This window comes from Sciurus vulgaris (genome assembly GCF_902686455.1).
Source record: "Sciurus vulgaris genome assembly, chromosome: X".
Classification (NCBI taxonomy): Eukaryota; Metazoa; Chordata; class Mammalia; order Rodentia; family Sciuridae; genus Sciurus; species Sciurus vulgaris.
The window spans coordinates 131,348,428-131,925,143 of record NC_136471.1 but is presented as its reverse complement, the minus strand read 5'-3'; the positions used below and the strand labels follow the sequence as shown (position 1 = coordinate 131,925,143).

General features: G+C 38.1%; 3 protein-coding genes, 2 long non-coding RNA genes and 1 pseudogene across 13 annotated transcripts in view; 4 read left to right on the top strand and 2 right to left on the bottom strand.

Annotated features, from left to right (window-relative positions):
- The window catches only part of CLCN4 (chloride voltage-gated channel 4), a gene marked incomplete at its 3' end in the record, with an annotated part of 70,958 nt that extends 67,698 nt beyond the window's left edge, over positions 1 to 3,260 (top strand). For all 3 annotated transcript variants that reach the window (XM_079123148.1, XM_079123147.1, XM_079123146.1), the window contains one exon: positions 1 to 3,260. This exon is cut by the window's left edge and continues 1,027 nt beyond it.
- Positions 1 to 30,268, bottom strand: part of LOC306650885 — a 461,164-nt gene extending 430,896 nt beyond the window's left edge. Inside the window, exon 1 of the long non-coding RNA XR_013761056.1 lies at positions 30,136 to 30,268. This is a non-coding gene — a long non-coding RNA (uncharacterized lncRNA). The remainder of the gene's footprint in view (positions 1 to 30,135) is intronic.
- Positions 11,906 to 14,461, top strand: LOC306650600. Its single transcript, XR_013760967.1, has 4 exons — positions 11,906 to 12,041; positions 12,753 to 12,790; positions 12,891 to 13,019; positions 13,586 to 14,461. It is a non-coding gene; the product is annotated as an uncharacterized lncRNA (long non-coding RNA).
- Positions 30,269 to 36,733: 6,465 nt separating the features above from the next.
- On the top strand, positions 36,734 to 40,888 carry LOC306651163 (RNA 3'-terminal phosphate cyclase-like protein; annotated as a pseudogene). The gene is made up of 2 exons: positions 36,734 to 36,862; positions 40,039 to 40,888. The product of its transcript is annotated as an RNA 3'-terminal phosphate cyclase-like protein (transcript).
- Positions 40,889 to 194,254: 153,366 nt separating this feature from the next.
- MID1 (midline 1) lies at positions 194,255 to 554,133 on the bottom strand. Of its 6 annotated transcripts, none has more exons than XM_079123171.1 (10): positions 553,829 to 554,133; positions 298,989 to 299,587; positions 259,186 to 259,281; positions 236,489 to 236,596; positions 226,799 to 226,947; positions 220,409 to 220,536; positions 215,556 to 215,699; positions 206,475 to 206,636; positions 200,664 to 200,871; positions 194,255 to 195,050 (listed from the first exon to the last, which is right to left on the bottom strand). In XM_079123171.1, the coding sequence occupies exons 2-10, from the start codon at positions 299,532 to 299,534 to the stop codon at positions 194,702 to 194,704; spliced, it is 1,890 nt and encodes a 629-aa protein (XP_078979297.1). In that variant the 5' UTR covers positions 299,535 to 299,587; positions 553,829 to 554,133; the 3' UTR covers positions 194,255 to 194,701. The 6 variants fall into 6 exon arrangements, with proteins under 6 accessions (XP_078979297.1, XP_078979292.1, XP_078979296.1 ...); XM_079123166.1 differs by having other exon boundaries at positions 298,875 to 299,587; positions 553,829 to 554,132; XM_079123170.1 differs by lacking the exon at positions 553,829 to 554,133 and adding an exon at positions 416,305 to 418,002 and having other exon boundaries at positions 298,875 to 299,587.
- Positions 236,965 to 238,399, top strand: LOC306650900 (geranylgeranyl pyrophosphate synthase-like). Its single transcript, XM_079123314.1, is given in 3 exon segments — positions 236,965 to 237,290; positions 237,293 to 237,951; positions 237,953 to 238,399. Coding segments are annotated over 3 exon segments (945 nt in total). The 5' UTR covers positions 236,965 to 237,178; the 3' UTR covers positions 238,127 to 238,399.
- Positions 554,134 to 576,716: the final 22,583 nt, after the last annotated feature.

Below are 576,716 nucleotides of genomic sequence, written 5' to 3'. Positions count from 1 at the left end.
GCATATGCAATAGTCAAAATGGGCTACTGAGTATTACTACTAATTTTTCCTCTCAGGTCTTTTTGGATATGGCTGTGAAGAGGGTGAAGCACATGAATTCTCAGTGGGAACTCCACCAAATAGATTGCAAGAGAAATACTAAATTGATTCTAAATCTGTTCTATTCTCTTCTCTGTGGGATGCAAAATGTCCAGTTTTAATGTCTAAGCATGCACTTTCATACTAGCAATCATAGCACAGAAGGACAGAGTTCAATTTTATATAGCCAATTTAAGCATTGGGCATCTTTGTATTTGAATTTAATGACACATTTATTCGTTTAGTCAGGACGTCTGTCTTTTCTGTGAGAATGAATTAAGCTGTGTTTTAGATCCCCACTGTATGATCTGTATAAGATTTCTCTCACTTGTCCCCTCACTTTAACCATTGTTCTTCCCTTTTCACTGAGTCCTCCTCATCCTTTTCAATCTCATTGTCATTGGATCTTGATGTATGGAGTAGGTGTGCTCTTGACTGCAAATAACAGAAAATTCAACAAACAGCGAAGAACTGAATTAAGAAACCTGGGAGATGTGCACCCCAGGACCGTCTGTATCATATCACCAAGGATCAATCCTTTGGTAGTTTCTACCACCTTATCCTCTGTCCTTTGGTTTATTGCCTCATAATTGTAAGGTGGTTGCTGAATCATCAGGTATCATGTCTGTTTTCTAAGTGAGAAGAGGGAGGAAGAGGCAAGTAACAAGGTGCAATGTCTATATCCAGAGAGCAAAGCTTTCCAGAGATGCTCAGCATACACCCATTGACTGGAATTCTGTCACTTGGCTCCCCCTAGTGCATGAGAGTCTGGGAAGGAAAAAATGAGCTAGGCACACTGCTCTCTGAATGACATTTATATTCTCTTTCTCTTTTGTTGTTTGGTTTGGTTTTGATGTTTTGGTTTTTTTTTTTTTTTTTTCAGTGCAAGGAATGGAACCCAGGGCTTCATGCATGCTAAGCAAGTGCTCTACCTGAGCCACTTTCTCAACCCTAGAGTCTCTTAATGAGGAAGGGGGATTAGGTTTTGGGAGGGGATTGTCTCTGCCACAGTTTCCTCATGTCCCTATCATTGCCCTTCATGTTTTCTTTACTCTCTCATTCTTGACAAACCCCTCCAAACATTCTTTTAACCTTGCTTCCTACTCCTTTTCTTAGATTTGATGTAGAATTCCTAACCAGAATCCATCATTTCTTATCCTCAGTAAGAATTTTTATTTTGGATAAAAACCTAGCTACAAATGGGTTTCTAAGAAATGTTTCATTGTTATAAGAAGATACATCTTCTGTGGATTAAAATTTTCAAGTCAGATCATGCTGACAACTATGGAAAATTTGTTTCTGCCATTAATTGCCCCCCCCTTCCAAAATAACATCTAATAGCCACTTCAGTGTGGAAATATCCAGCTAATAGCAGAGAATTTAGACTGTGGTCTTAGAATGAAATGCATTGTCTCATTCACAGCATGTAAATATTAAGAGCAGATCCTAATCTTGGTGTTGTTATTGGGATTTCCACAGAACATTTGCAAGTGAAGCTGGCTTCTCCTGGACTTTAAATCCAGAATTCTTTAAGATTGCTTCATCTAGTTCCCCTCTTATTCCCTGTGGCTCCACTCAGAGCTTTCCTATAATGGGAAAGAGTATTGGCCATATTCAGGAGGCCTTTCTAGCTGAAACAGGTAGGTTCAAAAAGAATATGAATGAGTGGAAAGAGAGCTAAAGGTCAGTGAGACCACAGAATTGCTTTCCAACCCAGCTGAGACTGTGGATGGCCTGAGGGCATGGTTTACACTTGGCCTGAGGGCCAAGGTTATAAAGAGGGAACTTGAGTTGTCTCCTTCTCCCAGTGCTTAGCACAGAGATGTTGGTGATTCGTGGAAACTGTTGGAAGAGTTACTTGATTGAAATAGCCTAGGTTTCTTTTCCTTTACAAGTTGACCCTCCAATCTGTTGTGGGGTTCAGGATTCCTTAACAGAAAGTCAGGGTCAGAGAGGCAGGTTAAGATCAAGGGTGAGGAGTGTGTAGTGGGGTTGACCACAGCAAATGACCTTCCTCCCAGGGAGCCCACTTCAGCCATGTGGTCCATTTGCCCACTGGCCAAGGTCTCACACAAGCTCTGTGGGGACCATACTGTCCTGCTCTTTGTCACTTTTTCTTATAAAAGTACCCAGCAAGGGACTCTGAGGGTATTCACCATATCCCAATGCAGAACTTCAATCTACTTATCTGGTTATCTGACATGGAGGTGAAATATACATCTTTCAGAATAATGTCTTTTTTTTTTCTTTTCTAAAACCAAAGGCTTTAGGAATTTGCAGAACTTTCTGGATCAAATTTTAAGGTAAAAACCATAAATGCATGATAGAAAAGGATTTTTCTCATGAGGCATATCACCTACTTCTTGCTCTCCCTTCCAATTACTAAGGGAATGGGTTGTAGGACACCAAAATAAAGGGAATCCCGAAAATGATATGTGAATTTTTTTCTAAGTGTTTTTCAGTGCATCCCTTGGGAATGCTGATGTTCCTGTGGCTTTTAGGAAAAGGTAAAATGTGGTAGAAGTAAAGCATTCAAAATTAAGTGCTTGCTGATACTCAGACATGTAGTCTCAAAGTTCTCTATTCAGTAATTCCCAAAGACCCTGTAACAAAGAAGACTTGCAAATATACATTTTGAGCCCTAATAAGTCACAGACACCAAAAATTTTAGATCAGTTTGTTTCATTTAGGTGAGAACTGATTACTTTAAATTATTAACATGTGCAAATTCTGCTTGGAATTCATCATCAGGTGCTGAGCTGGAAAAGATGAGAAACCCAAGAAGAGAACTATTGAATTTCCATGTAATTGTAATATTATGCTTTCATTTTAATTTTGTGTGGGCAGTGTATTATCAAACTTGGCTTTTAACCTTTGAAATGATTTGCATGAGGAGGGAGCCTGTATATCTGACCTGGGAAACATTAACCAGATCCCATTTTCACCGGTGCAGAAATAACTATTTATTTGCCATTGTAGTTGTGCTGGGAATGAGTCTATGTGTGACTTTTATGAGATATATTCACATTTGGTGTCAGAATAACCACATGGCAATATGTTGACTTTTTTTTAATTGTAACACTCTGCATAAATGTTGGCACCTTATTACAAATGAAATGTTTGAACTCTATTTTTAAAAATAAAACAAGCACAGAGTCCTCAAAAAACCTGTTGTAAATGAAGAGATACTGATTTCATAGTATGTTTCTATCCAATAGATCCTCTCAAAACCTGGTCCTGCTGACATTGGTAACACATCCAGCAGAGTTAAAGACCCGACCTTAAGATCATCAACTGATTGTGACACAATTTGGTTGGCTTTACAATCCCTTTTCCTTAGCTGCATGGGTAAGGACCAAATAAAAATTCTGACTGGTGCCGGGCAACAGAGGTGGGTGCCTGTAATCTCAACTACTTGGGAGGTGGAAGCAAGAATATTGCAAGTTCAAGGCCAGTCTGGACAACTTTGCAAAACCCACTTGCAAAAACAACAACAACAACAAAATAACTCAGACTGTGGCTTTAATTTTTTAAGGATGGAACAGGACCACTGTCCTTAGGTCATTTGTGTATTTGTGTGTCTGCTCTGTGTTGGAGGCTGGGGAGTACAACTGAGTCTAACATTCATTCGTTCTTTTACTCTTGAAACAAAACTTTTCCTACCAATTACCTTGGGAATCACAAGGATTTGAATTATGTCCCTCCCCACCAGTTTTTTATTTTGAAAACTTTCAACTTTAAGGAAAATTTGAAAAAGAAAAAGCAGAAAGGAAGGAAGGAAGAAAGAAAAAGAAAGGCAAAAGGGAAAAAAGACTACATACCCTTCACCTTGCCTCATATGGGCAGTTAGAAAAGTGTCCCGCAATAGGGAGGGAACCAGCTGTGGGGACAGCTAGATGAAGGATAGCCTTAGCAGAGGGGACAGCACTTGTGAATAAACTGAGCTGCAAATGGGTCTATGCTTCACCAAAGGTGAATGGCTATATGGGGGTGGGCTCTGAAAGGGAGTGGGGCATTTGAAGTCAGTTTTGTTTTCCCTTTGGGAGGAGAGCAGACACAAGCAGAATCCTTAGGATCTTGAAGAGCCACATAAAGACCTGGACTCACAAGGCTTTCTGGCAGTTAGACAGTAAGTTTGGAAGCCAGGAGTCTAGTAAGGAGACTGTTGCAGATAGATGAGAAATAGGGAGACTTGCTCCAGAGAAGTTCTTGAATTCTGTGTATATTTCCAAGGAACAACCAACAGATTTGCTGGTGTATTGGAGATAAAATGGTACAGCCAAGTTGACATTTACTGAGATGATCTAGGTGAAGCAAGGACCTCCATTTTGGACATGCTGCATGATGGATGTCTAACTGACACCTGTCCCCAGAGTTCAGGGGAATCAAGTGTTGGAGGTAGAAATCAAGCCATTGACATTGGTTGCATTAAAAGTCATTCCTAGTAACTTCTTAGGTCTAATGTTATCCTAAAAGCAAACAAAACCAAAATTCTAAAAAGAATTTCAATATTGAGTTTTCAGGAAGTTACACCAATGTTAGATGCCAGAAGGACAGCTAATAGAATTACAGCTCTGTTGAGTCTTGATTGTTTGACCTTGTCAGACCTCTCTGAGCCTGGGTTTCCCCATCTCTGTGGAGTGGGCTACTGCCCTTGACCCAGCAGCATTGCTGTGAGAATTAAACCAGATCATCACTGTAAAGTGCTTGGCATGGAATATGATCATACAAATGGTAGATTTTATCATTTTCTCCCACTATGAAGCCCTCTCATTACCTTTAATTGGGAATTATTTTGTGTTGTTAAAGGACACATAAAACTTTAATTATAAGAGCCCCAAAATAAACACAGATTGGGTTAGCCAATGCCTCTCTTCTTAACTCCTGCAGTAACTTTTCCAAAACACAAAACAAAACACACACACACACACACACACACTGAACTCAGATCTCTTAAGGGTTGTGAAAAAATTTGCCGACTCCAAATTAATGGGAAGTTATACAAACCATTTGGAAGAAAATTCCATTTTTCTGTAACTTCATATTGTCTCAGAGAGAAGAAAAGAGTAAATAAGCATGGACAAGGCACTAGCCATTGATTAGTTTAAAATTTGGAGCAAGAGTTCATAAAATACAAAAATGTGCATAAGTTGCTCATTTTTAGACAACATAAAACCCAATACTCACCCTCTACACTTTCAGACAGACAAAAAAAAATCTCTCCAGCATGGTTTTCATGTAGAAATGAGTCTGTTAGTAAAACCCATGGAAAAACAACCGTTGTGGGCCTTGGATATTTCCCTTTAACATGATACAGCTAAGAGCCAAAGGGGGATAATGATCAAACAGGATTTGTCCCAAAGGTGACAACCCATCAGTCTTAATTCTTGGGACTTAGCTAAAGCTAGCCAGAATGGTCATGGAAACAAAAGTCTGGGTCATGCACAGGCTTCCCTGGCTTTTGTGGGTTGAGGCAGGACCAGGAACTTCCATCTCTGCCTGAGGCTGTGTGTGCGGGATGCGCACAGGCGCCTGGCGTGCTGTGATTACAGCTCTTCCTCAGTTCATTGGTAGTTAATTGGCTAGAAAGAAGCTACCATATGTGAAAGCAGATAGGGAGCATCTATTTTTGGCAGTTCCTCAACATCGCATTTCATTAAAGAAATGGTTTTTTTCTTTCCGAATGAGCAATAAGCAAAGAGCACCTTGTGGGGATTTCCAAACCCCTTTAGTCAGGGTTTGGCTCACAGAACGAAGGGAGCAATTTATATGTGATTCCAGCGTTTGTTATGGAACACATATTTCAAAGATTAAACAGCCGTCCTCAATCCAAACAGATTCTGTCAGAGAAATTGAAAACACATCCATAAATTCTCGGCCCACAGGCTGCCTGACAGGTTGGGTCCAGAGGATGCTTGCTGGTAGAATATTCCTTCCTTCTACCAGGCTCCGTGTTCATTTCACACACTCACACTCTCAGGGCTTCCACCTGTTTCCAGCTAATACAAACCCAAGCGGAAATTGGAGCTAGCTCCCTTTTGATGAACGGGTTTCCTTTTCTGCCATTTCTCAAACTTCAGCCTGTTCCCAAAAAGACATTTCCAGGAATGGATGCTGGGTGGTTTACATAATCAACAAGGAACTTTCTCCAGGGAGTTGCCAAGCCCGAGTTACTGCCTGGGGCAGGAGTTTCCACCGGGTATTGGAGAGCTGGGCAGAAAGGGCAGGGCTGCTTGCATTGGAGATGCCCCACTGCTCATGGCTCCTGCAGGATACTACTGTTTGTGCTGGATGCTTTCAGGTGCCAGAAGACTAATGGGTTGTGTGGTTCACTAATTTCTGGCAGGTATATGAGAGTCCAGGCAGTCTCTTTTTTATTTCCAACTGAACCTGAGAAGTTAGTTTATTTTAGTGAACACAACCTGTCATCCGTAGGGCAGGGATGCAGGACCTTTCCTTATACTCCATCACCAGAAAGCAACTAGGGCCCACCCTGGCCTGCAGTACTGTAGAGGATGTACCAATCTGAAATGCAGAACCCCAGCCCCATCAAGGTCTGTAGGGGCTGAATTTACATCTTAAGCACCCCAGGTGATTTGTGTGCAGAGTGAAGTCTGAGAAGACCTGCCTTAAGTGACAGGGGTTCGCATGAGATCACCTTCTAAGTTCACGTCCCTCTCTAAGATCCAATGTTCTCCAAGATTCTCTGACTTCCAAAGGAAGAAAGAGGGAGTGATGGCGGCAGTCATCAGGCCAATGAAAGAGCCTAAGAAACAAGTGGAGAGAAACTTGGTAGGCCATCTTGAAGTCCCATTTCTCAGCTCCCAAACTTTCCCCACCACAACAGCCCTCCTGCATGAAGCTGTCTTGGGGATTCTCAACCTGAGCTCTACTGACATCGGGAGCCAGGTGAGTCTTCATGGAGGGGACTTATGCACTGTAGGATGTTGAGTAATTTCCCTGGCCTCTACCTACCAGATGCCAGTAGCTGTTCCCCCAGTTGTGACAACTCAAAATGTCTCCAGACATCACTGAGTATCCTGGTGGGGTGGTTACAAATTCCCCTTTCCTTGCTCTAATTGCACAGAAGGAATACTGTGGTTTACAAAGCGGGGAAAAGGGAACACTCTTTTTGTTGTTTTGGTGGACTTTTTGTAAAACTAGGTGAAAATCCCTAGTGTCAAGCAAAGACTGAGAACTCCTTGCCTGCTGTGGTGCATCTGCATGGCTGTAGAGGAAATTTCTCCTTAGCTTTTAAGCAGAAAGCCACACTCTAAGAAAAGCAGGTGCATTTGCTTCTTTCTGAGTACCCAATGGTAAACCCAAGATTTTCTGTGGGCTTCAGTCTCACGCCAATTAATGATTTTGATACAAATGATTTCATTTTCTCAGGTCTGGGTGATCATCCTCATCTTCCTTCTTCAGTTGCCCCACTCCTCCGCATACATGCAAGCAGAGAGAGAAATCACTCTTGTCATTAGAAAGAATACCAACTAATAGCCAGGCACAGTGGTGCATGCCTGTAATCCTGAAGACTCGGGAGGCTGAGACAGGAGGATTGAAAGTTCAAGGCCAGCCTCAGCAACTTAGCAAGACCCTGTCTCAAAATGAGCAATAAAAAGGGCTGGGGATGTAGCTAAGTGGTAAAGCACCCCTGTGTTAAATTTCTGGTACAAACAAACAAACAAACAAACAAAAACCACAATTACTTCCTTGAATCAACTTTGAAAAATGTTGTGTCTTTATTGGGAGCTTAGAGGTAAACAAATCATAGTACATGGCTAAATTCATCCCACCACTTGTTTTTGTAGGTAAAGTTTTTTTTGGAAAACAGCCACACCTGTTTATGTTTCATCTGTGACTATTTGTTTGATTTTGTCTATGGCTGCTTTTGCACTACAATGGCACAGGTAAGTAATTGCAACAGACATCTGTCCTGCAAAGCCTAAAATATTTACTATCAGGCCCTTTAAGGAAAGTTTGCTGGCCCCTTAGAGTAAATTAGGGTCACTTAGACCATTGGATAGCCACCAAGAGTAATTTAACTTTCTTATAACCAGTGGAAAATATGAAGAAATGTTTTAAAAACAGAATCAAGGAGAAACATGTATGTCTAATAAGATGGATTTGTTAAAATGCTTTTTTATCCTCCAAGTATGCAAGAAATATCAGTCTGACTTAGATATTAATAGTGGTATGAATGGCCTCTGTTAAATTTAAATGTATTCTGTGAGGGAAAATGGACCTAACATTTGAGTAGCTCTGTGTCATTTACAAAGATTTTAGCATTTACTTATATTTATTAGTCTCAATGATCCTGTGAAGAAAATTTATTATTCCCATTATTTGGAAAGTGATACTGAGACTCAGAGAGGTTAAAGCACAGGATAATCATCTATCTATGGAGATTTTACAAAACACTGAGTCCTGGAGCCATGCCCTGAGATTTTGATTAAGTCACTCTTAGGTGAGGTCTGCTATCAACTTTATAAAAGGTGGATGTGTGATTCTGACGTGGGTCAAGACTGAGAAGCTCTGGACTCCATGAACTTGCCCAGGTTGATATAGGTAGGAAGTAGTCTGCTGGGGGGGAACTCAAGGCTCTTGGTAACTTCGAGTTCAGGAACATTTTCCTTTCACATGTCAACCCACCTGAGCTCTAACCTTCTCAATACAAGTGGTTGGTCTAACCTTGTGGTTCTCAAAGCATGATCCTTGGACTAGCAACATCAGGATCGCTGGGAATTGATTAGAAATACAAATTCTCTACCCTGATCTGGGCTGAGTCAGAAAGTGCAGGGGCTGGGCCTATCCATCTGTGTTTTAACAAGCCCTCCAGCTGATTCTGAGGCAGCTGCAGTTTGAGACCCACAGGCCTATGGAAGTGGGATAGGGAATAGATGAGTTTTCATGGTGATAAGGTGCTAAAACCAGCACACACGCACATGCATACACATGCACATATGCTGTGTGCACGCCTGGAAAAGACCCTGCCTTTGGAAAATTAGCACTAGGTGTGGAGGGGCAGAATGAGTGTGAGAAGTGATGGGAAAAGGAAGAGTCCATAGGCATCTGGGGAAGTATGAAGAAGCCAGGGTGGCACAGGACCTCACCAGCATCCCAATATGAGCATCTGCAAACTTAATTTGCCTGTGGGCAGCCTAGAAGGTGTTAGTGAAAATTTGTGCATTCCTTCACTGTGCTGGCAAGTTAGAGGATTTTGTTGTTTGTTTTGCTGTTTCATTTTTTGCTTTTTAAAGTTCCTTTTCCTGATTCAAGCACTTTGTAGAGATGAACATTCTTGTGTGATTAAATGAGCCCCCTTCTGCTTAGAGCCAGAGTCACATTCTTTGCTTCGATTTGATCCCAGGTGCTCCTTTTTAATTGCATTTCGTATTCAACTGTGTAGCCATCCCCTTCCAGGAGAGGGCTGGCCCCTAATCACCACAGTTCTTTTGCCCCTGCAGCTGGGACTTCAAAGGCCCCAGAAGTCATATTGTAATGTGAGCTCCAAATTGTCCCTGAGAAGGAACCCAGACAGACATCCTCAGTCAAGACTCATCAAGGGGAAGGGATACCTTAGTGTGGCATGGGGTGAAAGAATGCGGCCTTATCCTCAGTCTCTCTCAGAGCCACTTCCCTCCCCCAAAGCACCGCCATTCCCAATCTGAAAACCACAGCAAGACATACATAATTCAAGGCTATCCAACGGTCTCCCAGAGAGAGGGGACAGACATGTATGCCCAGAAAAGAATGTTTGTTTCAAGCAAATGTTCACAGCGCCAGCTGCCAATGGGAGAAGAAAAGCAGAGAGGAGGACTCCCACAGGCCGACATGGGAAAGTATAAACAACCATTCCAGGCTCCACAGAAGGGCGCAGGGTAGGTGAGATCACATCGTCTGATTTGGCTTTTGTTTTTATAATCACTGGACCTACAGAATGTAACTGCAAAGCACATGCTGTTTCCAGAATGGGTGGGACCATGTGAGCTCATGACAGTTTCAAGTCGGCACTTTGACATTCAAGTTGGACTCCAAGAGTTAACAAGAGCAGGCCTTGCTTTAAATAGTAGTTTAATTTTAACTTCCAAAGCACGGTCCCTGGAAGCAGATGGGGTAACTTGTGCTTCTATTTTCTTTCTTCAGCACGGAGCTAATATAGAATATTGATTCCTAATGTGGGAATTCAGTGGGTGAAAAACTGGGGTTGACTTTCTTGGTCAAATCCACAAATTTCTCAAGGTCTGGGAGCTATAGCTCCATTATCTTTCTTCAGTGTCAGTTCTAGTTTTGTGAATATTGAGGACAATCAATGTATATTTTGGAGAATAGATCAATGCTGAAAGCCTATTTCTCTTTTAGAGAAAATCATGAAAATCACCCTGACAGAGTTTTCTGGAGATGTAGAGTATTTCCCTCCCAAAGGCCCATCTGCCATTGTGTAAAATGTCACATAAAACACTAGGTGTCAAAAGAAAATGGCAATCGGCTTGGGGCTGCATGGCCTGAGAGGGGCTGCTTAGTTGAGAAACCCTGAACTTCCAGAGTGAATATGAAAGTGGAGTCTGAAGACCATCCATGCCCTGGCATATCTTTGATCAAACTGAACCTGCAAAGAAGCGTGGCAGGCTCTAAATGCCACAGAGACTAACTGCTTAGAAAATCCACGCCAGTGACTTCACTGAACATGTCACATCAAAGGAGAAAAATGCCCCACTGGCTGGAAAGTTCTTTTGGTGTTCAATGTCAAGAGAGAATAGAAATGAGATTAAATTTCGGTATTTCTGGATTTGGTTAATAGATTCTCTCTCTTTCAAATAAAAGAACTTTAAGTGATTCTGTTGCTTTAGTAGAAAAAGATCCAGAAGGTGTATCTGACGAGGTCTGAAGGGGAATAAAAATATAGCTGTAGATAGAGAGAGCATCATAATTTTAGAGAATTGGTTTAAGAAATTATTTTCAGCCACCACATGGAAGATAGCTACAATTCAGTGCAGATACTTCCAAAGGTAGACTCCAGGTTTGTAGGAAAATACTAGGATACTCTTTGCAATGTGACTGAAGGACTTAAGGCCACCTCAAAATATGCTGCTCTGGAATAATGGCTATTTTTAATTAAAGGCACTTAATAAACAGCAGGTGCAGGCTGGGGATGTGGTTCAGTGGTAGAACACTTGCCCTAGCATGTGCAAGACTCTGGGTTCCATCCCCAGTCCCCCCTGACACATATACAAACATACACACAAATACCCCCAATCCCAGTACGTGCAGGGGTGCAGAAAGATCACATTGATCTTCATTCTGTTTCTTAAAAGCAGGAGGTAAAATTCCCATGTGAAAAATGTCCTTCTTATATGAAATGGAATAACCTTATTATCATCAAAGTTGTGAGGTTGAAACTGAGAGAACGCTGTACAGAACTTGTTAAAGTAGCTCTAATCTTTCAAGCCTCCCTACATAATTTAGTTGATTCTCACAACTCACTATTCTTTGTCCAATTCCATATATATGAGATTGACTCTAACTGCTTTTCTTTATGAGGTTCTTCATTCTTTATGAGGGCTCACGTGTCTCATAAAACTTGTATTAGATAAATTTGTATGCTTTTCTCCTCTTAAGATATCTTACATAAATTTAATTCTCAGGCCCAACCAGAAACATAAGAAAATGGAGGTGAGTTTTGCTACTTCAACAGCTTCTTTCTTTAGGATGCAAGGAGTCTAAAGAGAATGTTGGAGAATAATATTGGATGAATAAAAATACTAATTCATATTTTATTTAAAGAAAGAATATTATGTATTTTGAGTATTTCATGTCATTAAAGAATCACTTATCCCCCACTTTGCAGTTGCTAATGCAGAGCTTCCTTGGTGGATATCAGCTCTGGTACCCTACAACGGCCATGAAAACTCATGGCATCATGTACCCAGAAGATTCCATAGTTAAGGTCCAAGAAGTCGAAGGTAGTGCAAACATTTCATTTATGTTTCCTTTAGTTGCCCTGGGTCAAAAGGTCAAAAGGTCAAGCCGACTTCTTTTTCCTCCTTTTCTCTCACATTCATTCCAAGTGTCTGGCTCCATCCCACTGCCCCTCCTATGCTTGAGATAAAAAATGCCATTTCTCTTTAGCTTGTGCCAGCCAAAGTGTCCCCAGCCACCTTGGAGTCTTTTGTGTTTTGGAGGGAAGCAACCACAAGTTAAATAAGTCTCTACTCACTTAAATCTATCACTTTTCACAATCATGGTTGACAGATTTTTATTTGCTAAAACTCAACTTCACCCCACTTGGAACTAAAGGTCTGAAAAAGCCAGATTGGGAACCAGGTGTTGCCAAAGCAGAACCACTTTAACTGGGATCTGATTTAGGATCATATTATTCTGACCATCATCTTTATATAGGCAAGGCCAGATGAAGCTTCCCTGTTGAAGAGCTTTGCCTTTGGCATAGAATGGACATGATTTTGAGTCTAGGCTCTGCTGCTTCCTAGCGGTGTAAACTTCAGCAAATTACTTGACCTAAGATTTAGTTTTCCCATCTATAAAAGATGTTAATTAATCTATCTATATGTACTTGTTGAGCATGGTAGCTGGCATACATAGCATAAATGCTCACAAACATGATTGTGACAGAGAAAGATGATGCTCACCAAATCCATGTTCTCCCTCTTTTCTAGGCTCACAGCTAGACCACATTTTCCAACTTCCCTTCCAGGTAGGTGTGGTCATGTACTGGTTCAGCCAATGGAATGTGAGTAGAAAGGAGGTTCATAAACCCCAGGTGTGATCTTCTTTCTTCCTCTCTGCTGGATTAGAATGGAGATGGCCCAGGGTGACCATGGAAGCCATGTGTTGGAGATGGCAGCTCTGCTGTCAGCCTGAGCCTCTGAAGGACTGTGGAGGAGGACTTGCCAGTGGCCTGTTTACCTGCCTAGTACTATCATGTGAGTAAGGGATCAAACTCTGTGGCACTGAGTCATTTTCCATTTCGGGGTCAGTTTGATAAAGCAAATAGTCTACCCAGGCTCAGCAGTTATTACCATTATAAATTTCTATAAGGCTACAGTTTTATGAAGTCAGCTTGTAGCAGCTCACAAGAGCTAATGGGTAAATTTGCAGGAGTTTCATGAACCATTGATGTCGTACTCCTAGCTTAAAATCAGCCATGATGGGAATGGTTACACCACAGATATTGGCAGATACTATAAACCAGACCCCCTTTTCCCCACTGGAATATTTACCAGAATACCACTTACAGGAAATAGATCATTTTCCTCTTTGTCTTGTCCCAATCCTTTATAACCTAGTGCATTTTATATATGTATGACCCAAAAAGTGTTTGTGGCTGTGAACCAGGATAAAACTTAAACAGATTACGAGAGGAAACATAAAAGAATGAAAGCTAATACTTAGGGTTAGATGAAACATGTAAAGAAGGGGTAATCTTTACCCTTCTAAAATAAGGATATCTGGGGCTAGGGATATATTTTGATGTCTTGATTCTCTTTAGAAATTTCAGGTCTTCAACCTCCTTTACCTCCCCTACCTTGACTGGTTGTCACTGGTCTCTCCGCAAGTGAGGGTCTTCTGAAGCACATGGATTCTCTCCTCACTCCCAAGCACTCCATAATGACAAGCACTGGTAAGGTGTCTTCATGCTCCTACAAAAGAGGCTGAAGCCAGCACAGAGGGGGCTGCCTCAGTCTGGGCTCCCCAGACAGTAGACCTTGGGACAAAGAGTCAAATACAACATATTTATCTGGAATGTGATGCCAGGAAATGGCCTAAGGGAGTAGGGAAGAAGGGAAGCAGGGAAGGGGAGGCAGTCAACAAAGGGGATGTTATCTAGCTGTGGGCAGCTGGAGGAACTGGCAAGCAATATAGAATATGCATTTCAGAGTTCTTGTTCCAAAATGGGACAAGAGGCCTGGGCTCTATTAGCTCTCTTTCAGTCACTGGTCAGTGTGGTGCCATATGCCTAGGATTCCCAAAGCCACTTCAGACAACCAGATGGTCTGTTCTTTCACAACCTAACCCTGAGACTCTCTTTACTCTGCCACGTCTTCCTTATGTGTGAGGCCATACTTATCAGAAGTGAGCTAACTCCTTTATTCTGGATTTCACATGTATTCTCTTAGCAGCCCTCAGTTGTGACTACAATCACATACCACCCAGACTTCTGTATGTACTTAATTCCCTTTGGTACATTCTTGTACACGAACAATTTAAATCACAATGTCAAAACTTAAATGAGGATCCTTCTGTTATAGTATAACATGATTATGGTCACCTTGAGTTAAATATATGTTTTATTGGAATTTCTGCACTGTGATAGACACAAAAACTGCCCCCAGTGAATATTTTGTCCTACATGGCAAAATGGACTTTGTAGATGTGATTAAAGATTTTCCTGGTTTATCCAGATGGGCCCAAAGTGATCATAAGAGTTCTCATAAGAGGGAAGTAGAATGGTCAGGGTCAGAGAAGGAGGTATAACCACAGAAGCAGATCTAAGTAATGCAGAACCATGAGAAAAAACATGGGCACCTTCTAAAAGTTGGAAAAGGCAAAGGTTATCCCCTAAATCCTGCAGAAAGAATGCAGCTGTACCAACCCCTTTATATCAGCCCGTAAGGTCCATTCAGGCTTCTGCCTTCTAGAACTGTGAAAGAGTATATGTGCGTTGTTTTAAGCCACCAAGTTTGTGGTAATTTGTTGTGACAGCAATATGAAACTAATATGTGTTCAAGTTTTTAAAGTTATCTATTTTTTAATTGCTTTTTGGGGATCCAGCAAAATTGTGATTTTGGCTGTCTTTTTTCAGCTCGTTTCAGGAATCAACTTTGTGGATTAACCGAAACCAAATCAAGGTCTGGGTTGTCTACTCTCTGAGGTCCACTTTCATTACTGCCTGGTGGCTTCTCAGGTCAGAAACCCTGGCCTCACACATAGGTAGGCTACATGGTGGGCTATTGCCCCAGGGAAATTGGCTGCCAATGGCACCTGCAGATTGTTGTTCAATTATTCTGGATTAACTGCTGCCTTTGATTACCTGCACATTTTTTTTTTTTTTTTGGTGTGGCTAATCCTTCATCCAGATAATTAAAACTTCTCCTCCAGAACATGCTATGTTCTGGGGCACTTGAAATCCTATGGTTTTGCTCCTCTGTTTCTTGGGGAGTGCCTTTAAAGCACCAATAAATTATGTGCTTGCCAAATCACTTGACTATTCCATGAATGTGCTTCATTCTGGTTAATAAAAGAAAATGTTTCCTGAACACTTCACTGTGCCAAACTCTAGGCTGAACACTTTTTATGTTCGTTGCACTTTTGAATACTCACTCTGAGCTGAGTGCACTATGGCTCCTCACATTTTACAGATGAGCACATGAGGGTTGGAGAGGTTTTGTAGTTTGTGGATACTCCCATGCCTCATGCATGGCAGAGTTCTACTCTGAAGCCAAGTAACTCAATTCTCAAACCCACACTTCTAATCAGCAATGATATTACTACACCGTTTTTGGAAATGACCTAAGTTTTTTTCCCAGAATTAGAGCTGAAGTTAGCATCTTGCTTTAACTGGGAGTAAAAATTCCAAGAGTCAGGAGGCCAAAATCACCCCTGTGTTAACTATGCATTTTCTCCGGGACACATGCTTGTCTGATGCATGAGAGGGACTGTATGTGTGGTGGTCCCGTGCTCCTTTTTATTTCAGAATACCGGACTTCACCTCCACCATGCAAAGAAGTGAAGACTAGAAGTCTTTTAATGTTTAGTGATCAAAATGGATTAAAAAGGTTTCCTGTTTGTGTCCATTGGTGTCTCGGAGAGAGGCCTAATTAACAAAGACAGTTAGTGGTTATTTCTGCATTTCAGCTGCCACAGTTCAGTTTTATTTCCCATCTGCTTTGCCTGTTGATGGCCCTACCCTGCTGTTCAGTTGATCTGATGGCTAACTCAAATACTTGAGAGTTCCTTTCTTTTATATTAGAGGCAAAAATACCAACACAGGGCTTCTTGATAAGGGGTGATTTTTCTCCTCAGGGGACATTTGGCAATATCTGTAGACATTGGGGGAGGATGCTACTGGTATCTAGTGGATTGTATTAGTTTCCTGATATTGGTGTACACATCAAAATGCCACAAACTTGGTGGCCTAAATGAACAGATATTTATCCTCTCACGCTTCTGGAGGTCAGAAGTCTGAAATGGAGGTGCCAGCAGGGTTGGTCCCTCTAGAGGCTCCAAGGGAGAAACCTTTCCATGCCTCTCCTAGATTCTGGAGACTGCAGCTATTGTTGGTATTTCATGGCTTGTGGCTGCATCACTCTGGTCTCTGCCTCAGACTTTCTATGGCATTCTTCTCTGTCTTGCATCTCAAATCACCCTTTCCTCTCTCTTATAAGGGCACCTGTCATTGGATTTAGGGCCTGTCCTGAAATCGGGCGAGCTCATTTTGAGATCCTTAACTTGATTACATCTGCAAAGACAAATGCTATTTCCAAATAAGGTCACATTCACAGATGCTGCAGGTTAGGACTTGGGAATATCTTTGGGGGAGATGCTACTTAACTTGCTACATGAATAGAGGTCAGGGAGGCTAATCAACTCTACAATGCCCAGGACAGCCTTAAAACAAACAGGTTGAGAAACACTGCTCTGCCCCAAGTGAAAAAAATTTTCTAAAGCAGAGAACACCTCTCCTCATGTTTCAAGCCTTCAACCAGCCATGACACACAGTGCCACCCAATGCAGGCAATGGGGCCAGATGCCAACTAGCACCTCCATGTTCTGCAGTGTGAACCATCATTTCCAATATGTGGAGGCCACTTGTGCCCAGTAGGTGGCATTCAAATACCCCATATAACTGAGCCTGGTGAGCAGATAACAAAAAGGGTAAGAAATTAATGCAACGTGCTGAAATGTGTAGATTCAGGTATATAAATCTATAATTTGCATTTCTCTCTTAAATGCAACTTAAGAATATCTGATTTCCTAACATAGGTTCTCAAGATTTCTGCCTTCTCTATCCCCCTTGTGTACCTTAATGATTAATCTATTTGGAAAAAGTGAGAATTTATACCAGAGTATCCCAAAGTTTTCTATATGGGACTAGATAATAAACATTATGGGCTTTGCAGACCAAGAGTTAAAACTGAGGATATCATGTGGGTACTGATATAATAAGGGAGATAAATCCTGCTACACCCTGTCCCATTTGCCTGGAGTGGCTGGTCCTGGGGCTTGGGTGATTTTGTGCCCAGTTACTACTTGCTGTAGACTTTCTCATGAGGAAGAGTGACTGACTCTAGTGTTGAAGCCTGGTTTCAGGGGTGGGGGAGGGCATGTGGTAAGTGGGACTGGGGGAGGCTTGTTACCTTGATAAGTTTTACTCTTCACCTTGGTGATACCCAGGTCCTGGTATACCCTTATGTACTCCTGGAGATCTAGGCCATTTGACTTGGTTTCTGGCCAGAAGGTTCCTAGACTGCTGTATGCCTAGCAGTTGTCAACAGCAAAGGCTGTTGCATCTCAATGTGTAGATGCTGGCCAGTATACTCCCTGAGCAGTAGCTACTGACCTGGGAGGCAGGCTCTAGGAGCAGAGGCAGAAATAGGACTGGAGGAAGATGCCCTGGCTGGTATCCCAGCTCATCATGTCAGTCTGTTCCTGTCATGTCTTCTGGCTATACAGACACAGGCTGTGGGCTGGATTTGGCCCACTGGCCATAGTTGCCAGACCCCTGCTTGACCATATGACAAATACTCAATTAGTCCTTTTTGGCTTGTCAAACTGCATGCTTCCTTTGTGAAAGCATAATGTTGAAAGCAGTGGGAACCATCTGATTCCCTTTTGTTAAGCCAGACCCTGGGTTTTTATAGATTATACATCAAGGTTTAAAAAAATGAGTGCTGCAAAGCTTCCCTTTGCAAATTAGTAGGCAGGCCAAAAGGTGCAAAGGAATAAGATGCTGAAAGAGATGTTTTTGCCCTTTGTGTTTTAAAGTTTAGTTCCTTTCCTTGTAAACTCCCAGTCATCCTATTGGAGTGCATAATCCTGAAAAAATTCAGGCACTAGAGATCAGATCCTATTTATTCTTGTGATATATGTTTAGTTTTGGCAAACTAATGTTTTGGGAATGGTGATCAATGAACTTATCTTGTCTTTTATCATATAATCCTCAAAGACAAATATTGGAAGCAGTGTGTTTGGAAAGAATAAAAGAGCAGTGAACTCCAACATCCAAAGTTTTAAATGTCATGAACTGCACGCTGCATGAGTCAACCATCTGGCATTTGCAATGTGGATGCATTGGGTAAGACAAAATGCCTTCATAGTCAAACCCCAGAAAATTGTCTGCTATCACAGTAGCGACTGCTGTCTGCCAGCAAGTGTTCATCCCTCGCTTAGAAACATCATCAAAATGTGTTCTGGGAAGTGAGATGCCACCTCCCATTTTATTTCTCTGACCTCATACTATATCCTTCTTTGGATGTGAACTTCCCAATCTTCTCTAAGCAGGTTAAGATGAGGTTGGTGGGATGTCAGCTCTTGCACTCCTTCTTTTTGAGCTTGATCAAAAAGCCTGGGGCCCTTTCCAGTATCCTTAATTGTGCACAAATTCATAGCTAACTAAAATTCTGGCCCGTCACTGTGCCATGGAAGTGATCAACAATCACCAGAAACAGAGGTATAGGAAAGAGGGCAGAAATTGGTTTCAGACTTCCCAAACTGTATTCCAGTCTCAGTGAATAATTGGATTTAGTGATCTGATTGGCACTGACAAGGAAAATATCTTGGAGAGCTTGATGTTCAGAGACATGGCCAAAGATGGTAGAATGGCTCACTTGTGTCCCCAGACTCAAATCCTTGCCAATGCCCAGACAGATGGAGTCTGTGTGAGGAAAGAGGCACTGGAGGGGGGTCTGCCTGCCTCCTGGGTCCTTCTTCACCTTCTGTGGCACCTGCTATTTCTCTACTGGGGTTTTTACTGGGCCTGTGCAACATGTCTATAACTTTTGAGAAGAGTAACAGTAATCGATATTCTCCTTCCAGCCTTAAATATCAGGCCCACAGTGTTTCAGCTATGGCATGCTCGTCTGTACAATCTCTTTCAATGACCTTATCTAGGCTCTTGGTTTTGACCCTCTCTACCCAATCCCTGACTTGGGTCTGTCTCCAAAACTCAAGACTGTCTTCTCTAACTTCCAGTTTGGATGCAGCTGCAGGCCCCCAGGGGCACTCAGACTCAATGTATGTCTACAAGACACACCCTTTACACTGAAAGACACCAATAGAGTGAAAGATTTGGTATTTCTAAGGAGATTTGGCATTTACCAAAGATTGGCATCCCCACATATGTGGGAGGAGGCAGATGGGGAGGAGTCAGTGAGGACACTTCATCTTACTGGAGCTGACTGGGAGAACAAAGAGATGGTGAGAGATGGACATAGTAGCGACTGTGATGGGGGTGACAATAATGAGCAACTTTGAAGAGGAAAATGGGGTATGTTATTTTTTGGTTGCAAATTAGAAAGATACAACTCGAACTACTTTAAACACATATGCACAATTAGAAAAAAAGAAAAAAAAAAGAGATTTTATACTTTTACTGGCTCAAGGAACTAGGATGTTGTTTTAGGAATAGTTGGAGCCAGGTATTCCTATGATTCCACCTGTTACAGACTGAGTTCCTTCATAAAGGAGGCCAAGGCAAAAGCTTGTGTGTAGTAGTTTATTTGAGAGCAGCATTAGAAAGGGGATGCAGGAGAGCTGAGAAGGATGCAAATGAGTTAGCTGGCACTGTGGGAAACCAGAGCTTAATAATGTGGCCTCTTCAGGAGAGCTTTGTAGAATGCATTTCTGGAATGACCTTCCAGGAGACAGAAGTGGGAAACATTTATTTATAAGCACTGTGCCCCACTCATCAAGTGTGGCCCCGTGGGTGTTGATGCCCCCACATTTAGAGGTTATACGTTTGAATGCTGAATAGTCTCTACAGGTGCCTCACAAGGAAGCCTCAGGGTACAAAGTGAATACATCGAAGCCTCAGAGAAGTCTAAGGAGGAGAACACTGCCAGGTTGCACCTGCAGAAGGCCATCAAAGCCAGCATGGGATTGATCTCAGCAGCAGTGGGTGGAGTAAGGGCAGAGGCCAAGAGGATTTGAAGTGGAGCATAAATGTTTCTTATCCATCATCAATGTAGATCATCTCCCTGGCTCTTGGTGTATCTTTGGACTCTGTTTGCCTCTGCCTGACTCTCAGGGTTATCCATGTGGTGACAAGATATCTCCAGGAAGCTCCAAACTTATGTGGTCCTTAGAGTTAATTATTGCAGAGAAAGAGACAGACCTGGCTAGTCCATGCATAATGTTCAAAACAGATTCTGATTCTACTTGAAGCATGTGCTCAGTCCTATGACCAGGAAAGCAAAAGGCTTCAAGTCTGCTCTGCTTGGATCACTTGGAGTTGGGGGTAGGCCATTTCCCAATGGAAAGTGGCTGGTTGTGGTGCATGGAATATTACTTGGATCCTCCTTCAAGCTTAAAGAGAAAAATTGCTGCCCAAAAGTTGAGAAGAATGTGTGGCTGCCTGCCTCAGCTTTAGAGTCAAGGTCATGATCTTCTTAGGGCAATTCCTGGCCAAGGACCAAATGAAGCAATGCTATAGAGACCCTGGTTATTTGTAACTAACACAAGACTCCTCTAAGGGCAATCTTTGCTCTGGTACTTCCAGAGCATGGGTTGATGGAAAAATGATCAGGTCAACATTATAGTCTAGAAGCTTCCTGTGCCAAATGCTGCTTCCTCCCTTTCCTTTCTCAGGTATTAGTCTCTAATCAACCTGTTGCATTCCTAACCTATCTCAGTGCCTGCTTCCTATTGAATCTAGCTGACACATAGGAAAATAAACAAGCAGCTGATGTTTTCAGAGGACTTGAAAAATGAAGGAAGAAAGGGAAAAGAAGAAAATGCTAGCTACACTTTGGGGAAAAGCATAACTGCAGCCAGGCCTCTCCTCATGGTGGCTTTGACTCTGCGCAGACCCTCATGTAGAACTACATGAATTTCAGAGATGACCTCCAACACCAGTTGCCTTTTGCCAACTGACATGCTAGGGAAGGGGATGAAGCTCCTTTATGCAGGGGTTGGTCTTGCTAACTGGAAATCCAGGGACCAAGGAAGTACAAGGAACCATGTTATTAACCTAGACTTGAGTGTTCTCATTTTTCTGAGACTACTCTGTCTAATGTGTCTCCAAACACCTGGTTTGTGCATCATTGGTCTTAGGTTTACAAATTGGGAGTGAATTTTATGAGAAGGTGGCACATAAAATTATGGGTCTATAAATGGCCATCGTAAGCCAGCCAAGTTAAAGGCATAAATTCCAAGTCATGTGATATGAAGAAACAGAACTAAAATTGCTATTATTTTCACTGGCAGGCAAACAAAAATGAACAAAATCCTTATTCTTCTGAGTGTAGAGGAATCAGAATGCATTCTCATTGTGCCCCACATGCAGGGAAGCAACACAGAAGTTATAGTTCATCAATCTGACTTCTAAACTTGGATTTGATGTGAATACCAATAATCATAGTTTTCTGTGTTATCTTCATCCTGGAAGCCCAATGTGTATCACTAGCAGTGTCATAAAGCTTTTTCTGTGTCACTGAGGGGCAAATTCAAGACAAACACTATTTCAATCATGTTTGTAGCTGGATAAAGTTAACAAGCACAGGGTTATACAATTGCTACCTTGTTATCTCAACAATTGAGCTCTTTTTGTATCTATTCCTGTTAAATCACAAACTCCAAGAAAGGTGAGTGACTTTAACTGGTAAAATAACTGTACTGATCTTGTTAAGATCCAGAATTATGGCATCATCTTAGAGAGTTAGGTCTAGAAAGCAAGCACAAACTATTCCATAGTTACATTTTTCCTAAAGAAAGGTCATTTTTTTTTTCTTTAGAAATAGAAATACTCTCCACATGACTGTGAGGGAGTGTAGGGACATCCAGGGCAGAAATATTTCCTGGTGCAGTTAGAGAGCTGCAAGAACTGACATGACATGGTGGGATAATAGTATAGGCACTGCAGGGCTGTTGCCAGGTTTGGGGTTTACGAGAACAGAAAGCCAGTTTTATAAAAGACCCAGAGTATGTTGAGTTCTTGGGATCATTTCCTGGATTTTTGGTTATCATGTGGAGCTCTTGGAAACTGACTCAGGCTGGTCAAACACCTAAAAGATTGAGGAATAACCCAGAGCACAAATGCAAGCGCTAACTTTGTACAGGCCTGTAGTATTCTGTCAGCCACCCTGAAACTTTCTGTCCTGATCTCCAGACATTGGGGAATTTGCTTAGAAATGGGAAGACTTGGGTGGATTATAGAAAATTAGAATTGAGGCTGGTGGATGAGTCTACTCCATCCAGATCCTGATGACTCTGATAAATCACACAGCTTGAAGGAGTAAGAGTACAGTGCTTGTGTTTATCAGACTCAGTGCCTGCCTCTTTCCTAGATAAACATCAACATAGTTTACCTCTGTTACATGCATTTTCTAGTCTATAGGTAGATCATCATCATCACTTATTGAAAAAGCCTGTTGTGAGAAAGAATGTAACACAATGGGATAATTTACAATCACTTTCTAAACCTGCCTCTCTCAGATGATGCTGGTGTAATTCTGGATCTTGCAAAGATCAGGATGACTTCCTCTTCTTGATGGTACCAATTATTTCATTGACTTTTGAAAGTTTTGGGATGGATATATCAAAATACCAAGAGGCAGGAAAAATAGTTTTTCTATGGTTTCTTTGTTCTCTTCATGATGGTATCAAGTAATAATCACATATTGATCACAGTAGATTTTTTTAACCCTCTATTGGTGATTTTTCCCCTAGTTTTCAAATGTTGGAGCTAGGAGTACCCATTTCAAGATGGAGGGCTGGGCAAATGGAGGCATGTCCACATTCAAGCTTGACCATCATGACCTAGTCACTTTTGTGTCATCTAAGGCAAAAATGATGTGAATTGGTGATATCAGCTTATGATATTACTTTTCTTGGAATTACAAAAGGGCAGGTTTTCTCCCCCTTTTTTCTAATAACATAATTAAGATACCAAGTCATAATTTTGGAACAAAGGAAGCTTCATCTCAGTGATTTTATACTTTTATTTCCAGTTTTCTTATTTTTCTGAAGCCTGTATAAATTAAACTTTGGTTAAAATAAAAGTGTCTTGTAACACCTTGCAACAATGATGAAAGTGTCAGTTTAAGAATCCCTTCTTGAACCGGATGTGGTGGTGCAAGCCTGTAATCCCAGTGGCTTTGGAGGCTGAGGCAAGAGGATGGCAAGTTCAAAGCCAGCCTCAGCAAAAGTGAGGTGCTAAGCAATTTGGTGAGGTCCTGTCTCTAAATAAAATACAAAATAGTGCTGGGGATGTGGCTCAGTGGTTAAGTGCTCCTGCATTCAATTTCTGGTACTAAAAACAAACAGGCAAACAAAACAAAATAAAAGAATCTCTTCTTTCCCAGGAAGAAGAAAGATGGATGCACTGCTAGGGACCTAAGCCTCCATGCCTGTTAATCTCTATGTTGGTCAGTGATTTTACAGAGCAGCACTGTGTTCATAGAGTTTTGGATATCTCCCAAACTCTTTCATTACCCACTACATGCACATCCTTCTAACTTCTTAATTTCATCCATGATATATGAATGTTGCTTATTTAGCTTTCTGTGAATAATCTTATTTTGCTTATAAGGCAAGGTGGTTCATATTCATTAAACTTACACTATGATCCTATATTTCCCAATTTCCTTTGCAGTTAAGTTTAGGCAATCTGACCACTTGGAGTGAATGAATTGTGTGTGGAAATGGCATATATTACTTATGGGCCAAGGAAGTGAAGAGCTGGTGTGCCTCTTCCATTCTTCTCCTTGCCAACCATGGTAACCTGAGAATTCATCTATTAAAATTTCAGCATCAACAGACAGAAGAAACTTGGATCCTTGAGTCACCAGTTGGAGATGAACTCTAGCCAACTTCCGTTGAACTTCATGTAAGTGAGAAGTAAATTATTCTTAAGCCTTAGAGACTTGTTACTGCAGCATAGCTAATGCTATACTCAGTATCCTTATTTCCATGTTATTGTAAAATGTACATTGTTTTCTCTATTAACTGATCACAGATATATTACAGATATGGAGATTCCAGACTCAAATATGTTAAGTATTGGAACAGTGGAGAAATATTCTAGTTAGCCTCCTCTAGGACTAAGTTTTCTGCTCAAATAGCATCTTCTTCCAAACTACCCAGGATTTCAGAAGTTATATAGTTTGTCAATGCAGAACTGAGGAATAATCTCTCTTCAGAAATACTATTTACAAGATGGGTCAGAGATATCCTGAATGTAATGTTGAGGAGTATCTTTAGTGGGTTGAGAATGAAAGGTGTATAGAAAATTGTGCCTTTGCAAAAGTTTTCTATATCCTTATCCTTCATCTTCTGTCATTCATTTTTTAGGTCCTAGCCTAGACTTGATTTTGTAACAGACTGTGTATACACACAACACACACACACACACACACACACACACAATCATTTTTGGGGGAAGGAATATATTTTGAAAAAAAAATCAAGGGGGAAATCAGAAATTTGTTCAACTTCCTTACCTTTTGTTTGTTCTTAGCTCAATTTTTAAAAAAATTTAGATAGATGTTGAGCAAGGAGGCTGGATGTGGGTGAAGTTTATGTTATATCTTTCAGAGATTAGGGCCTCTAAATTTCTTCATAGAACTCTACTCAGATATTTCTTCAACATTGTATCTTGTATCCAGTTCCTCTCAAATGGTTGCTAACAGGCATTAAACAGACATTAAGCCTTTTGATAATGAGGGTGTTTACATTTTAGAAAGGTAAGGATGGGTAAGAATTTGTGACAGAATTGAACTAGTTGATCCCCAAACCATTTTGCTTTCTTTCTAGGGCATATAGCTTAACTACACGTGCCAAATTTCCTACAGTTAAGTAGGGAATGTGTTGTATACTGTTTCTAGGTCTGACTCATCTATAGTCTCCATGTGAGGGATGACCTGATGTAGAACATCAAATGGAGTAGGCCACTTAGATGGAAGGAGCCTGGGTCCTTGAATGACTGCATAGAGCAGAGCCTACCAGATGGCCTGCATTGAACTGTGATATGTATGAGAAATAAACCTTTAATGTGTGAGACCACTAAGATTTGGGAGTTTTTTGCTGCATTAGTTAACCTGCCCTGACTAATATAGTCAAGTTCATCATAGTTTATTCATTAAGAAATTTGCACTGTATGAAGCAGTTCTTTAGGTGTCCTAAGCACTTCTGTTAAAGCACAAGGGTTTCAGGTTTACCATGAAAAATTTCTGGTTGTATCCTCCCAAAAGTAATATTGATGATTTCCTCTTTTCTGACAACATGGTAACAAACTTTTACCTCTGTCATGTAACCTGTCGCAGAGTTTTGAAATTATTAGTGGTATAATTTGACAACTTAAGCAAAGAGGGGAATTTATTCCATGTTAGGAAGTGGGTTGATAGTTTCTAAAGATGATCACCATCAATTCCTATCTTCCATGTTGCTCCACTCATCAAGGGGTGAATTTGATTTCTTCTCTGATATTTGGACTGATCTTGTGACTTGCTTTGAGTAATAGATGGCAGAGAATATGACATTCTAGGAATTTTGGCTGTAGTCATTAAGAGGAATGACTGCTTTGACATCCTCCTTCTTAAGAATTCTGGCTATCCTGAGATCACCATGCTGAGAGAAAGCCCAAAAACCATATGCAGAAACCATGTGGAAAAATATTGAGGCACCAGATGTGATGAAGCCTTCTTGAACCTTCTCATCCAGCCCAGATGCCAGCTGACTACAGTTAAGAAGGTGACTCCAGTCAATGCAAAATGGATCAGAAGAATCATCAAGCTGAGTCAACTCACAGAATCATGAAAAAATTGTTGGTTTAAGTCATTAAGTTTTGGAGTAGTTTGTTACACAGCAGTAGGTAACTGAAACAGGAAGGATTCTAGGTGTGAAGTTCTGATTGGTTAAGGAAAAGAATTGTAAAGTCTTGCTTGGGATTATTCACTGTTGTTTTTTAAATCATGAAGGTAGACACATGGCTTTCAAAGAGGTCTGAGAAAAGCCATTATGCTCAGGAGCACACAGTGACCACTTTCCCACTTGGGCCTTGGCAAATATTGATTTGAAGTTTTTTGAATGAAAGTAATAACTCACTTACTGCTCTGTTCTTTATTTCAGGCCATGAGCTCTTTAGAGGAGCAATCATGCATTTCCTGGGCATAGAAGAGTACCTCAATAAAGTAGCAGGCTTTAAAGATTTATTGACTGAATTAATCCTTAGCATGGTGGGGGGTGGTGGGGATCTCATCCTTTGAGGGAATGAGTAAGCTATGAGGAGGAGCCCTTGTCTTACCCCTAATATCTCACCTAAAGATCAAAGGTGACTAAATGAAGAAAGTTTCTGTGCATCTTAATGATTCAGTAGATCAATAGACATATCATCAAATATAGCAAAGGAGAATTTAGTTATCACTGAAGAGAAAAAGGAAGAAATCTTTATCATTAGGTTAGAAACCACTATATGAGGATAAAGATCAATCAAATTGCATTTAAAACACTCTTTGTATTCTTGCAAAGTGTAGCAAAGGAGAATTTAGTTATCACTCAATAGAAAAAGGAATAAATCTTTATCATTAGGTTAGAAACCACTGAGGACAAAGATCAATCAAATTGCATTTGAAACACTCTTTGTGTTCTTGCAAAGTGTTCTTTCCTTGAGAAATGATTTAGCACTCACTATAGACAGTGTGTTGATCACGAGGTGTAAACAGCAGAGATGGTCCTGCACAGGAAAGGTAAAATCTGGACGGCAATAAACCTGGTGGAGAGAAAATATGCAAGGATGCTTCTTACCCGTTTTACTTTTACTCTGGTTATAGCTATTTTTATTTCAATAGCCAGGTAGAGATCATTAAATTTACATTTCAATTTATAACATAGCCAGAGGGATTATTTAACCTATGTTAAATTTTTGTAAAGTAAGGATATGAAAGGATTAGCTGAGAAAAGTTGAACCATATTATGGAAAGAGAACTTTATCCATTTTAATATTGAGTTGAATAAATATCACAACTTCTAGTTACTCCTATTTAAGGAGCTAGTAAGAACTTTTAATTTGATTCACTAAGAGACCCAGGGTGTTGAACTGAGGCTTTATTATTTATCTATCCATCCATCCATCCATCCATCCATCCATCCATCCATCCATCCATCCATCTCTGGAGCTATTTATGTAGCACTTGCTATTTGCCTGGTTCTGTGCATGCCACTGGGGATATTAACTAACATGTGATATTAACAAATGGTTTTCATGTGGGAGTTCATGGTAGCATCACTCTGATACTCTTCTGACTGAGACCTAAACTGTTTTTGACCCTTTCCATTTTGTACTTTGAAATGAATTCTTTCTTGTTTGAAGACCTAGTCTATTATTTGTAGAATCCTATTTTTCACTTTCTCAGTTGACCAAAGTTTTCTTGAAGCATGAAATCTTTATCACTATATTGTTAAGGTTTTTTGATCTCTCTAATTTGCTCAAATGCTTACAGCCTGCTTCTCTTCTTAATCTAGTGAACATGACATTGAATAAGATGTTTCTTGTTTTTTTGTTTCAGCTGAGGTTTCAACACTGAGAATGTGGCAAGCCCTACATTCCAGAAAGAATACTTCATGTCTATAAGAATGTGTTAGTCGGTTCTCTGCCAGTATAACAAAATAACTGAAGTAATTAACTTATAAAGAGAAAAGGTTTATTTTGGCTCACAGTTTGGGAGGTTCCAGTCCAAAATAAGGTGCATCCATTACTTTGGTCCTCTGATGAACATGCTGGATGGCCATGGCAGAGAGTGTGTCATAGACCAAACTGCTCACCTCATGTCCAGGAAGCAAAAGAGTATGAGAAAGAGACCAGTGTTTCATGATCCCCCTCTTCAAGGGCACACTCCCAATGACCTGAAAACTTCCACTAAGACTTACCTCCTAAGGGTTCCACCATTTCCCACTAGCACCACCCAGGGGTCCAAGCCTTTAACATGTGGATCTTTGGGGCACATTCAACATCCAAAGAATAGCAAAGTGATTGTGGTTTTTCCAGAATCTTTAGCTTTGCACTCAGCTGAAAGATGTGAGGGAGGCTGAGGGCTGATTGAAGAAACTGAAGAGGCTATGTGGTGGGTGGAGCTTAACTCTAATCCTTACTTCCTTCTGGATGCTTGTTGAGAGGTAGAAATGCATCATCCAGTTATAGTAACAAGAACAGAAGAGAGCTTGGAGTGAAAATGTATGGATAATCTTGGCAAATGATCCCCAGAGTTCAGAAGGTATACAGACTGCTATCTGACACCTGGATGAATCTGAAGTCTGGGCTCTGGTAATTTCTGGAAGGGCAGGGAAGAGAGAGAGAAAGCTGACATAAGGGATTACTTGAAAGTTGAACATTCATTTCAGTGAAGGGGTTGATTTCCTGTGAATCGACTCAGAAAGGGACCCTTCTCAAGAAGAATACCTGCCTAGGAGAGTGGTTCCAGGTAGAAGGAGTCTGAGGTGGGGGTGATTACCAGAAGAAGTGGTAGGAGGAGGCCTCTGCAGACTGCATATCTGCAGCAGGGGAGGGAAAAATGGAAAGTTCCTAAAGGAGGGTGGGTGCTATGGTCTGAATGTGTTCCCCAAAATTCATATATTGAAACAGAATTGGCAATATGATAGTATTAAGAGGTGGGGCCTTTAGGATGGCTTATAAAAGAGTTTGTGAAGGCTAATCTGTTCCTTCCATCTCTTCTGCCACATGAGGACACAGTGTTCCTACAGTCTGTAGGAAGCAGCATTCAAGGTGCCATCTTAGAAGCAAAGACTGGGCTGTTACCAGACACCAAACCTGCTAGCACGTTGATCTTACTATGAACTATGAGATATTATTTTGTTTGTAAATGACCAAGTCTCTGGTATTTTGTCATAGCAGCTTGATGGACCCAAAACACAGCAAAGAATTCAGTGAGAGAAAGAGCTGGTTACTATACACCTGCTTTACTACCAGATACTAAGTGAACAGGCAGGTAAGACATTTACCCCTTAACTTTACTCCTTTGCTCTTATCCATCTTGGAGTAACCAGAGGCAGCATAAGTAGGGGACTAGGAGTGGAAGGAAAAAGTGCAGAAAAAATCAAAGAAGCCCATGCTCCAACATTTCCTGTTAGCTTCCTAGTGTGAGTCTGGTGCATGCATCAGAGAGTGGGCATGTTTTGAATTAGATGAGTGATGGGTGGTTTGCTTTTAGGCCATAATGGGCTCTGGGATCTGCAGGTTCATCAGTAGAAATGAGTAAAGCCAAGACCACTAAGTGTGGTTCATTCAATATACTGGGTATATCAGACAATATGATTTATTGTCTTAGTCTGAAAATTTTGTAAGCCTCTGCCTGCTGGTCCTTTGCTGCAATTGGTATTTAATGTGGAGTAAACATGGGATATGTATACTAAATTACTTTCATTGCAGAGAGTTGACTGAATTCAGAGTTTAAAATGGATTGAACATGGGCACCATGATATATCCTGAAATACTTCTCTCATAAGGTAGGTGACAGTTTGCTTTCTTTTAACCATTTCATGGCCAATGTTTAGGAGGCTTCATAGACCTATAAGAAAGACCAGGTTGTCTGATTTAGAAATGGAAAGATTTCAAAGAAACTGAATTATTTGAGGACTTTCATAATGGAAATCATGGCGAAGGATGGCAAGGACTTGAACTAGGATTGTGGCAGGATGGACAAATGGGGATGGATTTTAAGGTAAAAATAGATAACGATATGAAAGGAAGACCAGTAGGAGGCAACCTTGTATCTCACTTTGTGTCAGTACTGTCCACCTACTAACCAAACCTATTTCCTTGGAACCATCCTAGACATTTTTTTTTGATAGGGAGGGCACCAGGGATTGAACTCAGGGGCACTCAACCACTGAGCCACACCCCCAGCCCTATTTTGTATTTTATTTAGAGACAGGGTCTCACTGAGTTGCTTAGTCACCTCGCTATTGCTGAGACTGGCTTTGAACTCTTGATCCTCTTTCCTCAGCCTCCTGAGCTGCTGGGATTACAGAAAAGTGCCACAGCACCTGGTCCATTATAGACTCTTTAATTACTTCTTATAACTTCATATTCTATTTTGTCAAAAGGGTCTGATCTATTCTTGAAATGCCTCTCAGGTCTGCCCCCTTATTTCTAGTTTCCACTGTTCCTCATGAACTTCACCACTACTTGAAGTTCTTTTTCAACTCATCTCCTAATTGAACATCCCACTTCCTGCCCTATTTTCTCCAGCTCACACTCTGCACGGAAGCTAGAGTAGTCCTAAAATCCTTCTAAAATGTCAGAGCTGAAGATTATGGCCTGAGCTATAGGATTCCTGCCTGCTTGACAAGTAGAACCCCCACCCCAATATCGATGCCCTAATCCCTGAAACCTGTTAGTATATTACATGACAAAAAGGACCTTGTAGATGTAATTAAGGTTATGGACCTTACATTAGGGAAATTAGTCTGGGTGATTCACTTGGTCCCAATCTTATCATTGACCCTTTAAGAACAGAGAACTTCCTCAGGCTAGGTGGAGGCAGAGAGATGGCAAAAAGACAGGGTATAGAAATTCAAAGTATTCTGAGAGGACTCAAGTCAGAGTGGCTACAGGAGGCCACAGGGAAAGCTTGGGGGGGGGCATGTGGGCAGCCTCTAGAAATTAAGGCTGGATTCTAAGCCAACAGCCAGCAACAGCCCCAGCACCATTCCCAACCTGAATAACTAAATTTGGCCTTCAGAAATCAATGAAACTTTGACTTTGGTCTTATGAGACCCTAGGCAGAGGATCTGTTGAGCCACATACTGCCAAGCTCCTGACCTACAGAACTGTAAGCTAATAACTGGGTGTTGTTGCAAACCAACAGATTTGTGGCTGTTTCTTACAGCAGCAATTGAAAGTGAATACACCCACCCATTCATCTCAGTCAAAAGGGATGAACAAGGAAGGACTGGGAAGGGAGGACTCTTCAGAGAAGGAACTATTTCACCCAAAATCTGAGAGCTATAAAGCATAACCTGCAAAACTGGTTTACAGATGAAAGAGAAGAAAGGTGCCACATCCCAGACTCTCTGGGCAGAGTAGCAGTGGAAAGGGGGGGCAAAATTGTCTCATAAACCTGAAATGACTTTTTGACTCAAATGGGCAGTAAGTGGGAAGAGGGAGCAGAGCAGGAAGTGGGGTTCAAATTGGAGGGGGGAGGAACTGAGCTGCACCCTTTCATCTCCACTTGGAGCAGCAGGTTGGGTAGTACCTCCATCTGGATACAACAATGAAAATCCTCTAAAGAAAGTAAGCCTGCCACTCACAATATCCACAGCTTATCCAATGGGTATTCACACAAGGATCATTAGAAGTGGCATTAAAGATAGGGTTCCACAGGTAGGGGAATGTGTATCTGAACAAAATGTTCATCTTTCGGAGTCAGAGGTCTATATGTACCACATCGAGTTGATTAGGCAACAGAAGAGGGATATACTTCATTTTCTTCTAGTCCTTCAATCTCCAGCCTAACTAGCCCTGGAGGTTAGAATTCCCAATTGGAATGTCTCCTTTCTGACTGTGTGTGTGTGTGTTGTGTGTATGGTACTGGGGATTGAAATGAGGGGTCCTCTACCACTGACTACACCCCTAGCTCTTTTTTCTTTTGATTTGAGACAGGGTCAGCTTCCCAGACTGGCCTCAAACTTGCCATCCTCCCGCCTCAGGCTTTCAAGTAGCTGGGATTACAGACATGTAGCACCCCACCCAGCCTTTCTGACATTTTTCTATGAGTTATTATGTAGAACTCTAGTGAGAAATGCCAGAGGAACTGAAAACAAGGGATTGCCTGTGAGACAGAGGCAGGGAAGGGGGTGGGTGGCAACAGGGCTAAAGCACTGCTTTTCATTTTACTAGTCCTTACTATTTGATTTTTCATCATTTTAAATCATTACATTGATGAAAAAGAACAAGATATAATAATCACAGAGCTGATCTGCATCATTTTCCTTTTGAAAATTCCATGGTGTCTCCCACCAACAATCTGGGGAGCTCTTTTAGAATTTGGTCTCATAGTTCTGTTACCTAGGAGGGTAATGACCTTTTTCTTCTGCTTCAGAAAACTGTGTAGGCCATGTCAACTGTCATCACCCCTGTGAAGGCCTCCATGACCCCTTGGGCTTTTTAATTACTTAAGTAGGGACTAGATCACATTATATGCAGTTTTCATGTACATTTCCATTGCCATTTTGTGAGTTTCTCAAAATATACTGCAGTGACTTTTTCATAACTGAATCCCCATCCTCTGGCATAGCACTGGGTGTTAGTAGACACAATAATCCTTTGCAAACAAATCATTGAATATTGCCCTTTGTGACTTTTCCCATCTCATGATGACTTATTGTATTTTAATCACAATTTTACCTTCTCTGATCCTGACATTTAAGCTCTGGTTTCTCTAGATCTGAAAGGGCTTTGAAGTTCATTTTAACCCGATTTTGCCTGAGGAAATATATTTCAATGATGGAGGACTCAGTTATCCCGTGTGCCTTGCCCCAAGCCCCTGAGCACTCTGGAGATAGTCCTAGTTCTTTGTGTACAGAAACAGAATTTTAATGCACATTTAACTGGAACTCTTTACCAATATTTCATCCTTTTACTTGTCCAGATAACAAAGCATTTACTGCATGAGATAATATTTTAAAAGCTGGCACAATTAAAAAATTGGTTGTGACTAGTCATAAACTCTTTTGCTAAAAAGTCTTTATTTCTGAATAGGATAAAAAATTACTGAATGTACATATTTAATTTTTTAATTCACCTACCTTATAGAAAAGTTTAGGCAGCCTGCAAGAAATGGAAGCTATCTCTGAAATGTTATTGTGACCAGTGTGAAAAAGAACAAGCAATAAATAGAGGATCATTGGCCATGAGCTTTATTGTTCATTCAATTCAAGTTGCTCATTCTCATTGCATATTTTAGTTATGCCTCCATACCTGGAAATTGATTTCACTCACAATTTGTCTAGACTCTTCCTATTGCATAAAGTAAGACACACCTGTAGATGATAAAAAGGGAACCAGACTCTCTTCAGCTGACCTGGCGATCAAAAACATGTTCAATGGAAACCACAAGAAAGGAAAAACCTGCTTTCTTTCTGGGTGGGAAAATAATGAGTCATCATATCCTTGTGATAAATAGAATTATCAATTCATAAATTCCAAGTGATAGGTTTTCACTTGTCAGGGACTAATGACCCATTATTTTACTGATGGGAATAGCACCTTCCAGTTCCTGATAGACACAGCTGCCAAATAAGATGTGTTGGCACCTGCTGGTCTTTGATCATGTCTAATAATGTATTCTGCTCATTCTGATGTTGCCTCTGAAATGGAAGAAATAGTAATACCTTAAACCAACTGCTGTGAAGGCTGATGCCTTCTTCAAGGGAAAAACGAACTTAGAAAACCTCTTTACAGCACAATTTGTACATGATAAGCTGCCAGACTGATACAGACTGTCTGACCTTCTCAAAATGGAAAAGGTCATTACAGCCTGGCTTTCCAAAAGCTGGTTTGGACATAGCCTATCACAATTGGAAAGGTCTTTTGTTTTCTCCATTCTCTCTGCAGGATGTGGACCATGTCCCAGGTTATATTTGTTTGGGGTCATAGCCTGAGAGATGAAAATATTTAATGCTGTTGAACCCCCTGATATCTCATGCAAGGAATTTACTTTGTCCTTATAGTACATGAAAATGTCATATGAACCAATTTCTTTTTAATTTTTTTTGCCTATAGTTGCCATAATAAGTGAATCATGAGGCAAATGTGACAACATAAAATGCAGGCACCTTGACATAAAGAAATCTATGTGCATAGATTCTTAGCTAATATTTGTTACAAATTGCTTTTTCTGTGTTTGTGTAACCTATAAGCTCATTCTTTCAGGGTCACTGTTTCGGTATTGATGAGTATCTTCAGCCTATGAATCACCCACATTTTTTCTACCTCCTGTTTCCTGTGTGTTATAGCCCTATACAGAGATTGGACAGACAGGCTCCAATCTCATCTCCAGGCTGGAAATTCCACTACTAACGTGGTGTGGGCGTTGGTGTGCTAGCTTTGTCTCTTAAACAGAGGCCTGGAAAATCTGTATAGAGGTCTGGTCACGAGCCTCAAGGACAGAATTGAGAGAAGTGATACACAGGGACACACTGGCAGGAGACCTGGGTTCTAATCATTCCTCTGGTAACTGTTCTCTTTGTGACCTTGGACAAGTCATATAAAACAATCTGGCCCCCACTTTTTCTTCTGTGAAACAAAGGGGCTGGTTCTTGAAGAGCTCATCATTCTATGATTCTGGTTTGTAGAGTTGCACCAGTCTGTAGTCACCTAAACTAAAAAGTCTACTTGTCTAGAACTTTGCAGTGGTAACATAAGGATCCTACCTCTGCATAGCACTATTTTTTATTTTGGAACACTTGAAAATTATGTATTTCCCAAGTATCAGTCATTCCTTACGAAATTCAGATATATGCCACATCCCACCTCTATTTTTATTTTTTTTTTAAATCTTTTCTTTGAATTGAATCATTTTTAAGTGTAAGTTTGTTTCAGGAAATATTGTACTATTTCATTAAGGGAATACATGGGTTAGTACAATTGTACCAGAAATAATTGCAATGAAAAAAATAACCCTTACCTAGGGGCAGAAACCCTGAATTACTGCTGTAAAGGTCCAGACAAGTGACCCTCTTGTCTGGGAAATTGACTGTAGGTGCAAACCTAGAAATTATTCCAGTGGCTCTATCCTTCAAAAAATTAAGGAGCAATATAAATGTCTTCAGTTCAACTGAGAGAATTCATTGCTATCAGACCTATACCCTAAGAAATGCTAACAGGAGTTCATTAGGCTGAAAGGAAATGACACCAGCTTACAACTTTGATTTTCAAGAAGGAATGAAGATCAGTTCCTGGTTTGTTACCTGCTTTCCTGTTATAAGGACCCTGGGGATGAGATTAGGATCACCTAGATAACCCAGGATCATCTCCCATCTCAAGATCCTTAAATAAGTCACACTTGCAAAATCTTTATTGTCATCCATATTAGGGTACTCCAGAGAAAGAGAACTAATGGAATATAGATGGATAGATAGGTAAAGAGGAGATTTATTATGGGAATTGGCTCACAAAATTATGGAGGCTGAGAAGTTCCACCATATGCAATCTGCAATTCTAAGAACCAGAAAAGCAGGTGGTATAATTCAAGACTGAGTCCAAAAGCCTGAGAACCAGGAACTATGAAGTCGAAGGGAAGAAGATGGACATCCCAGTTCAATAAGAGTTTGAGAGAATTTATCCATCCTCCACCATTTTTTCTATCTTGGCCCTCACAGATTGGATGATGCCCACCCACAGTGATGGGATCAGATCTCCTTTACTCAGTCTATGGATTAAAATGCTAATCTCCTAGAAACACTCTCATGGACACACCTGGAAATTATATTTCACCAACTATCTGGGCATCCCTTAACCCAGTCAAATTGATCATCACACCATTTAAAGTACTATCTTCACAGGTTCCAGGGATTAGGACATGCATATCTTTGGAGGTCATTACTATGCCTACTACAAAGTGGTCTGCATATAACAATCCATCTTGGAGTTCATTAACTCAGGACCTCAGGAACATGAAAGAAGGATGTGTGGAGCATAGTATAATGCAACTATCAAAGCTACTCCACAAAACCTCTTCACCAATGATCTTCACCAGAGCAGTTGTGAAAATGTCCTCCATTTTGGTCTGGTTTGGACTTCTCTCTCTCTCTCTCTTCTTCTGTGAGGTTCTCTTCTGACTGCTTAAGAAAGAGGATGCATGACTGAGATTGTGGCTCAGTGGTGGAGCACTTGCCTAGCATGGAAATAAAATAAAGTTATAAAAAATCTACTTTAAAAAAAAGAAAGGGGATGCATGTGTAGAAATAAGCAAGGATGCTGGATTATTCCATTTCTTTGCATTCTCTCATGCTCAGAGCCCAGAGGTACTTAATAAATTGGTATTGTTGGTAGTTTTATTCTTACTGCTTTTGTGACAAATATTGGTTAGGCTTCTCTTAAACCAAACTCTTAGATGCCCCAAGTGACTATACAATCCTTAGTCATCAGTGACTGACAACTGTCTTTTTAATCTCCCTGTAGCCTAAAAGGAAAGGGCATAACAGGAGGTATCAAGTTCTGTTGTTACTCTTGAGGACTGGAAACAGCATACAGAGTAGAGTACAAAACACAAGAGAGAATGAGCTACATCTAAGAGAAGGAGGAATATTTAGGTTAGGGTTCTTAACCAGGTAGCTTCATATTGGAATCCCCTGGGGAGATTTAAACAGTGCTTTTGCTCAGCCTGCACTACCAGAGGTTCTAATTTACTTTGTCTGGGCATTGGAATTTTAAAAGCTCTTCAGATGATTCTAATGTTCAGCCAGCATGGAGAAACACTGTGTAAGGAATAAGAACCAGGCTGTGTGGGGAGTTCCAGATGAATTATCCTCGTATTCACGGGAGCTACCTTACCAAGTCCTCACCAATTTTGCCTGGAGGTCCTGTTTGAAGCAGGTCAGAATGGGGCCTTTGATTTTGCAATTCTAGCAAGCTTCCAGATACTGCTGGTTCACAGACCACACTTTAAGTAGTGAGGATCTCCCAACCCAATTTTCAGAAAAACAAGGAAGGCCAAGGGAGCATGGGGTGATTTGCCTAAAGCTTGTGGTTGATTTGCAACCAGAGTCAAATTGTCCACCTCCCAGTCCAATGAACATCCCACATCACATGCTTCTCTCAGGTAAAAAGGAGTCAACTGTGTTAGCCATCAATGAAAAGAAAGTCTTGACATATTTATACAAAAATATCAAGATTTAGCAACCTGAAAAGAGAAAAATGATTGTGTGAATCAATTGTATTAATTCCTTATTAGCAAAATGAGCATGAGTTATGTATTTGCTAAAGGTGCCAAACTCTATGCATATTCAAGATATATATTTATCTAAATCTACATCTATATAAATGGTTCTTTCCTGACCTAGGATGGTTTCACTTATGATTTTCAACTTTATGATGGTGTCAAAGTGGTACACATTCATTAGAAATTGTACTTCAACTTCTAAATTTTGGTCTTTTTTCTGGGATATTGTTATGCTGACCACACATCCTTTCTCTCTGGTGATGCTAGAAAGTGGCAAAGTAGTAGCAAACCGCAACTCTTAGTCAGCCATGTGATCAAAAGGGGACCAACCCATACTATACAGTGTACAGTGTTGCTAAGATGGGATGTTTGGTAGGATAGGGCTGTTCAATGCATTTTTGACTTATGATACTTTCAGTTGACCATGGGTTTATTGGGATGTAACTCCACTTAAAGTAGAGGAGCAGCTGCATAAACTTGGCTCAAGGAATCAGATCAAATTTCTTCTAGCTGAAGATGGCCACTTAAAGCCAAGAGCACTCAGATGGATACTGGTGACTGCATTGCCGGGGGTTATCTCTGGTTGGTCTGTCACCACCAGCAACACATTTCTATCTCTTCTTTTTCAGTACTATGGATTGAACCTGTGGGTGCTCTATCACTGAGCTACATCTCCAGCCTTGTTTATTTTATATTTTGGATCTCCATAAGTTGCCTAGGCTGGCCTTGAACTTGTGATTCTCTTCCTCAACCTCTGGAGTCACTGGGATTACAGGTGTGTGCCATGGTGCCTGGCAACACGTTTCTTCCCATTTCTTTTCTCTTCCTTTCTTACTCTTCCTTCCTTTCCCCCAACTTCCTCCCTTTTCTCTCCTCTTCTTTTCCAAAGTCAATGTCACCAACTTTACCCATTTGTAACATGACTGAGTAGAAGAAGGTGGTCTCAGCCAAGAGTTCTACATCCTGGGAGTGTACTGGCCTCTCTACCCATAGCTCTTTGCCTTGCACCTTTATTAACTTGACTTTCCTGGCTGGTTAAAAGGGGGTAATAATATTATTTTTAAGTTGTTGTTAAAGATAATACAGGAAAAATTCTTGCTGAATGGTGCTGTTGTTATTGTTTGCCTTAGGCAAACTCTGATCAAGACACTCCTTAAAGACTGGGGAGACAAAGAGGTAAAATGACTCTATAAGAGAACAAACAAAGTGAAAGGAGGGCTGTGGCTTTGTTTTTTCATTATATCTGACCCCCTGGGAACACCAAGATGGCCTGGCAAGAGGGGATACTAGCACTGCCAGGCCCTTTCTAGCAAGTATAGGCCTGGTGTTTGTGAGCTGCAACTGGTCCCACACAGATGGCTGTTTGTCATCTGCTGTGACTGTGGGCACAGGCTTTTAGTGATGCACCCTGTCTGATCAGTCTTTGGAATACAATTTCTATTGCCGGTCTGTCTGTTTGGTACAATAAAACTTTATGAAAAGCAAAATGAAAACTCACATTGCTTGAAAAATCACCACCCAGGGACAGCATTTATTCTGACAAAATGGCTAGAAAAAGGTTGGTATTGAAGAGAAATAATGAATGTGAACAGGACCCCCAAACCCTGTCATGTCAGTGGCCACCATCCTGAATGGCAGTGACATCTGAGGAAGCTCTGCTGTTTGATATTTTTTTCTTCTAGCTTTTATTGACTTTAAAGGTCCTCTTTTATCTTAAAATACCAATGGCAAGACAACGTGACATTAGCTTGAGGATTACAAAATTAAATGCAGTTCATTTCAATGACATTCGGTAGGGTACACTTCTTGTGTGTGTGTGTGTGTGGTTTTTTTTTTTTAGTTGCCTTCTAAAAAGGTGAAATTTAGATGTAAAATAGAAGTGTGAGAAGACCCTTTGGTTTACAAGTGAGAATTATTCATGATATTGATTATGAATCTTCCTTCATAAGTGACAACTAGGCAAGCTCTGTGTATGATCATAGGTCACGTAGTTAAGAGCTGCTCATGGGGGAGTCTTATTAAAAGTGTGGATTCTAAAAGGAAAGAAGCCACATGGACACACAAGGGGTTGGGGGGAATGTAGGGCTGAGGGAGGCAGTCAAGGCCATTGTGCCACTGCACTGTTGCTAGGTCCTGATCCAGATGAATTATCCTCGTATTCTGTGGAGGGTGTGCATGTGGCAAACCAGGTGTACTCCCCCAGCTATGTAGGATGCAACTTCTTGTGCCAGTGTCTGGTGCTGTCCACCCTGAGTGGGCACCATGTCAAAACCTGAAAGATTCAACCCAGGCCTCTGAGATTCTGAAGCCAGCTTCATAAAGCTATAACTAATGGTTCTCTAATTGAAATGAATCAAACAGGAATGATCTGAATTTATCAGCTGGGTCTCCTGTACAGTGGATCTGTGGCATACAACTGAAGTGTCCTTTGCAGAACTGGCTATTTTTGGGGGTGTTTACTGGGATTGAACTCAGGGGCACTCGACCACTAAGCCACCTCCCCAGCCCTATTTTGTATTTTATTTAGAGATAGGGTCTCACTGAGTTGCTCAGTGCCTCACTTTTGCTGAGGCTGGCTTTGAACTCACGATCTTCCTGCCTCAGCCTCCCAAGCCTCTGGGATTATAGGCATGTGCCACCATACCTGGAGAATTGTATTTTGATTAATTAGTTAATTAATTTGGTAATGGGGATTTAACCTGGGGCACTTAACCACTGAGTCACATCCCCAGGCCTTTTATGTTTTTTATTTTGAGACAGAGTCTCACTAAATTGCTTAGAGCCTCACTAAGTTGCTGAGGCTGACTTTGAACTTGTAATCCTCCTCGAGGATATTCTGTGTTTGGCTCCATTTATGAAGCATCCATTAAAAATAGTTCTATGAGGAATGACCAATGACCAAGATGACCCTTCAATGGATGTTCTGAAGGAAGCAGCATTCCCTCTGTTGAAACAGTTTGGGATAGATGGTGAGTCTTTTGAGCTAAAGACTGTGATGAGGAAGTAATTTTCTCATGTCCTGTAAGGAAGGTCCTGAAGCTCATTCAGCACATGGATCCAGGACAAGTTAAATGTATCAGAGGAATGGTGTACTCCATGTGTGTATTGCCTCAGATGGCAAACTGAACTGTGGATTTTGTAAGGAATATCCTCAACAAATTCATACCCAAAATGTATGTTTACACAGACCACTCAAAAGGAGTTGATTCTGAAGTGTCTCAGACTTTGGATTATTACCAGTTTCTGAGACTGCCAATGGTACCTTCTTCAGTGCTGAACTGGTCTGCAACCAACAGGGTGGTGCAGCAACCATGCTTCTAGAGGCTCTGGGCAGGCACTCTGCCAGACCACTGCTGGAAGGAATCTACAGGGGTAGATGTGTGAACTCAACCAATAAAAGTCTGATGGCTGCTTATGACCCTTGGACAGTAGGACATTTCCAAAGTTATGCTAGAATTACTTTCTACTTGCACAACAGAATTTTTGCAGCACTGAAGAACTTTTTCCAGATTATTTTCAAAATGGAAACCAAGCCATGTGGTGACAAACTCAAGAATGGGAATAAAGAGCTGATGACCTGTATAGGCATTGGTTTCTCCAGTTATAGCAAGACCCTCAAGTGATACTGTCACAAGATAAAGCCCCACTGCCTGCAAACCAAGCAGAAGCTGCCAAGGATGCCAAATGCACCAGGTCCAGTTGTATTCATCCAGGACAGGATAACCCCTTAAGAACTTCCCTCATTTTCCACTTAAAATATCAACATACCAATTAAAGGTATCTCTCTGTCCTATCTTCTACCCATTTCTCAGTGACATTGACATTCCTCAGAGGCCCAGTCATGATATAGCTTCCTTGGCTCACCTAGAGGTAGAGTACCCTCAGGACATGGTCATGCTGCTAGAACAATATCACAGCACCATTTCTGTCTTCCTCAGCCCACCTTTCTGGGCTTCAGTGCTGTGATCATCTTCCAGACCTTTGAAGTCTGTTACCTTTCTTTCTGCAAAGATTTACCTCTTTGACTTCAGTTTCTATTGTAGGGATTAAATGTGACAATATGTGTAGGAGCTCTTTTTGTGTTGTGTGGTGCCATGCAAATGTCAGAAATTGGTGTATTAGACTATTTTATCTCTTCTGACTGGGTTGCTATCAAGGACACATACTGTTTCTCATCTGGTTCACTGTGTGTGTGAGGGATGGGTGGCAGGGAGGGTAGCTATTGGATGTCTTTATATGTTTTCCAGGTGCACATACTTTTCCTTATTTTATTCGTTCTTAAAATATGGAACTCTTCATGAATTTTCATGTCATCCTTACACAAGGGCCATACTAATATTCTCTGTATTGTTCCAGTTTTAGTACATGTGCTACCAAAGCAAGCACTCCTTATTTTGTTCTTATAACATCCCTATGATGTACATTTTATTGTCTCCAAAAGAAAATTCAAAAAGGGAAAAATAAAAGGGAGGTACTGGGGAATGAGATTGATCAAATTGTGTTTTTTTGTTTGTTCATTTGGTATTGAGAATTGAACCCAGGGGTGCTTTCCTACTGAACTACATCCCCAGTCCCTTATTTTGAATTTTGAGAAAAGGTGTAAGTTGCTTAGGGCCTCCCTAGGTTGCTGAAGCTGGGTTCAAACTTGAGATCCTCCTTTCTCAGCCTCCTGAGTCGCTGGAACTACAGACATGCAACACAGTACCCAGCTTGAGATTGATCAAATTGTCACATGCATGTACAAATACAGCATAAGCACCAATAACATTTTAAAATGTAGATTCTAGGGCTCTGTTCATGAGGGTTACAACTCATTTGGACTGTGTTTTCACCTGAAATTATATTTTTAAAGTTCCCTGGGGGCCAGGGGAGGCTTCAACAGTAAAGGTAGATTTAGCACATATTGGACCATACGGGGATGTGTGATCCTCTCAGAGTAAGCCGAATATCTTTGGCTAAATGTAATTGATTGACAATTAAATTGGATGAAGTGGGTAGGGAGTTTTTGGGAATAATTAGTGATTCCAGAGATTAAGTAGCTAGACATTCTTAAATACTTATCAGGTGTCCATCACTGGGCTAAGTACTTACAGAGATTAATCCTCAACATTTATTAACTTATTTATTTGGTTTTAGCAAATGAAGAAATGAAAGCTTAAACAGCTCAGGCAACTTACCCAAGGTCAAATAGTTGCAAGTGTTAGAGTGATGGTTGGACCCCCTGTCTGTGTAACTCCACAGTTCAAAGCCCAAAGAAGGAGAGAAGCTGCCTCTTTCCCACAAAAGACATACTTTTTCTTTGGAAGGAGTTAGATTTATTTACATTCAACTATTGCAAGGGTCTGAAAAAAGAACATAAAGTGAGTTTTAGTTGCTGTTGAAATTCTCATTATGTTATGGAGGATGGATCTTGTTCTGTGGTTCAAACAAATAAACTTACACTTAGGGAAAAATTATAATCAGATATTAAAGATCTGTGTTATTAATTTTGTTTGGTTGACATCAAAGTCCAGTGTATTTTCTGTGTATAGCCTTAAGTGTAACAAATCTATGTTTTAAATATAATATGAGCTGTACAATTTTATTCTGCTTTATTAGCTTACGTTAACCTAATAAAACCTGACAGTAGAACAAAAGACCCTCCTTGGAGTGATATTTTAATTGTCATAAAAATGTCCTACAGATTAACGGGCCAGCTGAGCCCTCATAGTTTCTCAGGGACTGGAGAAATCATGAAAAAAAGGCACAAGTTATTTCTGAGATAAAACACTGGCCATGATTCCCTCCATAATGTTCTTTTTATGTGAATTTGGCAAATACAAAGCCATGAATTATTCTAATTCCAACAAACCATCTTCCGAAAGCTTACATTTGGCTGCATCTCCTCCTGAGCTCTATCTCCTAGCAGACAGCTCCTCTCTCCATGTACGTGCTTCTGCCTGGACCTCATCTTGCTGGCTCCCACCTGGCTGCCCTGGCTCCTGAGCTCTGGCAATACCACCTCCCCACTTTGATCCTTCAGTCTTAAGAGGGTGAAGCCTTCTTACTGAAGCCTGGACTTATTTTCTGATTTTCCTTGTTCTAACCTCACCTCTGTAGTTTACATTTCCCAGATTTCCTTTCCAGTTAGTTTCAACCAATGGGAGGCCAGACTGGACACCGGAGGATGGGAGAGATGCTCCAGTATTTCTCCTTGCTCCACTGCTTTAGTTATGCTTTCTTGTCTCTACTGTGTAACCTCATCTACCAGCTGCCTCTGCAGGGTCCCTGATTTGATTTCCTGACTGCTTCCTTCCTTTAACCTCTAAAATCTTGAAAATGTTGATATTTGTCAGTTTTTCCTCTTCTCCAGCCGCTCTGCTGATTGACCTGCTTATTAAATGTTCCCTGAGCAAAATTTGTGCCAACTTCCTTGTAACTCAATTCTAGGATGTTTACTCATATTTCCAAAGTGTTCTGTAATGTCAACCATCATCACCTTTTAAAAATACCTCCTTTTTACTTCCCCTAATTCTTCTGTACCTGTGATAATTCCTCTGTGGGAGTGGCTGTTCAATCTTTTGGACTGTTTCTGGAGTGCTGGATACTTTATCTAAATGTTCCACACACATCTCACACTTGAATTCTTTAAAACAGAATCTACAAGTTCACAAAGATGGCTAATTGGTCGAACTTTGCTGAAACTCCAGTGCCAGAGAGGATGTTCAAAAATTTTTGTTGAATGAATTAATGAAATAATTATATATACATAAGATTATAAAACTCACATGCACTAAATGACATAAAATATGTAGCAAAATACCTGGCATATATCACATGATCAATAAATATTAGGAAAACCATGAGGTATGCAAGATGGAGAAGGAGCAGAAATTTGAACTAGAATATGGAGGTTAGCACCAGGCATGGTGGCACACACCTGTAATCCCAGCACCTCAGGAGGCTGAGGCAGGAGGATCATGTGTTCACAGCCAGCCTCAGCAATGGTGAGGTGCTAAGCAACTCAGATCCTGTCTCTAAATAAAAATTTAAAATAGGGCTGGGAGTGTGGCTCAGTGGTTGAGTGCCCCTGAGTTTAGTCACCAGTACCCCCTCAAAAAAAAAAAAAAAAAGAAAAAGAAAACATTAGATTAGTAATGGACATGAAAGATCTTACAAACAGGATGTATTAGTCCTATTTTTTTCACTGTAGCAATGCATGAGCTGGATAATTTGTGAATAAAAGAGGTTTATTTATCTCACAGTCCTGGAGATTCAAGCATGGCACAAGTATCTTCTTAGCTCTGGTGGGATCCCCTTGGTTGTGTCACAACGTGGCAGATGGCATCATGGTGGGAGGTAAAGTGAGAGGGAGAGATCATTTGACAAGACAGGAAGACACAGAGTGGGAGTGACCAAACCTGCTCTTTTGATAATAATTCAGTCTCATGAGAAGTCACCAGGGTCCCATAAGAACTGCACTGACCCCTTTAAAGGGCAGTGTCACCAGTGACATACCTCCACTGGGCACCATCTTTTAAGGTTTCCCACTACCTCACAACATGTTCATGGTGGAGACCATGCTCCCATCACAGGAACCACTGGGGACATGCTTACAGTAGACATAAACAATAGCACAGCTTGGCCATATAATTTGTTATAAAAGTAGAATTTTAAAAATCGACCAAGGTACTATTAGTAGTTATGCTCAAAGAAAGGTCATCACTGGGGCTGCAGTGGGCAAAGCAGGATATGAGGGCATCCTAGTGAGAGTAGCTTTGATGTTATTTTGTAGGTGCTGGGAGACTCCAAAGGGCTCACTGCAGTCTCTGGAGACGATTTTCATCATTAGTAGTTTGCTTTACACCATAATATCATACCTCTCTCTGTCATTTACTAAAAAATTCTCTAGAATCTTTTCCCAGCTCTTTTAAACTACACTTTTCCCACCCTTTATTAATTCATTCTCAACTCACCAAACTTCAAAAAGTATGGCCATGTACTCAATGCCTTCAGGTACAAGGCAGGTGACATAATGAGTGATGTCACTGGGGGAGAACTTTAAAGTATGATTGTATCATCAAATTTGCATTTAGAAGGGTCACTTTCGTGTTGCTATGGGGTATATATTGGTGTGCAGTCATAAGCAGAAATATCAGGGAGAATATTGAGAGTCAGTTAAAACAGGCATAAGGAGAATTTGAAGTGACAGCAGAGATGGAGAGGAGGCCACATATTTGGGAGATAGATAGCAGACAGAACCAGTGGATCTTAGTGACCAACTGAACAAGGAAAAGTCAATATTTGCTTCCAAGTTTCCAGCTTGGGTAGAAGAGACAAGACAAGAGGAAGAGCAGGTTTTGAGAAGGTGGAGGGGTCTAGTTATGAACAGGCACAGATTGATGGCCCTGTGAGTAAAGAGGTCCAGGAGAGACTGTTTCAGAATTGACAGTTCAGCCCTCAGGAGAAGGATCTGAGTGTGACCGAAGTTTTAGAGAAGAGTGTGGCCGACACCCTAGGAGTGTGTGAAATCACTTAGTGGGGTAGGTACCTTTAAGTCTCAACTCAAGAATCACCTCCTCCTGGAAGCCTTCCTTGGTTAGTCAGGCTAATTTAAGTAGCTTGTTTTTATGGTCTCCACACCACCTCAAGGCTGTCACTACTATGATATCCCCATCCTGCTGCAGCCATGGATGTTTGTGGATTTTCTCCTTCAGAAAATGGTGAGCTCATGGATTCGCCAAACACTGTTCATGTGGTGCCTGACATCCCATGGGTACCTAAAGATGTTGAATAAATGAAGAGAACAAAGGATTAGTTTGTACTGTGTCACTTGTATTGGGTTTTTCTGGACAACTTGATGCTGCATTTTACAGTACTCCTTATATCATTATTACTCTCTACTCTGGGTCCTGGGATCTATGGTTGTCATAGATAATACACCAGCCTTTTTCTTTGTGAATATGTCCCTCTAATTTGTTTCCGTCTGGTGGGCCTGTGTACCACAGACTGTCTCCATACCTACTATATGTCAGAAGTCGGGCAGGTCCTGTCTTGGCATTACTTGCAACAGTGTTCTTGGCTCTCCTATAGCTGTAACTCTGGAAATGGAATCACTTCCAAACCTGTCTTTTTTACAAACCACTGGCTATTGTACCCTCACCATCAGTTTATCCCAACCTCTGTCTGGATGAGCAAGGCAGATATTGTCACTTCAAGTCTACCACTTCTTTTTTTTTTTCTTGACCATTTCCTTAGCAATAGTGGGCTCAGCATAGAGAGATTAGAGTTCTGGGGTAAGTCCAGAGCTCGATCTGAGTGGGGAAAGCATTGTTCTAAAAACTTTTTTTGAAACAGGACCTCACTGAATTGCCCAAGGTGGCCTTGGACTTGTGATCCTCCTGCTTCGGGTTTCTGAGTAGCTGGGATTACAGGCATATGCCCCAATGCCCAGCTTATTCTAAATCTTATCCATTCATTCATTCATTCATTTTAAGTGGCTAGATATTAGTTATGACCTTCATATTCTGTCTTTCCAGGCTCTGTCTGGGTTCAGGATGAATGGCTACTGTGCTATTGTCAATTGGGTTGAATGGTTTCTATTTTGAAGCATGAGCAAAACACTATGCCAACACTTCATTCATGTGTCTGTTGTAGCTTCTCTGTCCATCCCATTCTTGTGACTTGTGGAGAACCATTGGCTCATAATCTATTGAAAGAGAAATGGCCCAGAGGAGGTGGCCACAGAATGTACGCCCTTAAGAATTTTAAAGTTAAAATCTGACAACTTCAATGATTAAGGCTTCTTTAACACTTAGGACATTAAAATAACAAAGTATTATTAAACATTTCCTATCAATGATTTGCTTAATTGATTGTGTGAAAGATTTAAACTCAGCAGGCTCTCTGCCAATTCTGCTTTCCTTCCATTAACCTACTTTTGGTTTCTAACATCTGCTCTCAGTGACTGATTCTCTCATCATGTGCCTACTAGCCTTTTCCTCACCACCTGGCCCCAACTATCTGCCCCATTATATGGCTTCTTGTCAAATATTGCTTATGCCCTGGAACTCTCAGTTGCACATGTGTGTACCTATATTTCAGACTCAGAACCTTCTGTTCAGAAGCCATGCATATGGGAGGCAGATATCCTTTTCAAGAGGATCAGGTTCAATGCCATTGTGCATGAAGTTCATTGGATGATACTATGGATCAAAGACTAGTTTTCCTGACCACTGATAGCAATCCCTCCATTCAACAGAATCATGCTCGGCTAACTTGGAATTCTCTTCAGTAGTTGGGGCCAAAGGGAATTAGGATAAAAATAATGCTCAGACAATAGAAATGAATAGTTGTACCCCATTTGTGTACAATGAATAAAAATGCATTCTGTAAAAATAAAATTTTTTAAAGTTCTTCAATTCCCATAACTTAAGCAGCAGAATAAATACTTTCACCAAATACTTAGCCTGGTGACTGATAGGTGGCTTGAGTAACAATTTGTATTGTGTTTGTCAATAATAATCATAATCATGACTAGTAATAATTAATATTGTTTAGTCTGAACATTCTGGAGGAAGGTCCTTGACCTGGATTATCTCATTAATTCATTCTTGGAAGTCATAATGTGGTCAAAGCAGTCATGTGAGGGAGAAGAAAGGGAAAAGCTGACTGAATCCCTCCTCCTCTCCTCTCCTCTCCTCTCTCTCTTTTAACATTTACCTTTTAAAAATACACTTCAATTTTATAACTTTTCAAATTTTGGAATAGGTTAAAACTTGTAAGAAGTCAGAAAATAGTGCATAGAGTTTCTGTGTACACTTCACTCAGCTCTCCCCAATGGTAATATCTTCTATGTAGATAAGTACATTGTCAAGATTAGAAATTGATCCTGGTACAACACTACTAGCAGCACTTTTAATGTATCCTTGTGTATGTGTGTATTTTTTGCAGTGCTGGGGATCAAATCCAGGGCCTCATACATGTTAGACATACCACTGAGCTACATTCGCAGTCCATGTGTGTGTGTTTTTAGGAAATTTCATCACATGTGTAGATTCCAATGACCATCAAAATCAAACTACAGAATTGTTCCATCATCACAAAAATATACCCTCATGTTACCTACCCCTTGATAGTTCCACCCTTCCCCCAACCCTCTAATGACTAATAATCTGCTTTCCCTCACTATAATTTTGTCACCTTGAGATAGTGATAGAAATGGACTCATACAGTTGTAACCCTTTGAGATTGTTCTTTTCACTCAGCATACTCTTGTGATCCATCCAAGTTGTGTGCATCAATAGTTATTACTTTTTTGTTCTTTTTAGTTATATATGACAGTAGAGTCTAGTTAGTTATTACCTTTATATCCTTTATTTAAAAGATAATTTCTTGAAGAGTGTTCTAACTGTAATGCTCTGATTCCCACCAACTTTTCTCATTTCTTTAGTATGAAATGAGCAGGGTCCTCTTTAGGCAAGGTCATCCATGGGGCAATCTGGGATTTGTTTTTGTAGAGATCCTTCTAGCTCCAATTAATCTCTCATTTCCCCCCAAGGTGCATGATCTTCTTTCAGTCTCACATCTTTTCTTACCCTTGGTATCCAGCTGTCTTTTGTTCTTAGCCTCAGAGAGTAGATTGTGATAAGAACTGAGGTGCAGTTTATTTTTTTTAATTTGAGAGGTGACTGCAGGAAGCAGGAGCGAAGAAGTCAGTAGGGAGAGGGAGAAAGTGAGTGGAAAACCTAGTAGTGCACTAATGGGTGGGTTACAGTTGAGGGCAACTCCAATGCCATCCCCCCCAGGGATTTCTAGGGAACTGTGCAGAATGTGCCTCATAATTGCTACTCAAAAATTTGGGAAGTGGAAGCATTTATCTACCAACTCCCATCTGTCCTTAGTTGAAGTTTGTTTCAAGTACATTGACCCCTTGTTCTTCTAGGTGGGGCCTGCACAGGTGGATATAGTGATCTCTGGGCTCTATGAAGGAAACCCTGAGAAAACCAAATGGAGAGACCTAGTATGGAACTGAGTTGAGATACCACACTTAGGAGCTGGCCACCACAGAGGTTCAAAAGTCAGTCAGGGCTGCGATGATGTATACATCTCCTTGCCATCCAATAGTCAGCTCTTTTGCTTTGTGTAAGAGTAGCTGGTCCTTATTTCTACATTCTCTGACAACGAGCCCAATATCCCACAAGAGACTCTCTTCTTGCTTACACTCTGACTCTTCTGCTTTTGAGAGTTGTACATGTAACTGACTTTGACATCTTTTAGTTATATTGGGAGGAATTTCATGTATGTAATTAACTAAGATGATTTTTAACTGTGTAGCTTCAAATAATTTAAATAATTATGTGTCTTAATAAGATCAATCCATCCTTAGAGTTGTGAGTTTCTCCTTTTTTATTAGAGAAATCCGAGTTGTCCTCCTTGGACTCTAGCTCATTCTTCTGCCTCCAAGAGTGATTACTATACTAAGCCCAATGTCTTACGTGTCTGGAGCCTCCATGCTCTTCCATTAGGACCCTTTCTCCCCCTGCCCCTCTCTCTTTCACACACACACACACACACACACACACACACACACACACACACACTTTTGATCTCTGTTTCTATGTCTGGTCTTCCTTAAAACATGATGGCAAGGCTTGGGGTACTTCCAATTGGGGTAGTCAGGCTTCTAACATGGTGACTGGTTTCTAGGTGGAAGGAAAACAGAAGCTGTTAGTATTTAGTCCTGAGCTCAAAGTCCCAGAAAGTATCTTCTATCATGTATATTGGTCAAAGCAAATCACGAGTCCAATCCAGATCCAAGGGAAGGAGAAAGAGTCATTTCATTCTCGGGGATTTGGCATGTACATATTGGGTTGGAAGAACAACTGGAAGCCCTCTCTGGAGACTAGTTGGCACACTCATAAAATTGGTCAAGTCACAAGGATGGGCTTGACCAAGGAAAGGTAATACTGGGCTGGCTAGGGAACTACAGTGTGACTTGATGAGACCTTTCGGATTCAAAAGGAGAGAGAGAGAGCGTGCATACTCAAGAGCTATAAACAGAGTTCTAAGGGAGAGGATTTGTGAGGAAGAGTAGAAGCCATGAAAATCCACCAATAATCTGGAGGCACAGATCAGGAGAAGGGAGATTCTGGGAGGACACAATGTGATGTGACTGAGAAGGGAGAGAAGATTCTAATCCCTGGTGCTGACCAGAGGCTTTTAAGATCCAGGGTTAGTTCCAGTCAGCCCATGTACCTGAAGAGATTCTCTGTTTTACCTGAGAGAACCTAGTGAATCTCTTTTCTTTCATTCCAACAAAATGATTCAAGAAATGAATTTGAATCCCAGATCTGCCACTGCCTGGTTTTGTGTTCTTGGGCAAGTTACTTATATAATTCAATTTTCTCAACTATGAATGAGAATAGTAATTATGGCCATGTTGTATGACTGTTATGATTATTAGATGGTTTACATTTTAAGGATTAATATACCTACAAGACCCTGGAACAATGCCTTATGTGTAGTAAGCACCATATTAAGTAATTGTTAAGTAAAAAAATAGCTAATGTTGGATTGAGAGAATACACGATGATTCTGCTTTGGAAAACAAATAAAACATTTTATTGGGCAAAATACATTATTTTCTTTAGCAATCAAGGCAGATCCATCCTACCATGCTGTTACTGCATGCCACTGAGCTAAAAACATATATCCTGAAAAACCTGGAGCCAAGTTGTCTACAAGGGTAGACAAAATTGTGGGTATAGTAAATCACATGAGCTGAGGCGTCTTGATCCTTATCAGGAATTTAAAGCTTCTTTGAGCTTGCTCTGTTCTTTTTTTCCATTCTTTTTCTTCTTGCTCACTTCTCCCCTTCCCCAGATAACCCAATTTATGGAATTGCCTCAATATGTGCTGGTTGGCGTGACATTCTGAGTAGAGAAGAATGCCAGAGAGACCCAGTTGTAACCTGTTGATTTATGGTCAGTCCGCTTCACTGTCACTTTCTGATTTAACTTCAAAAGCATGGCTTACGAATGCAATCACACTGGGCAAACAAATATACTGTTGCAAATGACTTTGCAGAATTTTTTTTTTATTCTGTCCACGTAGAAAATGAGCTAAAAGTGACTCTTGGTGCAATCATTCAAATACACTTGGCCCCTTGCACCATATGTTTCCTACGTTTTCTTTTATCACATGTGATTGTAGATTATAATACACAGTAATTCCAAAGGGGAACCAGATGGCTACATGTTTCCCAGTTCAGGATTCTCAGGCAGACAGGAAGAGGGAATCTGGGCTATATTTGGTTCTGATGAACGTGACAGGCCATCAGAGGTGATAATCAGAGGTATTTAAGTGGGGCTCACATTTACCATAAAGAGTTTAAGTGCTCAATCACGTCTGAATGTGTCGTTAATGGGCATATCTTTTAAAAACAGATTTAATGTATTCCTTTACCACTGCTCAATTTGAATATGTTGAGACAAGCAATATTTTAAACTAGTTTTTCTTTTGAAATATACATGTTTCCGAAAAGTCAAGTAATGGCTTGGAAAGACAGTCCAAAATACGGCAAATTTTCAACTCTTGCTTCCTTATTGGTTAGACTGCTAGAGAATAATTAGCTCAATAAAAAAAAAAAAAAAGGGAAGCCTACCCTGGAAAGTAAGGAGGGAGGTGATTCATTTCCTCAACACTATTGAAGGGTTCTTACGCAAGTTGCTATGTTCTGCCTTCAGCTTCATTTTGTCCTTACAATTGAGATAGGACAATCATAATTATATGTAGTTGGGTATGCAAATTCCACAATATTTCCTACTTGTGTTAGTTTCTTGCAACAGCATAAAAATAGCAAAAATTTCAAGCTTGAAATAAAAATAAGCAAACTCTACCAACACTTTGGAAAACTAAACTGCCTGCATGGCAATCAGGTTTATTTGCATTTCTAGACCCACCTGCTCAGGTTGACACTTCTAATGTTCTCAGTACTCTGGGGGTAAAATACAGGTGTGAAAAGACTGCTCATAACTTTTACAGAAAAAAATGTACAGATGGGAAGTGGAGGAGCTGGGCTTTGAACACTAGATGCTAACGATAGTGGCTGTTAACATGTGCTCTGTGCAGAGCACCTGCTGCACTCTTGCCATCCTCAAATGCCAACATTTGCTGGAATTCTCTTCAGTCTATTTTGTGTACCCCTTGGTCCCTCTCCCTTGAAGATCTCCACTGTACTCATGCTTCTTCTAGCACCTGGTGGTGTTCATGTTCTCTGTCCTAGGGCTCCCTCTGATGCTCCAAATTTAATCATACAGCCCCTTCTGGAAAGCTCCATCTTCATAAGCATATGACTCAAAATGACCCAACTGAACTCGGCATTGCCCGCCCTCTTCCCTTGCCTGCCCCACCCTTGAATTCCCTTCTTTCCTGATGATCTTATTACTTTTTCCATGCTTCAAGAATATTTTTTTTCTAAGACAGAATTCTAGTAATGGTGTTTCCTCAACCAGATCCTTCAGGAGAGTGCCGTGCTATATGAGTTTGAACCTCATTGCAGGACCTAGGAGACCCATCACCATCTCTCTCATGCTTGTTCTTCCTTTCTTCTTTCCATGGGGATCTCCTGTGCTAGTCTTATTTGATATCTTTGTAGTTTTTCAATTAGAGCTTGCACTTTCATATTGATTTTCATGCTTTCTCTGAGAGAGGAGTGCTTTTCTTTCTCCTTAGCTTTAGTCACTTGTTAAGAACGCCTCAGGTCCTGGCATTTCTCATGTGTGCTTCTCCTCTGGGTTGTGAGTTTTATGTCCAGTTGGCAGTGCCATTTGAGGTTTCAAAGAGGGAAACACACCCCTGAACAAAGAGCATACAGAGACTGTCCTGCTTTGCTGTCACTGGGGGAAGTGGGGGACCGGAGAGAGGAGAAGGGAGTGTTGGATCAGGAGGCAATGGAAAGAGTGACAAAGGTGGGGAAAGGGCCCGGGAGGGTGTGTACCTCTAGGTTTCATGGACACAGATGAGGAAGGAACAATGGGCAGGAAGTGCTCTATCCACTGCAGGGTTGTGACCACCCACACCATCTAGTCTATGACATTTCTAAGTGAACATTTGGCACAGGCTTTGATGTATCTAAACTGTAGCAATCACTTTCCTAGAATTGCTTCATTTAATCTTCACAGAAATTCTAAGAGTTAGGTAATTATATTAGCTACTTATTTATTTAGTTATTTTTGAAATATAATTCATGTTCTATAAAATCCATCACTTAAGGACTGGGGTTATGGCTCAGTGGTTGGAGTTCCTGCCTCACACATATGAGGTACTGGGTTCTGTCCCCAACACCACATAAAAATAAATAAATAAAGGTATTATGTCCATCTACAATTAAAGATATATTTTTTTAAATCCACCATTTAAAGTTTACAATTCAAGCTGGGTGCAGTGGATATGCCTGTAATCCCAGAGGCTCCGGAGGCTGAGACGGGAGGATCATAAGTCCAAAGTCAGACTCAGCAACTTAGAGAGACCCTGTCACAAAGTAAAAAATTAAGAAAAGGGCTGGTGATGTGACTCAGTGGTTAAGCACCCTGGGTTCAATCCCTGGTACCAAAAATAAATAAAGTATACAATTCAATATTTTAAAATATATTCACAAGATCATCCAAACATCACCACTACCTAATTTCAAAATATTTTTGTCATCTCTAAAAGAACTCCATATCTGTTAATAGTCACTTCCCTTTGTCCCCCATTCATAGCCTCTGATAGCCAACAATCTACTTTCTATCTCTATGATTCTAGGCATTTATATAAATGGAAATATAAATTTTTGGTCTTTTATGTTTGACTTCTTCCATGTAGCATAATGTTTTCAAGGTTCATGTGTACTATAGCATGTGTTGGCACTTCATTTCTTTTTAATGGCTGAATAATATTCCATTATATGGATAAAATGTTTTATTTAGGCATCCATCACTTGATTGACATTGAAAGTTATTTCTACCTTTTGGCTATTTGTGAGTAGATGTGTTATGGACCCCATTTTATAGGCAAAGAAACTGAAACTCAAAGAATGCCTTAGTCAGTTCGGGCTACTACAACAGAACAGCACAGACTGAGTAGTTTAAACAACAGAGATTTTTTTCCTCACAGTTCTGGGGTCCAGGAAATCCAAGATCAAGGTGCCCATAGATCCTGCATGTGATGAGGGCTTCCTGTTTTGCAGAAGACCTTCTTGTTGCATCCTCACATGGTGAAGAGCAGAGAGTGAAAGCAAGATCTCTCTCTTTTTTTTTGTTTTTGTTTTTTTTTTTATTTTATTGTAAACAAATGGGATACATGTTGTTTCTCTGTACATGGCGTAAAGGCATACCATTTGTGTAATCATAAATTTACATAGAGCAATGTTGTTTGATTCATTCTGTTATTTTTCCCTTCCCCCCACCCCTCCCATCCCTCTTTTCCCTCTATACAGTGTTTCCTTCCTCCATACTTGACCCCCTCCCTAACCCTAACTCTAACCCTAACACTAACCCTTCCCTCCCCCCCCATTTTGTGTCATCATCCACTTATTAGCGATATCATTTGTCCTTTGGCTTTTTGAGATTGGCTTATCTCACTTAGCATGATATTCTCCAATTTCATCCATTTGCCTGCAAATGCCATAATTTTATCACTTTATGGCTGAGTAATATTCCATTGTATATATATACCACAGTTTCTTTATCCACTCATCAATTGAAGGGCACCTAGGTTGGTTCCACAGTCTGGCTATTGTGAATTGAGCAGCTATGAACATTGATGTGGCTGTATCTCTGTAGTATGCTGATTTTAAGTCCTTTGGGTATAGGCCAAGGAGTGAGATAGCTGGGTCAAATGGAGGGTCCATTCCAAGTTTTCTAAGGAATCTCCACACTGCTTTCCAGAGTGGCTGCACTAATTTGCAGCCCCACCAGCAATGTATGAGTGTGCCTTTCTCCCCACATCCTCGCCAACACCTGTTGTTGCTCGTATTCTTGATAATCGCTATTCTAATTGGGGTGAGATGGAATCTTAGGGTGGTTTTGATTTGCATTTCTCTTATGACTAGAGATGTTGAACATTTTTCCATATGTTTGTTGATTGCTTGTAGATCTTCTTCTGTGAAGTGTCTATTCATTTCCTTAGCCCATTTGTCGACTGGATTATTTGAATTCTTGGAGTAGAGTTTTTTGAGTTCTTTATAGATTCTGGAGATTAGTGCTCTATCTGAAGTATGATTGGCAAAGATATTCTCCCACTCTGTAGGCTCTTTCTTCGCATTGCTGATAGTTTCCTTTGCTGAGAGAAAGCTTTTTAGTTTGAATCTATCCCAGTTATTGATTCTTGCTTTTATTTCTTGTGCTATGGGAGTCCTGTTAAGGAAGTCTGGTCCTAAGCCGACATGTTGAAGATCTGGACCTACTTTTTCTTCTATAATCTGCAGGGTCTCTGGTCTGATTCCGAGGTCCTTAATCCATTTTGAGTTTAGTTTCGTGCATGGTGAGAGATATGGGTTTAGTTTCATTCTGTTGCATATGGATTTCCAATTCTCCCAGCACCATTTGTTGAAGAGGCTATCTTTTCTCCATTGCATATTTTTGGCACCTTTGTCTAGTATGAGAAAATTGTATTTATTTGGGTTTGTGTCCGTGTCCTCTATTCTGTACCATTGATCTACCTTTCTATTTTGGTACCAATACCATGCCGTTTTTGTTACTATTGCTTTGTAGTAGAGTTGGAGATCTGGTATTGCAATACCCCCTGTTTCACTCTTCCTGCTAAGGATTGCTTTAGCTATTCTGGGTTTCTTATTCTTCCAGATGAATTTCATAATTGCTTGCTCTATTTCTGTAAGGTACATTGTTGGGATTTTTATTGGAATTGCATTGAATTTGTATAGCACTTTAGGTAGTATGGCCATTTTGGCAATATTATTCTTCCTATCCAAGAACATGGAAGATCTTTCCATCTTCTAAGGTGTTCTTTAATTTCTTTCTTTAGTGTTGTATAGTTCTCATTGTAGAGGTCTTTCACCTCTTTTGTGAGATTGATTCCCAAGTATTTTATTTTATTTTTTGAGGCTATTGTGAATGGGGTAGTTTTCCTAATTTCTCTTTCTGAAGATTCATCACTTATGTATAAAAATGCATTGGATTTATGAGCATTGATCTTGTAACCTGCTACTTTACTGAATTCACTTATAAGTTCTAAGAGTTTTCTGGTGGAATTTCCAGGTTCCTCTAAATATATAATCATGTCATCAGCGAACAGGGATAGTTTAAGTTCTTCTTTTCCAATTCGTATCCCTTTAATTTCTTTGGTTTGTCTAATTGCTCTGGCCAGAGTCTCAAGAACGATGTTGAATAGAAGTGGTGAAAGAGGGCATCCCTGCCTTGTTCCAGTTTTTAGGGAGAATGCTTTCAGTTTTTCACCATTTGGAATGATATTAGCCATGGGCTTAGCATAAATGGCCTTTACAATGTTAAGGAATGTTCCCACTATCCCTATTTTTTCTAGTGTTTTGAGCATTCAAAAAGATATTAATTACATTCACAAAGGCTTCACCCTCATCATTTCATCTAATCCCAATTACCTCCCAAAGACTCTACATCCTTATTTCACATCAGGGGATAGGGTTACAGAATACGAATTTTGGGAGACACAAATATTCAGTCCATAACAGAGAAGTTAATTAGCATACAATAATTGAAAGCATTGCTTTTGAAACAAACAGAGCTAGATTGAAAACTTAGCTTCCTTACTAATGAATGACTGGACAAGTCATTCATTCTTTTCAGTTTCCATAGTCAATACAAAGACAGTAATATCACCTGAGTATTCAGATCCATGTGAGGAGACCCCTGATAATTTATATAGAGTGTTTTACACATATCAGGACTTCCATGCACTTGGAAGAATAATGATGGGACCCCCTGCACTTATTAGGCTGGTGCCTAATAACTAATTTTCTATGAACAAATGAACAAAAAGAATATGATTTGAATCCTGATTTGGTCATTTACTGACTATGTGACCTTGAGTAAGGTATTTATCTGTAAAATTGGGAGATAATATCTGTTGCAGTTGTACTAAATGAGGTCAACCATGAGACCTAGCAGCATTCCCAGTGCATGTTAGGAACTCAGTAAGTGTCCATCATTTTTCTGAATGCCAGCTTAATATTTCCTCTTTTGTTACAATGCAACATACAACCTAACCCCAGGACAAAACTTCCAAGTTTGCACTTACAGTTGTCAATGTGTTTCATGTTTGACTTATCAGTATCAATAAAAATAATATTAATCAACTACATTTTTAGGGAAAGGAAAATAGAGCATTAAAAATAAAATCTGGAGGCTGGAGTTGTAGCTCAGTGATAGAGCATTTGCCTCGCACATGTGAGGCACTGGGTTCAATTCCCAGCACCACATAAAAATAAATAAATAGAATAAAGGTATTGTGTCCATCTAAAATTAAAAAAATAAAAATATTTTAAAGTATATATATATAATTTGGGAACTTCTTATTTGGACATAAAAACATTGGGATTATGAAACAGTATTTTGCTTTCATTGGGACCTTCATTTTTCAACTTTTTCATAAGGCAGACTTCTCTAAAATCAATAATATAAAAATTAAATGCATCAAAACATTCCACTTTTGCAGAAAGGCCTAAGTTCAAATTGATTATCTGTTGTGCTCAAGGTTTCCGCTTAGACAGGCCAAGTCTTAATGGAAAAGTCACTACGATGGGCCCCATTCATTTTGCAAGGAATGAACTAGAGGTCAGGGGTCAGGGCAGGGTGAAGGAAAATGTCTTTGAAAGAACTCATCGGATGTCACTCAGGGATTATTAATTTACTGAAACCTTTGCCTTTGGTCTGGAGATTTACTAAAGTTAGAATGTGCTAGACATTTCCTTTGAACTCTGCATCCAGGCATCCAGAGGAATGCTGGCTTGCTCCTAGCTGCGACCTCAGAGCTTGGCCTATGGTATCTGCCAGCTTGGGCCTGTTGCAGGTATTTTTTTCTGCACCTGATGCTGATGACATGATTCTGCTCAGACTCTTCAGTAATGTCAAGTTTCAAAGATGAGGAGAAAAGAAAGAAGAAAAGGGAAAAGATGATGGACTTGTAGTTTTTTGGTATTCTGCTGCTCTTCCAGATCATTAGAGCTCTTAAATTGAAGGAGACAAATGATACAAAGACCACTTACCACCTGGTGAGAAATGAGATGTGACAAGTGGGAAAAGGGAGAAGAAGGAAGAAGGTTTTAGGGCAGATTACTTAGCAACAATATCACTTAGTAGGATATTTTCATCAGCCTTCATCTATTCTCCTGCAAGTGGTTTATAGGTATATCTTTATGCTAGTTTAAAGTCTCAGTTGGTTTTGCATTTATCCACTTATGCACTCCAAGAAATTTTAGCAAATTCATAGAGACAGAAAGTAGGATGGTAGTTTCCTGGCACTGGGGCAGGGGGGAAAGGGAACTTACTGTTAATGGGGACAGAGTTCCAGTTTTGCAAGATGAAAAGATTTTTGGAGATGGATAATAATGGTTGCACAACAATGTGACTGTACCTACTGTTTCCAAATTGTATGTTTTAAGATAGTTAAGATGGTAAATTCTTGGCTATGTGGATTTCACCACAATTAAAGGTAATTTTTAAATTATGCTGCCAATCCTAAAGTGGTTTTAGGAAATTAAGTTCAGAAACACCAGTTTAGAAAGGAAGTCTCTCTCTCTCTCTCTCTCTCTCTCTCTCTCTCTCTCTCTCTCTCTCTCTATATATATATATATATATATATATATATATATGTATATATGCAATGGACCTTTATTTTATTTATTTATTTATATGTGCTGCTGAGAATTGAACCCAGTGCCTTGCATGTGCTAGGCAAGCACTCTGCCACTAAGCCACAACCCCAGCCCAGGAAGTGTGTCAGTTTGATACTGTTTATTACCATTGCTGCTACCTTGTATCATTTTAAAACACAAGTTACATAAGAATTCTATAGTTTTTTCCCAAAGATATAATTATACTTGCTTGAAAAGTGAATGTAAGATTTTTGCACTAATTCAAGAGTGGTAAAATTTTTCTTGAATATTCATTCAAGAAATCTGTATTTGATGTAACTAGCCATATATTTGTATGGGTTCCATGGGTGATGAATTCATCTGACCAACTGAAAATAAGTTCAGCAGAATGTGCTATGACATAGTGTTATTGCTGATGGCACAGCTAGTCACCTTTAAGCCCTACACATTTCAACAAGCACTTTAGAGGAGATCTAAGGTAAGTGGTTTTCAAAAGCATAGCCCTAAACCAGAGCATCTGCATCACCTGGGAACTTTTTGGAAATACAAATTCTGTGGTCCATTCTAGATCTTCTGATTGAGAAACTCTGGGGATGGAGTCTAGGAATCTGTGATTTAACAAATCTTCCAAATATTTCTGATGCATACTTAAGTTTGAGAACCAGTTATCTAAGCAAAGAATACAAAACATAGCAATCGAAAGTTTTTTTTTTTTTTTCTGGTGCTTTATGGTGAGATTAAAAGGACATCTTTACCAAGCTTGTAGAATGAGAGCTTGCATGTGCGAGGCAAGTGCTCTACCACTGAGCTGCCACAGAGAAAACACTCGAAATAACTAAGAAACCACCACCAATCCTTGAAATGATGCCATGGGATTGGACATAATAAATGATATCACCTTGTAGGAGCAACCTTACAATTCTTAATCTAGTGTGAGTCAGAAGAAAATATAATTGAGAATGTGAAAAAGATCTAGACTGAAATGCAAGTGAAGAAAAAAGTGGTATTTAAGTCTAGGAACAATTACATGTTATTATTGGTTAATTTAAAAAATAAATTTTAGAGCCTTCCAACACAGTTTTGAGAAGTATTTTTTGGGAATATTGCTTGGGTACAAATGTGATGCATACCACCCTTCTGAATGAGAGTTCGAAATAGTTTAGCTCTTTGGGTAGGACCCAACCCCAAATCAAAGACTGAATGATTGAGGTCTTTATTATAATTATGAAGGATTAAGGAGCACTGACTATACTCTTCTCTTGGATCCCCCTAGAAGGATGATAGAGGTTAAAGGGCATTTCCGATGGCACATCATTAAAATGAAACTCAAGACCCCAGAGTTTCCAACACTGCTAATGTGTACCATGTACTTAGACTTTCATTTTATTCTGTATAGTACCTTTTCTAGAAAGTTAGAGCAACACAAAATCATGTTTCCAGTCCTTCTTGGCCCTGGGTTAAATGGACCTCCTTGTCCCTTGGTTCCAGTTTTTCCCACATATGTGTTTGTCCTTGCATCTTAATGTCTTGCTGAGTTTCATTCATAAATATTAATGCCCCCATAAGAGACTTGATTTTTCAGTTGGTATTGAAAGACAATTGGATTCTGAGTGTTCTTGGATGGCAGTATTTAAATTGAGGATCTTTATGGCTATATAAGACTAATCTTAAAGTCATATATAGGGCTGGGGTTGTGACTCAGTGGTAGAGCACTTGCCTAGCATGTGTAAGGCACTGGGTTTGAGTCTTAGCACTACATATAAATAAATAAAAATAAAGGTTAATCAACAATGGAAAAATATTTTTAAAAGGTTATATATAACCTTAAAGATCCTCAATTTAAATACATATATATATAGGCACACACATATGAACACACACACACATACACACAAACCCTTTTTTGTCTCCTTTCTTCTTGTTCCCACACACTTCCTAAGGCCCAACTTCATTCTTCCCCTTGGTTCTATGAAACACCCTGTAAATGCACCTTCTACCTAAACCAACTCATTTGACTTTTGCCACATGCAACCAAGCACTATTAATCAATATACTGTCACCATAACTCATTTTTTCCTGAGATATTCCAACATTCATGAAATTTAAAAATCACTCCAGTAAATATTTGTATTAATTTGAATTGATTCCTATTTCCTTGGGTTTTAGCTATTTTGAAATGCTGACTTGGCCCCCTTCCATTGTTTGAAAAGCAAAGCAAAGCAAAAGGAATCATGAGCCACAAGCTGATGTGCACTCTTAAGCTCTGTGTATAAATTATGCCTTTGAAACACTTGGAATCTTCCTGGGAAACCATTTCTCAGCAGGGGAAGAAAAACTAACAAGTTTCAGAAGTAAACTGAAAATATTATTTATTGCTATGGAAAAGCACAGCTTTGAAATAACAAAAGAAAAGAAAACAAGCAAATTATCTTTATTGGCAGGATATATTATAGTCAAGAGTGGGGACTTGGGACCAGATGGCATGTTCATATGCCACAATCCCCCAACTGGAGGGCATGTATTATAAAACCAGCATCTGGGTTTTCTGTTTGCCCCCTCAGCTTCTAGCATAGGGTTTCACCTGAGAAGGTATTTCAGAGATGTTTGTTGACAACACACTAAAGGATAATGATGAAGTTGGATATCAGACTCAAAGGGCACTTGTCTGGTTCCAGCGTCCCTGTCTTCCTGGTCTTGGCTGTGTTACATTAATTGTTCATGTCTTGGCTTTCATAACTCTAAAATTGGGGGTTGTAGTAAAGTAGAGCTTCTTTATGGTGTTGATGTGAATATTAAATGAGTAAATTTGTGGAAAACATAGCTCAATGCCTGCCAAGGAGGTGGTAGGCAAGAAACATTCACTTTTTAGTAGTTATGTTAGAGAGTAACCTTTCAGTGTCACATTTCCCCTCCTTTTAAATTTTATGAAAGTGCTGGAAGGAAGAGTATTAGGTACATTTAATTTGACCTTTATAATAAAAGTATTAAAGAAACATATCCCTGTGTAAGATACATTAAAAATGTCTTTACTTGTTCCCAAGGGAGTGAAAATTCAAGGTATACTATCAATGTAGACATGATGTACAACAAAAATTTTAGACCTGAAAAATAGTTCAATTTAAAGTTCACAGGATGGACCAAATGAGGGGGAAGTTTTGGTGCTATATCGTATAATCCATTTCACTGCTAGAAGGTCTGGTTTGTCTTCTTGTCTCAAGAGGATAAGTCTGAGTTGGACTAGTTCTGGCAGATGTGGCAGGAGATATCATGGTGTCAGGTAGACTAGGTCCTCTCCCTGTGCCTCATTTTTGCAGAGCATTGTGCAAATTCAGGGAGCACTTTTTGCCTTTCCCCATGAGTTCCTGAATAATCTGCTAAGAAATACTGCTTTCCATGACTCTTTTCCCTACCCATTGAACAAATCCATCTTGAATTACTTTTAGCCCCTTTTGTTGGAAATATTTATGTGTTTGTGACTCCTGGGCATCTATTCATAGTCTCAGTGGAAATAGGCTCCTCTATCTCTGCCACAATTGCCCTTTCCCTCATATGTCATATTTTGAAGGTCTCTCTCAGGGTTCTGTTGGAATGAACATATGTGATGGCAGGGGGCTGAGGTTGACTGGAAAAATATCTGTATAATTATGGCTGTCTAACTTGGAAGCCTGACGCATTGGGACAATGTGCTGATAACAGTTAGACTGGAGGTTTAGAGGCCATATCAGCCAGATTGCTCTGCTTTATTCCACTTCCTCTTTTCCAAATGTCATACTTCCAGTGTCCGTGATATATTTTTAACTAATGGTAAGGTCAAGGGAGAGTGTAGATGAATCAGGGACAATTCTTCCCATCACCTGCACAGAGAATCAGACATGTCAACACCGTGTTCCATGCAAAGGATATGGCATTGTGATGACACAGGATTAATTCAGCATGGATGGTTAAGTGGTAAATTGGCATGTCCTAGCTATCCCATCTTGCTAAGAACTACAATTTCTAATCTCTCCTGTGTCTAGGATCTAGGTGTGTCTTGGGATGCACTAATCAGATGCATTCATGAGAAATTTAGATGGCGTGAGTGCTGTGGTGCTGACCTGGCAAAGTCAGTTGTGGACATGTTAGTGTTTGTTTTTACATTGCATATATCCCAGTGAGCAGGTTGGCAGCAGGGCACGGGATGTTCTTTTGGTTTTGCTTTGATTTGTTTTTGGTGAAGAATTACCATGTATGGAGCAGCTCTTGGAGCCAATATATCAGAAGTGGCTTTCTAATGTCCACCTTTCTGACAAAAAGTGGTTGTGCTCATGCTGATCCAGCTCTGCAGTGAATTCCACAGATAACTCCTGGAGGCCCAGATAGAGCATGCCTTTGTAGTGCAAAGAACTTCCTTAAGCTCTGTGGACACCGTATAGACAGAAGTTTATAGCACACAATAGTTTCTCAAGTAGTTTCTATATGAAAGAACATTAGTAAATGCTTAATTAATTCAATTGTTTTACTTACCATAATTAAGAATATGATTCTAAGAACAAAATCTTTATTTTCATTGAATATATTTGGGAAGACTATTTCTTCCACATTTTTTATTGGTGCATTTGTACATGATGGTGGGATTTGTTGCTACATGTTTATAGAAGCACATGATAAAACAATATAATTTGACAATATCATTCTCCAGTACTTCCCCTTTTCTTCCCTTCCTCCCTTCCCCTGGTCCTTTTCCTGTATTCTATTAGGAAGATTATTTCTTAAAGAAAGGTTTGGGCCAATGAATAATTTTGTCTGTTGAGACTAATGACACGTTAACTAACTCAGGCTGACTCCTTACTCCCTGGCGAGTGAGCAGGATCAAGGCCTCAAAAGCGGTTTCAATAGTTAATGACCATGAATTGGACCACCGTCAGGGATTGGTTAACAGTAGTTCCGCGAACGTGATCAGCTCGTGCTTGCCATATAGTCCTATGGGACTCTTGCCTGTGTGAACACCCCATGCCTTGCTGACCTTTAAGCTGATTGGCTCCCGCCTAGCCCCCACCCTACATAAAAGCTGTGTGACTTCCTCAATAAACGAGTTCCTGCTGTGACGGGTCTCCCTGACGCGTCTGATTGTCCTCTGCATAGAGGGCTGGGAGCGGGCGGTCAGTCGGCCTTACCTATCCCGGTCTGACCTTGTTGGGGAGTGTCCCCTTCCCTTGTTGCTGGTCGAGAAGAGCAGGGGGTCTTAAGACCCCAACATCTGGCGCCCAACGTCGGGCCCCTCAAGGCTGAACCGCAGCCAAAGCGAAGAGGCAGTTTCGAAACCGAAAGTACCGGCAGATGGGGCCAAGCGAGTTCCGAGGTAAGGCATCCCCGAAAAATGGGGCAAACACACACCACACATGGTGACCCTGCGCTCTCAGCTCCTAGACTCATGCTGAAGAGCAGGGGCCTTGAGTGGCCTGATACACAGGCGGAAAAAGCCTGGGACGCCTTTACTCGGGCGGCCTCTTGGCTTCCCGCCGCTAATCTTTTTGACTGGTCCACATGGGATCGTGTAAAATGACTTGTTAAGAAGAGGGAAATCAATTTAAGGGAGGGTCCCCCATTGGAAGTCTGCACTACATTATCCGCCCTTAAGGCCTGCTTCTCTCCAGGACCTCCCAAAGGGGGCTCCGAGTTTCTCCCCAAAGAGCCGCCACCTAAAGAACCCCCGGCTCCTCCCATTACATCTCCTCCCAGAAACTTGCCACATAGTAAACAAGGTTGGGAGACCTTTAATGAGGAGCCCAATCCATCTCCATCCGCTCCTCCCGAGGTTGAGGAACCACGAGGGCAGCCAGCCTCTACACATAGTGAGGGCCCACTTCTGCCCCAGGGAAGCTCATTGCCACCATCTTGTCCAGATGGCGGGAAATCTTCCCAGCAGCCATTTTATGATGCTGGGGGAGAACACACTGACTCTAACCTCCCCCCTCTGTGTATGGCCTTCCCGGTAAATGCTAATCCAGGGGGTAACTGGCCTGCTATATGGTACCCATGGGAGGCACAAGATTTAAAGGAACTAAAGAAAGCTGTTTCAGAGGATGGGCCCAATTCTCCTTGGGCTGAAACCATCCTCCAGGGCCTCGCCCACCACCTAACTAAAGCTGTCCTTCCTGGTCCTTTATATCTAAAGTGGTGTGCCTTTTTTAATGAAGAATGTCATGCTCAGGCTGAATGGAACCAGGCCGCTAACCCTCCCGTCCCGGTTACTTATGGGATGCTCTTGGGGTCCAGTGACCAATTCTCTACTGGCCTCTTACAGGCTGCCATCCCAGCCCCATATCAAGAACAAGTAAGAGCCCTAGGGTTGGCGGCATGGAAAAAGCTAGAGGAGGGCCCCGCAGAACCCCCCATCGCAGGAATTACCCAGAAGGCAACTGAAGACCTAGTAACCTTCATTGAAAGGGTAGAAAGAAGCCTTCAGAGAAAATTTCCTCCAGGGCCCCTAAGAGATCAATTTGTTAAAATGTTAGTTTGGGAAGGAATGACTACCGATCACAAATTGGCCTGTGCAGGGATGAAAGATCGCTCCATGGGAAGGTGGATAGTGGCTACCAAAGATATTGGCATGCAAGTGCATCAGTCCCAATCCTTGGTTGCAGCCCTACAGGCCCAAACTGCCTCACTTGCTGAGGCTCTCACGGCAGCCTTGTCACCAGTCGGGGCTAAGGGCAAAGGAGTATGTTATGGCTGCGGGCAACCAGGCCACTTCAAGAGGGATTGCCCCACTGGTTGGGTGTATTCTGAGGCTCTGCCCGGACGCTCTAGGGGTTCAGCTCAAAGTCTGGCCAGTTCAGCTCAAAGGCTGGCCACCCCCAAAACACCTTGCCCAAGATGCAGAAAGGGATTTCATTGGCAGAAGGATTGCAAATCTAAATTTGACATTGAGGGGAAATCTTTAAACTAATCAGGGGGCACCCTCCAGCCCCGTCACACAAAGGAGGTTTCTCCCCCAATAGCCACCCTCAGGCACATTGGACTGTTCCCATTGTCCCTGGGGTCAGGCCAAAAATGGACATTTTTATAGCAGGAAAGAAATTCCGCTGTCTCATCGACACTGGAGCAGATAGGACTGTGTTAAGAAAGGAGGAAGTTCCACCTCAATGGAGGTTGATTCCTGGCCCCCAGTTGCTTGGGGTAGGAGGTAATACTAAATCAGAAGAGACCAAAGATTGGCTCAAATGGCGGGATGTGGACGGTGCCCAGGGAGACATGTGCCCCCTCGTGGCTTCAGGTCTTACTGCAAATTTACTAGGACAGGATATCTTAGGGGAAGCAGAGGTCTATATAACAACTGATCACAAGGCAGTGTATGATGGCCTCCTTGAGCAAGAGGAATATGAACAACAATTTAATCTATCTGGCCCTTTTAGCAATTACAGAGGAGACCCTCTTTTTTAAAGAGGCATCTAGGCAGAAGGTCCCAGCCCCCCCGGGTAAAGCCTCACCCCCAATCCTAAGGGCCACTGTTCCAATAACGCCAGCCATCCAATGGCTCCCAGGTCCCCCAATATGGGTGGAACAGTGGCCATTACCCCACAGTAAGCTTCAACATTTAAGAAATATTGTACAAGAACAACTAACCTTAGGTCATAAAATCAGCCTTTAACTGCCTTCCAATGACATCTGGGTGCCCACTAGGAACCTCAAATACCATCAACCAGAACAATATAATTCACCCAAGAGCACACCCTCTTGAGGTATGTTTACCGTAAGTATTCTAAAATCCCCCCTCCTCCTCTAACTTTGACTCAGCTGTTTCTGCTTCCATTTCCCAGCCCAGCCCACCTAGTCCTCCAGCCATGAGGTCCCACATATACCAGTGTGGAGGGTGTAACCAGCCCAACTGTCAGTGGCATGTCCTAGTAAGGAGTATGATACAGTAGCCCCAGTCCCCACAAGTATTGGGAGATAATTGTTTCACAGTTTTCTACGTCCAAACCTGAATTGATTATTAACCAGGAATAAGGGTTAAAATGCCTTAGGCATCAAGTTTCTGCTGGAATATTTTGGCCCCTTTCAGATCCAAATCTCAGTCAAGGCTTACATTGAAATGTAAATAGAGAAAGCCTGAAGGTTCAGTAGGTGACCAGTCTCAAACCCAAAGGAAAAAAAAAAAAAAAAAAAAAAAAAAAAAAGAAAAAAGAGTCTTACCTGAACTCCAGGAAAAGTAAATTTTATGGTGCTTTACTAAAGTAATTAACAGCTGTATCATTTTTCCAGGACTCTTGTTTTTTTTTGAATTCTACATTTTTTTGAGCTCATGACTTTTTTGATCAGTTCTATTTTTTTATTCAACTAGAGTTTTTGAACATCTGTTACATTGCAATGGAGATTCACCTATAAAGTTACAAGGCCTTTGATTTTGTGTTATGTGTATGTCGTGCTGTCTGGTGTCATGTTTTGTCTGTATCAAAACTGAGCGCTCCTAAAATTAAAATTTAAAAATGGATCCAAATACTTTTAATTCACGTATTTAAAAAGGTTCAATTTAAATTGGGTAAACTAATAGAAGTAAAATGTCTTGAAAATAACTCGCAAGTCTCTAGGTGGTCAAACTAATAAAATGTTGATGTTAATAAAATGTCTAACATCAATTTTTCTAGGACTCTCCTCCAAAAAGAAAAAGATGGCAAATACTGTTCAGGACACTTGTCTGATATCTTGGTTTTTACAAAATAAGTGAATTAGAGTTGACATGCATGGGATTACTCAAATGTGTTTGTAGAGAAAATTGTTTTGTGTCATCATTAAACTAAAAACAAGGTTACTAAGAGTTATGTCCTAACAGGTATAATTCTATATACAAAGGGTTCTAAAAGTTTCAACTGTGTTTCAATTAGAGTACTATAAATAACAAAATGTTTAATTTTATTAAAATGGAGTAATTTATATAAATTAAGAAATTTCATAAGAATTGTTTCAGAATGTGAACAAAAAGGTCAACAGATAGAAAAGAAAAAAAATAAAAGGTTCTAGATATGGAAATATATTTAGTGAAAAACAAAATGTTTCTGGGTAAGAAAGTGCTTATGTGATAAAATACATGAGGGTCTAAATAAGTGCTAAGAAAGTCTGTAAAGGGCAAGTTTCAATAAGTTTGCATGTAACTAAGTTGGTTGTATGTATGTGACACAGTTAAAGGTATTTAAGGTTTTTTCCTAAGGTGAAATAAATATTAATGTTCTGATATAAACCGAAGTTTAATCTATATGGTAAAATGACAAGGATTTCTTAGAAACACTAATTTACTCTTAACTTCGTGTCTATTAAGTTTTATTCTTTAGAACAATTAGTCTTAAAAATTGGGGTTTATACAATTATGGTTAAGCAACTGTTAGAGTATTGTACTATGTTACAGAGTCTAAATTTTTCTTTAAAAACTAAATTTGGTAAGATAAAAATGTCAAGGTAATTGTGAAATGGTCACTCTTTGTCTATTAAATGTGTTCATATTTTCCAGGTATACAAGTTTTAAAGCAGGGAATTTATCAAGCTGCTATTCTCCAAACTAAACTTGTCTGTAATGGTAATTTTAAGCTTATAAAGAGTGAATTTTATTGGGGATTTATTTCTATCATTTAATGTTCTATTATAGGACCTGTCATCAATAGGGTATATGTAAAATTTGTTAAATGTATTTCTGGAGGTTATTGAGATCCTGATTTGTTTAAAGGTTAAACATAAAAACATTTAGACACTTCGTCACACAAAAGGAAAGTTAAAAGCTCTCTCAGCATTTCTTAAATTCATGTTTAGATACAATGTTAAACTGTGTTAACTAATGTTCATATAGACTCAGGATTCAATATATGTAAACTGCTTAAAATGACATTTAACAAAGAGTGTAATACGCAGTAGCAAAAATGGGACAGCAGTGATTGAGATTGGGGTCTCTGACCTCATGGCTTTGGACAGTGGACTTCCTTGAGAGCTACACAGAGCTCCTAACATTGCACTTTGCAGGTCTACCATCTTATATCTACAGGCTCAACTTGATTCTTTGGCCGCTGTAGTCCTGCAAGATCGTCGTGGTTTGGATCTGCTAATGGTGAAGGAAGGAACGTTTTGCCTTTTCCTTGGTGAGAAGTGCTGTTTCTACGCCAACCGCTCTGGCATTGTACAAGATAAAATCAAAAACCTACAAGAAGATCTGGAACATTGTAGGAATGAGCTCCACTCTAATTTCCTCTGGACTGGGTTACATGGGTGGCTCCCCTACCTCCTCCCGCTTAGGGGACCACTAATCACCATTATCCTTGTGTTCACCTTTGGTCCTTGCATAATCAATAAGCTTATCCATTTCCTGAAAAGTCAGGCTAAGTCTGTGCAGCTCATGGTGGTCTGACAGCATTATACGCCCTTCATAATGATGATTGGGAGCCCTATGGGATCATGGATCACTCGTATCAGGACACTGGGGTCTAAGTGTCTCTCCCTTAAGCCCTGCTCCTCCTGAGGGGCCCGCCTGAAGTGCTAAGGTGGTAGTCAATGATGGGTAAGATTCATGGGGAGCTCATACCGACCTAAGACAGGAAATGAGGGCTAGAGCCTCATTGTCCAAGGACGGGTAAGGATGTTGCTCTGCTGTGGACAACCTAAGACAGGCACACCTTCGAGTAAGGCGGACCCCCAAACTGCTAGGGTGATGGTCCATGATGGGTAAGACCCTTCCAGGGGCAACCTAAGACAGACACACCCTTAATATAAAACAAAAAAGGGGTATGTGTTGGGACTAATGACACGTTAACTAACTCAGGCTGATTCCTTACTCCCTGGCGAGTGAGCAAGATCAAGGCTCAAAGGCGGTTTCAATAGCTAATGAGGATGAATCGGACCACTGTCAGGGATTGGTTAACAATAGTTCCACGAACGTGATCAGCTCGTGCTTGCCATATAGTCTTATGGTACTCTTGCCTGTGTGAACACCCCATGCCTTGCTGACCTTTAAGCTGATTGGTTCCCGCCTAGCCCCCACCCTACATAAAAGCTGTGTGACTTCCTCAATAAACTAGTTCCTGCTGTGACTGGTCTCCCTGACGCGTTGTCTGATTGTCCTCCTCACGAGGGCTGGGAGCGGCGGTCAGTCGGCCCTACCTATCCCCGTCTGACCTTGTTGGGGAGTGTCCCCTTCCCTTGTTGCTGGTCAAGAAGAGCAAGGGGGCTTAAGACCCCAACATTTGTCAAAGTCAATCCGTTGGTTGTTTGGCAAATTAATCAGTTTGCAAATTGAGCTTTCAGTTAATTGACTGTAAACAAATCAGTCATTTGCTGAGTTGGGCATTTGACTGATTGGCCATCATGTCTTTCAAAATCTATTGATGACTGGGCACTCTGCATCTGTTAATCAGTTCATACACAGACATCAAAGCATGTGGTTGTGTTGCCTCCTTGTCTCCCAATGAGAAACCAATTGGTACAAAATTGGTAACTGACAAAGGGAATTAGCTTTAAAAAAATAATAATTAAAAATAATTAAATCTTTAAAAGGGGAAAAAGTACATCAACCTAAATAACAAAGAGAGTGGTCCTCCAAAAAATGAGTTTAGTTGGGAACAGAAAGGCTTTATAATTCAAAATTTACATGCCATTGCAACCTTGTACTCCTTCAGGGAAGTGAAGAGAGACAAGGGTTTTAAAGGATAAAATAAGGAGTTCATGTAAGTTGTTTAGAGACAAAGAGAACATTGGCTATAGGGACTGTATTGGGCAGTTTTCTGTTATGACAAAATATCCAAGACTGGGTAATAGGTAAAGGAGGTTTTTTGAGCTCATAGTTTTGCAAACTGATAGTCCAAACAACATGGCACCAGCACTTGCAAGGAATCCCTTGACTGTGTCACATCATAGCAGGTAGCACCATGGTGGCAGCACCTGTGAGAGCGAGAGATCACATGGTGAGACAGGAAGTCAGAAAGCAAGGATGGGTCAGACCTGATGTTTTTAAAACAACCCTTTCATGAGAACTAACCAGACTCCCAAATATATTAAGCCCTTTCAAAGACCGCATCTAATGACCTAAACACTTTCCATTGGGCCTCACTTCTTGATGAAGATTTCATACTTCCTCTCAACACTGCCACATTGGGACCAAACATTCAACATATATACCCTTGAGAGACACACTCAAACTGTATCTAAACCATAAAGAGGCCTATCGCAGGAGTTGACATCAGCTTATTATTGGAGACTGTATTAGGCAAGTGTTCTTACACATCTGGCTATCCTTGTGACATATAGCAAGTTGCAGTTTGAAAGTTCTTGATGAAAGTTCTCATTATAGACATATGCACAAAAATTCTTTGGAGAGTCTTTGTAATAGTTCTTATTATAGATATGGGTGCATGAAAGTTCCCCTTCTTAGCTTCTTGAATTTTTGTTTGGATTTGACATGTGACTCTATCTTGATATTGAGAACTTTCACAAAATGAAAAATGATAACATTGGAAGTGAAATTGGAATCAGACATAAATGGGATTATAAAAGAAAGAGTGAACTGTGGGAATATCAATGCTGCTACCAGTTGAGAGACTCTAGATCTGTAGTCAGAGGAACCTAGTGAAGGGGAACTTCTCCACAATAAATGAGAAGATGTCTCAGAAGAAGTGATACCTACAGCACCTCGCACTAAAGGATCTCATGGAGATAGGTAATGATGTTGAAGGTACCAAGGAAAAAAACATTGGAAGCTAATCTACATTTAGAAGAGTATGCCAAATTTCCAAGGCAACATACTCCATATTGAAAACTACATGATGGTGTTTTATAAACAAAACACTTTGATCAAGATTTCTAACATTTTAAATTACAGTATACTACATAAATATTAGCTTTACTGTTTTAATTTCCCTAAATGCTTATGATTGACAGTTAAAAGAAGTTTTAATATTTTGTCAAAAATTCTATAATTTGCAACTCAATTATAATTTCCCCCATTGATTATTATTATTACTTTGTCCAGTTTTAGCTTGCAAAGTTATTTTTATAGACCTGGACTACTGTGCAAAAGAAAACTTCCTACATTGAAAATTAGGAGGACAATAAAACCTAGGTTTATTGTTTAATTCCCCACTTAAGAAATACACAAATATTTTGCATTATAAGTTCTGACTTCTGGGAAATTGAAGAGCAGCAAATGGATGCCCTTCTTCTCCTCTCTCTGGTAGTTATTTCAAATGGTGAGGAACAGACCGTTGTACTCATGGAAGATGAGAGAATTTGATGGCATCTGAAGAATGTTACCTGATGTTGATGGTGGTTTTTCCCCTGTGTTTTATGATGACCTTGGTAGAGTGGAGTCATGCTCTTAATACTGTCAAAAACAATTTCCTTCTTGAGTGATCTTTTCCAAAAGGGTTCTCCCTGATTAATTATTTTTCATTATTATTAGAATTTAAGTCCCATTCTTAAGTCAGACTTCTACATTCTAGGATGTAACCTTTAGGCACCATTGTAAAACAGACAAAAGTGAAACTCTTATATGTCTGATTAAATGAAAGGAAACCATTTAATTTAGCTATTGTGAATTGAGCTGCTGTGAATGTTGATGTGGCTGCGGTCACTGTAGTATGCTGATTTTAAGTCCTTTGGGTATAAACTGAGGAGTGGGATAGCTGGGTCAAATGGTGGGTCCATTCCAAGTTTCCTGAGGAATCTCCACACTGCTTTCCAGAGTGGCCGCACCAATTTGAAACTCCACCAGCAATGTGTGAGTGTGCCTTTTCCCCCACATCCTCGCCAACACTTATTATTGCTTGTGTTCTTGATAATAGCCATTCTAATTGGAGTTAGATGAAATCTTAGTGTGGTTTTAATTTGCATTTCTCTAATTACTAGGGATGATGAGCACTTTTTCATACATTTGTTGTTCACCTATATATCTTCTTCTGTGAATTATCTGCCCAGTTCCTTAGCCCATTTATTGACTAGGTTCTGATGTAACCACATCAATGTTCATAGCAGCTCAATTCACAATACCTAGATTGTGGAACCAACTGAGATGCCCTTCAGTTGATGAATGGATAAAGAAACTGTGGTATATATTACTCAGCCATAAAGAAGAATAAAATTATGGCATTTGCTGGTAAATGGATGAAGTTAGAAAATATCATGCTAAGTGAAATAGGCCAAGCCCAAAATACCAAAGGCTGAATATATTCTCTGATAAGTGGATGATGATATATAAGAAGGGGGATGGTGGGGGAAAGAGAAGAATGAAGGAACTTTGGATGGTGCAGAGTAAAATGGGGTGGAAGGGGGTGGGGGACGGAAAGATAGTAGAATAAAACAGACAGTATTACCCTATGTATATTTATGATTACATGAATGGTGTGAATCTATATTGTGTACAACCATAGAAATGAAAAGTTGTACCCCATTTGTGTACAATGAATCAAAATGCAGTCTGTAAAAATAAAAAATATTTTAATAAACAAAAATAACTAAAGCAAAAAAAAATGAAAGGAAACCAGAAAAATATATTTATATGAAGACATTAATATGAGTGTTTGTGTGCACACTATATAACTCACTGAGTTGGTTCTACAATAGAATGTGTTAAAATTCCATATTAATTTTACAGTAATATCTCTATTAACTATATACATTTGTCTGTATTAACTACTTGAAAATCTGATAATTAACTATAAAATTGGACTGATTCTCAGGATTTTTCTCTAAACATCCCCCAGAGCTACCCTTTCTCTAATAAAGATCCCAACATCAGTATGCTTTTCACTTAAGGTGAAACTCTCTCAGAAGAGACGTGGTTTGAACTCCCGTCTAGGTAGATCTGACATGGTGACCCTGCTAATGAGCTTTCCCCCTGCAAACACACTCACTCTAGTTGAAAGTCATTGCTCTTAAGTGTGTAGGAGTTGCTGAAAGTCCAGCGTCCTTCAAATTTGAGAACTTGGAGTCCATGTTGCAGCTTACCTTTACTTCCCCTCTAATCCACATGTGAACTAGAACTCTATTTCCTCCTCTGAAGTGCCTCTGCCCTAGGTTTTCTTTGGGGGTAGAGGAGGCCCACTTACCTTATGGCCAGGAATCAATAGAGAGGAAAAGAAAGGGGGTAGAGTTCTAATATCACCTTCAAGGGTACACTCCCAATGACTGGAAGCCTACTCACTAAGCCCTGCCTCTTAAAGTTTCCACAACTTCCTAAATGCATTACATGTGGAGGGCCAATTGTGCACCACACCTTTAACATGTGGGCCTTCAGAGGACACTTATCTAAACCGCAACAAATGGGAAATAAAGTGCTGCATTTGTTGGTGTTTGTTTGTTTTGCATTGTGTTGGAGGCCAGGAACAGTAGGTAATTGGTGACCCTAATTATCTTTCTCTTTCTTATAAGTTATTAGGAAATCAACCATGTTAAATAGTTCATCCAAATAGCAAATGAGACTTTGCAAATAGACATCTAAAACTCCAGGTTGTGATTACATTCAATTCTTGTTTCAAGCTATCTTTATTTGCAAGTGTTATGACGGAGTAATGCTATATTGGTGTTTGCTAGGCAATTCCCCAATAAATCATCATAGTTTCCAAGCTGTCAAGGTACAGGCAGGTAACAAACTTCCCATCTTTATCTAAAAGGAAAAGCATGAGGCATGGCAATTTATGTTTCTAGGGCTTTCACTGAAAGATGCTGAATCACATCAGATTTCTGCAGTGTAAAAGTTTTCGAGGGAAGCTGTAACAAACTACCACAAACTTAGCACAAATTTGCTATATTATAGTTCTGGAGGCCAAAGGTCTAAAGTAGGTCCACAGGGCTGCATCTTCTAGAGATCCTAGAGGAAAATTTATTTCTTTGTCTTTTCCAACTTCTAGAGGCTGCTCACATTACTGGACTTTTGGTCCCTTCTTTCATCTTGAAAGTCATCAGGGTAGCCCTGCCCTTATCTTGGAAACTTGCCATTATATTGAGCTCACTTTAATAATCCAGGATAATCTCTTCATTTCAAGATCCTCAATTTAATCACTTTTGTAAAGTCTCTTTTACCATGAAAGATAGATCATAGGAATCAGGATGTGAACATCATTGGGGTCTTTATTCAGCCTACCATATGCAGTCTTTGTTTAAGAGCAACATGTTAAAATGTTAGGTATTTGAACATATTTAGCAATTTAAGCCTTATATATTAATATTCCAGATATTCTTTATAGCTTACTATAGCTGTTTAATGTCATTTGGTTCATAATTCTCCAGCTGAAAGGCATGGAATATGTAGTCTAGAAAACAGAGGTATTACCATATTTTCCTAATTTCTTGATCAATGATCTAGTAGCTAAGAGCTCCTCCTCAGTCCATTCTCTTCAATATGCCTACAGATGACCATATAAGCAAGCCCCTAAATAAACAACTGTTTAGTTTAAAGCAAAGCCTCATAAGAAGAAAAGAGCTAAAGTTTTTATATATTTGGAGTGCATTCCTAAAAAATGAAAATCAATAGATTAGTTCATGAAACAAATTTTATTTGGACTACAGCTTTAATTGTGGAACTATGTTGAATCTGTGTATATGCCATGTTACAACAGACATAGTTCCCAAAGGACTCCCAGTCTAAGGGAGTCATGCTAGTCAGTCTTCTGTTACTGTGACAAAATAACTGAGATAAATAACTTAAAAGGAGAATGTTTATTTTTACTCATAGTTTCAGAGATTTCAGTCCTTGATGTCTTAGCACTGTGGCTTTGGGCCTGTGGTGAAGCAAAACATCATAGCGGGGAGGAAAGCTTCTCATCTTATGGTGACCAGGAAGCAAAGAAAGAGGGGAAGCATCTGGGTTCCCAATGTCCCCTTAAAGGATCACCAGCAATGACCTAACTTCCTCCCACATGGCTCCATCTCCTAAAGGTTTCCACTACCTCCCAGTAGTGCCACAGGCTGATGGCACAAATAACACATGACCTTTGGGGTACATTAAAGATCCAAATCATACAGGATTTTGAGTTTGTGAGTATTAAGGATGAATGAGACATATACCTTGTCAAATACACAAAATTCTGAAGCTTGGTTCTGTGTAAATTGTAAAAGGAAAGTATGCTTTCTTGAGGAATCACAGGAAAGGCAACATGGCGGGGGTAGCATTTAATGAGGTCTTGAAAGATGGGCAGGGTTTTTATGATTGATGTTGAGAACTATGAGTGGTCTGCCTCATGCAAACAGAAGAGTTGCCTGGTGAGTAAATAGAGCAGCTGGGCTAGATCACTGGGCTTTTATTGGGGCATTCTGGAAGATAAAGAAAATAAATACAACAAATCAAAGTATGTTACTGAAGTGTTCTTGATGTGTGACCCACATCTAAACTAATTTCTATTGTCACTGTTCATATTTGTTATTATGAATTCAAAGTCCTTTAGAAAATGTGTACTGTAGATATAATGGACAGTGACAGCCATAGAATTTGAATGTCTGGCATATTTGTCTATCTTTTTTATGGTTCCTTTATGAATCTTCTCTCCTTTACATGGTCCTGATGGAGCCCTTTGTCACTTAAAGAGGAGGAAACATACACTAAGCTGGACCAATCATGGTACACTATACTAGACGTGGTGATTTGTTTGAAAATGAACAGAGGACCACTCTAGACCAGTCAAGAGGCATTTTTGACCAAAAGTTTTATGAATGATCAGTGTTTGCTCTGAAGTTTGCCAGAAAAGGGGAATGTAAATCTTGGCTGGCACGTGAGAAGTCACAAAGACGCTCTTCTTGACAAAATTTCAATTAGGCTCCTCTAAGCCCTCTTCTCTACTAAGCCTTGACCTTGATCTTTTGCATCTATCCTGTCCTGGCTGCACCTGCATAGCTCTGTCTTAGCAGGAATGTTGCTAAGTCAGTTTAGCAAGAGTGATATCAATCACTCTTGATATTTGATCAAATTCCTCATCCCCTCCACCATGTTAAGTTCTTAACCTGACTTGAGCAACAATTGTTAGGATGATTTAGTAAGAAACTCCTTAGCCTTCACGTCTCTTTTGAGTAGCTTTATATCCACTGACTCCTTCATACTGCTCTATGACTATAAATCTCCACTTGTCCCTGTCATATTCAGAATTGAGTCCAAACTCTCTTTATTATCACAATAGAATCAACTCCTATTATACAAATCTCGAATGAAATCTTCCTTACCCTTTTAACAAACATTGGGAAATTTTTTTTTTTAATTAACAGAGGCTAACAACTTAGAAGTTGGAGAGATGGGGAAGCAAAGAACTGATCACACATGAGAGTCTGCCTGAAGTCAGATGCATCCATGGACTTTATAGTTATGTAATTTAGTTATCTCCTTTTGATTTAATCTAAATACTGTTGGGTTTCTCTCACTTGTCATAGAAAAAGTTCCAATAAATACAAGTTTTTATCATTCTTAGGAAACCAGATATGAATTAGTTGTGTAAAATGGTATTACAGATAGAAGTCCAAGAATGTCCAGAGTTTCCTCCCAATGGCAATGGAACTAACAGTTGGTACTTATGAATATTTTATTCTATTCAAAGATTAACATTTTGGAAACATCTATTGGAAGGCAGATACTGTGCTAGATGGTTTTATGCAAGCTATTTTATTTAATCCTGCCACTCAAAAAAGGTTTTTATTATACCTAATATACAGTTAAGGCACTGAGGGCCAATGTGTTTTAATGAAATTTGGACTATCTTCAAATTGTACATTCATCCCTCCACATCTCTAAGTATTCTTTGACAAGGAATTCTTTAAGTTTTTTTCTTTTTTAAAAAATTGTGGTAAAAATTTATAATTGTAACCATCTTACATTGTTTCTTTGTTAGTTTCTTCAAACTCAGGCAAATGTGCAGAAAAGAATAAAACAATCTTAAATTTCTCATACTTAGATTCCATCTTTCTTTTAAGTAGAATGAAATGTATACCTTAACGTGAAGGGCAGCCTTGATGAACCAAGACATTAACCTCTACATGGAAAGCTCTATGATGCCAGTAGGATATTACTGCTTGATTGCATTGACATGGAAGCAGACCAAAATGTAGCTATTTGCACAGCACAGAGAGACATTACACAGACATTTTATGAAAACATTTTTAACTAACTTTTGAAGTGGATAAGCAAGATTTCTGTTCTGTGAAAATTTTCTTTAACTAAAAAGGTTTTGACTCATCTGGAGAGGAGATAAAAACCATTGTGAAGCCCCTAAATCCTAAAGGCACAATGAGTTTCACAACTGGATACCAAAATAATTTTTCCACTCAAACCAGAATAAAATTATTTACTTTTAATCTATTTGAATTTCTAGAAATATGAGTATTGAATTCTTCTTTAAACCAATATAGCTTTAAAAATACTTCTTTCTTATTTTTTTTTTCTGGAGGATAAAACTGCAGATTCATATTCTTTATTTTATAAGAAAGCAATACTCTGCCTTTTATAATTGAGCCCAAATTATAATCGCATAATTACTATGCAAAAAGTACACTCTAGCATTGTTATTAGCCTTTCCAGAGGGTTTGTTTAATTTGGAATTGTGAGTGAAACACAGTTTAGATGGAGGTATATAGCTTGTTAAGCCTCGAGGAGGTCTCAGTTCATTCTAAAAGGACTGAACACAGCATTTAGTGCAGGGCCTTACATATATTATGTGCTCAATAAGTGAACAAATAGAATCTAATCAATTGTGGGTTTGAATATTTCACTTTCACTAAGGGAAGGATAGAGAAAAAATGAGATAGACTTACATTACAATTTTAATCTTACAATACAATTTCAAGTACACAGTATCATAAAATCTGGTGATCATAAATTATGTCATTGAGTGAGTTGCTATTTACAATTGTTTCTCCTTTCTTGAAAAACAAAGCAATAAAAATCAAAACAATCCTCAACCATGGCAACATACATGAATATTTTCCAATAGTGATGTAGTGTTAAAGCTTTAAATCATGGAAATATATTATTCAAAATGGTTTACATCTCTCTTTCTCCCTCCCCTTCCACTCTACACATGTCCATCCTTTACAAAAATAAAAAAGTATAAAATCATGTTTTAAGCATGTTGTAGTATGTGTCAAATATAGAGACAAACCTAGGGCTTATCAATCACTCCAATGTGCAGTTCCAACATGACAAGAACCAAATCTCCTTCTCCTTTTTTTCACAAAGACTTAGTTCCTTTTATAGATTAGTTTTAGGTTCATAGTGGAATTTGAGTAGAAAGTGCAAAGATTTAGCATATACCTACTTCCCCTCACACCAGAGACTCCCCCATTATCAATATCACCTACCAGAGTGGGATGTTTATTGTAATGGATGAACCTATACTGACACATCATTATCACCAGTCTGTAGTTTACATTAGGATTCATCTTGGTGTTGTATATTCTATGATTTTGGACAAAAGTATAATGATGTGTATCCACCATGATGGTATCACACAGAGTAGTTTGACTGCCCTAAAAAATCTTTTGTGCTCCACCTACTTGTCCTCCCACATCCTGGTCCCTGGCAACCACTGTACTGTTTGCTGTCTCCATAGTTTTGCCTTTTCTAAAATGTCATATAGTCGAGCAAATTCACCTTTATAAAGTAGCTCAGACAATAGATATTAAATACAACTGTTTTATGAATACATGTGAAATCCCAACTCCTGTACATTAATCTGGTTACTAAATGTTGTAATCATACATTGGATAAGTTAACCACTTTTGGGAGAGGTAAATCTCAAAACCTCATTTCTGTTTCCAAAGTTGAGACATGATTGGTACAGAAGGAATGTCTAAAGAATGTAAGATTTTTTAATGAGAAAAAATATGAATAAATGTCATTAATTAAGAGGTTGGAGAAATATCATATAATTATATCAATAGATCCATAAAAGACATTTAATAAAATCCAGTATTTATTTATGATAAATACTTCGTAAACAAAGAATAAAAAACTCCCATAATGTTTTATAAAGAATATTTACAAAGAAATTATAACAAATTTCACACTTAATGGTGACATATTAAATATATATATTTTTAAAAATCATGTGTAAGAAAAGAATTACTGTCAGTAATTTCATTCATAATTGTATTGGATACTAGCCAGAAAATTTATATAGGAATTGGAAAGGGAAAAAAATCCCAAACTCTTATTAGTCATAGTTAATGACTATCTATGTAGAAAACTCCAGATCATATGTAGATACTTTTTTGCAATTGATGAATACAAAATAAGCACATGAAAATAACTGCATTTCTTTTCACCAGTAACCAACAGAAGATAAAATAGTACAATAGCATAGTAAATTTAAAGTATTTAGGAATTATTTTCACAGAGTTTTATGGAAATAACTACAAAACTTAATTTAATATCATTAATGAAGATTAATAAAATGGAGAGTTATATAGTATTCATGGATATGAATACTAGAACTTTCTCTTGCTACATAACAAATTAGCTCAAACTTAGTACTTCAAACAATAGACGCTTGTTTTCTCATAGTTTCTGCAGGCCAGGTATTCAAGGGAGGCTCAGCTATGTGGTTCAGGTCAAGATTGTTTTTTGCAAAGTTGCAATCAAGATATCAGAAGAAGATACCATGAGAAAAATTTCACTGGGGCTAGAGGATCTACTTCCAAGCTCACTTACAAGGCTACTCAAAAGAGGCTTTACTTTATCACTGGTTATTGACTGTAGCCATCATCAGTTCCTCCCCACATAGTTCTTTCCATATGGTAACCGTGATAGTTGACTTTCCCCAGATAGTGACAATGTCACTTCTGCTTTCTTCAATCTGTTAGAAACAAGTCACTAAGTTAAGCCCATACTCACAGGAAGGAGCATTAATCTCCATCATTTAAAGGAAATGCCAAAGAGTTTGGGGGCATATTTTAAACTACCTCAAGGCTCGATATTATATAGATATCAGCTATCCACCAGTTGACCAATAGATTCTATGCACTCCCAATAAAAACTCAAATGGATATGGTCTGGAACTTGACCAACTGATATTAAAACTTATATCATATATAAGTGAAAAGGCCTAGAATAGCCCAGATACTCTTGTTTGAGGAAGAACAAGGTGGGAGAATTTGCCCTCCTAGATTTTTAGTGTATTATAAAGCTCTAATAAGATTGTGAAATATTACTTAGAGATAAAGGAGTTGAACAATTAACATGAGAAAAGTCCCAGAAACAGAGCTACAGACAAGAAAATCTGATTTATTGAAGAGGTGGTATTGCAAACCAGTAGGGAAAGGATGCACTTTTCAATAAATGATTTGGTGATAATTTGTAATCCATATGAAAAAAAAGAGCAACAAGTTGCTTGAAATGGATTACAGATCAAAATGATAAAACTTTTAGAAGGTAATATAGAAGGATCTTTTTTAATTTGTGTCTTGTGGATATACATGATGGTGAGATTCACTGTGGTGTACCCATATATGTACATAGGAAAGTTAAATCAGATTGATTTCACTGTTCTTTGCTTATCCTATCCCTCCTCCCTCCCTGTCAACCCCCTTCATCTACTCCACTGCTCTTTCTTCTATTTTGATGAAATTTCCCTCCCCCCAACTTATTATGGACTAGTTTCTACATATCAGAGAAAACATTTGACCTTTTACTTTTGGGGTCTGGCTTATTTTACTCAGACTAATTGTCTCCAGTTCTATCCAATTACAGCCAATGCCATAATTTTATTCTTCTTTATGGCTGAGTAATACTCCATTGTGTATGTATACCATATTTTCTCCACTCATTCATCTGTTGGGGGCATCTAGGTTGGATCCATAGGTTGGCTATTGTGAATTGTGCTATTAAAAACATTGATGTGACTACATCCCTACAGTATGTGGATTTTAGAACTTTTGGATATATACTGAAGAGTGGGATAGCTGGGTCATAAGGTGGTTCCATCCCTTGTTTTTTCAAGTATCTCCATACTGCTTTCCAGTGGTTTGACTAATTAGCAGTTCCACCAACAATGTATAAATGTACCTTTTCCCCCACATGCTTGCCAATACTTATTATTATTTGTATTTTTTATAATTGCTATTCTGACTAGAGTGAAATGAAATATCAGTGCAGTTTTGAGTTGCATTTCCCTAATTGCTAGAAATGTTGAACATTTTCATATATTTATTGGCCATTTGTATTTCTTCTTTTGATAAGTATCTATTTCATTCTTTTGCCCAATTATTAATTTTTTTGGTGTTAAGTTTTCTGAGTTCTGGGTATTAATGCCCTGAGGAGCAGGTAGCAAAGATCTTCTCCCATTCTGTAGACTCTCTCTTCATGGTTTTAATTGTTTTTGTTGCTGTGCAGAGACTTTTTAATTTGATGCCATCTCACTTATTGACTCTTGGTTTTTATTTCTTACACTTCAGGGGGTCTTGTTAAGGAAGTTGATTCCTGTGTCAACATGTTGGAGTGTTGGGCCTACATTTTCTTCTAGCAGTTGCAGAGTTTCTGGTTTAATTCCTAGGTCTTTGATCCATTTAGAGTTGACTTTTGTGCAGGGTGACTGATAGGGATTAAATTTTATTCTACATATGGATATCCAATTTTCCCAGTACCATTTGTTAAAAAAGACTAACTTTTCTCCAATGTATGTTTTTGGTACATTTGTCAAGTATCAGATAATTGCATCTATGTGAATTTGTCTCTGTCTTCTATTCCATTTGTATTCATGTCTGTTTTGGTGCCAATACCATGCTGTTTTTGTTACTATACCTCTGTAGTATAATTTGAGGTCCAACATCACTCTTTTTGCTCAGGATTGCTTTGGTTATTCTAGGTCTCTTATTTTTCCCAGTGAATTTTAGATCTTCTTTTTCTAGTTCTGTTAAGAATGTTATTGGTATTTTGATGGGAATTGCATTGAATTTGTATAATGCTTTTGGTAGTATGGCGATTTTAACATTTTTAATTTTGCATATCCAAGAACATGGTAGGTCTTTCCATCTTCTCATGTCTTCCTCAATTTCTTTCTTCAGTGTTCCATAGTTTTCACTGTAGAAGTTCTAGGAGAAGAATTTCTTAAATAAGACATAAAAGTTCAAATTATCAAGAAGATTAATAAACATGGGTCCATTTAAAGTAAGAACTTTAATTTATCAAAAACACCATAGATTTTCACTTTACACTAGTATTGACTTGCCCTATCACCTTAAAAACTGGAAAATTGAATAAAATATGTAAGAACAATAATTTTATCCACTGGACAATAGGTATAAAGTAGTAACCAGTGGAAAGAAGAGAAGTAAATAAGGTGAAATCTGTAATTGTCCTGCTTTCTACCTGGAGGCACTTTCTGGAATGCCACATGGTATGGGGGGGACTCAAGTAGAATGTGATAGTTTCTATAAACTGAAGAGACAGAGATCAGAGTTCAGGGAGTTGAGATGGCTGAAATTTGCAGAGTGAAATAATGGAGAAGAGGAAACTATGCAGAGAAAGAGCTCCAGAAATCTTCATAGACTCTTTGAGACTTTAGATAACTATTGAACTCTATAAAACTTGGATGAGATTCCATAAGACTAAACAAAGAACAACTACTGGAGAGCTGTAAATTGAACAGTTCTCAGAGTTCACATGAGGCTGATCAAACACAGTGGATAGACCTCACTAAACACTTCAAAAAGGGGTCACTTTTTAGTAGTAGATAAAAACTGGCCTTAAGTAGAAAGCTATTCTAAACTCACCATAAGAAAATTTAAAAACAATCCTGAAAAGCACTGATTCTTAAGTAACTTCTCATTAAATCAAGATAACATTCTTTTAAAGAAGACAACAAAAGCCATGGAAAAATGTAAAATTCACAGTGTCCATCCTCCAATAAAAATTTTGAAGGAAATGTCAAGAACATTTAAGTATGACCCATAGTCAGGAGAAAACTCAATTCATAGAACCAAACCCTAAAATGATAAAGATTATGTAATAAGCAGGAGACAAGGACTTTAAAATAGAGTTACTATAGATATGTCTTGCAAGTTCATAATGAGGAGGGAAAGGGATGATACAAAACTAAGTAGTTTCCATTGATGAAAACTACAGTTTCTAAACTTCACTTGAAATGCTTAACAAATTAGACACTGTAGATGAAAAGATCAGAGAACATGAAGACATAGCAATGGAACAATTCAAACTAAAGCACAGAAGGAAAAAAATTCTTAAAAAAAGAAAAGAGAACCTTAGTGACCATGGGACAATAGTAAACAGTCTAGCATATGGACAATTGGAGTCCCAGGAGAGAGAGGTAGGAAAAATATTGAAGGAAATAATATATGTAGTTTCTAAATTTAATGAAAACTTTAAATCCAAAGAATCTCAACAAAATCTAAGCAGGATAATCACAAAGAAAGCCACACCAAGGCATATTATAATCAATTTTTTTAAAAAATAATAAAGAAAAATTGTAAGAAGTAGGCAGAGTAAAAAGACAGGCTATGTATGGGAAACAAAGTAAGAATAACTGCTGACTTCCCCAACAGAAACAATGCAAGCCAGATGAAAAGGCACATTTTATAGGACTGAAAGAAAAATTGCAATTCTTTATACAATTATGTGTCATATAATAATGGAATACGTTCTCAGAAATATATTGTTGGGTGATTTCATCATTGTGCAAACATTATATATTGTACTTACACAAACCTGGATGGTATATAACTAATTATATACATAGGCTATATGGCATAGATAGATAGATTATATTGGATTAGATTAGATTAGATTAGATTAGATCAGATCAATAGAAAAAAAGAGAAAAGTCTATTGTTCCCATGGCCACAATGAACAAAACAACATGAGATTGAATCAAGCAGAAGAAAAAATATTCATGCAATCAAGATATGCGATAAGCATGATATGTGTCAGGCTGCTGCTTAATATTAAAGTATTTTTATAAGAAGGAGCAGACTCTCAAATAATGATAAGATGTATAGTATAGAAATACATGAAATAGTAACATAGTCATTTATTATCATTATTAAGCATTATGCATTGTGTATAACAGCATGTGCTGTACTTTTATCTGACTAGCAGTGCAGTAGATTTGTTTATACCAGCATCACCACAAACTCATGAGTGAGGTGCTACCTTATGACATTACAGTGGCTATGAAGTCACTAGGTGATAGGAAATTTTCAGCTCCATTATAATCTTATGGAACCATTGTGTGTGTGGTCCCTCATTAACCAAAATGTCATTATCCAGTGTCTGACTGCAATAGAATATCTAGTATTTAGTATTCTAGAATATTCTACATTTAGTGGAAATATACTTCAAAAGCAAAAGCCAAATAATGACCTTTCTAGATCAACAAAACCTGAGAGAACTGGCCGCTAACAGGGCTGTTCTATAAAAAATGTAGAGGGGGCTGGGGATACAGCTCAGTTGGTAGAGAGCTTGCCTTGCAAACACAAGGCCCTGAGTTCAATCCCCAGTGCTGCAAAAAAAAAAAAAAAAAAATGTAGAGGACATTCTTCAGAAGAGAAAGATGATACCAGATGGAAATTTGGATCTACACAAAAGAATGAAGAGCACAGATGTGGCAAATATTTGGGCCAATATAAGGTATCCTTTTGTCATCTTTAAAAAATATTTCTTTAATAGATGATTGACTGCTTAAAGCAAAAAATAATGCCCTGTGTTGCAAATGTGTCTCACAGGTAAGAGTAAAACATGTGGTGGTATCAGCAGCACAAGAATGGGTTGGAGAGTTGGAAGTCTTCCATTTGAATGTTGGTATACTGTAAAGTGGGATGAGATTGTTTTAAAATGGACTGTGATAAATTGAAGATTCATCTTGCAAACCCTAGAGTCATCACAAAACAATAAAATTAGGAGGTGTGACTAGAAAATTGACTGTGGAGATAAAGTAAGGCAGGAAAATAAGAATAAAGATACAAATAACAGATGAAAAAAGTATAAAATAAATAGATATTTGGTAAATTTAAACCCAACCTTATTTATGATTTAAGTGAACTGGTGTGAATATTATAGCCAAAAGGCAGAGATCTTCAGACTAGATAGGAATGCAGGTGAAATGTAGACAGCTTTAATATGTAAGATGCAAAAATTGCCTTATAGATCATGTTATGACTTGCATGTGAGATGTCCCCCCAAAACTGTGTGTTAATGCAGGAGGTGAAATGGCTAGATTATGAGAGCTGTAACCTAATCAGTGATTAATCCATTTGCTGGATTAATAATATGAAAGGACTACTGTACTGGGTGGCAACTGTAGGCAGATGGGGCATGGCTGGAGGAAGAATATCTCTGGGGCCATATCCTTGGGATATACATTGTTCCCCTGGGTTTTCCCTCTCTCTCTCTCTCTCTCTCTCTCTCTCTCTCTCTCTCTCTCTCTCTCCCCCCCCCCCATCTCTCCACCCCCTTCCTGGTCTCATGAACTGAACAGTTTTCCTCCACCATACCCTTCTACCATGATGTTCTACCTTGCTGGTGACCCAGAGCAATGGAGTCAGCTGACCATGGACTGAGATCTCTGAAACCATGAGCCCAAATAAACTTTTCTTCCTCTAAGTTGTTTTTCTCAGGTAATTTGATCACAGAAATGAAAAGTCAATGAATACAGAATGTGAAATAAAATTTAAAAGTTGGGAAAAGATGTTTATTTACAACTCAAGTGATTGCAGAATTATTACTATGTGGCATATATAAATGTGCACAAATGAATAAGAAAAAGGTAAATAATCCAATAAAATTCAAAAAGAGATTTATGAAAGAACTTCACAGAAAAACAAACCAATATATGAAAATATGTCCCAACCTTATTATAATCAGTAAATACAAATTAGTCTAGTAAATCTAAAAGATTTTCAAAAATTAAAATGTGATTATATTAGCAAAGAAGTAGAGAAATAACTGCACTTTTGCCCTGTTGATGGGACTCTCAGTATCTTCTGTTGCTAAAACATGGTATAAGTTAGATTAGATGTATTTAAATGCATTTACAACTTCTGATATTTTCAACTTTTAATGAGTTTTGGGGGAACATGGCCCTATTGTATGTCCAGGAGCATCTGTACAGAGGGACTATGTATAAAAGATTATTCAGTTGACAAAAAAGAGACCCAGCAGGATGGTAAAACTGCTTCGAAGAGCATTTGAGGAAGAGAAATTCATGTACTAAGTCAGGAGGAGAATGCTGGAATGAATTTGCAAAGTTAGAAACAAAACTGATTACGTCCCACAGGGTAATAAGACTATATAACCTTTGGGGTTATCTTTCTACCCAGCAGAAATAATTTTCATCTTTACTGAACAAAATATACAAGTTATCATGTAACTTTCCAGAGTTTAGGCTTTGGTCAATAGTACATACTAAGTCAAATTAAATTATATTCTCCTGGAGAATTTAATACTTCATAGGTGGGCCTAGTGCATAATATTCTTGTATGATATTGAAAGAATAGGAGGTCAATTGTGAGTTATATGTGCATTTTTCTTAAATGATTAGGTTTATACAAATTTAAAAATTATGAAAAACAAACAATATTTATTCAAATATAAACAATTAAAAAGTATAACAAGACATGATAAATACAAAATCCAGAATAAGATTTACCTCTAGAGTAGTGGTTCTTACCAGTGATGATTTTGGCCCCTGTGGATATTAGGAAATGTCTGGAGGCATTTGGGGTTTTCATATCTGGGGAGATGCTATTGACATCTAGTGGGTAGAGGCCATAGATAATGATGGGCATTCTACAATGCACAGGACAGATCCCATAGCAAAAAGAATCTGACTCCAAATATTAATAGTGCTGAGATCAAGAAACCATGGGAAAGGTAGTGGGTTTGGGGTAGTGCACGTAAGACACAAAATAATGGTTATAGTCTTAAAGTTTTTTAAATTGACTCAGTCAGGATGCAAATAGAGGAATATATTTTATAATGATTTAATATATAGCATAAATATTCTTTTGCATCTATTTAATAATTAATAAACACAACAAAAAGATTTTGAATCAATAGAACGTTGCACTCATTAGACATGGAAGACTGAGGATGAACTTTCTGTTTTGAGCAATTGAATAAATAGTGGTACTGTTTAACAACACTTTTTCTTTTTCCTTAGAGAAAGCATGCCCAGACTATTTCTTTAGACTCTTAGCATTTTATTGAGATGGAAAACAGCTCTTCACAATTAATTGTGTTTCAAGGAGGACCCTAAATGCAGACCGTGTTTGCAAACTGTGTCAAAACTATTAACTTTGAGTTGTATAAGTTGATGTTCGTTGATTCAAATCCTTCTGGCCATGTGTCATTGCTTCACTGAGGGAAGGTAAAAGGAATAAATTCAGCAGTAAGACAGAGACATTTTATACTGGAAACATCAAGTGGGCAGAAGCCTCCAAGATGTCACAGCTCAGCACTCCATTAGCCAACTTCAGCGTCCTCCCAGAGCTAGCTGGCAGCATGAGTGAGCATCAACCAGAGAATTCCAGACAGGTGAAAGCAATTCACTTTAAGTCCAAAGCATAGGCCAATCAGATTCTCTAGGGGGTGGGATGAGGGTATCTCTAGATCATTCTAAACTCCCACATAAGTCCATGGTTACCCTGAGCTTTAAATGAATGAAAATCAAGTTTCCCTGATTAAAAACAAATGTTATGCTTAGTGCCACAGTCGCAGAAAGCTGATGATCTGCTGTGTGTATCTTATACTAGAATGAACTGGAGGAGACAGAATAAGAGATGAAATTTAGGAAAACATGTGATCTTTTTTACTTTTGGATTATGCTGTGACTTTCCCCTTAACCATGTTGTTGAATTTTCACACATGATAACAATATTTTTCATGCAGCAGATGGGGCCTTTTATGAAAGGGGTTTTGTACCTTATTTTTTCTTTCATATGTCTAAAAATTATACATAAAGACCCCAAATGTGAGCAATTCACCTAAACTCTGCCAACGCTTTGTGTTTTTAAGCAGTCAACCAGGAGGCAGAGGGGCTATTCAAGTCTTAAAAGTGTGTAATGACCCCATTACAGAAATCTGAAATGCTGTCCTATCTCAGAGAACCCAAATTTTCTTGGGGGAAAATCTGCCCAATACTAGTTTGGGGCACAGAAGTATGACATGCTGTGAGTCCAAAGGTGGAGCCCAAACCAGCTCAACAAAAGTGGACGTTAACTGAGTGTTAGTCCCATTTTAAATGTCTGCCACATTGAACATGTTTTAAAATGTGATTTTTACCTGAATAAATTCTTCTGAAAAAGGCAGCAGCTGTGGCCTTCATTTTATATAATTCTTCTCTGGGATTTCAGCAGAGTTTTGAAAATCTAAATACAGAAAAGATTGAAAACAGAGGGAAAGATTCCTTTCAAAAGTAGCCATAACGTGTGGGAAAATTCTTGGGTCAGAGAATGGTAGGGATTAAAGAGGTCTTTACTGCAAGTTTGAAGGCCAAAACTGTATGGAATGAAAGACTGGTGAGAATTCTGTACCCCCATTACACTCCCTGTGTTATCCCAAAACTTCTTCCCTCTTTCTCTTGGTCCAGTTTCCTGTTTTGTGAGATGAGAGTTTTAGGCCCCTAATCTCTAGGGTACCTTCCATCACTAACACTCTAACAGCTATTGAAGTTTCATCTGCTAGGGTATTTTTTCCTCCCATGTCTCTTGCATTTTAGGGTCCATATGAAACCATAAAATTGTATCTATAAAGCTTACTGTCTATAAATTGTGCTGTTAGCCCAATATGCATGAAATGACTCACGTAAGTTTGGGTACATTTTGGTGGGGATCATTGAGCCTCAAATATAGAAGTGGTGATGGAGATAGAAGAAATAAAGGGAGATTTAGTTCCTCTTTTGAGTTTCTTTAAAGACCAGTAGTGTACAAAGAAAATGTTGGGTGAATAAGACACATCTTTCCCAAGCTTCTCAGAGAAAGACAAGACTTAGCATGTACTTGGTACTGGGCATAGGACTGCAAAACCACCTCATAACCACCTTATGGCTCATGTTTAGCAGGCAGAGCTGAAATTTATCATTGCCCAATTGTATTATTTATCTATTTCTGTGTAATACTATTACAACAAATGTAGTAGCCTAAAACAAAGCACATTTATGTCCCATGGCACAACTTGACTGGGTTCTCAGTCAGGGTACAATCAGGGTATTGGCAGGGAGGTCACCTCATCAGAGTCACATGATCCTCTTCCCAGATCACTCACTTTCTTGGCAGCATTGGTTTTCTGACAGGTTGTCAGATGGAGGACTCTAGTTCCTTCCTGGCATCTGGCCACCTAGCCAAGTGGTTCTCTCCACAGGCAACTTGCAATATGGCAGTTTGCTCTTGTAGGAAAGATCAAACTTTCCCTCTGAAGGTTTGAATTGAGTTTGCTGAAATGAACTGACAATAGATAGATTAATGGGAAAAAAGCCATAACAAAATGTATTAATATACATAAACATGTACATCATACAAAACATGAATGAAACTCAAAAAAGGGCCAGATGGTTGAGACTTCAATAATAGCATCGTAGGGGAGAGGAAAATGGGAAGTATAGGCAATTTGCAGAAGTAAATGACTTTAAGGGAGATGAAAGGACCTAAGAGACAGAAATTAGCTTGTAAATTAATCCCTTTGGAACTGGAATAAACGGAGAGATAGACAATATCTTATGACAAAGTCCATGCAGGTGTGATTATATTGTTCAGTCTTTTTTCCCTTCAATAGATAATGAAATTTCAGGGTAGGGGGCATGGCAGGCAATTGTCTTCTCTTTGGTGGGTCTTGCCTTAAAGCAGATAAGGTAATATCAGAGTAAAGCCTCTTCCAGTATCTGCTGATCTTCAGGGGCCTTCAATTTAAAATAATCAGCATACCAGTGCCATATTCTGGGGGATCATTTTCTGAGCCCCAATACTTCTTCAAAGCCAGCAAGAAGACAGAAGGAGATTCCAATAAGATGGGTGCTCCGATTACAAAATCGTGTGCACATAATGTGACCTCCTGCCACTTTTGCCACATTGAATCTTAACCGCTCTTTTTTTTTGGGGGGGGAGGGTACCGGGGATTGAACTCAGGGGCACTCAACCACTGAGCCATATCCCTAGCCCTATTTTGTATTTTATTTAGAGACAGGGTCTCACTGAGTTGCTTAGTGCCTCGTTTTTCCTGAGGTGGGCTTTGAACTCTCAATCCTCCTGCCTCAGCCTCCCGAGCCACTGGAATTACAGGCATGCACCACCGTGCCCAGTCTAACCACTCGTAATTATAGGCAAATCACTAGCCCCATTCACATTCAACAAAAGAAGATTATGCAGGAGCATGAACACCAGGAATCATCCATCACTAGGAGCTGCCATAGAAAATGTCTGCCACACAAACTACTATCAAGATTTTCTCTGATAATTAATTAATGAAGTAATTAATTCATACTACATATGTCTACTGGGCATTTACCGTGGCTTGACCTGGTTCTGGATGCTGGAGCATGCATAGACAAGAGCCAGGGTCCCTGTCCAGAAGCACTCAGATGAGTTGGGGAGCCAGCTTCCTTCCCCAGTTCACTTGTGTTCTCCAGGGGATGGCTTCTTCCCCACAAGCACACTGTGGTGGAGGTGAGCTCATATTCCACACTCTCCTCCACCTAGGGCTGCTGGGCTGGCTAGGATCCCTTAGGCATTCAGAAGGTAGTCCCCACATGACTTCCAAAGCATTCTGTGCCTCCAGGTGGCCATCTGCAGTTGAATGGCTCCTGCTTTGTGCTGACTTGCTTCCTTGCAGCCAGAGGGCCCTCTCCGGAGTCCATTGGGGGCTTCATCAGTGTTCTTTTCCAGAATCTCTGCTGGGGCAATGGGTCAGGGTGGGAGGTGGGGGACAACACACTGTCCTGAGGTTTCTCTACCCCGATACATCCTCGTCTTGGGATAGGTTCCCAGAAGTGGAATCTGAGGATTCATGTGAAAGTGGTTTTGAGGGAAGATTTACAGGGCTAAGGAGACATGAACCTAGGATGGTGGGGGGACCTCGCTGGTGTGGTATCAAGCTAAACCCCATGGAGAGAAACTCTGGAGACAGTGTAAACCATACCCCAGAGGCCTTATGTTCAGGGCAAGGGTCTGGGTGGGGATCTTCTTCTATTCCTGTCCTCCTCAGGTCAGTTGTTGGTGAAGGACCCTATTTCTGCAAGTCAGTCAGGCTCTAGCAGATGCAGGGCAGTTTTGTGATGGAGATATGTAGGCATACTTGTGAGTAAAAGGACTTGGGAACTGGTGTACACAAAACATGATATGGAAATTACAGGGATATGAGCAGTGTGGATAGTCTTTTCCCAGTTAAAATCTCCTTATATTCCAGTATTTCAGTCAGTCCTCTTTTACCTCCCAAACCCTAACCAATATCTGCCTGAACAATGATCAGCCAACTTCATGTATCCCTCTAAAATTGTATTTATATCCCCCCATGTATGAGTGCTAACTTATTCTTTAGAATTGAGGTTGAGAATAGGTAGCTCTACCTCACACTATTGACATTTGAAGCTGAATCATTCTCTGTGATGGAAGTTGTCCTATGCATCATAGGACATTGAGCAGCATCACTGGCCTGTACTTACTAGATGCCTGTTATAACCCCTTTCTAGTTGTGACAACCCAAAATATTTCCAGATGTTGGCAAATGTCACATGGGGTTGGAATGACCCCGGTTGAGAATCACTGCTTTAGACTGCAAACCTGGCCAGACCTGGACTCTCTGTTGCTTTCATGACTCCCCAAGTGATTATGAAGGAGGCCGTATTATAGGTTTTGTATCTCACTATTAGGGTGGAAACTTCTTGGAGATATACCTTGTGTGTCTCAACCAATGCCCATACTTCTTTTTTGAAATTTTTACAGACTGCATTTTGATTCATTGTACACAAATGGGGTACATCATTTTGTTCCTATGCACAATGTACACTCATACCATTTGTGTAATCATACATGTACATAGGGTAATGATGTCTGTCTCATTCCACCATTTTTCATACACCCCTTCCCTCTCATTTTCTTCTATGTAATCTAAAGTTCCTTCATTCTTCTCTCACCCCCCACCCCCACCCCTATTATATATCATCATCCACTTATCAGGGGAAACATTCGGCCTTTGGTTTTTTGGGATTGGCTTATTTCACTTAGCATGATATTCTCCAATTCCATCCATATATCTGCAAATGCCATAATATTATTATTCTTTATGACTGAATAATATTCCATTGTGTATATGTACCACAGTTTCTTTATCCATTCCTCTGTTGAAGGGCATGTAGGTTGGTTCTACAATCTAGCTGTTGTGAATTGAGCTGCTATAAACCTAATTTTAAGTTCTTTGGGTATAAACTGAGGAATGGGATAACTGGGTCAAAAGGTGGGTCCATCTCAAGTTTTCTGAGGATTCTCCACACTGCTTTCCAGTGTGCACCAATTTGCAACTCCACTAGCAGTGTAAAAGTGTGCCTTTTCCCCCACATCCACGCCAACATCTATTATTGTTTGTGTTCTTGATAATAGCCATTCTAATTGGAGTAAGAGGAAATCTTAGAGTTGTTTTAATTTAAAGGACCCCTATCAAATGCAAGTTTAATCATAATAATCTATTCAACAATGTTACACAGATAGATGCCTTAGATATTTGTTAGTGAGCACAAGTTTCTGCAGCAAAAGGCGATAAGGCTCCACCCCATGCAATCTCCCTTGGTTACTAAAGGCAAAGATAGTTCACTGCCTGTCTTCAGAAATAGTGAATGATGGAGACCTGGAAGGAAGAAAATGAACTACCTTTATATTCAAAACCTGGAATACAATGAATTTAAGTATTAGGGTTTTCACTCCTCCCTCTTACCACCATTTACATCACCCCTACAAATAGTAAAAGGAGAGGTTGAAACTCAGAGACATTTTACCCTCATTGGACATATAAGATTGACCACTCCACCAAGAGAAAGTTGAAATTCATACCCCTATTTGACTAAATAGAGTAGAATGATAATTTTTATGTGCATTATGATCTTCCAAATTTTATAGTATCTTATTTTGACAGTAGAGATGTGTCTTAAATCAGTTTCAAAACTGTTTTCATAAATCACAGCAATTTCTTAAATGTATTTTCCTTAATAATTTCCACTTCCAACAACAGTGTTTCCTGTGATTAAAAGTGGTGAAATTTTTATTTCTATTCCCTTTTCTCCCTTCTCTTTCTGCTTGAGTCTGTCTCTCCCCCTAACTTCCTCCTTCTTTGGTTGTTTTTCTGAACAAGCTGTCTACATTTTGGCCCATAGAATGAAAAGATCACAGATGAATTCAGTAAAATAAAATGAAACTGTATCCATTGGATTAAGTTGGGGTGGTGGAGAGGAAGCCACCCTCAGTTAAGCACCTGTGTGATACAAATGACTTGGTTTTAGCCCAAACCAATGACCCTTTCTTAAGCATCCATATAGTGATGGGTTTTTATAGAAGCATTAGGATATGGTAGTGGAGATTCATTGAAGTTAACTCTTCATGGTAGTATCTTTTTAAATGCCTACCTGGATTTCAGATTGACTCTAAAAGAAAATAAAGCATGAAAGAGATAAAATGATTTTGGAGCCCTGTGTAGTCCTCCCAATAGCATCACTAGGCAAAAGGCATGCAGGCAACATGAAGAGAGGGCCAAATTTGCCTTTGATGGCCATCTGGCTCAGGCATCACCATGCCCAGGTACTCTAAGCACCCAGCTCCCCTTGGGGCACAGATCTGTGTTTCCTCTCCCCTGTTTCCCAAGTTGTGCTTCTTTTTGCACATCTTCAGTAGCCACCTATGGAAAAAGTGGTTGGTCAGGGAACTTCATTTACCTACTTCTCAAATCATTTCCAGCAAGGGCATCCTCTGCTTCCACCCCAGATATGGAGTTTGCTGAATTTTTTACTTTTCAAATTTGGTACTGTGGATTACAAACAGCTAATGTCACTTTGGTTTCTTTTACTGGAAAATAGAGAATTTCTTTCTATAGATGATGTTTACAAAATGTTTTAGAATTTTTGACTAAGAGTAACTAAAATGTGAAAAGATCAGTTTCCAAAGTGTTTCATTTGACATTGAATTATATATTGATGCATCATTTATTCATTCCTGCAAAAAGTCTGAAAACTTTTGCTTGAAAATTTATTAGAAAAAATGTATTGAGGTTCTGATGTAAGGTAGGCATCACACCCAGCATTGTGGGCTCAAAGACCCTGCTTTAGAGTGTTTTATCATCTAGTAGAGGAGTCCAGAAATAGAAATATCCTTTGGGACTATAAGGAGTTAGAGGGCAGGACCTAGTGCATAAGAAACCAAGCAGTGTCTGTTACATGTCATTAGAATGATCTTAAAAATCAGGCTTGAGTGGCCAAAATGGCCAAATATAAAGAAATTGACAAAATCATAGCATAAAGTTTAGAAAATAAGCCTTAATGAAACATAAAGGAGAAAAAAGACAAAAGGAAGATATTGAAAACTCTTAGATATTTATTTCATTGAGGCAGAGAATTAGATGTTAAGGACTATTCTAGTTCTCATGGAGATTCTGCTGGCATCCCTATTGGAAGGTCAAATTATCTGAATAATCACCTGACCACTTTCATTGATCAAAAGAACCACCAATTTTTCATTTGGAATGTCTGAGTAACCTGTAATGTGGATATCTGTAATGCTGTCAGCAGATTCACAGTGACTCAGCCAATGAATGCCCATGTGAGAGTCAGAAGGATTCATTTCCACACCACCTATCAATCTGCCTCATTTGTGATCCCAACCCTAAGTTAATTATCCTACTCATAAGACAAAATTCCCAGGTCTTCCCCTTGCTATTTGGGTATATATCCATAGTCTTTCATCACTTGGTGAAATTACTACAGTATTCATGGCCAGTATGCAGAAATTCACAGTTTTTGCAGTTCTCATTTCCAAAACCTTGTCATGCTTAGAACTTTAATGAGTTCCAGCGTTGGTATCTTTTTTAGCACATTCTTTCAGATTCACTCAGAGAAGTTAGAGCAGTGTATTCAAAAATTTGCATTTCTAATTTTCTAAGCAAATAAAAACCATTTTCTTAAAGTTCAAGAAAAGTGAGTCCCTTTTTGTTTCTTGGAGGGTACACCTTTGTAAATGACTTGGCCAGGTGTGCTTTAAATTAATAGCATACTGAGAAAAGTCTTTTCCATGGAAGAAAATTTCATCACCATCAAATAACTAAGAGTTTCTTTTCTTTTTTTCTAAAGTATGCATAAGTGAATTTGTAACGAGTTGGTTTTGGAGGTTCAGGGTTGTGTATGTTCCCCTTGGCATATACCTCAGCTGGCATTATAAAGGGGTCTGCCTCCTGGTGAGCTGGCACTGGAGAATTGAGGCTGGACATCCGGAAAAATGTGCATTTCCCTGTGCTGTGGTCTTAAGTTGATTCAGGATGGATGCATTTTACTTTATGTTCCAACTCCTTCAGTCTCATTCCTGGGCATCCAATTGTACTTGTCTCTTTCAGGTAATCTTTGAGGTAAACACCTGGTGTTTTATTTGAAGAGCTAGAACCTGAGCCTCTTAATTGGTCTCTGCATTTGGACTCAGCAGCTGGAAAGCATGTTCACTCACGTTGCACTTTACCATACAGGAAATCCTCTGGGGAATGTCGAGTACATGTGGTACCTTTGAAGTACCACAAGCAATTTTCTCTTTCCTATTTTTCCTCCGTGTTTTGTTACATTATTTTAATTGATGTATTTTGTCTGATGTACTGTATTAGGAGAGTCTGAAGGATGATGTGTTTAGCATACAATGTCTATTATGATTAACTTTCTTTGTGGAAACACAACACCTCTGTTATGAGTCTGCTCACTACCCTGGTGCTGGGTTGCAGTGACGCAAAACAGTGCTTTGCATAGGGGCAGGAAAAGCACTCAGACACCCATCTCTCATGTTACTGCCCCAGAGCTGGAAATTCATAGCTCAAATTTGTTTCACCTTTAAAACTCTAATATTTATGACATGTATTTCTTCCCTTTTGAGTCCTTTGTGTCTAGTGAAGCATTTGATGATAATTTCTATGCATATTCATATACAAATGTAGTTTGTGGGTAGAAACAGACCTATTTATTTTTAAATGACAGAAGGGCTCCGTAGCTCTGCTAAAATTGACCTAATTACCATGTAATTTAAGTCCAAGAAAGGTAAAGACACGCTGATGCTGCTAATCTGCATTTTTAGATTATTTTAAATTTCATTTAATGGTAATTTCTTGAAATGGACAAAGACACCTCTATTCCCCATTCTTCTTTACACTTTATCATGCCTGTGGAAAGAAGAACCATCCAGAAGCAAAAGTAAAATTCTTTCTGCTCCAGGGAAAAAAAATAGAAAACCCCCCCTTCCTTTGCCATAAATATTTAAGTTCAACCAGTTCACAGTCACTGGAAGGAATCCTAAGAATAAAAACACAATGCTTATTTAAAACCACTAGATTTTAATCTGAGAGAGAACAGTAAAGAGGTACAACCTCAAACACTATTTAAAAAGTAAAACCTGCAGAAGTGAATGAAAATGGTTTTGTATTTTCTGGCCATTTTGAATCTTTCTTTTGAAATTTCCACGAGTCACTTTTTTGCACAAATGAAATGATGTCCTTTAAAACATCCCCATTTGCTTTGTCCTCTTAATATTTAAATTGTGCTGAAATGAACCTAGAAACATGCATTCCTCAATGAAATCTTCAAATAATGAATTTATGATAATCTTCTCTCTGTTTAAGTGGTCAGGGAATCTCTGACCTTTGAAAAGGTGGAATAGCTTTTATTGTGTTAAGTGAAGCACAAACGAGAGGCCCAGGAAGCCGATTTATGTTTGATTCTATCTCAAGCATGTCAGAGTTGATTCATCCAACCCAGATTAGGGTGAGGGAGAGGCAGAGAATTGCTGAAATTGGAACAAATAAGATTTCTCAGTCTGAATAGTACACATACTCCATAAAGAAATCTTATATATATTTTCAGCTTGCAGAATGAAATTCAGGAATTTGGTGCCATAGGTTGACATGGAATATAGTCTTGACTGCATAGCATGATAGGCTCTAGAATTCATGAGATAAATGGACATGGATAGTTTTATGTTTCCTGAGCTTTAATGTGGCCATTCCTATCTGTATTCCAAGAATAAGTACAGCTGGATCCATCTTTTAGGGTTTTAAAACTATACACTTAATGGGAATACTAGTATGGTCAGAAAACTTAAAAAATTATTTGATATACAATAGAAATCTTCCACTGCATTATTTACAAGAAAACTTCAGCTCAATTAAAGCCTGATTATTCATTTGGTGCCTTTTGTAGAATTCACTAGAATCAAGTGTTTGGTTGGGGACCACTATAATTTGAACATGGTTTTTCCCCACCAAAACTCATTTGGAAGTTTGTTGCCAATGTAGAGCTGTTGGAAACTGGGGCCTTTATGAGGCATTGATATATTTATCACATGACTGAATCAGTTCTCACAGGAATAAATCAGTTATCATGAGAGTGGGTTGTTTTAAAGAGTCTGGCTCCCTCTGTCCCCTTCTGTCTTCTGCATGTGCCTTCTGCATTCTGCCATGAGACCCTCACTGGAAGCCAACCAAAAGTGACCACCCAATGTTGGACTTTTCAGTCTCAGAACCATGAGTCTGAATAAACATCTTTTCTTTATAAAGTACCCCATCTGAGGTATTCTGTTATAGCAACAGAAATGGACTGAGACAGGGACCCTTCTCAGCAGCCTAGAATTAATCATCTCTTGGACCTCACTGGCTCTCCCAGCTTCCCACCCCACTGCCGCCTAGCCTGTCCTTTTACTTAGTTGTCAGAAGTAGGACCATTCCGTGGGTGGCTGTGACCATTGACTGCCAAACTTTTTGTTGCAGGTCTGAGTATGTTCCAAGAGCTCTCACAAGAAAAAATAAGGAATATAATAGTCAGGATTACTGGTGGGAGGGAGCATGGAGGAAGGAAGCCAGTGTAGTAGTGTGTTTCATGTTGCCCCTGGTTGTGTTTTTGCTGGCAGTCCCTTTCTTCCTCTGCGTGCTGCTACTGTGTGACCCAGTCTGCTATGACTGAGGGATGGCACCACAGAGGGTCTCTGTTAATGAGTTTCCAAGTATGCTGATTATTTTTTCATCAAGCATGTTTGTCTCTGTCCAGAACTATTATAAAGGTAAGTGTTTTTGTTTTGTTGAAGAGATATAAACCCATTCTTGATTTCACCAGGGCAATTCAGTTCTTCAATGACTTTAATGAAACAGTTTATTAGATAAATGATTATTAAATAACTGGAAGAGATTATCTTTTATTATAAAAAAAATTCAGTCTGGTTTTCCAACCAACGTATTAGTCAAAATGTGGCAAAATTCTCTTATCTCCTTCTTCCAGGGAAATTCAGAGTCAAGAAAAGTTCTATTTCTGCAGGAATGTAATGGAGAAAATGCAAGGAATAATTGGTTCCATTCATTTTTAAATTCTTTATAATACCATGAGGAATTAATTCATATTCAAAGAGAACTGAACAAAGCCCCAGTGAAAGTCACTGTGTTTCACAGACTTTTTTCTTTGGGCAGAGGTAAGTTTTTAGCAGTGATATGTAGAATTTTCCATACAAAGTTTATTCATTAGAATTTCAGGTCACCCAGGAATCTCCAAGCCTGGAGAAAGGTTGCCTTCTCAGGACCCACATATTTTGTCTTATGAATGCAACCCATAAAAACCTACAGATATGTTTTTGAGTGTTTTGGTTCTCAATCATGATTGTGTATCAGAATTACTTCTGGGACTAAGTCCAAACATGATTGGTTATGCTGTAGTAACAAATGATCCCCAAGTTTCTTGGTTTACTACAACAAACATTTCTGACTCAAAAAATGCATTTACTGTGGTCACCTGTGACTCTCTTCCATCTTGTGTTCATTGTGACACCACGGTGACAGAATAGACTCCAGCTGAAATGTTGCTAGCTGTCATGGCAGACAACAAAGTGAGAGGCTGGCAATTTCATTTGCTGGGAAAGTCACATGATACAGCTTAATGGTGGATCTGAAGAGTGTGATTCTCCCCACTGAGCAACAGTGAATCTTTGTGAATTATGATATCACCGATGTATAAAATCAGAAAAATGAGAAATTACACTCCATTTATGTATGAAGAATCAAAATGTATAAATGCATTCTACTGTCATGGACAACTAATTAGAACAGATAAAATAAAATAAAAAAATTAAAAATATCATCTCCTGCAGGGATATTTAAGGGTTGTGAACGCCTTGATTGACTTTCTAAGTGAAAATCTTGGATTGAAACCTGAGGCACTATATGTTTAAACTTTTTCTAGCAAGTATGATGACTAGGCCAGGTTGAGGAACACTGGCTTATACAAAGTTTACCTTAGGTCACTACAGTGATCATTATCTGTTTTTACATTTGTTACAAAAATATCAGATTGATGCATATTTTATTTTTATACAGTTATTTACAATAAGGGAGAAGGGGGATTTAGAAGTTTTTTTAACATTTCAAATATCCTTTTCTGGTGAGACAATCTTAATTTATAAATATAAAACAGTCATCATTGATTTGCTTAATGGAACATCATGATTTATTAAAACATAAGAACCCTTTCTGATTATAAAGAATGAAAAAAATATGGGTAATGGATGAGATCAGCATTAAGCAAAAATATTTGAATCCATCAAGGTTCTACCTGAGTGGCCAGTGACCTTCCCTTCTAGAAGACTGTTTGTCTGGATTAGTGCTAACATTAGAGTGGTACTTGCATCATTTGTGTGGGTGAAGTAAAGCATGTGTACTTGCTTATAGGTTTGGAGACATCAGGGTGTTGGGTGTTGTAAGTGAATTATACACAGATTAACCCCACTGGAATTCTCAGTACAGGTACATAACCACATGAACCACACTAGCACAATGGAAAGAACACTGGATTCAAGTTAAAAATGTACTTTATGGTTCAGCCCTAAATACCCATAATACTTTGTTGTGATGTCTCTTATGACATCTTTTGCTCTGTATATTATATATGTATATGAGTATTGCACTGTCCAGTAAGTGTCATAGCAGACTTTCCAATACCTCTCCTATCCTTCTCTATCCTGTAGGAGTTATTCGGTTCGCAGCATTGACTCTACCCAAACTTCAGTGTGGGACTCTGGCTGGCATGTACCAATCCCAAACCCATGGTGTTAGTGATTTGCTTAGGGAACATATGCCTAAGCCAATCATATTATGGCAGTATCTAGCCATAGAGATTGATTCAGGAGTTGCCCTATCAGGACTTTTGCTGATAATCCAGGGGTTTGGACTATGTTTCTCTCTCTCTCTCTCTCTCTCTCATCTCTCTCTCTTTCTCAATAGTGTGGGTTACATTTATGAAACCTGGAATTCTTGAGTCATTTTCCCATCATGCTGGATATAAGCCTTAGAAGAAAGTTCACTCTTTAGAAAAGAAATTATTGAGACATACTGGAACTTATACTACCTCCGGACTTTACAAAATCATAAATTAATAAATCTCCTTCATTGTGTAAGCTAGTCTGATGTGCTTTTATTCTGTCACATGCCACCATAAGAAGCCTGAAGTCATATACATTATCTCTTTGAGCATAAGTTACATGGATTTTGATCCATTTTTCAGTTCTGTGCCTAACATGGACCTATCATGTGCCTTTGTATTCAGTAGGTGCTTATTGAAGAAATAAATCCAAAATCATGGTCTTATACAGCATTGAAGATTATTCCATTGTATACATAATTTGTGTAGAATTGCAAGTGCTCTGTACCACCCATCTGAATCCCATGTGCTTGGTTTGCTGTCCAGATGAGAACCAATAGCTTCCCAGTGACTCCAGTAGGAATAGATGGTTGTCTATTCTCTCTTGGTAGCCAACTCCTCTTTGAAGATAGTTTATTGAGTTCTGGTTTAAAGGAGCTGCTCAGTGATTCCAGGGAATCTCCCAAGAAGAAAGTATGGCCCATAGTATTGGCTTCATTGTTAGCCAACTTCTCTATGAAGATGTTTGTTGGGTTCTGGTGTAAATAAGCTTTCAACGTGTCCTGAAGCATGTTTGCCACACCTACTCTGGACTTACTGATTAGAGAGAATCAGAACCTTCTTTCACTACTTCACCAGCCTCAGAAACATTAGACTCATGCTTGTGGTTCCAAAGCAGGGAGGAAGATGCTCCATTGGTGTTCCCCTGCTGACTGCACATACCTGGAGTGACTTGGTTAGCTCATGGTCAGTTTTCTTCTCCTTTTGCTATAAGACAATAGGTGTGAGGAGCACTCTTTAGTCCTTGAATCACCTGCACCAGCCTATTGGTGGATATGCATCTTTTATGGGGGAAAATAGGGGACAATAGAGAGGAGGATTGGAAAAGAATTTAGACAATATTGACTCTGGTCCCTTAATCTGACAGAACCCCAAAATGACACTCACAGAGATGAAATGTTTTACCTCAAATGACTGTAGAGCTAATAATTCTAGAGCTTATGCTCACACATGGGCTCTGCTTCTTTAGCTAATCCCTTTAGGAAACGTCATATTCTAAGAGAGCTCTAGCCCAGGGCACCATTGTCCCTTATTTGTACTACAGCAGTGGCCTTCTCACCTCTGTCTCACTGTCTACTATATGGCCCCTGTTTTAAAACAGGAAACTTAAGGAATCTCATACTTCAACATTTATCTGATTCTCCTGCAGGAATTTTTTCTGGTGCCAGCATCCTGACAACTATAGCCAATGCAGGTAGCCCATACTGGTTCAATTCATTGATAAACCTTTCTTTTTTCCTCTGGGATCATACGGGTGCCACGTGTTCAAAGACTCAGATGGGGAGGTATGGTCTACCACTGTGTACTGTTTCTAATTTGTTCAGTCACCCCATTTATTGGCAAGGTAAATCTTTCTCAAATGATCACTTAGATTTCTAAGACCCAAGTTATTGAGGTTATTATAAACATCCTTATGAGATACCATAAATAGATATCTTGGACTGATGGAGCATATTGATTTTTGTAGACAAGATAATTGATACTTAGATAGCTCATGAAGAGTAAACAAAATGTGACTTTATCTAAGATTATATCTGTTTGGGAACATCCATGTTCCATGTAGTATAGGTAAGTAGTTTTCAATTTGGAATGATTCTGTTCCCTGGGGGATTGTTGGAGTCTGAAGACATATTTTCATTGTCACAACTATGTGGGAGGTGCTAGTGGTATCTAGTAGGCAGAAGCCAAAGATGCTGCTAAACATCTTATGATTACAGACAACTACCCACAACAATGAAATGTCTAGCTCAAAATGTCAGTAGTGCCAGGTTGATAAACCTTGGCATAAATCAAATAATTTCTGTGCTGGCAGACTATAGCAAAATATATAAGCAGTTACTTTATTTTCCTGATGTTGCCAAGTGAATAAATCAACTCTTTCCTTTCAACAATTTATTTGGCAGGAAATACAAGTCTACATGCTATCAGGAAGAGAGAGGCACAGAAAAAGAGCAGAGTGGAGAGGCATTTTCTAATTTATAGAAGACAAAATAATCATTAAATTATGGACCTTGCATCATCCTTTCCTTTATGGAAATTAAAACAGTTGCTTCAAGAAGCTGCTTGTGTGTGCATGTGTGGGGGAGGGTGGATAGAGAGAGAACACTGTCAATGGCATTGGGCTCATGATTTTCAGCTTCTCTGGAGCTGAAAATGGCCACAATCAAATGTGCCCTCAAAATCAATGAAAAAAAAATTGAGTCAAATGCAGCACAGCTGAAAAAAATAAGGGCATTATGCAGAAAAACATATCTGTGATATTTTCACTTTTGAATCCTCTATAAGATTTCCATATGCAACAATTATAACCTGTCTTTAAAGTCTTCCTGCAACACAGAAAGTCAAAGCTGCATTCTAGATGTTTCTGCCAGTACTTTGATGAGTTAAGAGAAAAAAACAGGGCTCCACACGGGCAAGCAGAAAGAACCCAAAAGATTGGGGGAATGAAATGGCGAGGGGGTGGGAAGATGGGTGGACGAAAAGAAACAGAGATGTTCTTGCTGGCCCCATGCAGAGGACAGAAGTGTCTGATCATCCCAGGACTCTAAGATGAGTCCCTGAAGGCAAGTAAGCAGCAGGGGGACACTGGGCAGGGGGGTGGGGTGGAGGCAATGAAGCAGACAGGAGGGAAGTGGGAGAGCCAGCAGTCAGGGAGGCATTTATCATCTTGGAGGACATTGAAGGGCTTCTGCCGCCTGTCTGGGCAACTGCAGGCATGCTATTGGCGCTGTTACAACTGAAGCCAATGTAGCTTTTTTAGCATCAGAAAGCATTTCTTTCAGGAGTTTCTGAAAGAAGGCACAGGAGAGTGGGAGGTGCCTGGTGGGGACAGGCTGGGGGCCCTGGCTCTCATGCAGGTCTTCAGAAGCACACAGTTGTGAATGCTATGAGCACAAGCCGCTGATCAGTTCACTACCACCTTCAGCAACACTTAGCCTTGGGGATTTTTGGTTTTTCTGTTTTTGCTATCAGTATTTCTTCATTGTGATATGATGCTCTTGGAGTAAAATATTGAAGGAACCTCATTTTAAAGCAATTTAAAAGTTGCCTTCTTAATGATAGTTTTTGAACGTTGCAACTTTATGCCTACCAGAGTTCTTTGGCACATGATAGGTGTCTGTTAATTGTTAAGGGAAAGTCCATTATTGTCCATTAACACCTTATCAGGAATTAATTCAGTGCTCTAGATCACATCTCTTAACCAGACTCGGAAGCTGTGGGATTAGAAATGGTATTCCTCCAGTGAATTCAGGTCAGGTACTGAGAGTCAGTTACTGAAGATAAAAAGATGAATCTGAGAGGTCTTTGCCCTCTAGAATCTATAGTACTCATAGATTGTAAACAATGTTTGCAGGGACAAGCTTGGTATTCAAAGACAGCATTCTCATTTTCTCCACTGGCCTCCAGAGAACTAAGACAGGCTGGCATTTCAAATTGTGTTGAAGTGCAAATGTAAACCAAACTTAAAATAAGGCTCGTGTGTGTGAACAGGCCTGGAGGCTTTGTTTTTCTTGTAGCATCTGCTGTAACTCTTGTGATGTGATAAAATATTTTGTGTATTCAAACAGCCCTTCACACCATGAATGAGCATATAAACTGAAACAGCCTTTAGAGAGGACAATTTGGCATAACTATCAGAAGATTTACAAGCATCATCATCATTTGAACCAATAATTGCTCATCTAAGAATTCAGGATAAAGAAACAAAGATGTGTGTCCACAAAGGTATCAGCAAGGAATGTCATTAAAGTATTAAAAATTTGGAAAAGCTGACCCAGTTGCCTAGGAAATTGGCTACATTGGATAAATAAATTATGGGCCTTCATTAGAGGAAATGCCAGGTCATAAAAACAGGCAGATAGGTTTTCAAAGACCATTTAATGATGTGGAGCACTTTTCATGATATTTTTTGTGAAGATGTAGCTTACAAAATAATAGACTCAATGAATTCTACTTTTCATGTAAAAATCAGAGGCCATGACATACACATAGATGAGCCATTATGTTGCTTCCCTCCAGGTGGTAGGAGAATGTTTCATTTTATATTTTGTACTCTTGGATATTCTACAATTTTAAAAAATTAAGATGAGTTAATTAGGTATTCAAAAAACATCATTCAAAATCCAACTTGGCCTCTTTGGTTTTAATTGTAAGACTTATACACTAGAAGAAGAGATTAGGCCATGGGATAAGGTACAAAATTCTTTGAGTACATCATTTATTGTCCCAACAACTCAATGGCATAAGCACTACCAATCTCTCTATTTTACAGAGGTGGGTGCTGAACTGAGAGAAATTAGGCAATTTTCCCATCACACATTGCATGCAAAGGGGCAAAGTTGGGACTCTGAGTTGGCCTCCAGAGCCTGGTATACAATACTGACCTCGTGTTCCACCTTATTACAAAGTGAGCTTTTAAATATGAACTTTCTAAACCCAACAAATATGGCATGGCATGTGTCTTAATAAAGGCAGCGAAGGGATATTAACCATGAAAACAAACCCTTGAATTTGAAGACAGGTCTTCACAAGTCAGTTAATCCAGCCCTGCAGTGAAACATGCGATCCATCCCACTGCCCCAAGCTATTTCCGTGCTATATGAAAAGTGCTTCGCTTGTCTGCTCCTCAGTATAGACTGGTTTCCTGCTTTGGTCCTGTCAATCTACCCAGGCTGGCAAAACATAGCCTTGGCCTTCTACCAACTAATATGACATTGACTAAATTTGTAGCTTAAAAAACCTTTATACTTCATCTCCTTGGGGCCCATTGTAACAAATGTCCTTTTATTACAAATTTGCAGAAAACACAGGCTTAGAAAATCACCAGTTTTGAGATTCCACAAAACAAAGGTTAAAATGGAATCTTTGAAAGCATTATAAAGCTGTTGCCTGATGTGCACATGTGGGGCAATTGTTATTTGTGAAATTTTAGAAAATAATAAATTAGAACAACAAAAAGGAAATGGTTACAAATAGTTATGCCAAAACTTAGGCTTAAAAACACCAATTGTTTTTTAAACTCAGCCATATAAGGTGATTTTTATATGCAAGTCACTAACCAATTACACTAGAAGATTTTCAGAATGGATAATAAAATTATGGCTTTCAAGGGAAAGCTTCCTGGCCTAGCAAACATTAACACTTTATTTATGGGATTTCAGGCCTTATCTTTAACAAGAATGAAACATAAAAGTATGTATTGTACCCTGTGAATAATATGCTTCTTTTTTATGTGGTTATGGATCAACTTTACAACTGGTGACAATTTCCCCCATTCCTCTGACCATTATCAGCATTGAATACATATAGGCAAGAGCCAGGGGGAGTCTAGTTGGGTTCATCTGGAAACAGACCCCGTGACAAGAGTTTGAGTGCTGATAGTTATTTGGGAGGAGGCACCAGGACACTGAATGGAGAGGTGGGAATAGAGACGGAGAAGGGAAGGCAGAGAATTGCTGAATACAGTGTTTGATGCCAAGTACATCATCACTGTGGCACACAGTGGCTTAATTGTACTGGGCACTATGAAAATCTGAATAAAACAAGTACATTAGAGTTATCCAATCTGAATAATAGGGAAGCCGAGGTGTTGATATGCCAACTCCCATCAGTTGCTGGTTGAGGGTGGTTCCCAAGGAATGAATCCAATTGCTATTGCTGCCCCGACAGCAGTACCATTTCTGGCAACCAGAGTGTTCTCAGGCAAAAACCAATGCAGCAGTTGAGAGCTGACTGTTTGGCTGAAATTTGTTGAGTAGGAAGGCTGAGGGGCTATGGGTGGGTGCTCACAGCTTCTGCTATGGATTCACTTACCAAATTAGTATTTAGATCCAAAATGAATTTTCTTCTGCTTCTCTTTGAAGCTAGGAAGCATACCTAGAAAATTTCTATCTAAAGGATGGTAAAGTGATAGGACCACATTTGAGAGTAGTTTGTTTTCTAGCAAGATTGAGGAGAGGTATATCCTATGATCTATCAATTCATTCCTAGCTTAAAGAAAGCATCTCACATGTGCATTCAGAGACAAGTACCAAATTTTTACTGCCACATTTTTGGTAATGGGAAAAAAATAGGAAAAAAAACAAAACAAAACATATGCCCTTTAATAGAAAAAGTTGAATGCAAGAATGAAGGTGTTGAATGATGGATCCAGAATATCATGTATATAATGTTTAAAACATGCAAAACAGTATTATATACTGTTTATGAATGCCTACACATGTTGTAAAATCATAAGGCACGCATGGGAACGATAAACGCCAAATTCTGAAAGGCAGTTTACCTCTCAGGAGGGTGGGAAACAGATGGGATGAAGGAGGAGGGACACAGGGTCCTTGAACTGCATCCAAAATTATTTTTTTGAGATCAATTATCTGGAGCAAATATGGCAAAAGTTTAAGATTTGACAGTTTTTTCATGGTTGCATGGACGTTCTTTAAAATATACTCCATACTTTTCTATATGTCTGAAATATTTTTTACTAAAACAGAAAAAAGTGAAAACACAAAGAAGATTAAGTTTTTTGTAGCATTTGCAATTTTGCCAAGTTTTGGAAACAACATTATATAACCAAGTGGTGGAATTTGTTTTTCTGCAATGGAATTTCAGTTTGAATTTTAAATTTTGTAGTTTCAATTTTGAATTTTCTAGTTTTAATTTTAAATTCTAATGTTGTACATGCTGTGTGATGGTATCCACTTAAAATCTATTTCCTTTCTTCTCTCAGGTTTTTGGGAAATGGAGTTCATTCTGTGAGCTATCTGGCACTATTATCTGGTAGTGTTTCCAGTCAAAGCTGTCGGTCAGTAGCACCAAACATAAAACACAGGGCCCAGGCAAGAGAAAGAGAGAATTGCTGCTTTTTAAAATTTCGATTCTGGAATTTTGTATGTTTAAGTGTGCACTGAATTCCTGTCAAAACACAACCATCTGTGACATTCCAAGTTTCTGGGTGAAAAGCAATAAAACAAAGAGCCGGTAGATGCATTATTAGTTACCTGACGAGGTCAGGAGGCAGATCATATGGCCGATAAATCAGCACTAGCTCACCCAGTCTGTTTTGGACAACCTGGCTTCCAGATTTCTCCACACTCCCTCTCTACTTGGAGTGAGAACGGCCTTAGGCAAAAACTAAGAAGAAAGCCAAATTTGTCTTCAGCACACCCACTTCAACACTTCCTGTGGAAAGCCAACCACAAGCTGACAAACCCTTTTAAAATAGACAATATACTCACATGGTATACAAATTCAAAAAGTACAGAAAAGTTTGCATTTATCAAGTCTCCCTAACACCTTCCTTCTCCAGGCACCCATATCCCCAACTTGGTGGAAGCCAACAATAAGAGATGTACTATTATTATGTACTATTCCAAAAATATGTTAGGGCTATACACACAAATATGTGAATATATATTTTTTAACAATCAGAGAATAATATGCACATGTTTCTACACCTTATGTTTTTCATTGAATTTATGTCTTGGGTATTGCATCATATCACTATATTAAAACTTTCTCATTTGTAAAAATATGTTATTGTATAGATGTAGTGTAAGTTATTTAAATAGTTCCCTTTTAGTAGGCATATAAGTTATTTCAAATAATTGGCTATTACAAGTAGTGCTGTGATGAATAATCTTCATATATACCGGTCTTTGTACAAAAAAAATCACAAAAGTAGAATTGCTGGGTCAAAAGGTAGATGTATTTATAATTATGACAAAGGAGGCTGGATTGTGCTCCATAAAGGTGGTACCAGTTTATACGTATGTATGACCCTACTTATTTTCTCAAACTTTCATTAACAGTCTGTTATCAAACATATTTTATATTTGCTGAATTAATACATGAGAAATGGTATCTCAATGTGCAATTAATTTGCATTTCTCTTATTACCTTTTAATTTGTTAAAAGTCATTTCTGACAAGGGAAGTTTGCTTTTCTAGGGAACCAGAAGATCTAAAATGTCTGTTGGAATAACACATCCAGATTCTGGATAAATTATGACATAATTTTTAATGCAATGCTGAGTCCCTAATAAAGGAAAGGAAAATTATTAATGTGAAATAGGATATTATTAGTAATAGAACAACAAGATGAATCAGACCAAGGCAGTGGGCAAAAAGAAAACAAGTTTTCGAGTTGTCTAAGGCGTGAATGCCATTATTTCATCGGAAAAGACTAGCTGAGGGGAAAATAGATTGGAAACCTTGGGTTTCTGGAAAATGAAGATGCTGACCCTGAAACTCTTGCATTAAGCCAGGGCTCTGAGAAGGAATTCTGGGTGAAAAATAACATCAGTGATAATGAAGATAATTATAAAGATGAATATCATGGTGTCTCTCTTGTCAATCTGCAGTCATAGATCAGATATCACTTAGATTCTGATGTTCACATTTATACTAATCCTGAATGTGAATAAATTAAAGTAGTTCCAGATTAGTCACTCCCAGACTCCATCATAAGTTAACCTAAATCTTTGTTAGAGGAAAAAACAATAAATATTTGCTCACCATTAAAAAATTTCTAGATACATGAGGAAACAACCAATATGGGTATTATGGTTTGGATGTGAGCTCACATGTGAGACAATACAAGAAGGTTCAGAGGAGAAATTATTAGGTTGTGAGAGTCTTAACCCAATCGGTGATTTGATCCCTGATAGGGATTAACTGAGTGGTAACTGAAGGCAGGTGGGGTATGGGTAGAGGAGGTAGGAATTGGGGTGTGGCTTTGGGGTATATATTTGTATCTGGCAAGTGGAGACTCTCTGCTTTCTGATCACCATGTGAGCTGCTTCCCTCTGCCACTCTCTTCCGCCATAATGTTCTGCCTCACCTTGAGCTGCAAGGAATGGAGCCTGTCTTTAGATTGAGACCTCTGAAACAGTGAGCCCTCAAATAAACTTTTCGTCCCTAAAATTGTTCTGATCAGATCTTTTAGTCACAGCAGCAAAAATGCTGACTAAAACAATGGGTATATCATCAAAACAGTGACTAAGAAATATTGACTCTCAGAATTTAAGATATGAGGATTAGCTGTGACTATATGTCTTGAAAATGCTAAAAGATGCAGTAACAATGAGCAAGGATCAGGAAATAATAAGAAACATCCAAGCAGATTTAAAAGAATCAAATTGAACCATAAAAAATAATTGAAATTATAACTCTTTATACATACATAGGTAATATAACTATAAAGAAAAGGAAGGAAGAATTTGCAGGATATGTTAGGGAAATGGTTCCTGTAGTGGGAAAGGAGAAGGAAGGTGATTGAACAGGGATATGTGGAGATTTCCAGAGTACTTGTCTTAATTGTTGACCTAGGTGGGGGGTTACATAAATGTTTGGTTTATGGTTACTTAAATTGTTAAATATTATGTTTTATAAAATAAAAATGATTAAACTACATATATTTTAAACAGCAGATTAGGCATGCCCAAAGAATGAAGCAATGAGTGACAAAAAGCTGCAAAATATGAAAGAGAAGGAAGAGACATGGGAGACAAAGCTTAATTTACATCTAATGGCAATTCCATAAGGAGAGAACAAAGAGAATGAGGAGAGGAAATACTTGAAAAGATAATGGCTAAGTCCAGAACAGATGAGAATCATGAACTCTCTCTCTCTCTCTCTCTCTCTCACACACACACACACACACACACACACCGCATACCCCACATACAATGTATATTCAGAATGGGAAATTAAAATCCACACCTAGATATATAGTTACAAAACTACAGCCATTTAGAAAAGATATTATCATCCTTAAAGTAATAAGATCTTTTAAATGTTGTCAGAAAACACGACTCAAACTAGGATTATGTTCTTAGCAAGACTATACTTATGGAACAATGGTGAATGATAGATACTTTTAAAACACTTATGTTAGGATGAAGGAAAATAAATTCAGAAGAAATGATTTAGAGGCAAGAATAAATGGTGACCATATGTAAATGTATAACAGCACACAGAAATACAAACAAACATTATATTTAATAATTAATAATATATCTATAATACTCCAGAAAAGTACTGTGTTGGGAGAGAAGGAGTAATTAAAGCATTCTAAGGTCTTTGAATTTTTTCAGAAAAAGAGTTAACATATGGATTAAATTTACACTTTGTTGAATATTCATGGTAAAGTTTTAAGACTTTAACTTCTAAGTCAATAGGAGGGAAAATGACATTTAAAAATATCAAACAAATTCTAAATTTATATACCCTTAGCAAAATATTTTGAGTTTTATTTCATACTTTGAAAAGTCTTTGACATTCTGAGACCTCAAAAATTACCCTGTTGTTTCTTGTACTACTTTTGATATTTTTAAATATATATGATATAAACATAAAAGTATATATGCATATATATTTCATTTATTTATTGGGTATTTATCCTCATATGATGGATTAGTTATGAAAACTTTTGTAGTTTTCTTTTCTTTGATTTTCAATCTATTATACCTTGTCTAATTGATGACTAATACATTTTTATCATTGATTTGAGATGGCAACTGTATCAGATACTGAAATTTTTACATGTATCTGGGTCTGGATATTTTATTCTGACTCACTGAATTTTTATATTTCCATACTCTACCCTATTGAAAGTGTTGGGGTTTTATAATGTGTTTTAATATATTTAGGGTTAGTCTTGTTTTATTATTTTTAAGAAACTTTCTATTTTTCCTTTTTTAGCTTTCCATATCAACCTTAGCTCTTTTATTAAGACTATTGACATTAATCCCCAGTATACCCCTATACAAGAATATCAGCATTTTTATTGAAACTCTATATTTTTGGCTTAATCCAGAGCAAACCTGACATCTTTAGGCATCCATTCAACAATGATTTATTGTGCATTTATTACATGTCTGTAGTGTTATGAGTGCAGGGGTGGGGCAGTGAACAAAACAGAAAAAAAATACTGTTCCTAAGGACATCACATTTTAGGTGGGAAAGAGGCAATGAACTAGAAGAATGGTATATAAATATATAGTATGCTAAGTGGTGATAGGAGCTAAGGAGAAAATTGAAACCAAGATAGTTTAGTAGGAGTGTGGAGAAGCGGGTTGTAATTTTGGGAAAGGTGGCCAGAAGTGGCTTCATGGTGAATATGCATTAAGGAAAATCCTGAAGCAACGAAGGAGCAGGCATATGGATATGTGAAAGGAGAATTCTAGGCAAAGGAAACAGCCAGTGCATGGGTCTGGAGTGTTCATGAAACATCCTTACATCTCTGGAGTGTTCATGAAACAAGGAAGCAGTATGGCTAGAGCAGAACCAAGGGCAAGAGTGTTGAGTATGATGCACTGAAAAAAGAGGGGCTGGAACTTCTAAATGTTTAACAATGAGCTGTCAAAAATATATCCTGGGTGGGGTTGTGGCTCAGTGCTAGAGTGCTTGCCAAGCCTGTGTGAGGCACTAGGTTTGATCCTGAGCACCACATATAAAAGGAAACAAATCAAATAAAGTTATTAAAAATTAGAATAAAAAATAAATCGATCCTAGTTTGTAGCATTTTCCAATTTCTGTGGTAAAAATACTTTCTCCATGGCAGCTTTCAAGCTACCGGTATTAAGTTCCTGAAGAGGAATTGGAGAGAGATGAACATTATTGGCTTGCATAAGCTCTACCACAACAGATGCTGTGGTTTGTATATGGCTTGAGCATGTCCCCCAAGGCCTCATGTCGAAATGCAATCCTTTTGTGAAATCAGAGGGTATAAATTCAATCAGACTATGGTGTTTAGAGGTGGGGCCTTTGGGAGGTGATAAGGATCTGATAATGTTATTAGGATAGGAAACCGCCCTCCATTGTATCTTGGTGGCTTTACAAGGGAGGGAAAGAGACCAGAAGAGACATATAGATACAAATGCACTCCTGTCTCCCCCATGTGATGCCCTGAACCTTCTCAGGATTCTGCCAGCAAGAAGTCAATGTCAAATGTGACTCTCATCCTTTGATTTCCAAAATCCTGAACCAAAATGTACTTTACATTAAAACTTACTGAGTCTGTGATCTTGTGTTCTTAGCAACAGAAAACAGACTAATGTCCAGGGAATTGGATAGTTTGTAGAATTTAGAGGACTACACAGTCAGGTTCAGTACATGGCAGCAAGGACCACAGATCCAATAATGTCCTGGCAGAAACTCCTTTATCATAGCTTGCTCCTCAGTGCCATGCTGCTAAGCAGCAAATGGAGCAACCTTCTTAGAAGTTGCCCAAGAAAAAACAAATGGTTCTATTGTACCATTCTTGTTTCCTGAACATGTCAACCAAATCATGTTACTTTTTGCAACCTTTCAAATCCTGGGTCAGTTGATCTGTTGACAGGATATTAGGTCCCATGCAAAACCCAAGCTGCAAAGGAATTTGAAAGTTTTCAGCTTTCCAGGCTTTTGTTACAGAAAGCCATCCTGAAAGATAAATGGAATGGGTGTTGGAGAGACAGTTTTTATTACCTACTCTAGATGGGAAAGGATGGAAGGAAGTAAATAAAAATAACAAAGGGAAAGCTAATGATAACAAGCTGGAAACTAGTCCAAGGTATTTGTGGTGGAGGAGTAGTAGAAGAAGTGGGGTGGTGATGTTTCAAATGTAAAGGCTGCTTTAAATCCAATTTAGCAATTGTCAGGTACAAATATATCCTGCAAAAGAAATGCAACGTAACCAGGAAAACTATTGACACTCTATACAAATAGTTATGCATGAATGGGAAGAAACTGATATGTGAGTTGGGGAAGGATGAGGAAAGTACAAAGAGAGATTGATTGGCTAATTCATCAGAAATAATGGGTCAATTGGCTAAGTGACCAATTTGAGTATGGGCGTAATTGCCTCAAATTTATATATTTTGTTAGTTTGTATTGTTATTACAGGGGATGTACATCACAGTTTTAACTACCCATCATCTTTTTAAGAGCTTTTCCACACTTGGAGAAAATCCAGAGGTTATGTGTCCACAGAACAGTGTGACCAATTGCACTTGTTTGCCTTGGACTGGAGGTTCCTGGGATGTAGGATTTTAATTGCTAAGACCAGGAAAGTCCTAGCCCAGTTGGGATGAGTTGGTAACTCTAAACTTTGCCCCCTACTTTGAGAATTAGAGTTCAAATTCCCAGCTCTTTGGAGGCTATCAAGGTTCTGTCATTTGGAATAAAAAGTACTCGGGACCTCCATTCAGAGATGAAGTAGGAAGGAAACAGTGAGCATCCATCTTGCGGGTGGGGTAACAGTCCAGTTCCCTGCCTTTCGGAGGTGGAGCAGTGGTTGCGATTTTGAGTACTAATGCAGAAGAGCCACAGGCTGGAAGCTCTATCATTTGCAATCCATCTGAGGTCTTGGCACCAGGTCTTGGTAGGGCAATAGTGGCATCTCCCCTCAAATCAGGCTGATTTGCAGCATGGTTTTGACATTTTTCTTGGAAGCAAGGCCTTGGATTTGTTTCTCCAGCACTCTCAAAGATTCTGGAGCTACTAAGTATCTCTCAATAAATCCCTTTCCTGCTTAAACTCACCAGAGAATGGATTCCATTGTTTGCCAGTCAGAATCCTGAGCAATAAAATAAAATTTGAGTATTTCATATATATAGGATGATGGATATAGCTCCCTTTAAGTACACATTCTTTTCAGTACCTATTCCTATTAAAACATTTTTTTCTGTCGCTCTTTGGAAGGAGAGGTGAGTCAAACTGCCTAAGGGAGATTCTGTCATAATTTCTTATTCATAACTTATTTATCAAATTTCTGGAACTATAATTATGATTCCTCATTCTTCCTTATTCTTTTTTTTTTCCTTTGGCTTTTTGACACTTGTGCCCCACTGAGTTTGCTATCTGCTGTTATGACAGGGTGAAAAATGTGACAAATACATAAAAGGTGTGTGCATTTCCATTACTCATTTTTTCCTTTTTAAATATATTTAGCTCTTTAATATTTGAAAATTTTTTCCTCATTTTCCAAAATTGAAAGCCTAACACTAATGCTAGAATCAAGTGAAAACTCAAAGTGACACTATCTTTCTTATAATGTGGATTTGCATCACTAAGTTATATATTCTCTTTGTATATGAATAATCTCTGAGAAAGTTTTTTATTTTAGAGTAGTTTTCAATTTACAAAGGGGCCAAGATAGAAGAAAGTGTTCTCACCTACCCTTTCACCCAAACTCTCCTAATAATCATGGCATTGCTCCCAATTTCCATTATACCCGAATCATAAATGGTGGACCTTGAAATATCACATACTATCAGTACCTGGAGAGCATCTTCTCACAAATAGAGGACATTTGGATTTGAACAGAAACAGCTTTTTTTATTCTTTGCACCTGATCTTGCTATTTATTTTGATGCTATTTATTCTGCTGCCTGAAGCCTTGGCTCCATGTAGATCTCATTCTGGCTTGCTGTTTCTCATTAGCACCAATATCCTTGGATGATGTGTGAAGATCATAATTGGAAAGTGAGAAGTCACTGGAGAATATAGTTTATCCTTAATGAACATAATCCTGGCATTTTGAGATCTTATTTACACAGAATGAGAAAAAGAGGAGTCCCTTGGCCACAAAAGCTAGATGTCCAATCCACATGGCATACAGTAGAGATTCTCTGGTGTTATGCATAAGAAAGGCTTCTATTCAAGTGCAGATTCTGATTCAGCAGGTCTTGGGCATTTAAGATTGTGCATTTCTAACAAGTTCTCAGTTCGTGTTGCTGGTCCATGGACTATACTTTGAGTAGCAAGACCATAAATACCGGGCTTCATTGGCCATGATGTAGCTGTTGTAGATGGTATTAAAGGAGGTATCTGTGCCATAGGTGGTACTAACACTAATGCTAGAATCAAGTGAAAACTCAAAGTGACACTATCTTTCTTATAATGTGGATTTGCATCACTAAGTTATATATTCTCTTTGTATATGAATAATCTCTGAGAAGAGTTAAATATTACCCCCAAATGTAACATTTCGATGAACAAACTATTATCACTTAAGTTCATCCTTTAAGAGCCTGGGGAGAAAAACAACTAAAAATTTATGGGGAATTTTCCATGGGACTCAGTACAGGGAAGATGTTAGAAACATTTATAGGCTTGTTGAATTTCAGAGTTGAAAATGCCTTCCACAAACACATACCTCATTAAGGGTAATACATAGAACAGAATGAATTATTTGGAATTAGAACCTACTCTGACATTTCATAGATTCCCTATAGTTTGAAAATACTCAGTGACCAATTATTAAAGGAGTCCATGACAGCAGAGCACAGAACAGGGTATTTTAGGAAATTTAAAAATTAAATCAGTTTTCAATGTGATAAAAAATAATTAATTTTACTACTGTTTTAGAATTTTCAAGCAAGCAAAAGTTTTCCTAAGAACAGCTCATGAAATTTGAAATAGAAGGTGCTACACATCATACAAAAACACAATTTAAATTTAGAAATAAAACAAAAATTTTCCATCAGAGCTACAGTAATTATTTGTGTGTTTATGTGAAATTTGTTCTAAGGGAAACAATTTTTGAATCTTCATGCAACATTTCTATTTCCTGGAGGCTATTAGTTTCAAACCAAGGCCACTAGAATTTGTAGAATAACTCAAATGCCACAAAATTCCCAAGGTTACCATTCTTTAGAATTCATACCTGGAGTTTCTCTACTATGTGGGAAAAGGACATTTTCAGACTATAAACTCCTTGAGTGCTATGAGAGTTGAGAGGTGTGCTTGAGGGGAACTTTAGTGCAGTAATTAATTGAGCTAGATAACCAGGCAGGAGTCTGTGTGGATTCGTGTTACTCAGAGAAAGGGTGGGCCTCTGACCACAGGCTGCCAGTGGGGGGGGCACCCCTCAGGTATTTCCCACTCTGCCAAGGAGACTTCTGAGCTGTGTAAATGTTATTTATATCACAGGAGCTGTGAAGTGGAAAAATCCAGCTTCTTTTCTCTACTCAATGTCAAAAACCTACAGAGGGCTTCTCTCTCTGAAAAGTACATACCCCAGATGCTAATGCATTCAAGAGTTAAGCTGATGCTTATAGTTATCAGAAGAGACTTCAGTAGTGGGGTATTGGTTTCCTATTGCTGCATAACAGTTCACCACAAAGTTGGTGGCTTAAAGCAACACAGATTGATTATCCCACAGTTTATTTAAGTCAGGGTCCTCTCTGCTCAGGGTCTTATGGGGCTGCACAATCAAGGTGTCAGCCAAGTTGAGGCATTCTTAAGAGAGGCTTGGCTGGAGAAGATTCTGCTTCCAAGCTCTATTAGCCAATTGGTGGAATTCATTCCCTTTTGGTTGTAGGAATGAGGTTTCTAGAATCTGCCTGGCTGTTGGCTGGAGGCTGCCCTAAGGTTTAAGAGGCCACTGGAAGTTCCCTGCCAAGTAGCTCTTTCCCTAAGTGCCTCTGAGTTTGCTTCTTCCAAGTGTCCCTCTCCAATTGGCTAAGATGGAGCTTTACGTAGTATAATCACAGGATTGATATCCTGGCACCTTTGCTATATTCCATCAGAAGCAAATCAAGGCTCCACCCACAAAAATGGAGAGAATTACTCCAGGATGTGACTCACTGCAAGTCTACCACCAACAGAGAGAAATGGTGGCAAAAGTTGGGACACTGCATTGCTATTTCTGTTTGAGTGCTCCTGCTTCATTCTTACTTTCCCTCTGTGCAGCGCTTTGTTCACCTTTAGGTGTCTGGCTCACAGCAAATGTGTAATGAGCTGAGGGACAGCAATCCTTTCAGAATGGGCTTTCTTTTACTTTCCTCTCTGAGAGGTAATGTTGGAGGCAAACACGAGGGACTGTAGGGAAGAAACTGTTCTTGTGCTATCTCTCAAAGAAACCCTGACAGATGACGATATCTTAAAAGGTACAGGAAAACTTCAAAATCATAAGAAAAATGTCAACTCCACTATTTTCATTACTTCAGTGATTGGAAGAATCATTCTATTAGTGTCTGAGGAGTTTTTAAAAGAAATTACTGTGTGACACAGAATATTTTTTCTACCAACTTCATTCAAGAACTCAGAGAACATGGTGGTGACTCTTCATGTTTTTCTAACACCTTTGAAAATCAGTTCATCAGTGTGGCTGTTAGATGCTACCACAGGCAGGGCATGGGAAGTAAGGCAGCCCAGCATACAGCTGTAGAAATTGTGCACTGTACAACCCCAGAGGTGCTGTTTACAAAGACCACCCTGTCTCTCGTGATTCCCAGTTTCAATATTATTCTAAATATGAATATTCTGCATACCAGTGGGTCTTTTCACATACAAATCCAACTGAGCTTTGGCACCACCTTTGGAAGTATTGGGGGCAGGTATATTATACTGACTCCATAGATGAGGAAACTGAGGCTGAGCATTTGCATAACTCACCCAGTATCTAGCAGCATTAAGAACAGGGACAGAGGAGGATAGGGAAGAATAGAATTACTGTATATTATGTAGAGGGGAGTGAAGGGAGGAGAAGGGGTGTGGGGAAAGGAATGATAGTAGAGTGAAACAGACATTATTATCTTATGTACATATATGACTCCATGACTGATGTGATACTGCAATGTGTATAATCAGAAAAATTAGGGATTAAAAAAAAAAAGAACAGGGCTAAGTCTAGAACCCAAGATGAGGGATTTTCCCCCAAAAGGCCCACTACACTCTATAGAGCTGAATTTTTTGTTTTGTTTAGTTTTTCCTGTTCTGTCCACAGCTCTTCTCCAAATAAATCAGGGTCATACACACAGTTTGTGAAGATGGTTCCCTCTGCAGGTGTTAGAATCTTTTACTGTGTTAGAATTTCTTCAACCACCTCTAATCCACAAAACAGGGCTGGGAAACTGTATCACTTTCTCCTGCAGTTTGCTTTACCTTTGTTCTTATATGTCCATTAAATGGCAACTCATGCACTTTTGAGTGTCTGGCATATGGGTGGACAATGATCTTTATGGAATGGCTTTCCTTTTGATCCCCTTTCAAAAGGACACTAACCTTGGAATTTGCCAGTTACCTGGCATCTTGAGCAGAATCCATGTGTTTTCAGGTCAACCAATACCATGTTTGGCACCATATTTCAGTTACCAAGCTAAGGAAAAGCTAAGCCAACGAAAGTTCTCTTAACTCCTGCCATCAGGGAATTTTAAGTTGTTTTTTCAATGTCCTAGGGTATGATGATATTATCCACAGACCTATAATGATTCCATGATAGATACATGATTAATTCTAGTGACAGGTTTCAATGTATCTCTAGGGAAGATATTTTTCTTTTTGTTTCTTTCCAGTTGAATGTGGTTAGAAAATCATTGATGGGAATTGAAGAGAGTTTTCTTTTAAAAACACATTTGGAGAGAAAAATATTTAGTCAGCTTTTCAAAGTGGAAATAACCATGGGAAAAAGTACAGCAGCAGGTATTTCCCTTGATTTAAAAAAATATTCATACTGCATGTGTTCTTTAGAAGTAGAACCAGAAAGGAAGTGTGGACGGAAATTCTTTTTCTAGGGCTTATCACATGAATATGAAAAGAATGACAAAAATCATCCATAGGCCGACTGGTGCTCTTTTGAAATGTGTGCAGTTTCTCATTTGATTACCATTATTGGCCTAATAGAATTGAATTGCATTTACTAGCTAGCCTGTCTGTGCTCAGTGTATTTACTCATTGTTCCAGTGGGGTATATAGGACTTTTGTTGAGCAAATATTCTCTCCACTTCTCTCCACCTGGATCCTATCATGTCTTTGGGATTATACTTCATTGGGCTTGGCCATGTGACCAGTTTGGTTCTGAGGCTAAGGCTAAGGCTTGAAAAGTTCAGCCCTTTGGGAGTTTCTGATTTCAGCCATGAGAATTATAAGCCCAGGTAGCTGCCACCTTTCCAGCCCAAATCCCAGAATAAGATGTATGGAGCACCCTTGGACTCAACCTGCCATCAGAAGCAGAGCTCCCCAGTCAGATTGCAGAAGCAGTGAGCAAGCCATGAGTGAGAAAGTATGATAGTTGTTTCATGCCCCTGAGATTTGGTGATAGCATATTTCATAGCTAATGTAATATACCTGGTGATAGCAGGATCACAAAAGTTTCACAACCACTGTGGTTAATCTTCTCCAGCAATTCTCAGCATTGAGCTCTCATTAGAGTCACCGGGAGGATTTGTGAAATGCAGATCCCTGAACCCCCATAGTCAGAGTCAATTGGTCTGAATTGGGACCTTAGATTTTGCATTCATCACAAGCTTCTCAGTGTTACTGGAGCTGCTGGTTGAAGGATCCACTTGGAGAACCTCTGCTATAAACTACTGAATACTAATTGGATTAACCATTTTCAAAGTTCATGCTGCACAGACAGAAATCAATGAGCTCTTCACATGTAGCCATTTTTGATGTGATATAAACTGGGAGCTGGACCAATTATCCAGAGAAAGCAGTTTGAGCAAAGAGAATACAAGTAATATTAGTGATGGGGTGGTCAGGTGGTGGGAGGGGAGAGCCTTATGAAAACGAATTTGACCTCTGAAAGATGAAGTACAAGGCCCTGAAGGCAATAGTCCAGAGGAGTAGCCCACACAAATCCAGGTACTAAGTGGCCAGACTGGGAGAAGTGGTACATAGACTAGCATTTCAGCCTTGTTAATAAATATTTGTGTGTCTTTTATCCTAATCTGAAGACATGAAAACTAGGATCAGAACACTTGGCTTTATTGGAACACTTTTAAAGTATACAATAAAGATTATGAACATAGGCATCTTCACATTAGGATAAAAAATGAATAACTTAAGGAATCATCTGGAAGTTTTCAAACATCTGCAGACTTGGCCTCATGTTGATTTGCCTGAATACAATAAGCATGTAATTTGGAAATGGGAAGAGACAAGTCTAAAACATTAGCTGTTGAGTCATCTTACACATTCTGCCTTCAATGTAGATGAGATCCCAGTGGCCTGATGCTGATGTATTTATTGATATAATGGGGGGGGTCAGAAGTTGGTCACAGCTTGGTCAGGCACAATTTTCAGGAAAAATGGCAATGAAATCAGATCACTTATTTGTAAAATGATTTAGCTTTGTGTTACATGGGTCCTCCTGATACCCCAAATTAGTTATATAATGTAGAACATGTTATTGAAATCATTTGATAGATCAATAGCCAATTTGAGTTTTAAATTAATATTAGCTTATTTATATTTGCAAATAATCTCTTTTGAAAATAGTAATTGTTGATCCAATTCTAACTCTCACCTCCTGAACTCTAGAACATGGCCTCTCAAACTTGCAGCATATTAGAATTTCCCAGGAAACTTTGAACATCTGGATGCCAGGCTGCACCCCAGACCAACTCTATCAGAATCTCTGGTGCTAGGATACAGGCATCAGGATATTTTTTCAACAACTCCAAGGGTATTTCAAAGAGCAGCTTTATTTGGGAGCCTGCGCTCACCTTTCTATTCAAACAGTGGCTTGTTCCAGTAGTATTGGCTTCTCTTGAGAATTGGCTCCACTCTGGACCTACTGACAGAATCTACTTTTTAAGTAGGTCTTAGGTGATTTACTTCAACATTCAGGTGTGGATGCAAGTCACACAGGACAGTGGCAAGTTTCCATCTGCCATGGGCTCCAGCTGTGCAGACTCTTTCCCAACTTCCAAGCAAAGCAGATCTTGCTGGTACCTCTGCACTTGGTCATGAATAGAGCACTGATTCCCTCACTTGTCTGATCTTCTCCCTTTGTTTACTGAAAGAAGATTGAAATGTTTCAAAGGGAGGGAAAGAAAGAGGGGAAGAAAAGGAGAAGACAGAGAGAATGAGAGGAATGGTCACCAATGCATATTTCTTATTCTAAATTCACAAAACTTGTCACATCAAGTCCTGGCCATCACAGATTAAAGGAAAATTCCTGTTCTTTTTACCATTTCAAGGACCAGAAAAATGTAACTTAGGGTATGCATTAGAGCAAGTTCTGAAAGATGGAGGTGTGGTTTCTTCTATCCCAGTGTCGGCGACCTTTTTCTATAAAGGGCCTGAAAGTAAATCTTTTGCTTATGTGGTTATAATCGCTATTAACACCACCAAACTCTGCTATTGTAGCACAAAAAAAGCCACAGACACATGTGAAAAATGGGCATGGATGTGTTCCAATTAAATTGATTTTTAAAAATAGGCATCTTAAAAAAATAGGCAGCTATTCCATTACCAGGTATATACTGAAAAAAAAAAAAACCCTGAAAACAAGTATTTGCCCAAATCCCTGTGCAGAAATATTCATAATAGCACTATTCATAATAGCTAAAGAGTGAAAACAATATAAATTTTCCTTAATGGATGAATAAATAAACTGTGGTCTATTCATACAATGGAATATTATTCAGCCATAAAAAGGAATGAAGTACAAATCAATGCTCCACTGTGAATGAACCTCTAAATCACTATAGTTAGTTGTAGAAGTCAGACATGCAATATCACATATTGTATGGATACATTTATATAAAATGTCCAGAATAGGTAAATCCATAGAGACAAAAAGCAGATCAGTGGTTGCTAAGGGCCGAAGGGTGGGGAATGAAGAGTAACAGCTTAATGGGTACTGGTTTTATTTTGGAGTAATTAAAATGTTTTTAGAGCTAGATAGAGGTAGTGACTGCACAACATTGCTAAAGTATTAAATGCCATTGAATTGTTCACTTTAAAATGGTTCATTTTATGTTATGTAAATTTTTATCTCAGTTGAAAAAGTTTAAAACAAAATCAAACCAGGCAGTTGTTAGATTTGGTTCATGGTCCATAGTTTGTTGACCTCTGAACTACTCCATTCAGAGTTGTCCCTGCTTTGATAGTTGATAGACTTTTCAACTGTGCCAAGAACCTGTTTCCAAGTTTTCTCTGTGAGTAAACATTGTAACCACATGGTTAAATTCTAGTTGGTCCCCCTCATTTTATCTCTACAGCTGTACATACTTTCTTGAGTCCTGGCCTGCCCCGGGCTCTTCTGACTGAGGAGAAGTTTCCATATCTTAAAGCATCTTCCACTGTGCACTGTGACTAGTTTTGCAGAAGCCTCCTTTCTCTCCATGGGCTCTTCATGCCTGATGCCTTTCCCTAGATAGTGTGGCTTGTCATCTCTCTTTGGTGAAACTCAGCATCTTCACCCCAACCAGCCTTTAAGCTTCCAATCTGCCAGCCTTAAGGGCAGATACAAAATAACTCAGTACACCCCAAGTCTCTTGGGGTCTGTGCTATCACAAAACAGACTTCCTAATTTTTCTTTATTACAAAGGAACCCTAACAAAGACTGCTTCTTTTCTAAGGAATTCTAATTCATAGGATGCTATCAATCTCTGTTGATTTGTTGATGCCTGGCCTACATTAAGCACAGCCAATTACCAAAAGATTTTCCAATGTGAGGTTAGGGAGTCTGCTGAAATAAAAGTTAGACTCAGTGTCAGCCCTGCCAATTCTACCTTTGTGGTCTTCGTGTATCACTTAACACTTAACCTTTTTCTTTTGTGTCTAAAGAGCATCTATTTCTTTCTTTGGTACCTAAATTAAATGAATTAATATGTATAATAGGGCTGGGGAGATAGCTCAGTTGGTAGAGTGCTTGCTTTGCAAGCACAAGCCCCTGGGTTCGATCCCCAGCACTGCAAAAAAAAAAAAAAAAAAAAATATATATATATATATATATATATATATATGTATAATAATGATATCAATGTTAAAACTCTATACTAATGTAAGGATCCCAGGAAAGCAATTTATGGTTTTATATTAAGATTTTATTCTACATGTAGTAATAATAGACATATTTCCCAAACTGAGAGAAGAGTCATTCTTCCCATGTTAGTTAGGATAATACTATATACTATACTAGGCAAGCCAATAAACTTTGAAATATTTGTGACTTGTAACATTTTATTTCTCACTTACATCGCAGACAATAAAAATTGGGACACTGACAAATAATGACTCAGGGATCTGAACTAGTTCCATCTTGTTGCTTTTTTTATCAGGAACATAGCCTCAGTCTTAAATTGTTGCACTAATGACTACCAAGTGAATTATGTCTCCTTGTAAATTCCCTCCCCTACCAAACTTTTCTAGTCTCCATACTGATTATTCCTGCTGGAATCATCTCTACCATGTGAAGAAGCCCTAGCTAGCCTACTGGAGGATAAGATCAGCTAGTGCCCTCTTGACCAGCCTACCCTTCAGTCAATCCCAGCTGAGTATTGCCACATGTGTGATCCCAAATATGTTCTACAAAAGAACTACCTGACTGAGCCCTTTTCAAAATGATGAACTATAGAATCATGAGCAAGTAGAAAAGTTGCTTATGTTATAAGCCACTAAGTTTTGGGGTAGTTGATTATGCAAAAAAGATGGGCTGATAGATATAGCCTCTAAGAATTTTTATATTCCTAACAAGGAAGAAAAGACTAAAGGGTTTTGTGAGATATTTTTAAGGACTAGGAAGAAAATTGCTTTTTACTAGATAATACTGGCCTAAACTTAGTCATATGGCCCCATTTAATTGCAGAGAAGACTGGGAAATGTAGTCTTCCTGTATACTCAGGAAAAGGATACAATGTAATGAAACCAGCTTTGCCTCTAATGTGTATCCATACCACTCACCGTAATTGTTGGTATCTCTCCTCCATAGCAAAGTATTATAACAGACTCCTATTTATAAAATAAGCAGAGAGAAGAGTGTGGCCACATTCAACTAATTTTAGGTTTATTTTTTGTTATGAGGCTGATAACCTGATTATCATGAAAGACAATGGTTTGAGGAGAGAAAGAAATTAGAAAATGCTGATGAGCCTGATATAAGTTCATCTCTATTGACTATATAATCTGTTTTCATATCCCTCCCCAACTGCATCACCGTAGAAATCCACATCTTGTCATAAGTTGAGGGGCTGTATCCATGAAGATGGAAGGAGTAAGCCTGCAAATGATAATTTAATCCTCAACTCAACAGTTAATGAAAGCTTTCTTTGGGCCTTTGGAAATGAGGTACGTGCAGTACATCCTCCTTATTAAAAATAGTCCCCCTAAAAGATTACTACTATCCTACAACTTGTCTTGGAGAATAAAATTTAGATCTATATATTTTCTAAGTACCAACTACCAAGAATATATACATTCTAAAAATTCTAACTCAGATATTTAAAAAAGTTCATGCTGAGCACAGAAAGTCAATAGAACCTTAAATGTAACAGGATGCAGGGTACTTTGGGGAGCAAAGTAACCATTGCAAGAAGAATAACTCAAAGAAACAAAAGGGGAGAGGAGTATATTTCAGATAATTTTGAAAATTTCACTCTCCTTTAGGGTGAGTGTCCCCAGTTCTAATTGATTGTCCTTGTTGCATCCTTACACTATTTCTCGACTTTTAATCCTCTTTCTAGTGTCCAAGTCAGGGACTAGAATAGGATTTTGAGAGAATCACCTAACTGGATCCTCAATGTTCCCATGATAGTCACATTACTCCTCACTAGGAGAACCTAGGAACCTGAGTAGAAATTGTTTTCCCTTTATAAACCTGGAGGAATATCACTAGTGCCTTTCTGGAATCTCTAGCCATCTCTAAGGATGTTGGCTTACTTCAGTGCAGAAATACTTGTTGGTTTGTTCCTCAGTCACTCAGCTGGCTCATGGTGAAAAGATCAGAGATCCACAGGGCTGGCAGGAACATTGTCCAATTTCTTAGCCAGGTGATCCTTTCTTCAAAGGAAATAGTACCCAGATGGTCTATGCAGGCCAGAGAAGGGCTCAGTTTGGTAAAGCATAGTTAGTGGTAGGCAGACCCTAGCCCATTTCCACCCTTCCACAATCCCAAAAAGACTCCAAGCAACACTATCCAGATTCTTGGCTCATCTGCCACCATCTTTGGAAATTGAGAGCCTCACCTTCCCTCTGCTTTCACATCCCCTAGAAATTTCTAGAAATCCCCAAAGAGGAGACTCATATATAACCATAAAGCACTCTGTCAGTGACAGCGCCCTTAGGGGTCTTCTTTGGTTCTGGATCTACCTTATTCATTCATTGTTTGCAAAGGTACTTGGATTTATTCAGACATGAAGAGAAAGGATAAAATTATAAATTGTTAAAGCCAAAACAGGTCACTATTCAACTAGATTTGCATTCATGAAATGTAGTAAAGTGCAGTAATACAGACTATTGGAAGATATAATCAGCAATATGGCCCTCAAGTTCCCCAGCATTAGTGCACCTGCCCCAGGGCCTGCCCTGCTGCTTGTCTGTAGATGGGTTTGCTGAGTTGTTCTCATTTGCTCTCTGGAGGGATGGAACATGATCTTGGTTCTCTTCCTATAAGAGGCATGGTGCAATAGTACTAAGGAATCACAATCTCTTTTATCTACTGAGACATCTTTCATTTATTAATTTCCAAACCTCATCAAGTCAGTGTCAAAAACTATCCAAATATTAGGGTTAATCCCAATTCAGATTTGACATTTTCCAATATTGGCATCAGGAAATAAAAAAAAGAGAGAGAGAATGCCATAAGAATTTCTCCTGACTCAAAAATCAAAGCTTCCACCTTAAAAATTAAAAGGAAAGACAGAAGATAGTGATAAAGTTGAATATATATTTAACTGGAGTCTCAAAACAGAGAAGAGAGGAAGAAACTAAAACTTTGAAAAGTTAACTTTTATCTTTCAGTATCTAAAGACAATGTTTTCAAGTGATCTCTAGTATATAGCAAATAGAATCACATATTCTGCTAAGTAGCTCTAAGCCAGGGCTCATGGGACCAATCTTTCCTTCCATCTGTTTTTATAACATTAATAAAGTTTTATTGGTACACAACCACACCCATTCATTCATATATTGTCTTCTATATCCATTTCTGTACTACAGTGGCAGAACTGAGTAGTCATCATAGAAACCACATGACTTGCAAAGCCTAAAATAGTTACTATCTGGTCTTTTTCAAAAAATGTTGGCCAGTCCCTCCTCTAAGAAAATGACAATTTCATGATAGTAGTCAAAGATAAATGCATCTTCATATTCAGCCTCATTATAAAGGAATATCTGGGGTAACTTAGTTCTCTTGGACTTTCTTATTTTCAAGGTAGAGATTTTTGAGTATGGAAAATTTCCTCATGTTCAGTGAATCCAGAAGTTCAACTTGACAACTTTGGATATAGTTTTTAATAAGCAAGCATTTTATAAATTTTCTACTTCTGCTTTGCTTGTTTGTTTACTGAGTTAAATCATTTCCAAAATTGAATTTGGTTAAGCAGCTTGATAAGTGTAAGCAAAAATAAAACTTTGCTATACAACAAGAACTTGGTCCCCTAAAAGGTCTGTTTGGTACAGGTTTCTCCAAAGAAAAGGTGTTATTTTCTCAACAAGGATTGATTGAAAACCAAAAGATATGTTTCCCTAAGGTTAGACCATAAGGAATCATAAAATCAATATTTCTAACATTTATGGATTTGCTCTCATTAGTTTTTGGCAATATATAATGTCTTCATTTTTGAAAGAGGCTTACAGAATCATGCAGAAAGCTTCTGGGATATGAATAAAATATATTTTTTATAATTTTAGTGTAAACAAATTCCAAACATATGGATTACATTTCCTTTTAAAAATAAAGGGTTTTAGCATTTAATGGGAAAAGCGATTTGCAAAATATGCTTTGGATTTTGCCAAAACCGAATCATTCAAAATGTGCAATTAACTCTAAACGAAACCAAATTCAACTGTCCCTGCTTTAAATGACTAAAAAAGACATCTCCCTTTGCTGTTCATGCCTTTCAGTTCCAAAATCGTGAAAGGGAGGTCAGAATGTGCTGTGTAATGTACGGCTCTCCCTAAAGTCAGGCAGCAAAACATAGTTGAGCAGGAGAGTGCTTCCCAGGGGAATCTGTGTGACCTTCTCAAGTGTAAATGTATTTTGACTAGTTATGATGTTTAAGAGGAATCACCAAGAGGAACTGACGTGGTTCCTGGTGTGGGATGGAGTTGTAAATTTCCGCCCACTATGAAATACTAAATTTTGCCCTGAGAGCTAACTAATCTGACAAAAACCTTCTACATTTTAATGACTTTTTAAGTATTTGTAATGAAATCAGTACAGTGGTGGAAAATGCACCATTAAAAATGTTAGTTTTTATTTTAAGGTTTTTCTCTTATATCACATGCACTTGCAGATCAAACACTGCTATTCTAGAATCAAGTGGGATTGATTAACTGCTAGGGTGCTGCACCCAAGACTGCTTTTCTACTTGCAATTTCCAGTTATTCCCAGTTGTAGCAATTGAGCTGATGGTGGCATAGGCACAAATCCAGACCAGGAGCCCAGAGCTCCCGAGGATTCTTGTAGCTACAAATCTCTGCTCTGCTCTTAAAATACAACATGGGCCTCCTTTGTGGAAATGTAAAATTATGAATTAGGGGTGGTTTTGGAATATGCATGTGATTCTCATGAGAATTTAAATTTTAAGTGGAAGTTATGGTAGGAAAAGATCTACAAGCCATTTGCAAAGAATTGAAGATGGTAATAAAATTGAGGAGTACGTTATAATGATGCAAATAAATTCTTAGTTCTGGACAGGGTGCTAAAAACAAAGGGACATTATTTAAATATTGAAATCTAGGAGCATAATTAGAGCAGATGCAACCCCACCATATACACAGAAGCATATACACAGAAGAATAAATAATATAAATTAATACTCATGTGAGTGAGAGGAGGAAAATGACAGGAAAATAAAAGGAGGGAAGTAATGGAGCACTCTGCTTGTTTCCTCCCAGCCCTGCATAGTGTATTAAGGCATTTATTTTATTGTCTCGCAAATTCTCTCGATTTTCATAGGCCTATTCAGGAAAGGGGAGAATTATATATTTTCACATACATTTCTCTAACTCTTTGATGCCACAAAAAGGGCACAATAGCAAAAGAAAATATTTAAATTTAGCATCTCAAAGGTCAGCTTCTTTCATGTTTTGATAAGATTCTTACCATATTGGCACTTTCAGAACTCAGTGTGACTAACAATTCTTCATACTGTATGTTGATTTTTTAATTGCATGTTTCTTAGAAACATCACTGAGCTCATTAATATTTAGGGTTTTATATTTTCACTTTTCAACAAAACTGATCCAAAGGCAGAGCCTACACTCTGTTGACAGAGGAGCAAGGCTGCAAGGGGCAATAATCACCACTGCTCCTTGTGAATCAAAAGCTTTTGCAGTTCAAGGGATTGGTCCTAGCAGTCACATCATTATTTCTTGAGTTGCCCATTATGTGGTTAAAATTTACATAAATATGAGGCATGCTCAGTCCCTTCCCTGTGGCTTTTCCAGAAGGACCACATTCCTGTATATTTTATAAGCCACTTTAAAGCTTCTTGTTGTTACAACTTGCAGAAAGGAGAAAGTCAGAAATATAAAGAAACCTTACATTCACAAAAATCAGTGCTGTACTCACAGAAGATTTTGTAAGTACATGCTGAGTTCTAGAAGGCAGTTGTGGTGAGAAAACCTTCTCCATTTCTCTTTCTGGAAAATATCGTGGGTTATCCCTCTCTCTGGTCATTATACACTTCTCCCCCTCTTTATTTTTAAGAGTCACTTTTCCTCCTGATGCTGTAGGACAGCTGATGCCTCTCCGCTTCCCATCTGAGCCCTCTACCTCTCTAGCTTTGTCTCTAACTTTTAACTTCCCTCTTGATTTTCCTGAATTTACATTTTATCGGGACTTGTTGCTTACTTCCTGTGTGACTTACTCTTCCATTTCTGCTGTTCATGGAGGCATCAGTGCAGGTTCATTAAACTATTACCTTTTCTTCCTGGGCCTTGGGAAGACCCTGGCATGGAGCAGGCCATGGATTGATTGATGTCTGCATGACAAGTTTAGAGCCATGATGCTGTTCACCTTGCAAGCATAGCCTCTTAAAAATCTGGAAGAATCTTCCACCTTCACACTCCCTTCATGTATTGACCCAGTTTGAGAGGATTCAGCAGCAGGGTTCAAGGTTCTTGAGGATTCTGAGGCTGTAAAGGTTGGTAGAACCATAAAATAGAACTGAGTTGAAATAAAGACTTGTGATGGAGACATCTGCATTCCATTCTGCTTCAACACAGAAACCTCTACTTTATTAAGCTACTAATATTTGGGGACTCTGTTACATCAGCTTGCCTGTGCTTATTATCACAGTCATCTCTTCCTGGCCTACAAGATTCACCTCAATCATCATCTCCTCTGTGGATGCTTCCTTCTTATGGACTTCTAGAACACTTTGGTTTACTATAAAGTCACACAATTTATCCAACCCTATGAGTTGCTCTTCTTTCTTAAAGACAGTAACTTTGTACTCTAATGCCTACTTCAGCACCTGGCACAGAGCAGAAAGATGCTGCCTCCTTGAAAAGAATATATCATACATAGGAGAAGTTCAGGCACTGTAGCCCTGTGGGAGGGAGTAGGGTTGGGTGATAATTGAAGGTGTGTGTGAGGAGTCAGCCAAGTGTCCCTCAACACTATCTTCTTCTCTGCTTTGTCATCACTTACTTCAGAGGGAGTATAAATAAAGGCAAGTTTATACAATATAATGACTGTTCTTTTATAATCATTCACTCAACAGGAAATCAGTCATCTTTGGCCAAGCACTGTTCTAGGTACTAGGGGAGAAAGAGGAGTGAAGATGACAGATCAGGTCCCTGCCTTCCAGGATAGGCTTCCTGAGCACACACTCCAATAGTGGAATCTTACTAAGATTATGAGGCTTTACTGAACATTCTTGTCCACCTCATTGGTTCCTCAGGTATGTTTTCCCACTCTTTGCTCCCAATTCCTTGGCTTCTCTCTCTGTAGGATGAGGATTCTTAACTGGGGGCAATGTTGCCCACCAGGGGACAGTTGGCAACGTCTGGAGATACTTTTGGTTGTCACAACTGGGGAGAAGGGATGCTACAGAAATCTAGTGGGTAGAGGCCAGAGATGCTGCTGCACTTCCAACAGTGGGAACATCCTCCACAATAATTTTCTGATCCAAAATGTCAATAATGCTAGGTTGAGAAAATCTGCCATTAAGGTATGCCCTTTTGGTGACCCAATCTGGCAGCTCTATTTTCTGTACATTCAGGGAAGCATCGGGACTGGGGATGTGGCACCATGGTTAAACACCCCTGGGTTTAAACCTTGGTACCAAAAAGAGAAAGAAATTGAATGTAAACATCTTACTCTTTTAATCTAACCTTGTCTTAAAAGTTATTTTTTTACAACAAATACAAGTAAAGAATGATCAAATTCTTCAGATAATTTCTTTATATACTAAACTTCCCTTAGACATTCAACATCTGATTTAATTTACTAATTGAATTATATAATTTTTCAAAAATAAAGACACAAAGGATGTGGGAGACATAAATATTGAAGAAAATATGGGAAAAAGAAATCTGGGACAAGTAAAAATTTTTCAGCAAAAAAAGTCTTGAGCAGTAAATGCCTCAAAGAAAACTTGGTACTTGAAAGGGATTATTTGTAAGAAATACAAAATGAATTTAGAGGAATCTGCAATGTTTTTCTTTCAAAGGAATGACATAAATAGATCATTGCATTCAATAAATGTTTGCTAAACTGAATTAAAGACTTTGTCCCCATCCTCATGGAGCTTTTAAATATTTAAAAGAAGAAAAACAACACAAGTGGAGAAGGTAAATTATAAGACATGTGTGAGCCCTATAATCAGATAGTAGTGTCCTTACAAATGAACAGTAGTTGATGTGATACCAGCAACATGGCAGAATGGCTGTGTCTTTTAATGGGCATAAGCAATAAGTAACAGAAGGAGAAAGACATTTTAGATGAGAAAGTCACATGTGCAAAAGGGCAAAAAAGAACTGTGCTGTAGTAGTTAGACTGGGTAAACTGTGACAGATGGTCTAGACAAGAGAACAGTTGAGTGAAATTCAGAGGTAAATAAGGGGCGGGTTGTGAAAGGACTGAATTCCAAGGCTAAGACTTAAGGCCACCGACTCTAGTGATGTGTCTATTTTAAGGGCATTGCTATGTTCCTATCATTTAAACACAGATTTAGATGGTCAGGCTGGAATGTTTGACACTTGCTAAAAAAACAATTTCTTAAAAATAAATCAACCCCGATAAGATGGAAAGAAGATGATATGGGCTTTGGGAAGACTGACATGAGGCAGAATTGGCTTGTGAATGGCAGCTGTTTCAACAATTAAGTTCAGCACAATGATTCAATTTAGTCACACAAAATCAGGTCTTACATTTCAGCTTTTTAATAGCTTCCACTCCTCTAGTGAACCAGGAGAGCTTGGTTTTGGTATAAGACACTGCCACTCTTGTTTAGTCAACATTAAGACAACAAATCAGAAGGAGAATGTCCTTTCTAGCACTCTTGATAAAATAATCAAATTGCTAATGACTTAATCCAAGCAACTGGGAGAAGGTGTGCACAGCTGACGCATCCACTGACATTTGTAATTTTTTTTATGTCAAAGTCTTATTTCTCATCTAGGTCCACAACTTTTGAAATGTCATTAAAGCAAGCAAATATATACAAAATCCTTCTTTCCATCAACTTCACGGCTTTGAAAGTTTATTTCATAAAAGGATATTTTATCGTACACATGCACTTTAGTCAGTAGATGCTTGTTTCAAACCAGAGGAATCTACTTCCCTCCATTGTCTCTTAGGGACAAAAAAGTGCTGCCAACACAGTGATCCATGGTACAGTGATGACTTAAAGCCTGCATTCTGTAGGCACAGGTGTTTTTATAGAGACAAGATCTTGGTCTAAAAGCATCTTTGTTTTGAGATTTACCTTCTGGATTTCTTTATAGAACACCAGTTTTATGAAACAAAGGAAACACAAAGGTAGAGGCAGATAAAAGTCCGAAACCATCTCCAGTGCCACAAAGTGACTGGAATAGGAAAAATAGGTATGCTATTCTGATTGTCACCAAAAGACTTGAGCTGTGGCTAAAAAATCTATCATCTACCTTTTTGGAGAAAGCTGAGGAAATCAAAGACCCCTGGTTCTTTTATTTCCACTGCTGTTTGAAATGTTCACATGCAAAAGACCATTCTCTCAGATTCTGCTGAATGTGTGGGAGAAAGAAAACACCCATGCATCTGGTATCAGAAGTGCTGAGTGACTGTATGAGAGTAGAGAATAGGAAAAGAACTGGTTTTTCCTGTATTACTATATTTAAAAACTTAATCAATTTCTCTTTTCAGAGTTGTAGTCCATTTTTTCTATTAAAAAAGAAAAAAATCCCAAGTTCTTAAAAAATAGTGATTTTTTTTGCTAACTAGAAGAAAATGATAATCAAAAAGAACATTACCACTGAATATGGTGAAATTTCTATTCTGGAATCTTCAAGACTAGGGCATAAAAAGCCTTGCCAGGCTGGGCACAGTGGCTACACCTATAATCCCAATGGCTTGGGAGGCTGAGGCAGGAGGATTGTGAGTTCAAAGCCAGCCTCAGCAATTTAGTGAGGCCCTTAGCAACTCAGTAAGACCCTATCTCTAGATAAAATATAAAAAGGGCTGGGGATGTGGCTCAGTGTTTAAGCGCCAATGGACTTGATCCTTGGTAGCCATGGGTTCAATTCCTTTGGTACACACACACACACACACACACACACACACACACACACACACACACAAAAGTCTTGCTAGGTTTCTTAGAACACTTGCTCTGAGGAAGGAATGCTACCATGCTGTGAAGAAGCTCAAGTTAACCTCATGGAGAAGCTGCTGAGAGAGAGAGATACCAAACCAACTCCAACAACCCCAGCCATCCCAGGAACCATATAAATGAGTGTAAAGACTTTGGATGATCCCCGTCCCAACTGCTACCTGACAACAACTACCTGAGACTCTAATCAAGACCCATTAGCTAAGCCTAGTCTATCCACAGAAGGACAGATAATAATACAGTTTTGAAAGCCACTAAGTAATAGGGTGGTTTCTTGTGCAGCAATAAGTAATTGGAATAGTCCCTGAAATTATCTTCAACACATGCATTTGGTGTTAGCCTGAGAAAGATGGTACAGAAGTCGCTGAGGGTCACAACTTTGTTTCCAGGTTACCTGTGTTTGACTTCATGGATTCATATCCAAGCACCATAACCTTGGGAAATTACTTTCCTTATGAAAATCTTGGCTTCCTGTGCATAAAATGTGTATGATGACAATAATAGTCTCTTTGAGTAGTGGTTGTGAGGTGCAAACAAATTCATGTCAAGTGGCTAACACTGCTTGTTAAAGGGTAAGAACTAAATGAAGCTCATCTGTTTTTATTATCAACTTAACTGGCCCATAGAAACTCAAGGGCCATGAAGAAAAAATAACTTGTTTACTTATTCAGATAGGTGGTTTTGATATTTGGACAATTTATTCTACTGTTTGCGATGGGCTGGCAGACCCAATGGAAAAGAATTGTATCTAAGAGTCAAAGCATTTAAATGGAGCAGGCACACTCAAAGACTGTTTCTGGGAAGTGAGGTGCTCTGCTTTACATGAGAGAAAAGTTTAATGTTTCTTCTAAAAACCAACCAACAGAAAAGCAAATACAAAAACGATTCCTAAGGTGTCTGTGGCAAAGTTAGCTCCACTGGGTACTGGGTAATGTACACTGTGCATTCCAGGAATGGTGCTGCCTTGGAAATTTATTATGTGTAACATTTAATAAAGGGAAGAGTTTAAGAAAACACCCTGGAGACCTGCATTCTAATTGAGTATCTGCTTTGATGTCTGACTTAGGGCAAGTCACTGGAGCTCTGTCTCTTATTTCCAACTACTATAAAACAGGATTACAAGCACATTTGTAGCACCCCCAGACAATAAAAAGTAAAGGGGGAGCAGAGCATCTGAAAACATGAAGGCATAAAAGAGAATGGCCAGAAGGTATGCATGATAATATTGTCAACAACAGGTCGGTCTAGAATCCCTCTGGGTTTCAGCAGGGGCACAATGGGGGAAGGAACATGATGATGTCCTAGAGATATGGATACCTTTCTATCCTGTTGCTTATTGAACCAGGATGTTCAGAGACTAGAAATGACTACCTTCTTATTTGTGGAATGAATCTGTGCATCATACCATATGATCCATATATCACATATTTGGTGTATACCATATGGTCCATATACCATTTTCAGGTATATGGAAATCAGAGTATCATTTAGAAAATGCCAATTGAAATCATACCCACCTGGCTTTGATCAAATCCAAGCCTTTAAAACCAGTAGAGCTTGTGGTTGGCACCCTCTATAGGTCTTTGAAAATTCACCCTATAAAAGTTAAGAGATTGGAGACTATTCCAATGGCTGGGAAGTGTATGTCTATTGGATATAATAATGAAAGGGTATCAACTGCAGAGAGCACTTATGTCATTGGGAAGGATCCCTTCTACTTTGGAAGAACTGATATTTTGAAGCAATTGTTCACAAATATTTAGATTCTATCTATCTATCTATCTATCTATCTATCTATCTATCTATCTATCTATCTATCTATCTATCTGGTCCCATTACTGATTATTGAATCCAGGAATGTTCTGCCATTGAGATACTTCTCCAGCCCTTTTCATTTTGTAAATTTTGAGACCAGCTCTCATTAAGTTGCCCAGGCCAAACTTGAACTTGTGATCCTCCTGCCATAATCTACCAAGTAGCTGGAATTACAGGTATGTGCCACCATACTGGGCTTCTGTATTTATATTTGGATTCCCATCTCCTATTTCTTGATTCATTGCTTAAGTCACCTTTATTAGCATTGTAATTCATTCCAAGTTTGGCACATTCTTTTGTAAACTTCTAAAAAGTACCTCTCTCCCAAAATCACATGTGAATTTAGAGGAACCCCAGATGAGCTTGTATAGAGCTGAACTAAATAACATCACTTCTATTTAAATATTTTATGAAAAGGTTTTTGTAATCTAAAATATCCCCTGAGACTATTAAATGACCCAGATACTGGAAGATCACTGAAGGCAGATCCAAGTGCTTTGGGCTGTTCACAGCAGAAATTCCAGCACCTAGGATAGTGCCCAGCATGCAGTAGGTGCTCCATAAACACATGTTGAAAGAATGGTGGCTTATGTTGGATATGGTGGCTCACACCTATCCTTCCAGCAACTCAGGAAGCTGAGGCACAAGGATTGAAAGTTCAAGGCCAGCCTTAGCAACTTAGCAAGACTGTGTCTCAATATTTCAAAAGTAGAAAGGGCTGGGAATATGATTCAATGGTTAAGTGCCCAGTTCATCCCCAAAATAACAACAACAAAAAGAATGGTGACTTAAATCAAGTAGTAGGCCAGAGAAGCAGCTGTTTGGTACAGGTGGAAATGTTAAGGATGTGTGAACTTTAAAAGTCCTTTGGAAGAAACAAATGACCACAGAGGAAAATATAGGAGTTCTCAGGGCCTCTCCCTGGGCCTTTAGGTTGAGAAAGGGAGACTTTAAGGCAGAGAAATTGTGTAGACAAACTCCTGGGAAACCTCCAAGTTAGGTTTCTGGTGTTTTGAGAAATAATTTCATCCTGGAGTCAAGAAATAAAAGAATCAGGTATGGTGGTGCACAGCTGTAATCCCAGCCATTCAGGAGGCTAAGGCTGGAGATAGCAAGTTTGAAGCCAACCTCAGCAATTTAGCAAGACTCTTGCCAACTTAGTAAGAATCTCTCTTAAAATAAAAAGTAAAAATAACTGGGGATGTAGCTCAGTGGTGACATACCCCTGGTTTCAATCCCCAGTATGAGAGAGAGAGAGAGAGAGAGAGAGAGAGAGAGAGAGAGAGAGAGAGAGAGAGAGGAAATAAAGGAAATAAAAGGTATTACTTCTGGAACATGAGCACATTGGGTGTGGGAGCCCATGACTACAGAGGCCTGAGCCCAGTGGAAAAGTGAGACTCATCCAAATTTCCCCTCAGCAGTAAAGAAGTCTTAGTATCCAAAAAGTGTTAGAGTAGAAGTTGGGGAGAGAAGGTACTAATAAGAGAAGAAAGTCAGGACCATAATCTTGGTTGGACCACCATCTTGGTAGGGTCAGCATCTTTGGTTGGATCACCAATACACTTGTGATTGTTGAAGAAGAAATGCATCATTTATCTATGTCAATAATAATAATAATAATAATAATAATAATCCCCTTGCTCTCTAGTGGTGCTAAAGGGACTCTTCTAGAATGATTGGTTCCATATTTAACCATTTTTTTCCTAAGTCCTCTGAGTTTATTTCTTTTTCTTTTGTCAAATCCTTTTATAAACATAATATTTGGAATTGCAGAACCTTACCATGAACTAAGTGTAAGATTTTTGTGGGATTTCAAAACACTTTCACACCATCACCACATCAGATGTTCAACAGATTTGTATGATCATATAAGTTAGTAACTTGGTGGTCTAATCCAAGAATTGGCAAACTTTTTCTGTAAAGGATCAGATTATGAATATTTCCAGGTTTGCAGGTTATAGTCTCTGTTGTGACCACTCAGTTTCATGCTGTAGCATGAAAGCAGCCATCGACAATGCAAACAAAAACAAATGAGGTTGTGTTCCAAAAAAACTTTATTTATAAAAAAACCTTTATTTATAGAAACAGACTTTTTGCTGACCTTTGGTCTATATTCTTGCTATTTGATACACACTCCGTGGACCAGTTGTATCAGCATCCCCTGGGGACTCCATAGAAAGATAGAATCCTAGTCCTAGACTTTGTCAATCTGAATCTGTATTTTAACAAGACCCTTGTTTGAGGAGCACTGAACTGAATGACAGAGTTTTGTAAGGAAGTGATCCTATTTTGCTACCAGATTCCTTTCATGTATAGACAGGTGGTAGGCAATGAGTACGGTCATAGGGTCAGTTTCAAATCTCTTAACAAATCTCGTGGTGAGTCCAGCATCATCTATTGTCTTCAGTTTCAGACCCAAGCCAGAGTTCCAGACAGGGAAAGTCCCATACAAGAGCTATTCAAAGAGGGTTAATTCCTGTTCCTTTATACACGAGAGAGCAGTCAAGTTAAGTGGCAGGCACAGAGTCAGTAGAACAGGGAAAATGAAAGACCTAAACCCTTGACTTCAAGATTGAACTGTTCCCTTCCCAAAATTTGTCCCACAATTTCTTTCAATCCAGTCCTTCCAATTGTTTAAGCCAGAGGTACAGTTAATTTTATTTCCACTAAGCAACTGCCATTACACCATCCTTCCACTTTTTATGGAGCAGAAGACCCAACAATGCTACAGTGATCAGATAAATAAGGAGAAAATTAATTTTCTTATCATTAAAGAAAATAATATTTTATTTTTAATGAATTTTTTACATATTTTCTGTGTCAAAGATCCAGGATAGAATTGATGGAGAAAAATGTTTATTCTGTGGATAAAAACAAAAACAAAAAGGTCTCTGAACAGAATACATGACATTCTTCCAGTTTTGTTTTTAAAATATACCCACATGTCCACAGAAATGCCTGAAATCATATATCATGTTTCCAGTTGTCGGTCTCTGAGGTGGTTTATGGGCACTTCTCTATTTCTATGTATTTCATGTTCTTCTGTAGTACTGAAGGTTTATTCCAATGTTTATGCTACTTTTAGAATACAAAGCAAAGCACCTATTTATTTTTACAAAATATAGAAAGGAGGGCTATTTCTCTGTTTTTAGCCTTTGTTACCATTCATTTTCCATTATCTGTAACTTCACGATCAACCTAGAAAAGGAGAGTGATAAACAGCTATGAGAATTTCAGCAACTTCTCTTACCTGGAATATGCAACCTAAGTCATGTGAAAAAAAAAAGCAACTGCAAATTTGATTTTCAGGGAAACACGTGATTTCAGGAGAAACTACCAAAATAATCCAAAAATGATCTCAGGGAGAAATGACTCTGCTTAGGTTAGGTAAATGTAGTATATGTGTTGATTCTGTGATGAGCAGGACCTTGGAATTGAAATCTTGTATGTATCAAATGAAGCCAGCAGGAGTATGACCCACTTTTACCTTGGATCTGCAGAGGTCGAGGTCGAGACTGAGAAATCTGTTGATTTCTCTTGCAGCATTTATATCTTTTTTCATTTATTTTTCTCTTCTTCTCTTCCTTCTCCTCCTCTTCCTCCTCCTCCTCCTCCTTCTCTTTCTCCTTCTCCTTCCCCCTCTTCCTCATTTTCTTCCTCTTCCCCTTATCCTCCTCCTCCTCTTTTTTTTTCAGCACTGGCGATTGAACCCAGGGCCTTGCACATGCTAAGCATGTGTTTGACCAGAGTTATTTATTTCTTGGTTTCCTGATGACCAGTTTGAGAACCATCAACTCAGTCCAAAGCCCATAAATTCACTTTGAATTGCCTTACTGAATAATTATAGGTGAGAGTCCAAGTTAGTCAGTCATAAACTTGAGATGATGGATGTTGGCAATGTTGAAGGGAAAGGACATCCATCTCATGACCAAATCTGAGTGCTCTTCTGCCTGTGTCTCCCTCCCCAACCTACATACCCTTCACTTGATCTTTATCCCAATTTGAGACAATCTAGCTCATCCTTCCTGCTAAAATATGCCTCTTCCACTCAGCTGCCATGTTAGCCCTACCCTTCCTACCCCAGTGGAGGAAGAGAAAGTAGTTCCTCCTTTATTTGATTCTTCACACTGTGGCTATTTATTTGCATCTTACCTCCCTTGGGATGTATATTTCTTGAACTTAGGAACTATGCATTTTTAAAATTTATTTTTGTTGTAAGCAAATGGGATACATCTTGTTTCTCTGTTTATACGTGAAGTAGAGGCATACCATTTGTGTAATCATACATTTACCTAGGGTAATAGTTTTTGATTCATTCTGTTATTTTTCCCTTCCCCCCACCCCTCCCACCCCTCTTTCCCTCTATACAGTCCCTCCTTCCTCTATTCTTGCCCCCCCCCATTATGTGTCATCATCCACTTATCAGTAAGATCATTCATCCTTGGTTTTTTGAGATTGGTTTATCTCACTTAGCATGATATTCTCCAATTTCATCCATTTGCCTGCAAATGCCATAATTTTATCATTCTTTATGGCTGACTAATATTCCATTATATATATAAATATCACAATTTCTTTATCCATTCATCAATTGAAGGACATCTAGGTTGGTTCCGCAATCTGTATTGTGAATTAAGCAGCTATGAACATTGATATGGCTGTATCTCTGTAGTATGCTGATTTTAAATCCTTTGGGTATAGGCCCAGGAGTGGGATAGCTGGGTCAAATGGTGATTCCATTCCACGTTTTATAAGGAATCTCCACACTGCTTTCCAGATTGGCTGCACTAATTTGTAGCCCCACCAGCAATGTATGAGTGTACCTTTCTCCCCACATCCTCGCCAACACCTATTGTTGCTTGTGTTCTTGATAATCACCATTCTAATTGGGGTGAGATGGAATCTTAGGGTAGTTTTGATTTGCATTACTCTTATTACTAAAGATGGTGAACATTTTTTCATATGTTTGTTGACTGCTTGTAGATCTTCTTCTGTGAATTGTCTGTTCATTTCCTTAGCCCATTTGTTGATTGGATTATTTGTATTCTTGGTGTAGAGTTTTTTGAGTTCTTTATATATTCTGGAAATTAGTGCTCTATCTGTAGTATGGTTGGCAAAGATATTCTCCCACTCTGTAGGCTCTTTCTTTGCATTACTGATAGTTTCCTTTGCTGAGAGAAAGCTTTTTAGTTTGAATCTATCCCAGTTGTTGATTCTTGCTTTTATTTCTTGTGCTATGGGAGTCCTGTTAAGGAAGTCTGATCCTAAGCCAACAAGTTGAAGATTTGGACCTACTTTTTCTTCTATACGACGAAGGATCTCTGGTCTGATTCCGAGTCCTTGATCCATTTTGAGTTGAGTTTTGTTTAGGGTGAGAGATAGGGGTTTAATTTCCTTCTGTTGCATATGGATTTCCAATTCTCCCAGCACCATTTGTTGAAGAGGCTATCTTTTCTCCATTGCATGTTTTTGGCACCTTTGTCTAGTATGAGAAAATTGTATTTATTTGGGTTTGTGTCCGTGTCCTCTATTCTGTACCATTGATCTACCTTTCTATTTTGGTACCAATACCATGCCGTTTTTGTTACTATTGCTTTGTAGTAGAGTTGGAGATCTGGTATTGCAATACTCCCTGTTTCACTCTTCCTGCTAAGGATTGCTTTAGCTATTCTGGGTTTCTTATTCTTCCAGATGAATTTCATAATTGCTTGCTCTATTTCTGTAAGGTACATCATTGGGATTTTAATTGGAATTGCATTGAATCTGTATAGCACTTTTGGTAGTATGGCCATTTTGACAATATTAATTCTGCCTATCCAAGAACATGGGAGATCTTTCCATCTTCTAAGGTTTTCTTTAATTTCTTTATTTAGTGTTCTGTAGTTCTAATTGTAGAGGTCTTTCACCACTTTTGTTAGATTGATTCCCAAGTATTTTATTTTTTTTGATGCTATTGTGAATGGGGTAGTTTTCCTAACTTCTCTTTTTGAAGATTCATCACTTATGTATAAAAGTGCATTGGATATATGAGCATTGATCTTGTAACCTGCTACTTTACTGAATTCACTTATGAGTTCTAAAAGTTTTCTGGTGGAATTTCTGGGTTCCTCTAAATATATAATCATATCATCAGCGAATAGGGATAGTTTGAGTTCTTCTTTTCCTATTTGTATCCCTTTAATTTCTTAGGTTTGTCTTATTGCTCTGGCTAGAGTTTCAAGGACGATGTTGAATAGAAGTGGTGAAAGAGGGCATCCCTGCCTTGTTCCAGTTTTTAGGGGGAATGCTTTCAGTTTTACACCATTTAGAATGATATTGGCCATGGGCTTAGTGTAGATGGCCTTTACAATGTTAAGGAAAGTTCCCACTATCCCTATTTTTTCCAGTGTTTTGAGCATGAAGAGATGCTTATCTTATCAAATGCTTTTTCTGCATCTATCGAAATAATCATGTGATTCTTAACTTTAAGTCTGTTGATATGGTGAATGACATTTATTGATCTCCTGATGTTGAACTAACCTTGCATCCCTGGGATAAAACCCACTTGATCATGGTGCACTATCTTTTTAATGTGTTTTTGTATGCAATTTGCTAAAATTTTGTTGAGAATTTTTGTGTTGATGTTCATTAAGGATATTGGTCTGAAATTTTCTTTCCTCGATGTGTCTCTGTCTGGTTTAGGTATCAGGGTGATATTGGCTTCATAGAATGAGTTTGGGAGGCTTCCCTCCTCTTCTATTTTATGGAATACTTTGAGAAGTATTGGAATGAGGTCTTCTTTAAAGTTTTGTAGAACTCGGCTGAGAACTCATCTGGTCCCGGACTTTTCTTTGTTGGTAGGCTTTTGATGACTTCTTCTATTTCATTACTTGAAATTGATCTATTTAAATTGTGTATGTCCTCCTGGTTCAGTTTAGGTAATTCATATGTCTCTAGAAACCTGTTAATGTCTTCGAGATTTTCTATTTTATTGGAGTAGAGATTTTCAAATTAGCTTCTAATTATGTTTTGTATTTCACTCATGTCTGTTGTGATATTTCCTTGTTCATTCCGAATTTTAGTAATTTGAGTTTTCTCTCTCCTTCTCTTTGTTAGGGACCTATGCATTATTAATTATTGGATTCCCCAAATCACTTAATCATGATCTGGTACAAAATATACAATCAACCACCTTTCTTTTGGAAGATAGCTATTATTTTTCCACAAGTTTTGTTGGCACACAATTTAAAAAGTTATATCGTTTCACAGGCTTGGTTGAAAAGCAGCACTCTCTTCTCTTCTCTCCCCCACTTTTATTTTCTACTCCCTCAACTGACTCTGAAATTCACCTTCATGCCTCTAGGTAGCAGGCTTATAGCACTATTTTTAAATTTTCCTCTTTGTGCATTATCCATTAGCTTTCCACTTTGGAGAATGATGATCAACTTCTCTTCATGTTACTGCTTCACTGTCCCCCCATTCATACATAAACACCCTATCCTCCATCCTGACACTGGCTCTTTCTGTAACTGGGGTCAGATTGTGATCCTGACTTTGCTTGATTCAAGATGGCAATGCTGACTTAGCTGTTTGTTCTCTCTGGAGATAGAAATGATCTTTTTGTTTTCTGGTTAGCTTAATTGTTTACATACACTTATGGTATGTTCTCAAATACTACCCTGGTTGCTTATCTCTCTTTACATTATATTCAAACACATCAGGACTTCTATCTGCTTTATGCTCTTGGGAAAATCTGTCCAAGTTTGTGCTTGCTTTGTCTCTCTACTACCCTGATATCTCCCTTCCTGAATACCTTGGGATTCCCTCCACCCCTTGCCTTGACTCTGATTCTTCTGTATTCTCCTTCTTTTTGATTTACTCCCTATTGAATGGAGTACATCCCCTGGGGGTTCCTGAGAACTGGTGCATGGAATGTAGATATTTCAAGACTCTGTATGGCAGAAGCTGTCTTTGCCCCTTATTGATAGCTTTGCCATTTTATGGAATTCCATGCTGAATGCCATTTCTCTCAGAAACTTTCTTTTATCTTTAATGTTGCTATTGGTAAGTCCAATGTCATTCTGGTTTCTGATCCTTTGAATGAAATCACTCCTCCTCCTCCAGCTGAATACTTTGTCCATCTCTTGGTGCTTACTGGTCCCACATGTCATGATAAGATGTCTTGGTATGCTTTTGTTCTGTCAAATGTTGTTCCCTTTGTACCTGACACACTGTGGGGAAGCCTTTCAAATTGGAAAATCACATCTCTCATTTCTAGAGAATTTTCTTGGATTATTTATTCAATAATTTCCAACTCCCCATTTTCAATAATCTCTGCTTTGCCACCCCGATATTCTGAATTTTGTATTTTGGGACCATCCGCTTACTCCTTTTAAATGTTTCCTCCATTTTTCTTGACTTTGTGTTTTAAGTTTCCTTCATGGCAGATTGGTCTCATGTTTCTTTTAACATGCCCAGTCTTTTATAGCTGCTATTTTATTTTTAATTTCTAATCACTGTTATTTTATTTGCCAAGTGTTCCTTTTCATAGCATCTGTCCTTGTTTCATGCACACAATAGTATCTGTTATTTCTCCAATGATATTATCATCTTTGAACTTTTCTTTTTCTTATATAACCTCTTTGTTCCCCAAGCTGTTTTTTAAAATGCTATCCTTTACATTGCATGCCTCCTCCCTCCAATGTTTGGCAATACTTAACTGTTGGTATATAAGAGTGGAGCACTAAGACTGACAGGATGCTCTGAGTACATGGTGGAGTTGTTTGCTGTGGGCTTCCCTCTAGAGAGATATGTGGCTGGCCTGTTTTATTGACAAGATTATTATGTCACTTTCTTTAGATATTTCACTCTAAGCTAGTAAGATTTCCCTGAGAAGACCCCCATCCTCCTATCTGACATTAGCAAGCTGAGGTCCCAGCATTGTGAGTATGGGAAGGTGGCTGAAGTTACAGTGTTAGTTGGCATCCCAGCATCTAAAAGATATGGTTATTAATTCCATTCTTTTTAACATGGAATTCTTGCCCTAACCTGGAGGTTCCCAACTTTGGCACTAAACCCATTTTGGGCAGAATGATTCTTTGTTGTAGGTGACTCTGCTGTGTATTATAGGAGGCTTAGCATCCTTGGCCTCTAACCTACCAGATGCCAATAGCATCCATTCCTCTGGTTGTGACAAGCAAAAATGTCTCCAGACATTGTTAAACGTCCATTGTAGGAAAAAAAAAATCACCCTGGGTTGAGAAACACTTCCCTAAATCTACCAGACTTGAGGTTTTCTTTCCCTTTCCTAAGAATGAACATCCGTTTTTTGTTCTGGGCTTAGTTAACATTAGATCCTGAGTTGCTCAGAGGATCTGGGGTTTTAACCATTTCTTAAATAAACATTCCACTAACCCTTCTATCATTAGCTCCACATTTGCACTTTTTGTTGCAATACCTGGGCCAATCAATTCCTGAGCCTTTGGGGGTCTCATAATACTGGGTTTTCCCTTAGTTTTTTCCATTGCTGATTTAGGTTCCCACTTTCTTGGGTCTGCTAAATCAATTAGCATATCCATCTGCTCACCAGCTGCTGAAATTCTGTTCCTATTATCTCCTCTCTTTTACTTTGTTGTCCTGAGTTTCTGCCTTTTATTTTGCAAATGTCTTTACAGTCATGAGAGTTAAGGAAGGGATTTCAGGAAGAGGAAGAGGACACATGTATAGTCTAGTGAACTGTCTTTAATGGGAAGCTGAGTCAATCAAGTTGTAGAAATGTAGTCTATAATATAATATTTTAGGGGGGAAGGGGACAGGGAGTCACAGCTAAGGACCACTGGAAGGAGCAGTGGCTACTATGTGTATTCTATCCACCATGTTTAAGTGTTAGAGCTCACTCAGTGGATGCTAACTTATTTAGGTACTCCCAAGACCATCTAACGTATCATTTTCCTACCAAATTATGTTGTCCACACTCAAAACACTAAAAAAGAGGTGGGAGCTATTACTTCGCTCCCACTTTAGCTCTATGATGTGATTCTTAGTGGATGAGTTGCTCTGTCCTTCGGAATTCGGCTTACCACAGTGAGGTACTAATCCCCTCTCATATTCCATGACTGGACTATAAGGATCTGTCAAAATCTTTCTTGTATGAGAAAAGCAGAGGAGACTTGAATCCCAGGGAAACATGAACATGATGGGCGTAACACATTAATTCCAGAGGCTATGGCTTAAGGCTTTTGCCACTTTTCACACCCTACCCCCCACCCACCCCTCCTGTCTGTTACAAGGGTGGATGCTTCTTCCTGGCCCCTCCCTTCCTTGGTTTACTTTCCCCTCAGTCTAGTCAGAGGAACAGGAGGAAGAAGGATGATGAGTCTATTGTGGCTCAGCTGCTTTATCTAGCCCAAAGAAACAAATTTGGTAATACAGAATAGTCTTCTGACTAGGGTATACTGACTAGTACAAAGTTATCACTGATATGGAATATACTCATTGCATGAATCCTAAATATTAGCTTGACTTAACCTCTCTTCTTCAAAAAAAGAAGATCAAAATACTATTTTGTAGGAAACTTCCTCTGCAGACTTTCATCTTTTGTGACAAGATAATACCAAATAGAACTTTAAGTATCCTTCTATTAATCTTTTTATGGAACATTTCTCCATGATTATAGCTTAAATAACACATATATTATAGAGGTTATTAAAGTCATCACAGATATTCTATTCTCATTTCTTTCCTGGCATGCCGTAGAATTTTCCTCCTGATTGTTCTAATGGTAGATGTGGACAGATGACTTGTATCCATTAAAAACCATGTGTAGAGAAGCTTTAAAAATGAGAGTGAGTATATATAGTATGGGGGTAGGAAGGATAGTGGAGTGAAACAGACATTATTACCTCATGCACATGTATGACTGCATGATCGATGTGATCTTGCAATATGTGCAATCAGAAAAATGAGAGATTACACTCCATTTATGTATAATATATTAAAATATATAAATGCATTCTACAGTCATGTATAACAAATTAGAACAAATAAAATTGTTTTAAAAAGTGAGTATATAATCTAACATTTATGCTTATCTGCCCATCTAAATGAATTTTCCATCAGCCTGATTTCTTGAGTGACTACAATGAAAAGAGATCCTTGAGCACTTGTTTTGGACATGTAATATGAAATGAGAATGGAATTTGGGGCAGCTGAAGAGCTGAGACTTGCGGGGAGCTGCTTGTTACTACACCATAATATGGTATCTACTGACTAATACAAATCTGATCCTTAGAGGACTTTGTATGATTCAGAAGTTTTCATATTTTAGAGGGAAGTGTGTGTGTGTGTGTGTGTGTGTGTGTTTGTGTGTGGTGTGTGTGTGTAAGACAGGTAGAAGCAAATCCTCTTTGTTTGAGTGTGATTTGGAATCTGAAAAGACCTGATTGGCCTCTCCTTTCCTCCTTGTGAATTCCTAAAACACCTTATTATACTCTTATCTAAAGACAATTTGAAAACCATTACCAAAAACCTCCAAAGTATTATCAATGTAGTTACATGATTAAGAGTGGGATGCTTCTTTTTTATACAGCAGCAATGTGAAAAATCTACTTCATAAACCCCAAATAATAAGCCCGAAATAATTACAATCAGGAAAAATGAAATAAAAACTAAAACAATGGGCATCTTTTCCCAGTGAGTGTATCATAATCACATACACATGGGCTTAGTATGAAGACAGGGTATGTGTTTTCATTTCCAAATGCAGCAAAACTTTGAGAATAGGACTAAACATCAGTAAGGGACCCAAGGGATACCATGTTAGTTTGTCTTACCCTGGGTCTGCTTTCATCTTCTCCTCACCTGATTTCTCAACTCTGTTGTCAGCTTAGTCAAAGCATGTTAGTCAAAGCAAAATGTCCCAATGCTTTTAAGCATTCATAAACAGTACAATATCCTTGTTCTTTGAGAATCTGAATTAAACCATGAACTCTATGGGAAAAATCATATCTATATATTTAAAAAGTGCATCAAATTGCAGGGATCTCAAGGCTTTCTTAAACCCCAGCTTAAGAAGTCCTGATCAAATAGTTCTCCAAATTTATCCAGAATGAATTCGACCTTTCAAATTGTTTGGATTTCTGCACACAATCCCACATATTGTTCATGCATTCATCCATCAATGGATAGTTGTGTAGCTCCCATCTTTTAGCTATTGCGAACAATGCTACTATGGATATGAAGTATATAAATATTTGTTTAGGTCCATAATTTGAATTCTTTTGAGTATGTACCCAGAAGTAGAGTAGCAGGAACATATAGTAATTCTGTTTTCATTTTTTTAAGGAAGTGCTGTACTGCTTTCCTTGACAGCTGCAAAATTTTACATTCCCACTAAAAGTACATCAGGGTTCCAACTTCTCCACATTCTTGCCAACACTTATTTTCCATTTCTTTTTTTATTTCTTCTTTTAAAAATGATAGCCTCACAACCTAATGGGTATGAGATGCTATCTTATTTTGGTTTTGATTTGCATTTACTGAATTATGTTGAGTCTCTTTTCATGTGCTTATTGGTCATTTGTATATATTTTTTGGAGATATATCTATTGAAGTTTATTGCTGTTTTTTTTTTAAAGTGGATCATTTGATGTTAGTTGTTGAGTTGTAGATGTTCTTTATATATCCTGGATATTAACCCTTATCTGATATGTGGCTTGCAAACATTTTCTCCCATTCATGGGTTGTCTTTTCACTTTGTTAACAGTGCCCTTTGATGTAGTCCAATTTTGTTGTTGTTGTTGTTGTCTATGCTTTCAATGTTGTATCTAAGAAATCATTGTCAAACTTAATGTTCTGGAGATTTCCCACTATTTCCTTCTAGGAATTTTATAGTTTTAGCTCTTGTGTTTATAGTTTGTGGATTCATTCTGATTTAATTTTTGAATATGGTATGAAGAGCCAACCTAATTCTTTTGCATATAGATAGGTAGTTTTCAAAAAAACATATGTAGAAAAAACACATGAATGATCTTGGCACCTTTGCTGGATATCATTTGACCATATATACAAAGGTTTATATCTGGGATCTTTATTCTGTTCTGCTCAATTGATGTACATGTCTGTCGTATGCCAATACCACACTATTTTTTTAATTGATGTTTTGTAATAAGTTTTGAAGCATGAGACTTCTAACTTTGTTTTCAAGATGATTTTGACTATTTAGTATTCTATGAGATTCCATATTGATTTTAGGAGAAATTTTTCTATTTCTGCAAAAAGCATTATTGGGATTTCAATAGTGTTAGTATTGAATATGTAGATCACTTTGGGTTGTATAGACATCTTAACAATACTAAGTGTTCCAATCCATGAACATAGGTATCTTTCCATGTATTTATAACTTCCTTAATTACTTCCAGCAATTTTTCATATTTTTTGATGTACAAGTCTTTCACCTCCTTGATTTAGTTAACTCATAAGTATTTTGTTCTTCTTGATTCTTTCAGAAATAGAAGTCTTTTAAATTTCTTTTTCATATTGTTAATCGTCAGTACATAGAAACCCAACTGTTTTGTGTGTAGATTACTGAACAATTTTGCTGAGTTTGTCTTATTAATGCTGTATTTTTTTAAAAATATTTTTTTAGTTGTAGATGTACACAATACCTTTATTTTATTTATCTTTATGCAATGCTGAGGATTGAACCCAAGGATTCACATATGCTAGGCTAGCACTCTACCACTGAGCCCCAGCCCCAGCCCAATGCTATGCTTTTTTCATTTTTTTTATTTTTATTTTTTTGTTGTTTTTAATTTTTTGTTGTGTGTGTGTGTGTGTGTGTGTGTGTGTGTGTGCATGCGCGCACATAATCTCTAAGGTTTCCTGCATATTAGATCATATAATCTATGAACAGAGATAAGTTTACCTTCTCTTTTCCAATTTGAATGCTTTTTATTTCTCTTTCTTGCCCAATTCCTTTGACTAGGACTTCTGGTACTATGTTAAATAGAAATATCATAATTGGGCATTGTTTCTGATCTTAGAAGAAAAGTTTTCAGTCTCTTGCCATTGAGAATGTTATTAGCTGTTGGATTTTCATATACAATCTTCATTATGTTGATATAGTTTCCTTTATTCCTGGTTTGTTGAACATTTTTATCATAAAAGTGTGTGGCAATTTGTCAAATGATTTTTCTGCATCAATGAGATAAGCATGTACATTTTTTCCTTCACTATTTTAACATGGTATGTTATATTGATTGTACATCTTTTTAAAGCATAGAGTTTAAAACATTTTCAAATAAAATTCAAACTAAAGGAATTTTTGATAGGTCATCTCATTGTTATCTGTGCACCTAGATAAGGGCTCTCCAATCTTTCTAAGAAACCCCCCAGATTTCGTATACTTATCTTTTCTCCTCACTTTTCTTGTGGTCACTTTCTTAAAATACATTTTTCAAGTATAAAATATTTTTCTCTTAAAACAGATGCAGATCTGCAACCCTAAAATCACAGATAGTTAAGACTGCAAATAGCTTTAGAGTTCATTTTGTCCACCTATACCAATGACAGAGAATTTGTTACTTGTTTTTTTAAAAAAAATGTGCTACTGAGTATATTTCAACAATCTAAGTTTCACTTCTCATTATGTATTTAAGGTTTAATATATACACATGAGCAATGAGAAACATGATTACATATAGGATTGGCTATTAGTAGATCTAAAACTATTCCACTACAACCAGAATATGTTTTCCTATTTTCACTTTTTTGAAAGCCTTGTGGCTAGTTTTATGCACTAGTATGCTATACAAAAAATGTAATTTACCAAAAAAAATTTCATTTACATGATCTCATTGAACCCATCAAATAACCAAGTGAAACAGACATTATAATTCTCAATAGACACAAACAGATCAAAAGAATGATTATAAAATGGTGGTCAAATAGATAAGTGAAAAATTCTAAGGAGAAGTGATGATCTGATTACAGTCTGAAAAAGGAGTTAGAAGTCTAAGTTGTAATACTGTACATTAAATAAACATTAAAATTTAGACGCAAATTTTGAAAAGGAATTTATTAGTTTTAGCATTAAAGTGGAAATAAACATATGAAGTCATATCCTTAAATAGAAAAATCTTTCCAGCTCCATCACTAAGGTGACCTGGAAGCCAACTGCTTATATACATACAGAAGTCTTTAATATGAACCCCAATGCCCAGATGTGGGTTTCTAATTCTATTGTCTATTAAAAGAGCATTTTTCTAACTGATTTTATATCTTGCTGGAGAGAAAAAAAAAAAAAACAGGTGGGTCTGAAACATTTGTTTTTACTAGAAATTTAAGTCTGTGGAAGGCAATGAGCCCATGATAAATACTATAAAGTAGAACAATTAATATAAAGTGTGCAAAATGAAGTCATAATAAAAACTAAGGATAACAAGAAATAGGAAATTCTCCATTGTATTTTATTATACAAGGGGGTGTTGATTTAAAAGTTTCTTCTACAGTTTTATTAAGCAAGTCCTTATTTATAAAGTATCATTTGTATCTACCCCCCCATCCCCCCAGTCTCTGGTAGAAAAGACTGGATATAGGTAACTAAACAAACCAAATGTTTCCAGTAAAACCTAGAGCTAGACCAAGAGAGATAGATGGATTAGCTCAGATAACCATACTCAGTAATCACATAAAGGGAGGATGGAAAAAAACAAAAACCATTGACAACCACTGGGTACTATAATGGTGGATGTGTCCTTAGGCACATTTGTCCAAAACCACAGAATATACAACACAAAGACTGAGTCCCAATGTACATTGTGGACTCTGGGTGATAATAATGTGTTAATCTATGTTGGTCAAGTGTAAAATATGTACCACTCTGATGGGGATGTTGATAATGAGGCAGGCTATGCATATGTGGGGGGCAGCAGATATTTTGAAAATCTCTGTGCCTTCCACTCAGTTTGCTGTGAATCTAATACTGCTCTAAAAATACAGTCTATGTTGAAGAAACACAAAACACAAAAATTTAGGCTCTAACACTGATGTCATCTTAATCGTATAAATTTTGATAAAATGAAATGGTTTGGAATATTTGAAACAGTAGGAAGTAATTTATTTTGCATTATCATTTACTACTGGTTAAAAGACACAGATGGGCAGTCTCATCATGCATAACTAAAAAGAACAAATAATAAAAAAGTGTCAGCTATTGGAATCAGCTGTTAAAGTTGAGACAAAAAGGCTGCAGGACAGGAAAGAGTTCATCCAGCATTCTGAACAAGATTAAGGAATGTAAAGCTCTGAAGGGAAAACCAATAAAAATTTAAAAAATAGAGAAGACTGGCAAATCCACAGAGATGAGTCATAAACGAGCAGCCAATAGGCTAGGGATTCCCTCAACTCTCATTCAGAAAATTAATATAAGCTGGGATTTTATTTATGGTGGCAAAATAGGATGATGTTTTTAGAATGGAGAAAGGATGGGCTATATGGAGATTGCCTATTAAAATTGTAAGGATTCTTCTTTAATGTCATCAATACTACTAGGGTATCATGTGACACCAGCCTGAAGATCAAGGCCTGGAGCTTGGGGCAAGCATGCCATCAAGTTATACGTACTGGAAAACTTGGTCTGAGCTGCAAATTGGGCTCTTTCTCTAAGTCAGAGATTCCTATTTTTCTTTGGAGGATGTCCACAGTACGCCGCCCTCCAAATCAACAAGGATCTCTGGCAGGGATCTTCAATGAAAACAGAAGAATCAGAATTCCCTTGGGGGCATACGTAAGAAAAGCTCCTCAAGGGATTCTAACCTCCCTCTTACTTGGGAAGGACAAGCTTTCTCTGTTGTGAATCACACTTCTCACTAACTTAATTACAAGGGTTTTACCTTTTGCAAAAGTTAAGATAATACTCTATGAAATGGCACAAAGTATCTGGGTTTTAAGGGGAACTTTTCATACAATTCAATGTGAAAGAATTTAAAACAGAAACATGATGATTTAAATTATTAAAGTGGATTAACTAAATCATCTTACAGACTACACAACAAAGTCCCTAGTTTTCTTGACATAGTTCAAATAATTCCACCAAATATGGGTACTGCATTAAGTAAAAAGTATGAAATGACAGTAAGTAAAAGCAGGAATCTTTTATTCTTTCCATAATGTGCCTAAGCTATCAATGAAAAATACACTTTCTATCTTGTGTCAAACAGTTGACATCCATAACTCCATTGGGTAGACATCCTCGCTCAGGGAAAGAGGGCTATCATCAAATTAAAGATGTCTGCCCTGGACACCAGCACACATTCCCACCCCATGCTAAGGGTTCCTTTTTATAAAGTGATTAGAAATTGCATTCCCTATGCTTGAGTAACTTCCAATCTGGTTTGGGAATTGAAACACAAAAAGGTGAGGAAATAGAACATTTCTCAGGCAATATGGACACTTCCATAAAGCTCTCCCATGGCCCTCTTGTGGGACTAATTGCCCCTTTCTTGTTACTTCCATTAGCATTTTATGAGCACTGTTACATGACTACTGCTTTTATTATTGTTCTTACAGGATTACTGCTCCCTTGTTAGTTTGCAATGCCCTTGAGGACAGTGGCTGCGCTCCATTGCTCCATGGACCTCAGAGCCCTCAGAGCTCTGTTCTGTGCATATGAAGAGGGTTAAAGGAAATCAGATAAATGGGGTGGAAATACCAGGCTTTGCTCTCAGCTCTCAGTGGACTGGCACCCATTGCTCCCTACCACCCCTAGGCCTATATCTGTAAGTTTCCCACAGAGTTCCTTTTCTCTTTAAGTTCCCCAGAGTTGTGTTTCAGTTGTTTGAAACCAAGCACCTTGCCTGGGACATTCCTTTACAAATATCTGGCTTTTTCCCCCTTTATTCCCTGACTCTCATCACCTACTTCCTCTCTGATGTGGCATGGCAGAAGTCACAAAAACTGATGAAATTTCCCAAAGCATGGGATTTCTAGTCCAATGACTCTGGGATCAAATTCCAGCTTTCCCACCCATTGTGTGGCCTTGGGTAAGTGAATTCTTCTTCTGGACATCCAGTTAGCTAGGAAGAAGTAGACACAATGACTACCTCAGGAAGTAGCCATGAGTGTCAAAATCATCACACAGCTCAGTGGATGCTGCTTCCCTAGCTTCCCTAGCCCCCTTACTCAACTAGAAATATTTGAGTCATTGTCATGTGAATCTAGTGTATTGTGACTATTTAAAGCCATTATTATTTATTTGATTATAAAACCAATACCTTATTTCCCTCACTGCATGGAAAAAACCTGAGCTCTTCACCCCTAGCCCACCCAGACTGATACTCCTAGCTACAGTAGGTTCTTGGCGAATGTATACATTGATTGTGTGACAGCTTGTGATACATATTCACAGCCACAGGGTGGCCTCATCTTGCTTTACTTCTTGACATTGTACTGTTTGCTGTCTGTGGTCTTGCTGACTGGTCAGATTTGCTGTCCAGCTCTTGAAGGGTCTTCTAGGGGTATCACTGGAGGATCAAGATGATTTCTGGATTTCCCTGGTACAGCTTTCTGCCTACTGATTCTGGACAGGGCAAATGCCCTCTAACCAAAGACACTTAAGAACTTATCTTTTGGTGAAGAAGTCGGATTTCTTAGTCTTTGCAGCAAGAAACACACACTTTGGGGAGCAGAGGAGTGTCTCAGGATGAGGGTGCTAGAAAAGACTTTCTGGATAGAAAAGAGCTACTATATAGCAAGTCAGAGACTGCTGTCCTTTCAAAAGCCTGCTACAAAGTTAGCCCTTGGCCTACATCAGGGAACTTGCGTTTTTGGAACGTTCCCAACATTTCCTAACTGATAAGAATAGCTCCTTGTGTTTAAACTGTGCAAATAATGTTGTTTATGTGGAGTACCTGCTTTCCTTCTGAGAATCAGGAATTTGGTCTGTGCTAGACAGAAGCTAGCTATGTGACTAGCTCCCAGTAAAACATTGGGCACTGCATCTCTAAGGAGCATTCCTGATGACAATATTTCACACTGTTGTCACAACTCAGTGCTGGAAAAATTAAGCACATTCTGTGTAACTCCACTGAGAGAACACTCTGGAAGCTTAGGCCTGTTTTCCTCTGTACTTTGCCCACACATCTTTTCCCTTTGCTGGCTTTCATGTATCCTTTCACTGTAATAAGTGTTAACTGTGAGAATCACTATATGCTTGAGTCTTGTAAATTTTTCTAGTACATCAGCAAACTTGGCAGTGGTCTTGGGGGTGTCTGACACAATTATGATAATATTAGAAGTTGCACAGGAGACTTTGGGGAAGATGTAAGGGAGTGGGACTTTGTTCTAAACCACATGATCTCAAGGAGCAGGAGCAACTGTGTATCTGGTATCTCAAGAAATCTTACTTAGGAGGAAAGATGAGAACACGGCTGAAGCTGGAATCGGTAAAGAAGCAGCTGTCACTTACATTAACAAGGACAGGGGATATTTTGTACTTTGTGTCTTAGACAATGTGTTTCCTGTGTTCAAATGTGGTTATGGAGGAGTCTGGGTTTTGTCTTATTCCATCACAGCCACAGAGTGGCCTTTAAAGTTGATTCTTGGTGAAATTGCTCTTGTTCAACAGGAAAGCACCCAGACCCAGCTGTGGGTGCTCACTAGCTCCAGGGTGTCACTGGTTGCTTTTCTCCTTTTTCTAAACAGTAATGCAATCTCAAATCTTTTCATCTTTAATGCCATAACTTTCATTTGTGTAGAAAATTTTCTTCATAATGGTTTAGGTTTCTTAGGCCTACACAATTATAGCAGGCCTCCAAAATCCCGTACCCTCTGAGTGAATATCCTTACTGATACAACCATGTTATTAGAGGAGTCCCACCCATAGGGCACAGACCAAAGGATACTACTCTTCGTAATAACTGCTAACTAGTGTCTTCTTTCCCCAGGAAAGTGGACTCTCCAAGTATCCAATTTAATCTAATTCCAGACTTTCATCACTTGCAGTTATTCCAATAGTCTCATGTTGGTTGAGAAGATACAGTTGTGTGCACTTTAAGGCATCTCTTTCCTGGTGTGTTCTCAGCTCTCCTTCCCTGTGGCTCAAGGTTAAGGCTGTGGCTCTAGAGACCACTGTAGGCAGCTCTTTACAAGCACTTTAAAAAATTTTAAATTAAGTTTATTATTAGCTGATACATAAAAACATAAAATTTGTACATATTTGGGATACCATGCAATGTATTTATACCTGGATACAGTATAAAATATTTAAATCAATTTAAACATGTATATCTCCTCAAGGATTTTTTATTTCTTTATGGTGAAAATACTCAAAATCCTTTCTTCTAACTTTTTGAAATATACAGTGCATAATTTTTATTTAGTCACTCTACTATGCAATAACAATACCAGAACTTCATCTATCTCACTGTAGCTTATACCCACTGATCAGCCTCTCCCCTTCCCTCCCTTCCCCTATTCTCCCCACCCTCTGGTAACCACCATTCTACCTCAACTTCTTTGTGATCAACTTTTTTTATTCCATAAATGAGTGTGGACATGCAGTACCTTCCTTTTTTTGCTCAGTTTATTGTACATAACATAGTATTCTATTGTATGTAACACAGTATTTGCAACATGTAATTGCAAATATCAGTATTTTGTTCTTTTTATGGCTGAATACTATTCCATTGTGTATATGTATCACATGTTCTTTTTCCAATCACCAGTTGATAGACATAGGGACCTGGGTTGTTTCCATTTCTTGGCTATTGTGAATAGTGCTGCAGTAAACATGGCAGTGCAGATGTCTCCTCCACATACTGATTTCATTTCCTTTGGCTATATACCCATTAGTGGGATTGCTGGGTCATATGGTAGATCTACTTTAAAATTTTTTGAGGACCTTCCATACTGATTTCTATAATGGCTGTTTTAATTTGCATTCCCACCAATAGTGAGCAAGGGTTCCTTTTTCCCACATTCTTATCAGTGTTTGTTATCTTTAGTCTTTTTGATTATAGCCATTCTTAATGGGGTGAGGTGATATTTCATTGTATTCTTGATTTGAATTTCCATGATCATTAGTAATGTTGAACATTTTTGCATGTACCCATTGGTCACATTTGTGTCTTCTTTTGAGAAATGTCTGTTTAGGTCTATTATCCATTTTTAATGAAGTTATTTATGTTTTGCTATTGAGTTTTTGGGGTTCTTTATATGTTCTGAATATTAATCCCTTATCAGAAGTATAGTTCACAAATATTTTCTACCTTTCTATAGATTGTCTCTTCACTTTGATGATCGTTGACTTTGTTGTCCTTTTTAGTTTCATGCAATGTCATTTGTCTATTTTTCCTTTTGTTTCCTATGCTTTCTGGGTCTTATACAATGCCCATTCCAATGTCCCAAAGCATTTCTCCTATGTATTCCCATAGTACTGTCATTGTTTCAGGTCTTATATTTCTGTCTTTAATCTAGTTTGATTTTTGTAACAGGTGAAAAGTAAGGGTCTACTTTCATTCTGCACATAGACATCAAATTTTCCATAAGCACTTTTTGACTCCAGTCTGCAGCTCCATGGTCATGCATACAATAGGCATACTTCTGTGCCCTTTGCTCTGGATAGACCTACAAATCTAATGCCAACCAATCTCCAGTAATACCAGCTCTGGGGCTGGCAGACACAGATGGAAAACCCATGAAGAGTTGTCACCTTTTTCTCTTTGTGTCCAAATATTTCACCTTTCCCCAAGACTCCTCTCTTCACTCCTGTAATCTGGGGTGGAGCTGAAGGTTCAGTAGCCAAGAAAGCATTCCACCATAGAATGTTCTCTTCTCTCAGATAGTGGCGAGAGATTTTGTAGGAAGCTCTCCCCCTTGGCTTTGGGGAAGAGTCTGGTCTAAAGGCCATGCCCCTTCCTGAAAGAGGACAAATATATTTAAACCTATATCCATCATAAAGGCCTCTTTGGCATCTTCTGGGATAGGAGTTGGAATGCTCAGTAGACAGGGCCCCTCAGGTGTGTTCCTCAGGGGAGTAGGTAGCTGCCAATAGTTGGTGGCCCTCTAAGCTTAGGATGTGGGAACCTCGTGAGTTTTCTTACAATGAGTCCTAACTTCCAGTTCTGGAGAAGGATCCCCACTCACCACCTCACACCAGTAATTCTAACTTTGTCAATCAGCAAAGTGGGAGACAAAGTCAACTTTAGGGAACCATTTATAACTGTGGCAAAACATCTAAATCTGCACAGTCCAAAGCAGTGGCCATTAGCCTTGTGACCACTGAGTACTTGAAATGTGATTAGTCACCACTAAGTTGTGCTGTAATTGTATAATATATACAGGAGGGCACTGAGGATGTAACTCAGTGGTAGAGTATTTGCCTAGCATGCAAAAGACCCTGAATTCAATCCCCCAGTATCAAAACACCAACCAAGAAACAAAAACCATCACCAACAACAAAAAACTACACACCAGTTGCCAAAGACATGGTATAAAGACATTAATAATTTTTATTGATTATGTATTCAAGTGGTAATATTTTTGATAAATTGGGTTAAATAAATGTTATCGAGATGAATTTTACCTGTTTCTTTTTAATGTTTTTTAAGCTGGCCACTAGAAAGTTTAGCTTTAACTATGTGTCTCACCATCATCTTTGTCTCAGACAAGGCTGTTTTAGACCAGGAGTTGGCAAACCATAGCCAACTCAGGCTGATTCATGGAGTGGACTATTTGTTAAAAAAATTTCTTGAAATAAAGCCATACCATTGGATTATGTATTATCTGCAGCAGCTTTTGTGTTACAGTGACTGAGTTGAATAATTGAGATAGAAATTGTATGGCCCACAAAGGACTAGCTGGTCCTTTACAAAGTTGTTCAACCTGTGTTCTAGCCTCTCAAATAGAATGCATTTTTTAACTTATGAAATCAATTGCATATTTTTTATTCAATATTAAATATGTACTGTTTTACATAGCAGAAAATTAATCTACTTAGGCTAATCTTATCTTAAGCTGGGTAGTTAGATAACCATAACACCCCACTGCCCCAATTAGTGGGTATGGGAGAATTTCTCTATTAGTTTTATCCTAACAGCATCCTTATGAGACTTTGTGCTGACTTCCTCACTGATTATTACCACCATCCAGTGAAATGATACATGCCCATGGGTTGGGACTGTATCATGGGACCTGGGGAAAATCCTGATTACCACTGTCATATAAGTCACTAGCAGGTCTCCATATCAAGATAAGTTTCAACAGTATGTGAGCAATATCCATGATGATGAAATGGAAATTCTGGTATCAGCCTCAAATCACAGGCTGCAAGGTACACATGGAAATTACAGTTACAAAGAAAGCAGTATCCTTTCAGAAGGGAGAATGGAATCTTCTGCATTATCAGAGAATCATATCTAACAACATGCGGTCTCCTTTCTTGAAATCGTGCAGTGGAGCCAATTGGCGCAAATGATTATACTCTTCATTTCCCTACTGACCTTTCATCTTTTTTATTCTTGTCAATTTTCCTTGTGAAGCGTTACCATTTTGATGGGGGTGTGTATGTCACGAAAGCACGTTCTGCATCACACTGAAAATTATGGCCCCAAAGCCTTCTTAAATTACACTCTAATAGTATTTTCTTGGAAGTCATTATGAATTTTGGTTCTTCCTAACCTTTGCCACTGGGGATCAAATAGCACAGCTCAACGTTTCCGTTGCTGCATTTTATAATGGCGGTAATGTAAGAATTTACTGGGGACTTTATATACAGAGACAAAAGCATGCCACTTTATGAAGCTATTAAACACCATGGATTTTCCCACATGAGAGATCAAGCTTATTGTATTTCCCAAGTTTCCCAGCAGTCACCCCCCAGCCCAGCTTCATTGTGTGAGATGCTGTGTTTGGCCCAGCCGTGCTCTAACCCAGGGTCGTTAGCATCATGACTGCAACCCAGCGATATCACCAAGGCATAACAGCAGAGACGACGCACCACTCCATCACCATGGGTTGTTACTGCGGGACACCTGGCCAATAAGCCGGAAAGATTATTATATTCCCTTTTGACAATAGAAGCTTTTCAAGGGCCAACAATGCAATTTTTTATAGCAGAGATTAAAGTTAAAAACATGACAAGCAGAGAGAGTCTGCTCTTGTGTGCAGACATCCAGACATTCTCAGCCAAAGCAGGCAGTAAGCCGCACCATCAAAATTCTAACTTGAAACTCCGAAGGTTCTCCAATTAGATGCTTATCTTTTCTTTTGTGGGTGAGGCTTTGTTTAAAGCAAAATTTCTTAACGGAGAAAATATGGTTTCACTACCAAAATGCATTTGCTATGGAAATGGAAGACTACTGAAACATAGGAAGAAAGTGATTAACATGAAAAATGATTAAATAATATACCTTTATGTTCGCAAGCTCTTAAAATGCAGAATGATATTCTTTCCATTTAGGGGGATCTGTGGTACTCATTAGGGCTCTCTTTGGGGTAATTTAGTTATTAAAATCAATTGTGTCTTATGGAAATCATGAAAACATTTCTTAGATTTGAAGGTTTGTGCTTTTTTAAAAAAATAAGAGTACTCTGAATCTGGAGGTATTTACTGTGTGGTTTTAGTCACTGATATAACTCTAAAAATATGTGAAGCTGCCTATGAGATATAAATCATCTGACAACCAAATGCCCTTGTTGCTTCTTCAGTTGGGAGAATAAGGAAGATTCTGTCTTATGGTCAGTTGGTGGACAGTGTTCACTGGGGCAACTTCAGGACATCCACTTGGAAACTGCAGCATGCTGTGGCAGCTAACAACATATAAAAAGTGAAATATTGGTTGTGTGGAGCTAAATCATGATTGGGCAGGGACTTCTGAACTACTGAATGGACAGCTCACCAAAAGCACGAAGATTGTGCTTCCAATTCCCCAAAGTTTACAAAGCACGAGAGTTTACCCAGTGACTGCTGATGCATCGTGTGCTTTTCATTTTGTTTCATAGTTCCCCAGAGACCTGGGCCCATTCCTCTGAGAACCCGTACGAAAAGCAATCACACACTGGGTATATGCAACAATTTAGATTTCATAAACCTCATCCACATAAATTTTCCTTGGGACTCCATGTTCACAGTCAAGTCTAATGGGGATATCTCTAATCTGGGGAAAGTGAACACCGCCCTGATAGTACTCAGATCTGAATGGAGTCATAGGACCTGCTGGGAAGAAATGGCTTCTATTGACTTATATTTGCTGACAGGATGCTGTCAGGGGAATGAAGGTGCTGTTGGAAGGACAGGCTTGGTGAGCGGGAAATACAAGACATTTTAAGGTCTGTCTCCTGAAAAAATAAACTCAAAAAAGAGTGAAATGACGGAGGACTTGACCCAATCCTCCAGCACTATTCAGGCTGCACATATTTTCAGCATCTGTCATAAAAGCTCACAGTGCTATGAGGGACTTGAAGTTTAATGGTGTGTAAATTTTTTTAACTCTCTTGTTGCCTCTTGGCTGCTGCCTATGAATGTGGAAAAGCATTTTTTTTTTTTTTGCATTTAGTTTTAGAAGCACAGAGAGGAAAATACAAAGCACTAAGTGCCTTGAGTTAAATATACTTACAATTCTGTGCTCAGGAACACATCCAAATGTCAACTCTACTTGGCTTTTGGAAATTTCCAGACTCCATGTTTCCAGAGCCCTGATGCAAATTTTCTTCTGTCTTACAAGACTTTCCTGCTTGCACCCACCTATAGTCATTTATGGCTCCGAATGACTGACTTTCTTGTCCTTCAGGCTCTCCAGGTATCTGGTCACTGGTGGAGGAAATCACGCCTGAATTCAGGCCTCCCTTGGTCATTTCATCATGCAACGATTTTGGGAATGTGTGGAATTGAATTCAAGGAGAAATGAGTAGAAAGTCATTTTTAATTTCAAAGGGAATCCCAGGTATCTCTACACTTGAATATATGAATACCATGCAATTTATGAGGTGCTGGGAAATATACTACATTACGTAGAAAGATCTAATGCAATCCATGGCACTCCAAATGCCCTTTGGAGTGTTTGAAGCCAACATTTACAAATACAATTTTAAATAGAGGATAAGTAAATGGGTGTTATTATTCTGTTCTAAGCCTACTAACGAATTCTAAAGTATGTAGCATGAATTGGTTGTCAAGGTAATGTCTGGGAAGGTGGCAGAAACTGTCACTGAGCCAAGTGGAAAAATTAAACCTTCTCTCCATCATATTCTAGCAATCCTAAAGTAAAAAGAAATTCCTAGACACCTCTCAGAGCCCTTTTGTATTCTCTTCTCTTTCATCCCTCAATCCTCTTTTCCATTTCCCCATAGATGTCCAAACAAAATAGAATGTTCCCCAAGAAAACTCATTTAGAGAAGTTGAGTTCAGGGTCAGTCGTTTTATTTTATTTCATTTTATTTTTCCATCTATGAGTCTTTCTTTTAGCTTATACCCTCTGGGCTGATTCAAATTAGAAGAGCATTTTGGATTCTACAGAGGACACATGGTGGAATACCCTAAATTGGAAATGCATGTTTCACGATAACAGACATTTCCACTCTTGCTGGGCATTTCCAATTGCTGTAAAGCACCTCTGTGACATGAACTAATCCACAGACCCTCTGGAGACTCAGCAGAGAAACTGAGGCCATGAAAGTGATTACAGGGCCATTAAGCATAAATGGTGGAAAAGAAATTACATTTGAATTTTTTTCATGTTCTGCTTTCATATAAATTACATAAGACAATGGAAAGAAAAGACCATCTGGGTTTGGATTTCATAAAACGAGACTCACATCTGCTTTGGTATGTCATATAAATATTCCCTCATTAGAGAGTTCAGTCTATGAAACACTTTTGGTCAAAAAAGCACTAAGAAAAAAGGGAAAGAGATTGCATTTCATGGATGCTGATTATGTTTAAATCCTCAGTTCTAAATATCAACCAGCAAACACCTCAGAGGATTGTATGTAACTTTATTTTTAGAAATTCAAGTATCTTAGGCTGTGTCGACTTTGGCCAAGTAATATGCATTGCTTTTTTATTTGTTAAACACGGAATTTGGCACTTTTCTTCATGAAAATTAAAGGACCTCTGTGTTTAGTTCAACTTTTAAAAAGGGCAGAGGATGGAAAGGTGCAAAATTATGGATAAATCCTTTGGCCTCATCAACATGAAATTAATGTTTCCAAACATACTGTATTATTTAGCTCTCTGGATTTCCTTTTGACTCTTCTTTTTCTCGCCTGCTATCTCTTGACTTAATCTACTTTGAGTTGGTTCCAGCTCAAACTTCGTGTGATAACAAGATGGTTACAGTAGGTCCAGGTTTTGCATTTTCTTAGGTTCAAGTTCAGGGGGAAGAAAGAGAGGCACCTTTTCAAAATCTTATTGATGCTGAATGGGTGACATGCATATCCTGGAACTAATCACCAATCAAAAAGCCTAGGGAAGATGTTATTCTGATTGACTGAGGCCTGATCACATGCCCCACTCCTGAATCAGGGATGTGAGACTTACCCAAAGCTTATGGGCCAAGAATGAAGGAGGCATGGTCACTGTAGTCAACAGTTTCTAAGATGGCCCCCAATGATCCAAGCTTCCTTGTGTTTATGCTTTGAGTTAATTACCTCCCTGTGAGTGTAGGTTGTATCTAGTGACTCACTTCTAACCAATAAAATATGGTAACAGTGATGGGATATCATTTACAAAACTAGGTTACTTAAGATAATGACTTCCATATTGCTGGCAGACTCTCACTATTGCCTTCCTGGCTGGCACACTGGGATGAAACAAGTTGCCATGTTAGAGGGACCCACATGGCTAAGAACCGAGGGTGACTTTTAGCAAATAGTCATCAAGGAATGGAGACTATCAGTCCAAACACCCTCAGCCTAACTTCATCTATTCTGTCCAAACTGAATTCTGGCAATAGCCACCTAAGTGAACTTGGAAGCAGACCCATCTCTAGCCAAGATTTCAGATGAGATCCCAGCCTTGGTTGGTTACTTGATTGAAGACCTATGACAGTTCATGAAGTAGGGAATCCAGCTAGACCATGTTCAAATTCCTAACTCAAAGAAACTGTGCAATAATAAATATATGTTGTTTTATGTTGCCAAGTTTGTGGTAGTTTGTCATGTAAGCCATAAATAGCTAATGTAGTGCACCATGTAAATTTGGGGCACAGGCACTGGAGAAGGGTAACTGAAGTGTGGATAATAAAAATAACTGCCCACAATAACACATTATAGCCATGATCTAATTAATCCTCCTAGAAAACCTATGAGGTGAGTAGCAATAGCTTCCCCCACTTTTTTTAAGATGAGAAGACTAAAGCTCAGAGAAATTAAACAACAGCTCAAGCCTGGTGTGGTGGCACACACCTGTAATCCCAGTGACTTGGGAGGCTGAGGCAAGAAGATTGCAAGTTTAAGATCAACCTCAGCAATTTTTCAAGGCCCTAAGAATTTACTGAGACCCTGTCTCAAAGTGAAACATAAAAAAGGACTCAGTGGTTAAGTGATCCTGGGTTTAATTCCTGGTACCCCCCAAAAAGTGGCTCAAAATTACATAGCCAAAAACAGTACTATTAAAATGAGAATGGAGAGAGTAGAATGTGCTATTGACAGAACAAATTTTGACCTTAAGTGGTGTGAAATACTATTGCTTCTTTGTCTCATCTTTGCATAGATTAAGTTAGGCTCAGAATTTTTCCCTCATTTTAGAGATTTTAAGAGTCACACTAAATAGGAGTCTTCCTTGGGTGAACTGCTAATCCTTCCAGGTAGCCACACAAAGGGTCTTAAGAATCGACTAAATATATTAGCCCAAAAGTAGCAAGAACAACAAGTCATTGTCATCTGTTGCCAACCTTGCCTTACTTCCCCAGCCTTGTTCTTTCCTGAAAGGTTTCTTGTCTTCTTGTCCATCCCTGAGTAGGACTGGAACTGTGATGGAATCTGGAACTGGTTTTTCTTTCCTTCACCCACAGCCTAAATGCCAGGGATTGGTCATTAACACAATGTAACTCTTCTGTCACAGCTGTCCTGGCCCCCTCTTCTCTTGGAATATTATTACTGTGCTTGCCTACCTGTGTTTGATTTCCCTGCCAAGAACTGCATTTTCCTGAATAAGTAGGGTTCTTGGAAGTTAGTGTGTCTGCAATGAATCAAGAGCTCCACATCTCAGGGATGCAATAAAGCAATCCAAACACAGGGACTGGGTTGGATCAGGTGGATTTTAAGGCCTCTTCCCATTATGAGAAGATGTAGTTCTATGATTGCTTGTCTTATTCTGTCTTATATTACAGTTTTCATTCTTATTTTAATTTCACCTGTAAATTGTACCTTTCTTGAGGTTTGTGACTTTATGTATTTTCCACATAAATGTTTTTAATTTTTAAAAAATGCATGATTGTTAGGGTTCGTATGTGAGGTGTCCCCCAAAACTCACGTGTGAGACAATGCAAGGTTTGGAGCAGAAATGATAGGGTTATAGCCTTAACCTAATCAATAAATTGATTAACTGAGTGGTAGCTGGAGGCAGGTGGGTGTGGCTGCATGAAGTGGTACATTGGGGTGTGACTATGGAGTACATATTGTGTATCTGGAGAGTAGAGTCTCTCTCTCTCTCTCTCTCTCTCTCTCTCTCTGCTTCCTGATCAACATGTGAACTGCTTCCCTCTGCAACATTCTTGTGCCATGATGTTCTGTCTCACCTCAAGCCCTGAGGAATGGAGCCAGCCTTCTATGAACTAAGATCTCTGAAACATGGACTCCTCAATAAACCTTTTCTCCTTTATAGTTGTTCTGTCAGATCTTTTAGTCACAGCAGAAAAAAGCTGAATAAAGCAATGATGCTTGGGCTGGGGATGTTGATCAGAGGTAGAGCACTAGCCTAGCATGTACAAGGCCCAAGTTTCAATGACCAGCCCTGCAAAAAATAATTATATATATATATATATATATATATATTATATATGCTATTATATATGTAATATATATAATGCCCATAGTCTCAAGTTCTTACTGTGGAGATGGGAAAAAGATTAAAGATTTAGGAAAAAAATACATTCTGAAGAAAAGTAATCTCAAATACAAATGTTTTTTTTTATTTTTAGAAATATGTTTCCCTTTTATATTGCTCTTTTATAGTCTTTCCTTTATGATTAACTCAAGAAGAACAGAATCATAATGGATTGTGCTGTAACTGATGATGACGGATATTTTGTTTCAGGTGAAAACAGAAGGCAATGTGTCCATTAATATTGTTGATTATTTGTAGCACATTCTGTATGTCCTAGCCAAGATTACACTGCTTAGTTTTATTTGTAATCTAATGACTGAAAATTTTCACCCTGCTTAGAAAGGAACAATCCCAGATATTATTTCATTTTAAAAAATGTTTTATTTGTTCTTTTTAGTTATACATGACAGTAGAGTATATTTTGGCATATTTATACAAGCATGGAGTATATCTTATTCTAATTAGGATCCCAGTCTTGTGGCTGTACATTATGTAGGAATTCACTGTGGTGTATTCATATATGAACATAGGAAAATTATGTCAGATTTATTCTGCTGTCTTTCCTATCCCTGTTCCCCCTCCCTTCCTTTCATTCCTCTTTGTCTAATCTACTACATAGAGGAGTTGATAAATTACAGCCCTTAAGAAAAATCTGACTCTCTGCTTGTATTTGTAAATAAAGTTTTATTGGAACACTACCACATCTGTTTGTTTACATATTGTCCATGGTTACTTTTGCACTATAATTGTAGCATTGAGTAATTGTGACAGAGAGAGACCTTATGACCAGCAAAGCCAAAAATATTTCTGTTTGAGATTTTACAGAAAGCATTTGCTGACCTTTGACATAGAGTTTAGGCATTGATTCTTAATTTGAAAGGACATTAATAATGTCTAAGTGTTGATTTGATTTGATGGTGATAATTTCCTTTTGAGCAATGAGCACTTGGTGTTCATTCAGTACATTTGTATGACACCTTCCTTTAAAGAATTTAAGTCTGTTTGCTTATAAATTTATACATCTGGTACAAGGTTCATAAGCTCTTTTTTCAAACTCAGAGTGGGTAGTTGTCCTTCACAAGTTGCATATATAGAGGGTAGTAGAAACCCAGAGGAGAAATGAGGTTCAAATTGCAAAGTCAGGCCCCTTATGATGATGATTTTTGTTTGCAGTGTGACTCCTGCATTGTACCAAAACCAATGTAAAATGAAGATATTTAGTTCATCACCTGATTGTCTACCAGTTATCCTGAATAATACCAATCCCAAAATCTGCATGAATGCCAATAATCCCACTTCCAAACAACACGTCTTTCCAGATGCCGTTTCATCTAGTCCATGATGCCTTTTCTAAGTGGCTAGGAATGCTACTTCTGCTTTGTGCTCCGGTGAATCTCCCCTAGTCCCAGGAGTCAGCCCTTATTCTGGGTCTCATGCTCTCAGGGTCCTCCTCTGTCCACACCTCTCCGGAAGCTCAGGATTCTGTTGGGCCAAGTGGATGTGAAACCCCTTTCCAGACCATGCCTCTGGTACCTGAGACCTAGGAATTTCCTTCCCAGGTATCCTATGCCTGCTTCTGACCCCACATGGATTCTTCCAAGTGTCCCTCATCTATCTAAGGGCAGGGTGCACTGTGCTGCTGGGTGCACTCTCAGGCCTCAGAGTTGCCCAAGGAAGTGGCTATTTGTAGAGCATTCAGATAGCAGTTGGATGCACAAGCTGGAGTATCCATTCTCATATGCATGAGGCCCCTTGTGGTTTATGGTGGAGCTAGGGACAAGACAGAGAAAGGGCTGTGCTCTGGATAGGTCCTGCAAACTCATCATGATTCTTAAAACCCATTCTTGATTTAACTGGTTTACAAGCAGTCTCTTTTGACTAAATTCCTGGAATGCAGAGGCTACCTCCTATATTTTCCCATCTATGGTACTTGTACAGTGGCTGAGACATTATGGGTGCTCAATAGATATTGGAGACTGAAAGCACCACACAATTGTGTTACTGAATTGACAACCCAATGAAAGTTAATATTCCTTTTTTTGTTTTATCTAACAAACCACACCAAACTTAATGCTGTAAAACCACCATTTTATTATGTTCACAGCTCAGTGGGGCAAGGATTTGGAGAGCACAGAAAGATGACTTGTCTCTGTTCCACAAAGTCTAAAAGATTCAAAGACTGGGGATGACTCAAAAACTGGGACTGGAATCATCTGGAGACCCACTCACATATCTGGCTGGGAACAGAATAATACACATAGCCTCTCTCTGTGGCTGCTTGGGCTTCCTTACAGCATGGTATCTAGATTTCAAGAATGATAAACCCCAAAATAACAGGCTTGGAAATTACCGCTGTCACAAACCCAGTAAGGTTCAAGATGAACGAACATGGGTTCCCACCTTTGACAAGAGAAATGTCTAAGATGTGTTTAAGAAGAGCATGTGGGACAGGAAATATAGTTGTGGTCCTATCCTCAGAAAACCAAAATGTGCTATAGATAAGTAGACATTCTTTTAGAAAAATTAACACATCTGCCTCCCAGACCTATGAAAAGAGAGAGCAAACTTTTTCAAATAAATTGAAACAGGGGAAAAAATCTGCTTTTACCATGCATTTGTTTAGATATATTGCAGTAAAAGGTATGGACTGCCTCTATGAGGTGAGAGGTCTAAAATGTGCTCCACTTAAAAAATAATGATTAGGGGCTTGCAATGGTTTCTTTCCCACTGAGCGGTTGATCGTTTCATTGCATTCACTATGTCCCTGTGGTATAGAGTTACTTCTATATGAAGTACTAAAATAGCTTTTCAAAAACAAGACAGGAAGTTTCATGCTCTAATGAACTAATATAGTAAAATGTCAATATCATTAACTGAAAAAAGTAGCAGGCAAATGTTTCAGTTAAACTCAGCTATGGAAGTTCTTTTCTTTGGGAAATTACTTGTATTGAATAATGCTTAATTAGACATTATCAAGAAACACAATCATAATTAATACAAAGAAAATGCTATAAGTAAAGATGCCATGAGTAAAAATGTTGTAAGTAAAGATTCTATAAATTTTTTGTCCAAATGGTTTGTTTGGGGCATATAAATGAAATACAATGATTATATGAAGTCTTCAGAAATTTCAAAATGCATGTATTTTGAAAATAACAAAGTGAGTTGAAAGAGAAGGAACAATCTGAATTAGTGGAGGTCGCTCTGACACACCATTGTAAATAGAGTAGCTTCCTACAGTTTCTTAAAGTTTTTAATTTACTTTGCTCTTTTAGGTTCCAATATATGCTTCTCTTAAAACAATGGAGACATATGCTTCCAAGACAGAGGCTGGAGAGATTTTGAATGGTGTCTCCCAGGATCTCCCATAAAATATACCTCACCCTTCTCCCAGATTAGCCCACTTAGCAGTTAATGAATAGGGGATACCTGATCCTATCATTTATTGAGTCTCAGAAGGAGACCTACTCTTAGGTCCAAAATGCCAATTCTCATCCAAGATAGCTTTCTACAAATGGAACTCCTGACAAATGCTGTCTTAACACTGGCCTGCCAGTTTCTCCAGGGTAAATAGGCAGAACAAGTTGATCTTGATATAAAAGGCACAGAAGGATAAATGCAGAAGGACCTTCCAGTTCTATAGCCCAGATGTTTCCAAATCCACTTCACAGAGTTAGTGCCCACAAGTGGCCAATGGAATTCTGTACATCCACCAATGTTGTAATCAAAATAGCTCTGGTTTTATCTATTTCATGGATGAGGTTTCCTTACCAGTTTTCATGTGAAAACATTTGAAAACTAGTAGCACCTCACTGTTGAAAGCTCATGTTCACATTCACCCCAGTTGTTCCTCATAAATATTGATGTTACAGAATGGATTCTGGGCGTCTCTAAATAATTTAGAGAGCTCACTTCTTTTCATCTTCCAATCATGGTTTAGCTTAGTTAAGCATTTTTTAACACCAAGAACTATTTTTTAACCAAAATATATTTATTGTTGGAGTCATGGGCAATGTTACAGTACCAAATGCTTCAGGTCTCCTGTCTTTGGTCCCTAGTTGAAGATTCTCAGGGTATGATCATTCTTCTATTATTTTAAATTGTTAGATCATTTAAGTATGAAAAATACACAGACCGATATACCTCAAGATGGTGACATATTTTAGCAGTGACTTTGCTCTGACTGAACCCTTAATACATTGCTTGTTTTATGAGGCAGTTTGGGAAAAGGAACAGAGAAGAATTGAAATGGTCACATTGAACCTCAAAGCTGCAATTGAAGAAGATCTCTCTCATCTGAATTAAAAATGTGCAGTGTGGCAGTCTAATTCTTTCCCTGGGACCCTGTTCTTTCATAGTACCTGTGACTTGTTTGAGGTAACTCTTTGATGATTCCTCTATGCAAAGCCAAGTGCTTTATCACAAAGGGGCGAGGGGAATTTCTATTGCATTATTGCAACTACTTGATCTTACTTTTTTGCTGGGCCGTCTCTAATATGGCTTCCAACGATCCTCGTTTCTTGATATTAATGTCTTTGTGTAATCCATCCTTTCTAGTGTGGACTGCCCTAGTGAGGTGCTTCTAACCAAAATTATGACAAAGTTTACAGGAAGTCACTTCCATGAGTAAGTACAAGAGATTCTAACGTTAACATGTTAGCCAGATAGGAAAGGCTGATAAATATATGTGTATGTCTCAGTCAGTTTGGACTGCTTTAACAGAATACCATAGACTGAATGGCTAAAAAAAAATACAGAAATTTATTTTTCACATTGTTGGAGTCCGGGAAATCCTAGATTGGGAGCCAGCATCGTGAGGTTCTGGTGAGGGCTCTATTCCTGGTTTATGGATGGTTGTCTTCTTGCTGTGTCCTCGTGTGGCCGAGAACAGAGAAAGAGAGGAAGTGACTTCTTTCCTGTCTCTTATAAGAGGACTAACCCTGCTATGAAGGCTCTATCTTCATGACATTATCACCTTCTAAAGGCCCCATATCCAAGTAGCATCATATTGGAGATAACGTTTTCAACATATAAATTGGCAGGGAACATGAACACCCAATCCATAGCAGTGTGGCCCACCAGATCATCCTAGACTATGTTATCTCATCTGGGGGCTCAGGTTTGTATTGGTTCAGGTAGACTAATTGCTGAAACAAAAGGCAACAAAATGTATATTGGATATAATGCAATAGAAGTTTATTTCTTGATCATGAAATAGTATTGGGCAAGTGCAAAGTTGGAAGGATATCTTTCCCTCCCTCATATAGTCATCTAGGGGTACAGGGTGTTAGAAACTCTGCCATCTTGAACATAAAACTTCCAAGGTTGCTCTGGGATGGAGGGAGGGGGTCATCTTTATTACAGCCAGCAGGAAGGGGAAGAGAACAGGGAAATTCATGTAGAAAACCTACAGGCCAGCCGTTCATGTGAGGTATGTCTCTTTTGCTCACATTTCATTAACCGTATCTAATATCTGACCATATCTCACTGCAAGGGAACCTGAGAAATGTAGTCTTTCAGCTGAATGGCTATTTCTTAGTGATAACTCCATACCAAGAATGGGGCCTAAGAAGTTTTGGTCACACATTCTACCACACTGCTTTGGGTAAATGGAATATTTGCCATGAGGTAACCAAATTAGTGTTCAAATGTGACATGAAAAGTGTAATGCTGTAGGCCCAATCAGTAAGGTTTGTTGCTTCCCAACCTTGCCACTAATCCCCTCATTCTTTTTTCTTCTACCTAAGAACAATCCAACCAGATCTTTAGCTACCAACTCTGAATTCATGTTGAAACCAATTCAGGCATCTGTCTTCTAGGAATAGTGGGAAACGTGATGTTGTTCTTGCTGTACATTGAAGGGTATCTTTTCTCTACCTCAGAACCACCTGCAATTGGGACTATAGCACTCAGTAATCTGCATCAAACCAGTGCTGCTGTATTTCTTATGTACCCACTCCTGAATTTTCCCTCATCATTAGAATTACTTCTTCATTCTCAAGTCATTTCTTCCTTTGGTTTCCTTGGATACCACCTTTTCTTCACTTCTCTATTCTCTCATTTTAGATGATCAGGGGTAAATTTCTCCTTAAAGATTCATAGTTTTAAATTTTCTATCTCTAGACTTAATGTCTAGTTTCAGCTAAAAACTGCCCACTTGACATTTCCAAGTCCATGTCAATGGGCTGCCCACATATGATATGTTCTCCTCCATGATGCCATTCCTGAGTACTGACTGACATTAACTAACTTCTCTCACTCCTCCTCAAAAATCCAGCTTTCTTTTCCTTGTAATTCTTATCCTTATCTGATGTCACTTGCCATTTACTTAGTTGTTTATCATCTGTTTTATATCTTTAAACTCCATGAGTGCTAAGTCTTTCTCTAGCTTGTGCAGAGCCTATCATAATGCCTGAACAATAGACAGTACCCCAGAGATATTTGTTGAATGAACACATGAAGAGCTCATTGTAGAGAACTCTCCTGGCAATCATAGGTGCAAGTCAAAGGACTAGAAGGTGGAAATAGCAGACATATTGGGTGGGCGTGTTAGGAATTACTTTCCCATTAAGACCACTGACAATGGAGGAGAGCTAATTGCCCATCAGGGTACTGGTCTGCCATCTGATTGGTGCACAGCAGTGAGGCAGGCAAAACCCAACAACAGATGTTCAGTAAAATTTGTAATTTTGCATAGGAAAAAAAATACAGTATTGTGTCTTTTCATCCCTAGATCAGGGTGGGCAAAGTTTTTCTGTAAAAGGCCAGAGAGTAAATATTTTAGGACTGGTAGACCATAACATCTCTTTTGCAGCTACTGAACTCTTCCCTTGTGTCAGGAGAGTAGCCATAAACAATATGTAAGTAAATAGGTGTGACTGTGTTCCAATAAAGGGTTCTTTATGGAAGCTGAAATTTGAATTTCATATGAATTTCACATACCACTAAATATAATTATTTTTATTTTTTCCAATCATTTAAAAATATAAAACTATTCTGAGCTCACAGGCCATAGAAACACAGGCAATGGACTGGATTTGTTCTGTGGTTCATGGTTTGCTGACCACTAACATAGATTGTCAGACAATTCAGTCTTATATATATTGAGCATGTTTTTCCAGCTTTCATGGCCACTTTATAAATAATGTTTCATAAAACACTTTCATGTAATCCTTGGACTTGAGTCTCTAGGGGTGTTCTGGGTTGGAGAAAGATAGTAGAAAGAGAGTATCCCAGCCCTAAATGGTTAACATTTATATTGCAACATAAATTATTCTGTGCTCCAGATTGCCTGTGGTATCCATGCAGAGTGATTAATGTCAAGATGATAAAATGATGCAGTCTCTTGAATTTGATTCCAGCTGTTCCCGTCTTTGATATGATTTGTGAATGACATTTGTATTTTTCACTGGTGATTAGTTAATGCTGGGAAGAACAGCCAGATGATAGCTGTCTAGAATCCTAAAGGTAAAGATTTACTTGGCTGAAAAACTGTTCAGTAGAATATCGTTAAAACATTTACCACAAATTCATTTAGCACTTGTCATTAGAAGGTGCTTAGCATCCAGAAAACAACCTGTAACTTGAAGAATTTCTTAGACCATTTGATTATACTGTGATTACAGAATGCTGGTAACCAAAAAAAAGACTTCATCCACATGATGCATTACTCTTGTTTAGAACTCAAGTGAACTCTTAAAGAAATGATTCCATTTTCTCCAGGAGCCCTTTATTAACTGATTCAGGACTAGAGGAAATCTCAGCTATGCATCACAGTTTGGAAATCAAGTGTCAAAAGATACTGGGTTTAGGTAATAATGATAACAGTGACCCATTTATTAGTCTATTCATAATGTTCCAGCTGCTAAACTATTACACACTCATTTTGTCTTCACACCAGTGCTTTGAAATATTATGCTTCCTTGTCAGACTATTCGCCTACCTACCAAGTCATGTGAAGGGCAGGTAGCTTCTGGTCTTCAGTTTTCTTTGAATCTATGTGACCATGTAGATTATGATTCTTGAGGAATACAGTGCAGTCAATATAACTCAATGCTCCTGACCCTCAGCATTATTGACATTTGGGTTCAGACCATTCTTTGTGTGGGTCTGTCCTGTGCATTGTAGTATGTTTAGTACACCCCTGGCCTCTACCCACTAGGTGCCAGCAGCACCACCATTGTACCAGTTATGACAAGCAAAAGTGTCTCTGGACCTCACAGATGTCCCTTAGGGAACAAAATCACCCCAAGTAGAGAACCTCTAGTTTGACTCAATCTACTCAGTACAGCATTTGAGCATGTCAAACTGTCCTTGGGATTTAGCCTGTCTTTTTACTTCCTAGGTGAGACCATCTTGTAATGAGCTTCTCTTTACTTCAGAAATTGGAATGTGAGCTGCATCTAATTTATCATGAATTCTACTTAATGAAAAATAGAGTTCATTATGATATTAGCCATAGTGACTGAATACTCTGGATCCAAATTACTATAAAGGAGGTATCAACTTTTTTTAAATAATAAAAAGAGTAGATTATGTAGGAATCTCCCTCTCTCCTCTCTCTCACTCTTTCTCTGTCTTCCCTCCCCTCTCATTTCTGTATAGATCAACATCTTCATAGCCTCACAATAAATAAACGAGTGTTTTCTCTGCATGTGTGTTCTTGGGCACTTATTTTGCTTTACTTTGTGCTATTCTTTATATTCAAAACTTTCTGAAATAAACATTTAACTTTTTTTCTTTTAAGTACTGAGGATTGAATCTGGGGGCACTTACCACTGAGTTACATACCCAATCCTTTTTATTTTTTATTTTGAGACAGGATCTCACTAAGTTGTTCAGAGTATCACTAAATTGCTGAGGCTGGTCTTAAACTTATAATCATCCTGCCTCAGCCTCCTGAATTGCTAGGATTACAGGTGAGTGCCACCATGCTCAGCCTTTCGTTTTTGATGAGACAAAAATTCCTTTTAAACATAGAGTTACTAACTCACGCTTAGCATTCTAGTTGATTTTAACAATTTATTTAGACTCTATGAGACAGCTTTCTTATCAGAACATGAATGCAATTGTATCTCCAGTTATAAAACTTCTTAGGGAGAACTTGAATGGTGGATATAGGAGAATAATATGTGTTACTTAATGAAGAAAATAAAATTAGAGCACTGTCCTAAAAATTTGAAATACCAGGGACCTGGAAGAATAAACATCCCATCTGCCAGTTTACATTATTTAATATTTTCATTAAAGAACCATGGAGGACAGGAGCAGCAGTTGCTTCAAATTACATGCTATTTGGAATCAGCAATAGTGGATTAACAAGGTTTTCCTACATTTCAGATGTTTGTCAATGATTGATTGTCGACATTCATATCTACATATGTTTGCCAGGCTCTGGGGGCACAAGGTCTTGAAATGGAGGCCAGGTCTTCTATTGATTCTGCACAAGAGCAGACCACACTGGAGAGGTCTAATGTGCTGGCAGAATATTCTGACCACTGATAACAATGTGCAGATAATTTAGCTTAGAATTTCAAGGCCAAGGTGGAAACAGCCTGGGAATGGTGCCTGCCAAGGCTTTTGATGACTGAAAAGCCCCAAGCAAGCACACAGCTTGCCCACTCAGCACAGGCACTTGGCTCCAGCCTGTCATTAAATTGTGGGCATGGACCCAGCCCTGGGCCAGGAAAGCAGCCCCTCCTGGTCCATGAGCAGGCTTCTGTGAGCAGGGTAGGAAGCCCTGACCATGGGTCCCCTGGAAGCTGGGAATGTCACTTCCTGAGTAGGTCTGATGCCAGCTCCCGTGTACAGAAGTGGGAGAAGTGATGGCTTTCAGGCTGAGGCCTGTCGAAGCAGAATGTCCCAGTTCCCAGCCAAAGAACTTAATCCTGAGGTGGAAAACAAATGTAATTCATATAAACCAAACCCAACAATTCCCTTTCCTTGTTGGAAAGGAAATGCTTGGGTAATGGTTTTGGATGAACACTACCCAGGGCCATGGTTCCTCTCCTTGTATCAGAGGCTGAGGAAACTGCTCGGACTAACAGGGTCCAGAAGTTTAAGATGTTGGTTCTTCTAATCCAGCAGCACCTCTATGGGGCTCCCTATGTTGTCATGGTAGATTTTGTTTGCTTCTTAATTTTTCTTTAGCTTCTGGTTCTCTGACTGATAGAAGCAATTGGATTTCTTAACCAGAATTAGATTGTTAAGTCTCTTATTGCACAAGGGAGGAAATATTCTCAAGTAATTTTCATTCAGATGAAATGGGGATAAACCAGTCTTGAAATAGTTAGAAGGAAAGAATTAAAATAGTAACTCTATTCCCAGGTATGTTTTTCTCCCGTAGGAAACAGTGGTTTAAAGTTTATGAAGCAGGTTAATGAGTTGGAGAGCCTTGCCTTTTGGCTCAGGTCCTAAAATAAGACTTTTAAACACACTTCAAAACTATATAGCACTTCTCATTAATGGCAAATAAAGAATTAGGTCCTGAATCAGGATGTAAAGGCAGAGTGATTCATATAGTATTAAGTAGCAGAAATGAGGTTTTATGAAAATGAAAAATTTCATTTATTAAATGATTCCTGGAACACCATGGGCATTTATTTCGCTTTGTTTTTTCCTATGAGCTCTTTGATATGTTTCAGAACTTTCTTCAATAAATATATATTACTAGAGAAAATGAGCTAAACTTGAGAGTTGAAAAAATGATGTGATATGAAGATGATGTTACATGAAGTGACAGTTGCCTTTGAAAGTCTGTAGAAAAGGAAAAAAATAAATGTTTGGCTTTGTTCAAAATTTTGGATTGAAGGACTTTTAAACCTATTTTTTTTAATTCTAATTTTGTTTATCTTTAATGGGTTCAAAGTAGAAATCTTTGTTCCCTTTTCTAAAATTTAAAGTTAATGGAAATGCGTATAACTTGAAACGCTGAGCATCTATCGACTTATTATTTTTGATTACCTTTTCATGATGTCAGTTTTCATTCACTTGTGTCTTTTGGACCACCTGAACCAGCACATTGATTCTTTCCCTTCTGCCTGAAATGCTTGATGTCAGAAGAGCTACTAATGGTAGAGCTACTAATATTTATATGACAAAAAGGGGAATTTTGGCTAAACTTCAACTGGGTAAATTTTTTAGAGTTTGGATCAAATCTGAATAGTGAAAAATGTAAATGTAACATTGATGTTCACCCTTCCTCCCTCCCTTCCCTTTTTCCTTTCTTCCTATCTTCTTCCCTCTCTCTCTCCTTTGTTTTTGTTCCTCCCACCTTCCCTCACTTCCCTACTTCCTTTTCAGTTATCATTAACTAAAGACATACAACAAAGTAGGGACTGCATTAGGCCTCCAAGATATTAAAAGGTGATAATTATGCATAATTCCTACCCTTAGGGCGCTTATGTTCTAATGGGGGAAAATCTCTCAGAGAAAGGTAACGATCTGCAGATTCTCCTGAACTGTGTAAGGGAGAAAAAGAATAAAGAAGGAAAGAAAGAAAGAAAGAAAGAAAGAAAGAAAGAAAGAAAGAAAGAAAGAAAGAAAGAAAGAAAGAAGGAAGGAAGGAAGGAAGGAAGGAAGGAAGGAAGGAAGGAAGGAAGGAAGGAAGAAGGAAGGAAGGAAGGAAGGAAGGAAGGAAAGAAAGAAAGAGGAAAGGAAAAGAGAAAAAAGAGGAAAAGAAAAGAAAGGAAAGGAAAGGGAGATATGAGAGCTGTGTTTTGGGGCTACTATATTCTTTCAAAAAAAGACACTCCCATCCCCCCACTCCACTGGTATTCTAGGAAGGATATGTCTCCAGTCATTAGCAAAAACAATTATTCTCTCAAGTTAGCCATGGGAAGTGAAGCTTCATAGCAATAACAATGCTGCTCTTAACAATAGTAATTGTCCTAAACACTATTAATAGTGTTGCCCTTAACAGCACAGCAATAGTACGGCAGAGGTGGCCGTGACCAGAAGCATCTCATATCCAGATCTAATATGTAAGGTGAACACACCAGTATTTCCTGTGCTGCAAGAAAGTTTAGAAATAATTCATTTTTGCAATGCAAAAATATTTTGAGAGCTTAGGTAAGCTCCTTTTAAGTACTTTTAAAACACACATTGTAACCTCAATTTCTCTCTTCTTACCTTAATAATAATTTAAAAAATATTACCAGCAAAAGATTCCTCCATCTAAATTGCACATATGTGAGAAATAGCCCTCTTGAGCATTAGCTCATTGGCAGCCTCCACATCTAGGGAGAACCTGGAGGTGTTTATTCTCCCCACATCCCTCCCTACCTTATGGGTATCAAATAGGTGGAATCCAGAGGAGCTGCTAAACATCCTGCAACACCCAGAACAGGACCTGCCACAAAGAACCATCCAGCCCCAAACGTCTGCTGAGATGGAGAAATCCTGCTCTAGAGAAAAGACTGAACAAGGAGGAAAAATGGTATCGGAAGACTGTCCCCAGAACCAGTGAGGTGAGGAAGGAAATGTATTTACATAAAATGTGCTCAACAGATACTGGCTTTCCTGTCCTGAAGTTCCATGAAGGTAGAAGATTGTACTTGGCAATTTCATTAGACCCAAAACACATAAGCAAACAAAGTCCGTAATATCCTGCCCAAATTGAAAATGAAAACTTGACACCCAGACTGTAATTAGCAAGAATGAACAACTTCCTCGTTTCCCCCCAATTCACCAGGGCATTTTAACACTCAGTCATCTCATTTCCTCTCAGAGCTGTAAAGGTGTCATGATTTCAATCTCTCTGCAGTGGAATTTTTCTGCAACACCCAGCCTGGCCCTTCCACTTTGGGGATGTTTATGACGGCTGTGTCCGACAGCATTAAGGAAAAATTGGTCACATTTGTGTCTCGGAAGCTGTCATGAGCTGTGTTGATTTTCCTCCAGTCAGAGCTGTCCCTGAGGGTTTCCTGGTTTTAAGGGCAAAACCCTCAGGAAGAACGGGCTGCCTTTGAAAGTCAGCCGAGCCGGTAGCTCTCTGAAGTCGGTTCAGACAAAGCCCACTCACAGTGCTGCTTGCAGGTTATGCAGCAGGGAACAGGAGGCCTATGGCGTTTCTCTCTGGGCTGTCCTTGGGACTGGGACACCTCCCATGATGCTACATACCAGGACAATTTTATCCCCATCCCTCCATCAACAAATGTTAGCCTTGTTCAAACAAGTTCATCAAGACAAGATTGATTGGCTTAGATTTTTTTTAAAACAAATACATGTATACCAGGACCTAGAAATGAAGCCCAGGAGGGAGCAGGCAACTGTATGCTTTGGACCCCAAGTCTGGCGGCATTGCTTAATGAGGAGTGCCTTCCCGATGGGATCAAGGCTTCAGCCTCTGCAGGCCGTTGGCCCTGTGAACTCTAGGGTCAAAGGGTCATGCCCTGGCACTTCTGCTTCCAGTCAGTCATTTGAAGGTTTCAAACATGACCCTAACAGCCACCTTCTCCATTTCAGGACGTCCTGAGTGCAGGGTCTGGAATGCAGAAAGGGAGCAAGAGGCAACCGATAACAGATGCTGGGATTTGGCTACCCGCCTCCTTTCTCTGACTACACCAATTCCCTAGGGTCCCAGGGTCAGAAGCTTTGATTAGGCTCATCGTTCCAAGCTGACAGCTGCACGTTTGTTCTTGTCTGAGTCTCTTGCTGCTTCTCAATCTGGCCTCCTGAAGATGGACTCATCCAAAGCCTGACATGGAAACTGGAACTAAGGATATTCATCTCTGTCATCGTCTACATTCACTTATTTATTGGGTGCTGACTACAGGCTCCAAGAAACAGTCGGCTCACTGATAGGCTATGTAGCCAACTCCATCTCGGCAGGCCTGCTCCAAATTTTCCAACTCAGGACTATTTTTCTCACCTGACCCTGTGTTCTCTCTTACTCGAATTATTTTGGGGGTAAAAAAATGGAAACACAAAGTAGGTAAAACCAAATATGATTTAGGTTGAAAAGCAATCAATTGAAAATTACAACATGCAGAACCATTGTCTTATTTAAATACATTTCCTATCTACATTTTAAAAATCGCTCATCAGAGTTTATATTCTACCACTCCAGGTGAAAGACCAGTAAGCCACACACCCTCAGCTCCAAGAAAAATTAAAATATTTTTATTTTCAATCAACATATAATAATGTACATATTTATGGAGTATATGGTGGCATTTCAAAACATGTGTATTATGTTTGATGATCAGATCAGGGCAATCAGCATATCTGTCAACTCAGACGTTTATCATTTCTTTATGTTGGGAACATTGAAAATCCTACAAGCTACTTTGAAACATCAAGTTCGTTGTGTTGACCCATAGTAGTTCTGCTGTGCTATAGAACCCTAGGAGTTATTCTTCCTATCCAAGTGCACCCTTGAATCATTAACCATCCTCTCTCCATTGTTCCTCCCAGGCTCTGGTAACTGTTTATCTGTTCTCTACTTTCACAACTTTTTAGCTTCCACATATGAGTAAGAAAATGCAGTGTTTGTACGTCCGACTTATTTCACTTAACATAATGTCATTCAGTTTCATCCATGTTGCTGCAAATGACAGAATTTTTAATGACTGAATAATATTTCATTATGTATGCATACCAAGTTTTCTTTTCCCATTTATTCATACATTTGTAGCTGTTTAAAATGTGATGACTTTCTTGATTTCTTTCTCAGCAATTTTGTTGTTAGTATATAAAAAAAGCTACTGATTGGTATGTTGATTTTGTATCTCTCCACTTTATTGAATTTGTTGATCAGGCCTCAGAATTTTTCAATAGCATTTTTTTGTTTTTTCCATAAATAAAATCGTGTCATCTGCAAATAGAAATAATTTGAATTCCTACTTTCCTATTTGGATATCCTTTATTTATTTCTCACTTTATTGCTCTGGCTAAGTCTTTCAATGCTTTATTGAATAAGAGTGATGAAAGTAGGCTTCCTTCTGGCAATATATGGATATTCATGTTTATAACAGCACAATTTACAAGAGCCAAGCTATGGAACCAGCCCAGGTGCTTGTCAACAGATGAATAGATAAAGAAAATGTGGTATATGTACACAATTATGTTTTACTCAGCCATAAAGAAGAATGAAATTATGTCATTTGGAGGAAAATGGATGGAACTAGAGGCATAATTTTGAGCAAGATAAATGAGACTCAAGACAGAAAAATATTATTATGTTTTCCCTCATATGTGGAAGATAAAGGGGAAAAAGACACACCACAAAAGTAGAAAGGTGACCATTAGTATACAGAAATGGAATCATGGGGGAAGAAGGGAGGGGTGGGGATATTGGCAAGCAAAATTGATCAAATTGTATTTTTATGTATGTGGGAATATGTCACGATGAAAACCACCATTCTGCATAATTGAGATGAAGCAATGAAAACTTAATAAATTTTAAATGTTTAAAGATGAAATAAAAAGAATAAAAATAAAACAGTCAAACTATTTAAAATGTGGGCATCCTATCTTTTTGTTTAATGTTAATTTTGAGACAGGGTCTTGTTAAGTTGCTGAAGCTGGTCTTGAAATTGAGATCCTCCTGCCTCAACCTCCTGAGTATCTGGTATTACAGGTGTTGGCCACCTTGGCAGGCAGCATCCTGGTCTTGTCCCTGATCTTAGAACAAGGTTTCAACTTTCCCCCATTTAGTATAATGTTGGCTATGAGTACCTCATATCTAGCCTTTGTTGCATTGAGGAACATTCTTTATATACCTATTTTTTAGGCTTTTATCATGAAGGGATATCAAATTTTATTGAATACATTTTCTGTATCTATTGAAATGATCATATGACTTTTATCCTTGATGCTGTTGATGTGATGTATTGTGTTTATTGATTTGCATATGTTGAGGCATCCTTGCATCCCTGGTGTAAATTCCACTTGATCATGATCTATAATCTTTTTGAAGTGTTGTTGGATTTGATTTGCTAGTATTTTGTTGAGAATGTTTACATCTATATTCATCAGGAATATTTTTCTGTAGCTTGCTTGTTTTCTTTCTCTTTTTTTCTAATTGCTGCTGTGTTCTTATATAGTTTTAGTATCAGAGTAATGCTCTGATACTAATAGTAATAGTAATGCTCTTTTTTTTTTTTTTTTTTGGTGGTGCTGGGGATTGAACCCAGGGCCTTATGCTTGCCTTGCAACTGAGCTATCTCCCCAGCCCCAATGCTGGTCTTATAAAATAAATTTGGAAGTGTTCCCTCCCTTTCAATTGGAATAGTTCGAGAAGAATTGGCATTAGTTTTTCTTTAAAGGTTTGGTAAAATTTAGTAGCAAAGCCATCCAATCCCAGGCTTTTCTTTGTTCAGAGTCTTTATTTCAGACTCAATTTCATTGCTTGTTATTAGTGTGTTCAGGTTTTCTATGTCTTCATGGTTCAATTTTTGTAGGTTATATGTGTCAAAAATGTATCGATGTCTCCTAGGTTTTCTAATTTAGTGGCTTATAATTGTTCATAATAGTCTTTAATAAATCTTATTCTTTCTGTAGTATCAGTTGTCGTGTCCTTTTCCTATTTTATTTATTTGGGTCTTCTTTTTTTTCTTGGATATTCTAGCTATAAGTTTGTTGATTTTGTTTATCTTTAAAAAAACAAGTCTTTTCATTGATCTTTTATATTCTTTAGTTTCTGTTTCATTTATTTCTGCTCTGATTTTGTTATTTCTTTTCTACTAATTTTGGATTTGATTTGTTTTTGCTTTTTTAATTCCTTATGTTGCATTGTTAAGTTGTTCATTTGAAAACTTTTTTTTAAAAATATAGACATTCGTTTCTATGAACTTCCCTCTTAGTACTGCTTTTGCTGTACTCCATAGGTTTTGGTATGCTGTGTTTTCATTTTCATTTGTTTCAAGAACTTTTTAAATTTCCCGTTTGATCTCTTCAGTGATTCATTGGCCATTCAGTAGAATGTTGTTTAATTCTTATGTGTTGTACAATATCTAAAGTTCCTCTTTTGATTTCTAGATTTATTCTACTAGAGTCAGAGAAGATACATGATTTTGATTTTTTTGAATTTGTTAAGTTTTGCTTTGTGGCCTGACATAGAGTCTATCCTGAAGAATTCTCCATGTGTTGGTAAGAAAAGTGTGTACTATGCATCTATTGGATGGACTGTGCTGTGAAGTTCTATTAAGCCCATTTGTTCTTTGGTGCAGTTTTACTTATAGTTTCACACATTTATTATCTCACAGCTTCTGTGTTTCAGGAATTCAAACATGGTTTAGTTGATCTTCTGCTTAAGGTCTCACAAAGCTTACCTCAATTGTTCAGGAGGGCTACATTCTCATCTGAGGCTTGACTTGGGGAGGTCTGCTTCCAGGTTCTTTCAGGTGGTTGGCAAATTTCATTTTCATGTGGCTGTAGAAATGCCGGTTTCTTTCTGGCTGTTGGCTAGAGGCTGCCTTCAGGTTCCAGAGTTTCATAATATGGCCACTTGCTCAAGCAAGTAGATACGAAGTAGATACCAAGATGAAAAGGCTGAGTTAGATACAATCTCTGTCTCAGTCAGTTACAGCCTAGGTGTAACAGAGAACTGGAAAAAATCTAACTTCACTTTGAGCGAACAAAACCATTTTTATATACATCAACCTCTACATTGTAAAAATGTATCAATGTGTCACATTGCACCTTATAAATATGTGTAATTTTTATGTCAATTTAATAATAATAATAATTTTAAAAATATAGCTACTTGTTTTAAAGTCAGCAATGAGACTCTCTCTAGAATATACTAGGAGATGAAGTTTTATATAAATACGGGATAATCCCAAGAATGAGATGAATCCCACTGTCTTCACCATATTATATTGGTTGCAAGCAAGACACAGGTCCTGCTCATGCTCAAGGGGAAGGGAGTATACAGGGTTGCGAATATCAGAGGGTCGGCATCATGGGACCATCCTAGGTTCTGCCCACTACAGCATTCCGGATGATTTTTGTGTACAAGAAGGGCTATCTGCAACACCATCTAGAGGATTCTTTGTCATTATTGTTTGCATTTTCATTCATGGCATCACAGCACTGATAATGCTCATTTTTATGACTTCTTAATAGCTGCATAAATATGTTGTGGTATGGATAAATGACAATGTACTCAACCTTTTCTCAGTCAATTTATATTCAGGTTGTTCCCAGGTGTTCTGCCACTGTGATTGGCATATATTTTGCATAAATCCTTACAAAGTGGTACTTTAATTTTTAGCAGGCATTGGGATACTACAGTCCAGGGACCAAATCTGGACAGTTGCTTGTTTTTGTAATCTGAGAGCTAAGAATGTTTTTTAATGTTCTTTTTAAAAAATACACGAAAAACACATGACAGAGACCATATGTGGCCCTCAGTGCCTAAAATAATTACTATTTTGCCCTTTATAGAAACTTGTCCAATTTATGTCTCATAGAATATATTCCTAAGGAGCTGGAATGTCATGCATTTTGTGAATTTATCATTGCCAGATTACTTCCCCAAAAGGTTGCATCAAGTCAGAATACCTCTGTATAGTGTTAGAGTGACAGAATCTTGATAAATGCTGGATAGTATTGTTCTTTTTTATTTCAGTTAATCAGTTGGAAGGCAGAGTACCTTAGCTTGCTGCCTCATTTTGAACTTCCATAACAATTTGAGAGAGAGAGAGGTTGAACATTTTCAAATATGTATTGGCTTTTGTGATTTTTTTTTGTTTTGAAGTATGTATACATCCCTACCCTTCTTTGCTCATTTCTTGGTTGTGTTAACTTCTCTACATTCCACACATATGTACTGAAGGTCAATAGAGGCTAAGCTCAGTGGTAGATGCACCAAATGAAGCAGTAAATGTACCCTGGGAGTTTTTTCACCAATTTGTAAGGACTCTTCAGACAGGATGGATTTTAGTTCATATATATTCCTTTATTATACTTGTATATAAAAGTAGTCAAACATGTCTGATCTTTTCTTGCTTAGGAAACTCTCCCCTACCCATTATTTATATAAATTTTCTGCTAAAGTTTCTCTTACTTTTTAAAATGATTTGACTGATTTATTTGACTATTCCTGTATTGCTACCCTAATATTTTCATTACAGGGTCTTTTCAGTACATTTTAATATATCATATGGCAAGTTCTTTCTCTCTCCCTCTCTCTCTCTCTCTCTCTCTCTCTCTCTCTCTCTCTCTCCTCTTTTTTGGAATGAGCAATCAAAGCCACACACACCCCTTTTTAAATTTTTTAGTTCTCAATGAACACAATACCTTTATTTTATTTATTTATTTGTATGTGGTGCAGTGGATTGAACCTAGTGCCTCACATGTGCTAGGTAAGCACTCTACCACTGAGCCACAACCTAGCCCCTCCTCTTCTCTTTTTTAATTATTGATTCTCCTCAGAAATTAAATTTTCTACATGGACTTGAAGATCATTTTTATCTACTTATTCCTGCCCATAAAGATAATTTTGCCCTTTGTTTTTCATCATTTCTTCTTTGTTCCATTGACAATAACCTAGAGAGAAATGCTGAAGTGTGGTGGAGGAACTGAGCATCTAATGTTAAAAGGATTACTTCAGGATAGTTTCACTTAAAATTATGCTTGCCTGTAATACCAGTGTCTCAGGAGGCTGAGGCAGAAGGATTGCCAGTTCAAAGCCAGCTTCAGGAAAAAAAGGTGCTAAGCAACTCAGTGAGACCCCGTCTCTAAATAAAATACAAAATAGTCTGGGGATGTGGCTCAGTGGTTGAGTGTCCCTGAATTCAATCCCCAGTACTAAAAAAGAAAATCATGCTTGTTGTAGGTTTGTAGACAAAAAAGGGGTTTTCTCTAGTTTTTTTCTATTCCTATTTAACTGAAAAATTTTATGGTTGCCTACTGAAATGTATTAGATTTATTTTTAAAGAATTTTTTTTTTTTTTTTTTTTTTTTTTTTTTGGTACAGGGAGTTGAACCCAGGACTACTACTGAACCACAGCCCCAGTCCTTTTTATCTTTTATTTTGAGACAGGATCTCACTAAGTTGATTAGGGCTTTGGAAAATTGTTGAGGCTGACCTTGAACTTTTAATTCTCCTGCCTCACCCTCCCAAGTGGCTGGGATTACATGCATGCACCACTGTGCCTGGCTTAAATAATCTATTGATATATTTGTATTTTTCCTTTTCTTTTTAAAGAAAGTAATGATGTTGATGGGTTTCCTACTGTTGGAACACTGTAGGGTTGATAGGTTTTTCTGGGTAATTGACCCCTTTATTATGTGATGTCCCTCTTTATTCCTGGAAATGTTCTTGTTCAGAAGTTGACTTTGTCTGCTCTTAATAGAATCACTCAGCTTTGTTTCTATCAGTGTTTACGTACTATATCTTTGGTTACCCTTTTACTCCTAACTTATCTATATCTTCATTATTTCTAGTGAGTTTCTTATAGACTACAAATAGTTATCAGGATAGGTAAGCTTAGAGTTGTCCTTGAGTCACTGTATCTTTGGGAAATGTGGCTGTGGACCAGTTCATTTAAAAGGGGTTGAAAGAAGACAGACCTGGGAAAATGAGAACTGGCTTTGAAGTGATAAAGAAACAAGAGAAATCAGCCAATGTAAAGAAGTAGGGCAGGTACATTGAGTTGGTGACCTGAGATGTTGAGCAAGCAAGCAACATAGGCATTAGATGGAATTCCAAGTACACAGCTGCTGCCATCCAGGAAATTCAAACTTTACAGTAGAGATCAAATAAGAAGGGTTCAAGACCAGAGAATACATCTACTGAGAACTGAAGGAAGCTGGACTCTGATGCTGCAGCATAGGTCATGGAGTCTGTATACCCCGGGGAACTGGGTGGAGCTCCTGAGGAGGTGGGACACCAAGGTCAAAGGGACCTGCTTCCAGATGGACTTACTAAAACCCTAAAGGACACTTTATTTGCACATGGGTTATTTTAGAGTGTGGGATGAGCTGATCCAGCAAATAGGAATTATATAAGTACAAGTCTGGACTTCAAATTCAGGGGCAGGGGCCAGGCAGAAGATGATAAGATTGATCAGCAGGTTTGCTTGCCCAAATTCAGGGTTTTGATTTTGCCTGGTGACCTGAAGATAAGAGAGATGGAAACTGCTAGAAGGTAGATGTTCTAGATTTTATTTTGATTTATTTTTAAAGAATATTTTTTATTTTGAAGTATATGTGGTTGCTGCCAATATGAAGCACTTTTTGAAAAAATCAAGTATTTTAAAAAAGAGCATGGTGGATGCTGTGAATTTAACAGAAAGTTATGTGTAAAACACATTCATGAGAAATGGGAATTGTGCTCTAAATGTTTATCGCCTACCTACTATATGGCAAACATTGGTCTATGCCAGTCCTGGTCTAAGGCTTCAGGGATTTTATAGTTTAGTGCTGGCTATGAGCAGAAAAGGTTAGCAAATGTTACACAAACAAACGTTAAACTGCAACTGTTACAAACATCATGAAGGAAGGCACAGATTCTTTTATTAATTAATGTGAGGGGAATTTGGCTCAGACAGAGGTCAAAGAAAACACCTCAGGAACTAATGGTTGAGAAACAATCTAAATATTACTGGTAGTTAAGAAAGTGAGAATAGAGTGGCCCAAGAAGAGATCTGTGCCTGATCAGAGCATGGTTACAACAGCCAGTGTGGCCAGAGTGCAGGAAATAAGGAGAGAATGGTCCACGATGATGCTGAGATATGCAGGCACAAATCCATTAGGAGTGCTTATAGGCACTATGACAAAAATTCATAGAAAGTAGGTGGGAAACTATGAGGCCTTTTTTAGTTAACATAAGAAAGTTGGGAGTGAGGATGGGAGTGGTGGAACTCATGTGGGTGTGTGTGACATGATCTAATTTGGATATGACCTTGGCTGTTCTGGGGATCAAATGAAGGAGAAAGTGTGATTGTAGATTACAAGTGGACTGGTTAGCAGGTTATTTCAGCGATAGAGGTGAGAGATGTGAAAGCTCAGACTTGCAGGTTGTATGCAGAGGCAGGAAGAAGTAGATCAGTAAAACATATTTAAGAGATAAAGTAAACAGCATTTGGTGATGGATTGGACATGAAGGATGAGAGGGACATCAAACATGAATCTTTAGCTTTTGGTTCATGCAACATGTTGGCTAGGAGGTGGTTTGGGGGAGAGGTCACGAGTGCAGTTCTGGACATACTGAACTTAAGATACCATTTAGGCATTTCTAAATTACCACCAAAAATTAGGTCAATGTGTAGGGCTGAGGTCAGTGAAGAAATTGGAGGTAGAGATTTGAATTTGGGAGGCTTCTGCACAGACTAGCGAATGAAGTAATGATATGGATGGCATTGCACAGAGAAGTATTAAGAAAGAACTAGGTGGTCAAGGTCTCAAAAAGCTGCTGTAGGACAAGATGAAGTCAAGTGAATGTCAGAATGTTCTGGTTTTATTGACATGGAAGCCATTTTTTTATGTCAGCAAGCACTGTTTGGTGGAACAAAAACACTGAACTTCCAATGGTATGTGGAGAGGTAACTTGACGGGTGAGGAATCAGAAGCAGCAGGTGTGAACAGCCTCTTGAGAAACTTGACAGACAAGAAGAGGTGAGGGAGGGCAGTAGTTGAAGGGAGAATATGATTAGTGAAGGGGAAGATCAGCATTATTATTTGAAATGCTTTAGTGAAATTGAATAGCTTTTAATGACCATAATCAAAATTGAGCTTTGAGAATAAATAGACTGTGCAAAAGAACCAATGTTCATTAAATCATTTTTCTGTGCCGCTCCTTAATTGGTAATTGGTTTTTGGCCCTGACATATTTGCTCGTTAATTGCTAGGCTTCCTATTTAATCATGCTTTAATAATTCTCTCAGGAGGACATGGCTGAAAAGGATCCAAAAAGAGACCTGAATTCCTTTCCATAAATTGTCTATGCTAAGATAGGACGACTACAAGAAAGGTTTTTATGTAAAACCTCAGCCCTATTTTAATTTTATGTTTTTAAATGTTCACCCTATAGTGAGAATGATACTCAAGGGAAAAGGGATTTTGCAAGTTCCATGTCTCCCTTTTTGTGCTTCTGTTATAATCACAAGAGACTATCTTTTAAAATATATTTTACTAGTATATTTTTAAAAATAGACAGAATGTGGGCTACCCTGTGGAGTGTATGACATGCCCTTCAAGTTAACTTTGAAAGGTGATTAATTATAGTGGTGTCTGTTCAGTTTCACAAGTTCAAATTAAATGTACTTCAAAACTCTTATCAAAGGGAATATATTTTACACACCTGTCACTTGTGAGAAGGGCTGATTTGAGTTGAAATTATGAAGGAGGTAAAGCTAATCACTAGAACCCTGGCACATCCCACTCTGGTATGTTGAATGAATATATCTTCTAATACCCATTGAGAAGCCCTATCTTAAACACCCCGTAACTAATTCTCCCCAAGTTCTGTGATTTCACTGAATTGATGTAATTCAATGTTGGAAAGGACTTTCAGAGTTTACCGAGGCATAAGGAACAAGGCTGAGTCCTGGGTGAGCAAAGGAATAGAGAATGCCTGAGGGCTTTGGGTGTCAGTCCACCATCCACTACAGCAGGGGTCAGCAAACTAGAGCCCACAGGCAAGACCAGCCCAATGCCTGTTCTTGTAAATAAAGTTTTATTAGAATGCAACCACGCCCATTCACTTGCCCATTCTTGGTGACTGCTTTCCTTCTACAGCGTCAGATATGAATAATTGCTGTAGAGACCATATGGCCCACAAACTTAAGTATTCACTATCTGACCCTTAAAGTGACCAGTTATATCACTGGCTGCCAATCCTTACTGCACTTTGGAAAGTTCTAGGTTGCTGGATCACACTCCTAACCTTCTCATCCCTGATCATTCAGGATGGAATTCAGGAATCGGCACGTGTAAAAAGGATTTTAATGGAAAATCAAGTGAATAATCATTGCATTACATCATGCTGCCTCTAAAGCACATTTTGCCTTGAAAATCCATTTCAGGTTGCAAGTGCCTCTTTTATATGGGCTGTGAGACTGAAAAACAAAAAACAAAAAACAAAAAACCCTCCAGAGCTGTGCCCTGCAAAATTTCCCTGGTATTAGAATCTCCTGCAGTGCAGGTTGAACTCATATTTCTGAGTCTCACCCCAAGATCTTCTGACCAGCAGGCCTGGGGTGAGGCAGAATGGGAGTTTTGAACAAGCTCACACTGGTCCTCACACTGTTGCTCAAAGGAGAGCATAGACCTAGACAAAAAGGGATTGCATTCTCCAAGATGCCAGAGTCAGGTCCCATGGATCCTGGGATGGGATTGGGCATGTATTTATGGACCACCTGCTCAAATTGTCCCAGACTACACTTGTAAAGACCACCACACCTCTGCTGATAGTCTTTGCTTTGCCCTTCTCCATCCCACCTCTGAGGCTCAACTTCAAGCCATCCTTGCTCTAGGTTTCCACTCCTTAATCAGTTTTATTTTTATTATTTTAAAATTCCCTGTGGGATATTTTTAATCTTTCAAAAAAAAATCAACAAAACTGTCTTTTGACTCAAGAGGGCGGAGGGCAGATATGAGACAGTTTCAGATATTAAAGAAAATGAACTCTCACAAAAATTGTATGGGAAATCAGAAGTCTGTGAAAATTGTAAGTGTGAACACACAACATGATGAAAAGGCAACAAAAATAGGCAGAGATTTGTTTCGGTGCCACAAAATTGATTTTATTTTGAATCAGGAAGCAACAGTAATCAAGAGAATAGTCTGGACTGAGGGCGTGGCAGCGTGATTCAAGTACCAAGGAGTGAATTTGTCCAGTGCAAGGTGGAATAAAGAAAAACAATTTTTCATTCCCAAACTAAGCTTCTCCAAATTATACTTATCAGTGATTCCCATTTACACAGACTTGGATTGTTTTACAGATTCCAGATTTTGTTGAATAGTTTATAAACATTTTTGAAGAAGGAGCCACTGCAGAGAACCTTCTGAATTGACGACATCCATGTTGGTTTTTTTTTTTTCTTTTTTTTTTTTTTTTTTGGTATATTAGGCACTGAATCAATTACAGAAATAGTAAAAGATATTATACATTAGAGTTTTGCATAAAAAGGTCAACCACCAAGAATGTCTGAACTTGGAAACAACTGACATTTTAGGGCAGATACTTCTTCGTGTGGGGGGCTGCAGGATGTTTAATGCCATCCCTGACCTCTACCCATTAGATGCTGGTATCATTGTGTCCCCCAAGTTGGTGACAAGCAAAACTGACTCCAGACATGGCCAAATGTCTCCTGGGGACATAATGGAGCACAGAACGAGGAGCACTGTTTTCAAAAACTCCCTCCAGCCGTCGTCATTGTCTTTGTGTGCTTTCTAGTATTTCGTGAAGGCAGACAAGATGTCAACTTCCCAACACCAAATACACATGTCTGTGGGCGCATAGGCACGTGTCTCTGCAGGCAGTTGCAAATGCACCTGGAGCTGAGATAGAATTCCACGTTGAATAGAGGGCACTAGTTCAGTTCCTCAGAAGTTTAAGGTCAATATATCAGTACCATGATAAAAAAGCCTGTCTGTTCAGGCTATCTCCTCTTCTCCAGCAGAAACCACCATCAATGCAGTCAGTTATTGAAGTCACTTTCTTTAAAGCTGGAAAGAAAATCTTCGCCTAGGCCCACCCTCATCTTAATCCACCATCTAGATTCCTATTTGAATAATATGGCCAGCAATTTTCCACTTTGGACCAAACTTATTTCTATCCACTAGGAAGAAAGGTACCATGTTTCTGAGTTCTGTTATCAGGACCAGCTACATAATTTGCAGGACCCAGTGCAAAGTGAAAATGCAGGCCCTTTGTTCAAAAATTAAGAATTTCATGACAGTGACAGAAGAGCATCAAACCAAGCTTAGGGCCTTTCTGAGCCCAGGGTTCTGGGAAACTGAGCTATTCACACACCTATAATGCCAGCCCTTTTAACTTTGGTTGGTGCCACATCAATTTTGTTATATTCATTTAATTGGCACTGCCATCTATTTTGCTCCTATATTGAAATGCTTCCTGTGAAGTGAAGACCTCAAAAAAGTAAAATAAAATACTGTGACCCCAATCCATTTAAAGAGAATGCATTATTATACTGCAGCAAATGTTTACAGCATATATTTTTTAGACTTTCAAAAAAATTCACATGGAAATCTTTTCTACATCATTACAGTAATCAAACACTGTGGCCTTTCACCATATACATATTTTCCTGTAAATGTGACAACCTGGAAATAGTAGCTGCTACATCCACAATGGTTTTAAGTTAGCCAAAAGTGAGACTTTCACAACAAAATTATAACATAATCTCTTATCCTTATAAAAATAGCCAAAACATACCCTAAACAGCTTGCAGTGAAAACTTGAGTAGTAACATCTTTATATTGAAAAACATTATATTCATGGAAATAGTGTCCTTCCAGTAAATGCTTTCTGTTAACATCATAAGGCAAATTGTAGCATTTATTGGTACCTGGAGACCATGATTTTAAAAACTCAGAAACTGAGTTTTAGACCCTTTTATTCAGAACCTGTAAGTGTACAAAGTGCATTAAAATATCCATTATCCAGTAACCCAAAGTATATGTAAAAATTACTGAGGAACCCTTTCTGTTTATTCAGGAAAGGCAAATACACATTTAAAAAAAAAAAAAAAAACAGTTGCCAGAAAATGATTTATTTTTTTCTATTGAGATGTCCATTTTTTACATGTGTAATTGTCTTATGTAGCTATCAAAATATTCATCTGGGTATAAATAATGTAGTAAATATATAGAATCTATCCATTAAGAAAAAGGACAGCATCTGCCGGGGAAGAGAGAGGACACTGGAAGCTGGGTTGATCTCCCTCAAAGTCCAGTTTGGCAATCACATAAGCCTTGGCCATGTGATGCTAAAACAATGGGTCTATTGGCTTACTTCAGGGAAACAATTGGTTGATCAGGTTAAAAGCAAAATTACTAAAAATGATGACTAAATCTACCAGTCTGTTTACTCAATGGCTGAACCAATAGCCCAGATAAATATTTTAGCCATTAAAAACCTTTCTAGAGATCACACCCTCCATCAAGGTAGAACCAATGCCAAACTTCCAATCCAAAGACTGCTCCAGAAAGCCTTAACTCAGGGACCATTACAATGTGTCAGAGCAGCATGCAAAGAATCCCATCTGACAGCCGATTAGCAGGTTCTATTTGCAGGTTCTTGCATGAAAATAGTGAGTTTGATATTTTTGTTTGTTTTTATCTTACAATTCTATGTCACTATACTAGAATATGGAGGGACTTCTAAATCTTTCAAGATGTGTTTAATAAATGTCTGTTTATAATAACTTTCGAGGCATATATTCTAGTGAACAGTGTTTTATGCAATGTCCCTTGCTATATTACTAACTCATAAATACTAAGTGTTTTTCAGTGACTTCCATTTGGACATGGTAGTTGTGATCAGGGCCATGTGCTGATGTCCTGGAGAACAAAATCAATTCAAAGTGTGTTGCCATTTGTGACAGAATGTGTTTCTTTCCTCAGCCCCAGAGAAAAAGGAAAAAATCAATTGGAGAAGGGGGAAATAGAACAACTATTAAATGTAGTGAAGACATTTCATAGGCCTAAAAAACTATTAAAAAGATAAAATAGTTTTATATCATCAAACAGAATCCTACTTCTGAGAAAACACAAATCAGCCTAAATTTCTGAATAATCTGTAGGATTCAAAGTGACTATCTTCAATTGCAATCTCATTCCTAATGTTAGCCCCAAATCCTTAGCCCTGTGAGAAGCAGGGTTATGTATGGACAAAGGTTTCAGAACCTTTCTTCCCAAAGTTATCCCATCAACCACCAGTGGGTAAAGATTGAGCCATGGCTAAGTCTGAGGTTCAAAGTCATTTTTTTCCCTTCTCCTTCTCACTCTATTCTAGCTGATCCAAGACAAGTTTCTGACATCACAGTTAAAACACTTCAAATTACACCATAGTAAGAAAGCCCATTTACTTCCCTACTAGGTTCAAAATGATTTGTATTTAAAATAGCTTCATATTCTGTTATGCACTGTCAAAGTGACAGGACCTACCATGGGCTCAGTATGAAATATTATGTGAGAAAGTGAATAAACATACAAATCTACAAAAGGTTTTTTTTTTCTTCTTTTTTTTTTTGCAAGCCCATAGACGGTGATGAAATAAAAGTTGTAAAGAGCTGGCAAACTTATGGGCCTCTTAATGTGCAAAACCAAGTCATTCCTAAGAGTTGTAATCCCAATTATGTTTCTTTTATAAATACTCTATAGATTTTCCTCTAAATACAAAAAAAAATTATTAAAGCCTGTACTTAATACAAAACACAGTAAAAGGAAAAGAAATCTCCCATTTTGAGCCCTATTTTAGCTGATTTCTGGACACTTTGGGGGGAGATTTAATCACACTCTTGAAGCCTGTGCTTTCCTAATCCCCTAAATAATGAATAATAGCCTCAAACTTTGTTATTCCCCGGAAAGCAGCTTCATGTGGCCAGATGCTCATGGCAGCTGCTCTGTACAGTCCAAATGGTCTGGGATGGGAAGACCAGTTATAATCGTCAAACACTTGTTCCACACGGTGAAGGTGGGGCACACAGGCTGTGCAAATGCCACATCAAAGGTGTAGAGGTGGATGGAGTTCAAAGCATCATAAAAAGCAATGGAACCATTATCATAGTCCAGCAGGATGCCGACACGCCGCAGGTGGGGGGCTGGCTCGATGGGGATCTCCTTGCTATTGTGTCTCACCACCCAGTTATTGTTGCAGCGGCAGAGGGCCCAGGAAGCAGAGTTCTTCCCAATCCATTCGTGCTTTGGGGCTGATTTGTAAGCAAGGCCAATGGCATACCTGCAGAGACAAAATAGCAACACAAAATTAATGAGCTGCATTGCATGTGTGTGCTTAACCTGTTCTATGGTCAAATTATTTTTCATGGGGTCATGAAAATGTGATCATCTGTTGTTTGTGTTCATTCTCTCTAAGGGAAAGATTGGCTAAGAACCCCAACACCTGTATTCCTCATCTGCTTCCCTCCTAAACATACTGTGGGCAGAAAGAGACCATTGTATTTACCCACAGTCCTGTTTTCAGTTCAAACACTGCAAAAGAATCTTAACCACATATTGTGTTGTTTTATTTTCTTCCATGAATTGCCAGTACTGACAGACAGAGCTTTCTGCAATGATTGAAGTGTTCTGTTCTATTCACTATGGTGGCCGGGAGCCACATGGGCTATTGGGTACTGAACTGTGGCTAGAGCAACTAAGGGACTCAACTATAAATTTATAGATGGTCTTGATGGTCCCACTTAAAGATTTTTCAACTTTACAATGGTGTGAAAGTCATGCATTTGGTAGAAACTCTCTTCAAAGTTTGAATTTGAATGTTTTCCTTTGCTAGCCAGAAAGGTATGATCTTATCTTGCTAAACCAGGGAGGGGCTGTGAGCCACAATTCCCAGGCAGTCACATGATCCTGAGGGGAAACAACGGCTCCTACACTATACCATGAAATATATTCAATAAATTGCACAGTTAATTATAAAATAGGTTTCGTGTTAGATCAATTTGCCCATCTGTAGGCTAATTTAAGTGTTTTGAGAACATTTAAAGTAGGCTAGGCTAATCTATAATGTTCAGTAGATTATGTGCAGTAAATGCATTTTTCACTTATAATATTTTTCCATTTACTATGGGGTTATCAGGACACATCCCCATCATAAGTGGAGGAGCATCTTAATTAATTTTAATTAAGTTAAGTTATTTAAATAGCCACATGTGGTTCATGGCTACAATATTGGACAGTGTAGCCCTAGACTTGTCCTTTTGACCTTCTTTAAAATTTTCAATTGACACCATGTCTGTCATTTTCCATGACTTTGAATGCACTTTGCCAAAGGCAAATGGTGAAAATGATTTCCATTTATGAGGATAAGTCCCTTGTCATCATTTAGTCTCAGTTTCTTAGCTATAACACTGGGACAATGATAGTCTCCATCTCCCAAGCTTATTTTAAGAGGTAAAAGAGAAAAAATATTTTAAATCCTGGGCCCAAGGCCTGACATGAAATATTCAGTAACTATTATTTCATTATAATTGTCTGAGGACACATTAACAGTAAGTACTGGAATCAGAATTTGAACCTAGGATGACTCAAAAGGACACAAACTTATATGACATTTTATAATGCCTTCCCTCACCAAAAATTGTGCAATTCATCAATGCCAAGAGCTCTCATGATCCTACTATTCTTAAATTTTAAAAATATCTTTGAGTAGAGAGATATCCAGTTATCCTAAATGCTCACTGTTCAACATTAAAAATGTTAAGAATTTTTTTCTACAATTTTCTAAGCTTCTTAATCTCTTTTAACCTCTCTGAGACAGCCCTGTAATATTCAAAGCATTTCACAGTTATTAAGATAAGCAAAACACATCACTCTTAATAAAGAGTGAACGACTCACAGTTCAACTTTTAATATGTTATAGCAGAAGCCAGTGTAATTGGATATTGACATATGGTACCTTACCCAGTGAAGAGGGGAAATATTCATTGGTCTTTGTTAAAATGACATTCTTTTTAAAATTACATGTTGAGTTAAAATACAGTCACTTTAAGAGTGGGGAGTTAAAAATGAAACCTAATAAAACATGCCATCATCCATTAAATCAGTGTGCCAGCCCATCTGTGATGTCAACCTCTCTTTCCTCGTGTCAGTCCTCTCCTACTCGCAGTGAGGATTCTTGGTTACGTTTCCCAGAATCCCCTTTCCTGTAGGAGTCCAGGTCACGTTTTGCTATTGCAATGTCCTTGCACAAGATGCAGAACCCTGTTCTGATGGTAGACAGTAGATATGAGGCTTGCCGAAGCTCCAGGTGAGCACCTGGCAACACCTGCTTCAGTAGTGGGCAGCCAGTCACAGTGACTCCAGCATAAAGTGGCACACCAGCTGATTTATACCCTCAGCTCCTCACAGTCCCATAAGTTTCTGACTCCCTTCCTCCATGGAGCACCTTGATTGACTTCTGTTAATCTGCCAAGTCCTAACCCATGTACTTTGGAAAGGGTTTCATTTTGTAATTTAAAATATCTTCCCCAATGATCTTCTTTATGCCTTCCAGACACTTTCTAATTTTCAGATAATGTGGGACCTAGATTCGCATCACAAAATAACCACATCTGTATTGTTTCCTTCTTGTTGCTACGTACCATATTAATTTTTTATTAAAGAATTTTGATGTTTATTTCCCATTTGAACTTTAACCAAATCCTATGAAGTAGCTGCAGCAGGGATGGCTGACTTCATTCAGCAAATAGGAAACATAGAGAAGGTTAAAATTAGGAGCAAACTCCAGAAATCATCTGCCCCTTTGACTTCTGGTCTAGTAATTGGGGCATGAACTCATTATTACAGGTTTAGTTAACACCATATCATAAAACACCCAGTGCACATTAACAGCATTAGAGAGTAAGAAAATAACCAAGTGCATAGTCCATTAAGCAAAGGAAAATACCATTATATTATCATTAATCTGCAAAACTATGTACATATTTCCATTGAGCTTGAAAGGGGCAAGCAGAATGTAATGTTCCATTAAGTTACGCAGTGAGACATGGAAAATTCAAAAAATATAAAAATTATGTTTCTCAGAGCAATGTTAACATGCCCCATTGCACAGATCATAACATACACATTAATTTAAAGTCAGGACTATATTTCATGAGAAAGTATATGTGTCATTAGCTATTGTAAGTCAAGGTGTCACAGGCATTTAATCGTAGGGGAACCCCTTCATTGCTAATTTCTCCCAGGAAATGTGAAACTATTCTCTACATGAGGATTTCTCTGAAATTGACACAAACAGGTATGTAAAGATCCAAAGTGCAGCAATTAATTGTAGAATTTCTTTCTCCCTCAAGAGTTAGTTTTGACATCTGGAGGGTGTTTTAAAGGTAATGCTGATCTGTGTTTATGGAACTGAAGTGGTCTGGTGGAATTTCCCGCATTATTCATCAATGGCAATGAGATCATAGTGATCAGATATCATTTATCATAAATAATTATTAATGGGGTTATAATCATTTAGACATTGGATTCCATCCCAGATTAATGTAGCACATTAATTAACTAGAAATGATTGCCTTTTTGCAAGTGCATTCATTGTATATTTTTTTGTGCTTTTCTCTTTCCCAATGCAGCTAAAAATTGCAAATGCCAACTTAGCCCAGAGCCTAGTAGGGTGAAGAACTTGTATTCCATCCTCAGACAGGATGTTGGAATAAGAAAATGTTCTAGGCAAAGAGAATCATGAGGATAATAATAAACGAAATTTATTCATTCCCCCAATAATGGTACCACTATTGGGAGAAATGGGACATCCAACTTGATTTGTGCTCACACTAGGAAAGATACACATTGCATTATTTTCATAGATTTGAATGGAAAGGACTTTTCTAAATAAGAGGTGTTTGATATGCTTCTACCAAAAGAAACACTGTTATAATACTCACCATCTTCAGGTTACACAGTTTTAAACATTCGTTGTATTTTTAAAGCAAAGATGAAGCTATCAGTTAAGTATATACTACTATAAGCTCTAAAGAGTAATTTAGTCCTTTCACAAATATGCTGTAAATAGCAGTAGAGCACCATGGTTAAGAGCACAGATCAACCAATTATAAGGTAGGGGGTCAACTCTGGTCCTCTGCCTGGTTTTATAAATGAAATTTTACTGGCACACAGCCATGCCCATTCACATATGTACTGTCTGTGGCTGCTTTCCCATCACAACAGCAGAGTTGAGGAATTGGAACAAAACTTGGCCCATAAAACCAGAATTTTGACTCATCTGGCTCTTTTACAGATGATATTTGTGGAGTCCTGGTTGAGAGTTTGACCCTGGATTGCAGATTCCTGCCTTTGCCATCTCTTGTGAGTTTCATGACCTTGGGTCTATGCCTCAGTCACTTCATCTGTGAAAATGGAATAGTATCAACACCTACTTTTGTGGGCTGTTAGGATTAATAAATGAGTAAACATCTGTGAAATGCTTAGATCAGTGTCTGACCTGGCACATAGTTGTGCCATATGAGGGCTTGTTAAATTAAAGCAAAATAGGCCCCTTTTGGTTCAATAGTCAGCCTGCATTTGTGAGACAGATGGCCAAGCCTAGGGATGCAGTTTGTGGCTATGGCTTAGGGAAGGCCAGCATTACAGTCTTAATTGACTCCAATGTACACTGCTCCCTGACTTTTGTACTTAGTTTTAGGGAACTCAGCAGGCTAATGTCTGTGGGCTGGACCTAACAGACCTCTTGAAATTATTCTCACCCTAGAATAACTGCTTCACCTTTACCCATCCAGCCCTTTACTATTTGCCTAATTTTCCAGTCTTGAATCAAAAAACATACAAGGAAACAAAAATTAGTTTTGTTAAAATGATGAAGAGTAATTTTTAAAGTAGGAATTGGCCTACTTTTTCTCTAAAAGGCCAGAAAGCAAATATTTTTTGTTTTGGGAACCGCATCATTGTCTTAACTATTGAACTCTGCCATTGTGACCCAAAGATTGCCACAAACAACATGTAAAGAAATGAATATGGGGGCTGGGGAGATAGCTCAGTTGGTAAAGTGCTTGCCTTGCAAGCATGAGGCCCTGGGTTCAATCCCCAGCACCGCAAAAAAAAAAAAAAAATAAATAAATAAATAAAATAAAATTTAAAAAAAGAAAAGAAATGGATATGACTGTGTCCCCATAATATATTTTTTTTAATTTATAAAAACAGGCTTTGGCCATATTTGCCCCAGGGACTATACTCTGCCAACCTGTATTTTAAGGCATCAAAGAACAGTTTTTAGATACCAGAGCTCCTTCATGAACTAGAATTCAATGATCTTGCCTCTAATTCCTGCCATAACTAAAAAAATACATATATATAGACTAATAACAGGTCTTTTTTTTCCTTATTGGCTGAACAGTGAGTTAGATGATTGCTTGACAAATATTCACTCCCTCCTCCTGCCTCTTGTGGGCTTTGGGATTGGCTGTATTGCTTTGGCCAATAAGAATTTAGCAGACATCATACAAGCAGAGGCTTAAAATGTGCTTGCTTTCTTGGATTGCTTGAGAAGACAAGATGTGGGTGGCCAACACGTCCAAGGAGGTTGAAAAGACACAGAACCAACCTAGTCCCAACCTACAGCTTAAAGCAAAGCCCAATTGAGATTAGCTCTGATTAGTTGATCCCCAGATGTGGGTGTTAGTTAATAACAATAACTGGTTATTGTTTGAAGTCACTGAATTTTGGGGTATTTGTTAAATAGCATTATTGTAGCAACAGCTGATGGATACAGCTTTTCTGCATTTGATTCTTCAGGACAGATACTGAACAAATTTGATACTCTAACAAAGAACAGAATGAGATATGCCTTTTGATAACCTGAAGAATAATATAAGTTGCCTACCATGTGCTTCCACTTATGACCACTTCCCAGTAATGCCGGCCACTATCAATGAACACATTTCCAGCCACTCCATAGCTCCCTTGGCTGGTGAAGCGTTCAGGTGTATGACTCTTTTTGGATGATGACTCATCACGTTCTACTGTCAAGTTATCATGGGACACCTTCAGTTTTCGATGAGCAGATTTGGGATCCAGTTTAAATGGTTGACCTAGAAACAAGTTAATAAAACAAAACAAAAGGAGGAAATGGAAAAACACTGTTTATTTGAACAAGACCAATAACATTTTCATAATCAGATTTACAAGACTGAAATAAGCCAGCTCTCCTTGAATAATGCCTTCTATCACAAAGAAATATCTTGTATTTTAAAAGTAATTTAAGCATTATAAATAACTTTTAACTTGGAATGAAGCCACCACTTGACCCAATTATCCCATTGGTAGGTTTAAACCCAAAGGACTTAAAATCAGCATACTACAGTGATGCAGGCACATTGATGTTTGTATCAGTGCAATTTACAATAGCTAAACTATGGAACCAATCTAGGTGCCCTTCAACAGATGAATGTATAAAGACATTGTGAGATACACACACACACACACACACACACACACACACAATGGAATATTACTCAGCCTTAAAGAATAATGAAATTATGGCATTTGCCAATAAATGGATGGAACTGGAAAATATTATACTAAGTGAAATAAGCCAATCCTAAAGAACCAAAGGCCAAATATTTTCTCTGATATGTGGATGCTAATTCACAATAAGCAGGGGGCAGGGAAGAATAGAGATAATTTGAATTAGAGGAAGTTGAAGGGAGGAGAGGGGACATGCGGGTAGGAAGGATTGTAGAATGAGTTGGACATTATTACGCTATGTACATATATGATTACACAACCTATGTAATTCTACAACATGTACAACCAGAAGAATGAGAAGTTATACTCCATTCAGGTATGGTGTGTCAAAATGCATTCTACTATCATGTATAACCAATTAGAACAAATTTTTTAAAAGAAAGTAAAAATAAATAAATAACATTTGCTTGATATTCAAAATATAATTAGAGAGCAGCAACTCTTTGTAAATTATAATGCTAGGCAAGGTAAGAATTAGAACATGGCCCTCAGTTCATAGGTTTTTAGTCCATTAGTTCTAAGATAGGGATCCTGTGATGCTATGCCAACTATTCAACAACAGCATGGGCAAGAATCAACCAGAACATGTGTTACGAGTTATTGTCAAGGATTCCCGCTGAATCCAAGCAGCACATGCACATACTGGTTGTATAGTATCCTCAAAAGAAAGATAAAGGGCTGGGGATATAGCTCAGTTGGTAAAGTGCTTGCCTTGCATGCACAAGGCCCTGGGTTCAATCCCTGGCACCTAAAAAAAAAAAAAGAAAGAAAGATAAAATGGAGACTTTTTAATTTCAACAAGTGTTATATTCAATTGGGCCTAAAACATATTTGTACTTAATAAACTTCAGAAACCAAAAAATCAAGATTTCATTTCTTACCACGTACAACCAGAGGAATGAGAAGTTGTGCTCCATTTGTATACAATGTGTCAAAATGCATTTTACTGTCATGTATAACCAATTAGAACAAATTTTAAAAAAAAGGAGAAATAAAATTTCATGTCTTAACATGTAGACTATTCTAAAAGCTTACATTATTCTGAGACTGTTAAAAATTAAAAACTATGAAATTATGCCATTTGCTAATAGATGAATGGAAATGGAGACTATCATGCTAAGTGAAATTAACCCAATTCAGAAACTCAAATTTCAAATGTTTTCTCTCATATGCGGAAGCGATAATAAAACAAAGGAAAGGGGGAAGGAAGGATAAGATTTCATAAAGAATCAATCAAATACAAATTAATAGAGGAGCAAAAGGAAATCTAGTAGAGGAGTCTAGTAGAGAGAGGGGATGAGGACTGGAGGGAAAGGGGGAGGTAAAAGGGGGACTCATGAACCCAAATTGATTTTCATGCATGTATGAGTTTGTTGGGATGAACCCAGCTACCATGTATAACCATTAATTTCTAATAAAACATTTAAAACTGCTCTTAGGAGTTTAGATAAGTATAAAATTGTAAAATTTTCAGGTCACAAAGTCAGGGAAAAATATGATCGCAACACTGAAGTTTTTTATGCCTGAGCTTATTCATATATATGATAAATAAGACCCTCTCTACTTCATTATTCACATTTGTATTTTTAAGATTTAATTATTAGAAAATATTGGCAGTTATACCTGGACATTTTGTCAGAGCTGTTATTACTCTGACAATTCAATATTGGTTTGGATTATTGCCTGTCATTCAACACCACATAGGGTATAAGGCATTTAAAGGCAGGAAATGAGTTACAACCTGATGCAAATACCATGGTGTCAAAACACCACCACCACTATTGCAGTTGGTGGCCCTTCTGCCCAACATGCAACTCCCAGACGATTGCAGGAAAAAGTTTGGTAAATCTGATTGGGGCAACATATGATGCTACCTGAGAAATTGACTCAGAAAGCATGGGCAATATGCATTTTGTCACATGGAGGTAAGCCAAAGGATTTCCAGTGGCTACTTGGATACAAACACAACATTAGTACCCAGCAGACATTTTCTGCAGTGGGCCAGATAGTAAATATTTTCAGCTATGCAGGCCGTGTGACTTCTTTGGTGACTATTTAACTTCATTATTGTAGTGAGAAAGCAGCTGTAGACAACAGATAAGTGAATGGGCATCACTATATGCCAATAAAACTTTATGTACAAAAATAGGTAGCCAGATTTGGTTCTTGAGCTGTGGTTTGCTGATTCATATTTTAGATTTATTACATATCAAAAACAACAACAGAAAAGCTTAAAGGGGGAGAGGGGGAGCTAAGGAGATGCTAAAGTACTGAGCAAGTAGTATGTATTATCACAGGTTGTAAGGACCTACTGGATTACATAGGTAGTTTAAATTTTGGCTTGTCTTGTTAAAAAAATGTCTTCAGGGGTTCTCATGCCAGCAACTTTTAGGGATAAAGTATGGACTAAGACAAAAAAAGTAAAAAGATAGCTTTTCTTCAAGTATTTTAATTTTTAAAGGTAAAAGATAAAAGTGAGTGAAACTGATTGGAAGGTAATTAGCAGAGCAGGAAGAAACTTCATCATGGTGCTCATCATTTATAAAGGCAAAGAACTAGCTACTTGACCTCCCGCCCTTGAGGAATATTAGAATGTTGTTGCCATCAGAAAGGTTGGGACTATAATGCTGAGAAACTTCCAGAAATATCCTGCTTGCTTCTGCTCCCATCTTGGCTATTCATATGCGGGTATGACCCCACCAATATCAGAGAAGCCCAGCCCCTGCATTCTCAGAGAGCAAAGGCTACCTGTGACTTAGAAGTCTTTCCCAAATCACCCACCACTCACTTTTCCCAAATGCCATGTTTTTACTTCAATAAGGACAAAAAAGTACAAGGAAGAAATTACTGGTTACTTCACTCAAGAGTTTACTTCATTAGAATATTTGTATAGGGCATGACCCCATTCTTGCCACTGTCATCTTGCTTACACAGCTCCTGAAATATCTCTTTACCCAACTGTCAGGATCCCTTCTTTGGAATCTACTCATCATCATCAAGATCATTAAGATCTTATATCATTGAGAAAAGAGAACTTTACATTATGGAAATGCTCATCCTGCTTCTCGGATTTAAACTCTTCAACCTCCCTGCCTCCTTACCAACCATCGCTCTCCAATGGCCCATGAGGGTTTCACAATCTGGTTCTTGTCTCCAGGCTCCTGGCTTGTCCATTCTCCCAAAGTATGCCACACTTTCACCACACTGATCTCTTTTCTGTTCCACAACATCATTTCCTTGTCTCTGGGCTTTTGCATCATTTCCCTCTCTGTGGAACACTTTCTCCTTCTCATACATCTTACCCACCTGGAAAAACCCTCAAGGCTATGCAGGGGTACCCCTCTCCCCTGCAAATCCAGCATGCGCATGGTTGCTTCTATCATATACTTCATGAACTAAATGGGAACTAAGCATTTACTTGCTTCATTCCCCCATATGCTGTGAATCCTTGAGAGAAGCACATCTTAAAGAGTTGAAGGCATTCACGGTATCCTCAGCATCTTACACTGTGTCTCAAATATACTATGTGCTCAAACATATTTTTGAAGGATTAAATACACATTCAAATGCAAATCAAACTGTCCAGCTGAGTGTGCACTAAATATTGTTCTATGCATCATGTGACCATAAAAACAGGTCATCATGTTATGGTTTCTTATGTACTCAGAATTGTTTATGAGTTTGTCTTTGTGACAATTTATAAATGAAACTAAAATTTTCTCATCTTAAAGGAAACACTAAATGCAACTGAGATCCCAGATTGGATGTGGGGACAGCAAAAGAACATTAGTTAAAACAATGGTAAAATCTGAATAGAGGCTACAGTTTAGGTAATAGTAATGTACCAATATAAATTTCTTGGTTGTAACAAATGTATCAAGGCTAGGTAAGATTTTACCATTAGGGGAAGCAGGTTGAAGGTAGAACACTGCAGTGTGTGCAGATTTTATGTGAATCTACAATTATATCATAATAAAAAGTTTATTTAAAAAAATTATGAAGAAACTAGTCACACAGCTGTATGAAAACCAAGTGCCAGAGTCTCAGTTTTCTTATCTTTAATGCTCTTTTACCATCCCTTGCTGTTCTTCTAAGATCCAAAACATGTTCTGCAATGCACTGAGAAATCAAATGAGGGGTCCTCTTGAAAGAAATTAATTGTTCCTATTGACTGGTTGGCATCATGTAGATAGAGCTGATTTGCTTTCTCTTGGGAGGTCCTATGCAAGGAAGTACTATGTTACTTTGCATTGCATTGTATTTCTAGATCAAACAGATGTAAAGAAAGAAAGAAGAGGATAAAACAAAACACATGCAGGCAGAGACAGGGAGATGGCAGTACCATGAGACAAAAGTATAGAGCAGATTATTCTTTGCATTGTGGGCTGTCCAATATATTGTGGAATGCTTACCATCATCCCCAGTCTCTACCTGCTAGATGCCAGAAGCTCCCTCCCCAGTTGTGACAACCAAAAATATCCCTTAGGATGGGGGTTGAAAGGGAAAAATTGTCCCTGATTGAAAATGACAGATCCAGACAGATATTTTGAATAGAAGAGAGAATTTGCTTTTTTGCTTTCTTTTTTTTGGTACTGGGGATTAAACCCAGGGGAGCTCTGCTACTCTCTACTACTGAGCTACAACCCTAGCCCTTTCTTTATTTTTTATTTTGAGACAGGGTCTTGTTACATAGCCCCAGCTGGCTTTGAACTTTCAACTCTTGCCTTGGCCTCCCAAGTAGCTCAGATTATAGGAATGCACTATCACACCCAGTTTAATTTGTTTTCCTGCTATAGAAAACAAAACCATCCACCATTTAGAGTTCCTACTCCACGTACTCTACTCTTTACATATAAATATTCTGTTTCTCACAAGAACTCCTCCTGAATGATTTCCTTAAAAGTGAAAAAAAATGAGAAGGCTGAAGTGCTGAGAGATTAATAGCCTCATGGCTTTGAAGGCCTTGAGTCAGTTTTGGAACCCAGAGGTAGCTGATGCAAATCCCACTGCTCCACAGTGGTTCTTTACTTGATTTTTTTGAGACTGTCACTGATGCCCAAGACAGAGGGAAGAAGAGAAAGAGAGAAGACAGACAGACAATCAGAGACAGTCAGCTGAAAGGCAAGCAAATGTGAAATGACGGCTCTGCTGAGTTCATGGCACTTACTGTTTGTCTTTAACTTTCCAGGCTCGCTGCTGCGGCTGCCTGCCTGGTTGATGGCCTTGACCATGAAGATGTACTTGGTGCCGCTTTGCAGACCATGCACTGTGTAGTGATTCTGCTTGATGTTGGGCACGATCATCCAGCTATCGGCAGAATTACACAGACCTGCAAAGTCAAACAGACAGGTGCAAGCATGGGCCATGTTTGCATAATTTTAGGATATTTGAAATTTAAGAATTGGTAAGTGAAGTGCTTTGTCACTTTTTCTAAGGGACATCCCAAAAATAAGTGTTCTGTGACCTATATATAGTGGGAGGGCAATCTGTTCTGTATTATATGTTCCTATTGTGTGCTCTGGATGGACGAGTCACTTAAAATTGCTGTGTTGCAAATTCTGTTCCATGTGAATGGAAGCAGCAAAGGTTATTCTGTTTGGAATCTTAAGTACTAAACATGAGCATGGTGTGTTTTTAGGTGCTGTGGGAATGAGGTGAAAGCAACAATTGATTTTTCCCACTTTACCCTCACCCCCAATATGCTGGTTGTCAAATTCTAAATCTCATTAATTCTGAGACTCACAGTGGGTGAGGAGACCTAAGTCATGGAGAAGCTGATTTCACTAATACAAATGTGGTAGATTACATTTTTGCCTCCAATTCTTCACCCTGCCCTATATCCAGCCCTATGTGACTTTGTAGTTGCTCCCTCCAGAGAGGTGGGAAATAGTTTTTTACTTCACCATATGCCATTGGATTTGGTCATATGACTTACTTTACCTAATATAAAAAATGACAACATACAAGACATTGCAAGGCCTTGAGGGTTTTTGTTGTCCCCTTGCACCTATGCCATTGCCATGGGGTCAACATTTTTTGGTACGGTGTGCTTATCCCAACAGATGAAGCACAAGGGTCACCCTTACCACCAGGCCAATGTAGGAGCAAGTCCAGCAGAGATCAGTCAACCCCTACCAATCTCCAATGTGGGAGCTAAGGGTAGTTTGTGATACTGCAATAATGTGAACTCAGGAATCACATTAGGAAGAGAACCCTGGAGCAGCTGTACCTACAGGGAGGCTCAGGTCCCAGTGCAGATCTGGGGAAAGTATCCACAGGGAATTTTGACCAGCTGCGTCCTTGAGATGGCTGGTTCCAGAATGGAGAAGACTGCTACTCTGGCTACATTCTGCAGGATGTGGGCTGAGGAGCAGGCCAAGGATTTATGACACTTGGAAAGAACATGTAGAAAAAAGGAAGCCAATTTTGTTTTGCAGCTGGCTGATGCTGGAAACATCTTTTGGTATCAGGCCCAACTCTCCTCTCTTCACCCATCAATCTCTACTCCAAAAGAACCTTTTCCCAGACCCCTGGTGACTGAGCTGTCATGAAGTTTCCTTTCTCTGTTGAATTTCCACCAACAATCCCTAGGAGAGGGTTGGACCTCTTTACTTCCTGAGGGCCTCCAGACTCACCTCCCCTCTTCTTCCCTTTTGGTTGATTTGCAAGTCAAAGGGTTAGTTCCTTTGATCTTGAGGCAACTTATACCTTAGCAGGCTCTCAAGGAGCTGTCCCTTAATCTTTTTCTCCCCCTTGGTCTTACCTCTGAGAATCTAATAAAACCTTTCTGAAAAAATAGATTCACAAATGCATATACACAATGAACCACAAATATTTGCATAGCAAGACAGGCACAGACTCCCTGAGGTGTCTTTGAGTCATACTAAATGCTTTTTCAAACTTTTGAATTAAAATTATTCCTGGTATTCTCACAGATGAGAACTTTGTATTTTGTCAGTTGTGAAAACTGATTTCATATGATTTGTACCTTGAGTGCAAAGTATTTTCAGGTATACTCCAATGAGTCTTTGAAAATATACATGGAGGGCTGGGGATATAGCTCAGTTGGTAGAGTCCTTGCCTCACAAGCATAAGGCCCTGGGTTCAATCCCCAGTACTGTGAAAATAAATAAATAAATAAAATAAAATTATATATATATATATATATAGAGAGAGAGATAGCTATCTATCTATAGCTATACAGGTATATATATAAGCCTTGTGAATTTTTGTCGCCTCCTTTTCATTTCTACCTGTGAACATTTTCACCAGCAGACTTCCGGATTTGAAAAAACAAGCATAATGGACACAAAGAGTTTGAGTGTGTGTGTTGTTTGTATGTTTGGAGATTTAGTAGAGCAACTATCGGTACCATCCACTCCTTTTTTCTAGTTTTCCCAAACTCAGCCCTATGTTCTCCTAAGAAGTCCCACTTATGTAAGACACTCCCCTAAAAAAAATAATACAGTAACATAGGAATCTCCCTATGATACATCCCCTCTGAATTTTCTCACTTTCCCTTTTCTTTGAATGTATCTACAATGAACTCTAATTCTGGATAGTACCACAGTGAAATATTAGATTTTGACCCAACCAAAGAAGGGTCATTTTGAAGTTGAGCCCCAACAGGCCTATAACTCACTTTAGTATTTAATATTATTATTATAATAGTAATAAAATAAAAAATTAGCTTTTCTGTTGCCTAGGATAATCCACTTAAATTCCTAGATCTTTGTTAATAGTAGTCAGGAATGAACAAAAACAATAACAGCATTAAGCAGATTCAAATGAGAATCCTATCAATGTCACTGCTTTTACAATGACATTGTTTAATTGCATTATATTACAATAAAATGACCATTGTGGTCAAAGAAAGCAAATGTAAAAATGTTTCAATAAACTTTAAATCACTGTACAACCCCAACGCTGGGTTTAATGTGGTGGGGGAATGCTTTCAGCAACATCATAAAGCAGATGTCTGAAATTGTTGCAAACTGTAGCTTGGCTTACAATCCAAAATCTTAACAAAGATTTAATGTCTCAGAAATCTTTTCCAAACTAAAAAGGGACTCTGACTATCCTGATTATTTTGAAGAGGTCACTAATTTTTTCCTTGAATATTAAAAGAACAAAATGTTTATGGAATAGTAAAATTTTATTGGATAGCCTTACACTGGGGCAATCTACTTTCATAAATACTAACAATTATTACTGTTTGGTCTTACCTTTATATTATTGTTATTGCCAGGACAATAATTGAGCAGTTGATTAAAAATGCCAAGAAAACAACATTGACAATTTTCTTTTGGAGGATTGCGGTAAGTGAGTGACTTAACATATGCCATTACTGCATTGCTAGTGTTGGTCTTAGGCCAGTACCATCTAACTTCTTGCATATGGTACTGGGTGCTGAGTTTGCTTAAGTGAGATGTCTCTGCCTTGACAACCCACTGTGTCAGGACTGGTGATCTACCAGGTTTTATTCATCTTTTTATGAAACACCCACCCAATCATCCTAAAACTTCACTTTGATCCAAACTCATTTTCTATCATCTTTGAGGGTGTTCCAATGCTCACCTCTTTTAATTCAGTTTGAAGTACTAAAACAACAATGGAACTTGGAAGATAATTAGTCCATAATGAAACCTAATTGAGTTTTTCAATTTTGTACGTTTTTCTTCATTCACAATGGGTCAGAAGCATTTCACTACGTAATGTATCTCATTCTAAAACCTTAATTACATTTGGGACTTCAGAGGCTTGAATGACAACTGTCATTTTCCCACAAAATATTATGTATAAAGCGTCATGAAATATGAACACACTTTGGAGAGGTTGTCTAACATCCTTTACCTTCTTTCTTATAAAAATAGTATGTGTTTAATAACTTTAATGAATGTTTTCCAAATGACTTAAAATAAATGTTTTCCAAATGACTACTTTGCCATGATGGCTTGAAGAAATGTAGCTTTATAAAATATGATATTATATATAGCTTTGGATAGCGTTGTAAAATTAAATACACATCTACATATTAATAAGCAATTCATTAACATCTTAATAAGCCACAATTCTTTCAATAAAAATAAAAAATTAATGTCATTAACTTTGCATTTGGATGTATACATTTCATTAGTGAGTCTTTCTGTGATTAAACAAGCTTCATCAATATTATCTAAATTTCCTTCACTGAAGCCAGTTGGAGGCAATTAACTACAACTTATTATGTCAAGTGAAGGAACCATGACATGGTGATAGTAAAAGATTTCCTAGTGACATGAGGAAAGCCAAGTTTTGAACATATCTTCTCACTTTCAGTAGAGTTTTACTGTTAGATTTTGTCATTCAGTACAGTATCTGCAAATGACACTTCTCCAACGATACTGTGTATGAACAAACAACATTCAAGAAAGGCCTTTCACATGCAGATTATCCCGGCAAATCACACCACTGAACTTTATCATATGACATAAAATATCAACCTTTCTTTTAAAATGTAATGATAGCTGAATGCAGTTTATATTTTTCTAGGAATACTAATTTTGAATACACATGTGTGACCACTGTGGCAAACACAGGGCTAAGGTCTTTACTGTTTATTATCTCAACCATGTGAAGCTAAAGCATTATCCTCTTAAGGATAAGGAAACAGATTTGTAGGGCATTAATTTGCCAAAGATTACAGAGCTAGTGAGGTTCAAAGTCAGGTATTGAATGGAGGGTTCCCTTGGTCACTATAAATGCATATGATATTTAAGAAAACAAATTTAAAAATGCTTGTATCTCAGAATTTATCTGAATTTATTCTCTTGTTGTTGCAAATTTATTTTGTAGGCATCAGGACTTCACTATCTTGGTTTTAATGGGCATAAATATATGAACAAACCTAGGAGAGTGTCCCAGTTTGATAATCACAACTAGCTTCGCTTTTTTTTTTTTTTAGTTATCTCTAGAGAATGGGTCTTTTTGGTAACTGCATTAAATAAGGCAGGTATATAGTCTTCATGAAGTCATTTGCATTCATTTTCTTGTAGTCACTCAACAAATACCTCCTCTGGAATCATTCACCATAAAGTTGTGAGTTCATTATGGTGAGTAGTTTTACTCTTGTTGAATTTCGTTAGGCATGGCCTTTTTGAGTCAACTATTCCATTTCTGCGTCATGGGTTGGTATTATTTTCCACACCAATAACACAAAGTCTAGTCATTCACAGTTTAGCCAACCGAGAAAGCCTACATTTTGAGCAATAAATATCTTTCACTTGAATGATGCAATGCAGCACCAGCATTGAGTTAAGGTTCTAAATCGAATTGCTTTCTCAACTCAATTCCTTCCTCCTCCCTGTATTCACACCTTTGACATGTACCTTTGCAAGCCCTCTCATTTTCAGTTGGGGTGGACTCAGAGGACTTGCTTTGGAGGCTTGAAATGTGTGTGTGCAATTGGGCCTGCCCTCACACCTTCACCTCTGCAATCCCTAGGAGAACAGATGGAACTGAATTGCAGGAGGATGAGACAGAAAGCAGCAGGTGAGCTTTCCCAGTGATTGAACTGCCATGTGCAACAGCCACGATCAATAGGACCTCCAGACACGTGAACAACAAACATTGTATTATTCTACTTAGGTTCTGGGGTTGATGGTTATTTAGTAAGAGCCAAGTGATAAAAGTTGTCTCAGGCCAAGACTATCTACTTCTGAAAGGCCCATGATAATCTGATTCAAGAAATTTGGGGAGAGACATAATCATATAATGTGGTACATGCCATCTAGTAGCCCACAGGATTCCCACTCCTTAATATTCATGACAAGATTCATGACCCACTTCAAAACTATAGAATATGGCCAATGGCAGTGGTCTGTCACCTGTATTACTCCTGTGATTATATTACATTACATGGAAAAGGTGAAGGGAGTTTGTAGATATAATTTAAGGTCCCTAATCAGTTTACTTTGAGCTAATCAATAGGAGGTTATTCTGGGTGGGTGACTCAATTGGGTGAGTCCTTTAAAGATGAGTTTAGAAGTGAGAGACTTGAAGTAGCAGACTCTCCCTTGCTGGCTTGAAGAAACATGCTGCCATAAATAAATAAATAATAAAACAAATTCTGCCAACAAACTCAGGAATCTAGGAAAGAAACTCTTCCTTTGTTGAGTTGCTAGATGAAAATGCAACTCAGACAACACCTTGGTTTCTTCCTCACAAAACCCTAAGAAGAGGAACCAGATCATATGTGCCCTGATTCCTGACCCATAGAAACTGAAATAATAAATGGCATTGTTTTAAGCAGCTAAGTTTTGAGAAATTTATTTCACGGCAGTAGAAACTGATATTGTTTTTCCTGAACCAAGAAAAATGATTTAAGAGAAAAATAATGTTCCTCACGGGGGCCAAGAACCACCTTTTTGGTATAAAATGACTAAATGTTTTTGTTTTCTGGTTATACTATTCACTTATCAGTCTATCATCTTTTGAATTTCATCTTCATTATGTTTGATACAATATCTGGTTTAGTTTACCTAATACACTAGTAATATTTGCCACACAACATAAGGGAAAAAATTCCTTAAATGAAAAAGACATTAATTCTACTTGCTTCTTTTGTTGTGTTTACTCTTCCATATGATATAGCAGTGAATGTGTTACAGTCTCCATATTGGTTAAGTTAGGTCTCAGATTTATTATGTAATTGTGTAGATGTTATATGTTCACCTTGCTTTAAATCAGATTTCTCCTGTTAAATTCATGGCATATGTGTCTAAGATTGGTGAAATACAAGCTCATGCAGCTGGGAAAATGCATTTAAAAATCATGTCGCCTCTCTGAAGGGCAATTTGGCAATGTCAACCAAAATTAAAATGCGAATAATTTCTTCCTAGCAAATGCACCTCAAGAGATTATATTAAAGATAGACTCCCCAATGTGTGAAAGAGAAATATTCAAGAATATTCATTGAGGCAATGTTTTTAAGGGCAAAAGATTGGAAACAAGGTAAGTATGCATCAATAGAAGATGGGATAAATTAGCACCCATCTTTATGATAGGAGACTACACTGCCTCAAAAAGTAATGAAGCCATTCTTTATTTGTGTAGAAATAGAATGATCTCTCAGACACTAATATTTAGTGAAAGATAATAAAAAACCATGGTGGAGAACTGTGTATTGTGTGCACATCCACAAAGGGATTTTAGAGAATTAGTACTTCATGATTTGCAGCAGTGCATATACACCTGGAGGTTAGGAATGATATTAGCATTCAAAATCTTAGAAGGAGAATAAAATGATGTTGAACTGTTGTCACAGCATTGCTTCTCAGATTTGCCTCAAAAAGCACTTCAAATATCTGGGGGCAGAATGATGTTTCCAGGGAAATGGGCCAGAATCAGAGAAGTCTTTCTGGAAGTACTAGTTCTGACTCAGTGCATTACTCCAAATGTCTAGTTGCTGTCTCTGCTTCTAGTTTTGCCTTATTCCACCACGCTCTCCACTGTGCTCCTGGGTCAGTTTCTAATTGTACACCTGAGCACACCACTGCCCTGCAAAACTCCCAAGCCCACAGAGGAAAACCAAAACATGGTGCAGCATGTTTTGGGGGACCCTCTTAATTGAGCTCTGCTTGTGAGTTAGGATTCAGTCACTGATGACTGAGAACATGTGCTTTCTGGAGCAGACTGATATGGATTTGAGTTCTGGCTCTAGTTCTCACTCTTTGTTTTCACTATCTCCCCTTCCTCACCAGGTAAGATCTCCCAGTGTGGCACCCCACTTTGTCTCTCTAGACTCTCTTCTCTGCAGATTCACCCCTCTCTGCCATACCCTTAGCTTGCTTCTGGGGAGTCACTCATTCCCCCAATACTTCTTTTAACCATAACTTCTCCTAAGATTCTCTTGTCCCACACAACACTTCTGCTTCCATTTCTTACCTACTTTGAGCTTGCCAAAGCTGTTGTTCACATGACATTTCATGGCTTTCCCCCTTCTACTCAAAGCTTACACATTCTTGGAAAATGAGAAGATTTTAATTGAAATTTCCAAGGCAGAACAATTAGGGGGAGGAAGGTGAGAGGGTGGGGGAAAGGAAAGGAAGCTGGGAAAAGTGGCTCTTGGGATGTAGGGGAAATCTCTAGATGATATGGGCACTTACACTTGAGTCACTTAGAAGCTGGGGTCTTTTTGCATCACTGTTTTAATTAATTCTAAATCTAATTTCTATTTTAAGCATCATGTGCCTCAGAATTACTTGTGCTAGCAAAGAACAGTGTAGTTAAGAGAGAAAAGGTTTATATAATAAAAGCATATTAAGTTGATATAAATTTATTCAAAACATTTCTTTGTGGAAAAGTGTCTACTATTCTATTCTATTCTATTCTATTCTACTTTGACATGTTCTATTTTTCATTGCTACAGAAGTTTCAAACATGCTCCCCTGCAAAACCATTTCTTCTGATCCTTTACCATTTCCTCAATTCAAGGTAAATAACTGTTGGGTGTAGGAGTGCTTCCTATATTTCATCTGAGTAGTTACTGCAATTTGAGATCTTCAAATTGTCCATGATGCCAAATATCACACAGGCTTCAATGAAACAGGGACCCCTCTGTATTGAAGGTAAGTAAGGTAAGAGATTCTTCCTAGGTAGTGCTGGTTAGTAATATTTGAAGTGATGGCACCAAATTAGCTCTGCACAGGACCAGGTATTTAGTGCTATTTATTTTATTAAAAACCTCTTTTTTTAAATTGTGAAATAACACCCAAATAAGTACATAAAACCAAATGTTTTAATGACTAAAGCATGTAATTATCACTCAGAAATTGCCATCAACCCCATGAACCACCATATGCTTATTCCCAGAGATGTCATTCTCTCTATCATACCTTGTTAAGTACAGTTTTAACACCTATGGATACATCTTTAATTGAAATAGTTTATTTTGACCTTAAGTTACAAATTGATAAATGGACTCATACTGCATGTATTCTTTTGTTTCCTGCTTCTTTCCTATAACAATATGTTTGTGAGATTCATCCATGTGGTTTGCTGGAGGTTATTAATTTTCATCAATATTTGGTCCACTATTTTTACTAGTGCGGTATAAGTGAGTGCTATCATGTCCTTGGTCAGGAAAGATGAGCCAATAAATATTGTGCATTCTTTCCTTCCTTGTCTACCTTTGATGTTGAATTTCAAAATACAATTCATCTGAACACAACCACAAAATAGAGAAGGAAATAGACCATGAGATACTCACTAACGACATTGGCTTGCCCAGTGAATATGGTGTACTGAAGCTCATAGGAGACCACGCTGAATTCATCATCAGAGGTCCAGTGGACAGTGATTGTGTCATATGAAGCTGTGCAGAGCTCTTCTCTGATTGTGGGAGGGTTGGGAGCTGTGGGGTCAAAAGTACTCATAAGTAAAGAACCAAACACCACTGGTTCATCTCCATTTTGGAGATGTTTGACTTAAAGCAAGCCTTTAAAAAATAAGCCCATCAGGATTACTATCCTTGACATGGAGACCTCAATCTAAAAACATTCAGTGGCTGGTTACTGCTCTTACTTTTAACAAGTAATATGGCAAAAGCCAGCCAGTATGGATTTGTCAGGTTATCATGGGAATATGTTTAGGAGATTAAACAGACAATACCTGGCATGAAGAAAACATGTTTAAAAGTAGACAAGATAAACTTTTGTAGTTTTATTCATTTGGGGCAGGGGGTTGACTGGCAATTTTTTTTTCAGTAAATGGCCCAATGGTAAATATTTTGGGCTTTATGGGTGAGATAGTTGCTATTCCAACTACTCAACTCTGCCATTGTGGCAAAAAGCAGCTGTAAATAATTTGTAAACAAATAAGCATGACCAGGTTCCAATAAAGCTTTATCTACAAAAGCAGGCAGGGGCTAGATTTGGTCTGTAACCTAAACTTTGGCAACTACTGATCTACTTGGTGCCAGATATTTTTATGTTTAGGCATTCAACAGGAAAAATGCTGATGTTTGTTATTCCACAACAAATCAGAGTGAAATAATTATATGTACATTTCTTTTATTAGATATCTTTATGTCCTCTTTTCAAAAAAGTTATTGGTACAGACATATTTTCTTTTCATTTCTCAATTTATAGGTGATATTTCAAAAGTAGAAGACCGTGATTAACAATCAATCATACCTAAGAATACATTTCCTTTCATAAGGAAAACGATTCCTTGGCATTTGGTTAACTTTATCACTGGGAAGGCTGCTGTTTTATTTCTTTAACACATTCTTGAGGAGAAAAGTCTAAATCCTACCAAAACTATGATTTTTAAATGACTTCCACTAGATTGATTTCAGTAACTGGTTTTATGAGAAGAGTATGTGAGCAAGAAAAAGACTGGGCAATGAGTGTTTTGAATTGGTCATAATATTTTAGAGAGGAGGTTGGCAAACTATGGTTGTGGGTCAAATTTGGCCCACTGCCTGTTTTTGTAAATAAAGTTTTATTGGAACACAGCCAGGCTCATTCAGTCATGTATTGTCTGTGGCTGCTTTCCCACAACAGCAAAGTTGAGTAGTTGTGATCATGTGGCTTGCAAGCCTAACACACCTACCATCTGGCCTATTACAGCCAAAGTTAACTGGGCTTTGCTTTAGAGAATTGATCCAGGGTCCTTATTTCTACTCTTCTGTGTACCAGAACCTATCAAATGGAGAAACATGTTCTCATTCTACAGATCAGGAGCAACCTTTGCTTACACTGTTGCAGAGTTCTTCGTGCTCTAAATTTTGATTAGAATTAATGAGTCCTAAACAAACCCAAAGAGTGAAGAAAATTAATGAAAATGGCAAATTTGAAGTCTGTTTCAGTAGTCTTCATTTTGCACCTGAAATATATCCAGGACAAGTGTAATGAGAAGCGAGGCTGGTGTATTAAGTCAATTAGCTTAGCTTTGCTTGGTGGCTGTTGAATTCCACAAACATTGTTGAGCATCTACAATGTGGCAGGTACTGCATGAGTTGTGTGTTAAGATGGCTCTATGTAACCCTTAAAGCATTCTTTCTGACACATGTATTTCTACACCTGTCTCCCAAAGTATCCACATGTGAAATTTAGTATCATGGGATGTGACTTGGATGTGCATGAATCAACAATACCAGTCAGGAGATGCATTCCATAGAAGCCCAGCTGCATTGTAAAATGTGCTTATTATCGTCTGTGTGGTCCTGTTGGTGTGGGATCACCCCTACATGGATCAGTGAAGAAATACATATACTTTCATAATTTAAACAGTTTGCTAAATTACTTCTCCATCAACCATTGTAGAAAGATTCTGTTCTTTCCATACTGTAATATGTGATTACATATAAAGAAAATGTTAGTCCAAAATAGGCAAGTAGCTGTGAGACACATGGCAGTAGCCACAATCAGGAAGGAAATGTCACCTCTACAGGTTATTAACTTGACATACCACTTAGAGGCATGTCATAGGGGAAAAAAAATCTTGTTTTCACAGCCAGGCAGGCTAACCCTGTTTTGATTGTAAACCCAATGGGTTTGTCTTGAAAAGTCAATACCCAATTTACTGTAAATGAGAACAGCAGCATGCTGCCAATTTCAATACTCACACAATCAGTACCAGAACTGTTATTTTCTTGCCTTCGTCACAAACACCACACAAGGAATGGTGGGCTAATACTCTACAAACACTTCACTTCCTGCTTATAAATGTCTGATAAACTATTTGGACTTGGCAATATCAGCCAAGCATCATATGTTATGACCAGGATTGATGTTATGTCTAGAAATGGCCTGAATTTGTACTCGGGGTTGACAGCTCTGAAGGCACAATACCAGGTACCCCATATGGCCTTTAGTTTGGCATAAACAGCTATAGGCATGATATACAGTGTGCATGTTACAATTTCACTCAGTTTCCCCTTTAACCAATACTTTTTGCATTCCTATAGAAATTAAAATGAACATACATTGTTGAAATATTATTAATTTTTGGGAAAGGAGCAAGATATATTCATCAATGGGACCCTGATCTGGGGCAACATGTCCGTGTGCCCAGGCAAATATTTAACTTTCCACTCTAACCTTGGGGATGAACTTGCAACTTGGATCTGGCCCAGGAAACATACTGAAAGTTTGCTAGGTGGGTCTTTTGAGCAAGATTTTGTTTATCTGATAAACAGAGAAACTTGGCTGGCAGAGCTTTTTGCTCACCAATCCCCCTACTGTCCCTGTCTTTTTGCTTAGAACTTCAGCATATTGATTGGAGGAAGTCACATGGCAGCCATGTGGCCAGAAAACAACAAAATGAAGACCCGAGAGCCAGAAAAGAGAAAAACCTGATACCTGAGGTCATCACCAAACCACTGTCCAATCCTGAACTGTATGCCTCTATTCTGTTTCTCTCCTCCTTGATGGCACTCCTTGATGGGTTCAGAAAAAGTCAGTTCGATTTTTTGTTGCTTGAGACCAAACTCATTCCCAAATGATATAAGAGAAAAAAGGGTATTTTGACCAGAATACCATGCTGAAAGCAGTTCAGTAGCCATGAGCTACACGTGGCAGCTTGAATTCTAATTGAATTCAACTAAAAAGTTGATAAAAGTAACAATTCTCTAGCTACATTTCAAATTTTCAATAGTCCCATGTGCCTAATGTCTAATATTTTGAATAGTACAGATATAGAACATTTCTACCATTGTTCTATTGGGTGGTGTGTGCTTAAATAAATCTCAGAGTTAAAACTAAACATGGAGGACACTGTATTCGTAAATACTTGAAACCAAGTTTGGTTCCTTATTGCAAATGTTCTTTTAAGTTGATTTCTTTCTTCTTTCATAGGAATGGTAGTTTGTAAGAGAATTACATAAAATAAAGGGATACTTGTGTGATGACTTGACTTCCTTGCAAATGCAGAAGAAAGGCTAAAAACAGCATCTTGGGTTTACACAAGGAAAAACTCTGATCTGCCAGGTATAATGCTCCTTGAATATAGAACTCCTAGCTTTCTACCCACAGTCTATAAAAACAAACACTATACAATGTTCCCTCTCTCCTTCTCCACCTTTCTAGACCACTTTCCCACAAACATGCACACACAGGATTGGAGTTAAGAAACTGACACCAGGCTCAGTTAGGGATGTGGTTTCTGGAAGGCCACATGTCCTAAGTGCAGTGCACATCTGGCTTCACTGTGTACATTGTGCTTTCCTGAAGGCATAGACCCTGGTGGCTTTGGCTAACACAAATAAGGTTGTCTGAATAGTCCATATTCTTTTCACCAGTGTTCTCTTAGTTTCTGTGTTAGAAGCACAATAGCAAAGAAAAGTTTAGATGTACTGCTAAGAATAGGAAAAGACTTAGTTTTTTTTTTTTTTTCCTTTAGTTGTTGTTTTCTAAGCTTGACCAAAAATTTGCCATGCAGACATTTGACAAGATGAAATTTGGTCTTTTTTGGGGGAAGGGGGATCTTTTCTTTTTCAGTGCTGGGGATTGAACTGAGGGCTTCATGCATGTGAGACAAAAGCTTTAACACTAACCTACATCCCAGCCCCTGAAATTCACTTACTATTTTACTGGAAAAAGCAAAGGTTTTAGGCATCTGTACAGACCTGAGCCAAACTGTAATTTTGCTACTCCCTCACTATCAGAGCTCCAGCAAGATGGCTGACTACCATGATGTCTAAAATGAGGATTATTTCACTTTACTTAAATTCAATATTGTGAAGATTAACATAAGGTGGCAAATACAAAAAGCTGGAACAGGGTGGATACCTAGTTAGTTATTTGCTAATTTTTTCACTGCTAACATCCCGGGAGAGTCAGATGCCTTCCTAACATGAAATAAAACATACTTATAAAAGAGTGAGGGAAATGGTGGTAAATATGCTTTTAATGGTTGAGATTCTCTTTTATCTCCTGACTTCAATTAAGTCTTGGGCTCTGTTGTTTTGGTTGTGAAACAGAGTGCACAGAAATTGTTCCTGGGAACAACACTCCTATGTCAAAAGCACATACCTCCAGTTTTCAGGGAATCACTGACCTTATGGCAAAGTGTATCACTGAAGGTACACAATATTAAAGAGAACACAAATGATAATACCTGTAAGGTAATCCAGACACTCCAGCAATTTCTTCTCTCGGGAAAAATCTAAGGCAAAGGTGTCAAATGTGTCATTGAGGTTGATTTCAGGAATTAGGACCTGAGAGGATGCAGTTGCCATGGAGACTCTGTAATTTAAACAAAACAACTTTTTAGAGATGTCAAGATGGCTTTCACCATCACTATGGAGGAGTTTTTCAAAATAAGAGGAAAAGAAAAACCATTCTTTTGAAAGTGACTTCAGAAGAATCTGGATGGCACAACACAGTAACACAAAGAAATTGAATGCAAGTTTAAAGAAAAAGCAAAGGAACTGGGAAACACAACAGAAAGGCTTCCACCTCTTCCTTTTTACTATCAGAAAAAAATTCCCCTGTGGAGGTGAAAGAATATTCATATTTCATGTTGCTGTGTATTTAACAGCCTGGCCCCATCACATCTAACCCTAGCAAGAAGCACATTGCTTCAGGCAGTTCTTCACACATCTGTCTGGGAAGCTGTTTGTTCCTTTCAGACGTGCCCCTGCTCTACTTCAAAGGGGAGTCTCCAAATTTTCAAACTGCATAAAAGGCAAAGTGAAGATTAAAAAAGAATGTTTCCAGATATTGGATTAGTTTAATCAATTACTAGCCTCTCTCTAAAATAAACACTAAAAAAAAAAGTTTTTGTCTGGCTCGTTTTCATTCTCCCTGTATTCATTTTTTTGCAACATATTCCCAGCAGATGCCATGGAAAATATTCATGAGTTTTCTCACAAATTCCCCCTGTGGATGCACTGTTTCTCCTTCTCACTTAGGCTTTCTGGTTAGAGTTCTTGTGTATGAACTATAGAGCAAGGAAGGAATTGCTGTGTATCAGTTGCCTATGTGCCCTGAAATTGATTTGGAAAGTTCAGATATTAATAGCAGAACATTTTGCCTGGTTCAAAATGCAAGTGATTCTCTTAAAACCAAGAAAATTGTGACCTGAAGTATACTACCTCTGAGCTATCAAACCAAGCTTGACTTGTGATTTTGCTGAGTTAGGTGTTTTGTTAAATTCTGTGAACATCAGTGATCTAGGAGTTTTTGTGCAGAGAAACAAATTTAAAATGATTTAGCTCTTAATCTAGTTACTTATTTTCAAATAAATATAATTGATGCTCATTTACACAAGGCCATGAAGCTAGCTCACAGCACCCAGGAAAAGTTTTGAGTCTGTATTCTTCCACTTAATCTAGAAATTTTTCAACCAAGTTACGCCAAGTGTTATGGCCTTGTGAGGAATACTGTTTGGTCTTAAAAATAGGAATGAAATGCTGACACATCTACAACATGGATCAACCTTAAAAACATTGTGCTTAAAAAAGCTTGACACAAAAGGTCACATACTGTATGATCTATTTGCATGAAATGTCCAGAATAGGCAGATCCATTAAATTGTATACTTTAAAATGGTTACTTTTACATAATGTGAATTTTATCTCAATAAACAGAATACACTTGTAAAATGCTCAATATTCTTGGAAATATAGTTTCTGCAGTTGCATCTCTGGCACATTTTCAGTGTTAAATAGGAAGGAGAGAGGTTAATCAGTAATATTGTAATTGGAATGTTATCGGAATCCATAGATGAACTAAGTCTGAAAAGGCATAAATGCTAGAAAGTTTCAAGTATATGAATGAAGGTGGAGAACCTAACTTCACTTCCTCATGGGGTCACCAAAGGCAATGAATAGCAGGGTTGTATGATTTTGATGACTAAATATTACACTTAAGGGAATTACGCTAATTATTGATACCAACAGCCGTTAATTTAGACTGGTGTGTATTGGGGTGCTTGTTAGTCGAATTACTTTCAATAAATAGTCAATGATCATTTATAATGCCCTTAAAATTTGTCCAAGAGTCCAAACTCTTTGCATCAATAAGAAAAGTTAAAAGATCTGCTATTATTCTATCGGTACTCCTCAAAAAGGTATTTCAAAGGAAAATTTCTAATTTATCCTGTTTTGTAACCTCTAATGGGGAAAACTGCACCGAGCTACCAGCAAACAAGCACTAAACTTCTGATTGCACTGCTTTACTGCTCCCCAATGGCACCATTTGTGCTAAACAGGTTTGAGATTGCTCTGAACACAGATAATCTGGCTTTGAGATTTTCCCTGCTCAATGGCTGAAGCCACTTGTTCAGGCTCATCCCAAATAGACTTCGTTCCCAAGTTTCTCCTGGTCCTATGGCCAACAAACAATTAAATAAAACATGTTTTTGTCCAGTGACATGCTTAGAACAGCTGTCATCTAGATGGTGGGAACCAAAAAGATAAAAGTGTCTAGCCTGGGAGGCAAAGACTGACAGCAAGAAGCTTTGGAGATCACTGCAGCTTCTAACACCTACATGTTTTTTTTTTTTTTTTTTTTTTTTTTTTTTGATGGAAGAAGGAAAGATACTTATCTTTGGCAACAATTTCAAATTTTTAATTGTAATGACAAAGAGGAAATCTGCCAAATTCAATATCGTAGGTCATGTTTTTATTTCTCAAATCCTTAATACCCATCTTCTGGCCTTTTAGATAAACTGCCAACATTCACTAGGGCCATTCAGGCTGTGCCACTTCCTCAGTTCTTTAAAGTCCTTAAAGTCCTAGCACATACACACATGTACACATGCATACGTAGGGTGTGTGTTAAGCTCTTCTTGATATTTTGGAGCAAAGGCCTTGTGTTCCATCATAATGCTTAGGAGGTGAGTTGCACATTAATTTCTATTTCTATTTCTGCTTTGATGTCCCTAATCTCCGTGACACTCAGTTGTTAGTAACCACATGGGGCCAGTTTTCCAGAGGTGGATGTGTCTAGAACTAAACAGTTCATAGGGCTTCTGCCTAACAATGCACATCACCATGGTAAAACCCAGTGAGGTCTCACAGTAAGACAATATGTTCTACTTTGGTCAGTTCAAGAATTCCCAAACACATTTGGCTCTATAACCTTGCTATTGTCATAATACCTCTCAACACCCTGCAAATACACTTCGAAGCCCACGCATGAGATATGCTCTAATTTTTAGAACTAAGCAAATTCTTTCCAGATTTGACAAATGGAGTCCTTATCTTTATATTCTGGAAAAGTCTGACAAATTCTTGAGCTGTCTGTGGCAGTAAGGAACTGAGTGATCACCTTGGTGTTGGAGAACTTCTATGTGTTCTGAAAAAACGATTCTGTTCAGAGGGAATTTTCTTTTCACCATCCTTTTGATACACATAATTTGTGATTTTAATTTTAGATTCTTTACAAACAGTAAATCAACTTTCTTATGCCTGGATTTAGCAAATAGTTTTGCTCATTTAGCATACTGTTAAAAGGTGCATGCACAATCACATCAAAGTCATATGTATTAGTGAATCTTGAGAATGTAGTATGTCATACATTCTATTTGCATTCATCTAGTGAGTGGGAGAAAGGGGATTAGCACTTATTGCATGTTCACTTTGTAATAGGAACTGGACTAATGCTTTTACCACGCTATTTCATTTTATGCTTACAGCGACTGTTTACACATCATTCTTTCATTCACTCATTCATTCACATGGGGCAGTTTGCAATGTGCTGGGGCTATAATAGCCAAAACAAGCTGGCTGGGATTCCTGACCACTTGGAACACATAAGCAAAATTAGACTCAGAAGTGTTAATGAGAGGCTGCAGTGCCATCCATAATTACTAAGCAATTAGCACAGTGCCAAATAGTTAATTCCAAAGCATATGCATCTCCTACAATGTAAAGCTTATGGCTCTCTTATGTTTTTTTAATGATTCTGAATTGAAAAACTTTGTAGTTTTGATTTAGCTTATAGGAGAACATCTACTTTAACTGAAGTAATGAGGTAGAAAAACCTCATATAAGTCTCATTTTAAGAATGCCTACAGGATTTAAAGCTTATTTTGGGTGCCATACTTGACAGAAGAATGAAGATGATTTGGAAGTATTTGCGAGGCAAAACCCAAGACAGACACAATAGGAGACAAAATCAGAAGTCATGTTGTAAAGAGGCATGTTAAACAGCAGGTTGAAGAATAGAGGCAGCTAGACAGAGTAGCATTGGAATAAAGACATACCAGGAGGGTTCAACTGACATCAAAATATGAAAGTATACATCCAGGTAGCATTGACGTAGTGTCTATGATGCTTAAGACATGTTCTGCTTAAGACTTCAACAACATTATCACAATAAGAATAGCTAATACGAACCATTTTCTAAGTACAAAAGGGCTCAAAGAACCACATTTAAACAGGGGCAGTACTAGGATTTGAACTCAGGATCCCCATTCTTTATCCAAGCCAAATACCCTTTTACCACATCACAGCTACTTCAAAGAAAAAGCCTTGGAAATTAATCAAGGACATTGATAAATGAGAGAGGGGAAGAGAGGAGATTGCAGAAACAGGGACAAGGGCTTCTAGCACATTTTTATAGGCACTGTGGACTCAAACTCTAGGGAAGCATATTCTTTGTAGAAAAAGAAATTAAAGTTATGTTTCCATTTCTGATGAGATGGGCTTGTTTACAATGGAGCTGAATGGAACCTGACATGTCCCACAAGAATGGAAGGCAATCAAATGTGGGCATTCGTGTACCCATTCATGTGCTTATGATAGGCTTCAAATGCTGGTCTTTCGGCATCACTGTTCCAGGGCCACTTCTCACCCAACTGGTAGGCCAGGTAAGAATTTGCTGAGGAATGCCGTTCAGAGTAGCCACATCATCTGTTCATCTCCCAGGTAGAGAAATGGACTTTTGGATCCCAGTTGGGAATCCTGACCTAAGTGTAAATGTTATCCATAATAGAGTGTCCTCGGTATACTGGAATTAGTGCCATTTAAAGTTTTTAACTTTAGGAAAAAGAATGAGCTGTTGGATATGGTTCAGATGACAGCAGTGCAAACAATTAAATACTTGGAACCTAGGAGTCAGAAACAAAAAACTGGGCTTGCACAGTGAGGAGGACAGAAAATGGATAATAGCCAGCTGTTATACATGTCCTTTAGAAGAGATACATATCTAACCAGCTGCAAAAAGAATTCTTCCCAAATATAAAAAATAACACAGTGAAGCTGGCTGACTAGTAGATCAGAGTTGTAAAAATACTGTTCTCTGATCTTAAAGAACAATGAAAATGGAAATGTCAATGCTTACCTCTAGATGATATTTTGAGAATTAGCACAATGCTCAACACATGCAAGCACTTAATAAATGTTAGCCTCCTTTCTCCTTTGAAGAAATCTAGTTGCAAAATGGTGAGCATGCTCCACCCCCCCCAAGCCATGGGCTGGCAAAACAGAACCTATAGCCTGTTTGGTAAATGGTTTTATTGGCACATAGCCATACCCATTTGTTTCTATACTATGTGTGGCTGTTATGGAGTTAAACTGGCAGGGTTTAGTAGTTGTAACTGAGACCTGCAAATCCAAAAATACCTATTCTCAGATCCTTTACAGAAAAAGTTTGCTAATCCCTGTTTTGGAAAAAACACCAGCATGAATAAGCTCTCTGGGTTATTTTAGTGACAGGATTCTATTTAAATTTTACATAAAGGGCAGTTACCTCTGAAAACAAGAATGGATGAAAAGTCAAGGGCATTTACATTGCTCAGAAATGTCATTACTTGGCATTGGTTGTAGCCAGTCCAGCCTAGAGCATTTCTGGATCCAACAGAATTACTAGAGGTGTTTGCTTGCCATCCATGGAGATGAGTAATTTTTATGATAATTGAGTAGGTGTACTAAAGGAATACTCCTCCTTGCTAGTTTCACCGCCTTGCTGACCATTGAGATAACATCACTTTAAAGTTCCCTCCCCTGGAATACAAGGGATTTGAAAAGAAGGCAGGATGAAGTTGACTGTTTGGCCCTTTCTCTTCTATATGAGTCAACCTTGACCTTTTCAGGTGAGGTCAAGTTTCTGAACCAAGTAAAAACAGGCCTCAAAGACTGCCACCTGTGCAAGGTTTTTTTTTAAGACAGATGATGAACAGTGCAATAGAAGATAAGATCCCCTTTTATGCTTCTCCCTTCCTTTTGTTTCTTTGTTACCAAGTGTACTATAAGATAGAGACTAAGATTCACAATAAATGCTGTTCATGTGCTATCATAAGCTCCCCCTCAAGAAGCAGGTTGATTTTATTCTTTCTAACTGGTGGACTCTTGTTTCAAAGACCTTGAACACTGAAAGGACTTTAATATGTCAAAGAGAAACATCTTTAGCTGGAGGAAACAGCTTGAAATCTCTATTGTCTCTGGTCCGCAACCTTGAAAATGAAAACAAAAGCACAGAGGAGTAACCCGAACCAATCACATTCCAGATACAAGGGACCAGCAGCCCAGGAACCTCCCACCGGCCCCCTGGAACTCACCTCTCAGTGATATTCTTAGCAGTCTGTAGAAAGCGGGCATGATCATTCTCCTTCAGAGAATGTTCTGCTTGGGAGATGAGAGATGCCGACCGCTCAATGCACTGTTTGCAGTTTGCAATCTGCTGAGCTAATTTACGAAGCCTCATCACCTTGAACGAAAGAGGCAAGGACACAGAGGGTTACATGGTGCACGCCTTCAGTGAAAAGGTACCGGGCTGGTCCACTGTAAAGTGTGTGCTCTGTTGTATGTAAGCCATCCTTCCATAAAAGTTCAAAAGTAAGCATAGAGACATCAAAATCGGGTAAAGCCCAGTCAGGGGACTCTTGTCAGAGATATACTTTCTCTTCTTGGAGAACTGTTCCTAATTCATTTTATGAGGAAACACTGAATTGCTAATTGCTTCCCTGTTGATGGGAAAAAAAGGTGTCACCCACTAGCAAATTACAAAGGGTCATCAGACCTCTTCCCTCCACTATTCCACACAATTACTCTAAGAACATAGGGAACTCAGGTTTTCATCTGTGCCATTAAGAAAACAAAACAACTCTATAGGTGCAAACTTGAGACTTTAGCAAAAATCATTTTCTAGACACTTCTTCATATTCATGTAATAAAATTGTGATGTAAATGCATTAGGTATTACTATTTCCTATTCTACCTCAAACTCGTGTATTAAATTAACAGAAAGGGAGCATTTTTCCCATTGATTAATATTTTTCCTGTTGAGCAGATGAGAGAAAGCCAAAAAAAGCACAGCTGGGCCATTTCCCCTCACTGGGAACGTCATTTCCAGGCACTTTGTGCTTACTTGATAACTAAGAACTATTTTGATAAGCATTTCCCAGTTGGGATAAAAATGCATATTTGCTTCACAACCTCCATTCCAATTCCTGATTCTGTCTTGTTTGAAAATGACTCTCAAACGTAATTGACCATAACCTCCCAGGCAGGCCAAGATAAGTCCAATGTAACCCACTTGACCGTCACTCTGGTGTTTGAAATGTGCTGTGAGATGAAGCCCTCTGGCCAGAAGCCAAGTTAAAATTAGACCACTAATTGGAATTGCCGTGTGCCTAGTGCCCCCATCTATACACTCGGGGACAGATTTTGGCTGGCTTTATGATAATTCCGGAATGGAAAATAGCCTTGGGTGAAAGGGTAGGGAGGAGGCCGGTTAATCTGTCTTACAGACAAGGCTGGCTCAGGCTCCCTCCAGAATTCCTGCTAACTCCAAGAAATTCCTTCTTTCTCCAAGTCATCATTATCATCCCCGGACAACTCTAATCGAAGAAAAGGAAGGAAAGAGATGTCAGAACTTGAGGCCTCTAAGGAACGTCCAATTCCAAGTATGGACTACAGCAAACAAAGGAAATTCATGCTGAATTGAGAGGCAGCAGGCACAAGATTTAGTCAAGGGTGAGAAAAATTCTTGAAAGTAAAGAATCAAAGATTGAAATATCAAAAGTTTGGGGCAAATAGTATGGGATCTTGAGCCTGGTAAAAGACATAACATTATGATTGTGCTTATTGTCCCCAGTAGATTATCTGTGTACTTAGATTGATTGAATAAATAAAATGACACTTATTTTATACCAAATAGAAATTTAGCTCTTGTCATCATTATATCCACAGGCAAAGCCAACAAAGCATCCACTTCAATTCAAGTTTTTAGAACACACCTATTAGAAACTGTCAAAAGTAAGAAAAATTCCAGGAAGAAAAATAACTTACAGTGGTTACAATAAACCAAGTGAATGGAATACTTAATTACACAACATACAGAATACTTTAAACTACATGGCAAAAGAGAAGATATTTAGTACAGATCTAACAAAGGAAAACAAAGTTGAAATGTTCCTCTAGAATAGTTTCATGCCAATCATTATTCACTTGATATGACTAGTAGATGACACAAATTACAAATGTGAATGACTGCACTGAAGTTTCATCTTTTGCTTCTTCTATCATGATACTGGAAATTAAAAATGACAAAAGAGGAAAAGGAAGAAAATGCTCAAAATCATGCACAAATGGAAACAAAACAAAAATAAGAGCCTCTTATGAAAATATCAGAATGTTCTACAGAGAACAAATTGGGGCTAACCTTAGTTATACATAAGTGCAGAATTCCATCTGATATATGTGGATCAGAGCTTCTCAAGCAGTGTGCAAAAGAAAGAGGTTTTCAAAGAAAAACTGTAGATGTTTAGGCACATCCTCCAATATTTTAGTTAAGGAATTGTAATTGGCAGAGGTGCAGGAATTCACATTTTAATAAACAATTAAGGTTTATTAATAAGCAGGAGATGAATCATTAGTATGGTCAGGACTAACATGAAAAAATAAAATAGAAGAGAAGAAAATAGCAGAGTACATTCCTGGTAGAAAAGGCAAGTTGCATTTTCCAAAATGTGTTTCGTGCACAATCGTGTGCACTAGATTGTGATGTCATCTGTATTTCTTGTTGTGGGTTACATTATAAAAATGAGAAATGGAAAACATTGTTCAGAGTTAGGTGTTCACAAATTGTGGTGTGTGGATCAAATCCAGCATCAAGACTGTATAAATAAAGTTTTATTGGCACACTATCACATTCTTTTGTCTAGGAATCATCTGTGACTGCTTTCATGTTACAACATTGCCAGAAGTGAGTTGTTGCAACACAGACTACATGGTAAGGCCAAAAGTATTTATTAGCCCTTCACAGAAAAAGTTGACGAACTCCTGGTGTAAATGATTCTGGTCAGATGGTCCTGACTCAAACCCATTTTGAAACCCTGTCCTATGTGCTACGGCACTTAAAATTCTAACATGGAACACTGAGCAAAATACTTAGTTTTTCATTAGACAATATTTTAAATATGCTATTTTAGAAATCTGACAAGATAAATAAAATCTGATAATAAAAGATACGTTAGACCATGACATATAAGATTCTACATATGTATGTATCAATGCCACAGGGAAAATTTTTTAGCTGACTCTGTTCCTTTTGCCTTTCAAATGTGACTTTCACATTGTAACTTCTGAATTTCTTTCTATACTCATCATGGAAATATTCTGCCTAATAGAATCTCCTTTTAGCAAACATAAGCCTGTTGATATCTTTCTAATTTTGGTTTATTATAACTTGCACATTCTTTTAAAAGCAGACTTATTTTGCTTTAAATGCATTTTAAGTTAATTTTGTATGTGCTTTTGTACATTGATAGGATACACACCCCAAAACAGTTATATGCAAACAGCAAGTCCTCTCAGTTAACAGGACTACCTGAATTGACCATGAGACCTAGGCTTAGCACATTTTTAAGGCCACAGACAGTATGACCATTTAGTCCAAGTTAATTCTCTTAAATTATGGAGAATTTGAGTATATAGAAGGGGCCTGTATTTGCATGTTGAAAGATGAACTCACTTCCTTGGGAGTTTGTTTTCAGATCCTTGTGTGTTGACAACAAATGTGTCCCCGACTGCTGAGTAGAAGTGGCAGCATTGTAGCTTTCTCAGGGAGTCATGTGGCTCTAGATTCTGCAGTGTATGCACCCATACAGGCTTTGGAGCTCTGTCTAAGAGCAAAAATCAGCAGTATGTACTTTGTGCTCCACCATCACCTGCTGGCAACTTCCTCCACCTTTCCATTTCCAAGTACTTGTCAGAGGGCCCCACTGTCCCTGCTCCTGACTCAGTGCCCAGACTGCCCTGCAACTGCCCTGGGCTGCAGGGACCCACCCCACAGAGGGCCCCAGGCCTACACATGCCCTCTCTGCCTGGCACCTCAGATTTCCAGGGTGTTGGCCTCCCCACCCTTCCTCTTAGAAACATGCTTATGATACAATATAAGCTGACCAGGGACTCAGGTCACTGTGTATCCCAGGCTTTGGAGTCAACTAGTCCTTGCTCATGCATCAAAGCCTTCCTCCTTTCCAGTAGCATCTGCCACATAGTACTGCCTGCTGAGATAATGGCCCCAAGCAAATGGATACTTTACTTTTCAAAAAGTGTACAATCTTAAACATGCAGAAAAATTTTGAAATAATATAATGAACTATCCTGTATGTACTACCAAATCTCAATATTTTCATCATACCAGCATCAAAGTTTTCAAGAGGAGGTAGTATCATAAATGGCACTAATGACCCCCTGTGTGGCCCTTTCTAACCTCATTCACATCTCTCCAAGAGAAAAGAGCTTCTGAATTCAGAGCTGCTCACCCAAGTACTCTCAGACACTTGTGCCTAAACAACATATAGAATTGGGGGTATGCTAATTCATATCACTCTAGTTCATTAATTTTAATTTTGAAGACTTTCATTTTATAATAAACAATTTGGGTCTTATAAACAACTTTATTTAGATAACTGACACAACACTGCACACATTTAAAGGGCAAATTTGAAAATTTTTTCAATATGTATATTTCCATGCAATAGTATGCTGGTACCTAACAAATTCCAGTACCTTTTTGGAGGTACCTAGTGTTATGAAGTTTTCTCTTGGACAGGTGATTTTTCCAATGTTTTTAGTCTTTGATTTATGATTTATTGATTAAATGTTTTGTCTCAGAAATCCTTCTTAGCCTAAGATTATATATATAGTTTCTATTAAAATGTAGTTAAAATAATGTCATTATTTTAGGCTTGAGAGACTACATACTGTATCATATATACATTTTTGTTTTTATTTTTGTAAGCAACCTTTTAAGAATGGGGGGAACTCATTTTTACTCACAGGTGTTTCAGAGGTAGGTTATGGGTTGTACTTAGCTGACTCCTTTTTTTGGGGGACGGCTGATTTTTTAATTTTAATGTTCTTTTCCTATGGTTTCATTCACTTTATTCAGTTGTGATTGTTCTAACTTGATTTGAAAGCTCATTTCTTTCAATATGTTTTCGTTGCCTTTTGTAAAGAATCGAAGGCAATCACTTTGCATTCAAATAACTTTTGGCTGCTTATTGTTTATGACATACGGCCTTTCACTGCAGTTCATTTCTGTGGTGCTAGAGGTTGAACCAAGGACCTCACGCATGCCAGGTAAGCACTCTACCACTGAACCACATCCCCAGCACTCATTGTGGTGGATTTCTAAAGTTTAAAAAGTTGTTTTGAAAATGTATTTATGAGTACATCATAAAGTCTCCAAACATTGTAAAAAAAAAAAACCATTATTTTCATTGCTGATGGTATCTAATTAGTTTCATTGTGTGGTCTTAGAGGAGGGGTTATTTGGTGTTTGGTCTTTAAAATTCACTTCCCTTCCAACCAAGTATGTGACATTAAAAGAAGAAATATAACCCTAGAAACTTGGGGGTCTGAGGCAGGAGGATTGCAAGTTTGAGGTCAGCCTCAGAAACTTAGCAAGGCCCTAAGCAACTTAGTGTGACTCTGTCTCAAAATTAAAAAAAAAAAAAAAAAAAAAAAAAAACAATAAAAAGGGATGGGGATGTGGCTAAGTGGTTGAGCACCTCTGGGTTCAACCCCAGCACAAAAAAAGAAAGAAAGAAGAAAGGAAGAAAGAAAGAAAGAGAGAAAGAGAAAATGTCAATGTCCCATGCGCTGGGCATGATGGTCTACGCTTGCAATCCCAGTGACTCAGGAGGCTAAGGCAGAAGGAATGCCAAGTTCAAGGTCAGCTTTAGCAACTCAGAGAGATCCTCAGCAGGCTAGTGAAACTCTGTCTCAAAATAAAACACCAAAAAGGTTGGGGATATAGCTCAGCGGTAAAGGTAAACCACCCCTGGGTTCAATTCCCAATACTCCCCACTGAAAAAAATGTCCCATGTGAAGCTTATATATTATATATACACCTTTCTAATTTTTTTTTTTTGCAGTGCTGGGGATCGAACCCAGGGCCTTGTGCTTGCAAGGCAAGCACTCTATCGACTGAGTTATTTCCCCAGCCCCAACCTTTCTAATTTTTGAGTCCAGAAACAATGGGTAACTGCCATGCTTTAATGCCACTCAGTTTCATTTGTTCCTTCCTATATTTATGGAATTTCCTAGGTGGATGCCAAAACTCAGTTTCCAATTTTTTTTGCAGCTGTTTTCTTTCTAATTTAAGTATCTATATATTTACTTTCAAAACTACTAGGTCACTGCTTTGATATTATTTTTTCTTATTTCATGGTTTCACTTTTTCTTTGCTTTTTTTCTTCTTTTATTTTTGTTTTCTTTTTCAGTTTTTTCTTCACTCTTTTAAAGCTCTTCCTTCATTTATCTCTTTCAAACACTTTAAAACTATTTGTTTTAAAGACTTTTTTGTATTCTTCAACAAAACTAATTTCCTCTGGAGTAAGATAATGTCTGATTTTCTTAGCTGTATTTTCAGAAATTTAACATTCCTGTATTTGCTTTGGAACTGAGCTTCAATTTTGAATGGGAGAAGTCATGTATGATCTTTGCTTTTTCATCCTCCTTGATCAGGCTGCCCTATCTTGACAGTTTCACAGTTGCTCTCTCCTGGCCCGCAGGACATTCAGGAATCTTATCTCTTTGTTTCTGAGGTTCCTGCTTTGTGGAATATCAGAAAGGCCATGACACAGGTCCCAACCCAGCAACTGACTTATTGCACAGTCCCAGACATGAAGTTTGTTAAAAGCTATGACACTAGGCAGAGGTTGGCAATGATCTTTTTCAGCTCCCTTTTAATGAACTGAGAAGCCTTAGATACCAGTGGCATTAAGCAATGAGCCTGACTTTAGTCCCAGTCCTATCTGGGGCACTTCTAGATCATCTTCCCCAAAGCATCAAGAATTACTTAGCAGGACTGCAGTTGTAGCTCAGTAGTAGAATGCTTGCTTAGCACGTGTGAGGCACTGGGTTTGATCCTCATCACCACATAAAACATAAATTTAAAAAAAGGCATTGTGTTCATGTACAACTAAAAAAAATATTTTAAAAAGAATGATTTAGCCATGGGAGTTGAAACTATACCTGCTTCAGCCTTTTCCAGAACAAATGACACTAGCCTATGTCAGCCACAGTCATGACTTTACACTTTTTGTCCCATTTCTACCCCATGAAGATGCTTATCTTACTTCAATCAGCTATTTCTCTTTGCTTTTCTATTTTATTATGTTCTCTACCAATGTCAAGGGGTTGGGGTGGGGAGAGGGCACAAAAGAATGCCCTGTGTGCACCACCATGGCTGAAACGGGGACATCCTTTACCACTGTGATCTAGTTCATGAGACAAACTGTCATTGTTTAAGCTATGTAAGGGAAAGGCAGGCATGCTGACTGGAAAGTCAAATTTCACTACAGGCTGAATACAGGATCCTCAAAGATGTGCACAGGAATCTTTGAATACATTACCTTACACAGCAAAAGGGACTTTGCGTATATTATTACATTAGGGATTTGAGATGGGAAGGTTGTCTTGGATTATGTAGGAGATTCCAATATAATCGCCAAGGTCTTTATAAGAGAAAAACAGGGAGGCCTGAGTCAGTGAAGAAGATGGAAGGAAGGAAGGAGAGGTCAGAGTGAATTATGGAGCCAAGGAATGAGAGTAGCCTGAATGAGCTCAGAAAAGGATTCTGCCTCAGAGCCCCCCAAAAGAAATAACACTGCCAAAACCATGACTTTAACCCAGTGAGACTGATTGTGGTCTTCTGAATTCTACAACACTAACATAATAAATCAGAATTGTTTCAAGCCACCAAGTTACAGTAATTTAGAAACTAATATGAGTAGAGTTCCAAGCCTCAACATTGACAGGAGTAATAAGCTTTGTTTGAGAGATATTGCTTAGCTTGGTGAACAGTAAATAATAATGTAGCATTCATTTCAAAAGTGCTAAAACATTAAATTTCAAATAGTCATACAACAAAACAATGAGTATGAGGTGATGGATATGTTAATTAACTTGATTTGATTATCCACATCATGCTCATCAGCCATAAACTCACCTTTACCCCACAATACATAGAGTGACAATTTACCAACTTACAATTAAAAATTGAAAAGAAACTAATATAAGTATTGAGATCTGATCCCTGAGAGCAGCCATGTATAGATAGCAAATTATCTTTCCCATGCATACTAATTATTATAAGTAGTTATGGCTATATCTCAGGCATCTAGGCATATCAGAACCTAGAAGGTGAAAGAAATTAAAAGATGTGTCCATGTGGTACACGATGATGACAGAGAGGGAAAAGGACCCTGTAAGGATTCCAGGTGGACACTCAGTGCTCATGACCACTGGACGGCCAGAAAGTTGGGAAAAGTAGCTTCCAGTCCCAATGAGACATCTTGGCCCAGGGAATATTTTCATGTCAATCTGTTAATTCACTGTAACAGCTGCAAGATCACTTAACTTGACTTTTATTTTTGATTACCATTATAATTTACATGTATACTTTTCAATATACATAGAACAATCTAAAACATTGCACAATATTGGAAGGTACTTGTTAAATTTTATAGGACACAGAGAAAAGTAACTACATTAGTCCTTGCAATCCCATTGTTTTATTTAAGACTTTCTAACTTGTTTTAAGCATATAGTTCAATAAAGCACATCTATAAGAAGTAATAATAGAAACTCGTGAATTTCTTAGACCATGAATGCTTCTATTTTTAAAATATTTAGAAAAATTATCCTTCAAATGTGGCAGAGAAATGGGTAAAATAAAAAGGATAAGTATTTCAATTAAATATGACTAGTTTAAAAATAGAACAAAGTGAAGAATTCTAAAATTAAGCAGTTTTTCAATCAATGTTGAATAAGTGGCCATAAAGATGAAACATAAATTGATAAATTTCTTTTTGAATATACTTTGCTATAAAACCAGAAAAATTAAAACACATAAACATTAGAAAAGAAGTATTACTAATATAAACACAAAGAAGTATATGATATAATGAAAGCATAGGTGTTTTTTTCCACTATGAAATTATACCTGTCTTAATTCCCTCAAGGACGTGGGAAAGTACTTCATAATTTCTATATATAAAGTTTGATTCATTTTTAATTTATTTAATGCTGTGCTGATTGCTAGGATATTTCAATTAATATGAAATGAACTCTGCCTCTATGGAACCCATAATAGCCAACCCCTAGAGTTGATTACAGGTGTGCACAGTAAACCATAATATAAACAAAAAGGGGAAGAAGAACAATTGCCAAGCAAAGGCTTTTGAACTAAGTATTAAAGACTGCTCTGGATTAAATATGGTTTGTCCCCAAACTCATATTGATCCCAACTGTAAAGGTTTTGAGTGGTGATAGGGCCTTTAAAAGGCATTTGGGATCACAGGGAATACTACTCTTGGAAGAGATTAATGGCCATCTCAAAGGAGTAGGTTAGATCTTGTGGGACTGGATTAATTATTACATGACTGAGCTGTTATAAAGGAACAACCCCCTCTCCCAAGCCATGTACTTTATATATGCCTTTTCCCCCTTCTGCTTCTTAATCATGTCATACCATCAGGGGATCTTTCCTAGATGTGGGTAACATGCAGTTTGGACTTTTTAGTGACCAAAATCATCAGTCAAATAAACCTGTTTTATTTATACACTATCCAATGTCAGGTATTTTGTTATAACACAAAATAGATTAATATAATGAGGTAAGAAGGAATTGTAGAAAGTATAGAAAAGGAGGGTGTTAGACATTTTCAAAGTCACTGCAATATATGGGAGTATATCTTCTCCAGGTAGAGGAGATGCCCTGGAAATCATACCTTCCCTTCTTTGATCTTGGTTCCAATAATTTGTCGTCTTTGCTGAATGATCTCAATGAGAAGATCACACTCCTCTGTCAATTTGGCTTCCTGACGAGATGCATTGACCTACAGGACAAATAAAATAGTCATTAATCTGGCCTTCATTTCTACTTAAGTAATATTTTTCATGTACACTAATGTGTTTCTAGTAATCTTTGCAAATATATTTTAAATGTTAACACTTTTCCTATCATGCAAGGGTGGCAAATACAGAACCTAATTGCCTACTCTCTATCTTGTATCCTTGGAAAACATTATTATCCAATGATAATAAAAATTTTTCTGCTAGGCCAGATGCAGCCTCAGAATCTTCTTAACATAACAGGTAAATATCCATAACCCACTGGTTGGAAATTGATTTGTGAAATGAAATATATTTGTAATTCCTGATTTTATAATTTGGAAAAATGTGTCAAACTTGTCCTGTTGGATGGCGCATTTTCTCGCTATGAGTAATGCGGAGTCGCTGGCGGCTGAGAAGGGCGGAGAGTTTTGTGGTGAAGTAGGAGGAGGGATTTATGAAGGCGCCGGGAGGAGCCTTGGTCGGAACTACGGAGTGGGAAGTTAATGTGAGGCACTGCTTCTCCTGACCGACGGCGTAAAATCGTGAGATCATCGTGGAACCTTCAGCCTTGAAATTTAAAAACAATGGAGAAGACTCAAGAAACTGTCCAAAGAATTCTTCTAGAACCCTACAAGTACTTACTTCAGTTACCAGACTTCTCACAGGAAGTGAAACTTTGTCCCTTTTGGATATGTGATGTAAACAAGTGAGAACCAAACTTTCACAGGCATTTAATCATTGGCTGAAAGTTCCAGAAGACAAATTACAGATTATCATTGAAGTGACAGAAATGTTGCATAACGCCAGTTTACTCATCGATGATATTGAAGACAACTCAAAACTCCGACGTGGCTTTCCAGTGGCACACAGCATCTATGGAATTCCATCTGTCATCAATTCTGCCAATTATGTATATTTCCTTGGCTTAGAGAAAGTCTTAACTCTCGAACATCCAGACGCAGTGAAACTTTTCACCCGCCAGCTCTTGGAACTCCATCAGGGACAAGGCCTGGATATTTACTGGAGGGATAATTACACTTGTCCTACTGAAGAAGAATACAAAGCGATGGTGCTACAAAAGACAGGTGGACTGTTTGGATTAGCAGTAGGTCTCATGCAGTTGTTCTCTGACTACAAAGAAGATTTAAAGTCATTACTTAATACACTTGGTCTCTTTTTTCAAATTAGAGATGATTATGCTAATCTGCACTCCAAAGAATATAGTGAAAACAAAAGTTTTTGTGAAGATCTAACAGAGGGAAAATTCTCATTCCCTACTATTCATGCTATTTGGTCAAGGCCTGAAAGCACTCAGGTGCAAAACATCTTGCGCCAACGAACAGAAAACATAGATATTAAAAAAATATTGTGTACATTATCTTGAGGATGTAGGTTCTTTTGAATACACTCGGAATACTCTTAAAGAGCTTGAATCTAAAGCCTATAAACAAATTGAGGCACGTGGTGGGAACCCTGAGCTAGTGGCTCTAATAAAGCACTTAAGTAAGATGTTCAAAGAAGAAAATGAATAATATTAAGCCATTCTTGATTGGGCTAGATAGCTTCTTTTAGTTAATTTGCTTTTCTTTTAGCCTGTCACCTTATCACAAATTTGGACCAAGCTTTAGTCTTCAAAAACTGAGTACATAGGGATGGTCTGAGTGGAACTGTTTTAATGTAGAAATCCCTCCATATATGTAATACAAAGCTGAAAGAATGGAAAAGAATCACATTTAAATAGGTCTAATTTGAATGTCAGAAGTTGTGGCAGAACATTGTGACCAGTCTGCCATACTACCATAAATGTTCTATTGATTATGTCAATAAAAAGGACTAGCTTCTAAAAAAAAAAAAAAAAAAAAAAAAAAAAAAAAAAAAAAAAAAAAAACTTGTCCTGTTAAACATGAGTAAATTTTTTAAAAATCTCATTTTTTTATGAAAGACAGATTACTATCAGAATCTTGTAGAGAAATTTTCCAAAAGCAAATGTATCCAGCTTACATAACATTTATTTTAACATTTTTCATTTAATGTGGATGTCAAATATGTAACCAGTGTGAAACATTGAAAAAATCCTCAAAAAGATGGTTGGACATTTTATTAATCTTAAGACACAATTTTAAGTTTCACTCTTGGTAAGCTAAAAAGCCAAGCTTCTACAATGGAAATGCACCATTCTTGTGAAAAGGTGGATCCTTGCAGAATGGTCAGCACTGGAAATTTTTGAGACTCATTGTATGCAAGGGAGAGTTACAATTAGCTCATTCTTGGCAACTGGACTTGGGAAATACTCAGTACATGCTATTTCCTCCACCTTATGACAATTCTGAAGGGCTTATTCACCAACAGAAATCCAGAAATCACAGCTGTGGGAGATGGAGAGAATGCACAAGTTTTATTATTTTAGCACAGCCACAAGAGAAGTTGTAATGTTACAAAAAATGACAATGGCACTGATTAGTCTAGCATATCTCAGGGAAGAGACAAGGCCCTGTTGTGAGGCCATTTGATTTGGAGATTTTTACTAGAGTAACTTCATTTCTTATGAATGAGATGCACTGGAAGTAGAGTCATGAGTTCAGGATAAAATCCACAGATCATGGCTCAGAAGAACTATGTCCTGTTTCCAGAGGCTCAAGATTCCATGAACTTCGTTCCTGGTCCTTATCAGACACAACATAAAGACTACCCAAGACATCTTATTGAGAATATGATGGTCAGCAGACTTTTGCAGGCAATCATGATATTATGTCCTACATTAGATTAGCACACAGAGGTATTTACCAAACATTCATTCAATTAACAGAGAAAACATGTAAATATTTATCGATAAGTGCAGAAGATGGAATTCATGCTAATACTTCAAGGAAGATAACCACTGGGCTCAATTTCCCGTGTATTTCTTTTATGTCATCTTTTATAGCACTCCTTGAGGTTTTATAAATAGGTTTAGCTGTCTATTGAAAGTTTTATTACAAAGTTACCCTCACAAAATTTCTTCTCTTTCCTTTTGACCTCATACTGAATTTAATAACTGATCACAGCTGAGCTATGATAAGGAAGGGACCATACTGATAATATGAGCATAGTCACGGAAGACTGAGACAGGAGGACTGCAAGTTCAAAACCAGCCTCGGCAACACACTGAAACCCTTCCTCAAAATAAAAAAAATAAAAGGACTGGGAATGTGGCTCCCTGGTGAAGCACCCCTGGGTTTAATCCCTGGTTGAAAAAAGAAAGCATGTTATGATGAAGAAAGTGAAATTTCTAGAAAATAGCACTGACAAAGACTCTTAGCTTGGCCAAACTTTAGTCAGGCTCCTGCATCTTGTCCTAGGCCCATTCATGCACTTCCTTATAAAATTCAGTTTTAGCAAGAAACTTGCTAACCTGGTTTCAGCAGAATTTTCCATTCTCCATGTCTGATGCTCATCCTTCCCCATACCCAAGGTGATGTCTGATCCCCCTGGCCTGCTTTAAGCAAGAATCCTGTTAGTTTGGTTTAGCCAGAACTAATCTTACTTAATAGGATTCATTTTGCTCTCAAAATCATTAGCATTTGAGTTATTTTATGTTAGGGGAAAAAAAGTATTTCAGTTGCCATTATAACATGAGGTTAAATTTAGTACAAATTCTGAATATTTGATTTTTTTAGGATGGATAGGTTGGCTTTACCAAAAAAGTACACTGCAATCTACTGTGTTGAGCAAATAACGTTTTGAGAAACCTGATCTCCAATCATCATCACCCCAAAATGTAATTCTCAGAACGTTGGGAACATGATCTATTCATCTTAGGCCAAATATTTTCTCAAGATCATTCAAAGAATACAGGCTGAATTTTTCTTTGAAACCAGGAAGGCTGAATCTCTTTTCCTACTTTGATGAAGTTCCAAATTTTTGTTAACTTTAGCATTCTTACGTTCCTCAAGGCACAATAAAATAAGTGGAATATTATCCTATTTCTAAAATTATTTCACGACAATGAGGTTTTCCACAGTTTGTTGTTTCATGTGTCATTTTAAAAAGTGTTAATGATTTGATTGGACTTCATTTCTCATCTGAGCCATTAATTCAAATATGGTAGGGTTTACAGGTTATTGCAACCTGTTTAGGTGTTTCTAATACTCAGGTTTGGTTTGGAAACCAGCAGCTCCCATCTATGTTAACTTTTATTTCAGATTCACACCAGTTGATTTAAAAAAAAAAATCACTGTGGCTGATGGAAAGTACTCTGAGTAGGGCCAATCTAAGGATGCAGTGGGGGAAAAATCCTTAAAACTCCTTTCCTCAACCTACACTTCCACTTTTGTGTCATTGGGTCTCTTCCTAGGTCCCTCAGTGCAAGTCAAGAGCGGGATGGAGATATAGTAATGCTGCCCAGTGGTAGGTGATTACTATGTCCCACCTTTATGTCACACTGGACATGGGGCACTGTTCCTTTAGAGCCCTTGACTTCTCAGGACAAAACATAACTTACAATTCAGTCTTCCTCCCATGACAACCTCTTCACTGCTATTTTTTTTTTTAACCTCAAGTACACTGATGAACAAATTTCACATCAGCCCTTCAAGTGAAGCTTGGCCATTTTTGCCTGGTCACTCATTTGGCCTCACTTATTTGCTCCGAGTGCACAGCTGGACATCTACGGTCACTTTCTCTTGAAAGGCATCATCTTTTCCCCATTTTCTTCTATTCTTTAGGACTAGCTTTATCTCTTTGTAACATACTATAGTTAATTCCTCTAAAGTTAAATCTGACCCCATCTCTTTTCCTATATTGAGTACTACCACCTCTTTTCATAGGCCCTGACTTTCTGAGGGCACAAGTGCCATAGCCAAAGTTGTGCCAGTTCAAGTCCTGACTACTTTTTAAAAACACTTGCAGTTGGGCACAGTGACACCTGCCTGTAATCCCAGTGGCTTGGGAGGCAGAAGCAGAAGAATCACAAGTTCAAAGTCAGTCTCAGCCACTTAGTGAGACCCTAAGCAACTTAGCAACACCCTGTCTCAAAAAAAACTACTTGGGATGTGGTTCAGTGGTTCAGTGCCCTGGGTTCAATCCCTGGTTTAAAAAAAAAACCAAAAAAACAAAAAAAAAAAACCAAAAAACTCTTGCAACGATTCCTTTGAAAAAGCCAGATTGACGTGTTCACTCACTCACTCATTCATTCAAAAAAGAGTTAATGAGTTCTTAACAGTATATCAGCACTCCATTGGCTGTGTATACAGTGGGTTACAAGAAAGACAATGTCTCTGTTATCAAAGAGTTCACATGAAGTGTAGAAAACAGGCTGAATGAGTAAACAAAAATTTCAGACTGATAGGTAGGGAAAGGAGGTTAAAGAGGGTAACGTGGTCAAGAATGGCCAAGAAGGGGTTCTTTTTATGAGTGGTCAGATAAGAATTCTCTGGTAAGTCCCTTGAGGGATGAAAAGGAGGCAGCCAGAAGATGTGGAAAGGGTGTTTGCAGATTTCCTGGCTGAGTCCAACAGGCTAACCTCCTTCTATGTCACACCCAGTTTATCTTCATTATTTGTCGATTCTGTATATATGATTTTTCCTACTATGTAATTAAAAAAAAAATTATTTGTAACAACCAAATAAATCCTTGGGTCTTTTGACCTCCATTTGTAGATGTATGCAGAGTATCAAAACTGAGTTGCCCTACATGCACCCAGCTGAGGCTGACCAGGGCAATGCTTTGTCTTATGGATCAGGTCTCATGTACAGGTAAGCACAGAATGAACACAATATGGAAGGCTCTATCTCAGGAGCCAGTTGACGGGTGAGAGTCCCAACTCTCGCACATGTTAGTAGGGTGGCCTTAGGCTAGTCACTTACTTCTGATCCTTCTTTGCTGTTTTATAAAATAAAGAAAATGGAATCTACCATGATGGATTGCTTTTAGAATTTAAGGTTATAATCCTGGTGTGATAGCCTATATATGTATATGTACTGATATATATGAATTTCGCCTAGCAGCAGTGGTTCAGCCTAGTATTCCATAATTCAGAACACATACTGACTTTATAGAATATAACTTCTGCAAATAACTAGCATTGGCTGTTACTCTCTGATGTGTCCATAATTGCCCTAAGTATTTTGGGAGCAGGGAGGGTAGAATGGGCAGGGAAATTACATAAGAAAAGCACAGTAGAAGAGTCTTGCCTGTAGGGACTTGCTGACCCACTTTCTACCATTCCTAGGATCATTTTCCCGATTCTCCAAGGATGACCTTTTGATCCTTTACAGTCTGATTGAAATTAGAAAGTTGAATAATGAAGTGAGTGCAGAAGGCACTTATTCCTGGCCCTCCTATATCCGAGATCAAACTCTGCTGCAATTTAATGCACATATCAGACACCAGTAATCAGTTAGCGTCCCATGTAAATTGTTACTGAATGCATGGTTTACCTTCCTTTTTTGAAATGCAATTACACATAATCATTTTCCAGATTAGTTAATGATAACATAAATGGGTTAGCTATTTTCTCCAGAGCACTCTGTTAACAAGGCCAGGTAAAGAGTCTCCCTGCTAAGTTTTATGGTGCAACAACTGTTACAAGATTTTATTAAAGTGGTAGGGTAAGGAAATGTTTTTTTCTTGTCAAATATGTATAAACATTAAAGTATTTAATTACATACACACACTAATAATTGGACTACATGTCTAATGCTCTTCAGCAGTCTGTACATAACTTCTAAGTATTACTTCTAAAAACTTGCTTTTCGACTTGTATTCAACTGCAAAATGAGGTGTTCGGTGCAGAGCATAAACATCATTAGATTTCAGACACATGTGGGCTTAAAATCTTTAGAAATATTTTATGGAATTCCCAAAAAAGAAAAATCAGTGGAGAGAACAAAAACTAGCTGGCCAGTTAAGGTGAAATTGAACATGCATTTGAAAATCCTCATTTTCTCATTTTGCCTTGTTGAAATGAGTTAGCCATCTACAGACTTTCAGAATAGAACCTTCTAATTCTTCCTGTGAAAAGGCTGCACTGACTTGATAGATCATTTCCTGTTTGTACACAGATGGGAACTCTGAAGTGAGCTTGGGACAAGATAAGCCCAATGTGTTGGAGACAGGAAACTTCACTTCCGAGTGTTGAGGAAAGAGAGGTGCTGTACTGCACAATTCACTTGGAGTTCTACAAGAATGGTGACCCCCACCCCCAGCCGTGCATTCCAGGAGTACTCTGCCACACTGGCCCAGGATTAATACATTCTTGAACTGGTCCTCAGAATAAAAGCAAAAGTTGTGTTATTCCAGTGATTTAAATTAAAGTGACCTTTCTCGAGGTCACCTTATGTTATGTTAATGCTATTATTGTTTAGATTAAAAAACACTTGTCTCTATTACTAAGAATATGTAACTGTCTGAGTCTCCATCCAAATTTAAAGGGGTTAGCGGTAGTATCCACTAATCATGGCATAGTCATCTCACTCAAAAAGAATGCTAAAGGAGTTCATTCCATTCTGGCCAGAGCTGCAGCAACTGAAACAACTGAAGTTTGGATAAGCTGATATTTGGGCAGTAAGACAAGGGTACAAGAAGAAACTGTGTGCACGTGGGCTCTGCATCCTGCTGCACACTGCTGACCAGGTGCAAAGAGAAATATGAGGATCTGAGGGTGCTGTGGGTTTTATTACCAAAGGCAGCTGTGATGAACATTCCAGACCTTGGGGCAGAAGTTAGACAGAGCTGCCAGAAGGAACAATGAAAAGGGTTCTAATACTTCAGTTTGTATATAAAACTGAGCCAAGGAGAACCGAGTAAGAGCAGACAGTATTACTGTAATTCATCTAATATGTTTATATATAATCTTCACCCTGAAACTTTCTCACACCAAAGTCAATTCTTGTGGACCTAGCTCAACTGCGTGGGAGAGAAAAGAATGGCCCAGTTCCCAATCTCTGTCATTGGAGAAGAAACAAGAGTACAGGTCAAAAAAATCTTAATGTTTAGTATACTAATTTAACATTTAACTTTTTTTCAGTGCAGGCAGGCACTTTACCTCTGAGCTACATCGCTAACACCTAATATTTAACATTTATAACTAAAGCTTTTTAAACTCCAAGAACAACTTTTCAAAAAAATAAAACATGGAATCCTTTTATGAAATGCTTTTTGTGGAAGTAATACTAATGGTATCATGGTTAGAAGCTATATGTAATCTGGCCTTTAGCAGAGAGTACCATGGGAGAAAGTAATTTGGCCCAAAGGAGATCAATTCTACATATTGATTAACTATCCAGATAGAAATTTGTTATATATCTGCTATGGGATTAAAAAAAGAGCTCCCAGGAACCTCATGATAAATCTTCTTTTCTTGAATTTCTGAGAGTATGAAACTTGAATGTTGGATAAGGAAGCGAGATGCCATTAAAAATGGCTACACACTGTGGTAAGCACAGTAATAAAATTCTCATAAATGAAATACAACTGCAACAAGACAATAAAACTGCCCAGAAACAAAGCCTCTGCTCATGACTAAAACTTTGAAACTTCGCACAAAGGAGTTTTACTCCCAAGTGTATCATTACAGAACATGCCCATCTAAGATGTTGTTGCTAATTTTTTAAGAAAGCAAAATCTTCAAAGGAGGTAAAATAATTTAGAGAGAACAAGGGCTAAAGAAGCAATGGTTCAGAGCTCAGGGACTTGAGAACATGCTTCTGTGATTGAAATGCCAGGTCTTTATTATTTACTGTATGTATTTAGACATTTACTTAAAGTATCCGTGTCACAAGTTCCCTATTACATAATAAGGAAAATGCCAATTCTTAGCTGGCAGAGCAAATGTGATGCTGCTAAACATCCTACAAAGCATAGGAGAGCCCATACGACAGAGAACTGGCCATCCTCAATGCCACTAGTGCCAAGGTTGAGAAACCCTGGGGTAGACTGGTGAGAAGTAATGAGTAAATACATGAGAAACCACAGAAACATGCCTGGCATACCGGGATTACTATATCTGTGTTGACTCACCATTGTTCACAATCTGTTCATCTAGAATGTCTAGGCAGAATTAAAAACTGCGGATTCTAGGATGAGTCAGCCTGTGCTGACTACCTGAGGACTTTCTAGCATGAATCAAGACTATAGTTTTCATAGAATCAATGCATTTGGAAGCTAGAACATGAGGAATAACTCTGGAATTTTTGAAGATACTGTTAAATTTCAAATGGACTCCATGAAGGCTGCTTCTTGATGCAACTGAATGGGAGAGTGGGGAGTGGAAGAACAGAGGAGCTGCTTCCAGGACATAGAGCAGGAGTTGGGAAACATTTCTTGCAAAGCACTAGACAGTAAATATTTTAGCCTTATAGGCCATATGGTCTCTGCACCAACTAACCAACTCTATTGTTGTAGTACAAAAAGCAGTCACAGACAAATAAGTGACTAAATGGGTGTGGCTGGGTTCCAATAAAACTTTATTTACCAAAACAGGTGACAATTTGATTTTGGCCTGGAAGTCAAAGTTTGCCAACTTCTAGTATAAAGAACAGCTCACAGACTTTAGAGTCAAAGAGCAGCAGGTGGGAAAAATGTGCTGAACTTCTCTGAGCACATTTCCTTATTTGCATGTTTTTGATGAAAATGCCTGTAAACAATTTGACACAAAGTAGGCACCCAATAAATACTGTCTTCCTTTCAGGCACAAATAGTCGCAATTATTGAATTAACAGAATTTCAATTTAAACGTGACAATGGACTTGCAGCGTGGTTTTTACTTTTGCCATAATATCCTGCTGACTTCTGCCATGCTTATAACAAATATTGCTTCTCCTGTGATGTTTTTCCTAGGGTTACTCAACTGACCCCAACTTACATTCTTGGCATTAATACCACAGACATCATTTTGTGTTTAATGGTAACTTTGTTAAAAGTTTGAAAATGAAGAAGCAAAATGGAAGGTGTTGCTCACAGTTCATTCAAAAACAATAATCTCCTCCCTTCCTTTCTTTTATTAATTGCACACTTTATAAAACAAATGTTCCACACCCTTCCGTTTGGGCTGAGCTCACAGAATGAAGAAAAATATATCTATTACCCTGTCATGGGCACTTATCTCTATCAAGTCGGTTATATAAAGTTTCTGAAAAGTGTTAACGCTCTATCAAGCAATTTGCAACACATGTATTCATCCAAAATAAGCCTTTTTTGAAGGTTAAAAAAATAACTTGCAGAAGATGCTCACTGGTTAGGTGCAAGGGAAATGTGGAGGTGATGTGGTTCAGAGAACGGAAGTTATTTCTAATGGAAAAGAGGAAACTTCTATTCCATGACCTTACATTAATCACTTTCAATCTTGCATGTCATTTCTCATTATGTGACATTCTTTTTAGTTGTGCCATGATTCCTGGATAGTGATGTACTGGAAAAATACAAAGTTCAACTGTATTTAGGTTTGAGTTACTTAAGTATAAGTGCCGTCTGCTCCCCTGCAAAGTTCTGGGGAGTGAGGATCAGATCCCTGCTCTTTGGGATCCCTTACAGGGAGTGAAAAATACTTGATTACGCCACTGAAACAACTTGAACTTGGAAGTATAACTGGAAATGTTAAGTTTTGTTCTTTATAATGTCCCCACAAGTAATATTTATGAGCCATCTTGGCTGGTTGTATGAGCAGAAGCTCACAGACTGATTATTAAGTATCTTTACTGGCCAATATTTAATATCCTTGTTGATACACATAAAATGAAAGAGGATGGGGTTTATAAAAAGTGAACATAAGAGCTATGGTCATGATCAAGAAAGGAACTTGTACTGTCGTTCCATTTTAGAAGTTGTCCACCATCCTGTTCTACCTAAAGAAGAGTATAAGACAAAGATGGAAGTATAGATTGTTTCCCCCAAACAGTAAGAGGTGGGGAAGTGACACAGGGAAAGGAATGAAGCTAATAAAGTGTGCTTTACCAAGAGCACTTAGGGCAATGGACAACTCTGGGAAAGAGCACAAAACATTCCAGTCCATGGGGAGAAAGTAAGGGACTTATTGAACCTTGTCCCATCAGGACTGGCTGGAGGCCGTGGTGGTGGGTGATCAGTAACTCCCCTATGTAATTTGCTAGTCCTGGGAGGCACAGAAAAATTCCCCAGGCCAAGGAACAGAGGACAAGTGAGTGCCATGTGGTCATGGCACTAACAGCTAGAGAAAAGAGAGCTAATCTGATTAGGCAACTACAAGAAGGACGTTTCTTAAGATGAGCTATAGCAGAGGTCAGAGGAAGGTGGTGTCACAGTCATCCAGCTTGTTCTGCAGCTCCAAAACCTTCTGACTAATTGTGAGGCTAAACTCAGCCTGCATCTGACAGTGCTTTCTCTACTAACCTTGGTCATTCCTGACTTCAGGGCCACAATCTACCTATAAGTATTTATTTGCAATAGACCATAATTGGTCTAAATTTGGGCAATAGCTGGTAGAGTTGCCTGGGAAAGAAAACATATGAAGTTTAAGAAGTCAGATTAAAATATATATTTCCTCATCTAGAGACCCCTTGCTTCCATCATTTCAACTCATTGTGAAATTAGTATTGATTTTCTAAAACAGTGGTTTCAAAGTTTTAGGCCTCTGAAGTAACATTGATTTTTTTAAAGCTCAAGTTAAGGTCTGCTTGAAGAAATCCTCCTCCTTTCTCTTTCTCCCTCTCCTTCCCCTCCTTTCTCTTCCCATTCCCCTGCTCCCATTATCTAAAAAGTCAACTCTATTTCTATATACAAGCCTGACAGATGTTGCCTTCTCACCTTCCTACCTGGGAACCAGAAGACTCTGATCAAGTGTGTCAGGATCAGGGTTGAGGTGGGGGCTGGGGAAGGCTTCCTGCCAGGTAATGGAAACACTGCCTGCTTTAATTTTATTGCCAAGAACAAAGCCTTCTTAATGTTTAATAGAACCCTTAAAGGCGGGCCTCATTGGCATAGTTCTAATTTTTTCAAAACCACAAATAAGGGGAATTCTTTAAGGCCATTTCATGAAAAACAGAAGTAAAAAATACTTTATTCTACAAAAATTAAAGCAATCCTTTGTTTCAGCAGCTGACCCCAGTTTAACATTTGTATGTGTCCTCTTTTCAGGAGCATCTTTTGACACTGTCTACCTGCATGTGCCCTCCTTCATTCAGACCAGCACATGAAAGAACTAACATATGAAAAAACTGGTCAGAAACTGTCTTCCTTTAGGATGTCATCTCTTTGGAATTATTAGCTTCAGATAGCATGCTTTAGAAGCAACAATTTGCACCAGAAACCAACAAGCCAACACTCTCTTCTTGTAAACCCTAATTATCAGCCTGGGAACCACTGTAACTTAATTCAGTGCATATTTTGATTCTGCCAGAAAACTAAACCTGCTCTGGAGTCCTTGGATTCTAAGCTGCAGGTCTTGCTTCCTTCTTTGCCTAAAGTATTCACCAAGAGATCTTTGCAACAGTCTTAGTAACCAAGGAATGAAAGTGAGAGGAAATGAGGTCACTCTAGTTTCTCCATGAATGAAGAGGATGCTATCAGTATACAAGAGACATTTTTTTTCTTTTTTGCAGTACTGGGGAACAAACCCAGGAATGCTCTACCACTGAGCTACATCCTCAGCCCTTTTTATTTTTTTATTTTGAGACAGGTTCTCACTAAGTTGTCCAGACTGACCTTGAATTTGCAAGGCCTCCAGCCTTAGCTTCCTAAGTAACTGGTATTACATGTGTGTACCACCTCATCCAGCACCAGTGATAAGGTATGAAACAAACCTCAGAAGTCCTTTGTGGCTGATTTGGAGGGTGTGTGTGTGTGTGTGTGTGTGTGTGTGTGTGTGTGTAAGAGAGAGACAGAGAGAGAGAGAGAGAGAATGAGAGTATGAGTATATGTATGTGTACATGTGTGTGTCTAGGGATCAAGACAATCTGATATGTACACATGACCCAATAAGTCATCTTCAGACCCTAGTTGACGAAGCCATTATACATGCAGCCATTGTTTTGTAAGTGTTTTCCCCAACTTGAGACAAAGTGGCTATTGGTTCATACTTTCTTTTACAAATCAGAACAGGCAGAGAGGGTATCCTACAGAATTAAAAGGTACAGGTTTATAAGGGAAAGACCCACCATGACCTCCCTTCAGGGTTCAGCAATGCCCCCACAGACAGTTCTCCCATGTTTAATTTCCTTCACCAACTCCATCCACTTAACCTTAGTCCAGTAGTAGAGCCCCCAAGCTCAGTGAGAGCTCCCCTGTGTTCATCCATTATCCTGCTACTGCTTCTAAGGAGTTGTGGCTACTGAAATGCCATCACAGAAACACTGTTCTTGTACACTCTTCTGAAGAAGGGTCCTCTCTGCCCTTTGGGGTGAGATCTATGCAAATGAGCTAGCACTGGAGGGAGGAAGCAGGTGAAATCTGGGAGCATCCATTCACTCACCAATAGTCAGTGCTGTATGCAACATTTGGGAGATCCTATGAAAACTGTCCCACCTTTCAAGGAGTCTGAACCACAAGGAGAGGGAATAGACATGTATTTACAGGGCATGGGAGTTTTTGTCCAAGGATGACATCTATACAAACCATTTACTATGTAGTTTTCCTTAACATTTAAATTCAAATTTAAATTTAAAATAAAATTGTGGGCTGGGGAGATAGCTCAGTCGGTAGAGTGCTTGCCTCGCATGCACAAGGCCCTAGGTTCAATCCCCAGCACCATGGGGGGTGTCTCTGAATCAATGTTCGATTAACTCAAGTTGAACAGACACAACTTCATTAGATAATCAATTCCATTTATAAATTAGCTAAATTCCTACACATATTTTTAAAAATTGAGGTCAAATTTACATACAAGGAAACATGTCAATCTTAAGGGACAGTGCAATGGAATTGAATAACCAATCTAACAGTTCAATCAAGATATAACACATTTGTATGATCCCAGAAAATGCCCTTGAGCCCTTATTCTAGTCAATCCTCACCCAACTCCCAGTGATCATTTTTCAGATTTTTAACACCAAATTATAACATTTTAAACTGCATTATAAATTTACCATGTTCAATTTACATTATGAGCACTTCAAATGTCTAACAGGATAAAATTAAAGCCAAGTTAATCCTTCCCTAGTCCTTAAGTAGCTCTTATAAATTGAATAAATTAAACTTACAAACACTGTATAGTGAAACTCAAGTTCTCTTGAACACTCCAATATTGTTTTGACTTCCATCTTAAGATCCTAGGTCTAATATAAATTACATGTCTCAAATTTGCAACTTCAAAGCAAATCTGTCTGATTTCTGTAAGATGCTGTGTTTTTTAAAATGCTACAGATTATAAACATCTAAAAATATTCACCTCTAAGTTTTAATATTGACTCTGTGGTATTGTTAAGGTCTTCATCTTTATATATAAGTCTCAAAGTTCCTTGGGGAGGAGGAAAAACAAAAGAATCTTATTATACTAAAAGAAGCAAATTTTTCTTTCAAAGAAGTTGCAGCTACCAGGTCTGTGATTAACAGCTAAAGATTTGAGAACAACCTGAAGATATCCTTGCTCTACTACTACCACAGATGTATACTCACTGAGCCCATATGATGGTGGGTTCAACATAATTCAGTAAGAATCCCCCTAGGGATTTAAATTCTTTCAGTCCTATCACTTGGTTCAGGTAGAAATTGAGTAGCCAATCCAGTTACCATATTTTATTAGTTGGTTGGATTCACCTCATTTCTTCACTGGTTGAATTTGGTTATATCTGGCTTCAGGTCACATTTATAGTCATTCAAATGACATTCACATCAAAAGGTTACTGAGATAATTAAATCAGGAAATGATTATAAGAGCTTGTCAAGTGGTCATAATTGTTTTTCTTGCACATTTGCATAGACCCTACCACTTTTGCTTTCCCACTCTCCAATATATACTTTGTTGTGGGACTGTAACATTTTTATATAGTTATCTTTTCCTTCTGATACCAGCAAGGACGAAGGAGACACCATCCTCCCAACATGATGAAAATGGACACAAGGCTTCCTCGAATAAACTTATCCTGCAGCCCAATGCCAATGTCTCCTAGTCAGGGAATTAAGTCCCTATGATAGTTTTTATTACTTCATACATGTGAACCTGATGTTCTCTATCTAGTGAAAACAGTTTTTCAAGTATAGTAAAAATTCTATCATAAATTCCCAGGCTGAGAAGTTACCTCACTTGGTTGTAAAAACCTTTATGTGTTGCTCCTCGCTGTGAGCCTTTTATATTCAGTGGTAGCCTCAGGCCTTTTACATAGCTGAATTTAAAATTTCATATTTCTGTTTCAAACAAAAATAACCAGTACTACAATTGCACTGTTGTTAATGGAAAATTTATATGCATGACTCAATTATTTTGCTGTGGAATTTCAAAATTAGAACAAAGCTCTTCGGTTTTTCCTACAACACTTGGCAATTAAACATATAAGTCAACTGAATGAAAGCAAAAGATGTGTCCTCTTTCTCTCATAATCTATACTTATTTTATATCCAGGCATAATTTTAACCTGATTCTCATAAAGAAGACAAATTTATATTCATTTATTGAAAAAAATAGATTTAACTAAATATTCAACCCACTGATTCAGTGATACCATGCTTGCTTCTGAATGAAATGAAATAGAGCCACAATGCAACCCAACATTCTACCTGAGAGCCACCTGCACACCTGCAGTCATCCTCTCTCACTTGGAACCACCAGCTAAGTAAGATCATCTCATGTTCAAGTTGAGTTAGAGCTAGCTATAATGGTTAGTTTTTTAACATGTGCAAAAACTGTTCCTATTATTCTTTATATCATGCCAGAAACGTTTCCACTGCTCTAGCTAGTTACATGTCACTATTTCATGACAAGGAAGTTGTGTGTGGAGTAGTATGAGGGAGATGTGATAAATAATCCTTGTATAGTGCAGAGAGACCACATTAAGATGCATCAGAAAAAAACATGCTTTTACTCTTCCTTTCTACTGCTCAACCACTAGTCACCCAATTAGGGCCTATTCCTCCACACCTGAGTGTTAACTTGGCAATCTGTGCTACATATTCAAACATATCTGAGGGAGTATCTTCAGAGGCACGTACAAGTGATCAAACTCCCATATGAGTCACCTGGTAGGATTCTGAATACAACATGATAGTACATTCCACCCGAACTAGAATGATTAACAGATGATGAAAAGTATGGATAATGTTTTAAGTTTCAAAGCTGAAACTGGGGGATATTATTCTAAAAGTAATACCAGAAAACTAAGCCTTATTTTCTTTCATTGATAAGATTAATCCCTTATGCCAAAATGGTGGAAGATTTTTCCTGATATCTTCTCATTATTCTTCATGAATATATCCAAGAAAATAATAGTTTACAATGCCTGTTTTGAATCAGTTTATTTTTAAGGAAATGGTGCTGAATCTAAGGGAGGAGATATTCAGGTTATATGTTTGATACTCCTTTTATAAACAATTAAATCTAATATTCATCAAGAGAAATTAAGTTTATTTCATAAGTTGTTATTTTAGTTAACTTGGTGGTGTAAACTAGATACATAAGCGTTATGTACAAGCAATAGCCAAAAATGATTTTTTTCTGAATTGATGAAATTCTATGTAGACTGACAGTTCCTTTTCTCCTTTGTCATGAAAATCCTAAAACCTGAACCTGAGAAATCAACTTTACCATGGTAGTTACCATAATCCAGTTTTTGAATGCAGCCATATTTGCCCTATCACATTATCATCATTTCAGAGTCATGTACATGGAAAATGATAACTGAATAGGGTATGTATGGTATGGTTTAATAAGACCCAGAATCTGACTCTAAATAATCTCTTAAAGCATCCTTCTAGGGAGTGAGATGAGGTAGGAATCTGATCCTTACCTGCAAGTGACAGTGGATTATAACTTTGGATATTTGAATTGGCCCCCAGCAGTACGTATTTCACATGTCTGTCTGACACACATGAGTTTGGACACTGGGCTTCATCCAGTGGTTCTGGATGAAGCATTTGCTAAGGTTTCCATTAAGACAGAATGCTTTGACATTATGAAATTGCACAACAAAATTGAATTAAACAAAAAAAGCTCATCTTTCTTTTCTAATCCAGTGATTTTTCACTATTTCAAAATTTACAAAGAAGTGCTTTCAGATCCTGGTTAATGAGTTTGAAAGTCTTCTACAAACTCTCATCTATTTTGCCAAGATATTTTTTTATAATTTCTTATAAGCTACACATCACGCAAGATAACTCATATCCCTCAAACCTCTCAATTTATAGAGCAGAAACATAATGAAATGGCACTTAATTCACCCACAAAAAGTTTTGTTGCTCTACACACCAAGAGCACTGGAGAAACTCAGACAAAGTTAATAAAAGAGCAAACCTCCCATTAAACAAAAGAAGAGAGTGTAAAGTTTTAGTAAGGAAAACAGTGGCAGAGAGTTTTTTTTTAAGTGATCACAAACCAAGCAAGACAACCCAGAGGGGCCAAGGCTAGCACTTTGACAGGATTCTGAATTAGAGCATGTCCTTCTAGGGTGACTCTGGGCAAGGACAGTGCACCCTGCTGGGCCTCTATCTTCCCAAAACAGCTATGACAGTTGTTCACTCTTTCCCAGTTGTTCTCTACCACTATTTCACTGTGGATTTATAGTCATGGTCACCTATAATTCCCAAAATGAACATCTAGTGTGTGTTAAGATGTTGTATTTGCTATGAGAGAATTGGATGAATACCAGTGACACTAATAAACTAGGTCTTCTGATTTTTCTAAGAAAATGGGAAGGGGAGATGGAATAATGAAGAGATATAGTCCATATGTGACCTAAAAAGGTAAATTCTGCAGCTGGTCCAAATTTTGATCATTTTGCATAAGCTTGTCCTACATTCCATATAACCTTATCTCCCAACTCACCTGAGGGAACTATATTTCTCTCCAGAAGAAAAAAAGCAGAGCAGCTAAAAACCCATTTGTTTTTAGAATCGCAGCCATCAAGTTACATGAACATTTCTTGGGGGAACCAAAGTTCCTCTTTCAAAGCCTCCACCTCCTCAGTCACAAGCTGTCTTGGCCTTCATACTCTCTGTCCTCTAGTTTGAAAACGATTTGGCAATTACACAATCAAAAAACCATTTTGGTTGCTTACTCTCATTTATAAAACAAGTACGAAAATAATGGGAATGGGAGAAAGGCCTTCAAATGCCTCCATTTTAAAGAAAAGCAAAGGTGAAAGCTCAGGAGGAGGGGTAGACTTATACTGGAAGTGGCATTTCCTCCCGAGTCCATGGGAAGGAATTCATTGATTTAATTTACAACAATTAGGACTTGCCTCAGTGCTGGGAGTTTTCTTTAGCTCTAGCTGGCATGGGAATTATTTTCCTGAGGAATGCTAAGACCCAAATACAAGGACACCTTCAGGAAGAGGAAAAGGAAGAAGTACAGTCTAGGAACCTAGAATGTGAATCAGGAAATTCTTTTCCAATGCACTGATTTAAAAGAATAGCATGCTAGTGCCTAACAAATTCCACTATCTTTTTAGAGTTTCCTAGTGCTGTGAAGTTTTTCCTTGCATGGGTGATTGTCTTGCATAAAGACATCCATGTTATTTTCCCAATAACCAAAAATATTATTTCCTGAAATAATTAGGGATTTCAATTGTAAGTGTGAAACTCACAGAGGTCTGTGTTCCTTCAACATATGTGAAACTTCAAGGGCAAAGTTCAAATTCAGATGGAATTATGAAAGACCTCCCACACAAAGCTGGTTCCTACCTATCCTTCCTTCTTACACATCTTCCATTTCTCCAGATAAAACCATTTGCTTTGTATGCATGCAGTGCTTGTTTCCTGTTCCCACGCCATTGCCACTGTCCGCCCTGCAAGCAGTGTTGCTTCTCTCTCTCGGTAAACCCAAACGGTGCCTTCCCTCCTCTTGAAGGAAGGTTAAGATCACATGTGCCCTCTCCCACCCGCTGCTGGAAGTAATTGTATATTACACACACCTTTTTCGTGGTAATTACAGTTTTCTACTTTTTATTGTACTGTCAGTAATCTTTTGTGTTTGTGAAGATAGCCTCCTGTGGGCAGGGTCCTCTGCAACTAGCACAGTGCAACATACAGGGTGGGAGCTCTAGTCACACTACTGGCATAAGCAAATCAATGGGAAGCTCTAACAAATTAAAGTGACTATAGGCAAAGTTTTACAAATTCCCCCAGAAAGTACCTATTTAGCAAGCATAGTCCAAAGACCAACAGTCTCCACAACAGAAAGTTCTCTTAAGCAAAGTTAATCAAAACATGGAAATAAGACAAAGAGAAGACTGTGTGCCTTCCAATGTCATACTAGTACATACTCCATGAACCATCTTTTATTGCCATGCTGGTTCCTTCGTTAATGAGACAAATAAATCTCTCACATGCACTCATTCAATTATATGAGAACTGATTGTTCAACTTTTTAACAATTATTCTTTGACAAAGTTAATAACTAGGAATAAAGAAATAAATGTAAAAGTAGGTACTGCCACGATCATCATTTTTCTACTCATAAATTTAATTTTTGTCTAGAATAAATGTCCTGAATTCCTTATTTACTCACCTGCAAACATTTGTTCCCATTCCAAAAGATTTATACAAAGCAACAGAGAAAAGAATGAATATTCTTTACTCCTAATCTAGAATAACTTCTAATGACGTGTATGTGTCTATTTGCAAGTCTGCTACAATTGACTCAGTAATAGCTTCATTTTAAAAGCCTATATCTCAACTAAAATATCTGATCTCTTGAAATAAAATTTCTTGAATTTATCTCTCACCTGAAATTATTGAACATGATAGAATGCAACTTGATATCATATTAGGATGAAAAGCATTTTGTAAATTCAACTAATATTAATACTGCATTAGGAACAAGGCATTTGTTCTGAACTCACTACCAGCCATAATGGAAACCAGACACTAATGCCTTTAAGTAGTAACTAGCAGAAATTGAACGAAATAATCACCCAATTCATAAAGCATTTATAAGATTTACCATAAAGTGCAGGTATTTTTAACCAATGAGAAATTATTCTTTCTTACTATCCCAAATACCAAATGACATCGCATCATAAAAATATGGCACATGAATCGTTCTATTTTGTTCATCCATTTATTCATGTGCTACATATTTATTTACCCTACATAATGTTCACTACTACCTCCAATGTTCTTTTATCAATAAGGCTCAACGTGTTCCCAGGGGAGATCGATGACACAAGTAAATCCCATGGAAGCAGAATAGAAAGGTCTGGGTTCCACAACACACTGTCACTGTTGCTGCTGCCTTCATACTCCCAACTTACATGCAACATGATTGAAAAGACTGCTTCTGTCTTGAGGATCACATAGTTCTTTAAGCCAAGGGCCTCTGACAAGAACCTCTGAGCTACTCTGGTCAGTTATAATCTACTCTCTCACCTCCATTTTGCTTTTATTGCTCCTCACTTTCCTTTTATATGTCTTTCCCTCCCCCGTCCATGACAGCCTGCTCATCAGCACAGAGTGAATGGCTCAGGTAGGGGAGGAGGACACATCTAATTCCTAACCCCTAGATATTATCACAGAAAAGCATAACAAATTATTAGTTCTAGCTCACATGTTTCTCAGTAATCATTTTAAAATTTTCAATCACAATGAGAGTACTTATAAGTACAAACTTTATGAACCTAAGTATCTGAAGCCTTCCATCAAAGCCCCAGTGTTTGCATAGTAGATTTGCTTTTAAGTTGAAAGTATCTGAAAGCAGCATTTACTAATTTTTACTGTGCTGAAGAATGTATCACTGCTAAACACCATTGTGTTGCACGAATAAGCTTATAACCAATCCTGGAGTATTTTTAAAAACAGCTTGTGTGAAATCTACTAAAGTCTCACTCCCCGCTACACTTTCAGCTAAGCTGTACTTTTTCTCTTTTAATTCCCCCTCCACATAACATACTCATCCAATCTAGAACCCTGGCAAATGTCTCACTCATATTTTGTTTTAGTAGGAATGGAAAAAAATGCTGACTATTTAACTGTGTCCCATCATTAACTTTTTGAAGTTGTAATCTAATTTTAGAGAAACTAGACTATGAAAAGGCAAGCATTTTAAAAAATGCAATACTCTACTAGCTTGCTCTCTGGCTACCATACTGTACTTTAATTGTGTTATTAGTGTTGAAATAGTCCATTTGCAGTCATTGTGCATATTTGTCCAAAACAAGGTGCCTGAGCTACTTTTGAATTTATTTTAACTGATACACAAAAACATTGAAATTGTACATATGTACGGACGCCTGAGCTTTGACTGTATAAAATCTACTATGCCAGAGTCTAAAATTCAAAGACGAATTATATTTGGTTCCTATTTTCAGATAATTCATATTCTAATTGGAAAAATGGAAGAATACATGAAATGGTGATTAAGTCACAAGATTACTGACAATAATGTTATGAGATTCAGAGAAAGGAGGGATGAGTCTAGTCCAGAGAACCAGAAATATTTACAACTAAAGTACTCCTCAACTCAGAACTTGGAGGACAGGCAGGAATGATTCAGATAAGTAGACACGGAGTGCGGGTGAGGCTACCGGGCAGGGGGATCTTCTGGGCTAACGGCCAGAAGGCTTGAAGGCGTGTGAATAGGCAATTGTTTCATTTCAGTGCATGGGGTGTGGTTAGTGGGAAAGCCAGGCTCAGTGAAGATGGAAAAGGCCTCTGAAAAATTGCCATGAAGTACTGGCATCCATCTTTCCCCTATGAAGTACAGCATCATTGCAGGTTGTACTGGTGCAATTCTGGTTGATTTGTGGAAATATCTGACAAATAAAAAGCATTTAATATATATGTGCAGTTGGTTAAATTGTGCCTTCCAAAGTATGTTCAAAGTGGCCAATGAACTGGGCCTTTTTTAGGAATAGGTATTTGCAGACAAGTTAAAATGAAATCATAATGGAGTAAGGTAGGCTTGAATCCAATTACTGATGTCATAGGAAGAAGGGAATTTGGACACAAACACAGAGACATATTGGAAAAATGTCACATGACAACAGAAGCCTAGATTCAAGTGCTATAGCTGCAAACCAAGGAAGTCCACCAAAAATATGGGAAGAGGCAGGAAGGATCCTCCCCCAGAGTCTTCAGACAGAATAGGGGCCTTGGCTGCACCTGGATCTCGGACTTCTGGCATCCAGAACTGTTGTTTTATGCTGCCCAAGCATGTGGTAATTTGTTACAGCAGCCCTAGTAAACTAACAGAACACCTTATAAATAGTGCTTTCTTTGGCTGTTCTTTGTAGAGGTGATTAAAATCTATACTACTAGGCATGCTATGTAATGCTGGATCAAGGAGAACTATAAATAAGAGAGGGGAAAGCAGTCCTGGATGGGGAAAGATTCACTGAGGTTCTAGTTCTTTCCAATTTCATCCATCTTATATATTTGGCTTCTACAAAAGATTCAATTTGAACAAAGATTCCTGTTTGAGATTAGAAAGCATGTGGATATAAAAATGCTGACCTAGCAGTTTTCACATGAAATATACCACACAGAGATAGACACTTACTTCAACATGTTGACAGGTTTGGATGAGCTTAGCCAAAAGGGTCTCCAGTTCTGTGTTCCTCTTAATAAGGTTGGTGAGGTTACTCTCTAAGTTTTGCTGTTCAAAAAAGAGAGGAAAAATGTTATTCTGCATACTTTTATATTTTACTATACAAAAAACTAATCATACTCAGAAAACTGATACATTTTTCAGAAACTGACGAAATGGATGCAATTTCAAGTATTTATAGATTCAAACTGGATTTTCAAAGGTTGCATTTCAAACAACTCTGTAGAAATACTCCAACTTCAACTTTTTTTGTTACTTCTTGTACTAAGATATTTAACTGAATAATTAATTATGGGTTACTGCTAGGTTGTAAACTAGGGAGAAAGGAAATAATTGGATTTTTATCCCTTTACCTGAATCTGAAATGGCGATAATATAAAGAACGTATTCCCACATCAAATCACCTACTTTTGAATTTTTAGGATTTATCATTTTATGGTCAGGCTGAGGAAACTCTCTTGAAAGGTTTGACTTGATCAGCTATTGCTGTCAATATACCCATTTACAGGCATTTATAAGATGTCCTCGTCACACACATTTACTCATACTGCATTTTATTGTACATGCTTCTATTCTTTGTCTATCAATGCCAGAAAAAAATCCCTTGAACATTCTACATTACTGTCCTGCTTAAGACTATAGAATTATTCCTTATTCCTTTATAGTTTCAAGTTCTAAAAAAATCCTTGGAATGAATATCTAATCATATTTTCACCCATAATAACCCTCTGTTCTGGGTAAGACTCATTTAAATTCCTTCTTATGCTACAAGTTCTTCATTTATAACATTCATTCATTTACTTATCTATTCACACAACAAGTACTTATTAAGCTTCTAGTATATGACAGACTCAGAGAGTTACTAGAAAAACAAAGATATAAGTATCTACTCCCTGTTCATGAGGAGATGGCTGTGCAACTGGGAGAGAGATGCTGTAAGTGAGAGGAGGGGGACAGTTGATGGCTATCTGGAGGTTTCCAAAAGGGCAAAGTCTTTTGTCTGAGGCTAGAAGGATGGGTGGGGATATTTTGTTGGTCCCAAGTGGTCATTTCTTAGGAAGATGATACAGGTGGAAATGAGTATGTGAAGATAGATCAATGTCATATAAGATCAGGGAAGTATAAGAGTGCAAAGGATTAGTGAAAATATATGCTTTAACCTATGAGTAGTTCCCCAAATACAGGAGATATGCAACAATGGGAAATTTTGTGGGAAAGATAATAGATCTCATATTTTTAATGCCATCAGGGGAAGATGGTTTGGATGTTGGAGGTGTACTTAGTGGTAGAATGCTTGCACAAGCCGTGTGTTCTATCCCTTGTGCACATACCCCCAAAACAAGATTTGCAAAGAGTGTAGGGATTTTGAAAACTAACATTTTCATACAGGTAATAACATTGTATTTTTGCTGTAGAATTTATGGAATTTTTAGCTTGTTCTACTTTCTGAAACTTTTTACTTAGAAAGGTGTATTGAGGTAAAGGATCACTTTTATCTAACACTTAAAATGAATATGTCAAAAGCAGAAATCTCTGGTTTTAATAAATTAAAATTATTAATCTGACACTGATTTTATTGTCTAGGATTTTTCTTTAATTTCAATGGCTGTATTTTCCTTTCCAGTAGGTTCTTATCACATCTCCCTTTTTTTGTTGAATTGCTTTCTGCTCCTTTTCCAAAGATGCAATTTCCTTCTTCATAATTTCAAGAAAACTAAACATACTTATTCTTAAGCCCTTTTGAGAAAGGGCAATTGCACATTTCCCTGTATTTGCTTAATGTTTCCCCAAGAATCTGATTTTATCTTGTGTCTTGTAAGTTTTGTCTGACAGTTCATCTGATGTAACCTTTCCTCCCTGTGCTGTGATTTGGGGATTGAGATATCCAGCAAGGTGAGGTGCACACTCTGAGGTTAGGACATAAGGTTTTTTCCCCAAAGAGAGCAATCCCCCCACAAGACACTATCAAAGCTCAGATTCTGGTTTGGCTCAGAGCCTCTATTTCCTTCCAAGAGAGTTCCCTGTCTGGCTTCAATTCCAGAGAAGGTGTGAGGGGTCCTTTGAGCCTGGTGTGTGCACGGGGAGTCTTTACTTCCAGTTGTATGGGGCTAATACCACAGGCAGTGGACACTGCCCCATGCATCCTCTGAAGTCCCCACTACCCCATCTCATTTCTACTTCTTGGGAGCAACCCAGCTTCAGTTTCCCCCTCCTCATTCTGCACTTTCTTTCATTTCTAGTTCCTGGAGATTTTCCACTTACATTTAAGCTTGGTTATGGATTCTTTTAGATACACTTTAAAATATTTTGTTCGTAATTTTCATGCATTTAGAATTCAGGGGGCGATTTGTGCCTATTTTAGCCAGAGCGGAATCCCAACAAGAAAACCAGTTTTGCCTTTGAAACACTGAAAACATTTCAAATATAACTATTTTAAAAGAGAAAAACAACTGTTTCTCATGTAGAGGACGGAATACAAAGAGAGGCCAGAGAGTCAAAGAGTGATTCAGGTACAACTTGATTTCATGTTTGCATCAAAGAAAAATTTGCTTTCAAAGTTCTTAACAACCACCCTTCCCCCTCCACCACCAAAAGCCTTAAATTTTTCTACTGTTTGGATTAAGTGAACTCCAACTGGTCATCACTTTATGGTCAGAGACCAGAAAATGATTCTGAGGTACTGCATTATTCAATGTCCTTGATTTAGATGTGAGTATTATAAGGTATATTAGTTTCTTTTTGTGTGTTAATCTTAGGGAATCCTTTCACTTTTCTGGTTGGCTGACCCTTCATAGCAGGAAATTTCTAAGGAAATACATCATCTATCTGTTTACAGTTCAATTGTCATAGGTATGACTTTTCTAAAGCTAGTCAGTAAGAGAGCCAAATAAATGCAATCCAACACATTAAGATTTTACAAACATCTGCTTGCACCCCCTCCCTTTATTAAGTATACATCATGTATAAAATCTGTTTTTAATCAACTAATACATAGACTAAAGCCTGTGGTTTAAACACTTTGACCTATCCAGATCCTTTGGGGTTATTCAAATTTAAATAGTACAAGTGTTACTGAAGTCCGCAAAGAATTATTGAGTTGGTTAGAAGTATAATAAAGGGAAATTATGCTGGGAGAGAGACTTGTTTCCAAGTAGTACCAAAGGCACTGACAACATTTTTGACTAGAATGTGGGTAGTGGGAAAGGAACAAAATCCACTCTTCACTCAGTCATGTGTCCACTTCCACTACAGGGACTTCTCTGGAACTGTTTTAGAAGTTAACTCTATTCGTTAACATCCTGTGTGGTGGTCAGTAGGTTCAATAACCTTTTGGTTTTGACTGTACTTTATTCAAAAGAGAACTTTTTTGGCATGGGAGTCTTAGGACTAGGTAGACATAACTATCATATAGAAGTCTAAAAACTTCCAGAGTACAAAAAAAATTAGTGTCCTGTTTTCACATTAAAAACATCAATATATTTACATCTCCTTATCCAGTCAAGCTTTATAGAAACCCAAGAAGTGAGAAATGAGTGATCATGTATGAGTGAAGAGACTCTCTTGGATAAATGACTGGACATGTCTTGGGCTCAGTTTTCCCATTCATAAAGAGCAGATAATGATCAATCTACCTATCTATGGTATTGTTAAGATCATATGAGAAAATGAACATTATATCAGGAAAGTACACATAAGCTTGCTAAAATTATGAATTTGAGGATAAAACAGTCCAATCTGGGTATCGGACACCAGAAAGGTCCATTCCTTTATCTCTGGCAAATATAATTTGCAAGCCTGCTGATGGCTTTTCTATAAGCGCCTATGCCTTTCTGTTCTAGGACTGTACTTGGCCTGAGGCAAGGCAGCCTACAGTACTAGAGAGAGTCAGGGGAGGCCAATGCATCCAAAGCAGCAGTCCACCAGAAACTGCTAGAATTGGTGAAGGAACAGCACAGTTTCCTCACCTTCTGGGTGGGACCACTCTGAGTCTTGGTCTATAAAATCTCATCCAGGGCCCCACTGGGAGGGGACATGGGTCCACTTTAAAACGACCTCTTTCCTCTTCCTTCCCTCCCATGTTTCTTCCCCTTCCAGGTGCTTCCTGGATCACTTCCCAAGTCAAATTCTCAGAGTCAGCTTCTGGGAGAACTCACCTAAGACCACTTCCATAGACAACCTAATATTCTCTTTTCAAGTATCTATGAGGAACTGCTATATTAAAAAATATCTTGGTGCAGCTGACTGCAGTGGCACATGCTGGTAATCCCAGCAACTTGGGAGGCTGAGGCAGGAGTATTGCCAAGTTCTATGTCAGCCTGGGCTACTTAGTGAGCCCCTAAGAAACTTAAGACCTATCCAAAATAAAAAATAAAAAGGCTGAGGATATGGCTCAGGGGTAAAGTACTCCTGGGTTAAATTCTCAGTACCTGCCACTCAAAATAAGATCTTGGTGCTGCAGAAGGATATTTGCAAATGCCCTCTCTCTGACTTTTCCTAGATGCCACATACCCTCAAAACCAGTGTTTAGACAAGCATCATCAACAGAAATCGAACATGAGTCACATTTAAAATTTTCTAGTAGTGACATTTTAAATGTAGCAATAAGTACAACTAATTTTAATATTACCATTTCAACATTTAATCAGTATACAAAAGTTGATGAGATGTTTCCCATTCTTTTCCTTTCTTTTTACCAAGTCTTGGAATCTGATATGTTACTTATAACACATCTCAATTCACACCAGTCACATTTCAAGCACTCAGCAGCCACATGTAGCTAGTGGTCACCATACTGGACAAAGCAACTCTAGAGTCTCGATCTGGGACCTACAAGCTTTTTATGCAGAGCTATGTAAAAAATATTTTTGGCTTTACTAGCTTTATACTCTCTGTCATGATGACTCAATTCTGTTGCTGTTTTAGCATAAAAATAACCATAGCTATTATGTAAATGAGTGGGCAGGGTTGTGTTCCAAAAAAGCTTTATTTGCAAACAATGAGAACAAAGATTTAACCCACAACTGTTGTTTGCCCAACTTTGGGCTAGAAGAGAAAAACCAAAATGCTGACATTCTCTGGGCTACTGGAATGCCCATACCTGTTCCTATCAAATACTAACCATTTTTTAAAAATATTTTTGTAGCTGTCGATGGACTTTTGTTTATTTATTAATACATGGTGCTGAGAATCGAACCCAGTGCCTCACATGTGCTAGGCAAGTGCTCTATCACTGAGCCACAACCCCAGCCCCTCAAATACTAACCTTTGTCCCCAAGCTTCTGTGTAAGTTTAAACTAGATGCCACTCTATGGGCCTCAGAAAGGATTTTTTTATGCAGGAAACTGAGAGAGCTTTTACTTATGTCTGGAAAGCTTAGCTTCACAAAATTCACAAAAATCTCAAGAAAATTAAACAGTATATGACATATAGACACATTAATCTGAGGAACATCATGCTTAAGCACACAAAGCCTGCATCCAGTCTGCTTGGGTTCAAATGCTAGCTCTAAGACCTTCAACAAGTTCTTAACCTCTTTGTGCCTCAGTTTCCTCATGGGGCTGCCAAGGTGATTAGAGGAGGAAACACATGCAAGTCCTTGGAAGAGTGCCTGGCATGTGGTGTGCTCTATCAGTGCTTGCTAAATGGAATAAAGAACTTGTGTTTTGAGTTTGAAAGTTATACTGATAAAAGCTTAATTTGTAATACTTACACCATCACTGTGATAGTTCAGATCTAGAAAGTTCCCCAAAGGCTCATGTGTTGAGGCTTGGTCCCCAGTTGGTGGTGGTATTGGGAGGTGGTAGAAGCTGAAGGATGTGGGGTCTTGTTGAGGCAGTGGGTCATCAGGGACTTGTCTTTGAAGATTTTACTTTGTCCGCACCCACCATTTTCTTCCAGCCATCATGTGAGCAGCTTTGTTCCACTAAGCATTCCCCACCATGCTGTTCCCCCTTACCAAAGCCCACAGCAATGAGGCCAAGAGATGATGGACTGAAACCTTTGAAACCAGGAGCCAAAATAAATCATTCCTCCTTTAAGTTGATTTTTCTTAGGTATTTTGTCACAGTGACAAAAAGCTGACAAAATCACCAAACTAAGAGCATGCCCAAACATTTCATAAATTTTTCCTTCAATAGATTTTCAGTTTAATAGCAGAGAGTTACAAGAATATATCCTCCCACTTATTTCCCCAAGACACTGAATCCAATTTGCTCAATAGTCTCATGATGTTATGATTACTGTCAGAATTTCCACTGAGACTGCTGGCTCCTATTTGAGACCCATGCATATATATATATATATATATTTTAGAAGTTCTAAATTTCAATGAATGCTAACATTACTATATGATATCATCTCATCTGTGAAGTCCTCATCATCACCTAATCCAATGGGTAATTCCTTTCCTTTAATGCTCTGTCTGGATGCCATGCTATGCTCCTGAGCCAGCTCTTCTGTGGAGTTAGACTTATTCCTAGGCCTGAGCATGGGCATATGCTCTTCACGATCTGCCTGGAATGCATCTGCATAATAGGAAATAACTCTACTATCAAAGAGAAAGCATAATGAAAGTACAGTATATATTGAGTACCTGCTGAATATCCATATAGTTTTATTCCCTTTCCACTACATACATTTAAATATTCATGTGGGAAAACTTAGCATGTAGAACTACATACTCATTGGACAAGCTTTCTGAAACCTAATGTAGTAAATAAACTAATGAGTTAGTTAATTTAACAATGCCTACAACCCTTTAGAGCTTTTATCATTGGTAGAGTCGAGTCTGAACCCAAGAGGGAGCACCTTGGTAGTTTAGAAGCCTTCTCAAGGAATGTTATGTAACTCAATCAAGATCAAAAGATATCTAGCAAATAAAGAAAAAAAATAGTTAAACAAACATAAAGAAGATACATGGGGGTACTAGGGGTATAGCTCAGCTGGTAGAGGGCTTGCCTTACATACACAAGGTCCTGGGTTCAATCCTCAGCACTACAAAAAAAAAATATCTGGGGAACTGGGGAAGACAAATGCGATATCATTGAACAGATTTTTATAAACACAGTGTTATACAAATAGGAATAGTCTAGCAATTTTCATTATCATTGATTGACATACCTATTCAAATCCTATCTAAAATGAAAGCCAAGTTGCTCCTTGCTTTAATTCATCACCTCTTCCCAGGGTGATTTTTGTCACAGTGCTTTCATTCTGTGAGAGTACTAACATTGTGCTAACAATGACGTAATTCATTACCTCTTCCCCCAGTGAGTTTTACCAGTGTTATTATGCTGTGAGGGCAAAGGATGTGCTAATAGTCATTGTTGTTAAAGTAAGTGCTATGGAGTGGGTGTGGATCAAATGTTCTTCAAGTGTTGACTGTGATTAAAAGTTTGGTCCCCGGGTGGCATTATTGGGAAGTGGTGGGGTCTAGTAAGAGGTCCTTGGGTCGCTGGGGTGTGTATGCTCTTGAAGGGGATATTGGGCTCCTTCCTGTCTCTCTTTGCTTTCCAGCTATGTGCTAAGCAGCCTGAGTATGACCCCATCAGCTCTCTCTCTCTGCTTCCTGGCTTAAGATGTGCTCACTCCCCCCAACATGCACTTCCACCATTGCCATCTACCATTTGCAACGAAGTCCTCACCAGAACTAAGCCAAGCAGGCACCATACCCTTGAACCTCTAGGGCTATGAACTAAATAAACTTTTTCTCTTCATAAAGTTATCTGTCTCCAGTATTTCATTAAAGTGACAGCAAGCTGACACACGCAATAAGGTTTAGTAAGTGTGCTACTATTTGATGGAATTCAATACTACCCTCCCACCATCACTACTGAAGTATTCAATATGGTTCTTTCGATGGTAACAATGTAAGTGGGCAGTTTTGGTTTTTTAATTTGAACCAAAAGATTGGGTACAGGTCAAAGTTGTGAAAGATGAAATTGTAAAACATGTTGCTAAAGAATGAGGATCCTCTACTTACCTTATGCAAAAAGAATGATTAATTTTCCTATCAGTTTTGTTTTTAATGCATATATTTCCATTGCATTCTTATGGTGCTCTAGTCAACCTCTTTTGTGTTCTGTATTTTTTAGCAAAATTTATTTGACTTGATAAACTGATCAACCCATGGTGGGACAGCTGATTTTACATCAACCTCAATATGGGCCTTTAGGCATGGATATGGACACAAGCAGAGAAGAGTAAATCCAACTTAACAGATGAGCTTTGTACTTGTATATACAGTGATACCCAATCAAATAGCAAAGTAAGCAGACAAATGCCCCTAATTTTAGCCTTTTGAGACCTGTACCTAAGAGTCATGTTGCTGGGAATTAATGACTTGACACTGAATACTACCATTAAAATGTATGCCTGAAATAGGAGATTTCAGTAATTCCTTTTGGGTTTGCCCAGGCCTTAAAGAATGTTTGCCCTTATTCCGAAGTCAGTACTTCAGAATGTCTTTAAAGTATAATATTAGGTCTGGATACCTTTCAAGGCAAACACAGATCTGGCTTGTTTCACTCCATAATGTCAGAGCGACATTCAGGAACTGTGTTCCTAGCCCTGACACCCAACACCACCACTCTAGCACCATCAGGATATAGACACATCGGGTGCCACAACCAGTGTATTTTCTTCTAGGGAACTTGAATCACAATCCTTAATATGAAAACACACTTGTATTAACACATGCCACCTGCATAAAAGCATAAATTCTTTATATGTAACTAAACTCTCAAGATGTTTTAATTACGTTGCCGGAGTCTGAGGCTATCTTCAGGTTCAACTCATAGCAGACTGCAAATACATGTGATTTATGTTGTTTTAATTTTTAATGCCCTTTTTCATTGGTTATGATAGTTACCATTTCCAAATGCCCTGGCAAGACAGGCTGCCCAGGGAACTTCAAAAACCTAGTAAAACACAATCTGCATACAAATTTAAGTCTAGTGTTCCATGGACTACAATTTAAGTCATTTTGATATATGATACTGTATTTACCTTGTCAGGTTTTATTTGAAATTTCTATATTAACACTGCAGAATCTCTTCATATATTTATAAATTCCATCATCAGGGGTCCAATGTTTATTTTTCTAACCTGCTAGTCAATAATATACAGAGCACAAACTTTAAATACTGTTTATGGTCTAGAAGAGGTTTTGGATTTTAAGAGGTAAATATATATCATTGTATAGTTATAATTTTAGCAGATGCAATGACGACTGGTTATTTCCAGGTATCAGAGATGTGAATGGCCTTTTTTGTTCACCCCTCATCCCTAGCCCCATTTCTGCCTTTAATAAGAGAGTTAAGTGATTAACCAATAAATGCATTTGTCAGTTTTGAGACGTGACATCAAATGAAGCTGTACTTCTATGAATCTTCGAAATTTTCTGACTTAAAAATAATGGTCCTAGTGGCAAATTTGTGCCTTGAGAGAAATGTTTCCAAGAATATGACTGTAACTTTTATTAGTGGAACATATAAGAAGCATTTTATAAGGTCACAACAAAGGTGTAAGAGCCATAGGCAGTCCAATTTGGCAGCTCTCCTGCCACTCTCTGTTCATTAGCCTCTGCTCAACTTCTGCATCCTTCTCAATACTATACTCTGGGCTTCCAATGGCATATTAAAACAGGCAATGTCAGTTAAGAATTAATATGCTGAAGAAAATATTGTAAAATAGACAAATAGTACTTAAGTTCATTACTTATGCTTAAGTCAAAAGCTTTCAAATGGGAATATATTTAATCTCTAAAACCAGAGATTGGCAAACTATAGTCCAGAGGCCATATCATATCTGCTGCCTGTTTTCTGTATGGCTTGCCAGCTAAGAATGATTTTTACTTACATTTTTAACCAGTTTTTTTATGAAAAAAAGAATAAAATTTTGTGACATGCAAAGCATAAAAAAAAAAATCATAGTTCTGTATCCATAAAGTTTCACAGGAACATAGTCATTCCCCTTTTCTGTCACATACTGTCTATTGCTACTTCTGTGCTATAATGGTGAAGTACTTGTATCAAGGAAGAAAAAATATTTGCTATCCAGCCATTTACTGAGAATTGCTCTCTATATTTTAAAAACAAACAAACTCCTTTGTTAAGAATCCCAGGACCTTTTATTTAGAATTTATTTCTCTGTTTGCCCAAGCCATTTAGAACTGTCAACATAATTCAATTCACTTAACATTTTCAATACCTACTATGAGAGATCAGGAATATGCCTCAAATTCCAATCCTTCAGGTATTTAAGATTCTAAAGGAGAAAAAATATTTTCATCTCTTTTTGTTTCTCCACCAAAATTATTTGTAACCTCATACCAGACCAAAGTCACTTTAAATCATGGGTAAAGTGCAATGACTGAAGAAATTCCTGTTTTATTTGTGTCTTTTGTTCAGAGAAGCAAAGATTCAGACAAAGGAAGAGTAAAAAATGATGATCTTAAATGTGATGAAGATTACTGCATCAAGAACATGATCCAGAGTGAGTAAGGAACACATGACACAGGATTAGTCCCTTCTTTCCATTCTGCGAGTAAGTACACAGTGCTGGGTGGCACATGCACACTGAATGTGGAATTACTCATCGATTGTTGTCTCCATCAATGCCATTTCCCTCAGTCTCTTTTCTTAACCAAGAAATACCTTTTTCAGGGGCCCTTAGCATGCTGGATAATTAATGTCTATAAAATCCCTGATATTGATGGATGTCATACATGTTGTTTATATATGTCACTTCAAGCTTTACTTCCTCCATCATTCAGGGTTGGGATAATGTTGATCTTATCCCGTCTTCCTTTGTAAGTACATGATGATATTGTCAGATACTCATTAATGAACATGTCCTGGCCTTCCTACTTAAACAGGGTTTTAACTGATACCATCAAACATTTTTACCAGACCTGAATGTCAAATTAGTCTCATAGTGGATGCTTATCCTTGGATAGATGAGTGCACATTTTCGTTTTGCAGATATTGGGGGAAGGTGTTTTAGGCCAGACCCTCACATTCTGCAGGTACTTTCTGTCTGTTGAATTGAATATACCAAGTATATTTCAAGCTAAAACAGTCAAAATAATTGATCTAATAATGTTCCAGAAGTAACTATGATTTACTTTGTTTCTACAACATTTTTTATCTTGCCAAATTTTTAGGTCTTGGAGGAAAATACCTTTTGGGGACCAGTTGACAAAAATGATTACTAAAATTCAACATATGGTCAACTTTGCTCATGAATTTCTATCATTCCCAAAAAGGGTCCATATTCACAATACTCATATCCCTACATGGGTAGTGCAAAAAAAGTATTTAAAGCCAATGGAAGTTACACTCTTTGGCTCAAAAACTAGATTAAAATTCCATTCCATTCAAAGCGGGTCTGGTCTGTTAAGAATTTACAAAAATCAATGTTATGTAAGAGAACTCCCCATCCGGGACATCCTGCAGAATCAAAAAAGAATATGAAAGCATGCCTTTGTTTTTCAGCCCTAAGTAACCTTCAAAGACAGACCCTTGCCTGCGGTTTACAAAGTTTGAATCTCAAATTTTTAAAATTCATTTCATCCTTTGTTGTCTGAACTTCACTACCTTCACTCAACTATTTCCACAACCTTTAGTAGGACTGGAGCTGACTTTGTCCATTCAACATGGTTTGTACTCAGTTGCAATTAATGTGGAAGTTATGAAAGGAAAGAAGATAATAACTGACCACTAGGTGCATGATTTTCTCCCTGACCTGTAGACTGCAGTAAGCTGGGGACCTGTGAAAATATGACACATGGTCTACATTCCCTTCTCATACAGAATCTGAATAATCTAGTCGGTGGAGTGTCCAAAGGGAGTGGGAGTTTTAAAAGCTCCACAGGAGATTCTAATATACAGCCAAGGTTGAGAAATAAATGAAGAAACAGGTTCTGTGGTAGAATGAACAAAAAATTATTTGTTCAATTGATTAATTTTGCACTTTAGGATTTACTCAGGCTAAAAATAATATTTTGTCATGCAGTTTATATGTTTACAACAGGTACAGAAATAAAAGTATAGATAAATGTATAGAGAAGTATGAATTTATCATGGGAAATCCCAGGAAATTTACTAAAACAATGTCCTGCAGGGAAACATAAATTGTTGCTATTAATAAGTTTAGAGGACCCTTTTTTACTTGAAAGTATAGAGGGATGCTTTGTAGAATCATTCAAGTATTTCTAATGCCTGAATGGTCACTTCTTTTTATACTTTGTAAAACAATTAGTATCATGTAACTTTGTCTGTTGCCATTAACAGTAATTATTTCACCAGAAGTGTAACAGAATATATTACAGATGTTATAATTCAGCATAGTGTTATACATTAAAGATTTAGAGAAAAAGAATTTTTAAAATTCTGATAACAAAAGCATAGGTTCACAGCCCTACCCAAATACTTTCAAAGGTCAACTCAGGTTACACACTGCCCTGAAAACTAAAAATCTTGGTAGCGTAAAATATTTGCAATGATGGAAGCCAAAGTGATAACAGCATTGTTTTTGGATGGATGGCCACTTGCCTGAAAAAAAAATTTCTGGAGAGTTATTTAACTTACAGTGCCTTACCGAAAAAAAAAAAAAGAAAAGAAAAAGAAAAAAAAGAAAAGAAAACTATTAAGCCACTTTCCCAATAGATTTCATTTGTGTATACAATACCAAAGACAATTTAAGGGTCATTGTATTTCAAAAACAAACTACTTCTCATTTCCCTGGAATATATTTTAGTTTACACACACACAATGTTTTGCTAATGAGTCAAAGTCACAGAATAAACGTTCCTTTTAAAAAAGTCATTTGCTGTTAAGCCAGTGAGAGAAAACAATATTCAGAGAACAAGAAGGAGACTTGCCAGTTATAACAATTACAAAGTCTCATCTTTCCCACAGGGCCTGGAAGGAAGACCAGAAGTTCTTAAAAGGTAGCTTGGACAGCGTGCAATTGGGGGAGCTGGTGAGAAATACAAATTGTTGGACCCCACCCTAGACCTACAGACTCCAACTCTGCAGGTGTGGCCCAAAAATCTGTGCTATAAAAAGCCCTCCCAAGGAATCCTGATTGGGGCCAAAGTTTGAGTACCACTTACCTGTAATGTAACGTCATTTTCTCTGTGTGTGGGAGGAGGTTAAAGTTTTTCTTAGTTTTACCAAAGGAAATTAGAGGAGAAGCTGGGGGTCAAGACATGGGTAAGTGATCCCTCTGCAGTTCTTTTCCCTTTTTCATGGACACTTTGTGATCCCATTACTTACTTGGCCTTTCTCAGGCTGGTCCCCAGATCCTTCAATCTCCATTGGGGAATAGGAAAACATAATGGAAGAGGAAGCTAGCTAAGGCAGAGGGAGAAAGACAGGGGGATAAGAGCTAATGTCCTATAATGTGGAGGGTTCAGGAGTGGATGTGTACCTTGATCACCCATGACTTTTCCTCCATCACCACTGGCAAACCTGGAATTTCTTTTTCTAATAAAAACATTGATAGAACTCAGATGTTCAGAATATATGTGTTTGGGGTGGGGGTATCTCTGTGAGGTTGCCCCAGTGTATTCTCAATTACTTATAAACGTTGTTTTTTTAAAAAGTTTTTAAGTGGTGTTGAAAGGTGGAGAGGGCATCCAGCCAGCAGAGGACCCAAACTCATCTGTTTATGATGAAAAAATAATGCCCCCCCCTCACTTGGTTGGAGTCAGTTCACCACTTCAAAATCTGTCTTGACACAAAACATACAAAGCTGAAAGAAAGCACATTAAACTTTGCTCTCAGGAATTTTTAGTGTAGCTTTTTATGATTTGATTTTCAAATGTATGTGGCCTTGGTCCTAACTATGATAGGGCAGTCTGGGGAAGCAGATGTTAACATGTAGCATCACAGACACAACTTAATTATTAAGACACAGCTTGATAATAACGGTGACTGTAAATCAGGTAGAGGACTTTGGTCTTCCACAAATCACTATCTGTCTCTAGAGTATAAAAGCGTCACTTATAGTATAGCTAATGAATAGATTTTCAAATCAAACACGTTTTATTATAATTAAAGGCATGCTTGTGTACCAATTTTGACTGAAGCAAGTTTTTCACAAATTATGTTAAAAAGTTATGTCAAATGTACATATCCCCTCAGAAAACAAATTCTCTTTCATGGCTTTATTCTTTCCTCTGTCCTGATAATACTCACACATTTTGGTCTCAGATTCTGGCTCTGGCCTAAACTTTGTTCACTTGTTCCCAGTTCCATACCAATTGTTAGCCCTGGTGCTGCCCTGACCCCCCTGCCCCAGTGCTGCAGATCAAACCCACAGCCTTGCACATGCTAGGCAAGTGCTCTACTACTGATTTCATCCCCAGTCCTTAAACTCAACTCCCTGAACTGCATCATCTGTCCCGTGACATATCTTGCCACCTAATAGATTTACAAAGGTTATCACTACTCCCCATATTAAAATTCTAACATATCCTTAGTCCTTAACCTCTCTTCCATGCCTTCTATCCAATCACTCTCTAAAGCTTTGTTTGGTTGTTTTTTTAAAGATGCACAATTTCAATCTTCTTGTTTCTTCATAAGGTTACCATCCTGTCCATCTTCTTCCAAGAAATGCTGGTTTTCATTTCTCTCATTTTTGCCCAACCAATCAGGTCTATCCAGGGCCACCAAAGTAATCTTCCCAGTGAGCTCATATTACTATACCTTCCTATTCTCAAAACTCCAAACTTTGTCCATTCTTAAAAGATCAAGTTCAAATTCCTGAATTGGTATGCAAACTATAGTAAGTTTTGAATTACCCCAGTAATAGCCAGCTATTATTACCACCACACTGCAAAATGAACATGGAACTTCAATGAAACCGTATTCTTTATTGGACAATAACTGCCCCATTTCTTGTCCCTCTGAGTTCTCAGATGTGTCTTTCCATCAACCTTGAAATTTTTGATCCCTCACAGTAGCTCAGCATGTCTGTGATCCCACATTTTAACATCTGCCTGAGGCCTAGTTATGCAAATAGAAGCTTCCTTAATAAAGGATTTCTTGACTATAACAGAGGTCACATAAAGCCAAATCTTAATTTCATTTTGAAATTGGATAGAATTAAATCATATGGTTCTAAAGACATCAATACATATTTGAAACATCAAGCCACAGTTCACTGTATTATAAAAACACTGATTAAATTAGTTTCAGAAATTGCTCTCTGGCCAAGGCACTATCTACTACACAATGGACCATGCAATAAATCTTAGACTACACGTGCTGACAGGTGTAAGATGATTTATTGAATCATGAAACAAGGGATTGTGAAGCATTACTGAGAAATACACACTCTCTTCCAATGCAACATTTGACTTAGCACAAGCAATTTAAGTGCAAACTGTGCCATTAAAATAATAGCAACCTCTTCCCATGCATGCACCTCTAATTCTATGCATTAAAAATATCCAGGAATAAAATCATTAGATGGTGCTACTGGCTGTAGATCAGACAGATGATTTAATAATGATCCATCTCCCTGTAACAAAGCTTATCTCTGTTAATAACCAGAGAATGTACACTACCCATGACCTTCAATATTGCTTCAATCACATGTTAGGACAGGGATTTTTTAATCTTTTCTTGCATTTTTTACAGTGTTATTCTGTTTTACATAATGGTAACTTAAAAAATTAAACCTCCATTATAAATTGAGATTCTTTTTTTGTTGTTTTTTGTTTGTTTGTTTGTTTTTTCCTTTGTATTGGAGATTGAACATAGGGTTGCTTAACCACTGAGCCATATCTCCAACCCTTTTTTATATTTTATTATAGACAGGATCTTGCTGAGTTGCCAAGTGCCTTGCTATGTTGCTGAGACTGTCTTTGAACTTGCAATCTTCCTGCCTTGGCCTCCCAAGCCTCTGTGATTACAGGTGTGCACCACTGTGCCCAGCTAAATTAAGATTCTTAAAATTGTCTTTGAACTCAAAACAACCAATACCACAAAAAAACCAAACAAAAAAAAAAATTGAGCCGCACATTTAATGGACTCTTCATTTTAAATTTGATTATAATGGTCTCCTGAATTCCATTTAATTAGCTTCCCCAAAACAAAAATCAACATTTTATGGCTATTGTTTCCTCAAGAGATCAACAATCAAAAGATTATAAATAAAATTGAAAATGTTGGTTTAATGAAAAAGAGCATCTTGGTGCCAGGACACAAAGGTAACCCACAGGCCCTGGGAAGAGGCTGATAGGATTATGCTATGATATATAGATGGAATGGCTTGGAGGTGTCCCAGTCAGAAAGGCACATTTGACTTTGTCAAGATATTACTAGAGAAACTGATATGGCTACTCTTGGTCTCTAGTTTCCAATGAGTATTCTAGTCCTACACAAAATGTTAGGTCTGGGAAAGAGCCTCTTAGAAGCTCTAGGACAGGATGTTAAAGAAATTTGATTCTGGTCATAGCTAGTCCTTGGGGTTGGAGAGAAGCTGAAAGACAGTGATAGGCAGGTTCCTGACTCCTCGGGGAATCCAGATTTGTCTTGCATGAATTCTAATGATCATTTAGTTCCTGAGGCTTTACAGAGCAAGTGAAGGCTAGAAGTTATTTGACATAGTAACCTCTCAAGTGGCTTGATTACTCTCCTATTGTATAGAAAACAGGATGATTGGGTCTCTGGACTTCACTGTGTACCATGGCTTTGCTTCTTTGTTTAGTGGGAATGAAGGTCACATAGAGGCAGACCCCTCGATACTGCCTGCAGGACTCTACAGAGATGTCTGAACCTTTTCACGTGTTCAAGTTTTGGGAAATTCTCAAATTCTTCATAGCACCAAGTACTTACAACAGCACTCCAAAGGGTTCTGCCCATGACCTCAGTCTGTACTGTGGTTTGGGTATGTGGTTTGAGTGTTCTTATGTTGAAATTCCATCCCCACTGGAGGTTATTAAGATATTGAATACTTAATGACTATAGTGTTTAGAAGTGGGGTTTTTGGGAGATGATTAGGTTGAGATAAGGTCATAAGGGTGGAGCACACATGATTGAATCCTGGTGGCTTTATAAGAGGAGAAGAGAGAGAAGCCATACTGACACACCCATGTGCTCACTGTATCTTGCCTTGTTATGCCCTGTGCCACCTCAGGATTCTGCAAGCAAGAAAGACATCACCAGTTTTGACTCCTAGATCATGCATCTCCAGAACCATGAGCCTAATCAAACCATTTTTCTTCATAAAGGCTGCCAAATTCTGGCAAAAGAGACTAATACAGTCTATTTCCTGCACTATTAGCTGTTGCCCGCAGAATGTTCTGAGGCTCATAGAAAAGTGCTCAGAGCTAAACTAGCTTAATTACAGAGTCTTATGCATTGCTTTAAAGTGACAGAGTCAGTCTGTCTTTGATCATCTGAGACCCAATATTTCATCCTGATGAGATAGATCAGGAGGGTCTATTGTTTCAATATAGATTGTTCCATCCAAGTTAAATGTGTAGCATTGTAAATGAGAATCCCAACCAAACAGTCATTTTGGTAAATACTAAATCCAATAGTGCCTATGTTCTCTGGTAACACATAATGAGACTCTCCTGGTCCCTTCTTAAGAGTTTGAAGAGTTCTGGCAGAAAAGACTCATGGATTCCCTTAAGAGGAAAGCATTGTTAGGACCTGGCACCCTAGTCCCAAATCCTGACAATAAATTTAAGGAGTAGAGAATGATCTCAAATTACAGAGCTAAACTGGTATTGCCTAGGAGTTGATGGTTTTTCCGGTTCTTCTAAATGGGTACTCTGATTCTTTTGAGATCTTTCTGGAAAGATCTAATTATTTGGCATTCTGACTCTCTATGGAAGGTACCAAATGCAAAAAGCCTATCTGTTTCTACCTCTGCTAAACCCCTAATTCTCTCCTGTACTTGAGCTGAGAAGAAAGGCCTCGTTTCTACTCTACACAGAAAGATGCCATTACATGTTAGCACATGAAGTTAGCAGATGCTTGTTTCTGGATTACAGACAACACAGAGTTCAGGTGCTGGTAATAGGGTCTCCCCATGTAACTCACAGCTGGTGACCACAACTTCTCAATCTCTGAAGTCTCTAACTTAAAAACTTGTTTCTGAAGAAAATACTCTTCAGCATACTCAGAGAGGCTATGTGTGCACCATCTGTTTCAATAACCAATTACACATACCAAAACTGAAAACAAAAAGTTTAAAATGTCCATTAACGAGAACTCTCTTTCCTCTATTCCTGAAGTATAATACAGTTTTTAAAAGTAGTTTTAAATTCTTTGCATCATGTAGTATAGTATTTTCTAAATACACAAACCTGGAAATGTAGTTCAGTATCCATTTTAAGCAACTCTCTAGACATGTTAAAGAAAATTACAAAAATGAGTTAAAATGACAAAACACAAAAATCCCAAGTGTCAATTTTCTGAGCATGTGTGGAATTAAGAGTTAGATAGAGGATTGTGGAGAGGAGTAGAGTTACAAGGGAGAAGCACTTTACGCAAAAGACTTGTGGGACATTCTTGGCTAGATATTTCCACTAGATTTCCGAAGACTGGCTTAATTATATCTAGGCAGACATTTTACCATACTTGAGTAAAATCGATCAGGGGAGTTTTATTCCCATTAATGGATCCTAGCATGGACAGCATTTTTATGGCAGAGGATGGAATTTGGCAAAAGCAATGGCCATTTAAAATGGTTAACAAACTTGGAACATATCAATTACATCCTTCATAGAATTTGAACCTAAATTAAACATTACCAATGTACAACTGGAAGGCATGTTAGAACAAAACAAAACAAAACAACTCCCAACTCTATACATTACAACTATTAATGTGTTTTGCAGATTTTTTAAAGGCTGGGATAAATCCAAATTGACCATGTGCATGCTGTCTTTGGCAATCATATGGTTTTCCAAAACAATTATAAAAATAAAGGAAACATTTGCTCATTGCTACTAGTGTATACAATGTCTCCATAGGGTACTTTGTGCTGTTGGAATAAATGCTTGGGACCTTTAAAAAAATGTTATAGCTCATTACTTACCCATGTCTGCCAGTTGTAAGAAATGCCAGAGTCATGATGAGGGCTGGAGTGGGGAACTTAAGACCTAAGTACTGTGCTAATTAACATCAGAAAGAGCGTCTACACAAAAAGGGGAAAAGTAAAAAGAATGAAGGAAACTTTGCTACTCTAAACCCCTTTTTTTCAGTTGTTATACAAATTCATAATGAAAAATAAAATTTTTTTTAAAATCATAAATTAAATATAGTAGCCAGGTTTATTGGATAGTAACTTTCCTAATGACAGAAGGATCTTTGTACTAATCTTATTGTCTTACTGCCTGAACACTGGGTAGCATCAATACATATTTGTTGAATAATAGCCCTTGAATACACATGGACATTAGGGTGGCAGGAGTAACTGAAGCATTTCATTCTATTCTACTCCAAACTCAAAACATTTTAGACATATTGCAACTAGGTCACATAAGAAGACACCACCATAATTGCATTTTAATTCATTTTTCTTTTGGAGTTAAGAAAAAACTTTCTGGATTGGGAACATAGCTCAGTGGTAGAGTGCCTGCATATTAGCATGCACAAGGCCCTAGGTATCATCTATAGCACCAAAAAAATTTTCCTATTACAATTCCATTAGGAATTCCATTAGGAATCAATTTCCAGTTGATTAAATGGAGGTCTTAACTACCATGTACCAAACACATAACAACTCTTCCATATATGACACAATCCCTGGAATATGAATGTTCATAATAATAGTCACACAACAAAGTCTTTGAAGCGTGTTGGGTATTTGTCAGTTTTAAAATATCAAATATTGATCATAAGAGAGATCTCAACATCTATGAGAATATTAAATTTTGGAAAAGGAATTTTCACAGTCAAACAAATTTAACACTGGGAATATACTAAGGACCTCCTATCCTCCATCCTATCATTCTTCATAAGTTACAAATGATTTTCTCAGATTTCAAAACACTTGGGCATTCTCCTATAACAGCTAGCAAGGTGGGGTAAAAGGAGGTAATGACTCTTTGGCTTGGAAATTAAGGAGGTCATCAATTCACAATAGCCAAGAAATGCAAAGAAGCTAAATGTCCATAAACTAATGACTGGATAAAGAAAGTGGTGTGTACACACAATGGAATGCTATTCAGCCATAAAAAAAAAAATAAAATCACATCATTTCCAACAACATGGATGGACCTGGAGGACATTATGGTAAGTGAAGTAAGCCAGGTGCATAAAGACAAGTACTATGCCATCTCACCCATGTGGAATCTAGAAAAGTTGATCTCATATTCTCCCCAGAGGTTGGGGATAATAGTGGGAAAGAGATGGGGAGAGGTTAGTCAATGGGTACCAAGTTACAGCTAGATAGGAGTTAGCAGTTCTGATATACTTTGGCACAGTAAGATATAGACAACAATAATGTACTGAGTATGGATTTTGAGTGCTTTCACCAGAAAAAAAAAAAAAATCAGTGTTTCAGGAGAAACCTATGTTTAATCTGATTTAAACATTACACAACATACAGATGTATCAAAACATCACATGGAACCCCATAAATATGTACAATATTAACAAAAGAATTGGAGGACATAGCTAGGCATGGTGGCACAGGCCTATAATCCCAGGGACTTAATGCAGGATCCCAAGTTCGAGGGCAGCCTCAACAACTTAGGAAAGCCCTGACTCAAAAAATAAAAAGGTCTGGGGATGTAGGTCAGAGGTAAACACACCTGGGTTCAATCCCCAGGACCAAAAAAGAAAAGCAAAGGATTGGAGAAGGTTATTCCTCTTTCCATAGTCCTCCTCATAGAGTAGTAGAAGTAACAGAAATCATAATAGCGACAATACTAGTAGTGGTTTAGCAGTCGTAGTACAAGTAGTAGTAGTGCTAGTAGTAATGAAAAAAAATCACAGATACCATTTATTGAACACATACTACATGCCAACTAATTTTTCTATGTCTAGTCCTCTTATTCAGGCAATAAGAAATGTATTATTACCCTGCTTTTTACAAATGGATAAACGCACTAAGATAGGCTTACTTTCTCAAGGTTGCACAGCTTAAAAGTGCTAATGCTGGGTCTCCATGCCAGTACCATTGGATTCTAAAGTCTGTTCTCCTCCCCACACACCATCTAACTTATGAACTAGACTGATTCCTTGCTTCTTGTGGCATTTCCCTCTAAGAAGTTATCTCATCTTATTTGTTTGTTACCCTGTGTAGTAGTCATAGATAATGCTTACTATGAGCATTGCACTGGTTTGACAGATGGAGAGGCCAAAATAACAATCAGCACATCAGAGGGAAAGTTGGGATTGCCATGGTTATACTTAAGGAGAAAGTAAATAAGTGAGATTCATCATCTAAGTGACACTAGTTAGAGTCAAGAGGATTTCAGATCTTGGTAAGCACCTAGATATACTGTGTGGAAGAACCTCTTGAGAAATAAGGGCACGTTGGAACTGCCTGCCAGAATTTAATAAATAAACCTAAATTTGAGAAATATTTTTGTACCATAAATTGAAACCTTTAGCAGAAGAGTTTTTAGAAGAAAGAAGGTACTGTTGCATTTTAATATCTAATGTGCTCTAAATAATGTTGGGTCTGGGCCATTGAGCTTATTTAGAGTTTTACAAACAGTATTAGGGCTGAGGAAAATTTAGGAGTAGAAATACATATAATATTCTGTGTCAGCATCCCTTTAATACCACAGGTTGCTACCAAATTCTTGTTATGGGGGCTTACCTAGATCTCCACCAATTATAGGGGGATAGATGCCTGATGAAGATTGTAATTTGAACTAACAAGAAAATGCTACTAGCTGGGCACAGCGGTGCGCACCTCTGATGCCAGCTACTTGGAAGGCTGATGCAGGAGGATTACAAGTTGGAGGTCAGCTTAAGCAAGTTAGCAAGACCCTGCCTCAAAATAAAATAAAAAGGGAAGAGGGTGTAGCTAGTGGACCCATACCCTTGGTTCAATTCCCAGCACCACACACACATACACACACACACACACACACACACACACACTTACTAGATGAACTTAGACCAGGTGAAAAATGTTGCTAACCTATACAGTAAAAAAACAAACTGGAAATCCATATGTAGCAGAATGAAATTGAACCCCTATCTCTCACCATGCATAAAACTTAACTCAAAGTGTATCAGGGACCTAGGAATTAGACCAGAGACCCTATGCCTACTAGAAGAAAAAGTAGGCCCAGCTTTCTATCCTGTTGTCTTAGGAACTGACTTCCTCAACAAGACTCCTAAAGAGCAAGAAGTAAAATCAAGAGTCAATAAATGGGATGGTATCAAACAAAAGCTTTTTTATGGCAAAGGAAACAATGAAGAATGTGAAGAGAGCACCTACGGAATGGGAGAAAATCTGTGCACCTAAACCTCAGAGCATTAATCTCCAGGATATATAAAGGACTCAAAAAACTTAACATGAAAAAAATCCAAATAACCCAATCAATAAATGGGCAATAAATGAGAAGTACAGGTACTTCTCAGAAGAAATGCAAATGGTCAACAATTACATGAAAAAAAGTTCATCATCTTTAGCAATTAGAGAAATGCAAATTAAAACTACACTTAGATTCCATCTCACTTCAATCAGAATGGCAATTATCAAGAATACAAGAAATAATAAGTGTTGGCAAGGATGTGGGGAGAAAGGTTCACTCACACATTACTAGTGGTACTGCAAATTGGTGCAACCATATGGAAAGCAGTATGGAGATTCTTCAGAAAACTTGGAATGGAACCACCATTTGACCCAATTATCCCACTGCTCAGTATATACCCAAAGGACTTAAAATCAGCATACTATAGTGACACAGACATATCAATGTTTACAGCAGCTCAATTCACAATAGCTAAGCTATGGAACCAACCTAGATGCCCTTCAACAGATGAATGGATAAAGAAACTGTGGTATCTATATACACAATGGAATATTACTCAGCCTTAAAGAAGAATGAAATTATGGCATTTGCACGTAAATGGATGGAACTGGAGACTATCATGCTAAATGAAATAAGCCAATCCCTAAAACCAAAGGTTGAATGTTCTATCTGATGTGCAGATGCTAACACACAATAAGTGGGGGTGTGAGGGAAGAATAGAAGTTCATTGGATTAGATGAAGGGGAATGAAAGGAAGGCAGGGGGGTGGGAATAGGAAAGACAGTGGAATGAATTGGACATAACCTTCCTATGTTCATATATGAATATATGACCAGTGTAACCCCACATCATGTACAACCACAAGAAAGGGATCCTAATTATAATGTTATCTTCCATGTATGTATAATATATCAAAAGACAACTCTGTCATGAATATCTAAGAATAACAAATAACAAATAAAATAAAATAATTAATTTATTTGTGAAAATACAGGCTGTTTCCTTTCAAAGATTAGTTGTCAATACATTTTTATACCTTGACTTATTTTAGAATTTCAACAACAAAAAAATCTAGGTATAAGTGTCTTTTGTAAAACCCCAGATACAAACCCTTTCTTTCTTTGCCCTCCCTACCTCCCTCCCTTCCTTCCTTTCTTCTTTCCTTCCTTCCTATTCTCTTTCTTTCTATGTGGGCTCTCGAGCCAGAAGAGATTAGACTTTCAACATGTTATGGACCATCATGACCCTAACAACAAATGGAAGGTATTGCTGGGAACCTGTGTCTTTTGTCTTCCATGGTTACAATAAAAAAATAAAATATTATTATTTATCTTTTGCCAAATCTACAATCACAGACAGACTCATGTTTTCTTTCAGTACATTCAGTGACCATTTTGCCTGCTAATACAGTGAAAAGTCACACTGATATTCAGCTCACAAAATTAAAAGGAAGAAAAAGTTCCTGGTAAACATCTTCAAAATGGAATTTCTGCCTGAATACTATTTCTGGAAGAAGAAGAAAAAGGAGAACAATGGAAGAATAAACACATAATAAATAATGCTAATTTAATGGACAAAAATAAGGCTGTGCATGTTTTGTTGGTTTTTGAAAACTTTTGTCAGTTCACACTAGTCATTCTGATTGTTACCTTTCGTTGCATGGAATTTATTATTTTGGAAAAAATTTTAAAAGATATTTTAGGTTAATAATTATTTTCAGCAAAACAACAGCAAAAACAAACAATATTGAGATGCTAGAAAATAAAGAATTGGGGAGGGGAGACATTCTGCAAAGTTAAGTTCTCTTTTGGTTTCATGAAAGTTTCCTGAATTCCAGTCATTTTTACATCTTTGAAAGTTCTATGGCATTTAAAAACCCTACTCTATAAATTCATATCTTTTTACATATCTCTTTATAATTGTTTTCTCAATGATACTGTGAAACTACCCAACCTATTTTTTGCCACGTTTTCTGTGGTTATCATACACCCTACAAAGACTACCTCAAGTGCAGAACTTCCCAGGGTAAAGATCAATTCAGTTGTCACCTAATATCCCTTTGTCAAAAGAAACTTTCTAAAAAAATTTTTTTTACTAGGTATTTTTCTTCTTCTTTTTTGTTTTGTTTTGTGTTGTTTTTGCAGAAGAAACTCTTGGTATTAACAAATATCACTCATCTTCTAAAACACTCCTTCGAAATAGTTTATTTCATAAAATCTCTTAGGGCTATATATCTTTCAACAGCACTGATTCTCCCTCTGAGATTAAGATTAAGGCAGCAGCAGAGCATGACAAGGATGAAGTGATGATGTGAAGAGTGCAAACTCAGGTACTGCTATCCTCACATATGTGCAAGGGACAATCATACTCCAGTGTGTCCTTCCTTCTTGTACTTCTCTGAACTTTAGATACTTCCTTGACAAAGGCACAGCTTGTGGTCTAGGGTGCGCTATGGCAAAGGTAAAATAACTATAATGGCCCTGAAGATGATAATATATCATTCTGTATCGAAAGTCACTGAGTGGCAGACATTCTACTCAATTCTTCATAGGCACAATCTCATCTATTCCTCATATAAGCCATGAGAGGCAGATGTCACTGGACTCATTTTATAATTTGGAACTCAAGTTTAAAGATGTTCAGAAACCTTCTCAAGGTCAAGCTTAGCTGAGGCAGAGCCAAAATTCAAATTAAGGCCAATGAGACTGTGAATCACCGCTAACTAAATATGATTAAAGAAAACTTAATAATTCCAGAAGGATTACTGCAGAAAATCTCAGAGAAATCAATTCGTTGCAACCACAGTTTTTGGTGCCTTTGAAAAATTGTAAGCTGATTACCATGCATATCATAAAACTAGGCAAGAAGGGAGAAAGTAACGTGACTTACTGTAAAATGATCTGTTATGCATATTGTAACTGTGTGGGCAGGCCTCATAATCATTATTATTTATGGTAAAATTGAGTATTGGATTATTTTAATGTACCCTGTGTCTCCCATGAACATAAGGTGCTCTATGAGCATCTCTACACTGCTATTTCTGTGATGTCTCTCTCGATGAAAAAACAATTATGTGATTATCTATGATGGACCTCTTTATGATATCATCATGATGTCCCTCTATGGTGCCTTTCTTGTTAATGCTCCCATCAATAAACCCAGTTCAATGATGGTACGATAGTGAGGGACATCGATTTCTGGGAGAAAATTGATTTTATTTTGCCATTTCCAGTGTTTAGCCACCAGAGAAACTATTAATGGAATGTCACTTTTATACTTGTAAATATGACAGTGGCCTTTTTTCAAGATAGGAAGCACTTTTATTGAATGTACTAGGTAGACACAAAATAGAAGAGGTAGAATTACTTTCCCTAAAAGCATAGATATAAAGTTAACTTCTGAATGGAGATAAACCCATCTCCAAAGGAAAAGATCAGATTCCATGTTTTTTTGTAATCTTTGAGGAAACCTATTATAACGAATGTGTTCTGGGAGAAAGGTCACACAGCGAAAAGGACCCAAACTGTCATGATGGCCAAACGCATAACTCTCCAAACGACTCTGATGGTTCATTTCCACAACCTCAGCCTTAGGTCATGGTCACTCTCCCAAACCCCTAGGAAGCTTCTCTAGCTATTAGGTATCACACTCAACTTTTCTCAGCTTTATTCAGAAGAAATCTGAATAAAATATTCCCCCATGGGTCATCAGCACAATAATAAAGAATTAAGAGATTAATAGATGATTTGTAAATCAACTGAAAAGAACATCAGGACCCTATTTCCCTTAGCAAAATATTTTTTCCCTTCTTCTTTGGTAATCTGATCGCATCATCTCATTTTCTGACTTTATGAATGAAACTAAAAAATTCCCTTAAACCAGAATATTATTGTCCAAGTTATTCCATTATTAGCCCAGAGATATGATTATTATTTAAAATTTGGTAAATACATTCAAGGTGAAGGCCTCTCACATGGACAGAGAAAATGAAAATTTCTGTGCTCTAGACTAAGTACCTACACTAAGACAATTACCTAAACTTACATACAGGTATTTATTTAACTTCTGCTGAAAATGGGTATGCCATAGACACTCCCTACAACAGGAGACTACCATCAAGAGGCAGAAAGGCCAATTGTTGATGAGTGGCACGTCTGTGGTCTAGCTATGGTTAGACCAGGGCCAGGGGTTGGCAAATTGTGCCTGATAGGCCAAATCCAACCAGCTACCTGATTTAAAAAAGTGCCACTGGAACAAAGCCACAGCCATTTGTTTCTGTGCTGTCCATGGCTGCTTTCACACTATGGCAGAGATGAGCAGTTCTGACACAAACCTTATGGCCTACAAAGCCAGAAAGAATTAGTAGCTAACCTTACACAGATAATGTTTATAGACTCCTGACTTTGTGAATTAATCTGGGCCTTAGTTTCCCTTTTTGCAACTGAGAGACTAGGAAAGATTTAACTTTTCCACAAAGTTGGCACATCAGAAACATTTTGGGCGAGTTTGGGGGAAATCCCCAAGCCTGAGCTGCAAGGCAGAGGGTCTTGTTCTGTTGGGCTGGGTTCCTGCTCAAGGTGATCCGTGGGCAGCCAGGTTGAGAAACTTAGGGATTAGACAATTGCCAGGGCCCTTTAAGCTCAGTGCTTTTAAGACATTGAACTACTTGTGAAGTAAGTAGTATCTGCCAAAAGGAACAAACACTTGGAAATTATGCCTAAACATATTTAGCTGTTGCATTGAAGACTTATGTTTGATTCATATCCTTCCAAGACTCTGACTAGAGGAGTTTAGATTCTATGGATATGCAAGGATAAAGATGCAGTGTGATCTAAATACAAATGGTTTCTTTGGAAGACAGATTTAAATTAGACTAACAGATTTAATGAGTTAACTTTTGATCTATTAAAATAATTTACTTTTAATATATCACAATTAAATATTATACATCAAATATAAGCCATTTGGTGGATGTTCTCAGCTACCAGCCCATTCCCCACTGACTCTCCACTTGGAGAAAGCCCCAGGCTCCTGTCTGACAGAGATAGCTACACCTGGAAGGTAGCCCTGGGAATGAGCCGCCAAGCACTAGGAAATCTGGGGGATAGCAGATAATATCAAATGCACCTAAATCATGTTTGGGGAAGGGATTAAAGAATATTTCATAAGCCTGTGGAGGTTTAAAGATTGCTGAAACAGCCTGAAGGATGGCGTGTACAGGCCCAGACTGAACAGAGACGGCTGGGGGCATGGGGTGTGGGGAAACCTGCAGTGCTCAGAGCTGTGGGGCAGGTTCCAGGCTGCCAGCCTAAATGACAGGCTGCAGATGGCAGGGCACAGGAAGGAGGTGGGGGATCCTGTAAAGTCTGGGCTCTTGACATCTGAAAATATACTTGGTTTTGGAAGTCATACAAACAAGTAAATGCCTCTAAGAGTGAAACTGATCATTTCCCTTGTGGTGTTGGCAAAGATGCTTTGGTTCAACTCAGGGGGCATCAGGGTCTGCACCACTGATATTTAGGGCTGGATGGTTCTCTGTTGTGGGGCTGTCTTGTGTATTTAAGATGTTTAACAGCATCCCTGGCCTCAACCCTCTAGATACCTATAGCAGCCTTCTCCCCTTCCAAGTTGGGACAATAAAGCAACAATAGAATGCAAAGATTACCCAATGGTCCTCATGATTTATCACTGTTCTATCTACAGGTACAATGACATTTAACTGTTCTGAGGCAGAGGGAATAAAATATGCACACAAAATATCTATGCAAAAATGCACACAGTGTTATTTTATCTTGCTCCTTATAAATGAGAAGTATTTCATCATTACTGCCTAAACTAAAGTTTATAAAAATCAAATAGTCTCTTTATAAGACTTTCTTGAAAGAAATAATGAGAGGAAATTTGTTTGCTTGCTTACAAATTTGAAATTCAAGAGAATGGCTGGTGGGCTATTATCTTTTTTTTTAATCTTATGGGCAAATTCTGCCTATGCAATAGAGACTATAATTTGATTAAATTATTATAGGTTCTTGCATTTGTTTCAAAAAGTATTCATTGTTGATAAATACCCTACAGCTTTTTAAAATGTTCTCATTGTTGGAAAATGAATTATCAGATACAAAATAATTGTGAGATAAACTCATTGGCCTTAGGAAATTGAAAAATATTTGGAGAGAAAAGGTACATGCCCTAAGAATGATCATGAAATAATGCACAAATATATGTAATTATGAAAGGGTAGTAAAGAGAATGTAGATTAGAGAATTTTGAGAACAGCTAAGCTATAGTAGTCTACCATGAGCCTTGAGTTTGTCTTTAAAGACTAATCGAGATTTGGTTGAGGAAGGGCTAGAAGGATTGAGGAGGGAGAATATTCACTTTTATTCATAAAAACAGTATTGTTTGATTTTTTATAAGAACATAATTTGTCTTTACAGAAAAAGCTTAATATTTGCAATGAGGCAGGGGGAGTTAGAGCCTTAAGGTAAAAAAAAAATAATGCAAAAAGGAACCACTATCTTTTGCCCAGGGCTTTCCTTGGATCAAGCATTATGGGGTTTATTTCTGAATTATTAGCTCTGTTTTACTGATACAGAAATGAGGTTTAGAGAATTTAAGAGTTTTTATTTATGTTTTTATTTTGTTTGCTTGTTTGAATTGAACCCAGAGGCACTCTACCACTGAGCTATGTCCCAGCCTTTTCTTGTTTTCTTTTTTCTTTTTCTTTCTCTTTTTTTAAACAGGTTATGCTAAATTGCTGAGGCTGAACTTAAACTTGGAATCCTCCTGTCTCAACTTCCTGAGTGACTGGGATTACATGTGGGCGCCACCAAGCCTGGCTATGTTTTGATGTGCTTGTCTAAGAAACTGATTTCAACCTACAATTCTAACTGATTAGCAATCTTAGAAAGAGGAATGAATAATAGACAAAAAGTTTTGTTATTGATGAACACATGATGACCCTTCTTATTTGTATCTATGATTTGTATAAAAAACTAAATATTATTCAAATTTCATTTATTGGAAATGCCAAACTCATAGACCAATACTCTAAATTTATATGTATGACAAGGGCAAATAAATAACCATATTGCACATGATAAAATAAGTTTAGGGATCATCAGATTCATTCATTCATTCAAATAATGCTTAGGTACATAGCAGCTCCAGAATATTTAAATAATTCAACTTTATGGTAAGTAAATAAAAATGATTCCACATGGATTTATATATTTCAATCTTGTATTTTTACTTCTTTGTATCAATACTGCAAATAGATCCTTTTCAATCCATGTCACCACCTTAAAGAAAACTTCTGTGCTCAGGCCAGGGAGTCCAGGTGTCAAAAGTGAAGGTTAAAATACTTTGTCTCTTCCTTTCTTTATCACTAATTTTTCCAACGTGCCATGTTTGGGTCATTGTTCTTTTTGTTTTTGTAGTACTGGGGACTGAACCCAGGGCCTCAAACATTCTGGGCAAGCACTCTACCACTGAGCTATACACCCCTAGTGCTATTCAATTACTCATGGCCTCATGTTTTGTATCATTACTATGGCTGCTATGTACCACTGATCTGCTTTTGCCCACCAGATGATAGGCTAGACACTTGGACCTATATTATCTCATTTAATCCCCCAAGATCCCTAATTAGTAGGGATTATCATTCCCATATTTTTGTAGGAGATACACACTTGTTCCAAAAATCAAATAATACTTGAAAGTGCTTTGTAAACTGTCAATCTGGAGATAAATGAATACTGGTTATTGTAACAAATGCTTGGTAATAACAGGTTCTCAGTGTTGAATCAACAAATATCCTGAACCACATCTCAAAACAACAGAAAGCAGTATCTTAAAAGATACTCTGTCTCTGTCTACCACCTTCCAGCCCTGGCCTACAAACTTTTTCCTAGAAGTATGGAGACTGCGCGATGGTCTTGCCTAATATGTTTATAGATGAATTTTTGGAAGAACAACTGCAACTGCTTCACTGAACAAGCTGACACTAAAATAAATAGATGAGGCCCATATTTACTGGAACCCTGTATAGTTCAATTTCACAATCTAGGAGTAAGCATAGCATCTCCTTGGGTGGTGTTCATTTGGCTTCCCCAGGTCTCCTAGGTCTTCCAGAAGCAACTGGCCATATTAAATATGACTCAGAAGTTTATCCATTTCACTCTTCTCAGTTTTGAATTTGACCAGGACAACCAAGAGCAACTTACTGAGTTCTGGACAGTCAAGAGCTATCCAGGGTCAAAGGAGAAGGAAATAAACGCTCCCTACCACTTCAGGATATTTATCCTAACACTTAAGTTCCTAAAAATTCCATTCAGATAAAGCAAGCTCACCAGCTGGCTTGGTTAACACGATAGCACTTCCGTGAGTTGGCCTCTCATCCCTCTCTTCCTAGAGACCTGGCCTTTCAGAGTAGAAATTGCAATAACTGCTTCGGAGCCTGGATATTTACCTGACCTATTAGCCCTGTTCCGGAAGGATATGGGGACCTCTGAGGAAAGCATGTGAGAAGAGCTAACAGTCCAGTCAGTGAACAGTAGACCTTTAATAAGAAAGCATCCGGCCCAGAGTTGAGAGTGGATCAGAGCCCTCATATTTTGCCCTCACATGACACTCCAGAGAAATGAACAGTGTGGATGTCACTGTTTGTCCTCTCTGGATGTTGCTTTCCATTGAAATGTGTTTTTACTTCAGCTTTCCAAATTAGACAGTTTCCAAATATCAGCACCAAAGTCAACAATCTTTGATAATTATCCACATTAAAAATTATCTCATGGATTGAGCTCCATAGGACTCTTCATAGCCCTTTTAATGTGATCTTATTACATGTCATCTATTCATTGCCGCATCCCCAGTTTACCCAGTGCTTATCTCATAGTAGTTACATAAAAATATCACTTGGGTGAAGAAAAAAGATTTCTTTTGTTAAAAAAAACCTTTGATAAAGCAGATAAAAAAATCATTTATAAAGATGCAAAAGGAATAGGTGCTTTTCATGATTTTCATACTGTTTCACTAATAAAAAACCTATTCTATCCCAACGTATGTAAAAATAAAAAGTTTTCCCTGATTTCCTTCCAATAAACAGCAAAGGAGATATAAGGGAGGAAGCAGATGGTGCACCACTACTCTATGCATTGCATACAACTAAGGAAGAAGAGATCATGGAGAAAAAAATCCCCAGAGCCACTACAGAAGAGGGGCTGGAAGTTTCTCCCTCTGCAAACTCCTTTACTTCCAAACTTTCCTTCCCCAGCACTAGCTGCTACTGAGACTCCTCCTACTTCCTATTCTAAGGGACACAGCTGTGAACACAGCCCAGGGCCAGCATGCTACCTCCTTCACTCACACACCAAATGCAACCTTACAACAAAAAAGAAAGCTGGCCCACTGAGCCCCTTGTGGCCAATCCAAGCTGCCTGAATGTCATGCCACCTACATTTTCCTCATATGTCTAGATGTGTTGAAATGTGACAGCTGTGGAATAAACCCAAATCCCAGCTTCCCTTTCCTAGGGAATACGTGTAGATGATTGAGTTTGGTAAATCAGGACCACGATAGTCCAGCTCATCCACATCATCTTCAAAACGGTGTGTTTTTAAAGACATTTGTTTCCATCCACCACTCACTGCTTCTTAAAAGTCCATTTTACTATTTTGTTTTTTTAAGAAGAACAACAAACCAAAGTTTCTTCCCAACTTTTTGGAATTAGGCAATTTCTAGATATTAACATATCATTAACATATCATTATCATATGGTGATTCCCTTGAGGGTTGTTCAAAGTTTCCCACATCAGCCAGAAACACAAATCAACCCTTTAACAATTAAGTAATTTATGATACTGTCAAGAAATTTACGATTGGATTACGCCAATGAAGCCTTTATCATAACTGTAAAAGTGCAGATAAAATACTATTTCACTTTCATCCAGTGCTTATTATGTGCCATCACTATGATCAGCACTTTATGAGCATTTTCCTTTTTGATGAGAAACACAAAATGTATTTTCCTAAAAAAAAAAAAATCTATGGAAAGGCCTTAGAGTCCCAGAGTCCAAAACATACTATGAAGAAATAAAGTGAATTTTGCAAATGCAGTTGTATCAGATTTTTCCAGAAGGCTTTATATCACATACTGAGAGAAAAAAAAATCAAACTTCTAGTCATTCACTTTCTCAGATGACTCAGCCACTTTATTATTTACCTATTCAGTGTGAAAAAAAAATTCACTAGTCTTTCTAAGAATAATTTAATTTATGATTTGTCAATGGCATAGGATGAAAGGATTTTGATTATTACAACCTAAAAATCTCAAAAAAAAATCATTGCATTTATTCCTGAAAAACTCAAAAGAGACCTCAGAAAAGACTGAAACACACAAAGTGTAATGCTGTCTGTGTTGGCACTGTTAACTACAATAGAAAATACTGAAAGAGACATAAGACAAACTGAGCAGCAGGGAACTATGCTCTGATCATAACTCAGAGTTACTGTCTTTTCTAGGTGATGTGGGGCAACTCCATTTACCACTCTCAGTCCCAATTTCCACAGCTGCAGAATGGGGTGGAGCAATGGGAGCTCCGAGGTTGCTCCTGGTTCCTAGATGTTACTGTAGTATGTGGTAGGTGCTTTGAGATTTGAACAATACTCTCAATGTAAATCAAAAGCCAGAAGAGTCACATACCATCATCACTGTTTGCTAGGCTAAGAACACAAGACAAGCATCACATTTATGCTTGGAGCCAAGAGCCAATCAGTGCTGACACCTCCTATTCCTTCTTAGTCTTCAAGGGCAAGACTTTGAATCTCACACTTTTATACATTTCTGGGGACAGGACGGTGAGTCTTATCAATTAAAACAGAGACCACAAAGATCTAAAGAATTCTTTATTTCTTCTGTGAACACAGTAACCATAACCATTCTGATATCTGCATTCAGCCTTTCTTCCAGAACATATATACTGCACTGGCCCTTATCTCAAAAAAAAATTGCTTCACTATAGCCTTAGAGACAAGAGTAAAAATAGCCCAAACCCTTAACCTGGCATTTGAAGACTTTTAAAATCTTCCATTAAGATGATTCTTCCAACAATGCCTCTCCTGGCCCGTCAGTCAGCACCCCACATTCTATTCAGCATTGTCTCCAGTCCCAAAGTTATCTCCCCTATTGCTACAGACAGGTCTCTGCAGGCCTCCCGCATGTGTGGAACGCCTTACTCTGCCTCTTTGATGCATAATCCACTGATCCGTCAGAGCAGCTTAAATCCCACCACCCTGAAGCAAGGTTTATTGTCTACTCAAACCTAGAGTCATCTCTTCCTTCTCCGAATCCCCACTCATCTAACCAATCGACTCTGCATGTGTGTATCAACAAGTGTTTATTAGTTGTCATGCCTCTGCCCTTGGCCAGGTGCCTTAGAAATATTACTTCAAAACACAGTAAAGTAACAATATGAACCCCTATCAAAATAATGCAAGCAATGATTTAAAAAAAAATAACTAGCAGTCAGTCTATTGCCAAAGTCCACGCTCTCAACCAATACACATTCTGCCTCCTGGTTTCTAATGGTAGAACAACCATATACAGCAGACTTTCTCTGGGCCAGGCACGATATTAAGGGTTTAAATGAAACACTTTATTTTGCTTTTCCAAGTGTCTATGAAAGTAAGTACAGTATGTTATTATCCCCGTCTTATAGATGAGTAACATGCAGCAAAGAAATGTTAAACAACGTGCCCTACTAATACATTTGTTTCACAGTCCCAAGACTAAGAGTTTCCTTGGGTACTTGTCTGTGCATTTTCTCGAATTCCCTGAGCTTACCAAAAAATGATTCTAATCGTAATAAATTGTCAGGCAATAATGCATTCCTCTCTACAAGTGAAGGAGGGGAGAGGTGACTCATAGGGGAAGAGAGGTGAGAAGTGGGGCAGGGAGTGCCCTTGAGCTTTCCATTAAGAACATACTCCTGCAGATATTTTCTTTTTAATCCATCCATCATAAATACCTGTTGTACCAAACTAACAAAATTAAAATAGTTGAATATATTTTTAAAATATTTGGAAATATTTTCATCATATGGGAATGTATAAAAATACATGTTGCAGACTAAAGAATGTGGCCATTGACCTAATCAAATTGCATTTTGAAGGAATGAGTTGGAAGTGGTGAGACCCAATATAACCAAAGCATTTTAGAAAATGTGTCTCTCTATCACATGCCATATGATGAAACATCAAATTAGGTATATCTGCATTTTTGTTTAAAATCTAACTTGGAATTATTGTGAACTATTTTGGAAAACTATATAAGGTTACACAAAGGCGGTCATATGTGGTAAGAAGTAAAAAATGAAAGTCTAATAAAAGGAATTTTACAGATATCTACTAAATTTGACAGTGTTTTCTAATACAAGACTGAAATGGAAGGTGTGATGGTCCTTTTTCTGGGAAGCCTTTCTTCATCTCTAATGCTAGAATCAGTGTCCTTGCTTTGGGCACAATGTGCCTTCCTCCATCACTAATAGAGAAAATATTTGGCTGTTAGAATTCCATACTAGACTATAAGCTCCATGAAGGCAGGGACCATTTCTGCTCATATTCCCTTCACTTAATAAACATATTTAAACCTATATGAACTTATATATTCCTATAGACATAGCTACAAATATCATTAAGGAAAAGAAAAAAATGCTATGAGAACTTGAAAATTTCACTTTCACAAAATGTCTCTTAGTGGGAGGCTTAAATGTACCTGTCTAAGTCATTCATTGATTAAGCAGAATAAAAGAACGAGCCTATGGAAAACTTAAAGACACAATGAATAAACTTATTCTAATGTTAATAAACCATGCTATATCCATAAATAAGACCAGATGCAATTGCCTCTAGTTTTGATCTTAAGATATTTAAACTGGAAATCAATAAATACGAATATACAATTTAAAAAATACTTCTGCTGCCAGGCACTGTGCCACATGCCTATAATTCTAGTGGCTTGGGAGGCTGAGGCAGGAGGATTGAAAATTCAAATTCAGCATCAGCAATTTAGTGAGGCCCTAAGCAACTTAGTGAGACCCTGTCTGAAAATAAAAAGTAAAAACAGTTGGGGATTTGGCTCAGTAGTTAAGCACCCCTGGGTTCAAACCCTAGTACTAAAAAAAAAAACAAAACAAACAAACAAAAACTCCCACTTCATCCTTTGAACTTCAAAACACAAACAAAAAGGCCTTAAGAAAAAAAATCTTCCCACAAACGCTATACCAAGTTCAAAAACAACTTCTACCCATCTACCAAACATTTAGGGAATAGATAAAATATTTCAGGTAATAAGAATATAGCTAACATTGCTATGTTTGCTCTCATCTCTTGCCTGCAGAATGGAATATGTGTAATAGAAATAATGGTCACTTGAATTTGTCTCCACATAATTTGGATTCAGGAAGATTCTAATATTCAAATAACTAAACAAATGAATGTATGCATACATATACATGTATGTATATAGGTATATTTATCTCTCTCTCTCTCTCTCACACACACACACACACACACACACCCGTATCTTGCACTAGGAACCGGCACTATGACTACAAGTATTTTTGAAGAAGTAACCAGCTATCGAAACTCTAACAAAAAAGGAAAGGTCTAGCTTAGTAGCTACTTTCCCAGTTACAAATTGGGAAAGACTTTCAAAAATCAATACAATTTAAATCTATAATTAATAGATTATAAAAATTATAAATATATTAAAAAACAAGGAGTGAAATCTCATGTCTTTCTCCTGATGACAAGTGCTACATAAGGAAGGCTGACATTTAACTGAAAATTTTGATCAAATCATTTTAAAATTACAGTGAGATGATCCATTGAAATCTGTATTAAACAAACTCCCACAGCCAGCCTGTAGAGTTACAAAAAAGACCATGGTTTAGAACTTTGGTTCAGCTAATTTGAAGGGGCTATGATAAAAAGTGAAGGGAAGGAAAAGGTTAATTGTTCTCAACTGCTATATTTTTATAGGTATAACTAGAGAAAAGAAATAAGAGCTCCAACATCATATGCTGGAACAAAAAAAGAGCTATTACTTCACGTGTAATTCCTTGAAAACTCTGAAAGGCATTATACAAAATTCTCTTACATGTTATGTACTTCACAAATCAAAATTTTAATCCACAATTAAAATCCACACTTTGGAGGCATCTTAAAATTCAATTAAAATGATGCAAAAAAAAGGTCTGAATTCTGATATGCTCCATTTAGAGACTTTGCATTTGGTGTTTCTTAAAATAGGGTTCAGGAAATGCTAGTTTAATTTTCTCTTTAGTTCAATATTTCATGAGAACTCTCAACACCATAGTCTCTGAAAGCATTAGACTACTGACATGACTCTATTTTAGATGGTGTGGAAGATTTTATTTGCATGAATTCTACATGTTGGAATTTTTTGTCTTTTTTTTCTTTTGTGCTTAGGAAAACACTGTAATATATAAAACTATATTCCATTTCTTTATATAAACACACATGTCTTATACCGAGATCTGATATGAGTTATAAAGGTTCCCCAAAGTTAAGTGTTATAGAAGAAAATAATCATTCTTCATAATCATTGTAAAATTCCCCTCTTAATATAATGGACTTTAACAGAAGGACTACTATATTTTCAAGCAGAAGATACCTGGGCCCTTACAGATCCAAATAACTAAGGTGAATCTATCATCTTATCAACAAAAGTATTCTCAAAGATCTCCATGCTTCATTATCACAAATCTCTATGGGATTCCAGGGCTACAGAAGAAGTATACAGAGCACACTTACTCTTTCAGACCAAAGTCACAATTGACAAAAACACACCTCCTTGGTTCCTTGGTTTTAGTCCTTTCAGTATGCTATTACTTCCTTCAAAAATCAACATTTATATTGTACTGAGATTTTAAACAAAACAAGGAAGTACATATGTTCATAAATCTGTGATCACTGAAATTTCACCCACATGTCCTATATTCTAGTTTTTTTTTTTTTTAATTCTAACATCAGTGGCATATTTCGGAACAAACACACTATCCTAATATGTTATTTGTTGAAATGCTCATAAACACATTTTGCTGAATGGCTGTAAATAATTTCTTATAAACACATTTTGTCAAACAGCTATAAATGTGTTTCAGCACACTGGATGCTGTTTATATGCTCATATTTATGTAATTAGAAAATAAAATATACTAAATTGTCAGTCCCTCCCTGTGACAGCACCAAGGACCAATAACCCACTGGCTTGATTAGACAAGCATACAAGACTTATGATTGAAGAGTTTCATTTTCATCACAAAAAGGCTAGAGTATGACAGTATCTCTTCATAAATTTAAAGATGTTAGGTAAATAATTAATAACTGCTGCGACAGTACCCAAGTAATGAGCAGAACTTGATTACCAGATTTGAATATCAAGTCTGGGAGTTGTTGAATATGGAACATCATTATGATTATAGTGTTTTAACAAACAATCATTAAAAGATAGCATTAAACCAATCAAGGGAACTTTTTTTTAAACAAGGGGAAAAGATCTGCTATGTTTACTATAGTAAAACAAAGATCAAACATCTCTATTCAATCATCCTGAACCTCCTCTCCTCCCAACAACAAAGAAAGAGGTTACAAAAGATCGCTAAGCTTTAAAAATTGGCAGCCATATCGATTTTTGAAGAATTGACTTTAGAAGCACAATCCATGCACGAGTTGCCTTTGTGACTTCAGTAGTACTTTTCTCTGCTACAGTCGTGCAATGCACTAAAAACCAGCGGGCATCTTTCCTCACTTTTCTGTGTCACCTTAACCCTTTTCCTTAACTTCCTGTACATAGTTTAAAGATGGATCTGTGCCAGTTACTCTTTGGACACTTGAAATGAGGCACACTGCCCAGGTGATGCTTTTGTTGCCCAAGTGACATTTAAAAGCAAGGATTCACTTCAGCCTGTCATCTTCCCTCAGAGTGTCAAGAAAATAGCTAAGTCAAATCCCAGATGTGATCTATTAATTCCACCATCACAAACTGTGGCCCAAGTAAACACAACCACCCATTAGCGCTAAGGAGAAGTGATAGGAACCATTTGTTAAAGGTGACGAAGTTCTCTGAGTGATAATACTCTTTGGATCACGATTCATATTGTTTGCTCAACAACTTCGTATGTGTTTTTCCTGAGAGGAAGGACTTCAGTATATATTTACTTAGAGCTTTAATTTATACTTCCTTTCCTTTTAATTGGTGTCTTGTGATCCAAAATTAGCTGGTGAACACAGTCTCTCACTTTAACTCTCTCAGCTGAGTTTTCAATAATTAGCCTCACGGTTGCTTGAAGTTGAACAGACATCTGGAGACGGCTTTTTATTTCTTCCCTGGTGCTTTCTAACCATATTTAGAGAATAATTTTTTTATTTGACATATAATCATATTAATTATTAGCCCCAAAGCTGGAATTAGGTTAATAATTTTTTGTTAAAAGTGAAGTTCAAACAGACTTGCCTATAACTTCATGGAATAAAAAAGCCTACATGGAAAGGAATTCTTTCTTGAAACCTGAGATTGTCAGAATGCTCTAGCTTACCAATAAGCTGGATACCATTTAGACAAGAAGAAAAGGTCGCGTGTCCTCTAAAATCCCACATTCGCTACAGACATTCCTCCTTCTATTCTATTGTTTGTGCAGAAACTAGATATAGGTACAATGACAGTGAATTAGTTTTCCCAGATGAGTGAGGAAAATAAATACCTTCCAAATGCCCACAGCCAGATTTTATCAGCCATTTCTTTTTGCACTCATTCTCAATCATTCTTCCCCCCTCCCCAAAAGCGCACTCTCTTTGCAAGCACTGCAAAGATTGAAAATGATCCAGGAAAAACTGCAGGGATTGAAAACAATCCAGAGTTTTAGAATTCACCCTCACCTTGACAACACCAAAATTACAAGCAGCAGTCAACTTTTACAAGACACCCTTATTGTGTAACATTTATAGGCTGCCAAAAACATGCTAAAACTAATCAGATAACAAAGGTGAAGAGAAAACCTTCACCTGCTATGTAAGCTAGCAGTGAATACACTTCTTATTTCCATGACATTTGCTGGCAGAAAGGGGTTGGCTTAAGGCAGATGGGACTAACCTTCAATTTGTCATAGCGCTCACTCAAAGCTGCCACCTGATGATCGCGGTGCCGCCCAACCAGTTTACACAAGGCACAGATTAACTGGTCATCGGTCACACAGTACATATTCACCTTCTCATCCTCGTGCTCCAGGCACATCAGCCCCCGGATGTGCGAGTCCGGGATTGGCTCAATCAGACGATGGCCTGTAAAGGGCTTCTTGTTCGGGTGAGTGGCTTTCAGGCACTCATCACAGTAGGACACTTCACAAGTGACACAGGTCTTCACAGCGTCCTGGGCAGGATCCTGGTCACAAAACTGGCAGAGGACCTTCTCGGCAGAAGACATGGTGCTGGCGTCAAAGGCCCGCTCCCGGCGGGTCTCACTGGGGGAATTGGGCCCGCTCACTGATGCTTTCTGGAACCTGTCGATGATGTTCTGCAGGGTGACGTTGCGCTTGAGCCCGTCTAGACCTCGCTGGCTGAGCGTGATGACATGCCGGCAGGTGGGGCACTGGAAGGCGCTGATGGACTCCACAGACTCGTTGGTGGCACAGTGTGACACCAAGATGCGGTGGGCACAGTTGAAGCAGAGGCTGTGTGCGCAGGGCAGCAGGAGAGGGTCCTCAAAGAGCTCCAGACAAATAGGGCAGGTCAGTTCCGACTCCAGTGTTTCCATCTTCAGGCAAAGCTCTCTGGTGTCATCAAAATCCAAGGAAGCTGATCAGCTATCTGGAAACAGAACGTAAGATTTGATTAGGCATGAGGGGGTCAGCCATGGGGGGCTGTCAGCTTTGAATGCATCTCAGAATAATTCCAAACACAGGTCATGGAAGGGTAAATGTGTGTGTACATTCCAAGTCTGTCTCGCTCTCTCTCTCTTCACTGGGGGTGGCGGGGAGGAGGAGGAAGAGGAAAACACTCTAACATTTTCTCAAAGTTCTAGTCACTGAAAGTGGCAATTTCTTTTTCAGTTTGATTCTTAAAAGGCCTCACTCCAAACTGGCAAGTAATTGAAACTTATAATTTCCATAATTTGTATTTAGTCAGAATAATTGTATTGTGTCACAGCCAGGCTTTAATTTTAGATTGAAAATTAAAATGTAGAAATGTTCATTAGGAACTGCAGTCATTTATAACTTTGAATTTTTTAAGTTACATATTAAAGTACATGGACTTTTACTCTGTGATACCAAACCAGGCTTTCTAACAGTAAAGAAGCAGTCACTGTAGAAATGGGCATTGAGCATATGTGAAATCAAATGCACAGATTTCAGTATAAATAATTGTGGTTTAGATACAGGATGTCATTTTCCAAATCTATTTGAGAAAAACTTTGATTTCCAAAAAGATGACTGTGACAGAGGCAGTATTTTTGGCATGTGTTTGTTACTTTTCTGAATAATTCTATTGTTTAATCCAGCAGTGGGACTTGGGTAGGCAGAGAGAAAGGAAAATATCTGGAGGCCGTTTTGCAGCTGCAGTGAGCTTTGGTACCAATGATTAATATTTAGAACATCGATTTAGCTAATTAGAACTAGGATTTTGGTGATTATCATGTTCATTTGATAAGTTCTAACAATGATAACAAATGCAGCTTAAAAAGCAATTTTCAGGAGGCTTGCAAGCGCTGTTGGGCGACCTGTGTAACCCTCCTGGTCTGAAATCTCCCACTGCAGACTTGTTCCTGCTGCCAGCAATAGGACAAGCTGGCAGGAGGTCCCGCCTCACACTCATAACTCTGCTGGCCCGGGCACGACCTCCGTCAGCTTTGTTGCTCCCCTCCAGGCCACCTTCTGTTGCTCCCCTCCAGGCCACCTTCGGGTGGCCCAGCTGCACACTCCCCTTGCCATAAAGACCTTGCTGCTTTTGTGAACTCCCGCCTGCCTTGCCTTCAAAAAGGGAGGGCAAAGAATCCCACACAAGCCCTGGTTCATTAGGGTGAAGAGGCCTCATGCTCATTAGCAGGCCTGGGAACCAAGCCTCTTTGAACCTTCTCTCTTTCAAGACCATTAGCAGAGGTCTGCGGAGCACTGGCGGGCATATTAGATGCAGCCCACTGCGGGCTGTGGGAGAACAGTGCAGCTCACCCAGTGGTTGGGAAGTTCAAGTCACTCGCAAGGGGAAGGGCCCCCAGACCAGATTTATGGGGAGGCTTCACATCCAAAGCTATGTTCAGTGATTCTGACAATTCATCATTTGTATTCACACCTCTGCTTATTTACCAAGTTCACGATTTCTAGAATACCCTGATGCTCTCTGAAACATCATCCCTCTGAAATACCATGCTATGCTTACCTTGCTACCAACCAAATGGTAAATGATCATTAAAAGTGAAAAGTATATCCTGAGTCTGTTAAAAATTAATGAACTACCAGCTTACTAAAACCCTGGGAGCTTTAAAAAAATCTTCAACCGTTTGCTAATATTTACGACATAAGAAAGAATAAAAAGTGCCCAATATTTGAAATATTAAAGCATACTCATCGTTCCACAGCCTGCAATGGAAACCCAAAGGCTGCTGTTGTAACAAACTTAATCATCTCTACTTCATCCCAGCCAACTCTCCTGTAGATGGCGCATAAGAAATTGAAAGGGTTTTTTTTTTTTTTGTAATTGTTTTGTTTTTACAAATTAAACATTGTTTTAGTTAAGCATGGAAGAAGAATTATCTCTAAATCAAATTTCTTCTCCCTTCCTATCAGAAGCATAGAAATTGCAGGGAAAATGTAGTCCTTTTGCTCAGCTTTGTTCTCAGTGAAGCCAAGGACATCTACTAATGTATCTCAATAGAAGGAGTATCAGATTATGTCTGGAGAGCTATGGCAACTATGCTGTTAGTTTTTTAATTTTTATTTTTAATTAACATACAGTATTGTACCTATCAATGGATACAGTATTATCATTTGATAAATGGAAAAGCAGTATGGACGTTTTTAAAAAAAAATAAAAGTAGGCCTACCATATGACCCAGCAATGCCACTGCTAGGTACCGAAAGGAAATGAAATCAGTAGGTCAAGGAGACATTTGCACTCCTATGTTCATGGCAACACTATTCACAAAAGCCAAGATATGAAATCAGCTAAGTGTCCATCAGCTGAGTGGATAAAGAAATATGGCTCATAGACATGATGGAATATTATTCGGCCATAAAAAAAAACCAAAATCTTATCTGCAGCAACATGGATGGAGCTGGAGGACATTATGCTGAGTGAAACAATGAAACAAGCCTGGCGTAGAAACAAACACTGCATGATGATTGTATTTTTAGTACAAATGCCAGAATTCCATCCCAAAGTGGTGCCATAAGAATTTCTGGAGACAGGTGCAATATGTACCCTCCTAAAGGAAATGCCCACATTTTATGCACTCATTCCAGAGATGGTTATGTATGCCAGTGACTGAGCTGGCTTGGAGTTGTAATCACCACCACTCCCCATTGCCATGGGCCAACCCAGTGACAACCCAACCTGGGTTTTCACAAGCTCTTTCTAACTTGTCTCCTAGCTTCTGCTCCTACTTGCCCTTCCCCTTATATGATACCCTCCATTCTGAAGCTATAGAGCTTGTTAAAAGATGTCAGATCCTGCCTCTCCTCTACTTTGCCCTCCAGAGGCTTTCCACCTCAATCAGGGAGAAATTCACCAGAATAAAACTAGCCCCAGAAAACAGACTCAAGACAGTGAGCTTATTTTCTCCCACGCTACCCTGTTTGTTTGCTCTGCTCTGGGCACATGGTCTCCTGGTGAGTCCTCAAACATGCCAAACACATCCCATCTTTTGCTTGCCCCCACGTGGTCTTTGGAATCAACAAGACTCTGCCCCAGTATTGCCTTCTGTGAATCCACATAAACCTAATTCCCCTACTACCACCATGACCACCAGCCCATTGGGCAATCCTTACCCATCTCATTTTGCTTTTCTCTATGACATTTATTGCAGACACATTCTATTATGTTGTTCATTGTTCTGTCTCTCCCCACTGATCCCAGCATTAGGACATAGACCAGAGATTTGCTTTTGTGGGGAGTATAGCATGTAGAACTGCGTCCAGCACAATGAGCACTCAAACATTCATTAATCATCAGCACATTAAGTTCACTAAATGTACTGCTGTTTGGACTGAAACCAAAAAGAATAAAACATAACTCTTTCCTTTAAGGATCTCTCAATACATTAGAACAGAGATCAGCAAGCTTTTCCTATAAAGGGCAGTACAGTAAACATTTTTGGCTTTGTGGACTGTCAGATCTCTGCTGTAATTCCTCGATTCTGTCACTATAATGCAACAGCAATCATATATAACATGTAGTGGTGTGAGTGTGGCTGTGTTCCCACACAACTGCATTTACAGGTAATGAGCTGGAATTTGTCTACAGATCTTATTTTAGAAGACAGAGATACATACAGAAAGCCAGAATGTAAAATGAAAATCACCCTCAAGAGGTATGAACAAAATGTTGTGTGGGCAACAATGGCAAAGATAGTACAGCCAGACTTCAACAAGCATAGACATGTTTCCAGTACCAACAGGAAATGTACTGCAATAGGATTTCACCTTGCATCAATGGAAACGATGTGAGTCAAGTGAGTGCTTGGGGCAATTCACATAAGAATGATTTAATAGCAGCTGTTCAGATGGAGATCTTCTTCATTTATTGTCATAGTGCTTGGCCTGGTGTTTTGGGCATGTGTGTACACTGTAAATGACTAACTGTATTAAATGATAACAAAATACCTATGTGGTGATTGAGGTTGAGCCAGTTTTCTAAATCTTCACCTACATACTGCCAGAAACGAAGGGGTTTTGATTTGATACCTATAGTGGATTCCATTTTTTACACTTGTAACCAGGTTTTGCTATAATAGAGATATCATTTTGCTAAGTTACTCTACATATCTTACTTGCATGTATGCAATTCCCCCTCCAAAAAAATTAGCATTTTCCAGCTTACTTGTAAATATCCTTTTGGAGAAATCAAAATGCCATTCATTCTTTCACCAAATATTTAACTCCTTTATGTGCTTGATCCTGGGACAAGCACTGGTGACACTTGGCTCCTGCCTCACTGATCTTATGATTCATTAGGATGGAGAAAATATTTTTTTAAAAAACTATTATGCAACATAACAAAAGATGCATACCAAAGACAGATGGGAAACAATTTATAATATATAGTGGAGGAAAAGGGCACATGGGGAAGCTTCTGGAAGGAGGCAACATATGAGGTAGGTTTTAAAAGAGAACAGAGGTTCACCAAGCAGATAGTGGTGGTGAATGGAGATTTTGTGCAAAATGTTATTTTCTTTCATGTTCTCTTAACCCTTATAGTTTATTTTCCATGCCAAAAAAAGAAAAGAAAAACTTCTTAGCCTTCACTACAATTGAAGGAAATCACACGTGCATATTGTTGTCAGGATATTCTATAGCTCAACATTTTTGTGAATGGGCTGAGCGGTTTTCATTCAGAGGAGGATGTAGTTAATCATGAGAACTCCTTGAAACAAACTGGGAATGGCAACAATTCACAGCTTGCACTTGTGCTTACCCACGATTTGTAGGTCTAGAACACAGCACGGAGTAGTGAGCAAAGGGGGAGTTAGGCAAGTGGCCAGAAAAATCTAGGATATTCAGCATTCTACTTCTTAGGTGCCTGAGTGTTCGTGGGTGAGGGCCCACACATATTCCCTGCAATCTCTCTAGCATTCATTCTGATCACATGCCTAAGCAGGATAGTCCTTAGCAGCAGTTTAAAATGACATCCTGGAACATACTGGATGCAAGATATCTTTTCGAGACACTTTCTTACAGATTCAAGAAAGTACTTCTTTAAAATGGGAAATTAAAGCCAATCGCAGTGGTGCACACTGATAATCCCAGCAAGTCCAGAGGCTGAGACAGGAGGATCAAAAATTCAAGGCCCTAAGCAACTTAGTGAGATCCTGTCTCAAAAAATAAAAAGGAAAATAAATAAATAAATAAAAAGGGCTGGGGATGTAGCTAGAGGTAAAGCATCTCTGGGTTAAATCCTCAGTACCAAAAATATAAATAAGTAAAATGGGAAACTAATAAATGGATATTTTGATGGAAAATAATATGAATATTTTCACTCTTCCTCCTTCCCCATTTCTCTCCTCTCATTCTGTATAACACTGAAATTGTCTTTTTCTTTAACTGTTTCTGTCTTCTTGCTACTAGTGAAAGCCTAGGTATTTTCTAATGGTCGCTCCTTAAAAAAAACAGAGAGACTGCGTGGTGGTGAATGTCTGTAATCCTAGCAACTCGGGAGACTGAGGCAGGAGGATTCACGTTCTAAGCCAGCCTCATCAACTTAGGTCCTAAGTAATTCAGTGAGACCCTGTCTCAAAATAAAATATAAAATGGGCTGGGAATGTGGCTCAGTGGTAAAGTACCTATGGGTTCAATTCCTGATATCAAAACAAACAAATTTAAAAAATGAATTTGGTCATTCATTTCATGTGCTGCCCCCCCCCCCCCCAAGAATGATTCCTAGGTTTGTATCACAGAGTGACATCTCTTTTGGAATCCCAGTTCAGCTTTATCTGCTTTGCATACTGTAAATGTGCCAGGCCTAGAATGCACATCTCATGGGACTCATCAACTTCCCTCCCAAACCTGTCTTCTCTACAGGGCTCCTAGTGTCTCCCCATGTGCTTCCATCCTTCTGATTGTCAGTAGCCTGAAACTCCTTACATTTTCTACTCCACCCCCTCTGGGGGAGGCAGAATAATGATCCCGAAGATATCCGCAAGCTATACCCCAGAACCTGTGGATATTTTAGTCTACAGGTACAAAGGGAAATTAATGTTGCAGATATAATTAGGCAACTAAGCAGCTGACTTTGAGATCCAAGTATTTTGGATTTTCCAAGTGGACCCAGTGGAAACATAAGGCTCCTTAAATAAAAGTGAACCCAGTCACTCAGAAAGTTGTGGCAAGAGTATTACAAAGTTGCAGGTCAGCCTAAGCAACTTAGTGTCCCATAATTAAAAAAATAAAATAAAAAGAACTGGGGATGTGGCTCAGAAGTAAAGCACACCTGGGTTCAAATTCCATTCCAAAACCAAGCAGAAAGATGGTGGAAGCGGGAGACAAGAGTCAGAGCCAGAGTGATGTGGTGTGAGGAAGGCTGTTCCAGCCATGCCTGCTTCAAACATGGAAGAAGGGGTCATGAGCCAAGAAATGCACACAACCTCTAGAAGCTGGAAAAAGAAAGAAAATAGATTCTACTCTACAGCTTCCATAGATGAATGAAGCCGTGCAGATACCTTTATTTTTAGCCCACAGATCTGTGTCAGACTTTAGGCCTCTAAAAATGGAAAACAATAAATCTGTGTTGCTTGAAGCCATCAAGTGTGTGGTAACTTGCTATAGCATCGATAGGAAATTCATACACTCTCTCTTACGAAAATCCAAATCATTAGGCAAGACTCATAGATGTCAGTCCTTCCTAAGTGTTTGCATTGGTTTCCTTCTCCTTGTTTCCACTGCCTCTATATTGATCCAGACCTCTTTGCAGCATTCTTAGGCTATCATGGGAAAAAAGAAAGAAAAACCTTGCTAATTTGATTTCTTATTGCCAATATTTCCTCCCTCAGTTTGATATTCATGGAAAATAACTTTTTGGTGGTTGTATTTATTTTTTGGTTGGCAGGGAGTCACTGAGCATCATTCCCACCCCTTTTTCACCCTATTTTGAGACAGGGTCTCACTACATTTCCCAGGCTGGCCTTGAACTTGAGATCCTCCTGCCTCCGCTGCCAGAGTCATGGGAATAACAGGTATGTACCACAATGTATAGCTCCAGTTTAATCTTTGGCACATGATTCAGGCACCGTGGCTTTTTCCTGTAATTTCCCTCAATGGTCCAGAACGTAGAGCAGTTCCCTGTTGCCCAACGTCTGAGTTCTTACATCTTATTTCCTTTTACAAAGCCTAGCCCAAGTTTCTCTCAAACCACACCTCCGACTCTATTCTCACTCACTTCCTAAACAGAGACCCAGTAAATAGGACCATTTGCTGTCCCTAGCAATTGCCTTTGCTTTCCTTCCTAGAACAAATCATTTTCCTACATGAGACTTTTTTTATTTCATGTTTGTTTTTTTTTAGTTTCTGCTTTCTGGTTTTTTAAGATGTGAATGGAACCTCCCAGAGGCCCAACAAGTTCTGGCCACTATTGTATTTGGCAAGTACTTATTAAACAAAGAAGAATTGTTTTAAAAGACAGCTCTAAATAGTGTGACGTGTCTTAAATGTTTACATTTAAAGGTTGCAAACTAACCCTTTAAGCTGAAAACACACAGGAACATAATTATCCTATTCATAAAACAAAATATTTAATTTCAAATATTATTTTCAAGTACACACCAGAACAGTCAGTAATACAACCCAGGTTTAAAGATATAGAATTCATCTCCTTTCAATATGGTCAGACTCACTATGAACATGTATGTGCTCAGCACAAGCAGATACACAAACATAAATCTCTTGTGGAGGTAACATTCATTGTCTCAATTTTAGGCCAAACATGGGTGTGTGGTTTGAGTGAAATGACTACCTCACCCTTGATACCCCCACGGGAAAACCTCTTAAGGTTTGTGCCTTGTGGGGTTAAGAGAAATGAATCAACATAGATGGAGATCTGGCTGAACGGCCTGAGCAGATGGCTCCTTCCTTACTCACTCAGGGTTCCAGTTATCTTTACCCTGAGGTATCTTTATGCTGAAGTAGCACTCATCACAGGAGGAGAACATTTTCCCAAGAGCAGGACTTACTTTGTCCAAGGTACAGGATATAAAAGAAAACAGCAAGGGAGAAAATTCCCAATGCAAAAGGACATAGGGACCTCCCCAGCTAACAGGATTTAGTCTTGGGACAAGATGAAGGCAACTCAGGAGGGCACACTTATGGATTAGTGTTAGAAGCCAAGGGCAGGGAAGTTAAAGGGGTTTATGACTGTTGGACTCATCTTTTTTTGCTCCTTCTTTTGAAGTAAAAGGCACGAATATTGCTTTGACCTGGCAAGTTAGTGCAGACAAAACACTTAAGCCCCAGTCTACACTGTCACAACCCTTGCCACCATCCTGCTCAGTAGCTCATTTTAAAATTTCACAATTTTGCTCTTAGTAGTCTCTTAGGACTTCTGCTATGACACAATCAAGATAGCATTCACCTTGAAGAAATGTCTAGAATCCCTGCGCAGACATCATGCAGTGCCAGGTTCAATCCATGACTAAATTCAGTAGACAAGCTTTTAGGTTCAGATGCCAAGGCTATGGAAATTTCACCCACGTGCTCAAGAACCAGGTCAAAAAATTAGAAATCTCCAGACCCAAAGCATTCTATGAGATCAGTTACCCATTAGAATAATGAACTATTTCATCATCAATACATCATCCATTCATGTCTGCATAGTCCTTGAAACATAATTGTTTACCAATTTAGAATATATGAAAAAGAGCAGGCATGCTATCCTCACTGCACAGCTCTGAAATCCTTCCCAATCAGGGAAATTAATGAGGCATTAGACCAAGGAGTAATCTTGGGTACCAACACTGGGTGGCCTGTGATCAACCATTAACATCAGGTGGCGCTCAGCCACTGCCCCAATGATTCCCAAGGCACTTCCTCTGATTCTTTTCCAAATATCCTCTGGACCATGGAAACAAAGCCTATTAAATTTACCAAAATGTAAGTGAGATGACAAAAACACTTCAACACTGCAGTTACACCAAGTGAAAAAGACATGGTTTCAGAAAAGGAAGTTCCTCAAAGTATTGCAAACAACAAATGACACTGAAAAGAATACAAATAAACATCAGAAGTAATTTATTTCATTGTGCACATCTCCTGTCCCCTCTTTACCTGAAGAATTCAGAGTTAGTTGACATTGCTCTTTGGATTTTTGCTATAAGGAGATTATTCCAATTGTACAGCTACAGATAGAATATTTTTTAAAGACTGTGGAATAATGTTTCTATCTTGGATCAACAGAAATATACACTGTCAGAGGATTCAAGACTACCTAACTGGACAAGGCTGGAAACAAACCTGAGTCAGTGAGGCTGAGACTGAATTTGGAAGGAACTGACTCTCATCTCATATAAGCATAATTTCTCAATGCAGAAATTTATTATAATCTCAATAAAAATTGGTAACTACACCCAAGATAGAATATTCAAAATAACGTAATACAAGCACTTGGCATCTGCATATTCAATCATGTAGTTTAGAATTTAACCTCAAGTTATAAAAACCATTGAATAAACATGTTACCCAAATGCTACTTTACTGATCAGCATCCTGGCCAATTTTGAGAAGCAGGTAAGTCAATGAAGGTACAATAAAACAGTGCTATAAAGTGATGGAAAGAGAGGAGGAAACTCAATTGAATTTAACTGGAAATCGATACCACAGTACAGACAGTTGTCCACCCTGAATTATGCCAGACAGTAGTATAATTGCAAAGTGGAAAGCAACAATATAAATAATACATAGAGTAGGAAGAGGTGAAAAAATGTGGTCCAGTAACATTCTACAGGTAACTAATGTTACTCTGAAACATCAGTGGGTAACCTCTGACTTTCAGCACACCCAAAATTCATTTGTTTCATTGGTAAAGAGACAACTAAGAATTTCTGCCAACATTACAGGGAACAAAAGACTGAATGAAAAAAAATGACAAGCACGTAAGCATTAAGATGCTAGCCTCCAGTCTTAAAACAATTAATTGGTACAATAGATATTTTGAATAACTTGCCATTTCTTCTTTATTCTAAAGAATGGTGAAATTAAAATCATTCTGCCTGATACCTGACATGAGACTAGGAAGACTTTTAATTTCACTAAACACCCACCTGGTAGAATTCATGCAAATCAAATTAAATTGTTAACCAAACCTTTTTCTCTACTTCCACATCTGCCTGTAACACGCTCATTTTTAGTAATTGGATCTCTAGGACATTCTTTCAAATAATCACACACTCGCCTGACCATGCAACCTGATTAATAATGAATGAACATTCCTGAAAAAGAATCACTTCGAAGCATGGCAGATGTCTGTGGGGATATGAAGGCTTTAATGATCAAAATCAAGGGGAAATGGGAGCTGGGTCACACAGTCTGGTTATTTTAATTGAAAGCTGGTCTTCCAAATTTACTTAACAGGATGCTTAAATACTCCTTATGGAGGTTCATTTACACAAGCAAACAAGCAAAAGACAAATGGCAATGAAAAAGAACAATCCAGATTCCTCCAGGAACCACTGCCCTATCCCGCTCTGTCTGAATAGCAAGAAACCCCCGACAGACTCAGAAGTGCCATTCGTTCCTTTGACAGACTGATAAACAGGCTAAAAACAGGAACTAGTACCCTGGTCCTTATTAGTTCTTTGAGCACCTCTCGAGACTCTGACAAACAGATCCCCTTGAATACCCACCAATGGACTGCACACTAGTTCTTTTTGAAGAAACATCGCCGTAGGCAGAGGATGGGGACCCACGAAATGACAGACAGGCCACCGAGACCAGACGGTGGGTGGCAGGCAGTGCTGGAGCAGTCCCGTGTGTCTGTGAGAGCTTCGACAGTGAAACACAACAGGAAAATCGGCCCAACAATTCCAGGAAGGCCAGCTCCACCTCATCCACTCCGCCAGGGTTGCCCGAGTTGAAGAATCGACTGCCTTTTCTACGGCCCCCGCCGCACTTTCCCTATCCCCTCACCCACTTGATGCTCAACTGAAACCAAATAAAACGGCAGCTCAGGTCAGGTCAACACCCACTGCTTGATCCAAAAAAATGATGACTTGGCACTGGGATCTGTACTCTCACTGCTTACATGGATCAGCAGCAGCTCAGCCAACTGGACATGGTCTTGCAGTGGAAGGTTGGATTCCAGCTCTCAAGTGCTGCCAACGGGAGCGGTCCAACCCAGCTCCTGTGGTGGGAATGCTTTCGCCCTTTGCATTTGTGTCCTTCTGGCATCCTACTGAGTACATTATGACATTATGCTCTGGATACTGCTTTGTTCATTTTAAAAACACTATGCTCATTATTTTGTGCCTTTACCTTCTGAATTAAAGAATAACTTCTGAAAGAAGTTTTTGCAACTTATATCCAGGAGAACAATCTCCTATACAGAAACAATAAACCAAAGTCATCTTTTCTTCCAGAAACACAGTTAAATTGCAATGGATCATCCTGATAAGCAATTGAAAAGATACATGCTATGAAACATGTATAGACACAAACAAGTTTTACCTTTACTATATACATAATATATATATATATATATTATGCATACATATCACATATATACACATCTGTGTATACAGCCTTATTCTGGTATCCACTTGAGATTAGTTCCAGAACACTTCCTTAGGATACAGAAATCTGCAGATGCTCAAGTTCCTTACATAAAACAGCCCAGTAGGGCTGGGGAGATAGCTCAGCTGGTAGAGTGCTTGCCTTGCAAGCACAAGGCCCTGAGTTCGATCCCCAGTACCACAAACAAACAAACAAAAACAGCACAGTATTTGCATATAATCCACATACAACCTCTTGCGTATTTTAAGTCATCTCATAATTACTTATGATACCGAACACAATGTAAATGCTATGTAAGTTGCTGCTATACTGTATCGTTTGGAGAAAAATGACAAGAAAAATATCAGTAAGTGTGCAATACAGATGAATTTTTCACATTTTTTGATTCAAGTTTGGTCAAATCTGCAAATATGGAACACACATATATGGAAAGCCAACTATATATACAACTAATATATCTGTATTCCCAGCTACTAGGGAGGCTGAGGCAGGAGGATTGCTTGAGTTTAGGAGTTTGCGGTCAGCCAGGACATAGTGAGACCCTATCTCCAAAGAAACAAAAAAATGTGTTTGAGTGTGTGTGTGTGTGTGTGTGTGTGTGTGTGTGTTTTTAAAATAAACTGTAATAAGTCCAAAATCTTGATTTTAGTCTCCAGAATGAAAAAAGGTATATTGAGAATGGAAAGTAATTGCTTAAAATTTGATCTGAAGGAAGAAAGGGAAGTAGGTTCTCCAAAAGAAAAAAACAAACACTTTTGTCCTGCACTGCAGTTCTTTGAAGGATGTTGCTTATCACCATGCAAGACAAGAAACTGCAGCTAAAGTAAATCATCAGGAAAGTATAAAAAAATAACTGCACAACTCAATTTATACTCTAGACATTTGGGCACCATAAAGGTTTTTAAGGAACTTTCTTGATTAAGGGGAAGCAGGAGGCAAAAACTGCTTCCTAGTGTTGTCCACTTTGTACATTGTAGCACCTACTTTCATGCCATTGCAACACCTCACAATAAACCAAAGAGTGCTTCACATGTCAGGACATAAAATTGCAAGCATATATTTTCTCAGCTTATGTCTCTTCATAACTTTTAACAATACAAGGATTACTCAATTTCACATATAAATGACTTCCTTAAGAAATCTCATCGTCTAGGGAAATGACATGCATATATACATGTATATATCATCAAGTAGAATTTTAAAGTACTTTCTATCAATACATTTTTTAAAAACTGCCTTTTTAAAAACAACATTGAAAGTATCAGATTGGGTATGTAGCTCAGTGTTAGAGTGCTTAGCTAGCATGCACCAGGCCTGGGTTCAATCCCCAATACCACTCTCCCCACTACCCACCCAAAATAAAAACATTGTAAAAATTTATAGACTGGCTTAACTTGTTCATATTTTGGTACTGTAATGAAAAATTAGCCTAAGCATTCCAAGTTGAAATGTCCAGAAACAAACACTATATCTCTCAAAAGTAAAACAATAATTATTTTAATCTTTTAAGAACGTAATCTAACATCTTTGATAAGAAATTTCCAACCATCAAAAGGTCTCAGGCATTTCATGTCTTTTATTATTTATTTTAAAAGAATAAAGCAGCCAGTTTTAAAGGTAAATGGGAGCTATTTTACATTATATTGATAATGACTGATGTCTTCCAGGTCTATGCTATACTGGCTGTCATGCAAGAATTTGGTTCTGAAAGCAGCAACAGCAGACAAGAGAGAGGACAAGAGAGAGAACATGTCACACCTAGTCTCCTGGCATAAGTCTAATTCAGCACTCCAAGGGAGCAGACTAACAGCGTGGCAGTCACAGAAATGTAAGCTGCTAATTCCTTTGAAACTACCCACAGATGAAAAAGCACATAACGCTGCCTTCCCTGAGTGCTCTTCCACATATAGTTATAGTTGAGTAGGCATTTTTATACACATTCACAGAATCCTTCCTAAATCCTACATGTTTAAACTGGATGCAATAGTGTAAACCTGTAATCCCAGCAGCTCAGGAGGCTGAGGCAGGAAGAATACAAGTTCAAAGCCAGCCTCAGCAATTTTGTGAGGTCCTATGCAACTTAGAAAGACCCTGTCTCAAAATAAAAACAATAAAAAAAGGCTGGGGATGTGGCTCAATGACTAAGCACCCCTGGGTTCAATCCTTAGTACCCCAAAAAAAAAATCCTACATGTTCACAATGGAATGGGTATCATAAGCACATATAAATACCTACATGTACAAACACTCATACACATACACACACGCATATATATAAGCATGTTTTCACAATTACTTGGGACTTCATAACATCACTCTTCACAAACTCCTCAGTTTGAACAGTCCTCCTTTATTACAGGAACATTCCATTCTCTATATAAGAACAAAAGTCTGTAGATAATTTGTATTTATTTTATAAATCAATTGCCTGCTCATATGTGGAAAAGGCTATGTGGAAATGTGCAAAATGATATAAGAAATCAATATTATTTGAAAGACATACTGGTTGAGTAGGATTTTTACAACAAGTAGATTATGTGCTGAAGAACATATTCTACCTTCCCATTTATTCACAAGGAGCAAATTGCATTGATAAATAGTTGCTGATGATGTTCAATGTAACATCATCCTCTGAACAGTGGAAAGCTTACAATTCAAGAACACATATTCCTGTCTTGTGACTGGGGGTAATGACAATGTTAGAGAGCAACTGATTTCTAATGTAGGAGCAGACTGGGAAATTCTCTCAAAGAAAATAGCTTTTTCTCCTCAACTTCAAAGTTAGCCATACACAAAAAACTCATGGTCACAATAGCCTGAAGCTACTTCATGATCTTAAAAAATAAAGAAAACTAACCTTTCTTCACAATTCCTGGTTAACTATTATGAAGAACATACTTTAAACATTTCCCGTGGTCACTGAAGCCCTACGGTCAGGGGATGTAAGTCTTTTTTTTAAAAGGCAACCAAAAGAGGAGCGATTCTTTTGTTCTGAGTTGTTATTGTAAGGCACCACATGAAAGAAGCATACTGAGCATCTGTACAGAACAAAGGCAGGAGGCTTCTCAGGAGAAAATTCACAAAAAAATACTTTTGCCACATTTAAATGCTAATGGATGAACTATAGTTTTTCCACACAGCACAGATCACAGCACAGATCTACATGTGGGGCAATAAAATTAAGTTATCACTCACATACAGACATACACATGCATGAACAAAGGCACACAACTGAAAGTAATATAAAATTAGAACTGCTTTCAAATATATTAAATCACTACCCTTTCAACCCATGAGCAATTTCTTGAAATTTCTGCATCTATATTTTGCCCTATCTAAAATAAAATATTGGTTTTACTAAATAACTGAGCTAACAGTATGCAATCCTAAGGAAATTGAATTCAACAAAAGTAAAACAAGAAAAACTCTCTCCATTCATAGCATACTCTAACTTATACTTTAAATATAATCTTTAATAAATTGAGTTTTCAAAAATCCCCAAGAAGCTGGGCACAGTGGGACATATGACTGTAATCCCAGTGACTCAGGAAGCTGAGGCAAAAGGATCACAAGTTTGAAGCCAGCCTGAGCATATAGGAAGACTCTCTCTCAAAATAAAAAGGGCTGAGGATGAAGCTCAGTGGTAGAGCACCCTTCAGTTCAATCCCCAGTACAAAAAAAAATTTTAAGTCCCCAGGGAAACTGTGTAATGGGTATTATGTTGGGAAACAAATCGTAGTAAAGTAAGATGTTAATATTAACAAAGTGTACTGGTTTTGCAACATCAGAGTGCACTTACACCTTTCTTCAGATGCAAATTCTGTGAAAGCTGATAGGGTCGTGATTCATTTAATAAGACATCATCTGAGTGTGTGTAGTTTAGTGGACTTAGTACATAATATTTTATTATTTTTGTTATCATAGAAGTCTCTAAAGTAAAGGAGTTTCCAAAAAGTAAATAGTATATTGCATCTTGCACTGCATCAAAAAGGTTCATCTATTTTCTTTTCTCTAGATTCAGCTACTTTTCTTTTTTTCCTTTCCTAATTCTGTCCTTTCTGTTGTCAGATGACTAAAGGACTACAGAAAGTTCTCTGCTAATGAATTTCATTTAGCTTCCTCCTTGGTGTGCTGTCAGAAACATGCGACTAAGCCCTAAACTAAGGGGCCTAAATGTCCTTAGTCTAGTTTTGGGCCAACACTGTCAATGAGGTGTCATGTAAAGAACTGTCTACCTTGCATCCAGATAAACCTCAGTTCAACCCCTGGCTCTGTCATTTCCTTGCAAAGGTGATAGGAGCCTGATATTCTACATATCTCCTGCTCACAGATACTATTCATATCTTATATGTAGTTTCCTTATCTGTAAAACATGGACAATGAGAGTGATCTCAAAGTGTCTTTTGAGGATTAAGTAAGGCAAAGTTTTAAAATTGCCTGACAAAATTGTCATTCTCTCGTCCCTCTTCCCCTCATGTCCTGAATCACCTCTTTCTGCTCATTGAATAAATTCATTATCTGTATTTTTTATTGGAAAGCTCTTCAAGTTATTTTTGGAAGCAGAAAATGTATCAATCCATTTGTTTTCTCATTAACGTTCACAGAGTGTCTTACGTGAAGAAAATATGTACCATTTCTATTTTTAACACTAATGACAGTCTAATAATTGTCTTCATATGGGCAGTTTCATCTATTTCCAGCCTTTGAGATACCTCTATTCAATACTGCTATAACTCCCACCATAATATTGAAGTTTCACTTCTCTGCTCCCCAATGAAGGTCATCCTTCATCACGATTTATTTTGCAAGAAATAAGAAACCCTGACATATGTGGGGCATATAAGACCATCGAAAACAGAGAAGAGTTTCAGATTTTTTCTACTTATAAGCTAACCAGTTATCCCACCAATTACATGGACTTTGGTAGAAGACACCAGACTCCTTAAACAAAGAAAAAGAATGTTCTTACTTAGGGCACAAGTGGTATGTGATTCATGTTCTCATTGGTTCACCTGATCCCCAAGAACCATGTAGCATCCCAGGTGCATATCACAGGGGACTGCATCACAGTTGAGCCACCCCGAGCTTGGGAAATATGAATCTTTTGTTGTGGGTTAAGCAAACCTCCACACCTAGTAAGGACATACTATATCTAGCCTCCAAGTCTGTCTGCTGTAAAAACACCTTTGAAAAAAACAGTCTAGAAAAAAGGCCATCAATACCTCAGCTCCCAAGAGGTACAGAAACGAGAGATCCAGCTGGGTATGATGGTGCATGCCTATAATCACAGCGACTCAAGAGGCTGAGGCAGGAGGATCACAAGTTCACGTTGGCCTCAGCAACTTAGTGAGGCCCTAGGTAACTTAGCAAGACTCTGTCTCGAAATAAAAACTAAAAACAGGCTAGGGATGATAGGGATGTGGCTTAATGTTTAAGTGCCCCTGGGTTCAATCCCTGGTACCAAGTAAAAGAGAGGTGGTGGGGGAGAAAAGGAAAGGAAAGGAAAGAGGAAAGGAGAGGAAAGGAAAGGAAAGGAAAGGAAAGGAAAGGTAAGGAAAGGAAAGAAAAAAGGAAAAAGGGAAAAGGAAAGGAATACTATGGAGAATTACTTTGAAATATACACAATTCCTGCCTCCTCCTAAGGGTGAGAACAATGGGGGTAACTAGAAATCAGATTACCAGTGGGGTGGCTTTCTAGTGGCTGTGGTAGAGGCAGAGTTTAACTTGGTGTTGAATATCCCATGACTCATGGAAAACCAGAGGTAAAAGGAGCTTCCAAGAAAGTGATGAGGTGTTCTTTACCCCAGTATCCAAGTTCTTCATCCCTCTTACCCTAACATCATAGGAAACTACAAGAGAGCAAGGTGGGCCCATTCACAGACTTTACCCAAATAAATAAGTGCAATTATCAATTTCCTTCTTAGGCCCAAATCAACCTGGGTGTGGTATGAACTTCAGCTCTTCACTTTGATCCTAAAGTCATTTTAAGAGTTTGGATAAATAAGCTGATTTTGTTACTTTTATGGCATTAATAATCTTGCATGTATATCAATTTGACTTTCTTTAAGCATTCTTAAAATTTTAGAACTACTTCTTTTACAGTAAAATCTAAAAGGTCATTTCTTCCAATATTCTTTCATTGCATAGATTATATTTTAAGTCCTATGTGCCAGGAGCTACTCTGAGCACCAAGAATGTGATGGTAGATAGGAGAATAAATGCTTATTCTTAGAGAGTTTCCATTTTAATGAAATGAAAAAAATAAATGCATAAAATATGATAATTCCAAAGATCCATATGTAAAATGAAAAATGAAAAAGATGGCATGAAAGAAGGTATATGGGTGATTGTGGTCTATTTTAGCAAGGAGGTGCTTCATATTTGCATAGCTCTCTTGACAGTTTGGCTTTTTTCCTGCCAATAAACAAGCAAAGAACATGTTAATCTCAGTACAAGATTTTCCAGGACTTAAGCAGAGAGTTATGATTTAATTTCTCAAGTTATTAAATATTTAGTTTCAGATATCCTCAAGGATAGATTTCTTTCTCATAGGCATTAAAAATCTGACTTTTACTATTTCTTATCTGAAAAGGAAATGTGATGAATTTTTGAAAAACAGTAACCTCTTTATATATTCCAGCAATGAATTTTGAGAGGAAGATTTAGTGGCCAAAAAGGCAGGAACTATTGTCTCTTAGTCCACTCTGTGCCGCCATAATAGAATACCTGAGACTTGTTAAGGTATAAAGAACAGAAATTTCACTGGGCGTCGTGGCACATGCCTGTAATCCTAGTGGCTCCAGAAGCTGAGGCAGGAGGATTGTGAATTCAAAGTCAGCCTCAGCAACAACAAGGTGAGCAACTCAATTGAGCAACTCAATGAGACACCATCTCTAAATAAAAATACAAAATAGGGCTGGGGATGTGGCTCAGTGGTCGAGTTCTGTTGAGTTCAATCCCTGGTACACTCCCTCAAAAAAAAAGAACAGAAATTTCTTTCTCACTCTAGAGGCTGGCAAGAACAAGACTAAGGTTCCTGCAGGTCAAGGTCCTATTTCTCCACTTCCAAGATGGTGCCCAGAAGGCTGTCTTCTGTAAGAGAGGAACACTATATCCTTACATGGTAAAAGAAGAGAAGATGGAAAACCCACTTCTGCAAACCCTTTTGATAGCAACATTGATCCATTCATGCCCCCCAAGAGGCCCCACATTCCAACTCCACTGTACTAGGGATTAAGTTTCTAACACATGAATTTTGAGGATACATTCAAACCATAGCATATAGGACTCAGAATTACCTGAATGTCTAAATGTTTGACTTTAGGATGTTCTCCCAAAGTCGAAATGACCATAGATATGCAGTTAAGGTTACAGAAAAGGATAGGAAGGAAATGAATAGAGATAATGGAAGAGTCATTGGTTTTGTCTTTTCTTCCTAACTTGCTTTTGTCTTCCTAGAAGAGGAAATTTTAGGAAGGAAAAGGCAGGAAATGGGGGAATAGTCCTGGGGTTGATGGCTAAGTACAATTACCAAAGATGAGTTGAGACTGGAAGGACAAGTTACCTGACAGCTTCAGTTGGTATCCTGCTGAGAATGGCAAAAAGTATCTCAAAGAATTTACTGGTTAGGTAAAATTTCCATAGTGGTTCAGTTGTGATTTTTAGAGCCCATATCTTTAATAATGGGTTAGAAGATAACTACAGAGGCAATTGTTGTAGGACAACACAGGTGACACTGTAGGTAAGCAAAGGCCAAGGAAAGGGCTTGGGAAGACTGGGTGGAGGGTACATGTTCCTCTATAGTGAAGCAGATGAGGTTTCAGGGAGGACAGAGTGGCAGGTGAACTGAGGGGTTTATAAACAAGTAGTCTTTTGAGACTACTTCTGAGACCCACCTAAAGATATCCTGGTCTAAAAACCAAGATATCCTCGTCTAAAAATCAAGATTAAAATTTCCTTTTTGGAGACTCAATACTTCTACAAAAAGAGTATATTAACAATTTTGTAATCTATGAGAACAAATCTGCTAAAGACTATGAGACTCCTAATGATTTTTAAAACATACTCTTAGGACAGGCTAAATTCTGAAATTTTCTTGTGTTATCAAAATGTTTCCTTCAGATGGATGGGTAAAGACAATGTGGTATACTTATACAATGGAGTTTTACTCAGCCATAAAGAAGAATGAAATTGTGTCATTTCCTGGTAAATGGATGGAACTGGAAAACACCACGCTAAGTGAAAGAAGCGAGACTTGGAAAGTAAAGGTCAAATGTTTCCTCTCATATGTGGAAACAGGAGAGAAAAAAGGAGTAAAAACAAGGGGATCTCATAAAAATAAAAGGGAGAATGGTAGAGAAGAAGCAGGGGATCAGAGGTAAGGGAGGAGGGGAAGGAAAAGGAAAAGTGGAGTGAAAAAGGTTTCCTTGTTCTATCTTTAAGAGAAATTATAAATGTTAACTTGTAAAACATGAATATAAGATGTTAATTTAAAATATAAAAAGGTACTATCTTAGGGACTTGGCTTAAGGGTATTTTGCTTTGTGTTTTATATGACTGCTTTTTGTGATTTAAAGAAAAGTTGTAGTTTAAGCATCTGATCCTTTCATTGAAATGCATTCTAAGTGTGCATTTCATCCTGTACATTTTATCCTTTCACTGAGTCAAAATAGATAAGAAACTGACTTTTTAAACATAAGGAAAGGTAAAATTGAGAGGACTTAGTACTTGAGATGCAATCTAGGGCTTAAAAATTCGCTTGCAAAAAACGTCTAGCTTTAAGCACAGTGAGGTGGCTACATGTTTTAAAACAGAATTATATTTATTTTATAATAAATATGAATGCTAACTGGTAAGAAAGTATCACAAAATTATATGGAAAAACATTGTATTTTTTAAAAAATATTTTTTAGATGTCAATAGACCTTTATTTTATTCATTTATTTATATATGGTGCTGAGAATTGAACCCAGTGCCTCACACATGCCAGGCAAGCTCTCTACCACTGAGCCGCAACCCCAGCCCAAAACACTGTATTTTGAAAACAATTTTTATGATTGATTTATCATCTTTATGGTAAAGCTTAGTCCAGTTATCTCTTATTATCTAGCTTCTTTTGCTTGTCGTTATTTAAATCAATAGGGGTGCTGTGATTCAAGGCACAGTTCCAAACAGTTCTACCAGTTGTCTAAATCTCTTCTTTCCATTCCAAATTCCTCCAAGTGACTCTCTTTTTTACATGGAAGCAAATATTTAGTTTCACAACTTTAGTCATTTTCTTCCTTGGAATACAACTGGGAAATTGCTCACTCCTGGGGTGCTGGGCAAAGGGTGCCAGATGATGGCAGGAATGCTGGTGACATCCCTGAAGGGAGCTTTGTTGTGCCTGAGCTACTGCCAGTTAACGTCTCTGGAACATGAACTACCAAAGCATCACTGGTCCAAAGAGGGGTGCTCCAATCCCCCTTCCCACCCTTGCCTATCAGCATCCAGAAGCAATTCTTTGCATGGGTGCTTCTTCATCCTGATCCTGACTGGCAGCTCTGAGGATTAAGCTCAAGTCCTTTGGAGCAGGCGCTTTATGCACATTAACCCCCTAGGGCGCTGAACTCCAAAACCTCTATTTTCTCCCCCTGGGTCTATCCTGTATCTCACAAAACCCTAGTTAGCCACTGTGGTACACAGCCTTTCTTTCATTTTAGGCTATCAAAAGAAAACAAAACAAAACACCAGACCTTACAACAATAAGATGGATATGGTAATGATGAGGGTCTTTAGGGGAGTGGGCAAATTGCAAGTTCTTTTAAAGCTGAGACTTGGGAATCCATTTTCTTCTTCATCATTAAGACTTCACATTCTCAGCAGCAGAATCTAGCTTACACTAGCACAAATCATCACTTGGCTGAATGAAAACAGGGTGTGTGTGTGTGTGTGTGTGTGTGTGTGTGTGTGTCCATTAAACAGTCTCTCAAAACTGCTGAATGAAAATTAAGAGCAATGTTTTCTTAATCAGGGAAAATTGCTGCTTAAGTAACTATATGAAAAAAAAGACCATCTGGTCTCTCTGCTACTTGAGTTTTTCACCTCGCATTCTGGTTAACTTGAGCAAAACATTATCATATTATATAGAGATTATTTTTTACCATGGACCATGGTGCATTTCCTTCTGACTATCACTTTAATAAACCACGTAGAAAGCAGTGCTCTATTTCTAGGAAAATACTTTTCAGTTCTAAATGGCCAATTTTGAAAGGGGAAGAGTGACTGGAAAGAGGACAATGGAAGTCAGATCACAGTGAGAGCACACACTGTTTATGTGTCTTTGAACACCTTTGTCAGGGAAAATTTGCTCCCCCACTCCTCTTTTTCTCTCAATAGTAGTAACTAAATTTCAAAACAAAAAGCCATTGCTGTCCCGTTCCTTCACGATGATGACTATACTAAACACCCTCTAAGAACTAGGTCAGAAAATGGAATTAATTTTCATGTGGGAACTAAGATGACAATAAAAGTACAATGAAACCTCCATTAATTGAAATTCTCAGGAAATTTGAGAGTTCTGGTTAATTTAATTTTCTGGTTAACTGAATCACAAATAGAACATCTTTTTAAAGTATCCTTATAAAAATTTTCTAAAATGCTTGAATCCGCCCACTTTACTTGCATACTTACAAAGCACACACTACATCTAATTTAAATGTTCTTAGATGATTCCAAGTTTTATTTTTCCTTGAGATCATCATTAGAAAGATCTTTTTTCATTTGATTTAGGAGATTGACTTGAATGTATCCATGGTCATAATTTTTTTACTTTCATTCACAAAATCACCTTCTTCCTTGTATTTTGCATAATATACAAAACTGATTAATAAAGATTTTGATGGGGGGGCAATTTGGGATAAGGTGAGGCTTGTCTGTATGTTAAAGGAAATTTGTAAAAAAAAATTTTTTTCTACCTGATGTTTACTAGGTGTGGAAAATGAACAAGGGTTTTAGTACTTCTAATGAATTTTGTTAGCACAAATTAAAGACCATATAACATTTTCATATATTTCAACTTACTAAGAAAGTGCTAGAGTTTAGGTTTACTAATGGAACACACTGGAAGCTCAAGATTGACCCAGAAGTCCTCTTTCACAGTGCAGTCACAACCAGGCCAGTCCTCACTTGGGTTCCCCATTCCAATTTCTCACATAAATTTATTCTATACCCCTTGAACTTCCTAATAACAACACCATATTGAATCAAACGATTGCCCAAGAGAGACCTCTAGCCTTACATCGGGTTTCCTGCCCTTTCATGAAGATTATCGTAAAAGAAATTCCTGTCAATACAAGTTAGGACACTGGGAAAATATCAGATAAGATCACTTCCAACTTTACTGTTCCAAGTAGTTTGTATTGTATATAGAAAGATAACACTGGGACTCGTGTTCGTTCTCTCTCTCTCTCTTTCCACCTCCCTCTCTCCCTTCCTTCCCCCCATCTCCACTCACATGAATACACACATCTTTGGGGGCGGTACAGGCATTATCTGCCCTCATCCCCAAAAGCAGCACTAAGCAAATTTATTTTGAGGTCCTATTATGTGCCAGGAACTCTGTTAGCTACTGGGCACACAGTAGGGTTTTCACAAAGATTTCCAAAAAGGCTGAATGCAGTTGAAGGAATCAGCTACACCAGACTTATATTATAGATAGATCCACAAAAGATTTTATAGGGAAATCAGTGATGCTAAACTTAGTGGTAGTATTAGTATTTCTGAAGAATGACTATTTTGAAAATGACACGGTTGTTACACTCAAAGATAAAGCCTACATATCTATTCATGTGTTAATTTTATCAACTAATATATCTGGGACACAAAAGTGTGGGGTATTGAATATGCATTTTAGATCTCAATATATAACTCAGTATAAATATTGCAAAGACAGTGCCAGTTGGTTTTTCTTCTTGCTCATTTTATCCTTCTATCTGCCCTGTCTTCTCTCAGTATTTTTCCACCAAATGTCCTGAAGAAGGGTAGTGAACGGAAAGACTGGGTAATTTTTCTGTTTAAGGAATCCTCAGGGACTATTAATACCAAAACACCTTAGAGAGTTCTGAAGACACTTTCTAAACTGGAATGCTCCTAAGTGGGGTCAAGGTATCGAGGGTGTCTGGACTCCACCATCTGACACCAAGAGTGATTTCTAGGTTAACTGGATGCATATGGCATACTGGGGCCAAGAATCTGGACAAGTAGCCTTAGCTCATTTAAAATGAATGGCCACTCTTCTGACTCAATCCCAGAAGCTGCATGAGGGGGTACTACAGATTGTTACCTGCTAACCCTGTGGGAAACTCACCTTTCTTTAAATATTTAAATACCTTCCTTTAAAAAGACAAAAAGTCTCATGATCCATTACATAAGTAACTGTTAAACCTGAGAAAGTAGGGTGCTTATATTATATTGATTCTTCACTGCATAAAACAAAGAATATGTATATATAAAGAAACACTGACTTCATTGAAATAATATTGATTTGGAGAGTGGAGACGTGCAGGCAAAATAAAGAATGAATTCCCAATACCCAAATGGTTGACATGTGACTGATTTACATAAGCCTTCCGTTGAATTTCCTTTTTCTGGATCATTTCTTCAACTAACCATAGTCAGCATTTCTTTTACTACCTACAATTTTTAGGTACATCATACAAATTAACTCTAATCCTACCCAAACCCTAAGTAGCAGGTATCAGTCCACCCATGCTGAGGAAACGAACTCAGAATAAAGGGATCCTGCCCAGGGCCACTCAGGCTGGCATGTGTTAAGTCCAGTTTTAGAATAGTTTTTATGATTCCTGACAATCTCTTTTAAGAGTCACAAAATAGCCGGGCATAGTGGTACACACCTGTAATTCTAGTGAATTGAGAGGCTGAGGCAGGAAGATTACAAATTTAAGGCCAGCCTCAGCAACATGGCCCTAAGCAACTAAGCAAGACTTTGTCTCAAAATAAAAAATGAAAAGATCTGGGGATGGAGCTCAGTGGTAAAACACCCCTGGGTTCAATTCCCAGCATGGCAAAAAAAAAGTTACAAAACATGTAGCTGTTACACTCTCAAAGAGTCAGAAATTTTTTGATATATGAATGTAAAGAAAATTTGGAGTCTGCATATTTTGGTGGCACTTCTACTACTTCTAAACTTTAATTTAGTAAACACTAAGAGTTTAAGCATTGGTCCATTGTTCTGCAACAGGAGTCATTCAGGAATGTCACATGCTAACCACTCCTCATTTCTCTTCGAAGGACAGACATCTGGATCATATTGGTAAGTGGGTTCTTTAAACACAAGAGAAAATTAGGAGAAAAACCTAAGATTGGATATTTCCATGAGTCTTCTCACCAATACCCCCACCCAGTACTCTTATTTTTTATAACTAGCTTGTCATCCATCTTTTCCACTTGGCAAACAATGGCTTGTGACCTTCCAGTTAGTGAGTTCATAGGAGAAATATATCAGTTATAATTAATGTTTACTAGAATAAATGTAAATATTTAAAAAAACAAAACAGCTCCAAGCACATGTGATTTCCATTTCATTTTATGAAACACTAAAAATCCACTTGTCCACCCCATTAATTATAACCTGCTCTCAGCCCTGACCTGTATATAATTCCCCCTGATGTAAATTGGAACAAGGTGCTCAGAATGGAAGCCGCCTCCACCACAACTGGGTTACACAATGTCAAGTTCCTAAACCTCTCCAAAGTGTAACCTGACATTTTTCTAAGATTAGAGATGGTTTATGAATTTAAAAAGAGGGCTTAAAGTCTCACCACAGTTAAACCTTTCAGTAATTCCTGAAATATCCAAAGTAAACAGGACTAAGGGGGCCTTAGGGACACCAAAACCTTGTTTTAAGAGAAGGAACACACTTTAGTAGTTTCTTTATAGAAAATAACGTACATGCATTCAACCAGAATTAAGAAGAATGCAACAATAAACTTTGAGGCTTGAAGCCCTCTAGAGATCTAAGAGAGTTTTACATGAATGGACCCTGTAAAACAGTTCTATGCTCCACGTGAATGATCGAGTTTACACTTCCCATTCATCCTAAACGTTGAAGGCAAAGAGAACAGCAAACATGTTTAACAGGTCTTTTCTTGACAAAATGTAACATATATTCATTTATCACATTCCCCAAAAGCAAAACACCTAGAGGACCTAACCACTAAGAAGCAGCCTTCTGTGGATTGATCTTTCCAGTTATTTTTCTGTACATCATAGCAACAAAAAAATGGGACTATGCTTTATGTTTTATTTTGCCAGCTATTAGTTTTAATATAATATATTGGGTGATTTTTCATGTTCACAGACTTCTGACTTCTCAAGATTAATCTTAAATACCTTTTAGTACAACTGAAGTGTTACAGCTACTTGCCAAATCAAATAGACCATACAAGCCAAAGATTTAATAAATACTAAAATGAGAGCACTTTCCCCCTATTACAACATATGTTGTCAGTGGGGGGTGATATTGCCCCCAAGAGGTAGAAAATTAGTTCTTAGTGGCAAATAATCTTACTCTTTCATGTATAAATCACAGATATACATAAATTGATATAGTATAGTTACGGTATTAAAATTCCATGGGGGTGGAACTGGAAAAATATATTTGAAAAGGTTCCATGCAGGGAAATTGCTAATGAAATAAGTTGCAAACCTCTATAGCATCAATCTTGTTTGAAAAAAATCTCATTAGGATCTGGGTTAGGAGGCACATGTTGGGTAAGAGGCTGTTTTGAAGACCAATGAACAAATCATCTCAGAAAAGGCAAAGACTGTCAAAGGTGCCAAAAACATGCAATGGAGAAAAGATAGCCTCTTCAACAAATGGTGCTGGGAAAACTGGAAATCCATATGCAACAGAATGAAACTAAACCCCTATCTCTCACCATGCACAAAACTCAACTCACAATGGATCAAAGATCTAGGAATTAGGCCAGAGACCCTGCACCTAATAGAAGAAAAAGTAGGTCCAAATCTTTACCTTATTGGCTTAGGACCAGACTTCCTTAACATGACTCACAAGGCACAAGAAATAAAAGCAGGAATCGATAAATGGGATAGATTCAAACTAAAAAGCTTTTTCTCAGCAAAGGAAACAATCAACAATGTGAAGAGAGAGCCTACAGTGTGGGAGAAAATGTTTGCCACACACGCTTCAGATGGAACACTGATCTCTAGAATCTAGAAAGAACTCAAAAAACTTTACACCAAGAATACAAATAACCCAATCAATAAATGGGCTAAGAAATGAGCAGACACTTCACAGAAGAAGATCTACAAGCAATCAACAGATACATGAAAAAATGTTCAACATCTCTAGTAATAAGAGAAATGCAAATCAAAACTAACCTAAGATTCCATCTCACCCCAATTAGAATGGCGATTATCAAGAATACAAGCAACAACAGGTGTTGGTGAGGATGTGGGGAAAAAGGTACACTCACACATTGCTGGTGGGGTTGCAAATTGGTGCAGCCACTCTGGAAAGCAGTAGATTCCTTAGAAAACTTAAAATGGAAGCACCATTTGACCCAGCTACCCCACTCCTTGGCCTACACCCAAAGGACTTAAAATCAACATACTACAGAGATACAGCCACATCAATGTTCATAGCTGCTCAATTCACAATAGGCAGATTGTGCAACCAACCTAGATGCCCTTCAATAGATGAATGGATAAAGAAACTGTGGTATATATACACGATGGAATATTATTCAGCCATAAAGAATAAAATTATGACATTTGTAGGTAAATAGATGGAGTTGGAGAATATCATGCTAAGTGAAATAAGCCAATCCCCAAAAACCAAAGGCCAAATAATTTCTCTGATAAGTGGTTGATGATACATAATGGGGGCAGGAGAGATAAGGGAATAATGGAAGAAGGATGGATTGTGTAGACAGAAATGAGGGGTGGGGAGGGGGCGGGGGAAGGAAAGATAATATATGAGACAAACATCATTACCCTATGCACATGTATGATTACATGAATGGTATGACTCTACATCGTGTACAACCATAGAAATGAAAAGTTGTACCCCATTTGTGTACAATAAATCAAAATTAAATAAAAAGAGAAAGAAAAGGCAAAGACCAAGTGAATCTGCATTTTGACATTTACCAGTTCTTGTTCTGTGCTGTCCTTGTCTGCTGTCAGAGCCCCCAGCATGCCTTGTCCCCAAAGCCTTCATTTGCCCCAAGCAGATGGACCATCAAACCTCCAGTGCTTCTTGGCAGCAATACCCTGGAGGTGGTCAAAGAGGGAAGAGAATGCAAAAAGTGCACATTTCCTTGTAGAAATGAGAAGGCACAATTTCTCTTCTACCCTGTAACCCTAGCAGAAGGTGGACCATGTCCACAAAATGCTGTCATCACAGGCCACATTGTTCACAAAGGAGCAAGGTAGGAGCTGAAACTCTTTAACACCTTCTGTGATGGGCAAACTTCCTAAAATGACATCCCAAAGATATCTACCTGGACTCCCAGAACTTGTGAATACAATGAGATATGGCTTTCTCCATTATGGGGAACAGTTGACACCAGGAAGGGAGACAGATGATCCATGTGGCCTCATCACTTGTGCATTTCAAAGCTGAGATTGATGGTACAAGAGGAATTTAGAGATAGGCTGTGTGTCCAAAGGACTCAATGTGCTGTTGATGCTTTCAGGGTAAAGGCAGCCACATAAGAAGGAATACAGATGATCCCCAAGAAGAAAGAGTGGTCTCCCACTGATAGCCAGCAAGGGGCTCAGTCTTTAAACTGCCTGAAAATGAATTCGGCCCACAACCTGAATGAGGTTGGCAACAGATCTTCCCCAGGGCCTCCAGATAGCAGCCTGATCTGGCTGACAGCTTGTTTTCAGCATTGTGACACACAGAGCAAAGAGTCAGGCCACCCTGCAGAACCATCAGCTAATAGGTGCTATTTTAACCTATGTATTTGTGGTAATTTGTCATGCAGCAATGTAAACTAATACACCTTCACTTCTCTACAACCATTCTGATAGGTGACATCCTGGCAACATTTGTCTCCCCAGTCAAAGACCCTGATGGGTGATAATCAGCTCAAAGAATGTCCAATCTTGGGGTTCTGAGTGACTTCTTCACCTTTTGGGAATCTATAATCAATCCTACCAGACATGCCCTAGCTTTTGACCTCTGTTCTGCCCCTCAGGAGGATTTTAGCTATCTCCTGCTCAGTGGTTCATTTCTTAAGGATCTCTACCTTCCTGGGCTCCACCACCTGATTTACTCAGAACCTAGCATATCCACCAACACATGCCCACATCTGGTGTAGATGTTTCACCTGCTTCAAACTTTCCATTCTACATCTAGATCATTCACTGTGGGCTTCCAAATCTCCAGTGCCCCTCTATTCCTATAATGGGTTGGTCAAGAATCACATGAGGAGAAGTGGAAGTCTAATGTTCATCCATGTCTAAATTTTCCTGTTGGAAAAAAATAGAAGCAGTGATTGGCTAAATAATGTGCTACGGTAGAAAGAAAAGTCAGAGGATTAAGTATCCAAAATGGCTAAATTGGAAACTTGCCTAGTCTCTCATCACCTCTGATACATCTTTTCCAGCCTCAATCTCCTCATTCAAAAGAATAATAGTAATGCTTAATTGCAAGGAGGAATAAAAATTGTGATGGTTCATAACAGAAATTAGCATATGTAAAGACTTACATATCATTCTGAGAAGAACTGAGGGAATTGTTTGCCTAAAACACTTTTAATGTTTCCCTTTCAGACAAGGTAGCTTTGTAAATAATCTGTATTTCTTCTTTTATCATAAGAACGAACCCATCAGTAACCTCCTAGAAGGCAGACTTTAGACTGGACAAATAGAATATTGTATGATATAGAAACAATAATTTGGCATTAAAATGCTGTCTCCAATTGGAAATCCATATGCAACAGAATGAAACTAAACCCATATCTCTCACCATGCATGAAACTAAACTCAAAATGGATTAAGGACCTCAGAATCAGACCAGAGACCCTGCAGATTATAGAAGAAAAAGTAGGTCCAAATCTTCACCTTGTTGGTCTAGGATCAGACTTCCTTAACAGGACTCCCATAGCCCAAGAAATAAAAGCTAGAATCAACCACTGGGATAGATTCAAACTAAAAACCTTTCTCTCAGCAAAGGAAACTATCAGCAATGCAAAGAAAGAGCCTGCAGAGTGGGAGAATATCTTTGCCAATCATACTTCAGATAGAGCACTATCTCCAGAATCTATAAAGAACTCAAAAAACTCTACACCAAGAACACAAATAATCCAGTCGACAAATGGGCTAAGGAAATGAATAGACACTTCACAGAAGAAGATCTACAAGCAATCAACAAACATATGGAAAAATGCTCAACATCTCTAGTAATAAGAGAAATGCAAATCAAAACCACCCTAAGATTCCATCTCACCCCAATTAGAATGGCGATTATCAAGAATACGAGCAACAACAGGTGTTGGCGAGGATGTGGGGAGAAAGGTACACTCAAACATTGCTGGTGGGGCTGCAAATTAGTGCAGCCACTCTGGAAAGCAGTGTGGAGATTCCTTAGAAAACTTGGAATGGACCCTCCATTTGACCCAGCTATCCCACTCCTTGGCCTATACCCAAAGGACTTAAAATCAGCATACTACAGAGGTACAGCCACATCAATGTTCATAGCTGCTCAATTCACAATAGCCAGACTGTGGAACCAACCTAGATGCCCTTCAATTGATGAGTGGATAAAGAAACTGTGGTATATATATACAATGGAATATTAGTCAGCCATAAAGAATGATAAAATTATGGCATTTGCAGGCAAATGGATGAAATTGGAGAATATCATGCTAAGTGAGATAAGCCAATCTCAAAAAGCCAAAGGATGAATGATATCGCTAATAAGTGGAGGATGACACATAATGGGGGGGAGGGAAGGGTTAGTGTTAGGGTTAGAGTTAGGGTTAGGGAGGGGGGCAAGTGTGGAGGAAGGAAGTACTGTATAGAGGGTAAAGAGGGGTGGGAGGGGTGGGGGGAAGGGAAAAAATAACAGAATGAATCAAACAACATTACTGTATGTAAATTTATGATTACACAAATGGTATGCCTTTACGCCATGTACAAACAGAGAAACAACATGTATCCCATTTGTTTACAATAAAAAAACAAAGAAAATTAAAAAAAAATGCTGTCTCCATTATTCTGACCAATAAGAAGGAAAGTGAATTTTAGGATTAGGAAGAAAATTCTGCAGTTGCCACATTTGTTAAGGTATTTCTGTTAGATTCACTGTAAAACTGAGCAAATCCTAAGCACCATAAGGGAAGAGTCCATATTTCATCCATATTGAATGTGTACAGGGTCTGCCTGAAAACTGTTGCTCAGTAGGTTCTTCCTCAATTCACTTCTGTATGCATCAAAAAATCATTTAAAAGGTAAAATCTGTCAGACATGGTGGTACGTGCCTGTAATCCCAGTGACTCAGGAGGCTGAGGCAGGAAAATCACAAATCTGAAGCGAGCCTCAGCAACTTAGCAAGGCCCTAAGCAACCGAGTGAAACCCTACCGCAAAACAAAAAATAAAAAGGGCTGGGGATGTGGCTCAGTTGGTAAAGCACCCCAGGGTTCAATCCCTAGTACTAGTGAACCTCACCATCATGTACATCCACAAGAAATTATTTTTAAAAATAACTATGGGTAAATGGCAGAAAGATCAATAGAGGGAGGGAGCCCTGGGTCAGGGGAGGGAAGGGGAAGGAGAGGTACTGGGATATTCATTAGTATAAGACATATTCCATGCTTGTTTAATTATATCAAAATGGATTCTACCACCATGTATAACTATAAAGAACCAATAAATTTTTAAAAAATCCTTAGTAGCAAATAATAAAAAGTAAAAAGTGGCACATGCCTGTAATCCCCAGAGGTTCAGGAGATTAAAGCAGGAAGATGGCAAGTTCAAAGCCAGCCTTAGCAAAAGCAAGGTGCTAAACAACTCAGTAAGACCCTGTCTCTAAATAAAATACAGAAAAGGGTTGTGGAGGTGGCTCAGTGATTGAGAGCCCCTGAGTTTAATACCTGGTACCTGCCCCCCCAAAAAAGTAAAATTTACAAAACCAAAATGTGAAATGTACACTGTAAATGCTGATGAGATTAACATTTTATTTGATCCTGAATTGTCTTATTTATGTTCCTAGTAAATATTTAGAAGTTTAAATATTATTTAAATAAACAGACCTTACTTAAAACTTCTGACAGACTGCAGTGGGTGTTTGGAGGTTGGGGGGAGTGGAGCAAATGCTTCCCTAAAACTCCATGTTCAACATCAGACTTGTGTCAAAATCTAAATATAAACCCAAAGCTATAATATAAAAGGGAAAACCATTTTCTTCCTTTTGTTTTACTGGCTTATTATGCAGGAGGCATAATATCCAGTGTCCTAGTGGCTGTGTCCTTTGAGGACCATCTTACACTGACTGTGCCTTCTGAGTCTGAACATTACAGATTTTTACTTCCAAATGTTAAGAGATTTGCTTGCTTGAAGATCTTTTCTCTTTTTGCAAATTACTTGTTATTAAAACAGCAATGGATGCACTCATTAATCAAATTAAAGATCATCTTTCTGGAACTCTATCAAATGCAGATAAAGTATAAAGAAGTATTGTTGATAGATTGTTTTTAACGTGGACTTAATGAATAACTTTGTTGTTAAAATTCACAAGCCAGGGGCATTGAAAAATTCCCATGGCTTGAACATGCACAACCTTGGCACACTTCTTAATGGACAAAGTTCAAGCTATTCATAGCTTCCGTGACCTAAAGATCTTAAAACCATAAATGATACCATTATAATACTCTGAATGCTCCTCTTAGAAGTTCCTATTAGCTGATTTTTTCAGAATTTGCTAAAAAAATTGCTATAATTTGGCCTCTGGAGAGTTCAACACTTAAACATAATGTAGCATTACTGCTTTCAGTTGCACCCTGGCTTAAGGAATTTAACATGATGCACGTCAATGTGCTGATTAGTAGAGTCCCTTTCTAAGTCATTGCTGGAGTGGGAATCTGCAAACTGTGGCATACAGGCAGCCTGCAAGTCAGCTCCAATCCTCTGCCTGTTCTGGTGTGTGCCACAATTTAGAATGGTTCTTATACTCTTAAGCAGTTAAAAATAATACTACTTTGTGATTTGCAAAAATAATATGAAATTCAAACTTCCATGCCCCATAAATGAAGTATTTTTTAGCACATTTGCCTCTGATTGCTTGTATGGTTTATGACTGTGCTGAGAAGTTTGTCAGATTAAAAAGCCCAAAATATTTATTATCTGGCCTGTTGCAAACAAGGGTGCTGACCTCCAGCTTAAGTCATATGGCCTTCCCCTCTCTCTCTCCCTTTCTTTCTCTCTCTCTGAGGATTGAACCCGGGGCATTTTACTACTGAGGTACATCCCCAGCCCTTTCTTTCTTTTTTCCCTTTATTTTGAAAGGGTCTCACTTGCTAAGTTGTTGAGACTGGCCTCGAACTTTCCTCTTGCCTCAGTCTCCCAAATTGCTGGGATTACAGTTGTGTGCCATCATGCCTGGCTAAATCTCAATCTCTCTGTCACACACACACACACACACACACACACACACACACACACACACTTTTACTATTAGAAATAGTTGTGACAATATTCTGCTTGTTACTCTTAGAGAATGAAATAGAAATGTTTTAATTTGGAATAAAAATTGTAACAATTAAGTAAGCGATTCTTGACTTTTTAATCACCAAGCTCCAGTTCTTCCTTTTTCTTAAAAAAAAAAAAAAGGCTGGGTGTTTATCATTTTTAAAACCAGCTTTACCAGAGCATAGTGGCATATGATAATCCCGGTGACTCCAGAGGCTGAGGTAGGGGATCCCAAGTTTGAGGCCAGCTTCTACAGCTTAGTGAGACCTTGTCTCAAAATTAAAAAAAAAAAATTAAAGGGTCTGGTGATGTAGTGGATAAAAGCCCTGGGTTCAATCCCCCTAGTACCAAAAAATAAAAATAAAAAGTTTTATTGAAATATAATTCACACATCACACCCATTTCCAGTGTACAATTCAATGGTTTTAGTTTATTCATAGAGTCAGGCAGCAATCACCACCATCTAATTCCAGAACATTTTCATCACCCCATTAGCAGTCACTCCCCATTCTCTTCTCACCCCAGCCCCCGGCAACCACTAATCTTTCTGTCTCTATGGATTTGCCTCTTCTGGACATTTCATATAAATGGATCATATATTATGTGGCCCTTTGTGACTGGCTTTTCTCACTTAGGATAATATTTTTAAAAACCAATTAACTTTTAACTTCACAAATCCCCAGGTTTAGGAGTAAGTAACTGATGAAACCATCAATGAAAAGGTAATTGATTGGACAATATTCTTTGTTTTCCTAAATGCTGAAAAAAGCCCACACACTTTCCTTACAGTCCAGAGGGATGCCCACAAGTCTGGGCCATGCCCTCAGGGGAATCACTCTGCTACCATATATTCATTCTATCATTTACCCAATAAATGCCTATGCCAGGTATGGCACAAGGTGGGGATATGCCTCAGAATTTCAGATCTAAGTTCTTCACAAACTTCTTTTTTATTAGATACTGGCTTGATCTGTCAAACATTCTACTATACTGTCAAAACACCGGATATATTTTCCAGTTTTAGTCTTCTATATGAAGTGTTGTAATTTCTTGAGATGTTCAAAATAAGCCAGGCACAGTGGCTCATTCCTATAATTCTAGCAACTGGGGAGGCTGAGGCAAGAAGAACACAAGTTCAAGGCGAGCCTGGGCAACTTAGAGACATTTGTCAAAAAAAAAAAAAAAAAAAAAAAAAAAAAAACCTGGGTGCAGTGGTGCATGCCTGTAATCCCAGTGGCTCCAGAGACTGAGACAGGAGGATGGACAGTTCAAAGCCAGTCTCAGCAAAAGCTAAGCACTAAGCAACTCACTGAGATCCTGTCTCTAAATAAAATACAAAATAGGGCTGGGGTGTGGCTCAGTGGTAGAATGCCCCTGAATTCAATCCCCAGTACCTAAAATAAATAAATTAATTAATTAATTAATTTAATTAAATAAAAAGGGCTGGGGGTATAGCTCAGTGGCAGGAGTCCCTGGGTTCAATCCCCATTACCGTACCAAATTCGAGTTGCCTTCAACTTTCCAAATACCTGAGTAAAACTCTTTATTCCTCTTCCTCTTCTTTTCTTACTTAACAGTCCATATATTTCTTCTCTTTCACTCTAGAACTGCTTGATAAAAATTTTGAGTCCTATAACACATGCCACTAAGATATTGCAATATCCATGGAGTATTAGGCAAGAAAAGAAAAATAATTAAACCTTGTCCATTCATTTTTTCTTAGTATCAAGATGATTGCCATCATGTTATTGCTTGCTCACAAGCAAAGTCTCAGAATTTCCATTACAAAAGTAAGCTAAGCAAATTCTCTATAATCCAGGCATAGAGCTTAAAATAGTGCCTTTGAGGTCACTGGGCATTAGAAACTGAATGGTATCTCATTCCACCAATCAGGTGAGTCTGTCTCCCTTGTGGACGAATCTTTTAAGTGTTTGACACTTTAGTTTCTAACATTGCTTGATCCTGAAGGATAGAGTCAAAATCAAACACATCTGGGCATATTTAACCTGGAAAAATGCCCTGAGAAGGCCACATTAGCTTTGTCTTTGAAGGGCTGTCAGAGACCAGAGTAACTACACGTGTTCTTTGTTGGTAAGGAGTGCCAAACACGGGTAAAAGCAATGGGGAAGCAAATACAGATTTAATGTAACAAAAAACTTTGCCACTCCTTTGGAATGGTTCTCCTGAGAATCCCTTGTTTTCTAGTCTTCCTGGGGGTCATTAAAAAGGGGTTAGTGGTGCTGTGGTAGGAATTCAAACATGACAAGGTTCCAAGCAATAAGCCAAAGACCTTTTAACTGTCAGTGATGTAGAGATAGACTTTGTGGCAAAGGTGATAGCAAGGAACCAGTTTGGAGAAATTCTGGGTTTAAAGCTACTGTGATGATTCAACCCCAAAGATTGATGCACTTTTTAAGAGAGAAAGATGATGTCTTAATGTCAACAATAACATACATTTTAAAGCATTTATGCAGAACTTAGCAAATGAAAAGGAAAGCTTTAGTTAGCATATATAGGTAAATATTGGAGATTGTTTATTGGTGCATTATAATTATACCTAATAGTGGGATTCATTATGCCAGATTCATATATGCACATCACATAATTTGATCAATTACATTGTCTCATTCCCTGGTAGCTTCCCATTCTCTTCCCCTAGTGTTAGAGATTTTTAACCTGTCCAGATATTTGATATCATATTTAAAAAAGAAAAAAGACAGGTAGGTCAAAAGCCAAAAGTAGTATTTGTGGAATTAAAACATATATACATATATGAATCACAGCTAATTATTCTTTAAATATAGATTCTTAAAATGTATTATGTGCCCAAACTTGATCATTAGCCAAGAGCTGCATAAGAAAACTTGAAATTAAAAAAATGAGGATTTTCTTTTTAACAAGAAAATCATGAACTATAGGGAAGAACATATCCGGACATTAATTATAAAGAATACAATGATTTAAAATCTGGTAGGACTTCATTATCTTAAGGTAGAACCAATCAGAAATTACATTTTCTACCCTTGGTTCAAAGTTTAAAATCTCAAAACTATTGTACGACTTGGAGAACTTTGAAAATGCTTTGTTATCAGAAAAAAATGAGTGGCTAGCCTCTGCTATATACATTTTTATTTTATTTTTCTTATATTGAATACACTCTTTATCATGTTACAACCTGAAGAACCCTGATTAGATTTAGTACTGGCTAGAGTACTTGAAAATATCTGCTGCTTCAATTATGATGTTCCAATACACAGAGATGACATTTTATCCCAAATAATCAATATGGAACATTTTTAAATTTTACTTTCCATTAATTCAGTAATGCACCCATTCAACAGATAAGGCATATTCACAACATTCACTGTACAGGTTTCAAAGAATGAGATGTGGGACAAAACTACCAAAAAACTGGAGTCTTTTTATCTTTTCTCAGCTGACATTTTAGACTTGTTAATCTGCCTGTCAACCTGAGTTGCAGCCTCTTCAGGAGATAATGCTCAGTTGCTGTTATACCCTTAGCAAATCAACTCCAATTTGTGAGACTATATTGTAACCCTAAAAGGTCACTTTATTACAGTTGGCCTTCTGTATCTATGGGTTCCATATCAAATGGTGGACTGAAAAATATTTGAGAAAAAAATTGCTTTGAACATACACAACTATTTTCTTGTGATTATTTTCTGAACACAGCATTTACTTAGTAGTAATCTAGTGATGATTTTACAGTACACCAGAGGCTATATATAGATTATATGCAAGAACTACACCATCTTATAGAAAGAACCTGAGTATCTGTGGTTTTGGGTATCTGCAGGGGTCCTGGAACCAATCCTATGCAAGAAATGAAAAAAAGAAAGGCAAAGATGAACACAGCTGAGGATCAAAGTGACATTATTGGGTTAATCCTATGAATGACATTGTCCCTTTAAACTAAAGACTGTCAGGCAATATTGGAAAACAGAGGTAAGTTATTTGCCATTCTATCAATCTTCTGCTATAGAACTCTAAAAATGAACAAACCCCTTACTCTGTAGGAAACACACGGGCTTGGTAGGAAAGGGAATTGTGCACCATGTTATCAGAACATAGACTTTAAATGAAGTCGCAGGAAGGATGAATGAACTTATAATGTTATAACTTCAGAGACTGTCTGGAGGAATATAAATTATATGAAGAAAACTTGTACCATTTCCTCCAAGAATGGTAATTTTAGTCTATGCCAAGTAATTTGTATTCTCATTTAAGAAGTAAAAATTCCTGTACACAATCCAATAAAAGAGGATCATTTTCTTGACTCTTAAGAATATAATGTTTCTTCCTCCAAAGTCTTCTATCAACATAGTCTACAAATCCCTTTGGATATTTTTACATGGAATCAAGCATTTTCAAAATATCTTTGAGTATTATTTGTTATGCTATCAAACTAACACATTTACAAATGTCTTCTATTATTTCTGGGGGTCAGTCTGTATTTCAGTGTATTTTTTTCTTGGTAATTTTCTTATTAAATTCATATACTTCTAAGAGGCTTTGCCATATGGCACTATTGCTTGAGTTTTGAAACAGTGGTACTTGCAGGCATTTTTTTTTTTTTTTGCAGGCAGTTTTTAAATCTCTTTTTGAGAAAGGAATACTTCATTCTGGATGGGTTTGGCATTCCTTGGGAATTCATATTACAACTCCATGGTATATTTTTTAGGAAGGGCCACATTCCAGTGCATTAGTGATAACTGCTGACTGAAGCTGGGCACACTGTATGTAACAACTTAGATTCTTTATTCATAAAATGAGGGAAGGATAAAAAAGAAAAATGGTATTCAAAATTACAATTGAGGGGGGATGACTCAGTGGCAAAGCATGTACTTTGTGTTACAAAATAAAACGCTACTTACAGTACTTTAAGCATTAAGTATTTTCAACCTACATTAATTCTAAGATAGGAAAATATGTTTATATCATATATCAAATATAAAACATGCTAGTTTATTAAAAGTAAAAATACAGTTTTTTTCCTATGGCATATATATAATTATTATTACCATAAGCATAATTTAAATTTTACAACACTACTGTGTTTTCTCTTGCCTGTTTTGGGGTTCATACAACTCTTTTAAAACCTACTAGAGAATTCAAAGATTAAACACATTAAATCAGAAGATCTAGGAATTGTGCCAATTTCCCTATCTATATATAGATACACCCTATTTTACTTTTGTATTTCCCATTTTTTTACTGGTACATTAGAGTTGCACATAATGGTATGATTTGTTTTTACATATTCATACATACACACAATGTAACAATATAACTTATCCAATACCATTCCATATTATTTCCCCTTTCCCTGTCCTCCTCCCTCCCCAATCCCTATTCTCTACTCTACTGATTTCCCTTCAATTTTCATGCCACCTCCCCTATCTTTCTTTTCCTTTTTCCTCTCTAGCTTCCACATGAGAGAAAACATATGACCCTTGACCTTCTGAGTTATTATTTAGCTTAACAAAATGTTCTCAGGTTCCATCTATTTTCCTGCAAATGTCATGATTTCATTTTTCTTTGTAGCTGAATATAACACCATTGTGTATATATACCACATTTTCTTTATCCATTCATCCATTGATGGACACAGGCTGGTTCCATACATACATGGTGCATACATAGGTATGCACATATTACCACAGTATGATTTTAATTCTTTTTTTTTTTTTTTTTTGCAGTACTGGGGATCGAACTCAGGGTCTTGTGCTTGTGAGGCAAGCACTCTACCAGCTGAGCTATCTCCCCAGCCCTGATTTTAATTCTTTAGGATAAATTCCCAGGAGTGGGATAGCTGGAGATACCCTATTTTATTGTCCATTACATCTTATATTTTTAAAAATAATCATAATATCCAATATAAAGCAATAACATATCAATACAAAGTAAAACAAAATCATGCTTGCATGAAGTTTTGTTTTTTAATTAAGTGTGTTCAATCTATATTTTAAGGCATTAAATACAAACAAGGGATGATATATTTCTCCTTTAACCACTAATATGCAATTATAATGCGCAAATCTTTAAAAAAAATTCAATAACCTAACACTTATCAGAAGTAGCCAGACAGGCACCCAAAACCTACCTCCTGGTGGCAAGGAGATTCTCAAGTTTCAGATACCCCAAGTACTCAATTGAATCTCCTCCTTTTCTACCTAGACCAGTGATTTGGTTTACTTTGGCCTCCAATAGACATTTGGCAATGTCTTGGGATATTTTTGATTGTCATACTTTGGTGGGGAGAGGACTACTGGCATCTAGTGGGTTGAGACCAGGGATGCTGCTAAATATCCTACAATGTACAGAACAGCCCCCACAAAGAACTGTTGAACACCGATGTCAATAGTGCTTGAAGTTGAGCAACCCTCACTTGGAGGAATCTAGACTAGATGTTGGAAAACATTTGAGATTTATGCCCCAAGACCCCACAAATGTCTGTTTGTATATCCATGCATCTACATCGATATTGACAATGGAGATAGATAATGTTCCCATTTAATTATGCAAATGTAAAGGCAGAGGGATATGTTGAAGGAAAGAAAAATTTATAGTGTCTTGGCAATTTTTACTAAATGTACCTACTATTCCCCAAAGTGAGTGTGTATGTGTGAGTGAGGATCTGGCATATATTGAGCAAGTATCAATTCTCTGATTGTTCAAATATAATTGAAAGCCAATCTAATTTTTAAATATATCTTGTACAACATAGTTCTATTTTGCTCTCACTGTAACAGCCAGCCAGGGTTCAACCAAAGACCCAACAATTCCAAGTATTTTGTAATTCAGTCGTGCACCAAGACAGATTCATTTGGATGTGGGAGTTTTACCTGGAAGATATTGAACACACCTACACTGGATTATTAAGTATCTTCTTTACCTTTTAATATCCAATACAAATGCAATATCACTACATATTATCAGAATAGCTAAAGTAAAAATAGGGACACCACCAAATGCCAGGGAGGATGTAGAGAAATCGGATCACTGATTCATTACTGGTGAGAATGTAAAATGGTTCAGCCACTGTGGAATCCAGTTTGGCAGTTTGTTACAAAACCAAATATGCACTTACCACAAGACTCAGAAACTGCACTCCTGGGCATTTATCCCAGAGAAATAGAAACTTGTGGTTACACAAAATCTTAGACACAAATGCTCATAGAAGTTTTATTTGTAATAGTTCCCAAATGGAAGCAACAGCAACCCAAATGTCCTTCAACAAGGTGAATGGTTAAACTGTGGTATATCCATACCATGAAATTCTAATCAGCAATAAAAAGGAAAAAGCAAGACTGATACAGGCAACGACTTGGGTGAACCTTCAGAGAACTGTACTGAGTGAAATAAATATCAATCTCATTTACATAATATTCTTGAAACAATAAAATTATAGAGATGGAGGGCTGCAGGTGTAGGTCAGTGATAGAGTATGTACTTAGAATGCAGAAGGCTGTCTTTGATCCCCAGAACCACTCCCTGCCAAAATTATACAGATAGAAAACAAATTTCTTGTTGCCAGAGACTGTCCCTTACATTTTTCTTTTGTGCAGCTTCCTAATGATGTGTAATTACTTCAAAATAAAAAAATAATAATGAAAAGTAGCTGAGCGTGGTGGCGAACATCTGTAATCCCTGAGGCTCAGGAGGCTGAGGCAGGGGAATTGCAGGTGTGAAGCCAACCTCAGCAACTTAGTGAGACTATAAGCAACATAGTGAGACCCTATCTTAAAATTTTAAAAAATAGAAAGGGCTACAAATGTGACTCAGCAGTTAGGCACCCTTGACCCTTGGGTTCAATCCCTGGTAGAAAAAAAATTTAAAACTGTTTTCGTAACCAGCAGAGACCTGGGAAACAAGAACACCAAATGGTTTCATTCATAGTTGTAGTACTGGTTAGTGTTACATTCTTAATGCTTAATGGTGGCAATCCCTGGCAACATGCCTTCTAAAATGCACTCTTTTTAAATTCTACCTTCTGTTGTTACTGCTGTTTGCTTATTACTTTTTTTTTTTTTTTTTTTTGCGGTGCTCGGGATTGAATCCAGGGTCTTGTGCTTGCAAGGAAAGCACTCTACCAACTGAGCTATATCTCCAGCCCTGCTTATTACTTTTTAAAGATACAAATATATAAACATGAATATAAATGCAATTTCATTTGAGTATAGTTTTAAATATAAAATATGTAATATTATAAACATTTTAACTATTACAAAGAAGAAACTAAATGAAGAAACAATGGTTTCTTGGATTATAACATGAACATTAAGGATTAAGTGACCAGGTCCAATAATGACATTTGGTGTTTTAGCATATGAGGAACATTTGTATTGTAAGGGTATATTTTCAGCAACAAATTACAATTATCTCCCTTTACATACATATATGCACATGTGCATTTACACACATAAATACACATACACACATGTATACATATGGCTAAAGAAATAATTTTGGATCACTACAACCATTCAATATATTATCCTATTGTGTATACATTCATGTATATATACATGTCTCTGTATGTGTTATGTGTAAGATAGGAACGTCTATAAAACTCCAAATTCTCTGAACCCTTTTAAGTTTATCTCCAGAAAACATGAAGGCAACTTAACATTTATGAATTGCCTGATATGTAACCAATAAGTCTATTAAGTGATTTATGTCATTTTTAAACATGTAATCATTTAGCAACTACATAAGCCCTGTGAGTTGTTTCAGTTTTGAAAGTATAGAAACTTGAAAGGTTTAAGGAATCAACTCAAGACCAAAAAGCTAAGAGATGACCCATTAGGGCATTATGGATTCATTGGCATACCCCAATTACAGCACTCTGCCATGAATACCTTAAACTTAAGAAGCAGAATTGGAACCAAGGTCTCTTGGATCTTCTCCTGCCCTCTGTGTCACTCCCTTTCCCTCTTGCAGGGTGTGTGTCTGTCTGTATGGGGTGTTCTCTGAATTTCCACTGTTACCAGAGACACTTTATGTGAATTAATAAGACAGTCTTTGTTCTCCATGCATTTCCTCCCCTCCCTCTCTCCAGCTGTCTCCACCTCCCCTCAGAAGCTCTAAGCACCTATTCCTTTCTGTAATTCAAAATACTATTCAAATAGGGCACAATGTTGAATGTCTGTTATCCCAGCCACCTGGGAGACCTAATCAACTTAGCAAGACCCTATCTCAACATAAAGAATAAAAATATACTTGGGATGTAGCTCAGTGGTAAAGCCCCCATGGGTTCAGTCCCCATTACCAAAATAACAAATAAATAAGTAAATAAATAAATCTATTTCAGCTTGAACTACTTAGCCCTTCTTTAAGTCTCATATTTTGTGAGGCTCCTGTGCACACATCACAAATTTGTATACCTTTTCTCCTGTTAATCTGTCTCTTTAATCTGTCAGTTTATTTCATAGAATCAAATGTTAAACCTTCAAAGGGTAAAAGGAAAATTTCCTTCAACCCTACTGGTCTCTAAAGCTTGTAAATATACTGCCAGGAGCAATTTTCTTGTAAAATAGTCATTTCACCATTATTATAACATGAAGCACCATTGTACTAAATCTGGCATCGTATTTTTATCTTTTCCTTTTTTTTTTTAAAAAAAAAAAGATGTAATTCAGTGACTTGGGAGGCTGAGGTAGGAATATGGCAAGCTCAGGGCCAGACTGGGCAACTTAGCAAGACCCTGCCTCAAATAAAAAATAAAAAGGGCCAGATGCAGTAGGGCATGCATGTAATCCCAGCAACTTGGGAGCTGAGACAGGAAGATCACAAGTTCAAAGCCAGCTTCAGCAACTAAGTGAGACGCAAAGCAACTTAGCAAGAACCTGTGTCAATTTTTTTAAAAAGGGCTGGTGATGTGGCTCAGTGGTTAAAAGTCCTTGGGTTCAATTCCCGGTATCAAAGGGAAAAAAAAAAACAAAGGATTGGGGATGTAGCTCAGTGATAGAAAGTTCCTGGATTCAATAGCCGGTACTTAAAAGTGTGAAGCCCTGGATTCAGTACCCAGAACTGCAAGGGGAAAAGAAAGAAAGATGTCTTTGTTCAAATGAAATCTAATCCAGAAGCCCAAGATTTTGGAAGAGCAGAAATGAGCTATTCTTATTGGAATGGCAGAGAACTAGAGGGTGGCTTTTGCTACCGCATCTCTTCCCTTTTCTTGTGTCTGGGTAACAATCTTTCCCTATTGCCCCAAGAACCTATGCAGCTTTTGAAGCTTTAAGGATCAAAGGTCAAAGACACTTCATTCAACTACTATTGGGAAAAAAAATCCTCTCCGAATCCCTTGCATTCCTGTACATTGTATGAACAGAGGCACTGGCTGCTTTTGTTCCAAATTACCATTTCAAGGACTTTTGTATACTGAGTAGTCTTGGAAAATGGAGATGGTGTGTCCCTGCAGTCCAACAGGCAGGCATGGTTACTCCCTATTACAAATGATGCAAGTTCCCTCAGTTCTGGATTTCATTCCTGTGAGGCAAACCCACCACCTGTACAGCTTCCATCCCAGCTGCTCTACGTTGCCCTTGTAAGAGACCAGAATACGCCATCCCAGATATGCCTCTGCAAACATCCAGAAACAATGGCAGGAAAAGTTGTTACTGGAGAAGTATAATGAAGTCTCAGACCCTTCATAACTCTTGACAACTATCACTCTAAAACTTATTTAACACACACTTAAATACATATTTACAGGGGCTAGTCTAAGAAAGACAAATACTAACTCAATCTTCATGACAACCCTATGATATAGGAGCCATGCTTATTATTCCCATTTTACAGGAGGTAACTACAATCACACAGATTAAATACTTGGATCATAACCATAAAATGATAAGTAATTGTGAATATTTCTAAGCACTAAATGATTTTATTTATTAAAAGAATAAATGCACACTGAAAACTCAGAGCCATGTAAATGTTCTTTAGTTGGCCTTGATCATGAAGTCCTAGTCTATAAGAAAGTTGAAACAGAATGATCCCATTGTGCAAAAATATTAAAATCACTTTTAAATCATGCAGCCTGATACATGGTATCTGAGAGAAAAAGTAGAGACTTTTTGACTTAAAGACTCTACATTTCTTGAAGAACAGTAATTAAAGTGGAACTTCTCACTTCCTTAAAAAATGACCACAATTTCAACAAATTGAGTACTAACAACATAAACACCTCTTGAAATTAGACCCCCCCAAAAGCAAGTTTTCAACACTTTGGAGGTTATATGTACTTTATAAAGTTGAACCCCTTAACTTTTGTTGGTTAGAGAATGAAGGAAGGAGATCACAGAATAGAAAGAAAGGACTAGAAATCAAGTCTCTCGAATATTGGCTGTGAACTACCTTAACTTCCATTCATGTAACCTACAATACTACAAGACTTACTTGTGAAAAGTCAAACACACACACACACACACACACACACACATGTCTGGTGAATGATTATAAAGTTAGGCTAAGAAATGATTATCAAGAAAAACCCTAAACAATGGACATTGCGCAATAAACACAATGACCCTTTCCAGCATGCAAAGATGCACAACATCCTCCGAACAGAATTGTAAAAGTACACAGGAATATCTTCTTTCAAGTATCTGAGAGTAAAGGTGTACAAGATGGCCCTTATACTCCATTGGTGAGATTCTAGAGAAGCATTCTCATACATACTGATTAGACAATTTTACCTATGATCAAAATCGGAAACCCTATTCACCCTTTGGCTCAGCATTCCACTTCCAGGATACATAAAACAGACATGCTTGCCCTGAACACAGTGATGAATATGAGGCTTCTTGATGCTCATTTTTTTAATGTCTAAAGACTGGACACCACCTGGGTCCACACTATTATGAAAAGATCTCCAGGTTATATCAGAAGTAGGAAAAAATTAGGGTGCAAAATAACATATACAGCCGGGCTCAATGGTGCATGCCTGGAATCCCAGCAGCTCCAGAGGCTGAGGCAGGAGGATCTCCATTTCAAAGCCAGCCTCAGCAAAGTGAGGCACTAAGCAACTCAGTGAGACCCTATCTCTAAATAAAATATAAAATAGGACTGGGGATGTGGCTCAATGGTCTAGTGCCCCTGAGTTCAACCTCTGGTACCAAAAAAAAAAAAAAAAAAAGCATGTACAGAAGGTGGATATTTAAGTAAGATGAGGGAAATATATTTGCATTTGCCATCACCAAGCAGAAAAACTGCTGTGGAAATGAATGTCATCAGGAGACACATAGTATTCAATATTTCACAGCTTCTGGCAGGTCAGTAGTGACAATATTTATGTACCAATTAGGGATTCAAGAAATTCTATAAAGAAGTTTTTCTAAAGCATATAGTATTGAAATTAGCATAAAGATCAGACATGGAATACAATACTCTGAATTGCAACTTCAAGCAACGTTTGGAGTCCCCTGAGATCACACAATCAGGACTTGTGCTGATCCAGATTACTTTCATACTGTTTCTTTAAATTATCCAAAGCCAATCAGCAATTTACCTGGCTAAAATTTAGTGGGTCTGATTGTGCTTTGAAGGGGACACTTATGTATTCCGTATTCAGACAGAGGATTTGCAAAGGAGCCAACAACAAAGGAATTTTTAACCTTCAAAGTCTTAATTAGAAAACAAAAGCAAATGGTAGATTTTTGCAGAGGAACCACAAATACATATTCTTGAGGGCTTTTGCCTGATTAGATTTGTTAATAAGCAATGCCAAAACATGTGTACCAAAAAAATTCAAGATCTTTTGGTAGCAAATTATACTTGTAAATTTGGTGTAAGTTGATCACTAGAAGAACTCACACTCTTTGAAGATTAGAATTCATAAATGTATGAAAGAATTAAATGGTTCTTTCCCCTAGTGATATAAAGTATTAAATGGCAGGAAAAAATATGTTCAAGATCAACTGAGGAAACAATTCATTTTGAAAAGTATTCAGTAAAAATGTTAAATAGGAAAAATATGTTAACAAGCAAAGCAGAAACACAAAGCAAAAGGGCAAATTTAAGGGTGCGGTGCTGGGAAATGTCCCCTCAATCTCATTGTTTTATTTTTTTCGTCATTCAACTCAGGCAGTCGTAAGCACAGTAATCTATTCCATACCCATAAGACAAAGAAAGGAAGCCTCATTCTGAACAGCAGAAAATTGGATGGCCTCTTGGAGCCTTCAAGAGGGCAGTGGCTCCTGATCAAGGAGAAACTAATGCCTTTGAAGACACATCTTAGATTGTTTTGTTAATACATAAAATCCTCTCTCTTTATCATGCAGAAGTCTTATTTCAAAAGAAAAATGCAAGTCAATGAGGATTAGTTTGGCTCCTCCAAGGTCAGCACTGGATATACAAAACTAATAATATGACACTGAAATAAACAAGAATGTGAAATTGCTCATCCGCAGGGATGATGTAACTAATACTGACATAATTTCCAAGCAGAAAAGCAAAACTAGGTCAAAGCACGTTGGCCTAACATAATAAGCATTTTTGCTTCCAGATTTTTACCATGTAGGCTGTGTCTGCAGGCATTAATGTCTTCTGTTATCAATGTTCGGGGCTGTCACAAATAATTCATGTCTTATCACTCTTTGTTAGTTAAACCAAAACAATGTAGTTTACATGTGAACTATTCAATTCTGACAGCTGAAATGTTAGAAAGGGGAGAAATATTCAGAAAGTGTCACCTTCAGACTAAGAAGCATTAAGCAATAAATATTCATTAATAGCCTACTATCGTGTTTAATAGTCTGCTATCTACTCAGAAAATCACACCCCTCTCAATTAATTATTATGATTTTTTTCCTTCATTCACTCAGAGCCACATAAAGGGCAGTAACAATTTCCTTAGAAATTCATTTTAAGCATTGACCACTGAAAAGAATCTCAACTAAATCACACACCAAATAGCAAATTTTTCTCTTCCACTTTTCCCATTATTTATTGACCAAAAGAACTCACTTTTTTCTACCTTCTATTTGTCTGATTTCCCTTTCCTGCACTATTTCCCCAAAGCACAGCTGACTGTGCTAGTAAAAACTGATTTATCTTGTACCCTAAACTTTTCTTCTGGATAAAAATAATCCTCCCAATTTTTACTGTCAAACATTTTCATACTTATCCAAAATCAGGGCAGAGAATATATACACAAAAGTAGCATAAAACCCAAATATAAGACTATTTGACTACTTGGATTTTTTCAGATAGTATCTTCTAAAGGTAATAAGGGTGATTCAGTTCTTCACTTATTAGAAACCATCAACCCAAACCAGCACAGCAGTGTCACTTGTAATTCCAGCTACTACGGAGGTTGAGGCAGAAGGATCACGAGTTCAAGGCCAATCTGAGCAACTTAGTGAGACCATGTCTCAAAATAAAATAAAAAGAAGTGGCATGTAGCTTGCCTAACGTGTAAGTCCCTGAGTTCAAGCCCCAGTACTGAAAAGAAATTCAATTATCTTAGAATCTATTAACATATTAAATTATAGATTATTACCTGAAAATTTCCAAATCATACTTTACTAGAACATATGTGATATGGTCACAAAAAGGAAATGTGATGGGGAGTCTAAGCCTTAAGTACTAGGTATAAACTCACTTATAATCTTGCTTCCTTATGAGGGGTAAAGTGTTCCTTGTGCTAAATGTCAACCTACAAATGTTAAACTTTTAACTAGTAATTTTGCCTGAATTCCTAATGCACTTCCTATAGGAGATTCGATTTCATGTAAACATGTAAATTTCTATTATTTGGTGGTGTTTTCTATCTATACATTGCTTTACCTAGCCATTCATCTGGCTATTGCTAACTCATCTGGACATTCAATGATTTCCATTTGTCTACAAATAATCCCCTTCCTCCTGTTTGAGGAAGATGGCTTCAAAATACATATGAACAAAGCGACACTTTAAAACTTGACATATGACATATAAGTAGTCTACTGCATGTACCCTTTGAAAATATATTAGCCCTATTGTCTCCCAAAACCATAAGATCTCTGAAATTTCTATTTCATCACTTTCACCATAACTCTTAAGACAGTCTGTCACACCCAGAAAGCAGTGCAAATGCTTTGTCCAGCACATGTCTTGAATTTCACTATAGAAAATGTGGCTGCCATCTGCATGGAGTGAAGACTTTGGTCTTCCAGAAACAATCCCTTGGTTGCTAAGTGACCTCGGGCACACCACTCACCTGGCAAAATAAGCCAACTGCTCATGGGCTGAAGGCCTAAAATACCAGATTGTGCTCAATAGGAGCAAGCAGTAGATTTCATCTTGGCTGTTAAGCTTGGAGCCATTGGAAGGCAAGTCTCCTATCATAATCATTTCTGCAGGCATATGAAGCAGATGATAAGCCCTGTTCTGGTTTGAGTCCTCCCCCAGAACATAATCCAAATGGTTAACAGATCACATTATTCTTTTCTCTGATATTGATAGTCCTTGCTGTCCCCTCAACTTTTCTAAAGCCCTTCCTTCTTCATAGTTTGATCTTGGAGAGTATTCCCTTTCCTACTAAGATTTACCCATCATGTGCCTCTAAAACATTTAATGATTCTTATTGTACTCCAGGTACTGTGATTGGGTATGGGGATTCAAAGGTAATTAAGATGCAATTCATCTCCAGTAACTCAATCCCAAGATAGGCAAACAAATGGTTAAGGGGAAATATATACATCATCAACTGCTGATGTGGATAAGAGGATGCTACAGCTATTTCCTGCCATTTATTCTAATTTAAATCGATAGAGCTCAGCATACAGAGTGTACTTGCAAACAGCCCAAATTCACAGATGCCACCAATTCCCTCTCACCCAGCCCCCTATGGTTCCCTGGCTGTCACTCACAAAGATGCCAGTGAATCCAGAAGTTCTGGCAAGATGCTGACAAAGAAAAAGCAAAGAGGTCTGACCCACAGGCAGACATGCTGGCAAGTCCTCTCTGACGAACGTATGAACTGGTTCCCAAATATTGTCCCTGAAAGGGCAACCATGTCTTATAGCTCCAGGTTTTCCTGCTTGAATTTTCCCCAATTAAAGATTCATCCTAAGGGTTAAAGGGCTAAGATGGCTTTGACTCTCCATATGGCTTCTCTCCCAACATGTGGTGGAGACCTTTGTCTCCAGGAAACAGGAGTGTGGTTTGCAGGCGGGGAAGGGGAGAGTGGAAAAATGAGCAATTATGAATTCACTGTATATTAGGGCAGGTCTGAAGGAGAGGCCTTGTGGGGGCCAGAAGATATAAGAATGAAGAGAGAAAGGTAAAAACTGGTGCAAATTTTTCCTATTTCAAATATTGCCAAAACTGTCCTGTTACCAATGGTATGGCAACTCTTTTATTTCTCCTTCTGTGCGTTCATCTGTATAAAATATCAGCTCTCATGTATATCTACAAAGAACAAATAAAATAAAAAAATAAAAAGAATAACCAGAAAAAAAAGCAGCATGTCTCCAAAACTTAGAACTTAAATCTTACATTAATCAGACTAATTATTTTTCAAAAGGTTTTTTTTTTGGAAGAGGGTACTGGGGGATGAATTCAGGGGTACATTATCACTGAGTTACATCCACAGTCCTATTTATTTATTTAGACAGGGTCTCGCTGAGTTTCTGAGACTGGCCTTGAACTTGTGATTTTTGATCCTTCTGCATCAGCTTCCCAATAAAAACCTTTTTAGATTGTCCCAATTATGGCATCATTTCTCACTAGAAAATATTCTGGTTTCAAACAATGAATTCTCCCAAGACCAAAAAGCTGATCGATAAGTTACAGTTAGATAGGAATAAGAAGCCCTGGTGTGCTGTTCCCCTGTGGGGCGACTATAGATAGAAACTGTGTACTGTATCTCTTCCAAAAGCTAGAAAAAAAAAGGATTTTGAATGTTTTCACCATAAAGAAGTGATTAATGAGGCTGGCTATGTAGCTCAGTGGTAGAGCACTTACCTAGCATGCTCAAGACCCAGGATTTGGTTTCCAGGACCACACAATAAAAGTTACAAATATCTGAGGAGATAGACATGTTTAGCCTGGTTACACAAAGTACACATGTATTGAAACATCGCATGGTACCCCATTAACATGTACAATTTTTATGTGTTATGTATCAGTTAAATTTAATTTTCATTTTTAATTTAAATCAAATTTTAAATTAAATAATAAATTTTTCAATATGTAATAGAATAGAACATAAGGCATTTCTATATTGGGGATTGCATCACTAATAATTATGATTAATTCATTTTACAAGGAAATCATAAATTTCTACAAATGGACATGTAGATAAAAATCAAGTAAGCACCACAAATCATTTGTCAAATCTCCTAAGCTCAGTAAAGTTTTGGATACCACCAGTTCTCAAGTGGAACCAACCCTGACAAATGTCAACATGCAGCCATTTTGCCCATGTCATAATTCACCTTGTGCACCTGTACAATAAACTGTACATAAGACTGAAAATTCTTTGAGGGCACACACCATATAGAAATTATGTTTGGAGCCCAAACATCTCCTGGCACATAATAATCACTATGCAGCTCTACTGAATCTGAATTCTGTAAGTACTCAGTGAATGTTGAGTGAGATAAGAAATGAAGGAGAGCCTTGATGCTCTACTCACCATAAACCGTTGACTACATAGGAAACCTTAGACATCCCCTTATAATAATTATCATTGATCAACACCTCTTCCCTGTTCTTGCCTTTTTTACTCAGAACCTTTCTTTTAAAGCACAAAGCAGAGTTTTTTGTTTGCTTTTTTTTTTTTTTTTTTTTTTTAGGAAAGTCCTCTCTGGGTGTTTGTGTGTTGCTTCAATTTTTTGAACTCCTTGACACAGCTTTCTGGAGGCCAATAAACATCCTCATCTTGTGTCCATGAATGTTTTCCTCTGGAGGAAAAAGAAAATCTTGTGAAACCACATGGGCCCCTAACATTGTATCTTTTGGTTTAAAGAAACTTCTAAAATATGCCAGGTCGTAAAACCAGGCAAATAATCTTCTAGAATAAAACTCCTGAGATGAGTGTGGTAAGAAATAAAAGGGGCTGATACTGGGCCAGAATCTCCCCAATAAACTGCCCTATATCTAAATGGAGATTAGATTCCTGTTTGACCTGGCTTTATCGTCCTTGTTTTAATCACAGTGTATTTGTAATCACTGTGCTTTTATATTTTTAAATGAACTCGTTTTCATAGTAGCTCTGCTCATGACATTAAAGAATTGCTAACTAATCGTTCCAAATAAGCAGAGTAATTCTCTCTGGCTCTGCCTGGGGCTCCCTGCAGTGGCGCCCACTGCCTGGTCTTCCATCATGGAAACATCAAGACTGACCCCTGCAGGTGAATAACTGAAATGCACACCTCCAATCAGATACCATCTTTCTTTTAAAGTCCCATCAAGTTCTGAAAATAAGAGCACCCACACTACGCACAACAGGGATATCGATGACATTGATATATGTTGGACATTCCTTTCAGAAGTTGCTTTTGGAAAACTGCAACCACTTGATTAAAAAGAATTTAAATTACATTTGCAAAATACTCTAATGTGGTCAGCCATTAATTCTTTTTGGCTATCAAGAAACATACAAATGATTTGGAAGAACTGGAATCCTCAAATCATGTGGGTTAAAAAGAAGCCCGATTTGGCCCCATCTTTTTCTAATCAAACAGATTGCTCTTTGTCCAGTGACCAAACCCCCCCTCCTTCACCAACACACAGCCCAGGTTGCCATAGCTACCTTGGATGTCTATTTACCACACAAGGGATCAAAGCCAGGAGACATCCACATACACACTTAGACTTAAAACTTGCTGGAATGTCTGCGGATAACATACAACTACCAATTAAGGGATTTGCCTGTAGCCCATGCAGTCCATCGCCAGGCAATCTATGAGCACAAGTCATAGCAAATAGCAAGGCAAAGTCAACTGGAAAAAATTATTTCAAAACAACCAATAAGGGTTTGTCTTTAAACTGACAGCAGGTCCTACAATGATAACATTTTCTGAAAGAGATATCAGGGAAGTAATTAAAATTTTAGCATACGTTGAAGACATTGAGCTCTCTAAACCATGTGCAGAAACTTGAAACATCTGTTGAAAGGGAATATTTCTCAGATACATATTTAAAATTCTGGTTAGAGTATCTTCCTATTAGGTGTCATAAAAGTGGACTGATCTCAGTGTTGGGACAAATGAGAACAGAAATGCCTTTTGAACTTTAAAGGCTTGACTTTCAAATGAAGGAAACCACACAAAATATTTGGTACACTACGTGCGGATTACAGAATGATGAGAAAAAGGATGCTGCAGGAGAGTTTCTGCTCCTAGAATGCATTTTCGGATCCCAAGCCTGCACAGGTAATCTTTCTGGGTAGGAGAATATTCTCCACAGATGTGCCCCTAACTTGCTGTGTCTCTTTATACTTAACCTTTCTGTGCCTTTGCCTCACCATTTGTTCAATGAGGATCAAATTGCCCTTCATTTTCTCCTGGGGATGTGACAGAGAATAAATAGATCATGTTTGTAAAGGGCTTTCTAATCCTCCGAGGAAAGATTAATACGAAGACTTTCATTATTAAGCCAGATGTCCTTGGGCATTTTAATTCCAATCTAAAGAATGCAAAAGGGGCTAATCAAAGTGAGTCACAGCTTCCTTGGACCAGCAGCATCCTAGCCTTGCAAGAATTTAGCAGCTATGTGACTCATTTCAGTGGATCAGAAATATATCTTGCACTTCTCTAAAGAGTTTTTTCTAAAGTTGTCAGGGTTCTAAAAGCACAAAATAGGTCTCGTAGATAATTTTGTTGGGAGAAATCTGATTCTTTCCCCAAGCTTCAGAATGAAGTAGTTGTTCCTTGCCTGTGTAGGGACAATAGGTAGCTCACTACTTGGGGAGAATATTTGCAGTTGTGGGAATGCCTTAGGCAAACCTGTTGTTTTTGGCTGGGCTTCCAGAACAGGTGGCCATGCCTTTCCTTTTGCCTGGGAACATAGCAAATTCCTTCTCAAGGAAGGTTCAGGAAAGTTTCCCATTTACAATTACAGGGTAGAGAAAGGTTGGCACATGCTTTAAAATTAGGCAAGTCAGGTTTATACTTTTTTGCCCTAAGTCAGTGTGGCCTTACCAACCCTCAAAGAATTCTATCCTACAGGGTTCCTTTTCTGCCAAACCCCTCTGAACCTTATAACTAGCCAAACAGCTTCCTACCTCAGTTGGCGATTTCTGGCTACCTTGAATTTCTGGCTAGTCAGTTGCAGGGGTCTCTTCTGGGCTGCCACACCACTGTTCAGCATTTGTGCAGCCCTAGGGACAGATCACTCATCAACAAAAAGATTGAATTTCATTGCTGAGCTGATGACACATGGGTCGGTTCGAAAGTTAACCCTGCAAATCCAGCTGGGGTTGCTGGGCTGGGATGACAAATGGACTGGTGGGTGCGATTCACCCTGCCAGGATGCGGCAGTCAGGTTTTCCCCACATGAAACTAGAATCAAGTTGGGATCGGCCCACACAATAATGCTACCATCTCAGTTCCCCCTACATTCTTTTTCTGGAGCTGTCTGGGTTTCTTGTATGAACAAAGATCCTCTCCCTTTCTTCTATCTCCTTACTCCATCCCATCCTCTTTTCAAGTACCCACCAGGCAAAAAAAAAAAAAAAGGTGTATGGATAAAAAGCTGTCCATTCATTAAGTAAATAAGGAATTACTACATGTGTACTTGCACCCTTAAAACTTGAATACTGGGCTGTTTTCCAATCTCATATGAATGCCACAACTATTCATGGGAAAAAAAAAACATCCCAAGCTTGGGCATCAGACACAGGGAATGCCACCATACCAGAGGAACTGTGTGGGCACAGGGATTCTGGAAATTGAGCTCAGATACCACCAAGGAGAAGACAGGTGGTTCCAGGCAGGATCAAATGACTTCTTTGTTCAGGCTTAATCAACAATGTTTTTGCTTTCCTCTTTTTCCTCTTTAATCCTTTCCAGTTCACTTTCTCACTCCTTTTCCCCAACTCATCTGAGTACTAGACATTGAAAGAATAAGCCTGGATTGTGAGTTTGTTAAACTTAAAGAAAACCAGCCTCCACCCAGTCTCCAGCAAGGCAAATGCAATTCATTGAAAGCACACGGCCCTGCATGTGCTTTTCTGCACTCACTGAAACTTGCCAAGCATGATTGTTCAGAGAGCAAGCAAAGGGACAAGAAGGCTGAGGGTCTCTACCCCTGACCACTCAGTAGGATCTCTTTCACCTCCCCAAGCTGCCAGAAAGGGAAAGTTCCCAATGCCTTGCCACAGCCACAATGGAGAAGGTTCACTTACCCCAAAGTTGACATGGGGGTGGCAAGTACCTAGCCCCTTTGGGGAAAAAAAGCGAAAAGCTTGTCTGGTGGCAATACAGATGCTAACTTTTCCACCCAGATTTATCAGCCCTGGTCAAAGTAATATTACTCCTCCGTAATCTCTGCCCTTTTCAGCCTACTGGTATTGCTTTCCAGTTTTCTCTTCTCCTTATATGAGTACTGATCTTGACATTTAAATATTGACATAAGATTCTTCCATAACTTTGATAGAGTTGTAAATTACACCCTCTTCTTGGCTTCCTAATCCACTCTTTCCTTTCCTTTCTAAACGGTAAAGCTATAAACCTCTGCCTGGGCTGATAAGGAATTTTATCATCATGCCCCAGAGCGACGGAAGAAACTGCTGGTTTGGAATTCTTTTCAAAGGCTCGTTTAAGTAATCCCCAAGCCCTTTCTCTGCTCATTACTTTAAAGGCTGTCTATTCACGTCCAGAACCAATACAGTTCCCAAACTGCTAGAACAGTACAAACAAATCTGCATTTTTCTGGAAGGGCTGTGTGTTCGATTTAGACTGGTTACGCCTTCTCAGCCATAAACACACTAAATGCTCAGAACTGAAAGGTAAAATAAGCGGCCCTTTGTAATTCTTTTTCAGGATATTCAGTCGTCTTTATTCTAAACCAAAGCACACGATATAAGCTAAAAGCTCGAGATTCATCCTGCACAATACATTTCAGCGGCCATAAACTGGAATGGATTTACATATTCTACAAACCGCTTTGGGTCCTTTACAATGACTGCCTGACTTCATCCACCACCATTAAAGGCAAAAGTGGGGATGGGTGTGGAGGAACGGGTGGGGGGGGCCCTCAGGTGATCTGTTTCTTGGGTCGCCTTAGGAAAATGCATCCGCGTTTTTCCTCGGACAGGCATCTGCTAACTCCTGAAGCTCTTGGGAGTAACAGGTCGCAGGAGTCCCGCGCTGCGCCCTCCCTCTCCGGCGCCAGCGCAGCCGCCAGCCTTACCTGCCTCATGTTTAGAATTCCATGACCCATCCGGCAGGGAGCGAGCTGCATGGAAGCGCACGCCGCAGCCTTTAGTGCAGACACTAAAGCTAACAGAAGCCCGCGAGACAAAAGCAACTCGGTGAAATCCACAGGCAGCAAAGAGCACGTTTTCGTCCTCTTTTTCTTTGATCTGTTGCTACACGCACTCTGCCCAAGACAATGTCAAGTTTCTCAACCTTTTCTTTCCCAGCCTATGAAAAGTCGGGCGCAGGGAAGCGAGGACCGCCTGGCTCTTATTTCAAATCAGTTCTCAGGGACGTCGTAGGCGGCTGGCTCCGGCCGCGGAGGAGCCTCGCCAATCAGGAACAGGGGGTGGTCCTGGGAGCCAGCGAGGCTGCCTCCGCAAGGATTAGGGGAGCTTTCAGGAGTCAAATGACTGGAAGCAGCTGGAAACAGTGCCCAGAGCTCCCAAAGTAAAGGATGACTTCTATTATCTCGCAGTCCTGCGTCTGCTCAAAGCATAACTAGCTTCGGGCTTTAAATCCTTGCATTTTTAAGAGCTCCCTAGAAGCATCAATACATTTGGAAGGTGCAGAATTATTTCAGCCAGAAAAGTTCAACATTAAGTACCCAAAGGTATTTTTTAAAGAGTATCTTGCACTGGATACCTACTTCTGCAAAGACACTGGGGAGGAAACCAAATTGTTACGAGCAACACTTTAGCTGAAACAAGCTCTCAAAGGAAGGAGTTGTTACCCACCTCATCTCCATAGAAACTGAAGATCCAGTCTATGAAAAACAAATCTTAACGGGGCTGTGCACACAAATAGTTTAAAATACAAAAAAATGAACAAGAATATTTATCAATGAGACCCAAGGCATAAATTCAGATAAAAATCTAGATAGGACAATAAATACTGAATTTTCTAAACAACATTAAGGAAACTTTAATTCCATCTCTCTAATATGGCTGGCTCATATGCTGCTAAAAGCAACACTGACATTTTTGTTAGGAAAATTTTTAAAATAAGTGCATCTACCCTTCACTATGGTTTGCCTGACCTGCAAGGTTCATTTGCTGAGCTTACTAACAGAGACAAGCTAGAATATCATCTCAGCAGAATGGTAGGAGAACCAACTGGCTTCCTAGAAACTTCAACCCAGACTTAAAAAGGAATTTCCAAAGTTTGCTTTCTTAACTCCTTTTGAACAGTAACTCTTGCCAACTCTTAGTATGATTTCAGTGAAAATCTGCCTCTTGGATTTCATGAAACTGCAAGCTGAGCAAATACTACTTTGTATAGATCAAGTAATACTTCTTTCCCAAAGAAGTGACCACAAATTTGTGAGGACAATTCAATAAATACTTTAAATATTTTGGTATCAGAGAAAAAGACAAGTTAGTACATAATAAGTCACTGACTTCAGGAGTGTCTTCCACATGGGTTCAATGCGTGAGCTTGGCCCAGTTCTATGAAAATTTGGCATCCTGCTGTCTGTGCGCAACCTGCATACTGTTCACAAACCCTATCCCAGTCCCGCCACCACCTGAGCAGTCTCAGGGCACAAGCTGACCTCAGTCCACTTCATGAACTTACATCATAGCCCTTCACTAAGACCAAGATCAGTAATTTGAGTGGGGCCACTCAGTGTGCTGTGGCATGTTTAGCAGTATCCCTAAACTCTGCCCACTAGGTGCCAGTAGAACCTCCACAGTCAGGACAATGGATAATGCCTCCAGACTTTACCAAATATTCCCTGGGTAGCAAAATCATTCTTTGAAAGATTAATTCTTGAACTTGAGACTGCAAGGAAATTTCTAGGGTGTCTGTTTTAAAAAAAAAAAAATGCAAATCCTCAGGGCCCTTCTCCAAGGGAATCTGGGTAGGTTTGCCAAGGAGCCTGGGAAACACCATTTTATCCCACTGCTGAAGGACTCTGATTCACTTTGAGAGAGACTGCACCTATCCCTTCCCTAGGCATAACCTGGCCCCAGAACACAGGAAGCTACCAGGGCTGCTGCCACTGGAGTTAGAACCCACTGCACATCTATTTATTTAACAGAAACTTCTAAGAAGTGCATGCTGTCATCACGTCAAAGATTTATATACATGTATGTTAGAATTTTCTCTTTCAAGGATGGTGCCCTTTCAAAGTTTCTGTCACTTTTCTTCACCTTTGACCCATTTGCCCATCATTCTACAATCTCAAATGTCAACATCCTTTAGTGGTTTCCCCTGATGCCAAGAAAAAGTAATGTCTTCTCTCCTATGCTCATAAAGCAACTTCTATACAACCAGTGGTGTGCAATGTTTTAACAACCAGCTCTCAAAATAAATGAGTAAACAAATACCAAGATTTGTAGTATTCTCACTAATTTCCTTGGTGTATATACTCCCTCCTTCCTACAGTGAAGGAAAGTACTGAATTTGGAGTTGGAAAGGAGATGGTAAGCACTAGCTGAGCAGACCATTATTGTCTCTGCTGTTTCACTTCCAAACTGAACTGCAATCATATATTCTTAAGTCTCTCTCCTATATTTAGTATGAAAGTCTCAATGACAACTATATAGACAAAGTCACATCAATTTTTATAGCAGCTCAATTCACAATAGTTAAACTATGGAATCAACCTAGGTGCTCTTCAACAGAGAACGGATAAAGAAAATGTGGTATATACCTATACACAATGGAATGTTACTCAGCCATAAAGAAGAATGTAATTAAGGCATTTGCTGGTAAATACATGGAACTGGAAACTCTCTTGCTAAGTGAAATGAGCCAATCCCAAAACAACAAAGGCCAAATGTTCTCTCGATATGCAGATGCTAACACAAAATAAGCAGGGGTGGATAGAAGCTCACTGAATTAGACAAAGGGGAATGAAGGGAAGGGAGGGAGGATGGGAATAGGAAAGACAGTAGAATGAATTGGACATCACTTTCCTATGTTCATATGTGAATATACGACCAGTTTAATTCCACAACATGTTCAACCACAAAAATGGGATTCTAATTAGAATAAATTATACTTCATGCATGTATAATATATCAAAACACACTCTACTGTCATGTATATCTAAAAAGAACAAATTTTAAAAAAGAATGGTACCTTATTCATCTTTGTAACCTCAGTTACTTTCACCTACCTGCCTATGCAAACATTTGTGGAATGAAAACAAAGTACAGTGATTAGCTTTCCCCCAGACATGGAGAACAATCATAACGATGCCACTACCACATTAAGGAAGAGAAAGGAATTTCTTGGAAAATACAACTCTTACAGTTACCTTTTTACTATCACTTAGGATCTATCCTATACTTCTGACAACAGTAAGCATAATGTCCTCTCTTCCACATTCACACTGCTACATCCCAGCTATATTGATTGGAGTGAAGAGACCAGTCTCTAGCACAGTACTCCACTTCATGAATGTGCTCATTAGACAATGTATTTTTGTGGTTTATATGAAGGTACACATACCTTTGCATCTGTATACTCATACATCTTCTCAGCCACTGAGCTAGGACCTCTAGAAGGAGTTTCTATGATGATCTCTGATAGGTAAATGAAAGGGAGTTTTACAAGTAAGAAGTACAGCTATTGATGGTGCTTACCTCCATTATTTTCTCATCATGTATTGAGGCAGGAATGCTACTGGTGGCATCTTTAACAAACATTTCTTATGAGTGCCTATTATGAGCCAAGCACTGTGCCAATCTAAGGTGGTCTAGTAGCCTGAACTATATAATACACTGTCTCCAGAAATGATTTGGACAACCTTTAAGAAAAGTGAATGGTGGAAATAAGTGAAGACTTCTTTTTCATATGCATATAACTTTTTAAAATGTTAAATGAAATAAATAGCCCTTTGGGGGTTGCCCATTGAGTGAGGATTTCATGATCCACATCTAGTAGCAGAATAAGCCAGTAAAGTGAAGCAAGTAACTTGATTCACCAAAGAATTCAATGTTCTGATCCCAAATGTATGATTAACAGTTTGCAAATATTAACTAAAAGGATGTTCTAAATCTTCAATCCAGATGATAATCCTCTGGAGTTTTGTGCGGGTTTGGTTATAAACAACCCTCTTCAACAAGCTGAACATAGGTACCTGGGTGGATATTAAGGGACAGGCCCTACTTAGACATGGATGAATATTGATACACACTCTCGAAGGATAATTAACCATATCTGTGCCACTTCTTTCAATGATAAATAGGTAAAAGCCTATAGAATGGTGTTTTAAGTAAAAAAAAAAAGGTTGAATATCAGCAACTACATATAGTTTATTCTTATGTGTGTAAGACACATCAAAAATCAAGGAAGTGCTCACTTCCACAGCACATTTACTAAAACTAGAACAATACAGAGAAGATTAGCATGACCCCTGCACAAGGATGACACTCAAATTTGTGAATCGTTCTATTAAAAAAAGTCAAGGAAGCCGGGAATGGAGACACAGGCCTGTAATACTGGCTACTTGGGAGGCTAGGGCAGGAGGATCACAAGTTTGAGGCCTGAGCAATTTAGCAAGACCCTATCTCAAAATATAATTAAAAAGGGCTGGGAATTGTGGCTACATGACCCTGGAGTCCCCAACACCACAAGAAGAAAAAAAATAATGAAAATCGAGCTGATGTTGCTATATAGCCACCTAGAGAATGTGCCCAGTACAAGGACACATTCTTTGGAATCTATGAAAAGAGTGCTTTTATTCTCCCCAAGAAGTTCTAGAAATCCAGTTGTTTTATTCTTATGAGGGCAGAAGAAAGTTTGAGAAACACTTTGTTCAAGGTGATTAGTAAAGATAATTTAAGTTGACAACAACATAAGTCCCTGCTTAGAGAAAGAAAATCCTATTTGAATTCTTATGGAAGCCACAAGAAAGAATTAAGTTTCTGCTCACTGAGGACAGGTCTCATTAAGTTAGTTTCTTTCAGTTGTTAAGGGAAGTAGTGCCACATACTGCAGGGACAGGGCAAATGGGATTTGGAAACTCTGCAGTGCTGACTTGGCTACAACTGACAGATGGACTCCAGCTGAACCAACTGGCACCTCTAAGCCCCCAATTTCTCAGGGGACAGTTGGGCAGATTGAATGAAATCAGGAAGCGTGCCTGGTGCAAGTGCTATTGCTTGTTTCATGAATGTCTCAGATGACTAACTCTGGAAGGAAGAGAAGGAATCTGTGAATACAGAAATAAAACACATAGACACCAAGAGAAATAGTTTAGGAGAATACTCCCTGAGGGCAGGTTTTCATGCAGGGCAGAACCAACTGAATGGTCATCCATCAGGGTCTTCAATAAATTGAGCTTGAGAATTCCTCACTTGAAAATTAAAAACTTAAAACAAATCGTGCTATTTTAAGTTTCAATGATAACCATTTAATAATTCTATGCATTTAGAGATGAAATGTATTGACAGTTTCTAGGTTTTGTTGATTAACTACAGCTGATTCTTCATTCTTTTAGTAAGTTGGTAAATGATTTATGCATGAATTTAGCAAGGGCATTTTGTTCTTTTCATTTTTGTTTTGATTTGGGAGATTTGGGGGATTTTGTTTTCGTTGGTGCTGGGGATAGAACCAAGGGACTCACACATGCTAGGCAAGTGCTCTGCCACTGACATATACTCCCAGTCCTTTTGTTTTGTTTTGGAATGTTGCCCAAGCTGGTCTCAGACTCCTCAACTGATCCTCCTGCATCTGCCTCCTATGTAGCTGAGACTACAAGCTTCACCTGGCTCCAATGGGTTTTGTAGCCTCCTCTCACTCTCAAAATTTCTCTCCATTCCCAATTGAATCTTTATGCTTTATTTCAACACAGCAGAATACTATTTTCCAGAACAAATTCTACAATTTCTGAGTCATCTAATTTTTGTTATTATTTTCTATTGGAATTTGTAAGAGAAAGTTATTAAATCAATTTTGTGAGGGGGGCTGGGATTGTGGCTCAGCAGTACTCACCTAGCATGTGTTAGGCCCTGGGTTCGATCCTCAGCACCACATTAAAATTAAAAAAAAGCCTTAAAAAATTAAAAAATTTGTGAGGGGCACTGGGGAGTAAACCCAGGGACACTTAACCACAAAGAGACATCCCCAACCCTTTTTATTTTTTATTTTGAGACAGGGTCTCACTAAGTTAAGGCCTTGCTAAGTTGCTGAGGCTGGTCTTGAACTGGTCTTGAAATCCTCATGCCTCAGTCTCTCAAGTCACTGGGATTACAGGTATGCCCCACAATGCCTGGCTCAAATCAATTATCTTTTACTAGTCTTATTATCCACTCTTCCTAGATGCTGAGCTCATTGAGGCCTATATTAGTGAAGACTCTCCAGAGATGCAGAGCCAACAGGATATATAATACATATACAAGATTTGTTTCAGGCCTGTGTGGCTATATGGATTCACAATTCTGGCATCCATAGCGCAGGTAGGTAGGAGTTGATCCTGTGAACTTGAGGAAAAAATTTTCTTCCTCAGGGAAAACTCAGTTTTGTTGTTAAGGGCTTCAACTACTTGGATAAGACCCACCCACATGATCAAGGATAATCTTCTTTACTTAAAGTCAACTAATTGTAGCTGTCAACCACAACTATAAAACACCGTCATGGCAAGGTTAATATTTGATTGAAGAACTGGGTACCATAGCCTAGCCAAGTTGAAAAAAATAAAAACATGCCATACCCAAACATTTATATGTCTCTTTCAACAAGTAAGAGTATATAGTTGATCAGTTAATAAATGCTTACTGAACTGTTGCAACTAACAATAATAATTTAAAACCTCTATTAGTAGAAGGTGTTCTTCATAAAGAATTAAATTTTACTGAAAGATCTATTATTTATGCCTCAATGGCATCCCTGAAAGGTAAGAGCCATAAAATTTTGAAGAGGGTACCAGGAATTGAGCCCAGGGTGCTTAACCACTGAGCAATATCCCCAGCACTTTTTAAAATATATTTTATTTTGAGACAGGGTCTCACTAAGTTGTTTAGGGCCTCAGTTGCAGAGTCTGGCTTTGAAATCATGATCCTCCTGCCTCAGACTCCCGTGTTGCTGGGATTACAAGCATGGGCCACTGCACCCAGCAAAAGCCATAAAGTTTTGAGATAAATGATTTCCAATTGCCAGTTTTATATTGTCATACTATCAATCAAATGTCAGGATTGAATGCAATTATTTTCATACAAAGTTTGAAAATTTTTGCACACCATATGCTCCTTTGGAAACCACTTCAAGATGTGTTTTAGCAAAATGAGGGAATTAAACCTGGAAAGATTAGTCAATGAGAATGAGAAAATAGAGGAACCAATGTATAGAGAGGTAAGAGAAGTCCAAGATGATAGATGCATTATTTTAGAAAGGTCCCAGTCTAAAGTGTAGCAGGAAGATGAAGGACTCCTGGAGGTTAGGTCCCTAGAAAGGAAAAAAATTATACTGATAGATTACATCGAGGATAAGCAGGTACACACAAATATAAGAAAAATGTGAGGCTGGGCTGGGGAGATAGCTCAGCTGGTAGAGTGCTTGCCTTGCAAGCACAAGGCCTTGAGTTCGATCCCCAGTACCGCAAAAAAAAAAAAAAAAAAAAAAAAAAAAAAATGTGAGGCTATCATTAACTCCAGGAAAAACAAAAGACTGCATGAAAACAGAAGCACAGTCATAGAATGCTCCTTAAATTGACAGTGAACTCTGATATATATGTTGTAGCTGAGATAATTAGTCATAACACCAGTATCCATCTTCCCTTTCTTTCCTTTTAAAAATTTTTTGGTTGTAAATGGACACAACACCTTTATTTACTTTTTTTTTAACAAAATGTGGTGCTGAGGATCAAACCCAGTGCCTCACACAAGCTAGGCAAGTGCTCTACCACTGAGCCACAACCACAGCCCCTTCCCTTTCTTTGTTTACAAAAGAACTTCAATTTATTTGGGGAAGAAATGTGTCCGACTGAAGAATATTTCCCAGTCTCCCTTAGAGGTATGGGTGATCAGGTTAAACTATTATAACCTTTGAAATTTTAACAGATGCTCCAATGTAGGGCTTTGGGGAAAGTTCATTAAAGGGGACACACACTTCTTTTTACCCTTCCCAGATTTCTCCACCAGGAATATGTTTGCAAAGCTTGAGGGACTAGGGCCATTCTCTAATCATGAGGAGGATAAACCACATAGTAAAGACTGGATAACAAAAAAATCTAGAAACATCCTGAACTCCTGATGATATCTTGAAGTCAATTAATGAGCCCTGAGACCTGAATTTCATGTTCTGTGAGAAAATAAATCACTAATCAGTTTGAACCATTGTTTTGATATTTGTGTGACTAGGTAAAATAATTCGTGACTGCTATACTGAAAAGGTGGTGTGGGGATGAAGAGGGATAAATTCCATCTTTCTTTGTTTCTTTCTTTTTCTTTTTTTGTGGTGCTGGGGATCAAACCTAGGGAAGGATCATTCCCTTTTGATCATACATAGAATGTTAAAGATAATGTCTATAATTCATAAGCCAAGAAAGAGCAGTAAAAGGATATTATGGGAAATATGGAAGTACATACCAAAGGAAATATTTACCAGTTGAAAATGATTACCCCTAGGGCGGAGTGGGATGGAACAAGGATTGCTGGTTTTCATTATGAGTCTTTAATACATGTGTACTTTGAACATGTATTACTTTGATAAAAATTAAAATTAGGGAAAAATAAACAAAAAGACACTCAGTGGCAATTAAAGCAATGTTTTATCCTTAAATTCACTTCCTGTGTACTAGCAGTGTTTTATGATTATTTGACCCATGGTTGACGAAAGAGTCATAGTAGAACTTTAGAAAAATTACATGCCTGATGGCCCATTCTGAACCCCCAAGTGTAATGTCACCATGTCGTGCACATATGAGCTGATTGGCATTTCCTGTTTCCCCCACCACAGCTTTAATTTGCTCAAGGTTTAGGACTGATTTGCCATGTGTAGCAGAAATACATATATAAGCCCTTATCCAAACTGTTTTAGACAATCGTTCTTTTAGATCTCTAGGAATGAAGATTCTACAACCCAGATGCCCGAATAATTCATTAGAGTAATCAAAAAAACCTTTTTCTTCTTACTCTTAATTGGTATCGTTCTTCATTTAAATCTCTTTTTTTTTTGGAAGGTTTATTGTGGGTAGGAGTAGCTGGTAACTGTTTTCCATATTATAACCATTTTACTTCTTATTCTTTTATCTCACTTTCCTTAAAGGTGAAAAGGATTAGTCCCTCAAGCTTTTAATATTTCAATGCCCAAAATTGACTTTTAAATTAGTCTTAGAGATTAAAAAATTAACTTTTGTGAATCATATCTCACTTTTTATGTGTTAGAAAAGCAAATCAGCAAATCAGGCTGGATCATTTACAATCAGATGGGCATAAGGTGATTAGAAATTTTAATCAAAAGAAGCTGTGCACAGGAATTACACTCCTTGCTTATAAAAAGTCAGTGTTTCATCTTGTAGATTAGCACTTCTCAAATGCCCACAGAGATTGCCAGGATGGTAGTGTCATTTCTGATTGGCGAAAATCCTCTCCCACTTCACACATGATAGCTAGACTTGGATTTAAGATGATGGTAAAGATAAAAACTACTTATGAATCATGGTTTACACATCTCTTTCCTTTGCTAGACACAGATCAGGGTGTTTTTCCTCTCATTTAATAGCTAAGGAAAGAATATTTCCTTGTAACTGGTTAGCTTTTCCTCTGCTGGGAACCACTTATGAATTCACACATACTGAGTGAGATAGGCTTTCATTTACTGTTCCCCCATGCCAGATAAACATATCAAGTTGTTTCAAGGGGAAAAAGGAAAACATTGAGTATCACTGCCCTAGCTCTCTCCATATGTATTGAAGAGAACTATTTATTCTTTTTAACCCAGGGGTGCTCTAACACTGAGCTGTATCCCCGAGACACTACAGGATGTGTAAACATTTCCCCTACACACACACACCGAGACACTGAGACATTCCTCAGACCTTAGCTTCTGCTGCTGTCACCCTTACTCAGTCTCTTTCAACGAAGACATGCTCTTTGTGTTGCTCTTTGCCATGAACTCAGAGTTTCTTGGATCATTGTTCCCTGTGCCTAGATAGGTATGCTCCTGTTTATTTCCATAACTGAAAGTCTTGCTTTCTCATTTCCTGAGATCTGTTGAAGTTTCACCCTATAAAAGAAAAGATCCATTTACCCACCCCACTAGGACTCCCTACCTTCCTTATTATAACCCCTGGCACCATTACACCTACTACATATTTATTTGTTTATCTTTCTGCATTGAAAGATCTGCTCATGATGGTAGTACATAGCCCATTTCTACTAGTCTATATCACCAGCACGTAGAACAATCGTTGCCATATAGTAACTACTCAATACATCCTAACTGAATGAATGATTGACGATTCTGGCATAAAGAAGGTATACTGCTGCATTTTTGTTAGTGTGAAGTAACAAAAGGCATTCGAGTCCCTCAAATTCTTTTGCCTAGAGGAGGTCCTTGCCTCCATGTATGAAATTTCTGGATGCCTTGAACATGATGAAAATCAATTCATAGAGATCTACAGAAACCTATATGTTGGTAATGAAATCAATGGTTAAACCACTGATGAACCAATTACCTCTGAGTAGGTAAAAATCTTCAAGGCTGCATTCAAAACTGTGGGAATGAATCACACAAGTACAAATGTACTCTGTTGGGAAAGCCAGTGAGAAATTCTGAATGAAGGGAAACCTCATTCACAGTCCTAGAGAAGTAGCTCTAAAATCCACATGCTGCCCTGCATAGCACAACATCTTTTTTCCTTGAGGGCTACCCTACTAATAGGCATATACTTTGTTTCTTTCCTACTTACCAATAGTACCAATAGTAGGATGAGTAGAGACCAAATTTGGAGAACCACTTACAGTAAATAAAAGTTATTAAGGCAATCAATTTGTTTTCAAAGGTAAATGGCAAATTCCTGACTTATCTTGAAGCTGCAGTGTGAAACTTTTGTAAGTGGCTGGCTGTTGGAGATTTCAGTACCCAATCAGAATTTAAGTGGTAAAATCCCAACAGCCCAGTGTGAGGCTCGGGAGATGACGGAGTGTTTATGACCAGTCATGGGCAGACTGGGATTTGATGCCTCATTCCCAAGAGGACCTGCATCTGCAGGAGGCTGACAGCACCACCACTGGAAAGAGGACAGGCTCTGAAGTCAGAGATCGGTTCCAATTCCCCATATTTCAACCATACACTTACTACATCTTCCTGGGGGCCTGACACTTAACTGGTCCATGATAGATATGGGATTCCTTTCATTAACTCCTTTTTAATTCAGCCCAAATACCTCCTGGTGAGTTTTACTATATTACATAGCACATTTCCCTAGTGTAGGTAGTCATATTTTAATTTCGTAAGACCTCTCAGTGTGTGGTATATCTGCTGGTTTTGCATTCCCTTAATTGGGATAGATTAATTGGCCCAGTTGAAGATGCATTCACCTGCCTGCCAATTGATTTTTATTGCTTTTTCTTTTTTCTTTTGGTACTGGGGATTGAACCCAGGGGTGCTTAACCACTGAGCCACATCCCCAGCCCTTTTTCTTTTTTATTTTGAGACAGGGTCTCACTCAGTTACCTATGACCTCGCTAAATTGCTGAGGCTTGGCTTTGATGTGATCCTCCTGCCTCGGCCTCAGTCACTGGGATTACAGGCACGCACCACCACGCTTTCTAATGATTTGATTTCTGAAGATGACCATAACAAAATATCAGCCCCCATTCAGTTTAACAGAAATATTAGTAGGGACTTTTAATACATTTTAGATAAGTTACAAAGAAGAGCATATTCGTTCATTATATGATGTCAGTTAAATCTCACACATTAAAATACCATCATTGTTTACAAAACAGGCAATTAAATCCCTTTCTTTTGTAAATTAATACTTCAAAAGAGAATAAAATGAAACCTCATTTGAATGTGGTTTCTCAGACATTTAGATCTCTAGTAGAGCTATGAGTGGTGGCTCATAGCTATAATACCAGTGACTCAGGAGATGAGCAAGTTTAAGGCCAGCCTGGTCAATTTAGTGAGACCCTGTCTCAAAATTAAAAATAAGGGGCCAGGAGTGCTGGTGCATGCTTGTAATCACAATGACTTGGGAGGCTGAGGCAGGAGGATCACACATTTGAGGCCAGCCTTAGCAACTTAACAAGACTCTGTCTCAAAAAAGTATAAAATAATTTAAAAAATGGACTTGGGGTATAGCTCAGTGATAGCATGTTCATGGGTTTAATACCCAGAACCCCATAAGTAAATAAATACACAAATATATACACACACATGAATAAATGAAAAGAAGTTTCAGGGATATGTGGATCAAGCCCAGAAGGTTATTCTATATGTATGTGGGCAAGAACATTGGCCATAAATATTTGATTTAATAATCTTAATCAATATACTATAGCGCTGTGGTTAGTAACCTTGATTCTGAAAACAGCCTTAGTCCAAAGATTAACCCTAACACTAATATCTGTGTGAACTTGACCCACCTGCATCATCTGCCTCAAAGTTATTGTGAGAATGAAATGGGGGTGATTTGTTTAAAAATAGTATCATTTTATGTTTTGAGTGCTTACTAGATGCCAAACACTGTGGTGAGCATGCTTTCCTCCTCCTTCTCCCTACTAGAAAAGGTACTAATACCATCCTCCTTTCTGGGAGGAAAAAAATGAGGCGCAGAGAAGCAAAGAAACTTGCCAAAGACACATAGTTAGAAGGCCATAAATCCCTTGGGTTGATTAGCCCCTGAAAACATGCTCTTAACCCATAATCCTATGAGAACATAGTACATAGCAAACACTAAAAAATAATAGCTTCTATTTGATCAGTCACTAATAAACAATAACAAAGTCCAACACTCAGTTGTGTGTGTACACAGCTCCACTTGGAATCGTCCGTCACAAGACTCAACTTGCATGTGTGCTTCACTTTCTCCAGCTCTATTTTGGGTAAACAGTCTGGCTGGGTGCAGTGGTGCACACTTGTAATCCCAGCCACTTGGGAGGCTGAGGCAGGAGGATCAGGAGTTCAAAGCCAGCCTCAGCAAAAGCAAGGTACTAAGCAACTTAGTGAGACCCTAACTTTAAATAAAACATAAAAATAGAACTGGGGGTGTGGCTCAGTGTTCAAGTGCCCTTGAGTTTGATCCCCAGTACCAAAAAGTAAAAATAAATAAATAAATAAAACACTCTCTGTTCTTTCTTCCTTGGAATGCATAGATAAGCTCTTAGCTGAGAACATCAGAACAAAGCACTCACCATTTGAAAGTTCCCTTAAAAAGGCCTGAAGCACAGGAATCCTTGAAAGTCAGAAAATCCTTCACAAGCAGGCAAACATTAGGTTTGTTTTACTGCCATTAATGACATTTAAGACACTGACATATTTATGTGTGTTCAAGATATGGAGCAGGAAACAATTGTTGGGATACACTTGCAAGTAGCTCCAGGGCAGGCCACGATGCTTGAAATTACCTTACAGTTTGTCCTCCTTCCAATCCTGGAGGTCTCCACTGGCCCCAGATTTCTTTCAGATGGGACTTTCCTGCTCCTCTGCATCCTATTTCTTCTAATTAGGGTTGCATTGTCTGGTCTAATGAGTTTCCAAAACTAGTTTTCATTTTATTTAGGGCATGTTTTCAGATGTGTATTTAAGTTAATCAGTGCTAAATAAAAGATAACCTGACCCTGAAGTTGCTGGCAAATACAGTCCATAACAAATTGTATGATTTTAACCCCCATATAGCTAAAAGCAAATAAAAGCAAATAGGTTATGCCTAGCAATTTTTTTTCTTGAGTATCTTGAGCAAGTCACTTAAATTCTCAGTGCTACAGTTTCCTTATTTAGACAACAAAAGCATTAATTGCCTTGACTGACCACTAAAATCTGGTGACTGGGTCCCACCCCCAGAGTCTCCATTTAATCAATTTGGGCCAGACCTGACATGAAATTATTTTCAAAACTCCCCTAGAGCTCTCTGATGCACAGCAATAGGTCTAGATGGGTGGTTTTCAAATTGAAGTTCACATCAGGATTCCTGAAGGGTTTGTTATAACACAGGTTACAGTACACTGTCCCAAAGACTCTCATTTAGTAGTTTTGGGGTTAGGGTCTGGGAGTTTGCATTTCTGAGGAGTTTCCATTGGAAAGATGCTGATGGTCTGAGAAATGCTTCTCTAGATCAGGTGTCTGAAACTTTGGCTCTGTAGCCCAAACCTCCCAAACAGATATTTTGGTACCGTCCACCAGCTGAGAATGTCTTTGAACCTTTTCAAATGGCTGGGGGGTAAAAATCAGAAGAATTGTATTTCATACCCAGATGTGCTGGTGCATACCTATAATCCCAGCAATTCAGAAGGCTGAGGCAGGAGGATCATAAACTTGAGGCCAGCCAGAGCAAATTAGTGAAACCCTGTCTTAAAATAAAAAAATACAAAGGGCTGGAGATGTATCTCTGCGCTTGCCTACCATATATGCAAGGTCCTGTGTTCAATCCCCAGTAAAACGGAAAGAAAAAAAAAAAAAAAACATCTCTTTCATGAAATGTTAAAAGCAAACGACAGCAATGTGTGGTGGTGCACACCTGTAATCCCAGTGACTCAGGAGGCTGAGGCAGGAGAATTGGAAGTTAAAAGCCACTGTCAGCAACTTAGTGAGACCTTAAATAACTTAGTGAGATCCTGTCACAAAATACAAAGTTAAAGAAGGCTGGAGATGTGGCTCAATGGTTAGGTTCCCATGTGTTCAATCTTTGGATCCTCCCCCAAAATAGTGAATGAAATTCAATTTTCAGTATCCATAAGTTTTATTGTAATGCAGTCATGTCCATTCAGCCATCATTAAATTAAGCAAGGGGTGTCTTGTGACTGTACAGCACAGGTTGCTTGCTCATCAAGTTGGTCCTGACACTAGCTAATATAAGCTCCAAGCATAATGTATTTACATCCCAAAGGGGATAAGAATATACTAACCCAAAATGTGCCTATTTGGGTTATTTTGAGCTAAAAGGAATTGAGAATCAATGGCTGTAGAAAGATTTCTCTGCACTCCCCTTATCTGCTTAAAAGCAATGCATAAATTTCCTTTTGAGGAAGGTGCTCCCCTGTACCAGGGAGAGAAGAGACTCTTATCATTGAAGGCAGGGAGTCCTCACCAAAATGACTTTGCATAAACAGGCCTTACCAAAATTGTCCTTATCTTCCATTAGGTTCCTCATATCTTTCTTAGTCACTGCCCCACAACTTAAAACTCTTTCAATTGTTAAAAGGGTATATAAGCTACCCTGCTCCCAGTCATTTCTTTTCTGTGAACTACTGTGCACAAAAATATTAATAAAAATAATGTGCATTTCCCACTACCAGTAGGAATCTGTCTTTATTACTTTATTTCATAGGTCTCTGGTACTCCAAAGAGGATAGAGGAAAAGATTTTCCTCTCCAACACAACACTCCTTATTTCAGAGATGTGATAAATAGCCAGGCTCAGTAGTGTATGCCTGTAATCCCAGCAGCTCGGGAGGCTGAGGCAAGAGGATCTTGAGTTCAAAGCCAGCCTCAGCAAAAGCGAGGTGCTAAGCAACTCAATGAGACCCTGTCTCTAAATAAAATATAAAATAGGGCTGTGGATGTGGCTCAGTGTTGGAGTGCCCCTGAGTTCAATCCCTGTTACCACCCTCCTGCCAAAGAAAAGAGATGTGAGAAATTAGCAGAATATGGTCACGGACTCCTTTAATCCCAGATACTAGGGGAGGCTGAGGCAGGAGGATCACAAGTTGGAGACTAGCCTTGGCAATTTAAGCCCTAAGCAACTTAGCAAGACCCTGTCTCAAAGTTAAAAAAGAAAAAAAAAAAGTTTAAAAGAGCTGGGTATGATGCAGCTCAGTAGTAAAGTGCCCCTGGGTTCAATCCCCAGTACTGCAAGAAAAGAAAGAAAGAAGGGGAAGGAAAAAGAAAACAAAAAGGCCACTCCATCAGAGAGAACCCCTTGGAAAACAGGTTGAAGTTGGGTGACCTCACATTAGAAGAACTGTGAACTACTCCACAATCCTGTGCCATTTTTGGTAATAAATACCTGTGAAATGACAACTCTTCAGAATACCCATCATGTGGGCTAAATGAAGGACCTTTCTAAGAAAATGATAGGCATGATGTGGGTAGGAAGAAAAGGATTGTTGATAGAACTTCTGAAACCCAAAGTTATTCCACCATCCTTTAATAAAAATCTCACACTTAAGAGCCTACCAGTATTAAGGAAGGCATGAAGATACATTTTACTGGAAAAAAGCATGTAGCTTTATAAGTTTCTTAAAAGCCCTTCTCCTTCTGAATCATGCCACTAGTTAAATTTAAATCCAACTAATATCATCCGTTAACTAATATGGTATTTCTCTGTCTCTCTCTCTCTCTCTGTCTCTTTCTGTGTGTGTGTGTGTGTGTGTGTGTGTGTCCTCTCTAAAAGATGTGTGTCCTTTTGGGTAACTATGCTGTTAACAAAGAGGTTGCTATGGGTACAGTTTTTAAAATTGAGTGCTGGTAGTTTAAAGTCTGTGCAATTTGGTGAAGTATACCTGGCCTGAGGGCTATACTAATTTAAGCCCCTGTCTTTAATGCTAACAATTTTATCTTAATACTGTTGCTGGGTGCATTTGACATATGGTGTTCAAGAGCAGTTGGAAATGGCGTGGGAGTTCCTAAAGGAGAAGCATGTAAGACAAATATCAAAGAACCCACCTAACTGCAGTTGAATTGGTGGATGTTTCACTTGCCTGGAATTTATCTGTTCTCTGAGTGTTTAATAATGAGTCATGCAATGCTTTTGCAAGGCGATGGAGCCACCTCCCAGGGCCCAAGGCCACGTTATGATTTTCTGCATCTAAGTCCCCTGTCTTTGTTCAGGCAGGTCGCTAATGCATCCCACAAAGCTGACCTAATGCTGCTTCACTGGGTCTATTTTTCTTTTGTGGCTCAGTTTGAACGAGATTATTTAGGAAGTCGACTGTTAGGCATGCAAATCCAGAAAAAAATATGCCACATTAAATCATGATGGTTTAATAAGATATTACTCATGGGCAAATGGCTTTTGGTATTCTCCCCAGTAGGGGCAAGTTGAGAAGCATAATCTGCCAAACAGAAAGAATCTAGCACTTTCATTGACATTCCACTTTCGTCAAAGCGCTTAGTGAAATATGCACGAATTTACACACTATAGCTACCACATTCTCCCTGAAAATACAAGCATATAAACCAAGTATCCTATTGTGGTCACAAATATTAAGTAACAATCTTTACCATTATGAATACATTTGAGAAAAATATTAAACATTTCAAATGCCTTTTCTTTTGGTACTGGTGATTGAACTCAGGGGCTCTGAAACACTGAGCCACATTTCCAGCCCTTTTAACTTTTTGAGACAGGGTCTCACTAAGTTACTTAAGGCCTTGTTGCTAAATTGCTGAGACTGGCTTTCAACCGGTGATCCTCCTGCCTCAGCCTCCTGAGTCACTGGGATTACAGGCATGCACCACCATGCTAGGCTCAGCTGCTTTTTAATGGTAATTCCACTATATGAATATAATGACACTAAACATTGAGGAACGTTTCATGGTATCTTGAGAATGTCTTTTCAGAGAAAAAGAAGCCTTTAAATTTTCTTCTTTTACCATAAATACAAATTAACAAAGTAAGCATTCATTTTTTTTCCCACTTCAGTCGATTTTTCTGTAATCTGTAGAAAACGAATCACATTTAAGAAGACAAATTTTGTCCAGCGTGGTGGCACATGCCTGTAATCCCAGTTATTTGGGAGGCTGAGGCAGGAGGCAAGTTCAAGGCCAGCCTGGGCAACACAGGGAGACCCTGTCTCAAAATAAAATTTAAAAGAGGGCTTGGGGGTACAGCTCAGTTGTAGAGCACCAACCACGAAGTTTCAATTCCCAGTGCTGGGAGAAGGGGGAGACTTGGACATATACTTAAATTATACCATTCTCAATTAGATATGGAATTTTCCCAGAAAAGTCTAGAATTAAAGAATTGTAGTGTTGAAATTCTCTAGGTCATCTATACATTGATGACTGCTGAATTATAAATTTACTATTTGCCATGACTTTAAAACCTTACTTCTTTATGTAGTAGTTTCCCTTCATAAACATGGAAGCTCAGTAATTAGGCTAGCATATGTAACAATAGCACGAAAACAGTTGTTTTTGATGGGCTGGTCCTTGTCTACTAACTCATGCCTTTGCTTTAAAAGACTAAAAGCAATTTCACATAAAGAAACTGGTTTCATTCTTCAATTAACGATTTCAATCAGTGCTTAGTTGTGAAAGATTAAATACAAAGTACATTACAGGCATCAAAATCATTTCTAATCCTTCTTACTCAACGACAGTTATTCCTTTCGTTTAATTTTCGGTTTGTTTTGTTAGATAAAGAAAGACTTAAAGGAGAAAGGCGAAGATTTCAAAACATAAAACAGAGGGAACAGCATGAAAGCAACTATAAAATACTGGTAAAATGTGGAAGAATAGAAACCATGTGGAAGTAAATATTGTAGAATAAAGGGTTTTTTTTTTTTAAAGAAAAAAACCATTCAGAAATTTTCTTTGAAAATACCCCAACATGAAGAAAAAAAGATGAAAAATCATCCAGTGCCAGTAAGAAAGTACCCCCACTTTCCACCCTGACTAATTCTCTTTTACTTAAAAGAAATTGAAACAGATTAAGAGTTTAAAAATAGAGAGGAGAGTAAAACAGCAATCTGTAGTTTTTTTCTTCTTTCAGCAGTTGCTCTTTAACTATAATTAATCATCTACTCCAAACAGCAGACCACCAGGGAACTGCACTGAGCAAAGAAAATTCTGACAATCAGTCCTTACAGGTTTCACCAGGGGGATCTGCACCCAGAGTGAAAAGAGGATAATGGTCTCAGAGCAGCCTCTGGTGGCTGAATGTCAAAAGCTCAAGAAGTCAGAGGCCACCTTAATGGTGTTCTCTAGACCTTAAACCTCCATGGTCTTAAGATCTTGTGGAAATGGAAGTTACTATTTAAGCAACTGTAAAGCAGCTGCCCAGGCTTGACTTGCTTGGAACTGAAATGAATTCAGTCTCAAAGACAATCACAAGCGCAATGTAGATTTGATGCTGACAAAACTGGGCCTTTCTGTCAACGGGTTAGATTTTCCTTAGACTTGCTCATCAGCTAAACAGTGCTAAATATAAAATAATCCCCAACTCTCCAAACATCGCAAATGAATAATGATGGACCAGTGATGACTGAAACCTGAAATTCTAATTTTAATTTTTAAGTATTGGGTGTTTTTAAGCAATCTAAATATTTTTAATGCTTAAAAGGTTGTGTTTAAAGATCTGTCCATTAGAAGCATGTGGGTGTTTTGTTGTTGTTGTTGTTGTTGTTGTTGTTTCTCCCCACTTTCCTAGCTGGAAAACATCTGCTTAGGACAAAGGCCCTTAAATTCCATCTGGTAGGCTCCCCACTGAGCCATCTCATCCAAGATGTTTCCAAGGGTCCCTTTTCAAAATAATCTCACATGTGTCAAGAATATCTACTGGAAAGAAGGCTGCTATCTTCCACTCCAAGTTTCTGAGCACGTCACATTTACACTTTGGGGTGGAATGTTTTGTTCAAACATAGATAGTCTGTGTTCTCAGAGAAGACTTGAAAGGTTGTGGTGGCACACACATGTAAACCCAGTGACTGGACAGGCTGATGGAGGAGAATTTCAAGTTTGAGGCCAGCCTGGGCAACTGAGTAAGATTCTGTCTCAAAATAAAAAAGGCTGGGGATGTGGTTCAGTTGTTAAGCACCCCTGGGTTCAATCCCTGGTACCAAAAGTAAGTAAGTAAGTAAGTAAGTAAATAAATAAATAAATAAATAAATAGGACTGGGGATGTGGCTAAGTAATAGAATACCTCTGGGTTCAATCCCCAGTACAACAACAACAACAAGAACAACAATCAAAAAGAATTGAAATTTCAAACTGAGTAAAGGCAAGTTTACAAATATTGAAAGACATATTTTAAAATTGATTTCAATAGCATTCAGCTTTATTTACTTTTAGTAATAAACTAGTCCCCAGGACTTCCAGAAATATTGGAATTTTGATATGGTCACATCGACCTGATCAAAGACCTATGGTAATTTCTGTGTGTATAATGCTGAATATGTAGAGATCACTTAGTGCTCATTCACAAAATATCCTAGTTCAATGAAATGTCACCATTAGAATGATCAGGGCTCCCAATGAATGCCTGAAAAATGAAAGAGCAACCACTTAGAAGTACAAGGAATCAAGAGTAATGCAGTAGTAGTGATGGCTGTGTCTTGACAAAGGCATCATGGTTAGTTAGGGAAGCTATTCACATCAGGAAGCTCGGGGATGGAATTCTCAGTACTGACTTTGCAACTTTCTGTAAATCTCAAAATGTTCTAAAATCTGAAGTACAAAGAAGAATATGGATGAATATACTAAGGGGAAGTGGGAAAGAATGGATGTAAAAAAAAAAAAGACTTGTAGAAAAAAGATAGCAGCAGGCAAACATTTAAACAAAATTGTTGTTTGTTATGTCCTGGGCACTTAATTATAGATCTTAACATTAACTCATCAAAGTGTTGCTCTTTAGGTGCACTGAGAAAGAAATTCTAGTACCTACTCTGACAAACAAAAAGAACTAATTCAAAGGGGAAAAAAATCCAGAAATGTGGTGCTAAAATTTCAGTAGAAGACCTCCCTTTTTACTTCCTCTCAGTCATCTTCCTATTTTCTCCTTCCCTGGGGTCTTATACCCACCCTAAACTCTATCTTTATAGATTCCAACCATCACATTTCTTTTTCATTATTCATGATTGAGTATCAAAATAAATGATGTGTGATTATTCCAATACTCAAATACTTAAATTTAGAGTTCAATAAATTCCAATACCCAAATATTTAAACTTAGAGTTTGCTATTATTTTCCACATGAAAAAATAAGAGATAGTGGATATGGCAGTGCCAATATAAGAACCCTAGATAGAGTAGACCCCAGTCTGGTCATGAGGTCCCATTGGGAATTCTCTGGATTCATCAGTTCCTCTTCAGCACTCCTCAAGTAACCTAATTAGTATTTCACAGCTATTCTTAGTTCCAGAACAGGGTCCAAAGTTCCCATGATGACAGTCACTCAGCACAGTTTCCAAGTATGACACAAAAACATTACTCCCTTTCAAATTCAGAAAATGTAAGAAGCACAGATCACAAGTAAAAGAGTAGGTATCCGAAGCCCCTTTTCCTTTTATATCTCTTGCCTTCTTAATTCCACTGAGACTCACTATATCACTCATCTAATTATTGATCATGTTCTATCTTGCATTTGCTTCCTGTTATTACCATTATTGAAGTCAGACATCTCTTTTTGAACTTCTTCCCAAACTTTGTGGGTACGACAGCATGGCACCTTGCTCTCATACTTTCATACCACAATAGGGGTACACTAAGTGATGTTGAGCTAAGACAGTGTGATGTGCCTGGAAACCCTACTAAAAAGAGTCAAGAAAACTCTTTCACTCTCTCTGCCACTCGCACACTCTCTGTCCCAGGACAAGCCAGTTAACTTCTCAGGTCTCAAAATCTCCAGCAAAGCAGTAAGTAAGAGGTTGGATTTCACAGCTGGTGAGCACTCAATTAGATACCTCTTGGGCTCCATGTCAAAGACTCATTGCCACCTGGTGACCACTTCTACATGGGCTTCAACCAGTTTCCCTCAGGTACAATCTGACAGTGACTTACATCTGGCTGTACCAAGAACTTCTGCATTTCTACCTGGGGCTTTTCTGATGGAACATGGGAATCTAATCCCTCAGTTTTCCTGGATCCACAACCCAGAAGTGCAGGAAGTTGATTCTCATGGGGCCACCCAAGACTGATAGGGCACTCTCCTTCTCAGAGCAAGGAGTCCCCAGACTCATTTGTTAAGCTCTTTAGAACATTCCCTGAGATGAACTTCAGTTGTCCATGGGAGAAGTCAACTTGATAATACCCTTGGCCTCGCTTTCCAGTTGTCTCTGATTCACTGCCACCACCCCACATTCCACATGGTTGCTCCCTGAAGCCATTTCCCATACCAATTTCCTTCAGAGAGATTTTTGCTTCAGGATCTGCTGAGAACCACCTACCCTATATCAGACATTCTCATCCTTTCTGCTGCAAATTTTGATAGTTCTACAATTGCTTGCTGGCAGAGTTCAATTCTGCCCAGTGGTCCCTGTAATAAGAACAGGCTGGGAAGTGAATGAGTGGCCAGGAGCACTGAAAATTACTTCCAGCTTTTTGTCTGACTTCAAGAGGCCATTGGGTATAAGGTTCTGGTAAAGTCCCAGGGTATATTTGCCTATATCACACAACAACCTAATATAAATGGAAAGGAAATATAACAGAGGGTAATTTAAACTAGAAAGTCCCACAAACACTCTTCTTTCTTTCCACTCCCAGTTGTTAAAGGAAAAATTCAGGGGAACAAAGTTTTCACCCTTATTTCTGCTCAAAACAAAAGTTTTTAAGTTCAGGAGAAAACTTCAGAGAAACACATTTTTGTGTGCTACCAGAAATGAGAGAAGTTGTGCCATTCCTCCTTTTAGAACCAAGTCAAGGGACATTAACAATTTTTCAGGCAGGGGAGAGTATTCTTTGTCAGTTAAGTTTGGAAAATGAATTCTCTTTTTTCCAATAAACAGTGAGTTTTCCCTGAGTCTTTAAACTATTAATATATGTCTTTTTCTTTGAGAGGGAGGCTCAGAAAGCAGAATTTACCCAACTTAGTAATCTTACAATTTTTTTTTTTTTTTTTGCGATGTTGGTCTTACAGTCAATTTTGCAGAACAAGAATGTGTGAGACAAGAATGTCTCTAATTTCATTAGAGAAATGAAAAGGTCCTTTTTTTGCATGATTTGAATAATTTCAGAAGTGGAGGATATAATAGGTTAATATTCAATGTTCTGTCACTATGATACTGATTTAGTACTATTGGATAAGATACACAAATGACTTAATGCTTGTACTGTGAATTAGGGTTGCCAAGTTTTTCCAACTCACCCACACCCTTCAATCTAAACAACAATCCCAGAGGTAGGTCTAATAGGAATCCTTACTTTATTTTTTCTTTTTGGTACCAAGAATTTAACCCAGGGATACTGAGCCACATTCCCAACCTTTTTTATTTTTTATTTTGTGACAGGATCTCACTAAGTTGCTAAGGCTGGTCTCGAACTTATGATCCTTCTGCCTTAGCTTCAGTCACTGGAATTACACGTGTGCCACCATACTCAGCAAGAATCGTCATTCTTGGGTAGAGGAGAGGTGTTCAGCCTTTGACTAAATTTAAGTGATGGAATAGGAAAACAGATCTAGGTCTCATAGTTCCCAGAATTTTTATATTGCCACATCTGGATTGTTATATCTGTATTAGTTTGTTTAGTATACTATTCTATAAAAAAGCAATCTTTTTATCTTATAACATGATTTGGTTTTACTCCCAATATACCCCAACAAAATGATATATGGGATTGGGAAGTGTAAAAATCATCACTGGAAAACTATTAAGAATATTGTAAGAGGGTGTGGTAGACCACACCTGCAATCCTAGTGACTCAGGAGGCTGAGGCAGGAGGGCCACAAGTTCAAGCAAGTTAATGAGACTGTCTCAAGATTCAAAAAATGGAAAGGGCTGGGAATGTAGCTCAGTGATATAGTACCACAACCACTTGTGCTTAATCCCTAGTACCACAAAAAGAGTATTTAATTTTAATTTTAAATAGAGAATTAGATCCTAGAACGATTGATATTAAAAAGTACTCTCTGGGCATGGTGGCGCAGGCTTGTAATCCTGGTGACTCAGGAAGCTGAAGCAGGAGAATTGCAAGTTCAAGGCCAGCCTCAATAATTTTGTGAGGTTCTAAGCAGTTAAATAAGTCCCTGTTTCAAAATTAAATAAATAATTAAATTGGGCTGGGGATGTGGCTCCAGTATTTAAGCACCCTGGGTTCAATCTCCAGTATCAAAAATAAATAAATAGTTCTAAAAATAAAAAAAAAATAAAAACCATGAAAACACAATATCAGGATTTGAAGATGAAAGTATAAATGGTATATCCTATTCTCAGTACCAAAAACAGATAGGTTACCATTTGAGGGTAATGGACTTAAGAATGCACCTGATGTCACCTGTTCCTTGTATGTAATAAGCTTCCTCAGAACAATTCCATTTGTTTTTGTGTGAAACCATGGAAAATGTAATCATCGCCACTCACATATGGTCCTGGGTGAAATCATCTAGTATCAGAATAGGTATATACAAAGAGGAACAGAACTGCCACAAATTACCCAGCAACACTTTTCATTTCTCATTTTAGGCATTTCCCCCAGTTGTCAATATTTAATCTCCTTTCATCTTATACACATGTGTGACTATCATCTGTATGAAAAATCATTGAACAAAATTCCTCAATAATCTCCAGCCACAGGTTTTAACTATTCTGGTTCTGGGTTTGTTGTTGATTTAAGCTTTCACCTCTGGCAGAAAAACACGAGATTCTACTGCCAGAAGCTCAGTTTTCACAAAGTTTGTGGATGTACACATCAATAGCAACAATAAGAAAGGTTTCTATGAAGGTTTCTTCTATCTGTACATTCCACCATGTATTCTTATAGCTTATAGTCATTATGCCTCGGTGATTGTGTAACTTTGGGTAAATCTTTTTATCCTGTTTTAGTTTCTTTTCCTGTCTAGGACTGTTCTGACAGCTAATTGTGACCAATTCTTAAACACAATGACCACCTGTTAAGTACTATGGCGTACAATATTCTTATGTGTAAGACACTGTGCTAGGCAGCAGAGTTTCAGAGATCAATAAGATTCTTTTTTCCTGTGTTCAGAATTGATGGGGTAAAAACCATTCAGAAACCAAAATCAGTGTAAGCAAGTACTGCCTATCATCATCATGTTATAGTCAACAGTCAGCTGAGTATAAAGCAGTGACATGCATATGTAAATGCTGAACAGGATACTGCAAAAATCAGTTGGGATTCCTTCTCTTCTTTTATCTAGGTGTGTAACCTGAAAAACACTAATTAAATTATTTGGGATTCAGTTTGCCCATCTGTAAAGTGAGAGGGTTGAATGAAATAATTTCTAAGGTTTTTACAACTTGAATATCCACCCCCCACTTGGTACTGAGGATTTTACCCAGGCATGCTGTACCATTGAGCTACATTTGAAATTCTTTTTATATTTTATTTTGAGACAGAATCTTGTCAAATTGCTGAGGCTGGTCTCAAACTTGATAAGTCTCCTGCTTCAGCCTCTCACGTTGCTGGGATTACAGGCTTGTGTCACAGTTCCTGTCTTCAGTATCCTTTTGAGACTAGATGGGACAAAATGGTGGATGAACTCTCAGACCTTCATTCATAATCTTTACCTGCTAAACCAGGTGTGGCGGCACACATCTGCTATCCCAGTAACTTGGGAGGCTGAGATAGGAGAATCACAAGTTCAAGGCCAGCCTCAGCAACTTGGTAAGGTCCTAAGCAACTGAGAAATACTCTGTCTAAAATTTAAAAGGTGGGGACTGGAATTGTATCTCAGTGGTAGAGTGCTTGCTTAGCATGTGTAAGGTACTAGGTTCCATCCGCAGCACCACAATAAAAATAAATACATAAAATAAAGGTATTGTGTCCATCTACAACTAAAATATTTTTTAAAAAAACCTAAAAGGCAAGGGCAGGGGATGTTGTTCAGTGGTTCAGTGGTTAAGCATCCCTAGGTTCAATTCCTGGTATCAAAAAAAAGTTTTTTTTTTTTTTTTAAAAATCTACTAAGTGTTATTCCCACACCCCTAGTCTTACAATGTATGGAATGTGCCTCTTACCCTCCTATCCTTACTTAAATCAACCATAAGCACCAGGTGTAGGGCCATGCCAAAGGAGTTCTTAAAGGAATTATCATAAAAAGACCAGATCTAGCTGGGCATGGTGGTACACACCTGTAATCCCAGCAATTTGGGAAGTTGAGGCAAGAGGAAAGTCCCAGGCTAGTTTCAGCCTTAGGAGGTGCTAGGCAACTTAGTGAGAACTTGTCTCAAAATAAAAAATAAAAAGGGCTAAGGATGTATATAGCTTAGTGGGAAAGCACCCCTGGGTTAAATTCCCAGCACCAAGAAACAAAAATGAAAACAAACAACAAACAGACCCTTCCTGCCCTAGTCACTCAATAAAAACTTTGTGCCATTCTTTTGTTCAGGGACTGTTTTGACTCTCTTTCAATCAGGACAGTCTCCTTCACCTGGAAGTGAAGTCCCATCCCCTTTTCCTTTTCCCCATTAAAGCTTTGCCCGTATATTCAGTATTACTGCACTCAGATTCTATCTCTACAAGCACCTAGTCAAATGTTCACATATCCTGTGACACTTTGATTCAAAATCCATGCTCGAGAATTTCTTGTGGCTTGTTTGGAGAACGTATTAAGTGATGAGATAGTGTCTGTGGCAGACACTTGCTCCTTCAAGAGCCATGCACCTTTATTTCCCTCTCCCCACATTTTGTCATGTCTGGTGTAGTAGTATACTCAGGAACATGTGCTTTTCCTTCAACCCCAAAGGGTGAATTGGAATTGCCCAAACCAGACATGGTAAACCCAATTGACTTTTGCTAGTGCTCAGTTTAAGAATTGGCCTGGAAATCTATTTTAACTGATGAGATAATAAGGACAGTTTGGAGCTGGGTACGGTGGCACACACCTGTAATCCCAGAGGCTCAGGAGGCTGAGGCAGGAGGATTGCAAGTTCAAAGCCAGTCTCAGCAATGGCGAGGTGCTAAGTAAGTCAGTGAGACTGTCTCTAAATAAAATACAAAATAGGGCTGGGGATGTGGAGTGGTGGAGTGCCCCTGAGTCCAATCCCTGGTACTCCCCCGACCCCAAAAAAAAAAAACAATAAGGAGAATTTGGTAGTTGGTTTCTAGGAAAGGTTTTGATTTCAGATTAAAAGAAAAAAGCATGTGTGTGGTGGGGAGATTTGTGAAGGACAACTTCTTCTGAGGACAACCATCTTACAGCCACTTGCTGATGTAACCTGACTTGGCATGACTGGCAGAGTTGAAAAGGATACACAGTGAGATTCTAGATGACATTATTATGCCAAAGAATTAATCATTGAAATAATTGTGTTTGAATTTGTGTGTGAGAGATTTTAAAAAAAGAAAGAAAATCTGTTTTGCAAACCATCAAAATCACCTAATACACACAATCCAAAAAGGGGAATTATACAAAATGCTTGCTAACCCATCCAGAGTCCAAACTTTATATTGAAAGCAAATTTCTTTCAGAGTAAGAAACTAAGATGAGTGATACAGGGAGAGAAGAGCCTTTTTACATCTCATCTTTTTTTTTCTTCATTTGCGGAATAGAATCCACAGTACCTCTACCTCACTGAAATCCTAAGTGCATCAGAACAAGGCTACACTAATTGCTATTTTATTATACATTAGAAGATTAATGTGGCCAACAATGCTATGTGTTCATTAAATCCTGTTATGATTTGTTTTCCTTCCTGGGAACACAGGAAGACCATTATTTCTCAGCTTCCCATGTATTTAGGCTGTGATCATGTGACTGAGTTCTGGGTTGTGGGAAAAAGTGATGAAATCCGCATGTGGCCTGGTTCTTATTACAATCCCCCATGATCCCTCTGCTTTCTCTTCCAGTGTCATATTACAGCTACATTTGAATACACGGGTCTAGCTGTCACATGATGACAAGTCTTCATATTGGCCACGAGATGGATATTGTTTTATTTTATTAAAAGATTAAGAGACAACTATCTCCTTTCACTCATGTATCCTGCTTACCACGTAAAAGGGAAATTTAAGTTAATAATTAAGAAAGCTAGCTCAAAATCCACACTAAAATTAATGTGAGGAAATGGCTTTAAAATTTCAAATGAAGTTGCAAAATCCATGGGCAGATTCTTTCCAGGGAGGAAAAGCATCTACTCCCTGGGGAACATGTTAGTAGATATTATTTATGCCTAAACATCTATCAAAGAGAACGCCTGTAAAGAAAATGATATCCTAAGATGCCTGTGTGTTTTCTTGTTTGTTCGTTTACTTCATTTGGTTTGGTTTTGCCTTTTCCCAAGTGTGGCCTAGACATCTCCTGCAGCTTTTATCAGTCTCTACATTTCCATTCTGCCTGGCATGACTGCTTTAAAGGAAGATGTGGGAAAATGTTGAAGGAGGAATTCACCTCTCCTAGGTGGATCACAAGAGGTGAGCAAGTAAAATGTGTGTGTCCTCTAATTCAATATGGGCTTTTTTCCCTTTTGAGTCATATCATGTTTAAAGCAATGGCTTCGTTTTATAAATAGGCATATAATTTTTATCCATCTAAGTTAAAACTATGAAAATAATTTCTATATTAACCACTAGCATTTATTTATTTATTTATTGGCACTGTGGATTGAACCCAGGGGTGTTTTACCACTGAGCTATATCCCCAGTCCTTTTTAGTTTTTATTATGAGCAACTTGTCTCACTAAGTTGCTATAGTTCTTGCTAAGTTGCTGAGGCTGACCTCAATCTTATGATCCTCTTGTCTCAACCTCCTAAGTCACTGGGGTGACAGGTGTGCACCACAGTGCCTGGCCAATCAAGCATTTAAGAAAAAACAATTTACCTGCCATAATTTTTAATGTGAACTATACAATATAAAATACTATTGATGTGACATGAAAATAATCCTAAACTTTAGCTTGATGAAAAATATGTGTATGCTCATTTGAATTTTGATTTTATATCTCCCTTAAAACAGTGCTTAAGTTGGGTGTGGCACATGCCTGAAATTCCAGGGGCTTGGGAGGCTGAAACAGGACGATTGCATGTTCAAAGCCAGTCTCAGCAACAGTAAGGCACTAAGCAACTCAGTGAGATCCTGTCTTTAAATAAAATACAAAATAAGGCTGGGGATGTGGCTCAGTGGTTGAGTGCCCCTGAGTTCAATCCCTGGTACCATCCCCCACCAAAAGAGAGTGCTTAACTATAAATTTATTGACTTTGAAAATATTTACTTAATGTGTCAACCTCACTGGAAAATTTAAAAAGTCTTTTCCAGTAATGGTATGTTCTTTATAACTTTTAAATGTATATGTGTGTGTATGTATGTGTACATATGTATATGTGTGTGTGTGTGTGTGTATATATATATACATACACATGTGTGTAGTAGAGAAGAATACAGAAACTACATTCATATTTCAGATTATGAAAAAAAAACTTCAAAGCAAATTCATTGTAAATTATACATCCTGTCACTTGGGGATAGAAAGTGCCTATCATCTCTGTTGAGATAATTACCTCAGCCAGACACAGTGACACATACCTGTAATCTCAAAGACTGAAGAGGCTGACACAGGAGGATCACAAGTTTGAGGCCAGTCTCTGCAAATTAGTGAGGTTCTAAGCAATTTAGTGAGAACCTGTCCCAAAATTAATAAAAAATAGAAAGGGATGTAGCTCAGTGTTAAAGTACCCCTGGGTTCAGTCCCAGTACGACAGAGAGAGAGAGAGAGAGAGAGAGAGAGAGAGAGAGAGAGAGAGAGAGAGAGAGAGAGAGAGAGAGAGACCAAGACCTTAGTGGGAATTTTCTTTAAAAGTACTGCACAAGTTACATGGTGAAGGCATTTATCTCTGGCTCCCTTTTATCTCAAGAGAGTTTTATATCTAAGTGGGTGTTCTTGAACACATGCAGGGACAGGAACTCAATCCCTTCCTTGCAATCTTTTCTAGAGTTGGATAGCTCTCAAAGTAGGAAGATGTACTAGTCAGGGTATATCAATCTAGTTGTATAACAAAAGACTTCCCCAAATCTCCATGGCTTGGCATGAAAAGTGTTTAGTTAATGCTCATTTTGCAATCCAACATGGAGTTTCTGTTCAGCCAGTTCTTCCCCCAGGCCCAGGTTTTTTCTACCTACCATCTTCTGGGGCCTTAAAGTCCTACCTGGGACCTTTGCATCTGGTCAGTAAGCAAGGGAATAGAGAATGTAGAAGAACTTACAGGAGGCACAAGGGGTCAGGCTTAGAAGTAGCATGCACCAATCCCACCCACATTTTATTGAATTGATGTGGGCATATGGTCCTACTTTGATAACATGGGACTGGGACATATATCACTTCAGGGTCCCCAGCAGGGAGATAAGCTTGTAGATGTTGGAGTGTACTGTCAGTATCTATTATGGGAAGTTCTCCCTCCATTAAGATAAGGTGTTTTTTTCAGTAGTTTCTACCTATAGGACCCAGCTTAACTTTGGGTCGTATGGAGTACATTGAATTCTGCTTTCCCAAGATGGCACTACAGATATTTAAAAGACAGTTCTTTTACTTTTCAGTCCACTTGCTTCTGAAATATTCACCCAATTAGTCAATTAAATTTTCAGAAAATCCCTTCAAATAAAAAAACAAACAAAGTTTAATTATTTTTTGATGGAGATTTTTTAAAAGCACTGTAAAGTTTTACGATCTTCTGCCAAAATCTAGTGGCACTTTTAGAAAACAATGATTCCTCTTAAGGCTTTGCTTCATAGGAATAAAAAAGAAATTTGCCAAAAAATCATATAGTATAACTTGGTTGTGCCAAACATAACAGAAAATTCTACCAATATTTTCATAGAATTATTCTTTAGCTTCAGTTAACTAAACTCTTCCATGAAGAATTAGAAAGATTTGTGCATAACCAGGCATGGTGGCCCATACGTGTAATTCCAGTGACTTGGGAGGCTGAGGCAGGAGGATAGCAAGCTCTAAGGCAGCTTCAGCAACTTAGCAAAACTGTCTCAAAATTAAAAAATAAAAAGGGCTGGGGATATTGCTCAATGGTTAGTGTCCTTAGGTTCAATCCCTAGTACAAAACAAAAAAAGATCTGTGCATCCTTTCTACATTCGTATTCATTTGGACACCAACAAATATTTATGGAGAGCATATTTAATATATAAGATGTGAAAAAGGAAAATGATTATTCACAGCAGAGGTAGCTCTGGCAAAGATGGAATTTCAACTGGGTCAAGTGAATCTTTAACTAGGACAAAAACATGTGGACTAACATAATTATATTTAGATATAGATGAACATACAGCAGCAAGCAAAAGGAATTTAGTCAATTCTATATAATAAATTTATTTATGCATGTCTTTTGACTTGGGAATATAATTTAAAATTAGAAGCAACACTTTTGTCCTGAGACTAACTTTCCCTCCTGGTGGCATTAGCTACTTTGTCTTTCCCTGGTAATTTAGTTATTCAATTAAGAGCAATTTATGAAGCTCCTACACATGTGAGTAGTCAAGGTACTGGAGATATTAAAATGCCCAAAAGCCTCAAAAACTCACAGTGCATTGGGGAACAGTAGCACAAAAAGGGACAACAGGAGCATGTGTAACAGAAGACTTAACCTACATCATTCATTCATTCCAGAAATATTTATTAAATGCCTGCTATGTACCAGGTACAGTTCTAGATGCTCAGGACACATGAAAGAAATAGACAAAAACCTTTGACTTCGTGTGTTTCCTGGTAGGAGATAAAGACAATAGACAAGACACAATAGAAACAGAATTCCATAATATCTTTAAAGATAGATAAAGTCTCTGGGGAAATAGAACACGGTATTTGGAAAACTGGTGGCAAAGTATAATTTGTAACTTATATGAGAAGTTAGAAAAGACCTCTTAGGAAGGTGACTCATAACCTCTCAGTTCACATATTATACATTTGTAGAGTAACACCACAGTAGTGGAAAAAACCTTAGTGATTTTTCTAATTGACTTGGATCGATCATGTTGTTTAACAATCTGAGTATGAATTTTCCTCTCCACAAAACAGAAACAATAATATTTCTATTGTGAATTGTTGGGGAGGGTCTGGGGATGTAGCTCAGTGGTGGAGGGCTTTGCTGGCATACATCAGGTCCTGGATTTGATCATTAGCACTGAAAAAATGCTGAGGAGATTGAAATATCTTCCAACCTCATCCTTCATTTTCACACTTGCCTGATATAAATAGATGCTCAATTGATTTTGACCCTGGGCTCGTCTTAGTCCACGGGCCACATGACAATGTGCTCTGCATGTTTACATCCATGTCCTCTCAGTAGTACTCAGCTAAGCAATTTGTAAGGTCCAGATGTGTCTGACTTCTTTTTAAGTTCTCCTGCAGGACATAAGAAAACCTTGTACACACTCAACACTTCCAATTATCTTTAAAATATAAGTGAAAACATATAGACACTGAAATATGGCGGATTGAAAACCTGTTTACCTCTGTCCTTAAACCTCCACCAATAACGATAGGAATAGGATGAAGAGTACAGATCCTACAATGAGAATGACAAGGAGAAATAAAAAGTGACAAAAGTTAGGCTGGGCATGGTGGCACATGCCTGCAATTCCATTGACTTGGGAGACTGAGGCAGGAGGATCTTGAGTTCAAAATCAGCCTCAGCAAAAGTGAGGCCCTAAGCAACTCAGTGAGACCTTGTCTCTACATAAAACACAAAATAGGGCTGTGGATGTGGCTTAGTGGTGGAATGCCCCTGAGTTCAATCCCTGGTACCAAAAAAGAAAAAAGAATGACAAAAGTGTAATGTAAAAGGGACCACAAACTTTTGGAAACACTAAAGTAAATAGATGACCCTGTTAGCAAGATAAAATTCAATTTCTTGGATGTATATGAATTAAGAAGCCAGCAAAAATCTTGGGAATTGGAGGCATGTTCTCTTCTGTATGCTAGTATGAGAGGAGGTTGGAAGAAGTCAGTTGAAATCCATGTAAGAGGGAGTTGCATACCCAAGCCTGTCCAGTCAGGGAACAGCTCTCCCCACTACAACAGAATCTTCAAAATTTACTTCATGGGGGGAGATCCAAGATGATGGACTAGAGGGAGGCTGCGTTCCTTGTCACTCCGTAACTCCGGTTTCAAACAGAGGATATCTGTTTCTCGGTGAGGCACTCTTTGCTGTTTATCGATTCCCTGGTGTTTACCCCATTTGTCTGCTGTGATGACCTGCAGTCTGCCAGCATATCGACGCCTTTTTTGAGTGCAGATTGCTCACTGTCACTATCATCCACCTATCATCCACCATTTGCCTGCCTCTGGCGAATCCATCGCCTGCCTTACTCCTATCCATCACCCAACGCACGAGGTTCACCTCCCAATCGTCTGACAACAGTCAGCAAACTGATCGCCGACTGCCAGTGGAGCACCAGCTGCCTGCTGTTGCCTGGAAGTTCACTGTTACAGTACCTGCAGGTTTGATTACATGTGGCTGCTGCCATTTTGAGACAACAGCCAGGCCCAGTAGGACCCCTGGCCGGACTGACTGAGCACCATCTCCAGGATCCCTCAGCCCTACCAGATCACTCCCTGCCTCTGGGGCCCTCACATCGACTGACTGCTCCCTGCCGCCAGGACCCCCAGACCAACTGACTGTGCCCTATCACCCGGACCCCAGACCGAAGGATTGCACCCGGCATCCAGGATCCCACAACCACACCAAACACACTGGACCTCCAGGACCCCTGCCAGACCAACCGCATCCCGCCTCCAGGACCTCCACCTGACCACGTCCACCCCTGAGCTGCAGCTCCCCATTTGCCAACATATTTCGAAGCCAGAGTGGCCATCTTGGATAATCCTGGGAGCCTTAGCTCCGATCTTTGGGTGGGGCAAATCCCATCCTGAGACGCCTGCTGGAGGCTTGAAGCTTACTGTCAGGTACCTCTCATGAATCAGGCTACTGAACACTGGGAGGTTTCATTAGTATATGAATGTTATACTGTAGATTTTATTTTTTCTCCTTTTTAAAAAAATTTTTTATTTCTTTAATTTTCATGCTCTCTTTTCCTTTTGTTTACCTGTTCCCTCAGAGTCTCTTTCTCCCTTTTTTGTATGCTAATCTCCAATTTCTTGATTACACTCTCACACTTTCTATTTTCTAAAACTTCTATATATTCTTTTCTTATCCCAATAACAGCCACATTCTACATCCCTCTGCATCCTCTTTGTCCTCCATTAGAAACTGCAGACCTTATTGCAAACCTGTTTGTTTTACTGAAGATAATACTTGAACTCATTCCGTTTACTATGACAATTTTGTTATTGTCTTCATAGGGGCTATTTGGTCTAGGATTGCATAGTGTCTGATTTTGGCACTGCTAATATTGATCTCCCCTTAAAGAAAGTGTTTTGGAAACCTATAGGGCCACTATAAGCCTGTAGGGGGAAATCTGCAATACCCTAGATCTGCACTGCTAGAGGGGAAGATACATGAACAACATGAAAAAACAAGGGAAGAAAATGATCCAAACAAATCTAGATTCTATACTAATAGAATCCAATGTCAGTATGTTAGAAGAAATGTCAGAAAAGGACTTCAGATGATACACGATTAAGATGATTCGCGAAGCAAAGGATGAGATTAGAGAACAAATGCAGGCAATGAATGATACATACCAATAAGCTGAAAGAGCACCAGCAGGAAGCAAAAGATTATTTCAACAAAGAGATAGAGATTCTCAAAAAAAAAAAATGGAAATCCTTGAAATGAAGGAGACAATAAACCAAATAAAAAACTCAATGGAAAGCATCACCAAAAGACTAGACCACTTGGAAGACAGAACCTCAGACAATGAAGACAAAATGTTTAATCTTGAAAATAAAGTTGCCCAAACAGAGAAGATGGTAAGAAATCATGAACAGAATCTCCAAGAACTATGGGACAGCATGAAAAGACCAAATTTAAGAATTATTGGGATTGAGGAAGGCACAGAGATACAAACCAAAGGAATGAACAACCTATTCAATGAAATAATATCAGAAAATTTCCCAAACCTGAAGAATGAAATGGAAAATCAAATACAAGAGGCTTACAGAACACCAAATGTACAAAATCACAACAGATCCATACCAAGGCACATTATAATGAAAATGCCTAAGATTCAAAATAAAGATAGGATTTTGAAGGCCACAAGAGAAAAACATCAGATTACATATAGGGGGAGACCAATATGGATAGCAGCCAACTTCTCAACCCAGACTCTAAAAGCTAGAAGGGCCTGGACCAACTTATTTCAAGCTCTGAAAGAACATGGTTGCCAACCAAGAATCCTATACCCAGCAAAACTAACCTTCAGATTTGAAGATGAAATAAATACCTTCCATGATAAACAAAAGTTAAATTTACAAATAGGAAGCCTGAACTACAGAGTGTTCTCAACAAAATATTCCATGAGGAGGAAATGAAAAACAACAATGTAGGTCAGCAAAGGGAGGAACGACCTTAGAGAAAAACCACTCAAAGGAGAAACCAAGCCAACTTAAAAACCAAAAATAAGCCAAATGACTGGGAACACAAATCATATCTCAATAATAACCCTGAACGTTAATGGCCTAAACTCATCAATCAAAAGACATAGACTGGCAGAATGGATTAAAAAGAAAGACCCAACAATATGCTGCCTGCAAGAGACTCATCTCATAGAAAAAGACATCCACAGACTAAAGGTGAAAGGATGGGAAAAAACCTACCACACACATGGACTCAGTAAAAAAGTGGGGGTTTCCATCCTTATATCAGATAAAGTGGACTTCAAGCCAAAGTTAGTCAGAAGGGATAAAGAAGGACATTTCATACTGCTTAAGGGAACCATAAATCAGGAAGACATAACGATAGTAAATATTTATGCCCCAAACAATGGTGCATCCCCTTACATCGAACAAAACCTTCTCAATTTCAGAAATCACATAGACCACAACACACTAATTCTGGGTGACTTTAACGCACCGCTGTCACCACTAGATAGATCTTCCAAAAAAAATCCAACCAAAGAAACCATAGAACTCAATAATACAATCAATAACCTAGATTTAATAGACATATATAGAATATTCCATCCATCAACGAGCGGTTTCACTTTCTTCTCAGCAGCACATGGAACCTTCTCGAAAATAGACCATATGTTATGCCACAAAGCAGCCCTTAGGAAATGCAAAAAAATAGAGATACTGCCTTGTGTTCTATCAGATCATAATGGACTGAGAGTAGAAATCAATGACAAAATAAAAAACAGAAATTACTCCAACATCTGGAGACTAAATAATATGCTATTGAATGAAACATGGATAACAAAAAAATCAGGGAGGAGATAAAAAAAAAATCTTAGAGGTCAATGAGAACGACGATACAACATATCAAAATCTCTGGGACACTATGAAAGCGGTACTAAGAGGAAAATTCATTGCATGGAGCGCATTCCAGAAAAGAATGAAAAGTCAACAACTAAATTATCTAACATTACAGCTCAAAGCCCTAGAAAAAGAAGAACAGAATAACAGCAAAGGTAGTAGAAGACAGGAAATAATTAAAATCAGAGCTGAAATCAATGAAATTGAAACAAAAGAAACTATTCAAAAAATTGACATAACAAAAAGTTGGTTCTTTGAGAAAGTAAACAAAATAGATAAACCCTTGGCCACACTAACAAAGAGAAGGAGAGAGAAGACTCAAATTACTAAAATACATGATGCAAAAGGAAATATCACGACAGACACCACTGAGATACAGAACATAATGAGAAGCTACTTTGAAAATCTGTATTCCAACAAAACAGAAACTACCAAAGACATTGACAAATTTCTAGAGACATATGCTCCTCCCAAACTGAACCAGGAGGACATACACGATTTAAACAGACCAATATCAAGCAATGAAATAGAAGAAGCCATTAAAAATCTACCATCCAAGAAAAGCCCAGGACCAGACGGATTCTCAGCCGAGTTCTATAAGACCTTCAAAGAAGAACTCATTCCAACACTTCTCAAAGTATTCCAGGAAATAGAAAATGAGGGTACCCTACCGAACTCACTCTATGAAGCTAATATCACCCTCATACCAAAACCAGGAAAAGACACATCAAGGAAAGAAAATTTTAGACCAATATCCTTGATGAATATAGATGCAAAGATCCTTAACAAAATATTGGCAAACCGTATCCAAAAACATATTAAGAAAATTGTGCACCACGATCAAATGGGGTTCATTCCTGGAATGCAAGGATGGTTCAACATTCGTAAATCAATAAACATAATCCATCATGTCAATAGACTTAAGGATAAGAATCATATGGTATTTCAATTGATGCAGAAAAAGCTTTCGACAAAATACAACACCCCTTCATGCTCAAAACACTAGAAAAAATAGGGATAGTAGGAACATACCTGAACATTGTAAGGGCTATTTATGCTAAGCCCATGGCCAACATCATTCTCAATGGAGAAAAACTGAAACCATTCCCTCTAAAAACAGGAACAAGACAGGGATGTCCTCTTTCACCACTTCTATTCAACATTGTCCTCGAAACTCTAGCCAGAGCAATTAGGCAGACCAAAGAAATTAAAGGAATATTAATAGGAAAAGAGGAACTTAAGCTTGTCACTATTTGCGGATGACATGATTCTATATTTAGAGGATCCAGAAAACTTCTAGACCTCATCAATGAATTCAGCAAAATAGCAGGCTATAAAATCAACACACATAAATCTAAAGCATTTTTATATGCAAGCAACGAAACAGCTGAAAGGGAAATAAGGAAAACAACCCCATTTGCAATAGCCTCAAAAAAAATAAAATACTTGGGAATCAATCTAACCAAAGAGGTAAAAGACCTATACAATGAAAACTACAAAACATTGAAGAAAGAAATTGAGGAAGACCTTAGAAGATGGAAAGATCTCCCATGTTCTTGGATAGGCAGAATTAATATTGTCAAAATGGCCATACTACCAAAAGTGCTATACAGATTCAATGCAATTCCAATTAAAATCCCAATGACGTAACTTACAGAAATAGAGCAATCAATCATGAAATTCATCTGGAAGAATAAGAAACCCAGAATAGCTAAAGCAATCCTTAGCAGGAAGAATGAAACAGGGGGTATTGCAATACCAGAACTTCAACTATACTACAAAGCAATAGTAACAAAAACAGCATGGTATTGGCACCAAAATAGACAGGTAGATCAATGGTACAGAATAGAGGACACGGACCCAAATAATTCCAATTTTCTCATACTAGACAAAGGTGCCAAAAATATGCAATGGAGAAAAGATAGCCTCTTCAACAAATGGTGCTGGGAAAACTGGAAAACCATATGCAACAGAATGAAACTAAACCCCTATCTCTCACCCTGCACAAAAATCGACTCACAATGGATCAAGGACCTTGAAATCAAACCAGAGACCCTGCATCTTATAGAAGAAAAAGTAGGTCCAAAACTTCAACTTGTTGGCTTAGGATCAGACTTCCTTAACAGGACTCCCATAGCACAAGAAATAAAAGCAAGAATCAATAACTGGGATAGATTCAAACTAAATAGCTTTCTCTCAGCAAAGGAAACTCTCAGCAATGTGAAGAGAGAGCCTACAGAGTGGGAGAAAATCTTTGCCACTCATACTTCAGATAGAGCACTAATTTCCAGAATCTATAAAGAACTCAAAAAACTCTACACCAAGAATACAAATAATCCAATCAACAAATGGGCTAAGGATATTAACAGACACTTCACAGAAGATCCACAAGCAATCAACAAACATATGAAAAAATGTTCAACATCTCTAGTAATAAGAGAAATGCAAATCAAAACTACACTAAGATTCCAACTCACCCCAATTAGAATGGCGATTATCAAGAATACAAACAACAATAGGTGTTGGAGAGGATGTGGGGAAAAAGGTACACTCAATACATTGCTGGTGGGGTTGCAAATAGTGCAGCCACTCTGGAAAGCAGTGTGGAGATTCCTTAGAAAACTTGGAATGGACCCACCATTTGACCCAGCTATCCCACTCCTTGGCCTATACCCAAAGGACTTAAAATCAGCATACTACAGAGATACAGCCACATCAATATTCATAGCTGCTCAATTCACAATAGCCAGACTGTGCAACCAACCTAGATGTCCTTCAATTGATGAATGGATAAAGAAACTGTGGTATATATATACAATGGAATATTACTCAGCTATAAAGAATAATAAAATTATGGCATTTGCAGGCAAATGGATGAAATTGGAGAATATCGTGTTAAGTGAGATAAGCCAATCTCAAAAATCCAAAAGACGAATGATCTCACTGATAAGCAGATGATGACATCTAATGGGGGGTGGGAGGGGGACAAGAATGGAGGAAGGAAGGACTGTATAGAGGGAAAAGAGAGGTGGGAGGGGTGGGGAGGAAGAAAAAAATGACGGAATGAATCAAACATCATTACCCTATGTAAATGTATGATTATGCAAATGGTATGCTGTTACTCCATGTACAAACAGAAACAACATGTATCTCATTTTTGTTTACAATAAAAATAAATTTAAAAAAAATTTACTTCATTAAGGAACCAGACTAGAAGAACTTTGAACTCAAAGCCAGCAAACACAGCCTAGAGGAGCTGTGTAGAATTGCAAATAGTGGAATTAGGTTCATAGCAAAAACCAGATATTTCAGCAACCTTCTTTCATTCAGCTCTCAAAAAATGGTAAAGGCAAAGCTTTGGCTACAATGAATTCCCAAAGAAAACACCTACTTAAACACATAAAGACATGTGATAGCCCTCCAATAAACAGGGTGAATTTCTGCCCAATGTCCCCTGGTGTAGTCCCCAACTCATCAGACCTTGCCGATGCACAAGGAATTTCTTACCAGATTTGAGTGTCTCACTCTTAAATGTGAGCAGTTTTCGCTTCACTGGTTTTCCTACCAAAATTGCTTAACCCGAATCTAATAATGGGGACACACACAAACTTACACTGACCTGTACCCAAAAAAAAAGTCAAGATCCAAAAACACAAAGAGTCAAGATCCAAAACCACAAGGAAAGCTTAAGAGCTGCTTGAAATTAAAAAGTAAGAAAGAAAGTATGAAAAAGACAAGCTAACTTTAAATGCAATGGTGATTCTCAATTGACCTCTGAAATGGAAAGAAACTATAAAGAAAATAATTGGGACAACAGATGAAATTTGAATGAACTCTAAACTAAGCATTAGTATTTTATCAATGTGAAATTTCTTAATCTTGATATCTGGACTATAGTTGTATAAGTAAAGGTCTTTGTTTTTAGGAAATACACTCTGATGTATTGAGTTTCAAAGAATTCAGAAAAAGTGTTGTTTCCTTCGTCATTATTTTGTTTTGTTTTTGTGATGCCAGAACTTCACACATACAAGGAAAGTTCTCTACTACTGTGCCACATCCCCAGCCCAAGGTGATGTATTTTTTACATAATAAACACATGGCGAAAATGTAAAAACATGGTAAGTCTGGGTAAAGAATGTATGAGGTTCTTTGTACTATTCTTAAAAATATTCTAAGATTGAAATTATATCGAAATTAGAGTTCATAAAAAATGAACATTTTCAGAAAGACTCTATGAAAGGTATAGACCAAAGAGCTAGAAAAATGAAAACAAGGGGACAGTGAATGCAGAGAAAAACTTTATAAGTACTCAAGACTCAGAAAGTCAAGGGTTGTATGTTTTCTCTCATATGGAAAGCTAGAGAAAAAAAGGGATCTCAGGAAAATAGAAGAGAGACTAGGAGAAGAGAGGAGGGGATAGGTGGAGGGAGAACTGGAGGGTAAAGGAAGGCACTGGACATTTATATTGATCAAATTATGTTATTTGCATTATGAATATGCCACAATAAAACCTACTATTCTATAAAATTATAATGAACCAATAAAAAATAATAAATTGCATACACAGAAAAATCAATAAACATCACAGTATCTAAAAGAAAATGATTAAAGATCTAAATATAAATAGCAAAGCTATTACCATTAGGTGAAAATATTGGAGAAAATAACTAATGAATTTCCATAAAGAATTCCCTCTTAAATAAAACACTGTGCATGATTAAATAAAATGAGTTAATTAAAATACTTTATAAGCACTATTATTAATATTGTCATAGTAAAACACAAAAGAAAATATTTCATGAAACAGAATAAGGGTGGCAGATGAAGGGTGCATTACAAAAATCAGGAAGGCCTCCTGGAAGTTAAAAACATAAGAGCAGAATTAAGAAAAACAATAGAGGCATGGTGGCACATGCCTGTAATCCCAGCAATTTGGGAGTCTGAAACAGAACGATCAGAAATTTGAGGCCAGACTCAGCAATTTAGTGAGATCCCTCAGCAACTCAGTGAGACCCTGTCTCAAGATTTAAAAAAAAAAAAAGGACTGGGGATATAGCTCACTGGTAAAGCACCCCAGTGTTCAATCCCCAATACCAAAATATCACAATAGTACACCCCTATAATCCCAGCTATTCCAGAGGCTGAGAAAAGAGGACAAGTTTAAGGCCAGCCTGGCAACTAAGAGAGATCCTGTTACAAAATAAAATAAAAGTGTTGGGGATGCAGCTCAGTGGTAGAGGGCCCCTGAGTTCAATCCCCACTACTGGGGATGGGAGAGAAAGAAAGAAAAGTTGGAAGTTAAAATTGAGACAAATTCTATAGATGATGATGATGATGATGATGGTGATGGTGGTGGTGATGGTGGTAGTGGGAATTGAATCAGGGGTGCTTTATCACTGAGCTACATTCCTATCTTCAATTTCCAATATGTTGGCCAGGCCCATCAACTTCATTCTCAGGATTTGCTTAATGGGGCCTAACAGTAGAGAGTACTTTCCTCTTAGCTTATGATGCAATGAAGCCAAGAGCTGGAAGTGATCCTTTCCCAACCTGCCCAAGAGATTGAAATTGGTGGAGAGAGGGAAACAAGTGAAAAGCAGAGAGATCATTCTGTTAATGCCAAGTACCTGCCTCTGGGTGTCTTCGGCTGTCTTCCTACAGTAGATTGTACAAACTGTCCACGAATTCCATCAAAAGTGAAATGTAGGGACTGGGGAGATAGCTCAGTGGTAGAGTGCTTGCCTTGCAAGCATGAGGCCCTGGGTTCAATCCCCAGCACCGCCAAAAAAAAAAAAAAGTGAATGTACCCACTCCTTGAATCTGGTGTGATCACATGATTAATACTGGCCAATGGGACATTAGCAAACATGTAGAGGCCTTAAAAATGTTTGTACTTTGGGGCTTGCGGTCTCTTGTAGGGAACCTATCAAGTGATCAAGGTTAGTCAACTGTAGGATGAGCCACCTGGCGGAAGCATATCTGATGGTGCTTCCCAAACCAACCAGCCCCCAGGTGGCTGATGTAGACACAAGTGACCTCAGGTGAGATAAGCAGAAGAATCACCCAGCTGAGGCTAACTAATTGTTGACTCACAGAATCATGAGCTAAAGATTGTTGCTTTAAGTCACTAAATTTTAGGGTGGGTGGTTATGCAGCACTGAATAACTGATACACTCCTCTTACATACACACCAAACATGAACAAACTTTCCATTTGTTACTAAAATAAACCAGGTGAATATATCTGGGGGAGGGACATCTACCATCAAAAGAAGTCATAACCAGAATTATAGGGCTTCTTGTGCTTCTGTCATTGGCTTGGAGGTCTGTTCATCAGTTTAGTTTATTCTGTAACTCAAACTATGCCCTTGCATCCCAAGCTTCCCCTTCCCATTCCTATAGTACCATTACCCACCTAAGCTTTGTCCTTGCAAATTTCCAAAAGATCATCTCCCTCCTCGCCATTCCCGTACCAGCCACGTTGGACCCCTTCCTGTGGCCTTTGCCAAAGACCTGTATCTGCCACCTGTTTTCTCTTCTCAATTCCAGCGGCTTGATGATGTGATTATCCATCTGTTATTAACTGCTGGACCTACTGCCACACTGGTCAGTTGTCTATGCAGATTTCCTCCTGCAAATAGGAGAGCTAGAAACCTGCCAAATGCCAATGATCAGCTTCCTCCCTGAATTCAGACTCTCTGGGTTGCTCTGTTCCATTACATTCAGATTCCCACACTCTTATCCTTCTGGTTTATCCTCAGCTGGAGACACCTGGGCCTAGGAAGGTAGGTGAATGTCTATGAGCTCTCATATCCAGATGACAAATTGTACACAGGAGAAATTGATGACAAGTTTTTAAAAGATGAATCATTGGGAAATTACATCTCTTTCTGGTGGAAGAACATTGATAGGGACTTGTGTTTTGCCTTTGCAGCTACAGACAATGAAATGGGTTCTCTATAGTATGAACAGACAAGTTGATGATCTGCTCATATTCCCTTACACCTTTCCATTTCCATGCCTCAGAGCCTGACATCCTATGACTACCTGTCTCTACTTCTCCTTCTTCATCTTCTTCTTCTTCTTTTGGTGCTGGAGACTGAACCCAGAGCCTCATGCATGCCAGGCAACTGCTCTACCATTGAGCTACATCCCCAGCCCTAGTCTCTACATCTTTCTGCCAGAGAGCCTTCCCTGTAACTGTAGTCAATTTTGCTTGCACAATGCAGGCCAGAAGTGCTAGAGAATTAAAATCTTCCACTCTCACCCCCTATGTAGTCCTCATCCTATGAGTAACCAGAGTTGGTGTATAAGCAACCTAGTTTCTTTGCCTTTCAGGTGAAGATACTTCTGAGGAGTATGTCTTTCACTGGTTCTCAGGGGTCTGCAATAGGACTAAGTTCCATTGTGATAACTTAGTTAATAACACATTCTTTATTGCTTTCCTTCTCTCCCCTGTCTGTCACCCCTACATAAATTACTAGTCTTTGAAATTTTGTCTCAAGGTCAAAAACAAAGACAAGTGCCTACCTGTATGGTACCTTATAGGACAGGAGCTGGATCTATGAAAGTGATGACAACTTAGGAGGAAAAGCAGAATAATGTTGATGAGATCAAAAGCAGATACATGAATGGGCAGTAAGTTAACCGTTGCTACTAGGCCCAATTTGCTCTCTGAGAATCTTTCCTGATAGTACAGTAACTAAACCAAGGATAAATATAAAGGAAATTCGGGGTCATAATCTGATTCTTCTATCATGATCCATCATTTTGACCAATATTCATAGAATAATAAGTTTGTGGACCTTAAAGTCTTGTAACGAGGGGCTATTTAAGCATTATTTTAGAGACTTATGGGAGAATGCTGCTCTGATATTGTTGTTACCTAAAGACAAAATACAACTTAAGAAGATAACTAAGGGCCTGGCATGCTGGTGCACATCTATAATGCCAGCAACTCAGAAGGCTGAGGCAGGAGGGCTGAAAGCAGCCTCGGCAATTTAGCCAGAACCTGCCTCAAAGTTTTAAAAAAATTATAAAAGGACTGGAGATGTAGCCAAGTGGAAAAGAACCCCTGGGTTCAATCCTCAGTACTGAAAAAAATAATCAGGGGTGTCCCAATCACTATATTCAAATATTTTGAAACATTGACTTTTTGGTTGTAGGCTAAAGTACAGAGTTTAAATAGATGAGTTCTACTGCCAAATGCCTCCAGACTTCATTGACCTTTTTGGATTTAGTACAAAAGCAGAGATTAGACCCAAAACTTGTACAGAGAGTCTGTGTGGTCCAGAAAATTATGAGTCTTTACTTGAACATGCAAATTAAATGTTACACATTTCCATCTTTTGCAACAGTGAGCAATCCAGGCATCTGCACTGATTGGGAAAGACCTCTATATGAATCTATGACCTATTCTTCTAACAAAGAGTGGAAAAATTCTTAGTAGTTCTGAATGATGAACTTTCTAAAGAAAAAAATAGCAATTTTGGCATGTGGGAGGCAATACTAACCATATGAATAAGGCTTCCGTCTCTTGAAGCCAGTACTGTGGCCATTGCTTTGTCAAGGGTTCTGAGATTCCTCAAGCATGAAAGGAAGGATAGGGAATCAAATCCTCTCTACTTAATAGGGAACGTCTCAGAACTGCTTCAAAATTAGCTTTGGCTCAGCTTAATGAAATTTCCCCATTGTTGAACAGTAGCTCACCAAATCTGCAGCATTCAAATAACAGATCTTTGACTGTAAAAAGCCTTGAAAATTACAGAACATACAAAAATGAAGATTTTTATTCTTTTCCTCATGATCACAAAAAGAATGCAATCTGCATACCTTTTGAGTAGGCTAAATATTAGAAGCATCCCAACCTAGGAAGATATGCTAGATTCTCACAATATGCAATTTAATGCCTAAAATGCCTATGATGTAGGGCTCAAACATTATGCAATGAAACTCACCAGTCCTGATGCTCTCAGGAAATCATTTATTTAAAAAAGGGGGGGAGGTTATTTTATAGGATGCCAGAATAACCATGAGACAAGACTGGGAGTCACTCCTTGATAGTAAAATGGAAATTTTTCCAGTGGGGTTTTACTAGAAAGGCCTTTTCCTTTGAGACTTCTCCCCAGCTCTGGTTAAATTAATTTGCCTTTACCAGACTGAGATGAAAGAATGACAATTACTTCTCTACCTTCCTTCCCTTTCACTCTGCACCCATGCACAATGTGTGTTTTTGAAACTTATTAAAATATCACTGTAATATCCAACATTACTTTCTTTATATTAACATGTGCATAACACTTGACACACAAAGTTCACCTTTCATCATTCACTCTTTATCAATTCTTCTCCCTTTGGCCTGAAAAGGAGTGCGACCAAACTTACAGTCTTTTGGAGCAAAAAATCAATGTAGCAATGTAGCAAACAAAGGATCTCCTGATTCAAATTATACCAATGTCAGATGCTGATGTGTATAAATAATTAATTGCGTTTTCTCTGGTGAGTCCAGTTTGATCTTTCATTGCTTGGTGACTCCTGGGGTCTGTGGCTCCCTGAGAAGCAGGAACATTTAGGATTCTTTATTACCAGCTCATCACTAATTTATGGATTACTATGGAGTCAGGTGCACAGATTCAGAGCCTCATCTGTCACTATAGTCAGCTCCAGAATTAAGAAATGGCTACTTCCCAGGAATCAACCAAAGGGAGATGAAGAAAGAGGACAGCACAGCACTGGTGCCATAGAAGGACTCCTTTCTGAGCACAAACATATATCAAGGTAAAAAATTTCCTTCCCAACCATCCACACTAATCAGAAAGTGCTCTAATTGTCTCCTAAAGGTAAAACTACTTTGCCATATACCAAAATACAATCTAGCTATTCAACTGCTATCAGTAATCACTGAAATGCTTTGTTTTTCTTTTCTGCTATGCCTTCTGCAGTGAATTTTTTACCAGAACAATTGCATTAGATTCACACTTGTAGAAAGGTACTGTTGCTTAAGGGCGGGGACAGTGGGGACAGTGCGCTTTCTTAACAGAAACATTTTATTTTGCCAGGAAATGACCTTTAAAAAAGAGGAAAATATTGGCACTTTATCACAGGTTTGATAACATATGTGCTGTGTCTTTTGGCCACCAGCATTGAGTGTGGAGTTCATTTTCTCCTGATTGTCTAAAGTGTGCCTATGGTAGAGGCACATGTTGAGATGTGATAGAAGGAAGCACAAAGCACAAACACTAAAAAAGGTCATTTATTACATACCTTCAAGGAAGCCAGAAATGACTTCAGGATGTATATTACATTCCTGAGTTTTACACAATTTCCTGGACAGTGTTAATAGTTTTCTGAGATTGTTCTCAAGAATTCCATTTCCATCACAGCCAAGTATGTATTCCCACCCTCTGACCCCTCAGCCATGTCTCTCCCAACTTGTGCACAAAGCTCCTTCTCATAGAGCTAAGGAAAGATGGGCTGCGTAAATAAAACCTCAACCCAGTGGAATCTGAAACAAGCACTAGTAGGATAAAGAAATCTCTGAGCATATTCATAAGGAGTGTTTCTTTATGGAACTTTTCTATGTCACAGGGACACCACTGAGGCTGTGCCACATTCTGCAACTGTTGCTATGGTAAAGCGTCTTGTGCTATTGACTACAGAGCACATTGTTGTGTTTAAGTCATGTAAATGATCAGGACACAAAGGAAGCAGCCCAGGCAGCCCCTGCTCCATCCCGGCGTGCTGGGGGCTTTCTCCCTTGACACATGCCATTTATGCTGCATGGGAAGGCTTTTTTTTTTTTTTTTTTTTTTTTTTTTTTCAGAAAGGCTCACTCCCTGGGCGCAGCAAACTGGCCTTTAGAGACATTTATGAGATCTCCACATCTTTCAGAATTGATTGTGCAGGGGGAAAAGAATACACAATGATGAAGCCCCCTTTTTTTTTTTGTTTTAAGGCCAATATATTTCTATAGAAGTTTTGCATTTTCTACTTATTAACACTTTTTTCTCAGTCTTCTGGTCTCATCTAATATTTCAACTTTTTATCAGTGTCTGTCACTCAAAAGAAACTAAGAGTTTCCCTTCTGTTTCCCACTTATATCTCAAATATATGTTTTTAATTATTTTACTACAGCACCAATTCACACTGATTAGACATAATTACAGAAACAAAATATGCAGAACACATTTCAATAATGCCTGCCATCTCTAAACAATGAGGATCTGATTTAATGATCTAAGTGTTGTTTGAAAGCAACACAGAGTTTTTAAAAAAGTAATATATTTTTAAATGGAGCTTATTGGTATTTTTGGATACAAACCTAAGATAAGATACACTATTATTTAGGTTTCAATGCTTATAATTAAAAGAAGCATTTAAGGCAACATTTGTTTATGTGAAGAATCAAATTATACCCTTAAGTAAGAAAAACTCCATCCAATGAAAACACTTTAAACTGTGACAGGAAATGCTGTTAATTTGTAGCCCAATTTCTAAAGGCAATTTCACCACTATGAAAATCTATAATTTTGATAGTATTATGTCAATGTCAGTTTCCTTGACACTATGCTATGGTTAGGAATGGCAGTATCATTGGATGAAGTCGCATGAATGGTACCCAGGAACTCTCTGTACCAATTTGCAAACACTTGTGTCTTCAACTATTTCAATTTTTTTAAGTCACTGCAAAAATCTATTTTTGATGTATCATAAGAATGTATTTTTCCACTTGAACAGGAATTTGCTGTGTCAGTAGAGCTTAGAGAATTACTTTTACAGAACCACATGACATTCTTCCCAGAACTTGTCTCTGCCTCTGGAGTCAAAGGAATTTTGGAAAATGAATTAATTTTCTCAACGAAAATTCTATTTACTCCCCATTTTAAATTCATTCAAAAAAGAATTCTATAAACAATTATGAATGATAATCTATTTACTTTTACTTCTTTAGATGATCTTCCAGGAAGTTATTAAAACAGCATTTACAATTCCTATAAATCTGGTGGTATAATTGGATCTCTCACTTTGTCTTTTTGTTTTCTTTGCAAAAATCCTCTGTAGTTAAAACCATAGTTTTGCATTCTTCTCCATGATGAGTGAAGTTCAGAGATTAAAGAACACAATATAAAACATATCACAAATGAAAATTCTATCTAATGTAAATGTCATTCATATTTCATTGGGGTGTGACTGTATATGTATGTGTATATGTAGGGGGTATATAAAGTCCCCTAATTTTACCTCAATGAGCACATTAAATATACATGTTTGATATAAATATATATATATATATAATACTGCCAATTCTGTAACAATTCTTTACATTTTCATCAAAGCCATCGGAGCATATATTTACTTTTATCTTAGCAAACCTGTGCAAGCTTGCTGGGAATCATCATTATCCTGAGAAAATGGGTAGCTAAATTCCAAAGAGGTCCATTCTTTGGTCTCGTCTTGCACTAGTGAGGATGGCACTTAAAATCCAGACTTTATCCTTGCTCAAAGTACTCAATCCCAATCCCACCCAAATTCTCCAAAGCTACTACATTGTTGTCTGTGGTATCTTCAATAGTGACACTGGAAGGAAAAGTTTGCAAAATATTAACAGGAGTTAGCTTTTTTAAAACTAACAATTCCATGCATTTTTGTGTATGCTCTAGGCACACTTGGCTCTGTATCATGACCTTTCTTCCTTTTTTAAGACAGATAAGTAGAGATACAATTTATATAACATGCGATTTGCCCATTTAATGTATATAATTAGATGATTTTTAATATATCCACACAGTTGTACAACCACCATTACAATCTAATTTTAGAGCACCTTCACCCCCCAGAAAAGAAACCTAATTAGCAGTCACTTCCTATTCTCCCATAGTCCACCCCAGTCCCTTGCAACCACTTGATCGACATTCTATTTCTATGGATTTGCCCATTGTGGGTGCTAAATTCAATGGAATCATACAATAAGGTTTTTTGTCTTCTTTCACTTGGCATAATATAGCATGTTATCAGTATGTCATTCCTTTTTATGGCTGAATTGTATTCCATTGTATGACTGCATTTTATTTTTCTGTTCATCAGTTGATGGACATTTGGGATATTTCCATTTTGGGGCTATGAATAATGCTGCAATGAACATTCAGGTACAAGTTTTTGTGTGGACATGTTTTCATTTTTCTTGGGTATATATACCTAGGAGTGGACTTGCTGGCTTATTTGCTAACTCCATGTTTAACTTTGAGAAAATGCTGGATTGTTTCCAAAGAGGCCGTAGCATTTTACAGTCTACCAATAATGCCTTTTTCTTTTCTTTTTTTTTTTTTAATTTTTTGGTACTGCAGATTGAACCTAGGGACACTTTACCACTGAGCCACATTCCCAGCCCCTTTTATGTTTATTTTGAGACAGAGTCAGTCACTGAGTTGCTGTGGCTGCCTCAAATTTGAGATCCTTCTACCTTAGTCTCCCAAATTATAGGGATTACAGGTGTGTGCCACCAGGCCTGGCTGATAATCCCTTTTCTTAACCTAAGCTGACAAAACCACTCTGATGGGTAGTTATAGTTAACAAAACTTCAAGGTCCTTTCTCTAACATATGAAAGTGAAAGTAAAAGAATATATTGCCATCAAATCAGAATGAGGGGGCTGGGGATATAGCTCAGTTGGCAGAGTGCATTGAATGCACAAGGTCCTGAGTTCAATCCCCAGCACCACCAAAAATAAAAATTAAAAAAAAGAATTAGAATGAAAAGCAAGGAAATGAAGATATGATTATCAATTATGAATGAAGATATGATTATCAATTATATCACATATTGGTAAGGAAATTTAAAACTTTAGGTTGCACCAAATACACAAATATCTGTTGACCATACCAAGAAAAAAAAAAAAAAAAGCCAGGCATGGTGGCATATGCATACATAATCCCATTGGCTCTGGAAGCTGAAGCAGGAGGATTGCAAGTTCCAGGACAACCTCAGCAACTTAGTGAGACTCTGTCTCAAAATAAAAAATAAAAAGAGCAGGGGATGTGGCTCAGTGGTAGAGCATCCCTGGGTTCAATCACCAGTATTGTAAATTAAAAAACAATTTTCCAAGGTCAAATGAATAAATCTTTCATAATATCAAGGAACTTCAGATCAATACAGACCTGGGTTTTAAGGCAAGCTGGGGCACATTATGGGTTTTTAAACACTTGTTTGGCACCTGACACATTAAGGAAGACTCTGCAGGTGAATTTGATTGTTTTCGTTGTTTGTTTTTCTGGTACTGGGGACTGGACCTAGCGGTGCTTTACCACTGTGCTGCATCCCAGTCCTTCTTATTGTTTATTTTGAGACAGGGTTTTGCTAAATTGCAAGGGACCTTGCTAAATTGCTGAGGCTGGCCTTGAGCTTTCAATCCTCCTGCCTCAGTTTCCTAAGTACCTGGAATTAGAGTACTAGGGATTATAGGCGTGTGCCATGACACCAGACTTTGGTTTTTTGACACAAACCTGACAACACTCTGATTAGCTTATTTTTGTGGTGTGAGTTAGAAGAGGAAGGCAAATATTTTCTGGCCCCATGCTGCTGGGCAGTGGGGGCTGCGCTCTGTCTTTAATTCTTCTCATTGATTTTTACATTATCCATCAGTACTTTTGACTTGCTATTTTCTGTAATCAATGTGACTCCATTTTAGCTAAGCTAGTACAAAGCCAGAAAGGAAAATCATTCGGGATGTTTCTTTTATTCCATTGTCTTGCCCTGTGTCACTCCTAACTCCAATAACCAGACAAATTTCCTGACTGGAGAATAATCTCAAGCACAGATAGCTGGAAGGTATGAGTGAAAATGGAATAGAGGAAGAAGGAAGCAAACACACACACATACAGAAAAAGTGAAATAGAGTTTGTCACCCCAAGACAGATGTCAAGAGGTCAAAAGTGGGGGTGGGGTGGTAAACAGCACTAAAGCAAGAGAAATGAGTCAATGGAGCCAGGTGCGGTGTTGCATGCCTGTAACCCCAGCAACTCAGGAGGCTGAAGCAGGAGAATTGCAAGTTCAAAGCCAGCCTCAGCAACTTAGTGAGACCCTAAGCAACTTAGTGAGACCCTGTTTCTAAATAAAAAATAAAAATGACTGGGGATGTGGCTCAGTGGTTAAGCACCCCTTGGATTCAATCCTGCTTACCCCCCCCAAAAAAAAAAAAGAAAAAGAAAAAGTAATGAGTCCATGGACTGCGGGTATCAGCAAGGGATACTCCCTGGTCCATTGAGGTCTTCATCCTCTTGGATTGCACAATAATTCATTGGAAATGCTCAAACTGAATTTGCAAATCCTTACTTGAGTTTGCAAGACGCCCCAGAACTTCACAAAAGATACAAGTAGTTTACAGCTTCACAAAGTGAAACTGAAACTCAAAATGCCCTTGATAAACTGCAAAAAGAAAAAAAAATACAAAGTAAATAGAAGAAATCCCTTCTGGGTTATGAAATATCATGCAAATAGAAAAAAATTAATTTTTAAATATAAGAGGAATAAGCAAAGCTAGTCAGCTAATAATAAGCACTGATTCTAAAAGTAAATTAAATATAGAAGTACACTAAAGTATTGGATATTTATCCTCAGGAAATCTTGCCATTCAAAGTATTTCAAAGGTATTTCGTCTAGTTCTGAGCATCACAATTAAGGAGGGGTGTGCAGAACTTGGAAAGAGTTCAGAGAAAAGCCACAAAGATCAAAGAGTTGAAGAAAAAGGATCTCAGAGGAAAGAATCAAGGAGCTGAAAAATTCAACTTGAAGAGGAGAAAGTTGAGATAATTTAATTATGGTCCTCAGCTAAATGAAGAGCTTTTCATAGGTGATTGGCTACCTGTTCTTCTATGGATGGACATGCAATGTGGAAAGTTTAAATTAGATGTGGGGAATTTCCTGCCATGACCATTGATAAATAATGCAATGAGCTCCTGATCATGGACAGGAATAAGGGATATTTTTTCTAGTGGTCTTGGAAAATAGGTAAGAGTCTTATGTCTCAATTGGCTTACAGACCTTGCAAAAGGCCAAGAGTTAAGGGTGAGTCGATGGGCATAGTTTAACATTCTAGAAGAATACACTCTGGTGCCTTGATCTTGCATCACTTGCTTGGCCAAATTTCTCCCATTTTCAGGGCTTTTCATGGAATGCCTTCCCTGGCATGGAGCAAAAAAGAGTTCTGGAAAATATGTTTCGAAGAGTGGGAATTTGTTGAACAAAAAAAAGTCAGCTAAATAAGACCCATGGGTGGGGGTGGGGCAAGGCACCTCAGAGTGCATGCTGGGATGAGGGCTAATTAAGATGTTGACTGAATCTATGCTAATCATATCCCACCAGACTCTGCTGGATTAGTATGTAAATTGGTAAACTCTGTTCTGAAATTGCCCTACCAGCTGAGGTCTAATTACTGACTAGACATAACAAATAATAATGGGATTTGTATTTTAGGATGTTTAATTATGGAAATACATGTCTGGAAAAAATACCAGTTGTATTGCACAAAAAGAGATTTCATAATGTTTTACTAAAGGTTTATGAAATTTTACACCTTTAATAAGAGCACCATGAACAGGGGTGGGTGGAGGGATTCTTTTTCGAGAACTGGCATTTGTGAAGGGGGACCAGAATCACAATGATTAATTCACTGCTTGAGTAATTTCCCCAAAGCTTCTCAAAGACTAATTGTTTCATTGCTGATACACAGCATCTTGTGAGCTTTTAGTTCTATCACCAAAAGAACTGGAACTCATCCATGAAGAATAACCAAGATGCCATGGATTTAACTCAACTCCTCCGTAGCATGCATTCAAATGGAATTAAAAGCAACAGACCAACAATATTTGCAGGAAATAAGACTCTAAAGTAATTTTCTTCACTGAAACCATTCTATAATAGAAATCATTAAATTTATAAATTTGAAAGTGATTATCCAATTCCGAAGCTAGAGTGCATATTGCATGTGGTTTTAGAGAAAAGTAACTCCAGTTCTAGAATTCACTGAACAGGCATCTTGGGACAGAAATTTCTTTGCAACCATTATTACATCATTCTGTGACCCACCTATCCAAAATGTGACATAGACAGAGTTAGAAACAGAATTTTAGACAGAGTTGTAATAGCTGCCTCTATTTGCCTGCCATACCGCAGCTACCCCCATGATTTTAAAGGCTTGTGGGTGAGCATTAAATCTTTATTAGGGTTTATATTATAAAATAAATTATTCATGTCACTCTACTATATACTGAGATTTTCACAGCCTTTCTGCCCACATTTAGTAAACAAGTCCATTTGCATGTAATTTCTAGTTAAATATAGGAAAGTTGTTTTAAAGACAAAAATACAAGGCTTAAAAGCCTATTATGGGGGCTGGGGATATAGCTCAGTTGGTAGAGTGCCTCCCTCGCATGCACAAGGCCCTGGGTTCAATCTCCAGCACCAAAAAAAAAAAAAAAAGCCTATTATGTCCCAATTTTGTTCCAATTTCCCACTTTTCTTGGCTCTATACAGTGCATCACAATCAAGGGAAAGTTCATGTAATTAACAAAGATGGACGATTTCCCTTTACTTATAAGAAGTTTTAGAACATTTGCTTTTTTGTTATATGGTGCAGGAATAGATATCACATAAAATTCAGTGAGCAAGCTTGTGCTTACAGTAGCTTGAAACTAGAAACTACACATATATATTGAAATTAAATTTGTTGATTACCTAAATATGAGTTAGCAAAAATACAGTCTTATGCTGAAGATGTAGCTCAGTGGTAGAGTGCTTGCCTAGCATGAGCAAGGTCCTGGATTCCATTCTCAGTGGAGATATATCAGTGTGGTGGTGCATGTTTGTAATTCCAGGGACTTGACTCCAGAGGCTGAGGTAGGAGGATCATAAGTTCAAAGCCAACCTCAGCAACTTAGCAACGTGCTAAGGAACTAGAGAGACCAGGTCTCAAAATAAAAAAATAAAAAGGGCTGAGGATGTGACTCAGTGGTTAAGCGCCCTTGGATTCATTCCCTGGTACAAAAAAGAAAAGAAAAGAAAATTCTTAATTTATCCTTGTAGTACAGAACTATAGGGAAGAATAATAAAGTACTACTGTGATGTAAGGGGGGTATCCAAACTTTATACTGGAAACTCGCTAAATTAAATAATTCTTAATTGAGGGACCATGTTGTTTGTCTTTACAGATCTTACTAACATATTGACAATTACACTTGTGGGTTTCTCTTTTTTATAATTAATCTTAAAAGTCTAAGACATACTAGGAGGTGTTTGATTCTCTAATAGCATATAAGTAAATCTGAACAAACTATCCCTTTCCATATGGTACTCAGGTCTTACCTTCAAGCACTGCCATTATGTTTTCATGATGACAGCACCCTATAGGCAATTTATTACTGAAAACATTTTTTTGTAGAGTATAATTTATCAATAAAAATATGGAAAAATTATTTAAATACTATTTCCCAATGCTCAAAGGCATCTGTCAGTAATTACTTATTACTTGGATTCAAAACTAGTTCTGGGGGTTGAGGATATAGCCCAGTGGCAGAGTGTCTACGTAGCATGCATGATACTTGGGTTCTATCCCCAGTACTGCAACAACAACAACAACAATAAAAACTAATTGTGACATACTCTATGCATTAAACCTGGGGTGAGGCACTCTGGAATAATTCTAATTCTGTCCCTTTCTTTCTTTTTTTTTATTTTTTAGTATTGGGATTTAATCCTGGGGCACTTAACCACTGAGCCACGTCCCCAGTCATTTTTATTTTTTACTTTGAGACAGGGTCTCACTAAGTTGCTTAGGGCCTTACTAAATTGCTGAGGCTGGCTTTGAACTTGCAATCCTCCTGCCGCAGCCTCCCAAGTCACTGGGCTTACTGGTTTGTGCCACTTCACTTTGCACTGTCCCTTTCTTGTCATGAGTTTTGGGAAAAGTCATCATGACATCTGCAAGGTTCAAAGAAACTGTTTTGCCAACACATAGGTAAGCAGCATTAAATCTGAACAGATGTTACCTCAGAAACAAATCTCTCTGGAATTGGTTAGGGAGTTATTGGGTTATCATAGCTGTTAGGAATTCGTGCTTTGAAGCAGATTATACAGATTCAGAGAGTAAACCTTTCAATAAATGTATTTTGGAGTTCTCTTTTCTATCATTAAAGCAAGCTGCAGATTATCTTGAGAATATTAGTTTGGATAACACATAGATGGTTGTCCCACAATTGTGCCTGGTTTGCTGTTCCAATGAGAGAAAGATCATGGAGTCCTTCTGCAGTGCCTCTGAACACCTGTTTTAGCTAAGTAAGTTAAGGGGCATGGGAGCAAGTGTTCCAGGCTAAGAAGCAGACTCGGGAGTTTGAATGCTGCTGTGCCATTCTGTTGAGACACACCTGCTCCCACTGTAAAGGGTCTTCCCTGACAAGAACTGCAGGAGGAAGTGGGATCAAATGTTTGCTCCACACACAGTGGACACCAAGCAATTGTTAAATATATGTCCAATTGAAAAGGTTAAAAAAATCTAAATCTTTGTTACATAAATTAGAAGTAGGGCTGGGGATATAGCTCGGTTGGTAGAGTGCTTGCCTTGCAATGCAAGCTCAAGGCCCTGGGTTCAATCTCAGCACTGCAAAAAAAAAAAAAGTAAACTTTAAGGGTAAGGTCTCATATATTCTTAATGATGAAGCCATAAAACAAAGAAAAAATAAAACAAGCAAACAACAAAAAACCCCATATTCCAATTAGTAATATCTCACTTGTTATTTAATGATTACTATAGGCCACTTTTAAAGACCCTAAGCAAATCTTTTATAATTTCACATTAAAGCTCCTACAAAGTTTATAGAATACTTTAATGAAGATAAAAATAGAAAGTAAAAAAGATGTTTACATATATCTTTCTTGGCAAGGATTCTTTCTTTTCCTTTTTCCTTTGATACTGAGGATTGAATCCAGAGGTGCTTTACCACGAAGCTACATCCCCAGTCCTTTTCATTTTGTTTATTTGTTTGTTTGTTTTGAGACAGGGTCTGGCTAAATCGATGAGACTGACCTTGAACTTGTGACCCTCCTGTCTCAGTCTCCAGAGTCACTGGGAGTACTATTTTTGCACATAGCAAGGATTATTTATTTTAAAAAAGACTACCTACATTGAGTGATACTCAAATTGATCAATAATAATGATAATGGACAACAATTATATGAAGATATCAGGACCTTAACAAATGTATACATCAGCCAAATAGAGTGGCACATGCCTGTAATCTCAGCTACTCCTGAAGCTGAGGCAGGAGGATCACAAGCTTGAGGCCAGACTCAGCCAATTGGTGAGACCCTGTCTCAAAATAAAAAAATAAAAATACCTGGGGATGTAGCTAAGTGGAATAGTACCCCTGGGTTCAATCCCTGGTACAAATAAACAAACAAACAAACAAAAAAACACATCATTTTAAGATTCCTTAGGCATTTAAAGGGGTTCTAGCTAATATATCGAACCCAACATTCTTTAAACACACAAGTAGCAGAGTGAAAGACCTGGGTTCATTTTTCTCTCTGCTGTGATTTTATAGCATCATCATAATTGCATAGCACATTTGAGTCATTCAATGAATGGAGACAATGCCCCTGTACCCTGTCATCTTGAACTTCTCATGGCCTTGCTCTTTCTCACTTCCTTATAGAAAAAGACCTCAGATTTATCCAGAGGGCCTTGGAACCATTTGGTTTTTGATCATCTATTTTTTGTAATTGCATTATTTTTTTTCAACATGGATATAAATTCTTAGGGAGCAAGGAAATAAGATCTTTTTCTAATTTTGCCCCTAGGCCCAGTCTAGTTCCCCATATAAACGTTATATTTTATTATGTATCACATCCTCCTGATGGCTAGAAGTCTACAACAATTTGTCGCAGAAAAAATTACAGTTCATCTTGATAACAGTAATTGCTATCCCTGTGCACCCACCCTGGAAATGCACAGATAACTCTCAAAGCAAAAACCCCACAATTGGTAGTTCAGCAAGGCAGTTGAGTATAACAATTAAAGTCCTGGACCCTGAAGTCAAAGTACTTAATTTCCAATTCCTTCTCAACCCTTGCAAACTGTGCAGGCTGGGGTAAATCATATAACCTCTCTCTGCCTTAGTTTCTTCAGTTAAAAACTGGATGACAATGGTAATGATAACCATCTAAGAGGATTGGTATGAAGATTAAATGCAGTGTACTTGAAATAAAATAAAACATTCAGCCAGCATGGCGGTGCATGCCTATAATCCTAGCAACTCTGGAGGCTGAGGCAGGAGGATCAGGGTTCAAAGCCAGCCTCAGAAACTTAGTGACACCCTGAGCAACTTAGCAAGACCCTATCTCAAAATAAAATATAAAAGAAGGGTTGGGGATGTGGGGGTGTGGCTCAGTGGTTAAGCATCCCTGGATTCAATCACTGGTACCAAAAAAAAAAAAAAGATAAATTGTGGAGAATTATCAAATTGATATGGAATCTCAGAAAAAAAAAAGACACAGGTAGTAAGGGAGCAATAGAAAAGTGGGTCCAAAAGTGGTTTTGCAGAATAGGAGACAGATTTTTTTGCTACCTTAGCAGTCACATAGCATGACTGATTGACTGACTGGTACTAGGGATTGAACCCAGGGGCACTCAATCACTGAGTCACATCCCCAGCACTTTTTTGTATTTTATTTAGAAACAGGGTCTCACTGAGTTGCTTAGGACCTTGCTAAGTTGCTGAGGCTGACTTTGAACTCCAATCCTCCTGCCTCAGCCTCCTGAGCCACTGGGACTACAGGTGTGCACCATCATGCCTGGCTTATTTCATCCTTAAATTCTCAAAAACCTCAGTTTCTTCATCTTTAAAATGGTCATAATCTTTTTTACAGTATTGTTGAGAAGAGTAAGGTAACGTGTATAAAGAGGCCCGGGCAGCTGGGCGCAGTGGCACACACCTGTAATCCCAGCAGCTCAGAAGGCTGAGGCAGGAAGATCAAGAGCTCAAAGCCAGCCTCAGCAATAGCAAGGCCCTAAGCAATTCAGTGAGACCCTGTTTCTAAATAAAATACAAAAAAGGGCTGGGGATATGACTCAGTGGTCGAGTGCCCATGGAATTCAAGAAATAATCAATTCTCTCTTTTTTATTGATATTATTATAAGTTATATATATATATATATACACATATATGTACTATATATATATAATTGTGATATAGCAAACATTTAGTAAAAGCCATCAACAGATGAAAACAAATATATCAAAGAACAAATGAAAAGGAATAGTAATTTGCTAGCTGTAAAGATTAAACTTGCAGAAAGGTTTTGAGCTGTACTTTTACAACTTATGCAATGGCCAGATTAATTCAGGAGAAACCTTTCTTCTGAATTATTTAAATACCCAGCAATAGGAAGAAAACACAGAGGGTCTTGTGCAATGTGAGAGGACTATTGATTACCCAGCTCCAGGGTTCTAAGTAACCAGTAATATATTTTAATGTATCAATAATTCAGAAGAATTAGTGGGTTTGTTTTTTATGTTTGCTTTTGGGGGGTTACTGAAAACACATTTGCAATTAAGCCACAGTGAGAAGGCAAACATTTGTTGGAATGGCAAAAGTTGGTCTAGCCTTGGCTACCTCTCAAGTGAGCCCCACCAAAGCAAAGTCTTCACTCTCACAGCAAATGTAGGGCATACTGGTGACACCCGGGCACTCAATAATGTATGCCAGATGAATGAAAATCTCAGAAGGCAGTTGTAAAAAACGACCAGCAAAAGTATTTTAAAATATCAACCTGGAAAGAAAATCAATTCTAATAAACTCCATGCTCTCAGGCTCAAATATTATGAAGGTAAAGTCTTTGAAAATGGAATGAGCATGGGGCAGAGAATAGTGAACGACATTGATCAAAACCTGAAAACCTCCCAGGCATCCACACAGGCCACAGATAAATTGATTAACTGCTATATCACCCTCAGGACTCCCAAATTAACTGGCAGCATTGTGTAAACAATTTCTAAAGGCAAAGATAATACCATTTGGTCGGATTAGCATTTTCAGTAAAGAACAAAAGCCGAAATTGAAAGGGAATTGACTTTCATGTTTTGGCAAAAGATTACCTTAGACAAATAATTAGTTCATTTTAAAGAAAAAAAATTTTTTAGGCTTTCATGTCAATATGCATACAAAGAATTTTATTCAAATAGTTGTATATAGTTATATCTTTTCAAAAAATCCTGATTATTTTTAATTAAGTGGCACACATTTTCAGTTTTCAAATATTCTAAAATAGGGTCATCTTAAGACTTCAGAATCAAGTAGGAAAAATCCCACAGACCTCATTTTAAATGAAGTCAAAGTTGTGAACCTGGGTAATCCATGTCGAATCATTTTACTTCATCTACCTGGAATGGTAATAAATGTATTATTTGGTACTTATGAAATTTCCAAAGGAAACATCTACCATTGGAATTTTGCATAGAGAAAGCTTTTTATTTTAATGATAAAAAAACATGCAGAGAGCCACCTAAATGAGGCAGCATCCCAACCATCTCAGGCAATAAGAACAACAAAGATTGTCACCCTGTCCTGCGGGTGGGGGAAGGGCACGCAGGGTTCTCAGGAATTCGGTTCTCAGCTACTAGAAGAGAGGCTTCCGTATTTGTCCATCATGAAAACAACAGCCATGTCCGCCAATGTTCCCCAGGCATCCCCAACTCGGAACACAACCCTTACCAGAACTTTCGTAGCTTTCTTGAGGGATAGTTTGCTTCCAGGTGAGTTAATGTATCTCTAAACTCTTCAGGCTCAAGTTTCCCAGGATATAATAAGAGGATATGTGTGCACACACATATTAAAAAATAAGCAAAAATTGTATAAATAGTGTGTCTTCACACAAATACCAAAATCAATTCTAAGAGGAACAGAATGGAACCAGGGAATAAGAATTGACATTTGCTAAATAGGGCTGTGTGAGAGCGGATTCTTTGAATTTGCTGAAAAAGAGACTTGTGGTACCTATTCTGACTCTGGGGCAAGTTCTTAATTCCTTTTTTCCAGTGAGAACACTCTCTGTGTAACAAACGGAGAATGTAAAGTTCTTCACGACTAACTCCAAATTCCATTCCCCTCATTTTGATGGGTACACTCTCCCCTACTTTCACATGGTCTCGAATTTACTCTTGGGACTATTCGGGTTGTTAGCAGTGGTCTTGGTCTTCAGGACCTACTTCCAAAACAGGTGAAGCACACAATGGTAAAACACATTCTCACAGGAAACAAATGATTGGGAATTTTCCAAATGGGCCTGATTATTCTCCCACCCCTGCAGTTGTACCTCCAAACTAATCAAATTTAGATAGAAATGCTTGAAAATGTGATCATCCTATAGATAAGTGCATTCCAATATGGGGCCTAGTCTCCGCGTGCGCACGCATTTTGTTTTGGTCGACTGCTCAAAAATGATACTAATCGAGTTTGGGGAAAGTAAAATTGTTCTATGGCCATGGGCCCTTTGTGCAGGAAACAGCCCTTCCCATACACTAGGTAGAGACAATGCAGGATGTCCCCAGAATCGCAAACCAACTTCCCTTGATTCCGACCCTGCACTTCAAAAGGCAATCGCAGTAGCATCCCAGAGCAGGAGGAGAAAAATTCGCCTTACCGGTTTCTCCGACAGCCGACAGAAAACCCCGGCTGCTCGAGGCCAGGCAACTGGGCTTCTCAGAGCCACTTGACCGAGGGGACAAGAAAAGCTGAAGTCGTCCTTGCCTGTTTGCTTTCTCCCCAGCAACCTCTCCCAGGATTTTTCTCACAAAGCACTCTCCTATTCTCTAATCCTCTCACCAGGAAAACCGGCACACACCAAATGACTTCTGCAGAAGCGCCTCTCCTGGGGAGCGAAGAGGGGAGGGCGCAAGGGCTGTGCTTGCTGTGTTAATTCCTGCCAGGCCAATCCTCAGAGAGGTCTCGAACCCAGCCCTCTGGACTCCTCATCGACTGCATCACAAATACGCAGCGCGAGAATAGGCAGGCCGCGACCCACATCCAGGTGTGATTGGCTTGCTCCTGTGCCCTCCAGACGTGGGTTCCCAGGGACCGAAAGGGGACGCCTCTGCTTGGAACTTCATTTGAGTTTTACACCCCTTTAATACTACCCCCGCCCCAGAACACAAAGATTTCAAGCAAATTATGTCGCAATCAGCCGGAAGCTCCCCAGATTTACCTAGCACTTTAAGAGCCCTTGACAATGTATAGCAGCTGTTCGTTTTTAATTCATCCCCAAACTGGAAATAAGCTGCAGACAACAAGAAAAAAGTGGAAAAGCTAATATGGAAATGTGTATCTACTTGAACTGTCAAAGATACCGAGGATTGTTATTTTCACAAAGATTCATTTTTTTAAATCATGTCTTTAAAATACTAAATGAAAGAAAGGTAAAATTTAGCTAAGTTATAAGGCATGACATTTTTTAAAAAGATATAAAGTTTACCTTATCTTCCCAGGACAGGATTCATAGTTCCAATTTCGAAATCATATTCACACCTTACAAATTCAAATTCGCTTCTAATTCCTCTTAAATATCTTAAAGATATTTCCAATATGCTATAAGCAATCTGGAATTCCCCCTTTCTCTTCCAGTTTTTAAAAAGAAGACTTACCTCTTTATTACGTCATTTAAAACCCTCAAACGAATAAATCACAAAGGAGACAAGCAGATGGCACAGTTCTACATTTCGCAAGGAGGGCTGTTTGCCTTGGAGTCATTATTTCTAAGGAACTGCGCTGCGCTTGTGTCTGTGTTGGGCAGCACGCCACTGGGCCTTTGATACAAGATGAATCGCCTTCACACCACCAGCTCCCCTACATACTAACACTTCAGAATGCCCAGCTGGGGCATGCTGCCTCTTTCCCTAGTGACCCTGCATAGAATCAGAGGTGATGGTTTGATGGATGAGTTTCCCAAGAGACAAAGCAATCTGTGACATCACAGTTCTGGCTGCGCCCCCACCCCAGTCTCCCATCCTGCCTCTTCTCTCTGTAAACAAAATTTCCTCTGCTTGGTGACAAAGCCATCTCAACAGCAAAAATGTGTCTGGGGTGCACAGCAAATGCTGTAACTTATCTGTCCTTCTTAACTTTGTATGTATGTGTGTGTTTTGCTGGGAATGGAACCCAGGGCCTCATGCATGCTAGGCAAGCACTCTACTACAGAGCTATACCCCCCAACCCCCTTGACTTCAATTTTCTGATTCCACTTTGTTGGGAAAATGGCAGTAGGAAGAGCTACGAATGTACTGGTTAGAGAATTCAGGCAAAACAAAATTGTAGAATGCAATATGCCAAAAGTCTATAATGTGAACACATAATAATCTTCAAAACAAGTATTTTGGTCTTTGTATCATTTTGTTTTTTGTAACACTACTAAACACCTGCACACTGATACTAATGTCTTTCTGTGACATGTAACTTTTAGAGATTTTAAATAAAATTACATGTAGCAGGGCATAGTGGTGCATGCCTGTAATCCCAGCAGCTCAGGAGGCTGAGGTAGGAGGATTGCAAATTCAAAGCCAGCCTCAGCAAAAAGCAAGGCGCTAAGCAATTCAGTGAGACACTGTCTTTAAATAAAATACAAAATAGGGCTGGGGATGTGGCTCAGTGGTTGAGTGCCCCTGAGTTCAATCCCTGGTACCCCCCCCCAAAAAAAAAGTATATGTAAACAACTACAAAGATATTTAAAGTGTCTATATAAGGACTTTCAAACTTACCAGAGTGGAGCCCACTTAATAACATATTTTCTTTTTTTTTTTTTTTCCAGTACTGGGGAATTAACCCAGGGATGCTCTACTATTCAGCTATATCCCCAGCCGTTTTTTATTTTTACTTGGAGACAGACTCTCACTAAACTGCTGAGGTTGGCTTCCAGTTTGTGACCCTCCTGTCTCAGCCTCCCAATCTCTGGAATTACAACCATAGTGCCCATCTACAATAGTTTCTTTTGGGAGAGGGAGTGAAGGTGGTGGACAGGACAGAAATAGACATGACATACTTCTTTTACTCATCCTTTTATGTGGAGATTGACAAACACTGGCCCTCTGCCTGTGTTGGTAAATAAAGGTTTTTTAGAACACAGCCACACCCATTCATTTGCATATTGTCCCAGGCAATTTTTGTGCCACAATAGAGTTCATAAACTGAAATGTTTATTTACCATTTGACCCTTTACAGAAAACAAAAAATTGCTGACCACTACTCTGTGTGGTCAGTTTTAACATAATGCAAAGTAAGAACCAAAGAGGACAGATAGACTTCCCAGGTTCCTGCTTTGAAAGGGCTCAAGCTGTGACCAGAATACAATACTTGGGTTCAAGTTCTTACTCTCTGCCTCAGACTTAACTTACTTGGACTTGCTTTTTTCCTCTATAAAGTGATGAAAATAAGGCTGTCCTCTTTGTTTTGTTATAAGGATTAAGTGAAACAATGAAAACAAGTGGGAAACTAAACTACTATACAAACTCAGCTATTAGTATATTCATATTATTACATTGGAAGGTGCTAGGTAATACACACAGGTAAGTAGTGAGTATAACTGATATCAGAACAGTGATGGTGCTTTAAAAATTTGCAGCACTTAATTCAAAAACATTGCCTTTCAACTCTTCTCTACATACCATTTTTAGGTAGTAATTATATTGGCAATGGCCACATAGTAACTCATACTTCAGGCTGCCATTGTATCTGTTCATTTGACAATATGGATTTTGAGGTAAAGCTCTACTTAGGACAATGTCTTCTGATTGCAGTAGGATTATTTGGTCTTCAGAAAGCTCAAGGGAAATTTCTAGACTTGAAGGTACCTTAAGTTTTAACAGATAAAATTCATCAATAAAGATAAAATTACTATTCTGTGAAGAATGGTATATTAGGTGACCAAGTGGATTTGGGATCTGTTTGGAATGTATATATGACAAACACAAAATCAGGCTCCAAGTAAGTCTCTCACCTTCAAAATATATATTTGCACTGTCAATATTTTCTTAACTTAAATATTTGAAAGCATTGTCTTGAACTTAAAACTGAGAACTTTTGCCAGGTGTGGTGGTGGCTCTGGAGGCTGAGGCAGGAGGATTGAAAGTTCAAAGCCAGTCTCAGCAAAAGCAAGGTGCTAAGCAACTCAGTGAGACCCTGTCCCTCAATAAAAATACAAAATAGGGCTGGGGATGTGACTCAGTAGCCGAGTGCCCCTAGGCCCCTACATTCAATCCCCAGTACCAAAAAAAAAAAAAAAAAAAAAAAAGTTATAACTTCTTTTTGACAGAACTATCAGTGGACTTTCTGTACTCAGGGATCTTTCCTTTTCAGTCATTCATTTTGTTTTTTTGGTGGTGATAGGGATTGAACCCAGGGCCAGCACCTTTAGTTGTTGAATTTGTAGCAATTGATTTTACCAAAGCATTTGAAAAGATTTGAGATATAATTATCTTTCTTTTTCTTATTTATTTATTTATTTATTTATTTAATGTGGGGCTGGGGATGGAACCCAGGACCTTGCATATATTAGGGAAGTATTCTTCCACTGATCTATATCCCCAGACCTTTTTATTTTTTATTTTGAGACATGGTCTCATTATCTTCCCAGACTGGCCTAGAGTTTACCATCCTCCTATCTCACTCTCCCAAGTCTCTGGGATTACAGGTTTGTGATATCATGCCAGGTTTACACATACTATCGTATTCAGAGATGTATTCGTAAGGGATGTTTGTATTTGGAAAGCAACTTTGTAATGATAGGAAGCTCTAAAAATAAGAAATTGGCTACAATTTTAAAAATAAGGCAGTTTGCTTGTCCTGTTGTCCACTGCTGGGCAACAATCTACCCAGCTACTTAGTGACTTAAGAAAAGTCACAGGCATTTTGTTCACAAATCTGTGATTTTGGCAGGGTTCAGTGGGTACAGCTGCCTCTTCTGTATTTCTCACAAGCTACTGTGGATTGAAGGCTAGATACTGGAGTCATCTGATGACTTTCTCATCAGGCGCTGACAGTTGATGCTGGCTGATGCCTGAGACCTCAGCTGGGCTATCAGCTGGAACAGCTACCCACATCCTCTCCATGTAGTTTGGGCTTTCTCACAACATGCTGGCTGTGTTCCAAGGGTCAGAGTCCCAAGAGATGGTTAGGCAGAAGTAATATCACCTTTTACTCTCTCTTGGAATTCTTATAGTGTCACACATGCTAGATTGAGGCAGCCATCAAACTTCACCCAAGTTCAAAGCAAATGGGCATAGATTCTCCCTCTTGGTGGGGCACATCAAGGTTCAAAAAGTGTGGAGGGTGGGGCTGGGAATGTAGTTCAGTTGTAGAGTACTTGACCAGCATAAATAAGCAAGGATCTGGGTTCCAACTCCAGCACAAGAAGAAGAAGAATAAGGAGAAGCAGCAGCATGTAGAGTGAATTTAGAAAGTACAATCTGTCACAATTTTGCATGAAGCACATTCAAATGAGAGCTAATGCTGAGTTGGCAGAGTAACGAATATGGTGCCATGCTCTAGAAATAACCCCGGCTCTTAAGAAACACTCAACAAACATTTGTTGAATAAATCTTTTATATTTGTGTATATATTGAAAACATTCTGTCAGATATTACCCCGAAAAGTTAATATTGGTAGTATTTTTGTGATGGGATTACATCACAAAAGACAGAAAAGTTTATAATATTCTTATAATGAACATGCATAGAAAATTAAAATGTGTTTCAAAATGAACCTCAGAGGATGATAACCTGAGTTGATTGTCAGAAAGGTTGACCTAAATTTTTTTTAGATAATTGAAAGCTAATTAGGATGTTCCCTAGCAAAGCACATTTCCTTTTTTCTACTTGTTGGAAGAATTTATTGTTCAGGTCAGGTGTGGTGGTACATGCCTGTAAACCCAGTGACTCAGGAGGCAGAAGAAGGAGGATCACAAGTTGGAGGCCAGCCTCAGCAACTTAGTGAGATCCTGTCTCAAAATAAAAATTAAAAGGGACTTGGGGTGTAGCTCAGTGGTAAAGCACTCTGGGTTCAATACAAAAAAAAAAAAACCCTTTGTTTTCCACTTATAATGACAAAAGAGCACTAGCCATGTAAAATAAATTTTTAAAAAGAAGATATTTTATTAAAATAAATATAATCTTCTCCAAATTAGTCAAACCTGGGTGAGGAAAATCATAATAAATTCATGTTATAAACTCTGAATTTGTAGGATACAGTTCTACAGAGACTGGGAGAAGCAGTGTGGTGTTCATGTAATATATCATATTACACTGTTACTACCTTTTCCATGAACATTAATATTTTTAAAACATTAAAATATAACTTACTTTTGGAAGCAAAAATTGCTCACTTTGAAAGTGCTGTTTTGGTAGAGTGCTTGCCTTGCAAACACAAGGCCCTGGGTTCAATCCCCAGCACCGAAAAGAAAAAAAAAAAAAAAAAGAAAAGAAATGAAAGTGCTGTTTAACCAAGATGTTAGAAATGATACCTGGAAAAATTCGAGTGTAGGATTACATTGTGACAAGAGAGCAATCTACAGTCAGTGTCAGGTTTGGGGCATTGGTGAGAGTTGATTAAACAAACAAACCTGAAATGATGAGCATCCTTAGTATGACATTGGAAAGAATATATTTTAACTAAACACATAAACCAGTTTAGCAGTAATCAGCTTTTAGTCAACTGTGGTGTGTTGTACTCAATTGTAATCACTTTCTGTTCTTTGACCCTGACTGAAATCACTCATACTTAATGCTAAAGTATTACTTGAACCTTGAAAGGTCACTCCTCTGAAAGACTGCATGGATGAATTCATTCCTGATCTCTAGAAACAAAAAGAGTTCCACTTCAAATGGTTCTATCGACTCATGATGACAGAATCATTACCATCCCAGGAAAACATAGCTCCCCTTGTTTCTGGGAGCAGAGACTCTCTCTTCCTCATGGGATCTGGACCTTCTCTCATCATTCACTTGAAATACACACACACACACACACAACTTTATTCATCCAAAGAGTCCATTATTCATTTGAAAATTTTATCTCTTACAATTACTCTATGATGTAACATGTGCTTATTGGAGTCTTGGCTCTCTACAGAGAAAGAGCTACACTTCATCTTTCCAGAAAGATATTTTTTTCAGTTTGTAAGTTTATTGTTTTAAGTAATAAATGCTCAGTGAAGAAAATGTGGATATTAAAATTTTTCATCAGAAAGAATCACCCACTATTAAAAAACAATTTGCTATACATGGAAGATACATATAGGTAGATAAAGATAAAATTCAACTGGTTGTGTATATGTTAAATGTATATATCTTGATATCCAGTCTTTAAGTGTGATTGTTTTGGAATTGTTAAAAATTTTATTGGAGAAGATTTATATATCATAATCCCAGTGGCTCAGGAGGCTAAGGTAGGAGGATCACAAATTTAAAGCCAGCCTCAGCAACTTAGTGAGGCTCTAAGCAACTTAGTGAGATCCTATCTCAAAAATTAAAAAAAAAAGGGAGTCTGGGTTAAGTGCTCCTGGGTTTGAAATAAAATGAAATAAAATAAAAGAGCTGGAGATGTAGCTGAGTGGGTAAGTGCCCCTGGGTTCAATCCCCAGTACAAAAAGAAAAAAAAAAAAAAAACTTCATGCAAATCCTCACTTGAATGGCCAAAGTAGTTCCTCATACCATAATGTATTAATCATTTTTCCTATTTCTGTGTATTTCCTATTGTAAATAATACTATATTGTTGGAGGTTGGGCTCTCTGAAACCAGATGCTGAGATGGAATTTGAGGTGAAGATGTTTATGAGGGACCTACACCTGTGAAGGGAAAGGACAGAAGCAGGACTGGGCAGAGAGAGAAGATGAACTTCCATCTAGCCAGCAAATCCTTAGACAATCTGAGACAGAGCTCTGGAACAAGTAAGTATTGCACATCAGAGTTGCTCCATATTGGATGAAAATGGTTGAACTTTTATAGCCCCGATTCTCTCAGGTACAAGATGTAGGCAACTCTGATCATGGGGTGAAGTGGTTACATCTCCATAGTTGTATAGCCCTAGGACTGTAGGGTGGAGATGTCTGTAGACCCCACACTGGGAGTGGGACAGCAAGTCTTTCCTTGGCAGGGGATCTGGACAGTGCATCTTGTGTCTGTAGAACTCTTAGAATCACACATCTGGTATCCATTCTCAACTTTATTTTCATTAACAAAACCCCAATTTCATCTGCAAATTTATTTATTTATTTATTTATTTATTTATTCATTCATTCATTCATTCATTCATTCATTCATACTGTGGTATCAGAGATTTAACCCAGGGGTCCTTTAGAACTGAACTGCACTCCCAATAATTTTTATTTTTTATTTGAAGACAGGAACTCCTTAAGTTACCAAGACTGGCCTTGAACTTGAACTTGTGGTCCTCCTGCCTTAGCCTCCCCAGTCACTGGGATTACAGGTTTGCACCATCATGTCCAGCACTCTGCTCTGGTCTACTTCAAAGGAAGAACCAAGTAGCCTTGTTGGGCAATGAGATACAAGGAGAAAATGCCTGAGTCACCATCATTTTCTGAATTAAAAGGCAAAGCCCCAGGGCCAGTGGTAGAGTGCTTGGCTTCTTCAAGGCTCTGGGTTCTATCACCAGTGCTGCCATCCATCAATCAATCAATCAACCAGGCAAAGGCAAGTCTCCCAAGGGGAAATGATTTGCCTTTCACACTTCTCCTTTCTCCCAACCAGGAACTTGAGACCATGAAGACAAAGTCCCAGCCTAAGGAAGGCAGAATAAGAAGCTATATGCATGACTTTCTCAAACAAATGGTTTCTTGTTGTCTGGGAAAAATAACCTCTCTCCCTATCTGCTTAATCCATCTTGGTAAAGTTTCTGTTACATGCAGCCAAATGCAATCCTATCTAGCACAATATTTTAAATATCTTGGCATATAAATTAGATATACATTTGTGATTATTTCTTTTAGATTGAATCCAAGTGGGAATGCTGAGTTAAAACATTTTTCCATGTTATTCAAATAGCTTTACAGTAGGTTTTTCCAAATTTATATTTCAATCAGTAGGACATGAGATTTTCTTAGTAAACTATGCTAGCATTAAAACAACTTTTTATTTTTTATTTTTTTGGCACCAGGAATTGAACCCAGGGGCTCTTAACCACTGAGCCATATCCCCAGTCCTACTTATTTATTTATTTATTTAATGAGACAGGGTCTTGCAAAGTTGCTTAGGGCCTTACTAAGTTGCTATAAGGCTGGCTTTGGACTTGTGGTCCTCCTGTCTCAGCCTCCTGAGCCTCTGGGATTATAGGCATGTGCCATCATACACAGCTAAACAATTTTTTAAAAAGTTCTTTTATTTGAAGAAAGAGGACAAAATCATATGATGTTTGTCAATTTACATATTTTTATAGATTATGTCATAAAACACTTTCATTTCCTTTTTTCTAGATTGTCTATTCAAATTATCTCATTTTTGTAACCAGAGTTTTATTATTTTTCTTATTAGTTTGGTCTCTTTATATAAGGGTTTCATTTTTTTTTACCATTTCTGATAATTATCTTCAGTCTCTGAGACTTACCTTTTTATTTTGTTAACATTTGTGATATTTCAGAGGGCAGATAATTATCTTCATAAATACATCATTTATTCGCTATTTTGTCCACTATATTTACCCCTAGGCCATTCTTTCATATTTAGTGGCCAAATAAATATACAAATCAATTTTGTTTCTTTATTGTTCATTTTTTCCCATTTGATTATTGAATTTATCTTTAATAAGTTTTTGGTGTGATACAAGATTCAATATTTTCCCCCGACAGCCAATTTTCTTCATAACCACATGTCAATAATGTGACACAATATGATATATTAAGTATATACATTGTAAGAGAAGAAACAATGCCATATGTTAAGCACATCCCTGTTTCATTCCCACCTTGGTGCATATGAATTCAGACAAGCAGATAGCAAACTATGACCCATAGGCTAAATCTGGCTCATGGCTTGTTTATTTATTTATTTATTTTTGAGGGGGGCAGTGGTGGTGGTGGTCATACCGAAGATTAAATTCAGGGGCACTTAACCACTGAGCCACATCCCCAACCCTTTTTATTTTTTTATTATGAGACAGGGGCTTGCTAAATTGCTTAGAGCCTCACTAAGTTACTGAGACTGACCTTGAATTTGTGATCCTCCTGCTTCCTCCTCCCAAGTTGCTGTAATTCAGGTGTTTGCCACACTCTCAGCACTGTGGCTTGTTTTTGTAAATAAATGTATTAGAATATAACCCTTTTAATTTGTTGATATATTGTCCATAGGTGATCTTTGCTACAGTGGCAGTCAACTAGTTTCAATAAAGATAATACAGCTGGCAAAATCCAAAATATTTACCCTCTGGCTCTTTACAGAAAAACCCTATTGACCCTGGCTCAGTCTATGTTTATTTCTGTATCTTCATTTTGTGGATGGATGTTAGGTTCTAGTAGAAGTCTCTGAGGAACAAGCAGGATAGAGAGCCATGAATGGAGGAAACTTGGGCTGCATTTGACAGAATGGAGCAAAATCCCCTACTCACATCAAGAGGGATTTCATGGCCACGAAGAAGATGGAAAGACCAATTGCATGTACATGACCAAATAGTATCACACTTTCTTATGGCCCACTGGTTTTCCTAAAAATCCATTTGTCTCTCCTATAGAAACTCATTTGTTTTTTCTATAAAAGACTTTTCTCTACACTTCTTTTTCCCTAACAAGTTATAAGCCCCAAATTCTAACCACCTCTTTGATTTATACATCACTGAGTGCTCCTGTATGCACATTTTTTCCCATTTGATTATTTTCATGGGGGAATAAACTCTGTCTTTTCTCTTGGTAATCTGTTTTGTCAGTTTAAATTTGCAGCCCTCAGTCACTGAACATAAAAGGGTAGAGGAAAAGTTTTTCCTCTTTAACTATTTTTTTCCCAGAGGAATCAACTTTTGTGGAGTGTAAGTAGAAATTAACCTAATTGAGTGAAAAGGATGATGGAGAGAAAGTGTTCCAGGAAGAGACTTGTACAGAGAGAAACAGGAGAGTAGAACACTTGGGGCAAAGGAATTGAAAGAAATTAATCAAGGGTGGATTATGAATTTTACAGGGCAGAGTGAAGAAACAGATGGAGTTGAAGAAATAGGCAGAGGCTAGATTGTGCTAACAGAGTAGCCACCAGTCCCCCTATTGATCACTTGAAATGTAGTGGCTGAATTGGGAAGTATTATACAGTGAAGTTACCCACAAGTTCAAAAAACAGCATAAGTAAAAAAATCTCATTAATATATTTTAGAACATTGATTACTTATTGAAATAACTTGAATCAATTGAGTTAATTTTTAAAATATTATTACAGTTACATTGATTTAATTTTCTTAAGTGTTGCCACCAAAACCTTTTAATCATATTTCTAATGGACAGTATTGCTCTATACCTACAGAGGTCTGGAAAACTGTTAGAACTTGTTTGAGAACAACAATGTATTTAAAAAATAATGGTGAGTATAAGTAGTCCCCATCAACAATTTTCACCTAACTTTTATCCTGCCTAACAGTCATCTTGTCTGGAAGAAACACCTTGTCCATAATCAACTGAACTATTTTTTTTTTTAATTTTTTGGCACTGGGGATCAAACACAGTAGCAATTTACCACTGAACTACAACCCCAGCCCTTTTTATTTTTTGATAGGTTCTTGCTAAGTTGCTGCAACTGGCCTCCCAAGTTTCTTGGTTTGCAGGTGTGTGCCACTGCTCCCAGCCCAACTTTTTGTTTTTAATCATCCCCATTTCAACTTATACTTCTTTATGCATTTCCTACCCTTCCTGCCCCATTTCAAGAAGCACAGGGTACAGGAAAACCTCCAGTGTCAACATACCATTTCTTATAGTTGCAAAACAGTTGGAAAACTTGGAATACCAGGTGGTTTTGCTTTTCAGTTACAAAAAAATATGCTGCTTTCTCCCAAAAGTCAAAACAAAGGATTCCAGAGACTACTCTCAATAGGTGAAAAGGCCGAATATTCTGCAAAGGGACACCTCTGTTAGCTCTTAATGGTTCTTTAATGACCCATCCAAGGATCAACATTAAGAGACTGGGTCTCTTAATACCTCAGGGAATGCTCCCTAAACTCAAATTAATCCAAAGAAAACCAAAAGAAGCTTGGAGCAGAGGAAAGGAGGATGAAAACTTTCCCAATTAGCCCTCAATATATAGAGACAGGGAGAAGATTTATACATGAAAACCTGTGTCCACTCATCACTGATGACTTTTTTTCCCATAAAAATTCCACTGTCAAGGAGTCTAATAAAAAAGTATAGCTGAAATATCTGCTCATGATTCAAAGTGGTCGTTTAAAAACACCTAACTAAAAAGAACCAATATAAAAAGAAAAAGAAAAAAAAACACCTAAGAATTATGAATTAAATGAAGCGTTTTGTCTTTTTCTAAATATCTGGTGTGGTAGCTGTCAGTGTCTTGCCAGTGGTTTGTTGGAACCATGGTCAGGGGGCAAGGGGTGGCTACACACAGGCCTGTGGTACATTGTTACAGAAAGCAGTATTTCTCCATCTCAGTGCTGTTGAGGTTTAGATCTGTTCTTTGCATTAGAGAATATGGTTGGCAGCATCCCCGGCCCCTACCCACTGATTGCCTGTAGCGTTACCCAAACTCCATTTGTAATGACTCAGAATGTCTCCAGACTGCCAAATGTTCCCTGGGAGTAGAATTGCCACCAAATGCTACACAGTTGACAATCACTGATGTAATCCCTTGAAATAAAGGATTTATAGAGACATAGACTTTAAAGTATTGATGTGGATTTCTGCAGTTGTTTGTTATTCCCCAATGCTCTGATGCATACCTGTATCTGTGTGTTTCAAAAATCTTTCCAGCAAGTTGGACAATGGTTTAGCCTGTTCTCCATTGAGTCATGACCCCATCAGGCTGAAGATTTCAGCTGAGGTCTGGAGGGACCACTTAGTGTAAAGGTTCTGGTAACATGTTGACATACTGAGGTAGTGACACCTGTCGCCATCCCTGAAGCATCCAGGAGGAGTAGAGAAGTGAAGTAGCTGTATAACACCAACTTTTATTCACCCTTGAATTAAATAAAATGTAAATAATGATTTGCCTTAGTTTTTCAAAAACAGATAGCAATTAAATGCAGGCCTTGTTTCTCAACAAGCACATGGATCTGGGCAGACTGTACAGCCCAGCCTACCTGGACTTATATGGTCATACTCTTATGAATGCTGTGCCAAAAACAATTCAGAGAGGTAATAGAGCACCATTTAATAGTAAGCAAAGTGACATCCTCATTGTGCCCACTTCTCCCTTCCTCAGTCAGATCCCCAGTAAAGAGAATCAGAATGTCTCCCCAAAATATGTTCCATTGGAATAATGAATAAGATAGTACAGCTAATGGGTCCCAATTAAGTCTTTTTAAATGTAATGGGTCCCCAATTAAGGTTTTTTTTTTTTTTTTCCAAATGTAAAGACCACTTCAAGAAAATGACCTATAGAAGCATTCCAAACATTCCAGTCAACTCTTTTGTCCTAGAGTGGTGGGAAAATGAAAATGGAAGAGGGGGTGGACCCGAATGGAAATTACAGAAAGTTCAAACTCAAAGGCTAAAAGAGACAGTCATTTAGAAGTTCATGGGTCTAGCCAATAGTCTTAGTACTTTTTCAATATGTGTTTAACATACATTTTAACCAGTAGCCTTAATACTTCTTCAATACTAGTTTAGCATGGATTTTGATGAGTGTCCCTATCCAGAAGATATGTAAGCTCCTAGGCTAGGACATTGAGGTACAAAACTTGCCATCAGTTCCCTTCTGGTCTTATGGGAGTTCCATCTTTCTGTTTTTTTTTTTTTTTTTTTTTTTTTTTCTCTTTTTCTCACATAAGTAAATCCTATCTGGTTCACTCTTGGTTTCTGTTTTTGTCCATGGATTTTATTGTTCAAATTTGCAAGGCAAGAACCCAGAAAGAAATTGGTGATGCAGATAATCTAATTTCATCTCAAACTATGGTTTCATAAAGATTATTTTGAGCTGAAGGAAATTGAGAAACAGCACATACAAAAACAAAAGAGAAGAAAAAGAAAAGCTTTCTACCCTTCGTCCCTCTTCCGTTCTCCTGTACCAGGTAAAGCAGTTAACTTTTATCACTGGAGATTGCAGTGAATTAAATCCACATACACAAACTGTACTGAAATTAGATGGGTGCAGGGTGCACACCTGTAATCTCAGAAACTCAGGAAACTGAGGCAGGAGGATTTCAAGTTCATAGCCAGTCTCAGCAATTTTGCAAGGCTCTAAGCAACTTTGTGAGACCCTGTCTCAAATTTAAAAAAAAAAATAAATAAAAAGGGCTGGAGATGTGATAAAGGGTCCTTGGCTTCAATTCCAGTACCAAAATACAAACAAAACAAACTTTACTGAAATAACCTTGACTTACATTAGTTTTCCTCATATGTTTACTTCCCTACAATTGCCACCCTTAACAGTCCTAAGTGATTTCCCTTTGTCTTGTCATTTCTCCACAAATTGGTTGCTTCTTTTGTTAAAATGGTACATGAACCCCTGGGTTTACCACTTTTGGGGTTTTCTCTTCATTTCCATGAGGCTCCCAACATATGTATAAAATATACCTTTAGTTTTTCATCAAGTTAATTTTGCAAGCCCCAGTTACTGAAGTTAACAGATTAGAGGAAAAAGGTTTCTTTCCTCTTCACCATGATGTCAGCACATGGAAGAATTCTCCCAGGTGGAGGGAGAACAGATAGAACTGACATGTTGCACCTTTGCAAATAAGTGGGAATGATCTCTACCATCTGGGTAGAACTTTACAAACACTTTCATACCACCAGCTGGCCTCTCCAGGTTTAAGCAACACTATAAAAGGAACTCCTTGGGCACCGCTCCTTTTATTCACCTCAAAGAGATGTCCCAATGAGAAGCAGCTCCATTGCTAATGGAAGGTTGCCCTGGGAGCTTTGCCCTTGAATCTTTTGCTTAGAAGCTCACATTGGACACATCACTTGCTTTCTGAGGTCCTGTTTTGATAGAAGAGGCTACTCTTTCTCTAGAACAGTTTCCAGAATTTGTTTTTTGTTATTTATTTAATTAATTAATTTATTTTTTTGGTGCTGGGGATTAAACCCAGGGCACTTTAGCACAGAGTATCCCTAGCCCTTTTCATTTTTGAAAATTTTGAGACAGGATCTTGCTAAGTTGCTTAGTGTCTTGCTAAATTGCTGAGGCTGTCCTCAGACTTGTGATCTTACTGCCTCAGTTTCCTGAGTTGCTGGGATTACAGGCATGCATCCCCATGCTGGCATGTTGTATTTCTTGTTGGTGCCTCATTGTCTGTGAGGCAAAATAAATTTCTGTACATCACTGAGTTTATAATTGTAGCCAAATGATTATGAATATAATCTTTGAATAGATTAAAGAACTGCCTAGATTCTTTTCCAGTATGCAACATTTGCATAGATACTTGTAGACAGATTTTAAGTATTCTCTTAGTACTTTAATAAAATTTTATTGCAATACAGATGAAAGTAAAGTTTTTCTGTAATGTAGAAAAAAAACTGTTATAGTTTTCCTTATATTTATATTACATCTCATAAGCTATGCAAAATAAAAGTATAGGAGACAGGGTGAAAAGAAATTTGCAAAAAGTTCTTTACACTTAGGATAGCACAATTTCAGCTGGGGATATAGCTCAGTTGGTAGAGTGCTTGCCTTGCGAGCTACAAGGCTCTGGGTTCAATTCCCAGCACTGCAAAAAAAAAAAAAAAAAAAAAAAAAAAAAAAAGCAAAATTTCAAATAATAGAATAAAAGGCACAATCTTACATAATAGAAGGACAAAGAAAGAGGGAGGCAGCTTTGAGACATCATAGAGAAAGAACTGGATTTGCCTCAGAATTAAAGGAGAATCAATCAATCAATCATTTTCTTCTTTCTTTCCTCTGTGAAATCTACATAAGCCATAGTAATTTTTTGTAACATCAGTGAGAAAAATGAATGTTTACACTTTAATGTTTTTAAAATTTTTTTGTTGTAGATGAACACAATACCTTTATATGATTTATTTATTTTTTTATGTGTTGCTGAGGTTCAAACCCAGGGCCTCACAAGTGCTAGGCAAGTGCTCTACCACTGAGCCACAATCCCAGCTGTATTTTAATGTTTTTTTAATGCCATCTACAAACAAATTTGTTTGAAATTATGAAGCTGAAGGTTTTTTATTTTAGTTATTTCATGAGATAACTAAAAAGTTACTTGCAAACCTGGACACAAACCATTGAGAATGCAGTAGTGGAAGACTCTTTTTTTTTATTGTTGTTACATGAAATCCAGAACAGGAAGACCCATTAAGCTAGAAAAAGAAATTAATGTAACCTCAGAGGCAGGAGGAAAAGCAAATATTCAGGCTAAAGCAGCGGCTGTTGATGTGAGCAAAGGTTACAGCAACAAGGCTATTTTCTAACAAAGTGTGAATCCCATTAGTGATGAAGTGTTATTCCCTCCTTAGGCCCTTAGGTCTCAGCCAGAACAGATTTAGGATTTTACTTCCATTTGCAACTCAGTGCTGGTAAGTAGAAGCCATGGATATTTGCAAAATGGTGAAGCCATTCAAGAGGCATCTTAGTCTTCATATTTTAACATATATATAACAGGAAGTGGCCAAAGTCTGCCAAACACCCCTTTAACATGCTTAGGGGTACAAAATAGGGAGCTGGTCTCTCCTAGTCTCCCAGCTCCCTTGGAGACCCATGTTGTGTATTTCAAAACACACGTGATGCCATTCCAAGATTGGTAAATTAACAACGAAACACTGGGGAAAGTTTCTTTGGGGAACTCAGAATTTAAACTTTGTTACAGTTAAAGAAGAAGGGAGAAGTAGATGAGATGCCTCAGCAGTTAAAAAAAGGTAAACATCTGGAAGTTATCAATGACTTATTTATTTGCGTGCCCAATACCAAGGTGACACACTAACTTTAATATTGTAGTCAAGTGGACATTGTTTATTACAGCAGTTCATCTTGCAAGGTTCTGTAATCTAAAAGTTTGCATTTGTTTTTCTCCATATCAAGATCAGTCAAGTGTATGTCCTATGCCAGATTGTGTCATTGAGTAGAACCAAATAAACCCACAAAATGAAGTTACCTATTCTCATAAAGAAAATCTAATGTAAGAAAAGCTCATACCTTGGCAAAGATTTTCAACATGGTTGCAATCAAGTCATTTTCCAATTGTATAAGTAAATAAAATTGACCACATGAAATATTCTGCTAGAAGTACATAGTTGCTATGATTTTCTTTCATTAAAAGTGTAAAGCTAAGCATTCTAATTCAAAATTATTGGGTTTCTGCATGGAACATGTGCATGCAGTGAACATAAAAGATAATTATACCACTCTGCATGTCATGCAAACAGCATTTCTATCTCAAGGAAAAACATTCTGATTCCCAACTGCACGGAAATGTATCAGCTTGCCAAGAATAGGAAAATAAAAAATCCACTGGAAATAGCATTTGGTTGTTCATATTAGCATTGAAGATGACTGTGGTTTAGAAATTTCCATTTTTTTTTAATTACAGCAAGTAAACTATTTTGCCAACCCTCTTTGGGTAGCTCAGTTTTCATCCTAGTTGTCTGGTCTGAAAATGAAGCTGTCAAGAATCTTATATTGAAATTGTTTTTCTGAGAAGAATATTTATTATAGTATATATTAAAAAATTGTGTTGAATCTGTACAGAAAGACATCTCTTCTTCCAACTCAGTCTGAATAGTTTTATTGCACAAAGATCATGTGAAATGTTCTTTTTAATAATTTAAATCATATAAACATCAAGAAATTTTAATTATCTGACTTTTTTGCCTTGAAATATACATGGTTATCAGAATCTGTGAGCAAGTTGTATAATTATCACTATGAAAGCAAACTCAGGTTTGCACTGATAGAAATTCTCTTTCAGCGTTTAACCCAAGGAAAGTTAGTTGATAATTAACAAAAATTCTATGGGCTGGTTTACTGTTTTCTGCAATCAGTGTTACATACTGAATGTTTGTGTGCCCCCAAAATTTATGTGTTGAAGTTCTAACCTCCAATGTGATGTTATTTGGAGACAGGACCTTAGTGGTAGTCAAATGAGAACATTAGAGTGGGCTCTGATCCAGCAGTATCAGTGCCTTCATAAGGAGAGACATGAGACAGCTTGTCCTTGCTTTAGGAAGACAGAGGAAAAGATGTTGGAGGACATAGCAAGCCAGAAAGCAAGCCCTCGATAGAAACTGAATTGCTGATTACTTTGATAAAGCCTTGGGCTTCTTAGCTGCCAGAACTGTGAAAAATTAAATTTCTGTTGCTTAAGTTATTTAGCCTGTGGTATTTTGTTATGGTAACCTGAGTTGGCTAATACAATGAACAATACAATTTAGTACTATAAATATGTTTCAGTTGGGAACTGTCAATTCATCAAAGTTCTGGGAGCAAGCACAAAATTCGCTGGTTTTCAAGAAGAAAAGGTAACCAAAACCACACCATCAGCATCATTAAACTTGAAATATTATTACTATTTCTTGCTGAAAATTTAGAGTTTGCAATATCCACACATTAAATTACATATTTAGCTGCCAGTTTATACACTGTCACTAAATAACAGCAAATATAAGCTGAAAGTCATTATGTTCATTATATCTAAAGTCAGGATTTTAGCCATTCAAATCAATGTTTAATATATTCTTTGCCCACGTAAAATACAGTTGACAATTCGTAAAACAAAATAAGATGTGAGTTAAGAATTTTAGAGGTGTTTGAAACCTCTGAGTACAATTTTCTCATTTTAAATATGAGGAAGTCCAGAATATAGTGGGAAGAAGACCAAAAAGTAGACCAAAAATGTCTGTCTATCTATCTATCTATCTATCTACCTACCTACCTACCTACCTACCTACCTACCTATTTATCTTTGTACCAGGGATTGAACTTAGGGGTGCTTAATCACTGAGCCCATTCCTAGCCCTTCTTGTATTTTATTTAGAGACAGGGTCTCACTGAGTTGCTTAGGGCCTTGCTAAATTGCTGAGGCTGGCTTTGAACTCTTGATCCTCCTGCTTCAGCCTCCCCAGCCGATGGGATTACAAGTGTGGTCCCTCTTCTTTAAAAATAAAAATATATTGACTGATGGTCAGTTCTAATTCACTGTCAAGTTCTGATGAACAGAAATGGAAATTTTCCTAATAATAATGATGAAAACAAATCCATTGCCAAAACATCCAATGCTTGGAGAACTGTTATACTATAATTTTTGTTGATAAATTAGTTATTGCCTGTTTACCAAAACCAAAACCACATGATGTTAGTTTTGCAGGAAAAGAGAATGTAAATGAATACTTTTAAAGTAATGGATAGGGCCAGATGTGGTGGTGTACACCTGTGATCCCAGAAGCTTGGGAGGCTGAGGCAAGAGGATCATAAATTTAAGGTCAGCCTCAGCAGCTTAGTGAGGTCTTAAGCAACTTAGTGAGACCTTATCTGAAAATAAAAATTAAAAAGGGCTGGGGATGTGGCTCAGTAGTTAAACCTCCCTGGGTTCAATCTCTAATACAATGATAATAAAATTTAAAAAGAAAAAAGGAAAGAAATAAAAATAAGTAGTGCATAGGGAAATACTTAGCCCAACTTCTTTCTCCATCCAGTGTTTTTGTCCAGTGGGCTCAGTATCCTATTGTCACTTCACTTTTTGAAATGGTTTTAAAATCTTTTCCATGCATATTTTTTCTTGGTACTGGGAATAGAACCCAGGTATGCTTTGCCACTGCACTATATCACCAGTCCTTTGTATTTTTTATTTTGAGACAGAATCTGGCTAAGATGTGATCCTCCTGCCTTACCCTCCAGAGTAGCTAGGATTACAGGTGTGAATTAATGTGCTGGGTTAATTGTAATATTTGAAAGTTATCTTCAGCTTTAAGCTTCACTTATTATATAATTTTTAGGTCAAAGTTTTCCTATAAAATTTTTTCTAAAGAAAAACACAATTCAACGAGAGCCCAGGAACCATGGATTACTACTGTGTGCTGATTGTTAGCAAGTGTCAAAATGGCCCCATTCAAAATGGCCTCCTAGCCCTCAAGTCCCCGGAAGCTCTGTCTTCCTAGCCTTTATACCACCGTAGACTCTTCAAAATGTTCTTGTGATTTGCTTTTTTGAATCTACAAAGCTTCATCAAGTTGGCATGGCATTTGAAGTATTAGTAAAAGTTACAAAAGAATCCAAATGCCACTGTACTGTCAAATATTACTGAAAAAAGAGATGAGCTGAGAAATATTAAACTCAATGAGCAAGAGAAAAAAGAGAAAGATTAGAATCTACTAACCTCCTTTATCTTGCAATTTTATTTTGTTTTGATTCTCAAAACATTGTTACATTCAATTTGCTCAATCTTGTTAACCATTAGATGAATATTGGATAAGGTTTAATAGGAAATTTAAGCTTTTATTAAATCTCTTTGTTACTATGAAGTCAATGTAAGATTTATAGTACTCTGAGGTTATAGTTTTGCGTCTTAAAAATTGACATGGCTATGAAAACAGTAATGAGGTAACTAAATAAACTTACCCAGTATGCCTCCTGTAGTTTGGCAATAGGTTTGCTCAGAGAAATTCACACTACCCTTGCTAGGAGCTTTGGGTCAGATATTGCCACAAAAGGAACATAATACAGTGCATGATTATAAAAATCTTAATGTCCAGTAGATTAAACAGGGAAGCCATAAAGTGACAGATGAATGTAAGCATTCTTCCTTTATAGTAAATCTAATATTTGCAACTTTCATTTGCAAAGAACAATACAATATAAGATCAGTAATCTTGTACCCTGCTGAATATGTTGGCTGAAGTACTTTATATATTAAATGAAAGATCTGGAAAGTGGAATATTGCCACCCTGCTCAATAAACATTGTCAATATTACATTAATTGAGCTTTAGAAAGTCAAAAGAGATGACATTTCTGCTTTTGATTTTAGGTAAAATAGTGAGGTTTCAGGAGTTTCATGAAGTCAATGCCCTGTGATAAAGAGAACCTGGGTTTTGGTGTCTTATGATTTTCACACCGTTTGTTCTATTCAATAGCTATGAAATCTTGAAAATCTTGGGCAGATTACCTTACATCTTTTTTTTTTTATGGTACCAAGGATTAAACCCAGGGCCTCAAATATGTTAGGCAGTACTGTACTCCTGAGCTTTGCACGCCCTTACTTGACATCACTAATGTCCAGTTCCTTCTTTTGTTTCAAAAGTCCTACTCTATAGATATTTTTGAAAAGATTAGATAAAGATTACGTACATCCAGCAATGTTTATAGCAGATCAAATCATAAGAGCTAAGCTCTGGAATCAACCTAAGTGCCCTTCAACAGATGAATGAATAAAGAAAATATGTATATATACACAATGGAATATTATTCAGCCAAAAAGAAGAGTGAAATTATGCCATTTGCCTGTCAATGGATGGAACTTGAGACTATCATGTGAAGTGAAATAAGCCAATCCCCCAAAAACAAAGGCAAATGTTCTCTCTGATAAGTGGATGCTAACACACAATAAGGGTTAGAAAGAGAAGAATAGAAGTTCACTGCATTAGACAAAGGGGAATGGAGGGCAGGGAGGAGGAACTGGAATAGGAAAGACAGTAGAAGGAATCTGATATCACTTTCCTATGTTTGTATATGAATATACGACCAGTGTAACTCCATGTCATGTACAACCACAAGAAGGGGAAGTTATATTCCATGTATGTATAATATGTCAAAATATACTCTACTCTTATGTATGTCTAAAAAGAACAAATACACATTTTTTAAAAGAATTTAAACATAAGAAAAAGTGAAAAAAGATTATGCACATCCTTAAATCTGTGCCTGGCACATGATAAAACCCAGGAAAATTGATTCCTCTTAGTAATAATAAACGTTAATACTTGTTAAAGGTAGCTCAGTCACTGTGCTGAGCATCCTCTATGCTTTATCTCATTTAATCTTTACAAGAGCTCCATTAAGTTGGCACTTTTATTATCCCCAATTTATAGATGAAGAAACTAAGATATAGAAAGGCAGAGTCTCTCACTCAAGAATGTATTCCTACTGAGCTATAGAGCTCAGGTTCCAACTTCAAATTACATGTTATTGCCTAAATATGGCCCCACTGACCTATTTGCTAATTAGGAGAGACTTAGTTCATTTGTTCATCAAATGAACACTTAAATACTGACTATGTTTCAGGCACTTTACCAATTGCTGACAATGCAATGATGAGTAAACAGATGTGGCTTTCACCCTCAAGAGCTCACAACCTAACCCAGGGTTGCTCAACTTCAATGTTATTGGCATTTGGGGCTGAACAAATTTTTGTAGTGGGGCGCTGTTCTTTGCATTGTACAATCTTTAGCAGCAACTCTGGCTTCCATTCACTGGGTGTCAGTAGGACTCCCAGACTATTACTGAAGTTCTGACAATCAAAGCTGTCTCCAGACATTGGCAAATGGCTCCCAGGGAGGAGGGGGCGGGATGAGGGGAGGGTGGCAGAATGAGAACCACTGCTCTTAGGAATTAATATTAAAAGTCTCATGTCTAAGAAATTAGTGAATCCCTACTCAGCCTGGGGCTCTTTTAAAACACAGAGTTTCTTTCTAAAAATAATTTAAAAGATAATAATAGTCAAATGCCAAAATGTAGAGTCTGATTTGTAACTACCACATCATAAAAATCTCTCAAGAATTTATGGTGCAACTATTTCTAGTTTGGGAAAGGAAATCAATTAAATTTTCTCTATCGATATATATTTGATAGTCAATTTATCTGAAATAGGTATACCAAAAATTACTGTGTTTTCAAAAAATAAAGAATTATGAAGACATAGTGGCTCATGATAGAGTAGGGGCTGAGCGTGGTACTATAATTAGGTAGGGAGGAAAACAATGAATTTGGGGAGAACTTCATCAAGGGTTGCTAAGTTCAGGCTGGGGATATAGCTCAGTTGGTAAAGTGCTTGCCTTACAAGCACAGGCCCTGGGTTCAATCCCCAGCACCACAAAAAAAAAAAAAAAAAACCAGAAAAAAAAGGGTTGCTAAATTCAATATTCCCAGGCTTAGCATAATATTTTCAGGTTGTTGGTAGTGCTAATAGTCCTAATCAGTAAACTGGATTAACGAGTAATCCAAAATTTGTACAATGAAAATTTATTCATTTCTTGCTCACACAACAGTCCTACATGGATAACCCTGGTTTTTCAGGTCTTCTGGGAGGCTCCTCTCTACATAGAGTCTCAGGGAGCCAGGCTCCAGCAGTCTTACTCTTCTGCTATCCTTTAGGTACTGAGAGTTATTGCCTTTGCTACAGAAAAGGGAAGAAAGAATGTGGGGACTGTAATAAAATTTTTAGAGACCATAACTAGAATTCTGATTGATTAAAAACTCGTGGTCACATGATCACCAATAAATAAGAGGAAAGGTGGCAAATGGAGCTCAGCTGCATATCCAGAAGACAATGGATAAGTGTTTGATGAACTTCTAGTCATACTTTGCCAATATGGTCAAAATCATTTTCATTGCCCAAGAGCCATGCTTTGCCTAATCTTGTTATTTATAAAATCAGGATATGCTTCAGAAAGATTCTTTGAGGACTAATGAAAGATATGTAAGCTACATTCTTCCCAAAGCCTTTGTGTGATGTGTATCTGATACCTAGAGAATAATATGCTATGCTAATTTATAGCCCCATTATAAATAGACACATTCTTAATCTGTGGCAGACATCATGATATGGTCAATCTTGGGATACATGTTGTTTCTCTGTACATGGAGTCAAGGCATACCATTTGTGTAATCATAAATTTACATAGGGTAATGTTGTTTGATTCATTCTGTTATTTTTTTCCTTCCCCTCCCACCCCTCTTTTCCCTCTATACAGTCCTTCCTTCCTCCATTCTTGCCCCCCTCCCTAACCCTAACCCTAACACTAACCCCTCCCACCCCCCATTATGTGTCATCAACCGCTTATCAGCGAGATCATTCGTCCTTTGGTTTTTTGAGATTGGCTTATCTCACTTAGCATGATACTCTCCAATTTCATCCATTTGCCTGCAAATGCCATAATTTTATCATTCTTTATGGCAGAGTAATATTCCATTGTATATATATGCCACAGTTTCTTTATCCATTCATCAATTGAAGGACATCTAGGTTGGTTCCACAATCTGGCTATTGTGAATTGAGCAGCTATGAACATTGATGTGGCTGTATCTCTGAAGTATGCAGATTTTAAGTCCTTTGGGTATAGGCCGAGGAGTGGGATAGCTGGGTCAAATGGTGTTTCCATCAAGCTTTCTGAGGAATCTCCACACTGCTTTCCAGAGTGGCTGCACTAGTTTGCAACCCCACCAGCAATGTATGAGTGTACCTTTTTCCCCACATCCTCGCCAACACCTATTGTTGCTTGTGTTCTTGATAATCGCCATTCTAATTGGGGTGAGATGGAATCTTAGGGTAGTTTTGATTTGCATTTCTCTTATTACTAGAGATGTTGAACATTCTTTCATCTATATGTTGATTGCTTGTACATCTTCTTCTGTGAAGTGTCTGTTCATTTCCTTAGCCCATTTGTTGATTGGGTTATTTGTATTCTTGGTGTAGAGTTTTTTGAGTTCTTTATATATTCTGGAAATTAGTGCTGTATCTGAAGTATGAGTGGCAAAGATTTTCTCCCACTCTGTAGGCTCTCTCTTCACATTACTGATAGTTTCCTTTGCTGAGAGAAAGCTTTTTGATATGGTCAATCTTTTGTCATTTGTTAAGGAGAATGTGCTTTGTAGTCCAGAGTTTATGTCCCCCGGCAATGGTGTAATATTTTCTTTTGCTTTCAATGTGTGAATTATTAAAAAATAAACAAGCTACAATGTCATCATTTTTTATTATATCAAAAATGAAGGCAGAGACAGGACTGTTTCCAGTCTTTGACGTTATTTAGCATTTAATATTCCCTTTGGGAAATCAATATGGTTTGAGGGAGATTATTTATATACCACTAGTCGAGTGTGGTTTAAATAAATGCACCATGTTGCTGGAGCTATGTGAGTGAATCTTTCAATGTCAAGACCTTACTATTGAATAAAGAGATAATCATAAATCAGCTAACAGGAAAATGGATAGTGGAAATTATCTGGTCATTTTCCTGATATAGGTGAATAAATTAGGTTATGTTTTTATGGTATTTATTCAAATCATAGAAATGGATATAGGGATATTATATGCCAACAATTTAACATTTATTAGTTATTTAAAATGTGTATTTCATGAAAGTAATTTTATTTGGGGGGAGTGAAATGTAGGCTGGTGGTTCAGACATTTATAGATAATTCATGTGCCTTTTTATAATCAGTTAAGTAAAAAAATTAACTGCACTGAGTGCGGTGGTGCACATTTGTAATTCCAGCAACTCAAGGCTGAAGCAGGAGGATCTCAAGTTCAGGCCAATCTCTGCAACTTTGCAAGGTCCTAAGGAACTTAGCAAAACCCTGTCTCAAAATTAAAAAAAAATAAAATGGGTTGGGGTATGACTCAGTGGTAATGTGCCCTGGGTTCAAATCCCAGTACCAATCCCCGCCCTAAAAAAGAATTAACTGAATGGCAACAAAATAACTCCTGCTCTTAAGCAGTCAGGGTGCATTCTGTATAATTCAGGTTATGAATCAATTCCTTTCAAGCTTTATGGAAGCTAAGGGCAGAGGATGGTTAGCAGGCTACAAAGAAAAAGGTAAATGAGAGAAGTTTATATTCTTCTAGCTAAGAGCTAAGCCATTCTTTGGTTAGTCTCTTCTTATGCCACTTAAATGGAATCCTATTAGAAAGAAAACAGAAATTCCTGAGGGAAACAAGACAAAAGTGCAACTAAAGGATTTTTGTCGGGGGAGGGGATGGTGGGGATGGAACCCTGGGCTTTGCACATATTATGCAAGTATTCTATCACTGAGCCACACCCCATGCCAAGTTTATTTTGTGGGGTACCTGGTCACTGAGCCATATCCCTAGCCCTATTTTGTATTTTATTTAGAGACAGGGTCCTGCTGAGTTGCCATTGTTGAGGCTGGCTTTGAACTTGTGATCCTCCTGCCTCAGCCTCTGGAGTCACTGGGATTATAGGCGTGAGCCACAGTGCACAGCACCTTGCCAAGTTATGAGTCCTCTAAAGCAATTCTGAGGCCATTTTGGAACTGATAACCCACAAGTCTCACTTTGAATAGGCCAACATTGGCTCTTCTTTTCTCTGTTTGTTAGTTCACAGAGACAATGGATATGCCCCTGTTATGGTTTAGATATGGGGTATTCCCCAAATGCTCATGTGTGAAACAATGCAAGAAAGTTCAGAGGTGAAATGATTAAGTTATGAAAGCCCTGACCTAATCAGTGAATTACTCCACTGAGGTGAATGAATTGGGTGGTAACTGTAGGCAGGTAGTGTGTCGCTGGAAGGTGCCTTTCGGGTATATATTTTGTCTCTGGTGAGTGGATTTTATTCTCTACTTCCTTGAAGCCATGTCTGGAGCTGCTTTCCTCCACCACATCTTTCTATCAAGATGTTCTGTCTCACCTTGGGCCCAGAGCTGTGGAGTTGGCTGTCTGTGGACTGAGACCTCTGAAACCATAAGGCAAAATAAACTTTAATCCTCTACACTGCTCTTGTCAAGTATTTTAGTCACAGCAATGCAAAACTGACTAAAACAGCCCCACTTTAATCAAGTAGAACAAGGAACCAGAGTGATACATTCATTGATCATTACTAAACTTACAAACATAATCCATTCTTTACCCTAATATTCAATATAAAAATATATTTAGTGCATATTCCCTGAAGCCAGTAAAAAATACTTTGGCTTATGAAAATTATTTTCACAAATTTAAGGGGAATTGTATGAAATTGCCAATATTTTACCATTTTTTTGGTCAGCAAAATTGGCAGTTTCTTAATGCTTAACCTTAACATGTGGCTTTCCAGGAACGTATCTTTTTATAAATTAAGAAATATTCTGCTGAGAAACCCTACAATAAATTTGATGGGGAAACACTTTAACAGAGGAAGCTAATTCAAGGGGTATTATTCCCAGGTAATTCCAAATCTCCAACATTCTGACCACAACACTCTTAAGCTTGAGGACTCAAGAAGTTTTCACATGAAAATGAACATTATCCAACAATTAAGTGATTGATTACATCAATCAGTAATAACAGCAATAATCAAAAAGGTAGACCAGTCACTGGTTTTGCTAAATAAAAAGGCATCCTTAGCTGATGGTATCTTTTCCTTTCCACTGTTAGAAGCATCCTGTGTGCAATGACCTGTGTAGTTGATATTATAGAGTTCTGGGGCTTTTATCTGGGAGACAGAAACTCCAGGCTTCAGGCACGTTAGGTGAGTTTTGCTCTTTCTGGTTCATTTGTCTAAGAGAAAAATTTGGTGACTTGACAAGTTTCTAGAAGTGGATGAAATTATTTGAGTGAAGGCAGCCAGAGGCAGTTAGCAAATGCTGACCACCATCATAGTTGTCACCCACTGAAATTTAAACTCGAGTCCACATTTACACAAGTGGATTCACTTACACAGTACAGAATTCACATGCTATTTATTAACTATCACTGGGTCCTTTCTTCTAAACCTGGTACATTTTTGGATGGCATGACATTTTGGAAGCTGTAATCCTCTTGTGACAGGTTATAAGAGCCAGTTAAAACTTTCTTATTTTGTTCTTAGTATACCCAGCTTTAACTGCAATGACGATTTTGATTCACAAGACAAACTTCAGGAAAGGAAGTGAAAAAGTCAGAAAGTCTGGAGAAGGTTGGAGGAGGGAGTGTGTGTAGGATGTGGGAAGAGAGGAAGAAAGCAGATTCTTCTTCTTCTTTAAGGGATTATTCACTCCTAAATGAGACAGCTCAATTTAACTGCCTTAAATTTATGGCTCTAACCATTGGGGAAGATTATGTGTCTGGAGTCCTTGGGGAAAGAAGCTACCTGGCAGTCCAACATTCATGGTCAATTGTTATTACAGGTGTGGGAATGTGTTGCTGCCAGTGAAAGAATTCCTAGGGCAGGAAATTCAGATTGAGGTTGGTTCATTGATGGGTAGGTCGGGAAGCAGCCTAAGCCCTATGCCAGTAATGGGTTTAGGTAGGTACTGCAGCCAGTATTTTCTGCTCTATAGTTTAGAAGAATGCAAGGAAGCATTTTTTCTCTTTATAGAAATGTATGGCTGGGCACAGTGGCACACACCTGTAATCCCAGTGGCTTGGGAGGTTGAGACAGGAGGATAGGAGTTCATAGCCAGCCTCAGCAACTTAGCGAGGCTCTAAGCAACTGAGCGAGACCCTATCTATAAATAAAATATAAAAAGGACTGGGGATGTGGTTCAGTGGTTAAGTACCCCTGGGTTCAATCCCCAGTACCAAAAAAAAAAATATATATATATATATACATATATATATATAATATATCCTATTATATGTACCCAATGGCTTTATTTTCCCCAGAGATTACATTAAAATAAGAAGTGGTCAATGCTTTTTCTTCTTTCTAGAGTGATAAGATTATACGATATTAATAAACTACATAAATTACATAATTAATAAGTTACATAAATGAGAAAGTACATATAGTTCTTGGGCAACAATTATATCCTTGCAAGAAAAATCTGTGTATAATGAAATGGCATCTAACAAATGCATGTGTCCTTTAGAATAACTATTGAGAAAAGGCCATTACCATATTAACCAGTTAATGATCAGGATATGTGATGATGTGGACACACTGGATGATAATGATGATGATGATTGATACTGGGGATTGACCCCAGGGGCACTCTGCCACTGAGTCACATCACAAGTCCTTTTTCTTTTTTATTTTGAGACAGGGTCTTGCTAAATTGCTGAAGCTGACATTGAACTTGTGATCCTCCTGCCTCAGCCTCCTTAGTAGCCAGGATTACAGCTACCAACCACTGCTCCCAGCCAGTAGATTATTTTTAAATACATTTTCTTCTTTTAAAATTAAAATCATAAATAAAATTATTCATGCTTGTGGTTGAACTATTAAAACAACCATGGAAATCCAATGAAATAACTCAAAACAATCTTTGAGACAGCCTACCATTCAAAATCAACCACTGGTGTAAAATTAGAGTTTTTCCTATGTAAATATAACATACATATTTTATGTGGGATAGTTCTCTACATATCTACCACTTTATTATCTTCCATTTTATATTACCATTCTCATTTTTAACTACTGTATAATATTTAATTGCATGGATGAACCAGACACTATTTTAGCCAGTGTACTTTGGTTGGTCCTTTAGGTCATTTCACTCTTTTGGCTCTAATGTAGATAGCTGTTATCAATATCCTTTTGTACTTTTATTAACAGAGCTGTCCAATTATTTCCTTAGGATAAATTCCTAGAAATAAGATTAATTGTAGGATTTTAATTTTAATGCAGATGGCAAAATTATTTTCCTTGAAACTTGTACCTAGCTGGGTGTGGTGGAGCACACCTATAGTCTCAATGACTCAGAAGGCTGAGGCAGGAAGATCACAAGTTCAAAGCCAGCCTCAGCAACTTAGCAAGACCCTAAGCAATTTAGCAAGACTGTCTCAAATTAAAAATTTTAAAAAAGGGCTGGGAATGTGGCTCAATGACTAAGTACCCCTGGGTTCAATTCCCAGCCCCAAATAACAAAACCAAAAATAAATAAAAAGGACCAGGAATCTAGCAAAAGTAAAGCACCCCTGGGTTTAGTCCCCAGTACAAATAAATAAATAACCAAAAAACTTTGAACCTGTTTGCAATCCCACCAAACACGTGAGAGTTGTTAGTCTATTTGAAGTTTCCATCCAAGCCACTCCTTACTTTGGAAAAGAACAGGATCAATTTCTCAACTTCCATCATTGTTTCCCTCTTCCCTGTGTCCCTCACTCTCTCCTCTCTCTGACAGATCTAATGGATCACATACAGACACTGGACCCACAATCTCCAATCACATTAGCCAACAAGTATGGGAGAGTAATGATTTCATATGTTCTCTTCTTTGGCCCTCTTACATAGTCCATGTAAATATCATGGAAAATTCCAACATACTAACTTCCAGTCTCCCCTTCCCAGATGTTTTTCACATCTGGAAGTTACACAAATTCTTGTCTCAGACTATGCTCCTTGATTTTGCTGTGAATGTCACCATTACTGTGGAAGACAGAGAGGCCCTGAGCCCTGAAGTCATTAGGTAGCTCCTCGTCTTTTCTGTTCCCAAATGATGGTACTGTAGTGTCATCTCCACCCTTTCCACCCCCGTAGTTCTTGGTCCAAAGCAGTGGAGAGACAAGAGTACAGTGGAAACTTTCAGCACCCTTCCTCCCTTACAAGATTTGATATTGACTGGGGATATAAGTAGCTCAGTGGTAGAATGCTTCAAGTAGAAAGACTCTGTATTGTATTAATTAGCTGTTTTCACAGTGCTGTAAGAAGCCAGGATAAGTGTTGGTCTTTTTATCAGGGAAAGCAATAGTCAATGAGAGTTTTCTGTATTAAATAAGTAACTCCCACATGGATTTTCAGTTAGTGAGAGAACTTCAGAGTTCATTATAGGCCCAGAGTACTCTGACAATTTTCTAACAGTTAATGAGCAGTTTTCAAGTCCCTGTAATATCTGAACTTCTACAGTGACTACTAAAACCAAACAAACTACTCTAATAATTATTGGTTAATAAAACACATCAAGTTTTACTTGACACAAAATATAATAAAAACACTCCCAATCATATTGACTCCTTGTACAATAGGTGTATTAGGAATTTAGGGATTCTGATCATACCTCTTTCAGGTGGCCCAAGGTAAAATTACGCCATATTTGAACTGTGTTTTGTTTCTTTTTTCATGTATTTCCTCTCTTAGAAAGATAAGAAGCAAATGTTAGCACCATCAAATTGATGAGATCCAGGACCGAGGACATAGGCAGGGTATGAAGATTTGCACTGGTTAAATGCTGAATGTGAAGCTCAGGTAAGTTAGACTGGCATGTACCTATAAATGTACTTTGTAATTCTTTTCTACATTTTAGTGAACTTGTAAGTGATTTAGTATAGTAGTTCTCAACAGGGGATGATTTTGTCCTGCAGATGACATTTGGCAATGTCTGAGACATTTGTAGTTATTAAAACTTGGGTTTATGGGGGGGGATACTCTTGGCATCTAGCAGGTGGAAGCCAGTGATGCTGGCACACAATTCAATTCACTGGACAATTTTTCCCACTAAAGAAATGCCAGACCCAAACGTCATTAATGCCAAGATTGAGAAACCCTGATTTAATGTACTTCAAATTCAGTTTGTTGGATTCGAAGTGTGAATAATTATTTCAAACATTATCAGGTGTGACGACATGAGGATTTTTTTTTTTTTTTTTTTTTTTTTTTGGCATTGAGGATTGAACTCAGGAATGCTTTACCACTGAGTTACATACCCAGCCCTTTTAAAAATAATTTTTGGGACAGGGACTCACTAAGTTGTTTAGGGTTCTCACTAAATTGCTGAGGCTGGCCTGGAACCTGTGATCCTCCTGCCTTAGGCTCTAGAGTCACTGGGATTACAGGCATGTGCCTTTCCGCCTGGCTGGCTAAGTTCTTTTTTTCATTAGTTCATCATAGTTATATGTAATATTAGGATTTGTTTTGATATAATTATATGAGCATAGAATATAATTTGCTCCATTTCAATCTCCCTTATTTCCCTGTTTTAGTCAGCTCTTTCACTGCTGTGACTAAAAAATCTGACCAGAAAAATTGTAGGGGAAAACTTTATTTGGGGGCTCATGGTTTCAGGGGTCTCAATCCATAGACAGCAGGCTCCATCCTTAGGGCTCAAGGTGAGGCAGAACATCATGGCGGTAGAGTGTGGCAGAGAGAAGTAGTTCACATGGAGATCAGGAAGTAGGGAGCGAGACTCCACTTGCGAGATACAAATGTATACCTCAAAGTCACGCCCCCAATGCCCCACTTCCTCTGGCAGTACCCACCTGTCTTCAGTTACCACTCAATTAATCCCATCAGGGGATTAATTCACTGATAGGGTTAAGGCTTTCATGACCCAATCATTTCTCCTCTGAGCCTTCTTGCACTGTCTTACATGTGAGCTTTTGGGGGACACTCATATCCAAACCATAACATACCCCTTTTCCTATCTTCTCCCCTCCCCCTGTTCCTGTCTTCTACTGGTCATTCTTCTATTTGTTTATAGATTTTTAAATATTTGTGCTTTATGGATATACATAAAGGTGAGATTCACTGTGGCATATTCATATGTGCATATAGGAAAGTCTGCTCAGATTCATTCCACTGTTTTTCCCTTTCTTGGTCCCTTCTCCCTCCACCTATATTCCCTTTCTCTACTCCACTGATCTCTCTTCTATTTTAATGGAATTCCCACTCCCTTTTTCTTTTTTACCCTTATTTTGGTCTGGCTTCTATATATGTGGCTGAGTTATTCTTAAGGATAGTAGTTGAGTAAAGAAACAATGAAGAGGATCAATGAGCCAGGCACAGTGGTGCACACCTGTAATCTCTGGCTCAGGAGGCTGAGGCAGGAGGATCACAAGTTCACAGCCAGCCTCAGCAACTTGGTGAGGCACTGTCTCAAAATAAAAAAAAATCAAAAGGGCTGGGGATGTGCTTCAGTGGTCAAGTGCCCCTGGGTTCAGTCCCCAGTGCCAAAAAAAGAAAAGAAGAAAAGAAAAAATAGGATCAATAAGGCATGTTCCTTTTCTATTCAGTAGACCATAGGATATATTTGTGGGTTCTTAAAAAAGTTATTTGTCTGTTATCAGGTGAGTGGATAAGGAATCCAGATCCCCATTGAAAATATGTAAGAAAACACCAGCTGAAACCCCCTTCACAAGAAGTCCATGAGACTGGCTGTGAGTGTGGCTCAGTGGGCCTGGCATGCCTGAGGTCCAGGGTTCAATACCCAGTAGTGCCAAAACAAATCTTGAGACTGCTATGTGATGAGACTGTAGCTCAGTGGTTCTCAAAGTCATCATCTTACTATCATCATATGGGAACCTGTTAGACATGTAATTTCTGGGTCTTCATACCTATGACATTAGGAAACAGGGGGGGTGGGCTTGCTGTGTCAACATCAGATGATGATGACAGCATGCCTGAGTTCAAAAGCATTGCTCTAACCTATAAAGTGGTGGAGAGATAAAGAGGGGACACAGAAGAACAGACAAGGAGAATTCTTAAGGGAGTTCTAAACTTGCATTACTCAAGACTGGACTGGTGGCACAGGCCTATAATTCCAGCCACTCAGAATGCTGAGGCAGGAGGATTGCAGGTTTGGCCTCCTAATTTAACAAGGCCCTGTCCCCTCAAAATGGCAAAAATGGTTGGGGGTGTGGCTCAGTGGTATAAGGCCTCTGGATTCAATTCCCAGCATTACACATACTCACAAAGACAATCTTTTAACTTCAACAACTTAAGTTAAAAATATAGTATGCCTTGGGATTTTCACTTAACATCTTCTTTCCAGTATAACTCATGATCTCTTGGATGAGTAGACTTCACCAGGGGAAGCCATCCAAAGATCTCCAGAACCTGTGTGTTGCCATTTAATAAGTGTCAGGGTAGGGGGAGATGGGGTACCCTCCCTTGATACAATATTTTTAGCTGGTTCAGATTTTTCAATGTAAAGGAGGCAGTAGTTAATTCCTGTCACTTCTGATTTGATGTCATTCTCAAACTTTGAAAACATGTCATCATGCCAGTCAGTCGTTGTGTGCCTTATGACAATGGGATTGGGAATGTGGTGGAAAGAAAAGGTCATACTTCTTAGTTACCATTACAGCATAGCGCTGGTTTAATCATCCATTCTTCCCAGGGGCAGCACTGTATTTAGAACTCTTGGAATTTTATGCTCTGGCAGAATTCCCTTTTACAGGCTCCATAGTAAGATGTCTTTCCATTCCATTTTGAACAGAGTATTTTTAAAATAAAATAAAAATACAATTGAAGAGTGGGGATAAAGCCCACTTTTGTGCTAGTTCCCTGGGACCTGAGCCCTGGTTAAAACTGAATGGGAGAGCATTTGGGTGGAAGACCCTCAAGTCCAAAAGGAGTCCTAAGTCATGTGGCTGTTGAACTTGGAATCCTATATATCTTACAGAGCCTTTATGCCAAAATCAAGAATCTTTCTTCTTTTTTGCAGAACTGGGAATTGAAGCTAGAGCCACAAATGCTAGGCAAGCATTCTAGCACTAAGCTAGACCCCCAGCCATTTTATTTAGAGACTGTGTCTTGCTAAGTTGCCCAGGTTGGTCTGAAATTTATGATTCAGCCTTCTGAGTAGCTGGGATTACAGTCCTGCATTACCACACCAAGTTCAAGAATTCCTCTTCTCTCTCTCTCTCTCTGGTGCTGGGATTGAACCCAGGGTCTTATGCATGCTAGGCAAGTACTCTACCAACTGAGCTATATCCCCAGACCAATCCTCAGCCTTTTTACTTTTTATTTTGAGACAGGGTCTTATTAAGTTGCTTAGGGCCTAACTAAATTGCTCAGACTGGCATTCAATTGCAATTCTCCTGCCTCAGCCTCCCAAGTTGCTGGGATTATAAGCATATACCACCATGCCTGGCAAGAATTCCTCATTTTTTTTTCTTTTTGGTTCTGGGGAGTGAACACAGGGATGCTTAACCTCTGAGCCACATCCCAATCCCCAGCCTTTTTCTACATTTTATTTAGAGACAGGATCTTGCTGAGTTGCTCAGGACCTTGCTAAGTTGCTGAGATTGGTTTTGAACTTGAGATCCTCCTGCCTCAGCCTCCTGAGCTGCTGGGTTTACAGGCATGCACCACCACAGCCAGCAAGAATTCTTCATCTTAAAGATGTACCACAGATTTATCTTTGACAGTTGCTGATCTTGTATAGAAGAAGTGCTGTCTCTTTAAAATTTGTGGGAGCTCTGTTTTTGTTAATTGAATCTGGATCATTCTAACAGGGCTCACATTACAATTATATTAGCCATATTTCATTTTAACTATAGCTCATGCTTACTGATAGCATGGATAAAAGTAAGTCACATAGAAGATGCCAAACATAATGAAAAGAGAATGAAAATGAAGCAATGTCTGGTCGGGCTTGAAAATATTTTATATCCAAGGAGCCTGCCAAAATGTTAGCATAAGGGAACAATAGCATCAGACAAAAGGGGAAAAAATAACTACTAAAGCAATTAGTGAAAATATGTAAAATGCTGAGCTTTGTTTTTTAAAATTTTAACATTAACATATGACAATATCGAAAGTGTTTGTTGTAACTTCTTTCCAATCAAGAGATGATATTCTCTTGTATATTGTATATATTGTGATTTTCAAGAAATAACTTGATTGGCATGCAATAGAAAGTTGTTCTTTTCTTAAAAATGAAGTTGGGTGTTAAATAGGGTATTTTCCACACATATGTGTGCATGTGAATAGCTCTATTTCTCTATAATCAGAACAGCTTTCTACAGTGTGAATTAAAAAGCAATTAATTCAATACCATATCCACAGAGCTGAGTAATAACAGATGTTCAAGGTTTGTATGCTTTAAACTCAGAGATAAGTTTATATAAAGTGTAGTTTTGTGCATTTCTGGGTTATCAGATCTAAAGATAGAGCATTCTTTGCAAATGTTTCAACAACATTCATCAATCAACATGTAATTTTCATGGTTATTCTGCGGCCAAAACACAGAATCCAATTTCCTCTCACCCAAAGTGCAACCAGAATATAAGGATTGTGGGGACAAAAACTTCCTTAACCAATGATGCTAGCAAAAACTAAGAAATGTTTTCTTGGGCAAAGGGGATTAAATCTAAAAATATACCCTTTCTGATGATTAAAGCTGAATCAATAGTTTTGCACTCAATAGTGAAGAATACTACCATCTGCAAGGCACAGGCTTGCTATTCTGGGATATTTGTAGAAACATTTCCAAATTGCCACCCACTTAGTTCTGTGACCATCTCCTTATACTTTTGCATAAATAAATGGTTTGGAAAAACCTGCTAATGTTATCTTATGTTGAGTATAATTTTAAAAACAAGCATATGACTGCATAAAAATCATGTGAGATGATGCTGCCTGTCTAGAGGTTGGGAGACAGGAGACATAAATTTCTCTAAATGTCCTAGTTCTAACATTTTCTTTTGCCATGTAAGAGGATCCACCCTACTGCATTATCTCACTGGTGTGCATGTTGCTATTAGAAATACATAGCAGATTATTCAATTTGGAATCTCAAAATTGCCTCTAAGGATATGTAGCAATGCTGGCCACTTATTTATTATTAATCAACTAGAAATGATAAATCTTTAAATAGTCCTCAAGGACATAAATGACCATTCCAGAGGGAGAAAACAAAAATCTAAGACAAACAGGAATTAGTCATTTATTCTTCCCTCACCCAACCAGCTATGAAATACCACTTCAATTGCGAAGGTAACAAATATATCAGACTTCAAGAGGAAAATTGTCAGTTTACTATATTAGCTTATGTATGTAGGTAGATATTCAGCAGAAGAGCAATTTCTGAGATGAATAGAAAACTGGTCCAGAAAATGGACAAGAACAAAGAGAGGCAAGGCAGTCAGAAGCCCAACCCAAATCACTTCTTAAATTTTCCAGACAGAATCCCTCATAGCAACCACTGACACAGGAACTCCCGTGAGAACTGCATAAGCTGCTGTCTTTGGGAACGACAACTCTCTTTTTCTTGCTAGATTTATTGTTATTATTTCTTTTATTAGAGGGATTGTGAATCCAGGTTGAGGATCTAAACCACCTCTTTGAGGGGATTACTGAAGTTATGGGTATGACCAGAACGGATGGAAGTATAATGGTGCCCTCTGCTGGGAAGAATCAGTATTGCCTCTCAGTAAATTTTCAAAGGGGGCTGAAGTAATTTAGGGGTGGGAGTGGAGGTGGGGTGGGCCTCAAGGATGTTTCTGGAACAAAAAGTCCTGACAAGAACTCTGCAAAAAAGTAGTTGCAAAACCCCAAACCACATAAAATTAGCTTGATTTTGAGTTGACAGTGGAATATGAAGCCAGCTGTATTTCATCCTAAAATGTTAGCGCTATAAACCCTTCATCAATCCTGGAGACAATTATTTTCTCACTATCTGGACAAGACCACATTTCCAGTGGCTGAATTTTTCCAGGGCAGAATGTGCTCTCTCCCATTTTCCTTTTGCAGAGCTCCCCTCTTAGACTTGCATAAACAAACCTCACTCAAGAATGAAGGATACTATGAAGTTGGCCCCCCCCATGTGACACTCCTTTATGACAATCACAAAAATTACACATCACATTGACATTCCCAGCCTTCTTAGAAATATATAAGGCTAAAAATTGAATTTAAAGCTCAGGAGAAGTGTGCTATTTTGTTAAGTCTAGTTTCTTCACCTCAGTTCTAGATCCACAGGTGAAATATTTAAATTACCTATAATTTAAAATGACTAAACAATAACTAAGGGCCAGTAAAAGGAGACTGGATACATGCATTACACCCTGTTTGAACCTCTACTAAAAAGCTATATTAAGGAAACACCTATTTAAATAAAATTAATGAGTAAGGGGAGAAAATATAATTGCCTGAAGGAATCACAAAAGTTGGCTCCTGTCTATCATGATTTTTTTCTTCTCCCTTTGTTATTATTTTAAAACTCAACCATGACTTGACAGCCAAAATCCATGGTTTTTATGGGTTAAGTGAATGCTCCATGGATTCATTTATTCATTTATTCATATGCTAAGTCAACTTCATGAGTGTGCCACCCGGGAAGTCAAACAGGGTCCCATGAAGGGCCCTGAACTTGATTTAATGCTCTGCTGTTACCATCATGAAGTTCTTATTTATTTTTTTAAAAGGGGCCCTACCTTTTTATTTTGCACTGAGTTCTGTAAGTGATGTGACCTGTATTCTGCATACACTTATTTAGTATGCTGCTTTTGAGCACTAAGATGATGGGCTTTCTTGGGAAGACAGTGATTGTCTATAATATGACTGAAGGAGCATATAGTCTAAGAAAGGAGATTAAGATACCAGGTGTGGTGGTAGAGCACCGCTATAATCTCAGTGGCTTGGGAGGCTGAGGTAAGATCACAAGTTAGAGGCCAGCCTGGGCAACTTAAAGAGACCTGTCTAAAATTAAAAACAAAAAACAAAAAACTTTAAAGAGAACTGGGGTCAGGTGCGGTGACACATGCCTGTAATCCCAGGAACTCAGGACACTGAGGCAGGAGGATACCAAGTTCAAGGCCAACCTCAACAGCAATTTAGTGAAGCCCTAAGCAACTTAGGGAGACCCTGTCTCAAAAAAGAAAAAAAAAAAAAAAAAGACCTGAGAATGTAGCTCAGTGGTAGGGCATTCCTGGGTTCCATTCCCAATACAGGGATAGGGGAGGGGGAAAAGACATATGAGAATATGCACCCAAATATAATGATTCAGAAAAAGATGTCCAAGTGCTCTGTAGTACAGAAGATGATGGCAAGATTGTTTTGTGCTGGGAACATCCCTAGAGGCTTCAAGAATGGCATGTCACTTGAGTCGGGAGTTTAAAAAAGATTCTTTAGTACTATTATTCTGTATGAAAATAGAAAAATAAATAGGTCAGTTTTTGTCATCTGGTTCACCTAGTGGCTTGACTCAGTTATTTTAGTCACCTTTGAGACTTTCATTAGAGAGTCTAATGCTCTTTACTCATAAAAAACAGTCCTCCAGAAATAAAATAGTTTAATTGTTTGAGGATTGATTTGTACACTATCTTCCTGCAATGCTTAAGATGGTAAAGAAAGAGGGCTAAATTTTCAAAATCAGAAAACAGTTCTATTTGTGTGCCTCTCTGCAAGCTTCAGTCAAGATGTGAAGACGGGGGGTATTCGTTTTCTAAGGGGATTGCTCTATTATAGTATAGCCTCACAGTAATTAAACAATGACTGTGAACTCAAAACCAATAGCATTTTGTAAGGGAATCAAGGCACATTTTCCCTGCAAAGTGGGTCAATCGTACTATCTAAATACAGGGGGAAAAAAAAGCACACTTTTTTCCTTACAAGGATGATGACATCACTGTGACACTGAGGGTGGCAAACCCCTATCTGAAATCTAACTGTTTCTAAAGAAGCTCAATGAATAAAATCAGGCGTCAGTCAAAAACTATAGATGTTTGTACCCAGAGGTTAAGACTACCGCTCTGTTTCCACAAGGGCTTACCTAGCAAATGTTCCTCTTTAGAAATTTGGTTTTGAGGAAAGCAAAGAGAACACAATAGTATTTTTGATGATCTGATATAAAAAATAAATGACTATATTCTTGTCTTGATGGAAAAAGTTGCAGGTAACCAATTTTTTAAAAATTTATTTCTTGTTTTTGGTACAAATTAATTTTTAAGATTCACTGGTCATGTTAAATATCTACATTAAAATAATAGTAAATTAAGAAACTTTGTATGTTAGTGAACATAACCTCATGCCATCGTTAGGGTCACTGTGCTTGGAAAAAGAAAAAAAAAAAAAAAACAAAACAAGAAAATCAATGAATATTGCAGAGGACCCAAATGTGTTTTTTATCTTGTACTGTCTCATAGTTACTCTAAATATATTCTGTCTTTCTTAAAATTTTCCTCCTTAGTTCTTAATGCAACAAGATTGAAGTTTCTAAAAATCTATTATACATTTTTAATGCTCTGATTGTGGATAAAGCTATGTAAGCCAGGCATATAATAGTTTGTTTTGTAATTTTTGTTTTAACCTTACCTTATCTAGGGTAATTTTGTCACAAGATACTTATATCAGGACTAACAAGCAGTGACCCTCTGGATGTCCACTAACAAGTGTGACTGGGAGCTGAGCATGGTGGCACATACCTATAATCCCAGCAGTTTGGGAGGCTGAGGCAGGAGGATCACTTCAGGAACTTAGTGAAGCTGTACACAACTTAGGAAGACCTTGTCTCAAAAGAAAATATAAAAATGCCCTGGGGCTGTGGCTCAGTGGTTAAGTGCTCCTGGGTTCAATCACTGGTACCAAAAAAAAAAAAAAAAAAAAAAAAAAAAGCCTCATCATTCTTTACAAATGGATAATTTTGGCATGCCCCATAGAATTCCCTATGAGGGCAAAACAGTAAATGTTGAAACCAAATTATTTACTTGTACTTTGCAACAAAATCAAAACAGAAGAGGAGGCATTTTTAACATTATAGGTTTTATGACTCACATTAAGTTTGAAGATTAGGGATTTTAGGTATTCAGTCTGTAATGTAAAATTTACAGTGCTTCTCTGAGAAAAGGAGAATAGAATTGTAGGTACATTTGACTAAAATTTATAGCCAAGTCCAGTTGAGTGAAACCACTGTCTGGCAGAATTTATGAGAGAAAAATAAAATTGACTGACTTCAGAAAAAGATGGCATAACAGTACCAGGTCCAAAAACAGCAGGGTTGACCTTTGCCCTCATTCCCCATCTTAAGAACTGTGGCGGTATCACATGTTTCCAACTTGAGCTTTCTGGTCATCATAACCACTACGCTTCAGCATTCTGGCAACTTGCTGACCCACATTTTTTGGTGGCAAAACTGTGGTTAGTGTGGGTCAGGGAGGCAGGAGCTGCTGACTAATCCTTTTCTGAATCTTGTGGCTGCACAGGAACCAGTGGGCAAAGCCTGGACTCTTCTTCTATGCCTGGGGCACATGATGAGGTGGGACTGGGAAGGGATACAATTAGCCAAAGTTACAAGACTACTTCTGGATTCCAGTGGAATGCTCAGAAGAGCTGAAGTAAAGAACCAAGTCTGCAATCAGATCTTCGTTTATGTAACGCCTGTTATGTGGCGGAATGAAGATCCATGCTTTTTCTATTTCATCCTTATTTTTAAATTCTGCCCTTTGAATGATGAAGGACTGGCTCATCAGAGCCATGTGTAGATGCAAACTAAATGAAAATTTGTCTTTAACTCTGGTAAATTAGAGGAAACTTGGCAATTTCTTTCAAGACTCCAGAGGGTATTGTCTTTCTAATACCTACAGGTTCTTGGATGGTCCCAGGATCATCAACAGGGGGCAGAGGGGAAATGGATAGAAATGTAGATTCTCAGACTCCAACTGAGTTCTTTTGAATCAGAGCTCTGAGCCTGGGCCCAGCCATCTGTTTTCAGCCTTTGCAAGCTCAAGTTGAGAACCACTGATTTAAAGAATTTTTGGAGGTGACTTCTGAGACAGCAAGTGATTTTGGCCTCCCGGAAACACTCCAACTTCGTATTGGCCTGTGAACTCATACCACTCTAGTTTAGTTGTAGCAAATATGTGCTCTGCTTTCTCAAATTCAATAATTGGACTTTTTCAAATTTGAATTCCCAAAGATTTTCCTAAAACTCCAAAACACAGAATAAAATTTGTATTATTGAATGGTGGATCTTTGGGCCATTCCTTGTCCTTTGTGACTGGTTTCTGTGCAAGGGAGATGTTATTGTTTCCTAGAAATACATTTTGAAGAATTCATAGGCTCAATGAATTTTAGAGGTAGGATGTGTCTTTAAAAATCATCCACCTTTTATTTTTTTAACCTGTAAAGTAACGTAAGCCACTGGACGATGCCTAGGAGAGTTTATGGAGAGATCATGAGTTAAATGGGGGAAGGTAGCCAGCTGCTAAGCTATGAATCCCTCTCCTGGAATCTGAAAGCAGAGACCATATCTTATTCATCTCTTCCCGCCCCCCGCTTCCACAACACAGTTCTTGGAACAGTGTTGGCACAGTTCAATAAGCATTTCTTGAAAAATGATATGAAATCAAATGTGTTCCTTTTTTCCCTGATCTTGCAGGAGGGAAAAAGGCATTTTCTTCTACTCTGCCAGAAGGGATGAGTGAAAATGAAAAATTACTTTAGCTTCTATTTAATAATAGACTGCTTCTTTTAAGCCACTAACCTAGTAGCCTATGATCGTATAAAATGAATTCTATTAACAGGAGGCCCAGGACACTGAGTCGGAATTATCAGGACTGAGATCTGTTGGAAAGGCTCTTTGGAGATGTTTGTGTAGCACATGCTCATTACTATGTCTGGCCCAAGTCAATTTTATTTAGCACCATAAAAACAGACTTAGCTTATGATATTTTAAGCATCTTAAACAAAGCAAGATTTATGCTATTGGGTGTGACTTTGCGCCTTCCACAGCACGCACTTTTCCACAGGTCTGGAGAGGCAAGAGACTGTTTCTTTATGCATTGCGAGTGCAAAGTGGGAAGCCCCCTCCTTCTCCCTTCTAGTATCACCAGGAATGAATAGGCAGCGTGTTTCCCATAATTCAGCAATAACTGGGCTATTATTCTTTAATGCTTTAGTTTATTAATGTAACCACTGTGTCATTCCTACCATGCCCATGTAATTAAATTACCCGACAGACATTTGATATGGAGCTCTCCATCCCCACAAAAGCCCAGAATTTCTATGCCCCTTTGTGAGTCCCTAATGAATGGGTGGCACAGACACTTCTGTCATCCGTGTTCACTCACTGTCCTCTCGTGACTGCTCTCCGGTGTCATGAAGCCTTGCTCCTACAGACAAACTGGGGACCACTCAAAAGGGCAGGGTAACATTTCCAGCAGCAGCAAGGGAGCGGCATGCTGTAACCTTCCTCACTCTTTGTCCCCTTTAAGCAGAGGCTGGCGGAATTAAAATTCCAGAACCATGCTACCCCAGTGCATCGAAGGTGCATTGGGAAACCTTGGCTACTGATGCTAAGCCTTTCTTAAGTCAGGAGTATAAATGGAAAGAAACCTGAAAAAAACTTTTGAAAGTAAAGCAATTATTGTGTCCATCTAAATACGTGTCACTTTCTGACTTTTGGAAAGAGAAAAATAATTTTCACTTAAAATTAACTATCATTTGAATTTAATAAATGGAACTATAAAAATCAATCCCTAGCTTGATACCATCCCATTCAGTTTGCAAAAAGTTATCTGTGATTATCAATAAAATAATACTCTTCCAAATCACACAGGTGTTCATTTCAAACTATTAATTTCAAAACGCAACTCTTGTTTTCTTTTGGCGGGGTGGGTACCAGGGATTGAACTCAGGGGCATTCAGCCACTGAGCCACATCCAGCCCTATTTTGTATTTTATTTAGAGACAGGGTCTCACTGAATTGCTCAGCACCTTGCTTTTGCTGAGGCTGACTTTGAACTCCCAATCCTCCTGCCTCAGCCTCCCAAGTCACTGGGATTACAGGTATGCATCACTGCACCCAGTTGACTATCATTGCTCTTCAATACTAACATTTATGTTCTCTATATAAGATTAATGTAAATTTAATTTATAGGATGTTTTGAGATGACAGAACAGAAAAAAAAAAATACTGAGTTTAAGTCCTGAAAATATTTGAGGCAGAAAGAACACTTGTAGTTATTTATAACTATTCTGATAGTCCCCAAAGAATGCAATAACAGGGTAAGAAAGCATCTGAAACAGGGGGGCAAATAAAACATAAGTAATGAGGTAGTAGGCCTAATGCCAACAATGCCAACTAGCACATTAAATATAAAAGGTCTAAGCACTCCAACTAGAAGGCGAGGGTATCAGAATGCATAAAAATCAGCAAAACCTAATTACATGCTGGGTATGAGAGATGGACTTTAAGTATAAAGACAAAAAGTAGCTTAAATATAAGAAGGTAGAAAAAAGATATGTTGCACCAATACTCAGCATAAGGAAGTGGCAGGGCTATAATGATGGGCAAGGTAGCAATGAATATTGCCAGAGACAAAGAACATTTCATAATGCCAAGAGTAAATCATCAGGAAGATAAAATAGCAATCAGGATAAAAGTGTTTGTACCTCATAGGGAGTCAAAATAAATGAAGAGAGAACTAAAAAACAAAAAGACAAATCTGTGATCATGGTAACAGATTTGTTTACTTCCTTTTAAGTAACAGATGAAACAACTAGAGAAAAAGATAGGTCTATTTTAAAGCTGCAAATACTTGAAAAATAAGTAATATGTTCCTAACTAACCTGTGAGTAAAAGAAGCAATCAAAAGAATAATTAGAAAATAATGTCAAAGGGGCTGGGGAGATAGCTCAGTTGGTAGAGTGCTTGCCTTGCAAGCACAAGGCCCTGGGTTCAATCCCCAGCACCACCAATAAATAAATAAATAAATAAATAAATAAAATAAATGTCGAATGAAAACAAAAGCTCAATATGCCAACATTTAGGGGATACAGCTTAAAGCTCTGCTTAGAGGGGAAATTTGTGGGGTTAAATGATTATTAAAAAAAAGAAAGTTTAAACCTTATGTAGTTAGGGAAAGAAGAATAAATTAAACCCAAGATAACACACGCCCGTAATTGCAGCAAGTTGGGAAACTGAGGCAGAAGGATCACAAGTTTGAGGCCAGCCTCAGCAATTTAGCAAGACTCTGCCTCAAAATAAAAAAGTAAAAAGGGCCGGGGGGTGTAGCTCAGTGGTAAAGTGCCCCTGGGTTCAATCAGTACTGGGAAAAAAAAAAAAAAAAGAAGGAAAAAAAAGGAAAGAATGATGGTGTATAGGCAAGTACATTGACAACTCTCTAACCTCAGGCCAAATAAAAGAAGGCAGACACAACGGGAATGCATGGTGGGATTCCCTGTGTAGGGAGGTGAAAGTGAGAGGGAGGGGCATGAAGGGGCATTTTTGGGATGAGAAGAAGGTCCTAGTCGTTAGGAGTGTGGCTACATGGGCTTCTATATTCATTAAACTCATTAAGTTGCACACTTAGTATTTGTGAATTTCATCTTTTGTCAGTTTTACCTCAGTCAACATGTTTGGGCCATTTCTAGATCCTTTGTTCTTGAGCTTAGGGGTGACTGCCATTGCATCTTTCTCTGAGTCCTAGGTGACTTGTCAGTCACTGCCTGCTTATTTGAAATTCAACACAGCAAGCTCAGGGGTCAACGGTCAAATTCTAATAAAAGTCACTCACATATAGTATCTCTTCCCCTCCACTGTCCACCAGACATAATCGGGATTATGAAACACACATACTACACACTAAGGCCTCTAATTGCAACATAGTTTCTCTGTCTTTAATTATTCTTCTTAGTATTATGTTCTTTTTTATTTTTTCTATACTAAAAAAAAAAAAGTCCAATATCTGTTCTCTATGAATAAGGTTAGGGATTTTTTTGTTGAATTTAATGTGAAGGTGAGCATCAAGTTGAAGTTCTATCTAAACTTCTTATTTTTGAAACTTTAAAATATTCTGCCTTTAAAGACAAAGAATTCCTACAAATAATTCTAGATTCTTATTTATTATTATTATTGTTATTATTATTACTAGGTACTGAGAATTTAACCCAGGGGCACTCTACCACTGTGCAATATCCCCAGACATTTTTAGTTTTATTTTGAGACAGGTTCTTGCTAAGTTACTGAGGTTGGTCTCCAATTTGCTATCCTCCTACCTCAGCCTCCTGAGTCACTAGGACTACAGGTGTTCACCACCACAACCAGTTTATGAATAAATTTTGAGGTACCTTCCTTAGGATGTGCTAACTTGTGATATCTTTCTAACCTCTACCATGGAGTAAATGTTGCAAATTAATTAAAATCAGTTGTTCTGGTTTGTGGTGGTACACACATGTAATTCCAATGATTTGGGAGACTAATGCAGGAGGATCACAAGCTTGAGGCCAGCCTCAGCAACTTAGTGAAACCCTGCCTCAAAATAAAATCAAAAAGTACTAGGGATGTAACTCAGTGGTAGAGAGCCCCTGGGTTCAATCCCCAGTGTTGATAAATAAATAAATAAATAAACAAATAAATGAAATTGATTGTAAAAGGGTTCATTGTGATAGCCTTAATTTAAAATTGCTGTCTTTAACTGCTATTCTCACACTGAGTTTGAAATCCAGGCATTTTTAGGGCATTGATGGCGAGGGCTTGTTTTGAAAGCACCTCTTTACAATGTCTGTATTTTTGAGTATTTCTTTGCCAAGAGCAGAAAAACATTTTGCTAATGACGTTCCTAAGCCATGTTTTATTTTTTGTTCTAGACTGTGACTCCCCTTTCTCCCCAAGGAGAACCAACATTTTACTGCTCACATGTGTCAGGGTTTGACGATAGAGGGGACATGTTGTTCTCAAGGTCACCAGGTTGGTTCAGCTCTAGAATATACAGTAAACAGCAGAAGGGACACTCTGACATGTGAATTTAGACCATTTATGAAAGAATTTACAAATTTCTGCATTCTGAGTTTTCCTGGTTTTGCCAGGTTTGTCTTCCTTTCCTTGATACTAAGTAAAGGATTCTTTGAGTTATGACTCTTATTCTTTTTCACTTATTTGTGAGAGCTACTTATGTTTTTTTAATGAAAGTACTTACACTTAATTTAAACTTAAATCAAGAGGTGGCATAGTATCTTTAATAAAATCAGAAACTCCCAAATTCCTTATTCTTTTATCCCCCGTCATGGTTCATGATAACATCCTAAACTTTCTCTATATAATCAGATATTTGTACACAACCATAGGGTTTAGGGGATTTGTATGTATATGTGCACCATGTTGATTCACATTAAAATATAATTTATATATGTAAAATACATTTTTAAAAATAACTTTATTGTTTGTTTATTTTTTTTTTTTTTGAATGTGGTGCGGAGGATCAAACCCAGTGCCTCACACATGCTAGGCAAGCGCTCTACCACTGAGCCACAACTCCAGCCCTAAAATACATTTTTGAGGAAGTAAATTACAGAATTATTGCATTTACATTCTCACACATGTGCATTCTTATTTCAAAATGCTTTTTGCGGGCTGGTGAGATAGCTCAGTTGGTAAAGTGCTTGCCTTGCAAGCACAAGGCTGTGGGTTCGATTCCCAGCACCACAAAAAAAAAATGCTTTCTGCATTTCTCCTCTAGATTTGGGAAACAAAGAGCATTAGAATATCGCTTTTCATTTTCAACAAATAAGTTAGAAAGAGCTAATGAAAACCTTACTTTGATCCCTTCAAAAATATGCTTAGGAACAAACATAAACTCAGAGAATAAGAGTGATTTGAGAGACTTTCTGAGAATTCTTGCAAAACTGGTTTTTGCAGAACCAAGCAAATGTATCACACATAAACACCGGGACCCTTTTTACACAAGGCATTATTGATATACAATGGATGGACTCAGAGTCTCTTTCTTTGAGACTCTTTTTTTTGAGATGCTGGGGATTGAACCCAGGGCCTTGTGCTTGCAGGGCAAGCACTCTACCAACTGAGCTATCTCCCTAGCTGAGACTCAGTATTTTTTGTGTGTGTGTTCTTTCGTCTCCCGCCCTATGGATGGATCTTGCTGTTTAATTAAACAGTTTGGTGCATAGACTTGAGTCAACCCCAGGCTAAACATGCCATTCCACTTTGGTCAATGGCAGAGCCTGGAACAGCAAACATCTTAGATGGTCCCTACCACCATCTCAGAAATGCCAACTAGGTAGTGGGACACCGATGGGAATGCAAGAGACAGGCAGGAAGGAAGGAAGAAAAGATGAATGTGGGAGACAGTAGGTGAAGGGACCAAGAAAAAAGAAAGGCAGGAGAAAAGGATGTGAAAGAATAGAGGAGGAGAAATGGAGGAATGGAGAGGAAGTGGGGGTCAGAGTGGAGAGAGGAAAGGGAATGCAGGAGAGAAAAAGGTGGGGCAGGATTGACCAAAGGATGAGAGGGGAGGGACTCAAAAAGGCAATCTTGGAAAGGGACTAGGAGAGAAATAAAATGGAGAGAAAAATGGTGAGACTAGGACATTCTTAAAGGACAGGGATCTAGAACAGAAGAGGCATAGAATACCAGAGACAAAGGGAGGGCTAGAAAAATGGAGTGAAAGGGAAGCTGTACACACCCTTGCAGAATCATGCCAACAGCTAAGTCAGTGCCGGGCAGCACCCTGAAGCAGCACTGGCCAGCCAGCCCTGTGAGGGTGGATTCCCTGGGATCATCTCTGAAGCTGTTCCTCTCTTGAAATGCCAATCTCAGAGGCAGGTTCAGGGATCTTGGGGGTCCCCGCTCTAATAACCAGGCAGGTATCCTGATCTCAGCACACTGGCAGCAGCCCCCTTGCTGCCTTGATGAATTGCTAGAGACATTATCTTTTCCTTTTCCCATTTGGGCCCAGGTTTCCAGAAGAAGAAACAAAAACACAACAGGGACTGCTTACAGTGAAGCCTGGGAGGTCTCTGGCGGGAAGCAGAAATCATAACCCTAAAGCAGAACCACCCAGAGCAACTCTTAGGGCCACTCATGAGGTTACAGGTGGGTTTTGACAGTCACAGCACTCCATTGGTAACAGAGGATTGCCCTGCCTACCTGGGAAGTGTAAGACCAATAAGCAAATGACATTGGCTCTGGTATCTGGACCCTGTGTCCAGGTCTTTCTTCAGGTTGTCTGTGGCCATTTCAGCCAGAATGATCCAGTTTATCAAACAAATACTCAGAGACCCAGTTGGGTTTGAATTTCAAATAAACCTTGAACAAATAGAAGAAATGCTTTTTCAGGACATGTACATCCCATGCAGAGAGAAGAAAGACAGGACACTCTGAAAAGGGATGTAAAATGGGAAGGAGGAGGAAAGACAACAGAGTTTGTAGAAGAGACAAAGGGACGGATGTAATCTTTGGGACATACTGCTACTAAATAGTTACTTCTTGTTTATCTGAAATACCTGTCAAAATCAGTGTTCTGTATTTTATATGGCAACTCTAGTTTTGGGTCTACTCCCCGGCCCCATTATTTTCCTATACTACTTTTGCTATTTCCACTCACATATACCAGGCAGACACTCTACCACTGAGCCATATCCCCAATCCAATACCAACAATTTTCTAAACTCTTGTCCTATGTGCCTGGGTGCATTTTCTTTATTTTAATTTTCATTCTAGTGTTTTCCTTAATGCAAGAGATATTTTACCAGGAGGACAAGCAAGGGATTCACTTCTTCCAATGGCAGAGAATCTGATGTGTGCTAAAAAGAGTGTTAATTTTTGAAGAAAGTGTTCAGTGAAGATACAAAGAGTGGAAGTAAAATTGGGGAGGGACAGGTGAGGAGATAGAATTGCACAAATGGGTATTTCCTGTTCCTGGGTGTGGGTAGCATGGATATCCTGTTTCCAAAAATGTTCAGAGGAGCTATATTACTGCCTTTTTATAGAAGTATAGGAGGGAAGTGAGAACAAATGACCTCTAAGATTGTATCTAACTGGAAGATTTTTTGGCATTGATTTTAAAAATTGGTCCCCGTGCATTAACAGTCTTCTCTTTAAATCAACAAAAAACTATCAGAGCGCCTCATCATTTTGTGGAATACCTACTCTCAGAAGTTAGCATAGGAATCTCGGGACTGAAAGAAAAGTGATTAAACTAAAGTTTTACACTTTTACATCAAATATTCTCAAAGAATATCAGGACTCTATGTGGACTTTGAAATGAATCAATCATTTCTTGGTGAAGTGCCAGTGGATTTGATGGAACGTGGAGGTTCAACCAGAGGGATGAAGTTATGGAGATGTTTCAATGGAAGAATGAAAATATAAAATAAAGTTGATTAGAAAAAATAACTGGGGCAAAGAGCATTCTGACACCGTGGAGAAACAGAAAGTCAATTCCAAGAGAAGGGGACATTGTTTAACTTAGAGTACAATGCATGTCCCCTCCACCAGTCAAATGTAGACTCTCTTTCCTATGCATATAAACCACAACATTTTAGAACTCAGAAAGAATTACTCAGAGGCTAGACCTTAGAGAATGGGCTGCATCTGTTTTGAGTACTTTCAACACCCTATGGGTGGGCATTGACCTCCTGTCAGAGAAAGCTTGAACTGCAACCCAAGAAAATGTATTGATCTAGCAAATGTTTATACAAATGCTCAAATAGTTAAAAACAAACCTTTGGTGCTTTTGACAAATAGATTAATAATATTCTAGAACCACACCACCCTCACATATTTTTTTCTTCTTATTTTGAGAACTGGGTTACAATATGGCATATGGAGAAAATCCAACAAATGGACAGTCATTACCTTAATTTGCCATGGCACTTCTGGCTTTACTTATGGTTGCTTCACGTGGAATTCTCTCAACAGTGCCATGAGGTAGAAATGCAGGAATTATTGATACCATTTTAGAGACTGGAAAATAGTAATGCAGAAAATGAAGACCTGGCCAGGGAACAATAACAAGTTTTCCAAATTTCAGGTTCCTTGATTTTCTCACCCCACCAGGGTGTCTTGCATGATGCCATATTACTGATACAAAATAAGTTATGTTTACGACCTTCTGTTGTCCCCAGATAAGTTACAGAGGTTAATGAAAGGGGAAATAATTGTAGCACAGTGATTAATTACTGAGTAATGGAATAAAATTCTTGCTCCATTATCTACTAGCCATGTGACCTTGGAAAAGTCTTTTCCCTTTCTCAGTCTTAATTTTTCAAACTGTAAAATGGGTTTAATTATATTATTCTCTTCATAGGGTTGTTGTGAGAATTAAATAATTCATGTATATAAAGATCTTAGCCTAGACAATGTCCACCTACACTTATCATTTTTAGTATCATCGTTACCTCAAGGTGTGGATTGTAACTCTTCTTTAATGCTGACCTGCATTATCAGTCTAGGATGTTGCTTGGGGACTTCCATTTTATGGTCTTGCTCTAAAATAATTGGTCATTTTAAAAGGAGAGATTAAAATAAATTTGTTTTTGGTGAAGTTCTTAAAGTCTAGTCAATCCCAGTGACTCGGGAGGCTGAGGAAAGAGGATCCCGAGTTCAAAGCCAGCCTCAGTAATAGCGAGGCGCTAAGCAACTGAGTGAGACCCTGTCTCTAAATAAAATACAAAAAAGGTCCGGGGATGTGGCTCAGTGGTTGAGTGACCCTGAGTTCAATCCCTGGTATCCCCCTGCCCCCCCAAAAAAAACAAACTAAAGTCTAGTCAAGAGAAATCCTATAAGTATTTCCAAACTATTCTTCAGGATCAGGCAAAATGGTCAGAAATCAAATGTGAGATGTGAAACAAAGCATACTGGCAATGGAAATGCACAAAAAAGTGAAAACCTTCATTGTGATCCTGCAAAGGAGAATCTGTGCTTTGTCAACATCGATTTTGCTTAAATGCTTCCAAATTTCTAAAGCCTAAGAGATAACCTTGAACTATTAAAGCCAGGATTTTACTGATAAGATATTAGAAGATGAAACATCTCATTACACTTATTTAATTTGGTGAGAAAAGATAGATTTTGGAAATAAGACTACCTATTTCAACATTGAGCAGGTCAGAGCAAGGAGTTCTGGAAATGTTTTAAGATCTGGAGAAGCGTACACACTAGGGATCCTTGAGCAGACGGGAAGTGCAGATCAAGACAGTAGCCTCCGGCTCTCAGCTGAACCCTGAATTAATGTAAGTGATAACAATGTAGCGAGGACATGCTTTCTTTTCATTTCTTTTTTCCAATACATTCTTTTCTCCTCAGGTTAAAAAAAAGATTCCAGTCTTTGAAAACTGTCTGTGTTCTCTTTGCACCTATTAAGAACCTAGAGGAAAAAGGCAGCCGCTCCAAGACTATTCAAGGAGAAAAGGAGACAACTGTTCATGATTTGCTGAGTTTCAAGTGGGAACACCATCAAATAAAGCCAAGTGGAAGATTAATTCTACGTTGGGGGTGGGGATGTAGTCTACTATAGAAGCAACTTGGAAAATGAGTTGCGTAAAGTCATGCCTCGTGAAGAAAAAGGACTTAAGAAAAAAATGATACTGAGTGATATAACTTAGGAAATGTAGATGCTGTGCCATTCTAGGAAAATTTGTTTATGAATAAATGATATTCAAAGTTACAATTGATGGCATCTTTGGAGGAATAAGTGGCTAAAACTAGCTATATTTAAGTGAATAAAAACGACATGTTAAAAAAAGCAGCAAGTTATGTTTTTATAAAGCTCTCTCTCTCTCTCATTCTTATTTATTTTTGATACTGGGGATAGAACCAGGTGCACTTTACCAATGAGCTAAGTACCCACCCTTTTTATTTTCTATTTTGAGATACCTTCTCACTAATTTGCTTAGGGCCTCACTAAGTTATTGAAACTGGCCTGGAACTTGCAATCCTCTTGTTTCAGCCTCCTGAGCTGCCGGGAATACAGACATGGGCCACCATACTTGGTTTATAAAGTTCTTGATTAAAAGAAGAAGTTGGAACAAGCGAACCTGGGAAACATTTGGAAACAAAAGGATTTAATATTGAGGCCTCAGTCTTCTATCTCATTTCCTTTTTCTCCATTTCTCTTTAGGTTGCTACCATAGATCGTATCTTACCCAACCTCAATATAAAGCTCAGTGACCTCATTTTCCCATTATCGATTGTATTTTTTTAAAATGATTCCTGATCTCAGGTGAGAGTCTGAAACTCCAGCACTTAAAATTAGAAATACTGATATGACCGTGTTTTACTTCTCCTTTTCCAAAACTGCATTTTAATGGAGATCAAAGATACATGCTAACCTAATGACTTTATACGGTATTCAAGATTGTGGCTGGAAAGAGGCAAGATGATGAAGAGGAAAGGACCAACAAAAATCTTAATGAAAAATACTACATTAAAAAAATCCTTTTCTATATATTGGCACCATTGGCCTGCCAAAGGTATGATGTGCGTACTTTGGAAGGTAGAATTTAGCCTAACAACCAATCAAACAAAATCTATTTTCTCAAATATTAATATCAAAAAAGGGGGGAGGGTTTCTATAGAAACATTTTATTTTCTTTTTTCCCCCCAGTACTAGGGAAACCACTGAGCTACATCCCCAGCAGCCCTTTTTATATTTTATTTTCAAAATAAAATAAAAACAACTGCTGAAGTCTTTGCTGAATTGCTTGGGGCTCCACTAAATTGCTGAGCTTGACCTTGAACTTGTGATCCTCCTACTTCAGCCTTCTGAATCACTGAGATTACAGGCTGCACCACTGCGCCCAGACCTATGAGTACTTTTAATCATAGAACAGAATTTGCTTATGGTTCAAGCATCCAGAGGGCAATATACAGTGTTAGTGTGCTTGCCTAGCATGGATGAAACCTTGGGTTCAATTCCCAACACCATAAAAGTAAATAAATAAATAAATAAACAGGCAAAATATTTTATCCCCAACTTCTTGGTTTCTTCAAATAGGTACAAATTATCCTCAGTAGAAAAATTAAACCTTTTTTCCCCCTCAGGTCTTTGAGATTGGAGATCTGTCCCCATCCTAACATAAGTGGCCCTGTTGCATTTCAAATCTTTAGTCATTGGAACGATTGGTTTATTTTGGCAGTCTCCATGACTAATGCGTTAACTCCAACCTATCAAGTGAACTAAAACCGACTGTGTTTGAATATTTGGTCTGCAGATAAGCCTTTTGGGGGCATTCAAACAAATGAGGTGGACTTGACTTTCCTGGTCCTTTCAGATGACATTCGGGGGAAAGGTCACACAACAGTTTATTTGAGCCAAGCCAAAAACATTCATTCCAAAAGCCTTTCTTTCAACAATATACCATCTTTGCCTTTTGCTAAATTTTGTTACTTGGAATTAAAAGCTTATTAGGAGCAAGTCTTCCCTGCAAACTGACATATTCAATTACAGTCATCTGTTCTAGAGAACAGACTGCGTCTAGACAGAAGAATACCATTGTGGCTTAGAAGGAACATGATGCGTCACAGCGGCTGATTCTTGGGCTGGGTGACCATTTGTGTGATCTATGCTGGGAACACCATGTGATAAACTGTTTTGCAGCTTCCCAAATGTGTGTAGGTATGAACAATCTCAATGGCTATAGCTGTAAACAAAATGAGATTGAATTACAGCGATGTGGTAGTGATGGGAGAAACACATGTAAGCCAAAGAGAAATATGAAACAGCAGCATTAACAATGCAAAATCAAAGCAAACAAGCAAAACCAGATTAATATAAATTAAAGCCAAGAGTCCAATCTTTGTGGGAGAAAGAATCCTAGCCTTTGTTCCATGTTCCAAGGATCCTAACAACTGTGTTAGGGTAAGGCGTGTGGCATTATTTATTCTCATGTACATGGAATCAGAATGAGCATGTGTCTTGGAAAACTTCCTCCCAAACAGAACCACATTGAGTGCATATCATATAAAAATGAATAGGCTGGAGAACTGGCTACCTGTTACTGATGGAAACTTGTAAGAAAGCAGTCTTCATGCATTTAAATGTTTAAGCTAAAATGCATGTCTAGCACTTTAGCAAGTTCCAACATAGTGGATGTGTTTGATCTCAGGAGGAATCTCAGTTTAAGTCAGTTTCTACCAAGATAACTTTATACATGCCCTAAATCACATGTGCTTTACAAAGCCATCCTGAATGTGTAAGAAAGAGATTCTGCTCCCCTCACCCAGCCCCCTGAAATTGGTAATCATTTTGAGAGGCTGAAAATGCAATCATTGTCAATTTTCTGGTTTCTAAGGCTTAGAAATCTGAGAAGGCAGGGGTTAATTTCTTAGTAAATTTGCCCCCTAGGTTGGAGAAGGAAGACACAAATGAAAGGAGAGGACGCAGTGCATGGTGGTTGCTAAGAAACATGCAACTGAACACAGGTTGCCACTTAATAACAGCCAGAGGGGGTGCGAGCTGTGATAACACGGGCCATGATCACTCTGCCTCCCGGCCCAGCAGGGGCCACTGCTGCAGACAAAATGAAAAGGAAGGCAGTCTTGTTAGGACAAATGTAAGGAGACCTGGGAAGGGAAATGAAAATCTGAGATGCTTCCCCCACTGAGCCCAGGCTACAGGTGCCCTCAGGCAAGGTACGCTTTGGGTTATTTTCTACTGGTAAGGAAGGTGAATGGGATTAGGAATGATTCAAGCTCTGCTTCTTGCTCACCTGGTAGCTGACAGATCTTCTTTGAAAGATAGGTCCTGTGATTTCATTTATTAGAACTCAATGAGTCCACCACTGTTTCTGGCTTAATCAATCCCATCAAAAGGAGAAAGGAACTTTAGCTCTGGCCAACTGAGCTAACTGATTCCCAAATAGTCTTAAAATAGACATGTTATGCTACTGGCATGATTAGCAAGGCCCAGAAATCCAGAGTGCATTCTCTGAGGTCTGGTCAACCTGGGTTCAAGTACATACACTCCTTAAATCTTGGAGTACTCCTTGTGTTTCATGGGGGCAGAAACTCCATGCAGGCTTGTTTTCAGGTCAGCACCAACCACTTCCTGCATTTTTTCCCCACACTAGCCACACTTATTTTGGAGAAAACTCTAGCCAATGTCTGGCTCTAGAGGACGCTACAGATGAGATGAGGGTACAGATGGCCCATCTCTACCCTACTTCAGCTATAGCAATTGGTCCAATGTTTCAGTGATGACTAGGACCAGGCTGATCAGTATCCTACCACTGGGGTTTAAAAAACTAGGGTGAGGAGGGCTCATGTATGATCAAGGGAAGTCCTTTATTTCCAGTGGTGAAGGTGGCAGAGCTGCTGGTAACCACATTTCTCATCACGTGGATAAGGCCCATTTACGAGGAAGAGGATGACAGTGATAAGTAAAAAAAAAAAAAAAAAAAAAAAAAAAAAAAAAAAAAAAAAAAAAACGCAGAGATAGGAGAAAGAAGCTCCCAGGGTTATTTAAGTATCTGACTCCAGTTCCTGAGTTCCCTAAGACCATCCTGGTTCCCATGTTCTAAAGATCTCAATGACAAATTGATGGGAAAACTCACTGAAAGTCTTTAGTACAGTGCCTGGTCCTGAGGATGTAATTAAATGTTTGTATTATTACAGTTGGGTAGACCATAATCATTCCTCCTTTCTCAGGATTAGGCAAAGAGGTTCTTGGAAGAACTGCTTCTTACCCCATTTGTCAACTGAGCCTCACAGAAGATGGCACAGCCAGAATGGAGCCAAGGGGGCACATGTTATTGCAGAGTGATGATCACAGGCTGGGTGGCAAATCATCCTCATCATACCACCTGACTCACTGAAGCAAGTAACTTTACTGCACACATTTTCTATCCTCTCCATGAACTCATGCTTAGAGACAAAGAATTCCTAGTTTGCACCAACTTAAATGCAAACAGCAAAAAGAAAAATGTTGAACAGAAGCATTACGGAGGTTAGGCAAAGAATGCTTTCACCACATGTAAAGGTCATTTTTTTTTTTTTTTAAATGCAGTACTGAGAATCAAATCCAGAGGTGCTCTACCACTAAGCTACACTTTGAACCCTTTCTGTTTTGAGACAGGGCCTTGATAAGTTGTGTAGGCTAGACTCAAACTTCTCATCCTGTTGCCTCTGCCTCCCACGTAGCTGGAATTATAGGCATGTGCCACCATGCCTGGAATGCCACTTGTAAATTTGGAGCAAAGCATCTCTTTGTGAAGGGGCGGAAATTGAGTTTGCTCTTGTGGGATGAGAAGAGCTCATTTTTTGTCATGTATACACTCTAGAAAGCTGGAGAGTTCAAGGGAGGATTGTTAATATTTTCCTAGAGTGGCAGAGAAGAATTGGTGTTGTGATTAGGGACATTTTTACATGCATAAAGAAAAGGGATAAAGCAAGATTTAGCCCATCAATCAATGTATTGAGCACCTTCTGCATGTTTACACTGGGGTTAGAGAAATGTAGCATGACCACTATTTTTGTGATGATCACAGTCTGTCCACTGAAATAGACCCAGAGATGAGGACTAAGAGAGCAGGGGAATCCCAGAAGGGTCAATGATTTACACCTGGGAGGAGGCCAGAGAAAGACACACAAAAAAAGATAAGATTTGATCTAACCTTTGATGTTCACTTGACGGAGAGGAAGAGGTGGGCATTCCTGAGCAGAATTATACTCAAGAAGTCAAGGTGGTGAGAGAGTGTAGGGCAGGGTTGGGAAGAGCCAAAGAGACAACATGGATTGTGGCTAAAATACAAGATGTAGTAATATAGCAGCCTTCACCTTTTGCTGAAACCGTCTAAATAGCTGAGGGTCATTTCCTATCCTCAAGATATTCAAATGATTCACTTGACACCCCAAAGTCACATGCACTACCAATCATTGGGTTTGTGCCAGAGACTAGATTTCTGGAAATTTCCAAGGGGTTAGCATTTTGAAGTTTGTTCATACTCCTGGATCCTGTACATTTGAACATTGCTTCTTTGATTTTTACATGAAATTCTGTCCCTTTACTTTCCATCCCAACAAAATCACTCACACACCTAAACTTAAGTGCTTAAGTTTAGGAGTCTTTTCTGAAAGTTTTGGTTGGTCACATTGCACAGTCTGCTCCATCTTCCTAATTGCGCTGTCTTCTATTAGAATTCTTTAGGAACTCACATTCTTCTTCCTGTATGAGACAGAGCAATTATCTTCCATCCATTCAAGGACAGAATCTACTGTTCTGCTTTTCATGGCCAGTGTAGTTTAGAAATAGGCTTTTGTTACTTGAACAGGCATTGTGGCTCTTACTGTCCATCCTACCTGGCATATTAAACATAAATCTCTACTGAGAATTCTGATACCAGCTACAAAGTTAACAATAACTTTTCTATCACTTGCAGACAAACTGTAATTTGCTAAATAAAAATAGCATGAGTTGTTATAGAGAGGGTGATAGGTGATAGAAGAGAGAAGAAAGGGTTTAGGGGAGAGATGTGGTTGCACTGTCAATGCTGCTGATGTCCAGCTAAGCAGAGGTAGGGGAGCCATGGAAGGTTTGGGATCTTGGGAGCTTGGTGCTCAATCTAGTTGTTAGTGGGATCAGCCTAGGAACAGTACAAAGGATGGATGTAGTGAAGGAGAAGCTAGAGGAAGAAAGGACATTCTGAGCATTTCATAAAAATTGAGGGCAAGGGAGTTGGGGGGTATAGCTCAGTGGTAGAGAGTGTGCCTAGTATGTGCAAGGTCTTGAGTTTGTATATATGGCCACACATACACACCACCAAAAAAAAAAAAAGAAAGTAAAATGATAGATGAGAACAGAATTGAGGAGTAGCATGACATTGAGAGTTAATGTAGTGGCAGCTGGGATATGAAAAATATTCAGTCTATTATTATTATGATTATTATTTATGGTACTGAGGAGTGAACCCAGGAGCACTTTGCCACTGAACTACACTTTTTTTTTTTATTTTGACACAGGGTCTGTCCAACTTGCTGAGGCTGGCCTTGAACTTGTGATCCTCCTGCCTCAGCTTCCCTATTCACTGTGATTACAGACATGCTCAACAGTGCTCAACTCACAGTTCATCATTAACTTGAATATCTGTAAACTTCAAGGGACAAGAACTCTTCAAAAGTCACAACCTCATGCCCTCATTTAAGTGATGCATAGATCTTAATCGAGTCAAGAGACATGGGTAATAAGAAAGTCGAGCGATGGATGGTAACTTTTGTAATCCATTTTGATCATTTCTTCACGTGCAGTAAGTTCTTCAGAAGCCTAACCAATTTGACTGAGACAGACACTAGAACTTTCTTAGATCGTTTTGTGATTGTAAACACATCTTTGTCTTGGTTTATTGATTTATTGCAGATATAACTCATCATTTACCTGATAAACAGTAATTTGTGTCGTATGTTTGTAAAATTTTTCTCTTGGCCTTAAACTCATTTCTGCATGGAAGTTTTTCCTGTCTCATTAACTTCCCTGCTGTGTGCATTTGGAATCAACCCACTAAGTATTTCCTCCTTCCAACCCCAAATTTGTGAGAGCTACTTTATGAGAGGACATGTTTCTGCATTTAAGATCTGCCCAAACCTTCTAAAAATTCCTCACATAATATCTATGCTCTTTCATAACCACAAGCTGCCAACATGAAGCCTGATCTTGCTGGAGAAAGAGGAGGATTTCTTTTTAGGTGTGTCAATTTTTAGCTTCTGGGATCCATTTCGTGAGCTGAGATGATAATGGTTCATGAGATTCTAGTGGCTCAAATCATTAGGAGCTTATATAGTCTTGCTGCTCCGGGACTAATATATTTCCATTGACAACTAGTTCCAGCTTCTCCCACCCAGCTGGCCTCCCTCCTGTTTGCTGTCCACAGGGTCTCCCTTGGAGTAGACCTATTGCTTGCAGAGCCAGGGCTTCACTGTCTTGGGTCCAGATTCAATTTATGGCACTCTCCCATGGGACAGGAAACAATTAAATGTGAAAACTCGCCTTTGATTTATTAGGTTCACTTTATGGAGTCTGAAATGAAACAAGCGAGTTGAGATAATGCAAGTCGATATTGCTAGCATTAAAGATTTATATACTATCCGGAATAATTCAGAAAAAGTTCTGAGCTATGGATAAGTGTATATTTATAGATTATTAATGACTGTACATCAAGACAAATTTTTCTCTTAATTCATATGAATTGACTATATTGTTGGGTAGTCATCACCTGAAAAATTTACTGTTATGAATTAACTTGTCCCTGAAAGCTAGTGGGAACTATAATCATTATAGAAAAGTGAATGGAAAATAAAGTAGGGTTCAGGGAGATGTAAAACCAGTTTCAAGGTTATCAATACACCCGTTGGTGGTTGTTTATGCAATGTCATCCAAAAGAAGAATAGCCTCATCTACAGTGTACAATAAATGGTAGGTTGTAAGCTAGCCAGGGGTCTGACCTCTAGTAGTTAAAACCTCATTAATTAAAATTTGTGTCAGAGAAACCTGTGACAGGTTAATACCATAGGGGGATGGGGGGCACACCCAGGTGCTGTAATAAAATAGTCTTCAGTGCTACTATTGCAAGGACCCCTTTCCCATGGCTCCTCTGAAGTCAGCTCTGGGATGATGCATACTTCTAATTTCTTCCAAGTAGATTATTCTGGAGGGTTTTAGGATCATCCTTATGCACAGTTGTATTACATAATATGGAACATTTTACAAACTTTCATTGCCAGAAATGCCTGTTAATAGTCCACTATTTCCCCATCCTCTCTTCCAAATTTCTCTGAAATTTCCATCAAGCAGGATCTTCCCTAATGTTTAACATGACCTAAAAGAGCTTTGTCTCCAGGATACTGATAAACTATAGACATTATGTGAAAGAGGAAGACACAAAAAGTCTGATTAGGGAGGTCATCACCAGAAAGGGGTGAGCCTCAGGAGAAGGCCAGAATGTTGCTACTGAAAGTGCAGACTATGGACCAGTGGTGGTGGCATCTCCTGAGAGCATGGTAGAACCCAGAATTTCAAGCCCTGCTTCAGGCTGCTGAGTCTGAGACTGCAATTTAACAGGGTGATTTGTGTACCCACCACAGTTCACACTGACATTAAAGGAAGAGGATTGGTTCTTTTAGGAACAGAGATGGTTAAACCAAGAAGATCTAAGAGATGGCTGAACATAAGTAAACTGCTTTTGCTGAGAATAGTTCTGGAACAATGTTCTACTTACTCATTCCCAAAGCAGCTTGGACCTCTGATTTGTTGTACACAAAACTATATTTCCAGATGACATGCCACAGATTCAGATTCTACCACTCTGATGAGGGGCCCAGGAACCTCCATTCTAAGCAAGCACCTGGATGATTCTCCTGGAAACAACTGGTATCTGGATTCCCAATAGGTCACCTTGTTTCCCAACCAGTTGCTGCAGTCTCCCGAGAAATCATAGAAGTTTTCAAACATTTGCAAGATTAGAAAAGACCTTTATATCAAAATAGCAGGCTATAAAATCAACACACATAAATCTACAGCATTTTTATACGCAAGCGATGAAACAGCTGAAAGGGAAATGAGGAAAACAACTCCATTTGCAATAGCCTCAAAAAAAAAAAAATAAAATAAAATACTTGGGCATCAATCTAACCAAAGAGGTAAAAGATCTCTACAATGAAAACTACAAAACACTGAAGAAAGAAATTAAGGAAGACCTTAGAAGATGGAAAGATCTCCCATGTTCTTGGATAGGCAGAATGAATATTGTCGAAATGGCCATACTACCAAAAGTGCTATACAGACTCAATGCAATTCCAATTAAAATCCCAATGATGTACCTCACAGAAATAGAGGAAGCAATCATGAAATTCATCTGGAAGAATAAGAAACCCAGAATAGCTAAAGCAATCCTTAGCAGGAAGAGTGAAACAGGGGGTATCGCAATACCAGAACTTCAACTATACTACAAGGCAATAGTAACAAAAACGGCATGGCATTGGCACCAAAATAGACAGGTAGATCAATGGTACAGAATAGAGAACACGGACACAAACCCAAATAAATACAATTTTCTCATACTAGAAAAAGGTGCCAAAAATATGCAATGGAGAAAAGATAGCCTCTTCAACAAATGGTGCTGGGAAAACTGGAAATCCATATGCAACAGAATGAAACTAAACCCCTATCTCTCACCCTGCACAAAACTCAACTCACAATGGATCAAAGACCTTGAAATCAGACCAGAGACCCTGCATCTTATAGAAGAAAAAGTAGGTCCACATCTTCACCTAGTTGGCTTAGGATCAGACTTCCTTAACAGGACTCCCATAGCACAAGAAATAAAAGCAAGAATCAATAACTGGGATAGATTCAAACTAAATAGCTTTGTCTCAGCAAAGGAAACTATCAGCAATGCAAAGAGAGAGGCTACAGAGTGGGAGAATATCTTTGCCCACTCATACTTCAGATAGAGCACTAATTTCCAGAATATATAAAGAACTCAAAAAACTCTACACCAAGAATACAAATAACCCAATCAACAAATGGGCTAAGGAAATGAACAGACACTTCACAGAAGAAGATCTACAAGCAATCAACAAACATATGAAAAAATGTTCAACATCTTTAGTAATAAGAGAAATGCAAATCAAAACTACACTAAGATTCCATCTCACTCCAATTAGAATGGCGATTATCAAGAACACAAGCAACAATAGGTGTTGGCGAGGATGTGGGGAAAAAGGTACACTCATACATTGCTGGTGGGGTTGCAAATTAGTGCAGCCACTCTGGAAAGCAGTGTAGAGATTCCTTAGAAAACTTGGAATGGACCTACAATTTGACCCGGCTATCCCACTCCTTGGCCTATACCCAAAGGACTTAAATTCAGCATACTACAGAGATACAGCCACACCAATGTTCATAGCAACTCAATTCACAATAGCCAGACTATGGAACCAACCTAGACGCCCTTCAACTGATGAATGGATAAAGAAACTGTGGTGTATATATACAATGGAATATTACTCAGCTATAAAGAATAATAAAATTATGGCATTTGCAGGCAAATGGATGAAATTGGAGAATATCATGTTAGGTGAGATAAGCCAATCTCAAAAATCCAAGAGGAATGATCTTGCTGATGAGCGGATGATGACACTTAATGGGGGGTGGGAGGGGGACAAGAATGGAGGAAGGAGGGACTGTATAGAGGGAAAAGAGAGGTGGGAGGGGTGGGTGGGAAGGAAAAAAATAACGGAATGAGTCAAACATCATTACTCTATGTAAATATATGAATATGCAAATGGTATGCTGTTACTCCATGTACAAACTGAAACAACATGTATCCCATTTGTTTACAATAAAAATAAATTTTAAAAAAAAGAAAAAAGAAAAGACCTCTATATATAAAAAATCAGAAGGAGGTGGGTCCTGGAAGCAACTTCTGCTGATTTTAGACTATTATTATAAGTTTCTGGCCATCAATGTCAGAATCTGGTTGCAGAGTAACCTAGTAAAAGTTTCAAATCCATATCCATCTTCAGACTTGCTCACCATGAAGACTTAAGACTGTAGACCTCTACTTGAGGTTGTTTTTACTAGAGTTGTCTAAGATAGCTAATGAGGCCTGAGTCTTTACTGGAAAGCATTTGTGAATGCACCTTTATTGAAGGGAATAGCCAATGGTTCAGAAATTGGGGGTGGGCATAGTGCTGTGTCCTTACTATCACAGTCATGCCTGATTGTAATATTGCGACTTCATCTGAAAATGATAAAATATCAAAGCAGCGTGCATTATTTTACTCAGATTCTTATTTTTTTTTAAACTTAAAACAGAGGTTTTTATTGTGTGAAAAAAAAATTCCAGGCCTCAGCAATTTTCCTCTCTGGTCCCTCCTCAGGCTTCAGAAGAAACACTCAGCTGTCCACATTGTATCCATTCCTTTCCTCCAGTCATAGAAAGCCAGCTTGCTTCTCTTGCAAGGGGCCTTGCTTTTCATACCAGCAGAATTTAGAAATAGTCTTTTTTTTTCCTCCAAAGATGCCAACATAAGAAGTCTAGCACAGGAGCCAAGAGTGAATTCTTGGCTTAGTCTACCTACTTCAAGTCCTACTGACTTCTTTTGGGCTGTGGGACTTTAGACAAGTTACCCAAAATTCTTGTGCCTCAAGTTGGCACCCAGAGACTAGGATAATCATAAAATCTGTGTCACAGAGCTATTGAGAATATTAAATGAGAAAAAGCAGAGCTGTCTATCTAGTAGATAGCATTGTCAATCTGCCTCAAATAGCTCCTCTACCCAGAGCTCTGAGAGAACCCAAGGATGCCAGTTGTAAGACACCTTCTTCCCTGGCTTCCTGGATATCCAGATTTCTCCAGACCTTTCATGGAAAATGGCACACAAGTGGTACTGTTGTTCTGTAGTATAGGTCTTTGGGTGAGGGCAGGTTTTCCTACCTCTCTCTTGTTAACTTTATACTACCGAGTCTTGAACCGAGTCTTGAACCCACTATGGCCTTCTCCATTTTTTCAAAGAGAATTCTCAAAGGATTCCCCTCTAACACGTTTAATCATAACACTTTTGAACTTCCAAAGGCTTTCCCCTGCCTATTCCCAAGTTTCCTTCCATTTGATAGTCTGAGGCCTAGAACCAGAGGATAGACCTTCCTCCTCTGTAAGTATAGCCCTTATCTCAGGTACCTGTTGAATCGGGTCCCTGTTACTCTTGTTTGCTCTAATGGTTTCTGAGATATTAAGGGGAAATGGGAATAGGGCATGTTGTGGGGAGGGGAGAGTGAAAACGGAAATCTTAAAAGACAAAACAAATGAGTGCTGAGCCTCCAGCTTCCCTGAGTAAATCCACAGGAGTCACAGGATTGCAGAAGGGTGGTGGGCGTTGGCAGTCTAACTGGGAGGGTGAATGGTATGCTATGTGCTGGTTTGGCTGAAAAGATTGTCATCCCTAGTAAGCAAATTATTGATTATAAACTGCTATGATTCCTTTGGAGCCCTTGTGGCCAACCATATTATTCCATCTGCTTTAAATGCCTGCTGTGTTCCCATGCCAAAACCCTTATGAAATTTCCATGGAAAAAAAATGAGTAGCAAATTTGGGTCTCAGTGCTCATATATAATTTCAGATTTCATTAATGGTTATTAAATATATGCCCTGAGGAAGGATAAAGTTCCTCATATGAATGGGAAGAGAATTGAATTTATAAATAAGGTGACTGTTTTCAAGGACTGTTCATTAGACATATCCAGGACACTTTTTAAAAAATACATTTAAATGAAAGGTGTTTAAATTTAATCTCACAGGATAAAAATACAATGTTGGGAAAAGATAGCCCTGTTCAAAAAAATTCTAAAATTGACTAAGTCTGACACATTTTTCCCTGTCTGGAGTTTGGAAATTAAGGAAAATGTCAAAAAAGTTGTAGAATATTTTCATACTGTGCCCCAAAGATATCCACATTTAGAAAATATGGATAGATCTATTGTCAGGTGGCAATCTGCATGCTAAAAAGAATGTTGAAAAATTTTTACTAATATCCTCTTAAGAACCACAATTACAAAAAGAGTAAAAGAAACTATTTAAGTAATTTTGACTAAGCAGAGAGCCCTTTGAAGTTTTAGGCTACTAAACCACATAACCTGGACAATATATTCTTGGTAGGAATTGTCAGAAGTCCAAGTAAGCAATTCAAATCTTTTTCAGATCTGTTGCAAATCTCCTGAGAAGCTATACAAATGGTATAGTTGTAGCTTAATGTGAATGAGTATATGGAGAATGTTTGAAAGAGCTATTTAAGTTGTCAAAACTGTGGAAGAACAGAGCAGTTGGTTTTCTTCTTATTTTTTGTTATGAGGGCAAATGAAATCTCTGCCTGAGTGCTGAATTCCTAAGGAGAGCCATTGTTGGGCCAAAGACACTCTTATCAGGTGAGTTCTCTGACCTTTATTCACACCAAATTGTTTTCTGAGTAAAGAAGAGACAAGAGAATTCCATTGTCATCTGCCAGCCTGCTGTTACATGAGCCACCATCAGAGATAAAATGTACAGAATGTCTTCAGGAGTAGTGGGTTTGAATGTTAGCTTTTCTCACTAGAAAATGAACTTTGTGATATATTTTAGCAGAAAAGTACTTGTATAAATAAACTTAATACAAATAAACTATTGAAGCAATGAAGCCGATTTTTCTATTTAAATTGTATCTTTTAAGATCCTCTGAAATGGAATTTTATTTTTTCAAAGAAGTAATTCATAAACCCAGAGAGACTGAGATCAATAAATCCTCCTCTCCTGCTTCCTCGTGTATTAATTTCCCATGCAAGCTACACTGTGTGAAGGAGATGAGATTAACCTGACCTGAGGGACAACAGAACATTCTATTGCCACTGCAACCTCCACGATCAGTCTAGGGTCTAGGGAACATTTCCTTTGGAAAGTTCACATCATCGTAAATGAAAAGTTTCATTATTCAAAAACAGTAATTATTCAGGTGCAGAATACGTCAAACATAATTCTCATTTTTATTGTCTCATTTTTTTATTGTTTTGCCAGGTAGCCAAGTTTGAAGAAGTTGGCATCAAACACAGAAGATGTTGGGTTTTATATTATCCTATAAATGTCTTGTCTTATAAGTTTGATTTTAAGATATGTGATTTTGACCAGGTTGTTACTCATAACAAAAGTACAATGCCAGAGATCTTGTAGGAAAAGTTTGAGGAGGTATCCTGAAGTGACATTGATATAAAGGGATAAGCATGAAAATGCCAGTATAAATCCTATTTAGCAAGTTATTAGTTGAACTGTGATTAAAATTTGTTGGTAGATTGATGATTTAAACAGAAATACTTTGGAAAAATAAATAAAAAGTAATGTGAATTAAAATGTCCCCATGAGGTCATGAAACAGTAAAAGGAATTCATAGAGAAAATTATAGAAAACAAAAATCTCCTTTCCTCCCTGACACAGCAATGCAAAGTAGAAAAAATGAAGAATATAGAAACATTTTCATTGTCTACTGTACAAATATTTTTGTTCTAGAACTGCTGATGAGAGATAGGAACCAGCCTGGCAATGAACATGGAAAAATGGATTTTAAAAACCAACAAATTTAATGTCAAATGATGTTTTCACGTGGCAGGGACAGTTTTTTAATTCCCTTTTCACATGACACATGAGAAAAAGAACAGATTTACCTCTGTTTCATGGCAGACCACAGCATGGCTAAAACAGAATCCCACCAACCCCTAAGCTAGGGTCCTTATCGGCAGCATAAAAGTTCAGGTGGCAGCTGTGGAATTCCAGATGAACTAATAAATACGGGGTGAACCAGCCTCCTTCAGCGGGAAAGAATGTCAGCAATTTGCCTGTGGATGCCTGGGAGTGAGTTGTGAGCACATCTCTTTATAGTTCTCAGAGAAACAGGCACATGGTGAACAGCTCAGTGAACTAAATTGCAGAAATTTCAGAATGTCAGAGATGGCCCAATGATGTAAAGAAATTAAAGTGAAAAGTGGACATGCTTGTTTTTATTTTATATTGCCAAATGCTTTCCCTGCTTATACATCCACATGCTTAAAAATTTATAAGGAAGCCAGATGTGGTGATGTACAACTTGGGAGTCTGAGGCAGGAGGATAGCAAGTTTGAGGTCAGCCTCAGCACTTAGTGAGGCCCTAAGCAACTTAGCAAGACCCTGTCTCAAAATAAAAACTAAAAAAGGGTGGGGATGAATGAAATTTTACTGTATGGTGAGAATCTGTCACTAATTTTTGTAGTGATATGACACCATCTTAAGAAATTAAATGAATAACATATCAAAGACATAATCATGTTTATATATGCACCCATGCATACACATGCATACACACAGTCTCATATAGAGAAGCAAAATTAAGACTGTGTAGCAAACAATTATTTGTGATATAGACTTCTTTTCTTCTTTCTTTCTTCCTTTCTTTTTCTTTCTTTCTTTTTTTTTTTTTTTTTTTTTAAACCAGGGATTGTGCCCAGGGGCATTTTTACCACAGAGCCACATTCCCAGTTCTTTTTGATTTTTTAATTTTGAGACAGGGTCTCACTAAGTTGTTAAGAGCTTCACTAAGTTGCTGAGGCTGGCTTTGATCTTGCCATCCTCCTGCCTCAGCCTCCTGAGTTGCTGGGATTACAGGCCTGCGCAACCATGCCTAACCATAGTAGATTTCTATAGTCTGTATGAATTAAGCTCCTTTGGAACAAGAAAAAAAAAACATAGTGTTTATTTATGCAAGTGTTTTCAAACAAGTTTCTCAGACTATTTGATGATAAGTGTAATATAATCATATACAAGTGAGAAGTGAAATTAAAAATCAAGGCATTGCATGTTTGGAACAAAGTAGAGCAATTTCATAGGAGCTTTTAATTCTGAGAAGAACATTTCAAACAGTAATAAGATTGATTTTATCTAATTAATATGCTAAATCATGTAGTGAACAAAGGAAGACAAGTAAAAACATGTAGAGTCTGCAGACTCGGAAAGTTTCCAGGCAGAGAGAGGGCCTTTGGGAGTCTCTGGTCCAACTCCCTCGCTTTGCAGACAGGAGCCTGAGATCATGGACATTCCTACCGTGTGAAGTCATACACACAAACTTGGGTCAAGGCTAAGCATCCAGTCATTTACCAATACATCAGAAGGGGGAGATATACAGAGATGCAAACTCACAGAGAAAGGAAGAACATGCAAAGTAATGCAGTGTACCATTGTGGCAATGTGTTTGCTTACTGGAAAAAAAAAACAAAACACATGCTTTACATAAATGAAGCCTTTATCACATGTGAAGTCAAGCCTTCCAGCTGAGAGCTGAAATCTCAGGTGGCAGCTGTGGGTTTTCAGATGAAGTCACCATGATGAGGGGTAGAATTCACTTGTAAAGGCTGCTGGCACTTTGCCAGGGCACTGGACCCAAATTGCATTGTGTCTATCTCTAAGTTGTCCTTAGAAATTGGTGGTGTTTGCACCCTGTTTAAAAACTACTCCTTCTCCAGAGTTCCACAAATTAAATTCCACCAATACTGGAGCACTCTGTGTTTTATAATTTTATTGCTGCCTGTGGGCATCCAGGCATCCTATCCGCAGAGTTTCTTACTCAGTTAAGTTTGGGTGGGGACCTAGAATTCCCATTTCTAACTAGTGTCCAGGTGATGCTGCTGGATCTTGCACACTGCACATGCACAATTTAGGTTTGTTGAGACTAGGGTACTGAAAAGGATGCTCTCTTATTGGATGCTCTCTTATTGCATAGTAAGGCTGTCACCTGCATGTGAAAGTGGTGGCAAAGTTTGAGGATTCTAACATTGATCAGGAAAATATTCTTTTTTTTTTTTTTTTTTTTTTGCAGTGCTGAGGATTGAACCCAGGGCTGCACTTGTGCTAGCTAGGCAAGCACTCCACCAACTGAGCTACATCCCTAGCCCCAGGAAAATATTGATAAGCATCCCTCAGAAAAAAATTCCAAAGGTTTTAAAAAACCTTCATATTAAAGATCAATGGGATTAAGCTGGGCACAGTGACACACATCTGTAATCCCAGTGATTTGGGAGGCTGAGGTAGAAGGATTGCAAATTCAAGGCCAGCCTTTGCAATTTAGTGAGGCCCTAAGCAACTTAGCAAGACCCTGTCTTAAAATAAAAAAAAAAAAAAAAAATAGAAAGGGCTAAGGGTGTAGCGCAGTGATAAAGTGATCCTGAGTTCAATCTCCAGTAACAAAAAAAATGATGGAATTGTTGAATGTCTTTAAAAAGTTGTCTCAGCAATAAAAGCTATAATAAATAATTGCTGCAATTGTGGAAGTTTATGCATGCAGTTTCAAGAAGGGTGGGGAATTTTTACAAGACATTTTTGGGTAGAATTAAGTATTTCTGAGACAATGTCCTTAGAAGAGTTTTGGGTTTATTTTTATTTCTATTTTTTTAGTACTGGAAATTGCATCCTGGACCTTATGCATGATAGGCAGGCGCTCTACCACTGAGCTATAAGCCCAGCCCTGGAAGACAACTATGTAACTATTAAATCTTTACATTCAAACCCTTACTTTATAGAAAAGAGTATTACATAAGTTAAACTGGATGTTCTTATCCTGGGATTTTATTTTTCAGTAGAAAATGGAATTTTATCAAAATGAAGAAATAAATGTTTTGCTCAAGCATGCTATTCTGAACAATGTAGTTATTTATAAAACAAGTTTCTATTTTAACTAACTAAAAGTGTTTCAGAAATGAAAAAATAATAATTTACATACAGATTGAGGGCAACTCAATGTTGTATTTGTTAATCATAGTAATAGTTTTAAACCATATTAATGAACATCACATAGTCTCATAAGTCACTTTATATTTTGCTTCAAGGAACAGTCTATCTATCAAGACAAGATACGAAGCTGCCTTGTTCTAAATTGATTTACTTATTCTCCACAAACTCATCTGAATCTGTAAGCCACTGATAAAAGGTTTTGTCAAACCTCCATATTTCTTTTTTTATTACAGTGTTGGGGATTGAACCCAGGGCCTAAGTGCTCAGGAGACAAGCACCTCACCAACTGAGCTACATTCCCAGACCCCTATATGTTCTTGAAAACAATCTTTGAATAGTACTTTTTACTATGTTGCTTTCCTCCAAGCATAATTAAAATAGGTTTAACATCTTGTTCTCAAGCTTTAAGAAAAGCTGCAAAAATTTAAAGAATGTAAATCACAAATTCTATCTATATAGCAAGCAGATGAAGTAAACTATTTAAAATCTGTACACAGTTAATTAATTTTGCACTGACAGGCAAGTGGTCACAGATGTTCCTACAAGGCAACCTTTCCCATTTTGAGTCTTTATCCTGTAAAATACTCAGTTCTTTCTCAGGAGCTTCCAGATAGAAAACACTCCTTTTTCAAGGGACATTAACAATACAAGTATACATTATTTTAATATGAAGGTATGGCTGAAATCATGCAATCTTCTAGTAATTTCTCCTTGAAGATAAGTGACAAGATGTTCCCATAGAATGACATTTATTTCTGAGTGCTGTGGTTCCATTTTGCATAACAGTTTCATTTTGGAAGGAGATGGAGGAAAGGCTGGTGATGCAGGGTGGAGGTTCAGCTTTGATGTGGTGCCTCTAGGCTTTGGGGCAAGTGACTGACTCTAATTACTTTCAGAACATTCCCTGCAGTGGGAAGGGGTTGGAAACAGGACCATGTACATGAACCAAATCTGGTTTCTTTTCTTTTTTTTTTTTTGGTGGTACAGGGGATTAAACCCAGGGATGCTTAACCACTGAGCTATATTCCCAGCCCCTTTTATTTTGAGACAGGGTCTTGCTAAGTTACCTAGGGCCTCACAAGTTTTTGCAATCTTCCTGCCTCCTCCTTCTGAGTTGCTGGGATTACAGGCGAGTGCCCACTGTGCCTGGTTTAAATCTGATTTCTGAAGTGATGTGAGACAAAACACTTCTGGCGACCTAACCTCACTCCCTTTCTACCATCCCCTTCATTGGAGCCATATTGACATTCACCCTTGGGATGTTTCCCCTGCCCTCCTGGACAGACTGTATCCTCACCCTTGTCTGGGGAAGAGCTCCAACCTCACTTATCTACCACTGCCCTGGTTTCCCCTTTAGCTCCCTTTGTCATTTACTTCACTGTGCTACCTGTTCTAACCACAAACCTTTACACCCATTCTCTGTATACAAGTTCACATTGTCAACTCAGGGACAACTCAGCACTCAAATTTTCCAGACCAAGAAGTGTCTGTGTAGCTTGTAAAGCACAACTTCAAGACAGAATTAAAAATTATCCTAAATAAGTGAATTCAGCCACTTCCTATATTAGGCAAAAAGAGGTCAGATAAAAATCTGAGCTGGGGTAGCTGGCTGACTCCCAAGGGCACCCGCCCCCTCATGACATGCTCTCCCTTCTCTGGAGTTGCTGCCAGCTCCTCACAAGTCTCCCCTTTGAGGGACACACAATCTTTGTCAATAAAATCCTCATACCATTTTGGGAAGCACTTTTCCAACCAATCTAATATCAGAGTTGAATGCATGCCACCAACTACACCTCTGACAGATCAATGCTCAGGGTGTGACCAGGTCTAGATAGTCAAGGGCAGGTGAAGGCTTCCCCTCAGAGGGAAACAAAAGCACATCCTGCCTTTTAAACCTGGAATTTCACCATTTCCACAATGATTGCTGCAAATATTGTGCTCAGTCTTCTCTTTTCCGCTTTTTCTGCTGGTTTTCTTAGTGGAGTCCCCCTCCCTAAAAATACGAGGAGAATGTAATATCACTTACATTCTTCATTCCCATAATATAAAGTGAATTTCATTTTCTCCTTTTCTTGGGTATGCCTTGAATAGGAAAAAAAAGAAAAGAAAAATTTACATTTCCGCTTTATACTGTCTCTGCAAACAACTCATAAATATGTGCTTTTGCAGCTGTATTATTTGGAAAGGGGAATGTTAATATGGAGTTGTCTTTGTCTTGTCAAAAAGCAAAACAAAAAGAAAATGGCACTATCTTATAAAAATGGTTTGCCTTGCTCTAAGTGTCTGTTAATCATTGGGAAAAGTTCATAATTGCCTTGCTTGCTCTTCTAGCATGAGTGGAATCTATAGAATATTTACACCAATCAATACCTCCTGCCTTGAAACGAATTGTCTCAGCTTTGCTATCACTTTTATTCTCTATTAATGCCTATATAAGTGCCTGAAAACGGCAGGAAGTTATTATCTTATCACACAGCTCAGATCAACCATTATCTCCCACTCAGAAAAACAGACAGCGGGGAAATGATTCCTTTTACCAAAGTGTAGACTAATACTTTTAAGTAAATTGTTATGAGAGTCTAATTATGTGGATCCTGTGTTCAGTTTCCTCATTTTTTTTCTTTCAGTACTGAGGATTGGACCTGAGAACGCTCTACCACTGAGACATCACCAGTCCTCTTTGTCTTTTATTCTGAGATAAGGCCTCACTAATTGCCCAGGCTGGCCTCCAACTTGCCATCCTTCTGCCTCAGCCTCAGTTCCCTCATTTTGTACACACACACACACACACTTCTATGTACTACTGAATTTTCTATAGTTGAAGAAGATGCTATTTTCCTTAATTGGTAACAACTTCCTTAATCAATGATGATGTACTCAACCAGGCTCCAACAGAGTCTTATCCTCTAACCAAGTGGCTACTGTGAGACAGAGTTTAGTATAAAACAGGACTAAGGTGGTCAAACATGGTCCGAAGAACTCTTCATGAGTTTTTCCAGGCTCTTCCATGTGGACCTCAGATATTGTTCTCATGAACTCTTGTTGCAGAAGAATAATTGGCTGCTTCTTCAGTTACTGGGTAACTTAAATTGAAAATATACCCATAATTCTGGGCCTGATTTTCTGATAACCCAGACTTGCAATATTCAGAAAAAGGATTTTCATTTCAATCAAATCTCTGTATGGAAGACTGTCTCAATCCTTCATCTTTCCCTGTATCCTAGCCTTTGCCATAGCACACAGTTGGGCAGGGTGTAATTCTCTGCTTCTTGAGTTGGCCCATGAAACCAAGCAAAAGTGACAGTGTGCACTAGTCCTGACCCCAGGCTTTGAGAGGTCTTGTGTTTCCCCTTGCTCTCTTTAACTGTGCTATTGCCATAAGAAGGACCTGCTTGGACTTGTCTACCAGTACCCAGAGGAGGATGGCAGGCACTTACAGTATGACCCATTCCACACCAAGCCCAGATTGCCCAACCCCCATCTGCTTGGCAGACTTGGGAGACTTAATAAATGATAGTTGTCCTAAACCACCATGTGGAGGTGGTCTGTCAAGTGGTATTCATTAATTGATACATCATTAAATTAGTATCAGGAAGGTTAGGTTTACAGCACTGACTGGTAGTGGTTCATTTGATTAACTTAGTTTTGAATTTGATATAATAATACATTCATACTACTCAACATAATCTTATGAGACTTCTAATAGAAAGAGGTTGGCTCAAAATTCAGAGTCAGATGGTTCTATGTTCACAAGGATGGGAAGTTCCCTCATTTTTTAGAGTCTCAGTTTGTGCATATGTAAAATAAGAATTATAATACTTAGCTTGAAGTAGGCACCAGTGGATGAAGTATGTAATTTACCCAGCATGTGGGAGAACAATAAATATTTGTTTTATTCAGTATGGTGTGCAAGAGAAAGTCTATTTATACTTGAATCATTATTTGTATTTTTTTTTTCACTTCTTTTAATTTTTTGCTCATTTTCTTCTGGTTTCACTTACACAACTCCACTCTTCCTTGCCTCAAGTCTTTTGAAAATTTCAAGTATGAAGTCTTCCATTCTTTTTGCCCAGGGCCCAAAAGGAATGATTTACCAAAAATGGTAAGTCACTCTGAGCTATTTATATTGCTCTGGACACAAGTTTCATGCTATGGACAAATTTTCAAACACAAAGTTCTTTTGAAAGAAAATCAAGTGCAGCAGATCACTAAAGGGCTTCCTTAAATAGTGAATGTTCTCTTTCCTTCCCCATCCTCAATAAACACCCTCTAATAAGTACTGGGTATGAGAGGTTTTCTACACTGTGACTCTTTGTGTATAAAGCAATGACAACAACAAAATGCTTGCTTTCCTTTCTACTATAGTTGCAGGAATAATCTTAATTTGGAAAAGATTGTCAGATGATTTTGCCAGGAGTGGGCAAACTTTCTGTGAAAAGGGCTAGAAAGTATATATTTTCTGCTAGCTAGTCTTCTGGTCCCTGTCACAACTATGTTATTCTGCTATTGTAGTATGAAAGCAGTCAGAGACAATATAAAGAAAAATTTACATGGCTGTGTTCCAGTAGCACTTTGTATACAAAAAATAGGTGGGTATAGTTTGCAGATGGTTGGTATTGACAATAAACTCTAAGACCAAAGTTATAATATTAACACAATATTAGCCACACTAAAGTTTCTTTAATAAAATATTTACACTATATGTAAATATGGCTTGGTCTTATTTTTGAAATGTTAGAATGCTTTAAGTTCTGTGTAGAATAATCATAAGCTTAGATTTTATTTATTGTATCTATCCTCATCATCCAAAGTTTCCCAACATTTGCAGGACAGAATTTCTTACCACAAATTCTGCTTGGCAGGCTGATTCAATTGAATTTTTATCTAATTGTTCTTTTAGCACATTTGTTCTGTGATTTCTCCATACATCAACATTGGGTCCATGTGGCACCAGTGTAATAGTTGACTTGCCATGCCATCCTATTTTGGTTGTTACCATATTAGACAATATACATTTTGCTTTCCAAATAGAAATCCATAGGGATATCAATGAAAATGTATATTTTCCCCCAGGAATTTCATGTGGAGTGTCTCTTGGTTTCTAAGACCTCATCAAGAAGGCATTGACACCATTTTTATTTAGCCTTCATCATGTTAACAGGCTCTTGCACAAAGTATGGTTCACCCTGTGATTACTGGCTAACTAACACTCAGCCCATAAGAAACACTTTAATGAAAGGCACACACATTCTTTGGGTTCACACTCCAGCTGCCTGGACATACTAAGAGAGTGTTCATGTGCAAGCTCAGTTTGGTATGCAGATGTTGGTGAATAGTTTGTGAAGACCTCCATGATAGCATCAAGCCTTCTGCAGAGTGAGCTAGCTCTGGATAAACTTTTTCCAGGTTCCCATCATTAAAAACGTTTCATTTACCAAGATGGGTTTCAGCAATCTCACAGTGTGACATTGATTTTATTGTGTAATTTAATCTGTCCTTAATTTCAAAGGGTGGTATTCCCAGATAAAGCTAGACTGTCCAGTAGATTCCTCTTGCGAGGCAAGATTCAGGTTCCTCCTGTCTTCAAGAAGAAATGATTTATATGTAGCATGCGACTGATCAAGCTATAGGATTCCCTTTCATCTCTGAGCCTGTCTCTACTCCCAGTTTTTAAGACTCTATCTTCTTTTACTGCCAAGATTTTGATTATTTTTGGTTTCAAACCATTATATCCAAAAATGTTGCCAATGTGGGCTTTTTAAAATTCCAGTTCATCACTGTTAATGTAAAGAAAGAGTCAGAAAATTCATGTGAAACTGGATTCCTGGTTTGGACAATATGCATGTGTAGAAACATCAGTGTTTTTAAAACCTCACTATCCCAAACCATATGAAAATAAATTGATGTTTTTAAAAGCTGAATTTGTGTAACAATTGTTAATAAAAGGCTAAAAGCTGACACAGAACATTTTTTTAATCTAGGAAGTATGCAGTCTAATGTCATGAGTGCTGAAAGACAAAGAATAAAAATTTTAAAAAGTGACCAAGAATTGAATGGATGTTCAATTTCTAGAAGCAGAGTATTCTGCTTTAGAGCTTTAATAGAGGCATATACTCAAATACACTTAAACACCGAGGGGCAAACAGGCAGGGAACAGACCTAAGCACACTGATGGGGTGTAAGAAAAAGAAGCACAAAATGGTGCTACAAATGGCCCCATAGCTTTGTCTGTCTTGGTGGACAGTTGGTCATCCCAAATTAGGATTCCCAACACATTTGTGTTTATGTGTATGACAGGGTGATTTTGCGACCTGGGGACATCTGGCAATGTCTAGAGACATTTTTGGTTGTCACAACTGGGAGGGGGGGGGTGGTGCTACTGTCATCTAGCAGGTAGAGAATATATAGGAGGCTACTCTAGGTCCTGTATCTGACGGTGCACAGGACAAGTGCCAAGACTAGCCTGTGGGTAGCACAGGGCTTGGGGTCTATGATGAGCTGCAGAGCACAGGCTTCTCTATAGGAGCAGATGTTCCAAGGTTCCAGCTGATGTGGCCATGTGGGAACTTTCTGTGAAAGAACAGAACCAAATGAAGACTTGGGACTTATTCAGAACAGGGCAAGATGACTTGGCTTATCTTTAGAGCAAGCTGAGAAGAAATAAAATATCCAAGAAGTTTTTTGTTTTTGTTTTTGGCAGAACGGCAACACAAAGAAGACTGACTTCTTTCAACCCAAATCAGATTAAAGAATTGGGTAAAAAAATGGATTTGGAGTTGAGTGTGACACAGCATCTCTAAAAAACAATGTTCCTTGGGGTTCAGGGAATATACCCTGGATGACAGCAGACTCTGTATCCCATATCTTCATTCAAACCTCTAACCTGAAAGCCTACATGTTCACATCCTTAGCCTGTGATAGAAACTCAATAGAGATAATAAATGTATTTCATAGTTAATTTTCTTGGTAGTAGAAATTGAATCCAGGGGTGCCTTACCACTGAGTTCTATCCCCAGCCTTTTTTTATGTTTTATTTTGAGAAAGGGTCTCACTAAATTGCCCAGGTTGGCCTCAAACTTGCAATCCTTCTGCTTCAGTCTTTTGAGTTGCTAGGATTATAGATGCCCACAACTTGAGCCCAGCTATAGAGTTAATCCTTCCATTTTAAATTTGAGGAATACATTTAGTAACCATGGAGACAATCTGGTTATGTGATTGCAAACATTTTTAATATTTAAGAGATTTCAAGAGATTGTGGCACATTAGAAAAGGGGCATACTCATTTAGTTGGTAAATGTCAAATGATTAAATTTATTAGTTTTATTCCAATTTTATTTTTTTATTTATTTTGCATGTGGTACTAGGGATCAAACTCAGGTCTAGCATATGCTGGGCAAAGCACTCTACCACTGAGCTACATCCATGGCCCCTTTTATTTTTTATTTTGATACAGGATCTTGCTAAATTGCCCAGGCTGACCTCAAACTTGCAATCCTCCTGTTTCAGCCTCCTCAATCACTGGGATTATAGGCAAGAAACATGGTGCTTAGCTTTGGATTCCAATTTTAAATGTGGGATTGATTTTAGACTTGTGTTTTTAAGTTGAAATGTATAACAGGATTTGACCATTTGGTAAATAATATTGGACATTTAGGTGAACTTTCAATTCTCTAAATAATCATGGATATTTAAAATATTTTATACATGAAAATATTTAAAAGTTTCAATGTCAAAAGTCTAAATATTTGAAAGTTTTAATGAAAATAAGTTAAAATATTTAAAGTTTAAATAGTAATGAGATTAAATATACACATTTATGGAATAAATGAATACATTTATTAGATTTACAAAAGTTGTTTATGTTTCTAAAAAGATACTACATGTTGTTGTATTTGCACAATTTGATAGATATTTGAATGGTTATACAGAAAACTGAATATAGTTTCCCTGTAAGCATAGATTAAAATGTCTAAAGAATTTTAGCTAATTAAGTTTATGAATGAGAGCAATTGTTTGAGTTTAGTTTGTTTAACACAAATTGATTCAATACTAATCAAAACCCTCTGTGAAAGGATTTGTTCTTATTACATACAAAATGATACTAGAATTTTAAGCAAGATATTAGACATAATTTGAATTTGAACGTTTGAGAACTATTTTGATTTTATGATTTTAATAAATTGATGTCCATTTAAAGCCTACAGAAATTATACAGCCCTTTATACCAAAAAGGAAAAAAAAAATGCTTGCCTGAGACGTTTCAAAAATCGTCAATAACATTCAAGTTTATCTTTTAGCAATCAAGAAATAATGCCATTTTCAGTGTGCAGTAGGATTGTTGAGGACAGATCCTGTGTCACAGATTTGGAAGCCATGTGATTTCTGGAACCAATTCTGTTTGCCCCATTTGCCTCTAGGAAACCACAAAGGACTTTGTGACCCTGGGCAGATACAACAATGGTGCTGACTATAGTCACTTCTCTTAGGAGATTGTACCACTAAATAGATTATAGGAAGGATGGTCTTGACATCAGTGGCCTCACCCTTCTGCTCCTGAAGAACTCTTTCCCCTGGCGGGTAATGAACTGGGACTACTCCCTGGGAGTGGTGCCAAACCTCAATCCAAAAAACATTCACGTTAGAGGATGCTTCCAGCAGGGTTACTTATATATCCTGTGCCCACTGCAAATTTGTTAGGGTTCATTCCACAATATTTGCCACTTTTTATGTAGCAACAGCTACAAGCCTCAATGAATATTTTTTCAGTTTGAGCAGATGAGCAACTGGATGCCATGAAACAAAGTATCTGGAGACAACAAATTTCTGAGGGGAACATGAAGGTGTGGAATCTACTTTTTACTTGAATTTTCAAAAAGTTGCAAATAATACCAAACCCGGGGCATACGATATCGTGATATGCCATTGTTAAAAGAGAAAAGAGGTCTATTATTTTATTTTCCTTTCTTTCCTGCTCTGCCTATTTAGAAAATGTATCCAAGTGACCCACAATGGCACTTTCTAACAGCTAGACTTGGTATTTATACAGGTTTATGATCAGTTAGTAAGCTGAAAACAAGAGCTAAACTCTCTTTATGTTACTGTCTCAAAAAAATAAATAAATAAATAAAAAAGAAAAGAAAACCCAGAAAACCCGCAAAACCCCAGGAGGCTCACAATATTAGCACTAAACCAAACAGCACCATCTACTGGTTGTTTGCTTATGCATGTTATCCAAGCATGGCCACCAAACAAAGGCATTTGATGGGAGGCAAGAGAGAAAGAAGCTCTGTCCTCAGCTTTCCCTCTGTACACAGGACTCCCTGTCATCTGCCTACCTTCTGAAACACAGAGGTGACAAGGCTTCTTTCTATAAGAAAACCCTCCCGTTTCCCCTGGGACCCCTTTTTCCCTTTCTTTCAAAGAAGCACACATGAATTGAAACTACTTTGGATTTGGCTTGGTCATCCGCAAATACGTTTCTAAGCAAACAAAGATTATGTTTAACTCACTCATTTTCTTTTCCCAGTCCTGTTATGTTCAATAAATAGATTAACTACAAGCTTGCCAACAAATCAAGGCAAATGTAGGGAGACTTTGAATCTTGTACTGAAGCTCCATAAGGCCTAGACAGGAGGAGGCAAAAATAATTGAGTTACGACCACTCTAGCATGAAGCGTGCTGTTTGTTTCTACTCACTGCCTCGTGTTTCAATTTGTTATGGCATCAGGGCAAACTGACTTTTGTGTAAACTCTTAGCCGAGATGAGATAGCTGAGCTTTTGACTGTCCTGTCATTTCCATAGATGAGTCAGCATGAAATATATTTATATTTTAATCAAATATAAATACACATGAAACAGTCCTTCTAGGAGTTTCTTTTCCTGTGTAACGAAGTGAAATGAGGGAAAACGCTGAACTGCCTAATCAGATTCGCCACTCCAAAGAAGCTCAAATGTCATCACTATGGCAACGTGTCAGCCAAGGTCCGCCCTCATCTCTTCCCTCAGACTTGCCATAGCTAATGAATGTAGCAAACACACTAAAAGCAGTGAGTTCTGGGCTATGAGGAAGGGTCTGAAGATTGAACCCATTCGTGTAAACACTCTTTCCAATTTATAGTCTTCGTTCTCCAAATTTAGTTTCCGAGGCTCTGCTTTACACAATGGATTCACTCACTTGCTCCCTCACTGTCAGAAGGATGCCATGTTGTTAAGCCCTTTGTTCTGGGAGATGACAATGATCATTTGTGCTTTGGACCCCAAACTGGGCAAATCTTAGAGAGGAAATGCAGGTGAGTCTAGTGAATATACCAGGAGACTAATTTCACCATATTAACAAGCTATGCAAAATATTATATATTCATTGGAGGATCACATATGGAAAAATATCATAGAGTTTTTTGACTAAACTCTTCAAGGCCAGTGTTTATGCAGACAGCCAATTAGCTTGAAAACCCAGGAGAAATGTCCTTTTCATCAATTATGTACCTGATACTCATGTTCCTTATGAAAGAAAATTAATCTCCACAGCTAGTCTAAATCTTTCATTTTATCATAATTAACCATTTCTTTTTATCTATTCTTAAAATTGTGGGAAATGGCTCAGAACTATCTTCTTTAAGATTCTTTTTGTACTTTACAAGCTTAAATTAGGGTCTCTACTTAGCTTCAGGCAAGGCGGGCAATTGAACAAAAACTAATTTTCCAAGAAGCCAAATTTACTGGATTTACGTATTGTTGGTTTAAATCACTGTAATGGTTTTAAGTGGAATGTTGGATTTTGTGACTAATATATATATTCTGAAAGATAAGTAAACGAAGGAGAGCAGAAAAATCCTAAAAATGCTAAAGACTGGCAAAAGAAAAGCAAGTATAAGCTCCCCTTAAGGAAAACTATTTTTTAACAAAAACCCCTGACATATGTAGTGAGATTGTTTCAGTTACTTCTGATATTGTATGAATGATTTTTAATGGCAATCTGTTTCACCAAATTTAAACCATTTATTTGGTTTTCCCTGGATTCATGAGTCATTTCCTAATTTATCTAGCAATTCAAAATTTCTAAAATTTAAAATGTTTAGTTAAATATAAATTAAACTAAATTAAATTAACACAAGCAAAACTTTAAATAAAAATTCAAAAATAGATCAGATAAAAAAATACTTAAAAGAAAACATTCCATGCCTGTAATCCCAGGAAATTATGAGGCTGAGGCAGGGGGATTGCAAGTTTATGGCCAGTCACAGCAACTTAGCAAGACTTAACTCAAAAACAAAAAAACTGGGGACACAGGTCAGTGGTAAAGCACCCCTGGGTTCAATCATCAAACCCCAAAATGAAAACATTAAAATTTAATTAAATGAATAAATTTAAATTCAAAAGTAAAAAAAAAATCATAAGTAGCCAAAACAATTCCATTTGATGATTTAAATTTACAATGCTGGGGATTGAACCCAGGAGTGCTCTATCCTTGAAGCTATAATCCTAACTTTTTAAAAAAAATTTTTTAGACAGTCTCACCAACTTGCCCAAGCTGGCCTTGAGCTTGTCATCCTCCTGCCTCAGCTTCCCAAGTCACTGGGATTACAGGAGTGCACCACTGTGCCTGAGTATATATTTTATTAAAAAAAAAAAAAAAAGAGTAGGTGAGATATGTTGAATGAAGTGATATGAGCAGTAAAATCATATAGGAGTACATAGGGAGTTTGGAAGCCAAAGGTGGGACATATAAAGAGTTAAAATAGTGGCAGCTAATCTTTGAAATACGTTAACTATAAATATGTAATTGGACATGAAAGATAAAAAAGTTAAAATTCCTAAAATGCTGAAAGACACTTTAAAAACGAGGTATGTTAAAATATTTTAAAAACTTAGCTTAAAATGAAAACCAATCAATTCTGATATTTTGATTTCTGGTAATGAAATATGTAGTTCAGAATGTATTAATGTATTTTATTATTAAATTGATTGTATAGGAAATGCACATATAACCCATAATCCTAGTGACTCAGGAGGCCCAAAGAGGAGGATAATAAGTTTGAAGCCTATCTTACCAACTCAGCAAGGCCTAAGCAACTTAGCAAGACTATCTCAAATTAAAAAAATAAATAACAACAACAAAAAGGGCTGAGGGTATAGCTCAGTGGTAAAGTACCCTTGGGTTAAATCAATACAAAAAGGGGGGGAAAGGATATTGAAGTGGAATAGTTTTGTTAAAGTTGTTTAAATAGTCCTTGAAACACTCTGGGAGTGCCATTTTTAATAAATCAGGAAATTTATTTGTTAGTGAATTGGCAGAGACATTGTGTATGTGCACATGTACATACGTGTGTGTGTGTGTGTGTGTGTGTATGTGTGCATATGTGTATTTTAAATCTGGTTATTTCTTACCTCTCCTCCCTTAATCATTGTGTTCTAAGCAATGCAGAGAAAAACAACATTAATGATTTTTCCATTGTAGATGCTATGACTCTATTAACTTGACCTCAGAGTACATTGGTCCCCAAGTTATATTATGCTTCATCTTAGAGCTTTTAGTTAACTGATACTGCTAAATTTCTTTCCCTACAACTGACATTAATCCAAATCTTTGAATTATGCAGTTATACAGATCTTTTTTGAATTTAAATATTAGAGTTTTTTCCTGATTGCATTTTGTCTTGTTTTGTACACTATGCTGTATTGTTTGTGTGTATTAGTTAATTTTGCTCTGCTTTATTGGAAACCTCTTGCGAAATCAATGATGTGGCTTCTACCTCTATCATAGTCCCTTGCTCCATTTTGGCCCAGGGTAGGCTATGCAACAAATCTCTCATGGAGAATTGGTGCATGCTTTCTGATCATAATCGTCCTATCCCCAGAGTGAATAACTCCAATATCTTCCAAGATTCCACTTACCCAACCCTTTAAAATTAATATTATCATCTCTCCTGCCTTCACTTATTTGAAGTAGAATTATTGAAATGGAAGAACAATGCACTTATAAATGGCATTTTGGAAAATATTTAATTAATCAACAAATCATGCCAAGTTAATTAAAAATGGAAATGAAAACAATCTGATAAAATCATTAATCTTCCTGGAAGTATTTAATTAAAGAATATCTTCATTAACATGAATTTCATAAATATCTTAGTTACACTATCATCATAAAGAACTCTTTTCAAGTTTTAGATAAAAATAACTGAAAGTTATAGGTATTTATATTTTATGGAGATTGGGTGTATTTCATATATACATATTTTGCATATACACAGCATTCTGAAAACTCACCATAAATAAAAAATATAATAATAAAGAAACAAACAATGAAGAGAAAACCTCAACTGTTGAATAAGAGAGGAAATTGGAAGTTTTAAGTCACCTTAAAGATCTTGAACTTGTAATTCTATTTGTATGAATTTGCTAGTGGATGCTTCTGAAGTCTCTAGGGTAGCTATTCCCTATGCCAGCAAAAATCTGTCTAGGAGATAATTATAGCCTCATTTCTAAAACTTGATATATTTAACAATAAAAGTTTTAGTTGTCAAAGTCACTTATGAACATAAAAAATGAAACATTCAAATTAAATAATAAGCATGATCTAATAATGCTTGGAAATAACAATATTCTCAAATTCAGGAGGATTTGTTTCAGAAATAGGATATCTTAATAAAATAGAAGTCAACTAATATAGCATTCTATATTCTACTAAGAAAAATCATATACATATTTAGTAAATAAAAGCTTTTTAATAAAAATAAATGCAAATTTTCTTAAAGTATTAGATATGGATAGAAATAGTGCCCCTTGTTATATCATCATAGATCCATCTTGTACTGAAAGTTAATAGCAATGCCCTAGGAAAGGGCTGCTTAGTAGAATTTCCTGTAATGAGGGAAATGGTCTCTGTCTACACCATCCCATATGTTAACTACTAACCTTGTGTGGCAATTGAGCACTTGACATGTGGCAGGTGTGACCACAGAGCTGAATTTTTAATTTTACTTAAGTTTTATTCACTTAAGTTAAAAAAGTCACATGTCACTAGCAGCAACCATACAGTATAGCAGAGCCCTGGATGATGTTTCTTTATTTGAAGTAGCAGGGAGAGGTAATTTAAAATATTTTTGATGGCTTGGTATTTACTGAGAATCAATTATTAAGAAATATGTATTTTTTACTCATCTGAAAATTTTTTGTTTTGTTATTTAAAAAATATTTGATTAACATATTAATTGTACATATTAATGGGGCTCATCATGACATTTTAATACATGCAGTAATCAAATCCAGTCTTTCTTTAACCATGTCCCCTGCCCCTGCTTCTAGTAATCACTATTCTATAATCAGGTTTACTTTTTTAATTTTTTTTTTAATTCCACTTCTGGACACATACCTAAAGGAAATGAAATCAATATAACAAATAGATATTTATACTCTATTCACAATAGCTAAGACATGGAATGCCAATAGATGAGTGGATATAAACAATGTGGTACATAAAACAAGAAATAATTTTAGAAAGAATACAATTTCAAAAAAAACTATAGATTTTTAAAGATAGATAATTTTCTAGCTAGAAAATGCAAAGGAGTTACCTTTAGAAGACTAGTGTTAGCTAGTATTATGTAAAGGGGAGGGATAAAAGATAAATTTATACAAGTCACAATAGCAATATTGAAATTCTGAAAACAGTGTAATGTCATTCAGAATAATGACCAGAAAAAATAAAAATCATTTCTAACTCTCAGAGTGAATGAAAAATAATATAGTACAGATTGCCCAGGAAATGATAGCATAAGTCTATCAAAGAATATTCATACGTGTATCTTGGGGAGCTGTTTTTACAACTTTTCAGACTGAAAGTAACCATTCATGCTATTGAAGAAAGCTAACATTGAGTTATGCAAGCCCCACACTAGATGCTTAATCTATCTTATCTAATTTCAATGTGACAAGAGATTAATTACTGATTTTCTGTCCCATTTTTCAGGATAAGGAAACTTGAGGCACAGGGAAATTAAACTATCCATGGCACAATGCTAATAAAGAGTACCCTAGGTCTTAACTTTTCAAAGCCAATACCCACACCATTACTGCATTAATCCCTTTCTCATCTTTCTTTTTCACATTTATCCTGGTTTATTTCTGGTATCTTTGTATCAGATTTAAAACACATGAAGTGTGGCATCATAGAGTGTATGAAAGCATAAACTCCAGATAGCTGTTGCAAGAATAAGTTAAAAAGAAGAATTTAGAGTTGATATGGGTTATAACTGGGCCCAGTTATACAGGCCAAGCATGGATGTTTAAGTTGGCTGTTTGGAGGAGGGAGCACACGTGGCAGGAAACACAAATAAGAATAAAGACATTGAACTCGAAGAGGGATTGTTAATGCTCACAGTAGGCCTATATATCTAAATGAGTGTTGGTCCTTAGGAAGAGTCATCTTGGAAGCCTTAATGTAAATTCTAATTTAGCTAACCTTGCTCAAGAGTTTCAGAGTAGTTCTTTCAAAAGTTCCTTCAGAGTCACTTTGTAAATAATAAGAAAATTAGCTTTCTAGATTTGCTGTGAGAAAATAATAAAAAAAAATATTGTGAAAAACAAAATTTATCAGGAATATTTTTGAATTTATTTTGAATTTTGGTACTCTGGAAAAGAAGTTTTAATCAGAAGAATGTATGGAGGTGGTCAAAAAGGCATTTGTCAAATTCTGAAGGGAGTTTCTAAGCACTTTTAAGAGCTTTACAGATTGGCATCCTTAGCCCTTTATTATGCTTCAGTCCACTTGGAATCTCAACAGCATTTATCTTGTTTGTTAACATGGCCCAATTCTAACTCTTTTTTTTTTTTTTTTTTTTTTTTTGGTGCTGGGGATTGAACCCAGGGCCTTGTGCTTGTGAGGCAAGCACTCTACCAACTGAGCTATATCCCCAGTCCCCAATTCTAACCCTTTTACTGTTTCCTCTAGCTCTAAGATTCTTTGTTTTCTATTAAGATGAAAATGACATAATCAATGGATTTTTTTTGGAGGTCTAAATGTCAAGGGGAAAGGATAAGGGTGAGGAGAAAGAGAAAGAGAGATAAAGAAAGAAATAAAGGAGGAGGAGGAGGAAAGAGAACAAATGGAGATTTTACTAAGGTCACCAGGTAGAAGTTGATAGTGAGAAATGATAGAGAACGGAGATTATAGAGGATGCCTATAAGCAGAAATTGTCTTCAATGAATTGAGTCACAAGAAGGGCCAATTGAATGGTGAAGGAAGAGCAAGGAAGATGGGAAAGAAAGGGAGAAGACAGAGAATCTGGGCTGCAGAATGTCACGTTAGACATCTCTCCACATTGAACTCCAAAGACCACAAAACCCAGATGATCTTCAGCTACTTCCTACCATTGGAGAGAGGAGGGGAAAAGACATAAGGAGATAAGAGTTGTTGATGCATTTTTGCATATTGGTCAAGTATAATGTTCATTGTCATGAACAAATTATTTGTTTAAAGATGTCACATTGAGAACCTCATGATGGAATCATAGCATTAAACATTATAACATAGTATATGGCAGACATTAATGAAACCCCTGCATGAAACACAGATATTGTTAGTTTCTTTCCACCTGTCAAGGAATTTTAACACATAGGACCCTTCAAGTTAACCTTGGCCACTCTGAAGACCGGCAACCCCATAGATTGTTTCTTGTGGGTAATGGCACCCAAGAATGTCAGTACATACATCAAGATTGAAAATCAGGTATTCTCTGGAAGAATGACATTTCTTTTGCTATTTTTTTTTTTTTTTTTTGCACTGGGGATTGAAACCAGGGGTGCTTTGCCACTGAGCTATATCCTTGGTATTTTATTTTGAGAGAGGGTCTCATTAAGTTGGTGAGGCTATTCTTGAATTTGTAATCCTTTTGCCTCAGCCTCCTGAGTCAGTGGGATTACAGCCATGAGCCATGTACCCAGTTATTTTGTTAACTTAATCACTGATAGCATGAAAGGCTCATAAACCTCAAGTTTCTAAACAAACAACAACAAACAACTTCTGTCAGGCAATAGTGAAGGAAGCCTGTTTTTTTTTTTTTTTTTTTTTTTTGAGAACTTAGTTACAAATTAGAAGAGTCAGTAGGAGAGAATAGTTATACTCCTAAAGTAGCTGCAGATTATATAAAGACATTAAGGCTTGCCCCATGTTCTGTCTGTATTAGTATGAAGACTTCTAAGAACCTACAAATAAAGTGAATTTTTTTTTGTTCAAAGTAGAATCCTAACAATAAATCACACTCAGCAGTTTGTGCATTTCTTTAAGATGCTATTCTACTATTTTGTGTGATCTTCATAATATTATGAGGCAGGGAAGGGCAAATTTTTAAAATGAGGATATAGAAGTTCTAAATATTAATTGATTAACCCCAAGTCACTTTGAACAAGTTAGTTACAGAATACACAAAGAACCTAGAAGGTTTTACATCTAGTCCAGTCTTCATGTTGCCAGAATATCCAATGTCAGGCTTCTCAACTTAATTGAATTTTATTCCACTTTATTTGAATTAAATTATGGCAGCAGTGATGAAAAAAGAACATCTAAACACAACCATACACAATTATTGCATACCTAGAATGTTCTAAATCTTCTTTTGGGGGTTAGGTTACAATTAGCTAGACATAGACTCAACTTTGAGCTTATTGTGCATTCTGGGAGATAAGAAAACAAAAAAACAATTAATGGAATTAGTTAGATGCTATACTAGCTCATTTATTTATTTCCAATTATTTTCTCAACAAATATGTTATGCTGTACACTGTGTTCCTCTGTACTAGGAAAGTACATGATTCCTCTCCAAAATCCCTAGGAGAAAAATACACACATAAATAGCCAAATGCCACACAATGCCATTATTTCTAGGGCAAAGAATTGTGCATAGATGGATCAGAGGAAGGAGCTGTAAAGTCTAGCTGGGGAGGGAGGGAGGGAGGAAAGGTTTCACTGAGGAGGAATCTGACTCCAAAAGTTACCTTATCTTGCCCTTGTGGAATTTATCACTTAGGCAGAGCAAATAGCCATATAAACAGAGAACTATGATAAGTGTCATTGTGTTTATAGCACAGTGCTGTGTGCGCACTCCCTGTGAGTGAGCATGTGAGGAAGTGTGGTGGTGCTGAGAACCCAGCTGGCCCGCGGAGAATGAACAAAAGTCTGTAAGGGGGCTGGAGATACAGCTCAGTGGTAGAGTGCTTGTGTAGCTTGTGCAAGTCCCTGGGTTCCATCCTCAGAACTGTTGAGAAAAAAGACAATCAGGTAGAGAAGGGAGAAAGCCATTGCAGGTACATGGAACACAGAAGCAAAGTCACAAAAGCATGAACACGCATGATAATTGGGACTGGGAAATAGGTGTGGAGTTTGCAAACAGAATCTGAGATTCAGTTAAAAAGAAGAACAAGAGAGGAAGTGGGAGGGCAAATATGGATGGCATTTTATGAGTTCAGGGAAGAAAAGTAGAAGAACTAAACTGAGGCAGTGATAATGAAGGTGGAGAGACTACACACTTCTGAGGAGGTGCCTCAGGTAGAAACTCTGAGGTTTGGGCAACTTTCAATGTAAAGCATGAGATGATGACAGGAGTAGAAAGAGGAAGTTTCCCGTTTTGTTGGGTGAGTAGATGAGCAATGGCTCAGCATTTCGTGAGATAAGAGATAGAGAGGAATAGTTTAGGGGTGTAATGGGCAGAATAGTCACCCCCAAAGATATTCACATTCTAATCCCTGGAAATTGTGAATATGTTATTACAGGAAACCAGAATATGTCACCCCAATTATGCCTCTTTTGCATAAGAGTTATTTTGAGATGGTTTTTTTGCAAAAGAGCAGACACAGGAGAAACTCTGAAGGCAGCATAAATTGCCCTTTTGTAAGGGAACTTTAGATTTTATAAGGGGAATATCTTCTTGGAAGGGTGTCTCCCTCTCACTACTAGGAAACATTTATCAATGGAGAAGGCACCAATTTAAACCTGTATAACAAACTTTACTTGTATTTGTCATACTTTTTCCTGGTCACCTTCCCAAAACTTGCCTTCCTCATACTTCTTTTGTTTTAGTCAAAATCCCAATTAAAAACCATCTGCTTGGGTTACCCATTTCCCCATGTTTCTCCCATGTTAACAAACTTCCGTTTATTTTTCTCTTGCTAATCTGTCTTTTGTAAAAGGGCCCCAGCTGGAAATCTGAAGGACAGAAGGAAAAGGGATTTTTTCCTCCCTTACATTACCTTATGAGGTGAAAGGGTCTTTGCAGATGTAATTATGTTAAGGACCTAGAAATGGAGCAATTAGCCTGGATTAGCCAGGAGGACCTAAAGTCATCACAAAGATATTTTAAGGAGGAGGAAGGAATGAAATATGAAGACAGATGTAGAAATCAGAGAGACAAATGAAGAAACTTCATTGCTGGGCTTGAAGATGGAAGAAGAGGCATGGTAAGGTTTCAATGTGAATTAAGTGTCCCTCCAAGGGTCCGTAGGTCATTGGGGGCATGAGGGTATTCATGTGGACCCCCTGGTAGTTCTTTGTGACCCCTTGAGTTCTTGAGAGAGGATTGTTACAAAAGGTGAAGCTTTCTCATCCTCTCTCTGCTTCCTGGCTCTGAATGTGACCATTTGCTTTGACATGTGCTCCACCATCCACCATCCCCATTCATCATTTGCTGTGAGGTTCTCACCAGAACTGAGCCAGTGCAGTTGTCATACCCTTGAACTCCAAAATTGTGAGCTTAATAGACCTCTTTTTTTCTTCATAAGTAGACTGTTTCAGATATTTCATTAAAGTAATTCAAAGCTGACTAATAAAGGACTGTGAACCAAGAAATACAGATGACCACTAGAAGATGAAAAAGGCAAGGAAACAGATTCTTGCCCAGAGCCTCCAGAAGGCAGGCAGTAGTGCTAAGCTATTTTGAATTTCTCATATTACTCTAAGCTACTAAATATAATCTGTTAGAGCATCAGTTAACTAATACAAAGCATAAACAGGGAAATAAGTTTAATGTGTTGAATTTGAGTGCCTGTAGAGCATCCACTTGAAATCCAGACAAATGCTAGGGTAAAGCATGTTGAATTGGGAGTCTTCAGTATATGTAGGTGATAATGAACGTTAAGGGGATACAAGAGATTAACACCAGGAACAAGAACTAGATAGTGGCCAGGATTACAGCTTGGAATACAACAATTTCAAAGAATTTCACAAGGGGAGAGAGATGTGCAAAATAAATGAAAAGGAGCAGTCTAAAAGTTGGGACACAAATGTTGAGAGGGCCATATCGTAAAAACCTGTTGAGGAAAATAGAAAGGGAATTGTAAAGTTAAATCTATTCCAAGGCCAAGTGGTAAGAACTCAGAGAAGAGGACATTAGGTTTGACAACATAGCAGATCTTTGGTGATACTGATAAAGGTTGCTCCAATAAGGCTGTGGGATGGAAACCATGTCAGGTGGAAGAATGAATGGGAGGTGAAAGTAGAGACAATGACAGTTCATGATTTCTAGAATTTTCTTTTGAAAGTTATGTGCACAATGGGACTAAAACTAGATGAACTGAGGGAGCAGTATTTGAGTAATTATTTGTTTAGTTTTGAAGTCAGGGTTATCTGAGCAGGTTGAGAAGTAAAGACATGAACTTGTGAGGAGGAGGAGGGAATGTTAGATAATGACTATGTTCCCAGAAGCCCCAATTTTAAGAGTAACAATTTTGAGAGAGCTGTTTTTCATGTGCTTAGTGTGAAGGAATAATGTAAGCCTGGCTCCCAATTGTCTTTTGAGTGTCCATTAGGTTGAGAAATTGGTTGCCTTCTCAATCCTATGGCTTTTGCAATTTGTCTTATTAATTTCTATTCAATTTGTGGGAGGGGTTCAGAGTACTGAAAGTAGAGATTGCATTTGTGTAAACTGCAGGGAACATCAGAAATAAATTAAAAAGCTTAATCCAGGCACTTGGCCTTAAATAGAGAGATTAATCTTCTAATGTGTTTTGGGAGCTAAACTAAACTAATTGCCAAAAATTAATTTATTTCATCCAGGAGCATATTTTTAAAGATGATTTGGGAGGAGAGAAACAATGAATACAACCAGATTCAAACAAACCTGAATGAAGGAAGTGACAATGAATTCCGGGTTCCTGTATAGCAGGTTGGGTATTTGCACTTCAAGCTGAGGACTGAGAATTGAAATGCCATAAATTGATCCAAAAAAAATCTATGTATTTGCTTAATTTGACCAAAGTATTTTTAAAATGTCAAATTGCCTTTGGTTTGTGAACATGCAAGTTTTCAATGATGTAGGAAGTAAACAATACATTTTCAAGTCTTTTTTTTTTTATTTTGGTACTGGGGACTGAACCCAGGGTTTCTTTATCACAGAGCTGCATCCCAGCATTTTCTATTTATTATTTTGAGACAGGGTATTGCTAAGTTGCTGAGGCTGGCCTGGAACTTGGTATCTTCCTGCCTTAGCCTCCTGAGCTGCTGGGATCATAGGCATGTGCCAGCAAACCTGGCCATTTTTACTTTTTTAAAAGTATAAGGAGTAAGATTACATTTGAAAATAAAATCTCCTAGCCAGGTGTCATGAGAATTTGCCTCAAACACTTAGGAAAATAATATCCCTAGTACATACCCTTGAAAGTAATATTCCCAAAATGGCTGCCTCAAAGAAGGAAAGCTCATCTAGCACAGTGGCACATGCCTGTAATCCCAGCTGCTTGGGAGACTGAGGCAGGAGGATTGCAACTTCAAAGCCAGGTCCAGCAATTTAACAAGACTATCACAAGATAAAATAGAAAAAGGGCTGGGGATGTAGCTCGCTCAGTGGTAAAAAGCCTCTGGGTTAAATCTCTAGAACTGCCCTCCCCATCCCCCCAAAAGAAGAAAGGCTCACACTACTGATTGTAGTTTTAAATCTTATAGAAGGGTTATAGATATTGAAAATGAAGGAACAAGATCAAGTTGCTTCCAGTGACTTGAGTTTATTTCCCAGAGCCTTTCTAGTGCATCATATGACATTAGTTCGTTGTTGTTGAACTTCCCCAATATTACATAACTCTTTTCAAATTCAACTGTAATTTCACCAATGGCTTTTAAAATAGTACCCATCTAATGACTTCAATTTCTAGACCTCCATATATAAATGAAGGCTTTTTAAGATAATATTTTGGATATTGGTAATACAGTCCATTAAGTTTCATCAGTGTTATCCATTGTTCTTAAAGATGTGATTTTGTATACAAAATAAAATGATACATTTCCAAATACCAAGAGATCATAAAGCTCTCTGTTGTTTCAAGAAGTCTGAACTGCTCTTAAATTTATAAGTCATACAATGCTTTTTCTAGTACTTTGGTGGTTTCTAGAACATCACTTCTCTGTGCCATTTTAAATGTACCTCTCAAAGGCAAATAATCTGCACAGGAGTCCATGACCCAACAGGATGCTTTTATGATGTGTGTAACAATGACTTATAAAGAACATTTCTGAAATAAGAGTCTACTAAGATCCTAGAGAAAAATCATATGGTTGAATGAAGCCTAAATCTGATTTCAGGGATCACAAAAAGATTTGCATCTGCACCTCAGTTGAAAGTGATTCAGGTGCTTCTTGTGTTTCTTATTTTGTTAATCTCATTGCCACCCTGCCAGTTGCTCAGGATCGAAACCTCCATGTCATCATTAAATCTCTCCTCTTTTTCACACCCACATCCAATTAGCTGCCCAATCCAGTTTATTCTATGACCTCAATGTGCTTGGCATCTGACCCCTCCTGTCTGGATTTTGTCATAGCCTTGGAATTAGTCTTCTCAGCTTGAGTGGCGTCCTGGCATCATTTTTCCATCACTTCTTTCCATTGCTACCACATTTCTCTTTCTATGACTTGGATTATATAATTTCCTTTCTCAAAAACCCTGAGGAATCGCTACTATAAATAGCACGAAAGGCAGGATCCTCAGCTGATATTCAAACTATAACACTGTGGTCCATGGACCAGTGTGGTCCATGAACCTTTTGGTATGGCTCATGATGGAGGTACATACAAGAATGAAGAGCAAACATTTAGAAACCTCTAGGCATTCTTTTCTTTTTTCCTGATTTTATTTTTTGAAATGTAATTCTACATCTATTGAATCTACAATATAGCTTTTAATTTTGTATCTTTTAAATAATTTTTAATACCTATTTTCTAGTGATTCATATTTACAGCTGAAACATACATGTATTGGTATGCAATAGATTGGAAATTTAAAACAGTAATTGTTCATGAAGCACTATTCTACAGTAGTGCTACTCAAAGTGTGGTTCCTGACCTTGCAGCATTAGCATCACTTGGAACTCTTTGGATAAACAAAATTGCAGGTTCCACCCCAAATGAACTGATGCAGAATATCTGGGGTTGGGTGCCAGCAATTGATGTTTTGTCAATCCTCAGGTGTTTGACATACACTGACCGACAAGGTTTTTGCCACTCTTTCACCCCCTGTCACCCTTAGTGACTATTAAGCACTTGAAATGTGGTCAGTTTAACTGAGGAACTGATTTTTTAAGCTCTATTTTATTTAATATGAATCTAAATGGGCACTTGTGGCTAGTGGCTGCATATTGGACAATACAGGACTGATCCCATAATATATCCTTAAATAGACAGTCAAAATGTCGATGTCACTATTTTTAATTTTTTAATTTTTTTTTTTTTTTTTTGTGATACTGGGATTGAACCCAGGGGTACTCTACCACAGAGCTACATCCCTACCCCTTTAAATTTTTTTTTTTTTTTTTTTTTTTTTTTTTTTTTTTTTTTAGTTAGGCTTTCCCTAAGTTGGCCGGGCTATCCTCAGACTTGTGATCCTCCTGCCTCAGCCTTCTGTATTTTTAGAATCACAGGTATGTGCCACAACACCCTGCTGGTGTCATCTTTGGGCTATATTTGAAGCTTTTCAGTTCACCTAGGAATATTTGGTTTCCAGCTCCAGCACTTTCATAGCAAATCATTAAATGTTACCCATCTTTTAATGTAAACTGCTATTTTTACCTCTTCCAATAATACTTTCAGGATCTTTCTTCTTTAAATTAACTTTTTCCTTCCTTTTTAGCATTTTTTCTAGTAATTTTTTATAAAATTTATTACCTTCTTGGTGCCCCAGTTACTTAGGGTGGGGATCACCTTCCTCCAGATAAAGAGCTGTTTGTTTTAATCATCTTTCTTTCACAAGATTTCACCTACCTGATACTTTGCAAATGGGAGACACTCAACAACCATGTAATTGAATGAAACTTACAGGAAAAAGAAAGAAAAGTCCTTAATACCAACAGTACATCTTAGTGTTCTTAGAAGTTGAAACAAATCAGAATGTTAACATACACAATTTAGTTTAGAATAGGAAAAAATGTTAAAGCTATGGTGAAACATTTGTCACAGGATCAAAATACATTGTTACAAAAATAAACCCAGTTCCTGCCTCATCATTTCTTTAGCAGCAGGAAAGCATTTTTCTCTGGCAATTCTCTACCTCCATCAGAATTGTTCCTTAACTAAATGTGAGATTAAAAACAGACTTGTAGCTTTTTTTTTTAAAATGGCATTCCCACTGGCAGAAACAGATTCTTGCTGATATCAAAGCAGTTTTCCCATCAATTTTATGAAAGATCTTAGACTTCTGAATGGATCAATATTTTGCTACAAATAAGAAAAACAATGTTTATTTTTACAGAAAAGGTGAGAAGAAAATGCAATTCATTCTGTTTTATTTCAGGGTTCTATACTTGATACTGTTTTTTTACATAGCTATAAAATTAAAATACATGAAATTAACCACACCAAACCAAACATTAAGGTGGTTAATAATTAAGTATATTCTGCCATCAATGTAGAAGACTTGTTAGACTTTTATAGGGATTACATACCCACACTGACTCACAAATACAGCACTCTAAACAACTTATACTTCACAATGCTTCTACACAAAAGTGAATGGGAAATGTATGTTACATTCCAACAATGGGCAATGGCAGCATTCACATTAGGTTTGAAAAACTGAATGTCAAATACAATTGACAGTTTTCTGTGTGCCTTTCATTTGTGGGAACTCATCAGCTAACATCAATGCCAACTACTCTTGTGAGTTGTATTTTCAAAAAGTTTAGGTTGTCTGTACCATTTGGAAGAGCATATGATACAAGCTCCAAAAGTCTACACATGACACATTTGATGTTCATCTTAATGTGGTTTGAGAAGGCTGGAAAAGATGCAGAATTATTGTGCACACTTAGACAAGGAATAGACTAGCAAGTCCAAGAAAAGACACTATACCTATCTCAACAATCCACCATTTGTTAGAACATAACGACAAAAACATTTAATACTGAAAAAAGTCGTAGTACAAAAATATCATTTTAGTTATGCACAAATAAAATAAATATATGTTAAAGCATAGAAAAAGAACAACAAACTGTTGGTTAAAACTGATGAGCATGGGTAGTTGGGGTAATGAGGGATATATTTTTCATAAACCTACTTTATGCATTTTTGTTAGTTTGAAACTTTTATAACAAGAACTTTCCTCATATGACTTGTAATCAAAAGTAAGAATTATTTTAAGAAAATAAAAACCTTTCTATTTGAAGAAAGACAATTATATTTTTACTAACAGAGGATTTCTCCCTAAAATATATACAGAAAATCAAGTTTTGTAAATAGTTTTAAAAGGAAAACATAATAAAAAAATCAAACAACTTTTCCTAGTGATCTCTGATTAACTCTCACTAATGATAATAAATATTTATATCCTACTTTATAGTTTAGAAATTGTACTTTACATTAATTGTCACATTTGTTAACCTAAAGATAAGTATCACTATAATCATTTTACACACAATGAAACTGAAACTCAGGCATATTAAACCACTAGGTTGATATCACTGAGGGTGTAAGCGGCAGGGCCAGAATTGGACACAAATTGTGATTCCAAAGCTCAAGTATTAGCCACCACATTCCTCAACTCAAGGACATACTGATCAGATAAACTGGTTATTTGAATCTGACTAGAGAAATTAAAATAGCCAATCTACACAATTTATGGATTTATAGTTTAATGGCATTATTTGAATTATGCATGAAGTAATAATATTTCCTACAGCCTCCAAGGTCTCCAATGATTTTCCTCCACATTCTTTCCAGAGATCCTTTTCTTCATTAGAGGAAGCATCAGTAGGAGACAAGGGCTCAAATTTCCTTGAATCTCAATCCCATTCTTATGGTCCTATCACATTTAAGGTCCATTCATTATTCATCACTTGCTACACAAATACATACTCATGCTTTAATATGTTGCATATTGTATGTGTAGCAAATAGGATCAGGGAGAATGAAGCATCATCCCTGCATCTAGGGAACCCCAGATTCCTGGGGAAAAATAATCCCATATAGGAGAAAGAAGAGCAACATTAAAATATGTGCTAAGTTGCAGTGGTCTTCAGTTGGGGATGATCATGCTGCCCAGAAATGTTCAACAATACTGTATATGGAGCCTTTTTGGTTGTCACAATTTGGGGGGTGGGTGCTTCTGGCATCTAGTCATAGAGGCCTGGGATGTGGCTAAACTTCCTGTAATTCACAGGAGAGGCCCCAATAGCAAACAAGTACCAGAACCAAGCTAGTAGTGCCAAGGGTTAGAAATCCTTTGCTATGGCATAACATCATTTCCAGATTTTGAATGAAGAAGTGTATTCAAGGTAAACTAGAGGAATTTACAATTCTATGACAAGAATTGTATGACAAGAATTTACAATTCTACTGAGGAGATTAAAAGTATTAAGTAATCTGCTCTTGAATAAGCGCTCTAATCTTATATTTGTGACATGAAGACAGGGTATAACTTTACTAGAAGTGGGATAATAACACATAATTAAGCAGAGTGGGAGATTTCTATTATATATTATTATTCCCAATATATATTATGGGAGAATGACTGCCCATTCTTCCACCCAACCCGTAACTGAGCTCCCATCATCTCTCCCTCCCTAGACTGCTAGAAGCCATGATCAGATTGTCTCCTGCTCAATCCTCCTTAACAGATCCCTAACTGCACTGGAGATAATATTCTGACTTGCTTCAACACCCACAAGTCGTCCATGACCTGGGCCTGGCCCACCTCCCACTCATACTGTGCTCACTCTCCTTTAGCCAGTTTGATTCCTAAGTTCTTTTCTCAGCCCAAAGACCTCACACAATCTGTTCCCTCCAACTGGAAAACTCCTCTCTGACCACTGGACCTTTATGTTCTCATTACTTAAATTTATCATACCCTAGGAAAGGCTTTCCCTAACTTCCTATTTCCTTTTCTGCTTTACCTCCTTATCTATTCTCCACCTTTCTCTCTCCCATATATGTGTGTGTGTGTGTGTGTGTGTCTGTGTGTCTGTGTGTGTGTGTGTGTGTGTGTGTGTGTGTGTGTGTGACTCTGGTACCTTTGCTGACTGGCTTTAGGTTGGGGTAGGCCACTTGAAAGCATCAGGAAGAAGTCCGAGGGTTGCAGGTGTGAACATCCACAAGTTTTTTCCCGTTCTCTTTCCTACTTGGGTAACATTCTAGGTGTGACTTCTTCCCAATAATACCAGAACTTCACCTTATTTAGTTTTGGTGCTACCTTCTGTCCCTTTTGTCTCTCCAGCTAATGTTAGTCTCTGAAAAAGTCAGTATCTTTCTTGTGTTCCTTTAATTCTACCCCCACCTCTGGAAGTAGCCCTTTAATCAAAAAATTTTCATTTTATTTATCTGAAGTGAATTTTGTTCAAAGTCAGCACTCTGACATTCACATTCAATCTAAATCAGTTTTCCTTCATATAGACTTTTGCACAATACCCAATCATTTTTCCTCTGTGCTTTTATCACATTTTATAAATGCACGTATGAGCATTCATAGATACATTTTGATTCTTTGTATAATAGCTATCACCTGACCTGACACAATTATGTGTGTTCCATAGGGACCATGGTTGTTTTGCTAATGACAGTTGAATTGATGGGTTAAAAGATAGGCAATATCATCATTGAGAGACCCTTGAATTTTTCATGAACTAAATCATTATTAAAAAGCAATGTTAATATGAGGAGTTTATGAGTGAGAAAACAATATATGTGAAGGAAAATGTTTGAAGTTTTAAGTGCATGCATGCACGATTCAGTTGACAAATTTTTAGCTCTTCATTTGTATCACACTCTTCATTAAGCATTGAGAGTACAGGCATGAGAAGAAAACAGTCTCTTTTGTCAAAGGTGCATAGGCTGTTGGGGAAGATAAAAATGTAAAGAGAATGAGGCATATGAGAAACTTGAGCCAGGACTACAAAGGGGTCAAGAAGGTGGTCGACATTAAGTGGGGAGCTTGTAAGGGAGGCATCTGGAAGTAAGAAAATTAAACAAGATCATGTTTCAATTTTGTTCAGAAGACATGAGGGATAATATAAAGTTTTTGTTGACCCTCAAATTCAAGGAAGAAAGGAAGGAAGCAACATGCAAGTCAAAAAGTTTGCTTTGGGGTAATGTCTCAGTCCAGATAAAAGGGTACAGTTGGCATTGGCAGGTAAAGAGGTAATAGCAAGAAAATTGTCTAGTTTTTACTATAACCTCCAGATATATGGGTCCTGATAGTAATGGCAGCTCAAGTAGGGTGATCTGCAAAGCCTCTAGTGAGTGCTCCTGGGAACTCAGCAATTTCTGAGTTCAGGAAGGTATAAGTAATTTACCCACTGTCAAGTTAGATACACGTGTGTGTACCATCGGGTGGTATGTGTGAGTGTGTGCGGTTGCAACATGACATTTATAATCCTCAAGGTAACAGTTATATTCACCAACAGCCTTGGAATATTAAGAAATATGCTAAAATCATTTTTTTCATTGTAATAATATTTTTTTGCCCTCCTGTGTAGAGGAAAAAAGTGATTTGCACAAATACTTTTATCATATTTCTGGTTTTGTCAATGAATTGCCCCAGCCCAGAAAAGTTTCAATGAGTCACAAATCACTCTGATTAGAAACAATTAACCACCGAGGTCCTGTCCTCAGTCAGACTTTAGACTAGGGATCAGCAAACTTTTTTTTACACGAAAGGGCAGATAGTAAATAATTTAGGCTTTGTAAGCCATATGATTTCTGTTGCCAGAATTCAATATTATTATTGTAATGTGAAAACAGGCATAGATAATATGTAAATGAATGGGTGTGGCCATATTCCAATAAAACTTTGGTTACAGATTTGGCCTATGGGCTTAGTTTGAAGACCCTGCACCAAACTATACAGGAGGAAAGGAAAAATCAAACTACGAACAGGGGAGATAGCTCCACAAGCAAGAAAAACAAAATCAGTGATGGTTAACACTATGGTGATACCAAAAGGAGAATATTCTAATTGTAAGATATACTAAAGTAATAACAGTGCATCAGTGAACTCTGACCAGTAGAACTCACATTCTCCATACTTATAAAGTAAAACTTACTGGTATAATTTCCTACTTGCCATAACTACTATGCAAAAAATCCTATTTTGAAAAAATATAGATAAACATATAGTTCAGATATAGGAGCTAGTTATAACATGGATGGACCTTGAAAATATTATTTAGCATAATAGTGAATGAAGCCAGGCAGAATATCCAGAAGAGGCAAATTCATAAAGACAGGAAGCAGATTAGTGATCACCAGATGCTGTGAAGAGGGAGAAATGAGGAGTGATTTTTGATGGGCGTAGGATGACTTTTTAGGGTGAAGAAAATCTGTATTAGTTTGTGGTGATGGTTGTAGAACTTTGGGAATATACTAAAAAGTCACTGAATTGCATATGTTAAAAAGGTGAATTTTATGGTACATGAATTACCTCTCAATTTGAAAAGGGAGTAGGACATACTCATACAATGCTTTGATACCATCTTTCTGAGAGGCAATGTATATGAACAGTCCTACAAATATGGAAAGCAACAGAGAAGTAGTAGCTAAGAAATGGAAACAAAAGAGCAACAAAAAACAAACAACCCAATATTTCAGCAACTGGGATGGCTCTGTATTACTCAATTGGAACACAAAAGGATCTCTATCTTGTCTGAAGAGTAATTAAAAGGTAATGTGTTTCCTTTTCACATCCGTGGAAATGGCCACAGACGCTTGATCTGTTTATAGGAGTTAACATCAGATATGCCTAGACATAAAATGATTATTGCTGGGCCCTAGGCTAAGAGCTTTTCATACATTGCTCATTTTAGCAGATTTGCTGTTTATGCATGATAAAGCCCACTTTACTAAGAGCAAACTGATTGGAGAAGGTCATTCTATTTTTTTTTTTCTTTTTTTGGTACTAGAGATTGAACCCAGGGGCACTTTGCCACTGAACTATATGCCCAGCCCTTTTTATTTATTTTTTTATTTTGAAACAGAGTCTTGCTGAGTTGCTGAGAGGCTTGCTAAGTTGCTGAGACTGTCCTCGAATTCATGATCCTCCTGTCTCAGTCTTCTGGGTCACTGGGATTTCAGGCGTGTGCCACTGCACCTCGTAAGGCCATAATCTTTCATCCATTATTCCAGATTTCATTGATCTCAGGCAGAAGATACCTCTAACAGAAGGGTGTCAGCCTCTTTCTCACTCCCTGAACATTCCTCAGCCATTTTTTGTCCCCCAAAAGGGGATTGCACAGGAGGCCCTGGAAACAAGTTCACGATGTCGCCATCTGGATTTCACCAGTAGTCCTCCCAACTGGTTTCCCTGCTCCCTCTCCTGTCCATAACTGCCAGAGGGATCTTTTAAAATCTTAAATCAGCTCAGGCCCCTCCCTTGCTTTAAAGGCTAAGCTCCTCATCCAAGTTTAGAAGGGCTTGGATGCCCTGGTTCCGCTGGCCATCACATGTACCACATCCTGCCCTTGCCCTTCCTGCACCAGCCCACGGGCCTTCCTGCCCATCAAGGCTTTGAGGCTTATCCTAGTTGATGCCTCTGCCTGGAATGCCCTTCTTATGGCTGACTTGTCATTCAGGTCACCTCCCACAGAGACTGTCCTTGTCTACTATTCTAAAGTAGCCACAATTCACTCTATTTTAATCCTTTGCAAAGCTCTTATCATCTGATATTTTCCTTCCCCCTACCCTCCTTCCCTCTTTCTCACCTCCTGTCCATCCTTCACTCCTTTCCTCCTTCCCTCCTTGCTCCTTTCTTCCTTTTCCCATCCCTTCCCCCCTTTTCCCTTTCTCTCCCTCCCTCCCTTCCTTCCTGCCTCCTTTCCTTCTAGTAGAATATAAACTCTATGAGAACATGAACTCTGTGCTGTTCACCTGCCTCTGGCCCATTTTAAGCACTCAAATATTTGTTGAAAGAATTAATGAATGCCAATGAAACTTGGCAAAAGTCCTATGTTTTGCTAAATGATTAAAGATCTAAATCCCACAGCACATGGTTACGGCTCTGCAGAGAGGTAACCAATAAATGGGACTAATGACCACAAACTTCAGAAGGCCCTAACCAACACTGACCATTTACAAGTGCCCCCACCCCAAAGTTCCATGTCTGAGACAAGTTTCAGCCTGAGGTGAGTTTTTATTACCTACTCATAAACCCCTGAATCATGTGGTTTACAGAGCAAGTGCTAATGCAGTCATAATTATATTGGTGTGAACACATTGTCATAGAAATGTAGCAAACATAGGCACAAGCATTTAAGAGAAACCAGCTGCTCCCAACAGAAGATCAACCGTTGCATAGAAACCAGTCAGCAGGCACACAGCTAAGGAACTTGAACTGAGTGACTGAAGGTGACACACCCTATAAATCAGAGTGAGATGACAGTTTGCACTAGCACCTCAGAGCAACCAATTCATTGCCCAGAGAGCTAAGCATTTTGGGTAAATCTGTAATGAAGACATGGATACCACCCTCTAAATGGTAACTGACATTCTTTTCTGTTTAATTAACTCAAGCACAAAATAAGTGTTAACTTCAGTCTGTGGGTGATTTCCTTTCTTTTCCTTTGGAAGCAGATCAAGAAACAAGAAGGGACATGACTTCCTTATACATTCAGCACTTACCGAGGGTTTTACTTTTCCCTTTTAATCTTTGAAATAACAGTTGCTCCATTAAGAGACTCAAAGGTGAACAATGTCAAACCTTTGACTTTTTCTTAATTCACACATTTTCTGAGCCAATGAAAACAGATCCACCCTCACAATCTCCCCAGAATTAGTACTTTTTTTTTTTTTTTTTTTTTTTTTTGCGGCACTGGGGATTGAACTCAGGGCCTTGTGCTTACAAGGCAAGCACTCTACCAGCTGAGCTATCTCCCCAGCCCCAGAATTAGTACTTTCCATGGAGTCAGTTGTGATTCTAGAGCAGGATTTCTCAGCCTCAGCACTATTGACATTTTACATCAGGCATTAATTCTTTGTCATGGAGCTTGTCCTGTATATTGCTGGATGTTTAGCAGCATTCCTGGCTTCTACTCACTAGATCCCAGTAGCACAGCACTAGCCACCCCCAAGGTGTGACAACCCAAAATGCCTCCAAACATTGCTGAATGACCCATGGAGGGAAAACCACTCCATGTTGAGAAACCATATACTGACATGTTTGATTTCCTGGACACTATAAACTTATCAATCTGAAAAGGACACTCAAAGCCCCTTTAATACTTGTTGTTGTGTTTGAGTTGTGGCTATCACACATCATCTTCTTGAAATGTCTAGGGCCAGGATTGCTCTTATAGGAAGACTCCCTGAAATTCATTGCAAAGTTTTATGCCTTCATCAAGCATTGCATGCCAAATTTACAATTTTTAAAAAAAAACAATGTCCATAAATACTTGCTTCTGAGACTGGGCATTATTTGAAATTGATGGAACAATCTAGAACAGGTTTCAAAGCAAACATTTAAAGATCATAATATTTGTATGAAGAGTTCTTTAAAAGGAAAAAAAAAGAGCTGGTTTTAGTTTGAAACCAATGACAAAACTAGTAATTTGTTTCTGCTTTTTGCTAAAATACCTAACCTTAATAACAATATATTTAGAATAGCAATAGAATGAGCAGAACTAGCCCTGGTTTCAGCCTTACGAGATTTTATAACTCCAAAAGTTCATTCATCAGCAAACAATTTATAAAGACAACCCAAAAAATGTTCCAATGGCCTCATTCCCTTGCCTTGGTTATAATCCAAGAGCAAATCATCCAAGTCTAAATCTCGCTACCCATAAAACTTCTTATCTGCCTTTACTTTGTAAAGGCCATCAACCAAATCTCTACACAGTTTTTCCCATAGAGGAACAAGGCTGTAAGTTTGTTCACCAAGAGGCATTAGGCAGGAAGGAAGGATAAGCAAGAAATCTAACATAAATCTTTATCAGCCTTCTCTTGTAAAGCTGACATGGATTTGGAAAAAGCTTTTCTTTGGGTTTTCATAAACTTTACTATTTGTTCAGACATCATTTATTCTCATTGAAAAAGTACATTTTAAAAGCTGTCAACAATCATACACAGATTATTTGACATTGTACAGGAAGTTGGCCAGGGTAATACACTTCTATGGCATAGTGGCAGTGTAATGTGATTTTGTTCACTTTCCCAATTTTCTTGTGTGATATTTTATGGTTATTGATTTTACCAGATGAACATTTGGCATGAATGGTATAATTTTTAAAGGCTGTTTACAGAGAGCTGAAAAGTCAATTAGTATTATTTTCATGCTTTTTAAAAATGACTCACTTTGTGCAAGCCTCACATTTTTGTTTGGGCCTGGGAGAAAAATAGTTGACATAGTTCATCTTAATCCAACTTGTGGTTTTTGCTCTAAACCCTTTTCTAGTAGCCTGCACCTTGTGGTCTATTTAATACTTTGCCTTTCTTCTTAGGAAAAAAAGAAAAAAAAAAAAAAAAAACAAAAGAAGTCATGTTCAGGGTGTTTGACTGGAAAGAATGTGGCTCATCTACCATAGTAGGTGTGTACTTAGTATTCTGTAAAAAGTGTGGCTCACCAGAAATGTGGAAAGTGGGGTGTGTGGAAACTTTGGGCCCCTATTCCAATGCTTAAAGCAGACTTTTGAATCCTTATTAATGGCAAGTTAAGCATCCTTCCTTTTTATAGGCTTTCCATAAATTAATTTAGCAGCTGTTTGGGGGGGGTGCATTTTGACATCATGGATTCAGTTTAGGAGAAGGTGCCTAAATACTTCCAGGTAAACTTCATGTAATTTCTAAAGTAGCCCATCATGAATAATAAGCATCTTATAATTACTAAGTCAAAGAAATTAATGATTTGAATACTACCTGAGTAAAGTGTGTTATTGTTCCTCCTTAATGAAAATACAGTTATCAATATTTTGTCTTTGCAAAAATTTGGGTGCTAATTTTAAGGAAACCTAACATAAATTAATCCATTCAAACTACTACAAAGTGAATGTCCTGGAAGACCAGACACTCATTACATTCTGTCTTCTATTTTCAGATGTAAAATAACTCCAAAAGTGAATTATTTAAGAAGTATGAGTGCAACAGGAGTCCTATTTAGAGTCTAACCAAAAAATTGGGCCTGTCTAGCCGAGAAATCTTCTTCAACTTACCTAATCACTCAGAGCAATTCACAATCCATTCATCATCTCCATGTCAATATCAGCTCTCTTTATGTAACAAACCAATTGACTATACCACCAGATGAGTGTGTGCTACCATGTGCATTACTTCATTCAGTTCTCTGCTCATCTCACAAGGGCAGGGAGGTATGATGCTTCCCATCTGACCAGAGGTTAAGTGGTTTGCCAGAGTAACAAAGGTCATTAAGGGACTGCAGCAGGCCTTGAAGCCAGCCTTGTTACAGCATATCATAGCCAGTGCTTTTCCCACTCCACCTGGAAGAGCAAATCATTCCAAGATGGAAAACTGCTGGATTCTGTTGTGAAAGCATGGAGAATGGACCACTAAAATTAGATCCAACAACTGTTGGATAGGTTTTTCTATGCCCCTGTGTGAAATCACACACATGCTTTTTTGTGGAGGGGTAAGGGAGATTGGACCCAAGGATTCTCTGTCACTGAGCTATATGCCCAGCCATTTTTATTTTTTATTTTGAGACAGGGTCTTGCTAAGTTTCTGAGGCTGGCCTCAAACTTACTATCCTCCCACCTCAGCCTCCTAAGTGGCTATGATTAGAGTTGTGCACTACTGCATGGTCAGACATGTGTTTGATAGACACTTATTCATTAAGGAAATCATGAGCCAATAGTGGTACTTGTTACCAAGGGTTAATCCTATACTTTCCTCTATAAGACAAGAAAGTATGCCAAAAAAAAAAAAAAAAAAAAAAAAAAAAAAAGATGCTGGTCCATCTATCCTTAAAATCTCTCCAGTCCAGTCCAGTCAATTCTATTTCTTTTACACTTTCCATATCAGCTCTTCTTTATTCTATCAGCTCTTCAAGTGAACAGAGAGAAGGCACTGAGTAGAGGGCTGGCCTTTGAAAGTGCCTCGCAGTACAGTAGCAGAATTGCAAATTTGTTACTGTTGTTTGCAAAGAGGAGTCAGTTTTGTTATCAATGCCTTTAGTAGAGCAGTCATGGCAAGGTGTTGTTTGCAGTGGAACTTTGTTTATGAGGACTTGCACACCATGGCTGCAGCTTATAGCATTTTTTTAATTTTCCTTCTAGAGCAATTATTTTCTGAAACTCCCCTACTCAAAAATATTTCCCTGCAAGGTTTCTCCTTTTGATCTGTACCCTACTAGGTTCACATCTTTGCTGTGATACTTGTCACCTTGCATTAAACATCTTTTGACTAGTCTGCCCTGTGCACAGGACAGTGAGCCTCTCAAAAGCAGATGTGTTACTTATTACTTTGGATTGCCTAAGGGTTTGGCAACCTCACCTGGCATGCTTGCTGCTTTCCTACCCTTTTCTATTTTGCTTTATATTCTCTGAAATTTTTCATGAATTCTTTAAATGTCATTGGTTAAAGTATCTGCCCAATTCTCAACAGCAATCTACTGCTTTGAGCTCTTACTCTACTTTGCTTCTCTCATTCCATTTATTTTCCTTTGGACTTCTACTTTGGCTCAGAAATATGAAGAAGAAAGACTATTGTCTTTGAGGTCACTAGCCAGCTGTGTGGTGATGACAATATTAACCTCTCAGATCTTATGAAGGTTCTCATTTATATTTTTAAGGAGAAGGGTGGGAGGAAAATGGAAGGGAAGAGAAGATAAATCTTTTTGGTTTCCCAGTCTTTCTGATTAACCAGGCACAACAGTTATGTAATTATACTGTCCTTTGAACCATCATAAGTGCTTTAGTGGTCACCTCAAACATGGCTTGGAATGTCCTTGCCTCCCTGGTACTTACAACCTTGTATTTCCCTCCCCTTAAGTAACTCACTTCTATCTAATAGAATATGACAATGTTGAGAGGAAGCCATTTCCATGTTTGGTCAAAAAGATCATGACATCTATCTTGCTATCAGACTCTCCCTAGCTGGCTTTGATGGAGCCAGCCAGCATGTTCAAAAGGCCCACATGGTAAGGAACTGACGGTGGCCTCTGACCAATAACTAGCAAGGAAATAGAGCCCTCAGTTCAAAACTGAGCAGAGTTCTGCCAACAACCATATGAGTGAGCTGGGAAGCATTCTTCCCTTATTGAGCCTCCAAATGAGATCCCATGTTCAGTGGACATGCTGATCCCAGTCTGGCATCAGACCCTGAGCAGAGAGCACAGGAAAGCTATACCCTGATCCATGACCCACAAAACTTATGAGAAAAATGTGTATTATTTGAAGTCTAAGTTCTGGGAAGTATCTAAATTGTTATGAAGCAATAGGTAACTAAAACAAGGGCTTCATAGAAAGATCAAATAGAACCAATGGGCCTGCCACATGTAGCCACCAGTGGAAGAGAATGATGTTGGTTTTTGATTGACAGAACCTCAATTTTTCCACTATATCATACTCAGAAAACAGGCTAAAAAACCACACAGGTGAACACATTGCCCTCTGGCTTAACTTCTATGTTAAATGCATAAAACACACAGGATGCGATGCCTAGGTAGAAAAATGGTGAGCTAATACACAGATCTAATAAATTAATTAAGTGAACAAAAATAGTACATACCAGTGGCAGGAGTTTTAGATATCACTTGATTTAATCAGGCTAGAGTTAGAAAAAAGTCCAACATAATTTAAGATTTAAAACCAGGAGATAACAAAATTATTCTATTATCCTGGCTGATTAGGATAGCTCCATTTGACTTAGCTACATCATCAGGAACAGTTCTTTGGGTTAGACACTTCCCACTTATTACAGTACTTTTATTTATTTTTTTATTCTTTATTTTTATTGGTGCATAAGTGCTCTTATTTTTATATAAACTGATAGTCAAGACTCAGATAAAAATTTCTTGCCCAATTGCATTTGGTAGTACAAGAAATTGTTATTTTTTGCCTTTAAAAATTAGTCAAAGATCATGTGTAGTTAGAAAAATTACTCCTATTGGTTTCATTTTCCCCCTTCATTTATTGATTGGCCTTTATGTTCAATATCTGTTCCTTCATATAAATATTAGAAGTGACAATGTAGGTTTGACTATTTCTATTCTAATGGAATTACTGGTCTAAATTTTATTAACAAAATGCACAGGTTTATAACATTTGTTCAGGTCAGCATTTATTCATTATACTATTATGCCCCATAAGTACTGTTTCTTAGTACTTAAAAAAGCCTTTGGGGTTAAGAAGCCCTGAGTTTGAATTCTGATCAATTTATTTACTAAATAGATGACTTTAACTTCCTTGACATTTTGTTTTGTAATCTATAAACGGGGAGGAATATAATGTCCTGGAGATTGAACCCAGGACCTTGTGTAAGCCCGGAAAGAACTCTACCACTGAGAGGTGTCCCTAGGCTCCTATAAAGTCCTTGAGAGGGAGGTTTACATATAAATCAAATGATATAAGTAAAACATTTCTTTTATACTTGATTCAAATAAGTAGCTGTTACTATATTGTCAAGATTTTGTTTTTTGATACTGGAGAATGAACCCAGGTGTGATCTACCACTGAGCTACATCTCCAACCCTTTTTATTTATTTTTTATTTTTTATTGTAAACAAATGAGATACATGTTGTTTCTCTGTTTGTACATGGCGTAAAGGCATACCATTTGTGTAATCATAAATTTACATACAGTAATGTTGTTTGATTCATTCTGTTATTTTTTCCCTTCCCCCCACCCCTCCCACCCCTCTTTACCCTCTATACAGTACTTTCTTCCTCCATACTTGCCCCCCTCCCTAATCCTAACTCTAACCCTAACATTAACCCTTCCCTCCCCCCCCTTTATGTGTCATCCTCCACTTATTAGCGATATCATTCGTCCTTTGGCTTTTTGAGATTGGCTTATCTCACTTAGCATGATATTCTCCAATTTCATCCATTTGCCTGCAAATGCCATAATTTTGTCATTCTTTATGGCTGAGTAATATTCCATTGTGTATATATACCACAGTTTCTTTATCCACTCATCAATTGAAGGGCATCTAGGTTGGTTCCACAGTCTGGCTACTGTGAATTGAGCAGCTATGAACATTGATGTGGCTGTATCTCTGTAGTATGCTGATTTTAAGTCCTCTGGGTATAGGCCAAGGAGTGGGATAGCTAGGTCAAATGGAGGGTCCATTCCAAGTTTTCTAAGGAGTCTCCACACTGCTTTCCAGAGTGGCTGCACTAATTTGCAGCCCCACCAGCAATGTATGAGTGTACCTTTCTCCCCACATCCTCGCCAACACCTGTTGCTTGTATTTTTGATAATCGCCATTCTAATTGGGGTGAGATGGAATCTTAGGGTGGTTTTGATTTGCATTTCTCTTATTACTAGAGATGTTGAACATTTTTTCATATGTTTATTGATTCCTTGTACATCTTCTTCTGTGAAGTGTCTGTTCATTTCCTTAGCCCATTTGTCGATTGGATTATTTGTATTGTTGGTGTAGAGTTTTTTGAGTTCTTTATAGATTCTGGAGATTAGTGCTCTATCTGAAGTATGATTGGCAAAGATATTCTCCCACTCTGTAGGCTCTTTCTTCACATTACTGATAGTTTCCTTTGCTGAGAGAAAGCTTTTTAGTTTGAATCTATCCCAGTTATTGATTCTTGCTTTTATTTCTTGAGCTATGGGAGTCCTGTTGAGGAAGTCTGGTCCTAGCCTTACATGTTGAAGATCGGGACCTACTTTTTCTTCTATAATCTGCAGAGTCTCTGGTCTGATTCCAAGGTCCTTAATCCATTTTGAGTTGAGTTTTGTGCAGGGTGAGAGATATGGGTTTAGTTTCATTCTGTTGCATATGGATTTCCAATTCTCCCAGCACCATTTGTTGAAGAGGCTATCTTTTCTCCATTGCATATTTTTGGCGCCTTTGTCTAGTATTAGAAAGTTGTATTTATTTGGGTTTGTGTCCGTGTCCTCTATTCTGTACCATTGATCTACCTGTCTATTTTGGTACCAGTACCATACCGTCTTTGTTACTATTGCTTTGTAATAAAGTTGAAGTTCGGGTATTGCGATACCCCCTGCTTCATTTTTCCTGCGAAGGATTGCTTTAGCTATTCTGGGTTTCTTATTCTTCCAGATGAATTTCATGATTGCTTCCTCTATTTCTGTAAGGTACGTCATTGCGATTTTAATTGGGATTGCATTGAATCTGTATAGCACTTTTGGTAGTATGGCCATTTTGACAATATTAATTCTGCCTATCCAAGAACATGGGAGATCTTTCCATCTTCTAAGGTTTTCTTTAATATCTTTCTTTAGTGTTCTGTAGTTCTCATTGTAGAGGTCTTTCACCTCTTTTGTGAGATTGATTCCCAAGTATTTTATTTTTTTCGATGCTATGGTGAATGGGGTAGTTTTCATAATTTCTCTTTCTGAGGATTCACCACTTATGTATAAAAATGCATTGGATTTATGAGCATTGATCTTGCAACCTGCCACTTTACTGAATTCACTTATGAGTTCTAACAGTTTTCTGGTGGAATTTACTGGTTCCTCTAAGTATATAATCATATCATCCGCAAATAGGGATAGTTTGAGTTCTTCTTTTCCTATTCGTATTCCTTTAATTTCCTTGGTCTGTCTAATTGCTCTGGCTAGAGTCTCAAGAACAATATTGAATAGGAGTGGTGAAAGAGGGCATCCCTGTCTTGTTCCAGTTTTTAGGGGGAATGCTTTCAGTTTTTCACCGTTTAGAATGATATTAGCCATGGGCTTAGCATAGATGGCCTTTACAATGTTAAGGAATGTTCCCACTATCCCTATTTTTTCTAGTGTTTTGAGCATGAAGGGGTGTTGTATTTTATCAAATGCTTTTTCTGCATCTATTGAAATAATCATGTGATTCTTGACTTTAAGTCTATTGATATGGTGAATTACATTTATTGATTTCCGGATGTTGAACCAACCTTGCATCCCTGGGATAAAACCCACTTGATCATGGTGCACTATCTTTTTAATATATTTTTGTATGCGATTTGCTAAAATTTTATTGAGAATTTTTGCGTCAATGTTCATTAATGATATCGGTCTGAAATTTTCTTTCCTCGATTTGTCTCTATCTGGCTTGGGTATCAGGGTAATATTGGTTTCATAGAATGAGTTTGGGAGGGTTCCCTCCTCTTCTATTTCATGGAATACTTTGAGAAGTATTGGAATGAACTCTTCTTTAAAGATTTTGTAGAACTCAGCTGAGAAACCATCTGGTCCTGGACTTTTCTTTGTTGGTAGGCTTTTGATGACCTCTTCTACTTCATTACTTGAAATTGTTCTATTTAAATTGTGTATGTCCTCCTCATTCAATTTAGGCAATTCATATGTCTCTAGAAACCTGTTGATGTCTTCGAAATTTTCTATTTGGTTAGAATATAGATTTTCAAAATAGCTTCTAATTATGTTTTGTATTTCAATCATGTCTGTTGTGATATTTCCTTGTTCATTCCGAATTTTGGTGATTTGGGTTTTCTCTCGTCTTCTCTTTGTTAGAGTGGCTAAGGGTTTATCAATTTTGTTTATTTTTTCAAAGAACCAACTATTTATTTTGTCAATTTTTTGTGTTGTTTCTTTTGTTTCAATTTCGTTGATTTCAGCTCTGAGTTTAAGTATTTCCTGTCTTCTACTACTTTTGGTGTTGGTCTGTTCTTCTTTTTCTAGGGCTTTGAGCTGTAGTGTTAGGTTGTTTATTTGTTGATTTTTACTTCTTTTATTGAATGCGCTCCATGAAATAAATTTTCCTCTAAGTACTGCTTTCATAGTGTCCCAAAGATTTTGATATGATGTTTCTTTGTTCTCATTTACCTCTAAGAATTTTTTAATTTCCTTCCTAATATCTTCTGTTATCCATTCATCATGTAATAGCATATTGTTTAATCTTCAGGTGTTGGAGTAGCTTCTGTTTTTTACTCTTTCATTTATTCTAACTTCAATCCATTATGATCTGATAGAATACAAGGTAGTGTCTCTATCTTCTTGTATTTGCTTACATTAGCTTTGTGGCATAATATATGGTCTATTTTAGAGAAGGATCCATGTGCTGCTGAGAAGAAAGTGTATTCGCTCTTGGTTGGATGGTATATTCTATAAATGTCCGTTAAGTCTAAATTATTGATTGTGTTATTGAGATCTATGGTTTCTTTGTTCAATTTTTGTTTGGAAGATCTGTTCAGTGGTGAGAGAGGCATGTTAAAATCACCTAGTATTATTGTGTTATGGTCTATTTGGTTTCTGAAATTGAGAAGGATTTGTTTGACATACATGGATGAGCCACTGTTTGGGGCATAGATGTTTATGATTGTTATGTCTTGCTGATTTATGGTTCCCTTAAGCAGTATGTAATGTCCTTCTTTATCCCTTCTAACTAGTTTTGACTTGAAGTCCACCTTATCTGAAATGAGGATGGATACCCCAGCTTTTTTGCTGAGTCCATGTGCATGGTATGTTTTCCCCCATCCTTTCACCTTTAGTCTATGGGTATCTCTTTCTACGAGGTGAGTCTCTTGCAGGCAACATATTGTTGGATCTTTCTTTTTGATCCAATCTGCCAGTCTATGTCTTTTGATTGATGAGTTCAGGCCATTAATATTCAGGGTTATTATTGAGATATGATTAGTATTCCCGGTCATTTGGTTCATTTTATTTATTTATTTATTTATTTATTTTGAGACGACTTGGTTCTTCCTTTATTTGACAATTCCTTTAGGATAGTTCCTCCCATTGCTGATTTGTTTCTTTGTTTTTCATCTCTTCCTCGTGGAATATTTTGCTGAGAATGTTCTGTAATGCTGTCTTTCTTTTTGTAAATTCTTTTAGCTTTTGTTTATCATGGAAGGATTTTATTTCATCATCAACTTTGAAGGTAAGTTTTGCTGGGTATAAGATTCTTGGTTGGCATCCATTTTCTTTCAGGGCTTGGTAAATGTTGTTCCAGGCCCTTCTAGCTTTCAGGGTCTGGATTGAAAAATCTGCTGATATCCGTATTGGTTTCCCCCTGAATGTAATTTGATTCCTCTCTCTTGCGGCCTTTAAAATTCTGTCTTTATTTTGTATGTTGGGCATTTTCATTATAATGTGCCTTGGTGTGGGTCTGTTGTAATTTTGTATATTTGGAGTCCTATAAGCCTCTTGTACTTGGTCTTCCATTTCATTCTTCAGATTTGGGAAATTTTCTGATAGTATTTCATTGAATAGATTGTTCATTCCTTTGGTCTGTTTCTCTAAGCCTTCCTCAATTCCAATAATTCTTAAATTTGGCCTCTTCATGATATCCCATAGTTCTTGGAGATTCTGTTCATGATTTCTTACCATCTTCTCTGTTTGTTCAACTTTGTTTTCAAGGTTAAATATTTTATCTTCAATGTCTGATGTTCTGTCTTCCAGGTGTTCTATTCTATTGGTTATGCTTTCTATGGAGTTCTTAATTTGGTTTATTGTTTCCTTCATTTCAAGGATTTCTGTTTGGTTTTTTTTCAATATCTCTAACTCTTTATTGAAATGATCTTTTGCTTCCTGTATTTGCTCTTTTAACTGTCGATTGGTGCGATCATTCAGTGCCTGCATTTGCTCTTGCATCTCGTCATTTGCTTCCCTGAGCATTTTAATTATGTACATTCTGAACTCCCTTTCTGTCATTCCTTCTGCCATGCTGTCGTTGGGTTTCATTGATGTAACATCTAGATTTGTTTGCAGCATTTTCTTTCCTTGTTTTCTCATATTGTTCAGGTATCAGTTGACCGCTGTGATATTGCAGATTTCCTCTATTGTCTTATAATATCCCTGAAGATTTCTATTATATCCCCTCTTAGTCTTCAGTAGCCTGAAGTCTTGGAGGAAGTTGGTAATGCAGTGCTCCACAAGGGAGCTGACTCCCTAGGGGTGGTGGCCTTCCGGTGGGGTATATTCCCTGCTAGTGGGCAGAGGTACCTTCACTTGCTGATGAATGGTCATCCAAAAGGGAAGTAGGATGTGGGCTGATGCAAGACCAGTTTGGGCCTGTGTCTCTGATTTTACAGACCTTTTGGGAGAACCTCACCCGACAGGGAGGAGTCACCCGGTGGGGATGTCTCGCTGGTCGGTTTTCCTCCCAGAGGTTCCGTTCAATTCACAACTACCGCCTGGGCTGGGCAGCCTTCTTCTGCAATGTTCCCAGGGACCCGGACCTACCTCCTGGGCCTGGAAGCCTCACCCTTCGCAAACGAATCTCCTTAGGCTGCCTCTCCTCAGAGAAGCTGCCTGCAGTCCTGGAGCCTTCGCTCCGCCCCTCAGTTCGTCTGTGGGGCTCTTCCACCAAGAAGCCGTCTAGGACCCTGCTCTGCACTTTTCGCCTGGCTATGCAGCCCCTCCTCTGAGCAGCCACCTGGAGCCCCTTACAATCATCACGAGTCCCAAGAACTCACTGTGCACCTTCTTGTCCCGACTGCCACCCGTAGCCCTGGTGCAGTCACTTCGAGCCCAAGCACCCCGCCGCGCTCCTCCTCCTTCTCCAGACAACCCCCCTGTGTTCAGGAGCGGATGCTCTGGGACCAAACCACTCACCACGTTGTTCTACCGGATAGCCGCCCAGAGCCCTGGCGCAGCTGCTCCAATTCCAAGTGACGTGCCGAGCCCGTATTTCTCCTTCTCCTCTGGGCAGCCCCCTGTGTTCAGGGATGGTCGCTTTCAGTCCAAACAGCTCACCGAGCACCTTCTCCTTTGGGCAGCCTCCCAGAGCCCGGGTGGGTTGCGCCGAGTCCAAGCGCTGTGGTGAACAGCCACCTCTCCAATGCTCCCAGTTGTCTGCGATCACTGCTCCGGCGGGGGGGGGGGGGGGGGGGGGGGGGGCGTCTCGCCGGCAGCTCTACTTCAGAAAGTTCCCTGCTTTCGGGGCTACCGCCCCGTCCGGGACTCCTGCCCCATCTGGGACGCCTACCCAGTGGGAGACACTCCCCCGGTTGCTTTGAGTTGGTCCCAAGTCTCTCTGTATCTCCTCTTCTTGAGTCCTATGTCCTGGAGCAACACGAAACGCAGCCACCCTCTAGTCCGCCATCTTGAATCCCCCCAACCCTTTTTATTTTGAGGTAGCATCTTACTAAGTTGACCAGGTTGGCCTTGAATTTGTAATCCTCCTGTCTCAACCTCCCAACCTCCCTAGTAGCTGGTATTATAGGTGTGTGCCACTGTATGCAGCTGTCATCAAGATTTTTGTATTGCCATTCGTTTTCTGTAGTTTGAATATGATATGGCTAGGTGTAGACTTTTGGTATTTATGTTGCTTGGTGTTCTCTGAACTTTCTAGATTTGTGGTTTGGTTCCTGTCATTGCTTTTGGAAAACTGTCAGCAATTATTACTTCAAATATATTTTCTTCTCTCTCTCTCTCTTTCCCTTCTGATATTCCCACTATGGATATGTTATACCTTTGGTATCTGTAATTGTCTTTTAATATTTGGATATTCTGTTCCTTTTCTCATTCTCAATTTGGGAAGTTTCTATTAGCATATCTTTCAGCTCAAGCTCAATGCTTTTTTCGGGGGGGGGCATGTACATTCTGCTCAGGAGAGCATTAAAGGCATTCTTCATTTCTGTTACAGTATTTTTGGTTTCCAGCATTTCCTTTTGATTCCTTCTTGCCGTTTCCATTTCTCCACATACATTATCTATCTGTTCTTGAACATTGTCCACTTTTTCCATCAGAACCTTTTGCATATTATTCAATCATAGTTATTTTAAATTCCTGGTCTAATAATTTCAAAATCTCTACCATATCTGAGTCTGGTTCTATGTTTAGCTTATCTCTTCAGATTGTGATTTTTATTGCCTTTTAGAATGCCTTGAATTTTTTAAAAGAGCTGCACATGATGTATTATGTGATTGGAACTGAAGCAGATAGGCTTTTAATGTGAGTTTTTGTGATGATTTGGCTAGAAACTAGGATGCATTTATTATTTGCTGTAGCTGTAGATGTCAGAGGCTTCAATTTCCTCCTCTATTGTTGTCTTTATGTTTCCTTAGAAACTCCTTTCTTTTGTGGGGGTTGAGGGTGGGGCACTGGGGATTTAACCCAGAGAGGCTTGACCACTGAACCATATCCCCAGCCCTTTTTGTTTTTTAATTTTGAGATAGGGTCTCACTAAGTTGCTGAGATTGTCCTCGAACTTGAAATCCTCCTGTCTCACCCTTTTGAGTTGCTGGAATTATAGGTGTGTGCCACTGTCCTTGGCTAGATACTCCTTTTTAAATTGTTTGAACATTGCAGTTATTTCACATGTATTCCGCTGTCATTATATGGGGGCCCTAATGATGTGGGGATAGAGTGTAAGGGAAGGTGAAGTGTTCTGTAATCCTATGATTAGGTCTTTTTCTTAGTGTTCCTGTGCCCCTGGGCTGTGACCTTCACAAGTACTTTCCAGCGTTTATTTTCCCCTTAGGTGAGATAGGAAGGCTACAGAAGGCTGGCAATGTGTAACTTTCCTTCTCACAAGTCAGATAAGGCTCTGGTACATTCTCTTCATGGTGACTAAAACATTTGTGTGTGTGTGTGTGTGTGTGTGTGTGTGTGTGTGTGTGTCAACAGTGCTTTGGGCTTATTTTAAAATGGTTATATTTGTATTTCAAAATGGTTCCTTTTCCCTTAGACCTGGTCAAGCAATAGGTGGTTTTTCTCTGATTTTCATCTTAAGAATTTGGTGGGGATCCTAGAGGTATACCCCATGGAAGTGTTAGCTTTTACCTCTCAAGCTAGTCCGTACGTCCACCAACAATTCACTGAAGTTACCACTTAAGTGTTCCTCCTGATTACTGGGCATTTTGACTTCTGATTAAGGTAAACTGATCTATATTCTCTGTATTTTCCTGACTGTCCAGTTTTGGGGGTGGAAGTTTGTCCTGTGACTTCAATTCTCAGATGGATTTAAGACAAGTCATTGTTTTCCAGTTTGTTCTTCTTTTTTCTTGTTGAGGGGGGCAGGTGTGATGACTTCCAGACACTCCACATTGGAGTGGAAACCAGAAGGCTCTGATGTTACTATATTTCAAATTTATGAATAAGTTCTCAATTAGAGACATCTGTAAATCTAGAGATCTAGAACTCAAATTGTCCAGAACTGTTTCTATCGTGGAACTTAAGTTCTTAACATTATCAATCAGATCTGATTATAGGAAGCAGATCAGAAATAGACCAGTGACTACTCCTTTTTGATAAATACAATTATTACTGCAGTTCATCTTGTAAGTAGTATCCTTGTCAAATAATCTCATAATGAATCAAAATAGGAAATAAAAATCAAAGGGAAAATTTAAGAGGAATAGGGAGGGAATTGTTTTTCTATTTAGAATTGGGGAAAAAAATTCAATTAAGATACTCATTTAAAATAATCAGCCTGAGAACTTTATAGAAGAGAGAGTGATGAATGACATACTGTTTCTATTGTTCCACATAACAAACTACAACAAAGTTGGTGAATTAAATCAATACTTTTTTACAAACTCACAGTTATGTAGGTTTAAAGGATGGACAGGCTCAACTGAGTTCTATGTCCAGGATCTCACAAGACTGAAATTAAAACATCCATCAGCCTGGGCTCTTATCTGGAAACTCTGCACAAAAATCCACTTTCAACCTCATTCAGGTTGCTGGCTGAGTTTAGCTCTGAGTTTGTAGGACTGAGGTTCCTATTTACTTGCTTTTGTCAGTGGAAGGTTGCTCATCTCCTATAGGCTATTGTTCCGTCCCTGTGTATCCTCAAAGCCCAAAATGGTATATCAAATGTTTCTTATGGTTGAAAACTCTCTGGCTGTGTGTGGTGGTGCACACCTGTAATCCCAGCAGCTTGGGAGGCTAAGGCAGGAAGATTGTAAGTTTAAACCCAGCCTCAGGAAAAGTGAGGTACTAAGCAACTCAGTGAAACCCTGTCTCTAAATAAAATACAAAAAGAGCTGGAGATGTGGCTCAGTGGTCGAGTACCCCTGAGTTTAATCCCTGGCATCCCCCCAAAACAAACAAAAAAAACCCAAATCTCTCTGACTTCCCCTTTTGTACCAGCCAGCCAGTGTTCTCTGCTTCTCAGAGTTTCTTACCTACCTAGAAAACCTCTGCTGTGTCAAAGTCAACTTTATATGTAATGTAACATTTATGGAAGTAATATTTCAGAACATTCATAGGTTCTGAAGATTAAGAAGGGGCATCTTTAGAGGTTGTCCTAGCAATTCTGCCTACTACCAGTGGGTATGCAGAAGACTCTTAGGACAAGAAGTCAAGAAGTTTCATTCAATGCACTGGAAATTTTTCTAAGAGCTAGGCCAATTTAGTCTGCAGAAGTAAGGACAGGACTAACAGGTACTACATTTTTCAGTTTATATGGAGAAGAGATGGTACACATTCATTCACTTCACAAGTGGATTTGGTCATGAGGGAATCATCAAAAACACTATTTGGGGGAAGTTTTGGCAGGATGATAGAGGTAGGAGCAGGTGGTGGGGATGGACCTCTTTTATTTCTAGGTAACTCAACCTGAGTGGCCACACAGAAAAAAAATCTATATTGGCTCATTATCTACATGTGCTTACATTCTACTTGTTGATAGGTTGCCATATCTTTTATACAGCTGGAGAGAGAGGGATGACAAGAAAACTAAATAATTTAAGCCATGACTTTTAAGTCAAAAAATTGGTGAATTCCAAAAATACCCATTTGACCTTATAAAAAAATCATTTGTCAACTTTTTTCCTTCTTTTTTTCTCCCCATGTCTCTCTTTCAGTTATGCTAATATCCTCACCAATCAGAAACTAGATAAACATTAGCTTCTTAAATGTCTCTGGGCATCTCTATGAGGGATCAAAGACATATTTAGGGATACATGCCTCCATCAGATTGTGAGCCATTCTAGTCGTGCTCTGCCTGCCCCAGATTGGAGAAGATGCCTGAGACTGCATTTTACATCCATTTATGAGAGTATATGGCACGGAACATAGTTCACTTTATTTCCAGTATGACTTACCCTGAGAAAAGTTTGGTAGGAGGCATGCACAAGCCATGACTGAACCAATAGAGCACTCTGAATTGAACTTTCATCTACGATGACCTGACAAGCCCATCTCCTTGTGTGTTCCCTTTCAGACTGTGCAATTTCAGTGTCCAGGTTGTCTTTATAACCTGAAGGGCCAGGAACATTCTAAAACATGAATTTGGCCTATTCCTAGAGAGTAGTGCTGAGTCTACTGGGATTGCATCAATCTGCAGGTTTCCCCTAGCACTGAAGACATATCTCATTCTATAATTGAAAAATAGATTTGATTTGTATTCCATTGTGCCAGAGCCTCCACTCAGTTCTCTTGACAGAGAGGTCTGGGCAGTAGGGAGATGGTCTAGTTTTGAAAAAAGACAATCCATAGACACTTATGAAGAAACAGCAAAAATGGAGGTGGACAGATGTTTATAAAAGGATTTCAATGCTTTTTTTAGATTCCAGAGTTAGATCAAGGGATGGGAAGCACAGAGGGCCCAGGTACAAAAAAGTAACAAGGGGCCTCCTGTCATAGAATTAGAATTTGCTAAGTCTTACACACACTAGACACTTGACATATGGGTTTATTGTGTCCTCTCAACATTCCTGCAACTGTGTGTATTTATCTTGATTTTTCTAAAAGGTCAGAAAGATGGGTAACTTGCTCAGGTCACATGACTGTTAAATGCTCCAGTGATGATTTGAACTTGCTTTAAGGTCTCATTCTTTCTTGTGGCCCACAAGAAACACTTGTTTTCTTATGCTCTTTCTAAATAGACACCTATGAGCCGAGTGTGTAAAGTTGGATGCTTCTGCCAGGAAGGCAGTTATACAAACAAAACTATCAAGACACATGCTATTTAGTCAGGCAGTGGCACTTAGGACATTTTCCATGGAATTTATGCTGTGAAATGTAGCCATTATTTTCTTCATTTTTCTCAGGGATTACCTGGAAGCCAAGATAATCATTCATCAGAGCTACCTTAGGAAACACAAGAGAATATGGGAGGTTCTCTCACTCTAGAAAATCTTGGGGAGTTAACCCAGTAGGTGCAGAGGTTGGCAAACTTTTTCAGTATTTTAGGCTTCATGAGCCAGACAATCTCTGTTGCAACTCTTCAACTCTGCTGTTGTAGCATGAAAGTTGCCAGGGACAGTAATACATAAATGAATGGGTGTGACTGTATTCCAGTAAATCTTCATTTATGGATATTGAAGTTTGAATGTAGCATAGTTTTCACTTGTCATAAAATATTGCTTTTTCTTTTGAAAAGTCCAAAAATTAAAAAAATATATAAGAACCATTCTTAGTTCAAGGGCTGTACAGAAGTAGAAAAAGACTTGGATTTAGCCCAGGAGCAATAGTTTGCCAATTTCTGCTACAAGGAGCATACATTAATTTTTCCTGTATGTTCAATGTTTTAATTTCAGAAAATTCACCAAAGTAGAAGAGGAGATCTACTTATAATTAGCAAATACTACTGAATATAATTTGACATTTGAAAAATATTAATACCAACTTTTGGCCATCAGGGTGGTTCATAATAAAGTTCATTATTACTTTAAAACTCTTTTAATTAAAATTTTCATTGATATAATTCAAGATTTATATGCAGTAGCAACACATAATATAGAAAGACGTCTTATCCTTTTTGCCCATTTTCCCCCTATTTAGTTATGTTACTTGGTAAGACTATAGTACAATATCACAACCAAAATCTTGATATTGATGCAACCCACTGATTTTATTCGGATTTTTCCAGTTTTACCTGTACTGGTATGTGAGTGTGTGCATGTGTGTGTTTAGTTCTATCACTGCAAGGATCTCTTTTGTTGCCCTTTCATAACTATACCCACCTCCCTTTCTTCCCCCACCATGAAGCCTGATGACCACAAATCTGTTCATTCTTTTTAAAATTTTGTCATTTCAAGAACATTATGTAAATGGCATCTTACCACATGTAACTTTTCTGACATTGACTTTTTCTACTCAGAATAATTCCCTGAAGATTTGCCTAGGAATAAATACTTTATTCCTTTTTGTTGCTTCTCAGTAGTCCATGGGAAAGATGTACCAGTTTGTGTAGCCCTTTGATTACTGAAAGACATTTGGGTTGTTCCAGGATCAGGTTAATATGAATAAAGCTCCTATGAATGTTTATGTATAGGTTTTTGGTGTAACCATTTATTTCATTTCTCCGAGATAAGTGCCCAAGAGTACAATTTCTAGTCTATGTGGTAATTGCATATTTATTACTGTTTAAAAATTCCCTTTGCACATATTTTAAATATGCTTTTTAAACATTGCTACAAAATACTCCATAACAAATGACACCTTTGAAAATTCCCTGCCATCTTGCATTCTCATTTTATAGACCCAGAAACTCTAGACTAAGGAACTTAACTGACCCTGCAGAGTTGGTCACCAGAGACAGAATGGTCAGTGTTGGCTGAGCCAGGACGAGAAATCACTTCTTCTGTCTCTCCCATTAGTGTTCTCAATCCAACATGCTGCCTTTATAAAATTACAGACTGAAGCAGCCAGCGACCTAGTGTTTCACATCACAGGAGAAAGAACAAGGCTGACTTGGCTCTTAGGGATATTGTGAGCTCATGTCCAATGACCTGTCCTTACCACAGCCTCCCTTGACAGAGCCTTGTGTGGCTTCTTCACTCACAACTTAAAACTTGTCTCACAGCACAGGCAAGTGATCAGGGAAAGCAAAGTGTGAACATGCAAACAACAGTTACTGATTCTCTAGGGTGTGCATGGGAACTGGAAACTGAAGCTCTGTGACTGCAGCAAATAATCCCTGTCCTTCAGGCTCCAGGGGTTATGCAGCTGTGTGGTTAACAAGTTGACGATACTGATGAGAAAGAGAGTTGAACTAGTTTTGATAAATTGCAATTCCTCAAACCTAAACCTCACCAGACATGTTTCCTGAATGGTCCAAAGAAGAATTTAGTTCATTCCTACCTTAATATATATATTACATGAATGGCAATTGGTTTTTAAACTCTTCTGGCCAGTACCAGAATTAGAGGAATTCTACCATTTTTTACTCCCTCCTTCAAATGTGGGCAGCATTGCCACAGCACATTCATATCTTAAGCCCAGGCTACAAAGTGGGGTCTTCAGAGCAGCAGTAGCATCACCTGCAGACTTGTTAGACATGCAGACTCTGAGGCTCCATCCCAGGACCACTTGAGAGAATTGCAGGTGAAACCCAGTAATCTGCTCTTTTCTCATGTGGAGATTCTGAAGTTTACACTCTAGCTTCAGAACTGCCTTCAACCACATAGAATTTCTTTTGTACACAACAAAAAAGTAAGTCACAACTTGCAAAATAATGATAATAAAAGCCCAACCAACAAAATAGTTTCAGGCCTTTTCTGTCAATTACACAGTCTTTATGAGGTCAATATTAATATAAGCAAGCACAAGCCAGAGCTGTTATTTCTGACATTCAACAGATTGTGACTTTCTTCACGTATGCAATATTTGTTATGTTTCTAATGAGAATGTTCAGTTTGTGCTTCTCCTTAGCACCTATTTAAAATTCTTTATCAAACTGTAATTTCCTTGAGGGCAGGAAATGTGTGTCTCTATAGCCTAATAAATAGGTGTCTAATAAATTGTTGTTGAACAAGGGAATGGATTGTATTTTATATTATAGTTGCTTCATCCTCCAATAAACTCTGCATTTTAAGGTTGGAGAAGATGTGAATTTTGTTCCACTGGATTCTCGAAAATTTTCTCACTATCCCTAAGTAGCCAGCAAACTTCCCTAAACATACTAGCTACACAAAAATAGTTAAACATACAACAACAATAACCAAATAATTTATATCTTTCGTGCTACTGCAGAGAATCTACATAATTTTACTATGGACATTATTTCCATGGGCATATGAGAAAAATAATTTAGTTTGTGCCATTTTGAATATTATTTAATAAACAAAATGGCTACAAAATGGAACTGAGAGCACATTTGGGAAGATTTGTGGGTGAAAAAAGTCACCTGTGACAGAGCTACCTTGTTTTCAAAAGGGAGGGAGAAAGGAGGCATCAGATAGTCAGGTGAGTTCATGGGTTCCAGCCTCTACTGCAATTTTTCTAGTTAAGAAACCAAACCACACAGCCTCATTAGAGATACCATAAGGTAGAGATGCCATAAGGCTTTGATGTGAACTTTTATGTTTTTCTGTCTTGTTGCTTATTCTGGGCGATCCAGAGTGACCGATAGTTTCACAGAGAGTATTGTGACAAATAAGTACACTTGAAGGATCAGGTATAGGAGAAGGAAACACACAATTCCATACTTACAAATATGACACTTACAGAACCAGCTTAGGTGCCCATCAAAAGATGAATGGATAAAGAAAATATGGCCTGTACACACAATAGAGTGTAATTCAGCCATAAAGAATGAAATTATGTCATTTGCTGATAAATGGCTGGAACTGGAGAACCTCATGCTAAGTGAAATAAGCCAGACCCAGAAAGTCAAGGGTCCTATGTTTTCTCTCCTATGTGGAAATTAGGGAGAAACGAGGAATTAAAAAAAAAGTAGGAGGGAATTTCATGAAAGTAGCCAAGAGAATAGTAAAATAGAGGAAGGGGGCCAAGGGGGAGGGAGGAGGGATAGAAAAGGGAAGGAATTGCAAATGAAATTGCCCAAGCTATGCTATGTGCATGTATGAATTTATCACAATGAATTCCACTTTTATGCTTATCTATAATATATCAGTTAAAAAGAAATAAATGAATAGAAGGAAGACCAAAAGAGTAGAGGAAGGGAGTTTAGAGCAGAGGTGGGAAAGGGGAAGTACTAGGAATTGAAATGGAGCCAATTAGGTTATATGCATTTATGAATATGTTGAAATGATCCCCACTATTATGTATAACGAGAATACACTAACACAAACATTAAAAAGAATATAAAATAATGGAGCAAGGAAGAGCTGCCCTCTTTAATTTTCTTTAGAACGATGGGAAATGCTAACTGTTTCCCTCAGTGTTCTTTGTGATAGAACATTTCAGAGGGTAACAGGTTTTATAATCTACCTTTCAGAAAGATTCTATATTTGGAATCTAAGAGAAGAAAGAAGTAAAATTAGATATGTTTATGATAAGTAGACTTTAGCAATGAAGTGCTTTGGAAACCTGCTACTGCTATTAACAACTTTTGGATGAGGTCACCTTGGTTTTCTTTTCCATAAAAAGGGCAATTCCTTAAGAGTGACAGGAAGAAGAAATGGCCACGGACATTAATTACTTTCATTGTATATTGCTGCCATCTTTGTATATTTATAGAAATAGGACTTTGTTGTTAATAAGGGGTTTTGCCCTATTGAAACATGTCTTTAGGACAAGGAATTACCAAACCAGAGTAGGCAAAATGTCATCTTCCAAACAAAATTTAACTTTGTTTTTAATTCATTCAAGCATTTCACAGAGAATTTGTCTCCAGGCAAAACTCTTAAAAGTTACTTTTGAGCCAACATATGTTACAATGGTTGCCTGAAATCACTGAATATTTTAGTAGCGTTAATTCAAATTCATTTGAGCAATATTTCACATGCAAAGCTTCAGTCAGATCTAGTTCCAAAAAAGTCTTTGAACGTATAAAGCTATTATCCATTGTGAATTTAATGGATAGGGTGATGGAACATAAATGTTCACCTCCAACTCTGAGAAATCATCTTTTCTACATGCTATCAATCCTTTCCACCAACTATATTAACAAAGATATCTTACCTCCTGCCTCAGTCCACAGGCCTCTGAAGGAAGTCTAAACAATTCTGAGTGATCTGGAGTAAAAGCACTTTTAACCAAAAAAATTAAAAATCCTTTTGGTGGCCACTCTCTCCCCTCAAGGTCGTGTATTTCTTTATTTGTCCTTTAGAGAGACAGTCCCACGTCTCACTTGTTTATCAAACACTGGGCCATCACCCCCTCAGAGCTCGGAGGGGAAGATACCAGCTACTATGTATGGAGTTGTCACTCTGTAGGGAATACTGCACCTATTCCTACCTGGGTCTTGTCAAATGATCCTGAGTGACAGGTAGTGAAAGAAATCAAGGTCAGAGAGTTCAGAATAGGAAGTCCAGCTGGCAAGTAACATGGCAGAGATTCCAAGTCAGGTCTTTGTGGTTCAAAATTTTGTTTCCTTCATCTCCATGCAAATCTATACAACCTTACAGGGCATTAAATAGCAAGTGACTGTGGTAAACTGAGGGTTATGAAACAAGGTGAGTTATTTGCTATATCTTCCCTTAACAATATAGATGAATTAGTCTAGTCTAGTCTAGTCTAGTCTTTGACTAACTTCAAGTAAATGAAATTAACTTGAGCCGTAATTTTTTTTGTTTTTTTTTTTTTTTGTAGCAGGGATTGAACTCAGGGGCACTCGACCCCTGAGCCACATCCCCAGCCCTATTTTGTATTTTATTTAGAGACAGGGTCTCACTCAGTTGCTTAGTGCCTCACTTTTGCTGAGGCTGACTTTGAACATGCAATCCTCCTGCCTCAACTTCCGGAGATGCTGGGATTACAGGCATGCACCACCAAACCCTGCCATTCTTTTGTTTGAAATGGCACATTGTAATTGTTAAATGTATTGCAATCAATGACTTCAAATTTCTCTATTGCATTCTTTCCTTCCCCAGTCATGAGGTGGTGAATGTTCTTACATTCTTTTACCTACCCCGCTATGCCTCAATTGTTTTGATTTGGGACATACTCTTTTTCTCCCTTGAATTTTCATAAATTCAATATTCAAAACTGAGAGGGGAGGCAAGTGTGTGCACAAGAAATGAATCAATGTTAGGTGGAAAGAAATCATCACAATCTAATATTTCCACATTTGTTATTTCTGGTCTCTTGGAGTTGCCCAATTAGTCCTTGCCTTAATTTTCTGGCAAATTTCAATACCTCTAACAAATCTCATAATTTCCAATAGTCTTCCCTTGAGAATTGCCTAGAAGCTTCCTGGCTCCATGTAATCCTAAAACCTGAGTGAAAGCCCTATTTTATAGAATAACATGAAAGTACTCTTCCAGATGGACTATTTTGTAACATTCTACAAGTTACACAACCCTGAATGTATAGCCATGTCTCCCTGAGTTTTTCTAATCAGTGGGCTAAGGAGAGTCATTTAGTATTCTTTGTACCTTATGCCTATCTTTTCTCAAATCTGGGATCATAATTGGTTGTTTTCATTTTTCCCAGAGATAGAGCCTTTGTTTCATGACTTCCAGTCCCATTGGTTTCAAGCCCCTACTTACCATAAAAGTAAGACAAAATTGCCCATCAAGAGGCACTGGAATACAGCCAGGCAGTTGGCATTAAAGTGATGGTCCTTGCTGCCCTGAAGCTTATCTGTACTGGACACGTGCACAGCCTGGAGGGCAAATAAATTGCCCAACAGCTTGCCAGAGTAAGATAAATATACAGGAAAGGAAACGGCAAACATTTGCAAGGCAAACTGAACTAGGCAAATCCACAAAACTATGGTCAGTGAGCAAAAAACAGCCAGCCAGTTATCTCACATCTAGTTGTCAGCAGTGCAGTTTCTTTTGACCTAATGTGCTAATGTGAATCTATGATTCACATGGCCCCCAAAGACAACAAGTTCCATAGGCAGGCAGGGTATTTTAGTAATAATGTCATCCTTGGAAAAGGTCAGGAGAGTAGAAAATATGATCTTTATAATTTTTGTGTACCTAAAGGGCCAATTATCTATTAAACAATCGTAAAGAGTGATTGTTTCAGGGAAACACTAAAAGAGTCTTTAAAAATAGTCAGTAGATTCCGGTGATTTACGTCATAAAGAAACAGACCATCTTAACTAACACATGGGCAATAAAAGCAAGCAGATGTTTGCATTCTAACCAGGCCACTAATGGAGGTGCTATGGCACTGTATCAAAGTAAAGTTTGCCATCTTCACAATTGCCCACTGGAGTTTTAAATACAGCTGTATATCTGTGAGTCAACTGCCAGTAAGCTTTCCCTGACCACTCTGAGCACCATTCCTTGCTGCAGGTAAGAGTTAATAATTCGCTGTTAACACACTGTGTCAAAGTAGTTTTCTGCAATGGGCCTTGAAATGTGTGATTGACTGTAAGATGCAAACTTGCCATAAAAATAATTACTCAGTTTGCTGAATTGCAAAACATAAGTCACTGCAAGGGAAATCACAGTAAAAATGAATGAGCAAGACCAAACCCACAAGAGACTGGATTTGGAATTTCATGTGTAGGCTATAAGCCTGACAGTTACCAAGCCAAGCACTGGGTACTCTGGTAAAGCTTAACAGCAGAAATGGATTCACATACCACAGCCTTTCCTTCTCTTTCCCCTGTAGAAATTCAAAACATTTTATAAATATTAAGCCAGGTACTGCTGGTTCAGTAAATGACTCCTGGGACTAGGGAACACATTTGTAGGATTAACTCTTTAGGTCACCAAGTTATCATTCACTGACTTAGGATAATCATTCATTAACTCAGGAGGAATCAGCCTCCTCTGGAGTACTTCACAGCTTACAAGACTTGGATTCCTGCCATACAAGCCTTTTTGAGTACAGACATTTATTTGTTTGTTTATTTATTTATTTTTGGCATAGGGAATTGAACCTGAGGTGCTTACCCACTGAGCCACATCCCCAGTCCTTTTTATTTTTAATTGTGAGATGGAATCTTGCTAAGGTGCTTAGGGCCTCACCAAGTTGGTAAGGCTGATTTTGAACTCATGATCCTCCTGCCTCAACCTCCCAAGCCACTAGGATTACAACCATGCGCCACCACATCCTGCTTTGAGTAGGACCATTTAGAAAACAAATTATATTTACCCCCATGTGGCAGGATAGAACTAATTATAAAGATTAGACAAGCCCTATCATCTTTAGGGGTCAGTTTCATTGGGATGAACCCCACCAGGGCATTATTACTAAGTCATTCTTAGGGACTGATCTCTAAGCTGGCCATTTTCAAATGTGGGCTAACAACAGACTTCACCTTATTCTTGCTTTCTTCTAGTTGGCCACCTTTGTTTTTGTGTTCCCCATTCTTCCCTTCATCCAGATACCTAGAGAGTATTGCTTTCTCAGCCACCCACCAACTCAAGCTCAGTGTCCCCTTTTGTCACATTTCTTATTTCATATTATTTTTGCTTTTTTGGTACCATGGATTAAACTCAGGGGCACTCAACCATGAGCCACATCCCCAGTTCTATTTTGCATTTTATTTAGAGACAGGGTCTCATTGAGTTGCTTAATACCTTGCTTTTGCTGAGGCTGGATTTGAACTTGCGATCCTCCTGCTTCAGTCTCCGGAGCCACTGGGATTATAGGCGTGCACCACCATGCCTGGCTCTTATTTCTTGATGCATTAATGTTATCTTATCATTTCTTACTTTCTTCTTTATTACCTCTTTTGGCTTATTTCTTTAACTTTGTAAGCATTTTGCCTAAAAGTACTTTCTCATTCTTTCTTTTGTTCTTTCTTTCTTTCTCTGTCTCCAGTATTTTCCAGCAAATTGGGGCTTGCCTCTTCTTTTCTTGATACTTTCATCCTGTACCCATTAGCTGGGATTTGATTTCTATATGGGGGGCAGACTTGGTCAGAGAGGGGAAAGTAGATTTTTGTTTCAGGATCTCCCTTCCTATAATATCTCCTGTGTGTCTTTTCTGTCCTTTTCTCTTTTCTTTCTTCTTTTTCCCCAATGTTTTTGGTCTTCCATTTATCTTCTAAATCATTCTATTTGTTGTAAAACATTATGCTATCTTTTAATGTCTTGTATCTGACTTTGAAAAAAGTTCATAAACAATGGCTGAAACCTACCCTCCTTAAAACAGAGACTTTTGAATGGACACATTTTATATGTACATAGATCCATATAGTGTTGCTTTATTATTGATGATGACTATACCAGATAAAACAAGAACTGAATGGACAAATACCAATATGTAGAAATAGTCTACTAGAAATATTCAAGTCCTAAAAAGTTCTTGGAAACACCAATAAAATTATTTTTAAATAAAAATAAACATTTTGGAATATAATAATAGACATATTTCATTGGAATCACTGATGTTATATACTAAAACCTAAAGTTAGCTTTGAAATTCCTGACTAAAAGCAGTAAATTACATATAACACACACACACACACACAAGCACGCACACACACACACACACACACACTATAAGTTTGGTCATTAAGTAAACTTTTGTAAATTTAAAACTCATATATTGACTTATGCTACCAAAATACAGGATGGACTAAACAGAGAAACAAATCAGATAGACAATTATATATGAAATAGGCTATTTTAGAGATAACATAGGACAGATTTTATTAGCTAATTTATGACCCATAGTCTATTGGCAGAGACCTTCTTCCTCCCCAGTTTCAGTCTTTCTGAGAGGGTAAACAGACCAGAAGGCTTGATGGTGTGCAAAACTCACATTTTTATCTCTGCAAGAGCTTGAGTTGGGATCTGGGAACAGAAGTTCTCACCATTTTTCATTGATTGTACTGTTTGATGTGTTTTGTCTTTGCTGTGACCTTTACTTGGAATCATTCTGCCAGGTTCCTTCATTATCTTCAAACTATTAGCAAATGATTTATTAGCAGGTAACTCCATTCACAGACAAAGTAAACTCATTCTCTGGTTTGACACTGTCTAGCTCTGGCTGCTTCTGCTGTATTGTGATTCTTAAAACTTCCAGGCTTGGAGTAACTGCCATTGCACATGCTAATTGGAAGTTTCTATGGAATGCTCTTGCTTTGAACTCAGCAAAGCCACAACCAAGATGGTCTTTATGAAGTAAAAATGTCAGTCCTTCAGGGAGATACAACCCGGATTTAAAATTGACTTTTTACACGGCCCTATATCTTGAAATGCATTTGTACCAAAATGGACCACACAGAGAAGAAAATACAAAGGCAAGGGAAAGTGATGGAAAGAGGGAGCTCTAAAAATCATACCTAAAGCTTCTATTTCAGATACCAACTTTTAGTTCATTTCCTCCCCTACTCCTCACACTCACCCAAATCCAAGTTGGGGTTTATACAGAAAAATCTTGAAATATCTCAATCCAGACCCAAGAACAAACTAGACACCTGCAAATTCATACAAATGCTTCACAATCTTCTACCCAAACGTTATACAAGTGAAATGACAAAATGGAAAGCCTCCCATTCTGTCCTGCATATGTTTCCATAGCAAAATAAATATTTGTAATACATTAAGAAATAACTGAATAAGATCCCTTTTTTGAAAAAAAAATTTTTTTTTTCTGTGGTGCTGGGGATTCCAAGTAGGATCTTGATGGCAAATGTAATCATCTTAATTTGGTGAAAGATAAATGTGTTTTTCATCCACATTTATACATACATACACCCAAATTATGGGCATACTATTCAGCTATAAGATAGAGGAATTTAAATAATGTATGCCAAGAACAAAGGGAAAGAAATGGAACAAGGCAACAGGAAAGAATATTGTAGTGACTCCCACGTACAAAGCCAGAACACCTGCAGAGAGGGAAGCTAATACCTGGATTCCACAGGGTTTAACCCCCTCTCACCTGCATTCCAAGGTTTTCCTGACTCTATGGCTGCAGCTTTCACTGCCTAGTGACTCCCTTTAATGAGAGAATATTTAGAAGCCAGAAAGGAATTCACTGAGGTCACTCAAGGGCAGTGGAATTACACATGTCATATAAAATGCTCTTGCTAAATGGATGCTAGAAAAACAGAACGGTAAAGCCTTCACCCAAACCCTACACAGAGTGTGAAGTTAATCAAGTGTGCTCATCTGTTAGTGCAAACTCTTCGGTTACACTTTCTTAAATCCTATAGTCCTCTTACAAGTGATAAGGGATCTCAGCTGAGAGAAGCAGTGTAGCTTGCTCCTATATGGGATCCCTTAATCCAGGTTGAGGGGAGGGGGTAAAGGGGTTGGAATGCAATAGAAGGAATTTACCAGACAGCTGAAGTTAATAGCTGCCCTGTATACTATCAACAAGGAGAGAACTTCACTTTAGGAAAACTTACAGAGTGTTGAAATCTTGGCTGTCAAGACCCTTACACATGGTCCCACCCCCACTCAACCCCCAAGAAGTTATTGAAAATAGTTATTCTCCCTGCAGGCTCTGTTGCTGGTGAATTTGTGGAGTGATAATAGGAACTCCTGTGTAGGACTTATAAGGAAGTGATTTTCACTTAGTTACATCTCTTTCGTTTGAAGCAACAGTAATTGAGGTGGATATTTATGTACTTAATTTTAAAGATGGGAGGCTGAGGCTGAGAGAAACTTAGCATCATGCATGCAGTTAGTGAATGGAAGAGCTAGGATTTGAATCTACCTCATGAATTTCAGCCTCAAAGTTCATGATTTTTCCATTCCATCAGGCCACAATGATTCTTCTCCCTTCCCCAGACCAGGTGAAATTTCACTGTTTTAGACATCATTAGTGACACCAATATCCCTCTAGTTGTTCCGAATTCCTGGGAGTTTGCCTTGACACCTCCTTGTCCCTCACCATCTCCCATGTCCCATGTCTCACCCATTATGCAAGCCTGTTGACTTCAACTCTGAAATGTAACTGAAAGTCATCCAGTTCTCTTCACCTTGACCACCATGATATTAATATGTACAGATATCATCTTCCCTGGACTACTTTCCTATCTCCTTTCTGGTCCATCCATATTCGCTCTGATGCCCCTCAGAGCTCATCTATTTTCCAGATTGCTGTCAGTGTACACTTTTGGAAATACAAATGTCATGCCTTGTTGAAAACTCCCTAATAGAGTATGACCATTTCTTATTCCTCTGATAACATTGACTCATGTCCTTTCCTTCTCCTTCCCTGTTCAAGCATCCCTTTTTTTTGGAAGTTTTCTCTGACTTCTTTGCTGATTAGCAAAATCCTCCTACTATACTCTCATGGCAACATGTGACTCACTTTTATATTTTTATTTCAGGTGCACCTGTCCCTCTGTGTGATATTTTATCAGTGTTTTTTTTCCTATATTAGATTGTTAGCTATTTAAATGTGGGTTCCATTTTAAGCTCTGGTATTCAATGTCTTGGGTAGAGCCAACATTTGATAAATTTTCTTGAATGAGTTTTGAGCTTCTCCTTATTTTTCTCTTCTTCCTGTCCTCTCTACTTTGCCTTACCCTAAACCTATCCCATTCCTTGTCTTATCCTTACAAGGACCTAACTTTCATACTAAGTCTTAATTGGGAAGAAGTCCATACCAAAGCAGTAAATATGGCAACTACAGATCTTGCCCTCCCTAAAGCCATGTGATTTCTGCTAGGATACTGGATACCTTAGAAGACAATAAAATCATTCTCTAATGCTGAGATTTCAGGCATCCCTGTGAGATGGAGAAGATGTACCCAATTTGATGAGTTCTCAGGGGAAATTCTTTCCCACTTTTCCATTTGTTGCTGTCTAGGCTGTAGTCATGATATAATTGTCATTCCTTGTCCACAAACAACTGTTGATCATAGTAGCTTATATTAGTGTCACTTAAGTTAAATGATAGACAATTTTTTGATACCAAGGATTGAATCCAGGGGTGTTTAATCACTGAGCCACATCCCCAGTCCTTTTTTAATTTTTATTTGAGACTAAGTTGCTCAGAGACTCGCCAAATTGCTGAGGCTGGCTTGGAGCTTGCAAACCTTCTATCTCAGCCTCCTCCCGTACTGCTGAGATTATAGGGTACACTGGGCTATAGGCATTATTTGAAACAAACTTTACTCATTAGTAGAAGAAAAGTCACATACTTGGCAGTCTCTCAACAAAGTGTGAAGGAGGATTTTCCCTCTCCCCTCTGGGGGATGGGGGAGAGAGAGAGAAAGGGAGAGGCAGGGAGGGAGCGGGAGAGAGAGAGAAAGAGAGAGAAAAAGGGAGTCAGCATCTTGGGGCTCAGGTGGTACCAGCAGAAAGAAATATAGACACCTGGGAGACATATGGAACCCACCAAGCATGCTGATTCTTAATGCATTTGTGGACACGTATTAGGAGGATTAAAGAATTAGCTGACAGAGAAGTCTAGTAGCTTGGTGGACATTCTTTGGAGGTACATGGATAATTGCATTCATGATAGGAGCATCTGGAGAAGAGTTTTGATTGTTCTCTCCTGGTGGAGACTCAGAGATACTGGAGAAGCTCTTTTTAATGAAATATTGCATTATGGTACAAAGTATATGGCATGGTGCAGAAAAGCACAGACATGATGACTTGCAGTTAAAAAGTTGAAACTTCTTAAGAAGTTTATCTTACCTATATTTTTCACTTTATGTATGCACAGAAGGAATATGTGATTTTAAGTAATCAGCCTAAATAAGCATAAAAGAGTGCTTTCAATAATGTAGTATTAAATATTCAAGTACCAAGAAAACATTGTTATTAATTCAAATTTTTTCCTTCTTAGTGTTATATCTTATAATATAAGGTATCTGAGAGTCAATGAAAATAAGTGAGATATAGAGAGCTACTTGATCTACATTTTGATCAAGCCATCCAGCTTCCTCATCACACAAGCGCCATATGGTCCTCACTTGCCTTGGCAGGGAGTGAACTCTTGCCAGTGCACGTCAGCCCACAGACATTCTCTCCACATCCTGGGAGCTGCATGAGATTAAATATTTCATTCTGCTGGGATGGGGGGCTGCAGAGGGGTGTTGAGGGTAACTTTGGGGGCATAATACCCTCAGAGTGGTTTACCCTCAAGACTCCAGAAAAACCATTGTTGTGATCTGAAGTCATGGAATTATTCTGCTCATTAAAGATTTTTTCCATGAATTTACTAGTCCATTCACTCTTGCCATTGTTATTTGGAAAGATTTCAAGTGCTAAATTAGTATATATGAAGTAAGCATTTTTGGCTTTTTTAAATAAAGCATGTTGCCTTTGAGAAAACACCTTAAAACAGAGAAACCTATGTGGAGATAATATAGAATGCTACAGAAGGAAGATGTCTTTAGAACAAGGGTCTCAAACACAATAATCTATAGGGGACGAATAAGACAAACAAGAAAAGAGGACCAGTACAAGTCATTAGAATATATACCCTGCCTCACTGAAACAAATTTTAAATCATTGAGGGGGGTATGAGTGTGCATCTGCTTCTGTTTCTTCAACCCCTGAATTGTTTACTTGAAGATAATTAAGCTATTCCCACCTGTTCCACCATTTCAGATCCAACCAATATTTATTGATTGTGCTCATGCTCAGCATTGTGCCAGTTATGTTCACAGACATGACCATTTTTAATATTCATAACTGTCCAATGAAGTGTGCATTTATATTTCCATTGATAGATGAGGAACTTGAATTCCTGAGAAGCTGAAGATGAATTGGCTCAACCCACCATCCACTGCTTTGAAATAAACTTGGGAAACACTACCATTTTTTTTTATTGTTTCCTAACCTTAAGCCAAGGCTATCAGTTTGAATAAACTTGTTATCTGTTCTCTGGTAGTTTATATACTGTTTTGTTTCCTAAGGCAATGCATGATGAGTGTGTCAGTACAGATATAAATAACTGCACAATTAGATACTCAAGGGGGAAAATAATTTTGGTTTAAATAACCAAGGCTTTGTTGCAGAACAGTACCCATAAATAATGCTGCATTTCCTGCCTCAAACTCTTTGTCCAAAATTCCATTTCTGTCACGTGTTAAAACTCAAACTGTCAAATTGAGGAAGTTCTGCTTAATTTCATTTCTGTCTCAAGTTTAGACAAGTGAAGAGCAACTCACAAGAGAGTGTGAGTATTCCCACTTACACATAGTTCAAGCCATTCTTTATGTAGATGCAGTGATTAAGTACCATGCATATATGAGAATGTTAAATTCTCCAAAGCACTGCAATTCACTTTATTTTCTCTTTAAATAAAAAAATATTAACTGAATCCTTAGCACTAACATATGAAGTACTCAATATCTTTAAAAGGTTCATTCACAGAAGATTCTCTTATATGGTCATAAGCAATTAATTTAAAAATGGAAATACAGTTTTACATGCAACTAGAAGTTTTGCCTCTCACCTCCTGGCTAATGTTGCTTCACATATAAATATATTTTAAATTTATTTTACAAATGCTCTAGGCACTTGGCAAAACCTACCAGTACAAACCAGTTATTAATTCTTGGTCCCAAATTTTAAGCTTTATATATACCCTTTTAGAAGTAATGGCAACTGCTCTTATCTTCCTCTTAAAAATTGTTACTGAACTTGTACTTTAATATTTTCAGTGGCATTAATCAGTATAAAACTTTTGAGTTATCTAGTACTGTAGATTATCCCTTCTCTGTGTGTTGCTCCAGGAATCCCTGATAACCCAGGACTTTGCACATGCTAAGCAAGTGCTCTACCACTGTTACCCTCCCAGCCTGAAAGTGAGGTCTTGAAGATTGCAGTAACAAAATCTAAAGTGCATCATTTCTCTGTCATCTATGGATGCCTGGCAGGGAAATTCAGGTGGTGTCTTTCTTCCATTAGCACATGAAGTTCTTTGTCTTCTACTTGGCATCCTCTTATATGGAAATCATCTAGTCAATGAAAGCATAAATATCTTGACACCTCAGTTACCTGTTTACTGGCCACCAGTGCCCACCAGTTGATAACCTCTGACTTAAAGAATGACCAACAAAAAGTGTGTGATCCAATAAGTTTTCAAAAAATTATACTTCATATGTTGCATACCATTTAGGTAATGAGATTTCTCTTTGCAGGGATGTTATCTGTTGCATGAAAACTCTGTTTAAATTCATCTGTCTCTTATATCCCACTTTTCTTCCAGAGTACTTAGCATAGAACTTCAAAAGGCACTCAATAAATATTTTCAGAATAAATGTAACAGGAATTAATAACGTAAAATATTTTTTGAAAGGTAATTGATGTCAAATGGTAGGCAGAGAAAGCCAGAGAAAGTTCATCAGGGATAGGAATGCTTAGTACAAATTTGGTGCAGTGTCCAAGGAAAAGAATTTGCATTTAATAAATAACCTTTGAAGCCAGGTTCTTTTATGTCCCTTGTTCTTAGACAAAGCCATACTGGTGGCAGGAGAATCCCAAACAAGCAAATAGTTTGAGAAAGGAAAGTAGAAGCAATAACCAAACATTAGAAAGAATCTCACAAAGAAACACTCTGCCATTAACTTTTCAGGAGATCTTTAAGAACAGGAAACACACACACACACACACACACACACACACACAGTCCAGAACACCTTAAAATCTTCATAGAACAAAAGGACACACTGGATGACATACAGAGGGCCTTTAGCACTCCCATAATCTCATGAAAGATGATATGAATTAGTATATTTTTCTTTTCATTGAGCCCCAAAGCTCAGGTTAACGGAGTTGTAGCATTTTAACTTGCTCAATCAATATTCTAGGCCTGGATTGTCAAAGGCCATTTCCTGTCTCTTATACAATATGACAGAGGTAGAAATTGATCCAATCTGTTCAATAGAGTGAGGAAAACAGAGGCAGCTATGTGGTCCAGAGATAATCCTCTGGGAATCCCCTCTATCCAGACACAGCCTGATGACCCAGGTGCCAAGAGGGATAAACAACTGGGCATGTCTGCAACCTACTTATTATCTACAGGGCTCTGTGGCCCATCCATTGGGAAACTTTGTCTTAACGAAAGTTCCTTGATAATCAGCCAAAAAAATGAGCCATCACTAAGTTTGCAGCAAATTCTCCTTTGTATGGTACAAATAATGCCCCTCTTGAGGAGTCACAACACTTATGAGCATATTAAAGCATTGAGAAGACTCATTTCCCTTACCATTTTCCCAGTATTTTGAAATCTCTTTTAACCAGGACACCTACTAACATCGCACAAGCCTAAGGAGGCTATCAAAAAGTTACAGCCTCCATATAAGAACATAGTACCAGTAACTTAAAAAGAGTTAATACAACAATTCAGCATCTCTTCCAGTGAAAGAGAGTTTGGACACTAAAATAACTTTAATCTTCAAGAAGATATCCTCCTGCAACTCTGTTAATGCAAAGTGTTAAATACCATAATCAATATTATTACTCCCAAATGAGCTACGGAGGAACCTGGGATGAGTAGATTCTACAGTCAGGACTCCCAATCATCTGCAGTAATTCATATGCCACTGGCAAGGAGAATTCTAAACATGAGACCCAAAACCCCCATGCATACCCCCACCCTCTCCACCCCAGGAGATATATCTTTCTGGTTATATATTCCCTTGGCTGTTAATGTAATTAGTGTATAATAACTATGTACATATCCACTCGCAGGAAAAACAGCAGACGTGCTGGGTGATTTGGCTTGGGGCCACTTCATCGGCAGGGTGAGACAACCTGGTATTAAACCATCTGTTATTAAGCGTATATTTTAAAATAGTGTTTTGTGTCTCCTGGGTTACTCACTCTCATTGATAGTAGCACAATATCAAGACTCCTGTTTTTCCAAGCAGCGGCAGGGAGATAACAAGCTTTAAAACATTTGTATTGTCCCCTGTGCTGCTTGTGCTATTAAAATTTTTATTTACAAAAACATCTCCTGTGTTATGCATTCTGCTTTTCTGTTGGATTCTCCTAGAAGCAAGCAAGTTTCATTTAAACTGTTACCAAGGATGGTTGTACTTTTTAAAGTCAAGGACCCTAAATAAAATTGGCCAGAGCTTTTGTCCTTATGAATAGGCAGTTGCTAATCTCTGTTTAAGATGATGGTCTCACTAAGGAATAGACTATGATTTGCCACTAAAAAAAAACTGGGCATTCTCTCAAATCTGCTTGTTTGCACTGATTACTTTCCTTTAAACTAATTTAAGAATTACTTTTTCAATATCAGAAATATGAAATTGAGTCCTTGTGCCACTTGTTGCAGTCAGTAGCATGATCCTCCTCCCCCAAATCCTTGGATTAAGTCTCTGTTCATGATGGAAAATGACAATATTTCTTTAAAAGATTATTAGAGAAATCATTCAACAAAATCATCACAATTGACTCAATTCAGAAAATCACCATGCCCTGAGAAAAATGATGACACAAATTTATATTTTATTTCAAATCAGTTAGTAAAACTGACTCTTTTTAAAAGTTTTACCTATGCCTCCTAACTTGGGGGAAATAGTATTTTGTTCTTTTCCAGTTGCCTGTTATAATTGGCTGCTCCCAAATGTAACCAACATTTTGCCACAAGCCTGTTAAACACTTTCACATTTCTATGTTTAATTACATTCAGATTGAGACTTGTTTATATAGAGAATATAGCCAAAATTTAACTCAATTGACCACAATGCCCTTGACATAAAGCCTTATTCATTATTCTCGCCTTATATATAAATAGACATACGCTAGTTGTCAAAATGCAAGAGCGAACTTCTATACATTGTCTAGAACAAAGAGGCCAACTCTGCTTCTTTCTTTCCTTAGTGTCTCAGAAGGTGTCCTTTATTACATGTAAAAGATGCAAAGATTTTGCTGCTGCATGAATGAAAAATGATACCTTCAGACTGCCTTTTGAGTGACAAGTTAGGCTTCTGCAGACTATCACACAGTCTGTGACTTTAAGAACCCCCCCGCTTTAATTTACTATTACTTCCTTGGGGATTCAGCGTTCCTCGCAAAGCACCCCCAAACTCATTTCCAATGTTTTAGAGTGCAACAAAGATGTGAAAGTTTGTTCATTCCGACAGTATAGAAACTCTTGCCTAGTGAAAACACTCTCTGGAGTGTCTAAGGTGCTAAACTTATTGCCTCAGTAAATTTTTGATTTTTAAAACCGACAGAGAAAGTTGGCTGGAAGTATCCACGAAGCATTGTATTTGTTCAGGAAGGAGCTGTGGGGTGAGAGGCTGAGCAACGCCTCTCACTTTGCTTCCTGGGTGAGAGCAGTGAGGCGTGCCCCTTAGCAGAAGCAAGCAAAGAGAGAGAGCGGTAAGACTCACCGGCTTCCCCATTTTTCCCAGGACGAGGTGTTTTTGTTCCTCAACTGTGATCTGGAAGAGGAAAACCTGTAGGTCCTCCAAGCAGACTGCTCTGGGGCAAGTGCCGGCTCTGCTCTTTGCCTCGGATCAGCTGAATGGCTGGGGCGTTCAGGAAGCTTGCTCTGTCCAGCTGGGAATCGCTCCCCCTCTCCAGGGTGTGTGCTTACATGCCTCTCAGTCAGCGCAAAAATCCGCCAAACTCAGGTCAGCCTAACAGGTTTCCTTATATAGGTAAACATCAATTGCATTCCTGGTGAAAGAAGTTAACTAGGAACACCGGTAACCTGGTTAACTCTACACATGCCGGAACGACTCAGCGTCAGTCTGCCGGTATAGGGTTTGGTTGCAGTACAAAGGGATTTGTGCAATTTAATTAAAATCATCTTTATCCTGGCGGTCTGCAAAATTGGCCCTTCTAGTGTAACTGTGAATCAACAGCTAGTATTTTATATCATGGGCTGTGACCAAACATATTATCTGAAGGCATGGTAGGGAGACAAACCAAAGTATAGGATGTTATATAATTTGTCTTTCATGTTTTTAATATCATGGTAACTGGTCTGGAGATTATCTTCAAAGAAGTAAATAAAACATGTGATAGAGAATGTAAATAAACTTCTATCAAATAGGGCTCAAATGCCTTATTTGAGCATAGTAACTAATAGCTATTCTACTTTCTCAGACCTTTAGCAGATAGCACATTATGTTAATTTTGTTTACTCTCTTTACAATATAGTGACTTCTACTATACATTTGATAGCTGAAATGGCACATAATGACATCTGTTACAGTAATAACCCTCCTAAGCCAACATATTGACATGCGACATGCTTTGATAGTTTCAAAATTTAAGATTTATGAATTTGCATAATTACATGTAAACATTTTAAAACAACTTTTTGGATTTAAGAAGATAAGAAAGTACATTCCTAAATGAACTCTGTAGATGGAAGGTCTAACCATAGGTTTGAGATACAGTTTTAAAATGTAAATAGGTATCCTATATAGATTATCTAATAATTTGTTCTTTCCACCCACATTTATCTACCACCTAGTGAAGTTATAATGCTTTTAAATTCTAACACATTCTACTGAATATTAAATATGAAGTAGAGATGTGAGACTTTCCTATGTATTGGACATGAAAATTGCCTGCTAAATAAGACCTATCTTAAAATAATCATTTATTCTTATTTTGTACATCTATTGACTGCTTCTTGAGTAGTGACAACATTATTAAAAATAGCTCAGTGCTGTTTTAGGTCTCTGCCCAGGAAAGGGGATAGAGTGAATGTTTACATACCACCTAAGCCAGTACCCATACAAACCAATCTTATAGAGTTTCTGCCAAGAATAGTAAAGCACAAAAATCACACTTTCAGGAAGGGTAACTAATATTTGAACAGCATTCTACATTAAGCAAAAATTTCACATGCAGTTTCTCTTCTAATCTCTGCAGGAATGCTGTGAAGTGTGTATTACTTCCTTTTCACAGTAATAAAATTGGTTCACAGAGATAAAGTGATTGGTCCAGTGGCTTGTGATCAGTTTGTGGCCCATCCAAAATCCTATGATCTTCAAGAATTTAACTCCAATAGTATTTCCAAAGATGGAATCAATTTTAACAGACAGAAGAACATTAAAATGACAGTTTTCCATGTTCAAATATACTTTTTAATGATCATGTGTCCAAAGAGTTTAAATGCAATATACAAATTGATTAAAATGCTGTTTACAAAGTTATAACTTACTGCTAAAATGACTGCCTTTAAATGGCTCCAGAAATATCATAAAATAATATAGGAAGTATGTTTTCATTGAATTTGAATTTGGGTTATAAAATATTATGAAAATATAACTTTGCAAATATTGCACACATTTTTCTGTTCATAGCATACACATCTCTATTGTATCAAGTTAAGACTCATCCAGATTTCCCTACTGAAATAAATATTAGAATTTCCTATTTACTGGGTCTTGACTAATCTGAAGTAAAACTGTGCCATTCTAGGTAAATGACTTTCACTAATGTAGTCCATTTATGATCCTGCACCTTTATGTCTTCATATTTCAAACTGAAGCAAGTTCTGTTTGTGCAGGAACTTTAGACTTTATTAACATGTTATTGCAGGACAAAGAATGCATCTTTTTCCAGGGCAGGTTAAACCTTTAAATGCCTTAAGCTGGCCTCTAACTTTGTTCCTACAATTCTAAGCAAACAATCATGTAGGTTTTACACATAAAATATTGTAGTCTATAATTATTGAATTGGAAGGTCAAAATGAAATTTGGATTTCAAAGTAGCTTATTTTAAATAGGGAAATATAACCCTCTGCTAAATCCATTTTGGGTGTCTCACAAAATGGTTTGGGAAAGGCTGGGTGACTAAAGCAGTGTGAATTCCACCAAACCATAGAGGACCCCAATGAGAGAGTACTTACAGTTGAGTAATTACACTGTGCCAAAAAATTGTACTTATGGGAAACTAAATAAAATACAGGACCTTCTTGAAGGGGAGAAAATATCATTGTGGTTTAAGGAAAACATCAGGGGACAGATTTTAGAAATTCCCAATGATATATAACTAATGAGTACTTGAGCTATAATTCAAATCTCGGTTCATCAGACTCCAGAACACTCACTATTTCTACTGCATCCTGAGTGTGCCATGCTATCCAAGAAAGTACAAATATTTCAGAGGTAGGAGATGCTTCAAATCCAGTTGACCTCTTGGATGTAGGACCTTGGGAAAATTACTTAATGTTTCTGAGCCTCATCTCCAAAGTGGATGCACATTACATAGATTTCTGAAAGTACCTAATGAAATTTCAATCAATCTTCATACCTTATTGATGTGTTTCATGGTCCAAACATTCTTTTATTTCCTGGGATGATAGCCACAAACAAGGTAGGTATGTCCCCTACTTCATGGAGCTGACAGTCTTTTAGGAAAGACTTTATATTATTGGATGTGAAACTATAGCATTTCCCTAAATTTCCCACAATACGAGAATGTTTAATTGAAGTTCCACACCAATATAGTAATTTTAATAGACAAATAATGTCCAAGGTATAGTTCTCACTGTAGTTAGTGCAAGTTACTTTCATTAACCAAAGGCTTGTCTTATCATGGTTAGGCCTGGTAGGACTAGGCTGAATCAGGTAAGGTCAATAACATGGAAAGGTAAAACTCGATGAATTAGTCATATGATGTCAATGTCCTTTTATCTAAAAGTTGAGGAGGATCAGTTCAATCAAAAAGCATCTTAAAGCTGCTGGGAATACTGTAGAGTCACTGGAGGTATTTTTATCATTAATTTCATACATAAATAAGTGATAGGGATGGGGTAATAGCCCAGGGGCAGAGCATTTGTCTAGCATGTACAAGGTCCTGGGTTGCCATCACTAGCACAAAAAAAAAAAAAAAAGAAAAGAATATATAAGTGATGGAAATGCATAAGAATGATATCTTAAATATTGTAGCCAGTTATACAATGACCAGTCTTTATTCAATTCACTTCTGTGCAAGAAACATGTAATTGGTAGTTACTGTGGGTAAGGATCTGTGCAAGATACATGTAGAAAAAAGATACCCAGAAGAGAAGAATGGTCTCTAGATTTAATAAAACGTTTTTAGAAAAAGTTAAAATTGCTGTATCAGGCAGGATAAGTGAGGTTATGCTCTGGTAACAAGCAACCCCCAATCTCAGTGGCTTAGAACAATAAAGGTGTGTTTTTCACTTAGGCTGCATGTCTACACAGGACAAAAGGGAAGGCTCACCTTCCCTATTCATAACCACTCAGGAAGTATGTGGAAGTATGTGTCACTGTTTTCAACACACAGTTCCATGGTTGCTGAGACAGGAAACAGTGACTTGGTGAATCATACACTGGCTTTCAAAACTTCACCCTATAAGTGACACCTAAATTCCTATTTGCCTCTTGACCAAAGCAAGTTGTCTGACCTTGCTTAAGTACAAAGAAAGACAGGAGAACCAGAATATATGATGAATACAGATCTGACAGATAGTAGCAGGTCATCCGGCTGGAAGAAAGTAATATATTAGTTTTTTTAAAAATTTATTTCACCAATTTATTCACCAGCACCTATGTGTATGGCATAAATAAAAGGACTTGTAATCAGTTTAAGAATCTTACCACTCTGGGATATTTATAATGTGGAAAGGGAGCTGTAGTCTGCAAAGTCTAGCTTAAGGTTGGATGCTCAGAACATCCTTTCTAAATGTCACTGTTTCCCTCAAGGTTCAGCTAGAGCCACTGAGACTCCTTGCATTCACCATAAAGCCCCTGTTCTTGGGGAAACAGGATCTAGTCAGTCACTTCTGAACTTAAAATGCCAGTCATTATGCCATAAGGGGTGTTGAACATGTCTAATTGACTGAACATTTCTTCCAGTGACTTGGGTGATGAAACAAAATATGAGTTGATTTAATTTTCAGATCGTGCCAAATTGGATAGCTAACCCTTCCGAGGCTTGTATTATAATTCAAAATGACCTTGAACTTTGGGAAGAAAGTGATGTTACCAAGAGACCTTATGTTCAGTAGTGACAGAAGGCTGTGATTAAGGTTTAGAAAATACATGATAGGAAAAGCAACTATATTGAGCTAACACTAGCCTATACATTGAACATTTACTGACAGCTTAGCAATTTTATTTGTAAATGATTTTGGGATATGTTAAAAACTGTGGTATTAACCGTGTAAGCACTGGAAGGTAGGCTGTTCTGAGAATGCTGCTTCGTTGGGGATCCACATTTTAAGAAACAAGAAACCAAAGCACACTCAGAAGCAAAAGCAAAAATTTCCAAAAGACTGTGTGCCCTATGTTGGAAGTCAGCAAAGTTTTTCTAGAAAGGGCCAGATAGTAAATGTTTTCAACTTTGCCAGACAAAAGGCCTCTCTGTTGGAACTCTTCAACTGTGCTATTCTAGTCTAAAGCCACCATAGACAACATGTAAGTGAATGGGTACAGCTGTGTTTCAATAAAACTTTACAAAACTGGACAGTTTACCTTGGCTCTACTTTGCAGATCGCTGATCTCTACATTACAAAATGTGCCTCAGAATGGTAAGGAACTCAAATTGATTGCAAGTGTCTAGAAGGCAGGAAGAACCCTCTTTTGGCCATTTCCCTGTTTAATTGTATTTTCCACTCAGATGCTAATGAATAAATTGGTGAAATAAATTAAGTTAACCAAAATGAGTATTTCACCAGCCTCCTTATGAACTATTCTTAAGAATTGGAATATAAATTCTTAAAAATCATAGAAATAAAGTTAAATTATAACTTACCTTCTCCATTTGTCAAATATTTATCAATTATATTATCTTTCAGGAACAAGAATATTAGACATGATTTAGATTCCAAACAATTTATAGACTTGCCATCTTAATATACTCCATTGGAGATCTGCTTATTTGTAAATAACCTATTGCTCATTTGGAAAAATAGACCAGTGGACAATATTTTTCTATAGCACTTTTCAGAATCATTTTGTCTCATTATTCCTGTTTTAGCTGAAGAATTGTATTAAATTTGGAGAGTAAAACAACTTAAACACACACACAAGAATATTGACGATGGAAACTACAATAAAATCTTGTAGAGAAGGTTTGTGATGATGAAATTCAAGAGAAGAAAAATTTATGAAGCAGAAAAAATGCATGCAGCACTTTTAAGTTTTTTCCCAAGGTCTTTATAATTAGCTAAAGTTGATGAAGCAAATTCTGTCTTCCTTAGACAGTGGTGAAAACAGAGAGAAGGAATGGTTAAGTTGATTACGCAATGTCATCAGGTTCCCTGTATTTTCAGTCATATAGCATGATGCAGGCCAATTGTCTAGGGGCTGGGACACAAAAGTTCAGATAAGGAATACATTGGCTGAAAATATGTGTTACAAAAGTGAGGGTTAGCCAGGTGTGCTGGCACACAGATATAATCCAAGTGACTCAGGAGGCTGAGGCAGGAGGATGATAAGTTGGAGGCCAGGCTGGCATCTTAGCAGGACCCTGTCTCAAAATAAAAAAATAAAAAATAAAAAAGGCTGGAGATGTAGATCAGTGGTAGAGTGCCACTGCGTTCAATCCTCAGTATCACAAAAAGAAAAAAAGAAAAAAGAAAAAAAGAAAAGAAAAAGAAAAAAAAGGAAAAGAAAAATTGAGGGTAAATAGAATAACAGACGAACATAATATCACAGCCCTTTCAGAGCTAAAGCTCTGGAAACAGAAGCCTAATTATGTGTCCAAAGTCCCCTGAATCTTGATTCTGATCATTTCTTCTGAATACCTTCACCCTCATCCTTTCCTGAGGCAGCAGGGTCTCCTGCCCAGTTTCTCAACCTCAGCATGATTGGGCTGGGTCATTTTTGTTGTGGGGCCATCCCGTGTTTTGTAGGACATTTAGCAACATCTTTGGTATCCACCCACTTGTTGCCAGTTGCACCCTCACTCAAAGTCATGACAACAAAAGTGTCTTTGGACATTGCCAGATGTTTCTGTGAGAGAGGGATCACCCCTGGTTTGAAACCCCTGAACTAGATTATGAAAAGCTATTGTAATAGTCTAATTCTACCTTTGCCCCTCTGTAGCTGCTCTTCATAGAGCTGTCAAGGTCATTTTGTAAAAGCATATATCAGATCATGCCACTGGCCTCGCTTAAAACATCTACTGGTAGCCTTCTACAATTAGGATGTAATCTAGTGTTCTTACCATGGGTCGGTATAGATTCCAAAAAGTCTCTATAATCTGATCTCTGCCATTCCCTCAAAACTTATCTCACAGCACTGTCTGGTCACACTGGCCTTCCTGCTCTTTCTCCAACATACTCATCTTGTTGAGACCTTGAGACCTTTGCAAATTACTTCCCACTGCCTGAAATGTGCTCCCTGGTATGGTAGGGAGAATAGTGACATCCCAAAAGAGTCCACCTCCTAATCACTGGACTCTCTGAATATATTTTATTATGTGGTAATGGGTATTAAAGTTGCTTGTGGAGTTAAGGTTGCTAATCAGCTGACCTTAAGATAAAAAGATTATTCTGGATTATCTGGGAAGTACCAAAGTAATCACAAGTTCATTATAATGTAGAAAAGAGAGGCAAAAGAATCTGTGTCAGAGTGATGTGACATGAGAAAGATTCCTGCGGCCATTGCCAGTTTGAAGACAGAGGAAGAAACCATGAGATAGGAAATGCAGTTTCTTGAAGTTGGGAAAGACAAGGAATCAGATCCTCTCCTGGAAAAAGGAACATAGCTCAACTGACACCCTGATTTTAGTTCTGTGAGACTTGTGTGGGATTTGGAACTTTGAGAATGACAAGATGATAAATTTGGACTGTTTTAAACCCCTAAGTTTGTGATAAGTTGTTACAACAGCCATAGGAAGTTCTGCTATGTTTACTGCTAATGCCTTAACTCTCAGAGACAGCACGAATGTCTTTTCTAGCAGGAGGCCCTGACCATGACAACCATGACTGATGTCACCACCCTTTCTACCTCCAGCAGTTCCACCTCACCTTACCCATTTCACTTCCTTCCAAACTCTGATCACTATCTGACATTAATATATTTCATTCATTGTAAAGCAAAACTGAAAGCAAAAAAAAAAAAAAAAAAAAAAATCCAAAAGCCACCTGAAAAAGGTACAAAATAATGACAAACTTGAAAAAATAAAATAAGTGTGGTGGTCATTTTATATGCCTCAGATCAGGAATGTTGGAGAAAGAACCAGGTTTGGATTAAGCAAGGAACGTTTATGTTGGATGAAAAGAAATTTTTGACGGTAGTTGGAGAAATTGCACAATGAAATACGCTGCCAGGAAGGGCCACGGAGGCCTAGATTGTGGCAACACTCACAGAAGAGATTAGATAAGGCAAGTCAGGAGAAGAAGTGGAGCTCAGGCTACAGCATTACTTGATGACCTGCTTGTTCTTCCTCCAGCCTGAAAACGTACATAGCACAAAGCCATGAATCACAGGACAACATCTGCATGTAATTGCATTTCTGTTCCAATAATAAATGTTTCAACTGCTATGCTATTTACGAAAGCTGTTATCATAAAGAGCCAAGTGGGGGAAATTTGAAACACAAATGCTTATCTTAAGAAACCTTTCCTTTGTGATTCCATGTCCAAGTACCCAAACACCAATTTTGCTATAGGATTCGAGTTGTCCCGAGGAGTTTATTTAAAAATTCTGTTTAAACTGATTTTTGGGTATTTTCTTCTCTGCAAAAGTCCTCCTTGTTGCCCATGGTTTTCATAATATTTTTGAACCCAAACAGAATCAAAGTCCAGAAATTTTTTCATATTTCCCTCATGGACCTATTATCTGAATTTTGGGCCCATTGTCAGTCTTGGAGAAAGCTAGTTTGCACCTTCTTTTCAGTGAAGACTGTTTGCTTTCCAAACAAAAGACTAGAATTACAGGCCTCCTCCCCACCCCAAAAGGCAAATTCCCTAAAAAGGGATTTTTGGCCTTTAATTGCTTGTTAAATGCCAGCACAGTTTAAAATAATTAACAACCAATGTAGAAAAGAATAGGAAATAAGATACACTCTTTCTCCCTCAGGTCAGCCTTGTTCTCCTCACCTACCCACAGTGGCAGATAAGCTTTCTGTACATGTTGGCACAAGAGAAGCAGACTTCCTCACGTGACATTCCCCAAATCACCAGTGCCACCAGCAAAGGCCAGCAATTATTTGGGCCTTTTAAACCCAGCTTTGAGAGAACGCATGTTCCACAAAATAAAACTAGTTGGATTTTTGAACCATTCACTTTTTCACTTTGCTTCTTTCAGTTGCCTCTGTAGGCAGTGTAAAGCTTCAGGTAAGGTGTAAAACCTCATCAAGGTAGAGAACATAAAACCATATCTCCTAAATCGCTGCCTCTTTCCATCTGGCTAGGCAGGTATTTCAAAGTGATGCTGTTGAGAGTAGCAAATTATTATGTGGGATGGAAAAAATCTTCAGAGTTAGGAAGAGGACCGATTTCCCAAAAATAATTCTAAAACACCTCTTTTCACAAGTTTTTAAAAACTTCTGAATGCTTAGTTCTCACTTTGTTAGCACTGTTTAAACATCAAAGTTGTATATTAAAACCAAATGAAAACTTAGAATGGTCATTTAGGGAGATGAACATATATATCACAGTTTTCCAAAGTTATTATTTTTGTGGCACTGGGAATTGAAACCAGGGGTACTCTACCACTGAATTACATCCCTTTTATTAATTTTTATTTTTGAGATAGGGTCTTACTAAGTGACTAAGGGTAGTCTGGAATTTGCCATCCTCCTGCTTCAGCCTCCCAAGTCTGTGTGTGGCCACCATGCGTGGCTCCAAGTGTTCCTGCCCCTCTGCAGGGGAAGTCCAATGGATCCCAAATAGGTTGAACACCATTATGCATACATGATTCAAAAGCCTTCTGCTTTAGTAATAAATAATTCATTGTGTATGCTTCCAGCAATGTGCTGGGGATAAAAACCCATTTATGTTTCATTTTGTTGCATAAACTGTAATTAAGGGCAATGTGCAAGCTAAGAAAAATAGATGACAGATCTGTATTTCTATTTACTTTTTTATTAGAACATTACAATTATGCATAGTATTTGGGCTCATTTTGATAAAATTATACATACAAGGAATTTGATTTAAATCCCCATTCTCCCCGGACATTTTTCTCCTTCCTCCCTCCCTCTTTTCTCCTTCCTCTACTGATCTTCTCTTCACTCTATTTATTTATATTTATTTACTTTTTGTATCGGGGATTGAACCCAGGGGCACTTAACTACTGAGTCACATCCCCAACCCCTTTTTATTTTGAGACAGGGTCTTGCTAAATTGCTGAGACTGGCTTTGAACTTCTTTATTTTTGATTGGTGCTTTCTATATATACATAAAGGTGAAATTCCCTTTGGTACATTCATATGAATACCACATAATTATCTTAACTTCATCCCATATTTCTTCCCCTTTCCCTTCCTTCCTCCCTTACTCTTGTTTCCCTTCTATTCCACAGATCTTCCCTACATCTTTATTATGATATCTGATCCCCTCCCTAACTGCCTTCTTTCCCTGATTTTACTCTAGCTTCCACATCTGAGAGAAAACATTAAATCCTTGATTTTCTGAGTCTAGCTTATTTCAGTTAGCACGATGTTCTCCATTTCCATCCAGTTACCAGCAAATGCCATTTTTCATTCTTATGGTTGAGTAAAACTCCATTGTCTATATATTCCATATTTTCTTGACCCATTTATCCACTGATGGGCATCTGGGTTGATTCCATAATTTGGCTATTGTGAATTGCACTGCTCCAAACAATTACATATTTATATTACTATCATATGCTGATTTTAGTTATTTTGAATAAATAACAAGGAGTGGAATAACTTGGTCATATGGTCATTCCTAGCTTTATGAGTCTTTTTTCATATATTTGTTGGCCATTTGTGTTTCTTCTTTTGAGAAATTTCTATTGAGTTCTTTTTCCTATTTATTGATTGGGTTGCTTATTGGCATTAAGATTTTTTAGTTCTTTATGTAATTTGGAAATTAATTTGCTATTAGAGGAGTAGCTGGCAAAGATTTTTTTCCCATTCCATAGACTTACTCTTCACTTATTTTTTTCTTTGCTGTGCAGAAGTTTTTAATTTGATGACATCCCACTTACTGATTCTTGGTTTTATTTCTTGAGCGTTAAGGGTCTTGTTGAGGAAGTTGATGCCTGCACCTATATAATGGAGTGTTGACCCTATGATTTCTTCTGGCAGTTGCAAGGTTTCTGGTCAAATTCCTAAGTCTTTGATCCTTTTTGATTGGACTGTTGTGCAGGGTGGAAGATAAGATTCTAATTTCATTCTTCTACAGATATATCCAGTTTGCCCAGCAACATTTGTTAAAAAGGTTGTTTTTTCTTCAATGTATATTTTTGGCACCTTTCTCAAGTGTTAGATGGCTGTATGTATGTGAGTTTATTTCTGTGTCTTCTACTCTATTCCATTGGTCTTCATGTCTATTTTGATACCAATATCATGCTGTTTTTGCTACTATATCTTTGTAGTATAACTTGAGATTGGGTATTGTGATGCCCTCTTTATCATTTTTCTTATTCAGAACTGCTTTGGCTAGTCTAGGTCCCTTAGTCTTCCAAATGAATCTAAGGACTGCTTTTTCTAGTTCTGTGAAGAATGTTATTGATCTTTTGATGGGGGTTGCATTGAATGTGTATATTGCTTTTGGTAGTATGGCCATTTTGACTATATTAAATCCGTCTATCCAAGAACATGGGAGGTCTTCCCATTTTCTCAGGTTTTCTTCAATTTCTCTATTTAGTAGTCTACAGTTCTCATGGTAGAGGTCTTTCACCTCTTTATTTAGATTAATTCCAAGGTATTGTATTTCTTAAGGATATTATGAATTGGATGGTTTCCTGATTTCTTTCTCAACTGAATCACTCTTGGAGTATAGAAAAGCTATTGATTTATGAGTATTGATCTTGTATCCCGCTACTTTTATAAATTCATTTGTCAGTTTTAGAAGTCTTTTGGTAGAATTTTTTGGGGTCTTCTAGATATAGGATCATGTCATCAGCAGTGGTAGTTGGACTTTTTCTTTGCCTATTTGTATCTTTTAATTTTCTTCTCTTGCCTGATTGCTCTGACTAGAGTCTTGAGAACTATATTGAATAGAAGTGATGAGAGTGGTATCCTTGTATTATTCCTGATATTAGAGGGAAAAGTTTTCAGTTTTTTTCCATTCAATATGATGTTGACTTTGGGGTTGTTGTATATAGCCTTTATAATGTTGAGGAAAGTTCATTCTTTCCCTAGTTTCTCCAGCATTTTTAACATGAATGGCTGCTGTATTTTTGTCAAAAGCTTTTTCTGCATCTATTGAGATGATGATATGGTTCTCATTTTTCATTCTATTTAAGTGGTGAATTACATTTATTTGTTTCTGTATATTGAACCAAACTTGCATCTCTGGGATGAAGCCCACTTGGTCATGGTGTATTGTATTGTATATGTTTTTGAATGTGGATTGTTAATATTTTATTAAGGACTTTTGCATCTATGTTCATTGTGTTTATTGGTTTGTAGTTTTATTTCCTAGATGTGTCTTTGTCTGGTTTTGGTATGAGAATTATACTGTCTTCATAGAATGTATTTGGAAGTGTTCCCTCCCTTTTAATTTAATGGAGTAATTTGAGAAACACTAGTGTTAGTTCTTTAAAGGTCTGGTAGAACTCAGCTGAGAATTAGTCTTATGTTGAGCTTTGTTGGTAGATTTTTTAATTGCTGTTTTGATTTCATTACTTGATATTGGTCTATTTAGTTTTTTTTTTTGTATATTCCTGGTTCAATTTGTGCAGGTCATATGTGTCTAGAAATGTGTCATTTTGCCATTTATTGCTGTATAATTTTTCAAAAATAGTTTCTGGTGATTCTCTGGATTTCAGAAGGTGATATCTCCTTTTTATCTCTAATTTTGTTGATCTGAGTCTCCTCTTTCTTTCTTTTGGTTATTTTGGCTAGGAGGTTTTCAATCTTATTAATCTTTGTGAGGAACCAACTCTTTGTTGTATTGATCATGTGTATTGTTTTTTTTCCTTCTCAATTCATTACTTGTGACTCAGATTTTTATTACTCAGATTTTTATTTTATTTTTATTTTTTATTCCTGTCTTCTACTGATTTTAGAGTTAGGTTTTTTTTTTTAATTGCCTTGAGGTGGAGCATAAGCTTATTTATTTGGGATCTCCCAATTTTTTTAATGTAGTCACTCAATGCAATACATTTTCCTATTAGTGCTGCTTTCATACTGTCCCAGAGATTTTGATGTTGTATCTTTTGTTTTCATTTGTTTCTAAGAATTTTCCAAATTCACTTTTAATGAACTCTTTGTAACTCAAATTCATAACAGTGTTTGTACTAGGAAATAGTTAGCATCTAGGTTGTTTATTACATCTTTTTCTTCCCTAAGGACCCTGATCCATGGTATATGAAAGGATGGAGACAAATAGAGATAACATTAAAGAAATAATATTGGGTAATTTCTATGTGTCAGACATATGTCCATATTTTAGCAACTAAGTAAGGGTTGAAAGAGTTTAAAAATTTAGGCTTTAGTGAAACAGGAAACATTCCATTTCTCACTTTTAAATTGAGAGCAAGGTACATTTCGTGGTATTAAAACACATCAATGTATCTCCAGTATTTAGTGATTTTCATAGCATATGCCCCATTTTGATGGAATGAGAATGACAATTATCTTTCACAGTATTTTTCTTCAAACGCACAGCTCCAGTCCAATCATGTGAAAACAATAGATAAACTTAAATAGAGGAACATCAATGAAATATCTGACCGATACTCAAAACTGTTAGTCTTAAAAAGGAAAGACAAAAGAGAGGAACTGTCCCAGTTCCAGGGAGCCCAAGGAGATGGAATGACTAAATGCAATGTGGTACCTTGGATGAGATCCTAGAACAGGCTGAGGACATTTTGAAAAAACTGGAGAAATCCAGAGCTTAGTTTATAGTAATGAGCTAACATTGGTTTCTTTGTTTTAACAAATGCACTACATATAAGATGTTGACACTAGCATTTCTTTGTACTGTATTCGTAACTTTCCCATGAATATAAAACTATTCAAAAATTAAAAGGTTATTGTAAAAAAAATGCAACAACCAAACAATATGAAGATGATACCTGACACAATGGTTCAACTTACAATTTTTCAGCTTTATGATAAAGTGAAAGCAGTTTGTATTCAGTAGAAATCATACTTCAAATTTTGAATTTGGGTCTTTACCCAGGCATACAGAATACAATAGAATCCTCTTTTTCTTGATGCTGAGCAATGCAGACAGCTGCAGCTCTCAGTCATCCACATGATCATGAGATGGTGACAGGGTATGAACAACTGATACTAGACCGTGTTGCCAACTTATGATGTTTGGCAGGTTAGGTGTGTTAAATGGATTTTTAACTTATGATATTTTCAATTTATGATGGGTTTATCAGGACATAACCCCTTTGTAAGTCAAGTATATCTGTACCACATTAATTTTACATTGTGGCCAGAAAAAACAAAATGGAGAAAATCCACTGAAAACAAGAAGGATAGAGACACAGAGGCAGGGATAGGCAAAGAGAAACAGAAACATACAGAAGTAGATTGATGGCTCCAGGCAGCTGTTAGAGCTCAACAGCCTTGTTATGGGACTCTCTTGGGCTATCAGAATCAGAGAAAAGAATTATTCAAGAACTGAGAAACTTGACAGAGGCTTGAAACAACTATTAGAGTGCAGAAAGTTTTCTACCTTTGTCTATTTTCAAATGTTAGGTATTATTATTTCTGTGTCATTCTGAAGGTTTTGCACATGAGTGAATGAGTAATTTTGGTTTAGAAAGTTGTTCAGGGGCCTTGGAGAGACTTATAGCCAAGCTTCTGACAATGAAAATTGACATGTGCCATAAAGTTTTTTTTTTTTTTTTTTTTTTTTTTAAGAAACCCATGCTTTACAGTGTCCCAATGCCAGCAGGATACATTTAGAATTGGTCTTGATTTCATACTAATGGGTAGATCTATTTGTAAATCTAATTTTTCATCTACCTAAGACTAGATATAGGAAGCAAAAAAAAGTACTTTAAAATCTGTGAGGTTAATATTTAAGTTTCCACGGTTGAACATATGAAATCTTTTGGGGGTTTCTTCTTAACAGAAGAGTCCCAGTAGTTCGTAAAAGATTCTCTGATCACTTAACTCTGCAATTAATCTGTAATTCACACATATTAAACATTTCTGCAGACCAGCATGCACTCACACTATCTGAGATGTTTTTTTAAAAAAGGATCTCTAACCATTACTAACCATAAATTAGGGTAGACTTGATGAGGTTAAGTGTGAGATATTAACAACCAATCAAAGGTATTTGATTACTGGGTATCCTAAATCAGTCCAAACATGTACCTCATGGATGGAATACTAACACTCAGTTCTCCAAATCTTTTTCTTTCTTTCTTTTTTTCCTGTGGGGATTTAACTCAGGGCCTTGCACATGTCAGACAAGCACTTTACCAGAGATACACCCCAAGTCCTCTCCAAATCTTTTATTGATATTGATTAGAGAATCCACATACCATATTACACAAAAGAGATCTCTATCTAAAAACAGATTTTGGTAGTGACTGGTGTGCTGGAATTGGGAGAGTAGGGAGATAGATTTGTGAAGACATCTCAAGGAGAGGCATATTTCCTTTTGAATTAGTTTTATATAATAAATTTGAAGTTCTTGTAAGCTTGGATTTAAACTTTAATGTGGCAAATTACATAAACTCTTTAGTAAGAGCCAAAGTTCTAAAGTGCCCTCTTATATTTGTTTTCTTTTTCCACTGAAACAGCATACCAAATCTGAATCTGATTAAGTCTGCTGAATTTGTTATCAGCGTTAGGAACTATGTATTCTGTCCAAAAAATTAACTTCACTTAGAAATGCATGTTTTGATAGTTTTATTCCTAAAAAAAATGATGGTTAGAAGGGCAATGAATCCTGAAAAAGACAGGCTTCCATTTTTTTCCCACATAGGCTGAAAACAGGGCTGGGATTCTGAGATGTAAAGAGACACATCACTTTTACATTAAGTTCAGCTGTCAGTGAGGGATGCCCTGGTTTTTCTCTGCCTAACACTGTGTCTGCCACTTAGAAATCTATCCAGCTTCATTTCTATGTATCTGTCATCTGTCTCAAAGCTTCTCAACCTTAGCACTATTGTCATGTTAGATTAGACAGTTTTTTGTTGTGCATGCATGTTAAGGGAGGATTGTCCTGTGTATTACAGAATGCTGAACAGGATCCCGAATCTCTACCCACTGGAGGCCAGTAGCATCCCCACACATAGTTATGACATATAATTATGTTTCTGAACACAGGAAAATGTTACATAAAGGGCAGGATTGCCTCCAGTTAAGAATCAGGCATATCTATATATCTATATCTATACCCATATTTATATATTTACTCATAAAATAAATAAATGAATGAATGGATTTGATAGTAAAACACTGGGCTTCAACTTGATATGATCAACTAGGAAGGTAAGAAAGCTCAGTGTGATTATATAGTAACATAACATATTATAGTATAATAATAAACTAAAATGATATATAGTAAATTCAAGATATTTTGGAATCTCCCATGTTTCCTTCTTAATGTCTTCTATTTATTACCCTTCTCCCATGTACCAATTGACAGAAACTTTTTCCATGCATGGATACTTTTTAGAATACAAAAGTCAATTGTCTTACTGAATCAAGTTAGTAGATACAGAGTAGATTATGACAATCTGAAAACCAAAGCTTGTTTGATATACAAGAACTAGGATTTTTTGAGAGGGGAATTAGGATTATTTTAAATTTAAAAAGCTTTTCTTTAAATATCAAGAGCCAGAGCTTCAAATGATTTAGATTATAAAAATGAAAGAAAAAAGAAAAAAAGAATCAATGCAGTCTGTTTTCTGAAAGCAAAGAGTTGTGTTCTATTTCCCACCTAGAAGGGAAGTGGTGGCTTTGTGGAGTGCCTTGTCCCATTAGATGGCAGTCAGAGTGGAACAGAAGTGAAGGAAAGGTCTTAGCTGGCTGGCCTCAAGTTTTTCTTGGCTACTCTTTGATGAGGAGGAAATTGGAGATGTTCCCATGTCACCATGAGTGGAATGGATGGAGTGGCTGGAATTTGAGAGCTGAGAACCTGCTAAAAAGTGTGTATGCTGTAACTCTAGACAAGAAGTCCCATACCAGAGGTTATGATAAGGGAGACATTACAGGCTGTGAGCCATGACAGGATGAGGCTGAATTGCAGGACCTGGGTGGTGAACAAAGTAGCAGGGATGAAGGTCAAGGACATTGCCTATCTCACCTCTATCCATATCATGTCAATGAATTAGCCTTCCTCCACAGCCTTTTTCCGCAGTTAGATCACCCTTCCTAAAATACTACAGTAGTTATTAGAAGAGAAATTCTCAGTTTGGCTGGGGTTAAGCTATAAATGGACCACATTTTGAACAAGAAGGGGCTTTTCTCATTGAATTAACAAAGATTCTTATGCTAAGTAAAAACAAGGGATTCAATTGAATTTAGTTATAATGAAATAGAGAAAGATATTTCTGCACCTTAATGATGTGACTGTAAAGTTTTAAACTTCCGATAAGTATAGAGTTTATTAAAATAGCTTAGTTCAAAAATGATGAAGAATAACATATGCAAAAGATGTTTCACATTTGTAGTTATGTCCTCAGCACCAGAGAGAGAGTACCTGGCACCAGGGAAGATTTCAACATTTTGTTGAATGAGGGCACAAATACTCAGGTGGAGGCTATTGAGTAGAGTAGTAAAAGTGTGGGCTCTGGAGTCAGACAACATGTGATTAATTTCTCTCTTTACCACTCATTTTATGGTTTTGAGCAAGTCTCTCAATGACCCTGAATCTTAATTTCTTCATTATAAAAATAGTAGACTCATGCCTACCTCTGGGATTATTTGGGGATGAAATAAAAAACTGTCTGAAAAATTCTTCCCCTAGTCTTGCACACAGTAGGTACTCAAACATTGCCATGTAAAATGAATCATAATTCAGGTGCAGTGGTGTATTCCTATAACCCCAGTTACTTGGAAGGCTGAGGCAGGAGGATTGTGAATTTGAGGCTGGCCTGGGCATCATAGCAAGATTCTGTCTCAAAAAGTTATCATAGCACATTTTTACAAATACATAACTGGTGTTATGATTTAGATATAAGGTGTTCCCTAAAAGCTCATGTGTGAGACTAAGCAAGAAAGTTTAGAAGTAAAATATTTGGATTATGAAAACCTTAACTTTATCAGTGCTTTAATCCCCTGATAGGCATTAACTGGTGGTAACTGTAGGCATGTAGGTGTGGCTGGAGGAAGTGGGTCAATGGGGGTGTAGCTTTGTGGTATATATGTTTGTCAGTGGTGAGGGGAATCTCTCTCTGCTTTCTGATCATCATGTGAGCTGCTTTCCTCCACCACACCCTTCCACCATGATGTTCTTCTTCACCTCAAGCCCCAAGTAATGGAGCCAGTCATCTGTGGACTGAAACCTCTGAAACTGTGAGTGCCAAATAAACTTTTCATCCTTTAAAATTGTTCTTGTCAGGTCTTTTGGTCACAGCAGTGAAAAAACTAGACTAAAACAACTGGTTTCATTTTATTGTAAACTTTGTCTTAAGCAAAGCCATAATTAGAAAAAATTGGGTTACTTTCTTTGAATAAAAAATTCCTGGTTCTGTATTTTCATTATATATCAGACCCATTGGTACCATAACTACTGCATAATGAGTATAATATAGACATTAGACTTGGAAGTAGATAAGTGATCTTATGCAGGCCATTAAAAGTTGTTGGGGCTCTATGAGTTTATCATCTGTAAAAAGGAAAGGATGTTAATTTTTACTTCTCAGGTTTTCGTTGAAGATGAAATTTGTTCAACAAGAATGAATGCTTTGTAGTAAACTTTTGTTAGGTTCTTGATTAATGCCCCTGGAGACTGACTGGCTTCCATGGCCAACTGCTTTGAATGCAGTAGCAAAATGTATTTCTCCCTGTGCTTGAGTTATGAGCATATATGTGAAAGCCTGCTGACAAGAGTAAAACACAATATAAATGTAGGCAGAAGTGAGTGCTATATCCTTTGAGGTAATTCTTCAGTTCTCTCATTTTTATTATTATTATTATTATTATTTAGTATTGATTCTCAAAAATAATTCATTTTTATTTTGCTTATTCTCCACACCCTTATTTATTGGTCCTTTTTAGTTATACATAACATTAGGATTCATTTTATATACTTATAAAGGCATGGAATATAATTTGCTCTAATTAAGTCCTCAGCATTTCCCCTTTCTGTTCTCTATTCCCTTCCCATTTCCTTCCCTCTACTCTACTGATCTTTTGACTACTTGCTTTTAATTTTTTTAATTGTTAGTGTCTTGTGGATGTACATGATGGTGAGATTCACTGTGGTATATTCACATATGTAAATAAGAAAGTTAGGTCAGATTCATTCTGCCGTTCTTCCCCTTTCCCATCCCTTTTTCAGTCCCTTTCATCTAGTCCACCAATCTTTCTTCTATGTTGATGGAATCCTGCCTTTCCCTCTCCCTCTTTCCCTTTCTTTCTCTTTTTTCCCCCTTATGTTGGACTATCTTCTGCAAAGCAGAGAAAACATTTGACCTTTGGCTTTCTGAGTCTGGCTTATTTCACTTAGCATGATAGTCTCCAGTTCCATCCATTTACCAGAAAAGCCATAATTTCATTCTTTCATACATTGTTGGTGGAACTGCAAATTAGTGCAACCACTCTGGAAAGCAGTATGGAGATTTCTCAAAAAACTATGAATGGAACCACCATATGATTTAGCTATCCCACTCCTCAGTATATATGCAAAAGATTTAATATCAGCATACTACAGGGATACAGCCACATCAATGTTTATAGCAGCACAATTCATAATAGTTAAGCTATAGAACCAACCAAGGTATCCTTCAACAGATGAATGGATAAAGAAAATGTGGCATATATACACAATGGAGTATTACTCAGTCTATTTCTCTTTAAATAGGAGCAAGGTGCACTTGAAAATATTGGATTTCTCTTTAACCCTGACCATTCTTTAAGAACTACCGGCCACCTAATCTCAGAATTCAATCAGTGTAGAGATCAGCATCAGCCTAAAGTCAGAACAGAACTATTTGTTCAGATTTGCCCTGACTGACCCTACCATACTGACCTTTGTCTAATTTCATAAGCATGGCACACTTACCTGTTCCATTGACTCCTGGTTTAAATAACCTCCATTACCTTGTTTGCTCACTTCCTCATTCATTCACTCATTTCTTCAATGATGAACTACATTCAAATTATAGTTGAGGAGTTTATACTGAGTCTTCTGGAAGGTCAAAAGATGATTCAGGTTTCCACTGTGCTCTCACACATATTAGAGCCTGAAGGGATAAGATACACAGATGCATTTGTACATTTACATATCTGCTCATACAACTTGAATTTATGTTACATAAGTGTATATATATATGTATATATATACACATACATATATATGCATGTATACACACGAATACACAAATGACGCATGACATAAGAATATAGCTAAGGTGCTGTTAGAATTAGATGGAAAAGATTACAAATAAAGGGATCATGTTGCAAGGACATTTGAATTGGTTTTTGAGGCATGGACAGAGTTTAGGTATAAGGAGAAAGTGGTTATACAGGTATTCATTTTATAAAAACTTGTTAAGCTGAAAATATATGCTTAATGTCAAAACATTTTGTCAGACATTTTAATTGTCATGTTTCTTAAGTTTGCATTACATTCCTACTCCTCTGATGCTTCCAAAATGTGGTATCTGAAATATATATTTTAATTAGGCTAACAAAATTATTTTGTCAAACTACCTCTAACAATAATTGGGGTTTACTGATGAAATGGAAACCCAGGATTGGGATTCATCCATCTAAGTCATCTAAAACCCTGAAATCAAGATAATTTTCCCAAAGAAATAGAATTCATAGCTCTCTCTGTGTTCTTTGACTCAATATTTCCTCTTGTAACATATGGATAATATTATTCATCTCCCTGAGGTGTGTGGTTATTACGGGAGTTTCTAAGGCAATTTGTTCGAGTACTTTAATGAGCCTAGTGTATGTGAAATCAGTTCAGAAGATCTTTCTTCCATGGGCAGCCTGACCAAGGGTTCAAAAAGTAGTTCATCCATCACCGCATAAAGGGTCTTAGCAGAATCTACTGAATGGGTGGAGGGTGAACTTCTCACCTGCAGTCCTTTGAGGGAAACTGACAACTAGATTGGTGAATGGCTTAGAGGCCAAAGACAGGTATGGGAAGGATAGAGGGAAAGGTGGAATGAGATATAAAAGAGAAAGTCCAGTTAGCAAATAAGAAAATATTTCGTTTGAAGGTGCCTTGGAAGATAAGAGATTAGGAATTGGGGGACTTAAGGGTTAAGTCTAAATGTGGGGATTTGTATATTCTAGTATGTTTCAAAAATCAGTTTGTAAGTGACATAAACAAAACAACATGGAAAACATGGGAACAACATAATGAAACTGGACAAATTTTGCTCTTCCTCCTCCTCCATCTTCCTCCTTCTTTCTCTTCCTTTTTTTTCTTCCTCCTTTCTTTCTCCTTCCCCTCCCTCATTTTTGTGATCTTGGGGCTGGAACCCAGGACTTGCAAGTGCTAGGCATGCGCTCTACCACTGAGTTATATCTCAGTCCTAATTAAGGATCTTGAGATGGAAAGATTGACCTAAATTATCATGGTGGGCCCAATGAAATCACAAGTCTTTCTTTATCTGGGAACAAAAGAGACAGGAGGATCAGAGTCAGATAAGTGGAAGTAATGAGGTCAGGGTAAGACCATTGCATTGGAAGGTGGCTACGAGTCAAAGAACATAGAAGCCTCTAGAAGGTAGGAGAGGTAAGGAAACAGATTCTCTTTAGAGCCTCCTGAAAAAAACAACACTAGCAAAACCTTCATTTTAGCCTAGTGACACCAATTTTCAGACATTCCAATCACCAGGATTGTAAAATAAATTCATGTGTTTTAATTTATTAAATTTGTGTTTATTTGGTATAGCAATAGAAAACAAATACAAATTTATTTTTATAATTGACTATGAGAAAAATAATTAAAATATTACTGTTAGGTTACTTCTCTTGGGAGTAAAACTAATATGGCTGAGTTATGTAATTTCCAGAAAGGCTGACTGGATATAAGAAGCCACATTTATTAGACTCATCTGAGGTGATAGTGAACAATTCAAATTTTCAAGTCCTTCTCTAGTCCTGCCAAACAGATTCTGTGACTAGGACCCAGGAATCTGTATTAGGATTGGAATCAGTTATAATCATTGCATACAAATTATCACAAAATTAGCAGCTCAACTTACAAATATTTATTATTTTAGTCTCTGTGGGTTAGAAAGCAGCTTTCTCTGCTTCAGGGTCTCATAAGGTGGCATCCAAGTAGCCTACTGGGGCTAAAATATCATCAGTGGTTTGACGTGGCAAGAATTTTCTTTGAAGTTCATGGTTGTTGGTAAAATTCTATTATTTAAGGAATTTTTGACTGAGGGTCTAGATTCCTTGTTGGCAATTGGTTGGAGGATGCTCTTAATTCTTATCAGGTGAGCTTCTCCAATATGGTAACTTGCCTCATCAAACCAGTAAGAGAGAGTTGCTAGCAAAATAGGGATAAGAATCTTAGTAATGTGATCATGGAAATGACATTCTTTCATCTTTGCAATATTCTATTGGTTAGAAGCAAGTCACAGGTCCCTCCCACATTGAAGTTGGGGATTATTCAATGGTGAGAACACCAAGGAGGAGGTGATCAATATGGGTCATCCTAGAGTCTGTCTACCCATATGGCATCCCAGATGATTCCTGTGTCTAACCAAGTTCAGAAACACTAACATAGGAGAACAATAATTAAAAGGAATCAACTATTCACTTCGGTTCTTAACAAGAAGTGGGTATGAAACAATTCAAGTCTGGCTCTAGTGATGTCTCAACTATGTCCTTTCTGTCGCAATTGCTATGGGTTAGCACAAATACTCTGTCTGGAATATGAGATGGCCATTGTCATTACTCCCAAGACCCTCTCTGCTGCCATACCAGTTGCTCACTATCCCCAAGCTGACCTCAACATCTCAGAGGCACAACTAAGGGGAAGAGGAGTGAAGAAAAGAGAGAGGGAAAACTGACATGGGAAGAGTG

What these genes read in the sequence shown, in the direction of transcription:
- MID1 (XM_079123166.1), bottom strand. Translation starts at nt 299,534, where the DNA reads ATGGAAACACTGGAGTCGGAACTGACCTGCCCTATTTGTCTGGAGCTC. An exon ending in AGCGCTATGACAAATTGAAG is followed by an intron (nt 259,282 to 298,874) that starts GTTAGTCCCATC and finishes TTTTTTGAACAG; the next exon opens with CAAAACTTAGAGAGTAACCT. An exon ending in TGGGCAAGCCAATGTCGTTA is followed by an intron (nt 206,637 to 215,555) that starts GTGAGTATCTCA and finishes TTGACTTTGCAG; the next exon opens with GTCTGTGTAATTCTGCCGAT.